This window comes from Dermochelys coriacea, chromosome 19 (genome assembly GCF_009764565.3).
Source record: "Dermochelys coriacea isolate rDerCor1 chromosome 19, rDerCor1.pri.v4, whole genome shotgun sequence".
NCBI lineage: Eukaryota > Metazoa > Chordata > Testudines > Dermochelyidae > Dermochelys > Dermochelys coriacea.
In genome coordinates, this window is record NC_050086.2 from 16,466,940 (window position 1) to 17,030,750 (window position 563,811).

At 44.6% G+C, this 563,811-nt stretch overlaps 2 protein-coding genes and 1 long non-coding RNA gene across 9 annotated transcripts; 2 read left to right on the forward strand and 1 right to left on the reverse strand.

Annotated features, from left to right (window-relative positions):
• Nucleotides 1–26,820: 26,820 nt before the first annotated feature.
• Nucleotides 26,821–452,243, forward strand: HIVEP3 (HIVEP zinc finger 3). 7 transcript variants are annotated; one of them, XM_043506210.1, is made up of 13 exons: nt 27,365–27,754; nt 28,738–28,847; nt 117,450–117,617; nt 233,464–233,545; nt 280,760–280,867; nt 346,480–346,544; nt 350,057–350,159; nt 354,906–360,546; nt 365,206–365,351; nt 421,240–421,415; nt 431,375–431,473; nt 443,626–444,689; nt 450,908–452,243. In XM_043506210.1, the coding sequence occupies exons 8-13, from the start codon at nt 355,441–355,443 to the stop codon at nt 451,802–451,804; spliced, it is 7,488 nt and encodes a 2,495-aa protein (XP_043362145.1). In that variant the 5' UTR covers nt 27,365–27,754; nt 28,738–28,847; nt 117,450–117,617; nt 233,464–233,545; nt 280,760–280,867; nt 346,480–346,544; nt 350,057–350,159; nt 354,906–355,440; the 3' UTR covers nt 451,805–452,243. The 7 variants fall into 7 exon arrangements, with proteins under 7 accessions (XP_043362141.1, XP_043362142.1, XP_043362144.1 ...); XM_043506208.1 differs by lacking the exons at nt 117,450–117,617; nt 350,057–350,159 and adding an exon at nt 123,543–123,707 and having other exon boundaries at nt 27,365–27,507; XM_043506206.1 differs by lacking the exons at nt 117,450–117,617; nt 350,057–350,159 and having other exon boundaries at nt 26,821–27,507.
• LOC119845448 lies at nt 74,803–89,200 on the reverse strand. The gene is made up of 4 exons (XR_005289595.1): nt 89,100–89,200; nt 82,064–82,140; nt 76,469–76,552; nt 74,803–74,921 (listed from the first exon to the last, which is right to left on the reverse strand). It is a non-coding gene; the product is annotated as an uncharacterized LOC119845448 (long non-coding RNA).
• Nucleotides 452,244–505,462: 53,219 nt separating the features above from the next.
• Nucleotides 505,463–509,770, forward strand: EDN2 (endothelin 2). Its single transcript, XM_038377722.2, has 5 exons — nt 505,463–505,594; nt 506,518–506,662; nt 507,870–507,989; nt 509,034–509,138; nt 509,543–509,770. The coding sequence occupies exons 1-4, from the start codon at nt 505,531–505,533 to the stop codon at nt 509,074–509,076; spliced, it is 372 nt and encodes a 123-aa protein (XP_038233650.1). The 5' UTR covers nt 505,463–505,530; the 3' UTR covers nt 509,077–509,138; nt 509,543–509,770.
• The last annotated feature ends 54,041 nt before the right edge of the window (nt 509,771–563,811 follow it).

The window sequence follows — 563,811 nt, forward strand, 5'->3', positions numbered from 1 at the left end:
AGAAAACTTCTATGGATAGAGCACCTTAACTGCAGCGCAGCACACCCTGGTACTGGAAAGTCCCAAAAGTTTCACCTACCTAGTGTCAGGTATATACATGTTTGAATTATGTCTGCAAATTGAACAGTTGAACTAATTTGTATCCCCAGTAAATTTTATTTGTGTCTGAGGTACTTGTTTAAAATGTGTTGGTAGAATGAATTTTAAAATACTTAGAAATTTTTTTTAATACTATTACAATTTTTTCTCTCACATCACGGCTTGGTAGCAGAAGGTCACTTTCTGCTGTTGCAAACTATTGTTCTAGTCTTTGTAAATATTACTACAAAAACAAACATTAAAAGAACACCAAGGTTGCAAAGTCAACCACTGTAAAGTTAGGAAATGCCAGACTTAAGGTTGCCTTTGCAACCTTAATTCAGCTCTGGCATACAAACGTATGCTCCACTATAATAAAGATTGTGGCCAGCTTTCTTTTTAAAGATCAATCTTTCTAAGTCATCAGAAATGGAAATGCTTTGTTGGAGTCCTTTCAAATGAACCTGTTCTGTACATTCCCTGGTTTTCAGAAGTCTGAGTTTTGCTGAAGTTCCCTTGCAGAATGTTAACAATACCACCAGGCATCCTGAACTCTTCGTTAATAATGATTTTTGCCCTTTACTTGTGATACAGTCCATGAGCTACATGATTCACATACAGTTTTTTTACAGGACCCCGTCCAAATTCACTGCCCAGAATGAATGGGGCTGACTGAATGAGCAGCTATTCAATATTTTGTTTGAAATATTAATATCCTCATCATCCAATGTGTAGCCCATGCCTTATTTACTTCTAACTATTCAAACCCACCTCTGAATACAGAAATTCCTTAAGAAGTTTTCTATGGTGCTCATGACTATTGTATCAGAGTCCTTCACACATATGAATGTATTTATCTTCACAACACCCCTGCAGGCTACAGGGGTGGTATTATCCCCCTTTCACCTTTAAGGAACTGAGGCACAATCATTACTATAAAAAATATACACTAATTCTGTGTGCCCACTTTATGATGCCTATGGCTTGATTTTTCAGAGAACTAAGTATGATATATAGAGATAAAGTAGGTGAGATAATATCTTTTATTGGACCAACTTCTGCTCATGAAAGAGACAAGCTTTTGAGATACACAGAGCTCTTCTTCAGGTTTGGGAAAGGTACTCAGGGCATGTCTACACTACAAACTTTTGCCAATGCAAGTTATGTCAGCAAAAAGCCACCATGGTCAGTGTATTGCTTCTGCGCATACATTCTTGGCTCCTTGCATTGGTGCCACGCATGCTTACCAGGAGTGTTTGTGTTGATGCACAGTACGGTGCACCATGCGTAGGTATCCCAGTGTGCAACTCACCACTGTCCAGTGCACTGTCTTTTGGGAAGGTGGGCAGAAATGAGTCATGCAGGGGTGACTAGGAGCAAGGGTCAACTTCCCAGCATGCAACTTTCTCCATCCCACTATGTCATCTATATCTCATAATTTTCACACCTTTTGAAAAAATCACATGAACCTGCATGTCCGTCCTCGCTGTCCACCATCTCTGACAGAAGCATGGAGTCTGCACGATGCAGCACTATTGTCATGAGCATTGCAAGCTCAGGATGCAGGATTCTCTGATATTTGCGGAGCCGCAAGAAGTACCAAATCAGTCAGGAAAATGACCCTTTTGTGGAGGACAGATTGCTATGGGACACAGCGAGAACCAATTCAAGGTTATTGGTAGCATTCATAGAGCAGCTGCAGATGGTGGAGCACCTCTTCTGTGCCTGAGAAATGAGCACTGACTGGTATCGCATCATAATGCAGGCTTGGATGACGAGCAGTGGAGGCAGAACTTTTGGATGTGCAAGGCCACATTCCTGGATCTGTGCGCCAAGCTTGCCTCAGCCCTCCTGCACATGGACACCAGAATAAGAGCTACACTGACAGTGGAGAAGCGAGTCACAGTCCCACTGTGGAAGCTTGCAATATTGGATTGCTACCAGTCAGTGGGAAATCATTCTGGAGCTGTGAAATTTACTATGGGGACCATTGTCATGCAAGTGTGCAGGACGGTTAATTGTCTCCTGCTACGCAGGATGGATGGATTTGCAGCAATGGGGTTCGTGAACTGCAACGGAACAATAGATGGCATGCATATCCCTATTTTGTCACCAGAGCATCTTGCCACAGAGTACATCATTAGAAAGGGCTCCTGAGGACACTTCACTGACATTGATGTTGGCTGGTCAGGGAAGGTTTATGATGCTTGCATCTTTAAGAACACAGGACTTTTCAGAAAGCTACAAGCAGGGACTTTCTTTCCCAACTGGCAGATTACCATTGGAAATGTTGAAATGCCAATAATGACCCTGAGGAGCCAGCCTACCCCCTGCTGGTTCATGAAGTCATACATCAGCCACCTCGACAGCACCAAACAAAGATTCAACTGGCTCAGTCGATACAGAATGGTAGTTGAATGTGCTTTGGTAGACTGAAGGGATGTTGGTGTTGTTTATTCACAGGATTGGATCTCAGTGAAATAAATATCCCTATGGTTATAGCTGTGTGTTGTGTCCTGCATAATATCTGTGGAGCAAAGGGGGGAAAGTTGCTGCCAGGCTGGAAGGCAAAGGTGGAGTGGCTGTCTACTAAGTTTGAACAGCCAGATGCAAGGGCTAATGGAAGAGCTCAACATGGAGCTACATGGCTCAGGGAGGCTATGAAAGAGCACTTTAACAGTGAGCCACAGTAATGCATTGTGATGTACTGTGCTCTACCTGACCCTGCTGTTTTGGGGCCTGTTAGGAATTGTGTGGTGCTTGATGTACCTCTATGAATATAGCACTGTCAGTGTACCTGTATATTTTGTGGCGCTTGCTGAACTTTTATGACTATTAGTGTTTTTTTCACTGATCCTCTGAGTTGTCACACTGTCAATAACAAGTGCATGCTTTCAGTACTGCTAGGCACTCTGCAGCATATGTTGGGAACTAATAAAAATGAATTATTTTCCAAACAATAGAATGTTCTTGAGTAATGAAAACAATCCCAAAAAAATTCTGTGCAAGTTAAAAGCAAATACATTAAAACATAATAAATGTATGGAACAGAACTTCTGAAGGGGAAAGAATATTCATGTCCATTTTAGCTACAGGCACAGCAACCGTGGCTCTCACATGTCAGTGTATGTGAAGCTGTGTTTGTCCTTAATGTCCCCTGGTGTGGAGTGGTAGGGATGGGGATACAGCCTCTGATGACACATGGAATGTTGAAGGAGGGTTTAGGGAGGTGCTATACTGGAGTTCTCCATGGACTGCAGAGGGAGGTGAGCCCCGGATTGTTGAACCTGTAGGTCCACAAGAGTCTGCAGCATCTGTGTTTGCTGCCAGAGAAGAACCATTGTGTCCTGGTGCATCTCCCTCTCCTTTTTCTGCTGGGACTCCTGGGCCTGTCTTCTGTTCTCTCTTTCCTTTTCCATATAGTCTGCAATATTCACCCTGCAGGCCCTCTGCTCACAGTCTGATGCGGCACTGGCTTGCAGGATTTTGCTAAACATGTCATCCTGAGTCCTCTTCTTTCACCTTATCTGGCTTAAACGTTCCATCGGTGCAGAGGGGGAACCCCTCAAGGCTGCAACAGCAGCAGCTACAGATAAAACACAAACTACATTGTCAGTGTAGTCACAATGGAAAGCGAAAGATTCTGAACTCCGTTCCCTTGCTCCCCTAAAGTTTTAAATAAGACATACTGATTGACACTTCTGCCTCAGAGTGCTTGTGCACAACACCAGCCATGGCATGTATGGCCTGCCAGGTGTGAGGGAAATGAGGATGGAATTGCTTGGTTCCATGAGCATAGGGCAATGGCACTGAATCCTGGCACCATTTTCTGTGAAGGGTGGTGACTTTAGCTGTTATCTTACTCCTGAGGGTGACAAAGGCACAGAGAGCACAGCAGCTGCTGGCACCCCAAAGTCACTGGGGTCCATGTGCTGCTAGCCTGTGTACTGCAATGGTGCCCACCGCAGTTATTGTCAACTGGCATGGGAAAGTTTCCTACCATGGAAGAAGCAATAAGGCTGCCATCCCTGGAAACCTTTGGGAGAGGATTGCAGTGTACCTCCATGGAAGTTTCATCGAGATTTCTTAGGAGGATTCAAGGCACATCCCCCTGCACATATACATATTCATAGACTCCTAGACTTTAAGGTCAGAAGGGACCATCATGATCATCTAGTCTGACCTCCTGTACGTTGCAGGCCACAAAACCTCACCCACCCTCTCCTGTAATAGCCCCCTAACCTCTGGCTGAGTTACTTAAGTCAGATCATGATTAAAGACTTCAAGTTACAGAGAATCCATTGCTTACACTAGTTTAAACCTGCAAATGACTCGTGCCCCATGCTGCAGAGGAAGATGAAAAACCCTCAGGGTCTCTACCAATCTGACCTGGGGGAATATTTCTTCCCGACCCCAAATATGGCGATTAGTTAGACACTGAGCATGTAGGCAAGACCCACCTGCCTCTCTGTAGTAACTCAGAGCCCTCCCTATCTAGTGTCCCATCACCAGCCACTGGAGATATTCAAAGTGAAGTGGCCAGTTAACACCTCTGTAATCATAGGACAAAAAAGGACAGTTAGTGGATTAGTTGTTGTAATAGCCATAAATCCAGTGTCGTTATTAAGTACATGATTTTTAGTGTCTAGCAAAGTTATGAATTTAAGCTTCCAGTCTTTTCTTTTGAAGGTGTTGTGCAGATTCCTTTGAGGATGAGGACTGAGAAGTCAAATATGGAGTGATCGTTTTGTGAAGAGTGTTTGCCCTTGGGTGATGTGGTGGTTTTGTCTTTTATCATTTTTCTGTGTAAGTTCAGTCAAGAGTGTAGTGACACCCACAAATTTTTAGCCCCAGCCTTGCATCCTATATGTAATTCATGAGTGGCTGGGAGTGACTTTACCTGCTAATGGCTGTGTGTGAGCAGAGCCTGGATAGGCTGCTTGTCATTTTTGGCCACTGTTGGAAGACAGGATACTGACAAGATGGACCTTTGGTCTGACCCAGTATGGCTGTTCTTATGTTCACTAGCAGAGCAGTGTAAAAGATACCCTGGGCTGGATAGTTAAAGGGACACAGTGGTTCAACAGTCCAGATTGTATCCTGGGGGATGTCACAATGGGTCATAATCAGGGTGAAACCTTTAGCTCCATTGCACAGACCTCTGACCTAACAGAGTAACTGGCCTTTGAACTAACAGAGTAAGTGATCGCAGTAATAGGTTGTGCTTTGTGTGGCTCTGCCACCAAAGGGAGATGAGATGCACATTTTGCTAGTGGGTTTTGTAGCTCTTTGGTCACTGCAGAGGAATGTTTGGACTCAGGAATTCTGGGTTCTATTTCAGATCCTGAGGGGCATGTGCTCTGGTGCCTATAGACTCTTCTACACTCCCTACCCCTTCAAGCTTGACCTCTCCTGTCCCTGGCCCACCAGCCTGTCCTTGTCCCAGTCTTCCTCCACCCTTAGTTACCCCTTCTTGTCTGCAAGTCCGAGCCCTGTTTCTCCTCTCCTGCTCCCTGCAGTCCATTCCCTCAGCTCCTCATTGCAGTACACCAATCCCAAGCAACCCAGCCCATTGTCTCAGTCTCTCCCCTGGTCACTATTCCCCTGCATCTAAGCCAGCCTTATTTATCCTTCTCTGCCTCACTGCTTGGGTGCAATGAGCACTGAGAGTAGGAGATATAGACTCCATGCTCCCTGTTCCTGGGCCTGGCCCCAGGGGTGAGCTGGAGCCGGTTCGCTGGAACCGGTTGTTAAATTTAGAAGTCCTTTTAGAACCGGTTGCTCTGTGAGGGACAACTGGTTCTAAAACGGCTTCTAAAATTAACTGGCCAAAAGTGGCGCCTTAGTGGCGCTGACTCCATGAGTGCTCCAGGGCTGGAGCACCCAAGCGGAAAATTTGGTGGGTGCAGAGCACCCACTGGCAGCTCCCTACCCCGCCCCATGCCCGGCCCCAGTTCACCTCCGCTCCTCCTCCTCCCCTGAATGTGCCACCCTGCTCTGCTTCTCCACTCCTGCCCCCGGCTTCCCACGAATCAGCTGTTCATGCGGGAAGCCAGGTGTAGGGGGGGAGGCTGAGAAGCAAGCAGTGGCTTTGCGCTCAGGTCCAGGGAGGCGAAGGTGAGCTGGGGCGGGGGGGGGGGGGTGAGGTGTGGGCCGCCCATGCCGCAGCAGGTAACCCGGGGGGTGCACAGGGGAACCGCTCCCCGCCCCAGCTCATCTCCGCCTCCTCCTCTGAAGCCGCTGCCTGCTTCTCAGCCCTCCTTGGCTTCCCGTGCAAACAGCTGATTTGCAGGAAGCCGGGGGTGGAGCGGAGAAGCAGAGCAGGGCGGCATGTTCAGGGGAGGAGGCAGAGCAGAGGTGAGGTGATCTGGGGCCGGGCAGGGAGCTGCCAGTGGGTGCTCTGCACCTACCAAATTTTCCCTGTGGGTGCTCCACCCCTGAGCACCCAAAGAGTCGGCGCCTAAAGTACCACTTTTGATGTGATCAGTTGTGGGAGCGGCTGCTCCCCCTGCTTCCTCCCTAGCTATGCTATCCTGCCCCTAGGAGCCAGAGGGACCTGCCCGGATGCTTTCTGGGAGCTGCCCCAGGTAAGCACCGCTGGGACTCCCCACCTCACCCCCCAGCAGGTCCTTCTGGTTCTTAGCAGTGGGGTGGGCACCTACTACGGTGACCCACAAGACCCTCCTGCCTGGTTCCGGAGATAGTCAGGGGACAGGGAAGGCGAGTGGGTGGGGCAGGAGTCCCTGCGGGCAGGGCAACGACCCCCTCGTGGGATGAGGAGGGAACCGGTTGTTAAGATTTTGGCAGCTCATCACTGCCAGGCCCCACAGTGGACCCTGGTTGCCAGAAAGAGCAAATGCAGGGAAAGTCCTCCTCAGACCCTGCAGCTGTGGGATGGAGCATATCCAGGTCAGATGGAATCTTTGGAGAATTTAGTTGCCAAAACATAACAAGTTTCCACTGACAATGCACAAACTGAGATTTTCAGAGGCTCATCGCTTGGCCACATTTGGGCAGATTTCATAAGGACAGCAAAAGGCACATCACTAACACCAGGGTGACCCTCTCTACAATGTTTCTAGTTCCTTCTCCAAAGTACGGAGTCACTAGAGCATTTCAGTGAAATTTTAACAACTTTTGTAACTGGACAAAACAACATATTTTCCCTTAATCTCATTCTGAGAAATGACTGATCTGTTTTTGCTGAAATTCCCCTTCCCTCCCCCACAAAAAATTCAGCCTGAGGCAGATAATTGGCATGGGGAATTTAAACCCAAACGGTTAAAGTTTGTCAAAGCTATAAGCAACTGACATGAGGATCTTATGGGAAGTGTTGGGCAACCTTAATTATAGGCGTTGTTTCCTGCACAGACTATAACTGGATCTATACAAACCCTTCCAAGTTCAGTTCAAAACAGGTCTGAATATTTTTTTTTTTTTGCCGCAGCTGGTTGTTAAACCCTGGAACAGGGTGTGACAAAGCTCTGTCATTGCCTCCGTGGGTCCCACATTTCCTGGCGGATTTCATTAGCCTCAGAGGCTCACTGTGATCCTCCACGTTACCCTTCTTTCTCTAGAGACAAGGGTCACAGGCTACTGAGCCATTTTCATCATAAGCCAGCGAGGGAGGTGAGGAGAAGTTATCCTTCCTTGCACAGTCTCTGTTGTCTCCCAGTCTCAGTGATTAATAAGGGGGCAAAGGTGTGTATGGGGGGGGGAAGCCCAGGCCCACCCTCTACTCTGGGCTCCAGCCCAGGGAACCTAATAGTATCAGCTATGGTAGCTGACCTTTTAGAAACATGACAAGTACAATTCCCTGGGCTACTTCCCCCACAGCAGCCATCACTTCCTCAAGCTCCACTTCACCAGTACCTCAGGGCCTCCTTCCTTGTGCCTGATATGGTGTGTATTACTCAGCCTCTCCAACAGCACAACTTCCTCCCACAGCTCCTGACATGCACCCCCACCTGACTGACTGGGAGGCTTTTAACTAGTTTCAGCCAGCCCCTGATTGGCTTCAGGTGTCCCAAACAACCTAGCCTTCTCCCTGCCTTCTGGAAAGTTCTTAATTGGCCCCAGGTGTCTTAATTGACTTGGAGCAGCTGCCATTTCACTTATCCTGGTACCAGTGTTTTGTTTAGCCTGGAGCTAATATATCTATCTGACTCCTACGACTCTCCCATAGCCTTCTAGCTTGGAGGGAGGTGGGAAGCTGCTACTCCTGCAGCTACTAGGCCCTATACTCTCCCTGCTGCTCCAGCTGCTCCCCTGGCTGGGCCAGACACCCCCCGTTCTCTGCTACCTGGCTGCTGGACCCCCCACACTTGGGTGTTGCTACTGCTGCAACTGCAGCCCTGGGGGGGGCTGCTAGCCCACTCCCCAGAGAGGAGGAGTGAGGGACCCCAGCCACTGCTGTTGTGAATACCACCACCAGCACCACCACCTGAGAGGGGTCCTTTCTGCCTGCCTGGACCAACACCTGGAGTTCCTGGAGCTGCTGCTGCTGCAGAGGCCGCTGCCTGGAGCTGCTGAAGCCCGAGGAGGAGAAGGAGAGGGGGCCCATCTGCCAGTGGGGCAGCACCTAGAGACTTTGCAGACCACCGTGGAGGGGGCCCTAAGACTGAGTAATTTTCAAACTGTGCTCTTGTGGTGGGGGTTTTGACTGTGTTTGTAGGGACACTGGGGGTGTGGCGTGGAGCTGCCCCCCGATCCATCTGTGTGTCCCCCCAACCCCCACCACTACTACCACCCCCACTGGCTGTATACCATCTGCCTCAGCTCCTGCCTCTGGACTCAGCTGCTTGCTTGGCTTGCCACGCCCTATTTCCACCCTTTGGGCCAGAAGCAGTAACCAGCCCAAATTGACTTGTGCAAGCGCACGTGGGCGCATGTGCCCCCCCCCCCCCCGGACTGTCCACCCCACAGCTTTGCCCTTGCAACCTGCCCCATTTGCCACTTGCAGCTTTTGCCCCCCACCCTTTTCCCCAGCCCACCCTTACTAGCTTCAGTTTGTTTGCCTGCCCCACCCATTTCCTTCTGCCGCCTTTGTTTGTTTGCCCCGCCCCAGCCTCTGAAGCTAGCCCCTTGGTTTTCCTGCCCTAACTCCAGCCTGCTTATCCCTCGCTCCGTGTGCCCATGCCCCCTTCCATGCGCTTGTGCAACTCCCCATTTTAGTTTCAACCCTTTTCACTGCACCCCCAATGCTGTTGTATTCCCCCCTCACTAGTGCAGCTAGAGGAGCCGGAATTCCACCCTGTGTCGGTGACTGACCCCTAACCCCTAACTGCCCCCCGTCCAGCCCACCCCTTTTGGCGCCCTCCTCCCCTGCCTGCAGCCTAGCGGGGAGGAGTGGTCGACCTGCTTCCCCTTTCCCCTCCTCCTTCTGGTATCTCCCCTTCCCTTCCTGTTCACGATGCTGGGGGATGAGACGAGTGGGGGCCCCCCCAGCAGCCCCAGCTACCTCTCCCCCGCCTGCCCCTCTGTCACCCCCCGAAGCTTCTACCTCCGCTGTCGAACCATCTGCCACCGCCCCCGCTGGGACATCAGCAGCGATGGGCTCCGGGGTGACCTCCACTGCTGCCACGTCTCTCACCCCCTCAGATTCGGGGGGAGCCCCCCAACCAGCGGGAAGGGCCAGGGTAAGAAGGGGAAGGGCCCCGCTAAAAAGACCAGGCCCTTCATGGTAGGGGCTGCCCCCAGTGCCCCAGCCCCACCAATGGCTGGGGCGTCCCTCCCCGCTGTTCCCTCCACCAGCTCTGCGGGTGTCCCTCCCCCAGCCCCCAGGCCGTACGCCCAGGTGGCAGCAGCCCCCCCCGCCTGCCGCTACATCATCTCTCCTGCCCACCGCCTCCGCTACCATCTATAGCGGCCGGGACTCCTTTCCCACCATGACCAGGAAGCATGGCGTCCTTTGCCTCCTGGTGCCCGCCTCGCCCCACGTGGAGACCTATGTGTGGGTGTTGGCGAGGGTGGTGGGGCCCACATCCATTGTGATGGCCTCCAAAATGTATGGCAAGGTCGCCTTCTTCTTAACATCGGAGGTTGCCGCCCAGGAGGCGGTGGAGAAGGGCCTGGCGGTGGGGGGCGTGTTCATCCCCTTAGAGCCGCTAGAGGACCTGGGCGTCCGCCTGGTCCTGACCTCCGTCCCTCCCTTTCTGCCCAATGCCTCCCTGTTACCCGCCCTCTCTACCCTGGGGAAACCCATCTCTGTCATCAGCCCTCTCCCGTTGGGCTGCAAAGACCCCACCCTCCGTCACGTCCTCTTGTTCCTCCAGCAAGTGCAGCTTCAACTGCCGCCGGCGGCGCGTGACGGAGAGGCGCTGGAGGGGTATTTCCTAGTCCCCTACCAGGGGGCCCATTACCGGGTGCACTACTCCACGGGGGAGGCCTGGTGCTACCTCTGCCGGGCGATGGGGCACGTCCAGAGCGACTGCCCCTTGGCCCGGCAAGGAGGGGCATCCGGGACCCCGAGCCCCGGCAGGGCACCGGCCCCGTCATCCCCTGTGCCCCTGGCTGCCTGGCGCCCGAAACCACCCCTCGTCCTTCCCAGACCCACCATTGCTCCCACTTGGGCCCAAGGGGCACCTCCCCAACTATGCCCAGACGAGCGGGAGAGCCCCGCCCCTGCTGCTTGCAATCTGGCGGGGCCTGTGGAGGAGGGTGCGGCAGGGACACCGCCAGGCATAGGAGAGGGCCCGCCCCAAGGGGAATCTTCCCTCCCTTGTGCTGCCCCACCGTCCTCCAGGGGTAGATGGAGAACCCCTGCAGGGACCCAGTTCAGTCCTGACCAAAAGAACTCCAGAATCGATGTCCGGAGGTTGGCCAGGAAACCCAGGGTCCCCAGGCCCGCCGGACCTTTTAATTGGACCCCTGCCTGTGGACCCAACCGATCCCTTCACCCCTTCACTAGAAGCTGGCTGCACGAGATGCAGCCGGTCTGCTTTCAAACCGTGCCAAGAAAACATCTCTACACGCTCGTGCTCCGTACCCTTCACGCCCTCACCTTCGTGTCCCGCCCCGATACAAAATGGTGGGACCTCCTGCCACCTTTGGAGGGTGAGGAGTCCCGGTGGGCCAGCCTATATTCCACCTTAGTCCCGAGGCCCGCCGGGGATGTCAGTTGGCGGCTCCTCCACGGGGCCGTGAGTACGGGCGTGTACTTGGCGCAGTTCACTTCAATCCCAGACACCTGCCCCTTTTGCGGCGTGAGGGAAACCCTGGTACATATATACCTGGAGTGTGCCAGGCTGCAGCCCCTATTCCGACTCCTCACCAATATTTTATTATGCTTTTCGTTGCACTTTTCCCCTCACCTTCTTATCTATGCATCCCTATCCATGGCCCCACAAAGTCACGGGATCTCCTGGTCAGCCTCCTCCTGGCCCTAGCTAAAATGGCCATCTATAAAGCCAGGGAGAGGAGGTTGGCCGATGGAGTCTCCTGTGACTGTGGGGCCTATTTCCGATCCTCGGTCTGTTTACGCATCCGGGCAGAGTTCCTCTGGGCGGCGTCCGCTGGCTCCCTTGATGCCTTTGAGGAGCAGTGGGCGCTGTCCGGGTTTCTCTGCTCGGTGTCCCCGTCCAGTTCCCTTCGTTTGACCCTTTGACCACACTCCTGTCCCTGTTATTTCATTAGTTGTGAATACCCCGGAATTATTTGGTATCTAGCTCCTGTGGATCCCCCTTTTAGGTTGGGGGGGATCCTTTAGTGGTGGACGGGCTTCACCCGCCCACTTCCCGGATCCCAATAAGACTACTCTTCCATAGCCATCTGGCCTTTCCCCGTCACAAGGGTTAGATCTGAAGAAGCCCAGTTTTCCCATGTTGTAGCGTCCTTGCAAACTCAGAGTGTCCTTGTAACTCTGTAGTAATAAGAGATTCCTGTTCATATCTTTGGGCCATCCAGTAGAGGGTAGCATCACTCATCTACATAAGGCACTACCATACATTAAGTAGTGACGGGTTGGTATTTGCATGGGATGCCCAAAGTCATCAGGAGATGGAAGATGGGACTTTTGGCCCATGTGACTAGCTGTGATTTTCACAGTGAACACAGTTTGAACTTGAAATTTACTGGTGAACAGTAGCCTCAAAATGATAGTGGAAACTGAAATAGACCAAAAAGTTTGCAAAAAGTGCATAGTTCCAATAGTCAAACTCAAAGGAGGGCTGATTTCAAATGCTAATGCAAAATATTCAACTCAAACTGCAGAGCAGTAGGAAGTGGATCATTCAGTTTTGTATTTAAATAAGACACTCTCTCCCTGTTCGTGATTAGTGCAGTGTGAAATACAAAGTGTAATTCTCATGTGTACCCAGATTTGGACCCAAACCAAAACAATATGAGAATTTTTACCAAAGTATTTTATGCTTAGCCAACTTGCATTCCATTCTAAATAAAACAAATAGTTTGTGGTGTTTACCTTTCTGAGCAACAAAGGAGAGAAGGAAATGCTATATGTGGTTTAAGTTTTTGCTTACTTAAGGAATTTGTCCTATGAAAAATACTCATTGATGAGAAGAAAGCCTTTTGGCTAAGATCTGACTCAGTGTAAACCCCCTGATTTGCCCTATTCAGCTGTAGGTTTAGATTTTGGTTTTGGCCTGGCACCTGAGTCTGGTGTATGACTCTAATTTTCATACTAGCCCAGTTACTTCCTGAGCTTAAGTAAATGTTTATTCTTAACCATTGAGGTCAAAGCTTTGTTTTCATGTTTTCCTACTTGAACTGGTTTCACTTGCATTATTCACCTGAGCAAAGGTAATCAGTTACTCATGATTCCTTAGACTTGATAGGAGTGAAAGCCTTGCCGCAAAGAAATTAATGGGAGGTTTGTCATTAACTTAAATTGGGCCAGGATTTCATCCTAGGGCTTCCTTTTTTCAGAACTGATCCTAATTATTGTGGGAATTTTACTTGTACTGAGTAGTTTTGCATCTCCTGTCCTATCACACCCAGCACCCTCACCCAGCACACTCATACACCATCTCATCACCCACACACCCCAGCTCATGTTTATCCTCTCAGTGTTAAAAGTTAAAAAATAAAATGAATGTTTCAGCCTTAATAATCTCGATGGAAGATGTTTAGTGGTTCAGAGGCTCAGATGAAGTGCAAGTGTAGAGAGAGCGAGTGAGATATTGCCTCCACTAAAGGTCCACAGGGAGAAGAAGGGGTCTGCTCCTAAGATTAGCTCTTGGAGTTCTCCTTTAGCTCCAGAGTAGGGTTTCTGTTTTTCGAGGTTTATTAATTTTATTTGGGGGGGTGGGTTATTTTTAGCAATTTTGGCCACTAAAATTTATGTAGATGTCCAAAAATCAGGGGTTTTCAGGGCCTTCTCTTTGTATATACCATAATGATTAATGTATATTATATACATCAATTATTACAGTAGTATATACTGTAATGAGTAATCTCTTTGTAATGTTCCCTAGTGCACTTTAACGTAGTGCCGTTTGAAACAGCACTACATTAAAGTGCAGCATGGAATCTTTAGACCAATGAATGTGCAACATGTTAGTGTGATTTAGAATTCACACCCCCGTAGTCCACATTACTGCTCTATGTAGACAAACCCTTAGATATAAGTACCCATTTCTGCAGTGTTTCCGGTGTTTATCAGATAAACAATTTTTTATTTTATTGGTGGGCTTTTTTGTGTTGGGGAGTTTTATTGGTGTTTGTCAGTTAAAATTGAAAAATCAGAAGTCCTACTCAAAGGTAAAGACCTGTTTTTTTGAGATAAACAAGGCATCTAGTGTTGACTTCCCAACTTGATGTGTGGTTTCTGAAGTAATAGTATCTGTTGTCCACAGCTCACAAATTTGTTACAAATGATTTCATCAAATCTAGGTTGGAAATAAGGAGATGATTAAAAATCCTGTCTAAAAACAAACAAACAAGACATTGCTTCGGTTATTAGTATTAGGCATTTATTTTCACCCAGAGTCCTATGCCCTGAGCAGAGAATTAGGACTGTCTGCTAATGACAGTCTGGTGGAATGGAGAATGTGTGCATGTGTCTGTGTGCTGCTATCTTTGTTAGTTATTAATACAAAAGAGAGAGGTTTGATCTGCCTTCCTTGCGGATCAAGTAGCCAAGAAAGGGAAACCTATTTGCCATTTGCACCTTTCATGCTGCAAGGCCATAGGCTTGGCAATTGGATTAACCCCCACACCTGAACTACAAATACTGTTCAGAAAAAGCGATGGACTTTTCATTGTCCACCTCTGTTTCTGCCAGAGTGGTATCTGCATATCCTTCCACTGCCCCCAAGCTCTGCATTGCCTGTGAGTTTTTGATATGAGCCCAAGCTCCAGTATATGACAGTGGTTAACTGTCACAAAGCTGTGGAAAAAGAAAAGGAGTACTTGTGGCACCTTAGAGACTAACAAATTTATTAGAGCATAAGCTTTCGTGAGCTACAGCTCACTTCATCGGATGCATTTCGATGTCTCTGATGCAGATCAATGCATCCGATGAAGTGAGCTGTAGCTCACGAAAGCTTATGCTCTAATAAATTTGTTAGTCTCTAAGGTGCCACAAGTACTCCTTTTCTTTTTGCGAATACAGACTAACACGGCTGCTACTCTGAAAGCTGTGGAAAAATGCACACTACCTCTTTAAGATGTTTTTCTCTAACGCATCTTACCCTACAGCTCAGCCAATCCCAGTTAACTGGCCTGGGTGCTGGCTGCTGGGAAATGCAGGGTGAGCCAAGCCAGCAGAGTAGCTGTGGCTTTTCTATATGGGGGCTACTTCAATCCAAAGTCCCTACTGCAGGGTGGCCTGGAGTATCCAGCAGTAGTGGCTCCTCTGACCTTGGCCTGCTCATGCTCCCACCCAAACCCAACATGCTGCCACACAGAGGACTCCATAGCATGTTGAGAGGATGCACATAGGGCCAGGTCTATACTACAAAGGTTTGTTGGTATGTTGATCAAGTGTTTGAAAAAACCCATACCTCATAGCCAACATAGCTGTCTTGGGAAAAACCCCAGTGTAGACACAGCTATGCCAACAGAAGAGCGCTAATGTTGTTTGGGGAGGTGGGGTTACTATGCTGGGAGAAAAACTATTGGTATGAGCTGCACCTACACTAGGGCCAGGCCGGTACAGCCATCAGGCAAAGAATTTGTAATGTAGATAAGGCCTAAGACTCATTGGTTCTATTCCCAGCACTGCCATGGATTTGCTGTGAGACTTTGGGCAGGTCACTTTTCTGTACAATCTCAGATTACTCATCTGTACAATGGGGATAATGCTTCCCTGCTTATGAGCTGGTAAGATATTTCAGTTTTTACTTTTTTCCACCTTTCATCTGAAGACCTCAAAGATATTTGCAAAGTGAAAAATGCCTGTTTAGAACTATTCAGATCAATTATATTATCTCACAACTCATCGGATATCTGTAGTCCAAGCCGTAATTAAAAAAAAAATCTCTTTAGAAACTAAAAGGTAAAGGAGAAAATGTTCTGGGTTTCCTTTGGATTTTATAGCACTTGAAATTCCCATCATTAGACTCTTGTGAATTCGAAGTTGTTATAAAGACTCAAGAGTTGGTGCCAGTATTTCCTGTCTTGCCGTAGTGTATGACTCAACAGGAGCTACTTTACTACAGAGGGGATATTTTTTTCCTTCTGGAATGTTGGCCCTCTACTAAGTACACTACTGTGAAATTACTAAACTGTCATATAGCGCCTGTGAGGCTTTTTGTACTGTTTCTTTAAATGTGTAGCCTGAAGCCAGGCAGGAAAGGGGGTGAAGATAGTTCTAGGCAGAAGCTGTACAGTGAAGCAGAGAGAGAGAGAATAATTTTAGGGATTATACTGTTTTCCTTGAATGTTTCTTGTTCAATGTTTGTAGACTCATAGACTTTCAGGTCAGAAGGGACCATCATGAACATCTAGTCTGATCTTCTGCACGTTGCAGGTCATGGAATCTCACTCACTCACTCCTGTAATAAACCCTTATTCTCTGGCTGAGTTACTGAAGTCCTCAAATCATGATTAAAGACTTTAAGTTACAGAGAATCCACCATTTACATTAGTTTACACCGGCAAGTGACCCTTACCGCACATTGCAGAGGAAGGTTAAAAACCCCTAGGATCTCTGCCCATCTGACCCAGAAGAAAATTCCTTCCCAATCCCAAATACGGCAATCAGTTAGACAGTGAGCATGTGGGCAAGGACCCGTCAGGCAGATACCTGCAAAAGAATTCTCTGTAGTAACTCAGAGCCCTCCCCACCTAGTGTTCCATCACTGGCCTTTGGAGATACTTGCTTCTAGCAGTTGCAGATCAGCTACATGCCATTGTAGGCAGTCTCATCACACCATCCCCTCCATAAACTTATCAAGCTCAGTCTTGAAGCCAGTTAGGTTTTTTGCCTTCACTGCTCCCCTTAGAAGGCTGTTACAGAATTTCACTCTGGAAGTGACGCTTTCTAAGTTACCTGTCCACTGTAACATGACATGGTTTCAGAAGTTGACCCATTTTGAGACAATGTAAATAATTGAAAAAGAAAATGTCCCAGTTCAACCCTCCCTGAGAAATTCAGTCTGATAAAGCTACAGGACAGACTGAGTAGAGGGAATGTTTCAAAAAATTTCAAACCAAAATGAAGCTTAACACAGAGACCAGTGAAGTACAGGCAGTTCATGAATGTATGCAGTGTGGAATAGAGCTGAAAGTATTCTATACACCACTTGCCTTCATTCTGAAAGCAGAAGATTCTTTTTACCAGCCTCATTTTTTCCCATTGAGCTTTCAAGCTTCTGTGACCACCTACAGCTGTTCAGTCCAAGAGATGCTAATATGGAAACTAACAGTGTTCTGTTCCTCTTATAGTTCTTCTTTCTCATGGGCCGGATTCTTTTGTGTCTGGGCTAGCTATTAACTTTTCTAAAAACTACTTAGAAATAATATATGGGCTGATGGGGCTTGAAGTAGCCTCTGAAATGGCAGAGCTCTGTGGAGAAAATCTCCCATAGTCAAAGTTACACTAAATTGCAGCATATTAAATATGTAAGGGAATAAAAGAAGCTATAGGAAACTAAGACAGTGATATAATACTTGATAGTTTTCCAGCACTTTACATCTGCAAAGCACTGTGCAAATAGTCCATGGGAAACATGAGCTAATTCCCACACATCGTAATGGAGTAGGCAGGTAAATAATTATTATCCCCAGGACCTGAAAAATTTACCCAACACCCAGGAGCTCAGGGACTATGCCTTCTGGCCTGGGAAAAATACACTGGTACATTCGAAGAGCTCCTGTATTGTGAGTTTCAGGATAGTTCTGAAGTGTCTCGCTGTCTCTCTGAAACCCTATTCACAATTCACACTATGCACTTGATCCAACCCAAAACACATATTGACTTCAGTGGATGCCACTTTCACAAATCTGAGGGTGAAATTGGGTTCTACATTTTATTGCATTTATGTAGTGATTTAGGTGTCTAAAAGTCATGCCTAAGGGATGTTGCAAAAATTCAGAACCAAAAATTACTAATGGTTTTAGCACAGACATAGTACTGCTCCATACCTGTATCACCCATGTGGACTACATGAGCTAAACAAATCAGATCCATCTTCTGTCTAGGTGCTTAACTGCGCTCCCCTCCCATGTTGTTTGCCGTGACGTTGTAGCCCTGTTGGTCCCAGGACATTAAAGAGACAAGGTGGGTGAGGTCATATCTTTTATTGGCCCAACTTCTATTGGTGAAAGAGACGCGCTATTGAGCTGCACTCTGAGCTGTTACTCAGTGGCAGCCCAAGCAGGGATGCTATAACTTAGAGTAGCAACCTAGTTTACCTCAGCTATGTTCAGGCTGCACCAAGACCAATCTCAGGGATGCCAACGGGACCTAAAACTGCCTTTGGCCCAACTCCCCCTGGGCTTTACCCATGTGTGCAGGCAGCACAACACACAGTCACCCTCAGTCTTCTGAACTACCGGTACTTGGACCTGGTAGCACGATGCACTCAATCTGGATGGATGTAAATGATGACAGAAGATACAAGTCAGTGGAGAATCGGGTATCAAATATCCAGACCTATGGGTCTGAGGCAACTCCTTGCATGCTACCAACATAAGCCTGTGTCGAGTATGTTCACTTCTAAGTATTTCACAACTCTTGCAGGGTTAAGCTAGATGCCAGGGGCCAAATCCTGGCCTTGGTATAAATTCAGAGTAACTCCTTTCAAGTTAGTTAGATTACTCTGATTTATCCCAGTGAAACAGACAGCAGTGCTTGGCACTATGTGCTTTTTAAATAGTTTTTGTTAGTGGCCGGATATCTATCTCTGAACTAAGTTTATGAATTAAGTTTCTGCCTTGAGGTTTTTATTGTCTGGTTCACGTTAGCTCTATGTACAATATTAAGTGAAACCTGTCCATGCTACAAAGCCAGACGTATGGGTTACAATGCCACAAGTGACTCTGAGACAAATGGCTACCTATTAACAATCTTAGAAGAAAGACAGGTAAATATTGTCTGAGTCTGTGTGCTTGTTTGTGTGTGAACTGCAGAATCATGGGTCCAATGATGCATCTATTTTGATTCAAATGTTAGGTTCTTTTACAAAGTTTAAAATTACGCCCATGACACATCTCCAACTGTGTACAATACATTACAGGCAGTCCTCGACTTGATGACGTTCGAGTTACAATGAATAGCACTTACGACATCCTGTTTCAACTTTCTGACATCGGTTTCAACTTTCCAACGTCGGTTTTGACTTTATGATGCTCGATCTGACATTGTTCTTATGGGAAAATTGAGTTACGACGTTTATACTTAAAACGTGATTTTCAGGAACCAATTGTGTCGTAAATCTGAGGGCTGCCTGAAGTGAATGACATGGCTGTCTGGGATAAATGGTATGTAGGGACCAAAACAGGTATCAAAGGGGTGTAGTGGTGAGAGCAGGGACCGGTAGTCAGAATTCGTGGATTTTATTCCTGCCTCTTCCACTGACGTGAAACATGTCATTGGGCAAATACATGCTTTCTGTCCCTCCATTTACACATTTTTGAAGTGAGGATAATGTCACCTGTCTACATAAGTCAGCACAGCTTCGTTAACATCTGTAACATGCTTGGAAATGCAGAGGAAAGTTGCTACAGAAGTGCCCAGAGTTGCCAGTAATTCAATCAGTCATTAACTGAGGAACCCATGTTCTCAGTGATGTGGGAAGATAAAGGGTAGAGGGAGCACTGGAACCCCAGGTACCTATTGCCAGGACAGCTGCCTTTTGTCACACTTAAGAATCCTTTTCGGAAATGAAAGCAGTATGGTCACTATTCCAGCTAAATGATTTTATAATCACCTCCAGCCTTTATTTTATTTTTCTGTCCAGTCACTATTTTAATTATGATTATTTACCCCTGGCACTAAAACCTCTTGGGTTTTGCCTTTTGGTTAAATTATTCTGGTAACTCATTAAATGTCTGTCTCACATGCTCATTATTAGAAAGTGAAAACAACTCCCTAGCTGTGCCAAGGGAGAGATTTTATGGTGAATTATCATAGATGAGTAGTAGCTTAACAGCTTGAGACTCTTCTAACATTAAGCGAGTTTTTTTTAGACCTGTAATGCATTGCAGATCATGATGCTTCCTGTACTGAACGGTATGAGGTTATTGTCTGTGGCTGGTTTTAATATAGATCCTTGTAGCAGGATAGCAGGCAATCCTATACATGTAGAAGAATTAGAGTTCTCTGGTCTCAAGGACAAGGGGTGGGGAAAAAAGCCGTACTGCTTAGCTATTTTTATAGATCTTTTCTGACAGAATTTGGGCCAGGAATGAAGTTGAATCCTGTTGAGTATCACAATCCCAACTTCAAGAAAATAATTCATTTTAAACAAGCTGACCCCTCTCACCCTGGTGCTCCCACTGAACTATGGCACAATAGACATCTTAGCTAAAGCAAAGGTCAGGAGTGAGTGTTAAACAATAGGCTGATTTACACTGAGAAGAAGTTTGGTCTAGTGGTTGGAGGGTGGTGACTAGAAGTCTTTGGGTTCTGTCCACAACGATTACAAAAGGCTTAATTAAGTTATGTCAGAACATCACTTTGTGATACTCAGAGGAAAGGTGCTAAAGTTCAAAGTATTGTTATTTATTTACCGAAACCTGAGACTTATGGACAGGGCTGTTGGTGGTTATTCAGCTGATATATTAGCATATTGTGAAGCTGGCAAATCAGACCTCTAATATGTGGATTATCGAGTTAACTGATGGTCACAACGGGTGTTTGCCTGGTCACTGAAAGGAGATGCCAGGTTGTAAGGAAGAGATGGGCAAAGTGGATTGACATGAAAAAACTGGCCTGAATATCAACTAGTGACCTAATTCGGAACTGACTTGTGAATCTTTTGGGGTTCATCCATCAGGAGGTACCAGATGAGCATTTCAGAGTCTTCCTCAAGTGACTCTGCTGAGTCATGCACCATCAGAGCTTTCTTGACACAGCAACTGTTTCCATAGCTCCAGGGTTCTTGGCACAGGCTAAACCTGAGGCTTATGAAGCAGCAAGTGGTTGGTTGTGCATCTCGGTCCCTCTGTTTCCTCTTATTCAACTGAACATTTCAACTGTAATTTTGACTTTATTGGTACCATCTTCAACACTGGTATCAACAGCTTCATCTATCACAGCTTCATCATTCCAATCGGCACTGGTACCAACTTTTTACTGACAATAACTCCATTTACAGGTTTGACACTGATGCATCATCTTGTTTTGGTACTGATGGCTGTTCAGTCTTGTCTGGAACAAACAATCACATCTGCATTGGTACTGACCACTGGTTCATTGGATGTACTTGGTTTACAGTCTTTGGCACCCATCTATACAGCTTTGATGCTGACTTAAGTACCAACATTAGCACCAACCTCATGGGTTAAATGGGTGCCACATACATACCATTACACAGCTCCACCGTTGCCATCAGATGATTGCAGGTCTGAGTCAGAAAACAGTAGGGGGGCATCTCTAGGACATCGAGAGGATCTTGTTACTCTCTTGACATTTCTGAGAGACATTTCAGATCTAGATCTTAAAGAAGACACTCATACTGCAAGGGGTATCCTTGGAGCTGGTCAGACTAGCCTTCTCTGCCATACCCACAGTGGCCATATTGGACACTCTGGGGAGCTCCAAGTACTACCTCTTCCTCAGCCTGTTCTCCTAGATCATAGTGCTGAGCAGCTACTCAGGGTCCTGCTGTTGTGATCCTGCCTGTAAATGCAAGCCCACATGAGGATCCATCTCAACAGAAGGAAGAATATAAATATTTTGTCATCCTCTCCTGATGAGGCCTGGTATCAGATTTGCCACCCCAATACCAGATTATTTTAAAATGTATAAGGATTTTATGAGACTAGTGGCAATCTCTGTGAGAGGACAAGTCAAGCTTGTCCAGGAAAGTGCCCATAAATTAATAGATACTTTGCAGCTTTTGAGTCCATGCAGAGTTGTGCTGCCTGTTAATGAGGCTCTAATTAGATTGAGCCAAAACCCTGTGGCAATCTTTGTCTAGCCTCACACCAACAGCAAAAAAGGACTGATAAGTGCTACCAGGTCCCTTCTCAGGGTTATAAGCAATTTTATTCGCATCCCACCCTGGACTTCCTGGTAGTCATGGCTGTGAATAAACATTCTCACCACAGCCATTTTCGTACCACTCCCAAAGAAAAAGGACCCAAAAAAGTTAGATTTATTTAGGAGAAGAATTTATTCCACCACGAGTCTGCAGATGCCTATTGACAACCATCACGCATGTCTTCTAAATATATCAGCTGGGATTTGGTGGGGAAATTTGTGGATGAGTTTCCATAGGATGCAAAGAATGAGTTCAAAGTCCTGGTGTCTGAACGGCACTTTGTAGCCAGATCTTCCCTTCAGGCTGCGTTGGATTCCACAGACTGCAGCTAGACTGATGTCTACAGCTGTCACCACGAGGAGATCCTCTTGGCTTCAGAACTCTGGCACAGCTGTGGAGGTCGAACAGACCACTGTGGACTTGCCTTTCAAAGGCTGTAATTTGTTTTCACAATAAAACAGGTGAAGGCTTACATAGACTCAGACTCTGATGCTCCCCTTTGATCATTAGGGGTTCATACCCAGCTCCATGAAAGAAGCAGTACAGGCTGCAGGAACAGTCACAGCAACATATTTACCAGCCTAGAAGGAGTCATAAATCTCCAAGGAGACCTACCCTATCTGCCTCTTATGGCTCTGCTAAGCAACAGCCTTCAGGCTTGAAGGAGCCCATTTGACTGTCCTTTTGAGAGCCGAGTATCAGCCACACATCTACTTTCCCTTTTCCCTCCTTTGGAAACAAGTTGTGCCATTTTCTTGGTGTTGGGATCACCTCAGATAAGTCATCCTAAGCATAATGAGACTGAGTTACACATTCCAATTCTGGTCTCTCCCTTACCCCCGCATCCCTTCCATTCACTTGTGCACATTCTATCTTGCTGTGGAGTTTGGTTTGCTCTACATGCCAGTCTAGCAGCTGGGATAGTGGGGTTTGGAACAGTCAGTATTTCATGGTGGTTTAAAATGTACTCAGTTGATTGCGAAGTGGCAGGCAGTAGCTTGTATAGTTGGGGTAACTGGTACAGTTGCCTGAAAATATTGAGAACCCTTCTGACCTCTGGTCATGAACGTGTGGCTTAAATCCCATTCCTGGAATGTTCAGACATGAAAGCATGGTGCACACTGTCACCTTCCTTCCAAGAGGCAGAGACTGTTGCCCACACAGTGCCCTAAGCAACAATCCTCTGAGCACAAGCTGGGAGGAATCTGACCTCTCTTTGAAGAAATGTTGAAGATTCCTGTCACCTGCATAAGTAATGGAAATCTAGTGCTCTTCATATGTACCTGGAGCCCTCCGTTCAGTTCCCTTGTGCATGCTGGTTCCTCTTGTCTCTCTGCACATGCTGTCTATCTCTCTGGTTCCCTTCTGCACCTTTTAAAGCCACTTAGCATCTCATTCTATATTATGCAATCTCTATGCAGTTGCAACAAGAACATTCCTTTTATAAATGTATTAGGCTCCTGGGAGGCAATTGGGTTTGGTTACATAGGTGTCTGTGAGGTGCCAGACCCACTAGTGGTGCTGGCAGTTACAAATGAACAACATTTTACTTGTGAAATAAGCAGGTTTGATTTGCAGTCAGCCAGAAAATAGAACTATGGAGCCTCACATGTCTTCTAGTTAGAGTCACTTTTCAAAGTAAAAAGCACATTAATTGTAAGGGTCAAAATCTTTACCTTAATTAGCATGAAAAAAAACCCAAACCCCAAACGCAGCTTGCTGAATCATGCTATCCTGCTAGAAAAATGCAAGCAGCATGAAATCAGGTGCAGCACATGACTGATTACACAGGTTGCAATGTAGACAGAGTTGTGATAGGAAGAGCAGCAAGAAAGCTGGTAACTCTAAGAGTTTGTTTTGTATTCAGTGAGCATGTTCCTAAAAAGTCAGGCATACTTTTAATGTGTTTTTCACTATATACATCTGAGAGTCAGTCTATTTCTTAATTCACTGCCCAAACTCCTTGTCATTGTATCCCTTCCATTATGAACAGTTGTATATACATGAAATGTTTAGTATTTACAACACAACCTTGCTTCCAATAGAAGGGGTGTCAGCCTATCTAACCTGTCTGTCAAATCCAGAGGTTCTCAAACATTTCCACGGTGTGTGCCACATTTTGATAGAGATTGTCACATGGACATGGGTGCTGGAACTCGGGGTGTGGGAGGTGCTGCTGCACCCCCTGGCTTGAAGTGGTTTCCATTATATACAGGATTTAAAGTTTGGTTCAATGGCTCTCAGCACCCCCATTATATAAATTTTTCTAGCATCCCTGCACATGGACAATCACGCTCCATTCAGGACAACACAGCACCCCTTTGGCAACTACAATAACTGCTTACAGGAAAGAGTAATATTAAAGAAGTGTTTACAGTACCACCAGCCTTAAACATTCAGAAATCATGAGGCAGGCCTCAAAAAAAATCATGAGATTGGTTTAAATATTGATAGAATTTTGAAAAAGGATACATTTGGAGTGCTTTTTCTTTGTATTCTGATTTCTGAGCCCATAGGACGCACTTGGGTCACGCTTTCAAGCTTTTCCCACAACCATAAAGGCTAGACTTCTTCTTCTTTTTTTTTTTTTTTTTTTTTTTTTTAAGGCGAGCCAAGATTTTCATGTATTCACGTCATTTCAGCAGCCAGAGCTTTCAGGAAAACACCAAATGTCATCATGAGACGTGTGGTAGAATCATGAGAGTTGGCAGCACTGTGGTTATATGTTTTTAGCCATCTTCAGTGTGGTATATGCCTTGCCTTTTTTGGGAACAAGGACCCACATTGTCTCCTTTTGCTCTTAATTTCAGCTCTGTCTCCCTGGTCCCCTGGAGCTTGTCTCCTCCTGGAAAAACAAACAAACAGATCTTGCAGGAAAAGGCCACGACACCTCAACATTAAAACAAACAGTAGTCAAAATAACCAAGCGTATTCACTGTAGAATAGGGGGCTAGCTTGGGCAGGAAGGCTCTCCGAGTGGGACTAAGTTCCCCCACAGATTGGCTCAGAACACACTCTAGAAGGATACATCAGACAGAACAGGTGAGCTGAGAAGCACGGCTGGAAAACTCCCCATGATTAAGCTGAAGATTTTAAACAATAAGTGCTTAAAGCTAGGCTCCAAACACCACATTTAGGTTCCTTATTAAGTGATCTGAGTGCTGTAGACCCAAAAACTCCTATTGAAGTTGCTTGTGATTAACACTTTTGCAAATTAGGTCACTTCTTTAGGGGCCTGAACATGGACTGAATAGGCTAAAAGAAGCCCCACAATACTGCCCTGAGGTAGTTATTGTTTTTCCTGCTTTACAGATGGGGCAAATGGTGCACAGAAAGCAAAGTGTCTTGCCCCGTCACCAAGTGTGCCAGTGCTGCTGTTCTAACCACTAGCCCACACTTGGCTTCCAGGAGCTGTTTAGGTGATGAAATCGCCTTTTTATGGCTTCTTGTTGAAGTCTGGAAGGGGAAGAAATGCATGAACCAGTGTACTGGTTGGGGGACTGGAGAGTGTTTTTGTTTAATAGCTTGATTATCTCACTTTCTTCTCTCGCACCACATTAGTTTCAGTGCCTGCAGTGACACACAGTGGTGATGAGTGTTTGCTGTGCCAAAGGGAGACAGAGGGCACTGAACTTTGTTGAAAATGGTGTCTGCCGAGTTCCCCTCAGAGGAGCACATTCACTGTCCTCTGGGCTGACAAGCGTTCACGGCTGTTCTTAAGATGGCCTTATTTCTATTCTCTACCCTTATGTCCCTGTGCAAGAGAAACTACAGTTCATTAATGTTTGGAACCGTTATGTGTCCAGTAATGTTCTGCCCAATATGTCATTAATTTACTACTTTGTTTTAACATGGTCCGTACAGAACTGTGGGCTTCGTAAGCTGATTTGTATTGTAAATACTGTATTTAAATCCTCTTTATTTTTTGTGACAGGGATTTTTTTTATCCCTGTGCAAGCAGCGATGAAATAAAAAGAAAACTGTTTACTCTAACATATCTCTATTGCTCCTTTTTCATTTGTACTTTAAAGAACCTGATGGGAAACTTCAAAAAATGTCCTGCAAGATACAATTCTGCGGATGTCATAGGATTGTTCCCCCTTCCTTCCTTGTTTATTTGTACAAGGCACATTTGCATGCAAAGAGGATAACTGTTTCCTTAAGAGTTCATCTGCCTCTGATTTTCTACCATTCTGTCTCCCAAGTGTATATCTCACTTGATGAGAGGCAGAACGGTCTAGTGGAAGCTGGAGTCCAGGCTTTCTTCCCAGCTCAGCTGCATGCATGCTGTTTGACCACAGGCAAGTCACTTAATGACCCTGGCTCTCAGTTTTCCCATGTGTAAAATGATTATGATAATGTTTACCCAGCTCACGTGAAAGGGCCTACATAAGTTAAGTGCAAAGTATTATTAACAGGCCACTGTTAATGATATCAGATTTTCAATTAGTTCCTAATGCCACAATCAGAGGATGATATCTTAGATCTGAGAAAATTGGGGGGGGGGGAATCAAATTTCAGTGTCACTGTATTTGTTGGTTTGTTTAATCTGAACTTTCAGCACTCACACTTCATAAACACAAAAATGACTCTGAATATCACCACTTTTAGGGGGGAAATATGGGGAGCCATATAATTCTGTAAAACTCCCAAATACCATGGCCATGAGGGCGACATAACTGCCTAGACCCAGACTCACTTATTAAAAGTGAATTTTAAACTTGGGTATTTGCCCCAAACAATTTTTGAATTGTATATCTGACTGTAAAATTCAACAGTTTTTGCTATGGTGGTTAGTTATGTAAACTGTCTAGTTAAGAAACTGGAAAAATATCACAGGTCAGGCATTATCTGCAGAAGAAATTAAATAATTTCAGATAATGGATTAATTAGAAAAGGTTCTGATCTGTTTGTGAGCTAAAGCGCTTTTAATGACATATATCAATGATGAATTGTTAACCATTTGCCCAGCTCTGTTATGACTTCAGGTCGGGGGGGGGCGGGGGGATGAGGGACTGCAGCTGGAACAACTGGATCTGGTAATAAAGATTCCCATTTCCATACGGAAAAGCCCGGCCGACAATAAAGGAGGGGGTCGGAGGAACAGATATACGGTGGGCTGGAGATGGAAGCAGATGCGTCTCCAAAGCAGCCTGCTCTTCGGAATGCTCTGACCCTTGCGCAGCTCTGGAAAGGGAAGGGGGCGATCTCTGGCCTCGCCGCGTCACCCCCTGGAAGAAGGGCGAGCCACAATGCCGCTCCTCCTCCTGCGGCCGCCGGCTGGAGAAGCCTGCTCGCCTCCGAGGGGAGCCGGGGAACCACCCGCCTCTCCTCTGGCTGCAGGCTCCCTGCCTTTGGGCTGGTTTTCAAGGGCTCGTGCGATGGAAGGTTGTGCCTGTGCCGCCGGGTCCCCCCGGGGCCAGCGGGTCCCGCTCCCCGGCCGGGCAGCAAAGGAGCGAGCCCAGCCTGCAGCCTCTGGCCGCGGCGAGCCTGCGCTCTGCGGAGCCAGCCCTGTTGACATTTCCGGCTGCAAGTGCCCAGCCAATTGGCGAGAGCAGGCAGCGCGCTGGAGCAACGACACATGAAATATGATAATTTTCTGCTGAAGAGCCGTGGAAGGGGGAGGGAGGAAGAGAAAGTTGGACGGGGGGGGGGGAAGGGGGGGAAGAGTACCGCTTGATTGCAATGGTTTGTCCGATAGGCTTTGCAGATCCAGGACTATACCGGTAACAGAAGCTTGGTGGGTCTAAATGAGAGCACCCCGGGGAGAGGCTTTTCTTCCCCCGCCGCCGAGGATGCTGCTCCGACTGCCCCTCAGGTGGGCTGGATGATGCATGTCCGCAGGGGAGAAGCATGTAGCGGCTGGATGAATGCACGGTGCGTGTGTGTCTGCAATGGATGGCAGCGATTGTTTCCCTAGAAGTACGCGGGGCGCATCAGCTCCGTTCACACGCGGAGATCCGGGGGCTGGGTTGGTTCTGGGGTTTCTTTTTTGCTAAAAAGAACCAGGAAATGTGCTCCGGAGAGGTTTAGCTGGCGCTTCGTCTTCGTCCTTTAAAAACGAGGTATGGAAGCGAACCAGGGATGGGATGGTCCGAGCCAGTAAAATGTGTATTAGTGGAGGGTTGGGTCTGTTCATTTATTGTTTTGTTTTGGTCAGAGTGTTTTGGAAGAATGCTGTATTTCATCCCGAAACGGCCCATTTAAAACTTTGAGCCCTCGCCCTTAGTTTTGATGGTAAGTACTTGACAGGGGCTGTTCTCTGCCTGTACTTAACCCTGTCATAGCAAGTGGGCAGAGCCGCTGCTTCGGTCACTGTTTCGTTCCAAGATTCAATAGCAGTAAAAATAATATCAATAATGAGAGGCTGTATATTGAGAATTCAGTGTGTATTGTAACTAACCGCTGTTCAGTTTTGTTGTGACTATTGAGCAGTTGAATGGCAAGTTTATCCGTTTATTTTTATTGTCCAAGCAAAAATTACATTCTTAAAGTCTGTGATGATAATAACAACATTTATTCAGAAAGATCATTAGCCCAAACAATGGCTGTTCTCTCCTCTTGGGTTGTGTGGACAGGGTTTTCTGAGCACCCAGTGACAGCTCTCCTGAAGTGATAATTGGTGTACTGTATCTTTAAAAGGTTAAAACCCTTTTCAAAAAGGCCTAGACTCATAGTGGGAAAAGACAAGAGAGGCTTTGGCTAGCTTTGGATCCAGAAAACAGCTGCTGATTAGATTCTGCATCTTCAGGCTGAATTTATTACAGATTTTTCAGCAGCAGGGATTCTAGGAGGACGCTTCCATTTCGGTTTCTTGACCATGGTTTATTTTTATTCAGAGGAATAACAGAGGAAGGATTTGTTCCGGCTGGAGCATGCTCACAACCTGCAGGATCTCCCATTATTAAACTGCCTAGTTTGGGGCTTTAATGTACATGTTTTATTATTGCCATTGTTATTATTCGGCACAGTCAATCTACTAATCTTATTTTTATTTTAAAAGGAAGCTGATCTCATAATGAGCTTTTCCCTTCCTTGCTTGAAACAGGTGCTAATGAAAGAATGCAAATAGCATTGGTTGATCAGAACACTTCATAAAGAAGGGAACAATCACCAAGCCAACCCAGTACAGAATCTGCCTGCCGTCAGACAGCAAAGGTAGGCACTGGGGTTTTGCATTCTGCGTGTGTCTGCGTATGCGTGTGTGGTGGTGTAGTATTTTTGACTATTGCAGCAGTTGGAGAACAGCACAGCGAGATTCCATTTTGGCTGCGCTTTCCTTATGAAAGGTGTCAGGTTGCTGTTGAGACAGCCTGTTGGGCTGTGCTGCTGTATGCTGTGTTTGTGTGTGTGAGTCTGTGTATTCCCTGGGTGGGCTGAGCTCACTGCTCTGCATGGCGTGATGGGTGAGATCTGTGAGCCTGAAGTAACCTTAGCAGTGTCAATCAGCGTACATCAAGAGTGTAACCCTATCTGTGCCATGCTAAGACATCCACACTGCTGTTCGTTCTTTTTTAATTAGCTTTGGCTGTCGCCTGAATTCATCGTCAATTGACAGCAACTTCATTTTCTCCCAGTGTAGCCATATTTTGCTTGTGGAACAGAGGAGGCCAATGTGAGTAGAAGTAAATTGCTGGCTAAGAATAAGATTGACATGCTGCTGTTTGGGGCATTTACCCCTAGCAGAGGTCCTGACCATTGCATTCAGGAAAAATGAGCATGTTGCTCTCTGGGAAGCCTCATCCTGCTAGAACCAGCATTGTGCCACCTCTCACGGCTATGTTGAGTTGGTATGAAAAGGCCCCGTTCTGTTGTCATGTCTGGTATTGGTACTCTGTCTCTGGTGAATAGCCAGAGCTACTCATGGGTGTGCCATCTGATGTAAAAAAAAGGGGGATTTGACCCATCCCTCGTTTTCACAGGCAAATCCCTGACCATGATTGAATTTGAATGTCCTCTCTCCTACACAAAGCCTGGTCACCGGCAGTTCTCCTTATACCCTGCCAGATAATATTTGGATGCAGTCAGTGTTAGGATTTTCTTATCTTCATAGGTTTGCCCTTTTCTATGAGCCTTCTTAGATTTTGGCGGGCTATTGTGACATTGTTCTGCAGATGCTGTACAGCAACCTCATGCAGTACCTGGCTGGTTCATGCACTCAGTTTTCGGCTGAGCTTCACAGAACTGCAAGACTGGAATTGCAGCAGCCACTGCAGAGGGCTCTTTTGGGGCCCGATTCTGCCCTCATCTTATGTATGATCTCCTGTTGACTTCAGTGCTATAAACCTCTGAGGGCAAAAGTTAGCTCTTAGCCTGGGAATCTGGAGCTAGATCTTTAGGGAGTTTTGTGAACAGTCGGGATTTTGTTCTGTGTGATAGAGAATAGCTGCCTATTGTAGAAATGGCCATTGATTTTGAACCAGGTATTCAGGAAATAGTCTGCAAGAAGTTTGCCATTGATTAATTGTAAAAGCCAAGAGCGTTCAAAGCATGACACATGGTGTTTCGTAGGAACACCCAAGTGAGTCCCCTAAAAACAGAATTGTTGTGGCTATATCTCCCCCAACTAATGACTTTAATTAGGAATTCATAGACATGGGTGAATAATGTGCATGCAGTATGATCAAAACAAATTGTTGGCTCAGTGACTGTGCTGATCTGAGAATATTCCTACAAGCCCAGTTTCTTCCTCTGAGTCATTCACCACGTGTCTGAACTGTCATTAAGTACTCTTCCGCTGATCCTTTACCTGTGCTGCGGCTGACCCTTTGGCTAGTCGGCCCCTGGAGATTCCGAGGATTGCTTCTGCAATGTGTGTGTGCATTGTGCACACGCGTGTGTGTGCACCTCTCTCTCCCTCTCCCATCCCTCCCCTTCCTGTCCTTTCCTGAAATGGCAACTCTATCCTAATGTGAACTTGTCACCATCCAAGTTCATACTTCGTGGAGAAAATGTAACCTGTATTTTAACAACTCTGGCATACCCCGATAGCAGACCAATAAACCTCAGAGCAGATAGTTATGGGGCATTGTTTCTGCAGAGATAAGAGTCTGTCTCTGGTTTTATTCTAGGAGCATGACCGTCAGTGAACCGAAGCTGTAGCCCTGCTATTTAATAGATTCTTTTCAAGATTTTGTTTCCACTTAAGGGGGCAGGAATCCTCTTGGCTGGAAGCAAATGAACTGGGTTTATTTATTTATTTTGTTGTAGCCAGCTTGTTTGCACAGCTTGTCATGTGAAACGCTACCATGTGAGAGACCCTGTTCATTTCCAGTCTTTGGGCTTCAGTAAACTCAGACTAGCAGGGGTTGGCAGGATTGTTGAGATATAGTATTTGGATGAGAAACCTCCAAAGAAAACTCTAGGAGCTGCAGGAAAGTGGTTTTGGTGACTCACTAGGAGATGCTCTTCCTACTGAGTCACTTTAGAACCATTGTTTCATCATGGTGTCAGGGGGTGACGTGCTGCTGACCGGATATTAACATCAAGGGCCTCATCTTTCTGTGGTCATTAATGATTCCATTGCTTTTTTTTTTTCAAAATAGGGAAACCTGGGTGTTCTGGCCAAATTCCAGTTGGGGTAACTTCATTGTTCCTCCCAAAATTCCCCCTGTAATTTCATTTGGATGTAATTAACTTTACTTTCTGTTGTGAATGGTAATGTAGGATTGCTGCGTGCTTCTAAATAGCTATCTTATTCTACCCCAGAGGTGTCCGCATTCACATGGTATATGTAGTAACTCTTGTACAATACTGTATATAGTTTCTAAAGTACTTCAGGATTTTGTGGAAATTTATGGCCCTCCATAAATGAGATTATTATTATTCTCCAACTTCTGGGGATGGAAAGGGGAAGATAGGAGTAGAGTTAATCATTCTGAACACCTTTAGAAGCTGGGTCACAGAGCAGCACCACAATCTCATAGGAGACTACTGGTCCTTTTGGTTGTGGTGTTTGTAAAACAGCTGTTGATGTAAATGTGTTCACCCACACACTAAGAGATAAGTGCATAGAATAGTGGTTTACAAGATGTTGAAAATTCTGAAATGTGACTTGGACCAGCCTGATAATCTAAACTGATGCCTTGGAAAGCAGAGACCGTTCTGGGCATATGGTCATTGCTGAGTGTGGAAATCAAGGCCTTTGAAAAGAGATACCTGAGCCCCCTTGAATGCCTCCGAAATGTGGTGTATGGTAATTTTTGTATTTAGCCATGGTTAAGACCAGTGGTTCTCAAATATCCTGATACCTTTTTTGATTTTTGGAAAGAAGTATGGCTGTCCTGTTAAATACATTTTATGTAAATATAAGAAATTTTCGAAGCAAAATCCAGACACTTGTGGATGTGGCAAACATGGTGAATCCAGTTTGAAAAGCTCTGGTTTAGAGAGTGCTTTGCCTTCTCCTCATCCTGTATTTCATTTGCTTAGTTCAGGATTTGCACCTAGATTTCAGTTGGTTCAGTAATTACCATGAGTCTTAGCTCTCTTCATTCATGATGTGAAGCTGGTGAGGAATAGAACAGGGTGTGACAAAGTGGGAATTTTCTTAAAGTTTTGTCTGAGTACTCTGTATGGGCCTCAGTTTCCCCTCTGTGTTGGTGGTGTGACGAGGGTGTGTGATTTTGCAGAGACCCCTAGAGGGCAGGTGTGACATCTATCTAGCTCCCTGGGCCCAGACAATGGCCAAACATTCTGCATCCTGGCACATGATGGCCGGAACCCCTCCTCTGCAAGAGCCAGCCAGAGGAGTTGGAGAACTATGAGAGAGTTGGAGGCCAGGTGACCGGTTTGTCCAGGAAACAGTCAAAGGATGGAGGATTGGCAACTGGGCGTGACTGAAGGGAGGCATCTGGAAGCTGGCCAGTCTCTTGGTTTGGGACTCGGGGGGAGGGGACGGACACATCCCAGGGCTCTGGGTCTCCCCAAGATCGACTTTGCTGTAACTTCCTGCTTTCTGAGCTAATGAGGTCTGTTCTACATTGTGTTCCAGACAACTAATAAATCCTTCTGTTCTACAGTGCTGACTCATTGCTACTGTGGAAGTTGGGGTGCATAGCCCCTTTGGGGGCACATAAGACTTCGCCAGGTGTCCTGTACAGATGGACTCACTGTGGGGAGCTCACAGCGTGAAACAGGATGCTGAATGCTCCGAGGTCAGACCCAGGAGGTGCTGAAACCAAGGACGCTTGCCCAAGTGAGAGTGTGCCCTCAGGGGTGTCACACTACAAGAGGGTCCTGTCTGAACTTCATTCAGAGCATTTCCAGAGCATTGAGTCTGCTCTTCCATGACATAGGGTCAGGACAATAGTAATACAACACTGACCCAAAACTGTCATTTGTAAATGGATCAGCTGGGAGCAAGTCACTTTCCTCTGTATAGTGGAAATGAAAACAAGTCTATGCTGATTTGTGGCTAAAAACATCTGGCTGGCTCAACACAACAACTAAGCACCTACAGCTGGTATGACTGAGAAGCATGTGTGTCAACCATTAGCATGGATGTCCCAAGGACTGGGCAGGGACTCTGTTATTTTTCTGTGTTTGCCTAGCACAATGGGGCCCTGGTCTGTGACTGTGGCTCCTAGGTGCTACGGTAATACAAATAATCAGAAAGGAATCTTAAGCCCTAATGTATTCATTTCTTTGGTGGCCTAGTCAGTGTTGCCTCTAGTTTGTTGGTAGCAAAGTGAGATTCAGACAAAGGTCAGTGTGCTGCTTAACCATGTTTAAAGATTACTAATCGTACTCCCATGGAGATGTCAGAATTGATAGGCCCCAACATCTTCATCTGAATTTTTGAAAGACTCAAGACATCTGTGCTGAGAGTAGAGAGGTACCAACTGCTTAACCCATGTATTGGCTCCCCTTTGGGCTCATTGTGTAACTGCTGGGGGAGGAGGAGGTGATATGAATTTTTGTTAACGTTTAGGACTCTCTCTTTTCTTACTCTGTGTGGAAAACGAGGCAGATGGGGAAATGACTTGGCCAAGATCTCAGTACGAGTTGCTGGCAGAGTTGAGAACAGAAATGAGGAGTTCCAACTGCTGCATACTCCAGGCTTTCTATTTGTTTATTTATTTATTTCATGACTGAGCATTCACCGGTCTCTAGCAGCCATAAAAAAAACTTGGAGGAATGTGTGTTATTTTATAAATAATCCTTATAGTTACATACATAAGAGAAAACCTGGCTCATGACTGAATCATTCTGTTGTTCACATCTTAAGTAATTTATATTATTGAGAGCTGGAATAATGTTCACCAATCAGATTGCCTAACACTTGGGCTCCCAAATATTTTCATGGCATGGACCAATATTTAGTAGATAGATTGTCTCTTGGATACTTCCACTCCCATTTATGATCTCATAACATCTCTGTGGAAACTATGGCAACTGCTTATATGGAAGAGAGGTATTTCGGAAGTGGTTAATGTATATGTTAAAGACGTTTAGCAAGTGGAAACAAAAAGGAAGAGCAAGCACCCCATGATCCACCAGGAAGGACTCCCTGATGTACTGGTGCTTCACAGACCACAGGTTGGGGACCACCAGTCTAAGCAAATGCGTGATTCACAGTGAGGTCCTTGAAAAATAATAGTCATCCCTAAATTAATCAAACCTGCTCCACCCATAATAACATAGATATAATCTCAGACAAAAGCCTTCCGCATTTATTTATGTTAACAAACAAAAAATGTCTTTACCTTCTTAACAGGTTACAAGTTACCCGTAGAGTTGAAACATACACTATGTATGCCAAGGAATGTTACTGTTAAAAGAATCCTCTTTTATAGGTTTGGAAATAGTGTAGGGAAGGTTGATAAATAGTCAAATGTCTTCACAGTTCAGATAATCTCTTAAAAAATGTTCATGTATAAAATATCACAGTGAGTGTTCCAGAGGACAACATTAACTCTGCAAACACATCCCTTCACTGCCTCAACCAATAGATCCGAAACCCTCCTACCTCTCCCACCCTGGCTCACACACCCGTGCAATATGGGTTACAAATCCCCGCCTATGGCTCAACCACAGGCCATTTTCCAAGTCACTTACTCATTATGGTCACACTTCAGGGTTTCAGTCAACCACTTGCAGGGGTCAGGAAGGGATTCCCTCCCCTCCACCCCCCAGCAGTGTGTTCTAGGTTTTTTGTTTTCATCCTGCTTCCTCTCATGTATCAGGGCTGTCCATGGCGGGAGATGGGACGTTGGTTGAGTTGGGCCAGGGCTCTGGGGTAGCACTGAGCATTCTATCTCTCTGGGCTGGTTGGCTCTTGCTCACATGCTCAGAGTCTAACTGGTCGCCATATGATTGGTTGAGAAGGAATTTCCCCCCAGGTCAGGTTAGCAGGGACCTTGGGCTCTTTTTTTTTTTTTTTTTTTGGCCTTCCTCTGCAATGTCATGTGCCAGGGTTATCTGGGTATATCTCCCTTAATCCTTTCCCTGTCCCTCAGACCTAGTGCACCTCAATCCCTCCTCTTCTCTGCCTGTGACACATAATTGTCTAGTCTCCTGTCAGCTGTGATACTTTGGTCTCATTTGGGTTGTTGGGTTCAGTGTGCAGGTGCTGAGTGGTGTTGGTGGCCTGTGATATACAGGAGGTCAGACTAGATGGTCTGCTGGTGCCTTCTGGCCTTAAGCTCTGTGAGTCAATAAACACCAATTCCTCACTTCTCAGTCTGTATACAGATTCGCCTCGTTCCTGACTTCTCACAATGGTAAAAAGGCCACATGTATCTCATTGTAGGGGGAACATTAGTAACCACTACGGTTCAGGTTGCAGGCATGTTTCTATTCTATTCCCCTACATTCATTTGCTTGTAACTTCCTGAAATTTTCAGTCTGTCATTTTCCAGTCTTGGTGAACACCTGAAAGTGAATGTTATGGGAAAGTTTGTGCAAAAATGGTTCAGGTTGCTATTCAGTGGCTCCATAATCAGGTGAATTTTAATGGCCTGCAATCCAAAAACAGCTTAAACAGTTTTCTTACTGTATTTTTTTTTAAAAAAAACATACTGATTTCAGTCTGCCAAGCATCTGTTGCTAGAGATGAATAAACAATATGATTGCTAAGCAAACCACATTCCTACAGAGCAGGGACAGCTCCAAAAGGCACAGACCACTACCACCTTAATTGTAATTAATCACAGTTATAGTCAAATATATTATAATCCATTACAACATATTTTCTTTATATTACTTATGGGAATAATAAGCCTGATACCTGGCCAGATGGTATCAGGTGAAGGGAGGAAGTGCTTTGTGCTCAAGGCAAATTTGGAGGAAGGCCATTAGAGTGGCTTCACATTCTGATGTCTCTGATGGAGGTATGTCCTAATCCTACCAAGAGACAGAGTGGAGGTTTTATATGAGAAATTTAACAGTTGCATCAATGAGGCTGTCTCATTGGACAGATTGGAGTGTCGTAAACTTCGGAATAGCTTTGACAGTGATGAAAAGGATGGGTTAATCTATGAAAGCAGACAGCTTCCTGGAGATCGCACATTGCCTACAGGGTGCATAGATATATGGCCAGCAGAGTTGGGAGTCCCAGGTTTGTGGAAGATGTGTCAAGAATGAATTAAAAGTGTAGCCCTGTCACTATATGTAGGCAAACCCGCACAACTATGTAATAATGATAATTGGGTTTTATTTTTCCGCGATGAGTCCAATGCGAAACCTATCAACACCCCTGAATTTTGGGGATGGTTAGATTTGGATCTTGATTTTTGTGGCAAAGGCCTAACTGTCTTTTTGTTAGGTACCCAAAATCGTAAGGATTGAGTTTTCCAAAGCACCTAAGTGACTTTGGAGCTGAAGTCCCATTGAAAGTCATCTGTGCTCTCCAAACCCATTAACTACTAGTCACAGTTTTGGAAAGACTATTACGTTAGCTGGACTGGAATTACACATGTTTTCCAGTAGATTCATTGCATTGCGTGTAATAATACATAGAATAACGTCTTCTTTCAATGATTACCACAATTTATCATCCCTGGAGAAAATACTGAGATACACTCTGCAGATGCTGGTATTCTGATTATTTCATCAGCCCCCGGGGCTTACAGACAAGGAAAACACATTGCCTCAGCCCTGGGGAGCTTACACTCCTACATAGGAATATGATTATTATATTACTGTTATTATGGTTTGGAAAACAAAAATGTAGTCTGAAAAGGTGGAAGGATATGGTATTGTGCTTACCAGTCTGGGACAGATGTGGATTCAATTCCTGGCTACCACTGACAATCTGATTGACCTTGGGAAGTTACTTAATCTCTGCCTCAGTTTTCTGTAAATAAAAGGGGATAATAATACATTTTTTGTCCCACCCCTCATCTGTCTTGTGCAGTTAGATTGTTGGTTTTAGAAGGCAGGAATTATCTGTCACTATATATGTTTGCAGTGTCTAGCACAGTAAGGCCTTGGTCTTGATTGGGGCATCTCGGCACTACATAATACAAATACTAGATGATGATAATGGAAGGCATGTACCGTTTAGAAAATTATACAGAGGCAATTAGCTTTCACTTACTGGACTTTCAGTCTGTAGGGAAGAAAAATGTTTGGAACCGTCTGGTAGCTGGAGGGAAGTGCACTTTTGAACTTTGTCATACAGCTGATGGCTTTGGCTCACAGACTTTTGCAACAGTTCCAATATTTGGCATTATTAAATGGTTCAGAAGTGGTAGTGCGTTTAGTTGTAAGGGTGTGTGTGTTGTTTTTAACCAGCACATGAAGTATGGAGTTGTAAGAACTTGTGTATGCCTGATTGTTTAAGTGTCCATTCCAGTGGAGGTGTCGCTGGCTGATTCGAGTCACCATTTATTTCACCCCTCATTCACAGAATTTGCATTTCTGTATTCTGATTTGTAGCAACCCATGGCAACTGGCACTGATCACTGTTCCTTCAGGTAGACCAGTATTGCAAATGCAAATACATTATGAATGACGACATAACTCAGAAGTGTGCTAGAAAACAAACTTTTAGTGGGAACACTAGGAAAATAACTAAATCCCCAAAGTACCTAATTTAGTTGGAATGGTTTGCAAGCTTATTAACATAAGGGTGAAGCATGTCATGACAAAGCTGCAGAAAAGCTCAGTGATCTGTGCATTTTGAATTTTCATTGCTATGTTATGTAACATAGAAAAGCTGCATGAAAAACAGTAGTAACTGCACACAAGACTCATGCTGCCGGAGATCTGCAGGTGGAACTTCCATTATTGGAGGGAATGTTTCTAGTGGTCAGGTCAGAACTTTTGGGTTCTATTCACAGCCCTGTGACTGACTTGCTTTGTAAGTAAATACTAGACACTTCACATGTCTGTGTCTCGGAGTGTAATGGTACCTATCTAACAGAGGTTTTCAAGTCTTAAGTAATTATTGTTTGGAAAATACATTTCGATCGACAAGTGCAAAGCAATGCATCAGTGGAAAGTATTATTACTTGGTATTGATAGGAATTCCATACATTTTTTCAGGGTGCCACACATTCTTATGAATGTGAATGATTGCCACAGCACTTTTTCTCTCTCCTGCCCCTTAATGAAGAAAACATAATGGATGGATCTTTGGATGGAGTGTAAATCTTTCCTTGGGTGGGTGTATAAAATAGGTATCTATAGGTACCCCTACTTCTAATACTCACTCCACAGCCATTTATATGGCTGTGGTCATATGTGGTTTGCTCAGCATTTGCCATTGTGAATGCAGTTCATGTATGTACATGAGCTGTTGCTAATGAAGCATACTCCTGATTTACAGAAATGGGGTGAGGGGAAAAAGTTGGTTATCAAAAAGCCTCTTTCACTTTTCAGGGCTGAATACTCTCATCCTCAATCTGGTACCAGGTAATAACATAATACAAATTCAAACAAACAAAGTCTGTGTTAATGCAGTGTTAAGTTTGCACAGTTAAGCAATGCAAAAGTTTAGATTGAGCATGTAACCTTAATTCTTCCCCTTGTGTATCTGTTATTTCTCATTTAACATACAGTATGGTGTTTTCTACAGCCTTTGGTACATATGTAGCGAGGGGGATGTCTTCCAGGGGTGGGAATAGGAGGTGCATACCAAAGTGCTGCAATGTAACTCCCCCATGTGGACACTGCAGATACAAACTTAAAGGTTCCTAGTTTACACTGTAGTAATCCTGTTTGAAGAGGATTACATTAGTGCAAACTGGGAACCTTTACATTTGCACCCACAGCATCCACATGCACTTTGGTGTGCACTGCTATTTACTCCCCCAAAGGGGGCAGTGTAGACATGCCCTAAAATAATCCATGATCATATAATTAAAGACTGTTTACATCAGGGGGATAGTCTGGATTTATGTTTGTGTAAAAGTGAGCAGAGTATGGCTCTGTATTTTAGTGCATAAATGCAAATAGATGAAATAAGGCTGGATGTTCAAATGTAACTATAAACCCCAGAGCTAGAAGGCTTAGAAGGGTGGAACTCTCTGCTCCCTCTATAGGGGAAAAGGGGGAAAACCAGCTCGCACCAGCCTCTTTTCCATGAATTACAAAATTGCTTACCCATAATTCTGCATCCGATGAAGTGGGTTCTAGCCTACGAAAGCTTATGCCCAAATAAATCTGTTAGTCTTTAAGGTGCCACCGGACTCCTTGTTGTTTTTATAGTTCTACATAGTGTGTTTTGTTGGGATTTGTCTGTTCTGACTGTATAAATGATAACCATTACTGTAACGGTACCCATAAGAAGGCATAAGAATTGTAGGAGGTGTGGCCTGGAGTAGATGTGTCACCCTTACTTTCAGGTAGTGGTCTCTGGTTGGGAATGAGGTTCAGGTTCATCAAGAAGAGGGGTAGAGGGCTCTGTTGTAGAGACCAGGGGCTGGGGAGTGGGGATTCTTACAAAAGGTTATGTTTTGCTCTGGGTTCCCTACCTGGAGATTCTGAACCATGTATGGAGTTAGACAGAATGGGATTAGACTGGACCAGGCTAGGCTAAGCACAACTGTGGTAGTAGATCAGAGTTTGCTTTGCAGCAGAGCCAGACTGGAATGATGATGGTGCACAGCTGACTTCCCAGCCCAATCCAAGTTAAGAATACATATTTTTCTTGCAGTGAACACATACACACAATCCCCTCCACTTAAACCCCACTCAGGTATAATTAAGGTGACCCAGCAGGTTCTATTTTGATTTCTCAGATCTAGAAGTAGACGAATGGCTCTGGGTGGGGGGCCCAAGCTTAATTTTATTTATTTTAGAAAAGGACCCCTCGACAGATTGAGCCCAGCCCTTGTCGCTGCCATTGGCACCTAGTTAGAAGGGCTGCAAAGCTGTCACATTTCTTGACTTTTGTTTGCTCAACTATGCAGCCACAGTTTGGCATTAACGTAGTTTTTACATTTAATTTCCCAGATTCTTTAAAACCCACGGGTAGAGAGAGACCAATCATGAAAGGCCAACTGTTGCCAGTTGAAGTCATTAGCAAGCTGAGTATTTGTAGACTTAGCATGTACCACTTGACCAAAGGTTGACTTTATCTTTTAGTATTGCAAGCAAAATACACTTTTATATACCTGTACACTCATATATACTTGCAAGTGCACAATTAAAAAAATATCCTTAAGGTGGCAGGAGCATCCCCAGACTCCCTGCAATTTCCCCGATTTGCTTTTTTGGGGAATGTTTTTAGCAGTTTAAACCTTTCTAAAGCCTTAAAGCTGCATAAGCAGCTTAAACCAATCTTAAGTCTTAGATCATTTTAAACAGGTTGTGCCAATATAAGGACTTAAGACAATCTAAATACCTTAAACAGATCTAAAGCTTTAGTATGAGGATTTGATCAGTCTCAGCTTTGGTTGACTGGTGCATGATAAGTCTACTGGTGTGTGGCTTCCCAGTGACCTGATCAACACTAGTTGGCCTTTTCCATCTGATGCCTGTTAGAAGAGACCCCATTTCCATAATTCTGGTTTTCTAAAGTTGGATATTTAATCACTCAGGAATAAGGGAATATAAAAGTTAAGGATGAACACACAACCTTAACTCTGCCACCTTTTATGCCTATGTGTTCTGATAGTCTCTAATTACTGCATGTGATCACAGTTATTGTAGACAGCTATGTGCATGTGATGCAGTAGTACAATGAATGAGAGTACATTTTGGATAGGATTTGAAAGGATCCTAAGGGAGTTAAGTGCCAATTGAATTGTCAGTGCCTCACCCCTTATATGCCTTTGAAAATCTCATCTGTATTATTTAAACCATGTAATTAAACACTTTTTCATATGGTCGTACATTTCATATGTTGGTACAAGGAAGAACGATTTCATGGTATGTGGCTAACTTTAATGTTTACAGGTTTCAGAGTAGCAGCCGTGTTAGTCTGTATTCGCAAAAAGAAAAGGAGTACTTGTGGCACCTTAGAGACTAACAAATTTATTAGAGCATAAGCTTTCGTGAGCTACAGCTCACTTCATCGGATGCATTTGCATCCGATGAAGTGAGCTGTAGCTCACGAAAGCTTATGCTCTAATAAATTTGTTAGTCTCTAAGGTGCCACAAGTACTCCTTTTCTTTTAATGTTTACATTTTCTTAATTTTGAGTGCTATCTCTGCATCCTTATCATTGTGCTAACATAGGGCCTAATTATCCTGTCATTCCTTCCAGTGACAACTGGAAATAACCTACTGGTTTCTGAGATAGCAGGATTGTGACACTTTTGTCTTTTCCCCCCAGTTGAAAATCATGAAGTGGCAACAGCTGCTGCACCTTTTCCACCGAAGATCGCTGGATATGCCAGCTCTAAAACTGCAGTACCAGTAAAAGCAACAGTCAGGGAAATTTTCTGGTCTTACCTTCTTACCTCTAGGGGCCAGTGCCACTTCTCCCTTGTCCAGTCCTCAGATGGTGGGCTGCAGTTTGCACACCCGAGTAGATGTACGCAATCTGAGCTTAGTCTCCAGGGCAGGGAATCAGCACTTAAGCTATTTTGGCCATGACACTGCACAAATCCCATCAGCAAAGGTGAGTTACGCTACACGATTAGGTGTCTTCCTTCTTCACAACATGTACAAATGACTACAAATTAGTCTTAACCTTAAATTCTGTTCTCGGTGACTGTATATGATAACATAGTAACAGAACCAAATCAGTGGGAAATGAAAATGTTACAGTTCGTAGTAAAGACTGAAACTTGTAAACTAAGCTGGCATCTCCATTCACTCTGACGATGAGCTCTGTCATGTGAAATATCCAGTCTTCTATTAATGTTGCATGAAAAGTAACACATACGCACTCTTGTTCTCTCTCTCTTTTCCAGTAGCCTGGGATAGCTTATAGCCTGTAGCTAAGGTAAGAGACTTCAGATTCCAGGAGGAGAAAAGATTTTAGGATTTTCATAACATTAGCGTTTACATTGATACGAATCTTTGGAAAACTAAAAGCAAATTTCACGTCCCTCCCCCCCGCCATTTCACATGCTCCTTTGTCTGTTTATTGTGGGGCTGCTCAGGAATAGTGGGCTGCTGACAGTGGTTAGCCTTAGCACAGCAGCTCATGAGTCCCACGTTCCCAGATTTTATTCACTTAATAAATTAACGCAATGTATTTATTAACCAGAAAATAGCATCCGAGTATTTGTGTGAAGGGACCTGTTTTTGTTTCAATATGCTAAATCCTGAATTCTTTTGCAGTTGTAGATAGTATCAAAAATACGTAAAACATAATAGAAAGCCTAAATGCTGTTTTACTAGCTGGCAAATCATCTGCTGGGAGAACAGAAGCCCCTGAATGCAGGGCTTGGCAGATATGTGGAGGGGGAAGTGATTTTCATGTACAGTATTTTGCATTAAAATGTGTATGCATTTGTCTTTTCACAATTTGCCTATATTTCTGTTAATGAATGTGACTGATTTTTTTGAATAAAAAGCTTGTCAGTTTAGAAACAAACAGTCTACACAGAAGGAATGCCATGAGTGTCCAGAAGCACTCTGGGATTGTACAGTGCTATAGATTCAGTCATAGGTGGAGTTCTTGGACTATAGGCTATAGATGCAGACATCTAGTTCATAGTAAAAAAATTACCTCTCCTCCTTAGAATGTCTGGTCCAAGGAGGTCAGTATTAACTTCGCTAGCAGTGTAAAGACATTGCAGCTGGGTAAATCCCAGAGCCAGGGCAGAGAACCGCATCACTATTTTAAAACTGGTTATTTCCATTTTGACTGGAAAAATAAAAAATCTATAAAATGTTAGACCAGGATGTATCACTGCTTATGATACTCTTCAATAAGCATTGCAAGGCAGTGGATCTTTTTGCTACTGTCTATATGGCCTTGTCTGCACAAGTGAAAAGTGGCATGCCTAGTCACTGTTTGGACCTCCTAGCATGCTTGTTGCTCACCATGCATCCCCATATAAAATTATTACCAGCAGTGCAGAGCCATCCTACCACCATCTGGATTGAGGCTGGGCATTGAGCTAGGCTAGTCACTGTGTCCGTCGAACTGCTGCAGTGGTGCAGTTGGTCCTCCCAGTGGAATCCCAGAATGATCCTGCTCTCTCTATAGTGACAGCTTGGAGCCCTGGCTCTCTTACCTGTCCAGCTGGCAGCATGCAGACCTAAGAGCTGTCTGGGCACTGCCAGGCCTCCAACGCCCTGTTCAAGGGAAGAATGAAGCAGCCAAAGCAGTGCCTGGCTGGTCTCAGCTTTGCCCCCCTAAAGTGACCCCTCCTTCACCCCGCAACTCCCCTGTCAACAAATGTCACAAACATAGAATGAGAACACAAATATCCTGAAACCATCCTCAGTAAAATCTAACCCTAATCCTCGTCTGGGATTTCCGTAGCCACACAAAGGACACTCTGGTTAGTTGATAGGCAAGTGGACACGCACATACACATAGACACATGCATATACTTCACTAGGGGTCACCATAGGTGTCCAGTTTCTGCCTCAGCAGCATCTCCCGCATGCCTGAGCTCTGAAAAAGAGCCCACAGAACATGTACATTATTTATGAGATATGCAGTAAAGCTGCCCCCGGTCCTTCATGTCCCCTGGTAAAGCTGTGGTGCTCAAGCACTCACTTATCATCCCATGCCTCCCCTGAGGACTGATACATCCTGGGGGCCCAATAAGGGGAGAGGGAATATGGGAGCCGAGACTGATTTAGCTGCATGAGAGGGCCCTGTGCAGTAGACGATGGTATCTCACTTTTCTTCAGTTATATGAAGTTAGTGCATAGGCCAGTTGCTAAAAGGATAAGTGAAGCATTGGGAGCAACAGAGGTACTGTAAGGGCTTGTCTACACTGGCGCTTTACAGGGCTGCAACTTTGTCGCTCAGGGGTGCAACACCTCCCCGATCACAACAAGTTACAGCGCTGTAAAGTGCCAGTGTAGACAGTGCAGCAGTGCTGGTAGCTGCGCTGGTAGCTACGCTCCTCGTGGAGGTGGGTTTTTTAGAGCCGTGACCACACAAGCCACGTTAAAGTGCTGTTGCGGCAGTGCTGCCAGAGCAGCGCTTTAGCGTTGCCAGTGTAGACTAGCCGTAACGTTAGTAGATTTGCATAAGGATTAGCAGAAGAATTCCCAGCTCTCAGCTGTTTGCTAAGACTCTTTAGCCCTGTTTGATCTGAGATTTAGTCGGCAATTTGGCCTTTCTTCCACAATTCTTAGAAAACGTTAGGTGTTGAGTGTGTCTAGGCACTTATGTATAGATAAGTATGTACTGCATAGATGTAAAGCAAGTGTATAATCCTCAAAGGGTCATATTCTGGCAGGATGCTCTATTTTGGCACCTGTTAGAAAATCTGTGTACCACAGGGGAACGTAAAGGCAGATGGTTTCCATTATCAACTCTGGCTCCTCCACTCGATGTGAAAACTTGGGGATATGTTGTTTTTGGGCCCTCTGTGACACGAGCTGTAAGGGGGTGTTCTGGAGTGGGTAGCTAGGTGTCAGGGAGCATGGGCCAAACATTTGTGTGCATGAGCCTCTTTACTAAGGCTAGTGATATCTTTGCATTTATTTCCCTTCCCTCCCTCAGCCATACAGATTACTGTTGCTGAGGGCTTGGTGTAGGGTTGCTTCCAGCCAGAACACTAGCTCACATGAAAACTGTCTTCCATCCTTAATGTACTCCTGTTTCCGAGCCGTGTGGCCTGTTTCCAGACTTTGTGCCGAGGTGAATGGGACTGTGCAGGGGCAGTAGACATGGTTTTGCTACAACAAAACTGAGAAGCTTCTGAAAAATAGGGGCAGGTGGCAATGCTGGCACCAGCTCTAGATCATGTGAGTATTGCTAGAATCAGCTCTATGACCATCATGTGCAAAGTTAAAACATATGCCACAGCACAGACTGTGGCTTCTTTTCTGTATAAAAGGAAATGGAGTAATTTATTGCTGGTACAGACACTTCAGCATATGAAATTGTGTCCATTTGTCTTTGCAAAAAAAAAGGAGACTAAGTGGGGACCTTATTCAGGTGTTGTTAAATTCTGAAGGAAATAAACAGAACAAAATAATTTCCTTAAGTTACTGGGCCTGAGAAGAACACTAGAAAAAGTGGCCACAAATTTATGGAAGGGTTGGGCAGGTAAAAGATTGAGAAGAAGTTTCTGTAGGCAGGTTAATGTGTGAAGCAAATGCTAAGAGAATCAATGGGAATAACTAATAACAATTGTTCTAGAGAATACTGCTCAAGTTTTTGGAAGTAAGGACAAAATGGGTTGCAGCTGATAACTCTAGGGAGAGAGTGGGTCAATGTCTCACTCGATTTACATGTTATGTCAAACTTCCCCTCCCCCCCAAATATTTAATCTGGACAGGGGAAGAGTTAGAGAATATTTGAGTCTTTAGGATTATGAAGGGTGTAAAGGGAAACTGCTCAATCCCTCCTTTTTAGGCTGTCCCATAATACTGGAACAGAGCAGTCACTCAGAGAAATTAATGGGTGGTCCATTTAGAATCAGTGAAAGAAAATAATTCCTACAGCACAGAACCAATGTGTGGGATTTACTACTGCAGGAGGGCAGAATCAAATGCTATGGCTCCACTTAAAACTGGACCTGATTAATTTTATCTGCAGTAATAAGCCTGGTCTTGATCCCATTGAATTCAGTGTGGTTAAGAATGGGCCCAATTCAATTCAACGATGGGCACACTCAAATCTTGTGTTTTAGGGCATAAATTGGTTGCTGCAAAGATCAGGCAGGAATATTCCCCCACCGGTTTATATACAGGAGGGCATTGCTGGCAGGTGCATTAGACCTTCACCTTCCTCTGAACCTTCAGCTGTTTGCCATTGGTATAGGCAGGATGAGACAAGAAGGAAGATTGTACAGAAACAAGGACCAAGAAATAACTTTTATTTTTTTAATGTCAGCAGTAGTGGGTCTGATCCTTTCCTACTGAGGTCAGTGGAAGTTTGGCCTTTGATTTCAATGGGACCAGGAACATGCTCAGAGTTTGGGCATAGGGGAACATAAATGGTTGCATCCTCCTTCTGTGATTTGCTTCAGTGTTCATCAGCTGCACAGTCCATGCATTACACCATCTGAGCCATTCCAGGGACATGGTATTTTTCACATGAAATGGCTCTGAACACTGCTGCTGTTTGTTGGTTCTGCATTTCACTCATTTAATCCCTGTTACTTTTCTGGACCTTACCATCTCACAAAATGCTTGGAGCTTCCTGGAGAAAGTCTGACTCCCCTTGTTAAGCTTGCTTTGCTGTCAGCGTGGTTAGTCTGTTGCCACAGCAGCAGCAAGTTACACAATGACTTGGGAGATCTACATTCAAGAGCTGACTTTGATCTGTGGGCTCTGGGCCAGAGAGGATTTAGGTGACTCATGGGCTCTGGTCTAGGGGAACAACATGACCTACACGCACTGTAGAAAGCCCAGCTGGATGGTTCACTGGTGTTGGTACCAATACTATAGCAACTCCGATTCAGGGGTCCACTGCCTAGGATTGAGTTCTGCCCTGGTGAAATGGTGCTGGTAACAGAACTCAGTACATAGAGAAAAATAGGCAAGTGGTAGCACATGTTGCCAGCAGCAATAGCTCCACAAACAGCATTAGGAAAGACATCTGTAACTACCCCAGCTGTGTACAGCTGTAGCTGAACTTTCACAGCAAACAGCTAGAATGGTGACCTGCCCTAGCTGAGATTTTTTCTATCACTTAGACTGTGTGTGTGCCATAAGTGCAGCGTCATCTAGTAGTTTCTGGAATGCCTTTAAGCAGCTTCTCTTGAGTGGTCCAGTCAAATGCTGCACAGCTAAGCAGAGTCACCCTCCGCTCCAGACACACATCTCTAGAATTGGGTGCAGTCACTTGCAACTGCTGCAGCCCCCACTGTGATTTCCTTCTGAGCTCTAGGGCAAAGCAGTATTTGTAATAACATTCAGGATACCTGCTGGCAGTAAAAAAGTATCTTGGTGCTGTCAACGCGCAGTGCGGAAATCCTAAAGGAAACACCTGACACTTAGCTGCAAATTGGGCAGAGTTCTTTTGTTTTTTAATGTGTTAAAGGAGAGAGAGAACTGCCTTGGATATATTCACCAGTGAAATAGCACATCCAATCTTTTCATGGTTTTTGAGGTAGGGGTGTCTCATAGAAGTTCCCACCCGCCAAAATTCCCTGTCACTGGATGAAAAGCAGCCATCAGAGTGGAAGATGGAGAACTGGGGCATGGAGAGGTGAAGTGAGCACACGGCGAGTCTGTGGCCGAGCTGGGAATTTAACTTTCATCTCCAGTTCAGTTTCTTAACAACACTCCCACCCTGTCTCTTGCTGGCTGTGCACAGAGCACACAGGAGCTGGACTAGAACTGAGTGTAAGAGTTCAGACCTTGTAAGACAATAACCAGGCTTTTGTCCTGTTTGCTGTTACTTTCAGTTCCTACGGTGGATCCCATCTGAACTCTGTGCTCTCATGCAGCAGAGTGCTGCATTGGTGGACTGTACCACTTATTTCACTTGAAATAAAATCACATTCTCCCTTCATTGGCATTGTCGGAATCATTTGCCCTTCTCCAGCCTCTGTCTTCGAGCACTTTCCCTAGGAATGTACATACAATCCTTCATTCCATGACTGCACTATGCAGGGCAATACGACATTATTTGGCCAGTAATATAAGATATAAGGAGCTGCTCCCTTTATTTCTCCTCCAATAAGCAAATTGAATGGTGTGCTATGCTATGTTTCACCTGTCCCTTCGTGTACATGCATGTAGTATTTATCTTTCATAAATGTTTTGTTATCATATAAGTAATTGAGTAAGTCTGAGTATCAAATGGCCATCTCAGCTCGGTGACTTCCTCCTAAGGCATACTTATGATGATGAAGCTCAACAGTATTATCTCTGCTGTAAAGAAAACGTTTTTGTGTAGCTTGTCTTTTCCATGTCCAGTGTGCTTTGTGGAGATGAATTGTAGGTACATTGAGAGGCAGCCCTGTAGCCTTTGATTTATCTATGAACTGAGCCTAGAATATTCACGCTAAAGCCTCACTATTCTTGTTTATCAGTGGGAGACCCCTTGTGGTTGGTTAGTTCCAGGCAGAAAGCTGAAGCACATATGTATACAATATTTAAAAGACGCAGTTATTGTAAGATATCCTTTCCCTTTTGCTTGTGGAATGTGAATCCTGTGAATAGTTGATATAGTGGGTGTTGAGAGAGATGCTAACCTGTAAGTTCAGTGTTGTTTGGATTTTGTGATTGCTGCTTTCATGTTCTGTGGATCAAAAATGATCTCCAAAGCTTTTTGGTGTTGATGTATGGTCCCTCTGGGGAGCATTTGGCTGGAAGGGGTTAGATGCTTTGTAGTGCTAGACTTAAATAGTTCAATCTATTTATCTTAACAAAGAGAAGGTTAAGGGGTGACTTGATCACGCTCTGTACGTTTCTACAAGGGGAACAAATATTTAATAATGGGCTCTTCAATCTAGCAAAGAAAGGTCTAACTCAATCCAGTGACTGGAAGTTGAAGCTAGACAAATTCAGATGGGAAATAAGGCTTACATTTTTTAATAGTGAGAGTAATTAACCATTGGAACAATTTAGCAAGAGTCATGCTGGGTTCTGCATCAATGACAATATCTAAATCAAGAGTGGATGTTTTTTCTAAAAGATCTGCTCTAGGAATTATTTTGGAAAAGTTCTCTGTCCTGGGTTATACAGGAGGACAAACTAGGAGGTGAGGCACATTGTTCTCTTCTGGCATGAAATCTATGATTTCATTAGGTAAGAAGCAGTGCATTATATTCTCTGATGTTTTCAAAGGTTGGGTAGAATTTTACACCTTTCTGAATGGTACGGAAATTATTATTTACTTAATATTTATGTTGCAGTAGCACCTAAAAACCAGTGAGATTGGGGCCCCATTCTTCTAGTCACTATGACAGCCCCCTACCCCAAAAAGCTTACAGTCTAAAGGATAGCAGGTGGATGAGACAGGCAGTCTGTGGTGGGAATGACAAGGTAACAAAAATAATAAGATGTGTGCAATTCTTAGCCAATCAGGAGCAGTCTGGTTGGGTCAATTGGAAGCAGGTATAACTGCTTAGATACTGTGTTGATAAATTATATAGATGAGTATAAAAAATAACCTGAAGTGACTTGTCACATCAAAAAAGGAATGTAGGAAGTGCTATACCAGATAAGACTAGCTAATCTAGCTCAGTATCCTATGACAGTCAGCAGCATGGAAAGCTTAACAGAAAGTTGCAAGAAAGCCCATAGTGGACAGTTATGGAATTAGTTGCACATGGGGGTAGAGTTGGTTTAAAAAAATTTTTTTTCCATGAAAAGTTTTCATGAAAACAAGAAGCTTTTTGTTTTCATTGTAAAACTGAAAACAAGTAATTTTTTTAAAAAAAATCATTATTTCTGCAAAAATAATTAATCTAATTGATTAAAAATTTTTGGTAGAATCAAATGTGTTTGCCTGACTCACTGAAACTTTTCAGTTGCCAAAAAACTATTTTTTTAAAAAAATGGTTGGGTTTTCGGTTTTTCAACATAAACCTGAAAAACTTTGTATATTCCAGCAGATATTTCCATTTGACAAAATAGCCATTTTCTCCTAAAAAAATTTTTTGGGGAATTTTTCTGCCACAGAGGGAGTTGTTTCAATGCCAAGAAGCTAGTGATTGCTTTTTGTCCTTTATTGGTGTTTTTATCCTATGTCAAGTAATGGTGGGCATTGCTTTTACTGTATTCATATTAATGTCTCATCTACTTCTGAATCCTGTTAAACTATCAGATTCAGTATGATCTTGTTGCAGTGATTACGTACAGGGTAATTATGCATTTTGTGAAAAAGTATTTTCTTTTTAAATGCTTAGTAGAACTTGCTGTCTCCTTACAAGGTGAAGACTTTGAACCCAGTCTCCAGTGTGTTGTCATTGACACCCATGCAATGTGAAAGCAAAATAGGTATAGGTACAATAGGTATAAGCCCTGATAAATTAGAATTAGTGTTTTAAACACTGCACAGTTGTTAGTAATTACATAAGGTACAAGGCAGTGGAAAAGCACGTTCTTTGTTTCTATGCTCTTATCTGATTTAGGAGTTCACAATTTTGTGGCTCTGGATATAGTGATCATTCAGATAAAATATTGGGAAGATGGAGGGATGAAAGACAAATTGACAAGGTTCCAGTGTGCTAAAGATGTTGGTGCAGGTTAAACAAATTCTATTCTGAATCCTCTTTGGATCAGTTTTTTTGGGCAAATACTTAGTCTGTCCTCCAGATTTTCGAGGCTGTGAGCTCTGAACTGGGCCTCGAAAAAAAAAAAAGAAAAAAAACACTTTGCTAAAGTGTATTTCTGGAACAACACACATTTCCTCCAAGATATAGCATGCCATGGTAGCAATTAGAAATTTTACATGCACACAAATGTGGAGCAATGGCTCAGCCTGCAGACTGTGTCTGTTACCTTCTCATGCCGGTGGGCATGAATCTCCTTCCTGGCATTGTGAGCATCTGCAGGACTAATTAGGTAGAAAACAGGCCTAGGGGAAAACCCCTTTCTTTCTTTTTTTTTTTTTTCTTTTCCAGTGCAGTGAGCAGAAATTTGCAAGACAAAAGAATTTGCTTTGCATTGTTCACTTTGCTTTCTGTCTTTGGGTTACATGGAAACACACCTGCCATTTTACTGCTTCCTGCAGCAGATGCAAATAAAGCATCCTCATAGGAAAGTGTTGTATCCCTTAAAATAAACTCTGCTGCTCAATGGTGTGTATTGTCTCTGTTTTCCTGCTGGAATGTGTCTGCAAAAACAGAAAACCACAAGATAAAAATACCGTTGCCCACCAGTAATAAAGAGGGGTTTCTGTCAAAGGTGTGGTCAAACTCCATGTCTATTAAGTTTCATTTTCCAGTGCAGCAAATGTTTTTTCTTTCTTTTCTCTCTTTTTCCTTCTCTCTCCTTCCCCCACCTCCTTTCTGTTTCTCAGAAGATCCTTAATAGGCTCTGCCCACAAACAGCACCCGCTGGGTGTGACAGTCAGCAACACTGCTCTAGGCATTTCCTTGGCACAGGATCGCTGACAATTGTGCAGCAGCAGCAGTGGGTGGTGTTCTGGTTTCTTGCTCTTTCAAGGCTAGAGCAGATGCAACTTTGAGCATGAATGAGTGTTGAAGTGTTTTGCTATTTCCCCCCTTTGCTGTTATGTCTAAAAGCCCCAGTAGAAAAGAGTTACGGATTCTTAATGGGTCGGAAACCTTCTTGTTCTTGGTTCTCTGACCCCTGAGTCAGGCTATGTCTGGTACATGGAGACCTTGAAACCTGTCTGATGTAGCAGTTTCATTCTCCATCATTTAATGAAGTTTTCAGAGTAGCAGCCGTGTTAGTCTGTATTCACAAAAAGAAAAGGAGTACATGGAACAATGGGTTTTATCATACACACTGTAAGGAGAGTGATTACTTAAGATGAGCCATCACCAGCAGCGGGGGGGGGGGGGGGAGGAAAACCAAAAAAACTTCAAAAACAGACTCCAACGAGAGACTGCTGAATTGGAATTAATTTGCAAACTGGATACAATTAATTTAGGTTTGAATAGAGACTGGGAGTGGATGAGTCATTACACAAAGTAAAACTATTTCCCCATGTTATTTCTCCCCCCCCCACACTGTTCCTCAGATGTTCTTGTTAACTGCTGGAAATGGCCCACTTTGCTTGTCACCATGAAAGGTTTTCCTCCTTCCCCCCCCTGCTGCTGGTGATGGCTTATCTTAAGTGATCACTCTCCTTACAGTGTGTATGATAAACCTATTGTTTCATGTTCTCTGTGTGTGTGTGTATATAAATCTCCCCACTGTATTTTCCACTGAATGCATCTGATGAAGTGAGCTGTAGCTCACGAAAGCTTATGCTCAAGTAAATTTGTTAGTCTCTAAGGTGCCACAAGTCCTCCTTTTCTTTTTTCATTTAATGAAGGTCTCTCAAGAGTAAAAACATCTCACCCCCACCAAGCCCCTCCTATATGAAACTCCTGTGCCAATAATGAGTAAATTGTGTGTGTGTGTGTAGGGATGTATCTATACCCTTTAGCTCTGTACACGGTAGCTCCTTTAAGTGAAGATCTCAAAGCACCAGTCTGGCTCTGCTATGCAGTAGCAAAGCAGTGCCTTTGGTGTGGTCTCAACAGCATTGCTTGGACAGGTTAGCTTTACCTTTTTTTAATCACTATGTTGCTACTGAACTAGGGTTGCCAGGCATCTGGTTTTCGATTGGAACGCCTCGTCGAAAAGGGACCCTGTTGGCTCCTGTCAGCACTGCCAGCCTGCCCTAGCTCCACACGGCTCACGGAAGTGGGTGCCAGGTCCTTGCAGCTCCTAGGCACATGGGCAACCAGGGAGGCTCCACGCGCTGCCCCCGCCCCTAGAACCAGCTGTGCAACTCCCGGTGGCCAGGAACCGCGACCAATGGGAGCTGTGGGGGCAGTGCCTATGGGCACAAGGGCACTAGCGCATGGAGCCTCCCTGGCTGCCCTTGTGCCTCGGGGCTGCAGGGACGAGGCGGCTGATTCCTGGGAGCCACAGTGAGTGCTGCCAGCACCCCGCACCCCCCCATACCCCAACCCCCTGCCTAAGCCTAGAGGTCCCTCCCTCACCCAAACTCCATCCCGGACCCTGCACCCCTTGAACACCCCAACACCTTGCCTCAGTCTGGAACTGCCTCCTTCACCCCAAAACCCTCATCCCTGACCCCACTCCAGAGCCCACACCCCCAGCTGGAGCCCACACCCCTTACCCCTCTGCCTCAGCACAGAGCCTCCTCTTGCATTCCAAACCCCTCATCCCTGGCCCCACCCCTGAGCCCGCACCCCCAGTTAGAGTCCTCATCCTCGCGGCACCCCACCCCACTACCCCAGCCCAGAGCCCTCTCTCGCACCCTGAACCCCTCACTTCTGGCCCACTTGAAGCCCACTCCCGCAGCCCAGAGCCCATACCTCCCCCCTTCCCCGCTCCTCAAACCCCTCATCCCTGGCCCCACCCCAGAGTCCGCACCCCCAGCCGGAGCCCTCTCCCCCCTCCTGCACCCCAACTCCCTGCCCTAGCCCAGTGAAAGTGAATGAGGGTGGGGGAGAGCGAGCGATGAAGGGAGGGGGGATGGAGCAAGCAGTGGTGGCGTCTTGGAGAAGGGTCGGGGCAGGGGTGTCGGATTTCTGTCTTTAGAAAGTTGGCAACCCTAGGCTGAACCTCCACCATCCTTAATCCATACATGAGAGTGGTTCTTAGCATTGTTTCAAGGTGGAATGTTGAAACAGAAAATTAACATCTCTACATGAATTGTCTCCAGGGCTATTGGTTGGACTTGGTTTCAGTGCGAGATGAGATGACTCTCTGTCATCAAAAGGTGAACTAGTTGGGGATTGCAGAAGGAAGGAAAGGCCAGTCTAAGAGTGGGCAGGGTCCGGATGGGCTCTGTGGGAGCGGCGAGGAACTGGAAAATGGAGTCTATGCAGGGGATGGTTGGGTTCAGTCTTCAGTGGGATTGTTTCAGAGAGAACAAGGCCAGTAAGAACAGGGAAGGAGTGGACTGTGCAAGGGTGGGGTAGGTTTTGGGGGAGCTGGGAGGCATAGACTGAGGGAAGAAAGTAAAAGTAAATCAGGGACTCTGCAGGCAGGAGGAGAAATCACCTGGGAGAAGACTGTATGGGTAGCAGGAAGGAAGGATGCATTAGCACAGCCCAGATTGATCAAAGATTCAATTTGATTGATTCAAAGATTCACTGCAAGATTCTCCTGCTAGGAAGGTAGAGGGGAGCAGAAAAATGCGCTTCCCCTAGTAAATTAAAATCATGCTCTTCAGGAATAACCTGGTATTTTTGGCCCCAGGTAACATGAACTGCTTCTAAAAGAAGCCCCTTTGCTTGACTCTGGCTTCCAGAAAATGCAGGTGAAAGGAGCTTGCTATCAATTGGTGCCATTCTGTTTCCAGTTGATCGCTGCTGCAGAACCCTCTAGAGAAAGTTACACTAGTGTAAAACCAGTTACCTAAGAGAGTGCCCAGTTGTGACTTTCCCATTTCCAGTTTTAACAACAAAAGAATTTTTTCTGGGCACACATTTTTGTGTGAGGGCATTGTACAAGGAGATGGCTCTCAGTGCTGACATGAAATAGTTCCAAAGTTTTCAAAAGTCACTTGCTTCTTGCCTGAGTTGCTGTTAGAATCTTGCTGTTCTCTTCTCCATTTTCTCTCTCTCCTTTTTCTTCCTGCTTGGCAGCTACTAAGTTTTAATTGTATGTGTCCCCATCACAGACAAGGGCCTGGATCCACTGAGAGCGGTAACACTGAGGCCCCGATCCATACAGGTATTTAGACAGCTAACTCCCATTGATTTCAGTGGAAATTAGAAGCCTCAATGATTTTGAGGCCCTGGTCTGTACTGCTTTTGGTTCTGGATTGATATGGTGTGATCTCTGCTCTGAGGCTCCCCTGCCCATAGTAAACAAAGGGGGACAATATACATTACCGATAAGAGGTCTAGATTCTGCTCTCTTTTACACTGGTGAGAATCCAGAGAAACTAAACTGACTATACTGGAGTAACCCTGGATTTACAGAGGTGTAAGTGCGAGCAGAATCTGCCTACAGTTATTTATTTCCATAGTGCCACAGCGGTGCATGGTGCTGTGCACTGAGCTAAGATGTCAACATTCTCATGTGTGAGAGCTCATGTTGGCCAGCTGTGTCCTTCAGGGTTGTACCTGGGCCCTCATGTCCCCCACCTGAGGGCACAGAGGGCAGAGTAGGCCCACTCGTCCCATGATTCCATCTCAACCCAGGTTGCTAGATGGAACCCTTGACAGCTTCTATTTCTTTTGGGCACTGTGTGACTTAAATCCCTTTTGTGTAGGGGACAGGTTCTAGCGAGCGTCCCCTCGCAGCCATCTATGGTCCAGCAGCAGAGTGGGAGCTATCCAGTTTATTGCACTGGCTGAATGCAGCAGGTATGGTTATCTGTCTTGGGGGCAAGTGGCGTGTGTGTACATTTGGTGCAAGCAACTCATGGCCCTCAGAGACCCTAGCATGGCCTTTTGAGGCCAGAGTGGCTGAGCTAGAGGAGCTAAGGGAGACAGAGAGGTACACAAAGGAGACTTTGTGGGACACAGTAGAATGCTCCCACCCCCAGTCTGACAGCCTCTGTGCTGTTAAGAAGGATTAAAGTCTCAGGGAAGGAGAACATCAAGCAGGAGCAAAGGGAAACAATCTCATAGTTAAGGAGTACTTGTGGCACCTTAGAGACTAACACATTTATTTGAGCATAAGCTTTTGTGAGCTACAGCTCACTTCATCGGATGCATGCAGTGGAAAATACAGTGGGGAGATTTTCTATACACAGAGAACATGAAACAATGGGTGTTACCATACACACTGTAACGAGAGTGATCACGTAAGGTGAGCTATTACCAGCAGGAGAGAAAAAAAACCTTTTGTAGTGATAATCAGGGTGGGCCATTTCCAGCAGTTGACAAGAATGTGTGAGGAACAGTAGTGGGGGAAAATAAACATGGGGAAATAGTTTTACTTTGTGTAATGACACATCCACTCCCAGTCTCTATTCAAGCCTAATGTACTGGTGTCCAGTTTGCAAATTAATTCCAATTCAGCAGTCTCTCGTTGGAATCTGTTTTTGAAGTTTTTTATTGTAATATTGCCACTTTTAGGTCTGTAATCGAGTGACCAGAGAGATTGAAGTGTTCTTTGACTGGTTTTTGAATGTTATAATTCTTGACGTCTGATTTGTGTCCATTTATTATTTTACGTAGAGACTGTCTGGTTTGGCCAATGTACATGGCAGAGGGGCATTACTGGCACATGATGGCATATATCACATTGGTAGATGCGCAGGTGAACGAGCCTCTGATAGCGTGGCTGATGTGATTAGGCCCTATGATGGTGTCCCCTGAATAGATATGTGGACAGCTGGCAACGGGTTTGTTGCAAGGATAGGTTCCTGGCTTAGTGGTTTTGTTGTGTGGTGTGTGGTTGCTGGTGAGTATTTGCTTCAGGTTGGGGGACTGTCTGTAAGCAAGGACTGGCCTGTCTCCCAAGATCTGTGAGAGTGATGGATCCATTGGTGATCTTCCTGAAAACACCATCCTAGCCACTATGGATGTAGAAGCCTCTACACCAACATTCCACATAAAGATGGACTACAAGCCGTCAGGAACAGTATCCCCGATAATGTCACGGCAAACCTGGTGGCTGAACTTTGTGACTTTGTCCTCACCCATAACTATTTCACATTTACCTTCAAATCAGCGGCACTGCGATGGGTACCCGCATGGCCCCACAGTATGCCAACATTTTTATGGCTGACTTAGAACAATGCTTCCTCTGCTCTTGTCCCCTAATGCCCCTACTCTACTTGCACTACATTGATGACATCTTCATCATCTGGACCCATGGAAAAGAAGCCCTTGAAGAATTCCAGCATGATTTCAACAATTTCCATCCCACCATCAACCTCAGCCTGGACCAGTCCACACAAGAGATCCACTTCCTGGACACTACAGTGCTAATAAGCGATGGTCACATAAACACCACCCTATACCGGAAACCTACTGACTGCTATACTTACCTACATGCTTCCAGATTTCATCCAGAGCACACCACACAATCCATTGTCTACAGCCAAGCTCTACGATACAACCGCATTTGTTCCAACCTCTCAGACAGAGACAAACACCTACAAGATCTCTATCAAACGTCCTTACAACTACAATACCCACCTGCTGAAGTGAAGAAACAGATTGACAGAGCCAGAAGAGTACCCAGAAGTTATCTACTACAGGACAGGCCCAACAAAGAAAATAAAAGAATGCCACTAGTCATCACCTTCAGCCCCCAACTAAAACCTCTCCAACGTATCAGCAAGGATCTACAACCTATCCTGAAGGACGACCCATCGTTCTCACAGATCTTGGAAGACAGACCAGTTCTTGCTTACAGACAGCCCCCAACCTGAAGCAAATACTCACCAGCAACCACATACCACACAACAAAACCACTAACCCAGGAACCTATCCTTGCAACAAAGCCCGTTGCCAACTGTGTCCACATATCTATTCAGGGGACACCATCATAGGGCCTAATCACATCAGCCACCCTATCAGAGGCTCGTTCACCTGCGCATCTACCAATGTGATATATGCCATCATGTGCCAGTAATGCCCCTCTGCCATGTACATTGGCCAAACCGGACAGTCTCTATATAAAAGAATAAATGGACACAAATCAGACATCAAGAATTATAACATTCAAATACCAGTCAGAGAACACTTCAATCTCTCTGGTCACTCGATTACAGACCTAAAAGTGGCAATATTACAATAAAAAACTTCAAAAACAGATTCCAACGAGAGAGTGCTGAATTGGAATTAATTTGCAAACTGGACACCAGTACATTAGGCTTGAATAAAGACTGGGAGTGAATGTGTCATTACACAAAGTAAAACTATTTCCCCATGTTTATTTCCCCCCGCACTGTTCCTCACATGTTCTTGTCAACTGCTGAAAATGGCCCACCTTGATTATCACTACAAAGGTTTTTTTTCTCTCCTGCTGGTAATAGCTCACCCTACGTGATCATTCTCGTTACAGTGTGTATGGTAACACCCATTGTTTCAGGTTCTCTGTGTACATAAAATCTCCCCACTGTATTTTCCACTGCATGCGTCTGATGAAGTGAGCTGTAGCTCACGAAAGCTTATGCTCAAATAAATTTGTTAGTCTTTAAGGTGCCACAAGTACTCCTTTTTTTTTTTTAAAGTAAATCAGAAACCGGAAGCCTTCCAAACAATCAGTGGGGCCACTGGACAATAAAGGTGCTAAAAGAGCACTTAAGGAAGATAAGGCTTCTGAGGGGTGCAAAATGATTTCTTTGCTTTGGTCTTTACTGCACAGTGTATGGGGGAAGATCCCCATATCTGAGCCATTATTTTTAGGTGACAAATCTGAGGAACTGTCCCAGATGCAGAGATGTCAGTAGAGGAAGTTTTGGATCAAATTGATAAATTAACCATTAATAAGTCACCAAGACCAAATGGTATTCACCCAAGAGTTCTGAAGGAACTCAAATATGAAATTTTAGAACTGTTAGCTGTGTTATTACTCCTGAGGGCATTCTGCACCAAAAAATTTAAAATTCTGGGCACAATATTTTAAAATTTTTCAAATGTTATTTGTCAAATAAATGTGGAGGCTCCAGCATGGCATTGGGGAGCACAGAACACTGGCTGCACGGAGGTGGGAGATCACTGTGCACCTCCCACCCAGGACACGGACTCAGCAGTGAGGCTGCACTCAACCCTGACACAGTGCAAGGACCCAGCCTGTCCCAGAAACATCCCAGAACCCTGCCCCTCTGTGTGGACAGGCAGGCTCAGCAAGACAGGATCCAAGTGTGGAGGGGCTTAATGTTGGGGAATCCAGGTGTGGGTTGAGAGGGTTCTGTATGGGCAATCTGGGAGCAGGTGGCTCAGTGGGGGATCCAGTTGTGGGGTGATCTGGATGCATAGAGTCATAGATTCATAGATACTAAGGTCAGAAGGGACCATTCTGATCATCTAGTCCGACCTCCTGCACAGCGCAGGCCACAGAATGTCACCCACCACTCCTATGAAAAACCTCACCCATGTCTGAGCTATTGAAGTCCTCAAATCATGGTTCAAAACTTCAAGGAGCAGAGAAGCCTCCCTCCAGTCAACCATGCCCCATGCTACAGAGGAAGGCAAAAAAACCTCCAGGGCCTCTCCAATCTGCCCTGGAGGAAAATTCCTTCCCGACCCCAAATATGGCAATCAGCTAAACCCTGAGCACATGGGCAAGATTCACCAGCCAGATACCCAGGAAAGAGTTTTCTATAGTAAATCAGATCCCATCCATCTAATATCCCATCTCAGGGGATTTGGCCTATTTACCCTGAATATTTAAAGATCAATTACTTACCAAAATCCCATTATCCCATCATACCATCTCCTCCATAAACTTATCGAGTAGAATCTTAAAACCAGATAGATCTTTTGCCCCCACTGCTTCCCTTGGAAGGTTATTCCAAAACTTCACTCCTCTGATGGTTAAAAACCTTCGTCTGATTTCAAGTCTAAACTTCCTGGTGGCCAGTTTATACCCATTTGTTCTTGTGTCCACATTGGTGCTGAGCTTAAATAATTCCTCTCCCTCTCCTGTATTTATCCCTCTGATATATTTATAGAGAGCAATCATATCTCCCCTCAACCTTCTTTTAGTTAGGCTAAACAAGCCAAGCTCCTTAAGTCTCCTTTCATAAGACAAGTTTTCCATTCCTCGGATCATCCTAGTAGCCCTTCTCTGTACCTGCTCCAGTTTGAACTCATCCTTTTTAAACATGGGAGACCAGAACTGAACACAGTATTCTAGGTGAGGTCTCACCAGTGCCTTGTATAACGGTACTAAAACCTCCTTATCCCTACTGGAAATGCCTCTCCTGATGCATCCCAAAACCGCATTAGCTTTTTTCACAGCCATATCACATTGGCAGCTCATAGTCATCCTATGATCAACCAATACTCCAAAGTCCTTCTCCTCTTCCGTTACTTCTAATTGATGCGTCCCCAACTTATAACTAAAATTCTTGTTATTAATCCCTAAATGCATAACCTTACACTTCTCACTATTAAATTTCATCTTATTACTATTATTCCAGTTTACAAGGTCATCCAGATCCTCCTGTATAATATCCCGATCCTTCTCCGAATTGGCAATACCTCCCAGCTTTGTATCATCTGCAAACTTTATTAGCACACTCCCACTTTTTGTGCCAAGGTCAGTAATAAAAAGATTAAATAAGATTGGTCCCAAAACCGATCCCTGAGGAACTCCACTGGTAACCTCCCTCCAACCTGACAGTTCGCCTTTCAGTAGGACCCGTTGCAGTCTCCCCTTTAACCAATTCCTTATCCACCTTTTGATGTTCATATTGATCCCCATCTTCTCCAATTTAACTAATAATTCCCCATGTGGCACGGTATCAAATGCCTTACTGAAATCTAGGTAAATTAGATCCACTGCATTTCCTTTATCTAAAAAATCTGTTACTTTTTCAAAAAAGGAGATTAGGTTGGTTTGGCACGATCTACCTTTTGTAAAACCATGTTGTATTTTGTCCCATTTACCATTGACTTCAATGTCCTTAACTAATTTCTCCTTCAAAATTTTTTCCAGGACCTTGCATACTACAGATGTCAAACTAACTGGCCTGTAGTTACCCGGATCACTTTTTTTTCCTTTCTTAAAAATAGGAACTATATTAGCAATTCTCCAATCATTCGGTACTATTCCTGAGTTTACAGATTCATTAAAAATTCTTGCAACTGGGCTTGAAATTTCAGGTGCCAATTCCTTTAATATTCTTGGATGAAGATTATCTGGGCCCCCCGATTTAGTCCCATTAAGATGTTTCAGTTTCGCTTCTACCTCTGATATGGTAATATCTACCTCTATATCCTCCTTCCCATTTGTCATGCTACCATTATCCCCAAGATCCTCTTTAGCCTTATTAAAGACTGAGGCAAAGTATTTGTTGAGATATTGGGCCATGCCTAGATTATCTTTAACCTCCGCTCCATCCTCAGTGTTAAGCGGCCCCACTTCTTCCTTCTTAGTTTTCTTCTTATTTATATGGCTATAGAACCTTTTACTATTGGTTTTAATTCCCTTTGCAAGGTCCAACTCTACTTGACTTTTAGCCTGTCTCACTTTATCCCTACATCTTCTGACCTCAATTAAGTAGCTTTCCTTGCTGATCCCTCCCATCTTCCACTCCCTGTATGCTTTCTGCTTCTTCATAATCACCTCTCTAAGATGCTTGCTCATCCAGCTTGGTCTACAACTCCTTTCTATGAATTTTTTCCCCTTTCTTGGGATACAGGCTTCTGCAGTTTTGATTTAAAGTAATCCCAGGCCTCCTCTACCTTTAGATCCATAAGTTCTTCAGTCCAATCCACTTCCCTAACTAATTTCCTTAATTTTTGAAAGTCAGCCCTTTTGAAATCAAAAACCCTAGTTGCAGATTTATTTTTGTTAATCCTTCCATTTAGTTTGAACTGAATTAGCTCATGATCACTTGAGCCAAGATTGTCCCCTACAACCATTTCTTCTATGAGGTCCTCGCTACTCACCAAAATTAAATCTAAAATGGCATCCCCTCTAGTCGGTTCAGCAACTACTTGATGAAGGAATCTATCAGCTATCACATCTAGGAAAATCTGAGCCCTGTTATTATTACTAGCACTGGTCCTCCAGTCTATATCTGGGAAGTTAAAGTCTCCCATGATCACGCAGTTTCCATTAGTATTTACTTGATTAAAGACATTAAAAAGGGCTCTATCCATATCCAAATTAGATCCCGGAGGTCTATAACACACCCCAAGCACTATCGTAGGAGAGGCTTTACTAGTTTTCTTCCCCAATGTAATTTTTGCCCAGACGGACTCTGTCTTATCCATTGCATCGCTTCTTATTTCTTTACATTCTAACTCATCATTGATATACAATGCTACTCCACCCCCTTTACCTTTGTTTCTGTCTTTCCTAAACAGCACATACCCTTCAATACCTGTAGTCCAGTCATGACTACTATTCCACCATGTTTCTGTTATCCCTATAATATCTGGTTTCACTTCCTGCACCAGTAGCTCTAGTTCCTCCATTTTGTTACCTAGACTCCTCGCATTGGTGTACAAACATCTTAATTTTTGCTGTTTGGACTCGCTCACATTTTGTACCCTATTAGGCACTGTCATTCTACAGCCAGTATAACCTATTAGACTAGTATCCACACCGCCCTCGCTCCTTATATACATTCTCCTACCCACGGCTGTATCCTTTCTTACTTCATCTTCTTCCCTCTCAATGCTAAAATCTGGCGTGGAGATTTTCTGGACGTCTCCCATCCATCTCCCCCCAATTCCTAGTTTAAAGCTCTCTTTATCAGTTGTGCCAGCCTCGATCCTAGAAGTCTATTTCCTTCCCTACTCAGATGAAGTCCATCCCGAGAGAACTGTCCTCTGTCCATGAATGCCTCCCAGTGGCCATACATCCCAAAGCCCTCCTTATAGCACCACTGCCTATGCCATCTGTTGACAGTCATAATCTTGTCAGACCTTTGTTGCCCTTCTCTAGGAACAGGAAGGATCCCGCTAAAGATCACCTGAGCCTCAATTTTCTTAAGTGTCTTCCCCAGCCTAGCATAGTCTCCCTTGATACTTTCCAGCGAGAATCTGGCTGTATCATTTGTTCCCACATGAAGGATAATTAGGGGATTCTTTCCCGCTCCCTTTAGGATCCTTTTCAACCTCAGGTCTACATCCCGTATCTTAGCACCCGGAAGACAGCACACCCTTCTATTCTCAGGATCAGCTCTAGTTACAGGCCTGTCTATTCTTCTCAATAAAGAGTCCCCGATCACATAGACCTGCCTTTTCCTGGTGACAGTGCTATTCTGCAGTCTCTCCTCTGTTCCCTCTGGCTGCAAGTTCTTTCCATTCCTATTTTCCCTTACAATCCTCTTCAACCCATCCTGTATCCTCCTGGGGCTCATATTTGGTGTAGTCTCCCTTGACTCTTCCCCTTTTTCTATAGGACTAGCCTCTCTTCTCTTCTTCCTTACCCTTCCACCTTCAACAAGTACCTGCTGAGCCCCTTCTTCATTTTCCAACTCTACAAACCTGTTCCTAAGCTCTGTTTCTCCTTCACTAGCCCGTCTTTTTCTCTGCCTGGTTCTTTGAGTCACATGTTTCCACTGACCACTTTCCTCATCCAGTCTCTCCTCAAAATTCCCCAGCCCTGCTTCCATCTGCGAGTCTGAGCTTTTCCCTTCAGATACCTCATATCTTTGCTCCATCATCTGCTCAAACCCCTTCCTAAACTCAACCAGACTTTCCACCTGCATCTCCAAACCTCGGATCTTTTCCTCCATCAGCTCTATCAGACGACATTTCATGCAGAAAAAACTCTTACCGGTTCCCCCCTCCAGGATCGTGTACATACCACAGCTTCCACATCCAGTCATCCTCAATGTGTCTTCCACTACAGGAGTCATTCCCACAGCTGCCTCCATATCTGTCATCACCTTCCCACCTAAATCCTGTTAATCTGGGAAACACAAGGCACACCAAAAAGACCACCCCCCCCAGCAAAAGCAAACCCCAAACAAGCACCATAAGCCAAACTCCCCTTTCAAACTCCCACTCAAACTCCCCTGTTTAGAGCTCTGTTTGCTATCTCCTGTGCCGCTGCAGCTGATGCACAGGGGTTTGTTGGGGGGGGAGGGTCCAGGTGAATGTGGTTGGGGTTCAGCGGTGGGGAAGGGTCTGGGTATGGAGGGGATAGAGCTTGGCGGGGGGTCTGGGTGTGGTATGGGTCTGGGTGCGGGGAGTCTGGGTGTGCAGGACTCAATGGGGGGTCCAGGTACAGGGGAGTGGGGCTCATCGAAGGGGGAGATTTCTGAGTGCAGGGGGGGGTGAGGCTCGGCAGGATGGTCTGGGTATGAGGGGATCTGGATGCATGGGGGTTGGGTGGATGGGGGAATAACTCCCTGCACAGGGATACCTCCCCCTGCAGCTGAGGAACAATGGGTGCAGGAAGCGGGGGGTGTGTGAGGGATTTTTCAGAGCTTCTGCAGCTGTGGGAGAAATCTGGGGGGCAGGTCTGACCCAGCCCTGGAAGCTGTGCAGGGGAAGAGGAAGTCCCGTCCTCCCCAGGCCAGCCGGGACTAGCAGCTGAGCATGGCGCAGAGTAGGAGCCACCAGCCAGGTGTTCCCCAGTCCTGCCTCCTGCCCCAAAGTGATTTACCTCTCTGCTGGCTGCCCTGGGCACCTGAAACATACTGCTGGGGAGGATCACATGACTGCTCTTGTGGCTTCCCTTTGCTTCCCCATCAGAAAGTCATTTTTCTGTGGGGAAGCAAAGAAATCTATGGGGGACATAAATTGTGTGCATGTGCAGTGGTGCAGAATTCCCCCAGAAGTGTGGAATGTAATCTATTACTTAAATCAGCCTCTGTACCATACAAGGGATAGTGCTGACCTTGCCTGGGTCCTTTTTGGTAAAAACTACAGGTGCCTCTTCTCCATGTTATGGTGGGGAACTTACCTGGGCCGCCTTCAGACCCAAGGACTTTGGACTTCCAAAGAGGCTTACCTTCACATAAATGTTCTGAAGAGCAGAGGTGTTCAACTAGCCTACCCAGCATTTTTTCCCATTTTGTGCAGACTGACAGTCCAAGTCTCAATGGACAACACAACAGCAATGTTTTATGTCAACAGACAGAGAAGAACATGACTGTCCTCCTTTTGTGAAGAAGCTGTTCACCTCTGGAAATGCTCCATCTTTCATCAAATCACATCAGTAGCTCAGCATTTGCCAGGATTACAGAATATTTTATTGGACCAGTTCTTCAAGCAATTTGCAAGCGACTGAAAATGGACCATCAAGGACTCCATCCCACAGAACATATTCCACAAGTAGGGTCACCTCTTGGTAGAGCTGTTCACCACAGGCAAGAACAAAAAGTACCAAATGTTCTGTTCGAGCCCAGATTTTTGGTCAGATGCTTTCCTCATCTCATGGACTCAGTGTACATCTATCCACCGATCCCATTAACGCAGAAGGTCCTGGGGAAACTCAGAGAGGACTCATCATGATCATGCTGGTACCAGATTGGCCCAGACAGTTCGTGTATTCTGTCCTAATGATCCTGTCAATTCATCCTCCAGTCACATTACCTATTGTACCTGACATAATATCCCAGAAGGGCAGATCCTTCTCCTGGACCTGATGTCATTGCATTTGACACCATGGATGCTAGATGGTTAATTACCATGGAAGAATGCTGCTCCACTGCAATCCAGAATATATTAGTACACAGCAGAAAGGATTCTACCAGGATGACCTATACAGCCAAGTGTAAGAGATTCTCTATTTGAGCGTACAATACAACTCCTGTAGAAACTCCAGTTCCTGTTATTCTGGACTACCTGCTATCCCTAAAGAATCCAGGACTATCTCTCAGCTCTGTGAGGGTGCGGTTGAGAATGATATCAGCTCCCCATCCCCCCCATTCAGGGTCACACAATATTTTCCTGCCATCCAGTTGCTAGATTCCTAAAGGGCCTTGTATTTCCCCCAGTCCGAGAGCCCTGTGAAATTGGTGAATGACAGGTACCTCCCCTTTTGGCTTTGGTCCATAATAAGGGTTGTGAATGGCACAGAATATTAACGGGTGTCAGTTAGAGAACTGGGACTAACTTGGTTTCTAGACTTGTAGTTTAGTGCATATTTCCTTTGGCTACATTGTGGGATTGTCTCCCCCTCTCTCTGGTTTTATTTCCCCAACATCAAGCGATGGCTGTAGATTTTCACGTCATTGGAAACTGCCTGCAGCAGGGGCCAAAGTCACATTACTTTCTATAAATGGGTGAGAGTTGGCAACACTGTTAACAAGACCATCCTTCTTCTCTCAGATTCATTGGTTTTGTAGGGGGTCATTGTTATTTACAGCCACTCTTCTGTGGGTTGTGGATATAAGGACATGTCTTCACTAGCAACGTTAAAGTGCTGACCGCGGCAGCGCTTTAACGTGGCTTGTGTAGTTGTGGCATAGCGCTGGGAGAGAGCTCACCCAGCGCTCTAAAAAACCCACCTCCACGAGGGGAATAGCTCCCAGCGCTGGTACACTGTCTACACGGGCACTTTATAGCATAGGGCTGAAACTTGCAGCACTCAGGGGGGGGTGTTTTTTTACACCCCGAGCGAGAAAGTTGCAGCCCCGTAAAGTGCCAGTGTAGACAAGCCTTTAGTCTGGTAATGGGTCATGAAGGGCAGGCACTTAGCTAATCTTCTCTGCATTTTAATACACTGTCAAGTTTCTTAGAATATGTTTGCATGGCACAGGGAGTGTTTTTCATTTGTTGGGTTAGGAGTGTATGTGCAGGCACAGGACAAAAGCAGGGTGATCATTAATCTGTGCTAAAGCTTGATTGGTTAGCTTGGGAAAGCTGTGTTTGCTGGAGGTCAGATTATGGGTGTTGGAGTACGGTATCTAACACTAATTCCATTACGGTCATTTTACACTCCAGTTCAGCCTCTGCAGAAGGAGGAATGCCCAGTCTGGCTTCCCTGACTGGGTACAGAGCAACAGGCTGCCACTGTGCCCGTAGGCTAGCCCCAATTGCTTGCACGTTATCTGAGTGGAGATCAAAAACATCATTTGAAGAACAAATGCAATAAATACCTCGCATTTGAGTTGTTTTTTGCAGGGTAGGGGCAGGGAGTAGTGAAAGCAGTTTGTCACAACAAACTCTTGTTAATCCTGTGGATTTTGCATAAAGAGCCAAGGATGTATATGCAACAGTGTTACCGGAGGTATCTCAGTTTGCATGATACAGCATGATTTTACTAGGATACTGTTGCCTGGTTGTGTAATTCTTAATTCCATGCCTTGGCTTTGCAGTGAGGATCTGTTTGTATTCTGTGAATACCCTCAAATCTCTGGGTACTAGAGGAATTACGTAAATGCTGTTTTCATCACTGAAGAACTGGCTCAGAAATTAAAGTATTTTTTTTATTCTAGGGATTTTTTTTTAGATTTTCCTGAGAAGTTGCAAACCTGTAACACAAAAAGCAGAGACATTCCTGTTCAGGGTCTATTAATGAAATGATTACTCAGGGTTAAGCTAGCACTTTCCTTTTAAAGGCATTTCTTTCAATATGCGGTAGATTTGTTCCATGGAAACACAGCAGGAAAATGTAATATTTTTGAGAGAAAGTAGAAATGAACTGCCACTCAGCATAAATTCCCTCCCTTCTTCAGGATCCCGTTTTCCTGCACTCTGGAACTGGGACAGTTGTTTGCAGGCAATACAGTACGTTCTCTGTTAAAAGTACTGAGTACTTGTTTTTATATGCTGAATATTATATTTGGTTACCAGCGTGATCAGGTAGGAGTGAGAGAGAGGGAGAGTACACATGTAATATTACATACAAAGAAAATCATGTTAAAATAACATCATGTACATTACAAACTTAAGGACACAAAATTAGGATCCACTAGATTTACAGGTGCCCAAGCTGCCTTAATTCTGCCCCATCTTGTGCACTGAAATGGAGCACGGGTGCTGGAGAAAAAATAGTACATGATTGTGTGATTAAAGACTACGTCATAATGCATATGCCTGTTGCAAGGTGCTGAGTGTCCTTAACCTCTGATGCTGATGGAGAATCACAGACGAAGTGCTGACAAACTCCCAACAGCATGTGACATCTACCAACATGATGGGTGCCCCACAGTGGATTTTCAGACCAGGGAACAAGATGAAGAGAGCCCCCAGAGCACTCAAAACTAACCCCCTTGTGGTTATAAATACAGGCAACTTCTTCACGCTCATGCTACTCGAGCTTGCTGCTACTTTTGACACAGTAGATCACAAAGTACTGCTAAACTCCCTATGTGACATGGCTGAAGTCAACAGTGCAGCACAACGATGGGTCCAAACCCTCTTTTTCAGTGGACCTCAGTGAATGGTGGTGAATAGTTGCTACACTTTTCCCTACAGTGCCTTCTCTTCTCTTCTCTTCTCTTCTCTTCTCTTCTCTTCTCTTTCTTTAGCATCTACATGAGACCAATTTGGAGGGTCATAAGAAGTCACCTCCTGGATGAAGAGCATCTGGCTCAAACTCAACCTGCGCAAGACCGAAGCAATGCTGATTGAAAGGGGGAAACATTTTGAAGAAGTAGCCAAGATTCCTTCCACTGCATGTGTGTACCTCCTATTTGTCAAAGTGCTGTGATCCCTCAGGGTCCTCTCTGACTATTCACTGATCCAGATGATCAGGTTTCTGCAGGTATAATAGAGAAGAACTCGGCCCTTTGTTTCTAATAGGACAGTGCCTTGATCTGGAGTCCAATTGATGGCACTAACACCTCTCTTCAGCTACTGCTCTTCCAGCGTCTACGTTTTATCCTTATCTTATCAAATTGTACTAATTATGAAGGATTTCTTGTACAGAATTCTACTCAGATGTTCTAGAATATTTCTTTGACCTAAATGGGTGTCTCCATAAGAAAGACATGTAAATAAATACATGGAAGTTGTATTTAGGCCAGTGTAGTTCTTATTAAAACAGATAAAACTGGTCAGTTCAGGGTGATCTCTGCATAGGTAACATGGGCGGCAAGAAAGACTCTTAATTCTTTTAAACTTTTTTTCATTCGTCTGTCTTTCCCCATGCGGTCTTGGTGGTGAGTCTAACCATCTCAAAGAGTAGTGCTTTCTACCAGTTAAGGAATCAAAGATATTTAAGTCCAAGATATTGATACAAAATGTTAATAAACAGAGATTTTGTTGTTTTATTTATTGTGAAATTTGAAGTGCCTAATGTTTTGATAGCATTTGGGATCCTGTAAATTGTTCTGAACACAATTTTATAAATATATTTTTGCAAATTTAGAAAGCAAATTCCCCTTTTCTTTATTGGCCAAAAAACCAGCTCAGCCTTTGGTTATTTGATGAGGAATATATTACCTATTACATGTGTACCTGTAGAATGTATTGTATACTATTTAAACAGTCAGTCATGCTTATTATTTAATGTGTGGAGTTCCATTCTTAGATTCTATATTGTCAGACTGTACTATAACCATTGGGCTATTGTGCCCCTTTTAGATCCCACTTATTCTCCTTTATTCCCACTCTACGCACTATATTATTTTGCTAAGTTTTTAAATTATTATTATTTTCTCTGTTAAGGAGGCATTCTCTATACTTACTTAAATTGCCATGGTTATTCTTGTCAATCCTGTTGCTTTAATACCTTTCTTGCTGAAATGCATACTTTGTATTAAGTATTCTTTCTGCATGAATTAACAAAACAAAAAAGTTCATAATTGCATAGTGTACTTATTACTTAGAAATTCCATTGATGGCCCTTGACAGCAGCAAGTGTAAGCAAATCTGTACCCTGCTGTGCCACAGATCGACCTACGGCTAGTCCCTATGGGAGGAGGTACAATATGCTGTGTAGCCCTATTGAAGGCTGCCAGAAATCAAACATCCCAGATTATTTCGGCAGTAATCTTTCCTTTTTAATCATCTACCTTTTTCACTGGTTTCACCTCCATTAGACTGAATTACTTGATCTGAGGACTTGTCTACACTGTGTGGTAATGCACTATTGTATGTTGCAAAATCATGAAGATGGTTTCAAGGTCTATATGTGATCAACCTAGCACAGAAGAATCTTAGATCTATAAATGCTGAGTGGCCTTTCACCTATTGAAATGCCAATTTGAATCCAGGTTGAAGTCCTGAATAAAAGAAATTCTCAGCTTGTTTCAGCCTAACTCTTCCCCAGGAACAGGACAGAAATACTTACTGCGGAGCCATTGCACACAAGGTACCACAGCTAGGGGCTCTAATCTCACTTGTAAACTAAACAGTATTAGGTCAATACTTGGTCAATACTTGAACGGGAGACATCTAGGGAAATCTCTGGTGTGGCAGGCAAGCAGTATCGATAACTCAGTGGGAAGCACTCTACACCAGCTGTGCTGAGGAAGTTGGATGATGTATAAAATGGAGTTCTTAATCACTTGTGGTCATTAAAGCTCTGGTGGCACTTTGCACAAGAATAGGATTGTGAACCATGGCAGCCTGGCCTGATTCTAATCTGGGTATATTATACTTGTCTAAATTCCAAGTGTTTACATAATATTTCACTTTCTAAGGGTGGGATTTTCAAAAGTGCCTGTGTTACTGAGGAATACAAGTACCACTGACCTTCATGAAGGTGCTTTCAAAAATGCCACCCTACAACTTTTGTGAAAACAGCTGTCATATTCTATCCCAGATTGCAGCATTCCATTGGGCGTAAATCGATTCTTTCTGTAGTGCAATGGTGCTCAAACTTATTTGATCATGCCCCCCCTTCTTTGTGTCTGTAGTAGTTTGTGGCCCCCTGCCCTGTCACACAAGTACATATACTGTTAAAAAAATCAACACACACCTCTCACTAAATATTAAAAACAGTGAGGCAGTGATTCAAATAGAGCCAGTGTTCCATTGTAATAAGACCAAAAGCAAAACTGCGATTGTGGTCAATGCTTACAATTAAATGTGCATTAATGTACAGTTGGCAACAACTTTGTATAATGCTCTGAAAGCTTGTCAGAAATCCGTCAACATGTACAACGCCATCTAGAGCTGAATGCACGGCACCGTCTGAGGACCTGGTATGTCTGGAGCAATCTGCTTTGCAAGTTATTCATTGCTGTGGGTAAAATGTGCACAGTACGTCTTTTTCCCCCTAAGCTTCTCCTTTTCCTCCCACCCCCCGAATACATTCTGTGCCCCCATGCCTCCTCCTCCGTGGGGGTCCGCCACCCAATTTGAGAACCTCAGCTCTAATGTGTAAATTGCTTTGAGGTCCTTCAAGATGAAGGGAACTATGTAAATACATAATATTATTAATACAGAAAATTTGATATAGTAAGGCAGATGCTTGAGAGTTTGCAGTATATATACTCAGTGGTTGAAAGCTGGAGTCTTTGACATGAGTTGACAGTCTTGCTGTTTACAGACTTTAGGTAGTCTCTGGATCTTAAACAAACCATTGTATAGTGAAAAAAAAAGGCATGATAAAAGGGTCACCTGTGATCATCAGAAATGTCATGTCATATATTCTGACTGACCTGACATTGTCTATGGGCGGGGGGGGGGGGGGAGAATGTGATTTTAAAAATATTAGAGCCTTTCTAAGGAAAAGCACATGCAAGTCACTACAGTTGTATTAATATTTCCCAAGTGCTCCTCCTTTCAAATGTCTGTGTTTTCAGTGTTGCCTTTTTCAAATTAAAAAGGGCCTGAAATCCTTTAAACACAGCATGTGTCCAAAGTGTGGAAAATTCTCTTTGAACAGAGACAGTATTTAAAAAAAAATACCCAGGAAATGCTGGATAGTGTGTGTTATGAAAGAGCGGTAGGCAAGAGTTGGTATTTTCAAACAGAGAATTTCTGATTAGACATGGACTTGACGTTACTGGTGTTTCTCTTCATCCTGTGCTGTGTAAGACTAATACACGTGTATTTGTTTGATCTAGACTATGTTAACCTGGCTATTTGAGTGCATGCCCTGGATGCATCTTCTATAGTGGCTATAGCCCTTTGGTGCTGCAAGGGGTATAATTTTATTCAGTGAACCAGATAAGGCCTGTCTTTCTCTGAAACTGTATGGCTCAAACAGAAGTGACATGTGACCTTCTTGAACTCATGAGGAGGGGAGGGAGGAAGAGAGAAAAAAATCTAAATAAAATGTGATAATGAAGTTTTGACAGTAGTTTCAGGTGTAACTTTATTTAAATTCTCATTTGAATTTGCATAGGCAGAAGAGTAAAAGAGCACTTTTTTCCCATAGGCATCTTACCTATAAAGTTGCTATTTTGTCATAAAACTATATCTTTAAACTTTATCTAGAATTTTATTAAATGTCTGATTCCTAATTTTTCAGTGGGGCTATGAGCAGGTGCATTGGAATTGCAGGCTCGGGGTCTAGCTCACTTTTGTCAGGGTCTTTCTTTCTAAGAGATTTCCACTTTATTGCTGGAGATGAACACACTGGTTAGAATATGCATTACATTATGACCTGCCAAAACCAGCCATGATCTAGAGAAGTCTGTCTGTCTGTTACTACTCTCCCAGCATCGATATTAAAGTTGTTGAACTGATTGATTGCTCTGAACTTTCCAGATACACCAAGGAAGATGTATACGTGCTGAATACTCACCTTTCCTTATGTTCAGTTGATTTCAGTGGAGCTTGAATATATAGGCTTCAGCCGATAACATGTGCTGAGATCTGGTCATATCTCACAAGCCAAATTGGTCATGGACTTGGATAGAAGGCCGCGCCCTGTTCTCAGGCTAGCTTTGAACCACAGTTGCAAAAGAAAGAGCTCTTGGTGCATTATCCATTAATCTATGCTGGCCTCTATAATTTACAAGGAGATGTTGTGCCCTTTTTAATCTAAGCAAAACTTTCCTGGGAACCAGATTAAGTAGTTATTTGGAGTGTACCATTATCTGATTATCAAAATACTGATTGACGGGCAGTGAACATGGTGAACGTCCGACCCTGTAGATGCTGCAGTACATGTTATATGGAAAACTTATGTTTTAAAATGAGCCTAGGCCAACTGATCTATTTTAGCTGGCAGTTCAAAACCTCTGCAGTATCTAAGCAGCTTCCAGGATAAAATGGGACTTTTTCAAATAGTCTCTTTATTATGTTCCTGTGTTTGCTGTCAGGTTTTTTTTCTTTTTCTGACATGTGGACTGAGTGTGCGGAAAAAGAAGCTCCCTCCCCACTTTAGATAGTTCAGAACAAAGAGGTACCTTTTTAATTCCAATCTTTACTCTTAAAAGAGAAGCAAGGGCAGAATTTGGAACAGTCTTGGGAGCCCAGAATCAAGTAAAATTACTGTATTTAAATTAAAATACTTTCTTTACTAGGATCTGTATGAATAAAATAATAGTTTGACTTTGCACCATCGTGCCTTTTACCAAGAAATCTGAAAGCATTCTACAAGCATGAATTCAGTCTCTCAACCATATTATAATCATACACACATGGGGAAACTGAGGCACAAAGCAGCAAAGTGACCATAGATCAAGAGGTTGGCATAGGAATGCTGATTGCTTATCCTGGCTTGGAGCTAGATCACTGATGGGAGAGGAAGGATGAAGTTTTTGCCTATCTTGGGGCTGCGGAGTAGGGGGAAAGGAGAAATAGGCCAGTAGGGAATATCCACTCCTTTTAGTATTTCTCTTCTTGGGCTAGGACTAGCTTGTGGAATGAATAAAGTCTTCCTTAAGGTGATCATCTACTCTGCAGGACATTTACACTTGGCTTTTATTTGCTAGAATCACCAGAGCTGGGAAGCTAGAGATAGGAGAGGAGAATATTTTAAGGGCAAAGGGAGGAGATGGGGAGTTCCCAGGGAGAGGAAATGAGTCCATGCCCCGCACTGCCCTCCCTTCTCTAGTGAGTCTGTGGTTTAGGTGTGCAAGGAGGTTTGGAGTTGGCGCTGGAGGACACTTTCAGCAGAGAACCTGGAATCGTACAAACCTTCCTGAGTTTGTCAAATGATGCAGACTCGCCGCCTGTTCTCTGAAAGGGTTGCTCAGATTCACAACATTTCAAGCAAAGCTGGGCACGGTTCAGAGCCAGTGCAGGACCCATTCATCGTTTTGTGTTGAATTCTCATAGAAAATTGGGTTTTCCCATTGTTTGCACTTAGAGCCTAGTGACACATGGTGATTTTAACTGAGTTTCTGGCTTTAAGTTGTTCAAACCTGAAAACTAAATTCCTGATGGGGGGGTTTGGGGGTGGGGGGAGGAGAGAATCCACACAGGTCAAAATGGCTCAACATGTTCCATTGTCCCTCTCATGAATTCCTCCAAGCTTGTGCCCCAGGGAGTGCAGTTGGTGGCTTCCTGGGGTATGAGCGAGAGCTTCTACTGGCTGTGCTTTGCGGGGCAGCACAATCCTTCTCTTCACCTCTCAGAGTATGCTGCTTTCTCTTCCTGGGGCTCAGAATGAAACAGGCCACAGGCCATGTTTAAAGAAGAAATTTGTGCTATAATGAGAATCCTTTGCTTTCATTAGTGCTATTTGCATAGGCTCAGAGCGTGGGGCAGACAAGAGGCTTAGGCCGTTTAGTGTAGAGAAATGTAAGGTAGTAATTAGGTTAAGGAAGGTTTCAGAGTAGCAGCCCTGTTAGTCTGTATTCGCAAAAAGAAAAGGAGTACTTATGGCACCTTAGAGACTAACAAATTTATTTGAGCATAAGCTTTCGTGAGCTACAGCTCACTTCACGAAAGCTTATGCTCAAATAAATTTGTTAGTCTCTAGGGTGCCACAAGTACTCCTTTTCTTTTTAGGTTAAGGAAGAAACCCTTCATGGTTCTGCTGCACTACACTGAGCAGCATAAAGATCTGGGGACAAAACTGGATGCATGCAAAGGATAATATCACCCTGAGGAATATCCTCCTGCTCTCTAAGACGTGGAACTAACAAGGCCCGACCTGAAATTATTAGTATTAGTATTACCATAGTGGCTAGGAGCCCCGGTCTTGGAGCAAGACCCCGTTGTGCTAGGCACTGTACAGACACAGAACACATAGACAGTCCTTGAAATGCTGCCTGACTCTCAGCTTACTCCCGTACTTAAAACATACTTCCTCTGTATTTAAAAGCCCTGGCTCGTCAATGTTCTTACTGTCTATAGAGCACGTCTCACCCTGCAGGGTGAATTCCATTGACTGTTATTGTGCTCCTGTTGGGATATTAAAGTGCCAAGTCTCTCTGTTGGGGCTACCTGAATGGAATTTTAAAAGTAATGCAGCAGGATGTTAGCAGGACACTCTTGTGTTTTTACTACTTAAGAACTCAGTCCTGCAGTTGGATCCATGTGAGTGCAGGGATGTGCTCACCCAAGGCGGATTGCAGGATTGGGACCTAAATGTAGGTTTTGTTGAAAAGACAAATACAGCACAAAGAGTTAAAAGATCTGGATAGGAACATATTTTTAATTAGGTTAAAACTGTTTTTCCTTTCCATGTGATTCTGCTCCTTCTCTTGCAGTAGTTTTAGCTCTATACACCGGTTTTTGCTCTATACACCTGTTTTAGAAATGATGAGAAAGGAGGGGCTCAGTATGTGAGAAATGCTTTAAAATTCTACATCCCCAATAGCAGCTCAGCTTCAGGATGGTTTGTGGGCCTTATTTTTCATTCTAAGCAAGTTAGAATAGTGCCTGTTGATGCTCCATACCACAGGCAGGATTCTTGGTCACTGTTTCCACAACAGAGGTAACCAATAGGCAGACTGCAGGCCAAATCTGGACTACAAGATGTTTTGAATGGATCCCAAAATCTTTTTATTTACTTATTATCATCAGTATTGTTGTTATTATTATTTTCTCTGGAGTCTGGCCTTGATGATACTTTAACCCAGAAATTTGGACCTTGACAAAAAATAATTGACATGATCACAGATCCCATAGTCCCGCCCCGACCCACATCCAAGTCTCTGTAGGAATAATCTTTGGCAGTGGGCAGGGCAGGGCAGGGCAGGGCGCGGCAGGGCCACCCCATGTGATGGCACCACATCTGGCTCCATTGCACAGGTTTTTGATGTACTATCCAAACCTTCATGAGTGGTTTGGAAACCAGCTGAAATTCGGTTTGTGTGACTAACACAGTTTGTTAGAAAGCCATTTACTTAAAAAGCACCTTTCTTTAGGTGCTTGAATGAGAGCCATTCCTAGGAACTGTCACATTCTCGGCATGTGGTGTTATGCAAATTATTATAAACTACCACATGCCAAATATATACATTTACTAGGCAGATGGAGCACTCTGCATTGATTGGTAGAAACATGATTATTAACTAGTGATCTGCCTCCACTTTTTGTCCCAGTTTTTCAATTAAACGTAAATCTGAAGTGGAGCTGCTCATTCAAGGAGACTTTCTATTCCCTTTAAAATTATAGCATGAGCCAGGACTAAACCCTGTAGCTTATTGGGAAGGAATCTCTCTTAAGTGTGACTGAAAATAGGAGTTTAATTTTCCAACACATATTTTTGGTTGCCTACTGTAGGTGAATTGGCTTGAAATGTTTGAGCAAAGTTGGTTCAAGTGTGTTTTGTTATGGGGCAAAATATCCCACTTTACTCACTTTAGGAATTTTGCTATTCTGTTCTTGTCTAACAGACTTGTGGCTACATGCATATGGATACTATGGCTAATCAGCAGAGGTTGAATCCAGAATAGTATTAAAAAAAGCACAAGCTCCTAGCATTTGAGTGAAAGAGTTAACACAATTAGCTGCAAGTAAACAGCAAACTGTTATAGCTACTGGGACCAGCCACTAGAGGGAGACACAATCACATGCACTAAGCCAGTGTATTACACTAGTGTGACTCAAAAATGGCTCAAGGAATCTAATTTAAAATTGGCATAAAGGTAATCCTCATTGAGGAGTGGAAATTACTACTTTTTTTCGGGGGTGGAGGGGTGAAGTTTATAAACCCTCAGTGGTATTGCAAGTAGCTCTTGACTTTGACTGACTGGTAGCTAGCTTGTCAAACATTAACTATCCTCAGTTTTGACAACTATAACTGTTAGTGCATTTACATCATTGTTACTGATAAGCTAATTGCCTCACTTTTGACATCCATCCAATCTCTCCTTGATAGTGCATCTTCTGTCTTCCTCATCTCCGATGCTGTGCAAGATCCAGAAACATCCCCTGGGATTAAAGAAAAAGAAAAGGACTATAACTTGCACACTGACAGTCTCTAGCCAGCTGCAACTTCCCAGTTGTCATTAGACTCCATCCTGCAGCTACTGGGAACTGCCTGGCACATGGCAGCATCTGGAATAAAACTCAGATTCTCTTGCTCCCAAAGCCTTCACTACCTAACGAACGTAGAGGAGGATCTTTGTTAGCTGATATGACTCTCAGGACTCACAGCTGAGCAGTTCTGATTCTATCCTGTGGAGGGTGGTGGTGTGTAACAGAGAGAGGGAGAATAATATACATATTTTCACAAATACATAAGCAATGAACAAAACATGTGACTTCCCCTTTAAGAGAAGTAATAAATAAAGTGTGTATCTATTATATTTTGCTGCTTCAATGAATTTATGATGCATCATGCTGTTTGGACAGAACTCTGCAGGGTTCCCAGAGCTGAGACAATTTCAATGTGTAAGACTTCACAAAAATGAAGAGTACGATTTTAAAGTACTCCTGGATACATAGTGCAGAATCCTTAAGCGCAAGGGTGAGATGTTTTAACATTAATCCAAAAACAAATGAGTCAAACTCTGAATGGGTGAGACTTGGCAGAGCTGACTCTGGGTATGAGCTTACATCAGAGACACTGACATTCCTTTGCTGTTTTTTGTCCTTCTGACTCAAGATTTTCCCTGTTAACTCTTTCCCCAGATGATCCCCAGGAAGCCCCAAATAATGCCTCTTCCCCCTTGTTTGTACCCCTCCCACTGTATTCTAGCCCTCAATGTGCAGCCACCACCCCAAGGCCGTAGTGGACTAGACAGGGATCTTTTTGGGGTCTGTTAAGCCTGCTTCATTTAATTACCCCCAAAGGGGTGCAGTGCAGCAGTACTCCCTCCTCAGAGGTGCTGAGGACATCCAACTGCTGCTGGACTGGGAAGTGAGATTTTTTTATATTCTTTGTTATTGCAGTTGAGGAAAAAACAAATCATATACGTTCCCATCCCAAGGTTGCGCCTGACCTGACTTAGCCACAGAAATAATAATAATAAAAAAAAAAGCAAAGCCCAACACATAATAAATCCCTTAAATCCAGTGCCCACATGATCCCAGTCTGATCTGGTCCCTATGTCACCCTCATTTGGCACTCATCTCTTCCCTCCCAGATGCCTAAAAAACACACTGAGTCTTGCAGCATATCTGGAAACATTTCAAGTCCATGTTCTGGCACACTAAGGGAGGGAGACCAATTAGACAAGCCTGCAGGAGTCCTCTCCTATATCAAGAGAGCCTTAGTTCAAATGCCACTACCATGGCAAAATGGCACTAATTCAGCATCCTGCATGTGAGTGTGCATGTTGTCTTCTGGGTGTAATATCTGATACAGTCTGCATTCTTCTGCCTAGTTTCCTTCTTTGTTTGTGCACTAGCATCTCAGCCATGCCAGCCCAGCCCTGGAAACAGGCCTTGTTTGTTAGTGTGGCTTCTGTCTGCTGCCTTGTGCTTCGGCAGCTGCAGAATGCAACAAATTGTAGGAACAGAGTGGCTATTTCAGCATAACTATTATAGCTCTTTCTTTCACTGATTGCTGTGGAAACTGACATTTTCTTTATTTACATAAGAACATACAAATGGCCATACTGGGTCAGAGTAATGGTCCATCTAACCCAGTATCCTGTCTTCTGACAGTGGCCGATGCCAGATGCTTCAGAGGGAATGAATGGAACAGGTAATCATCAAGTGATCCATCCCCTGCCACCCATTCCCTGCTTCTGACAGTCAGAGGTTTAGGGACATGTGGAATTTAGGATTGAGTCCCTGACCATCTTGGCTAATAGTAATTGATGGATCTATCCTCCATCAATATAAGGAATTCTTTTTGGAATCCATGCTTAGTTTTGGCGTTCATGACATCCCTGGCAAAGAGTTCCACAGTGTGTTGTGTGAAGAAATACTTCCTTTTGTTTGTTTTAAACCTGCTGCTTATTAATTTCATTGGGAAACCCCTGGTTCTTGCGTTATGTGAAGGGTTAAATAACACTTTCTTATTCACACCAGTCATGATTTTATAGACTTTTATCACATCCCCCCTTAGTCATCTCTTTTCTAAGATGAACAGTTCCAGTCTTTTTAATCTCTCCTCATGTGGAAGTTGTTCCATATCCTTAATAAATTTTGTTGCCCTTTTCTGTATCTTTTCAAATTCTAATATCTCTTTTTTTAAGATGGGATGATCAAATCTGCACACAGGTATTGAAGATGTGGGCGTACCATGGATTTATATAGAGGCAATATGATAGTTTTGGTCTTATTATCTCTCCCTTTTCTAATGATTCCCAACATTCTGTTTGCTTTTTTGGCTGCCGCTGCACATTGAGTGAATGTTTTCCGAGAACTATCCACGATGACTCCAAATTCTTTTCCTTGAGTGGTAACAGCTAATTTGGATCCCATCATTTTGTATGTATAGTTGGGATTATGTTTCCCAATGTGCATTACTTTGCATTTATCAGCACTGAATTTCATCTGTTATTTTGCTGCCCAATCACCCAATTTTGGGAGACCTCTTTGTAACTCTGGACAGTCTGCTTTGGATTTAATCCATAAAACCAGTACAGCATGGCCAATAGCAGGGCAAACTCCCCCATACTGCCCTCTGCAGACAGCTATAATTTAGGTAGCAGGGATATGAGCAATATACCACTAGCTCTTCTCATACCTCAGTTCTGATCTCAAATGGCCACCTTTACGGCTAAAAGGGGAATTATATCCTTGACTGCTCTGCTGAGAATGCCATCCTTGTTGGCAATCACTTGGTGTTTTTATGAAATGGACACAGAGTATGTCTACACTGCAATTGAAATACCGGGCTAATCCATGCCAGCTGACTCAGGGCTCAGGCTAAGGAGCCGTTTAATTGCAGTGTAGATGTTCAGGCTCAGGCTGCAGCCTGAGCTCTGAAACTCCCCCACATTGCAGGGTCCTAGACCCTGGGCTCCAGCCCCAGCCTGAATATCCACACTGCAATTAAACACTCCCTTAGCTCGAAGCCTGAGTCATCTGGCACGGGCCAGCCACAGGTGTCTAATTGCAGTGTAGACCCACGCGGAGGTCTACATGCACCTGATCATCATTTACTAGTGCAAAATGAATGTCAAACGATTCCATCATGGTTTCAGTAGCGTTTTATTATAGAATATCAGGGTTGGAAAGGACCTCAGGAGGTCATCTAGTCCAAGTCCCTGCTCAAAGCAGGACCAACACCAACTAAATCATCCCAGCCAAGGCTTTGTCAAGCCGGGTCTTAAAAACCTCTAAAGATGGAGGTTCCACTACCTCCCTAGGAACCCATTCCAGTGCTTCATCACCCTCCTAGTGAAATAGTGTTCTGACTTTGCACTGGTGTAACTGACAATACATAGTGCAGAGCAAATGAGAATCAGGCCCTTAAACCTTTCCAGACTGGGGCCACAGACTTAGATGGTAACAACATTAGGGCCTGGGCCTGGCCTTGACCTCTGACCTTGAGGTGAAAGATTTCCATATCTTGTAACTAATCTGCCAAGGCATTCAATCTCTATCACTTAGAACAATTTAAGGTAGATCAGATATTGGATCTAAACATATTGTCCTTTTAAAAAAAGTGCCCTAGATGGTAGAGGAAGCTGTGGACTGGACCCTTTTTTGGAAGGAAGCTCTGTTCATTAAACTTGCAACTTGGTATTTTTTCAGAGGGAAAGGAGGACTGAGAGTGGTTTGCTACAGTTCATTTGACCTAGTTAAGAAAAATATCAAGTTGCCTCGGGCAAGTCATTAATTTACACGTACTTCCTCCTGCCTGAAGCATGTTGCAGAGAATACTGGCTTGTAGACAAGTGAAGATGCTCACTTTCACAGTTCACAGGAAGTCTGCCCAGAGTTGCAGGTGCCTTGTGGTATGTTAGTAGCTAGAACTGACATCCGAAAGGAAAGGCAGCAAGTCTGCAAGAAAAGCCCACGATCTGAGACCTCAAAATTCACCTGGGATGGTGTGAAAACCTTTCCCTTTTGCTTCCTCTTTGGCAGAAGCTATAGATCCTTCAATATTACTTTTACATTTAATTTTAGTGCTGGATTCAAGCATTGCTTTGTGGGCTGAAGTCCTTCCTGTAAAACAGCCACAGCATGGACAGAGCAAGCTTTCTACATGTGGCCCACCCAATGTACCTTAGCCCTGATCAACAGGGAAGAGGGCAACCATATTTAGGGGAAAGACAGGAGTGAAACCTCCATGACCCAATCAGTTCTCATCCTCTCTGCTGAGACAGTGAATCGGAGCAGCTGTGGTGGTGCTCTGCATCACCTGTTCACTGGGAATGTGCTGGGTCTCTGCAAACCCACATAACTGAGGTTACTTCATCACACCCTTTCCCAACCTCCACATGCTTCCTTTTGAAGGTATATGTTGTATGGATTTTTAGAAATGCTGTATGTTACAGGTGTGGAGGAAGGGAGGAACAACTTTTACATAATGTTATGCCCTGTACTACATTCTAGAAGATTCAAATGGTTTTGGTCTAGAAGTCAAAACCCCGTACTCTCCAGTCAGTGGAAAATATTTTCTTAGTACTTAAACCTCACTTTTCTGAATCTCCCTAATACTAAGTGTAAATTCCCACATCTGTGCAAAATCTGAACTCTCCAGTTATCATCAACATACTGTCTCCCATAATGTCTTTTACATAACACAGGTTGTTATGCAGATTGAAAACAGCCCCTGTGAAAGTTGTTTTACCTGTGGCAGAGCAGGTGAAAACTGAAACTGGCAAATCCCAGTCTCAAACCACTCAGTGGTCTAATTGTCCTGAGTGCATCTTGGCTTCAGTGGTTTAGGAGATAGCATTTAAAAGAAAGATGAACAATGTTTTGTTGGTAACTGTGGCATCATATTGAGGAAGAAATCTTATTTGATGAGTCAGTACTGTGGTCATTTGGGCAGGTTTGATTTCTCATAGACAATGTTCTTGCAGATTCTTAAGGAACAGTTTGCTCTTTAGCAGGGAGCAAGGCGAATGCAAGAATCAGGGAGATGAGTGGAACTGAGCTCAACCTTGGCAAATGTGCAGAGAATTCACTGAATGGCTCTGCTGAACAAAACTGGGTTTTTGTCTGGCAATGTGGAAACTACACACAACCTGGAAGGGTTTGGGGGATTCTGGAGCAAAGTAAACTCCCCAGGGGGTTATTTATAGATGCAGAAATAGTAATGACCAGTCAAAAATAAATTAAAAATACCACACACACAAAAGAGCCAAATTAGAAATACCTTCTCTGTTATGATCCTAAATGTTACACATCAGCTGTGTACATGTGTGTGTACTGCACTTTCCTTGTAACTCTGCCTTGGAAGACAGAGTTTTTGTCTACTGCAGTATCATGCCTGGTCTCAAAGTCATTCATTTTAGGTTCCAGTGCAGTGCGCCAGCTTTAGTGCACCTATTGAAATAGAAGAGGAAGTAATTTTATGCAGCTGATTCTTACCTGAGCTGGTGTACAAAGAAGAGTTTCCATTTTTCCTAAGTGTTCTGTGTCAGAGGTACTGACTGTGTAGGAAGGCACTGAAAAAAAAAACAAAACAAAACAGGAACAAGAATGTTATTGATGTGTAAATCAAAAGAAAATGGAAGGAATAGTTCTTTTTCATCTCCAGTTTTTACTTTCCGATCATTATATCCCATCCCCTGAGGGACCAGTCACCCTGCAGCATACATCCAAGTGCTTTGTCCTGTTTGGGTTGAAATGATTCAAGCAATGGAGCCACTTCCATTTGGGGACTATCAATCCAGCACATGTCACTGAGGGGGATCTGCTGGATGCTCAGCCCACATTTTCTTTTGTTTTAATTCCATCTCGTAAATATGGAGGCACGGTGGGTATGCCATGGTGGGTAAGGCACTCAGGCACTCCAGCAATGAGGGCAGTATAAATGCTTCGGTAGCCTGGGCAGTGCTGGTCACTGTTGGCACTTAACCAGGAATAGTACTTTTTACCTCTGTTCTCACAGCTCATCCAAAGTAATTCGTCTCCCTCCTGGGAGTTTATGCTCTTCACATACTTGTGGAGGGTTATTCTAGCACCCAGAGTACTTATGGGCCTGATGTTGGGAGTACAGAATTCCCCCAGCGCCCATCAAAGTCAGTGATCATTGAGGTGTTCTGGATGCCCTTAGTTGTCATGGAGCCGCGCTGTTTTATGAAGAAATTGCAGCACCATCTATTGGTAGAGAAGCAGCAATGAACACAATTCTCCCTGATTTGTGGGTTCAGGAAAAGGGGCCTGATGGGGGGAAATGACTAATATTTGTTGTCTAACGGTTTGATTGGGTTATTTCAAGTTCAGATGTTGGTGAGTATGTGATTATTTTTCCTGGCCTCTTTAATTTATGCTGTGTTCTTGATGAATGTCTTAACTCTAGCAATAATTGCCCTAATATGCAAAGCCCTTGGAAAGATAATGGGGTTGAATGTAACAGGAGATTAATCAAATTCCAGCATAGCTTTTGTGTGAACATTGATTGATCTCATTTTAGCACTAGGCTTAATGTTCTTGAGACCTATGGAGAAGGGACCTGGGTTCTTGTAGACCTGGGTTTTACAGGAGAATCCTTCACGGATGCTGATGACTGCTTGATTCTGCCCTGGTTTCTTTGCCGCCATTCAGTCCTCTTGGGCTGAACAGTCTTTAAGGGCTATCGTTGCAAGGCTCTGCCTCCTCCTTCCCCACGCTGGCTGTTTAGCATGGCTCACTAGTGCCGCTTGACTGCGATTGCCATTGAGAACGCAGCTAGTGAGGAAGCCAGGATCAAGAATGGCCGATGGCAGGGGGAGAGCACATTGCACTGTGTAGGGATGCATCCGATGAAGTGAGCTGTAGCTCACGAAAGCTTATGCTCTAAAAAATTTGTTAGTCTCTAAGGTGCCACAAGTACTCCTTTTCTTTTTGCGAATACAGACTAACACGGCTGCTACTCTGAAACCTGTGTAGGGATGGTACTTACACGCTGTATGGCCCAAAAGCAGGAGGGACAGACTCCATCAGAGAGGGGGTGATTAAGAAAAGAAAAGAAAAGAAAAGAAAAGAAAAAGAAAAGAAAAGGAGGGACAAATGAATAGGGCAGAGTGCAGTGGGAAGGAGAGAGGCAATGAGTGAGAAGGAGAGCGAGATGGAGAGAGGTGTTGCCCAGAGAACAGCCAGCATAAACACAGCAAGACTACAGGAAAAAACGGGGGGGCAAGGAGGGCAGAGACTTGAGAAACTGGAGCAGAGAGAATATTGTAAATAAACAGCTTCTTAAACAGAGCGATGCCAAAACTGCTTTTTTCCACTGAAATGCGCCAATGTTTCAAACCCATCACCGCCTGCAACTGTATGTAGGGAAATTCCCCTCCCCCATCCAGAAAGTATTCTTTGTGACTGTGACGTCAAAGTGAACGTCAGATGAAGAGGTTTGGAGAGAATAGACGATAACAGACGGCCAGCGTCGGTGAGAAGCCTGGCAGAGGGCGTGGGGGAAGGGGAGGAATCCAGAGGAGGAAGTTTTGGGGGCAGAAAGAAGCTGCAATCTTCCTTAACGGGTCTCTAAAAGACTATCACATTAACCTGACTTCTTTCTATAGTGTTACTCTTCTAGGGGTCCCAGTTAGTGAGACCTGTCAGGATTCTTTCTTGTCTCTTGAAAGAGAGCTGTGTGTCAGTCTTGTAGCAAAGTGCTAGTGAGTTCGCAATGCTGGTCTGGGATATTTGACAACGTGTAAAAGAACTTTGTCTTCATATGTAGCTGAAGGCTTCCGTGCCTTTTATGCAGGCTTAGGTAGTTGGGGATAACCAAGGCAGGAAGGCCAGTGAGAGAATTCTGGCAAAAGTATCTATACACACCTGTTTCTTCACTATGTTGCCTATTGTACAGTCAGTGAACTGGTACAAAGTGGGTACAAAGCATGGTCTTTGTTATGTCAACACTACCAGTGAGGATGTGATTCCCTTGCCTGTGGGCACATACTTGGGCTAGCTTTCATCATGCTAGGGGGAGTGTAAATTGCAGTGTAGCACTGGCAGCATGGCTAATGAGCCTGGCCCAACACACACACACACACACAACAGATAGGTATGCCTCAGTCTCTCATCTCTGTTTTTGCTCATGTACAGTGAATGGGGGAGAGGAAAAGCACTTTCTTCTGCCTGGCACTGGTGGGTATGCACTTGGCATGGCTGTCGTGCCACTGCTGCTGCTGCGTGTGCTATCACACCCACACTGCTGTTTATACTCACGTTAGGTTGATGAGAGCTAATGTGAGTAGATGTACCCGAGATGGGAATCACACCCCCATCTAGTACTGTAGATGTAGCTTTTCTGATCTGGTAGTATTTTGAACCCTTGTTTCACTTCTTGCACAGGTGTAGATGATGACCCATGGTGGAAGGCCGTGCAGAAGTAGGCTCTCCATTTTAAGAGTGTGGGCTAGATTTGCTTCAGGGCATAGACTGGCTGCTTCCAGTGTCAGAGAGAAGCCTGGCAGAGGACAGGGAGTCCAGAGCAGGAAGTTTTTATGGCAGAAAGGAGCTGCAACCTTCCTTAAAGGGTCTCTAGAGCATCTGCTCGGCTCCTAAAGTGGGCCGTGTTGGCTGCATTGAGCATGTGGCCAGGGAGTGCACAGATTCAGAGTCTCCTCCTCAAGGCAGCTCCTGCCCATGAAGCCTCTTACAGAGAGTTACAGCTGCTTCCCTCCAGCAGGAATCCTGAAGGAGAGCAGTGCCAGTAACACTGCCCGCTCTGCCTCACGAGGAGTGGGACTGACATATTGCTATGCCAGCTCTAGTGAGCCTGGCCCAACAGACACACAACAGTGGAGAGGAAGCCGCCTCAGCCTCTCATCTCTGTTTTTGCTCATGTACAGCGAATGAGGGAGAGGAAAAGTACCTTCTTCTGCCTGTAAAGAGTTCTGTGCTATAGCTCACTGGGCCATCCTGATATCCAGCGAAGAGAATATGCCTGAAGAGCAATGAATTTAGACCCATACAGAATCCTTGATAAATGAAACTGATAATCCAAGCAGAATGCACCATTGTTCTGGGTTTTTTTAAATGACAGGTATAGCAGTTCAGCTGAGTTGAAATGAACTCCCAGTGAACTGTGTGTGTAGGCTCAGCTGAATTGCCTATTTCATTCAAATTCTTATGTCTGAAAAGAAATGTATTATGTAAAGGCGGCAAGAGGGACAGGAGCAGAGAGATTATTGTAGTTCTGTGCCTTAACTAGCTGTGATCAGGGGAGAATTGCCAAGCAGGCTGGGATATTAGAAAGAGGTGGAAGTGAATTTCCCTAGTAAACCAGTAAAATGAAGACTTTGCCCATTGGAAGCAGAAGCTCCTGCCTTAGAGACGCTAATCTCTCCAGAAATATGATTGGTAGATTTTTTTCTGAAAAATATTCACATGGTGTTTATTGATCTGGAAAAGGCCTTTGAGTTCCAAGAGAAATCATGGTGGTGCATGAAGGAGAAAATGGTATGGTAACTTTATATGCCTTCTTAAGCTATGTATGTACGTGCAGTGTCAATAGTCAGAACTTTTCTACTGGTGAAACAGACTAAGTATTGATAAAGGTGGGAGTGCATCAGGGATCAGCACTAAGACCCTTCTTGTTTATCTTTGTCCTATATACCCTCACAAGGACCATACAGGAGGAGGCAGATTGGTGCGTGCTGTTTGTAGACAATATCATTCTATGCAGTGAGGAGAAAGATAGTCTAGAACAGAATCTCGATTAATGGAGAGATGTATTAGAGAAATCTGGGCTCAAAATAAGCAGAGGAATAATGGAGTATATGATATAATTTCAATAATGTAACACCGGAGAATTATCCCTGAAACTAGATGGGCAGACGATACTGAAAACACAAAGTTTCAAGTATCTGGGTTCCAGACACCTAGAAAGTGGGGACAGGGACGACAAAATTAGAATTAGGATAAAAAAATGCCTGTTTCAAATGGAGAGAGGTAAGTGGTGTAGTATGTGACAGGACGATTGCAGAAAGGTAGGGAGAGTCTCTCGAATGGGGGGTGTCCAGTTTTAAGGTATGGCACTGAGTGTTGGGCAACAAAGGGGAAATAAGAGCAAACAATCTGTTCTTCAGAAATGCAACTACTGAGCTCGATGAGTGGCATGAGCAAGGGAGACCAAGTGAGGAATGTGTATGTGAGAGACACGCTCCAAGTAACACCCATAAATGAAAAAATGAGGGCGTGCAGGCTCAGATGGTCTGTTCATGTAAAGTGCAGTCCTGACAACTGGGTGGGTAATGTCAAGATCGAAGGAAGAAGATTGAGGGGCCAACCCAAGGGGAAGTGGTGGGATGTCACAAAGGAAGACTTGTTAGCGTGTGGTGTGGTACAGGATGTGGCATTGAACAGAGCACTTAGGAGGGAGGGGACTCGTAGAGTGGACCCCGGTTGATGGGATTAAGGCAAGGAGGAAGAAGAAGAGGAAGATGATATTTTTCTGGAAAGTGTGAAGCAGTTGAAGTATTTAGAAGCTGTGGTGAGTTTAGGAAATGAGCTGTTCTCACCTTTGGGAATTTTCCTAACATATCTTGGGAATGGCATAACACAAAGGCAACTTGGCCTACAAGCTTCAGATTTGGTTTTATAGGCTGCTCTTGGTGTGTACCCATGCCTTTCACTAGTGTTAGGGCAGCTGGCAGGAATTTTGAAGTTATTACAATCTGCATTTGTACTTTGAGCATCACAGCGCTCTGAATTCTGCAGGCTGACTTGTGTGTACTTTAGGAAGTATGTGCTGGTCTGATGCCAACTTCCTAGGCGACGTATCAGTGCCATGCACTATTTAGGAAGCATACCTAGCCCCAGTACAGGCTTAGTAACATTTTTGCCGAGAAGTATCATGGCAAGTCCCTGTGGCACCAATGCCTAGGCCTGGAAATTTGCATCACGTTTTCCTAAAAGAGCTGCCAAAGCCACATGATCTAGTGGATTAAGTACAAATCTGGGAGCCATGAGATCCTGAGTTATGATCCCTCCAATACCACTAAGTAGCATTAATAATTGTCTGCATTTGTGTAGCCCTATAAAAACCTTATTGGATGAGTAATCACAACACCCTAAATTAAGGCTCAGAAAGTCTAAGGCAAATATTTTCTCAAGTGGCTTCAATTCTTGGTGCCTATGATTAGCCACTGAGGAGCCTGATTTGTAGATGTCCAAGCTTGAGCAATGAAAATTGGAGGCACCCAAAATCAAAGGCCAGTTTTGAAAATGTGGACCTTGACCTCTGGGTCTCATTCTCTGAAATAATGGAAATAATATTACTCACCTATCTGCCAGCAGGTGGCTGTGGACATCCTTTAGTCCTGTATGTTTTCAGATTTCATGTATGGTAAGTTCCCCATTTTACAGATGATGAGACTCAGAGACACGCTGACTTCCATGCAAGCCACTAAACCTCTCCAAGGCTTGCTTCCCCCATGTGTAATGGGGTAATACAGACCCATCTCACAGCTGTGCCTGAGGGTTAACTAGGTAATGTTTATATAATGATAGGAAAATACAAACCCCTACTTTGTGGAATGGTAGTGGTCTCTCAGTAGGCAAGTTTAGCTCCGTGTTACAAGCGTGTTTTTGATCACTGAGTCCTTCCATGAATTTCACCAAAATGACACCAATCCACCAGTTTCTTATGTGTGGGATAGTGAAATGGTTAAGCATGCGATTGTTTAACTGGGTGCCCCACCTGATAATCCAAATACTGCTACAGCAACAGAAAAGTCGTGCCATTCAAGTGGCAGGGCTTGTACCTTTGGAACCAAAGATCTTGGGGTCTGTCCTTGCTGACAAGCATAGTGTCTGTTTGGGCTCAGGGGGCAAATGGAGACATCTTAGTGGTCCTCTCCTGGAAGAGAGTTTTATCTGAGAGACTTTAGGGTAATCTGACATGGTGTTGGGGAAAAAAAAATATTTGGCTCTTGGGGGAGAAAAGGTTTATGCCACTTGCAGCTCAAAACCAGCATGGGCCAGAAACTCCAAGTTAGTTTTATTCTTTTGACTTTCATAAGGCCTGAGCCCTGGGACTGAGGTTATTTGATTTTAGTTTATTATGGTCTGAGAATTCCATGAGGTCTGTGTCATGGGGTTCAGTCACCGCAGGTGGCATCTCCTCCTGGGGATTAGCTCTACCAAGCATTGCAGCCTCCTCTGGTGGTGTCTTCACCCGTCCTATCTCACCCTCCAGCACCTCTCACTCCAGGAACTGTAGCCTCCTCTTTGTGACTCAGCCCTCCGGCAAGATCACCATTCGTGTTCCCCTTCCTGGAGTGATGTAACAAAGTCTTTCCCAGACCAACCATCCCAGGCTGTCCGCTGCCCTGCCAGTACCATGTCCCGAGTGGCTGGTAGGGGAACCCAGGCCCACCCGCTACTCCAGGTTCCAGCTCAGGGGCCCTCTGGTCAGCAGTCAAGGCCTGCAGTGTCCTACCTCGCTGATTTCCCCTGAGCCTTCTCCTACCTTCCTGGCTTCCCCCACTTCTCGGGGTTCACCACCGTCCCAGCTCCCAGAGAGTGACTGCAGCCTACTTCCCTGTAGCCCCTTTCTGCTCTCAGCTTCTGGGTTTTATACAGGTACATCCTGTCCAGCTGAGCCTCATTTAATCAATCCCTAGTTCCTCCTTCAGGTGCAGTCAGGGGAGTTAATTGGACCACCTGCCACCTTAACCCCTTCCAAGCCTTGGACACCCTATCACAATCTGTCAAGTTCTGTGCAGCTTCATGTTTGACAATATATGCAAATCATTTAATTAGCTACTTTGAATATTTTTTTTAAATTAAATTTAAACATCTAACCGTACATTTCACTTCAAAAGTATAAAAAGAAAAAACTCCGTAGATGTAGGGTCTGCTGAATGAAGCCCGCTGCTTACCTACAGTGAAGACTTCCTTCCACCCTCTGTATGCTGCAGCCCTGGTCTGGAGGGGTAACAGGTAGTTCAGCCTCTATGGCTCATGCATTTTTAGGGCTCTCTGCTGAATTTGCCAGTTAGTGCAAAGCATGGTGGTGAGTTTCTGATGCAAGAGCAGGAACTGAGACTCTCCAAACTAATCTCATATAAAGGCCACTTAAACGTCCATTTGATGAAAACAGTTTTTAATCCCTATTGAGCTGGGCTGGATTCAACTGAGCACTGAGTCCCCTAAACAGTGCTAATGTAACAGGGCGCCTAGATATATATAATTTCATACAAAAAACTCTGTCAAAAGACATTCAGGTTACTTCAGAGTTAGGAATACTAGAATTAACCTTTAGTTCTATCTACAATGTGATACAGTCTTCAGTTACATGATCATAGCTATTTTTTCCCACAAGCTGACAACAGAATTTGAATCCAGGCTTGTTATATCCACAGCACTGACAGCTATTGCTTGAGCTAAAGGAATACCTGGTAGTAGAAGCAGGCTATTATTCTCTATATGGTTCAGTGTATCCAATGGTACGTGGCTCACTGAGCACACCTGGTTGTGAGACAGCTGGGTCTGAGGGTCCTGGGTGCTGTTCCTGGCTCTGAGAGGGAAGTGTGGCTTAGTGATTAGAGAAATTGTTACAGACAGCCTAGCTGAATGCATGGATCTGGCACATTAATTCTGAAAGGGTCTTATCAAATACCTGGATTCTGTTTACAGTTCTGCCTGAAATGACTTTGTGGAAGTTACTTTATTTCTAAATTGGGTGAATAACACTTACCTGCTTCTTAGGACAGGGATATGAGGTCATGGTCAGTAATTAGCATTGTGAATTGCACAGAAGGATTAGTAGTAGGAGAGATGAAACCCAAACCCAGGGTCTCCTGCCTTCAAAAACAAAACTAAGAGCATTTTCTAGCAAAATCTGTGCTAAAGTGGAGTGTGAAAAAAGAGATTCTATAATGACTCACCGACTACCCTTCCATCCGATGAAGTGAGCTGTAGCTCACGAAAGCTTATTCTCAAATAAATTTGTTAGTCTCTATGGTGCCACAAGTACTCCTTTTTTTTTTTTGCGAATACAGACTAACACGGCTGCTACTCTGATACCCTTCCATTGGCCATCTTGGGGTCCCAAACCCCAGCTAAGTTTAATTGCTTGGGCAGAATGCAAGTGTTGTGGGAGTAGTGACTCATTTCTGGAGTCATTATCATTATGCCATATCAGTTCTATACAGAACAATCAACATCTGAAGCTGATGGGACATTTTGTTGTTGCCATTGGTAACAATTTCTTTATTCCTAATAAATATTCTGGGAGAAAAAAACTTGTTAAAACTGAAATTTGAGCATTTTGCACAAAGTTAAAAATCCAGTAATAATCTTGTAAATATACATTTTAGTTTTGGGGGCATTTGAGGATAATAGACAGCAGTTGATCTGAAGCAAAGTGGCTCCATCTGGCTCAGAATTCTGCAGGTTTTGTTATGCCTTCCTAGTCAATTTTCTCTGTTACTACTAAAGAGCTCAATTTTATCCTTAAAATAGAATATTATATCTGCAAAAAAGGCTTAAAATCGCTGGTGGTTTCAGCATAGTTACACATTAGTGATACACTAACATTGCTAATTGCAAACCTCTTCTTTAACAGCCTTCTATGCGTGCTTTGTGTTTTTATGAATTCTTAAAAGATGATGTTTTCTAACGTCTCATGGTATAAATGACTCATCTCACCTGACATGAATAGTGAGAAAATCGGAGCCTGCTCACCCTTCTTCTCCTCCTTTTCTTCTGATTTCAGAATGCATCATTTCTCTGCTGTGGTTAAAGCCAAAGCCTCAACATCCTTTCAATTACATTATAAGAATGAGGGGAGAAAAAAAAGCAATTTTAGGTGGGGTAGGTTGGGGCGGGGAAAGACTGTGTTAGTGCAGTGCTAAGCTCAGTGGAATCATTTTGAATTTTAAATCATAATTGAGGTTTTGGAATTTCAATTTTTAAGGCACTTTGCATGTATTATTAATGCAGTCCCCCCCATCTCCCCCAAGGTTGCCTACCTTGAGAGTAAACCCACTTGTCCTATGTACATTTCTTGGTCTAGTTCTGTGTCTCTTCCCTTCCCCATCAACCCAAGCTTCTTGCCATCTAAAAAGATCCCTTTTTTCTATCCTTATCCTTGTTTACTTGTTCTTTCAGTTTTTAATTGTGCTTCTCTAAGATCCAACCATTAAACTCACAAATCTTACCATAATACATAATTACATCTGAACACCAGGCTTCTTTCAAGCAACTTGGACTCTACTACAGTCTTCATCTTCATAATGCATTTCCCACTTGCCTTTCACCTGGGAGCACACAAAATCCTGGGAGCACACGTGGTTTTAGAAATGTCACCACCCAAGTTTTGAGCTAAGGGGGGGAAGTAAACTCCAGGGCTAGAGGACAAAGGGGCAACTCACTTTTTGGGATCTTGCCACCCACTGGAATCCACAGCACCCAGGCTCCTATACAATGCACATGAAGTGTTAGATGCCTAGGGATGGGATCCACACAGCCAGCATGCTGAACAGGGAGCTCCAGGAAATAAGCATTAGGCTAGAGAGAGAGGAAAAAAAACCCGAGACTGACTCTATTGCCCGGGGAGGTGGGAGCCCCAGGTTCAAGCTCCCTGCTCCATTGTATATTTAATTATTTATACACAGTACAGCTTCAACATGGGAGATTGAGGGGGACCTTTTCCAGAATACCTCCGAGCCCCTCTCCAAGTTCAAATTCCTTCTGCACATCAGGTGGAGGGGGGAAATTAACGCAGGTCTCCCACATCATGGGTGAGTTCTCTAACCGCTGGTCTAAATGTTATAGAGGTGGGGTGAGCAGCCCCTCCGTCTCTGCCTGTTTTGTGTTGGGTCAGGCATGCTCTGAGAATGCCTTCTGGAAGGTGCCCTGAATGAGAGCTAGAAGGGGAAAACCTACTTTGAGGATCCTACTCTGGCTTAGGCATAAGACAGGTGTCAGGGCTAGGATTACCACCTTTAAGATGCAAAAAAACCCGGCAACCCCCCACAAGGCAAGCCTGCCGCAACCCCAACTACAAGGCAGTTCTGCACCCCCCCTTCAACATCCACTTATAATATCTAGAGAGATAACACATAGAGATAAGATTGATAACTTTCTTCCTTAAACTGTGAACGTAGGAACACTGCAGCATCTTTAGCTGGACAAAGAAACTTTTAACATTAGATATCCCAATGTATTGTGATAATAATGCAACTCTTTAGACCCATGTGAAAAAACCCGGGCATATTAAATTACTGTTCTGGCAACTGGCAAATCCATTAAAAAAATGTCCAGGCCGGACCAGCCAACTGGTCACCCTAGCCAGGGTGTGTACAGTGAGGCAGCAATGTGCATGCTCACTGGCAGATATTTAGGTGCTTAGGGACTTTAGGCTCCTACATAGTTATGCGGTTGCTGAGCAGGAGTTTTGAGGATCGCAATGGTGCCTAAATATTGGACCTAAAATTACCATTGGGTACTTAAGTCCTTTTGTGGATCTAGCCCATAGTCCTTTTACCAGAATGACTTACCACCAGCCCCCTTCTGATTAAATGAGGGGGCTGTTAGCTCAAGCACTTGAATTAATTGTAATGCTGCAGTATCATGTGGTGAGAGAGGCAGCTTCTTAGGGAAGCAAGACCCAAGTCATTTAGGGTGTTATAAGTCCAAACCAACACTCCGGAATCAGCTAGAACCCATGCAAATCACAGGGTATCAGGTTAAAGTGCTGTCTGTATGAAACACTGCTTAATAAGTGGACCACCTCACTCCATATGATTGGATGCTTTGCAGGTCTGGCCTCATGTAGCAGACATGCTAGTAATCCAACCCTGAGGTGACAAAGACATGGACTGACTGCATGGTGGGGAGCTGCAGCATTGCCAGCCCGTCAGCCAAATGGACATCTCATTCTGACAGCTGCATGGCTGCGCATTTCTAAAGGACAGGGTTTGGGTTAGTGTTACTGAAATAAACTTTAAAATTTTCACTATTGTTTACAAAGGGTTTTTTTTCATCTCAATTATTCGTAGCTCTTTAGAATGTTGCCCTTTGTAGTCTTAAGGGCTGCTGTAGAGAGAAATGTTATTTGGAATATTCATAACAAGTCTATCACTAATTATCACTTTACAAATGTGCTATGGAGTATATGCCTGCAGTGGTCTGGAAAGGCACATATGCTGTGAAATTGGGATTTGAATGCACTCTTGCTAGTTGTGCACCTTTGGGGTTTGGTTATATGTTTTATGCAGTAAAAGCAGAGATTTAACTGACAAAAGCAGGAAAGATTTGAAAGTTACCTCAGTCAATTATCCTTCCATCCTTATGGTGTTCAGTTGGCTATCTAGTCTTGTGCAGGGGTTCCCAAATTGTGGTACGCGTGCCACTGCGGGTACGTGAGACATCTCCAAGGGGTACATGGGAGAAATTGTGTCATGGTGGATTTTATTTATTAATTATTTTATTTATTGCATTTTCATAGTAGACTACTCAGACAAAGCTTTAAAACTCTGTGGGAATCTGTTATATAAAATATAGTAGTTAACTTACTTCAAGATATACCAATGAGAACACAGATCTGTAGAGACACTAACATACAGATCCCTCACTTCCAATCACTGTACAGTGCGGGTTCAGTTGCCCAGCAACTGTCCAGTCTAACTGAGCTTAGAATTTAGGTGTTTTTTCGGTTGTATATGTTGCATTATATCTGTACATAACAGTGAAATATGGAGAGATGGCTACAGACAGGTAGTGTTAAGAACACACAAAGTCTCAGTGATGAGACAGGTAGGAGCACACAGGCAGCTGGTAGACCTGGAAGGGGGCACGCCATAAGAAGAGTTTGTGGATCTCTGGTCTAGTGGCTTTGGTGAAAATAGATTATTTTATTTTAATATTTAGTGCATTTCTTCCCCAGGGTGCAGTAAATGTTTTGGGCTTCGTCCTAGGTTGTGAATTGTGTTAGTAAGGTTTGAAAAGTTTGCTTGGCATCTACCTACAAGCTCAAGGACTTGCCAGGGTGGAAAATATCTGTGGTGGAAACACCCCTATACCTTGGTGCACATTCTTTTTCTGTCTTAACCAATCCTCATGGGGTTTGGAATTTTACCAGAAACTAGGTAGCCAGACCACTAAATCAACTAGTCCAAGACCAGTATGAAAGATGGGGCCCTCACTATCCAGTCACAAAGCCCTGATGAGAAATGAAACCTCCCTTCCATCTCCCTTCCGCCTCCCCCCGTTACCCCAAACTTCTGGGAAGGGGAGAGTCCTGGGACTACTACCACAGGGCTGTTTCTAGACCCTGCTCAGAGACTCTATCTTTTGTGTCAGACTCCGTCTGCTAGAAGTCTGCTAAATGTAAAGATTCCCTGGTTCTCACACCCTTTTTGACTGCTGTAAGTTTCTCTCTCACCAACAGAATTCACTCCAATAAAAAATATTACCTCACCCATTCTCAGTCCTGTTCCCTTCTCCCATCCAGATCCTCCTGGTTGTTGTGAGGGAAATGTGTCTAGTATTCTACTCTTCCCGCAGCCTCTACATCTAGGTCTGTATCAGTTGCTCCAGTGCCTGCTTTTGCTGTTGTTCAGCTTCCCCAGTTAGTAGCAGAATGACATTGACCTCATACTAGTAAGTTTCATTGGTGCCCAGTGTTCTGGTGGGTGGCCAGCATTGCTGTGGGAGTGTGGCCCCTGGGAGAGCTAGGTGCTAAAATTAATTGGTTTGGGGTTGAGGGTGCAGAGTTGATGTGGGGGGCCAGCCCATCAAGTTCAGTGGCTAAAGTAATATTTCTAATTATAAATTGGGCAACACTGTCACACACACACACATTGGTGGGGCAGGAGAAGTTAAAAAAAAAACCCAGAAGACAGCATAATCTCTCTAAGGTAAGGAGCTGCTTTTTGTTCTGTTTGTACAGAACCTCACACAGAGAGGCCCTGCTTCATACCTGGGGCTCCCAAGCCCTACTGTAATTAATACTTAATAATTAACAACAATTAATATCATTCTCTAATCTATTTTTTAATCATGATTTGGGGCCTAGTCTCACGATGTTTTGGGGTCTGGCTCATGATTTTTGAACTTTCAGGGTTAGCAGTACCGCTGTAATGACACCATACAATAACCGTATGATCATAAATAAAATATTTTAGTGTTTGTTAGCCTGGCTATCTATTCTAGTAGCTTTGGTCCTGGGACAGAATAAACAGATTTTTAAAGATATATGAGATTTTTTTTGTTCCTTCTATTTTTCCTCATGGTGTTACTAGAGGGGAATGTTAAAGTCTTCCGGGCTCCCTAACTGTGCATTTCCATACTTAAACACGATTTGGTTGAATTTATTTTAAAATCAACTTTCACTCTGAATTTCCTTTATAATGTATAAAGGTTTATAATACAGGATTTTGGAACAATCACAATACCCCTGTGATGTGTTTTCCTGTTAATTACTGGTAAGTACTCTGAACCTTCACTCAGTCTTAACATAGTTTTTGTCTGAGAATTTCCTTGTTTTTTTTTTAAGTATTAAAAATTTAATACATCAACACTAGCTAACAGATCCAAAGGGAATGCTGGCATGTTTGCTTTCTAACAATATGAAGATATGTAGTACAAAACTTTAAATCATTTTATTTTAAATGTTTGGGTCAGATTAACTGCTATGCTCTGGCGGCTTTACCCCTCCCTCTCTGAAGGAGCACAAAACATCTGTCTATCTTTCTGTCATCCATCTATCTAGCTGTAGTGTTGTTTATGTGAATTATTATTTTATTATTAAATATTGTACACATGGCTAGAGCTACTAAAATAAATAAATAAAATCAATCTCAAGAGGAGTTAGACACAACCGTGCTGGGTGGTGTCTAATTGGGTATTCTGGACCTGTTTTTAAACATGTAGCAGGGAGCAGCAGAGAGAAATATCTATAGAATACATGAGCACTAAAAGGTCTCTATGTCCCCTTACTGCGGGGGGCGGGTGTGCCAGTCTGTGCCAAGGGAGTGCAAAACAGAAAGTGTGGTAAGGAGGGCCAGACTGAAGAGCAGAAGGTGCTAGCTCAGGGAGTTTACTGATTAGTGCTGGGCACAGAACACCTTACACATGTTCTGTGATTTGTAGTTTTAATGTGGACAATAGGGTAGGAGTGACACCTATAGAGCAATTTGGATTTTAAGTGAATGACTTTTCTGTTGTTTAGTGAGGAGTATTCTTTTGACTCTTTGGGTGGTTATTAGCGAAACCCGAAGTTCCTGGTTTGTTAGGAGGAAGGAATCAAAAGCCTGGTTATTGTGATCCTACTGGTTGTTGCAGCTACAGAATGGAGGATTAGACTAACCCTGGAGAACTGGAGCCAGGCCAAAGAAAACTCCAAGTTCCATTAAAATAGGCAATAGGCCTAGAAAATCTTGTCCTAGTTTGTATCTATGCTCTGGTTAAACACAGTGTCACTGGAGCTGTGTGTGCGTAGTGCTAGCAGCAAAGCTTTAAAGCCTGTAATACACCATGCTAATCTACCTTCAACACTTTGCTACTCTGCAGTTAATGTTTAAGAAAAACACTCAGAGGTATGGGAAAGCAGAACTATTAAGTAGTTTATGTCTCATATTCGACTTTGCTAAAATGATTGGTTGGTTTGAAATATCCTCTAGGTTCTAAATATCTTCAGGATTTGGTTGTATTTTAAGTCCAGCAAGGTGGTTTTCTATTAAAACCAACCAACCAACCTCCTCCCCCCAATAATTTGTTTAATATTTTTGCTCTTCTAACAAGTATCTAGTTCTTGTCTTTTCATCTTCAAAGTGCTTTTCAAATATTCACTTGATCTCACTACCCTATAACCATTACAGGATTCCCCATAAGCCCCACCCCTTTGAGTTCCCACACAGTGCTGCCGTGTGTTCCTAGAGGGAGCCCTAGTGGAGTGGTCTTGCAGGGGTCCCTCGATGTGCTTGAACTGATCCCGCCTAAGACATTAGTGCCAGATGCAGCAAAGAAACAAAACTTCAAGTACTCGCAAGAGTATATTGGATACCGCCTCAAGGGACCAGAGAGCAACACAGGCCCATTGATCAGTGTTCTGGTGACCAGACAGCAGCTGTGGACCACAAGTAAGTCAAATGGAAGTGGAAACTTTCTCTATCCCTTTTGACGACTGTATGTGGCCTGGGCCTTGGCCTTGGCCTCTCAAGACCATGGGTAAATATGGCTCTGCCTTTCAACCACCTCTTCCGTCCTTTGTTTTGGCTTTTTTTCCTCTTCTACCTTCCTTTTTTGTTTGTTTGGTTTTTGAGTCAATATTGCTTCAGTGCAAGTACACTCATAGCTATCTCTCCCCTACACACGCTCTGGCATTGGTGCTGGGACAATTGAGGATACAACACAACCACCAACTGCCAGGAGATATTAAAAGATTTCTTTTATGGGGAGGCTATCCTATAATTGTCCACTGTAGGATTTCATGCATCTTCCACTAGAGCAACTGATGCTAGACCCTGTCTAAGACTAGGATACTGGATTAGATGGACCGTAGGTCTGATCTGGTATGGCAATTCCTATATTTCTGTGCAGCTCCTGAAAAATCAGCTCTGGACTCAGGAGAAAAGAGTAGGGGTTTTGTTTTAACTATGCATATGATTTGCTAAGAATTAAGCTGATGAGCCAGGAGAGTTAATGCACTGCCAAAAAATACAAATGTTTGAGATGCATTTTTAATTGCTTTTTATATTTTGTCATAAAAATACATGATTGCCAGGAAGAAGCTGTACATGCTACAGGACCATGTGTTTTATGTTACTGTTTTCTGATGTTAAGCAATTTGATTAAGGAATCTATAAAAATGCAGGAGTTATAAATGTACCATTTATTAGTTTGCCTTTTGCACTGGAGTGTTCAAGAATCTGATGCATGCCAGGGTACCTCTATCTTTCATAAGGACATGTGGTCCAGGACATGCAGTCCATGCATCCTGTGGGGATGTGAGGCATTAGCAGGCAGAGGGGGATTAGCAAAGTATAAACCCTTCCAATAATATGTATATTTCTTCTAGTAAATGTAAGTATGTCTGATTAAAGAAGTCCTGCTTGAGAAATTCTCTCATCTCTACATATGGAAGAATGGGCTGTGATTGCATCTGGATGCAGAACACCCATGGGAAGTCCCAGTGGGTCAGCCTAGCCCAGACCAAAAAATAGTGATGAGCAGAGAGAAGGTAGCTGAGGGATGCACTGATGCAATGCAACCTTTATCAGTCTCATCTGGTGGGGATCTTCAGGAGCCATAGCTGCAAACTAATGCTGACAAAAACCCTGAGAGAGGCTTAAAATTCATATATCTGCTAATTGCATCATGTTGTGTTGTTTGGAAACCAGATCATGTATGTATTGGAGTGACTATAGGGCCGTAGGTCCTGCCCTCCCTGGCTCAGAGAGAATCCCCTCTGGCGCTCATGAGATCAGGCTAGCACCAGGGAGCTGGAAAGCACATTTCCCTCCCACCAGCTTTGGTGATCCAGTCCCATGATTTTAACTAATGAACCAACAGTCAGTGAACTTAATTGCCTATAACTAAAGGCCAGACTAAAGTGCATTGTAGCACAGGTGCATTGTCTAGTGTTTGAGTGGTGATTGGGAGTCAGGACTTTTGGTTTCTATTCCAGTTGTGACCCAGGGCAAGTCACATCACCTCTCTGTGCCTCACTTTCTTCATCTGTAAAATGTGGATAATAGCTTTGACTTACCTGAGATCGTTTCTGGTGTTTGGAAGGCACTTTCAGAGCCTCACCAAGAAGATACTGGAGAAGACCCAGGTGTTGTTGATTCTTTTACCATCCAGTGTTTTCCCCTTTACTTCCTAGCAATTGGTGATGAATGGTTGCTTAGAAAAGTACATTACGTGCTACACAAAATCCATATAGCAGCTAATTGCATCATGTTGTATTGTTTGAAAATCAGATCATATATGTATTGGGGTGACTATGTGGGCCTTAGGTCCTGCCTCTTTTGCAGCAACTGTATCCATTCATGAATCGCCTTTTGTTTGCCCTTTGGATGTGACTAGCAATGGAGGGGGGAACTGGGAAAATCTGAATCTCCACAGCAGACATATTCAGCAACCTTTAAAGTTTGTCATTTCCGTGGTGAACCTCGTTTCCTCTAACTTAGTTCCTGGCTGGCCCATACTAGAGTCCCTGTTACATATACTCTCTTTTATTTTGTTTTACTGAGGTTTGAACTTCTACTGGGAGGAAGAAATTAAAGCATCTTTGGCACCTGTCCTGCCAGCAAAGAGAGTGGATTTGCTGCTTTCCTTTTTGATCATAAGCCTTATCCCTTGACTTTGTATGTTGGAGTGTTACCCCCGGGATGTCTCTGAGGCCCTGACACTAGAGGCATTGTTCACATGTAAGTGAGATAAAACACTGAGAATTAGTGTAAAAGAAAGTTCCACACTAGTGCTAAGAGGTGATCTTGATAAAGTCCTTTCCAAACTCCCCATGATTATATTACCATCTTTTCTCTCCTCCAGTTATCTGTGGTTATTTCTCTCTCCTACACGGTGTGTCTTGTTTCTTTTGCTTTTTCCTCAGTTTCTCCCCCTTCTTGGTGAGAACAAATCAAAGCCTATTCTCCAAAGCAGCGGGTGTTTGACAAATCTAGGCACTAATATGTTTCTGCTACTTTTTTTCTTGGCATGCAGTACAGAATAGAATGGGAGGAAGGGGGCTAGACCCTCAAGGTGTTTAAAACAGATGCATCCTGAATAGTCTTTGAACATCTGATGCCCAAAGATCTTTAATGGAATAGAGGACTCTAGAAAACTGAAGAAAGACATTCCTGATTTTCCAGATCAGCCTGGCTTTAGACCTAAATGCATGCTCACTTTTCCCAGCATTCTCTTCGTCATCTCATGTTGTTAAAATTGGCCGAGAACAGCCCTGCTCTCTGCTTTGTAGAGCAGAGAAAGCTGATTTACCTGTAATTGCATGGATATGCTCCTGTTAAGAACATTGCTGCGAATGGGGCTCTCAAGGAAGAATGTGATCTCCCCTCTAGGTTCCCTTTTGTCATTTCTGTGCACCCAGAGCAGCCAGGAGAGAGGTAAATAACGGTAGGGCTGGGGACACCCCAGTCAGTGGCTCCTACCCTGAGTTGGGATTAGTTGCTAGAATAAAAATTGCAGAATTTTGCAGAAATTAAAAAATTGTGCGCAGAATTTTTAATATTTTGGCGCAGAATGTCCTCAGGAGTAAGTGATTTCAGCAGGGAACTAGGAGCCCCCTGGACTGCTTGTTCTGCCCTCAGCTCTACCACTCTCTCTGGGTATGTGATCTTGAGCAAGTTACTTCCTCTTTCTTTGTTGCCATTTATCTGTTTGTAAAAAGGGGTCACAATAATTTTACCTAGCTTCCATGGGTGTTATTTCTTCATTAATGTCAGCAACCCTAATGCTATTTGAACTGGAATGGTGAGCCCCGGAATCCCAGATCCTAAAGTTTCAGCAACAGGCATGGTCTCAGATGCCAAAATTTAACCCTGCTCTGAGCTCCATCCCTACACTGGTGAGTCCCAGGCATGTAAAACAGTGGGGCAGAAAGCAGCATCTAGCAATGATAAAAAATTGTGGATATGTAGAATAAATAGGTGGATTGTAACTAGGCAGCCTTTTAAGAGAAGTATTTAAAGTTGTTTTAAAACAATCTGAAATTCTGTAAAGCTAAATAACTCAATTTTACAAAGGCTTACATAGCTGGTGAGTTGAGAGCAATACTTAATATATGACAACCTGCTTGCTTTACTGTTACATCTCCTGCCTCCTCCTCATTTGTCCCATTCACCTGTGTCTTATCTTAACCTAGTTCGTGAGCTCTTTTTACTGGAGGCCTGTACAGCACCGAACACAATGTAGGCCTGATCCTTAATCTGTATTGTACTGCAATACAAACAAATAGTAATAAATGATGTCTGATCCACTGAGTGCTCTCAAGGCCCACGGACGTCAGAGAGAATTGATGGCATTCAGCATCTCATTGGCGTGGTCTCAGAAAGACGGTACATTAGAACCAGATTCCTAGCAGAAATGGCAAGTGGGCTCATGTTGTTTGTGCTCTTATCCAGAGTCTGACTCATTAATTTCCTTTCTTACTGGAAGGAGCTTATTATTGCCACATTTAATAGTATGTTTTTGTTGAAAGCTGAAAACAAAATATTCGTGACACAGGTTTTATTTTAAATGCTCCCCTAATGCTCCCTAAAATGTTTATTTTAAATTTTATTTTAGATGCTCCCCTCCTTAGTTCCACCGTGGCTTCAACATGTGGCAGAGCATTAGCCACTCATGTGCCAGCCTCAGAGAATCCTGTGGTAATGCCAGCACTGATATATTGCAGGAAAGCTGAGGGTGGCAACTGGAGCATTTATACTGGTGCTAAGGGAGATAAGTCAAGGTGGAGCAAATCCTTGATTCAGTGCAGGGAGGATGAACATTATGCTTCTTTAGTCAGTCTTGCAGGTCAATCCCTGGTCAAGGCCATTGGAAACTTACTCCTAGAAGTTAATTCTCCCAGTAATAGTTGCTAATCTTTTACTTTTGTGTTATCAGATTTTTTATACTAGCAGCTCAGCAGAATTGCCAATGTTTTGATTTTTCCAATGAGGGGCAGTTGTATTCAATGAAAAGCCTCCTGTAGCCTGTTTGTCTAGCTAATTTAATCTGCCTGGCAGGATCTGTCTAATGCTGACATTAAGTCCTGAAGGTGATGACTGACTCCTACAATTGCTGTGTGTCTTCAACTCCCAATGAAGACAATGGGAATGGAAAGCACAGTCCCTCTCAGGAGTTGCTCACAGGAGCAAGGGACTGAGCTTCTATATCAAATACCTCACTGCGGCATCTGGAGGTGGTATAGAGGGGCATACAGAGGCATCAGCTTATCTAAGATGCAGCAGGTATCCTATAAAGTAAGGTCTCTAGGGTCATCAGTACCAGAACCATTAAGACTTATTATAAATCTAAACCATCACCTTAAATTGCCTCCAGATCAGAATCTGCAGCAGGTGTGGGCTACGGATCCAGTTCTCGTCTGTGACCAGTGCAGTTGCAGACTGTGTGAATGCAACGTGGCTTTTAGCTACCTGTGGGCCTCCTTCCCTTCTTGGGCTATTTGTGCTGATTGCCCCTCTGCCATGCCACTTTTCTTCTGCAGTGGCTGGGCCTCAAGGCATAGGAGTTATGCTCACATGTGGCACAGAAGTTACTATGGAGGATCTATGCCACTCAGTATTTCTCCTGTTAAGGGACAACCTCTGGAGGCCATGTTAGCTTGGTTTAGGCCGGCTTTGCGTGAACAGATCTACACACAGGTGTCCTGTGCAGGAGAGGATCTGGGCCAATGGCTGCGAATTAGTGCCATTTAAACTTTAACTCCAATTTCACAGCGTGGTTTTTCTCTTGGAATATTCACATTTAGCAATTTAATCTGTCATTTACCATAACTAATAGATGTCACAGTATTATATATATTGTATAGAGATGTATTTCAGACTGCTGTAAAACGAGAGACAAGCAGCACTGTGTTTTTTTGTGTAATATTTCCCTGAAGGTACTGATACACTGATACACTTGGTCACAGAGTCGCAGAGGGGTGTGTGTTTGTTGATTTGAACACAGAGCAGTCGATTGGAAGAACCATGTGAATTGGAGGGCAGACTGAAGAAAGGAGTCTGCAAGTCCGCATAGTATGTAGTGTTCACTTGAGCGGCAATGCTGATCTCAGGAGCAATGTTCCTTTGGGACTCTGAATGAATAGACGCCCTCTGTAGCCTCTCTCCAGAATGCTGGAATGCATCAGGGACTCCTGTGGTATGTGGAGAGAGCTTTGTCACTCATCCCCAGCATGAGAATGCTGTGGAGGGGTGCCCTGACCTTCTCGCACAGAACCACGCATGGACCGACTGACCCCAGATTTTTGAAAGCTTAAGCAGTTCTTCAACTTTATGGACATTTGTTTTGTTTTTTTAAAACCACAAGCCCACTGTATGCTATTTGCATTTGATTTGAATCTGTTGCCTTGTCATTCCAGATATGCTCAAACCAGCTCTCTTTATAGAGCTGAGGATTGATTTGACATATCTGCATTAATGTTTGAAAACAGCTAGAGTAACCCTTGTGGAACAGTTTTCTTCCTTGTATTAACTGAGTGTGGCTGTTGTTCCCTCCACCCCCCAGTCATGCACAGTAGCAACAATACAAGGTGCTCACTGTTGTAGCCTAAGTCTGATAGCATCTCTTGTTCAGTGAACTTAAACTACCAGGATGAACAAAGAATGTTTCCCTGGCAATAGCTTTTTATCCAGGTTTATTATACTTCTTCAGCTTGTAGAAACAGGCACTGAAGAGAGCTGCCCATTCAGAATGGCTTCCTGATGGCTTTACTGATCTCTGATCAGAGCAGCATTTACTTGCTAAACATAACCTGTGGCACTGTAGAAGTCTGTGTTTACCTGTGTGGCACTTGTCAGTGATACATTGGTAACCTAGCAAGAGAATTGTGCAGGTTTTTGTAGTAATGGCAGGGGAATTATATATACATTGTATTAAAATGTTCATAACATTGAAATCCAGATTTTTCAACCTTTACTTGTGTTGGGTAGCACTTACTCATACAAGTAGTCCCATTGTGCCTGATTCTGATCTCCTTAATGCTATTTAAATCCCATTGACTTCAGTGGCAGTGATTGACACTAGGATAAGAAAGCAGGATAAGTCCATTAACTTGCTTGGGACTACTTGCAGGAATAATGGATATTCAGTAGAAGAAAAGGCTGCAGAATCTGCCCCCCCAGTGTTTACTAAAAATCTGTGACAAGTTTCAGAGTAGCAGCCGTGTTAGTCTGTATTTGCAAAAAGAAAAGGAGTACTTGTGGTTAGTCTCTAAGGTGCCACAAGTACTCCTTTTTAAAAATCTATGACTCTGTTTTAAGCTTTACTGATTTAAATCCCGAGTGAGACCGTTGACAGTGGTGGAAACAGGTGTAAGTGAGATCAGAATCAGGGCCAACTATTTTCCAAAGATGATACACTTTGACAACTTTCAGAGTAGCAGCGTGTTAGTCTGTATTCGCAAAAAGAAAAGGAGTACTTGTGGCACCTTAGAGACTAACAAATTTGACAACTTTGACAAATTTGACAACTTTGACAACTGTCAGACTTGCTGGTAATGTCAGCAGAGATGCTCTGGTGATATTTTCAGGTGAGTTTCAGGATATGTGAGGTGATAGCTTGTACTGCCAATGGGTTTGCTGTAGTTCTAAAGCTACATTTTCAGCAAAATTAGAGGGTGTAAAAAGTTGGGGACTGATACTTCTCTCTCAGTGGTGTAAATCTAGGAATAACTCTATTGGAATTAATGGAGTTTAACAGTGTAAACAGGAGAATCGATTCGTAGGACTTAACTAGTTTGCCTCTGTAAAGTGATTGTGAAAATGGCCCCTTCATATTCAGCACATCTGTGCTTTGTGTGAAATTCATCTCTTTTGAGGGTTTAAGTGGAATGTAAATAGTACTTAGGTTTTGTGCTGGCCCTCTGCACAGAGATAAATTTCACCCTTTTTGTGTATTCAGAGTTTCTACTGACTTTAGTGACAAAAATAAGTGTTTATTGCTGATTAATATTTTAACTCTGCAGAGCCAACATAGTTGTAGAGACGGAGCTGGATTCTATTTCTACTTGTGCATCATCAGCAGAAGTATTTCCTGAGCGCTTATAATTTACAAGCTATTGGTTTGCCTGCTATCATTGAGAGCCTGATATGGCTCGTGGAACTGTTATTACTAATGACGATATGTGAGGAAGAAAAAATCCAGCTTAACTCTCAGATCACAGGAGGGGTTTGTAGCCTGGCAGTTAAAAATATCACCACCATCTTTTGCCTTGTAAGCTGAACAAGTCTGGTCCTGAGTCACTGAGACACAATACATTTGGAACCATACCACCTTTTTTGAGGTCACTTTTCAGAGCAGAACCACACTTTAGATTGGAACACTGATTGCAACCCTTACAATGGAGGAATTACTAGGATTTCAGGTTTTAGGGCTGTCATTTTATTAGAATGAAAATTAATTAACTTTTTCATGAGGCTGAAAGAATGGAAACAGTTTTGAAAAATAGTCATAAAGTCGATATGGGTAGGACTCCACTCTCCTGAACATTATGCTTGGAGAATCAGAATATGCTTGTTTTATCCTAAGTTCATTCCTAATGTGTATCAGGTAGAAGAATTAGTGAATTGTAGGCCCTTGTCCCCTGAGAGCAATTTACAGGGGTTTAGGAAGCTAGGAGGTGCTTTGGTATTAATTGGAAAGTGCAAATACAGGATTTATCATAATAAAAATAATTGTGATCCCTTGTTCTTGTCATATCACCATCATCTAAGGAAAAGGCTCCTTTTGGTTCCTGCATACGAGGCAAGTTCCTCATGTCTTAAGGAGGGTGAGTTTTCTATACGTAGGGCTAGTTTGGCTGAGGGAACAGTGAAAAGTCTTTAGCCTTTGCTTTCTATTGCCTGATGCATCGCTGTGTCAGTAGAGCCTTCTTCAATGTCCACTAAGTATTAGTTGCTGCCATCAGTAGTGAGTGTACAGTTAAAAAACATTTAGCTCTGCAGCAAAGAATGAGTTGACCTGCTCACCCAATACTACACATTGGACATATGGAACATGGGAATTACCATAGTAGATCAGACGTCTGCGTTCTGTCTAATCCAGTGTCCTGTCTTCAACACTGACCAGTGTTGCTTCAGGATGCTTCAGGAGAAGGGGCAGCCCCATAATGGATAGATATGGATGGAATAACCTGACTGGAGGGGACGATTCTTCTTTATCCCAGGCTACTAATGTTTGTATTATGTACTCAAGCAGTAGGATTTATATCCCTTATATTTATTATCCTACCTAGTGTAATTGTGGGTGTTTTCTTTGTCAGTGTAAATTTCTAATCCACTTTTGAATGCTGAGTTCTTGGTCTCAATGCTATGTAGTGGTAATGAACTCCACAGGTTAGTCAGGAATCATGTAATTTTAAAAAGTATTTCCTTTTATTTATTTTAAATTTGTTTCTTTTCAATTTTACTGGATGGCTCCTTGCTCTTGTATTATGAGGAATGAAAAATAGGAGTGCTGAATTTATTACTCTATACCATCCATTATTTAATATTCCTCTCTTATTCATCTCCTCTATGGATCTAAACAGATGCTGGTTTTTGCATCCGATGAAGTGAGCTGTAGCTCACGAAAGCTTATGCTCAAATAAATTTGTTAGTCTCTAAGGTGCCACAAGTACTCCTTTTCTTTTTGGTTTTTGCAAGGATCTCTCTGGATGTGATTTGGAAAGTCTCACGTTTCTGTGCAGAACAAGTACCTACTTTGGATGAAGAATTCACTCTGTCCAAAAAATGTTTCTTGATTGTCCCCCTGCACCAAACTGGGAGAACTACTATGTGTTTCTCAGTATTTATTAGTCTAATTCTGGGAGCAGTAAATGACTTGGTGTCTGTGTGGCTGATGAAAAAAGTCTGATTCTGTTTTTCTTTAGCTCACTTCTGTTGAGCACAGGACTCACCTGTGTGAGGCTATGGAATGCCTCAAATTGAAGGGAAGGTGCCAGGAAGAGGGTTTGACTGGTTCTCACCTGCTGCCAGGAAGGGTAAATCCTAGTTCCACATTGGCATGGGGACACTGGTGGAAATGTAAGTTCTCTTTAGGATGAAATCTTCTGAAATCAGTGCTGAGTTAGGGAAAGAGTAATCAGATGAAGTTAGAGTGAGGGAGGAAGGGAAATGTTTCTACAGATGTAATTCTGCCTGGTTGTAGTTTACTTGACACTGCTGTATACATATTATGTTGACTTAAATTAAAGAACACTGCATGCATGCTAATAGAATTTACTCTAAGATATGGCACCAACCATAGTAACAGTATGACTATTGGACAGTATATCCAGATTTATGCCATGAAACAGTCTTGCACTTCCAACAACTTTTTTTTCCTTGCTATTCAAAATTCCCCAAAGTGGTGTAACTGAAGTCCCAAAGCTCATAACTTGACCACTTGTGATAATCACAGAATCTATCTTGTTTCTGTATGTGGGGTACCATAAATCAATCTCTCTAAGTCCATCTCACAATATACATTTCATATTCACAGTTCAATAAAAGACATATTGAGCTGAACTGGGGATACAGACTGTCTTGGAACAAAACCTTATAAAACCAGGAGAGGATCTTCTAGCCTCTTTAATCCCCCCCCTTTAAAGTAACCCCCCCACCCTACCTGTTCATTATTCCATATTCTGGTGCTGGAACACGGATGCTTCATTCACATGGTACATATTTAAGTGTTGTCAGGCTAGTGGGTCCTTAGGAAGAACATTAAACAGGTGGAAGAATATTAAAGGTAGAAAAACATTAAACAGGAACATTGTTTTGCCTTCCTATTTTTGGCCTGTTATTTATTTATTTACTGTTTATTGTATCTTCCAATATTAATATGCAAAAAAGGAGGAAAATGTTTAATACTATATTAGAAGCAATTATATATGCAATAGAGCATGATTTAAATTTTGTCATTTAAACAAATTCATATTGCATCAGATTTACCTTTACATCAGGAATTTAATTACTGAATTATTTAGCAGCATCATTAATGATCTGGAAGAAGAGATAAGTGGCACATTAATTTAAACTGCAAGTAGGAAGTTTTACAAACTCCAGTGATTATAGAGAAATTATACAATGGGATCTAGAGTCGTTTATATTCCCAAATGGAGATGCTCCTTGTTTCCTGACCATATTTCTAAGACCCAGGACAAAGAGGAATTGTTCAGGGTTATCCAGATGGAGATAACTAGAAATAATGGAATGAAATGGAGCAGAGTACAGTTTTAAGTTGAATATAAGGAAATATTTCCTTGGGGGAAAGTATGAAATAATCTCCCAAAGGAAAAGTTGGAAGCCCCATTATTCGTTGTTAAATCCCTGGAAAACAGACTATAGTGAATCATGCTGCATGGGCACAGGAATGGACACGATGAGCTAACACCTTTTTGCATTTCCTAGTTTATCTGAACTGCTTCTGAATGAAAGCATCCTCTAATTGTGCAAAGATAATTGCAATGCCAAAGCAAACTGGAGCATATGACTGTGTATAGATCCTCAATACAGAGCTTCAGAGTAGCAGCTGTGTTAGTCTGTATCCGCAAAAAGAAAAGGAGGACTTGTGGCACCTTAGAGACTAACAAATTTATCTGAGCATAAGCTTTCGTGAGCTAGAGCTCACTTCATCGGATGCATTCCCCACTATATTTTCCACTGAATGCATCTGATGAAGTGAGCTGTAGCTCACGAAAGCTTATGCTCAAATAAATTTGTTAGTCTCTAAGGTGCCACAAGTCCTCCTTTTCTTTTTGCGAATACAGAGCTTCTAACTCAGGCAGCCCATTGGCACTCATAGGTACAGTGACAATAATCCTCTAGTTATATGTATATATAAATCCCATTCTCAATACTTAGATACATGAATTGTCCTGTCTTCTCTTATTTATACTTAGGATGTTGTCTAAAATATGATTTCAAAACAATCAGAATTAAATCTAGGGCCAGATCTTCTGTTGGTTCAAATCAGTGTAACTACATTGAGTTATGCTGATTAACACCAGATGAGGATCTAGCCCTTAGAGTTTCTTTATTTCTTTGCAGTCAGTGGTGTGAGTTTGTGTTCTTTGGGATTTAGATAATCTGTTGATCTATCCATACATGCAGACGATTTAAGATTGCTCAGTGAACAAGTTGATTTTATATAATAATAAGAAAAGGCTTGCTTAATTCTAGTCAGATTGTAAAAGCTCTCCAAATAATGTCTCAGATCCTTCAGGGGAGAAGAGCTGAGAACAGCGGTGCTTAAAATTGCTTGTCACTTTTGGCCAAGCGTATATATAAATGATACAGCATCATACACCTGCTGGAAAGTTTGTGAAGAAAGAGTCACATATGATAGTTTTGTCTTTCTTTTGTACACTTCTGGACCATGATTACAGGAAAAAATGTGGCCTTCATCGATGTCACTCTTGATCCTCTCTTCAGAATTATTTTGTTGGAATTGGCCCCATGATTCCCACTTATCAAACTCAGGGCTTGAATAATTTGCATGACACTTACTAGCCCCCACAAAAAGCCTACAGGTGCTGTCATGCTTCCTGGAGCTACTTTCTGTAGTTTAAAGGAAAATTACTGTTCTGGCCATGCCATCTTTGAAAATACTATGGAATTGGGTAGTGCTCCTATATTCTCTTCCCTGTAGCAATGCTTTCAGTCAGACAGCATATCTAAAATTTTATAATATGCATGTAGCGAGAAAAGCACATTTTATCGCTGTTATCTTTCTGTCTCCTGCAGTCCTTGCACCTGATCCTACTTACTAATAAAATACCATTGAGCTACTTCCTATGCCACTGCTTGCCTGAAGCTCTTTGCCTGAAGTGTTGCCATTCAATTATTATAGTGATTACTGAGCGATGGTGTGAGGCCCTGAAGGGATCAGTTCTTGGCCCTACACAGTTTAACATTTTTTTTATTAATGACCTGGAAGAAAACATAAAATCATCACTGATAAAGTTTGCTGGTGACACAAAACTTGGGGGAGTGGGTAAATAACAAAGAGGACATTGATACAGTCTGATCTGGATCACTTGGCAAACTGGGCACAAGCCAAAAATGTGTTTTAATACAGCTAAATGTACATGTGTAAATGTAGGAACAAAGACTGTAGGTCCTGTTTACAGGCTTGGGGACTCTATCCTGGGAAGCAGTGACTCTGAAAAAGATTTGGGGTTGGTAGTGGATAAACAGCTGAACGTGAGCTCCCAGTGCGACGCTGTGGCCAAAAGGGCTCATGCCATCCATAAAGAAGGAAATCTTGAGTAGCAGTAGAGAGGTTATTTTACCTCTGTATTTGGCACTGGTGTGAGTGCTGCTGGCATCCTGTGTCCAGTTCTGGTGTCCACAATTTAAGAAGGAGGTTGATGAATTGGAGAGGGTTCAAACAAGAGCCATGAGGATTTGTAATGTTGAAAAACATGTCTTATAGTGATAGACTCAAAGAGCTCAATCTATTTGGCTTAACAAAGAGAGGTTAGGGGGTGACTTGATCACAGTCTGTCAGTACCTACATAGGGAACAAATATTTGATAATTGGCTCTCAGGCTAGCAGAGAAAGGTATAACTTGATTTGATGGCTGAAAGTTGAAGCTAGACAAATTCAGACTGGAAATAAGGTGTACATATTTAGAAGAGAGCCATTGGAACAACTTATCAAGGGTTGTGGTGGGTTCTCTGTCACTGATAATTTTAAATCAAAATTGAATGTTTTTCTGAAAGAGCTGCTCTTAGGAATTATTCTGGGGAAGGTCTCTGGCGTGTGCTACACAGAAGGTCAGACTAGACGGTCACGGTGGTCCTTTCTGGTCTTGGAATCTATGAATCAAGCTGGTCTCTTCCGTTTATGCAGCCATTGCCTTCCTCCTGTGTCACTTCTCTAGCAGTAGGGTCAGTAGCTCATCTGGGGCAGGCATAGACTGGTACAGTCTAACAATGGCCCTTGAAGAAAATGGATGTATTCAGAAAGGTAGCCTTGTACCCCTTCTAACCAAGATGTGTGTCTCTGTTTTGGAGGGAGGGGTGCTTAGATAAAGCATTATAAAGACACATCAGATGGAAGTAAGGTGACTGCCCGTCCTGAATTGGGCAGGACAGTCCCGAAATGCAGAGTTCAAGTCCCGGTCCTGGACTGAATGACTCCATGACAGTATTTGTCCTGAATTTCCTGTGGTGCCACTCTGGACATTTGGACTCCTCATGAAAGCTCTGCACAATCAAGCCATAGTGTGGGCTGCCACACTTTTGTGGGCACAAAAAGAATAGTCAAGGAGCTTCAGAAACAAGAATAACCTACCTGCTTTTAAAGTGAGTTTAATGTTCAGAAAAGGAGTTGGATTCACAGTTCCTGAGTAATTCTGACCTCTTTATTCATGGAACAGCTACAGCAAGGGCAGGGTCAGTGGCAGGGCAAGCTTTACGTACATTGGCCCTGCCAACGTACTCCCCCCTGCCCTGAAGGGAACCTTGAGAGCCGAGAAAAGTTCAGGTTCCCTGTCCTTGGCCTCTCTTCTGAGTCTGTCAACAGTTACCAGTTAGGGCCAGCTTGATGGTTGTTTTGTAGTGTGGACAGTTTGTTACTGCACTGGCTGGATATTACCAGCTGTTTTCACATACAAGCTTTAGTCACTTCAGAGCTGGGACAGATTTGCATAGGCAGCCTAGATTGCTTTAGCCAATCAGTGTTCAATGTGCCTTACAGTTGCTTGGAGTCTGCAAACCTTGTCTTGGATGCCCTGTCCCACATCGTTTGAACTAGGTCCCAGTTCTGTCTGCCTCTCTCTGTGAAGCAGAGGTGAGCTCTGGGCTGGGCTGGGCTCTACGCTGTATGGAACTCAGCTGGAACAGGTGCTGGTAAGAATCCTGGCACCTTCTGAAGTGCTCGTCACAGGCAGCAGATGGTCGAGTGTCAGCGCTGCCTTGGCAGCGAGATGGCTTTGCTATCTAGACCTCTGTACAGCATAGCAGGTGGTTTGATCTCTGCTCCTGCCCAACAGGAATACAGTCTGGGGCACTGGGCATGCACAAAGGGTGGTCCCAGAGGGGAAGGAAGGAGACCTCTACACCAAGCAGGAGGACCCCAGAGGGAGGGAAAGATTAGGGAGTAAGACGAGGGAAGCTTCTGTGCCTACACAGCAGGAGGCGGGGTGCAGAGACCCTGCATCTCCATAAGATTCAGATCTGTCCTGAAACAAGAGCAGCAGCCTGTGACTGATGCCAAGAAGTGACCTTTGGAGCACAGTGTGCTGTGTGTTATGAGGTCAGAGTGTCATCTGGGGCCTGAACATATTTCACTATGTGCGAAAGCTACTGGGACTGAACAAAACCTCCTGCCAGTTTGTTCTTTTCTATATATAGGAAATTAACTGCCAAAGTGTCAGGGAGCTGGGAGAAAGAGAAACTAATTTAATTGAAACTTTCCCTTAGTAAGAAGAGCATCAGCCAAATTCTCTGAGTGTTTTCTCAGGAGACAAAGCCCTGTCTTTCCTTCTTTGAGGAGGGTGTGATGTTATGCAAGGCTGCAAATCAAATCCAGTCCAGGGAAGTATCCAGCACTCCTCCTGGACCCACGCACGAGAGTCAAGGCATTGGTGACCACCAGCTGAGCTGGTCCAGGGAGTGAGGCTGTGGATTGATGGCTTTCTCTCTTTTCCCTCCTACACAATTTCCCACTGAATAAATTGGACTAGAGGGTTCTTTAGGTAGATATGAGCACTGCACCTGACTAATCCTCTAAGTGCTTAGTGGTAGAACAAGGGCTGACCTAACAGAGCTTTTCCCATTCTAGTTTCTCTGATTCTGTGATAATGATTTAAAGGCTCTTTTCCAAAGTACATTTTCTTAGACTGAGTTATTTCCAGTTCTGCTCACAGTTGAGTGTGCACAAGGGTATCATGGTGCCAGGACTGAAAGCCAGGTAAAGGAAAGCCATGCTGCTTCTAAGGATGGAAATATCTGTATTAGTTGTTCAGCATTTGCTTTCTAAACAGACCATCTGTCAGCTGAAAGATTGACCTGTCTGGGGGACCCTACAGAAATACCAGGATGGCAGTGAGGATATTGATTTTGATGATTTTTATTTTTCATTTTATAGCACCCAAGCCTACTGGGTGTTTTATGGTCTCTGTCCTGAAGAGCTGACAATCTAAAGCCCTGATCCTGCAAGCTTTTCTATGGAGGCAGAGTCTTATGGCTGCGTAGCCCCATTGAAGTCTAAGGGACTCTGCGTGGGCCTGCATGGAATAACTTGAATGATTGGGGCCTAATTTTATAGAAGAGCCAGAGAGTGGGTCAGGAGCAAAAAACATGAGAGGTACAGTAGGAGGGAGTGCAAAGGTTACACCAGTAAGACTATGTGGCTTCTTAAGTTTGTTATGTGCACATGGTGTTGCTGGAGCTATTTATAAGGTAGTTTTTGGATGGGTGGAGCTGAAAGTGAAGTGATAGGAGTGAGGGAGATGGGAGTTTCTGTAGAACCAGTACAGTTTGGATGGACAAAGGAACAAAGATCAATGGGGTATGTGGTCGTGAGGATGATGATTTAGATTTAGGATTGGTCTGGGGGCTGCATCTTTTGAATTAAGAGATTAGATCTTATAAAATATAGTTTTAAACATTTATTGCAAGACATTTAGCAAACCCATGACCATGGGTTTATAAGGGGAGAGCAGAACCATTAACGATCCAAAAGTCCAAAGTCCTTGCTCCCGAGCTTTTTATCTAACTAATGGGCTGGGATCCCAGGAACTTTAAGCATTTGGGAAGGCCTGGACAAAAAGGTGTTTCCTGCAGCTCTTTGTAAATGGCACCAAACTTGTGCAGAAGCACATTTCAAAAGGCAGTGTATTCTAGGGGCACATATCTGCTACAGGGAATAACTCACTCTCTGCCCCAGAGCTTCAGCCTTAGCATTCTAGAGCAACGCTAATATGGTGGGTGAGAGATGATGAAGCACTTGGTTCTAGTTTGTTTAGGCCGATATCAGTATGTGCACATGTGAGATGAGAAAGGTGGACAGTTTGGCATTTTCATTGTTAGATTTTAAATGATTCAGTTTTAAGCTGATTGATTGTGAGCTGTTTGGGAAGGGGACTGTCGTTTTGTTTGGTGTTTGTACAGCACCTAGCTCAGTGGGGTTCCGGTCCATGACTGGGGCTCCCGGGCACTACAGAAATATAAACAATACTAATCTACTGGGAAACAATGGTTCCAAAGACAGCAGTGCAAGAGGGATCCCATATTCAGAGCCCTTATATTTTATTTATTTATTGTTATGGGTTTCAAATGTCGTGGTTGTTGGTAGTGATTGAAAGTCTTCATTTTGGTGGTCTGTGTGAAACGAATTGTTTATACCTCTACTACTCCTGATGGACAAATGTCTGCACTACAAAAATCATCATGACAGTTGGCACTAAGTGACTCCCGAGGTGGCACGGCCTAAATGGAACGGTGACGGTGTGCACTCACCTCTTGTGAGCACCTTCTGTCGGGTGGGTGAAAATCTGCACTCTCTCTCTGCTCTGGTTGCCCCCTGGCGGCTGTCGCCTTAGTGAGGCAGGTCTTTCGTGGCTCAGCCAAGTCACACACAGTCAATATGTGAATGAACAAACCTCTTCCAGGGTAAAAGGTCCAAGCGGACTTGTCAATGTGCTCTTGTTACCATCTTTAGCCCTGTCTCTGGGCTCAGTCCTCAGCCCCTTCTGGGCTAGCTTTAAGTCCGTGTGTGTCCTGGTATAGAGCAGTGCCCCCAGGGCTTTCTTCCTGGAGAATCTTCAAGTCCTCAGCGGTTCTCTGGTATCCTGTTTAAATTTTAAATTTTAGCCCCGTTCTCAGGCTTTTAGTACTGAGTTTTATTCCATTCTTGGGGCTTAGGCCACTTCCCCAGTGTCGGTGAGAGGACCTGAGCCCGCCCACTACTTCAGGTCTCAACCCAGGGTCCCTACAAATAGTAGCCACATGTTGCTTTGTGTAATTACTACTGCTGCTATTCCCTGGGCCACTTCTCGCATAGCCCCTTCCCTTTCATCCTTATCTCAGGATTCTCTGTTTGTTCACTGCCTGTGCAAGGTCTTTCTGAGGCCTCATCACCTGGAGAGTCTCACACCTCCCACTCCTTCCTCACCCTTCTTGTCCGAGCCAGCAACTCACCTGCTCAGGCCCTGCAGTTCCTTTTAACTGAGCCAGGTGGGCTCTGATTGGCTGCTTCCCTGCAGCCTTTCTAGGCAGGCCTGGAGGACACATCTTCACTGCTCCTTTCTAGGGTGGGGTCTGGTAGGACCGTGAGGACTCCAGCAGAGAGCCTTAAATAGTCTAGTACACCACATCACAGGAACATGGAAGCTGAACGACTTGCCCCTTCCTTGAGACCAGGCATGTAGCACATTGGCGAGACGGTGAGGGAAGTGTCCATGCTGCACCTGTCCTGGGATAAAATGGGCTTTTGTCTCCAGTCACCAGATGAAATGTATTCTAAAAACCACACTGACCTGGGAGATCTTGATTTTTGAGAATTACATACAGGCGAGAAGGAATACTAGCAGGTAAGGTGTAAAGGGAGGCTTGGTGTAAGAAAGGACAGTAAAGGAGTAGGTGTGACCTTCATGGCCACAGATATCCTAGATTGTCAGGTAATCCTAGTCGTTGAGCATGAGTTCTGAGAATCATTAGGGGGTTATTTCACTAATTAAATAGGATTATCTCAGTGTTGTGCTGGAAGTCCAGGTTGAAAACTAAACTGGACACCTTGCTTGTTAACAAACACGCTTTCAAGGATTTGTTTCTCTTTCTGGGTAATAGAGAAACTTTTTGCTTGAGAGACTGTTCCAGACCCAGGGTGTGCGGAAGGATTATGGGGTGGTAGCTCTTACTTCTGGCAAGGACAGAGTTGAATTCAACAGGTGCCATTACCTTTCTCCTACTCTGGCATCCGCCCATCGCTTGTGCCCAGGCAGCAGCTGCCGCACATTTCTGCTGAGCCCTGGTAAAGTGTCGGTTCCATTACTGCATTTGGCCATCCAGTCACTTGTCTAGCTGGCTCATGACTTCCGTACTTGAGTGTGAATGAGAGAGTATGTGATTGTAACATTCTATAAATGTTCTACCACAGCCACTGCCTAGCCAAACAAAATGTTCTTTCTCTCCTTGAGTATTTATTAAAGGCAATACACCTAGCGTTAGAATCATAGAATATCAGGGTTGGAAGGGACCTCAGGAGGTCATCTAGTCCAACCCCCTGCTCAAAGCAGCACCAATCCCCAACTAAATCATCCCAGCCAGGGCTTTGTCAAGCCTGACCTTAAAAACCTCAAAGGAGGAAGATTCCACCACCTCCCTAAGTAACCCATTCCAGTGCTTCACAGCCCTCCTAGTGAAAAAGCTTTTCCTAATATCCAACCTAAACCTCCCCCACTGCAACTTGAGACCATTACTCCTTGTTCTGTCATCTGCTACCACTGAGAACAGTCTAGATCCATCCTCGTTTGGAACCCCCTTTCAGGTAGTTTTAAAGAGAACAGTAAATAATTATAGGATGTTAGCTGCAAAAAAGATGTTTTCAAGTAAATTAGGTTCTGGCAGTTTTTTGGATACTTGGTCATGTAATAAATCTTTATTGGTGGATGAGTCAAGTTCTTGGCAGAAGTAAGAAGAGCTGGCTTGATGGGAAATATTTCTATGTGGTGTCCTTCATTTGTTACAGTAATGCTTGCAAATGAAGTCTTGTTCATTGGGAATCCTATGTCTGTCTGATCTCATTTATTTGTATATCATCTTTCTTATCTGAACATTTTTTCCCCAGTCTTGTGGAGTTTCCTCTATTGGTGTATTGCTGTGGCCCAGGTAGAGAATTTCCTTGGGATAACTTCATGTCACTAAGATACCTTTGTGTTAGATATGTCTCTTAGGAACAAGGCAATCATACTCCTGATGTGTGCGGCGGCAAAAAACTTCTAAAACAAGTAAGGATTGAAATAATGTTGTTTCTTTTAACATTTTTGGTGAATTTGCTGCTGAAGGAAGTTGCTACGTTGACAGTTGTGAAGACTGGCAATGTTGTCTGTTGACAGAACAAATATCTGTTGGGCATTGCAAACTTCCCCTACGTGGCCCCCCTGATGTGCCTCCCTCTTAATTTTCAGGGATCACCTCCAGGAATGGGAAGGGAATTCAGGAATCATGGCTCTTGAGTCTGTGGCTTCTCTGCTGAGATTGCCAAGGCATGACTGGTGCTAATTGTGATGTTAGTTGCTCCGTGATGTGAACATCTACATTTGGAAACAAAATAATGTTACCACTTGAGTTCACAGGTAGGGCCCTGATCCTTTGAGTTCAGTGAACATTGGATCAAACCTTCTGTCACCAAACAGACATTGACATTTGACACGTAGACTTCCTAATGTTAATTTACAGTGCTATATCATGTTTGATAGTAGCAAAATAATGGGCATTATTAAACCTGAATCCCATGTGAATCAGAGCACTAGAGAGGAAATTTTCCAAGATATCCAATTCCTAGTTTCCAATACTTTAAAGGGACACTGCCAACTTTGGAAACACATTTTTGTCTGGTTTCAGAGTAGCAGCCGTGTTAGTCTGTATTCGCAAAAAGAAAAGGAGTACTTGTGGCACCTTAGAGACTAACAAATTTATTAGAGCATAAGCTTTCGTGAGCTACAGTTCACTTCATTGGATGCATTAATTATAGGCCACTAGAACTGAGAGAAGTTAGCAAACACACTCAGAGATGCTGATCACCCACAGACATCTTTCTGAGGAAGGCTGGAGTTGTGAGCATACAGCCCTCTGAAAATCAGGACTTAGTAAGTGATTTGCCCAACACTACCCAGCAAGCCAGTGGCAGGGCTGGGAGAAGAACCTACTCTCCTGACATCTAGTCAGTGCCCTGTTTACTGAGTTATGCTGCTAGCACACAATGGGAAATTGAAGCAGGGTTTGAGATGACATTTTGATGTTCAGTGGGTGCTTTGTCCCCAAACCATGTACCCTTTAACTAGTGATTACTCCTTCTAGAACTGACATGGCTCTTTGAGTAACTGGTTATTACTACAGAAGAATCTAAGATAGGGGTTGGCAAACTTTTTGGCCTGAAGGCCACATCTGGGTATGGGAATTGTGTGGCGGGCTATGAATGCTTAAAAAATTGGGGATTGGGGTGTGTGTGTGTGGGGAGGGGGTTGAAAGCTCTGGCTAGGGGTGTGGGTTCTGGGGTGGGGCCAGAAATGAGGAGTTCAGGGTGCAGGAGGATGCTCCGGGCTGGGATCGAGGGTTCAGAGGGTGGGAGGAGGATCAGGGCTGGGGTAGGGGGTTGGGGTGTGGGAGGGGTTCAGGGGTCAGGCTCTAGTTGGCGCTTACCTCAAGCAGCTCCTGGAAGCAGCAGCATGTCCCCTCTCTGACTCCTACGCAGAGGCACAGCCAGGTGGTCCTGCATGCTGCCCCATCCGCAGGTGCCGCCCCTGCAGTTTCCATTGGCCACAGTTCCCGGCCAATGGGAGCTGCGGAGGTAGTGCTTGGGGCAGGGGCAGCGTGCAAAGCCGCCTGACTGCTACTACATGTAGGAGCTGGAAGAGGAACATGCTGCTGCTTCTGCGAGCTGTGCGGAGTCACGGCACATGCAGAGCAGGGCAAGCCCCCGACCCCGATCCCCAGTGGGAGCTCAAGGGCCAGATTAAAATATCTGAAGGGCTGGATGTAGCCCCCCGGGTTGTAGTTTGCCCACCCCTGATCCAAGACTAACACCACTTCCTTTCCTCATTACTACCTGAGGCTGATTTTGTCTTCTCCACAGCAGTTTAACTGCTGCCAACCCAAGGATCATAGTACTGAGTTTTAGATATAAATGTATTTCTTCCCCATAGAGTTACCTCTTTGCCACTTAATTGGTCTGAAGGAAACAATTCTGACTTTGAGCCATGGCTGAATTGATTTAATGTAAAGATGCTGACCTGGTCTGATATTAACACATTGTCCTTAAACTTCTCTTGTGATGCATTGCAATCTTATTTTGTTTTAATAATATGGTTGCCATGGACAATATCCAGCAAAAACCTTATGCAGATTTTTTGCTGATTTAGCACAAAATCAAAGTTTTTAATATTATAATGTGAATTCTTTTTTGCTGTGCCTCATTGCCAGAGTTCAGTAAAGGAGACTTGGTATTTATTTGCTGAGTTTTTAATGACTTGGCTCTGGGTATGACAATAATTAAATGAATGTAAGAGGTCGGGAGGGGGGCTACAGGCACAGGATGTGGGAGTTGTGGCCAGGGTCTTCTTGATGCCAGCTGGCAGAGGGCACAAGGGGTACATAGGATTGCACAGGGATTGCTTGGGTCAGATATGCATAATGATTCCCTAAAAGGTGGCATGTGGGGTCTCTAGCGGGAGTCAGAAGCCCACTGGTCATTGCAATCATTGCAAAATGTCAGGTCATTGTGTACTGCATGCCGCACAATGTATATTTATGTGCATATTGAGCCAGATGCTGATTAAGAGATTGCAAAATCTACAAGAAAGGAGTACACAGGAAAAAAACAACCAGCAGGGTGGGGTTCACCTTATGAATAAGGACAATGGGTTATTCTGATATATCTAGGGGTGCAAATAGACACGTGACTTTTCTCATGAACAGAAAATCACAGCCAAGCCTGGCTGTAAAACGCTGGAAGGGTGAGCATTACTCTGTAAGACATGAAAATATCTAGTTAAGTAAGTTGAGGCTCTAGAATGTGTGTTATGATTATGTTTTACGTGACCAACGGTTTACAATACTTTTACTTGCTATTACCCGAATCTCTGAGCTTTGTTAAATAAATGTATACGCACTTTCACTGTAAACCCATCAAAGTGCAGTATGTTAACCTGAGTGATGGTCTGAGGTGGAACTGGTATGCAGGAGTGTACTGCTTCTTCTAAATCAGTGAATATTGCGAGCGTCCAGTGGACTAGGGGCTGGACACTCCAGGGAGATGCTCAAAGGGCTCAGCGGTTGAAATGTGCCTATCACTAACCTGGAGAGAGACAGCGGGGCCTGTGTATGCTGAGAGGGCAGTGCTTGTGTTGCCTGTGGCTGATGGAGTTGGGGAGCTGACCCACCGCAGGCACAGACAAGATGTCCTCATACTAAGGGCAGGTGGTAGCGAGGTGCCTCACAACCCTGGGTACTCCCAGGAAGCATCACAAGGAGCAGTGAGTGAAATGGAGGGGAGGGGAAGGAAATGTGGTGGGAAGGGGCTACTTTTAGGATAAGGAGAGAAAATAGGGAGAAAGGAAGTGTTGGGTCAGGAGAGTGTGGGGGACAAGAAGGGAGAATGGGAGGGGCAGAAACTGAGACGGAAGAGAAAAGAAGAAATGAGTGGCGTGTAAGGAGGCCATGGGGAAGTAGGGAGGGGAATAGGGACGGGCGACTAGACAGTAGAGGGTGGGGGACAGGGGATGGAGCAGGCGAATGAGGGGAAGTGCAGATGAGAGGGTCTGTGTGGGGTCTTCAGAGAGAAGCAAGGAAGCATTAAGGGAGGGGTAAAGAGAGGAAAAAGAATGGACAGGGTTAGGAGACTGGGCATGGAGTTCTACTCCGTGCTGGTGTGGGGAGTCTTCCATTTGTGTGTGTGCATTTCAGGTCGAGTTTTCAGCCCTAAGTGATTGCATATAAATTGGGGATAAAAGCATCTCTCGAAAGGTTAGTAAATAAATAAATGGGGAGACAGGCCAAACACAAATACGGATCATTTATTTATAAAGCTAACTCATTGTAAGCCAATCTCATGACATTTTTGCATCTGTTCAATGAGCTTTGAACCTGGCTGATTTATACAAGCAGGGCAGACCTGGCCATTAGGGTTGGCAGTACTACTAAAAATAGTAAGGAAACTAGCCACTTTTTGTTAATGTAATTCAGTGCAACTGTTCTGCAGCTACAGAACCCACTAGCCAGCAGTGGGAGCACAAATTAATTGCAAACCTCTTCCCAGAACTGTGTTGATGTTATCAGTGACATCTTCAGGGATATTTATGACAACAAAGAAAACAGGAGCAAAGCTATCCTACTCTGCAGTGCATGCACTCAGGGGCTGCTCAGTATTGCAGGTACCCAGGGCAAAACATGACTGATGCTGTCTCATGTTACATTTGTCATTTTGAAGAGCTGGTGATACAGTAGAACACAAGCCCCAGCTGAGCATTGCAGGAAAAAGGGTTAAAGCTTGCAGGTGGAAAAAACCAGCAAGCATGGTGTGCCAAATGGAAAAGAGCACAGTTGGTAGAGAAAGAAATGCTGCATTCAGACACTGCAGAAAAGTAATGGCAAGGTAAATCTCTCAACAATCAACCTAGCAAGACATACTTGACAGTCACTTTCATTGAGATAAAAAGACAAAGAAAGATTTCTTTACAAGATAAATAGTAAAACTAATATTAAATCCTAACGTCCTGATCCTGGAAATACCGGCTACAAGTTGTGGTTACTACCATGAGCAATCCCATTCAAGTCAGTGGAACAACTCATTGTTGCAACTACACCCATTAATCAGTGTTTGCAGGATCAGCTCCTAAACTTGTATTTGTTTCACAACATCAAAGAATTGCGGGAGTTGTGCTCAGATTTTATGTTATATATCTGCTAATTTCAGACTAGATTCAAAACTACCTCTGAATTTGCTGTCACAGTATTCAGAATCCTGCTCTTTTGGTACATTGTTTGATTCCTGCTCCCATAATATAAAGCTGGCTTGTTTGTCTGCAAAAAGTGGTATGAGGTTTTTTCACACATTCCTAGTGTTTTGTTGTCCTTTTCTACTATATCTTTAGGCTCTGGGACCTAAAAAAAAATGGTAAAATGACAAATAACTCATGCTTTTGCAAATGGTGCTGAGGAATCTTGGCCACAAATTGTCAAGATGTTAGTGTTCCATCACATCTGCTAGACAGCATCTTTGCCGATAAATACCATACGCTGTGCTACCAGTGTATTCACTAGAACAGTGGGTCTCAACCCAAGGGGTACTTGTGGCCCAATCAGCATACATGTGACATCCTGAGGTCATACAGGTTGTATATATGTTGTGTGAACTTGGTGCACATAACACACAGAGAGATGCATATGTGGCCCACAATGGTAAATAGGTTGAAAACCACTGCCCTAGAGCAACCTAGTGAATCCTGTAAAACCAAAAATTGGTTCCCTCTGTGAACCAAAATGATTAAAATAACCTGAAACAATTAAAATATGTAGCAAGCACAGGCTGTAATTATATCCTCAGTTCTGCAAAAGAGGGTGTATTGATTTGCTTTATAAAGCTAGTAGAAGAAAACATGAAAGAATAAAATAATGTAAAGATAAGTAGGAAAGTTAAATCTTAGGCCTAAACTATAACGCTCACATTGATTATGTGACACGAATTCCCACCCCCAGTGGCCTTTCCAGCACTTTCCAGAACACTGTAGTAATAGCACTTTGATTTGCTAACATTCAAAGCTAACCAGCCTCCTGGCTAGCAAACTATCTTAATTGTGCCCTTTGCAGCCAAGTTGGTTTTCAGAGAACATTTCCACACCTGCCATGCTTCCACAGGTGGTTCCAACAGAGATTTCTAGCCAACTCAAATAAGAAGTTATGGAAGCGTTAATGGATAGATGGTTTTTTTCTGTAGCTTTTAAATTTTGAAACCATGTGCCTTGATTTTAATATAAAGTGTCTATTGATGTGAGATACCACGAATAAAGGGTGCTTTTCTTTTTTCTTTGGCGTTGATTCATTGTACAGTTAGTTTTGTGGCAACTGAATGCACTTGTATGGTGGGGGCGGGGTATGTAGAAATAAAGGCACTACTTGCACATTAACGGACTAGGGTTTATTTAGCAATCAGTAGATTCCTCCCCATCCATCTTTTTCTTCAGTCTTCTGTCAGAATTTCAGTCAAACCCTCTTCTTTTTTTTTTTAACCTCACAGCCATCTTGAACCATACTCATACATATATAATAGTACACACCCACAGATACAGCCAGCTACACTGTTCTGAGCTAATGGCATTAAACACTGTCATAACACCCTAAGCTGCATTGTTTTAGAGCATTGCTCTGGAGTGTTTTATAATTACAGCCTCTTGTTCCATCACCCTCCTTTTAATATCAATGATAATGGTAATTAGCACTTTTCACCCATTGATCTTAAAGTGTATCACAAAGGTGGGTGAATATCAGCTATCCCTCTTTTACAGATAGGGAAACCGACACAGAATGGAAATGGCAGACAATGAGTGAATGGCAGGGCCAAGAATAGAACACAGGTCTCTTGACTCCTGGTCACGTGTCCTACTCCCTGGTATGCAACAAGAGGCTCTTTTACAGAAGAATGAGTTCACGGTGCTTCTGTTTGGCAACAGGTGAGCCAAGTTAAGTTTACTGCCCTGCTGTGGCCTGAGAAGATATGCTTAAATCTACAAGAATGCTCTGTATTCTTTATTCAAGTACAGCTCTCTCTGACATTTACCTGTTTTATGGACATTTCTTCTGGCATAACGTGATTGGGGGGCTGCACTAAATGTAACAGATTAATTTTTCTGGACGTGGGCTGTGCCAGAGAAAGAAGGGGGCCATTTATCATCATTTCCAGACTGCCCAGACAGGGTTGGCATGCACATGTAATTTGTTTCCTTTGAGTGTTTTGAGTGGCCTTCAAGACATTATTGTAATTAGGCTGCTGCATTGTGACGGACTTTGGGTCCCCACATCTGTTACTTTGCAGACACATTTTTTGACACCAAGATGTTCATGTGTCTGCCTGTCTAGCTAATAAATCTGTTGATCTTTCTGGCTGTCTGCCTGCCATGGTAGAGAAATTTTTGAGTTTAATGGAATCTTTGCAGCTGACAGCTAAATGGGCTTAATTTTGACACTTACTTTTAAAGCAAAAATAATGCATTTGGATGGCTAACCCTCAATCATTGCATGTTTTAACATTATCAGCAATTTTTGTGACAATTTCAGCACAAAAACGTCAACACATTACATTCCAACTTAGTGTGGAGAAATGTGGTGTTAAAGCACTTGGAGTGCATGTGTCATTCATTGTCCAGTGCACAAGCCACATTCACTCCCCACTGAATGCATATTTTAAAAACAAGTCTTACATGGAATCAGAGAGACGTGCATTCTTGGTTGGAAATGTCTGGCTTCCGTAGAACTACAAGTTTAGACCCTGGAAGTGTCAACTCAGCCTCTTATTCCAAGGTGCTGTTGAAAACTTGAGTTCTACGCAGTTTATAGGTGAAAGGTAACATTTCCAAAGGCAACTAAGACCCAGATCCTCAAAAGTAGTTATGTGCCTAGCTCCTGTTGATTTCAGTGGGAGCCAGATACCTACCTTCCTCTGAGCATCTGTATCTAAGTGACTTAGGAACTCCCCAAGTCCCATTTTCAAAAGTGATTTAAGCATTAAGGAGACAGATTTCATAACGATGCAGCAGTCAAGCACCTGGGGGGATTCTCAAAGCAGCCTAAATAAGTTATAAGTATAATTTCCTTTGATTTCTAATAGAAGTTAGGTGCTTAACCTACTTAGGCACTTTTGGATATCCCACTAGGCGCCTATGAGTTTCTTTAGGTGACTACATATCTGGCCCTTGGGAACCGAAGGGCCATTGACTCTGAATGAGATTAAGACGCCTAAGTAACTAAGGCCCAGATTTGTAAAGGTAGTTTGGCATTGGAGTGCTCAGTGTTGCAATGCCTAACTGATTTAGAACCCTAAATCTCATTTTGAAAATGGAATCAGACACTTACAAGACAAAATCCCACTGACAATCAATGGGATATAGGATCATAAGTGCCTATATCATTTTACAAATGAAATTTAGACACCCAAATCAGTTAGGCATTGCAACAGAGTGCAGCAACACCTAAATATCTTCACAAATCTTGGCCTAAGCGACTTTTGAAAATGTTACTCTTCATGGACTTTAATATCCCACATTACTTTCCGTGAAAGTAGCATTTGTCTCATTTCCGCTCGGCTCCTCTGGGTATGTTTTACACCTGCTGTGACTCCCGCTGACTCACTGGCCAAATTCAGATGTGCTAGGGAAGGATTATAGCTGGTTACATGGGTGTGAGCTGAAGGCCAACTCTAAACTTAAAACTTTTGCCAGTGTAGTGATGTTGCTTATGGAGTTGATTTTTTTTAATTACATTTTTATATTGGCAAGAGCTCTAGTGTAGATGCAATTATAGTGGCAAAAAAGTGTTTTTGCTGATGTAGCTTATTTTGAACAGGGAACTGTTTTATACTATACGACCAAGCCTTTTCTACTGTAGACCAGGCAAAAGAAAGTCCCAGTCTAAATTGGTGTTATTTACATGCGGAAAGGATTGGAAGTAGGTATAAATTACATCAGTTTATATCGTGGGTAGCATTCCTGGAAGCCCCAGTATAAATATTGCTCTAGCATCTATGTCAATTAGACTTACACAAAGCATCTGAATTTGGCCCTTAGTCTTCAGGGCTTTCAGTCCAGCCCCTTTCACCCTGTGGGAGAGTTACACATTTATGTACATAGTGCACCTTCTCAACATTTCTCTGAGCATATACACAATATTTAATTAAAGCTACAAAGCTCCCGAAAAGGGCTCTCCCTCAAACAACATCCTGCAGTCAAATGACTGAAACCCCCCCCCCAACCCCTACAGGCAAACAAACTCTAGCTTTGTTGGACCAGCAAAACAACCCAGTTCTAGCCAAGATTCCTTCTCTACCCCAGCCCCTTGATGTTTAGGTACTGATGAGTCGAGCTCCCTAGCTCATTTCAGTGGTCATGATGGCACATGGGAGAAAGACATCTCCTAGATATCCAGCACCTGAGCCATCTAGGGCTTTATAAACAAATCTCAAATTGTACCTTCACCAGTGCTCTGCTTTAACACAATGCTGAAGCATTGGGTCAACACTGACTGAGAGTAGAGAGCAGTGCACCCTTTACTAAATCACTAAACCACCCTTGGTTATCTTTGGAGGTTTCCCAACCAAGTATAGGCCTAGCCTATCTCTACTTAGCTCGTAAGATCTTCAGCATCCCGGCCCAAGATGATAGGGATAAACTGGGTTAATACTAAACAACTGCAGGTACTTTAATAGATTTGGCCAAATATTAGGAAAGTTTTCCTAAGTTTGGCAGTGGCTGTTTAATGAACAGACTCAGGTAAGTGGGAGAAAGGACTCATCTTACTTTTGCAAGGAAATTGAATATTGTTAAAGAGCTTGCTGGTTTGAAGCATCAGTGAAAGGTTCCATAATTGCTAGTTAACTGGCCTGGTAAACAGATGCTTGTGTAGACCTGCTGTAATTGAGGGTGTGTGGGTCATGCCAGTTAATTACTGTCTGACTGCTTGGAATAGAAACCTTTCCACAGCCATAGAATCACTCTGCATCTGATTAAGTAAACAAATTGTCAGTTTCCAATCTGCATTACATTTCACAAAAGAATTCTCACACACAAAACGTGCAGAGAGAAGTGTGTGTGTGTGGAGGGGGGGGGAATCACCCAGGCAGCTAGAGGCTTTGTGGGCAAGTCTCCCACTCATCTGGCGAGAAAAGACCTAATTAAACTTCCAAGCGTAACCTGTCCCAGACAGACCAGCCTTCAAGCCAATTGTGCTGTCACTGAAAAATTGAATTAGAAACTACAGAAGTCAGACCTAAGCTGCCAGGACTTCGGGGTCTCATGGCCTCTGCAGAACCTCTCCTCCCCTCAGACAAGCACCATGTGGGGTGGAGCCCACTATCCATTTTCCTAGGAGGAGTGGCTCTTTAAAAAAGACTCACTTTTCTCCAGGAAGGAGAGGAGAGAAGCTCCAGGTCCAGGAGGAGGGAACAGGCCTTTACAGCCCTAGGTGCTCATGGAGGATAATGGTTCGAGACTCTGGGCTGCTTTTGAGTGAGGGCTGGGAGACTGTTCTGGAGGGAGGCTGAGAAAATGGGGCTAACTGAGGAGGAGATTGGATGAAGGGCAGGGACTGAAAAATACTAAGGGGCTAAATCATTGGGGCTGGAACTGCTCCCAGGAGACCAGAGTCAGAGTCTGCAACTGCTGGGGCAGCCAGCAGGCACGTTTGTGGGGAGGGAGGTGTGAAAGAGCCCAGGAAAGTGGCAGCAGCGGGTACTTAAGTGTAGATGGGGCCCAGTGTGTGCCCCCATCCAACCACTCTGGGAGCAGGAGTACTCCCCTACTGGGCCCACAGCAGCTATTGGGAATCCAGGGACTGAGGCTGTGGCTGCCAGAAGAGATGGCAGGGGTAGGTGAGTGGGGGCAATCTCCCCAGCCTCAGTAATGCTAGGAGGGACTTTTTCTGAATGATCATTTACTGTCCGAGTGGGATGTGCAAAGGGAGGGTAGGAGGCTGGGACAAGGGAGGATGTTGGGGGTGGGGATATGCAGAGGGAGGGTGGGAAGCTGGGGGAGGGAGGACATTGGGTGCGGGGGTGGGGATGTACAAAAGGATGGTAGGAGGCTGGGGGAGGGAGGATGGTCCCTGTGGGAGTGGGGATGTACAGAGGGATGGTAGGAGGTTGGGGGAGGGAGGACGGTCCCTGTGTGGGTGGGGATGTACAGAAGGATGGTAGGAGGCTGGGTCGATGGAGGATGTTGGGTGCGGGGGTGGGGCTGTGCTGGGGGAGGGTGGGAGGCTGGGTCGATGGAGGATGTTGGCTGCGGGGTTGGGATGTGCAAAGGGTTGGTAGGAGGCTGTGGGAGGGAGGATGGTCCCTGTGGGGGAGGGGGTATGCAGAGCAAGGGTGGGGGACTGGGACAAGGGAGGACAGCTGCGGGGGTGGATATGTGCAGGGGATGTGTCTGGGTGAGGGAGGACGTTGGCTCATTGGTGGAAAAACTGTTTTTTTCTCCCTAGGATTTGAATGGAGTTGGGGAAATAATTAAAACAACAGTAATATGGGTCTGTAGCCCAGGGCTGAGTCAGAAACTTAAGAATGACTCTGTACTATGGGCCATAAAACCATTGTCTCTGTTATGTCTGTGGTTTTGAGTATCCAGCAGAGTTATGAATTTGAGTTCCCAGGTAGAGCTTGGGAGGGTTATGTGCAGGTTTCCTTTGAGGATGAGCACTCAGTCAGACGGAGTGATTGCTTTGTGAAAAGTGTTCGCCCATGGCTGACAGGGTGTTTTTGTCTTTTATCTTTTTTATGTGTGAGTTCAGTCAGGAGCATAATGATTGTCTGATTTCACCTGCATAGTTGTTAGGACATTTGATGCACTGTGTGAGATACATCATTACTCCTGTGGGAATTCTGTGCCAAAAAATTAAAAATTCTGCACACAAGATTTTAAAGTTCTGCAAAGTTTATTTGCCAGTAAGTAAATATGGAGGATCCAGCAATCCAGTGGGGAGCAGAGGCCACTGGCTGCTGCACAGAGATGGGAGATCACCCTGCAGCACCCCCCCCATCCCCTGGGACAGGGACTTGGCAATGAGGCTGCACCCAACCCTGACATAGTGCAGGGGCTGGGCCTGCCCCAGAAACACCCCAGGGCCCTGTCCCTCTGTGCTAGGTGCACCAGGTGTGGGCAGGCAGGTTCAGCCCGGCAGGATCCAAGTGTGGAGGGGCTTAGTGTGGTGGGGATCCAGATGTGGGGTGAAAGGGTTCTGGGTGGAGCAATCTGGGTACCGGCGGCTCAGTGAGAGATCTGGATGCACAGGGGCTCATTGGTGAGTTCCAAGTGCAGGGGCGTCTAGGTGAAGATGGTTGGGGCTCGGCAGAGGGGTCTGGCTGTCGGGGACTCTGCGGGTGGGGGGAGGGCATCCTGGTGCTGGGGAAGTGGGACTTAGAAGGGTGGGGGTTTGTGTGCAGGGGGCTTGTCAGGATGGTCCAGGTGTAGGGGTGTGGGGCTCACTGGGATGGGGGTTCGAGTGTGGGGAGCTCAGTGGGTGCAGGGGTTGGGGTCTGGATAAGGAGGGATGTCAGTGCGGGGTCCAGGTGCAATGGAGCTCTAGATGCAGTGTTAGGCATGTGTAGGACCTCTGGATCTTGAAAGGAAGACGCAGTCCCTGCACTGAAGAGCTTTTGCAACAGTTGGAGATAGCTTTATTTACACAAACAAACAAACATGGGAGTAATAAACTCTGTGCCACTCATTGTTTGTAGGCTGTATCTCTGCCAGCCTCCCTTGGTGATTTTTTTTTCATCTTTAGGTTGTAAGATCTTCAGGGAAGGGCATGTCTGTACAGTTCTGGACACGCTTTGTGTGGTACTGTAGTGTAAACCGTATTAATTGTAGTTGTTGAAATCTTCCTGCTGAGACTCCCAGAAGGACAGTAAGAAGACTTGTCTGTGAGGCCAGTGTGACTTCCTACCTGTGGCTCATGGCACATACCCAATTATTCTTCATTCATTGAAAAAACTGAACATCAGACCCCAGCTTTACAGCAGAGACTTACTGACCATGTCTCCCTCCTCTCTGCCAGTGATGCCAGATGACACCCCCTTAAGTCCTTTCATCTGCACCTATCTCAGTGCTCTTTCCCATTTTCCCCATATGAAGGACACCCCTTTTGAATTCCTTTCTCTCTATATTCAAGGCACTCCTAACCCTCCCATCTTCAGTGTTGTCTACAAGAAGTGAGTTTAAAACCCCCGAATAATAACTTAAACAGAACTGTCTTGACGTGAATAACTGAGTAACCATCTGTTCTTATTACCCATGTTCCTCCTCTCCTCCTATCCCTATTGTTTGTTGCTCCCATTAAATTAAGGCCAGATTCACAGGTGTGTTCCAGCTGCTTTGTGCTGGTGATACAAAGCAGCCATAAACCTGGCTAGGTTAATGGCTACTTTGTGGCTCCGGTGCACCAGAAAGCAGCTGGAGCACACTGGTGAATCTGGGCTGTTAGACTGTAAGGCCCAGACCCACAGAGGTATTTAGGCTCCTAACTTACACTGAAATCAATAGAAATTAGTGGCCTAAATATCTCTGTGGGTCTGGGCCTCCTTTCTTTGGGGCAGAGACTCTGTCTTAATATTTGTTCTGTGAAGCTTCTGGCACACTGTAAATATAATAATACTGTAGTATTAGATAATAGCACATGGCTACTTTTCCAGATTCCTTAACTATGGCAAAGATCTGTGGGAATTCTAGTTTAGAAATGCTATCATGTACAAATGGAACAATCGTTGCAGTATAAAATATTCCTATTCTGAATGAAATAGTCTAGATCCAGCATTTTCAAACCCATTATGGTCTCTTTATTTTGCTTGCCCTATGGTGCGTGGCGTTTTTCAGGAAAGGCATGTTTATCAAGTCCTTGGTGCATTTAAGTTCAACAGGGTCTTATTGAGAAAGCAGTTTCCTTTTTTTAAATAGACACCAAAATTGCTGATTTACCCACCAGCCAAAATTAATCCTAAACCTGAATAAATTCCAGCAGCAGAAGGGAAAATACTCCAGATGAGGAAAAGAGGGGGAGTGGGCTGTCTGTGTGTGTTTTTCCTCCCTGCTGTGTTTGTATCTGGGAATTATTTCAGTCTATTTCCTAGCTTTTCTTGTTCTTTAATGGACCAAATTAGAGTTTGATACTAAAGTTGAAAGCAAAATACGCAAGCGGGGACAAAATAAGGTCTGGTGTCATTTGTACGATATTGTGTGGCAATTTCCTACTATATATCCCTGCAGGAAAAGCTGGCAGTTGAGATCAGACTGTAGTAGCAACCTGATGCTTAGGACAGGAGTATTTTCTAAGGAACTTTGGCTTGGGTCATATGATTCTTGTGAAAAGAAAAGGAGTACTTGTGGCACCTTAGAGACTAACAAATTTATTTGAGCATAAGCTTTCGTGAGCTACAGCTCACTTCATCGGATGCATTTGGTGGAAAAAAACAGAGGGGAGATTGATATACACACACAGAGAACATGAAACAATGGGTTTTATCATACACACTGTAAGGAGAGTGATCACTTAAAATAAGCCATCACCAGCAGCAGGGGGGGGAAAAGGAGGAAAACCTTTCATGGTGACAAGCAAGGTAGGCTATTTCCTGCAGTTAACAAGAATATCTGAGGAACAGTGGGGGGTGGGGTGGGGTAGGGGGAAGAAATAACATGGGGAAATAGTTTTACTTTGTGTAATGACTCATCCATTCCCAGTCTCTATTCAAGCCTAAGTTAATTCCAATTCAGCAGTCTCTCGTTGGAGTCTGTTTTTGAAGCTTTTTTGTTGAAGAATTGCCACTCTCAGATCTGTAATCGAGTGACCAGAGAGATTGAAGTGTTCTCCAACTGGTTTTTGAATGTTATAATTCTTGACGTCTGATTTGTGTCCATTCATTCTTTTACGTAGAGACTGTCCAGTTTGACCAATGTGCGTGGCAGGTGGGCATTGCTGGCACATGATGGCATATATCACATTGGTAGATGTGCAGGTGAACGAGCCTCTGATATTGTGGCTGATGTGATTAGGCCCTATGATGGTGTCCCCTGAATAGATATGTGGACAGAGTTGGCAACGGGCTTTGTTGCAAGGATAGGTTCCTGGGTTGGTGGTTCTGTTGTGTGGTGTGTGGTTGCTGGTGAGTATTTGCTTCAGACTGGGGGGCTGTCTGTAAGCAAGGACTGGCCTGTCTCCCAAGATCTGTGAGAGTGATGGGTCGTCCCTCAGGATAGGTGGTAGATCCTTGATGATGCGTTGGAGAGGTTTTAGTTGGGGGCTGAAGGTGATGGCTAGTGGCGTTCTGTTATTTTCTTTGTTGGGCCTGTCCTGTAGTAGGTGACTTCTGGGTACTCTTCTGGCTCTGTCAATCTGTTTCTTCACTTCAGCAGGTGGGTATTGTAGTTGTAGGAATGCATGATAGAGATCTTGTAGGTGTTTGTCTCTGTCTGAGGGGTTGGAGCAAATGCGGTTATATCGTAGCGCTTGGCTGTAGACAATGGATCGAGTGGTATGATCTGGATGAAAGCTAGAGGCATGTAGGTAGGAATAGCGGTCAGTAGGTTTCCGATATAGGGTGGTGTTTATGTGACCATCGCTTATTAGCACCGTAGTGTCCAGGAAGTGGATCTCTTGTGTGGACTGGTCCAGGCTGAGGTAGATGGTTGGATGGAAATTGTTGAAATCATGGTGGAATTCCTCAAGGGCTTCTTTTCCATGGGTCCAGATGATGAAGATGTCATCAATGTAGCGCAAGTAGAGTAGGGGCATTAGGAGACGAGAGCTGAGGAAGCATTGTTCTAAGTCAGCCATAAAAATGTTGGCATCCTGTGGGGCCATGCAGGTACCCATCGCAGTGCCGCTGACTTGAAGGTATACATTGTCCCCAAATGTGAAATAGTTATGGGTGAGGACAAAGTCACAAAGTTCAGCCACCAGGTTAGCCGTGACATTATCGGGGATACTGTTCCTGACGGCTTGTAGTCCATCTTTGTGTGGAAGGTTGGTGTAGAGGCTTCTACATCCATAGTGGCCAGGATGGTGTTTTTAGGAAGATCACCAATGGATTGTAGTTTCCTCAGGAAGTCAGTGGTGTCTCGAAGATAGCTGGGAGTGCTGGTAACGTAGAGCCTGAGGAGGGAGTCTACATAGCCAGACAATCCTGCTGTCAGAGAGATTCTTGTGAGAACTCTTTTCTTCTTAAGTCAATCTGCATGGAAAAATAAAACTGGAATAAATGCATTTCATGTGGCTCAAACCTGACTTCAGTCTTTAAAGGGAAGAAGAAGGTGATCGGTGCTCTTTGAAAAGCATTGATTAGTGCCCTGTGCTGCCCTTAGTTGCTGCCTATTTTGAGGGGTGACTTCCACCTTAGTAGCAGATGCAGAGTTTCTCTGCAGCCACTGCAGACTACTGCCCTCCCTGCAGAGGAATCACAGACTCCACGTAGTCATCAGACTTACGGGTATATCTCAGGAGATGCTCTGAGCATGCTCGGATGTCCTCACATGAGGAGCAACTTCTTTCCTGATCTTTTTGACATTAAAGAAGCCATGCTGCCTAGCAGTGACTACTGACCTAACCACACTTGTCTGGGGAGCAGAGATGAATCATAGAATATCAGGGCTCGAAGAGACCTCAGGAGGTCATCTAGTCCAACTCCCTGCTCAAAGCAGCACCAACCCCAAATAAATTATCCCAGCCAGGGCTTTGTCAAGCTGGGCCTTAAAAACCTCTAAGGATGTAGGTAACCCATTCCAGTGCTTCATCACCCTCCTAGTGAAATAGTTTTTCCTAATATCCAACTTAGACTTCCCCCACTGCAATTTGAGACCATTGCTTCTTGTTCTGTCATCTGCCACCACTGAGAACAGCCGAGCTCCATCCTCCATCCACACCCCTTCAGATGGTTGAAGGTTGCTATCAAAACCCCCCTCACTCTTTTCTTCTGCAGACTAAACAAGACCAGTTCCCTCAGCCTCTCCTCATAAATCATGTGCCCCAGCCCCTAATAATTTCTGTTGCCCGCTGCTGGACTCTCTCCAATTTGTCCACATCCCTTCTGTAGTGGGGGGACCAAAACTGGACACAATACTCCAGATGTGGCCTCACCTGTGCCGAATAGAGGGGAATAATCACTTCCCTCGATCTGTTGGCAATGCTCCTACTAATGCAACCCAATATGCTGTTAGCCTTCTTGGCACAAGGGTACATTGCTGACTTCTATCCAGCTTCTCTTTCCACTGTAATCCCCAGGTCCTTTTCTGCAGAACTGCTGCTTAGCCAGTCGATCCCCAGCCTGTAGCAGTGCATGGGATTCTTCCATCCTAAGTGCAGGACTCTGCACTTGTCCTTGTTGAACCTCATCAGATTTCATTTGGCCCAATCCTCCAATTTGTCTAGGTCACTCTGGACCCTATCCCTACCCTCCAGTATGTCTACCTTTCCCCCCAACTTAGTGTTATCTGTGAACTTGCTGAGGGTGCAATCCATCCCATCATCCAGATCATTAATAAAGATGTTGAACAAAACCAGCCCCAAGCCCAAGCCCTGAGGCACTCCGCTTGATACCAGCTACCAACTAGACATCGAGCCATTGATCACTACCCGTTGAGCCCGACAATCTAGCCAGCTTTCTATCCACCTTATAGTCCATTCATTCAATCCATGCTTTAACTTGCTGGCAAGAATACTGTGGGAGACCAGATCAAACGCTTTTCTTGAGTCAAGGTATATCACATCTACCGCTTTCCCCATATCCACAGAGCCAGTCATCTCATCATAGAAGGCAATCAGGTTGGTCTGGCATGACTTGCCCTTGGTGAATCCATGTCGACTGTTCCTGATCACCTTCCTCTCCTCCAAGTGCTTCAAAATGGATTCCTTGAGGACCTGCTCTATGATTTTTCCAGCCCAATTAGGGTGACCAGATGTCCCAATTTTATAGGGACAGTCCCGATATTTGGAGGTTTGTCTTATATAGGTGCCTATTACCTCCCACCCCCGTCCCAATTTTTCAGACTTGCTGTCTGGTCACCCTAAGACCTGTGGCCTCTGCCCCTCATGCTCCTAGAAACCAAATGAAACCCGCAATGAGTGGAGGAGAGAAACTCCTTTTGCAATATCGATAGGGAAGAGACGAACATGAGATTCCCTATCCCTCTCTTCACAACTGTTAACCTGCGTGTGGAAGCTGATTCATCTCCCCTTTGAGGGTTTTAAAATATGTTTTTTTGTGCTCTAGGGTTGTAGTAACTCCCACTTAAGAGACAGGCCGTTCTGCTGTGAAACACAGGCAGCACTAAGGAGACTTTCTGCTATCTCAGTGCTTTAGGGCCTGGCTTGTAGGTCAGGAATTTTGATGCAGTTGTTGATATATATTTTAAATAACGTATGTAGTGATGTGCATTGGAAAACACTGTTCACACTGAAAAATCTTCCCTTCCTCCAATATGTTGCTGCAAACAGAATTAGATGGGCTAATGGCATTGAGAGGGAAATTTTTTTCCCAACTATTAATGAATGTCAAATTTGCCAAGTGAGTGAATAGGACTTTTTCCTTGGTATTCAGAGGGAATGGCCATGCACTTTCTCAGAAAAACCAAGCTTCAACAATGGAAAAAAAAACCCAAAAAGCCATATGAAGTGTACAGCACTTGGGAAACAATAAAAAAAATCTGAGCCACTGGATTTTTCTAGTTTTTATTTTTTTAGGTTGCTCTGGTTTTGATACTGGTTACATGGTTTCCTGTTTATTGCATAGCTGGTAGGTGTCTGCATTTTGTACCGGTGGCGCATTCCAGACTCCACACACTTCCTGTCTTCAGGTGGGCTACCAAGATGACAGTGTGTCTTACTTTTTCTGCATCACAGTTGCAGCAAACTTTCAAAGTGGAGTCCTGGTTATCTGCCAGCTCAGAAGTTACCGAGCATGACATCGTAAAGACAGTCTACGGCTTGCACAGACTAATGAACAGTATTTGTTCCTGCTGATCCTGCTTTCTGTGTTAGATGGTTTTCCTTCTCTGGCCTGTGTTTCTTTACAGGGTTCCTAGTTGTTTGCTGGACTACAGGGAATACTCAAGGTCCTGCAGACTATTTTCCTCTTTGTATTTTTGTTTATAGCTCATAAAAGTTGCCCAGTCCTGTGATAATCCCTGGAATGGGGAAGAAAGAGCAACAGTAGCACAGGTGTCCCCCCCACACACTGCTCCCGGGTCTCAAGACTGATCCCGAGTGTCCACACTTAGGGGTTAGGGAGTATTGCAGTTTACATGCCCATTCCATCTGTGGCCTGTGCTGGGGGCTTTTGAGCATCTGTTCACTGGGAAGTGGACTGAAATAATTTCACATGGGGCTTACAGAAAAGCTATCAGATGGTCCCAACTTTCATCTGCTGCTCTCGCAGGCGGGATTTGAACCAGCAATCTAGAAGTAGTTGAAGAAGAAAAATCAAACCACTGAATAACCAGTTAGATTGTAGCTACTCAGGACATCTCTGCTACTGGGGAACTTTTCAGAATCCTAATGGAAGTGTAAAGCGTAGTGTGGGAGAAGGAATCTTTTCCTTCCTAACCAACTCATCGCTGGGTAGCCACAAGCTTGTGTTTGGGCTTTGACCACAGGAAGACTTAAACTGGCTAACTCACTGGATTTCCATTTTAAAATATTAACCATTTTGTTATCTGCTGTTTGTACTAAGAGCAGTGAATGAGTGGACTTGTGCAGTTCACGCCAGGCTGCAGTATACTCTGCAAACATCCTGCTACTCTCTCTCCCCAGTTGTGTAATATCAAGATCCAAGAAATTCCTTAATTACTTTCCCCTGGTAACTTTGGATACAGTGAGAAGTGGCAATGTAAGAAATGCAGTTTAAATGTTTTAGCCTTGTGTGAATTTGTTCCTACACAATTGGTTTCTAACAGCACTGCCCCATTCCTTACTGCACTTTATACCTTTTGAAATTCAAACCCTACTTTTTGATTATGGGAACATTATGGAAGTGTGCCCTTTTAGAGCAAGATATCCCACGGTTGATTCAGGTCAGCAAATCCAGGAGAGGGAGAGGATTATAGATCAGTCAGAAAGATTCCTATCGGTGGTTCCTGCTCCCTTCTATTTCAGAAGAGAGGAAGGTTTTTGTTTGAGTGACCAGTGGAAGAATGCAGAACATAAAACTAGAACAAGCACTTGGACCTAGATGCACAATAGGAGTTAGGCATTTAAATCCCTGTTTAGGCTCCACTGTGATTCACAAACTCCTGCTGACCCCTGGAGGTACCTAAACTCAGGGCCTATGTTTTGTAGTAAAAGTTCCCTAGTCACCTATGTTTCTGCCTCTGAACATTCACACTGCTGCCTCCCTCTAGGTGCCGGAGCAGGGGGACTGAATCCTGGGTTTCCCATCCAGGGTGAGTGGTCTAACAACCAGGCTCTGATTCTTTACTTATTTGTTCACAGAGAACAGTTTCAAGGGGAGATTGAGGGAGCCCCACGTAAGAGTATCCTATTGCCCAGTAATTAAAGCACTCATTGGGGAGGTGGCAGAGCCCTGTTCAAATCCTTTCTCCCCTCAGGTAGAGGGGGGAATTTGAACTGGAGGTTCCCAATATCCTATGTGAGTTCCTTAACCACTGGGCTAAGTGTTATGAGGGAGGTCCTACTTCTACTTCTACTCCTCCTCCTCATTCTCCTCTGTGCTCCCCCCACCCCGCTCCCAACCAGCCCGGCTTCATGCAAAAATGGCATAGGAGTCTCAATCCAAAGAGGGCTCCTGGCTGGGAGTCTTAGGTGCGTCATAGAATCATAGAATCATAGAATATCAGGGTTGGAAGGGACCCCAGAAGGTCATCTAGTCCAACCCCCTGCTCAAAGCAGGACCAAGTCCCAGTTAAATCATCCCAGCTAGGGCTTTGTCAAGCCTGACCTTAAAAACCTCTAAGGAAGGAGATTCTACCACCTCCCTAGGTAACGCATTCCAGTGTTTCACCACCCTCTTAGTGAAAAAGTTTTTCCTAATATCCAATCTAAACCTCCCCCATTGCAACTTGAGACCATTACTCCTCGTTCTGTCATCTGCTACCATTGAGAACAGTCTAGAGCCATCCTCTTTGAAACCCCCTTTCAGGTAGTTGAAAGCAGCTATCAAATCCCCCCTCATTCTTCTCTTCTGCAGACTAAACAATCCCAGCTCCCTCAGCCTCTCCTCATAAGTCATGTGCTCTAGACCCCTAATCATTTTCGTTGCCCTTCGTTGTACTCTTTCCAATTTATCCACATCCTTCCTGTAGTGTGGGGCCCAAAACTGGACACAGTACTCCAGATGAGGCCTCACCAGTGTCGAATAGAGGGGAACGATCACGTCCCTCGATCTGCTCGCTATGCCCCTACTTATACAACCCAAAATGCCATTGGCCTTCTTGGCAACAAGGGCACACTGCTGACTCATATCCAGCTTCTCGTCCACTGTCACCCCTAGGTCCTTTTCCGCAGAACTGCTGCCGAGCCATTCGGTCCCTAGTCTGTAGCGGTGCATTGGATTCTTCCATCCTAAGTGCAGGACCCTGCATTTATCCTTATTGAACCTCATTAGATTTCTTTTGGCCCAATCCTCCAATTTGTCTAGGTCCTTCTGTATCCTATCCCTCCCCTCCAGCGTATCTACCACTCCTCCCAGTTAGTATCATCCGCAAATTTGCTGAGAGTGCAATCCACACCATCCTCCAGATCATTTATGAAGATATTGAACAAAACGGGCCCCAGGACTGACCCCTGGGGCACTCCACTTGACACCGGCTGCCAACTAGACATGGAGCCATTGATCACTACCCGTTGAGCCCGACAATCTAGCCAGCTTTCTACCCACCTTATAGTGCATTCATCCAGCCCATACTTCCTTAACTTGCTGACAAGAATGCTGTGGGAGACCGTGTCAAAAGCTTTGCTAAAGTCAAGAAACAATACATCCACTGCTTTCCCTTCATCCACAGAACCAGTAATCTCATCATAAAAGGCGATTAGATTAGTCAGGCATGACCTTCCCTTGGTGAATCCATGCTGACTGTTCCTGATCACTTTCCTCTCCTCTAAGTGCTTCAGGATTGATTCTTTGAGGACCTGCTCCATGATTTTTCCAGGGACTGAGGTGAGGCTGACCGGCCTGTAGTTCCCAGGATCCTCCTTCTTCCCTTTTTTAAAGATGGGCACTACATTAGCCTTTTTCCAGTCATCCGGGACTTCCCCCGTTCGCCACGAGTTTTCAAAGATAATGGCTAAGGGCTCTGCAATCACAGCCGCCAATTCCTTCAGCACTCTCGGATGCAATTCGTCCGGCCCCATGGACTTGTGCACGTCCAGCTTTTCTAAATAGTCCCTAACCACCTCTATCTCTACAGAGGGCTGGCCATCTCTTCCCCATTTGTGTTGCCCAGCACAGCAGTCTGGGAGCTGACCTTGTTAGTGAAAACAGAGGCAAAAAAAGCATTGAGTACATTAGCTTTTTCCACATCCTCTGTCACTAGCTTGCCTCCCTCATTCAGTAAGGGGCCCACACTTTCCTTGGCTTTCTTCTTGTTGCCAACATACCTGAAGAAACCCTTCTTGTTACTCTTGACATCTCTTGCTAGCTGCAGCTCCAGGTGCGATTTGGCCCTCCTGATATCTTTCCTACATGCCCGAGCAATATTTTTATACTCTTCCTTGGTCATATGTCCAAGCTTCCACTTCTTGTAAGCTTCTTTTTTATGTTTAAGATCCGCTAGGATTTCACCATTAAGCCAAGCTGGTCGCCTGCCATATTTACTATTCTTTCGACTCATCGGGATGGTTTGTCCCTGTAACCTCAACAGGGATTCCTTGAAATACAGCCAGCTCTCCTGGACTCCCTTCCCTTTCATGTTAGTCCCCCAGGGGATCCTGGCCATCTGTTCCCTGAGGGAGTCAAAGTCTGCTTTCCTGAAGTCCAGGGTCCGTATCCTGCTGCTTACCTTTCTTCCCTGCGTCAGGATCCTGAACTCAACCAACTCATGGTCACTGCCTCCCAGATTCCCATCCACTTTTGCTTCCCACTTTTGCTTCCCTGCAGCTTGGACTTAGGCTCCTCTCTGAGGTTGCCTGGCATCTGGTTTTCGACCAGAACGCCCGATTGAAAAGGGACCCTGGCGGCTCAGGTCAGCATTGCTGACCGGGCCCTTAAAAGTCCAGTCAGCAGCACAGCGGGGCTAAGGCAGACTCCCAGCCTGTGCTGGCGGTGCACAGCTCCCAGAAGCAGCCAGCGTGTTCCTGCAGGCACAGGAGCGGCGAGAGAGGGTCTGTGCGCTGCCCCTGACCGGGGCACCAGCTCCAAAGCTCCCATTGACCAGGAACTGCAGCCAACAGGAGCTGGGGCGCAGCGCCTGCGCGCAAGGACAATGCATGGAGTCCTCTGACCACTCCTGTGCCTGCCAGGATATGCTGGCCGCTTCTGGGAGCCACCTGAGGTAAGCACCACTGGGACCCCGCACCCCACACACTCTCTCGCACCCCTGCCCCAGCGCAGAGTCCCTTCCCGCACCCAGAAACCCTCATTTCTGGCCCCACCCCAGAGCCCTCCCCCCCCACCCCAACCTCTTGCCCCAGCCTGGTGAAAATGAGCAAGTGAATGAGGTTGGGAGGGAGGGAGGGAGGGGGGATGGAGTGAGCTGGGGGCTGGGCTTCGGGGTGGGGCGGGCCAAGGGTGTTCAGTTTTCTGCAATCAGAAAGTTGGCAACCCTATGCCTATCGCAATGAGAGGGTTGGGGTTTAGCACCTCCTGACTGGCATCTTCCGCTGGCTACCTCAGGTGTCTCCCTGCCTAGCATGCTGGTTTTTGTGAATTGCAGCCTAAGCCCTAAGGCGTCCAAGTCTCCCAGTTCGAGAGCTTAGATGCTTTATGAATAACAGTGATTTTCTAGGTGCCTAAAAGTTAGGCACTGTTTGGTTTTGGACAGGGGTCTCAAATATGCGGCCTGTGGGGTTCTTCCCTGTGGCCCGCCAAGCTCCCCGTGAGGCCCCCCTTTGCCACACCCGCACTCCCTCCTGCACCCCAACCCCCTGCCCTGAGCTCCCTGCTGCACCCCGCCGGCAGGGGCGGGGGTGGAGTGGGAAGCAGGAGCAAGGGGGGTGATGCGGCCCTTGGGCCAACATATGAGTCCTTATGTGTCCCTCCTGGTGATTCGAGTTTGAGACCCCTGGTTTTGGATGTTTTCAACAGGTTTTCCCCTTATGCTCTCCAGGCAGCCCAGCTCCATGCCCCAGGCCTCAGATCTCACAATATTATCCAGGTGGTCAGGCTCAGAATTTCCATCTTTGCTATGTGTGCCAGAGAAATGGGGGAGCTGCTGTACTGGTGGGCCCAAGTGGGCCCAAGCTGCTGTACTGGTCTCCAAGCAAGCACCAGCTCACCAGCCTACTCTTCTGGCTGCAAATTTGACTGGTTCCATGGAACATTGCAGTGTTACTCAATTAATTAGTGGATCTAATTTATCTAGATTTCAGTAAGGTTTTTGATACCGTGCCACATGGGGAATTATTAGTTAAATTGGAGAAGATGGGGATCAATATGAACATCAAAAGGTGGATAAGGAATTGGTTAAAGGGGAGACTGCAACGGGTCCTACTGAAAGGCAAACTGTCAGGTTGGAGGGAGGTTACCAGTGGAGTTCCTCAGGGATCGGTTTTGGGACCAATCTTATTTAATCTTTTTATTACTGACCTTGGCACAAAAAGTGGGAGTGTGCTAATAAAGTTTGCAGATGATACAAAGCTGGGAGGTATTGCCAATTCAGAGAAGGATCGGGATATTATACAGGAGGATCTGGATGACCTTGTAAACTGGAGTAATAGTAATAGGATGAAATTTAATAGTGAGAAGTGTAAGGTTATGCATTTAGGGATTAATAACAAGAATTTTAGTTATAAGTTGGGGACGCATCAATTAGAAGTAACGGAAGAGGAGAAGGACCTTGGAGTATTGGTTGATCATAGGATGACTATGAGCTGCCAATGTAATATGGCTGTGAAAAAAGCTAATGCGGTTTTGGGATGCATCAGGAGAGGCATTTCTAGTAGGGATAAGGAGGTTTTAGTACCATTATACAAGACACTGGTGAGGCCTCACCTAGAATACTGTGTGCAGTTCTGGTCTCCCATGTTTAAAAAGGATGAGTTCAAACTGGAGCAGGTACAGAGAAGGGCTACTAGGATGATCCGAGGAATGGAAAACTTGTCTTATGAAAGGAGACTTAAGGAGCTTGGCTTGTTTAGCCTAACTAAAAGAAGCTTGAGGGGAGATATGATTGCTCTCTATAAATATATCAGAGGGATAAATAAAGGAGAGGGAGAGGAATTATTTAAGCTCAGCACCAATGTGGACACAAGAACAAATGGGTATAAACTGGCCACCAGGAAGTTTAGACTTGAAATTAGGCGAAGGTTTTTAACCATCAGAGGAGTGAAGTTTTGGAATAGCCTTCCAAGGGAAGCAGTGGGGGCAAAAGATTTATCTGGCTTTAAGATTCTACTCGATAAGTTTATGGAGGAGATGGTATGATGGGATAATGTGATTTTGGTAATTAATTGATCTTTAAATATTCAGAGTAAATAGGCCTAATCCCATGAGATGGGATATTAGATGGGTGGGATCTGAGTTACCCAGGAAAGAATTTTCTGTAGTACCTGGCTGGTGAATCTTGCCCATATGCTCAGGGTTTAGCTGATCGCCATATTTGGGGTCGGGAAGGAATTTTCCTCCAGGGCAGACTGGAGAGGCCATGGAGGTTTTTTGCCTTCCTCTGTAGCATGGGGCAAGGGGTCACCTGAGGGAGGCTTCTCTGCTCCTTGAAGTCTTTAAACCACGATTTGAGGACTTCAATAGCTCAGACATAGGTGAGGTTTTTCGTAGGAGTGGGAGGGTGAGATTCTGTGGCCTGCGCTGTGCAGGAGGTCGGACTAGATGATCGGAATGGTCCCTTCTGACCTTAGTATCTATGAATCTATGAAACTCCCCTGGGGAAAGCTGGAGAGCAAGAGGCAGCTGCAGGCAGGTCACTGATAAGCCAGGTAATAGAAAACACAATGTTGGGCACCTGGCTGCAGCAAAATAAAAAATTCCACAGCAAAATATTAATTTGGAAGGTATGTTGGAAAAATGTCATATTCTGCAGCCACGGTGTCATAGAGGCTACAGGGACCTACTCAGCTGAACGGAGCCGCTCACACCTCTTAGAGTTATTACTCAAGCTCTCTGTAAATGTAGACAGGCACTACTGCATCAGCTTATCAGTCAGTTCGTGGTTTGAAGGTTATCTCCATAACCATTTGGCACAATCCTGTGTCAGAAGGGAAGTTCCATGGGCACAGCATCATGTAATACAGGCCCTGTCTAGAATGCATCTATGAACTGCAGTAACCATAGCATCTAGCTGCTGTAATGATTACATCTCTTGCCCCACTGTTTGCAAATGAATATCGTCTTAGATTGTAAACTGTATGAACCAAGGAGCATATTTTTATGAGGTATCTTGATTGGAATCTCAAGGGGCTTCTGTCATATAAATATTAATTACTACTACAGCTACTAATAAAATATCTTTATGGTTCTTGACTGGCTGTTGAGATCTGGCCCAGCTAATTGCTGGCCAAACTTCACAACATTGCTCACTTCTGTGCTACCACTGGTTTCTCCACTCTCCTCTTATCTGTGGACCAATGATTTACTGCTAGCCTGAGCAGCATTCCTTGGTGCTAGAATTGTCACCATACCACAGACTGTGTGCCTTGAGTCCTCCTCTCTTCATCCAAGCCATACATGTAAGCTTCAAAACATGTAAATACAGCACCCTGCAGAGGGGCTGGAGGTGGTGCCATGGTAAGATAAAGCACAGAGGTCTTATTTCTCCATGGGAATTTCCCCAGGCCTGTTGTGGGTTACTGATGCCCATCTGCTCCATTCTGCAGAGCAGAATGGTGGGAAGCTTCCCTTTGGAGAGGATGGTAAATCCCTTTATCTGTCCTTTTCAAAACTCTGCCACTCAATCGCTGTCGAAGAAACATCAACCCCACAACACAAAAGTTTAAAAAAAAAAAAAGTACTGGCCTTCCAGGTAGTTATGGGCTGACATATCTAAACCCCAATATGGGAGTTCTCCTTTCTGGTCTACCTCAAGACCATAACCATGGTCATATTCCCAGAGCTGTGGGCACTGCTGACATCTGCAATGAGGCTGGTGCACAGTGATCTCTGAGGAGCAACTTTGTGTGCAAAATGGAAGACTTTGGCACAAATCTCCTTCTTAAAACTGTTTAGCGTTATTAACTTCATTTCTGTTAACCTTTTATTTTGCTTTCCAGGAGACATCTGATCCCTTGGGTATATAAATAGAGTTCTCTTACTCCTTTGCTGTCTCCTACTATCTGTGTTTTGGAATTGAGTTTTCCTGAAACAGGCTGGTTCCCTTCTTTTCCCATACACCTTAGCTCTTCTGTCTGATCCAGCCAAGAGTTGGGTCACTCTAAATGATTGTGGAATTTTGACGCCTGCTGTTTATTCTTTCACATCAGGCTTGAATGTAACATGAGCCTGAGTGTTCTGGGACAGCAGATTGTTTCACTTTTTCCTTTGTTTGTGTTATGGTTGATTTGATATTCAGACCTCACTTGGTTCCCTATGGCTGCATCTTCTGAATAAGAAAAATTACTCCAATAGACTTATGACCTCTGGTTTTCAGTTAACTGTGTCACTTACCTCATTTTGAAAGAGTGATGGAAACAAATAAAAAACACCACTGACAAAGCAAGAAAAAAATCCATCTTTTAACCCTTAGTCAGTGAGTAAGTCCCATTGACTTCAATAAAATAATTCACGTGAACAGGGACTACCAGTGTGTCAAAGGTTTCCAGGAAAATGATTGTCTTAAAGTGTTGAAGAGAACATTATAAACCACAGAGATTTAAAAGTAATGGATAATACAATTTTTTATTCCAAAGGTAGCTCAGTATTGATTAGAATCTTGCAAGTAGAGTGTATTTTAGCTGTTCCTAGAGATCAGATGATTGGCTGCAATAACTTTAAATGAAAAAGGTTTCTAGATGCAATTTTTCACTTACGTATGATGACATCACCTGCCCATTAATCCCTCTCCCTGAGATTTATTCTGAAATTTCCAGATAGCTACTTTTTTTTTAGAAACTAACCTGACAGAGTAATGTGTTTTCTTCTCCCTCCAGATTATCCCAGCATACAGGCTGGCACCAGCAAGATTCAGTATTGGCCCATAACAGCTTTTTGTTGTACAAAAAACACCAAGGCTTTTAAGTCTGATACCCTGCATCCCCTAAATAGTGTGGTAGAAATAGACTTCCCAATGGGCATGCAGCACTTGCTTCTGACCCTGGAAGGCTCTGTCAGATGACAGAGTCATGACACTTTTAGATCTAGAAGAGCTATTTTAGGTAGTTTTTAGAAGGTGTTTTATACTTATTAGTTGTAATTCTCTTTCTCTCAGCCCTGCACAGCCCCCATTTTGCCTCATGTTGGCCAAGGTCCCTGAGTTTATGGCAGACATATAAGAAATAGTTCTGATAAAGTACTGAAAACTTTCTCTAAAACACTCGTAAAATAGTTTCTGACCTATATGGATTTCTTGGTGGTGCAGTGTAGTATAAAGGTTTTGAGTCAGATTTTCAGGTGTGTGAGTTGAGTCCATAACAAGCTCATACTGATGAAAAAAATGCCACCCTACAGCATCATATATTCAATGTCTCTGAGTATATTATTATTTTATAGGTTTACAGATTGATTAATACACAAAATATTGTGAAGCAGTTTGGGTTGCTACACAAACAGCATACCTAACAGAAACCCACAAAGTGTAGGAAATGAAAAGTTAAGCCACCTAACATAATATATACCCTCTACTTCTCCACCCACAAGTACCTACCCTACCATTACTACAGCTTTCATACACCAACAGAACCCTACCTCAACCTTAACTCATCTTTTGCCCTTCTGCATGCACTCCTTTCCCAAGTTATTCCCCCTCCACCCCAACACTAATAGGGGGGATGTTTGGCATAGTAGTTACTTATGTTGAGAGATGGCAGTCTGGGGAAAGGGTATGAGCAGAAGGGCAGTAAAAAGGGGTGATGGAAGGCTGGCATACTGAGGAAGGGCAGAATTAAGGTGAGGTGGTGGTCTTTTGGTGTATGATAGCTATGGTAGAGATAAGGTTTGTGCTTGTGTTTGGAAAAGTAGAAGATATGTACCTTAGGTGACTAAACTTCTCATTTTCTTCCTTTTGTGGGTTTGTGCCAAGTATATTGTGTTTGTAGCAACCCCAACTACTTCCCCAGATGGAGAAAGTTTGATATGGATCTGGCTGTGTCGATCTGGCTGTGTCAATCAGGCTTGCGTGTGCGTATGCCCAGCCTCATTGAGAGGTATGCACACACAGCCCCACTTTCCCATATCGGTCATGGTTCTGCACGTTCCATCCGAAGTAATCAATGTCATTTGCATGTGCCGATCTCTATCTATCAGGTTTGCGTGCACAGGATATTAACTTTCAAGTTACATCATGAATAACAGCTGAAAATGATCCTAAGTATGATATTTAAAAAACAAAACAAAACCTTGTACCAGGTCTACTCAGGATCCACCTCTGCACCAAGCTTTGTATAGGTGGACTGTCATTTTTAGGAGATTCCATTCAACAATGGAAACTAGGGACTTGTCTAGATGAATAGTTGGAACACATCTACGTGGGGATAAAAACCCCACGGCACAGCCATGGCTGGCCTGGGTCAGTTGACTCTGGCTCGGGCTGCAGGGCTAAAACTTGCTGTGTAGCTGTTCAGGCTCAGGCTGGAGCCTGAGCGCTGGGACCCTCCACCCTTGCAGGGTCCTAGAGCTCGGGCTCTAGCCTGAGCCCGAATGTCTACATCGCAGTTTTTCAGCCCCTGAGTTTTTTCAGCCCCTGAGTTTGAGCCTGAGTCACCTGACCTGGGCTAGCCTCAGGTTTTTTATCCCTGTGTAGACATAGCCCTAATGTGCAGCAAGCTGGGGTATAAATCTACAGCATATTAGTGTGCAGCATATTGTGCGGACCTTGCTACCGCGCTCCGAAAGTTCCTTCATGTGCATTGACCTACCCCTGTTTCAAAATGTGTGGTAGCAGGTTCCACACGGACAGTTAATGTGTGTCACACTAGTGCTCTGCAGAGCTATACTCCAGCTTGCAGCACACTAACTGTTCATCCAGACGAGCCCGAGGGGAGCCAAAGAGAAACTTCATCCAGAGTCCATGTTCAGAGACTTCCTATTCGAACGTATGAAAGAAAAACCAAACCAAACTATATAGCAAATGAAAGGGCACCAAAGTAAGCCCTGTGTGAAATTTCACACCAGTTAGCTACCTACTTTTACAGGAAAAAACGGGAGATATGCCCTCATTTGCTGTTCATTTTAGAACACTACTATAACAAATGTCACCATAAAGTGACTTTATTACTGACCGATATAAATCTCACTGTAAACGCAATGCAAAGGCCAAGGGGAGAGCAAAACTCCTTCCCAGAGGTTAACTTGTATGTACGTGAAAATAAAAATATTTTTGACTTCTTTGAAACAGGCAGGCAAATGCACATCTGCATTCCATTCACAGTATCGTCAGTTTGTTTGAAGAACATGGTACAGCTTAAAACCCAAGTTTTCTTTGGATTAGTGTTTAAGATTTGGTTTGATTTATTTCCAATGAAACTACTGAAATGTAGGTTTCTTTTTCCCCCCTATCTTGGCCAAATTGTTAAGTTAAAATAAACGTTATGTTTTGATGTATTTATTTATTTATTTTAGTTACCACAGAAGCAAGAATGTGGAGCAGGGAATTTTGACACTAAAATTTATAGGAGAGTCAGAGTAACTAGGCCAGGTGCCAGTAGGGTTCAGGTGCCTTTGTTGCTTGGAATGCTGGACTTGTGTTCTTAGGAAAGCTTTTCATGTTTGTCCTGGAGTCTGAGGAAAATGATTTTTGTTGCCATCATTTCTCCATCTGCATTGGCCTGTCAGCCTGCAAGAAAAACTGGTCAGGTAGGTTTAGCAGGACAGAAATGTTGGTGAAATGAGGCTTCAGGTAATAGGAAAGTGGATGGACATCTTAGCAAAGTATTCTTCGCTGGTGGAGGACTGTACTCCTTGAATAAAATGTGACTTGTGTATTGTGTTCATGTGTGAGTGGTCCCATTACTCCAAAGGGTAATTACTCTGGAACGGTCATTATTTTATATCTTTGCAAAAATGTCCTCAGTAGTAGGCTGTTCTCCAGCCCCTTTCCTGCTAGCCTCTCAGGCTCTTATGAGTTTTAATGAATGAAATCTCAACACCACTGTGAGGCACATAAAAATTACACAGTGTAGCCATTTTAGATTAACTGGGGCACGAGGAGTTAAGGGACTTGCCCAAATTCACACAGTGAGTCTGTGGCCATACTGTGAACAGAAGCCACCCTGCACTACCAGCTTTTGGCATTAGCCCTTAGCTATACACCATAAAGCAAAACAATCACCAATCTCTAAACTGTAGTGAACAGTAAAGGAAAGAACCATTCTAGCCTTCAGCTGTGTTGTACTAGAAGCAAAACAGTGATGGTCCTTATATAATGCTGAATGAAGTCCATAGGAAGGTACATTTGTTACATTGTAAGTTACTGTGTTGTCTATTGCTAACCTAGACATCAAAGTTAATTGTATTTGGCAGCTGGAGTTAACAAATGCTAGTGAAAGTTAGCCTTTTAGTTATCACATCTTAGCATGTGTTTTCTAGTTCTACCCCTTACTCTTAGTATACAGGTTTCAGAGTAGCAGCCGTGTTAGTCTGTATTCGCAAAAGAAAAGGAGTACTTGTGGCACCTTAGAGACTAACAAATTTATTTGAGCATAAGCTTTCGTGAGCTATAGCTCACTTCATCGGATGCATCCGATGAAGTGAGCTGTAGCTCATGAAAGCTTATGCTCAAATAAATTTGTTAGTCTCTAAGGTGCCACAAGTATTCCTTTTCTTCTTAGTATACAGTTTAGCCACAACACACTTCTCTTTGCCTTTTGTTGCTTGCCTGTTTGCCTCTTCAAACATACTATGACATACAGGATACAGCAAAATTGGAGCATTTGCAGTGGAGCTGGTGTAAATTTATTTATTGTTGCAATGTCTGAAGTACTGAAATTTTGCTGACCCTTGCAGATTCTCCTTCGAGTATCAAGTCCTCTAATTCTGGAGCAGTTGCATGACTCCTAATGTTCTTCCAGCCAAACCAATCTTCCAGTAATTTTGCACCAATATAGGGGTTAGATATTGGAATGAGTAATAAGCATATTTTGCCCTTACATAGCCTCTGTCATCTAAGATCCTCAAGTCATTTTGCATGTTAATTACATTGCACAACTACTGTGCTGCAGATAATTATTGGAGCCAGGCGGATACAGCAAACGGGGTGAATATTTGTTTGAATTTATAAGTGAATTGCCCCTGCCCCTGTTCACACCCTTCTGTACTCGCCTCTTGTGAATATTTTAGGAGAGTTTACTAGCAGAATGGCTACAGAACAAACATTTTAATCAGATATTCAAGAATTTTTACAGAAAACAAATTTCAAAGGCGTGATCGTGAGCATCCTCACTGCTCAGCCCTTGCAGATCCTTTTAGCTGACCTTGCTGGGCTGTGATTGGCTGCTTCCCAGAGATCTCTCTAGGCAGGCCTGGAGGACCCACCTCCACTGCTCTTTCCTGGCTGGGGTATAGTAGGGGGCCATGAAGGGCCAGGGACACCCTGTCACAGTTATATAATAAGTTATGAGTTAGAAATTATTCACCTAGCTCCATATTGCTCTAGTGGTTTTACAGATGGGAGAAACAAGGCACAGGAAAGCTAAGTGAGTTGGCCAAGGTCTCACAATTGAGTGGCAGAACAGGGACCAGGACCTACAAGTCCTGATTCTTAGATTTGGAACCTCTAAAACAGACTCCCTCTCACTGATGATCACTAAGCTGACAGTCCCAAAGGAATGACTAAAAAGAAAACTCTTTTGCTTTTAGTAGGATTCTGATTATTAATTATAGTAACTCTAACTTTCTAGGAAACTGTAAATAGTTAATGGGAAAAAAAACCCCAACAACTCAGTATCTGCTAATGGGCTCTTTCATGTCTCTCTCAGCGGGGCCAATATCTCTCTCTCTCTCTCTCTCTCTTTAGGGAATGCCCTTTAAATATATTAATGAATAGCAAGAGCTGTGAATTGTTAGTGAACTCAGCTTGGTAGCAACAACTAGTACTGTAGTTTCTGTATGTTAATTCCTGCCCGGGCAAAAATCTGGCCCTTCTCTGGTAATGACTGTTTAGGGCACTGAATCTAAAGTCCCACAATACATCTCTAACGGCCCATTTTTGCATTTGTTTCTGGGGCCAACAAAACTGGATATGGAAGGATCTTCCTCCTTGTGAAGATTGAACTCAGTTGAACTGAGTTTTTTCCTTTGGTGGACCAGTAGCTCTTTCAGTGTGCAATTGTTCCTGAAATCCTTCCCTTCAAATGAATGATACCCACTAGGGTATCTGTGGGCATCTCTGTGGAGCCAGCAATTTGAAAGTGTTGCACGCAAGTGCGAATAGATTCCCTATTCACCAATTACCTGATTTTTGTTCCTTGCTGTCCCTTTGGAGCAGAGATGCCCCACCCAATAACCTGAAAATTCAGAAGGATAAGTATGATCATAATTCTGGTATATGTGCTTGTTTTCAATACTTCTTCTTTACTAATTTCAAATGTTGGTATTTTGCTGCCTTTTCTGTCACTGGGCTGATGCTTTCTCTGGGGATTCTTGGAAAATCTGCCTGGTTCTCATTGATCCCATCTGTCTTTTTTAAGAGTACAAAGTCCAGTGCTTTCATTGCTGGGAGATGAGGTTATTCTCTTTGAGCATGAAGGGGCACATGGATGACATCAGTGTTTGGAAGCTCGCATAGTATTTTGTATGTTGCCTGTTGTTATTTCTTGCCAAGCACTGACACAGTGCATGGCTGAGTTCACACCTAGAGGAGCCCATGATCTGATTCAGGACAGGATGCTGCAGGTCAGACCCCGGATGCACAGTCTCCTAGCAGGACAGTGTTCTACTATAACTAGTTGGATTGTTGACTCTGGATTACTCTTAAGATGTTCTGCTGAGGAAGTGGTTTTTGGGGAGGGGGTTGAATGCAAAGGTAGAGATAATTTGGAATTCAATATTGAAGCTATTTGTAAATTCACACCTGTAAGTACTGCTTGTGGGCTCTGATTTATTTCTGATGTTGGATCTGACCCTACAAGGTACTGAGTACCTTTGATTTCAATAGGAACTGAGGGAGCGCAGCACTGGGTCCCCAATATGGTCTGGCTGTGTTTACATCTTGTTGTGTTATACATTTTTTTGTGATATTTAGACAGGGAGGCTGTTTCTGTAATTTATGGAGGAAAAATAATGCCACTCTGTTCTCTGTCTGCTGGCAACAAATTAATTTCTTCGGTGTAATGTCTTGTAAGCATGTGGCTCACTGCCAGGAAAAATACAGTTCGAATGCATCTCAGAAACACAAATATTCACACAGACACCCACCACACCCACAGGAATTATCTGTTAAAATCCCCAGGAGGATCATTTCATTTTTTCCCCTCTGAAATCTATTAGCTAATGTTGCTGTCAGTTATATAACCCTCTCATGCCATACAGAAAGCTTTCCAAGAATGGGGGATAGCTCAGACCCTTCCCCTTCCCCCTCATGGCCCGAGTCTAAACATCTACACCACAATTAAACAGCCCCTTAGCCTGAGCCCTGTGAGCCCAAATCAGCTGACACAGGCCAACCACAGGTGTCTAATTGCAGTGTAGATATGCCTCATAATGCTAGGGCTCGTCTCATGCTGTATCTGCACGGAGTGGCACTCAGTTAAAGAGACCATTATGGTTTCTTGTTTATTTACTCTGATCCTATTTTGGGGTCCTCGACACGGCGGGTTTTTGGTGACAGATTGGGACTTCTTGACTCAGGGTTTTGCTTTCAAATACATTTCTGGGCCATTATAATGTTGTTATTTAAAAATAAATGTGATTTGGGCTGACGCTTAACTCACAAGGTCTGAACATTTTGCAAGCTTGCTGTTTACCAGGGCTTTATCTTGAAAATATTAATTTTTGTGCTTCTGTGTGCCAGTTGTGGTATTATCCATATCTGTATATAAACTGTGTCTTCTTCGTATTTATTATTTGTATTGCAGTAGCACCTAGGAGCCACAGTCATGGCCAGGACCCCATTGTGCTAGGAGCTGTACAAACACAGAACAAAGAGATGGTCACCATTTCTGTGTGTGCTGCTCATGTATTTTTGGAAGTGGGGAAGGGAATTTTTTCTACTTATTTATTTGTTTCTGTTAAAAAGGCCTTGTGAGCGTATAGTGAAGGATATGTTGTTTAATGATTAAAGCAGGTGTCTGAGAGCTACGTCTTCTGTCTTTGGCTCTGTCCTTGATTTGCAGTGCGAGTTTGGGCAAGTCACTTACCTTGTCTGTGTCCCCGGCTAATACTTACCGCAGAGGGGTATTTTCAGACCTAGTGGGTCCAACCCTGCTCCCACTGAAATTAAAGCAACATTTAACTTTGAATTCCTTGGCAGCAGGAACAAAGTTTGTGAAGTTCTGTCTGAGCCTTGTATGTTCCAGTTATTATTACTATTTTTTACATTCAAAGTATCATGGATTTTTAGCATTTTTCTTAGGCTGTCATTCAGATAGGTATTTATGCACATGCCTAACGTTAAGGCACATGTTTAACCATCTTATTGTATAAGTGTCTGTCTCGTGGGAACTTTACCATACCTGAACTGACTCTTAAGTGTGCTGTCCCCATTTTTTTAAAAGTCTGCGAATCTGCCTGTATTTATAGTACTCTGGCACAACATAACCTGTTAAGGATGATGCTTTAGCCTTAACTCTGCCTTTCTTGGCTCTTGTCAATTTAAAATTTTCCCTGTGGTGCTGCATTTTTACATTGATAAATTAGCTGAGGCAGGGGTTTAGCTCTATTATACTGATCAGTTTTTAAACAGAAGTAAATGGGCATACAGATAAGATGATGAACCCAGCCAGCTTTGAGAGAGAGCAGCATTAGAAACTTGAACTAATACAAACAAAAGAGAGAGAAACTGCTTCTCCAGAAACAAGCCAGCTCTCCCAGCAGTAGAGGCAATGCTGCAAACTCTGACCTGGTTTGCAGATGCGCTGTGGCTGTTACAGAGCAGAATTTGGCACTTTCAGCACTTAGGGCATTAACTCATCAAGTCTAACCAAGTAAAAGCAGTTGCTCACCTTGCACAGGTAACATCCTTTTTCCTTATCTGTCAAGGCCAGTGTCCTAGCTGAAAGGGAAGGAAGAGTGGTGATCCAGTTACAGGTGGCACCGGGATGGGCAGAAGGATAGAGGAAGGTGTTTCATAGTTTGTTTAAAATGAAACAAAATGTGACTTGTATAATGTGGCCTGATCCTGAACCATTGAAATCATTTTATCATTGACTTCAATGGGTGCTGGATCAGACAACTCCATAGATAACACCTTACATACCCCCCTATCCACCTGGTTATCTCCTTTAGCACCAGTCTCCTTATGGGTTTTGACGGAGAGGCCTGGGTTCTTCTGGATCCCACCACCCACTCAGCAAACTGTAACTTCTTTTTCTTCCAATATGAATTTATTTTGGGTGCCTCCACCCCCTCGCTCCTTCCTGACAGGGTGACCAGGCAGCTTGGGAGGAAAATTCTAACCACAGGGTAACCCCCACTTACTTGCCAGATAGTTGGAGACTTGCAAGAAATAACACAAACACATACAATATCTTTAACACAGTAATTACACCAAACAGGAGAGAAATAGAACAGGGTATAACACTGTTCTCAGGGTCACTGATGCCCACGTTGATACCAACTGCAAATGTCCCCAGTCAGGTGATCTGATATAGCAAATGTGAAATTAGTGTCTTATTGGTACGTGTACTGTGTTGGGCCCCTTGATGACCGGTGACTACGCTATCTTCTGTGCAGCAGTTAATGATGTGGCTGACTGGGTTCAGTGCAACCCAAAGGACTCACAAGGGGGATAAGGTGGGCAGTGCCTCCACAGGTTTAACAGGCAGCAGGTAGTAAAATCCCCAACCCCTGACCCGAGGACACAGTTCAGGGAGGAGGGGTCTCCTAAACAACCTCCCTGACTAGCTAACTAAGAGATGGTGACTCCTAGAATATCAGGGTTGGAAGGGACCTCAGGAGGTCATCTAGTCCAACCCTCCGCTCAAAGCAGGACCAATCCCCAACTCCCCAGATCCCTAAATGGCCCCCTCAAGGATTGAACTCACAACAGTGGGTTTAGCAGGCCAATGCTCAAACCACTGAGCTATCCCTCCCTCACAACTCTGTGATGGATCCTCTGGACCTCTCGGTTTCTGCAAAGGGCTGACGATTGCTGCTGGCAGGCGTTCTTTCCACGCACGAGTCAGGCTGCTGCTGGTGCCAGGATTTCCCCTCCCCAGAAATGGGTGCAGGGCTCAGGGTGCAGGTTACAAAACTCTACTAAAATCCTAACGTTAGTCTCCCACCCCAGTGCCCAGACATACTGGTAGCAGGCGGCAGCCCTGGACTAGCAGGCAGAGCAGAGCTCGCCACTTGCTGACTGATCTCACTTGGAGAGCTGTGGGGGCTCACTCTGCTGGGCTGGGGTAAGTTTTCTCAGCAAACTCTACAAACTGGGAGTCACCCTGGCAAGGGAAAGGCTCAAGATGAGGGATCTTGCTTCCAAGTCCTCAGTAGGGTTGCCAACTTTCTAATCCCTGAAAACCGAACACTCCTGCCCTGCCCCTGCTCCCGAGGCCTCCCCTTTGGCTCCCCCGCCCCGGTTACTCGCTCTCCACTCCGCTGATTTCCCCCATCCGCCCGGCACTCACCTGCTCCTTGCAGAGTCGGGCTGGGAAGAGCTGACGCGGAGCCTGCCCGCTCAGGGCACAGCGGGGTACGGCAGGGTTCAGTCCCCAGGGTGAGGGGCTGGGCTGGGGAAATCTGGGGAGAGCGCACACGAGGGGGGCAGACAGGTTACCCCCACCCCCAGTGACAACGTTGGTACCGACTTTGGAGCCCAGTCTGGGAGCCAGCCACTGCTCTCCCAGGGGCCGGGGGTGGGGGCAGCAGCAGCTGCTCGGTGGCGCTGATCCCCCAGGCTCCAGCAGCTGCTGCTCTTCCTGCTCGCTGGTTGTGGAAGCCCGTTACTGCAGGTAACTGGACTTTTAGTTTCCAGGCAGCTGTGCTGACCAGATGCTGCTAGTTTCCCTTTTCCATTGGACATTCTGGTCAAAAACCGGACACCTGGCAACCCTAGTCCTAAGAGGCCAGTTCTCAGGGGGAATCCTATATGCAGGCCTGGGACTCACCAGGATCCTCTCCCCCACCCTCCAACAGTCCTGCCCTTTCCTTGGCTGGATCCAGACTGGACTTTTGCCCCCTCCCGAGCTCCCTGGGAAGGGCATCTCCCTGCTTATTGGTTGCCGAGCAGACTCTGGGGGCTTGGCTCCCCCTTCCTATCAGGAACAGTGTGCGTCTCCATGAGCTACCCACACACGGAGCCCCAGGAATCTAGGTGATCTCCTTGGGGGTTACGTATGTTACTAACAGAACTCGCGTATATCCCTTGGGAGAGTACTGGCTTGGGGGTTGATGGATGACCCCTGTGTGCATAGTATAGCTCTTCAAAAGTGACCAAGAATTCAGAGAGTATCCAAAATATTAATCCTGTTTGTCTAGGCAAATTCACAAAGCAGAATTGATTTTTCACAAAGTTTTCACAGAAGGGCTGTTCTTACACCCAGGCATGCCAGGCCCGGAACCTTGCAGCTCTGTTCTATTTTGTGCGAGCTAAATTTTGAAAGTAGAAATTATGAAAATATTTGCATTTTAAAAAAATTGATATTTTGAGACCATTTTTTCAGTTCAACTTGTAGCTGTGCCAGTGTGTGCAAGTCTGCACCATCCTCCCTGCCCCTTTAGGACTCTTTGCTCCTTCTGCCCCACCATGCCCATTCAGGGCCTCCAAATACTAAATTAACATGCTATCCTTTTGGTCAGTCAGAGGGTACATCTACACTGTAGGTGGGGGCGTGCTTCCCAGCATGGGCAGACAGACACGCGCTACCTCTGCTCAAGCTAGAGTGCTAAAAATAGCAGCGTAGGAGGAGGTAACACGGACAGTGGCTTGGGCTGCCACCTGACAACAAACCAGACCCAGCCCAAGCCGCTGCCCGTGCTAACCCCAGCTACTGCTCCTTTTAGCATGCTAGCTTGAGCAGAGCTAGCCCGTCTGTCTGCCCACTCTGGAAAGCATGCTCCCAGTTGCAGTGTAAATATACTCAGAGACAGTACAGCCCGTTCAAGTGTGCTCATTCTGTCTAGTTTTCAAAGACTTCAGGGTTGAACAAGTTTTTTTTTGTGAGCTTTATGTTTTAAGGAAGAAGAAAACTAGTTTAAGAATGTCACTATTCTCCGCAGCGCCATATGATCAAGCAGTGGAAATAGATGTCAGGGTAGGCGAAACTGTACTCCCCACCCCCCAGATGCGAATGCAGTCACACTAGGTATAAAGAAACATATTTTTAAAAAAATTATAGAAGACTTCAGGGATGACCGTGACTTGCTGAAATCAGGCTGGAATTGGGAGACTTGTGAAGGAATAAATGACAAGAGAGAGTGCAGGCCTGAGGGCCACAGTATCCTTTTATGAGTCTAAATTCTCATCCAAAAATATCCCTTTTAACCACCAAAAAGTCTCCTGGGGGCTGTAAACTGGCTACACCATTCATAGCCCATATTATAAATAGAATGGGAATAAGCAAATATACTGTATTGACACAAGTACATCTTTGTCAGGGGGATTTTTCATGCAAAGTGGCAAACTGCCCATGTAGTTCAAATTTACAGTCATATAACAGCAACTAAGTCGTGCCTCTCTAGTAGTAGCAAAGTCCAGGATAAACTTTACTGATAAAAGAGTTAGTGTAATATGGGCATCTGTTTCTGTTGTTGTTTTTCATTGTAGTGCATGTTTCATTGAGGACTGATGACTTGCTGGATATTCTAGCTCCATCCAGCCATATTTATACCCTTTAAACAGTCCACTGCAGATTGAAACAAATGTTTAGTTGCCCATTGCCTGCCTAGGTCTGCCACCGGGGATCTTTTTTTTTTTTTCATGTGACATTCACACAGTTTAGATGTTTGTCAGTGATGCATGAACTTTCCTCTATCTGGGTTAATTTTTAAATTCAGCTTTGCCTGTGTTGATGCTGTTTTGGTTGTTTTGTCCACACTTAAGGAGCTGTTACAAGAATGGAGAGATGTCCTCCAAGACACACAAACAAGTGGTCTGAGTATGAAAAAGCTGCTACCTCCTCATGGGGAAAACTAGTAAAATAATTCTGTGCAGAAACAATTCTCACACTTTGTCTCACATACTCTTCTTTCCCCCTCAATCCTCCTCTGTTGGTACAGACACTTTCAAGGACACTGGATCTTGTCTGTTTAACACATGGATCTACTCTGAAAGGTGATTTTATGAAAATGCCACCTTGCTACTCACCAGCCTTTCTGAGCACTCATAAGTCCTTTTGAATCCAATAGAAGGAGAGTGCTCATCAGCTGTGCTAATCAGGCCATATGATCCAGGTACTGGGCCAAATTCAACTTCACTGGCATCCCAGTAAAAAATGTGACTGCACAAGGACAGAATTTGGCTCCCAGAACCTTTATTCCTAAGTAAAAAGAAAAGGAGTACTTGTGACACCTTAGAGACTAATAAATTTATTTGAGCATAAGCATTCAGTGCATCCAATGAAGTGAGCTGTAGCTCACGAAAGCTTATGCTCAAATAAATTTGTTAGTCTTTAAGGTGCCACAAGTACTCCTTTTCTTTTTGTGAATACAGACTAAAACGGATGCTATTCTGAAAACTATTCCTAAGTAGTGAAATATGGACTAGAAAGAATCTAGTTTGACTCTCTCATTCCAGGTTGAATTCACCAGAGTGCCAGAAAAAAACCCCTATTTACTTGTCCTAAGACTTACTTGGATCTCCTTGTCTGCAGATCTCAGAAGACCCTCCCCAAACCACCTAATCTCTGGTTTCATAGCAGCAGCCGTGTTAGTCTGTATTCGCAAAAAAGTAAAGGAGTACTTGTGGCACCTTAGAGACTAACACATTTATTTGAGCATAAGCTTTCGTGAGCTACAGATGAAGTGAGCTGTAGCTCACGAAAGCTTATGCTCAAATAAATGTGTTAGTCTCTAAGGTGCCACAAGTACTCCTTTTCTTTTTCACCTAATCTCTGCATCCCTGCTCACCTAGGTTTACTGATACCTGCAGGAACAGGACTCCCTTCCTACAGACCTCAGGAAGGTGTGAAGGGAGATGAGACCTAGATGAGATTCCACCTCGAGATTAGAGGCTGACAGTGTTACCAGTTGTTTGTACCATCATCAGCATTCCCTTCCATAAAGTAGTCAGCAGCAAGTACAAAGAGACGGGTTGCATTGCTACTGTAGGAATGGGGCTGTCATAAGATTCTATCACAATACATTCTGGTGCAATTTCACTTTTCTTACACAAATCTAAAACAGCTTTCCATCCTGTCATTGTGGAGAGAGGACAACCATTTTCAGAGAAGATTTTTTCGGCTGGTCTTCAAAAAATGAAAAGTTAAAAAATAGAAAAATTATGGATTCTTACTAAACAAATTCCTTATCCTTAACAAAGCACTGACAGCAATAAAACTAAGCAAAAGCACTATTTTTAAAGACATCTTTAATTTTTACAACTATTTTCCAACCACAGGGTTTGCTCTCATTAGTAGCTGGCTAAATCGTACATCAGGAAAGCATTGAATTTGTGCTTTATTCTGAAAAAAAGTGTGCTTGCTCTTCCAGGGGATCACCGTTAAGGCTGTAGGCCCAGATCCACAAATCTACTTAGGCATCTAAATTTGGGTTTAGCCAATCCACAAACCTCCTCCTTAGCCACCACATAACCTTGTAGATGCCTAAATTCACTCAGTGCCTAAAATTTCCTGGGTGCCTGTGTTTTTGCCACTGGGCATGTGCCTGGCTGCCTCACACTTGGCACCTATCTCAGTTTTCCCTGTTCAAGCTGTTCCACTTGGGATTAAATAATGAGAGAGTTACTGAAGCAGGGGGGCTGGACCCACCGGGGAGGAGGAGGAGTGCCTGAATCACTGAACTGTAGAATCATTCTCACGTTTTCTCTCTGGCCCAATGACTCGTTAATCATGTATCCAGAGTGAAACAGCTTCAACGGGAGAGACTGAGGGAGCCCCACATCAGACTATCCCTAGCTCAGCAGCTAGAGCACTCTTCTGAGCTGTGGGAGACCCCTATTCAAATCCTTTATCTCCTTCGGGTAGAGGGGGAACTGAACTTGGGTCTCTCACCTTCCAGGTGAGTGCTTTAACCACTGGGCTAAAAGCTATAAGGAGGGAGGGCAGTAGCACCTCCTCCAGCATTGCTTGCAAGACTCACTAAAGCCCCTAAACTGTCTGACTCCAGGAGAGGGATTCCTGGCTCTGGATTGCAAGCAGAGTTTGACGCCTCCTGCAACCTAGATCTAGGTGCCTAATGCTGTGCAGGGGCAGGGCTTAGGACATACCCTCTTGTTGACATGGGCATTGGTTTAGCTTAGTCCAGGGGTGGGCAAACTTTTTGGGCCGAGGTTCACATCTGGGTCGGGAAATTGTATGTAGGGCCAGGGCAGGGGGTTGGGGTGTGGGAGGGGGTATGGTGTGCAGGAACGGGCTCAGGGCAAGGGATTAGGGCAGAGGAGGAGTGTGGGGTGTATGAGGGGGCTCAGGGAAGGGGGTTGGGGTGCAGGAGGGGTGCGGAATGCAGGAGGGGGCTCAGGGCAGGTGTGCAGGAGGGATATGGGGATATGCAGCAGGGAGCTCAAGGCAGAGGGTTGGGGTGCAGGAGGGGCGTGGGGCACAGCAGGGGGCTCAGAGCAGGGGTTGGGGTGTAGGAGGGGTGTAAGGTGCAGGCAGGGAGTTGGGGGGCGGGGTGCAGGAGGGGTTTGGGCTCCGGCCTGGCGCTGTTTACCTAAAGCTGCTCCGGGGTGGCAGTGGCATGCACCGGGGGCAGGGCAGGTTCCCTGCCCGCCCTGGCCCCACGCCGCGCTGCACCGCTCCGCTCCGGGAAGCGGCCAGAACCACGTCCCTGCGCGGCCCCTGGGGAAGGGGCGGGCACAGGGCTCTGCGCGCTTTCCTTGCCACGCCTCCAGGTACCTCCCCAAAGCTCCCATTGGCCACGGTTCCCTGTTCCCAGCCCATCGGAGCTGTGGAGGGTGGTGCCTGGAGGCAAGGGCAATACACTGAGCCCTCTGCCCCCCCGGGGGGGTCCAGGGACATGGTGCCGGCCACTTCTGAGAGTGGCGTGGGGCCTGCGGCACCACGGGGGGCAATCCCGCGGGTCGGATCCAAAGCCCCGAGGGGCTGAATCCGGCCTGCGGGCCGTAGTTTGCCCACCCCTGGCTTAGTCAAACCTAGCATGCTGTTTTTTGTGGATCCTGTTCCTAGAGGCCTCTCTTTCCCCATTCATTGTATAGGGAGTTTAGGCACCTAACTCACCCTTTGTGGATCCCATTGTTGTTCTTGTGATATTCTAGGCATCTAAAAGGTTTTGCAATGCCTAATTCCCTGTGTGGAGTCAGCCCGCAGTTGTTCTGTAAGTGTGAATCAGTTCCTTGTCAGAGAAGTGCAACCGTCCTTCTGGATTTGCTGGTTTTCTGACTTCTGTTTTTTTATATTCTAGCATTCTTGAACAGCAGTGTATGTTCAGACCACTGATGTGTGTCTGCAACCCTAACTTTGTCTTAACCATTTTTTGTTTGTTTGGGAATAATAACAATAATAATATCAGGCACCTTGAGAATGATGTCTTCCTGAATTTCATCAGTACTTGCACTGGATAATGGTGAATCCACTCTCCAGCTATGGAATGCATGATTACAAATTACAGCACCACTGGAAGCAGTAAGAGTTTTTTTTTTATATTTATCATATGTAGCTACTAAATAAGAATAAAGCACTTAGTTGTTTATTTAGAAGGCAAAATATTTTCAGCCTTCACAAAGTAACATTTCTTAGAATGGTGGTTGCATAATCCCTTTTCAAGAGCCAGAGGATGTCTCCCTGATCTTTATTTCATCGTAGGGTGCAAATCAGTCCAAGGTAATTTTGATGCTTACTGCAGTTTCTGAGATTCCTTTTCTCATGTACTATTAAAGGCGCTCCTTGGCCTTTTAGCAGGCTGACTAGTATAGTACATTCTCAACAGGCATAAAAATCCCAGATCTGTGGAGGAGTTGAAAGAAGCTCAGTTTCAGTTTTTTATGCTCTTAAAAGGACATCTTTGGTAAATTTAAAACTGAGGTTAGAATGCACAAAGATTCTGTCTTGCATAACAGCATTTCATACTCTAGGGAAGCAGAAAGGAGGCTGGATTAGGCAAGACTTGATACTTATCTGTGAAATAGATACTATAATGAGAGTCTTGGAATATTTGTCTGGCAACCTGAATGTCGGCTACTTTGCAGTGACAAAAGCCATCTAGCGTATCAGCCTTATTGCCTGTCTTTGAAAAAAACAACACAAGCTGTAAGGTTTTGACATGTGTGCCAAAAATTAAACCTATCCGGCAGAAAGAGAGGTCACACAATGATGCCAGCCAAACTGCCGCACCATTGTGAACATTCTTTGTATTGTGTTTATTACCACGACCTCTCTGCCTCACTACCACCACTGATAATCTGTGAACATCTATGATTCGTTTTTGCTTGTTCTTCCAGATAGTCGGTTATGGTGAAAATACCCAAAGGGTGAAATTCTGGCCCTATCAAAATCAATGACAGTACTTCCCTTGACTTCAGTGGAGCCAGGATTTAATGCAAAGTGTCAAGGAATGAGTGGAATATGGTTCAGGTTTGGTTGTTGAACTTTTTTTGCCTGATACACTTTCTTCTTCTTCCAACCAACACTTTACTGAATAACATGATGTGACTTGGAAGGCTTACATGAAACGTCAGTGCAATACAAGGTGTATCAGCAAAACTTGAAGGGCATTACAACACCATAAAGAAATTTGCAATGGTAAACTTCTAGCTCATGAGACTATGCTAGGAATAAGATGCACTGGTGTCTTGAATATGACCTTGTTTGTTCTGCAGACGTCTTGAGCAATTGGGGAAATATTTGTCTCTGGTTTTCATTGGAATATATGGTAAAAAGGCCCGGCTTTGGCAAAAACCAGAGCATATTTTGGGCTTTGAGTGAAATAATTTAAATTAAGATAGCAAGAAACTATGTATGGCTGAAACTTTAGTTTCCCCTCTAAGAAGAGGACTTTGCTGATTTCTCTTTGTATTAAGTTTGCAGCTTTCCATTGTAAGCTTGACTTTTCCTCAACATTTCTTAAGAAAGATCTTTGGTAAATGACATTTGTTATGTAAGGCCTTTGGCCTGACAACGATTTATTTTGCTTATGTGTGAGGTGTAAACAGAAGCTATTTCAGAGCTATATCACTAACAAACAAGAGGTGGTTAATATTTTTTTAATTTTGTTGACACTTTTAAAAATCTAGTCATCTCACAAACAGTTTGGCCTAGAAAGTCAAAGTTTGTTTTATTCCAGATTCTATAAAGAGACCTAATGCAGGTCTGGTTTGGCAAGGTGAGGCTGTTTAGTTTTTGTAGTTAATTGTTTAGGATTTGGTAACATTTGGTACAGCTTCGAGTTCCAGAATTTCAACTGTCCAGCAAATGTCATCAGTCCAATATATTTGAAGTACATTCATTAACCAAGTACGTAGTTCCACCTTTAAAATTTCAGTTGATACAGTTCATAAAAATACAAGTAATAAGATTTTAAGAGCTTTGTCAAGGGTCTACCCAAGAAACTCAATCTTCAAGCATGTAAGCATGTGACAAAAGCAACTAACTTGTGTGACAAATTACGGAAATTTGGAAGACCCGTGTTTTGTTACATGTTGTATCATAATTGGCAGATTATAATGTTTTAAACTATTAACATTAAGAATGTTTTCCTGCTGTTTGAATTAATTGATCCTGACCACCCTCTTCTCAGGAGTTCAGGGGGGCATGGCTACACTGCAGCCTGTGTGATTCCCTTTCTCTAGAGAGAGGGGCAGAATTCCTGGATTCTGTGCCTCCTGCCCTGAACACTGCAGAATTCAGCTATTCTGGGGCTTTCTGTGTCCAGGGGATGCAGATCTGTGACTGCTGTAGCTCACGAAAGCTTGTGCTCAAATAAATTTGTTAGTCTCTAAGGTGCCAGAAGTACTCCTTTTCTCTTTACCGTTAGGGTAGTCATTCCTACCACGTGTTGTAAAGGGTGGGGTTGGCAAACACGTGCAAGACACACTACAGCCCTCAGGCTTCCGTAGCAGCTGTTGTTCCTTCCACACTGCTCTGTGGTTGGGGGATGATTCCTTTAGTCTCCCTATTCCAACCCTTTATGGAGACCCTCTGCACCACAAATCCAGCATAAGGTATGAGATGCAGCCCACAGTAGTTTTACATACTGGCAGGTAAATAAGCTTCAGAACTGCCTCTAGTTAAACAAGATTACTGTTGCTATCTAGATGCTGACGGGTGTGTAAGAGCTACATTTTTTGTTGTTTTTTTTCTTTGGAGGAAATTGCAGATAAAAAACAAAAAGTGTCTGCTTTTCAGATGTGCTTCAAGTGATGTCAGTTAGAGATCACATCTTGTGAACTTCCCTTCTCCCTCACCACATCCTGGTGGGGTTTTCTGTGTCCCATCTCAAGCTGAACATTTCTTGCAGAAGTTAAATATAGCCCAGCACCTACTCATGGTGAAATGCGTGGGCTGAAACAGTGGCCTGGGGGTGTAAGGACTTTCTAATTTTAGCAGGTCCAACTTCCTTTTTTCTCCCCTCACACGTCATTATGTAAAACTCATTCTTCTCCTTTGCCTTTCCTTAAATAGGACCTTTTGTGTGTGTGTGTGTGTGTGTGTGTGTGTGTGTGTGTGTGGGGTGGGAGGGGGGAGTGAGATCAGAAATAAAACAAATCTCTAAATTGTATTTCTGAACCAATCTCCTTTTTGTCTGGAGTAGAATATACCAGGGTAAGTAGGATCACGGAGAGAAATTGTTTTGTTTCCCTTTATGTAACCCAGTAACAGGTGAAGGTGAACACAAATGTTATTTCCTCAAAAATCCCAAGTGGGTTCTTTCAAGATAAGTGATATTTAAGCAAATTGTTTTTTGTAGACTGGAAGTTTGCAAGATAAAGAGGATAAACAGTACTGACTGTAGACTAGGGTTCATCCCTGTAGATTACAGTTAATCAGTAATCTTTCACCTGTAACAATCAGAGTTCAGTTTATATTCAAATCATAACTAGAAATGTGTTTGGTGATCCTAGTTTAGTGTCTGGTGTGGGCTGGAATTGGGTGGTTGTGGCAGAGGTGCACTGCCACTAAGGGGTCACAAAGAACAGAAGGAAAGACTATTTCAGTTTGGAGAGAGTATTACATGTGGTCATGGTCTGAAATGAAGGGGAGTGAATTTTAGGATCGATCTTAGGATAGGCTTTATCCACTCAGTGGGTTACTGGAGCTTGGTTACTCTGCTGAGGAGCATAGTGAAAACAAGTAGCACAGACCTGTTCAAGGTCAGGTAGGCAGCTTATAGATTCATAGATTCATAGATACTAAGGTCAGAAGGGACCACTCTGATCATCTAGTCCGACCTCCTGCACAGCGCAGGCCACAGAATGTCACCCACCACTCCTATGAAAAACCTCACCCATGTCTGAGCTATTGAAGTCCTCAAATCATGGTTAAAACTTCAAGGAGCAGAGAAGCCTCCCTCCAGTCAACCATGCCCCATGCTACAGAGGAAGGCGAAAAACCTCCAGGGCCTCTCCAATCTGCCCTGGAGGAAAACTCCCTCCCGACCCCAAACATGGCAATCAGCCAAACCCTGAGCACATGGGCAAGATTCACCAGCCAGATACCCAGGAAAGAGTTTTCTATAGTAACTCAGATCCCATCCATCTAATATCCCATCTCAGGGGATTAGACCTATTTACCCTGAATATTTAAAGATCAATTACTTACCAAAATCCCATTATCCCATCATACCATCTCCTCCATAAACTTATCGAGTAGAATCTTAAAACCAGATAGATCTTTTGCCCCCACTGCTTCCCTTGGAAGGCTATTCCAAAACTTCACTCCTCTGATGGTTAAAAACCTTCGTCTGATTTCAAGTCTAAACTTCCTGGTGGCCAGTTTATACCCATTTGTTCTTGTGTCCACATTGGTGCTGAGCTTAAATAATTTCTCTCCCTCTCCTATATTTATCCCTCTGATATATTTATAGAGAGCAATCATATCTCCCCTCAACCTTCTTTTAGTTAGGCTAAACAAGCCAAGCTCCTTAAGTCTCCTTTCATAAGACAAGTTTTCCATTCCTCGGATCATCCTAGTAGCCCTTCTCTGTACCTGCTCCAGTTTGAATTCATCCTTTTTAAACATGGGAGACCAGAACTGCATACAGTATTCTAGGTGAGGTCTCACCAGTGCCTTGTATAACGGTACTAAAACCTCCTTATCCCTACTGGAAATGCCTCTCCTGATGCATCCCAAAACCGCATTAGCTTTTTTCACAGCCATATCACATTGGCAGCTCATAGTCATCCTATGATCAACCAATACTCCAAGGTCCTTCTCCTCTTCCGTTACTTCTAATTGATGCGTCCCCAGCTTATAACTAAAATTCTTGTTATTAATCCCTAAATGCATAACCTTACACTTCTCACTATTAAATTTCATCCTATTACTATTACTCCAGTTTACAAGGTCATCCAGATCCTCCTGTATAATATCCCGATCCTTCTCCGAATTTGCAATACCTCCCAGCTTTGTATCATCTGCAAACTTTATTAGCACACTCCCACTTTTTGTGCCAAGGTCAGTAACAAAAAGATTAAATAAGATTGGTCCCAAAACCGATCCCTGAGGAACTCCACTGGTAACCTCCCTCCAACCTGACAGTTCGCCTTTCAGTAGGACCCGTTGCAGTCTCCCCTTTAACCAATTCCTTATCCACCTTCTGATGTTCATATTGATCCCCATCTTCTCCAATTTAACTAATAATTCCCCATGTGGCACGGTATCAAATGCCTTACTGAAATCTAGGTAAATTAGATCCACTGCATTTCCTTTATCTAAAAAATCTGTTACCTTTTCAAAAAAGGAGATTAGGTTGGTTTGGCACGATCTACCTTTTGTAAAACCATGTTGTATTTTGTCCCATTTACCATTGACTTCAATGTCCTTAACTAATTTCTCCTTCAAAATTTTTTCCAGGACCTTGCATACTACAGATGTCAAACTAACTGGCCTGTAGTTACCTGGATCACTTTTTTTTCCTTTCTTAAAAATAGGAACTATATTAGCAATTCTCCAATCATTCGGTACTATTCCTGAGTTTACAGATTCATTAAAAATTCTTGCTAATGGGCTTGCAATTTCAGGTGCCAATTCCTTTAATATTCTTGGATGAAGATTATCTGGGCCCCCCGATTTAGTCCCATTAAGCTGTTTCAGTTTCGCTTCTACCTCTGATATGGTAATATCTACCTCTATATCCTCCTTCCCATTTGTCATGCTACCATTATCCCCAAGATCCTCTTTAGCCTTATTAAAGACTGAGGCAAAGTATTTGTTTAGATATTGGGCCATGCCTAGATTATCTTTAACCTCCGCTCCATCCTCAGTGTTAAGCGGCCCCACTTCTTCCTTCTTAGTTTTCTTCTTATTTATATGGCTATAGAACCTTTTACTATTGGTTTTAATTCCCTTTGCAAGGTCCAACTCTACTCGACTTTTAGCCTCTCTGACTTTATCCCTACATGTTCTGACCTCAATTAGGTAGCTTTCCTTGCTGATCCCTCCCATCTTCCACTCCCTGTATGCTTTCTGCTTCTTCATAATCACCTCTCTAAGATGCTTGCTCATCCAGCTTGGTCTACAATTCCTTCCTATGAATTTTTTCCCCTTTCTTGGGATACGGGCTTCCGATAGCTTCTGCAGTTTTGATTTAAAGTAATCCCAGGCCTCAACTGCCTTTAGATCCATAAATTCTTCAGTCCAATCCACTTCCCTAACTAATTTCCTTAATTTTTGAAAGTCAGCCCTTTTGAAATCAAAAACCCTAGTTGCAGATTTATTTTTGTTAATCCTTCCATTTAGTTTGAACTGAATTAGCTCATGATCACTTGAGCCAAGATTGTCCCCTACAACCATTTCTTCTATGAGGTCCTCGCTACTCACCAAAATTAAATCTAAAATGGCATCCCCTCTAGTCGGTTCAGCAACTACTTGTTGAAGGAATCCATCAGCTATCGCATCTAGGAAAATCTGAGCCCTATTATTATTACTGGCACTGGTCCTCCAGTCTATATCTGGGAAGTTAAAGTCTCCCATGATCACGCAGTTTCCATTAGTATTTACTTTATTAAAGACATCAAAAAGGGCTCTATCCATAACCAAATTAGATCCCGGAGGTCTATAGCACACCCCAAGCACTATCATAGGAGAGGCTTTACTAGTTTTCTTCCCCAATGTAATTTTTGCCCAGACAGACTCTGTCTTATCCATTGCATCGCTTCTTATTTCTTTACATTCTAACTCATCGTTGATATACAATGCTACTCCACCCCCTTTACCTTTGTTTCTGTCTTTCCTAAACAGCACATACCCTTCAATACCTGTAGTCCAGTCATGACTACTATTCCACCATGTTTCTGTTATCCCTATAATATCTGGTTTCACTTCTTGCACCAGTAGCTCTAGTTCCTCCATTTTGTTACCTAGACTCCTCGCATTGGTGTACAAACATCTTAATTTTTGCTGTTTGGACTCGCTCACATTTTGTACCCTATTAGGCACTGTCATTCTACAGCCATTATAACCTATTAGACTAGTATCCACACCGCCCTCGCTCCTTATATACATTCTCCTACCCATGGCTGTATCCTTTCTTACTTCATCTTCTTCCCTCTCAATGCTAAAATCTGGCGTGGAGATTTTCCGGACATCTCCCATCCATCTCCCCCCAATTCCTAGTTTAAAGCTCTCTTTATCAGTTGTGCCAGCCTCGATCCTAGAAGTCTATTTCCTTCCCTACTCAGATGAAGTCCATCCCGAGAGAACTGACCTCTGTCCGTGAATGCCTCCCAGTGGCCATACATCCCAAAGCCCTCCTTATAGCACCACTGCCTAAGCCATCTGTTGACAGTCATAATCTTGTCACACCTTTGTTGCCCTTCTCTAGGAACAGGAAGGATCCCGCTAAAGATCACCTGAGCCTCAATTTCCTTAAGTGTCTTCCCCAGCCTAGCATAGTCTCCCTTGATACTTTCCAGCGAGAATCTGGCTGTATCATTTGTTCCCACATGAAGGATAATTAGGGGATTCTTTCCCGCTCCCTTGAGGATCCTTTTCAACCTCAGGTCTACATCCCTTATCTTAGCACCCGGAAGACAGCACACCCTTCTATTCTCAGGATCAGCTCTAGTTACAGGCCTGTCTATTCTTCTCAATAAAGAGTCCCCGATCACATAGAGCTGCCTTTTCCTGGTGACAGTGCTATTCTCCAGTCTCTCCCCTGTTCCCTCTGGCTGCAAGTTCTTTCCATTCCTATTTTCCCTTACAATTCTCTTCAACCCATCCTGTATCCTCCTGGGGCTCATAATTGGTGTAGTCTCCCTTGACTCTTCCCCTTTTTCTATAGGGCTAGCCTCTCTTCTCTTCTTCCTTACCCTTCCACCTTCAGTGACTACCTGCTGAGCCCCTTCTTCATTTTCCAACTCTGCAAACCTGTTCCTAAGCTCTATTTCTCCTTCACTAGCCCGTCTTTTTCTCTGCCTGGTTCTTTGAGTCACATGTTTCCACTGACCACTTTCCTCATCCAGTCTCTCCTCAAATTTCCCCAGCCCTGCTTCCATCCGAGAGTCTGAGCTTTTCCCTTCAGATACCTCATATCTTTGCTCCATCATCTGCTCAAACCCCTTCCTAAACTCAACGAGACTTTCCACCTGCATCTCCAAACCTCGGATCTTTTCCTCCATCAGCTCTATCAGACGGCATTTCATGCAGACAAAACTCTTACCGGTTCCCCCCTCCAGGATCATGTACATACCACAGCTTCCACATCCAGTCATCCTCAATGTGTCCTTCACTGCAGGAGTCACTCCCACAGCTTCCTCTGTATCTGTCATCTCCTTTCCACCTAAATCCTGTTAATCTGGGAAACACAAGCCACACCAAAAAGAACACCCCCCCAGCAAAAGCAAAGCCCAAACAAGCACCACAAGCCAAACTCCCCTTACAAACTCCCACTCAAACTCCCCTGTTTAGAGCTCTGTTTGCTAGCTCCTGTGCCGCTGCTTACTTGATATCCTGAGTGAAAGCAGCTTCCCCTGCTATGAGTGGTAAGAAGGTGGTTTTAGTGGAACTGCTACTCTCTTTATCCTAAATATCCTGGGCATCCAAGCTAGTCAAAGGCCAGAAATGTCTGTGTTTGTAGTAATCTATTGGGAATGACATTGACCTTTTAACCATTAAAGCTTGACATGATACAGTGTCATGCTCCAGTGCCATTAAGAGAAGCTAATGTGAACACTACAGCAGAGACTGGAGTTCAGGAAAATTTTCTAAAGGTGTGAGGTGGAGAGGGAAGAAGTAAAGGGCATTTAAAAACAAATGAAAAAATGAAAAAATTGCCAGTAACTGGGTCAGGAAACTGCTTTGTGCCAAGTTATTTGATAATTGCTATCATATTGTGTATGAGATTATGCAAAGATATACTGAGGCTCTTGCAAGATAATCCATCCCATAACGTTGCCTTGCAAGCAGCCTGAATGAGTTCTGGCTGAGCAAATAAAGAGGGAGCTTTGTATCCCTGCAGTGTTCTCAGAGATAATATGCCTGGGTATACAAGTCCATTGATTTATTCTTTCATTTTTATGGACTAATGTTTGTGGCAGACAGATGCTGACATACAGATAGTGCTGATGGGCGGTGATATGTTGCCTACAGAACCTTCAGCTGCTTTTTTAGTATTTAAACTGCTTTTTATTGCAGAACAGCCTTTTATTTGAATGATCTGCCTGGTGCTGTCAAAGGAGAGCAGAGACGGTGGAATCAGAAGTGTCTTGCTCCTGGCTGAGAGGGCAGGTGATTAGCAAGAACAGAGGTGTTCTCTGCATCCAGGATAGCCACTGGGAACAAGTGTGAAATTCTAACAGCATTTTGGGAGCAACTTTCTTTTATTGGCAAAAGGGCAAATAAGCAAAATTTCCAAACGAAATGCTGTCTCATTAACCTAACATGCAGCTCCTTGTGGAGACTCAGGGGTGGGGTGGGGTGGGGGGCAGCTGGGAGATGAGCATTTATAAAGCTATTGATATTGCTTTGGGGGTGGGATTTTAAGTTCTCTCTTATGGCTCAAGCTTTTTCTCTATAGGATTTTCCTTCCACCCATTCTTTTCCTCCTACTGGGGCTTGCAGTGAAGTCAGAACCCTGTGACTTTATTACCATCAGTCTGTTGCCATGGAGGGTGAATGTGATTCACAAATGGCACAACGGGCAAGACAATCTCCTCTTGGTGAGGTCAGCTGAAGTCCTGCCAGTGGAATCTATTCAGAGCAGGCAGCAGAGTTCTGCTCTGTGTCTCCAGAGCGGGACTAAGTATGGGAAGGAAGGTAATATCCCTTTTAGCAGAAAACATTCCTTTCTGTGGTTGAAACCTGTCCTATTTGTAGCCCAAATCCCTCATAATAGGCCACTTTGGACAGATTTAAAGATCAACTAGGAGAAACTTGTGGGATCCCTTCTCAGTGAAGTGATAACCACGGAAATGCTGAACAAATTGAGTGTGTAGCAGCTTACCTAATTTTGCTGGTTTTTTACAAGAGTGGGTTGAGTTCAGGGATATGGGGATGGTTGCCTGCAGGTTCAAACTATTGACTGTAACTTGGAATAATGGTGAGATTGATGGGATATGTTGTGAAGCAGCTTGGGGCAACACCATGTTTTGTATTATGGAGATTTATCCATATCTTGTATTGTAACATATAGACGGATACCTAGATTTGGATGGGCTATTTTAACAAATCCAGATAAATAAATACCATCTCATACACATGAAAGCTTTTCCTTTTAGGAAAGACTCCCCTTTAAAAGCCAAAAAAGATGGGTTAGCTGAATTATTCAGTATCATTATTTTTCAGGTTTTGCTCCTCAAAGAAAGGGACCCTCCTCTGTGGAAAAGAATAGTAGAGTGTTTTTTTTTCTTCCTTTTTTCTCTTCAAACTGGTATAATAAGTCAGAGCTAGAATGGCTTCTCTCTCCTGTTTTTCCTAGTGCAAAATGATATATGCCTGGGAACAGATGTCTCATGTGTCTTCTACAATGAAAATGACTTCATTTTCAGAAAATTTTTGTGGGTTGTGTGATCATAACACCACAATGCTATTACACTCACAATGGGGTATGTACATTTTGCTTTCTCTTGGATGCATCCCTCTTGCAGAAGTAATCTTTTGTCTCTGGCAATCAGGCTTTGCAGTCCCTAGCCATTCATGTATTTCTCATGAATGTTTACTGTTGGAAAATCCTTACTCGCAACACAACAGAGTTATGCTGTGAAGGGGGAACAACGTAAAACTTGCAGTAGTAATGTGTTTTGCAAGATACAATATGACTGATGTAAGCTGTAGTAAAATCACCTAGGTCTTACTCTGTTGTACTCTGAATCAGCTTTTTCTAAGAAACTGCTTTTTGACCCAGAAATAGGAGCCTAGGGTGTTGGTTTTTTTTAATTAAAGTAGTACAGATCTACCCTACACACACATTGTATAATGATATTAATATGCTGCAAATAAAATAGTGTTGACCTTGGAGCTAGGTTTACTACAGACACGGGGATACTTTTGAATGGTAATACTGGAGAAAGGACGCTTGCTTTCTTACCAAATCCCTGGCCTTGAAGTAGATCAAGTATATCTTTCATATCAAATACCATGTGGAAATTCACACACAGTATTTTCCACAGTGATCAATAGCAGAATAAAAGTCTCCTCTTAAAGATCTGCACTTTTTCCTCATCTGGACATCCCATCCCTGTTTGTGTAAGCAATAGAGATCAGAACGCCGGGTAGAGATTTAAGCGGTAGACAAGAGAAGAGAATGTTGCCCTCAGCTTGACTCTCTGATGCATTTTTCCTAATAAGTGATTCACCTGAACCATCTTAAATATCACAGGTTAAAATAAGTTCCTATGGTACCACTAATTAAAAGCACAGGAAAACCCATCTGAAATTTACAAACAGTTTTTTAGTTTCAGTCTTCACCACAGAGAACAACGTAGAGATACCTACTCCCCCAGAGCTTTTCTTTGTAGATAGTAAAGATATGGGGCTGTCAAACACTGAAGAATCAGAAGAGGAGGTGTTGGAACAAAATGATAATTTAAACTGAAATTAGTCAGCAGGAGAGGATGATATTCATCCAAGAATTCTGAAGGCACTTAGATAAGTGGATGAATTAACAAAAATATGCAATCTCTATTGAAATCAGCTTCTGTAGCAGAGGACTGGAAGGTAGCAAATCTTGTAACCACACTTAAAAGAGAGGTCAGGTAGACGATACTGACTTGCAGGCCAGTGAGTCACTAGCATGTAAATTAGTTGAAAAAGTAATTAAAGATAGAGTTACAAACCATGCTGATGAGCAAGGCTTGATAGAGACAAATCAACATGGCTTCTGTAATGTAAAATTGTTTTTCTCCAACCATTTTGAATTCTTTGAGGGAGTCAACCCACTAATAGATAAAAGAGAACTAGTAGATTATTATTTGTATGGACTAACAAAAATCTTTTGATGAAGGCTTTCAGGGGGGATGGATAGCTCAGTGGTTTGAGTATTGGCCTGCTAAACCCAGGGTTTTGAGTTCAATCCTTGAGGGGGCCGTTTAGGGATCTGCGCCAAAAATTGGAGATTGGTACTGCTTTGAGCAGGGGGTTGGACTAGATGACCTCCTGAGGTCTATGATAAGCTCTTAAGGAAACTAAACTACAGGCTGGGTAACCAGTGTTATTTAATGCATTTATCAATGGTACAGAAGACAGTTGCATATCACTCAATGTTATTTAGGTTAGACAAGTCAATATTGGATTGTGAGTAATTTCAGAAGGACCTGCCAAAGGTAGACAATTGGATTATGGGGCAGTGGATGAAATTCATTGTAGAAAGTCTAAGATAATACACATAGGGTAATTTGAACCTTTCACACATGCTGATGGGATTCTAAATCAGCTGTAACCATTCAGTAAAAAGATTTGGGCATCACTATGGACAGCTTAGTGAAAATTCCTACTTAGTGCACAGTGGAGAGTTAAGAACAGAGCAAACAAAACGGTAGGGTTTGTAAAAAACGGGATAGAGAATACTAATGATAATATTATATTGCCATTAGATACATTTTATGTATGGTTTCAGAGTATGTATGCTGTCACTGGGGTTACTGTGTTCACTTTTGGTCACCTCATATCTTGGGTGTAGCAGAACTAGAGAAGGCACAGGGAAGGGCAGCAATGATAAAAGGAATGAAAGACTTCCCTGTGCAAAAAGATAGAGAAGACTAGAAGTGTTTCATGTAAAGAGGTGATATGGTAAGATGTATCGAATTACAAATGGTAAAGAGAAGGCTAGCTAGGGTCTCCTACTTACAAAAAAAGGGACATTCAGTGAAATTAAAAGAGAACACATTTAAAATACTGTTTTAAAAAACACATAGTTAACCTCACTGCTGCAAGATATTCCTGGGGCAAGTATATTAGAATGATAAAAAAAATAGCTATTTATATGAATAAGAAGATGATGCATGGTTACACTAACTAAGATAAAAATGTTCATGGAATATCAGCTGTCATGCTCAGGAGATAAACCAAACACAAACTGCCTGGAAATAACTCCCATCAGGGGCATGTTATTGCCTAACTGTCCATTGTACCCTTCAAAGGAACTTGTATGGGCCATGGTCAGAGGTGGGTCACATGGAATGAGCTAGTGTGTTCCCTTATCCATGTAGCTCACTCTTGCTATTATCATTTTAGTCTTCCCTTTATATCTTAATGTCTTGGGATGCACCTTACTGTTTTGTACTGAATCTTCCTTCTGTTAAATGATCCTGAATGCTCCATTCACCTTTGATCAAGCTTCTTTCCTCAAAGACTTTAGGAGGACCCACTGCACTGTCAAGTAGTGGATTCAGTTTTCATAGAATCACAGGGTTTGAAGGGACCTCAGGAGGTCATCTAGTTCAACCCCCTGCTCAGGGCAGGACCAATCTCCAATTTTTGCCCCAGATCTCTAAATGGCCCTCTCAAGGATTGAACTCATAACCCTGGGTTTAGCAGGCCAGTGCTCAAACCACTGAGCTATCCTTCCCCTCAGTTTTCACCATTTCCTGCTCTGAGAGACCACTCTTTCATTGGGAAGTTGTGCTTTTACTTCAGTATAATACAGAGGTGGCCAACCTGTGGCTCCAGAGCCGGTTGCGGCTCTTCATAAATTAATGTGCAGCTTCTTGTATAGGCACCGACTCTGGGGCTGGAGCTACAGGTGCCAACTTTCCAATGTACTGGGGGGTGGTCAGTGCTCAACCCCCTGCACTGCCCCAGGCCCTGCCCCCACTCCACTCCTTCCCCCAAGCCTACCATGCCCTCACTCTCCTCCCCTCCCCACCAGATCCTCCTGTGCACTGCGTAACAACTGATTGCGGTGGGCAGGAGGCACTGATTGGTGGGGCTGCCGGCGGGCAGGAGGCACTGCAGGTTGGAGTGGAGGGAGCTCATGGGGGGTTGTTGACATATTAGTGTGGCTCTTTGGCAATGTTCTTTGGTAAATTCTGGCTCCTTCTCAGGCTCAGGTTGGCCGCCCGTGGTGTAATACAATGTTCATTTATAAAGCAAATCTACAGATGTTGCTTACGAACGGTATCAAACTTCTGGTTTGGGACAGGGTGGTTTTTGCAGAGTCACTGCTTTATTAACATACTATTCATATTTTCATTGCATTTACCTATTCTTTTGCTCTCATGGCTACATTAGGTAAACAACATCCATTAATGTTCACAACAAGACAATACTGTCAACCAATAATGTGATCAAAAAGAAAAGGAGTACTTGTGGCACCTTAGAGACTAATAAATTTATTAGAGCATAAGCTTATGTGAGCTACAGCTCACTTCATCGGATGCATGGAGTGGAAAATACAGTGGGGAGCTTTATATATATATATACAGAACACGAAACAATGGGTGTTACCATTCACACTGTAACAAGAGTGATCAGGTAAGGTGAGCTATTACCAACAGGAGAGCGGGGTGGGGGGGGAAACCTTTTGTAGTGATAATCAAGGTGGGCCATTTCCAGCAGTTGACAAGAACGTGTAAGGAACATCAAGGATCAGCAACGCATCATCAAGGATCTACAACCTAACCTGAAGGACGACCCATCACTCTCACAGATCTTGGGAGACAGGCCAGTCCTTGCTTACAGACAGCCCCCCAACCTGAAGCAAATACTCACCAACAACCACAACAAAATCACTAACCCAGGAACCTATCCTTGCAACAAAGTCCGTTGCCAACTGTGTCCACATATCTATTCAGGGGACACCATCATAGGGCCTAATCACATCAACCACACTATCGGAGGCTTGTTCACTTGCACATCTACCAATGTGATATATGCCATCATGTTCCAGCAATTCCCCTCTGCAATGGTCAAACTGGACAGTCTCTACGTAAAAAAATAAATGGACACAAATCAGACGTCAAGAATTATAACATTCAAAAACCAGTCGGAGAACACTTCAATCTCTTTGGTCACTCGATTACAGACCTAAAAGTTGCAATTCTTCAACAAAAAACTTCAAAAACAGACTCCAACGAGAGAGTGCTGAATTGGAATTAATTTGCAAACTGGATACAATTAACTTAGACTTGAATAAAGACTGGGAGTGGATGGGTCATTATACAAAGTAAAACTATTTCCCCATGTTTATTCCCTCCCCCCCGCCCCTCCCGCCCCCACTGTTCCTCAGACATTCTTGTCAACTGCTGGAAATGGCCCACCTTGATTATCACTACAAAAGGTTTTTCCCCCCACTCCTGCTGGTAATAGCTCACCTTACCTGATCACTCTTGTTACAGTGTGTATGGTAACACACATTGTTTCATGTTCTCTGTACATATAAATCTCCTCACTGTGTTTTCCACTCCATGCATCCGATGAAGTGAGCTGTAGCTCACGAAAGCTTATGCTCAAATAAATTTGTTAGTCTCTAAGGTGCCACAAGTACTCCTTTTCTTTTTGTGGCTACAGACTAACATGGCTGCTGCTCTGAAACCTGTGATCAAAAAGGAATATCAATTAATAATACACATGATCCATGCTGTAGTTCCATGTAACTCATGCCTTTTATACCAGGGATGGTATATTATTTTACGAGCCTAAACATTTCCCTTTTGTTGGGTTTAGTAAGTTACTGTTTTCTGACATGTAACAACAAATCTATATTTTCAGCACAACAGTGTTAGTCTTGTCAGATTGCTATATATTTTTCTTACCTCAGTTTCCTCCTTTTTATCTTCTCCTATCCTCTGTTGCATACTGATGTTACACGAGATGATTCATAAAAGCATTAAATATTCAAAAATGAGCATAATGCACGTTTGGACTGAGTGTCAAACACTGCAAGGTTCAAGCAGCTTTTCAGGCTGCAAGTCCATTGTGGCCGACTGTAGGAGACATGTACAACATAGGTCATTTCCACTTTTCAACAGCTAATTTCATTGTATGTTTGTGAGTGTGACAGGTTCGGTCACAGAGACTCCCCTTGAGACTGTCACTCGATGGGATGGCCTCCTGAGGTCTCTTCTAACCCTGATATTCTGTGATTCTATGATGAGCTGGGATACCACTGAGAACAACCCTCCTGCCAGAACAGGCGCCCCTCCACTCCTGTCTTGCCGAGTTAGACACTCCACTCAGCTCCAGCACAGACCCAGAGGTTGGGCTACACCTCTCCGCAGTTCACTGAAACTGAGATTCACTCAGCCCAGGGACTTCTCAGTTAACAGGGACTTTCACAGTGCCCAGTGTTCAGCCTTTCTGGGAGCCTGAACCCCAAAAAACTCTGTTTTATTCTGTATAAAGCTTATACAGGGTAAATTCATAAATTGTCCACCCTGTATAACACTGATAGAAAGATATGCACAGATGTTTGTTCCCCCAGGTATTAATCACTTACTTTGAGTTTATTAATAAACAAAAGTGATTTTATTAAGTGTAAAAATGGGATTTAAGTGATTTCAAGTAATAACAATCAGAACAAAATAAGTCACTGAGCAAAATAAAGCAAAAACATGCAAGTCTAAGCCTAATAAATTAAGAAACTGATTACAGGTAATATCTCACCCTCAGAGATGTTTCAATAAGCTTCTTTTACAGACTACACTCCTTCCTAGTGTGGGCCCAATCCTTTCCCTTGGTACATTCTTTGTTAGATCTAGCAGACATCTCAGGTGGTAAGCAGGGGTTTTCTCATGACTGGCAGCTTTTGTCCTGGTCCACTCCCTTTTATAGCTTTGGCACAAGGCAGGAATCCTTTGTCTCTCTGGGTCCTCACCCCTCCCTCTAAATGGAAAAGTACCAGATTTAAGATGGATTTCATCTTCAGGTGACGTCATCACATGTCACTGTAAGACCCCTAGTCTCCATTCCCCATGGTCTGGCCCACATCTACACAGGAAGGCTTTTAAGTAACTAAGGCCATTTACAACTGATTGTTTCTGGAGCACCCTTAATGGCCTCCATTTAATATATTTACATCGGTGATACAAGTTTATATCTTATTCTCCTAACTCCAGATATAGACATAATACATGCAAACAAATAGGATGAACACACTTAGTAGATTACAAGCTTTCTAATGACATCATACAAGGGGTATTTAGCATAAAGCATATTCCAGTTATGTCATACTCATAAGCATATTTCCATAAATCATATGGAGTGCAACATCACAGTGGCGTTGTTTGATTTGTAGTATATAAACAGCAGGGAAAGAGAGGAATTGTTTTGCTAGCACAAGGAGTAATGGGAGGAAATTGAGCGAAAATACATTTCAAGCAAAATGTGAGGAAAAGCTTTCTAATAGTGAGTCCTATAGATTCACAGATTCCAAGTCCAGAGTAGATTCCATGGCTATTGGATACTCTCTGCAGGGGAATGATGGGAGCCTCATCGCTTGAGTTGTTTAATTCTAGACTGGAGAAAGTGCAGTTCTATTCTGAGAACTGACTGTGTGAGAATGGTCCCCTCTCACTCTGCAGCTCTGCTTCTTGTGCATATCCAGAGTCATGTGTACTTGCTTTAGTGCCCAAATACATTGTTACTACTTTTTACTCTTCTTTGAGCTTCTGAGCCAACACAGCTATGACAAAATTAGTTGGTTTCTATCCTGGCTCATTCATCCAACTGCATTGTTAAATGGTTCCAGTTGCAGGCTGAAATGCTACCCTCAGTGGAGCCCTGTTGAAGTTATTCAGGTTGTGCAGGTGTAACAGTGCAGAATATGAAGGCAATTGGGTTGCTAAGGTGACACTGATGGTAGAATCTCTACTGCTGGTGATGCATGGGCTAGAAAGAACCCAGCTTGATTCTCAGATCCCAAGCTACATTTGAATTTGGGCTTGCCATTTTTGAAATCCCTTTTCAGAGTAGACCTACACTTTAAAGAATAATTGTATGCTGGCCCTCAGGGGAGGGACTAGGTGAGATGTGTAGACTTTTTTTCAGTTTGTATGGGGATCGTACGTCCCTTCTCATGGAAGGCCGTTTTCAGCAGTGAATCGCTGTCTTGAGGGTGCACTCAGTCTCCATTTCCAGACTGTGGCATAGGGAAGCTCAGTCACTGAGAGTTTGCCAGGTGTGCTTCGTTTTCCATGGCGCCCTCACATCTACTATAGCTGCTGCAGCAGGATCTTTCCAGCAGCCGGGAAAGCCAGGACGCTATTTCCTTTACATTCCCACTGGCATTGATATACAGTGTGGGTCTTGTCCCTGGCTCCACAACCCACTTTTTCCATAGCCTGGTGGTCCCTGTGCTCCCTTCCCCACCCTTCCTCTGAACAGCAAAGTCACAGATGTTCCCCTCTTCTCCTCACCCCCCAGCACAGCCTCCCTCCCCCAAAGGAAAGTCTCCACTAGCCCCATGCCTACTAATTTTGAGGCCGATCTGACTTTTTTAAAAAAATCCACAAAGATTTTACGGAGGCTGCAAAATACTGCTCCATACTGACACTTAGCTTTGATTTTACATAGCAGCAACAAAAAAAGTCTCTCCATAAGATCTTACTGCTAATGAGCAAAACTCTGGACCCAACAATTCCTGCCTTGTTCAGGCTACTCCAAGGCACAGACTGCCTGCTGCTATCATGGCTATTTTTGTTACTCACCTGTTTGGGGACAAACCAATATGTTGAAAGTACATGTGAGCAAGAATCTCAGTGATCAGACGTCTTTACATCTTTAGATGTCACTGATATCTGAGTCCTTGTGTAATGATTCCTATCAGGAGTCATCACTGGAAATTGAACCCCGGACGACCAGTGCTAAAAGTGCTACTATATTAGCTGGAAACATAACTTCTTTACCGCTACCTATCGAAAACAATCTTCTTTGGATCAGACACTAAAGAGGGAATTTGTAACACACACTGAAAAGTGAGTTACAATTGCACATATTTAAATTTGAGAGAAGAGATTGTCTAGTGGTTAAGGCGCTGGCCCAGGATTCTTGGATTCTATCCATAGTCTTGCTGTGTGACCTTAGGTGAATCACTTGCCCCCTCTGTGCTTCTGTTTTCCCATCTGTAAAAGGGGACAATGCAATTCACCGGGGAGTTGTGAGGCTTATCTCACTAAGGTTCATAAAGCACTTTGACATTGCTAAATGGAAGATGCTAGAGACATTCCAAGTATTGTTGTCATGGTGCATTGTGACTAGGCCTGCTGATGGAGGGGGCAAAGGGGGCAATTGCTCAGGGGCCCAGGTGATTTAAAAGGGCCGGGGGGCCCCCAGCAGTGCAGCGGAGCTAAGGCAGGCTTCCTGCCCGCCCTCACTCCGGCCGCTTCCGGAAGTGGCCGGAATGACTCTATGGCCCCGGGAGAGCAGTGAGTCTCTGCTTGCTGCCCCTGCCTTGAGCACTGACTTTGCAGCTCCGATTGGCTGGGAACTGTGGCCAGTGGGAGCTGTAGGGCAGTGCCTGTGGGTAGTGGCGTGCAGAGACCCCCTGGACCTCCCACCTAGGAGCCACTGCCAGAAGGGTTTGTCAGTCGCTTTTGGGAGCTGCCTGAGGTAAGCACTGCCCCCCCAGCCCCTCTCCTGCACCCCAACCCCCTTCCCCAACCTAAAGCTTGCACCCTGCACCCAAACTCCCTCCCAGAGTCAGCACCACGCACCCCCTCTCGCACCCCTGTCCTCTGCCCCAGCCTGGTGAAAGTGAGTGAGGGTGGGGGATAGTGAGTGACAGAGGGAGGGAGGATGGAGTGAGCAGGAGCAGGGCCCTGGAGAAGGGGCGGGACAGGGTGTGGCCTCAGGGAAGCAGCAGGGGGCGGGGCAAGGGTCTTTGGGTTTGCGCAGTTAGACAATTGGTAACCCTACCAGGCGGGCATATGGAAACCCTGGCCGTGCTGGAAGAACGCACCCAGCAGCGCAGCCGACAGCTCGCTGGGCACCAGCCAGTGCAGGTACAGTACCGCCCAAATGTCAGGCGGACCACGTTTGTGCATGCACCGCTTGTGCGTGGATGGGGGTCCATTTACTGTTCTGCCCTGGGGCCCAGAATTGCTGTCGGCGGGCCTGATTGGGACCCAGTAATGTGGATCCTGACAGCAGCAACTGGGGGAGAGAATGTCATGTGTTGATTACCCTCTGGGACAAACATCCTACACACATATTCAGGCTTTTCATCTCGGGAGTGCCCATGCATGTTTCTGCTACTGCTGAATTCACACAGTGCCTACTCCAGAAGGTGTCCAACGATTTAAGTGTGTGACTGACAAAGCTGTAGGCCTGCGATGTTCCTTCCCTCTGCGTTCTTAATGACGTAAGCATGACAGCACTGGGTCTAGGATTGCACTAATTCTGAACTTAGTATACACCAAGTAATAGTAGTAATGTGATTACATTAAATACCTAGGCATTACTTTGCTTTTGCTACCTGTCCTTTAATTATGAGAGTATCTCAAATGTGCCAGCAGGGAATTCCCAGGTCTCTGTAAAGCAATGTGATCAACAAAACCGAGGCTTTGAAAACCATTTGAGGAAATTCTATGTCAGACCCTTACTCTGTCCTTAAACCAGCACAGGTGAAGGAAATGAACTTAAAGGCTCTGTGACATGTCCCTAAAGTCCTAGGTGTAATTTCTCTCTTCCAAAGGGGAACATGACTCCATGAGGGATGGCTCATAAACCACTCAACCAGTACTAGAAGAGGAAATGACAGGAGGTTAACCAAGCCAGAATGCAGTCAGCAGAGCCTAAGAGGGAAGATTACAATATGAAACCAGCAGAATGAGCTAATGCTATGTAAAGGGACAAAGAGGAATAAATAGTTTGTCAAAAGCTACCCCAGTGGCAAGATAGGGGAAGATCCTATATTCTGGGGGCTCTTTGCAGGGCTGGAGAGGGGATGATGTGCATCCCTCTGCCCTGCCCACTCCTCTGCCTAATCAAGCCGCACCTTCTCCCACTGAGTGGAGACTGGACTGACAATACTCACTCAGGACTTGCAGTTGCCCTCCACAAAGTCTGGAGCAGGGGGAGATGGAGTTCTGTCTCTCTGACCTGAAGGGAGAAGAACAGCACACATAGGGGATCTTCAGCAACAGATCTGGGGTCATAATTTTTTTGCCCGTGGTGGAAGGGGTTTTTATGGCCCCTTAAAATCTAGACTTGCAGGTTGCTGCTCCATGTGACACCCCTCAGGTACAACCCTAATGATGTCTCACCCACCATAGGGCTATTTCTTTGTGGGGAAGAGGGGCATATACATATCTTTTAAAAATATGCCCAGTTTGGAAAATGTGCTTTAAAATGTTCCTTATTTCATACAAATCACAAGATAAGGGTATGAAAGAAATACTTTCCCTCAGTTTTCAATAAGGGTAATGAGGAGCTTAGGGGTAGTGGCAGGGTGGCTAAAGGAAAGGAGGGTATAGAATGACCACATCTGAGGTGGAAGTCAAACTCCAACCGCTCAATGGGATCAAATCGGGGGCTGGGATAATCTCTATCCAAGAATATTAAAAGAACTGGCACATGAAATTGCAAGCCAAAGAGCAAGGACTTTTAATGAATCTATAAACTTGTGGGTCGTACCCTATGACTGGAGAATTGCTAATATAGTGCCAATTTTTAAGAAAGGTAAAAAAAGTGATCTGGGAAACTACAGGCCCATTAGTTTGAATTCAGTTGTATGCAAGGCCTTGGAACAAATTTTGAAAGAGAAGGTAGTTAAGGACAGAGGTAAATAGTAATTGGTATAAAATACAATATGGTTTTACAAAAGAAGATTTTGCCAAGCAAACCTGATCTCTTTCTTTGAGAAGAAAACTGATATTTTTAGACAAAGAAAATGCAGTAGAGCTAATCTACCTGGATGTCAGTAAGGCATTTGATGCAGTTCCATATGGGAAATTATTAATTAAATTGGTGAAGATCGGGATTAATATGAGAATTGAAAGGTGGTTAAGGAACTGGTTAAAGGGTGGACTACAACAGGTCATACTGAAAGGTGAACTGTCAGGCTGCAGGGAGGTTACCAGTGGAGTTCCTCAGAGGTTGATTTTGGGACCAGTCTTATTAACATTTTGATTAATGATCTTGGCACAAAAAGTGTGAGTGTGCTAATTAAATTTGAGAATGACACAAAGTTGGGAGGTATTGCCAATTCGGAGGAAGACCGGAATATCATACAAGAAGATCTGGATGACCTGGTAAACTGGCATAATAGAAATGGGATGAAACTGAATAATGCGAAATGCAAGGGACTAACAATAAGAATTTTTGCTAGAAGCTGGGGATGCATCAGTTGGAAGTGATAGAGGAGGAGAAAGACCTGGGTGTATTAGTTGATCACAGGATGACTGTGAGCCACCAATGTGATGTGGCCATGAAAAAGGCTAATGCAGTCCTAGGATGCAACAGGTGAGGAATATCCTGTAGAGACAGGGAAATGTTATTGCCATTATACAAGGCACAGGTGAAACCTCATCTGGAATACTGTGTGCAATTCTGGTCTCCCACATTTAAGAAAGATGAATTCAAAGTGGAACAGGTGCAGAGAAGAGCTATTAGGATGATCAGAGGAATGGAAAACCTACCTTACAAGGGGAGACTCAAGGAGCTTGGCTTATTTAGCCTACCCAAACGAAGGCTGAGGGGAACTATGATTGCTCTCTATAAATACATCACAGGGATGAATACTAGAGAGGGGGAGGAGATATTTAAGTTAAGGGCCAATGTGGACACAAGAACAAATGGATATAAACTGGCCATCAGGAAGTTTAGACTTGAAATTAGATGAAGGTTTCTAACCATCAGAGGAGTAAAGTTCTGGAACAGTCTTCTAAGGGGAGCAGCGGGGGCAAAAAACAAAGAGATGGTATGATGAGGCTGCCTACAACAGCAAGTGACCCATCTGCGACTGCCAGTAACAAAAATACCCAGTGGCCGGGACACTAGATGGGGAGGGCTCTGAGTTACTACAGAGAATTCTTTCCCAGATGTCTGGCTGCTGGGTCTTGCCAACATGCTCAGGGTTCAACTGATTGCCATATTTGGGACTGGGAAGGAATTTTCCACCAGGTCAGATTGGTAGACACCCTATGTGTGTTTTGCCTTCCTTTGCAGCATGGGGCATTGGTCACTTGCTGGTTTAAACTAGAGTAAATGATGGATTTTCTGTAACCTGAAGTCTTCAGTAACTCAGTCAGTGGTTATGGGTTGGCTCCAGGAGTGGGTGGGTGAGGTTCTATGGCCAGCGATGGGCAGGTGGTCAGACTAGATGATCATGATGGTCCCTTCTGGCCTTAAAATCTATGATACTATGAAACTTAGCAAAGATGTGCCCAGTGCCAATATGTGCCCATTCGTGTATATGTGTGTGTGTATCTTAGTGTTAACACGTTAGAAGAACACACACAGCATATTTAGAGCCTGACTGTGCAATCCCTAGTCACTTTGGTGAGCATTTATTTCATTGAGGAGACACACTGAAATCAAAGAGATTCCTTGTGTGAACAAGTGCTACTCAGTATGAATAAGAGTTGCACAGTTATTCCATTCCCTAGGATCCTAGTATACAAGTTAACCTTCAGAATACAAGTTATATTTGCTATGTGGTTTTATAGCTCTTTTGGGAGATTTCTTCACACGTCAGAAACATTTGTCATCACTGATGGCAAAGTTTGATCTCTTAAAACAATGACTCTTTTGAGCAATCTAAGATTTAACAGTTGTTAGGAAATTTTCTTAACTGGGGGTGGAGGGGAATTACCTTTTGGCTAAAATAACCTCAAGATAATTCAATAGAGTAATTTTTTTCTTCAGGAAGTTAAAACCTTCTCAGTATGGGGGCTTTTAAAGCATGGTATTTCATCAACCATAACTAAGGAGTCAGTTGAGTTGCACAATCTTATAATTCTGTATTTACTTCTCCCTGCATGTAGAAACAGTATTTATTTAATCTATGCATATAAAAATTGTTTGCTTTTTCTATATCTTGTTGTCCTATAGATTTACCTTATGGTGGAGTGGTAGCTGCATTGTTGTTAAGGTTGAGAAGAGTTTTAATTTCAATGGGAGTTTTAAGCTGTTATTTTTAAAAAATGTTGGCCAAAGTAAATTAAAAATTGACATAGTGTTTGAATGTTTCATTTTGGAGTGATAGAGATTGGGTTGTTTCACATGGAATAATAAATTACCAAAAATGACTGGTTTGAATGAGGTGTCTAAGTTTTTGTTGATTTCTGTTGACAAAAATGTATAAACTGAATTTTGCCTCACATGTTTCTGTACATCTGCTAAGTAGGACAATACAACTTAGTGTTAAGTGCCCCTTCTTGCTCATGCTTGTTTCTTTAATTTTACAAAAAGAAAAGGAGTACCCGTGGCACCTTAGAGACTAACAAATTTATTAGAGCATAAGCTTTCGTGAGCTACAGCTCACTTCATCGGATGCATTTGGTGGAAAAAGCAGAGGAGAGACTTATATACACACACACAGAGAACATGAAACAATGGGTTTATCATACACACTGTAAGGAGAAAAGGAGTACTTGTGGCACCTTAGAGACTAACAAATTTATTAGAGCATAAGCTTTCGTGAGCTACAGCTCACTTCATCGGATGCATTTGGTGGAAAAAACAGAGGAGAGATTTATATATTTTCCACCAAATGCATCCGATGAAGTGAGCTGTAGCTCACGAAAGCTTATGCTCTAATAAATTTGTTAGTCTCTAAGGTGCCACAAGTACTCCTTTTCTTTTTGCGAATACAGACTAACAGGGCTGCTACTCTGAAAACTGTAAGGAGAGTGATCACTTAAGATAAGCCATCACCAGCAGCAGGGGGGGGAAAGGAGGAAAACCTTTCCTGGTGACAAGCAAGGTAGGCTAATTCCAGCAGTTAACAAGAATATCAGAGGAACAGTGGGGGGGGGAGAGGGAGAAATACCATGGGGAAATAGTTTTACTTTGTGTAATGACTCATCCATTCCCAGTCTCTATTCAAGCCTAAGTTAATTGTATCCAGTTTGCAAATTAATTCCAATTCAGCAGTCTCTCGTTGGAGTCTGTTTTTGAAGCTTTTTTTGTTGAAGTATAGCCACTCTTAGGTCTGTGATCGAGTGACCAGAGAGATTGAAGTGTTCTCCAACTGGTTTTTGAATGTTATAATTCTTGACGTCTGATTTGTGCCTGCTTGTCACCATGAAAGGTTTTCCTCCTTTCCCCCCCCTACTGCTGGTGATGGCTTATCTTAAGTGATCACTCTCCTTACAGTGTGTATGATAAACCCATTGTTTCATGTTCTCTGTGTGTGTGTGTGTGTGTGTGTGTGTGTGTGTGTGTGTGTGTAAATCTCTCCTCTGCTTTTTCCACCAAATGCATCCGATGAAGTGAGCTGTAGCTCACGAAAGCTTATGCTCTAATAAATTTGTTAGTCTCTAAGGTGCCACGGGTACTCCTTTTCTTTTTGCGAATACAGACTAACACGGCTGCTACTCTGAAACCTTTAATTTTACAGGTTACTATTTGTTCAATTTTGTTTGCCTTAACTTCTGATTCCCAAATTGTTGAGGTTTTGGACATGTAGGTTATCCAGATACAGGCTTAAATGTCACTAAATATCGTTTTTGTGTGTGATAGTAATAATAATAATGGTTGATCCTTGTGGAACTTGACTAGATGGCTCTCTTTATTCCCAAATTGTTCCCTCTGGCAAGTACTCTCAGAAAAATACAGTCTGGCACACAATTTTATTAGACTGTGGAATAATCTTCCAAGGGAAGTGGTGAAAGCCCCATTGCTTAATTCAATTAAAACAAGACTGGATGCAATGCTAGAAAATGTGCGGTAGGGAACAATCCTGAACTCACTGTGGAATGGCACAGTATATAAGGTACATAAAATTATCTATGTCTTTTCTAAGGCACCTGTCAATGTGGTACTTAAGCATCATACAACAATTAAAGATAGCATGGGGTATGCCCTAAATGGCTATATTATTGCAGGTTTTAGAGTAGTAACCATGTTAGTCTGTATTTGCAAAAAGAAAAGAAGTACTTGTGGCACCTTAGAGACTAACAAATTTATTAGAGCATAAGCTTTCGTGAGCTACAGCTCACTTCATCGGATGCATTCTGAGAAGTGAGCTGTAGCTCACGAAAGCTTATGCTCTAATAAATTTGTTAGTCTCTAAGGTGCCACAAGTACTCCTTTTATATTATTGTAGGCTCTCGTATTGTGGTGTGCTTGATGGTTTTTGTTTCTCAGACCTAATGACCCTCCATCTGTGGTTCTGTTAGGGCCATTTTGCTGCTTCATTGGCTCCAAGCACCCCTAAGGAAGGCACAGCTAGCCAGAGAAGGAGCACCGTAGTGAAGGAGAGCCTGCAGTGGTATAGACCAGCATGATGGCTCCTATGTTACAGCCTTTTCATAATCTGGCATAGAGGACGCATGGCTGGAATTTTGTCATGACTCTTTGGCCTTGAACCCAGGCCCATTGGGTTAATGGGGGTAGCTATGATCCAACCCACCATGGGGTAGTCTGCTGACAGCTGTTTACCTGGAATCCACAAAGCCCAGTCCCAGCATGAGGCTCCACCTCTGAGGTCTGATTGGCAGAGTGTCAGGGAAGCTGATTGGCTCCCTGGCCCTACTTAATCCAGCAGCAGAGCCAGGAAGCTGATTGAATAACTGTGCTCCACTCTGCTCTTGTGGCTGCTGTGTGGTTTCCTGGCATTCTGACCTGGCTTAACTCCTGACGTCTGACTTGGGGTTCCTGACTCTGGTTGTGACTTGTGGTTCTGATTTCCAGTTGGTTTGCTTCTGGTATCTTGATTCCTGTCTTGTGACTGTGGACTGTGGCTCTGACTACTAGGTCTGGCTGCCTATGATCTGGTTGTGAAAGGTTTCCTATAGCCTAGCAATCTCTAGCTGCCAGCATGCCCCCTTTGGCCATTGGAAACTGGTGTGATTTAGAGTCAATTCAGTCTACTATTATTTACATAGCGGGTCTGGCGAACACACAGCTGGCCCAGGATTGGGGGAATGCATGTGTGGTGTAAAGCCACCTTTGCACCTCCTTCCTGAGCTGTGCGGTATGTTCTTTAGACTCAGCTGAAGAGTGAGGCCAGTTAGTCTTTTTCATCTTTGTCCTGTGACTTCCAGGCTCTAATACCTGTGTTGCAGCCCATGCATATAGTCTTCCCATAAGATGACTTTGTTGAGCAGTGACACTCTCACTAGCTTCAAAACCAAACTAGTAAGTTTAAAAAAAGATTCATTTTGGATTGCATATAAAACAGGGCTCTCTGATTCCACCCTTGCTTTTGTTATGACACTTGCAAAAAAAAATCATGATGCAAAGATTAACTAGCAAAACTTTGCATGTGTCAAGAGAAGGCAACTAGTGAGTGTAACTAGTTTATAATCACAGTTAACAATATGACAGGCAGTGCTGGTGTTTTAAAGATGTTTTAACAACAGCAGGTGGTTATTAAGTTTTTTAATGTGTTACAGTAATGGTTAGCAGTTAAGAGGTTAATTGCTATGAGCTGTATGTGTGGCTTACTATGCAGAAAATGGCAAAGCATTCAGGGGTGCATGGGTTAAAACAAGCATTATACAATGCTATGTGCTAGTACTTGCCTAATTATTAGATGATTTACTCTGACGCATTATGGGGAAAAGTATATTTTAAATGTGTATATATAAGTAAATCATTGTCTATTACATTAGATACCATTAAGCTCTGGATGGAAAGGGTGCTTAATCGAGATCCATATGTCAGCTATTGCTATATATAAATTGCCTTTTTTTAAAAAAAGCTGTTTTTTTGACAATGAAGCAAGTCTAATGCCTGATTAGATGTTTTTTTCTCTTTCTATTCTTTTTTTCTCCGGTATAGGCGGGCTCTGATTACTGGGAGCGATATCTCACTGTGAATGAATGGCATAGAGGGAGCTGCAAAGACAAAGAGCTGGCTTTGTCTCCTGATGAATTAAGATAGCATGTGGGTGGCTGGGTGGATGGTGAATAGCACAGACTTCCTTCATCCTCCTGTCACTGAGCTTTTCTTGTGTTTTCATTATGTTAAAAAAAGGATTAATCCTATGAACAATTAATTGAGAGCAAATTAGAGGGTTTAAACAGAAAATAATATTACATCAGTATCTGAAGGGGGAGTAAAGAACTGACAAAACCCTTGAAAGAGGCAGGATCCTGACCTTGGGCTACCTTTATATGCATGTATAATGGTGCTATTCTGTGCTACACTCACATGAGCTCTGTGACTACAGTACATTCGCATACAGCAAGGGGAATGGATTAGTGGGGTGGACCTCACTAAATGGGGAGGTTTGCCTTGGATAAGTGATTCCTATGCTTACCCCTGCTAACTGACAGATTCTGATATTCCTACTAATGCTGAGGAACACTTAGACAATGAGCTGATCCATTTACATTAATGACACATTTTATGGAGTAAGATGCTACTCACTATGAGAGAGGATATCACAGTCTGACCCTTGTTTAAACCTACATAAGAATGGCCATACTGGGTCATACCAATGATCCACTAGCCCAGTATCCTGTAGGGATGTAAATATCTGTTAAAAAGTTAACCGGTTAAACGATTAAAACTTCTATCGTTTAATGGGTTAACCGAGGTCACACTGGAGGGCCTGCGCAGGGTGGCCAAGGCACGGGTCCTGCCGCTCTGACCGGGGCTGGGGTCCTGCTGGGGCTATGGGGCTGGAGTACCATCGGCCCAGTGCTGCCGGGACTGGGGCTGCTCCAGTCCGCAGTGGCCAGGGTCCAGCTGGCCTGCTGGCCTGGGCCCCACCTGCTTGCTGGGGCAGGGGCTGCTCGAGCCCACCTGGCCTGGTGCAGCCGGGGTCCCACCGCCCGGCCTGCCTGCCACGGATGGTGTGGGGATCCCACCTTCCCACCAGAGATGGCACTGGGGCCTCTTCAGGCTTCCCAGTCATGCGCAGCTGCAGCCAGGGCTGGGGTCCTGCTGGCCCACCGGGGGTGGGGTCCCACTGGCCAGGGTTGGGGTCATAGAATATCAGGGGTGGAAGGGACCTCAGGAGGTCTAGTCCAACCCCCTGCTCAAAGCAGGACCAATCCCCAACTAAATCATCCCAGCAAGGGCTTTGCCAAGCCTGACCTTAAAAACCTCAAAGGAAGGAGACTCCACCACCTCCCTGGGTAATGCATTCCAGCGCTTCACCACCCTCCTGGTGAAAAAGTTTCTCCTAATATCCAACTTAAACTTCCCCCACTGCAACTTGAGACAATTACTTCTCGTTCTGTCATCTGCTACCACTGAGAACAGTCTAGATCCATCCTCTTTGGAACCCTCTTTCAGGTAGTTGAAAGCAGCTATCAAATCCCCCCTCACTCTTCTCTTTCACAGACTAAACAATCCCAGTTCCCTCAGCCTCTCCTCATAAGTCATGTGTTCCAGTCCCCTAATCATTTCTGTTGCCCTCCGCTGGATGCTTTCCAATTTTTTCACGTCCTTCTTGAGAGTGGGGCCCAAAACTGGACACAGTACTCCAGTTGAGGCCTCACAATATCGAATAGAGGGGATTGATCACATCTCTCGATCTGCTGGCAATGCCCCTACTTAAACACCCCAAAATGCCATTGGCCTTCTTGGCTACAGGGGCACACTATTGACTCATATCCATCTTCTCATCCACTGTAACCCCTAGGTCCTTTTCTGCAGAACTGCTGCCGAGCCATTCGGTCCCTAGTCTGTAGTGGTTCATGGTATGCTTCCATCCTAAGTGCAGGACTCTGCACTTGTCCTTGTTGAACCTCATCAGATTTCTTTTGGCCTGATCCTCTAATTTGTCTAGGTCCCTCTGAATCCTATCCCTACCCACCAGTGTATCTACCTCTCCTCCCAACTTAGTCTCATCTGCAAACTTGCTGAGGGTGCAATCCATGCCACCCTCCAGATCATTAATGAAAATATTGAACAAAACCGGCCCCCATGACCAACCCTTGGGGAACTCCATTTGATACTGGCTGCCAACTAGACATAGAGCCATGGATCACTATCCGTTGAGCCCAACGATCTAGCCAGCTTTCTATCCACCTTATAGTCCATTCATCCAGCCCATATGTCTTTAACTTGCTGGCAAGAATACTATAGGAGACTGTGTCAAAAGCTTTGCTAAAGTCAAGGAATAACATGTCCACTGCTTTCCCCTCATCCACAGAGCCAGTTATCTCCTCATAGAAGGCAATTAGATTAGTCAGGCATTACTTGCCCTTAGTGAATCCATGCTGACTGTTCCTGATCACTTTCCTCTCCTCTAAGTGCTTCAGAATTGATTCCTTGAGGACTTGCTCCATGATTTTCCCAGGGGACTGAGGTGAGGCTGACTGGCCTGTAGTTCCCAGGATCCTCCTCCTTCCCTTTTTTAAAGATTGGCACTACATTAGCCTTTTTCCAGTCATCCTGGACTTCCCCTGATCGCCACGAGTTTTCAAAGATAATGTACTCTTAGATAAGTAATGGCTCTGCAATCACATTCGCCAACTCCTTTAGCACTCTTGGATGCAGCACATCCGGCCCCATGGGCTTGTGCTCCCTTCCAGTTTTACTAAGTAGTCCCGAATCACTTGTGTCTTCACAGAGGGCTGGTCACCTCCTCCCCATGCTGTGCTGCCCAGTGCAGCCGTCTGGGAGCTGACCTTGTTCGTGAAGACAGAGGCAAAAAAAGCATTGAGTACATTTGCTTTTTCTACATCCTCTGTCACTAGGTTGCCTCCCTCATTCAGTAAGGGGCCCACACTTTCCTTGACTTTCTTCTTGTTGCTAACATACCTGAAGAAACCCTTCTTGTTATTCTTAACATCTCTTGCTAGCTGCAACTCCAGGTGTGATTTGGCCTTCCTGATTTCACTCCTGCATGCCTGAGCGATATTTTTATACTCTTCCCTGGTCATTTGTCCAATCTTCCACTTCTTGTAAGCTTCTTTTTTGTGTTTAAGATCAGCAAGGATTTCACTGTGAAGCCAAGCTGGTCGCCTGCCATATTTACTATTCTTTCTACACATTGGGATGATTTGTCCCTGTAACCTCAAAAAGGATTCTTTAAAATACAGCCAGCTCTCCTGGATTCCTTTCCCCCTCATGTTATTCTCCCAGGGGATCCTGCCCATCAGTTCCCTGAGAGAGTCAAAGTCTGCTTTTCTGAAGTCCAGGGTCCGTATTCTGCTGCTCTCCTTTCTTCCTTGTGTCAGGATCCTGAACTCGACCATCTCATGGTCACTGCCTCCCAGGTTCCCATCCACTTTTGCTTCCCCTACTAATTCTTCCTGGTTTGTGAGCAGCAGTTCAAGAAGAGCTCTGCCCGTAGTTGGTTCCTCCAGCACTTGTACCAGGAAATTGTCTCCTACACTTTCTAAAACCTTCCTGGATTGTCTGTGCACCACTGTATTGCTCTTCCGGCAGATATTCCCAGGGTGATTGAAGTCTCCCCATGAGAACCAGGGCCTGCAATCTAGTAACTTCCGTTAGCTGCTGGAAGAAAGCCTCGTCCACCTCATCCCCCTGGTCCGGTGGTCTATAGCAGACTCCCACCACGACATCACCCTTGTTGCTCACACTTCTAAACTTAATCCAGAGATGCTCAGGTTTTTCTGTATTTTCATAGCAGAGCTCTGAGCATTCATACTGCTCCCTTCCATACAATGCAATTCCCCCACCTTTTCTGCCCTGCCTGTTCTTCCTGAACAGTTTATATCCATCCATGACAGTACTCCAATCATGTGAATTATCCCACCACGTCTCTGTTCTTCCAATCACATCATAATTCCTTGACTGTGCCAGGACTTCCAGTTCTCCCTGCTTGTTTCCCAGGCTTCTTGCATTTGTGTATAGGCACTTGAGATAACTTGCTGATCGTCCCTCTTTCTCAGTATGAGGCAGGAGCCCTCCCCTCTTGCCCTCTCCTGCTCATGCTTCCTCCTGGTATCCCACTTCCCCACTTACCTCAGGGCTTTGGGCTCCTTCCCCCGGTGAACCTCGTTTAAAGCCCTCCTCACTAGGTTAGCCAGCCTGCTTGTGAAGAAGCTCTTCCCTCTCTTCGTTAGGTGGAGCCCGTCTCTGCCTAGCACTCCTCCTTCTTGGAACATCATCCCATGGTCAAAGAATCCAAAGCCTTCTCTCTGACACCACCTGCATAGCAATTCGTTGACTTCCATGATTCGACGGTGTCTATCTGGGGCTTTTCCTTCCACAGGGAGGATGGACGAGAACATCACTTGCGCCTAAACTCCTTTATCCTTCCCAGAGCCACGTAGTCTGCAGTGATCCGCTCAAAGTTATTCTTGGCAGTATCATTTGTGCCCATGTCCCTCCAGGTGGCCAGCCGGCTGCTGGGGTTAATGGTTAAGGTCCAGGTAACGGTAAGTCTAATGCTTACCGGTTAACCTTTTACATCCCTAGTATCTTGTCTTCCGACAGTGGCCAATGGCAAGTGCCCCAGAGGAACAGAACAGGTAATCATTAAGTGATCCATCCCCTGTTGCCCATTCTCAACTTCTGGCAAAACCTGTTGCACTCTTGCCTTTCTGTTCTTCTACTGACCTCTAACTATATCCCATCTCCAGCAGGTATTGCCTTTGGTTCTGTATCTCCTCCATGTCAGGTCTGGTTTTCACTCTATTAGTCTCTCAGTGGCTTCTTGGTTCAAATTGTCTCTCTGCTCCAGGCTTCCATAGGTGTCCAGAAATCAATCTGTTCTTCTCTGACCATGGATTAGATCAGAATGTGCTATAGTTGAAAACTACGCTGTAGCTAAATTGCCCAGAGCTGTAAAAGGTAGACCCTTTTACACAAAATGCATTTCAGTAAAGTTGAGATTGGAATGACCATTTATGGTGAGTTACTCTCATCCATTTTGTTTTTCACCTGCTCATCTTCCAGATGCCTTCATCATCCATACTTAATTTGTTTTGAGATCTACTGATTAAAAAGTGCTGTATAAGAGCTAAGTATTGTTATATTTTGAGGAGGATTAAGTGGAATACTTTTAAACTGGTTTCAAAAACCCATTTTTCAGGTCTTCTCCTGGATCCAATGAAATGAGCCTTGTCACTTCTGTAATGCTCTAATATGGAGGAGCTCTGACTGATGACTCCCATGACAAGTACTCTCACTGCCCTTGACCAGTCATCTGCTGCTCCTGGTCCTGCTTATTCCCTTACATGCCATCAGCTCTGCAGTCCTGAGGGGACGAGGAAAAATACTTACTGAGTCCAGGTTCCTCAGAGCTTCCTCCTTCCTCACAATTCAAATGGCTGGTGCTGCTTTTCTCTTTGGCCCCTTCTCACTGCTGCAAAGTGGTACTAGGAGAAGAGGGCTGCAAGAGCAATGGAGAGCACTTCCTGTCCCAGACTCCAACCTACTTTGGATGCTGTATATCCCTGATTTTCCTTCTGAAAAGCTGATTGTGGTTACAGTGTTTTTAGTCCAAGGTAACTTGCTCTAAAATGGGAAACCAAAGAAACTCTAAGCTTAGGCTTCTTTCTTACAAAAGTTGTCTCTGAACAATACAATCAAGTCTCAAAATACATGGTGTGAGACCAAATCAGAGTCAAACCTCCTCTGGAGTTAGCCCCTGGGGGGTCTTGAGTGTATGAGACAAAAAAAATAAGACATAGGTCTTGACCTAACTGTTGTCTCGTGGCCAATTAGTCCCAGTGCACTGAGTAAAGTATAGAATAAAACTAGTACCTTGGACAATTAACTGCTATAGAATAAAATGTCTAGAAAATGTTGACTACAATAGTATAGAAGTGTAAGTACAGGAATCAAAATTAAATGTACTTAGCCTGATTTTCCTTTGAGTATGACAGGTTTCAGAGTAGTAGCCATATTAGTCTGTATTCACAAAAAGAAAAGGAATATTTGTGGCACCTTAGAGATTATCAGATTCATTTGAGCATAAGCTTTCATGAGCTACAGCTCACTTCATCAGATGCATTCAGTGGAAAATACAGTGGGGAGATTTATACACATAGAGAACATGAAACAATGGGTGTTACCATACACACTGTAACCAGAGTTGTCACTTAAGGTGAGCTATTACCAGTATGAGAGCGGGTGGGGTGGGGGTAACCTTTTGTAGTGATAATCAAGGTGGGCCATTTCCAGCAGTTGACAAGAACGCCTGAGGAACAGTGGAGGTGGGGGGGGGAAGATAAACATGGGGAAATAGTTTTACTTTGTGTAATGACCCATCCCCTCCCAGTCTCTATTCAAGCCTAAGTTAATTGTATCCAGTTTGCAAATTAATTCCAATTCAGCAGTCTCACGTTGGACTCTCAGTTGGAGAGACTGTGGAACCACCTGATCAACATCCTCTACAACAAAAAGGGAAAGATTAAGAATGAGCTCTCAAAACTGGATACTCTCATAAAAAAAACAACCTTCCACACAAACTTCCTTGTGGCTGGAGTTTACAAAAACTAGACAAGCCATTTACAACACACACTTTGCTTCTCTACAAAAGAAAAAGGACACTAAATTATCTAAACTACTACATGCCACAAGGGGCCACAACAGTGGTTCCCTTAACCCACCGAGCAATATTGTTAATCTATCCAACTATACTCTTAGCCCAGCGGAAGAATCTGGCCTATCTCGGGGCTTCTCCTTCTGCCCCTCCAGCCCCACGATCATGATACAGTTCTGTGGTGACCTAGAATCCTATTTTCGATGCCTCCGACTCAAGGAATATTTCCAACACGCCTCTGAACAACATACTAACCCACAGAGAGCTTCCTACCAACACTACAAAAAGAAGGACTCTGGATGGACTCCTCCTGAAGGTCGAAACAACAGACAGGACTTCTACATAGAGTGCTTCCGCCCACTTGCACGGGCTGAAATTGTGGAAAAGCAGCATCACTTGCCCCATAACCTCAGCCGTGCAGAACACAATGCCATCCACAGCCTCAGAAACAACTCTGACATCATAATCAAAAAGGCTGACAAAGGAGGTGCTGTCGTCATCATGAATAGGTCAGAATATGAACAAGAGGCTGCTAGGCAGTTCTCCAACACCACTTTCTACAAGCCATTACCCTCTGATCCCAGTGAGGGTTACCAAAAGAAACTACAGCATTTGCTCAAGAAACTCCCTGAAAAAGCACAAGAACAAATCTGCACAGACACACCCCTGGAACCCTGACGTGGGGTATTCTATCTGCTACACAAGATCCATAAACCTGGAAATCCTGGACACCCCATCATCTCAGGCATTGGCACCCTGACAGCAGGATTGTCTGGCTATGTAGACTCCCTCCTCAGGCCCTACGCTACCAGCACTCCCAGCTATCCTTGAGACACCACTGACTTCCTGAAAGAAACTACAATCCATTGGTGATCTTGCTGAAAACACCATCCTGGCCACTATGGATGTAGAAGCCTCTACACCAACATTCCACACAAAGATGGGCTACAAGCCGTCAGGAACAGTATCCCCGATAATGTCACGGCTAACCTGGTGGCTGAACTTTGTGACTTTGTCCTCACCCATAACTATTTCACATTTGGGGACAATGTATACCTTCAAATCAGCGGCACTGCGATGGCTACCCGCATGGGCCCACAATATGCCAACATTTTTATGGCTGACTTAGAACAACGCTTCCTCAGCTCTCATCCCCTAATGCCCCTACTCTACTTGCACTACGTTGATGACATCTTCATCATCTGGACCCATGGAAAAGAAGCCCTTGAGGAATTCCACCATGATTTCAACAATTTCCATCCCACCATCAACCTCAGCCTGGATCAGTCCACACAAGAGATCCACTTCCTGGACACTATGGTGCTAATAAGCGATGGTCACATAAACACCACCCTATATTGGAAACCTACTGACCACTATTCCTACCTACATGCCTCTAGCTTTCATCCAGATCATACCACACGATCCATTGTCTACAGCCAAGCTCTACGATATAACCGCATTTGCTCCAACCCCTCAGACAGAGACAAACACCTACAAGATCTCTATCATGCATTCTTACAACTACAATACCCATCTGCTGAAGTGAAGAAACAGATTGACAGAGCCAGAAGAGTACCCAGAAGTCACCTACTACAGGACAGGCAGAACAAAGAAAATAACAGAACGCCACTAGCCATCACCTTCAGCCCCCAACTAAAACCTCTCCAACGTATCATCAAGGATCTACAACCTATCCTGAAGGACGACCCATCACTCTCACAGATCTTGGGAGACAGGCCAGTCCTTGCTTACAGACAGCCCCCCAACCTGAAGGAAATACTCACCAGCAACCACACACCACACAACAGAACCACTAACCCAGGAACCTATGCTTGCAACAAAGCCCGTTGCCAACTCTGTCCACATATCTATTCGGGGACACCAAGATAGGGCCTAATCACATCAGCCACACTATCAGAGGCTCGTTCACCTGCGCATCTACCAATGTGATATATGCCATCATGTGCCAGCAATGCCCCCCTGCCACGCACATTGGTCAAACTGGACAATCTACGTAAAAGAATAAATGGACACAAATCAGATATCAAGAATTATAACATTCAAAAACCAGTTGAAGACTTCAATCTCTCTGGTCACTCGATTACAGACCTAAAAGTGGCAATACTTCAACAAAAAAACTACAAAAACAGACTCCAGCGAGAGACTGCTGAATTGGAATTAATTTTCAAACTGGATACAATTAATTTAGGCTTGAATAGAGACTGGGAGTGGATGTGTCATTTCCCAAAGTAAAACTGTTTCCCCATGTTTATCTCCCCCCCAACCCCCCACTGTTCCTCAGACGTTTTTGTCAACTGCTGGAAATGGCCCACCTTGATTATCACTACAAAAGGTCTTTTCCCCCCCGCTCTCCTGCTGGTAATAGCTCACCTTAAGTGATCACTCTGGTTACAGTGTGTATGGTAACACCCATTGTTTCATGTTCTCTATGTATATAAATCTCCCCACTGTATTTTCCACTGAATGCATCCGATGAAGTGAGCTGTAGCTCATGAAAGCTTATGCTCAAATAAATTTGTTAGTCTCTAAGGTGCCACAAATCCTCCTTTCCTTTGAATATGTGAGTGTCAATCAGGAATAATTCCACTGAAGTCAGTGGAGTTACCAGAGTGTAAAACAGTTATAAGTACTAAACCACACCATAGGTGTATGGGATGCAATATGCGCATACTGTTAGGGTATGGCAGTTGTCAACTGCTTTTCTAAGTAATCTTGCATACACCTGCATACTGCTCCAACATTGTTTTAGGTTCCCCCCTACAGCATAATGGATGTTTAATAGGAAAATAGATACTTGCAAAATCAGAAGAGAACACTTGTCAGGACAGGTCAAGAACAGTCCCAGTTCTTGAGATTTCCAGACAAGTGGCTCACAGTTATTTGTGAACAAACCTGGAATCAAACAAAGCAAAGGCTACAGGTGAAGTGTGGTTCATCCCAACGGCGCTGAAGTCTCTTCCCCATATGAGTTCATCTTCCCATCATGTTTGCCACAGCACAACCTCAAGTCTGGATCATTACTGGGATGAAGTAAGCGATACCACTCATGTCTGGGTTTTCCAGTTCTTGCTGCAGCACCTCTTGTTTAGCTGAGCTCCCCAAACCTGATTTCTCATATGATTACAAGTCTTATTACATAAACATGACTGACAGCATTTTCCTCCCCTCTCGCCTACCAGAGAACCAGTAAGAGCCTATTCAGACCAACTGTGATATCATGGTGGTGGTTTGTTATATTTGTAAATTGCTTATTTGAATTATGCTGATCACCAAAGCTAACCTGCAAATGCAAAACCCGTAGGGTTTATGGCTTTTCTTTTCCACATAAGTAAGGACTAAAGGTTCATTTCCACAGGCTCATAAATCATAGAAATGTAGGGCTGAAAGGAACCCTGAAAGGTCTTAAGGTCCAAGTCCCTAAGCTGAGGCAGGCAGGACCATGTAAACCTAGGCCATCACTGACAGGTGTTTGTCCAGCCTGTTCTTCCCCCACCTTCAGTAACAGGGATTCCACAACCTCCCTTGCAACCCTCTTTCAGGGCTGGAAAGTCTTTCTTAACTAACCTAAATCTCCCTTGCTGCAGATTAAGCCCATTACTACTTGTCCTACCTTCAAATCACTGTTCTCCTTATAATAGTTCTTACCATATTTGAAAACTCTTATCAGGTGCCTCCTCAGCCTTCTTTTATCAAGACTAAACAAGCCCAGGTTTTTAAATCTTTCCTACTAGGTCAGGTTTCCTAAGCCTTTTATCTCTATTGTTGCTCTCCTCTGGACTTATCTTTCCTACAGAGTGGAGACAGTACTGCAGCTGAGGTCTCATCAGTGCTGAGTAAAGTGGGACAAATATCTCCATGTCTTATATATGACACTCCTGGGTGTATATTAGCTTCTTTCACAACTGCATCACATTGTTGAATCATAGAGTGGATCACAAATTGAATAACCACGGATCCTTTCCAGCACTACTAAAACCTAGCTAGCTATTCCCCATTTTGTAATTGTGTGTTTTGTTTTGTTTTTCCTTCCTAACTCTAGTACCTTGCACTTGTCTATACAGAATTTCATCTTGTTGATTTCAGACCAATTCTCTAATTTGTTGAGGTTGTTTTTAATTCTAATCCTGTCCTCCAAAGCACTCACAACCCCTCACAGGTTGGTGTGATCTGCAGATTTTATAAGCACTCTCTCTAATCCATTATCTACGTCATTAATGAAAATATTGAATAGTACCAGCCCTTAGACTGACCCCTCTGGGACCCTACTGGTACAACAGGGAACAGTTGATAACTATTCTTTGAGTTTGGTCTTTCAACCAGTTCGGCACCCACCATATAGTAACTTTATCTAGACCACATTTTCCTATTTTGCTTATGAGAATGTCATGTGAGATGCAGTCAAAGGCATTACTAAAATCAAGATAGATCACATCTATTACTCCCCCAACCCCATCTGCGTGGCCTCTTGCCCTGTCAAAGAAGGAAATTAGGTTGATTTGGCATGATTTGTTCTGAAAAAATCCATGCTGGCTATACCTTATAAACCTGTTATCCTCTCGGTGCTTCGAAATGGATTTTTTTAAATAACTTGTCCAGTATATTTCCAGGTATGGAAGTTAGGCTGTCTGGTCTATAATTCCCTAGGTCCTCTTGGTTCCCCCTTTTAAAGATAGGTACTATGTTTGCCCTTCTCCCAACCTCTGGGATCTCACCTATCTTTTATGAGTTCTCAAAGATAATTGCTATTGGTTCCAAGATTGCTTTAGCTAGTTCCTAGGATGAATTTCATCAGGCCTTGTTGACTCGAATGTCTAACATCTAAATATTCTTCAACCTGTTCTTTCCCATATTTTGCCTTGGATTCTTTCCCCCTTGTTAATATTAATTGGGTTGACTATCTCGTCACCATTAACCTTTTTAGTGAAGACTAAAGCAAAATAGGCATTAAACAACTCAGCCTTCTTGATGTCATCAGTTATTAGCTCTCCTTCCCTGCTTAGTAGAGGACCTACACCTTCCTTTGTCTTTCTCTTGCTTCTAATGTATTTAAAGAACCTCTTCTTATTGGTTTGCATCCCTTGCTAAGTGTAACTCATTTTGTGCCTTAGCCTTTCTGATTTTATCCCTACATAAAAGCATAGAATCGTAGGACTGGACGGGACTTTGAGAGGTCATCTAGTCCAATCCCCTGCACTCATGGCAGGACTAAGTATTATCGTAGTATTTTTGTGCTATTCTTTTGAACTTCTTGATCAACATTCTAAAGAGAAAATCATAATTGTCCTTCAAATCAGTGTAGATATTGATCAGTGCCAATGATACCTTGGGCATGGGCTTGTGGTGTTCTTCTAGAATTCTTAATGTATGATACCTGCTGTGGCAAAGAAGGTAACTTTTACTATCTGCCTCTACAGCTATTTAACTTACTACGTATACAGTGCAGCAGTTAGAATTAAGGTAGCGTCAGTGCCAGAAGTGAGACATTACTGTCCTGTTTATAGCAGCATGAAGTGGTGTTCAAGGGGGAAGTACTTCAGCTCCATACTAGTAGCTCTTTTACTCACAAAGGCTAGACTGCTTCTCAAGGAAGACTACTGCACCTTCCTCTAAACAAGGATATTGTTAGCAAGAGTATAATATTTCATACTTTCACTCCTCACTGTCTCTAGTAACAATTTGTACTTTTTAAAGCCAGGTGTTAATGTTCCTGGCTGAAGTTACATGTCTGAGCACAACTATTAATATAGGAACACATGTGATTCTGTATAGCCCCGATTGACCTCCTTTCCTCCTCCGTCTCTCTCTAGTTCTTTCTAACATCCTTATAGTTCTAGGTGTGAAAGGAAATATCTTAGTCCTCTTTAAAATTTAAAAGATTTTTTTTTAAACACCCGTTTTCAGTTCAGCTCTCATGAGCAGCAGTACGGTAGGAAACCAGCACTCACGTATAAGGCTACGATTTAATCACAGTATTTTTAGTAAAAGTCATGGACAGGTCATGGGCAAGAAACAAAACAAAAAATATCAGTCAGTGCCCCAGCTGCCACTGCAGGGAGAGCCCCAGAGGACCAGCCACTGCTCTGGCCTCCCCAGGACCGCTGCCAGGAACTGCCGAGCTGCAGCCGCTCCAGCCGCTCCTGGGACCACTGCTCAGGCGGTCCCCGGGGCCAGCCACATTGGCTGCTACTCGAGCGGGGCCAACTGCCTGGGGCCGCCAGGGCAGTGGCTGGTACAGCTGGCGCCAGGGCTGGGGCTGCCCAAGCAGCTGGCTACAGAGCCACTCCAGTAGTGGTCAGTGTGGCTATCACCAGGGCTGCTTGAGCAGCTGGCTCTGGGGCCAACTGTTTGGGTGGCCCTGGGGTCAGCCACACCAGCCACTGCAGAAGTCACAGAGGTTTCAGGAAGTCACGGAATCCATGACTTCTGCAACCTCCATGACAAACACAGAGCCATACTCATGAGCAACTCTGATAACAATCCAGTGTACTGACTAACCATGTAATGACCCAGTGTGTGCTCAAAACACAATGTCAGCTACTTAGGTAAGGCAAATATTTTAATTTCAAGTTTCCAAGGAGAAAACAGTGAGGTATTACATAATTTTTTTTAAAATTACAAAAATAGTGTCTTTTCCCCCAAAAACTTCCAGGGCCTGAGCACTCCTGGTATGTCAGGGAGATTCCCGTTTACAACCAAAAAAACCTCCTGATTTAATAATGTAATCTGTCACATAAAAATAATGAAAAGCATCAATTTTATTTCAAATGCAAAAATTACTACGTTATCCACACTTGTATGCCTCAGCCACACATGCATCAGCATAGGTCGCAGAGCTGGAGGAGGCCACCTGGACCATGGCCCAACCACTTTTTGGCCGCGCCAAACCTGTGTGGTGATGTAACTGCAAGCCAGGGCACAATGCCACTCTCGGAAATTTGGAGAGGGTAGGTGTCTGAGAGGGAAAGAGAAAGGTCAGGTGGAGAAGTGGGGCAAATGTGTCAGGGCCCCCCCTTTAAATGTTGCTTCACAGCCCCTGATCAGTCTTTGAGTCAGTGAGAGAGAATGATGTGTGTGTGTGTGGCTCACACACAAGATTCTGGGTAATGTAGTTGACCTCTGCTGTGCTTCTGCTAATCATGTGTCAGTATCACCTTTTTGGTTTTTTTCTGAATGGAGCATAAGGTGTGAACCTGGTACTTAAATATGAAATGTAAAGAATGCAAACCATCTCAAAAGAGGTATTTTTTCTGAAATACTGTAGTTTGCTCTGTTTAGACTTGGAAGACATTGACAGTGACAACACATTCAGATTCTCCAGGCCATACAAAAATTAAAAACATAAAAATGCAGGCGTTCTAGTGGCATGACAAAAGAATGACCTATAATGAAGAAATTAAGTAGTGGTGAGTCATATGTGTTCTGTACTGTTTGCCAGAGTGACTTATCAGTCACACATGGTGGTATAAATGACATTAAAAGACACATTGCTGGGTCCTGACATAACATTGCAGCAAAAGCTGGTGCAGCTTCAAAGAAAAAAAACAACATGTTTTTCATCTTCTAAACTAGATGTTGGAGAAAAAATTAGTTGAGCAGAATTACTTACTAGTTTTGTTGTAGAGCATACTTTGACATTCATGCTGCTTCTCATGCAAGCAAAATATTTAAAGCAATGTTTTCTGACTCGGAAATGGCTGAAAAATACAGTTGTGACCGTACAAAAACTGTACACGTTATTGGTCAAGCCCTTGCTGAGGATGCTGTAAAGGGAACTGTCAATGCAATTTGTTCCAAACCTTTTACGTTATGTATTGATGCAAGCAGTGGTGAAGTTTGCAAAGAATTATGTTACTAGTGCAGGATTTCAGTGAAGAGGAAGAAATGGTTGTGGAGTAGTTTCTAGATTTAAAGGAGTGTAATACTGGGACAGCTGCATCCATATTTGAGAAGATGAATGAAACGTTTCAGGAACTCTCCATTCCATCGGAGAACATAACAGGATTTGCTAATGATAATGCCTCTCTGATTAAGCTAATAAATAACTCTGTTCTCACAGAACTAATAGAAAAGCAGCCCATTGTCATCTATAATGTTGGCTGTCCATGCCATCTGATCCATATTGTGACCATCAAAGCTGCAAAGATGTTAGTAGTAGACATCAGAGATACAGTAACCAGAGCATATGCAGTCCCCTTTGGACCTTGCTAGCTCTAGGGGTCTTACACTCTGGACAATAACAATGACTCCAGAGCCTCCAGACACCATTTCCCAGCTTGCTTAGGGTTTGGGATGGGGACAGTCTAGACTGGAAATGCCTACAAAAGGCATCAAGGAGTTTCTGATGGAGTGATTTATATGTTTGGCCAATGAAGAGCCAGGACTGCTCATTCCCTCAGTGGGAGGGGACAGGCTTCCCCCCAGACAAAGGGACTCGATCTGGTTTCACCTTTAGAGCTGGGAGAGGAGCAGCATGGCCTGGGGAGTCTCTAATCAACTCCCACTCCCCACCTAAAAGGGGCCTGTGAACTACTGTGGGATTTAGTGTGTGACCAGGGAGTGCCAGCCCTGCAGAGACCAGCCATCGGGGGGGGGGGAGGGTAGAGAACCAACCCGGTGCCAGCTACTTAGCACCAGCCGAGACCTTCAGACCAGGAAGCCAGGAGAGGACTCTGCCCTGCTCAGGAGTGAAGTCACTATAAGGGAACTCCTTTCTTTTTTCAGCACTTGTTACAGGACTACGTGGAACAGTGCTAGGGCAGGGTTTCTAGCTGGGCAACTGTGTGCAGTGCTGAATGCAGGGAGGTGAAGAATTTGTTGATGTTTTAGTATATTAGTTAATCTCCACCCTTTCCGTCCTGAGAGCCTCTATTTCCTGTCTCTAATGAAGTCCCCTGTTGTATTGTTTTTTGAAGGTGGCATATCATTTGTTGGGATTTGTATTTGATGTATTCTGGTGATGGTTATATTGCTTGCAAGTAGTGTGATAGCATTAGTTATTTTCCCAAGAAAGATCACCCATTGTGTCCCAGGTATAGAAAGGAATCCCCTTGGGTGGAGGCACCAGGTGCCAAAATAAAGAACCTAGGATGCAATCTATGCAAGGAGGGGGTAAAGCCACTTTGATTTGCAAGCACCAGGGAGAAAGCCTGAGCCATGTCTCTGTGGAGGGGCTACATCAAGAAGCTTGAAAAGAAATACTAAGGGAATTTGATTATTTCTGCAGTGTAAAAAAACAAAACATTTTGAAGCATGTGCCAACTTAATGGCTAAGTTTTCAGCTCTGTTTAACAAGACTACTTCAGCCAGATTTGAAGGCATCTTTTTTGTCTCAAGATGATAAAGATCCTGGTGTAAAATATTTGAAAATCTACAAATTGAACTTCATAAGAACATGAGAATGGCCCTACTGGGTCACACCAAAGGTCCATCTAGCCCAGTAACCTGTCTTCTGACAGTGGCCAATGCTAGGTGCCCCAGAGGGAATTAACAGAACAGGTAATCATCAAGTGATCCATTCCGTTGCCCATTCCCAGCTTCTGGCAAACAGAGGCTAGGGACACTATCCCCGCCCGTCCTGGATAATGGCCATTGATGGACCTATCCTCCATGAATTTATCTAGTTCTACATGTTTTTTGCATAGTATTTTGCCTTTGTTTGACAGTGTGAATGAGATGCTGGAAAGTGAAGCCCCACCTCCATCCACTGATTGCATACCAGCATTATGGAATTGGTCCAGATCTTTGGAAGACATATAAAGCCAGCCAGTCTCAAAGAAACAGAAGACTTGTTAAAGGTACATATCTTAAATCCAGGCAAACAAGTGGAAGGTAACAAATTGTTTGGATTTAGTGCTTTGCTGTTCCTGAAGTCTGAAGAAACCCAAAGCCATGCTCATTGTGACACTATTAGGAAAAGATTTTACTCTGGTGCCAGGAAGTTTTACAGTGCAGCTTTTCTGGAAAAGCTCCCAGTGAAGGATGACATTTTACAGTCTTTGTGTTAGATTTCAGGAAGAGAAGCAAGAATGAGTTTTCTACTCTCATGATGCTAGAGTGATTCCTATAGAAGAAATGGACAGCCTGAGCAATGAATTTGTTTGTGGAATTAACAAGCAAGTTTTGAATTTGAAACAGAATCAATGCTAGGGGATGGCTTTTGAAACAAATGTGTGAATTCAAGTCCAGTGTCTGGAGGTCACAGTTTCCACAGCTAGGAAAACTGCCTTAGTTTTGCCTCATAGCAATGTTGGCTGTGAAGGGATTTTCACCATGTGTGCAAATACTTGAACCCAGCAAAGAAACAAAATCAAAACTACCACCCTCCGGGATATGCTGGCCACCAAAGTGAACTTGTTTTGCAAACAGGACTGTTACCAACTCAGTGAGTGCAAGAAAATGCTAAAGAAGGCAAAGAGCTAAGTTCACTGTACTTCAGCAAGATCATTAATAAGGTAACTGTATTTCTAGATTATATAACTTTTCTAAATACAAGAACTTATATTGTGTGTCTGTTCTAATAGGCTTTATTAGCAAATCAAGTACCCCCACAAATGTCCCTAAAATTTAATTTGAAAATGTTGGTCAGTCTGCTCTAGAGGCCACCTGCAGAGCTCCTGAGGAATGGAGGTAAAGGAAGCATGTGACTCTCCTGCCCACCCTTTGGCTCTGGGAAGCAATGGTATCATGGAGTTATGGAAGAGCAGTACACACAGCCCTCCTTGTTAGAGGGCCTTATACACAGGGCCCTGGAGGGGACGAGGGAGTAAAAGTGGGAAAACATGGAAGGATCCCATTCTCCTCCAGAAAAGAGAGAGAATATCTTTTTAAGAAATCTGTCTTGTGGGTCTGGGTGACCGAGGGAATTGGTAATGGGCTACAAAGCCTTTCACTCACTGGTTAGAATCCAGTTCTGATTGCTTGTTACTTCCAGTCAGTCAGCGTTATCATGGGTTGTTCAGTAGCCTGAATGCAATGAGGTGGTGATGGGTCTCGGACTTATTCCTCTCAGGTCGGTTATCCACATCAGAAAAACTACCACAACTGGGAGGAATTGGCTTGCTTATTGACAGACTCGGCAGAGAAGCCACGGACTAAGAATGGACAATTGAACTATTGTTGGGGTCCTCTCAGGTCAGAGGGGAGGCATGATACTGAGGAGGTGTGTGTGTGTGTGTGTGTGTGTGTGTGTGTGTGTGTGTTTCTCATTGCTTCAGTCATATACTCTATTTCCTAGGGATAAATTCCTGATTATTAATAAAGTAGCTAAGGGAGAGGGCCTCGGTGACAGGAATTTAGAAAATTTGTCCAAAGCTAAGTCTTGTATTATTTTTTTGTTTTTTTTGGAGGGTGACCTAATTGTTTTGGTATCCCAACAATGGCTATGAATAGTTATATTTGCGCTTCAGTTTTGTTAGAATTTTACCCAATGTTTGGATCTGTTGTTAACCCAGTTGATCATTCCTTTTAATTGTGATGCATAATAATATAATAAGCCAAATTAGGGAAAACTAATCTACCCCACTTTGGAGGTTTATTCAGAACTCTGGAGCTCATCCTTTGTCTTTGTGTTCATCTGAATGTTAATAGTGCATTCTGCCATGTTTTTAATGTTAGGTCAGGGATACATTAGAACAACACCAACATTGGGAGGATACAGAGTAGCAGCCGTGTTAGTCTGTATTCGCAAAAAGAAAAGGAGTACTTGTGGCACCTTAGAGACTAACAAATTTATTAGAGCATAAGCTTTCGTGAGCTACAGCTCACTTCATCGGATGCATTTGGTGGAAAAACAGAGGAGAGATTTATATACACACACACAGAGAACATGAAACAATGGGTTTATCATACACACTGTAAGGAGAGTGATCATTTAAGATAAGCCATCACCAACAGCTGGGGGGGGGAAAGGAGGAAAACCTTTCATGGTGACAAGCAGGTAGGCTAATTCCAGCAGTTAACAAGAATATCAGAGGAACAGTGGGGGGTGGGGTGGGAGGGAGAAATACCATGGGGAAATAGTTTTACTTTGTGTAATGACTCATCCATTCCCAGTCTCTATTCAAGCCTAAATTAATTGTATCCAGTTTGCAAATTAATTCCAATTCAGCAGTCTCTCGTTGGAGTCTGTTTTTGAAGCTTTTTTGTTGAAGTATAGCCACTCTTAGGTCTGTGATCGAGTGACCAGAGAGATCTCTATCATGCATTCCTACAACTACAATACCCACCTGCTGAAGTGAAGAAACAGATTGACAGAGCCAGAAGAGTACCCCGAAGTCACCTACTACAGGACAGGCCCAACAAAGAAAACAACAGAACGCCACTAGCCATCACCTTCAGCCCCCAACTAAAACCTCTCCAACGCATCATCAAGGATCTACAACCTATCCTGAAGGACGAGCCATCGCTCTCTCAGATCTTGGGAGACAGACCAGTCCTTGCTTACAGTCAGCCCCCCAATCTGAAGCAAATACTCACCAGCAACCACACACCACACAACAGAACCACTAACCCAGGAACCTATCCTTGCAACAAAGCCCGTTGCCAACTCTGTCCACATATCTATTCAGGGGATACCATCATAGGGCCTAATCACATCAGCCACACTATCAGAGGCTCGTTCACCTGCGCATCTACCAATGTGATATATGCCATCATGTGCCAGCAATGCCCCTCTGCCATGTACATTGGCCAAACTGGACAGTCTCTACGTAAAAGAATGAATGGACACAAATCAGACGTCAAGAATTATAACATTCAAAAACCAGTTGGAGAACACTTCAATCTCTCCGGTCACTCGATCACAGACCTAAGAGTGGCTATATTTCAACAAAAAAGCTTCAAAAACAGACTCCAACGAGAGACTGCTGAATTGGAATTAATTTGCAAACTGGATACAATTAATTTAGGCTTGAATAGAGACTGGGAATGGATGAGTCATTACACAAAGTAAAACTATTTCCCCATGGTATTTCTCCCTCCCACCCCACCCCCCACTGTTCCTCTGATATTCTTGTTAACTGCTGGAATTAGCCTATCTGCTTGTCACCATGAAAGGTTTTCCTCCTTTCCCCCCACTGCTGCTGGTGATGGCTTATCTTAAGTGATCACTCTCCTTACAGTGTGTATGATAAACCCATTGTTTCATGTTCTCTGTGTGTGTATATCAATCTCCCCTCTGTTTTTTTCCACCAAATGCATCCGATGAAGTGAGCTGTAGCTCACAAAAGCTTATGCTCTAATAAATTTGTTAGTCTCTAAGGTGCCACAAGTACTCCTGTACTTATAGCATACTTTGTGTTCTAATCCAACAGTGTTTTGATACCCTTTGTCAAGAGACTTTTTCTCACATTTAGTGCAGATGGCTTCATTGCCAAAGCAAACAATGGGAGATAGTGCGCAACCCTCTCTCCTCCCCGATCAAATTAAAAGGAAGGAGTTGATGACCGTTAATCACAGCAGATGCTCAAGGATGAGTATATAGCACTGATATGCCCCTATACAACTGATATCCCAAATCAAACATTCTCAAAATGTGTCTGAAGTATTCCCATTCCAGCTGCTTGAAGGCTTTCTCAGCACCTAAAGAAGAATTGCTAGAATTGAATTCAGAGTTCTACAATAGTTTTTTTTTACTTACAATTATCTGTGTAAATTGCTACATTATTGTCCTTTAAAAATGGCTCCAAAAGTACGCCTAAATGTACTCTCTTTTAAAAAAAAAACCCAAACCTGTAACCTTTGATTACCAAGAAAATGTTCAAAATGTGTAAGTACTGTTGGCCTGAGTCTGCAGGCAGCCTGACACAGTAGCTCTGAGAGATGTGAATTGCCTTATCCATCACAATCAAGGCATGTTAATTCTGAAGCCATTCCAGTGCTTACTGGAAACATCAATCTAATGTACTTCTTGGACATTCATAGAATCATAGAAGATTAGGGCTGGAAGAGACCTCAGGAGGTCATCTAGTCCAATCCCCTCATATAGTTACAGATACTGATGTGGGTGCAGTGTGTTGATAAATTGTATAGTCAATTGCTTGACCACACTTTGGTTCATTATGAGATCTATTCAATAGACCAAATAACTAGTATCAGCCAGGTTGATTGCTCAAAGACTATTGCTCAAATACCATGCTACAGCAAGAAAGGTTCGATACAATACCATTGCTGGGAAGTAGTCTCATGCAGTTTTAAATTTACATTACAAAGAAGGTGGGCTCCCAAAGTTATGCTCCTCAAGCCATCCTGTTTATACTCACTCTGTTTACCACGTAAAAAGTATTGTGTGCCATCTGAACCTAGATTTAACCCATCAGCTTTCTACCTTGTTTTTCTGGTACCATAGGGTACCCCTTCTTTATTCTGACCACATGCATTCCGAGTACCAAGGGGCATGAAGACACTTCCTAGGTTTGTACCAGGGTAGAACAATCATATCTTGTCCTTTTCCTTTGTGGCATCCCAGTACAGGCCTGTGAGCATAACTTCCCTACCTGTTGCTATGGTAAAACACTCATATGTCCTGATCCTGACAGTTTTCCTGTCTACTTAAGCCAAAGCTTATTTCAGCTAATGCATGGGTGAACAGAATTGTGGGGAGAATGTAATACATTTAGTTAACATACTTCCCAACACTTATGATACTAGCCAATACATTTATGTTAGGCATAACATGTGGGCAGTTCATTGATTTCAGAATTTGCAGGAGTGGGGAATGGGAAATTCAACCCTTCTCCTCCAAATTTAAGTTCCCTCTACCACTGAGAAATGCAGGTGCATCTCCTCTGCAAGACGAAAGGCCTCAGCAGTTCAAGGATTCCCATCACATGAGTTAGATCTGCTGTGCTGCATAGGGTACAGGACCTTGCTGGCATAGAGGGCATGCACCACGAGTGTGTTGTTAGATTGTCATACATATATCGTGACATCCATGCATGTTACAAATGTCTGTCTTTTACACTATTATCCTCCCAGCTCCCATACGCATTCTTCATTGCTGCTTAGGGACATCATCTGTGTTGCTAGTTCCCATAACAACAGGTGAATTCATCACTTCCAAACATTCTCTTTTCTTTTGGAAAATCAACCCAAATTCTCTAGTCTTTTGTGAGCTACTGAAGCATTTGAAGGCCTGGCATCACTCTAGTTTTTTTCTCCCTGAAAAGAAATCCCATGATATAGTCAGAATGGCTATTGTAATTATGAAGAATAAACTTATTACCTATGCAACATTAGTTTTTGGGACCTGGTAAACATTTATTATTGAAGGTCTGCTAGATAAAAAGATTTTCTGTATTGAGCGCTGATTTGGTTAATTGTATTAGTCTCTTTAGCATCTCCCTGACAGGTCTATTTAAAGCTTCCCTTGCATCTGGCCTTCCCCAGGCAAAGCCACTTGTTACTCTCTGCCCATCAGTCAAAAGGAGTTATAACAGAGCTTAAATGGGTCTTGTGACACAATGCCATTGTATCCGCAATAGAGCGATAAATACCAACTCTAGCACTCATACCTGTAATTGCAGCAATGGCACTGGCGCAGAGACCAGGTTTCATATGTGTCCACAGCAACCCAGCACAGGGAAAGGATTTCTTATGCAGAGTGTAGTGACAACAGGCAGGCAATGGAGGCTTTGGAATGTTGTGGAAAGACTGGTTTAGATTCTGATTTTTTTCATATGGTAAAGATGGAACAAAAGCAACTTGTGGCAAACTGGAAATGTATACGGTGAAGTTGGGCCTGAGGCTAGGGTTAGAAGATTTAGCCGGGAGTAAGTCTGGCCAGTGACCCATGTGAGGCCCAGTTACTGAGTGAAGGAAAAGCCCAAGTCGACACGGGCCAGTACAGATAGAGGGTGGTGATGTATTTCAGTGTAAGTGTGTAAAACACTTTGGAATCATCTGGGGCAAGGCACTTGTGTAAATGCTGAATTGGAATTAATTTGCAAACTGGATACAATTAACTTAGGCTTGAATAGAGACTGGGAATGGATGAGTCATTACACAAAGTAAAACTATTTCCTCATGGTATTTCTCCCTCCCACCCCACCCCCCACTGTTCCTCTGATATTCTTGTTAACTGCTGGAATTAGCCCACCTTGCTTGTCACCATGAAAGGTTTTCCTCCTTCCCCCCCCTGCTGTTGGTGATGGCTTATCTTAAGTGATCACTCTCCTTACAGTGTGTATGATAAACCCATTGTTTCATGTTCTCTGTGTGTGTGTATATAAATCTCTACTCTGTTTTTTCCACCAAATGCATCCGATGAAGTGAGCTGTAGCTCACGAAAGCTTATGCTCTAATAAATTTGTTAGTCTCTAAGGTGCCACAAGTACTCCTTTTCTTTTTGCGAATACAGACTAACACGGCTGCTACTCTGAAACCTGTGTAAATGATGTTTGTGAAAACACTGGCATCCCTGGGTGGAAGGAGCTATCTAAATGCCACTTAGAGTATTTATTTGTATCAATAAATATTGTTTAATTTATTACTCTGGTTTGAGATCGGTGAATGCAGGTTATATATCTCTGCCACAGACCTGGTCGAGACCTCCCGTGTTGGATGCCCTTCAGGCAGCTGTGTTTCAACTCTCACGCTGGATCCATGTGCTTTGAAGCTTGTTTGGGTTGGGTCCATCACTGTGTATTCTTTGGTGTCTAGGCTCACTCCCTGGGCACAGAATCTGTCTGGTGTCCCTTCCCAGAAGAGGGACCCTGCAGTCCAGCTGCCCTAGACCCCAAGACCAGTGCTGACCCTCCCCCTCCTCCCCCAAGACTCCCAATAGTTTAAGCACACCCTTCTCAGAGCTCCACCCATGTGGCTACGCTCATTTATAGTTTAATCCTTCAGGGACATGTCACAGTTGAAGCAAATAAGACACAGACTTTGCAGAGGGATTTCTAAACCAATCACTTTCAGAAAGTGCAAGATATATATCGATCCAGGCAAAATAAGAAATAGCTGTACACTAGTCCCTGCCTCAGTTTCCTTACCACTCTTGAGCATTATTTGGGATTTGGTTAGTGTCTTTTTTCAGGGTTCCAGGTCCCATCTCCTGGACTTGACTTCTCCAACTCGGGCTTCTCTTCCAGAGTCTCCTCTCATTCCTGCCCCAAACTACCTTTCTAGCTCAAAGCTTGACCCTTTGTGCTGATGACCTTCCAGTCTCTGGGTTTTTAAGAGCCAGCACTAACACCTTGGTCCTCTGAGACTTCTCCTGTATTATTCCATCCTCTTCTCTGCTGTCAACAAGCTGGAGAGAACTGGTTTTATCTATGTTGCAGACATCCCATTGTTCTATTAGGGTAAGGTTAGGACCCTAGGTGTTACAGTAGTACAAATAATAATATTCAGCTGTTGATGATCCTTAACTGTCCCATTCAGAGGAGGACATCCAGATGCCAGTCCCCTTCTCCTTGCCACAAGATGTATGATTCAAGAATACAGTAAAGACTATCAGAAGGGCATAAACATACAGAGAGTTCATAATATCAAACAGAATACACAAGTTGTGCATAGAAAGATGCCCCAGATTGCCACACAGAGGTAGTTCAGCTTATGTAGCTCACTTTTTAGACTGGTGCCATACATTGTTCTATGATCAGACTGCCTGGAAATGGGGAAGCTGTGGACAAAATCTGAATTCTGGGCAATATCTGTGACTGTGCTATCTTTTCTTTGGAAACATTCCATTTTTTAATGCAGCCATCAGCTTATGACTGGTAGCTAAGGAACTAAAAGCCCAAAGAGAAACTAAAAGCCTGTATTTGCTGCTGCTAAGGGTGCTATCATCAATCACCAGCATTGCACTTCACTCAAAAGACACCCTATATCTTGTGTTTTTAAGGACTGTGTACATTTACTTTGTAGGGAAGAAATTCCAGCTTGCAATAGGTTATATGACCATTTATATGGGATTACATTAAAAACCTACATAAAAAGAACATTAAAATCTAGACATTTTGCAAGTGTTGTCCAATTTCACATAAAGTTTATAAGAGAACAGCAGTTCTCAAACTGTGGGTCAGGACCCCAAAGTGGATCATGACCTAATTTTAATGAGGTCGGCAGGGCCAGCATTAGACTTGCTGGGACCCAGGGCTGATGCTGAAGCCCTAGCTCCAGTTCCACTTGAGGCAGCAGGGCTCAGGCTCCACCCCTGTCCTGGGGTCATGTAGTAACTTTGTTGTCAGAAGGGGATCATGTTGCAATGAACTTTGAGAACCCATGTAATAAAACATAAGAACGGCCATGCTGGGTCAGACCAAAGGTCCATCTAGCCCAGTATTCTGTCATCCAACAGTGGCCAATGCCAGGTGCCCCAGAGGGAATGAACAGAACAGGTCATCATCAAATGATCCATCCCCTGTCACCCATTCACTCTGGTAAACAGAGACTAGGGACACCATCCCTGCCCAACCTGGCTATTATCCTCCATGTACTTACCTACTTCTTTTTTTTTGAACCCTGTTATAGTCTTGGCCCTCACAACATCCTCTGGCAAGGAGTTCCATAGGTAGGGTGAGCAGATAACAACTGTGAAAAAATGGGATGGGGGTGGGGAGTAATAGGTGCCTATATAAGAAAAAGTCCCAAAAAACAGGACTGTCCCCTTAAAAATGGGACATCTGGTCATCCTATCCATAGGTTGACTGTGTGTTGTGTGAAAAAATACTTCCTTTTGTTTGTTTTTAAACCTGCTGCCTATTCATTTCATTTGGTGACTCCTAGTTCATGTGTTATGAGGAGTAAATAACACGTTCTTATTTACTTTCTCCACATGAGTCATAATTTTATAGATCTCTATCATACCCCTGTCTCTTTTCCAACATGAAAAGTCCCAGTTTTATTAATCTCTCCTCATACGGAAGCCGTTCCATACCCCTCATCATTTTTGTTGCCCTTTTCTGAACCTTTTCCAATTCCAATATATCTTTTTTGAGATGGGGCGACCAGATCTGCACACAATATTTAAGAGGTGGGTGTAACATGGATTTATATAGAGGCAATATGATATTTTCTGTCTTATTATCTATCTCTTTCTTAATGATTCCCAACATTCTGTTTGCTTTTTTGAACTGCTGCTGCACATTCAATGGATGGTTTCAAAGAACTATCCACAATGACTCCAAGATCTCTTTCTAGAGTGGTAACAGCTAATTCACACCTAAATAGCTCTCCTGAGTCCCTTTCCAGTGCCTTAAATACAAGAGACTATCCTTTCTCTTCTTGCCATCTTCTGCCTCATTCACTGTCCACCTGTGCAGTGAATGAAGCAGGGGTCTCATAGAATGGAAAAGTAAAGAATGCATACACAGAAAAGGGCCAAATTGCAGTTGCTTATCCAACCATAATACTGGCATTTCCTAATCATTGCAAGCTTAACATTCTCTAAATGTAAGGTTCAGTATGTTATTTCCTAGGATTTTTAAAAAGCAAACTGAAAAAAACAGAAATACCATCTTTTAAAATCATGTTAAACTCTTGCATGGGTCAGCAGCAAGAATGGAAACTAGCAGCTTTAGTATAGTATAAAGAAAAGGAGTACTTGTGGCACCTTAGAGACTAACAAATTTATTAGAGCATAAGCTTTCGTGAGCTACAGCTCACTTCATCGGATGCATTTGGTGGAAAAAAACAGAGGAGAGATTTATATACACACACACAGAGAACATGAAACAATGGGTTTATCATACACACTGTAAGGAGAGTGATCACTTAAGATAAGCCATCACCCACAGCAGGGGGGGGAAAGGAGGAAAACCTTCCATGGTGACAAGCAGGTAGGCTAATTCCAGCAGTTAACAAGAATATCAGAGGAACAGTGGGGGGTGGGGTGGGGGGGAGAAATACCATGGGAAATAGTTTACTTTGTGTAATGACTCATCCATTCCCAGTCTCTATTCAAGCCTAAATTAATTGTATCCAGGTTGCAAATTATTCCAATTCAGCAGTCTCTCGTTGGAGTCTGTTTTTGAAGCTTTTTTGTTGAAGTATAGCCACTCTTAGGTCTGTGATCGAGTGACCAGAGAGATTGAAGTGTTCTCCAACTGGTTTTTTGAATGTTATAATTCTTGACGTCTGATTTGTGTCCATTCATTCTTTTACGTAGAGACTGTCCAGTTGGCCATGTACATGGCAGAGGGGCATTGCTGGCACATGATGGCATATATCACATTGGTAGATGCGCAGGTGAACGAGCCTCTGATAGTGTGGCTGATGTGATTAGGCCCTATGATGGTATCCCCTGAATAGATATGTGGACAGAGTTGGCAACGGGCTTTGTTGCAAGGATAGGTTCCTGGGTTAATGGTTCTGTTGTGTGGTGTGTGGTTGCTGGTGAGTATTTGCTTCAGATTGGGGGGGCTGTCTGTAAGCAAGGACTGGTCTATCTCCCAAGATCTGTGAGAGCGATGGCTCGTCCTTCAGGATAGGTTGTAGATCCTTGATGATGCGTTGGAGAGGTTTTAGTTGGGTGCTGAAGGTGATGGCTAGTGGCGTTCTGTTGTTTTCTTTGTTGGGCCTGTCCTGTAGTAGGTGACTTCTGGGTACTCTTCTGGCTCTGTCAATCTGTTTCTTCACTTCAGCAGGTGGGTATTGTAGTTGTAGGAATGCATGATAGAGATCTTGTAGGTGTTTGTCTCTGTCTGAGGGGTTGGAGCAAATGCGGTTATATCGTAGCGCTTGGCTGTAGACAATGGATCGGTGGTATGATCTGGATGAAAGCTAGAGGCATGTAGGTAGGAATAGCGGTCAGTAGGTTCCGATATAGGGTGGTGTTTATGTGACCATCGCTTATTAGCACCGTAGTGTCCAGGAAGTGGATCTCTTGTGTGGACTGGTCCAGGCTGAGGTTGATGGTGGGATGGAAATTGTTGAAATCATGGTGGGAATTCCTCAGAGCTTCTTTTCCATGGGTCCAGATGATGAAGATGTCATCAATGTAGCGCAAGTAGAGTAGGGCATTAGGGGACGAGAGCTGATGAAGCGTTGTTCTAAGTCAGCCATAAAAATGTTGGCATACTGTGGGGGCCATGCGGGTACCATCGCAGTGCCGCTGATTTGAAGGTATACATTTGTCACCAAATGTGAAATAGTTATGGGTCAGGACAAAGTCACAAAGTTCTGCCACCAGGTTAGCCGTGACAGTATCGGGGATACTGTTCCTGACGGCTTGTAGTCCATCTTTGTGTGGAATGTTGGTGTAGAGGGCTCTACATCCATAGTGGCTAGGATGGTGTTTTTAGGAAGATCACCAATGGACTGTAGTTTCCTCAGGAAATCGGTGGTGTCTCGAAGATAGCTGGGAGTGCTGGTAACGAAGGGCCTGAGGAGGGAGTCTACATAGCCAGACAATCCTGCTGTCAGGGTGCCAATGCCTGAGATGAGGGGGCGTCCAGGATTTCCAGGTTTATGGATCTTGGGTAGCAGATAGAATACCCCTACTCTGAAACCTGTCTTAGTATAGTATGTCACAGTATAGTTCCCTGCAACTTACACTGGGGGGAGTAACTGTTAGCCATAGTAGATTATCCTCCAATTGGGCAAGCCACGAGAGGCGAATGTGACACATGCTTTGCTAAGTGGTTTAAAAAGCTGTTTACTGGACAGCATAGGGATATTAGAAACCAGAAATCCTAGGAGAGTGTTCTCTAGTGGTTAGAGATGGCATAGCCAAATACAATCATAATGACGGGCTGTGTGGCTAATTGGATGAGACTTGCCATATTAGAGACCTAGGTTCTGTGCCCAATGATACCAGAAGTGATCTTGTGCAACCTCTCTGTTATCTTGTCAGCCCCCTTTGATTAGCATGAAACATTGCTCAGTAACAAAGGCTATGAAGTGCACAGCATTAACACAAGTATGTGGGAGAGCTGAGACTGGAACCCATGAATTCCTGGTTGGTAGCCCAGTATGCCTTTCACAAATGGCTGCTGTTCCCTAGCTTTAACTCTTTGCATACTCTATAGCAGGGTTAGTGGGGTCAGCAGGAGACTCAATGACATTGGCATGTGGTAAAACTTGGGGCTGGAGCATGCTCAGTGCAGATGGAATATTTGGAGATTTTAGCCTCAAGCCTCTAACAGGATCTTCCAAGCATGTGCAAATGACAGTTTTCAGAAGTTATATCTTGGTGAAATGTGGATGAATTTTCACAGGGTCAGTAAAGGATTCCTCTTAGACTCCAGGACTATACCTATAAAAAATTTCAGGTTTCCTAGAGGTCTTCATTGGAATAGTTGGAAAAAAGTTTCATTTTTTGTGTGTGCCTTTTTACATTTTTTTCCCCCCTTCAGTCAGAGCTGCTGGATGCTCTTCAGTTGTGAAATTCAGGACCCCTACATATGTGCCTAAATAGTGATACGGGAGCCTGACTTTTGGCACCCAATTTTGAAAATCTTGACCCATGTGTCTAAAGTTAGGCACCTAAATCTGTAACCAAATGGCCTGATTTTCAGATCGTGCTGACCATCCACAGCTCCAGTGAAGTTAAATCAATGCCTAAATATGAATTTAGGTCTCTAACTTTAGACTTTAAGGTTTGAAAATGTTAACATCCATTTTTAATGATAGTTTACGTGTACTTTAATAATGGTACAATGTCTGTGGAATTAATACTATAGTTGCATAAATGCCAACACAATTAACCATAATTAATCATCTCACATTGGCTTCCAAAGGAAGGAAGGAGTGGTAATAAGAAACTGTATTGCACAATTTATTTTTAATTGGGACAGACTGTTTTATTTTTCAACTGATTTGCAGCACTGTTACAGGATTGTAATTCCAGCAGAACTGAAACAAATTGTTAAATTCCTTACTAAGGTCATTTATGAGTCCTAAATAATTTTGTAAGTGGAGAACTGTATCTTTCCTGGGTGACAGAAATGCATCCGATGAAGTGAGCTGTAGCTCACAAAAGCTTATGCTCAAATAAATTTGTTAGTCTCTAAGGTGCCAGAAGTACTCCTTTTCTTTTTCCTGGGTGAGATTCCCATTCCTGGTTGGGAGCAGGTAATGTAATAATTAATTACCAGTGAGCATCCAATGTGCTTTATCAGCACTGGAATCAATATCAATGATAATCAATATAGGAATACATGTTTTTTTAGATTCATAGATATTAAGGTCAGAAGGGACCATTATGATCATCTAGTCTGATCTCCTGCACAATGCAGGCCACCGAATCTCACCCACACACTCCTGCAATAAACCTTTCATCTATGTCTGAGCTAGTGAAGTCCTCAAATCATGGTTTAAAGACTTCAAGGTGCAGAGAATCCTCCAGCAAGTGACCTGTGCCCCATGTTGCAGAGGAAGGCGAAAAAACCCCAGGGCCTCTTCCAATCTGCCCTGGAGAAAAATTCCTTCCTGACCACAAATATGGCGATCAGCTGAACCCTGAGCATGTGGGCAAGATTCACCAGCCAGATACCCAGGAAAGAATTCTCTGTAGTAACTCAGATCCCACCCTATCTAACATCCCATCACAGGCCATTGGGCCTATTTACCATGAATAGTTAAAGATCAATTAATTGCCAAAATCATGTTATCCCATCATATCTTCTCCTCCATAAACTTATCTGGTTTAATCTTGAAGTCAGATAGGTCTTTTGCCCCCACTGTTTCCCTTGGAAGGCTGTTCCAGAACTTCACTCCTCTGATGGTTAGAAACCTTTGTCTAATTTCAAGTCTAAACTTCCTGATGGCCAGTTTATATCCATTTGTTCTTGTGTCGCACAATTCTCTCAGTTGTATGTGGTTTTTCTTGTTTTTAAAGTTTGGCCATGTTGAAAAACAACACACTTTTCCCATTTTAATAGTGCCTTTGCTTGGTTTTGGAAAAAGATTAAAAATTAAAGATCCTCAAAGTTATCTAGGCGCCTACCTCTCCTTATTGGGCCTAACCATTATAGTGCAACATTGCTGTAAAAAAGCTTTCACCTTTACCTATGCAGAGCAGAGGGAATCAGTTGTTTGATCTAAAGCTGTGTTGTTTTTCTGGTCTGTTATGAAAAATACCTGGTCTAGATGGACCTAAAAGGTCCTGTTTCACCCTCTAATTTGTTTGTTTTTGTGCCACATGCTTCATATGCAAAATATGAAGAGCCAGATCCTAACCAGGTATACCAGTATAAATCTAGAGTAATTTCCAATGATATTTTGATTCTGCACAATTTAAGTCAGATTTCCCCAGTGACTCTCACTGAGAATTGAATATGGGCCCTCCTAGAAAATTATTTTGGATTTTAAGAAGTTAGCACAAGGATTCAAAAGTATTGGATTATTATTTTGCAAGAAGAGGGGACGGGGGGATGAGGGCAGCATGTTTGGATATGTGCTTCTCGTAGAGTTTCTCAAGGGAGAACTTAGAGCCTAATTTTGGCACAAGTACAATCTCAACGGTATTTGAGGGTGCTCAGCATCTCATGGATCAGGCCGGGCAGGTGTGAACTTGTCTATCTGTTCTCACTCTCTTGTACTGCATTTTCAATATTTCAGCCTGAAAGTTAACAATAGTGAGCTTTGGCCAGTGCCTGTGATTTAGGAAAGGCTATTCCAATTGCTACCCAAACATCCCAGACATTACTGTCACTATGTGTTTTATTTTTCGTGAAGATGTACGTATCTCCTCATTCTTCTCCAGTTACAGAGGGGGCTTACAAGCGAGTCTTCACAGCTTCCATAGGTCGACTTGAGGTTGTCATTAGTTTCAGATGTTGTTGGCACTGGATTACAGGGGCTACAGCCAAGAAACATGTTTAGGAGTTTGGATTACTCTTGTAAATTTTAATTAATCACTTTGCTGCTGTATAAGGCAGCTCTATAACACACACTTAATGCTCAAGTATTCCATTTCTTACAGCAACATTGGACTGTGGGTTAAAAAATAAAGCTGCAGGGAAACAAATGTCTCCTTTCATGACAGTTTTATTTGTGAAGGAGCTTTCTAAGTACTCCAGAGACTGGAGGAATCTTATTTATGGGTACATGTTAATGCATTTTACTGTTATTATATCTGCACTGTCCAGTGAGGAAAGTGGTCACTGGAAACATCTATCCATTTGTGCAGACATCTCTCTAATGTAGTTCAAAAATGTTGTCATCTTCTGGCACTTTATGGATTGCAAAAGTTACCCAGAATGTATTAAATGTGTGCAGTGGCCAGTCAGGTTCCTAAGAAAAAGTGTGCATTATTGGTAATATCTTATTACAGCAGATAGGGTCTAAGTGGTTTCAGGGTATAGTCTGGGGGGCTGCTGAATCCATTTACCATCTCTCAATTTATATTCATGAGAGGACAAGAATAAGTCTTTCAAAAACGAGGTTTTAGGCAAAAATAAAAATCGTCATCTTTGCCCTTCTCCTGTCACCCACGGTGCTTCCCAGAATAGCCAGGCATAAACCATGATGTAAATCTAACTATAAGCAGGGCTGCTGCACTCTCTGACCCAGCACTGTTTCCTGCCCCTGGTCCATTACATCAGCCAGAAGCAGGAAGCTCGACAGCCCAGCTGTGCACCACTAATTACCACCTGTAAACTAGTTATGACAGGTGTGCCCCATGTCCCATCCTCTCTCTTATCCTCTGCCGTTCCTTCTCAACCACCACTCCCAGCCTCAGAGCAACTTGTCAGTAACACAACATTTGGAACATTTGTCTCTTCAGCTGAGCTTCTCTGAAACTATGAACTACAGCTCTGTGGTGTGTGTGTGTGTGTGGTGGGTCTGTGTGAGGTGTGTGTGTGGTGTGTGTAAATTTAAGGAGCTTACTTCAGACACCACTTCTGATATGCGTTCTGCACAACACACATTATATTAGTGATGCTTTGCCAATGAAATATTTAACTTTGAACCTTAAGAAAAAGAATGAGTTTGTGGGAGAGGAATGGCTGAGTCAGGGGACAGGTAACAGATAAATTTCAGAGTAGCAGCCATGTTAGTCTGTATTTGCAAAAAGAAAAGGAGTATTCTAAGGTGCCACAAGTACTCCTTTTCTTGTAACAGATACAGAATCTGTCAACTCTAGGCCACCAGTTCAGAACAATTCTTGGCTAGAAGCAACAGAAACCTGTTTCCGTCGAATGATTGTTTGACAGTCTAGGTGAAATGGATCAGTGGGCAGCTGTTCATGTCACAGAAGCTGCCACAGTCAATACCTGGTTGGGCCCTTTGTTGGCAGGCTCCAGCAGACAGGCCAAGCAGTGGTATGGACCATGGTCAGTCTGAATTTTCCTCCCAGCCATAGGGATAGATCAAGAGAACAGGGTTGAGGCAGTTGGAATCGTGTACAGAGAATTTGTGGGCATGGCTGTTGGAATCTCTGAGTGTGATTGTCATACCCTTTGCAGAGGGCCCCATACATCTCTTAAGTCACATTTAAATGCTATTTGTGAGCTTAAGTGGACCTTGTGTGGTTCACAGGACTTTTGTTGCCACTCTGCGCAGGGGTGAATTTCACCCAGTTTCCAGGGCTTTCAATGCAGCACCTTCCATCAATGCTAAATTCACTAAGAAAGTAGCAAAAAGAAATTATAAGAAAATATAATAAAATAGGGCCAAATCTCGAGTGGTGTAAAACAGCTTTTACTCCATTGACTTCAGTGGAGTTATGTCAAGGTTCTGGCTTGTAATGTACAGTCATACAAAAATACAGTGCACAGACCGTCTTAAACAGTGGTTCTCAAACTTTTGTAGTGATGACCCCTTTCACACAGCAAGCCTCTGAGTGCGACCCCCCCATTAAATTATAAACACTTTTTTTCTATTTAACACTATTATAAATGCTGGAGGTGAAGCAGGGTTTGGGGTGGAGGCTGACAGCTCGCGACCCCCCAGGTAATAACCTTGTGACCTCCTGACCCCCAGTTTGAGAACCCCTGGCTAAACATTCAGTCCAATTGAAAGAGATATTTTAAAGAAAAGGGGAGAGAAATTGATTGATTAGTGGGGAAAAGGGGATTTGAATCTGCACTTACTCATTTTTTTAATATGCTGACATTGGTGGTACACATTAGGTACCATCTAGACATTAATCAGAATGTAAAATCAGCTTTGGCATAAAGGAGTCTGCTGTGAAAAGGAGATCAGAGACTCACAGAATTTAAAGATAGAGAGGCATATTAGATTAGATCGAGTCCTGTGTCCCTAAGGGCCGGTTTGCATTTGTTCCAACACTGCGTTTTCCTCGTGCTTTTTGCAGTTTAGTGTTTAACTGTACTTATGGGCTTTCCACCACTTCCCCTCGGAGACTATTCTACAGGGTCAAAGATTCTCATTGAAGAAGGTTTTCCTAATAGTCACCTCAATTTACTCCTTTTTAATGTTACCACCCAAACTCAGTTACACCCCTAATAATTCCTGGCACTTACTCCCTGTCATTATTTGTAGATCCCTCTCACCCCTGTCTGCTTATCCAAATCCTATGTCTTTAGGCTTTGTACTCGTCTCTTTATATCACTTCCTCCAGTCCCCTGTGCCCTACCCTTCCACTAGTTTGTCCATATATTTCTAGTACGTGTCCCGAGCTCAGATAATCTGGCTTTTATGTTATAGCCCTGCAGAGTGGTGGCATGGAGTTTGCACTGTCCCTGGGAGAAGCACCTGAGAGATTTTACCTCAGGCAAGCAGGCCTGTGTGAAGGGAGAAGGAGGTGACCCTGCACCCTGCCTTGTTTTGGCATTCTGTTCCCAGGCCAGGACAGGCTGTGTTAGTCTGGGAGCTTTGGAGGCAGAGAACCACAGAGCGTGTGTGCGTGCATGCGTGTGTGTGTTTGTGTCAGCCTTGGGATCTATCACAAGGGGCAGTACATGAGCTGATTTTCTGGTGATCTTGCCCCTCTTGTATTCAACAGTGGGTGCTGAATTGTTCTGCTCTGCCTCTTTCCTCCTCCGGTGCTCCTCCCTATGAGCTTGCAAGAGGGATGAACGAGGTACAGTATGGCAGCCACTTTGCAGAAGTGGTGTAATATAGGGATAGTCGCCAGGGCTGGGAACCAAACTGAATACCAGGCATAGCTTCTCGACGCAGATACCTGTCCTGCTGTCACTCTGCATTCCTGCCAGGCTAGGACCGGCGTGATTACTTCCACCAAACCTGTCCCGGAGCCTGGCATTCAAACCAGCTGATCAGCAACTCAGTCTCCTTCTCACGTCTTAACCATCTGCTGCCAGTGGTGGTCTCTGGAGAGTCTGCCAGTCAGCAAAGCAGATGGAAAGCTCGTAGGCTGGTGGGTTAGATTATTTTTAGACCTTGCATACAGCCATCTGTTTGGGAGGGAGCCACGGGTTTGTGTTACCCGCCTGGGGCAAGGTGCTGTGGTAGCCTGTGGGGAGGAAGAAGCAAACAGGATGAAGAAAATTATCCTCCTCTAAAGAAGCTGTATCAGCTGTGTGACTGTTCCGAGCCTTCAGGCAGCCAGGGTCTGGCTGACCCACAGTGAAACATCAGGCCGTACCTGGGCTCCCATCCCCATCACTTCTGGCTGCCTACAGCCCAGACAATGCTGGGCAACCAGAAAAGTTTAGTTTCCGTGCAACACTGACTCCTGTTGCCCATGACAACCTGGTTTTAAGTCTATCAAGTATATATAGAAACCTTTGTTGCTATAGCAACTGTCCAATGCTTTTTAAAATGGAGCAGTCAGTTTCTCAGGTTGAGAAGCAGCAAAGTGGTGCTGCTATCCAGGAGGCAAACAGCTGTTTTCGATCCCTTCTGCAAAAGGTTCCAGATCTAGTATGCTAGGCATGATGTCTGGGTTCATTATACAAGGAGGTGCTGTAAGCCCCTCTGGGGGAAGGAAGGGGGGGCTCCAACTGTTGTTTTGATGCCTGAAGGGACCCATTCAGCTCTGACTTGACACTGCAGTGAAGATTGTGCAGTGGCTGAAATTTTAAATGTTGTTGTTTGTATTTCCTGTTATGTGCACATTTCTTTGTCAACCCAGAAACATCAGAGTTAAACCACAGCACCAGAAAAAACCTATGACCTCACCAGAAGGTGATAAATTATAAATCACAGACAAAAGACTCCAGCAACCTGGCAGCCCATAAGCACGTGTGATACAAATCTTGTAGAGAGCAGGCAGCACTTAAAGGATTGAATGTTGTAGCCTGCAGGAAAACAATCTGATACCATCTAAAAAGAGGATGGAGAGAGGGGGTAGGGGGGATCTCAGCAGTAGGAAGGCTTGCCTTATAGCTGTAAAGATTAGTGTGGCTTTGGTGACGGTACCTGCAGTGTGATGGCTAACCAGCCGTGTTTGGTTGCTGTGCAGATTGAACTCCTGCTCCACTGTATCTTTCCCTCCCTTCTCTTGTGGCAGACAGAGGGCTCTGATTACACCTCTCTTTCCAAGAGGGAAATGTCCAAGTTTCTGTGTCTGAGGGGTGGAGGTGTTAGAACTAACAGTGGCAGACCTGCTGAGCATCATGTGTTTCACAGGAAGCTTACATGTTTGGCAGTCCTGCTATACTTTCTTGTATCTCAGGGAACGTATTTGAAAGAGAGATGCTTTGGCCTAGGGGAAGCTGCAGTGCCTAGCGCCAGGAGACCATAGGTGCTGGTTTCATCTCTTCAACTCAGGGTTTTTAATATTTCTGTGCAGCTCATGCCACTTAGTAGTGACCAAGGCCCCATATCATCACCAGCCAGCAGGCCGATATCTATCATTCCCCTCTGGTTCATTACAAATAAAGCAATAGCAAGGTTGAAGAATAGGGTCGCCAGATGTCAGGTTTTCAACTGGAACACCCAGTCGAAAAGGGACCCTGATGGCTCCGGGGAGCGCCGTTAAAAGTCCGGTTAGCAGGGCTAAGGCAGGCTCCCTGCCTGCCCTAGCTCAGCACGGTTCCCAGAAGCAGCTGGCATGTCCCTCCAGCCCCTAGGCGAAGGGGTGGCTCAAGAGGCTCCATGCGCTGCTCCTGTCCCAGGTACCGGCACTGCAGTTCCCATTGGCTGGGAACCATGGCCAATAGGAACTGCAGGGGCGACACCTGCTGGCAAGGGCAGCCTGCAGAGCCCCCTGGTCCCTCCGCCTAGGGGCTGTAGGGACACACTGGCCGCTTCCAGGAGCCGCTGGATGTGAGAATTGCCAGGAACTCACACCCCAACCCCTGCCCCAGTCCTGAGCTGTCCCCGCAACCCAAACCCCTGCCCCAGCCCTGAGCCCCCTCCCACACCCTGAACCCCTCATTTCTGGCCCTATCCAGAACCCACACCCCCAGCCAGAGCCCTCAGCCTCTCCTGCACCCAAGCTCCCTCCACACTCTGAACCCCTCAGCCCCAGCCCAGAGCCCTCTCCTACACCCCAAACCCCTCATCCCAGCCCCACTCCAGAGCCCGCACTCCCAGCCGGAGCCCTCATCCCCTCCTGCTCCCCAACCACCTGCCGCAGTCCGGTGAAAATGAGTGAGTGAGCAAGGGTGGGGGACAGTGAATGGGGGGCAGAGCCTCAGAGAAGGGGCGGAATAGAGGCGGGGACAAGGGTGTTTGGTTTCTGCAATCAGAAAGTTGGCAGCCCTATTGCAGAAGGTCACTTTAAGCAGAGCTGGGACTAGAACTCAGGACCTAGTATGACAATACAGCCTAATGTCATACACTCAGAACAATAAATCTGTGGGCTTGGCTAGCCTGTATGTACCTACTGCTCTAACCATGAGACTGCCCTATGCTATCAGAGACAGAATAGACCTGGGAACCTTAATACTCGTGTTCCAATGCTTTTTCACAAACATCTGTGTAACTCGCTAGCAAAGTGTGTGTTGTGTCACTCTTAAGGGACTGGTACACACCGAGGATAGCTGGCTGCTTCTGCTGTCAGTTGTGCCATTACCTCAAGTGGATTGGATGCCTTGGGACATAGCTAAGGAGCTACAGAGCCTTCCATCTGTAGGGCACCAATTTGAACCCAGCCCAGCTCAGCAGGGATTAAAAACTGTTCCCATCTGATAGACGTTTGGTGGGCCATACACAAGATGAGTGTAGTGGATCTCAGTTCTAGCTACCACATTGTATAAAGTTATCACCACACTTTGCACCAGTTGGTGCAGTCTGCAGAGAAGGCATGGAGACTGAATTACCCCTGTTACACTTAGAGGCAGCCCCTCGCCCTGATCAGGACTGTGGCATGCTGTCAGGGCAGTGATTGTGGGACTGTCTTGTTGATTAAACAGAAAACTTCATTCACCAAGGCTGTGAAGCAAACCCCTTCCATGGCATTAAATCCCAATAATTTAATTTTTAAGCTGATGTGAGACTACATGCAATTTATTTTTCAATGTACAAATTAGTTCAGTACATAATTTGCATAAAGTGCACAAAACTTGCGAGCTAGTCACAGGAAATCAAACCCACTTGCACTTGGTTCACCTACATTTAAAATCATGAAATCTTCCTGAAATGATTCATCCAAAGCCCCAGCCCCAGAGCCATGGTTTGCCTTGTGCAGAGCTGATCCATGGAAAGGGACAGGCTGTTGAGCTAAAAGGAAGCTTTTTAGCTGCAAAATTGTGCAAACCGGATTGAGCTATTTCTGGAACACGCTGTAATGTATGCGTCTAGCCTCACTCTCTTCAGTAACAGCCAAATGTTTTTCATGCAGTAAAGAAAGTAAAATAGAACAACACTGTCCTGGAGCCAGATTTTCTATGTACTCCCTAACTGTGGCTGCAAAAGCCTGCGTGTGTGCACCCAAATATGCAATTAAATGCATCGGTTACAAGAGGGATATTGCATTGAGACAAGAATCTTCTGAGTGTAATCTTAGTTCAGCCACTGACTCACTGTGTGGCTTAGGGTTAGCCACAACACTCTCTTTATTGTTGTTATTATTTAGAACTAGTCATGAATTTTTGACAACATTTTTTGTCGGAAAATGCTGATTTGTCAAAACTCAGGCTTTTTCTGGGAATGTATTAGTTTTGGCAAAACTTTTGTCAGCAAGGGTTTTTAGGTCCAGGACAAAATTTCTGGTCAAAATCAGAGCAAGACGGACCCCACCTCAGAATAATCAATAGCTCAGAGATATTAGGGCACTCACCTGGGATCTGGGAGATGTGAATCAGGCAGAGTGGGGACTTGAACCATGGTCTTGCATGTGCCATTAAGTGCCCTGACCACTGGGCTCTAGAGTCAGCCTCACGCTCTCTAGCCCAATGAATATGGAACAGCTCCACCAAGAGAGAGTGACTCTGTAGCCTAGTGGTTAGGGCACTCAACCGGGGTGTGCTCTGTGTGGTAGCTACACTGGTGCAAAAATCCCACCGCAGACAAACCCATAGTCTTTGAAAAAGAATGCGGGAAAAGGGCATCAAGATATAGAAGGAGAAGAGAAAGCAAATAAAGTACATAGCACTCATTATACTGATTGTCATCCATAGATCTCAAAGCACCTTATAAAGGAGGGTCAGTATCTCCATTGCACAAATGATGAAACTGACACGAAGAGGGGAAGTGACTTAGTCAAGGTCACATGAGAGAGAGAGAGAGAGCGAGCTGGGAAAATAACCGACTTTACTCTGGTGTCCTCTTCACTGGACTGCTGCCCAGGAGGAGAGAAAAGGGAAAGAAGGAAAGAAAACAAGACACACACAGGGGGTTTGGGGAGGATAGAAATGTTTCCAGGTTAAATATTTTCAATTCCTGGTTGAGTAGTGGCCTGGCTGTTTCTAGCAAACAAGCCTGACAGTGATGCCAGCTGTAGCAGGGAAAGGCTGAGATAGATTTTTAGTTGTTTTCTTTTTGGAAAGTTGAGAGGTACAAAGTGCAAAGCATTAATGTGTATCAGTGGGTGGCTGGTCACACATTCCTTTGCACACACTAATGGAGAGCTGGGTGAGGTTTATTAGCAGGCATCGTCTCCAGAATAAGTCAGACACTGGGCTGCATTATTGATGTATGAGGCCCCCATCTCCTCTCCATATCCAACAGGGGTTAAGGCAAATTGGGAATATCTATAAACTGCTGTGATGGTAATTAAAAAGAAAATAAATTGCAGTTTTCACACCTTAATGGAAGTCCACTGTTATGAAGAGTGTGTCACTGGGCTAAGCATACTCGGAATTGAGCCAAGGTATCTGATTGGTACAGCATTTATTTCTTAGTGCTTTATATATGAAGCACTGCTATGTGATAAGCATTGGCAATAGGGGGCCAGTACTCTTGGATTTTATTCCTTTCCCTAGGTTGGCAGTATGGTCAGATGGTTAGAGCAAGGGACTGGGAGTCAGAGCTCCTTGGTTCTCTTCCTTTTCTGCCCCTGATTTGGTGTGTAATCTTTGGCAAATCACTTATCCGTTCACAGTTGTCTCTGTTCAGTCCTTTGTACAGCCAGTCTAATCATAGAGTATCAGGGTTGGAAAGGACTTCAGGAGGTCATCTAGTCCAGCCCCCTGCTCAAAGCAGGACCAATCCCCAACTAAATCATCCCAGCAAGGGCTTTGTCAAGCCTGACCTTAAAAACCTCAAAGGAGGAAGATTCCACCACCTCCCTAGGTAACCCTTCCAGTGCTTCACCACCTTCCTAGTAAAAAAGTTTTTCCCAATATCCAACCAAAACCTCCCCCACTGCAACTTGAGACCATTACTCCTCATTCTGTCATCTGCTACCACTGAGAACAGTCTAGATCCATCCTCTTTGGAACCCCCTTTCAGGTAGTTGAAAGCAGCTATCAAATCCCCCCTCATTCTTCTCTTCTGCAGACTAAACAATCCCAGTTCCCTCAGCCTCTCCTCATAAATCATGTGCTCCAGCCCCCTAATCACTTTTGTTGCTCTCCTCTGGAATCTCCAATTTTTCTACATCTTTCTTGTAGCATGGGGCCCAAAACCAGACACAGTACTCCAGATGAGGCCTCACCAATGCCAAATAGAGGGAAATGATCACGTCCCTCGATCTGCTGGCAATGCTCCTACTTATACAGCCCAAAATGCCGTTAGCCTTCTTGGCAACAAAGGCACACTGTTGACTCATATCCAGCTTCTCGTCCACTGTAACCCCTAGGTCCTTTTCTGCAGAACTGCTGCCTAGCCACTGGGTCCCTAATCTGTAGCAGTGCATGGGATTCTTCCGTCCTAAGTGTAGGACTCTGCACTTGTCCTTGTTGAACCTCATCAGATTTCTTTTGGTCCAATCCTCTAATTTGTCTAGGTCCGTCTGTATCCTATCCCTACCCTCCGGCGTATCTATCACTCCTCCTAGTTTAGTGTCATCTGCAAAGTTGCCACTCTACAAATCCATGCCACCCTCCAGATCATTAATGAAGATATTGAACAAAACCAGTCCCAGAACCGACCCTTGGGGCACTCCGCTTGATACTGGCTGTCAACTAGACATGGAGCCATTGATCACTACCCGTTGAGCCCAACGATCTAGCCATCTTTATATCCACCTTATAGTCCAATAATACCTGTGTCCTAGCTGCACTATGATGCTAAATTATTTAACGTTTGTAAAACTGCTTTCAGAGCATCAGATGGGAGGTGCCAGATAACCAGAAAGTATTATTTACTGTACTGTTATTGTTATTGTGCAGTTTCACTTAGGGCCCTTTAAAAATATCTGTAAAAGTTCAGTTGATATTTAATACATTTGAAAGTTGATTCGCAAAAACTCTCTCACTGTACAGCACTATAAGAAGACATATGCAGCCTTGCTGCTGAAGCATTGGATGGTTTTAGCATGCAATCTCACTTCTGCTATTATACACTCTGCACACATGCAGAACTCTAAGTCTATGGGCAGACTCAGACATCTGTGCCTATCGCTGCATTAGTAATTTTTGTCAGGCTCTCCTACACATTGGTGATGGTTGGGTCTTAATCACCTAGGTAGAAAAACAGACCTTTACCCATTTAAGCAGAACATATAGAGATCTTAAAGCCACTGGGAAAGCAGAATTTTTTCCCCACATAATTCTCTCCTGCAAGTAGTGTGATCCTGAGATTCAAAGGGAAAACAAAACATGGAGAGGGCTGGAGTATTAATGGTAGATGATACAATTTATTTGGGAATGGAGGGCATTGGATTAAAATTGGATCTTGAGCCTTCCAGAAACTGCAGTTCCTAAACTAGAGGGGGAAATGTAAATTTTAGATTACACATACTATATGCAATACACTTTGCTTCCAGTGAGCTTTTTCTGGCGTTTTATAAACACTTCTAGCTCTCTAAGGACAGAGGCATTGTGGGAGGGAATGTCAGCAGGTTACAGAAATTTGATTGCCTACTAAATAATTCTCAAGAAGGTGGGTAGACTTATTTTAGTGAAAGGGACAATGAAGTCTTACGGAATTTAATAGAAAATGGTAACTTTTCCAATGTTTGTGACATAGCCTATAGAATTTAAGAGAATTATATCTATATTGTAGAATTCCATAGGCAGGTTCAAAAAACCTATAAAAAGGATCTCATTCTCTAGTAAATCCTGTGGGTTGTTAAAGTTATTTTTATAGAACTCTGTAAGTTTTTTTTATAGACCTATTGGTTTCATCCCTGTTAAATTCACTAAGACTTGTCCTTAAGAGACAGTTGACAGCCTCAAAATTCAACAGGTTTTTCTTTCCCAATTAGATGTTATTCTTTCTGTGCAGATTTTTCCTTCAGAACAAACGCTTTAGTTTTTTTATTTTAAACCAGTGTGAACAATCCCAATACTTATGATCAGCCCTATAGTACCAGTAAGTTTGTATGTGATATCGTATGTACTGTGTGTGTATGTGTGTGCACAATGGAAGAAAAACATTAATAAGGGGTCAGATTTCAATTTCCAGTGTTATTTAATCATGTTTTATTTTCAGTGGGATGGATAGTGGAGAAAATGACTTGAAGAATTATGAAGAAACCTTAAGATGTCCATTTTCATTAAACCCTTGTAGTAAGAATTGGCTTTGTAGTTCTTCCTTCTCACATACAAAAGCAAAATGAGCTAAATGGCCAAAGAGAATGACCATGTCAGTGTGTATTTTCAGAAAGGTCTGGGAAGACGCGTAGTGCAGTAAAGGGGGCATAGGACCTGGGCTCAAAAATGCTGGGTTCTATTTTTGGTTCTGGCACGATGACATTGGGACTCTATGCCTCAGTTTCCCCATCTGTAAAACAGGGATAATGTTACTTGCCCACCTCACAGGTCTTTTGTGAGAATGAATTAACATTTATAAAGAGCTTAGAAACACTCAAACAAAAGGTGCTGTATGAGGACAGAGTCTTACGGTTGTCTTTAATTTCTCCCATAAATTCTCGCTGTGCCTCCTTTCTCTCATTTGCATGCACACATGCAACCTGTCCCACCTCAATGCTTTCATTCACATTTCTCTCATTAGGGCTGCTCCCCTTCTGGAGATTCTGGACATTGGTCAGAACAGACGGAAGTTCGGATTTATGTAACAATACTGTAGCTGTTCTAACTAGCGTGTACTGGAGAGTGAAGCCAGCTGATGTGACACTGCCTGGCAGGTTTAGTATGCAGTGACAGCATAGCCCTTCTGCAGGGGCTGTCTGAAGGCACTTTCATTGACACTGCACAATGGCAGCTGTCAGAGGCTTCCTCTTGCTGCTGTTATTCCTGGAACCATATTGTCTTTTCCTTAGATCTGCATTAAGCGGATCTGAGCAACCATTTGAAGACTATTTTCATGGGTATGTTTTCGTGATGGGGTGCACGTTGTCTAGTATAATTTAGCCCACTTTGTCCTAAATAATCGCCTGGTTATAAACACCCTTTAGAATTCCGAGGAGGAATCACTGCAGTGAGCTGATGAAGACAACTCTCTGGCCTTCCGTCTCCCAGTTTGAAAAGACTGGATCTTACCCAGCTCCTGAACTTTTGCATAACCTCCCTTCTTACTGACTGCAACTGCACATCTGGAGCCAATCCCATCCTTCTCCTGGCTCTCCTCCCTACAGCCATCAGCTTACTCCAGCTTCCCATTGCCAATTAGCCCAGGAGATGCACTTGCATAGTTTCACAGGGAGCTGTGTGCGTGCATCTTCTGAGATCTACAATCAGCAGCTAAGGTCCATATGGTCTCACCCTGGCTGCTGTTTTCCCCTAGGCTTCTTCCTACTCCTTTTTCTCAACCATGAGTGACTGCCGACTCTCTCCCCCAGTGCCCCTTCCTGCTCTCCCTGGCTTTATACAAGCCCCTCTTCTTCCTGTCTAGCTGGGCTTCAGGTAAGTTAGGGCTGTATATCTAGCCTACACCTCACTCCGGTGCAGCCCATCCTGTCAAGCATCCCATTTTAACCCCCTCAGGAGTGGGGTGGGATGAACACCCCATCAGAGGAGTGCATACTAGAGATCAGTTTCAGCATCTGAGAGGCAGTCAGCACTGTCTTCAGCACGATCTTCACTACAACTTGTCTACCTGCTGTAGGAACCCATCACTGTTCCCTTTGATAGTGCCCCCCTAGGACCGGGAGTCCACAACTACCCAGTTCCCTGGTCTTGGCTACCAACAATCAGTTTGTTTCAAAGCTTCCCTCCCCTGCCTCTGTGGTTGGAAATAAATCCGTTTAAATGTACATAAAAAGCCTTGCTCTATGTGACACCATCGTTCTGTGGGCATTATTTCAGAGCAAACACTACTGAATCCCACTGATTGAACAGTGACCCCACAATACCAGAACGTGAAGGAGGAGAACTAAAAGTAGGGGCTTGGTGAACGGGCTTAGTCTAATTCAGTACTCATGCTGGAAGTGTCACAAGTTCAACTCTAACTGGAATGTTCTTAGGTTCATGTCCCATATAGAGAGGGTGCAGGGACTGGGGTAGGGAGAACAAAATCCCGTGCAAGAATGGGGTGAAAAATGGAGCCGGGTGAGAGATGGGAGTGTGGAAACAGCAGAGTGGAGAAAGAAAAAGCCTACTGCACATTGGTGAGGGAACGTAGAGGAAGGTGTGTGAGTGACTGAAGTACCTGGGGTGGATGTGTTGGTTGTGTGTGTATGTTTGAGAGTATGGTCACTTAACGTGTGTTATTTTCTGATTCAAAGGAAACCTGGGTAGCTACATTTTGACTTCTCTCTTGCTTCTTTCCCACAGGCTCCCTTTCAAAGATCACCATATTGATGCCTGAGTATTACTGCAACTTCAAAGAAATGAATCAGTAGCTGCAGCTCACCAGGTAAGAGACATGGAGGTCATTTGGATGGCTAGTTGCCTTACATGAGTTGGTGGCTGTCCATAGTGATCGCTCTGTTTTGGGGAATATCACTGGAGATGTGCTCTAATGACTTGGAAAGACTGTCTGGAGAGTGGAGTCTACAAAGCCTTCAAGAGGATGCAGCCATTCTGGGGCCAAGCTGCCGGGCTTCTGGTCAGCCCAACTTTGTCTCCACTCTAGCTTTAATTTCCAGCCATTAGATCTTGTTATACCCTTCTTGGGTAGAGTAAAGACCACTGTAGTGTGAGATATCGTCTTCCAGTGGAGATACTTAAACTGTGAGATGAGCATGGGATCCCTATAGGAGCTGAAGTTTTTCTACAAATTTGTGAAAAGATTCAAATTTAAAAATGGAAATGGTGCAGGCGACCTTAGCTGCCATCTCTCAGAGAGGTTCCCTCTGCACAGAAGTCTGCAAAGTCTATCTACATGTGCTCCTCTGTCCTTCCCACAGATGGTTCCTTTGTTTCACTTATGATACAAAGCCCTGCCCTTTAGCTTGCTCATAGCTCCAGGGGGTATTTACCAAAGTTCTTGTGGTATCGGTAGCAGCCATGACGTATCTAGGAATACATGACATGTATCCATTTTTCCCTGGATAGACTCTGTACAAAACAAAGGGCTAGATTGTAGCTTTATACCCATGTGCCTGCATGGGGGGAAGTGTGGAGACCACCCATTCCTGGTGGAGCACTGGAGGGATTGGGCAAGGGGGAAAATCGTCTTCTCAATCCATGAGAAGAGCACAGATTGCTTCTCCTTCTGCACTGCCCTTGCTGCAGGAGTTGGTGCAGGAGTTGGGGAGTAGATGGCAAAGGCAGGGCCTTGGCTCCATCTCTTGTAAGCCTTTCCTTTTCCAAGTCCTCCTTCAGAGATCGCAGGGACTGCTGTGGTGAGCAACCCGTGCGCAGCCATGCAGTGGGCACAGCTGTCAAGGATTGTGCACCTCCACATGTGATGTTGCATGCAAGTTATAGAATGAGCAAGTCTGTACATGTGCTAATTTTTTCCATAGGACCATAAACCTTAATTTGTAGTCAACACACCCTGCCCCGAGCAGTGTTGGGTGGCATTTGGAGCTGCACAGAACTTGTCATCTCTGGTTGTGGGTATGTGTGGGCCGCTCAGGTAGATGGCTGGGTGAATGGTGAAGGGTATTGGGGGTACAGATGGGTGGGTGCTGGACAGTGCTAGGGTCTCTGGAGCTAGAAGGTGGGGTGAGTGCTGGAAAGCATCTAGGTTGATGGCCGGTGCTGATTGAACTGTGGGGGGGATGGACAAAGTGGAGAGATGCATAGAAACTGAGAGCTTTGTGGGGATGGGAGCTCATTGTCTGATGGGTAAACTGAGGGAGTTTCTGGGGGGCTAAGGGGCTGAGCTGGGTCTTTCTCTGGGGGCTGAGGTTACACTGGGGACTGAGAGGAATCTGGCTGGGAGTCTGGGAGGCCGAAGCCTGGGGTTGGGGCTGTCTGACTGGGAGGATGCTGGAGCCTCTCCCCGACCCACTGGCTGCTGCCACCTCTTGGCTGTTCCTTCCCATCTGTCATCCAGAAGGGGAAGCAGTGCCGGAGAGAAAAAGGAACTCCCGGCAGAGCAGGCCCCACAGCAACTTCTAGTGACGTGCTGCCGCAACAGCATGAGTGCCATGCAATATGCACTTGGCAGCCCTCGTTGTGGGGCGAGTTTATTGCCCCTCCATTGCCAGGCTGCAGTGATGACCTGGGCCAGTCTTCATTTTTTTAGTGCAGTGGGCAGGTCCCCAGGTTCACCCCCCTCTTAAATTGTTTATAGAGAGAACAGGGTATGAGGGAACCTTATATCACAATGGTCTAATTATGAGCCATATATTTTGTCACAAGATGTGTCCTCAATGGGAGACAGAATTTTCTCTAGCTGTTGTAAAGTTGATATCTAGATTGTTTTACTGAGTACTTTACAGTTTTGAAAGTCACCAGCCAGCACTCAGAGCTAAGAAGTTTCTTCTGCCTGCAGTGCAGCAAGGATGGCCGAAGGTCCACGCTTAGAATCAGTGTTTGTGGAGCAGGAACGACCCTTTTCTCTTCCTCTAAGCAGAGAGACTGACATTTTCTTAAGAGAAGGGAAGGCAGAGGAGTGTAGTGGTAAGAGCAAAGGACTCAGGGAAACAAAGGTCTCTTTGACTTTGCAACTGATTCATTGACCTTGGGCAAGTCATTTAATCACTCTGTGCCTCAGTTTCCCCACCTATAAAATAGGGACAATACTTGCCTAACTCCCAGAAGGATTGTGAAAATGAATTAATGTTTATAAAGATCTTTCAGATCATCACGTGGAAAAGCATTGTAGAGCCAAGCCACAATCACCTTTTATGATTGCATGACCTGCAGGGTGCGTTTTGTGCTGTTAGGTCTTTAATGAATTTGGATCACTTGGCTCATATGAGAGAGATGAACAAAATCCTTGCATGTAAAACACGGTTTATTGCTCCCCCCTGGGAACACATGGCTTTAACTGTAGAGTTGTGTGTCCCTTGGCAATTTTCTGGTGTCCTTGGAGTCAGGATATTTTGTAGAACCACAACCGTAGTCTCTTGTCATTGTTAAAAGGAGATGACACTGGATGGGCAGTGAGGCAGAATTTTCTACTTGAGTGCATGAGCAGGAAAGCCATTTCAGAGGTGAAGGTTGTGGGAGGAGGAGACACAGTTTGTGTGTGGCTGCTGCTGCAGAAGAGGAAGTGAAAGCAGCAGCCTTTCTTGGAGAGAAGCCGTTGGTCTGGAAATAATGCGACTGTGGTCTGAGCAAGACTGATGTTTTCCCAAAGAGCATGGCAGCCTCACACGGTGCTGTTAGTGACTGAGGCACAAAGTCCCTTTGTCTTGTCAATGAACATTAATTGAAGGGGACAGATTTTTCACCCTGAAAGCTGCAGGTGCACCCCTCTAGTGTGAGCCCAGGGCAGGCTTCATCAGTCAACACCCTCTTGTTCCAGCAGAGCTTGTAACTCCTTGTATCAGTGACCTTTAATGTAAAAAGTAGCTAAGACTGATGTGTTCCGTCAGCCTGGTCTGGATTCAGAAGTCAGTTCCCAGAGATGACAGGATAATGCATTCCCCTGCTGCTCTGTCTAGCCACTCTCTGTCTATCCATCCACCTCCCCATCTCCTCTTTTTCTGCAGTTAGGTTTGTGTTTTTGGTGCTGGGCCGGCCAGGAGCTGAGTAAAACAGTACTTGGCAACTGGGGAAAGAAACAAAGGGATCTGAATAAACTTTTAGCTGCACTTCATCAGAGTTGCTGGCCTGCATGCTGACAGCGTGCACGCGCCCACACACACACACACACAGAGCAGAGACTATCTGTCTCTATCCATTCACTTTACACTCTGCTCATCACTATGGCAGCTGAGCACTTCAGTGTAATCTTCTTTTCAGCCTAGCAGCACTGAGAACGGCAGGTGGGGGGGAGCTAAAAGGAAAAGGAGGTGTTGTGTTGGCTTCGCTCTGTTTTGGGGGGGGGGGGGGGTTGATGTGCTGCCTGGGGGTCAGCATCACATCACGCTCGATAGAAACCAGATCATGGAAAAGGTGGGAATGGACAACAACAAAAGTCACTCTTGGTTAAAATCACGCTGGGTGCCTCTGTTCCCTTGGAATAAAAATAAAAGGAGCGTTCTCTTCTTGTGATAGGAGACTCGGGTGGCTAAATCTAAACAACAAAAAGGGGAAGACAGAGCTAGAGGACAAGGGAGAAGGGAAGGGATGAGCGAAAAGACCCTCCTCCCTATCAACACCAGAGTCCCTGGCTGTCTCTGTTTAAGATGGGGGTAAATGTCATAGCAGAGCTGGGGGAGAAGCAGGTGAGGATGATGGTGTAGTAATGGTAGAGGTCAGCAGCAGCTGAGACACGGCGAAGTGCTGCAGTTAACAGCAGGGACACAAGCAGGGAAGGTGGGGGCGGAAGCCGGAGAGGCAGATGCTGAAATTGTGCAAGCAAATGTACTGCACAGAGCAGTCCTGCATTGGCAGGAGATGGAGTAGATAGCAGCCAATAGCTCTTTCCCATCTATGATTGTGTGATAGGGCAGATGCTGAAGTCTTGGCAAAATGTGCAAGGAAGCTGTAAGAGTTGCTCCTCCCCTGCCTCCCATTAATCACATTCAACAAGAGCAGCCGCAAATCTCCCTTCCTTCTGCAAGATCCTCATGCTGGTAAATCCTCAGCACACAAGCAATCACTCCAGTGCTGTCTGTATATCTTATGAGTCCTCACTGTCTACTGCAATATTGCAGGAAGTCTGAAACATACCTCATTAAGGAAATTGATCTTGGGATCATGCCTGGACAGAGATGCATCACTAGTCTGCTTCAGAGGGCATGAACTCTGCACTGATGTGGTATCAGTTGTGAGGGTTTATACCAGACATTCCAAACCCACAAAAAAAAACGTAGAAATTGGGCTTGTTTTTGGCTTAATTGGCTTGTGAGTTGCTGATTGGCGAGTTTTTGGCTTGTAGCTTGCTGCTTGTGTAAGGGGACTGTTGCCCCTTACTAACATTCAGTGGGGGTGTTTTAGTTGCTAGCTCCCAGTACTAAAAGAGGGAAGGGTCGATGGGGAATCAGGACCCTGAGACTGCCAGTCCCTTGGAACAATGGAGAGAGGCCAACGCTCCAGGTCAGCCTGAATGACAGGGAGGGCAGGCTAATCAGGGAGTCAGGAGGCCAGGGAGGTCCCATGCTCTGTGTGAGCTGGAATTGCCTGGTTCAGACAGGGTGGGGCCGAGCTAAGGAGAAAGCAGGGGCCCGAGCTGAGCTGGAGAGCAGAGCTGGGCCAGATCCCGAGAGAGCAGACCCTGTCCTGGGAGCAGAGCTGCAGCCCCAAAGCCAGCGGCACAGCCCAGAGAGAGCAGACTTGCCCTGGGAGCAGAGCTGCAGCAACCAGAGCCAGAGGGGCCAGAGAAGCAGCCCAGGGAGCTGGAGGCAGAGCAGCAGCCATGTTGAGGCAGAGTGGAGCCGGAGCTGGAGTCGTTCGTGAGCAACTGGGAAAAGCGAGGGGGGACCCTGAGCGGTGGGCTCAGCACAGGGAGACGCCTCCTCCAGGAGGCTCTGCAGGCCAGACTCGGAGGGGGATTGGTAACCCTTACAGGGCGGGGGCAATGCTGGGAAGAAGGACTCTGCCACCTAGAGCCTGTGGCCACCACCAGAGCAAGTGTCCAACCACAGCATCCCTGCAGCACAGTCAGGGCCTGAGAAGAAGGCCTGGGACTTACAAGGAGCAGACTGTGAACTGCCCTGACGTTCCAGAGACACTGTTTGTGATGTTCCCTGCCACAGAGCGGGGTGATGTGTTTCCTTTAACCTTTCCCATTTTCCTTTATTCTTTTTAAAATTAATTGTTGATTAAATAACTTGCATTTGCTTTAACTTGTATGTAATGGTCAGTGGGTCAGAGAAGTGCCCAGTGCAGAGAGCGTACCTCGGAGTGGGGACACCCTAGCCCCTGTCCTAGGTGACCACAGCAGGGTTGGGGGTCGAGCCCCCCAGGAATCCTGGGCCCAGCCTTGTTGGGGTTGCGAGGACTCTGCCAGACAGGAGAGTGGAAGGGGAGCCCTCAAAGGCAGGGAGCCCTCTGGATAAAGGAAGTGGGAGCGAGGACTCAGATCCTTTCGCTAGCCCACTTCACCAAGGTCGTGCAGAAGCCAGGAAAGTTCCCCACAATAGCGGGACTATTCCCCCGCTTACGCTTGTTTGGCTTGTTGCTTCTTTACTTTGATTGGTTCCTGGCAAGGGGGGCAATCACAGTGAATGCTGTGGCAAGCAGGGTCAAAGGGGGAGAGAGTCAGGGGTGCACAGCGGGCCCACCACAGTCCCAGACTGCACGCTGGGGGGATCTAGTCACATAGAGTGTTGCGGTTTTTAGGGATTGGCTTGTTTTGAAATGGGATTAGCTTGATTTTTGGCTTATTGTGAAAGTCGGGGTGCTTACTTATTGTCTGAAAGTTGGCAAGTATGGTTTATACCCCGGAAACACACTGCATAAATTTGGCTGTTCAAGCAAGTTGCCAAGAGAAATTACAGGTTTCAGAGTAACAGCCGTGTTAGTCTGTATTCGCAAAAAGAAAAGGAGTACTTGCGGCACCTTAGAGACTAACAAATTTATTTGAGCATAAGCTTTCGTGAGCTACAGCTCACTTCATCGAATGCATCCGATGAAGTGAGCTGTAGCTCATGAAAGCTTATGCTCAAGGGAAATTACACAACTGCAACTCAAACAAATGAACTGAAAGCCCCCAGTAGCCTGGCTAAAAGCGTTGGTGGCAAGCACAGCATTACCTTAAAGTGTGCTTCTCCTCTAAAACTGACTTCTCCTTCCTCAGCAGATCTGCCCCCTACATGCTTCTGACTTTAGTGACAAAAATACATTTTTTATGCTTTTCCTGCCGTTAGCCCTGCAGAGCCAACATAGTTCTGGGAGAGGGAGCTGGAGTCTGTCCTCCCTTGTGTATCAACAGAAGCCTTTAAGTTTGAATCAGTTACATCTGTGCTAACCCAACAAAGAGACTGGAGTATCAAAACCCTGGCTGAGATGATTTAGTTGGGGATTGATCCTGCTTTGAGCACGGGGTTGGACTAGATGACCTCCTGGGGTCCCTTCCAACCCTGATATTCTATGATCACAAGTGTCACTGTTGGCATAATTTGACCCTGCAGACCCTTTATTATTGGTGATGATATGCAAGAAGGAAAGAACTTTGCCTGACTCTCTGATCCCAAGGGAATCAGTGGTACTGGCACATTTAAAAACAAAACTTTTTCTTTTTTTTACTTGTAGTCTGGACACACTTGAGTTGAAGGCTTGCGGCCACACAATGACATTTTTACAGTCCCTTTTCAGAACGGAAACCCATTTAAACCTGTTGTCTTTTTAAAAATCTCCCTGAAATCTAGTCCTGCTCTGATCACTGGATCCTGCCTCACTGTGATGTCCCAGCATTCACTGTGTATCCCACCATGGGAACATAGAACGAGCCTGCATGAGGAAGTTGGTGAAGTCTTGTTCAAAATATAGAGAGAGTAGTTTTACAAATATTTTATATCGGTTTTCCATTTCAAAGGGCAGAATATAGCAACCTCTTGTTCAAACTGTGCACTTACATGTGATAAACTGCTCCTGTCGATTGGTTCTGGGCTTCAGTGGCAGTCCATGGTGGCTGTAATGTCACCAATGTGCTGCATGCTCAGATGACACATCAGATCAGGAATCAGCAACAGGAGCAGAAATGGACCTTACGGAACCGAAAGCCTGCTTGTTATGGGCAATCAGCACAGACAGTGAACACGGCATGAACTGGGAGATTTACCTTTTAATAGCCAAAGTGCGAAGGCAAAACTGACAAGTGGTGCAGAGGCTCCTACTGCAGCAATAGAAAGGAATGGGCCAGATTGACTTGAGTGTAACACAGCCCAGTGATGGTCATCCTAGCTCTGTAGGGGCTTGAAGAAAGACTGCTGCAGAATGAAGCTGCAGGCTATTGCTCTGCAAAGCCGTCATGCTTCAGCGCCATCATCTTGGGTTTCCTTGGGGAGAGGAGAGGGTGTGGATAGCATCTTTGCAAGCTGCTGTTCTGTTACAAAACAAAGTCTCTGCAAAATCTGAAAATAGCATCTCTACCAGGGCACAGGCAGTGCCTAGTCCTGGCTGAAGAAGGAGTGAGCTAGCTCAGCTGGTACAGGGAAGGTTGGGATCATGTGATCCTGTGGGATCATGTGACTGGGCTGAACCCTGTGCTGGGAAGTTTGGCTTTCTTATTTTACTCGTTATTAGCATTGTTATTCCACTGGGTCCGTGCACTCTCGGTTCCATATGGTCCTTGGGAGGAACACCTTTCAGGGGGACATCCCTCCTCAGGAGTCACAATCTGTCTTGGGGGTTAAGCCCTTGGCTCTGCCACCTTCTGGAACTACACCTCTCTGAGCCTTCAGCATGCCTGTCTCAATCCGTGAGCCCCCTCAGACAGTCCATTTGCTCTGGGCCCCCAGGGCCTCCACACCCAGACGAAGCAATACCACCCCGATCTCTGACTGCAGGGACTCTCAGCCAGTGTAAAAGAGAAGGGTTTCTTGAACGTCTGAACCCAGCACAAGCCGTTCTCAGAGCCCGTAAGCCTAGAAAGCCACAGCACCGTCCATGTGGGTCTGTCCCAGGCCGGGTGGGCCCAGGCCCTCTTTGTTCCTAGTCCTGCTGTGAGGTCCTTCCAGCCGACCATCCTATTAGCTTCCCAACAGCCCCCCCCCATCCTTTGCCTTCTTTTCTGGGAAAACAGATCACCTGGGCCCTCTCTATTCCATCCTTTGTTCCCTCACTGGCTGAAACTGGCTGGCCAGATCACCATGGCCCCCTCTCCTCAGCCCTTTGTCCTCTTACTGGCCAAAACTGACTGGCTTCCAAGATGGGGTGGGCCTCCGGGTCACCAGTTGCTAAATTTCACCCTGTCCAGGCCATTAACCAGGATCCCAGCTGCTAGGCAAGATCACACCTGGCCCTGTGCAACAACACCCTCTTCCACCACCTCATTAAACATGCAGCAAATAGGGGAAATTAAGGTACACACAGCACTCATACAAAGCATCAAGAAAATTCCCTACTTTGCTACAAACACTGATCCTTGAGGAATAGATCTTACTGAGACTTTTTTCCTGCTAACTCATTCCACTGTCTTACAAACTCCCTTGCCAATTCCCTTATGCTGGTCAAAGAGAACAGGGCTACAACCCCTGTGTTGAATGCAGTAAATCCAGATCACTGAAATATCTCCTGGGGATCAGTATAAAATCTGAGGAGATCTACAGTTTAAGCATTCCTAGTACTTGATGTTGCAGCCTATTGATTGGGTGGGGGCAGAGAACCCCTAAATCCCGACTTGTGTAGTCTAAGACACAAAAATTAAATATATAGGTGAAAAAATCCCTCTCCCACTAAGTGTTGTGCTCCTTGGTTTGTGTGTTCAGTGGTGACCCCTCCTTTTCCATGATAGTACTTTGGGACACATCAGACATCCAAGCCCAGGTTGAGATCACACCCAGAATATAAACAAATTATATCTGTAGATGCCTCTGGTGGGGTGGGGGCAAGGAAATTAAAGAGAGGGAAGAATTAAAATGCCTTGAAACTAAACCTGCTTTCCTTGTACTGGGTTTGGTTCTGTAACATTTTTAATCTCTCACGGGGTCTGTAGCCATGCCTGCTTGTAGAATAAATGCAGCCAATCTCTGAACCCTTCTGTGAGTAACAGTGTAACTGTTGAAATTGGTGCCTGGCCTGCAATGAGAGCTAATTAATTAATTCAAGACATGCTGGGATTAAATTTTATTAAACCTTGGAATCCAAGTAGAGGAGATGAAATGTAAGCAAAGGTTGGGAAAGGGAAGGAGGGACTTGTATGCTGACTGGCTGCTAGCATTGCTGCTTTGTTGTTATTGGTTACTGGTGGTGTTCTCAGTCCCGGACAAGACACAAAGGAAGCCACAGTCCTTGCTCACAAGGATTTAAACAACTGGAAGTATAACACTGGGCTGTTAAGGCTCCAGCCTTCTCCTAGCTTCAATGATGGGGGTTGGCAGCTGCCTTCCTGTCCCAGCCACACTAGATTTTTCTGTGCGGGACAGCAGGCCCTTCACCCTTTCCTACTAGCCTGTTGTCTCGTGGTTTCTCACGCTATCCAGCTGAGGGGCTTGCTGAGTTTCACCTTCCTGACATCCAGGAGCTCCTGTCTCTGTTTCCTGGGACCTGCACAAGGCAATCAGGAGAGCACCCATAGCCAGATGCTCCTATGCCTCACGTGGGAGCAAAGAAGGAATCTCCCTTGTTGTTTGTATGGCTTTGTGTAGTATTGCTGTGTGCTGTTTAAATACATGTCACACTCCACGCTGGAGATGGCTGCCTTTTGTGGTAAGGCATTGTAACAGGGTGCATTCACCTCATACGAATGCCTCCTGGTTGAATGTGCCTGCTCTTTTTTCCTTGATTTCTCTGCTCTTGGTGTCCCCGTTAGCTGCTTCACCCATCAGACGGGTCAAGGATTCAGCCCTGCAACTGAGTCACACACAGTCTGTGTGTGAAACAAAACAAGCCCCTTCTGGGGTATAGTGTTCAGTCAGGCCTATCCCAATTCCTTCAGTCATGTCCTGTAACTCTCCCTGGGCTCAGTCCTTTAACAGTCCATTAGTGGCTCATCATGGGAGCTTCTGTTGGGGTCTGGCTAGCTTACAAAGGTTCCTGCTCTGGAGTGGAGCAGCACCCCCTGGGCTTCCTCTCTGGAGACTCTACCTTCACTTGAGTCCTCAGTGATCCCAGCTCTCCAGCTGAGCCACTCCTCTTGAACTTTGTTCATGGATCCCAGCTCTCCAGCTCAGTCAGTCTCACTTCCGCCCCCTTCCAGGGGTGTATCAAAGTTTAACTTCCCTGGGCCTGTTTCAGTGCCCTTTCTCCGGGCCTAGCCACTTCCCCAGTGACTGCTGGGTGGGACTTGGGCCCTTCTCTTCTATGAGTCCCAGCAGCCAGCCAGGAGCACCTTCCTTGCTCCCCCAGTCCCTGCCAGCAGACTGAACTCACTCTGGCCCTGCAGCTCCTTTTATATGAGCCTGCTGGGCTCTAATTGGTTGCTTCCCTGCAGCCTCTTTCTGATTGGCTCCGTCCTACACAGCCATTTTAGGCAGCTTGGAGGACTCACCTCCACTGCTCTTTTCTGGGGTGGGGTGTGGTAGGCCCATGAGGCCTCCAGCAGGGGGCCTCCAAACCTAATACACATGGTCACAGGCATATACTACCTATAAAGGATTTTGGGGTCTTTAGGGATGCAGATTTAGGATATTAATTATTCACATAGTTGCACTTTAATTTTAGTAAACCTTTTGATACTGTCCCCCCAATCTCATAAGCAAACTAGGGAAATATAGATGGAATTACTGTAAGGTGGGTGCACAACTGGTGGAAAGACCATACTCAGAGAAAGGCTATCAATGTCAAACTGGGAGGGCATATCTAGTGGGTTACCACAAGGGTCAGTCTTGGTTCCGGTATCATTCAATATTTTCATTAATGATTTGGATAATGGAATTTATATGCTTATAAAATTTGTGGTTGACACCAAGCTGGGAGGGATTGCAAGCACTTTGGAAGACAAGATTAGAACTCCAAAAAAATACCTTGACAAATTAGAGAATTGAACTGAAATCAACAAGACAAAATTCAGTAAAAAAGTACTTCACTTAGGAAGAAAAAATTAAATGCACAACTAAAAACAGGGCATAACTGGCTAGGTGACAATCTGCTGAAAGGATCTCGAGGTTATTATGGATCACAAATTTAATATGAGTTAACAATATGATGCAATGGCAAAAAAAAAGGCTCCTATCTATTCTAAGGTGTACTAACAGGAGTGTCATATGTAAGACATGGGAATTAATTGTCCCATTCTGCTAGGCACTGGTGAGGCTTCGGCTGGAGTTTTGTGTCCAGTTCACATATTGGAGTGAGTCCAGAGGAGAGCAACAAAAACGATTAAAAGTTTAGAAAACCTGACCTGTCAGGAAAAGTTTAAAAAAACTGGACACATTCAGTCTGGAGAAAAGCAGACTGAGGGGAGACCTGATAACGGTCTCAAATATGTTAAGGGCTGTTGTAAAGAGGACGGTGATCCATTGTTCTCTATGTCCACTGAAGGTAGGATAAGAAGTAATGGGCTTAATCTGCAGCTAGGAAAAATTTTCTAACTATAGGGGTAGTTAAGCTCTGGAATATCCTTCCAAGGGAGGTTGTAGAATCCCCATCATTGGAGGTATTTAAGAAAAGGCTGGACAAACACCTGTCAGGGATGGTCTAGGTTTATGTGGTCCTGGCTCAGTGCAGAGGGCTGGACTAACAAGTTCTCAAGGTCCCTTCCAGCCCTACAGTTCTATGATCTGTGGTTCTATGATCATGAAATTTTCTTGGCTCCCATAAGCAGTGTGGTCAGGAATGCATGCACCAGAGCAAATTTACAATGCTGAGCACGGCAGGAACAGGTAGTCCTGCAGACAAGTAAACAATGGTATGTCACATGTATACAAAGCCATTAACTCGCTATAACTCTGCACAAAGGGTGCAGAAAGTCACACAGCTTTTTCAGTGATGCTGCTGTGCGTACAGAATTTGTAACACACATCAGGAACCAACTTTTTTTCTGATAGTTTCAAGAGCCTACTTACTGCTAATTTTAGCTTACCCTCTGTACTTGATGTCTTTGGGGTCTGGGTACAATGAATGCCTTATTCATAAAACTACAAACACTGTAAAAAGAAGAGAGTAAAAGGTGTCCCACCCTAAAATGTTTCTGATCTCCAAACAGCTATAATTTTGGCTTGCTCCGAGAACAAGCTGAGGTAGTGTTCATTTTAACAGCCAGGAAAGGGCGGCTTGTTTATATTTCGGACCTTGTAGATTTGAGCAGTATATGCAGGTGGCACATTAAAATGTGTGGATGATTTCTTACCAGGATAAGGCTGTATTTTTACTGGACTGCCTTTAACTTTGTACCAGTGCTAAGTAAGTAACCACTGAGCTTTTTGTTGTAACATTTTTACGGGATTAAATGTGTAGCTTTTGTGACAAAGCTCTGTCCTTGCCTCTGTGGGGCCCGCGTTTCCTGGAGGATTTCGCTAGCCTCAGAGGCTCACTGTGACCCTCCACGTAAACCTTCTTTCTCTAGAGACAAGGGTCACAGTCTACTGACCATTTTCATCATAAGCCAGCGAGGGAGGTGAAGAGAAGTTATCCTTCCTTGCACAGTCTCTGTTGTCTCCCAGTTTCACTGATTAATCAGGGGGCAAAGTGGGGGGGGGAGCCCGGGTCCACCCTCTACTCCGGGCTCCAGCCCAGGGACCCTAATAGTATCAGCTATGGTAGCTGACCTTTTAGAAACATGACAAGTACAATTCCCTGGGCTACTTCCCCCACAGCAGCCCTCACTTCCTCAAGCTCCACTTCCCCCTTACTTCAGGGCCTCCTTCCTTGTGCCTGATATGGTGTGTACTACTCAGCCTCTCCAACAGCACAACTTCCTCTCACAGCTCCTGACATGCACCCCCACCTGACTGACTGGGAGGCTTTTAACTAGTTTCAGCCAGCCCCTGATTGGCTTCAGGTGTCCCAATAAATCTAGCCTTCTGGAAAGTTCTTAATTGGCCCCAGGTGTCTTAATTGACCTGGAGCAGCTGCCATTTCACTTATCATGGTACCAAGGATTTGTTTAGCCTGGAGCGAATCTCTCTCCCACTGCTCTCCCATAGCCTTCTAGCTTGGAGAGAGGTGGGAAGCTGCTACTCCTGCTGCTGCTAGGCCCTAAGCTCTCCCTGCTGCTCCAGCTGCTCCCCTGGCTGGGCCAGACACCCACCCCCCATTCTCTGCTACCTGGTTGCTGGACCCCCCACTCTCAGGTGCTGCTACTGCTCCAACTGCAGCCCTGGGGGGGAGCTGCTAGCCCACTCCCCAGAGAGGAGGAGTGAGGGACCCCAGCCACTGGTGTTGTGGATACCACCACCAGCACCACCACCTGAGAGGGGTCCTTTCTGCCTGCCTGGATCACCACCTGGAGTTCCTGGAGCTGCTGCTGCTGCAGAGTCTGCTACCTGGAGCTGCTGAAGCCCGAGGAGGAGAAGAAGAGGATCATCTGCCAGTGGGGCAGCACCTAGAGACTTTGCAGACCACCGTGGAGGGGGCCCTAAGACTGAGTAATTTTCAAACTGTGCTCTTGTGGTGGGGGTTTTGACTGTGTTTGTAGGGACACAGGGGGTGTGGCGTGGAGCTGCCCCCCGATCCATCTGTGTGTCCCCCCCCAACCCCCACCACTATTACTACCACCGCTGCCCCCTCCACCACCCCCACTGGCTGTATACCATCTGCCTCAGCTCCTGCCTCTGGATTCATCTGCTTGCTTGGCTTGCCACGCCCTATTTCCACCCTTTGGGCCAGAAGCAGCAGCCAGCTAAAAAAGACTTGTGCAAGTGCACATGGGCACATGTGCCCCCCCCCGGACTGCCTACCCCCCAGCTTTGCCCTTTACTACCTGCCCCATTTGCCACTTGTAGCTTTGCCTCCTCTTTTGCTCCAGCCCCCCTTACTAGCTTCAGTTTGTTTGCCTGCCCCGCCCATTTCCTTCTGCAGCCTTTGTTTGTTTGCCCCGCCCCAGCCTCTGAAGCTAGCCCCTTGGTTTCCCTGTTCTACCCCCAGACCGCTTAGCCCCTCGCTCCATGTGCCCATGCCCCCTCCCAGGCGCTTGTGCAATTCCCCTTTTTAGTTGCAACCCTCTTCACTGCACCTTCGATGTTGTTGAATCCCCCCCCCCCCGTAGTGCACCAAGAGGAGCCAGAATTTCCACCTTGTGTCGGTGACTGACCCCAACCCCTGATTGCCCCCCGTCCAGCCCACCCCTTTTGGCGCCCTCCTCCCCTGCCTGCAGCCTAGCGGGGAGGAGTGGTCGACCTGCTTCCCCTCTCCCCTCCTCCTTTTGGTGTCCCCCCTTTCCTCCTTGCTCATGATGGCGGGGGATGAGACGGGTGAGACCTCTCCAGTAGCCCGAGCTCTCCCTCCCCCGCCTGCCCCTCTGTCACCCCCCCAAGCTTCTACGTCCGCTGCCAAACCATCTGCCATCGCCACCGCTGGGGCACCAGCAGCGACGGGCACCGGGGTGACCTCCACTGCTGCCACGTCTATCACCCCCTCAGATTTGGGGGGAGTCCTCCCAGCCGGCGGGAAGGGCCAGGGGAAGAAGAAGGGGAAGGGCCCCGCTAAAAAGACCAGGCCCTCCATGGCAGGGGCTGCCCCCGATGCCCCGGCCCCATCTCCAGCTGGGGCGCCCCTCCCCGCTGTTCCCTCCACCAGCTCTGCAGGTGTCCCTCCCCCGACCCCGAGAGCATACGCCCAGGTGGCGGCAGCCCCCCCGCCTGCCGCTACATCATTTCTCCAGCCCACCGCCTCCGCTACCATCTATAGTGGCCGCGGCCCCTTTCCCACCATGACCAGGAAGCACGGCGTCCGTTGCCTCCTGGTGCCCGCCTCACCCCACGTGGAGACCTATGTGCGGGCGTTGGCGAGGGTGGTGGGGCCCACGGCCATTGTGGCGGCCTCCAAAATGTATGGCAAGGTCGTCTTCTTCTTAGCATCGGAGGCCGCCGCCCAGGAGGGGGTGGAGAAGGGCCTGGCGGTCGGGGGCGTGTTCGTCCCCTTAGAGCCGCTAGAGGACCTGGGCGTCCGCCTGGTCCTGACCTCCGTCCCTCCCTTTCTCCCCAATGCCGCCCTGTTACCCACCCTTTCTACCTTGGGAAAGCCCATCTCTGTCATCAGCCCTCTCCCGTTGGGCTGCAAAGACCCCACCCTCCGTCACGTCCTCTCCTTCCGCCGGCAAGTGCAGCTTCAACTGCTGCCGGCGGCGCGCGACGGAGAGGCGCTGGAGGGGTCCTTCCTAGTCCCCTACCAGGGGACCCCTTACAGGGTTCATTATTCCACGGGGGAGGCCCGGTGCTACCTCTGCTGGGCGATGGGGCACGTCCGGAGGGACTGCCCCCTGGCCCGGGAAGGAGGGGCATCCAGGACCCCCGAGCCCCGGCAGGACACCGGCCCCGTCATCGCCGACGCCCCTGGCTGCCCGGCAACCGAAACTGCCCCTCCTCCTTCCCAGTCCACCATTGTTCCCGCTTGGGCCCAAGGGGCACCTCCCCCACTATGCCCAGACGAGCGGGAGAACCCCGCCCCCGCTGCTTGCAATCTAGCGGGGCCTGTGGAGGAGGGTGCGGCAGGGACAGCGCCAAGCATGGGAGAGGGCCCACCCCAAGGGGAATCTTCCCTCCCTTGTGATGCCCCACCGTTACCCCCTCGAGTCCCTGAGCCATCGCCTCTGCCCCCTGACACAACCCCTGCTAGCCAGCCCCCGGATGATGCCATGGAGGGCTGGGCCCTAGTCCAGGGGAAGCGGGGCAAGCGGAAGGCTCGAGCTCCGCTCCTCCCATCTGACGCGGAGGCCCCCCGGAAGACCAGGAAGGGGGGCACCGATGCCGAGCCTTCCGCTCTACCCACGGGTGTGTTCCATCCACCAGAGCCGGCTGGGGAAGACGTGGCAGCACTGGAAGGCGGTATCTCCCCTCCACGGGAGTCCCTCCCCTCCAAGACCCCCGAGGCACCATCTGAAACCCCAGTGTGCCCCGAAGTAACCGTCGCGTCAGGTGCCGGCGGGGAGAATCCCAGGGTAGCGGAAAACAATTTCCCCTCTATATATGAGGAGATCGAGGCCCTGGGTCTGACCCCGGTCACCCAAGGGGAGGACGATCCTATGCCAGCGGGCCTCGATCTGGGCGACTTCTTTCCAGCCCCCTTTTCCCCATACTCCCTCCCCGTAACCGTTGCTTCTGCTCCCACCTCCGAGGAGCCCCTGGACTCCTCCATCAACCCGGCTGCAGAAGGCACCCTGCTGAGAGCCACCGAGCCAGTTGAGGCGACGGCCAGTGCCACGCGGCTGGAACCTGAGCCACCAGGGGCATCCCTCGCTGGTGAGGAGCATTCGACCTCCTTTCCGGGAGAGGACCCTACAGAAGAAAGTCCACCTCCTGATGCCGTGGCTGCCAAATCCACCAGACAGCTTGCGCCCGGCATCGGTGAGAGCCCTCTCCCGACCCAGAATCTCACCTCTACCCCTGCCCCTGCCCTTCTCCCGCCCACCTCCCGAGATATTATTGCCACCCCTGGGACAGTCTCCTTCCCCTTTCCAACAGATGACTCCCAGGGAATGGCCTTTGTGTTTGCCCGTCCCGACCCACCAGGGGCTGCTATCCTCCCTCCGCCGCCCCCTATCGCCCCAGCATTCAGGTCAACCCATCAAGAGCCCCGTCGGGGGTCCGCACTCTGTCTGCCCGTCTCGCTGGGCCAGGGGGCTGTACCAAGGGCCCCATCGTGAAGCAACCAGACCATAACCCCAGCCCCCCATGCGCTGCGAGAGGAGTTGCGGGAGTTCCTAGAACACGTCCGTGGCTCCCGCAACAAAGTCCAGCTTGCCCTCCAGCGATGGGGGGACTTTAATCAAATCCTCCGGGCCGCAAGGGCCCTCATGGGGGAGGGGAAAAGGACCGGGAGACAGGGCGCCGCGGCCTACCAGCGGGTCCGCCACTTCCGTGACTCCTTACTCACCTACGGGGTGGGTCACGGACTGCTACGCGGCCCGCCGGGAGCCACGAGCATCCCTGCCGGCGAGGATCCCCCCCAGCCCTCCTCATGGCACCCTTTACCATCGCAACATTGAACACCCGTGGCTGTAAGATGGGTCTCCGCAGGTCCCAGGTGCTCTCCTTCCTTCGAGAGGGGAGGTACTCTGTGGTTTTCCTGCAGGAGACCCATACGGATCCGACCGCCGAAGACAGCTGGCGGCTGGATTGGGGGGACAGGGTCTACTTTAGCCACCTCACAGTTCATACGGGTGGAGTGGCGACCCTGTTCTTCCCCGACCTACGGCCCGAGGTGCTGGGGGTCGCCGAGGCTGTGCCGGGTCGCCTGCTGCACCTCCGGGTCCGCATGGAGGGGCTCGTAGTCAACCTCGTCAACATATATGCCCCAGCAGCGAGCCCGGAGAGGCTGCAATTCTATCAGCAGGCATCCGCCTTCCTCGGCACCTTGGATCCTCAGGAGTGCCTGGTCCTGGGAGGGGACTTTAACATCACCCTTGAGGAACGGGACCGCTCGGGAACCGAGCAGAGCCCGGCCGCCGTGGCTGTCCTCCAGGAGATAGTCGAACACCACTCCCTGGTGGACGTCTGGCGCGACCACCACCTGGATGACACTTCCACGTTCACCTTTGTCCGGGTGGAGGCCCATCGGTCGCGCCACTCCCGGTTGGACCGCATTTATTTATCACGCTTTCATCTTACACGAGCCCACTCCTCCAGCATCCGGCCGGCCCCTTTTTCTGACCATCACATAGCCACCGTGACAGCCTCCCTCTGCGCGGAGAGGCCGGGGCCGGCCTATTGGCATTTTAACAACAGCTTGCTGGAGGATGCGGGCTTCGTGGCATCCTTCCGGGAGTTCTGGCTGGCCTGGCGAGGGCAGCGGCGTGCCTTTCCCTCGGCACGGCGGTGGTGGGACCTAGGGAAGGTGCGCGCCCGGCTCTTCTGCCGTGACTACACCCGGGGCACCAGCCGACGGAGGGATGCAGCGATAGAGCAGTTGGAACGGGAGGTCTTAGAGCTGGAGAGGCGTCTGGCCACCAGCCCCGAGGATCCACCCCTCTGCGGAGCGTGCCGGGAGAAGCGGGAGGAGCTCCGGGCCCTCGAGGACCATCGGGCCCGGGGTGCCTTTGTTCGATCCCGCATCCGTCTCCTTCGGGAGATGGATTGCGGCTCCCGCTTCTTCTACGCCCTGGAAAAAAAGAGGGGGGCTAAGAAACATATCATCTGCCTACTGACAGAGGATGGCACCCCCCTCACGGATCCGGTGGAGATGTGCGAGAGGGCGAGAGCCTTCTACGCAAGCCTTTTCTCCCCAGAGCCGACCGATCCTAACGCTTGCAGAGTGCTGTGGGAGGAGCTCCCGACGGTCAGCGTGGGCGACTGAGACCGGCTAGAGCTGCCTCTCACTCTGGCCGAGTTCTCGGAAGCCCTCCGTCGCATGCCCACCAATAAATCTCTGGGCATAGATGGGCTGACCGTGGAGTTCTACCGCGTGTTCTGGGACGTCCTCGGCCCAGACCTAGTCACCATCTGGGCCGAGTCTTTGCAGAGCGGGGTCCTCCCTCTTTCGTGCAGGCGAGCCGTGCTGGCCTTATTGCCGAAGAAGGGGGACCTTGGTGTCCCGTCTCGCTCCTCAGCACCTACTACAAAGTCGTGGGAAAAGCAATCTCGCTGCGGTTAGGGTCCATGCTCGCGGACGTGGTCCACCCAGACCAGACCTACGCCGTCCCGGGCCGCAGCATCTTCGACAACCTATATCTGGTCCGGGACCTTTTGGAACTCGGGTGTAGGGATAGTCTGTCGTTCGCCCTCCTGTCCTTAGGTCAGGAGAAGGTGTTCGACAGGGTGGATCACGGGTATCTCCTGAGCACTCTGTAAGCGTTTGGCTTCGGACCCCAGTTTGTGGGTTTTTTCCGGGCGCTGTACGCCTCCGCAGAGTGTCTGGTCAGGCTCAACTGGACCCTGACCGAACCGGTGAGCTTCGGGCGAGGAATACGGCAGGGGTGCCCCCTCTCGGGCCAGCTGTACGCTCTGGGTATCGAGCCCTTCCTCTGTCTCCTCCGAAGGAGGTTGACAGGGTTGGTGCTGAGGGAGCTGGAGCTGCGGCTGGTCCTGTCGGCATATGCTGATGACGTGCTCCTCGTGGTCCAGGACCCGGGCGACTTGGTGCGGGTGGAGGCTTGCCAGGCCATCTATTCGGCAGCCTCCTCCGCGTGGGTCAACTGGGTCAAGATCTCTGGCTTGGTGGTAGGAGACTGGCGGCAGGCGAGCTCCCTCCCACCCGTGTTTCAGGCCATCCGGTGGAGCACGGGTCCACTGCTCTATCTCTGCGTTTACCTTTCTGCCATGCATCCCTCTCTGCCGGAGAACTGGCAAGATTTAGAGGGCGGGGTGACAGAGCGGCTCCAGAAATGGACAGGACTACTCCGGTGCCTCTCCCTTCAAGGGAGAGCGCTGGTGCTTAATCTACTAGTCCTGTCCATGCTCTGGTACCGGTTCAACACCCTGGTCCCTGCCCCGGGTTTCCTGGCCAACCTCCGGACATCGATTCTGGAGTACTTTTGGTCAGGACTGCACTGGGCCCCTGCAGGGGTTCTCCATCTACCTCTGGAGGAGGGAGGTCAGGGCCTGAAATGTCTGCTCACTCAGGTCCATGTCGTCCGCCTCCAGGCCCTGCAGAGGCTCCTTTATGGTGCAGGTAGTCTAGCGTGGAGAGTACTGGCGCACGCCTTCCTGCGCCGCTTCGAAGGGCTCCGATATGACCGGCAGCTCCTTTATCTCCATCCGAGAGGTCTTCCGCGAGACCTCTCAGGGCTGCTGGTCTTCTACCAGGACCTCCTCTGGACCTGGAAACTCTTTTCAAGGACCAGGTCTGTGGCGGCCACCCCTCACCCCTTCACTGTAAGCCGGCTGCAAGAGATGCAGCCGGTCTGCTTTCCAACCGCACCAAGAAAACATCTATACACGTTCATGCTCCACACCCTTCACGCCCTCACCCTCATGTCCCGCCCCGATACAAAATGGCGGGACCTCCTACCACCTTTGGAGGGTGAGGAGCCCCAATGGGCCAGCCTTTATTCCACCTTAGTCCCAAGGCCCGCTGGGGATGTCAGTTGGCGGCTCCTTCATGGAGCCGTGAGCACGGGCGTGTACTTGGCGCGGTTCACCTCAATCCCGGACACCTGCCCCTTTTGCAGCATGAGGGAAACCCTGGCACATATATACCTGGAGTGTGCCAGGCTGCAGCCCCTATTTCGGCTCCTCACCAATATTTTATTACGCTTTTGGTTGCACTTTTCCCTTCACCTTCTTATCTATGCACTCCCTATCCGTGGCCCCACGAAGTCACGGGATCTCCTGGTCAACCTCCTCCTGGCCCTAGCTAAAATGGCCATCTATAAAACCAGAGTGAGGAGGTTGGCCAATGGAGTCTCCTGTGACAGTAGAGCCTATTTCTGATCCTCGGTCCATTCACGTATGCGGGCAGAGTTCCTCTGGGCGGCGTCCTCTGACTCCCTTGACGCCTTTGAGGAGCAGTGGGCGCTGTCCAGGGTTCTCTGCTCGGTGTCCCCGTCCGGTTCCCTTCGTTTGACCCTTTGACCACACTCCTGTCCTTGTTATTTCATTAGTTGTCTCCTGGAATTTTTTGGGTATCTAGGTCCTGTGGATCCCCCTTTTAGGCTGGGGGGAGATCCTTTAGCAGTGGATGGGCTTCGCCCGCCTACTTCCTGGATCCCAGTAAGACTACTCTTCCATAGCCATCTGGCCTTGCCCCGTCACACTTTGGAGTGTTGTTTTGGGATTAATCTCCATAAATTCTCTCCACCCGCGCACCTTTTTACCCATTTCTGTCCAGAGCTCATAGTTTTATGAGCAGAATGGGATTGGCAGCTCTTGGCACCTTGAGGCTTTGGATTAGTTATTTTAGGCTGAATTCATCCAAGAGAAATCTAACCATACTACAGAGGTGTAAGACAGAATCTGCCAGCAGCTAGGAGGTAGTGGTGCAGGTTCGCATTCATTCACTAGATGAGTGCCTCCAGCCTTTCCCAAGATGCCAACTCATATTGCACTGAGTTGCTCAGCAAGTTTATGTACAAAACTCTCCCTGGGTCTGGAAAGTTAAAATATATTAATGCAGAAAACCTTCACAAGAATTATTTTCTTCTAAATGTATCAGCTCTTTTACATTAATTTTCTGGAGATGCACAGTATTTCAGGCTGCATCCTGTATCTCTGGAAGATTTATACGTCTAGCATTTAGGAACTTGAGTTGGAGGAGCCATATTTCACATGGACAGAGGAACATCTGCTTGCACTAAAGGGGGGTCTTCTTTTATTTGGTCTGAATCTGACTACTACAGCTAGGTTAGTGATATTATAGTGGTGATCCACCATAATGCTAAAATACCCCACTTGGCATTTTTAGTCTCTGTCTTTTTGTCTCTTAGACAGTGAAGATCCACTGGAACCTACAACAGAAACTAGTAAAAATCAGCAAGACATTTTGCTTGGGAGGCTCATCAGGGAAAAGAACAAATATACTTGTATCTCTCTGGTTTCTTGTATCTCTCTGGTTTTAGATTACAGCTCATCATATCTTGCTTTTTTAAAAGTATTTAAAGGTACATTGGACTAAAGTTCTGTTACTGTACATTCAGACCCCAAAATGAAAGGAGTATATATTTTGAAGATTTAAAACTTAACTTAAAATGTTAACATGAAAGTTGTTGAGCTCCATTCATAAGAAAAACAAAAACATCCCTCCTAAAAAAAAAGTACACAAACAAGAAAAATACAGGAAATTTGGAGCTGAGATTCTCCTTCAAACTTTGTACTTCAACATGATCACTTCATCTCTCATATGTAATAATTAAATAAATACACTTAGGTGCATTTGAAAACAACAACAAAAGCACAGCAACCATAGCTCTGCCCATCATCTATTTTTTCAGTATATTCTGAAACCTATTAAATCACAGTACACAGATTTTTTTTAAAATGATACTACAAAAATGTTTCATCCTCCATTTCAGAAAAACCAACTGTCCATCATATTTGTGGGTTTAATATTGTTACAACTGCTACAACTATACTGTATGGTGCCATTGTTCTTTTCTTCTGAAATTTCAGAAGTGGAATAACTAGAACTGTGTAGATGAATGCTGTACACTACAGGATAATGATTTTCATTTAGATATGCATGTTACAAGACAAATTTCTGAACTCAAAGATTGATATAGAATGGCTATCAGAGGCGCTGAGGAATGGACTTCTACAGTTGTCTGGTTTAGGGATTGTCCAAGACTAGCAGACACATTTTAATGCATTTTAAAATTTTTAAAATGACTTTTTAAAATTATCTGTAGAGAATTTATAATGTAGCATACCTACTCACAGTGAACAGTATTGCAGTTAGAATAATAAATGATTTAGATATATTCCTTTATCATTATTTAAAGCATTTAAAACATCAAAATGATTGCACATCTGAAATAGAAACCTATATTCTGCTGTCAATGTCTGAACCCAATATATCTCTATTATGCATGCACTGCTATCAAGTTACATTTTAAACATGTTTTCTACCTTTCAAGGAGAGAGGCACTGTACAACAACTTATCCATATGAACAACCTATAATTTGATAACCAAACAATAAATGTGACATGCAGACTTCTCACAAATATGGGCAGAGTTACGGTTGTTAGGGTTTTTGTTTTGTTTGTTTTGTTTTTAACAACATGAGTGCCTTTATTGGGATAATATGAATGAAAGTTAGTTACTTCTAAAGTTTCATAAAGTAACTTGTGTTTCAAGAATAGAGACCTTCATGTTAACCCAGTTTTTGTGTTTAAATTTCCCTTTTTTAAATTCATACTTGTATGAGAGCATATTCAGAAGGGTCACCAACATTGTATTTTAAAAATAAGGACTGTTTTCTTAGCATCCCCACTCCACTCCTCCTCCTTATATTATTATCATTATTAATAACGCTAAGCAGCACTCACCTCCATTCGCTGGGTTATTTCTTGCCGCTTTTTACTCAGCAACTCCCGATCTTGTTGTACAGAGATGAAAAAATAAGGGATGTCCCTTGTAATAAGGGGCTATTGGCAGCCCTAGTATTCAGTGAAATATAGAAGAAGTGATTTCTAAAGTTTGCAGGCATTTTATTACACAGAATATTGGAATAACAGGGCACGATGAAACTGAAAGTGTCTGTAGAGCCAGTGTTATTGGGAGAGCTGATCCGAAACCAGTGCACATGTATAGTCCTAGCATTATGGTAATGAGAGATCTGTTGTGAAACCAGTCGCTCAAGTTTAGTCTTTGAGTTTATGGTTAAGCACATAGGGTTATAGGTTATGTTACTTATGTGCTGTCCCAGCATTATGGTAATGGGAGAGCTGATGTGAAACTACAGCATATGTATAGTCTTCATCTTGTGGTAATGGGAGAGCTGATGAGAAACCAATAGTGCATATATAATCTGGGGATTATGGTTTGGGGAAAGGTGATGTGAAACCAGCTCTGTGTGCATATAGCTTTGTCATTCGGGCAAGGGAATAAATGATATGAAATGAATCAGCTGCATGAATACAATCCCAATATTACACTAAAGGAAGAGTTTATCTGAAACCAGCTGTGTCCAAATATGATAAGGCATAGACTGTAGTGATCTGAAAGCTGCTGTACTTTATAATCTGTTCATTATGGTAGCGTGATAGCTAATGTGAAACCTGCACGTGAATAATTTCATTAGTACGTAAACTCGGGTCTCCCCTAGGCTTGCACTGGAAACATTGAGACGGATAAATGGTGAACATTTGAGATTTTGAGTTTTTTGTCAATATTAATCAAGATGGACCTAAAGAACCACAATATCAATACAGTATTTAAAATATGACTTACTTTGAATTTAATGCTTCGAACATGTTCAGCATAATCTTTTAACATTGTCAAAGAAATGCAGTATGGACCCTTTAAGGAGATGAATAATTGTGGGCATGATAGAATTGTACTGAAGGACAATCAAGTGCTCCTTTTCACCCTTCTCTCAGAACACAAGAACTGGAGGACACCCAATGAAATTAAGAGGCATTACATCAAAACTTAATCTATTTACACAGTGCATAATTAACATGTGGAACTCACTGCCATTAGATATATTTGAGACCAGGAGTTTAGTAGGATTAAAAAATAGGATTAGACATTTATATAAATAACAAGAATATCCCCAAAAGCGGCAAAGAGTCCTGTGGCACCTTATAGACTAAAAGGCGTATTGGAGCATAAGCTTTCGTGGGTGAATACCCACTTCATCAGATGCAGGTACTCACCCACAAAAACTTATGCTCCAATACGTCTGTTGGTCTATAAGGTGCCACAGGACTCTTTGCCGCTTTTACAGATCCAGACTAACTGCTACCCTCTGATACTTGACGCCAAGAATATCCACGTTTATATGAATAACAAGAATGCACTAAAATGAAAGATAAAAATCTAGAAGAGAGAGAAGTCCTGGTATGTCAGGGTATAATCCAGCCACTATCTAGGTGGGGCTAGGGAGATTTTTTCTCTTAGGCATGTTACTGCATTCTGGGAGATTTACACTTTCCTGTTAAGCATCTGGTACTAGCTACTATTGGAGATGGATGCAGAACTAGAAGGACCATTGGTTTGATCCAGCATGGTAATTCTGCTGCTCATGCCAGCTGTAGGTCAGTTGAGGTATTTCTAAGAGTAATAATGGCATTTCGGGTCATGGCATCTAGCAGAATGGAAAAATATGTCAACTTTTAGAGCGACTCAAAGTATTTTTGTAGTGTGTGTCTGTAAACATCTGATTTTGGGACTCCGAATTGCTCAGATTCTGAATATCAGCTTTTTTGCTTGCGAGTTTTTGAAGAAAACTTAGAGGCATGAGCAGGCCAATAGACCTAGCTGCCAGGGACCTTGTAACATTCCTGGGATTTCACAATACCCACTTTGTGCTAAAGTTCAGCCTACTGAAATCTGAAGAGAGGAGGGAAATGGGATGAACCCTCTCTAACCCAAATAATTGGCTTGCATTTATATTCTGGATCAGGGCAGAACTTGGGCATGATGCTTCTCTCCCTTATATCAGTTTTATGCCCCTGTAAATCCATTCAGTGCAGTGTAAATGCCCTGGTGTGAGATGTGTGTATGCTGCTGGTGGGTTTTACAGTGAGCTGCTGGTAGGTTTTGCAGTGAGCTGCTTTCAAAGGTAGCACACATAGTTCTGTCCTGCTCTGTTTTTAAATGTAAAAGCTTTGGTTCAAAGAGACGCAACCCCCTGAAGTGCTTATATCTTAAGCCTGTGCCTCACTATGTTCTTAACTTCTTTACATGGGTGAGCTCTCTGAGTTCTAAAACCTTTCACAATGTCTGTTTATACAGTAATCATTGGTACCTTTGTTACAGTGCATCCCAGGAAAAATGGCAGCCTCGAAATTTGTATCTCTGTTCAGATTGCTATCTTTACTTAATAAAGCTAAACTAGCTGACTCCAGCAACATTCTCCCTAGCCTCTTGCAGCAGAAAAAGGAGAAAAGGGTAACATACCCAAGAAATATAAACTGATCATAGAGTATAATAAGAACAAACCAACTACTGGACACTAACTAGCCAAGGCCTTTCCAGCTTGAGCCAGCTTGGAGAAAAGAGGACTTGCTTCCCCCATGGCAGCCTCCTTTGTACCAGCTTCCCCCTTTCCTTTCATAACTCCACCCACATCAGTCATGTGAATGGCAGGATCCCAGTAATCCCTTACAGGCTGGAGTGCCTTTGCACTCAGTTCAAGAAAGCATGTAAGCACATGCGAAGCACTCTTCCTAAATAGGGATGCTTTTCTGAATCAGGCCTTTAAATGAGAGCTAAAAGTGCTGAGAACCTCATAGGGGTGGCCCTAAAGAGTTTAGGTATGTGGCCATGCCCATTTATAGTGCACAGTTACTTTTGGGGGCAAAACAGCATTAGTCTCTGCAATCTCAACAATTAAACCTTTGCGTCTAAGTTCAGTGCTGAAGTATTTGGTCTCACATAGCTGTGTTAGCTCAGTTTACCTTTGTGTTCCAAGAGGGCTTTAGTACTAATTGACCAGAATTCAAACCAACCTTCTCTTGTGGTAATGTGGTACATTACTTATAATTGACCTGCTTTTCTGGCAGCGAGGGGCAACCCTGCAGCCAGTTTACACAGGAGAATTGTGTTCTATAATTACTCAGGTTTAAACCTTAAAAGGAAAATTTTAGGAGTTCTTTCCCCACTGAATTTAAAATGTAATAAATAAATAAATAAATTCTTAGCTAATCTTTTAAGGATCTATGCAGAGTTGGGAATGTTCCGTATGTCACCTAAGCATTTGCTAAGCAAGGTGCACAGTTATTTGGAGAAAGTGTGTAATTTGGGAACTACTGAATGGGTTATATAAATAGCTTATTTTTTATGCAAAGCTCTCATGGATATTAGCTGCCTGGTGTCCTTTTAAAATGCATCATTTGCCAGTCACAGCCACTGACTGCTTAACCTTTGAACCCAGAAGCCATTAGCTCTGTGTCAATTACAAATGGTATTAGGATCATAAACCTTGGATAGGAGGAAGGGAAGGTTGTGGGAAATCTTTATGCTCTATTGTTTCTCTGTATAGCGCTGGGTCTTCTGTTTTATATGCACATTAGAATCTGGATCTGCTGGTTGATTATATCTATAATCCCCACAGAAGAGAACAGAGCTCCCAAAGTTTCTTCTGCCTTCCTCTGCCTGCTGAATGTCAGAGTTCAGCACTGGCTGGTCTCCGGCAGAAGACCTTCCCTCTTCGGGTAGCTTGGAGGTAAAAGGCAGCATAGCATCTGCCATCCAGCCATCAGGGAGAGGGAAGCATACCTTGCTGTTTAAATTAACCTCACTGGGATTCTCTTCATTTCAGAAGATAGGAAAAAAAAAACCTGATTTACAACAGCCCTTTTCTGCCTTGAAGTCTACTGTGTGCTTGTCCTGTCTCTTTCCTTCTAGAAATAAATCAAATGCTTTGAAAGATACCCTTTTATTTGGTCACCATATCACTTGATAGCTCAAATCTGCATTTTCAGACAGTGCTAACTCTCTGTGTCTCTTCTTCAGATCCCCTGAGTTTGAAGCACTGATTTTACATTTAGACCTTGTGATTTTTCTTGGTTGGGGTGTCTGGGGGAGAGGCTTTACTGAATTAAATACTGATTTTGAGTGTTATAATGGGGAACTAGACAAGACTGTGAGCAAAATAATTTTAAATGCCACATCCTCCAAAATCAGCTCTGTATGGATAGATGCATGAGGACTGGACACATACAAGCTGTATTTAATTTCATATGAAATTGCTAAATATATCACCCACAAGTGGTGTGGGTCAGAAATGTCTGTCTAATTTTGGATCATTAGCCTGGGGCAGCGCTCCCACCTATGTGGATATATTTTTCTTTTTCTACTTCACAGCAGTCCTGGGTGAGTCTGAACTAAAACAAATTTTGAGCATTCTTCCTCTTACCTTTCAGGACAGAAAAGGCAATTTGAGAGGTAGAAAGAGAGGGCTATAATGTAATTCATTTATCTTCTTTCTATCAACACAATAACTGAATGAAATGTATTGGCCAAGTGTATATCTTCAGCACAGTCTTAAAACAATACAATGAAAGCAGTAGTAAAAATGTATATATTCTTTTGGAAACTGTCATTTTGGAAAGTGACTTAAGTTTCATCCATGAAGAATTAACCTACAGTAAATGCAGGATGTGGTTTCAAAATGAAGTATGTTAGTTTAAACTTGGGATGGGACTCCTGCAGTACCAGGATAAACATCATCCTTGTTAATCTATACACCGACGTGCCAGTGTGGATGGCAGCGCCCTGGATATTAGTGTACTGGCCTTCAGACAGGTAGGGCTTATGAGAACCCACCAGAAGCACCAAAATAAATCAGATCAGCAATGATAATAGCACCCATCAGTCTAAATTCTTGCACAGCTTTTTAAAAGAAGTCCCCATATGTATGAATATGTCTACGATTGGCTTTGCTTGACATCTCTGCTCCAAATCCTGTTTTCTGTCTACAGAACTGAGCTATGTACAAAGGAAGTCCACAGGGGTCAGGTCAGGCAGTGAGATTAGAATCTTTCCCCCAGGCTGCAGAGTGGCTCAGAGGCCACTGCTGAAACCTTGTGAATGAAGTAGCCCAGTGGTCATTCCATCCTGCCTCCCAATCTACAAGGGAATACATGTAGTTTGTAGATCCACAAAGCCTGCCTTGGCCCCCAAAGCATTCTGCATGCTGAAGCACAGAGAGTCCTGACAGAGTATGCTTTGTAAAGTGCTGGAGTGATGAACCTTGTGTTGATTTCTCTTCACAGTAGAACCTCACTGAATCCACTCTGGTCAGGAACCTAACCTCACCCCTAGATTTGCTTCCTGCCTCTTTTCTGACGTGAGCCGTGCCTTGTCTTTATTTGAAGGTTGTGTTTTAGTTTCCTGGGACATCAGTACTATTCTCCAGGTTCTCAGAAATCTCTATTTGTCGTTCTCCAAGACCTTGTACTGTCATCTCATCTCTCGTAGGCATGAATCTAAATGCCTTTAGGTGTGCATGGCATAGACTTTCAATGCTTTGTGTGATCCTAGAACTGGCTTCAAAAACATGTGGATGAAGGAAATGAACTGGTTGCAAAAACAAAGGTACAGCCTCCAGATTTTGCTTTGTTCTTCAGTTTCTCAGTATCTAGCTCTTGTGGTTGTAAAAATCCCCATTAGTCCTTAAATCGTTATGTGTCCATCTTATTTACACTAAAGCCAGCCAAAGAAAACCAATACAAGGTGGAACTAAGAGAGCTGTGATCTTCCCTACAGTGTTAGCTTTCAGATTGTCAAAATTAGGCTTTGAAGTGATACACATCTATCTACATTTTATCTAAACCAGGAACAGTCAACTTGAATAACTGAAGCCACACTATAAAATAGTATCAGAGGGGTATCCGTGTTAGTCTGGATCTGTAAAAGCGGTAAAGAGTCCTGTGGCACCTTATAGACTAACAGACATGTCGGAGCATAAGCTTTTGTGGGTGAATACCCACTTCGTCGGATGCATCTGATGAAGTGGGTATTCACCCACGAAAGCTTATGCTCCAATACGTCTTTTAGTCTATAAGGTGCCACAGGACTCTTTGCCACTATAAAATAGTTACCCAATAATGAAGTACAATCCTTTACAAACAGTTTGGAAATATCCTAGATTGCAGGGTTAACCATACTATGTTACCATGCCAAAATCTGGGTTTTGGGGACAGAAAATATTGGATCTGAATATAATCTGAAGACACCCTGCACCCAAGTGCTTGGGAGCCATTTATGTGAACCAGCGTGATGCTATAGGAGCCCAATTTCAAAGTCCTTATATCTCTGTATTTTAAGGGCACCCCATGTGTTGCTGCGTCCGTTCTGCTGGCAATGCTATCCTAGTGCACAGTGGAGCTGAGGCAGCGGTGCCATGGGAACTCTTTCACGCACTGATGTCCAAGCTAGCATGTGGCCACAGAACCTTAAAGAGCAGTGGCAGTTGATACAAGCAATCTACGAAATGAGAACTCTTGACACGTGTCCAGTGTCCTTCATACTTCTGATTCGTTATACCACTGGAGTGTTGCATGCAAATTAGCTCTAAAGGAAGAGTGGTGATTGGTCAGGTACTTCTCCTATCACAGTGGCCCACTTAAGTTACCTGAGCTGTTGACCTGACTTGTGTAGTCTAAATAATCACAACTAGACAGAACAATCATTAATAACTAAGGTTAATTACAAATGTCTTTACAGCCTATGCGCAAAATTTCAATGAAATATCACTATATGGAAAACTTAGTCACTGTCTATTATTAAGATAATTTGGGACAAAGAACAGGCTGACACATGCTAAATTTATGGACCCATCTTAAAATTAATGTTAACTCATAAGATAATTAACAGATGTAAATTCTCAGAAAACTCATTCCATACTGAAGAGTAAGTGCTGTAGGTTTGGGAAGGACATGCTACATTTTTCATACATACCAAAGAGGCTGAATCCTTGCTTTTAAGTGCAAAACTCAGCTCAGCTTTATTTACAAAACCATGATGGGTGCCTGCATAATAATAACTTTTCTGGCTTTATGATCTCTGACTGAACTCAGAATGGCTATTTCTGTACCCTGCTGCCCTACGTATGCCAGGATTATCTGAACTATTGTGCAGTGCAGAAACTTGGCTCTGTGGTGCTGTGCTGTTACTGAGGTCACATGATACGTTTCAAAGGCTTCCTCTCTCCTGCCCTCCCCAGAGCCTCTGTCACAGGTCACTGGCATGGACAGTGATCTAGGCCCCCCCCGGTCCTGTTCCATTTAGCCACTGGATGCGGAGCTTGTAATATTTTGTGTCTTGTTGAAGTTCATTAAAAGGACACAATCGGCTAATAAAACAGTTTTATTTTCCAGTTGCTAATTCTGACCTCAAAAAGACATTGAAATTAAAACTAGTTTCTCTAGCAGGGAGAGGTGTAAAATAACTAATGCAATTAATCCAAATGTCAGTAGCACATTCTGTTACAGCCCCCTTCATAAAGGGAGATAATTCTTCCTTGAAAATGTACTGTTATGTTATCACATGGCTTCACAGTACAGGTGGTTGTGGAGTTCCAGGACAAATAGGTGTTGCTGATATGAGTTGCTTTAGTAGTTAACCGTTTCTGATTGTTGCTCTTCTGGATTTGGAAGAACCAGGTTGGCATGGTGTCTTTATTAGCCTCTTGGGTTCTAATAGAATAGGCATATGGTCAGGAGCTTGGACAATGCGTGATTTTGTGCCTTCTGGAGCAAATGAAGATGACTGTGATATTACCCTGTTCCAGCTACACCATTCATTCCAGCAATTCCTTTTAAAACTGTACCTGAAATATCTAAATTTTGGACTGAAGGTGTAACGGCAATTGCTGTTGCTGTGTGTTTATATCACCCTCTCCTGAATCTGACCCTGCTAGAGAAACTTGCTGTTTATATTACATCTTATTTAAGCATAGTAGGGAGCCAAATTCTTTCCCAGAGTAACCCCATTGAAATCAATGGACAGCTATCGTTAGCAGAGCAGTCATCCATATTTATTTGCAAACTGTAATAAAAGAGCACCCACCCAGTGGTCCGTGTGCCCTTGGCACTCTTTTAAAAATACACTAGATAAATAAACCTGTCACTTCACCAAGAACAAATCAAATAACTCAGTGACAACATAGATAGAGTGGAAATTAATCTACCCCCCCAAATATAATCCACAGTGTTCCCCACTCCACAGGACCTCGCCCTATACAACAGCTGCTGGGCCAGGGAGATGTGGTGGGCCTTCAAGCATGCTGTTATGAACTTGGGAGAAGCAAGTTACAAAAGTCTAAGGCCTTAATGGAGAATGCCCTGCCAGCTCCCTCCTCTCTGTTATGTCAGTGGGGCTTTAGACCAGGTGTCTCCATTGACTGCAATTGTGTCAGTATGTTGCATATATTGTATAAGCCTCAGGTGATGACAGTCTTCAATTTAATCTTAGCATTGGGGCCCAACTAAATATAAAACTAGTGCACATACATGGAAAATTCAGGGCTCATAGATTCATAGATACTAAGGTCAGAAGGGACCATTCTGATCATCTAGTCTGACCTCCTGCACAGTGCGGGCCACAGAATCTCATCCACCCACTCCTATGAAAAACCTCATAAAGACTTAAAGACTCCAAGCGATGGAGGATTCACTGCATCCCCTGGAAAGCTGTTTCCACGGTCAATTCCACTTCTTGTTAAAAATTTGCTCTTTATTATTCCCAGTTTGTATTTGTCAAGCATCAACTTCCAACTGATGAATTGTCTTGCCTTCATCTTCCAGATGAAAGAGCCCCTGCTATCAGAAATCTTCTCCTAGTGTATTCATAGATAGTGATCAAGCCACCTTCTCTTTGTTAGACTGATGTTCCACTGCAACTCACCAGAAAGCATCTCTCTGGCTATTGGATATGAACAGTTTAGAGAACCAGAGCCAGGCAAGCTAGAAAGCAGAAAAGCACCATATTGAAGCAAGACACTCAAGCTGAAACATATATGGGCTTGGACTCAAACTAGGGTTGCCAACTCTTCATGATTGACCTGGAGTCTCCAGGAATTAAAGATCAATCTTTCATTAAAGATTATGTTATGTGATGGAACCTCCAGGCAGATGTCCAACAAAAAATGGCAACCCTAATTCAAGCCTATAAAACTGGAGCTATCTGTAGACACAACTGAGAATTCAAACCCTGGTGTTCTCACAGAACATCGGATTCAGAATAATGTGGTCCCATCAGCACTGTGTTCTCTTCTGGTGAGCTTAAACAGCACTCAAAGGACTACAGCACCCACTTTGCTTTCACTCAGTCAAGCAGTTCTGCCTGTACAATGCTGAGTTCCTTCCAGTGGCCACAGACATCCTGGATCATGTTACTTATCCTGGACTACATCATTGCTGATTGTTTGGCATGGCCCAGCAGTAAGGTAAACACAGGGCAAAGCTAGTTTTGCAGTTTGATTCTAGCACTCATGTAAATCAAGAGCAAATGGTTTGACAATGGTTTAAGAGAGTGACACTGGGGTAAGTAAGGTTAGGCCTTTTGTTTCCTTTTAAGTTCTGTTTGTTTCAGAGGGTTATTTTTTCTATTACTTCCCTGGCCCTTTTGGAATTTTATAGGTTCTGTGGCCTTTGTGGTTAGAATGTCCACACGTCACAGTTGATTATTACATACAGTTGTTAATATGCTCCCACCAAGGCATGTGAGACATTTTGGTTACATACAAAGTGTGGAGGTTTGGGGGACTTTCTATAGGCAGAATCTTAGGACTCCTTGCTGCTGCTCTGAGAACTCCTGCTTGTGAGGCAGCACCCCTACCTATGCCTCCAAGCATGGGCTCGAAATGAGGACTTCTGGACATTTTAACAGGACATTCAGTTGGGACAACGTTTGATAGTGACTTCACTGACATAAATGATTGTTGTGATTTGAAATGTATTGATAAGGTCAGCATTAGAGAGACACAGGCTTTAGCCCTCGCTGCTGGAGTTTTGAACAACATATAATTCTACAATACAATTATAATTCTGTCATTTTAATTCTATTTAAAAGGATGCCAAAATTCTTTACAAACAATATCCATACAATACCACTGAAAAGCAAATGACTGGGGTTGGAGGATGATTATAGAAGGCGTTGAGGAAATTTGGGCCAAGGACACAGGGTCAAACCCCATTGTATACTTCATAATGGACCATGAGATCTGTTTGATCATATATTTATAATCCAAAGGACTTTCTCCAGTTGATTATCCTTTAAGAATTCTAAGGTAGGTCACATTTTGAACTGTGACTACTTACTTTCAGTTATTCATATTCTGCAGAATTTTTCAGATCCCTATAGCAAAATGCTACAGTTTTCTGCAGATTCTATTGTAAGTTAATCCCTTGAACGCAGAACAATCCAACAGATCATGGCAAAAGGTACATTTCATTAAAAAGTTAAGTTTCCAACCATATTATGATGGTATTGGAGCTGTTCTGTAATAATCTATGGATTCTGTATGTTGACCTAGTTATTGGAACATTTATTGTGTTAATATGTTGGTTTAGTTTAATAGGGAAGTTGTAGGAAAAACAAGCAGGCAGGGTAGGAAAATGGCTCCACATTAACCACCTCCCCTCTCCCCAACAGGAAACACTCAAGAGTTGTTAAGCGACAACAGCCGAACTAATATCTTTAAAGATTCTAACTCCCAATTCCAGCCAACTTACAGGACTGGTTTTTATGAGCAGGGCAAAGGCCCAGGAACCAGCAGTTCAAAAGGACTAAGTAGTTTAAAAGGACTGTCCCTCAAGTGGGGAATAGCTGTTCAGGTAGTTGTTTGGGGGAGCCAGACTAAGATGCAGGAACTTGCTACAGATTCCTGAAGGGAAGAACCTCAGGTGCTGAACCATGTCAGGCAAGCTGGGTAATCATGGTTGCTACCCAGAGCCCAGTCTAAGAGTGGGACAATCACACAATTCCACCCCAGGATCCACAAAACCTGACACCTGAAAGGGTGCACTCAGAGAAACCAGAGAGAGATCAGAGGGATAGAGGTTCAGCTAGCTCTGTGACTGTGACCCACATGACTGCTGGCAAAAAGCATCTGAATCAGCAGGCATATCAACTTGGATTTTGTACCTATCAGTAGTTCTTGTCATAGTAAAATGCAGCTAGTTCTGGATCCTAATACTTTTCACCACAGTATGGTACTTGCGTCCACTGGTTATTCCACTCTAAAAAACATGGTTTGCTATAATTTCTACTCTCAACATGTTGTCTGACAAATGTCAGTTCAGAAGAAAAATCATTTTAATTATTTTCAGTACAAAAGGTTTCAGCTTTAACATTGAGCAGATGCTATGGGTATGTCTACACTACGAAATTAGGTCGAATTTATAGAAGTCGATTTTTTAGAAAGCGATTTTATACAGTTGATTGTGTGTGTCCCCACCCTAATGCACTAAGCACATTAAGTCAGCGGAGTGCGTCCACAGTACCGAGGCTGGCGTCGACTTTCAGAGCGTTGCACTGTGGGTACCTATCCCACAGTTCCCACAGTCTCCGCTGCCCATTGGAATTCTGGGTTAAGCTCCCAATGCCTGAAGGGGCAAAAACATTGTCGCGGGTGGTTTTGGGTACATGTCATCAGTCACCCCTCCCTCCGTGAAAGCAACGGCAGACAATCATTTCACGCCTTTTTTTCATGTGGGCGCCATACTGCTTTCAGCAGACGGTGCGTTAAGACTGCTAACCGTTGTTGTCATCCACCGCTTCTGTTGCCACTCTGCTCTCCTGATGCTATGAATCCACCTCGCAAATCCTCTATATAACCGTCATCATCCACCGCTTCCGCTGCCACTCTGCTCTTCTGGTGGTCTCACAGTGCTGCTTCCGCTGCAACTCTGCTTGGCTGCTCTTGTCTCGCTATACCATGGCAAGTGTGCAGCCCACTCAGCTGTTGTGTCCTGGCAGCAGACGGTGCAGTAGGTCTGCAAACCATTGTCGTCATTGAACAACTGTTTCCGCTGCCACTCTGCTCTCCTGGTGGTCTCGCAGGGGCCACTTCCGCTGCAACTCTGCTCGGCTGCTCTTGTCTTGCCATACCGTGGCAAGCGTGGATCTCGCTCAGCTGTTGTGTCCTGACAGCAGATGGTATAGTAGGTCTGCAAAACTGGTCATCCAACCACTGCTTCCCCTGCAACTCTGTTCTCCTGCAGACGCCATACCACAACAAGCATGGAGCCCGCTCAGATCACCGTGGCAGTTATGAACATTGTCGCGCATTATCATGCAGTATATGCAGAACCAGAACCTGCAAAAGCAGGCGAGGAAGCGATGGCAGCGCAGTGATGAGAGTGATGAGGACATGGACACAGATTTCTCTCAAAGCACGGGCTCCAGCAATTTGGCCATCCTGGTAGCAATGGGGTAGGCTCATGCCATGGAACGTCAATTCTGAGCCCGGAAAAAAAGCACAGACTGGTGGGACCGCATAGTGTTGCAGGTCTGGGATGATTCCCAGTGGCTCCGAAACTTTTGCATGCATAAGGGCACTTTCATGGAACTTTGTGACTTGCTTTCCCGTGGCCTGAAGCGCAAGAATACCAAGAGGAGAGCAGCCCTCACAGTTCACAAGCGAGTGGCGATAGCCCTCTGGAAGCTTGCAATGCCAGACAGCTACTGGTCAGTCAGAAATCAGTTTGAAGTGGGCAAATCTACTGTGGGAGCTGCTGTGATCCAAGTAGCCAGTGCAATCACTGAGCTGCTGCTATCAAGGGTAGTGACTCTGGGAAATGTGCAGGTCATAATGGATGACTTTGCTGCAATGGGATTCCCTAACTGTGGTGGGGTGTTAGACGGAACGCATATCCCTATCTTGGAACTGGACCACCAAGGCAGCCAGTACGTAAACCGAAATGGGTACTTTTCAATGGTGTTGCAAGCACTGGTGGATCACAAGGGACGTTTCACCAACATCAACGTGGGATAACCAGGAAAGGTACATGACGCTTGCATCTTCAGGAACTCTGGTCTGTATGAACAGCTGCAGCAAGGGACTTACTTTCCAGACCAGAAAATAACCACTGGGGCTGTTGAAGTGCCTATAGTTATCCTTGGGGACCCAGCCTACCCCTTAATGCCATGACTCACAGGTACCCTGGACAGTAGTCAGGAGCTGTTCAACTATAGGCTGAGCAATTGCAAAATGGTGGTAGAATGTGCATTTGGACATTTAAAAGCACACTGGCGCAGTTTACTGACTCAGTTAGACCACAGTGAAACCAATATTCCCGTTGTTATTACTGCTTGCTGTGTACTCCATAATATCTGTGAGAGTTAAAGGGGAGACCTTTATGGCAGGGTGGGAAGTTGAGGCAAATTGCCTGGCCACTGATTATGCACAGCCAGACACCAGAGTGGTTAGAAGAGCACAGCAGGGTGTGCTGCACTTCAGAGAAGCTTTGAAAACAGTTTCATGGCTGACCAGGCTACGGTGTGATAGTTCTGTTTGTTTCTCCTTGATGAAAACCGCCCCCTTGGTTCACTCTACTTCCCTGTAAGCCAACCGCTCTCCCGTCCCGCCTTCAATCACCGCTTGCAGAGGCAATAAAGTCATTGTTTCAAATTCATGCATTCTTTATTAATTCATCACACAAATAAGGGGATAACTGCCAAAGTAGCCCGGGAGGGGTGGTGGAGGAGGGGATGAGGGAAGGATAAGGCCACACTGCACTTCAAAACTTATTGAATGCCAGCCTTCTGTTGCTTGGGCAGTCCTCTGGGGTGGAGTGGTTGGGTGCCCAGAGCGCCCCCCCCCCCGCGTTCTTGGGCGTTTGGGTGAGGAGGCTATGGAAATTAGGGAGGAGGGCGGTTGGTTACATAGGAGCTGCAGTGGTGGTCTATGCCTTTCCTGCACCTCAACCATACGCCGGAGCATATCAGTTTGATCCTCCAGTAGCCTCAGCATTGCATCCTGCCTCCTTTCATCATGCTGCCGCCACCTCTCCTCTTCATCCTGCCACCTCTCCTGTTGCTCCAGCCATCTATCCTCTCGCGCATCCCTCCTGTCCTCGTGTTCATTTTGTCTGCCTCCACACATTCTGCTGGGCTCTTTCAGTTTGGGTGGACTGCATGAGCTCAGAGAACATTTCATCGCGAGTTTGTTTTTTTCGCCTTCTTATCTGCGCTAGCCTCTGGGATGGAGATGCTAGTCACAGCGTTGAAACATTTGCAGCTGCAGGAAGAAAAAAGGGAGATTAAAATTGAAAAAGACACATTGGCCATTTAAAAGGAGGGGCTGATGTTTTCGGATTAACGTGCAGCACAAAACCAACTAACCCCCCCTCCCCACACCCAATTCTCTGGGATAATCACTTCACCCCTCCCCCATCACGTGGCTAACAGTGGGAATAATTTCTTTTCAGCCACAGGCAAACAGCCCAGCAGGAACAGCCACCTCTGATGTCCCCTTAATAAAATTCCCCTATTTCAACCAGGTATGATATCACTCTCCTGAGGGTAACACAGAGAGATAAAGAACGGATGTTGCTTGAATGCCAGCAAACACTAGGATCACACGCTGCCATGCTTTCTTATGTGCTACTGGCCTGCCGTGGTAAAGTATCCTACCATGGAGGAAGCAATAAGGCTGCCCTCCCCAGAAACCTTTTGCAAAGGCTTTGGGAGTACGTCCAGGAGAGCTTCACTGAGATGTCCCTGAAGGATTTCCGCCCCATCCCCAGATACATTAACAGACTTTTCCAGTAGCTGTACTGGTTGCGAATGCATCCCAAGTCTTCAGGGCAAATTAAACATTAAACACGCTTGCTTTTAAATGGTGTATTATATTTACAAAGGTACACTCACCAGAGCTGCCTTCTCTGCCTTCAAGCTCCAGGAGCCTGGGTTGGGAGAGTTGGGAGGGTATTGGCTCCAGGCTGATAAACAGTTCCTGGCTGTTGGGGAGAACGGTTTCTCCGCTTGCCTGGTATGCATTATCTTCAACCTCCCCCTCCTCATCATCTTCTTTGTCCCCAAAATCCTCATCCCTGTTGCGTTGGGAGACTCCCTTGCAGGAGTCCACGTACAGATGCAGGGTAGTTGTAGGGGCACCCCCTAGAATTGAATGCAGCTCATCATAGAAGCGGCATGACTGGGGCTCTGACCCCGAGTGGGCATTTGCCTCTTGGGCTTTTTAGTAGGCTTGCCTGAGCTCCTTAAGTTTCATGTGGCACTGCTGCGGGTCCCTGTGATAGCCTCTGTCCTTCATGCCCTTGGAGATTTTTTCAAAAATTTTGGCATTTCATCTTTTGGAATGGAGTTCTGATAGCATGGATTCGTCTCCCCATACAGAAATCAGATCCAGTACCTCCTGTTCGGTCCATGCTAGAGCTCTTTTGTGATTCTGGGACTCCATGGTCATCTCTGCTGATGAGCTCTGCACTTCACGCCACAGTGGCCAAACAGGAAATGAAATTCAAAAGTTTGCGGGGCTTTTCCTGTATACTTGGCCAGTGCATCTGAGTTGAAAGTGCTGTCCAAAGTGGTCACAATGGAGCACTGTGGGATAGCTCCTGGAGGCCAATACCTTCGAATTGCGTCCAGGCTAACCCAAATTCGACCCGGTGATATCAATTTCAGTGCTAATCCCGTCGTCGGGGAGGAGTACAGAAATGGATTTTAAGAGCCCATTAAGTCGACAAAAATGGCTTCATTGTGTGGATGGGTGCGGGGTTAAATCGATCTAACGCTGCTAAATTTGACCTAAACTCATAGTGTAGTCCAAGGCTATGTCTAAAATTAGCTTAATGATTCCTCATGCCTGTTACTTAGCAGGACTAAAACGTCTTTAATGTAAATGCTGGAATAGTAATGATACTTTGCAGGGACTATTCTTTTTACCATTGGAGAGTCTCCTGAATACTTTCAAAATAGTAATTAAGTATCACAACACCCCTGGGAGATTGGTAACATTATCACCCCCATTTTACAGATGAAGAGACTGAGGTACTGAGAGAAGACATGAAGTCACACAGCCAGCCAATATTAGAACTGAGAATAAAACCCAGGAGTGCTAGGGTAAAATTTTCAAAAGTGGCTCAGAGACTTAAACCAATGGAAATTAGGTGTCTAAATACCTTTGAAAATCTGGCCCTTAGTCCCCTAGAGCCAGATTTATAAAGGTATTTAGGCATCTAAAGATGTAAACAGAGAGTGGGATTTTCAAAAGCACCTCCATGCCTAACTCCCATTGATTTTATTGATTGTTTTGTAAAATCCCACTAGGTGCCTCTCTGCATCTCTAGGTTCGTAAATTCCATTAACACTCTGGGCCCCAAGTTGCTTACGTGTTTTTGAAAATGTTACTCCTGATTCTTAGTCCTCCTCCTTCAATCATTGAAGTCCCAAACTTTCCAAAACTGTAAATACAACCCAGAATCGCTAATTCCCAGTCCCCTGTTCTAGTGCAGAAACTATAATGTAATAACTCCATGAGGATCATATAGCACTTTACACAGTCATCCTAAATACTCATAGGTTTCAGAGTAGCAGCTGTGTTAGTCTGTATTCGCAAAAAGAAAAGGAGTACTTGTGGCACCTTAGAGACTAACAAATTTATTAGAGCATAAGCTTTCGTGAGCTACAGCTCACTTCATCGGATGCATTTGGTGGAAAAAACAGAGGGGAGATTGATATACACATCTTGACAGATTTCCACTCTATACGGCTAAATTCAGTGCCTTGCATAATGACAGGTTTCAGAGTAGCAGCCGTGTTAGTCTGTATTCGCAAAAAGAAAAGGAGTACTTGGGAATAGTAATGATACTTTGCAGGGACTATTCTTTTTACCATTGGAGAGTCTCCTGAATACTTTCAAAATAGTAATTAAGTATCAGAACACCCCTGGGAGATTGGTAACATTATCACCCCCATTTTACAGATGAAGAGACTGAGGTAATGAGAGAAGACATGAAGTCACACAGCCAGCCAATATTAGAACTGAGAATAAAACCCAGGAGTGCTAGGGTAAAATTTTCAAAAGTGGCTCAGTGACTTAAACCAATGGAAATTAGGTGTCTAAATACCTTTGAAAATCTGGCCCTTAGTCCCCTAGAGCCAGATTTATAAAGGTATTTAGGCATCTAAAGATGTAAATAGAGAGTGGGATTTTCAAAAGCACCTCCGTGCCTAACTCCCATTGATTTTATTGATTGTTTTGTAAAATCCCACTGTGTGTATATCAATCTCCCCTCTGTCTTTTCCACCAAATGCATCCGATGAAGTGAGCTGTAGCTCACGAAAGCTTATGCTCTAATAAATTTGGTAGTCTCTAAGGTGCCACAAGTACTCCTTTTCTAAATACTCATGAGACAAGTAGGGAAGACTGGATTACAGAGGGGTAAAGTGATATGGCCAAAGTTGTACACTGAGTCATTGGAAGAGCCAGGAAAAAAACCCAGGGGTCCTAGTTCACAGTTTTTGGCTCTAATTCTAGAACAGAGTTCCCAAATCTTTTCATAGGTTAAGCCAAACCTTAGTGGAGGTGTTTTGTAATGGACACCTCCTGTCCATTTATAATTATATAGCATACCTGGGCAACTACAGCAATTGCTTATGTGGAAAAGTAACATCAGGAAAATATTTAATGTAATTTTAGCTTCTGTTAATGTAATTTAGCAGCTGGAAACAAGGAGGACAGTTAGAGAAGCATGTGATCAACCAGAACTGTGCGGACCACCAGAATAGGCTTTGTGGACCACTGTTTTGGAAACCTCTGTGCTAGATTAAACTTCAGAGAACTAGGAAAAACAATGAAAGGGTCAGAACAAGAGAGATACAGGGAAATTTCCTTCATTCTGTAAACAGCTTCAAAGAGGACTCCAAGACAGTAGGCAACTTCTGCACATCCTGGGCCAGGATAAGGTAAGCAGGAATGAGAGGGGATATGAGGAGATATTCCCTGGCAACTTTATCAAAATGCTTAGGGGAGGGAAAAGTCTAGCCTTTGAATGTGAAGTAAAGTATGGTTATTTTAACCATAATGGAATTGGGGACAGTCTTCCTGTTGGGAGGGCAGTCATGTTAACAAAGGGCTTCCATAAAACTGTTCACATTTAGCCTTTGTTAAACCCCATGTGTCCTTGAGGTTTACAGACAGGAGAGTCCCTGGGGAATTTTCCTTTTATTTTCCTGTTTAAATGAAAACACTTTCTCCCAACCAGGGAAAGAGGCAAACCTGCTGGGCAAACACATTTGTATTAATTGCACTTCGATGACAATGTTTATACTGTTCAGCTGAAAAATATACTGACTTTATGGGCAATGTGGCACAGAGTTCAGTTGACTGCAGCTTGGAGATGTGTGTGTTTTGTGAGAGAGGGTCTATGAATGGTATCTTCTCCTGGGAAATGTCATGAAAAGAGCTGATGCTTGGTGTAATACGATGCCTTCCAAAGGCAAACAATTCACTCTTCAGTACCTGTCTTTTATGAGCCCTGGGGTTAAGTGCTTTCAGGTAGGGATGGTTTATCAGTACCATGCAGAGAGGGCAGGATTCCCATCACAGGCAGCAAGATTATCTCCTCACCTCTCATCAAATTGGGAGGTGGAATTTCAACAAGTGGCTCCGGAGAGACCCTTTCAGCATGCCCTATGTGAGAGGAAGGAAAAGAGAATCACGTGCTTCAGAGGGAATCTGTCTATTTCCTTAGCTAATCTAATCAAGCCATTTCTCACAGTCTTATCACCGTGGTATCTGAGAATCTTACAAAATTGTAGGGATACAACTGATTTTTCTTCCCGCTGCCTTAGAGTCAGTGATAGACCAAACTGACTGTTAAATCTGCTTGTGTTAGGTATCCTCACATTTCTCAAAGTGTTTGCGTGAGAGCTGCACCAAGTTCATTCTGTGAATATGCAAATACTAAAGTGTATTTAGAGTTAGAAAAGGAACTGCTCCCTATATCTGCCCTGTGTGTCATCGAGTCATGTCTGCCACCTTCAGTGACACCAAGATGTTCTTACTCCTGCTGGCTTTGTGGGGCTGATTCTGCTATGAGGAAGCAGCGTGGACTCTGTTCTGTCTCATGCAGAACACCATAACACTCAGCTCAGTTCTAGATGCAGCCTCGTTTATTTATTTATTTTTTTTAACTGGTGAGAAGCTGGATGGTCAGCTGCTAGGTGGGGTTTCCAGCTCTGGCTGTTGGAAAGGCTAATCTTTTGATGGAGGTATTTTGGTCTGGATGAGTCAGTGTAAGGGGAAATATTCACCAAGGCCCATTATTCACCAAATCACATTTTACACTATAACTGCCCTTCCAGTTTTGCTGTTTTGGATCTTTCTGGTTCGTGTGGCATGACCGCAGTGAAGGCTTTGCCACTTAGCCATCTTTGGAGAGACACAGGTCAAATTCACACCTTGTGTATCAGTAAATGGGTGCAACTCTCTGGAAGTCACTGCAACTGCACCTCCTTACATGAAGTGTGAATTTAACGGAGAGAGAGAGAGAGGGTATGTAAAACTAAATATAAGAACCAACCCTCTTTCACAGGCTAACCCCCCTTTTTGCCATGAATGTGAGGAGCTGAGTAGGAGCCCTGAGGAATCAGTCAGTGCACACACACAAAATGGATATATTTCTACTGTACACTTAGATGCTGTTTTGTCATTTCTGATATTGAAGCATTTGGGGGACGAAATGAAGTGGTGCTGTGTCAGACTGGGGACCGGGCAGCGTGGGGTTTTGGTGGTAGATTTCCAATGATTAATTTTCCTGAAGAGCTACTTTCTGTTTACTGAACAGAAATACAATTCCATTGATGTCCACCCAGAAAAGCATATCCCACTGTTTGCCTGTCAGAGTCATTATTTCCATTATAGGAACCTCACACAGCTTTAATACTGTCTTGATATTGGAAAGCCTGCAGAGGGATGGGGATGAAGGCTTGGCAATGATTTTTAAAATAGCGGGTATTTGTCTTAGGCAGAGTTTACACTAAAAAAAAGTTTGCCAGTATAGTAATTAAGGTATAGATATATCAGCAAAGCCTCCTCACATGGACATAGCTTATAATGGCAAAAGATTGCTTTGCCAGTACAGCTTATACTACTTCCTAAACAAAATATGGTCTAGTGGCAAAAGCACTTTTTCCCCTGGTATATCTTTGTCTGCGCTATGGGGAAATATTGTTTAAAAAAATCAATCCCTAACCAACATTATTATGCTGGCAAAAGTTTTAAGTGTAGACCTGGCCTTAGATGCAAAGCTATTCTTGTGGTTTGTAAAAACCATGATTTCCTACAGCTGCCTGAATTCAGAGTTCAACATTGTGTTGCTTTGTCCTCTGAGATCATCTCAGGACTTGAATCCATGCATTATATCCATCATCTTGGAAACCTGATAGTATATGGGAGCCACTAAAAACACCCATTGAAATCCATTGCCATCACCACATGGAACAGGAACAAGCCCATACAGGTCTCCCTTGGCTGATCATTTTGTCTTATTGCAGCCATGTCCTTTCTTTACAATGAAACATTTTGTCTGCACCTGTAAAGATAAAGGTAATCCATTCAGTTCAGCTGTGTGCACCAGTGGCAATGACTTAACCCCCTCCCACGAAGTTCTTGATAAGTAAGTATAATACCAAATCCCCGCTGAACAAGTCCCCCTCTTAAAATCTATTAGCTATTATACGGTGGGCCTCTTAACATGTGTGTATTGTACATCCACCCAACGTGCCTTTTCCTAATCTATGACAGCGATAGACTTTAAAACCCCGTATAGGAGTCCTGGGCTCTTCTGCTGAATTGCTGCAGGTGTAGGTGCTAAAAGTTGGTGTGAAGATTCAGGGTATTTACTGCTGAGTCATGCTAGCTTGGCGGTCCGGTTAGCTCCATCCAGAATATAAAGGGTCTGAGAGTGCCTCTTTGCTGTGTAGAGAACTAGGATACTAGGGCAGAGGAGGTCCTAAAAGGAAACCCTGGGAACTCCTGGTCTTGGGGAGGACACTTAGAATGCGGTTTATGTTGTGGCAGTATTTCTGTGTTTCCAGTAAGGTCAAACCCCAGGAATAAGGATAAGTTTTGACACTGTCCCCGGCTGTATGCGCTCTGCTGAGGATGGTATAGGCACACTGCCCATTCACACAGTTTAGCGTGTAAGGTCAGGCACACAGGTATCCCACAGCTTTCTGTCTGTGGGCTGAGTTCAGTGTCCTCAAGACTTCATGCAGCAAATTCTATGGAAAAGCTGATTTGGTTTCATTGTTATGCCATCACTTATGAAAGCTTCTACATGTAAAGTCTGAGTGAAAATGAAATTGGAAGCCTGGCTCCTTTCCCGCAGCTGTGGCTAATGTGTAATCAGGGCAATTTAGAGATATTCTCATACTTGTAGGTAGTTGCTCTGCTTTCATAAAGCACACAGGGCTCTCATTGAATGGCAAGGCCAAGCAACACAGAGAGAGGCTTGCAGGCTGCAATGAATGTAGTGTCAGGAACTAGTAGTGTAACCAAATGTTAATGGCTTCAGATTTTCCTGCTCCCAGTAGGACTCCCCCCTCCCTGGTTCATCCTGCACACAGTGGAGGCCAGGCTGGAAGCATGGCATAGCCTCCTGGTACTTCCCAACAGTTCAGGAGCTCTGCATGCTGGCACAGGATCTGTTTAAGGGAGAGCACTTGCTAAACAGCATAGAGCAAGTGATTCAATGTGTGCAGATGGGGGACTTTGCAGGCTGGACTTAGTGGTGGGTCAGTGGAGGCTCTGGTAGGAATCCCCTTTTGACATTGCCATACAATAAATCTAAGTGGGTGTGTCCTATGCTAGGCAGGGGAAGTGCAAAGTGGCTGTCAGATGCAGGTAGCTACTATGCAGTGCTGCTGGGAAGGTACCTGTTCTGTTTTCAGCTGGAGAGTGTCCTGTGGCGGAAGCCCGATGTTAATGATCCCTGTAGCCTGTCCCTCCCTCCCTCCCTCCAAGGAGGGGTGTGCAGGGCTCTCCTGTTAACACTGCAGGAGAAGAGAGCGTGTGCCCCAGTTCCCAGGGGAGTAGACAGCCCAACCCAGATTGAGAGGGGCAGCCTTTCCACATCTTCCAACCTTTGCCTCTAAGGCCAAGTCCACAATAAAACCAAAAAACACGTGTTAACACGGGTCAGCTAGGAAACGTCCAGATCCCAGAGCACGCCCGGCAAGCTGTAGTTGTACCCTGTTAGCTGCTCAGGATTAATCCCGGGAAGCCGCTCACACCTGTTAAAACTCCCCCTTGCCTTGGCCAGCGCAGGATGTTTGGCACATCGTAGTTAACACGTGTTACAATCCCCGCTTTTCCTAGGGGCCACCAGACTTGTTCCTGGCTCCGATCCCGGTTCCCTGGGCTGTGCCCCGTCCCCACGCCTTGCCCCGAGCTCCGGGCTGGGGCGTGGGCTGCAGGTGATAACCCCTCTGCGGGTCGGAGTCCTCCTGCCCCAGCCCGGCTGCTCCCCGCACCGGCCACCGAGCTCCAGACTCCGCGCGGCTCGGCCGGAATCGCCCCTCGCCGGAGCCCTGCCCGGCTCTGCCTGGCCCGTGTCCCCGCGAGCCGGCCGGGGAGCGACGCCGGGGCCGGGCTGAGCCCGCGCCCTGCTGCGGGGAAACAAGCCGGGGCGAAAGCGGGAGGGCGCGTGTCACGGGGCAGGGGGCGGACAGATGCGGGGGAGGAGGATGTGGGGATGGCGAGGGGGAGACGCGGGAGCCTGTGGTAGAGGGATGGGGGCGGGGAGGGTAGGCACAGGCACAGGCACTCACACACACTCACACTCACTCACACACACACTCACTCTCTGATTGTTTTCTTCCTTCTCCCAGCGCCTCTGCTTGCGCAGGGCTCGGGTCTGCTGCCTGCTCGGGTCTGAGCAGAGCCCTGGTGCCTGCGGGGCATCGCCAGGGGGCTGCTTTCCTCTCTCGGCTTGTGTCCTCCTGGTAAGTGCATTTGGCTGACGTAAGGCAAGCGCCGGAGCCCACAGCAGCCAGCCAGCAGGCTCAGGAAGGAGCTCAGCTGCACTAGCGCTGAGCCACGGGGCCAGTCCCACCAGCTGGTAGCCGGGACACCAAAGTGGGTCGGCTTCAGGCTAATCTACCCATCCCTGATCAGGCTGTTTGTCCCTGAGAGAGGCTCTTCTGCAGACAGCACTGGTCCCATAGTTCCTTATTGGGATTGGGATTTGGCAAGCGATTCTTGATGGGGCAGACAGTCCTTGTTCTGTCTTATTCTCTTTAGAGAGTTATATAGCACCTGTCAGCATGGTATCTGAGCACCTTACAGTCCAGAGGCTGGGCAGGCTCCTTAAGAGAGACTTGCAGTGAGATGCAGGCTGATCTTTACCCACTGCTGCAGATTGGTTCTCAGATCGATTGTGATGACAGTCTCACTTAGCAACTTTCATATGGCACTAGTCTGCTAACAAGTGAGCATTTGTGATGGAGGGGCCGTGTGTGTGTGTGAGAGAGATTTTTATATCAGTGTCTATTGTCAAGATTTGATGGATTTTTGCAAAATTTTAAAGAAAGAAATGTTTGCTAGAAGTATAAGGAGTTTGGCCCAGGAGATGGTTGTCTCAGAAATGTGCTGTTAACAAGTTGTGCAATGCATGAGAGCCAGCCAAGGGCTGAAGGATTCCCTTGTCTGTATCGAAAGCCACAGCAGCTGCTTGACAACAGGAAACAATGTGTAGTGAATGGAAAAAGTGGGTGGTGCTGACTGAACAACTTCCCTTTACATCACTGCCCAAATAAGGAGCTTTAAAGTAACCTTTTCTGTTACAGCCCATCAGAACATCCCCCTGGAGACTCAGGGTTCCTGTCTCTTACAAGCCACAGTCATGAGAGAGAGAAGGCTGCAATGCAGGGGGCATGGGAGCAGAGTCGATGCAGGTAATGAAATCCTGATTAGGCAATGAATGTTCAGGGAGGGTTTCTTTCCCTTTTATCAGCTGTGGTCAGGTGTGGGGGGGGGGGGGAGTAGACTCAGCAGATTGCCCAGAAGTGAAGTAAGGGCAGTTGTAACACTCAGGCATGTCTCCCTGATGAGGTCACTGTAAATGAGTAACCAGGAGTTACTGGATGTAGGACTCCTGTATACTGTAAACATGAACGGCTTGTTTCTCTTGATCCTTCGCCAGGCGGCCCAAGTGCCAATACTGGCAAATAAATAAACTGCAGTTTGAATGTTAATTGAAGTGCATGTATAACTGATGTTCTTGGGGAGTCCTGTCCGGGACTGTCACTGGTGGTACCGGGTAGCACTGGCAGCTTGGGAGCCATCAATCTGGAATAGCTGGGTTTTTTTGGAGGGGGAGGGGTTGTTAGTAGAAGAAAGCAAGTGGCAAATAATGGGGATGCTGTCATACAACATCTGATCAAAATATGTAACTACTTTAGCAAAGCTTTCAGAGTAGCAGCCGTGTTAGTCTGTATTCTCAAAAAGAAAAGGAGGATTTGTGGCACCTTAGAGACTAACAGATTTATTTGAGCATAAGCTTTCGTGAGCTACAGCTCATTTCATTGGATGCCTCTGGTTGCATTTGGAAAGGAAGATGAACTTTAGGAAAGTTCTGCAGGGAGGCTTTGTATCAGACCGACTTTCCAAACCTGGAAGCAGAAAATATCTGCAAAACAAGTGCAGTAAGAGAGAGTGGCAAAAATTGCTAGAATAGTGGAGTAAAGGGTCTTTAGAGGGCTGAACCTGTTGGGCATTTTATTCTTTTCAATATTTCATGGGAGATTAACACCTGCACATCAGCATAAAATGAGGTAGTTTTAAAAATGTATTAAGTTTGTGTAAATGAGCTGTAATGATTTAAGCTCCCAAATCCTTCTCAATGGAAATTAATAGCGCCTGTGATGCAGCCAGAGGTGTGTTCTGAAATGCAGACATGCACTGAACTGCTGAATGCAAACGTGTGGATATTTATTCTACATATGGTGTTGATGGGAAGGACTGGGTATTTTTTTATTTTCTGTAGCCTTGAGAATTGGAACTAATTGTGCAGCTACCACAAAAGTGTCTTTGGCCCAGTAAAAGTCTGCAAGTGAAAATGGTTGGGGCAATTGACATGGTGATGTGCAGCATCAGCAATAGAATCTGAACTGTGCTCTACTGCTGATAGGTAGCTCATGGCTTCTGAGCACTTACTTCATCTGTTTGACCATATCATTGTCAGCAGGCAAGGACACTTTTAGCCTTTATCATCTGGAAAGCAGTGATCTGGATGCCCCAACATCCTCTCTTTTATGGCACTTGTCCCTGTCCTGACTTGTTTTAGTACGTTTCAGGGATCCCCTAGAGCATGTGGAAGAAGAGACCTACTAATGTTCCTTAGCAGTTGTCATTGTCTGCTGGGTTTACACAACCTCAATGCTGTAGAAACTTTACATTCTGTTTCCCATAGAATAATATACACAGCACAGTCAGAAACCAACTCTCTGATAGGAGTAAAACTGTAGCCTGCCTGAAATGAATCGAGGACTGGGGGGTGATGATGGGGCATCTCAAAAGCCAAAAAACCTACTACTGTATAATGGCACTAACTTATTGATAGCCTCAGCAGAGGTACGCTGAGTGAATCCCACTCAGCCTTAGAAGGGAACCTTCTAGTGGAGGACTGAAGGACACATGGTGGGGTGGAACAAGGGAAACATATGCTCTTATTTTCTGGGTTTCTCCTGTTCTGTGGACAGAGAGCCTCTTTCTCTGGGGCTTTCAATCTGGCTCCTTTCTCCAGCACAACATTCATTTCGATTATTATTTAGAAAAGGAAAAAAGTAAAATAAAACAATTTGGTAGGGAAACTCTAATTGTGCATCAAAATGAACAGTCCTAATTGAATTATTAACTAATTAAAGTGCTGGGGAAGCTGTAACCCCCCTAAAGTTGTTCTTGTGGCAGTTTTACATTCATGCAGTCTGGGACACTATGCTCTCACTTGAAGTGATGCTTCCCCAGTGTTCCCCCTGTTGAGAATGTTTGGACTCTGTTGACTTCACATTCATCTCTGTGCAGGACTGTTAAAGTGTAAGAGAAGTAGATTGAATAATTTGTACTCTTAATAGATTATTTTTAATTTTCATCTACAATATGGATCTCTCTGATTTCTCAATGTCAGACATGGATTATTGAAGGAATGGGTATGTGCCTTGGCAGCATACTGTCAGGCGATGCTGCAGCTGACATACTTTTGGTTCTTTAATAAGGAGCTCCCACAAATTTTCCTTCCCCTTTATCCTGATAAGCCTATGCCCCAGGTGCAAGTGTGGCAGAGAAAACGGAGAGAGGGACTGCAGACTCTACTTGTTTGTTTTCCCCTTTAAACAAATCACGTTCTTATGGCCACAACTAAGGAGAGAGGCAGAACCATTGGGCAAACAGAAATGTTTAGGGTTTGTGCTTGAAAAATATACAGAGCTGTTGATAAAATAGAATGGTATTCAGCTAGCACAGTTTGCAGGGTGTGTGAGATTATGTACATGGGACTTCTAGGGGGATCTGAAGGAGAGAATCCGCTGAGAAAATGTTCTGAAAATACCTGATGTTTATTCCAAAGGCAAAAGCAAATGTGATGTTGAGAAATATTTCCTGAGTGCCAGGGATAAGGAGTCTCTGACATGGATGATCTAGCAGTAATCAGAGAAGCGGGGACTCTACCGGGGTTTGGGAAATCAGCCCAGCCATCCCCTCAAGTTGGTGGTAGGTCTCCTGAGAACTCCCTGCAATACATCAATGGTGAATTTCCACAGTTGTTTTGGGCACACTCCTCTTGCACTGAAATAGCTAGTTTTCCTCTAGTTTCTTCTATCTCCAGGCCCAAGTAAATGTGCAGTAAACCTTCACTCTCCACCATATCACAGTATTTCAATTGGCAGCCAAGACAAAGACTCTCCCTTTAACCCCAGGCCAGGCACAGGTGCTATAGTATTGGCTTTCCCAGGTGCTTGAATTTAGCCATGTTCTCAACATGCTGGTCCATTTCTGTATGCAGAAAGGTTTCCGTAGCCACCAGGTGAGTAAGATTTCCTTGTGCAACTGGGCGAGGGAAGGTTATATACTGTGCAAGGCTGAGAATGTTCCCAGTGAGGCTGAGCAGAGGAGTCTTTTGTATACATAGAGCTACCGACGTCTGATGGAAAAATTCTGAGAAGCTTTTTTCCCTAGTGGGCTCAATGGTAACCAATCTAAGGCTGCCTAAATGTTTCCTTTCTAACCCCTTGATTTCAGTTGCACAAAACGTTACTGAATTGGGGCACTATTCTTTTGGAGAGTTTGAGAAGAAACCATTCAGCAGCTCTTGACTGGGAGGAAACAATTAGCAAGATTCAGCCTTTACCCACACCCCAAAAATGTATGTATCCTGCACAGAGAGGGCTGCATTTGTCTGTGGTCTTGCAGCTTGTGTAATCACTGACACCTGGGTAAAGTTAAGTGTAAAATGCTACCACTGGTGTGAAAGAGTGGGGAATCTGGTGGCATTTTACATCTGCAGTGCTCAGCTGTAAATAACAACACAAGGTGCAAGATAGGAGAATCAGGTCTGGAGTTTTCAAGGACACAAGTGCACCAGTTTATGTGGCAAACTTTATGAGCTCGGCACATGCTGTTTTCAAACACATGGTAAACTTTATATATAGGGTGTATAGAGTTTTCTATGCAAACAAGATTTCAATTTCACGGGATCCATGGCTTCCTGGCCCCCACCCACTGCCTCCAAACTCAGCTGGCCCTTCTTCTGCTCTTCCTGCAGACTTTAGAAGGTCTCTGGGAAAAGAACCCATGGATCTAGGTTTTTGCAGCATTGTTGCACCAGGAAGCTTTGAGGTTCAGATTTATTGGCGCATAGGAGTGACTAGACTTGTTCTTTATGCAGGTACTGGAATTCTGGGAGTTGAAGCCAAAATTGGCTGGTCCAGTGGGATCCAGACATTGGATCTGGGGGTTTGCAGTATGGTTGCTTCAAATTCTTGGGTGTGTTTGATGTGCTTAGGAACAGATACACTTGTTCTCTATTTTGATGGTACAACTAGGGGCTGGGGGTAGGGGGGGCACGAATCAGCAGATTCCAAGTAGATCCACCCTTTGCCTTTTTCCACATAAACCCAATGGCTCCTTAAGCTCCTTCTTATCATGCTCCCACATCCAACCAAGAGACTCCATTGCTGCCCATCTGCTAGAGAGCACCAAAGGGAAATCCCCCTCCTGTGCTCCATAGCAGGTCTGCATTGTGGTAGATTCCTACCTTTCAGAGCCCATGAGGACAAAACTGATACTGTCTTTAATTTCATGACCACATGCTGTTATTTTCCACAAGGATTGCTAACAGGTTTTGAATTCAGGCCTTTAGATCCACAGCACAGAATTCTTTTACTTGAGCAATTGGTGGTGAAAGTAGGCTGTTATCCTCTAAGTGGACCTGGCTGCAGAAGAAGACTGACACACTTTGCCAATGGGCTAGACAGCTATTTGTGAGACAGCAGGTACCAGGATCCCCAAGTTCTGTTCCTGGCCTTGGGAGCAGAGTGCGGTCTAGTAGTTCAAGACAGGATAGCGAAGCACATAATTTGGTACATCCATTCTTAAAGACAGTGTGGTAATATGGATAAGACTTGGGTTTGTCACAGAAGCAGCACTACCTAAGGTGACCTCATCTGTAAAGTGCATGAATGATAGTTGCCTCATCAGGTAGATAAGAATATGGGTTGTGAAATGTACAGAGCTATTGACAGCATATAGGGAATGAATGGGAAGTAGGACTCATTGTCTCCTGGCTTGCAGCTCCCTTAGCCCTTACCCTAGGCTACAGGGTACAATGCAGTAGAGGATGTCTCTGTCTCTCTCTCAGAACTTTTCTTTACCAGATATGTGGACAATCCTGACAGAATTGCCAAATGTGTGGGTGTCATGCATGTTGCATGTATGACACTTGGCAGGTCTACCATAGCGCCTGCTTTCGTATTTTGCTGCCTCGCTCTTTATTAATAGGTGCATTTCTGTTCCTGATGAGTTTCTGTGTTTCTTTAGCTAAGCCCCTGTGTTCCCACCCCACACATGTGAAATTCCACTCTGCCAGTGATGTCCCATCCGGGAGCTGTGGAAATGATTCAGATGTTACAAACCATATTCCAGCATCACCTGGGGAATGGGCAGCATGAGTGGATGAATTCTCAATAAACAGAGGTCTTTCATGCCAGTGCCCGTAATTATAAGGAACCCAAGTAAAACAAATAACTTACCTGAGGCTGGAGCAGCAGAATTGTCACTAGCTGGAATGTGTTTCGGAGTTTTCCATGAGGCGTCACTGACTCTTTAAATAGCTGCCCACAAGTTTCATTCGCTTCCTCCTGCCCTTTATTCTATTTTTTGGTTTTGTTTCCTTCTGAGGAAATCTAGTAACATTAATTAAAAAAACAAGCAAGGGCAAAGATGAGACAAAAATGTGAAGATTCAAAAATAAAAATGAAGAAACATTTTCATAAAGTGCAGTTGTTGGGGAGAAATAATGAACTATCGGTTGCCTAAAGAAAGCAATGCAATCTCCAGTTTCTCTCTCCTTTTCAGTTAGAAGAGCTTAGGTAAACTAACACTCGGCACCTGGATAGTCAACCCAAGCCAGCATCAACTCTGCTGCTGGAAGATTACAGTCCATCTAAGGCCAGATTCTCTGCTGGTACAAATTTGCAGAGCTCCATTGAAGTCACTAGAGCTATGCTTGTTTACACCAGCTGTGGTTCTGGCCCTTATCCTTTAAAACAGAAAAGAACAATTTTAGGGCTGTTAATTTTCTTGGTAGGAGGGTTAAGAGGTGAATCCCACAGCTGAAGGAGAAGTAGTAGTCACTCTACACTGGGCTAAACGCTATATAGAATTTATGGAGTGAATTCTCCTCTTTAGAAGGGTTGGTCACAGCAGCTTCTCTTTGGAGGAGGGGAAACCAGCGGGGAAAGTCTTTCAATCAAGCCTGAGCTTGAAACTTGGCTTCCTAACCTGAGTAATGATCTGAATTGAGAGATTTTTTTTTTTTTTTTTGCAGAAAGGAAATTGGGGTTGCTAGGGGAAGGGGAAACATTTTGTTTATATTTGAGCTGCAAAACAGTATAAAATATCATAGGGTTTGTACGTTTTAAAGAAAAGAAGGTTTTATTTGTTTGAAAATTAAAAGAAGATGGCTCCTTTTAGAATTGGAGAAGCTGAATAAAATAGTGCACTGAAAGGTCAGACTAGAACCATAAATGAACATGGGATTATGTGTATATATACAGAAGAATGCAGACTTTTTGGAAGTCAAGATGTGTGTTAAGTTACCTCCCACAAACATGACTGTAGCACTCATGTATTTCTTTTGTTACCTTCCTAGAGTAAAAGCAACAAAACCCTATGATAAAACTACCCTTCCCCAGCCAAGCACCAGTAGACCGGGGTCAGTATCGGCACTTTAAAGTGTGCAGGATGGTCTTGTGGTTAAAGCACAGGACTAGAAATCAGGAGACTTGGGTTTTGTTCCCAGCTCATAGGTTCCAAGGCCAGAACAGACCATTCTGATAATCTAGTCTGACCTGCATAATGCAGGCTAGAGAAGTTCATTCAGGAATTCCTGCATCAAGCTCATATATTATGGTTGAGTTACAGTGTATGTGTCATAGACTAACAGTGTGAACTGTGGGGAAGTCATTTCACCACTCTACGGCCTTGTCTACAAGGGACATTGACCAGAATCGCTATTCTAGAATAGTTGCCTGTGTGGACACTATTCTGGAATAAAAATTATTTTTATTTCAGAATAATATGACCAGTCTGGGAGCAATTCTGGAATAATTTATTCTGCAATAGCTCTTCTGGTCAATTTCCCTGTGTAGCCACAGCCTGTGTCTCAGCTTCCAGGTCTGTAGCATGGGGATAGCAACACTTCATGACCTCTCAGGGATGTTGTCTGGCTCCTCACAATCTGTATTCTGAAAGCCCAGGGTCCAGAGTGCTAGATGACTGGCAAAGGAATATTATTTTAAACATTGTGTGTTACAGTGAACTGCTGAAACCATAGTACGGAAAAGATCATCGGTAAGGCTACAATTGTGACTACCAAAGACCTCTGTGACTTCAGCCTGCAGTGGCCGGGAGTTGTTGGGACCCCCTCGAGCTCTGAACCACCAAGGGCAGCGGGGGTACCCCGCAGCTCCCGGCCAACATGAGCAGCAGAGGGACCCTGCAGCTGCTGGCCGCTGCAGGCTGAAGTCACAAGGGACTCCGCAGCTCCCAGCTGGCCCCCACAGCTGCCCAGCTGCTCCCTATTTGGTCATGGATATTTTTAGTAAAAGTCAGGAACAGGTCATGGGCTTCCATAAATTTTTCTTTATTGCCCATGACTTTTACTGAAAAATATCCGTGACAAAATCTTAGCCTTAATCATCAGCTTAGTTTGGTCATCAAGGGCTGGACTGGAGCTGGCACTTCCACACATGCACAGGTTTAGAGAAACAACATGAGAAGCCTTCCCCCCACGCTCTCCAGGCAGACACTGGTCCCATTTGCAGTTCAGGAGCTCTCCCGAATGCAGGAAATGGTCCCTTTTAGTCCCCCTGACATGCAAACTACCCCAAAGGCTGCAGAAAAGCTGTCCCCTTCCCTATAATGGCCAGTGGGTCTGGCTGGGAGATGTGCAGAATTCCCCCAATCAGTGCCATAGCAGGTGTGTTCCTCTTGCTCACCAGGAACTTTGGGGAGATGTTTTGGCTCACAGAAGCGTAGTGCCTCCATAGGTGCCCACGGGCAGATCTGTGCTTCAGGGGCACAGCCTCGCTGCTAAAATATTACAGGTATTTCACAGTAATGATCCGGTTACTGCAGTGTTTTGCACCATTACTGCAATAGTAGCTTTTATGCAAGGAGTATTTTTATTAAAGCGAAACCCTGATTGCTGTCCTACCCCTGTTTTAAATGGTGCTGTTCACAGTCAGATATAGTGCCCCCTGGAAGGCTGAGACCATTTTTGCCAAATCAAGGAATCCAAAGTCAGTGCTGTGCTGTTTTTCTTTGGCCTGAGAGAAGTCTGCAGCATTGGTTTTATTATTCATGACGCAGGGTGTATCTCTTTAAAGAAGTTGAGGGAAATTCCCAGATGAGGATTGGTTGCCACACTATCTTCATGGAGTACGATTTATTTTTGATTCTGCCTGTAATACATTGCCAGCGTAGATGGTCTGTTGCCTGAATGTTTTGATCTGTCATTCACCTGTGGGTATTTGGTACAAAGATAGAAAATATTTTGTGATCATATTTGCATTAATCAAAACTTGAAGTTATTCAAGAGAAGATATGATATGCAAAAATGTACGCACAAGGTTTTTGATATTTCCAAGTAAATGGGTAATGATGGGTAGAAGAAGAGTGAACGCAAGCAAATATGTGAATATAAAAATCAGAAAAGCCCAACTTTTTTTTGCGCTCCGCTTCACATAATGTGGCTCTCAGAGGCCATTTGCATGTGGCTTCCAGCCCATTTCTCGTTGGGAAGCTGTTGGCTGTGGCTGTGTGGATCATGGGAAGCATGAAGAATTACCACAGAAAACATACTTGGACATTATTGTTCAGTTTGAACCCAGTTCTGTCACACTGACGTATGTTCGTTATGATTGCAGCACATGCACAGAGAAGCTAGAGAAAAGCAAAATACTCCCGCTGGGCAGCTGCAACATAGCACAACTTTATTTCTCAGAACTCAGAATCCCAGACCAGGGCGAAAACAGGCTGCTGTCTATTGCAGTGAGGCACAACTTACCCCACCTTGCTTTAAGCTGATTCTTTCAAAGTGGCTGTCTGCTGACTGACTCAGACCACATGGCTTCCCCAGGGCCCTCTAGCTCCCAAGCAGCACCGGGAAATCCCTCCTACTGAAAGTAATAGCTTGCCATTTTAAACTAGTTTCCAATAAACTCATGGTGAATAAGGATAGGCGAATCAGGCTCTTGCTTTATACAGTGGCCAAATGGGTGTCATAGAATATTAGGGTTAGAAGAGACCTCAGGAGGTCATCTAGTCCAACCCCCTGCTCAAAGCAGGACCAATCCCCAATTTTTGCCCCAGGTTCCTCAAGGGCTGAGCTCACAACCCTGGGTTTAGCAGGCCAATGCTCAAACCACTGAGCTATCCCTCCCTGCCCCCCGACCCTCTAAAAGCAAACAGATGATGCCTCTGCTTGGAGGGGCTAACAATCTAAAATGTTGAGATAACACAGTGAGTTAGGGAGAGCCCAACAAGGTGGGGGAGTACTGGGGAGTGTGTGCTATAAATCTGATCAGGAAGTGACTAGATGAGGTCTCAGTGAACAAACATATTAATTTAAATAAATAATTGATCACTGGCTTGCTTCTTGACAGATAGAAAAGGAGTACTTGTGGCACCTTAGAGACTAACAAAATTGCCACAAGTACTCCTTTTCTTTTTGCGAATACAGACTAACACGGCTGCTACTCTGATTCCTGACAGATATGAGTCAGGAAGAGGATTTGAAGGAGGTGAGGGTGCTGACTGCAGCTGGATGGGTATTTGTTGAGAATTATCTCCTGTTTTTTGGTAAAGAAATGCTGAAACCCAGAAGCCCTGTTTTATGTACTGAAGCCACAGTCAGTATTGGGCATGTCTCGATCCCCAGTCTGGGTTTGTTTTGAACTCCGAGAGCTGGACTATCTGTAGTGGGAAGGGTGAGCATGAGGATGTGAGTGGGGAAGGTGCCAAAAACACAGGCACCGTTTCAGCCGTGAGTGTTTTGCTCAGAATGGAAGCTGCAGTTCTCTATGTGTTTGAAGTCAAATAACTAAGTAAATTAAACTGCTGGTGGTGAATCTGCTACTTCTCCTTGCCGCTTCTGCATCAGCGTCACGTTAGGGTCAGAAAATGCCCCTTACAGTGCAGAAAATAAGTTGTGATTCTATCCACTCTTACCAGGTGTAATATACTGAGTCTAATGCTTGGGAAGCCGCGTTTAGTTCATTGTCAGTGATGGTCCGTTATAACAATGTCCATTTATAAAGTGCGTATGTGAGTAGGTGTTGAAAGTGTACATATGCAGATACACTCAGTGATATATAAATAGTGGGATTCTAATTCAGTTTACATCTGGCATTTACCGCTGCAGAATCAGGTCTCTTTATTTGCCTAGCATGGGCATCTTGTGCTTGTGCTATTCCGATGGTCTGAGAGGAATGGTTCCTGGTCTTGGAAAGTAGCTGTGTTTGTGCTGTATGTGAGAGGGTGTGTGTGTATATGTGTGAGTGAGCACAGGGGATTTTTCCATTTTAACAGTGTTTTTTCTGGCACTGCTGCTTTTTCTGTAATCATTGTGGAAACTGCTAAGCTCCAGGTTCATCAAGGAAACACTAGAAATTCTTCTCGGGAGAAATATGTTAAGCAAGTGGCCACAATACTGATTTCTTCAGGGCTAATTTTAATTGGGAACAGTCTTTTTGGGAGATTTTTATTGGCCACATTTCTGATGGAGCCAAGAAACAGCTACGACTCTGATAGGAAATGGTGTCCAAAAGCCCCCAGATAGATTGGCAAGGGGCTGCTTTGTGTTCAGTCTCTCCAGTACTGGGCTGTTATCACAGTATTTCAGAACATGTCTGGTAGATGAGAAAAAGGATTTCTTACTAACAGCCACATTTTCTTCTGGGGAGGAAAACAAATCATCTTTGAAGTAAACATGTCTGAACTCAGTGGAGTCCATGTGCAGAATGGTGGCAGATTTGGCCTATGCCTTGTAGCATTTCCCTAATTCAGGGGCTCAGTCTGTTTATCAAAGCGTTTATTAGGCCCCTGTTAGCTGTAGGCTGCTACATTGGAGGGATGGATGTCCTACCTATGTGTGCCCACAGATGGCCCTATTGCAGTGAAACCAAGGTGGTGTCATTTTGTGGGAGAGAGATGAGAAGTGTGCATGACATGATGCCCAGCCCTGTGGACTTGCCTGTATGCTACTGCCTACCAAGGAGTGGAGGGCAGGAAGGAGTCAGTGGATCCATCAGCCATTTCTTCCACATAGGGGTCATGCTTGTGGCAAGGAGGTGACTCAAATTATGAGATTGCAGTAATAGTCGCAGAGTGACTCCACAGTTGCTCCATGGCATGGACAGAGAAAGATTCCTCTACCCCCATCCCAGCCCTAGACAATTCCGAAGTGCACAGCACAAGTGCTCCTGCTGTGTCCAGGATTTTGGCACCTGCATAGCACATTTCAACTGATAATCACATGGAAAGGAGAATTGGAATGTGCAAGAGGGATGTGGTGATATCAGATACCCAATTTGTTATAACCCCAGAGACTGTTCATTAGGACTGCAGAGATCAAGGGCACCTAATGGGCTGTTCACTCTCATGTGTTTGCTGGTTAATGACTCTTGATCCATGCAGTTAAGCTGGATTCCAGCACAGTCAGTATCTTTGCCAGGCACTCCTTTTCCTCCTTTTGCAATGCCCGTTGCACAGGGGAGAAATAGCTGGGGCATGTTTCATTGGGAGCTTCGTTCATGGGAGTGGCAGCAGCAACTTATCAGCTAGTGCACAAGCATAAAGAGTGCTGCTGTCCCTTTCCGGATGGATTGCGTTTAACCTGAATGTAATGCCTGTGCGAAGATAAAGCTGACAGTGTTCTGTTACCGGCTCAGGAAGAACTTTGGAGAACTTCAAAACATCTTTTACAGATGTATCATAAAACTGAGTCCCTAACTGTGTACTTGCACTCACTGAAGCACTGACAATCCCTGGCACTTCTCACAAGAGTAGGATGTTAACCCTGGCTAAAGTACGGCATGAGCAATTACATTTCTGCCTATCTAAAATTTCTCCTTTGGTATGAAATAGACACAGTTTTCTTCTTCCCTTCATACCTTAACCTGATGTGTAATATCTTTATGCACTGTCATGCATAATATCAATATCAATGTCAATATCTTTATACACTGTTGTGTACAACCCTAGTTTGGTTATACTGAGACCTTGTCTACACTGCAGGTTACTTCAGCATAATTTACGTCACTCAGGGCTGTGAATAATCCACATCCCTGAGCGACGTCAATGACACTGACCTAAGCGCTGGTGTGGACAGTGCTGTGTCGGCTCCTGTCGGCTTACAGTGTCTGTGACTCCACCGCAAGCACTCCAGCGGCGCAGCTACACCCATGCAGCTGCATTGCTGCAAGTTCTGTAGGGTGTATGTAGGAACTGACATGCTGGATCAGACTGGGGTCCATCTAGTTCAGTATCCTGTCGCCGACAATGATCAGTTGCCACATTTGTCAGAGAAATGTGTAAGAACACCCATAGGGGACAATTATAAGAGAAGTTTGTTCCTGGCCTAGGTATTGCTGTTTGTTATTATTACTAATTATCGGTTATTTATCATCTGTATAGTACCCATGGTGTGCTAGGAGTGTACAGAGAAATAAACAGCATGCTATGGTCCTTGCAACAAAGAGTTTACAGTCTGAGACAAAATCAAAGAAAAGTGAGCAAGTCAGCCAGGGGAAGACAGAGGGTTACAATGACCAGATAATGAGCTGGGGTTTGGTAGCTCTGCCTGTATTTGTGTGTGTGTGTCTGTGCATGTGTGGGTATGCATGCACACATGTGCTTAAGGGCCCGTTCTTTCAGTAGTTGTTATGGAGAGACTGATACCGGAAAGAGGAAAGGAGGTTTTGTCTGTGCTATACATATTTGATGTTTTGCGAGTTTGCATTTTAATAAACGCTTTAATAAGTTACTCAAATCAGTCTCTCACTCTGTTTTCGGTGCTCTGGAGACATTCCATTTGCTTAACACTCTTAATGACTCAGAGTTCTACAAATGATTTATTATTATTGATTTATACACCACCTAACACAGGCATCAAGGCAGCGGTATGTAACATGGTTCTTACAGAAACACACCACCCATTGTTGAAACAGCCCTTCTGATTAAAAGGAGGGGGGAAAGATAGATCGACAGATTTGTGCAATTCAATGACCCGCAGCATTTAATTATTGATTCGGCTTTTAATTTTCAGTCCATCACTCCAGTTTTGTCTCCTGTGACTTCCTAAAGCTCTTGGGGGGCGCCGGGAGGTAAAGCATCAGCACACACATTTATAGCTGGCTGGCTGCTGTCCTGTTTGCAAGGCAGGTTGGAGTATGCTCAATGTTAACTTGTTCAATTCCAGCTTTAGTTGGGTGGATCCAGAGAGGTTCTAAGTATCTAGAGCGCCCTCTGAATTCAGTAGGCAGTTCAAGTTTCAGGCTTAAGGAACCCCAGTAGGCAGTGAGTGCACCTTGGGCCCTCTATAAAGGAAGCAAAAATTTAAATAAATCAAATATCTTAACTGTGCATCTAGTCTTTCTTTTTTCTCTTTAAAAAAGTTGCATCTTTATACAGATGAGCTCTGACTGCTTGCTCAGGAGGCACATTGTTCTGCTCAGTCCATTTGATACCGTGGAGAGAACTGACAAGAATCGCCACAATAAAAATTTAATTAAATGCTGAGCAATAATTTGCAATTGATAAAATGTGGTACCTGCAGTACTGGGTTGACATCTGTTCACACACCCAAAGGGCCATTAGTGACTTTCAGGATCAGGAGAAAAACAATGGGCCAATTATCATGTTTTTTATTTTTTCAATCTCTGGCAGAGAGACCTATTATGTTTAATATTTTATAGAAATACATCTTTGCCATCCTTCCTATGAGTCATTCTTCCATAAGAACCCACAAGTCTGTTGAGATTTTAATCCCTTTAGTGTATTTAAAGGTAGATTCTATATCTTGTGAAGGAAGCATCTTTTCTACACGATATGAATGTTACCCCATTGGTATGCAGTCCCAGAAAATGGAAGTTTCTTTCATTTCAGCCAGCTATGTGCATGGAGGCATGGCCTGCAGTACCTTGTAAAGTGGCAGACACATTCAGGTTGTTCATAGACTCATAAGGCCCAGTTCTGAAGTCCTGACTCAGACGATACTCCCATTGACACCCATGGAACTTTATCCTGATTACAGACTTCAGGGCTGAGGCCACAGAAACTGGAAATGGAGAATTTCATCTAAATCCACCTGCCTCCTGAAAGAAGAAAGTTTTCCATTGCTTAGTATATATTGCTGGGTCCAGTCTAGTTTTAGATAACTCAGGTGCTGGGATTTATGCACTTGATGAATCTTCGTGAAAGTTTTTTTTCAGATATTCATCTTTCATTTTCTTTTGATCACTTTGATACCATCAGATCTAACTATATTTGCAATGGATAACCCTCAAAATATATTCGCTCTCGAATGTACTTTCACTTTTCAGATGTTTCTGGTCTGTTGTATAGCCCCAGTAGTTGTCGTTCAGCTAAGCTACTGCCTCTTAGTCTCTTCATTTCTTTCCTCACATAACTAAACCTTCTGACTGTTTCTCTGAATTCCTTGCCATCGCTCTGTGTTTCTGAAGCTGGGATACCTGGAAGTGAACATGATATTATTTTCTGTTGATTTTCAGCCAAACTCGTGTTGAGTAGCCTCCTAGGTTTGAGACCAAAATACGTGTAAGTTTAATTTAAATATCTGCAGTGGAAACTTTCTATGGAAAGAAGGTACCCAAAAAAAGCCCCTGAGGGAACAAAGTTATTTGCCCTACTGAATGACTTCCTTTGCTGCATTGTTTTCCGTTTGTATCAGGCATTTGTCTCCTGCAGGGTGTGCAGTTGTGGCTCTTTCATGTGTCAGCCAGCAAAAGTTCAGCAGAATTTCAGTGCACTGCAGAGCATTATCGCTTCCCTATTGCATGGCAAGTAATGTCAAATCTGTTTTACAAAGTTATCATGAAAGATCTGCGCTCTGTGTACAAATCATCCAATGGCTCCATGTCATGAGTGGAATTTAAAACTCACTGTGATTCCCCAACGCTTTGCTCAGGGATATCATTTTTGTTTAGTTCTTCAGATAAGCAAATTAAAGGACTGATGGCACAATAATTGCTGATGTATTAAACCATTTTGACCAGAGAGTCAAGAATGATGCAAACTTGTTGGTTTGTTGAGGAACTCTGTTTGCAAGATGAGCAATACAGGAATTCGGTTTTCATCTCAAATACTTTTATAACTTGCCTGTGTAATACTGACAGACCCCAATCGTTGGTGGGTGGGATCAAACCTGGGACCTTGGTGTATGAGTCTCTACTGCATGAGCTAAAAGCCACATGACCCTTAGCTAAGGCTGTAGCAGATTCATTCATTTCTATGTGGTCTTGATGCCATGAGAGGGGACAGACCGCCACACCCACGAGTTGTGTGGGTTACACCTGGTTCACTGTACTTTGTCAGCTACAGCTTATACTCTCATGGGGTTGCCTTATCAAATTGTTAACAAAGACAACGCTCATTTATTGGGCCAAATAATTTGACTCTCTGAAGGGACTTATTCTGTGCAGAAAACACTTGGAGAAAGGGCAAGTGACCTAAAGCTAAGGAAGAAAAGGGTTAGACTAGACATCGGGAAATATTTCTTGTGACTAAGCATTAGAATAGACCTTCAGAGGGAGGAGGGCAAGAAACCTTCTCTGCAGATATTCAGGGGATGATTACATAAAACATCAGTGGGAATGATGGTGGGGAATAATATTGCAAAATGCCACGGGACAGACTGCATGGGTGAGGTGATTCCACGCTCTTCTGGTTCCATTACTTATAAAAATGAGAGAGCTGATCTTCTGGATTGCAAGCATCAATGCAAAACCTTCTCCAGTGAACTGTAAAATGTGTGGTCTCTCATCATATTGCTCATATGACAGGAAATCTCACATTAGCTTTCTCATGCTCACTTTTGGAATGGAGCGTGGATATTCATGACTTTTCAGTTTGGAAGGTGAGAGGTTCGAGATGGTACCCCAGGGAAGCTAAGTGATTTTTTTTAGTCTACTAAACTTGCAGTGTATCTGTTTAACAGGTCCTTACACTGTACTTACAATAATTATCTAGCAACACTTAGATCTTCAGAGACAGGGCCTACAAGGATTATGTTCATTCTTTAGACTTTCTTTCACCGATGGAGTATCTGCTTAACCAAGATTTATGTCCAATGAAATGCCAACTCAGACTCAGGAGGTATCCTAGTCTCATCCCTTCTAATTCAGCAGGATGTTCTAAATCTCTTTGAAAGACAGTCTGCAAAGTTAAAATGCCTAAAACACTCCCCTTCCCCAAGCTCTGTCTCTCTATCTGTTTGTCCTTTGAGTGTCCTCTCCTCAGGGCAGGGAACATCCTTTCTTGTGTATCTAGAAAAACTCTTAGAATACTATTGGTATTACTGCAAACAAATTATCAATACAAGTACTAAAAATATGCTGAATGAATAAATCCATGGTCTGCTGGTTGTGTGAATGTTGGTGATAGTTATAGCAGATGATGTAAAACCCAAGGTGCTGTGATTTCAAAGAGAGGATTTTTTTAAGGTGTTGTATTTTAGAAGAGCATGCAAAACTTCTTGGTGGCTGAATATTTTATTGACATTGTCATTTTCCTCAGTGACCTTGGTCATGGTCCTAGCACTATTCACTGTACCACAGTTACTGGCTGTGTAGTCACTGTAGATCCAAGAGTCAGGTTTATGGATTTCTTCCAGGCTGGAAAGACTCAAGTTTCTATCTAAGGAGACCCAGGTTACACCCTAGAGCAGAATGACTAAGGGCATGTCTACACTTGCCATTTAAAGTGGGAAAAGTCCCTTTTTTGCACAAAAACCGTGGGAGCATTTAGTTGCCAATGACTTTTTGCGGTGAAACTCAGAAGTTTCACCGCAAAAAGGAAACTACCTCCATGAGAGGCATACAGCTCTTACCAGTGATACTTTTGCGGTGATATGCAAGTGAAGACACGTTCTTCCTGTTTACAGAGCTTTTAGCTTCCGTAGGATATCCCACAGGGCCTAGGTGACCACTCTGGCCAGCAGCTCTGCTGGTCTGACGGCAAGTAAACAGATGTCCACTCCTCCCCCTGTAAAGCCCCAGGAACTTTGAAACTCCCCTTCCTGTTGTCTTTGCAAGTGCTCATGTGTCATCTGGCCAGGTGACAATGCCTGCTCCATGGAGCAAATGATCCCCTGTTTGGAGCAATGGTGAGCTCCTGGAGCTGATCAGGGTTTTGTGGAGAAGGAGCTGTACAGGGACCCCGGGTGCCCCGCAAACACCCCCCCCCCACCTTCCCTCAAGACCTATCGTCAAAATGGGGAGAGCTGCACTGTGGGATAGCTGCCCTCAATGCACTGCTCTCATCAGGGATGGAAGTGCTGCAAAGGTGAACACGATCTGATGCCTGTGGAAGTAAGTGAGTACGCAAACCAGCGCTTTTCTTTCACCAGTTCACTATCTCCGGTGAAACCGACAGCGCAAAAACTCTGCAAATGTAGACATTGCCTAATGCATACTACCCTATTCACTAGGAAACCTGACCTGAGATTGCAGTAGCCTACTTAGCATGTTCCCAGAGGATGGGAAAGATAAGGCATTCCATTCTTCTCAGCCACACACAAAAACACTTGAAAAGTAATGGTTTAAAAATTGTGAGCAAATTGCTGAGAATGTTGAGGCTAATAAGGACAGTGATTTATATTTGAGGGGAAACCAGGAGAATTCCCTCTCAGCTATCTATTCCTTGTTTCAGCATTCCATATCCTTCCAGTCTTATTTTTCCTCTTCTTTTTTTCCTGTGGATTGGATTTTCATTTGCTGAAAACACATCTTGCATACCTCAGACCACAGCTTCCAGCTTTTGTGTCACCCCCTGCCTCCCTTCTAGGAATTTTAAAAATAAATCTCTGGATGATGATGGACTTTGTGACAGGGTCGGGCCAGATGGCTACAGGAGAGTGATCGAAGGCAGATATATTAGCTCCAAGTTAAGTAGGTTCCTTTTCCCTGGGTAAGGTAACAGGGAAGGTTCCAGAACAATCAGGAACTTTCTGGAAACAATTAAGACCAAACAGGCTGATTAAAACACCTGCAGCCAATCAATAAGCTGCTAGAATCACTTAAGGCAGGCTAATCAGGGCAACTGGGTTTAAAAAGGAGCTCACTCAGTTTGTGGTGCACATGTGAGGAGCTGGGAGCAAGAGGCACTAGGAGCTGAGAGTGAGAACGTGTACTGCTGGAGGACTGAGAAGTACAAGCATTATCAGACACCAGGAGGAAGGTCCTGTGGTGAGGATAAAGAAGGTGTTGGGAGGAGGCCATGGGGAAGTAGCGCAGGGAGTTGTAGCTGTCGCACAGCTGTTCCAGGAGGCTCTCTAGACAGCTGCATTCCACAGGGCCCTGGGCTGGAAACCAGAGTAGAGGGTGGGTCTGGGTTGCCCCCAAACCTCCCAACTCCTGGTCAGACACAGGAGGAGTTGACCTGGACTGTGGGTTCATGAAAACGGCCAAAATGAGGGCTGCCCTGAATCTCCGAGGCACTTATTGACGGATTTCCTCGCAAGACCCACCAAGGTAAAGGAGGAACTTTGTTTTCGGATGGGCCAATTATAAGTTGTGACAAAGAACCAACTTAAGGAGATTGTCTGGGTTTTCTGTCAGGATAGGACTTGCACTAAATGGCAAACTCTGCTTTTGATGGCAAGACTCAAGTTCCAACTCAACACAGCCTAAGGACAGTGTTGATCATAACTAGTCAGTTGTTCATTATGAACGATTTAGTATAATTCCATAAAAGAAGACAAGAAAGTCTTGGTTGGACATGATTTTAATTGCTGATGTTTAATTAATCCTGAGTTATTTTAATAAAGTCAGGCAGGAAATGAACAAAACCATTACAGCAAGAATTCTCTGATTTCTCACTTAAGAGAGGAAAGAACAGGTTTGAAGATGCTGTATTCTTGCTGCAGTATCACTTACTAATATTCTTTTTTTCAGCTCACAAAGTGCTCTTCTTTCCCCACCTCTAGATGTCTCAGTTGTAATTCAGTTCAGAAGCTATGACCCTTTCCATCTCTTTCCTGTTGGTAGGAAGAAATAGCACATGTATGGGAGGAAGAACTTTCTTCTTTAAATTTTGTAGCAGAAAAATGTCTATTCTAGCATTTCAGTCACTCAGTGACATTACCTCTATGGGATTCCCACCACTTACTGGCAAAAGTTCCTTGCTACCAGACCAAGACTCTAAGTGCTTGGTGCTTCTCCTTCAGCACTGCATCTGTCAACCTACAGAATGCAAGACTGAGGTACAAGAAAGGAGGTCTTCTCCTCTGCAGGCCTGCAATTTCATGTCGCTAACTACCAAGCGTAGTTAATGAAATATAATTTTAATATCTATTCCAGGCTTGCAGACTTCACGGTTAAGCTCCCACAGAGGGCCCAATTTTAGTCCCTTTTAGATAAGGGGAAGCTAGTGCCAAAGATAGCTGGGCTGCAGTGGATGTGGCAGATACAGCTTCCAGAAGTTTGGCTGCTGGTTTAGTCTTAAAGAGGGTCTCCTGGCTGCAATAGTCAGGATTTCCTAAGGAGGTCCAAAATACCGTCCAGGACCTGCCTTTTGACGGTTGAATCTCTTTAATGAGAACCAGGTGAGTCCCTGAACTCACTAAAATGCTCGAGATCAACACTGCATTCCCTGGGGGATTTATATTTTGGCCCCCAAAAGGAAACCCCAAACGCAACCCAATAGACTGAGGCCACCTCCTCCTCATAAACCTTATTACATAGCCGAGCCACCACGCAAATGCCAGAGGATTCAGAGGCCTTGCTACTTGGTCCCTGCTAATGCCACAGCCTCTACTCATTCTCACCCACTAGCCACTCTCAACCCTGTGTTGATCGAGGCCTCTGTACACCACTAATGCCAACCATGTTGTCCCCTGTTACCTTTGGGAGCCATCTTGCGCTCTTCGTCCACCTGGAACAAGATCTCTATAGACAGTTGGTTTCTGGAGATTATCTTCTAGGGATACTCCATAGCGTTTCTCTCTTTCCCATCTCACAAACCCCTCCCCGGGTCCCTTTCAGGGATGACTCTCCTGAGGTAATTTTTAAATGGGAAGCAGAATCCCAATTACACCAAGAGGCAATAGAGCATGTTCCATCTCATAACCAAGGGAGAGGATTCTACTCCCTGAATTTTCCTAATTCCCCAAAAAGGCAGAGGGTGGAAACCCATCCTGGGCTTTTGGCAACTCAACATCTTTATTCAATAATGGAAGTTTACACTGACATATATGATCTCCTCCCTTCAGGAAGGGATGTTGTTTGTGGCTCTCAACATGAAGGATGCAAATTTCCATGTGGAAATTCACCCATCACACAGGAAGTTGCTGCATTTTATGGTAGGCCAGGAACAATTCCCATTTCAAATCCTCTCCTTTGGGCAGGCTTGGGCACCAAGAGTATTTGTAAATGTTGTCTCTGTGGTAGCAGCCAGATGAGACATCAGGGCTATACGATATTCCCATACCTGGATGATTGGCTACTGCTAGGCTGATCTCATCAGGAGGCCTGGTTGGCAACAAGGGGTTAACAACTTTTAACAGCCCTAAGTGTTTGCATAAAAGAACAAAAATCTGTTTTGTTACCCACAAGGTCAATAAACTTTATAGGGGTAAGGTTGGACTCAATTTCTGCGAGAGCATTCCTCCCCTCAGAAAGCTGTCATGCATTGAGCACCCTGATTTCACACATCACTCGCAGACCACGAACCACAGTTCTCAAGTACCTCTCACTATTTGGCCACATACCCACATTCACCTGCATGATTCCTCTTGCCAGATTCCACTTTTGATGCCTACAGGCTTGGCCCCACTTGACCCCAATCAAGCAAGGACCACATCAACTCCAGGGTGGTCATGCCCACCAAAGTTGTTACCTCTCTAACTCAGCGGATGTACCAGGAAAAGGTCATGATGGGTGTTCCCTTCAGCCCTCCCACCCACAGGGCCACCATTCTGATGGACACCTCCCTTCTGAGGTGGGGTGCTCACTTGGACAGAGCCAAAATCATTCTCCTAGCTCTCCACTGGCCCAGATGGTTCTGGTTCCCCAAACGTCTAACAATGACTGCTTGACCACAATCGGGATTTGCCAAAAATGAGGGGAAGACCAACCATCCCAATCCAGGTTCACTCCATCTCATGGCCTGGGTTTTGGATGGGCGTTGGAAATAGAATGCTTATGTTCACCCCCTGATCACAATTCAAGTGATCCGTAACCAGAGAAGAAAATAGCCTACTAGATCCTGCTATCGAGATAAATGGAGACATTTTTCATCCTGTGCAATACTGCGCCAAAGTTCTTCAGATACTGTAATCATTCCATTTGTTCTAGACTGTCTCCTGTCCCTAAAGATTTCTGGTCTCTCTATGAGTTCGCTACTAGTACACCTAGCAGTGATTAGTGCCTTCCTCCCTTTGGTGGAAGGACGCTCCATCCCCCCAGCTACAGTATGATTCATGAAACGTCTGATCAGGACCTTCCCTTGTCCTGTTCAAGCTTGCTAGTCCACCTTTTGGCCCCATGGCGATTTGTACCATGCCCCCCCCCCGTCCATGAAGGTGGCGTTCTTTGTAGCTATCACCGCAGCTAGGAGAGTCAGTGAGCTAGGAGCCATTGTGGTGGACCCTCCTTATACGGTGTTTCACAAAGAGAATGTTTCTCTTCAACTACCCTTCAAGTTTCTCCCCAAGATTGTTTCTGAGTTCTACATCACTCAAATGATGCACTGACCTGTATTTTCCCCGAAACCCCACACTTCCTCTGAAGACAAGAGACTTCACTCCCTTGATGTCTGGTGTGCCCTGGTATTCTACCTGCAAAGAACCAAATCCACTAGGAAATCACCAAGACTCTATTGCCATAGCAGACAGGTTGTGTGGGCAAACCATATCCTCCCAGGGGATTTCTAAATGGGTCTCAGGATGCATCTTGGAGTGCTACAAGTTCCTCCCCATAGGGATGTCACAGCTCACTCCATGCAAGCACAAGCTTTCTCTACAGCATCCCTATAAGACGTTCCGCTGCAGGACATCTGCAGAGCGGCTACCTGGATTTTGATCCACACATTCCGACACACTGTGCCCTAGTTCATGCTGCAGCTGCGGATGCAACCGTGTGATCTACAGTATTGCAAGCATCTGGGCTACCAGCTTCCTCGCACTTGCCTCCAGTGTGAACACTGCTTGCCAATCACCCATGTGTGCAATGCACATAGGGACCATCACTTGACGAAAAAGTGTAGGTTACTTACTGTAACTGAATGTTCTTTGAGCTGTGTGGTCTCTATCTGTATTCTGCTACCACCCTCTGTTCCCTCTGCTTCATACCCCATTGTATTGTGGTAAGGAGAGACACTAGAGAGGCCTTTAAATGCACTGTTTCTTGTACCCTTAGTTGGAATTACAAGGAGAGCTACTGTGTATGTGTGGGCCAATGGACACTGCTTTGAAGAACTTCCAGACGCAGGCGCATGGCGTACCCGCGTGTGGAATAGAGAGGGACCATAAGCCTAGAAGAACCTCCAGTTACCCTAAGTAACCTCCACTTTTGGTTGGTTCTGTTGCCCGAGTAAAGACTTCAAGGTTAGGCCCAAACTTGCATTTGTCACATCATGGCCACCATCTTGGGTTTATGAAGGGTCATTTTAAAGCAAGAAGCTTCCAGCATGCTTGTTTAAGTGGCTTGTGGCTGCCATATGGGAAATGAGCTAAGAAAAAAAAATTAAAGATCGATTAAAAAGCCCTGTTTTTATAAAAGCAGCACAAGAAAGTGAGTGTTAGTATATGGTAAGAGCCTTGCTTAGCTGCAGAATGCACTTCGCTATTGACCCCACAATTTACATGCCCAACCCATACAGTGATACGCACCCTGCTGTGGACGCTGCTTATAAAACCAATCAGTCTTCTATAGTTTCGATTTACGAGTCACCTAAGAATGCTTGGCTGCTGAGCTGTCTGGAGAGGCTGAAGATGCTAATGTCTTCCAGGAGGAGAGGTGCTAGGTTGCAAGCGTACAGACCTACAAATTGTCTCAACTGGGGCAAGTTTACCCTGTTAAATCTTGTTCAAACTGCTCACATCATGTTATTGCCAAGATATGGCATTGCCTGGCAGCCTTGCCAGGGAGGAAGGTATTAGTGTTGCTACCACTAACCACTCCTCTATCTCAAATGCCTGGACTGCTGCTTTTTCATCTCATGTTCCTGGTCCAAATTCCAGCTTGGGCAGATGCCTCCCCATTGAGGCTGGTGTAATGATAAGGAGAAATTTGTCTGTTATTTCATAGGATTATCCCTAACTAAACTGGCTACAGAGTGTCAAAAATGACGTGAAAGGAAAGCTGTTCAGATGGTTTATGAATTAGACAAACAGCAATTACAGTCTTTATTCCCTTGGTTTTCTAATAGGTTCTTTGTGATTATATACACGATGGGTGCTACGGAATGAAGCCCCCGTTAGCCACACTTGAGTGACAGAGTAGTTGCTGCATGTTAGAGGAATTTGTCCTCCAGAAAGAAGGAAATTGCTGTCATTGGCATGGCAGCCAGCATATGCTTACCGGGATACACTCTGATAAACCCAGGCAATAGTTAGCTGGCATTAGTTTTTATTGTAATTGGATGCAACTCTATATGCTTCTGAAATATTATATATTTTATTTTCTCCCTTCCTTTTTTAAAGTGAATTTACTTCTAGTTAAAGTATCTGTATGGACTGCCCTGGAGACTGAATTCCCCTTGTTTATCCACAGAACAGATAGAGCCTGGGGCAGAAATAGCCGGATGGGCTTGAGGTTTAGTGTGGGTACTGGCCAAAGCTCCCTGGGAGGAAGGGAGCCCCTTTCACTACCCTAGATCTTGAGCAGAAGGTTACCCAGACCTGGGACTGACTTTTCTTTTGACCCTGTAAAGGGAGAATTTTATGGTGTAGCGGGAAGGCTAAACCGAATTGATACCCAACTACTGGGAAGAAACTTAGGCTCCTGTCCTGGGACCAGGTCAGGCACCTAGTTCCAGCCTCTGTGCTGAGGCTTCCAAAACGGGGGCCAATTGTGAGGGGATTTTTTAAAATTTATTTTTGTAGTCGGGCAAAATGTTAAAAATATTTGTACTCTCTCATCAGCCATCAAACTTCCCACGTTTGCCAGGACTAGAGACAAACAAGCTCACTCCATTCATCCCCATCACTATTCTGTGCAGGTTATTTTTAATAAGAAATTAGCTCTTTGATCATTTACATTTTAATCTCTCACCTACAGGTGACTATTTTGTGTGCAATGCACGAAGCCAGATTTGTTTAAAAATAAAATTGTATTAATATCCTTTAGCGCAAGTGAAATGAACTATAATGTTCTATTTACACCTCCTCTGTGTTGACTACCTCTTGATATTTTGTTCTTGAAAGCATTATTTTGGCTCTCATGAAAGGAAGGATGGTCTTGTGGTGACAGAACTGGTCTGGGACTCAGGAGTGGAGCTCATTGGAAATTTTTTGATGTTTTCCCCTCAGAATGCAGATTCTTCAAAACTGAAACTTTCACCCAAATGTAATTTCACCCAGTTTCAATTAAACTTTCATCAGGGAAGGTTTCTCAGGTCCAGAATGGAATTTCTGGTTAAAACAAGATCCACCTGAGCATAGCCAATGCCTGGTGGTGAGGGCACTCACCGAGGAGGCTCACCACCAGGCTCGTGGCTATTCTTGGTGTGTGTTTTTGTGTCTCTCATTTTTTGAAAAAACTTTGAAAGGTCTTGGGTTCACCCCAGTGCAGAACAGGACAATTTCCGAAATCTTAAACATTTTCACGAAATGGGAAGACTGTTTCCCGACAAGCTTTACTGAGGAGTTCTGGGTTCAATTCAATTACCTTGGCATTTTTTTTTTGGTCTTTCTGCACTTCAGTTCCTCCTTTATAAAAGTGGCTTAATAATACTTCCTTTTTCTGTCTTACCTATTTAGATTTTACGCTCTTTGAGGCATGGACTGTCTTTATGTATATGCAGAGTGGGGCCCTGGCCATGTTGGGGCCTCTAGGTGCTATCGTAATATAAATAATTGACAATCCTCAGGAAATATAGGTGTTGGTCAGACTGTTGGTCCCTCTAGTCTAGTATCCTGCCTCTTGCAAATCTGGCTTAGACCGTTGGTCAGAGTAGACCGGGAGGCAGTGGTCAGTACCTGATACTTCTGAGGAAGGTAGAAACAACCCAGAATGCATTTGGCCAGTTGTGTACTGCTATGCATGGCGAGGTGGAGAGGAATATTCTTCCAGTCCCTGGTGATCAGTTTATGTCCTAAAGAAAGAGATTTTATCACCCTTTGATGGGGTATACAAACCCCACACTGGGCAGCAAGGCATTAAGGAATTACTTTGGGCCCAGCCAGGCCCATCTCACCACACCTGCAACAAATGAAATTAAAAGATGGGGAAACAGTTCATTTGGGGACAGATCTAGAAGACAGCAGAACTGTGACTCCTGTAGCGCAGAACAGAGCAGAGAGAAGGCCAACATCTCTTATATAACTGCCCCAAAGGACCCTCCCTGTGGGAAGGGAGGACACACCTCCAGAAACAGTCTGAGGGGGAAGCATTACCTTGGACATTGTTAATCCCTTTTTTCTTTTTCTTGGTTTGGACTCCCCCAGCAGGGTAAGCTATGGACTGAGCTGGCCTGGTGGGAGGGAAGATAGGAAGTTGCCCAGGAAGGGCAACCTTAAGTAGCCTCTGTTGCCAGATCACTGGTAGCCCCAAAGGGCCCTGGTTCAGAGCCTGGTGGAGTGGGAGGGTCCAGTCTTCCCTACCAACAATCTCCTGCCAGTCACAGGTTGTAGCCCTGACCATTAGGCCACGCTTCCCGACCAACCCCTGAGTCAGGACCGTCAGACACCACTATCTAAATGCCATAATTACAAATTACACATTATCTAAGCAACCGTCAGAATATAAACACTGATTAGGGACTGGAATGCCAATGAATAGAGGCAGTTACCTCTGTTGAGAAAATAGCGAGTTGACATTTTTCTGTTTGGTTATTTGCTTACATTTTTCTATTTCCTTTGTTGTTGTTGTTGCTGTAATTTTGAATCCTGCTGTCCAGTCAGACATGGGGGTTGTCCTTTTGTTCAGCAGATATTTGTTTGTTAATGAACCTCTTCATTTGGGGCTAAAACCCAGAGGGAAAAACTAAACACAGTTTGTTTCCTGGACTGAAAAATGAAGAAGCAGAGAGGAGTGATGTTGGAATGGGTTTGATTTGGTAGGGCTTTGCAGCTTGTATTCATCAGATGTTCTGTAACTAGAAAGTTTGTGCCCTTTGCTTGGGTTTTTGCCCTCCTAAAGTAGAATGCCTCTGGCTCAGACACTTATGTATAAGTGTCAGTAGAGCATTGTGTATGTTCGTTTTGGTGGATGTGGTGAAGGAGGTAATATTTCAAGACTTATGATTTCCAAGGGTTCTGATAAATGAAGATTTATGGGCCAAGTTTATACTTCATAGTACACTGGGGCCTGAAGCTTGGGGGGGGGCAAATACGCCCACAAAGACCAAAAATATAGTCCACAGCCACTGTTTATTTCCATGTAACTGTCAGTGCTTAACGACCAAGAAATAATAACAGCTGCAGAGGGAGCCCAAAATTAATCCACTGCAGGTGACTTCAAACTTAAACAACAAACAGTTTCTGTTTCTCTCTCAAGAAGGGCACAGTGTTATAGTTCTAGACATTGTTAAAAATAAATGCATGTAAATATCTACATGTGCAAGTGGTCGGTATAGTGCTGGGGTTGAAACTTCACCCTTTCAAGCTCCAGACTCCTTCTCTGAAAGCCACTGTTTCTGGAAATTTGATCCTAAATAGTAATACCAATTTGTACTTCTTGCTTTTCTTCTGAGACTCTCAAAGGGATTTATAAACAATAATGAATCAAGGCTCCCAGCCTAGTCTTGAGCTGCAGATCAGCATGATTATCCCTACCTTGGAGAAAGGGAATCCTAGAGAGGGACAGGGACCTGGTAAAGCTAACAAAGTGAGTCAGTATGAGACCTTGTTTCAGAGTAGCAGCCGTGTTAGTCTGTATTCGCAAAAAGAAAAGGAGTACTTGTGGCACCTTAGAGACTAACAAATTTATTAGAGCATAAGCTTTCGTGAGCTACAGCTCACTTCATCGGATGCATGCACCAAGTATGAGACCTTGGTATAAAACCCAGAACTCCTAACTGCCAGTCCCCTGTTCTCTCCACTGGACAGTGCTTCATCAAATTGAAAGGACTTGTGAAGCAATGGAGGTCTGTGCAACTAGGGTACAGAACTCAGTAACAGCCAAGAATTCAAGTACATGAAGCTGTGCTGACTAGGGGAGAGAGGTTCCAAGCCTCCTTCCCAGCAGAGACCACTGAATGGCATGATTGTGTATTCATTGCATTTCTCCAAGCCCATTTAATGTGTGGATGTTTCAGTTGTGAAAATTCACTTCCAACCATAATTGGATTACGTGGGCTTCACCATTATGATGTGCTCTGCAGTATGGTGGTATTAGAAAGCACTGATGTTTGCATGCTGGGAATTCTTCTAGGTTTGGAAAAGGAAAGAGTTCAGTTTACCAGTAAAGAGCCCTCACTTGTGCAGTAATGCTGATGGGATTAATAATGAGCAAATATCTATCTGGCTCTTATTTGTGTGGAACAAATACTGCTACGCTGGCTGGAGGATTTTGTTTAAAACCTTGAACAGTTTTAGTAATTTTAATAATGCACATGGTACTTCGCATTCAGATGTGACTAATTTGGCTTTCAATACAAACTGTGCTGTGTTTGGTATTAGAATCAGCCTTAACCTTAATACTCCTCCTCCTCCCACATCATCTGTGCCAGCAAATCTGTCTCTCACCACCTCTGCAACACTGCCCATGTGCAGATGTCTCAGCTGTACCTCCTGCTAATATTGTCAAACATGCTTCATCTCTCCTTGCCTTAGCACTTCCTCATAGACTCACTGACATAAGCAGAAAAGCCTTCTCCTCAAGGGTTCTTGCCCTCTGCAATAATCTTCCAATAATTTCCACCTCCATCTCCCTCAACAAGCCTCAATAACAGCCATATCTTTTCCCGTTTGTCTCTGCCCCCTCATTTTTCTCTCCCTTTGCTGTTATTTCTTTGTTCGGCAGTATGCATGCTGTAAAGCAGTGTGGGATTCACAAAATAAATGTGTACTGTATTCAGAAAGCATTCACCCGGGTGTAATTGCTTATAGTTAAGGTTGCAGAACAGGTTCCATCAAACGTGATAGCTTTGCATCATATTCACCCTTTGCTCTCATCTAGCTCCTGCTGATTTGTTGCTGATTGGTGAATTTGTTTTCTTGGAAAGTTTCAATAGGAAGCGTTTAGCTGTTTTTGAGTTATATAAGGATGCAAAACCAAACCCTCTTTTCCTGTGTAAAATAATCCTAGCTCTGCCACGCTGGCAGCCATTAAACCACATCTTCATCAGTTAAACAGGAAGCTTTAATGCCATAGAGAACAGGCAACAGTCGTGGACAGTAGCAAGGTGTTTTCTTCAGAGTCTCTTCCTGAGCACTTGCCAAACCTCTTGTGACTTGTCATTGTTTTGTTGTTGTTGTTGTTTTTTTCCTGAATCTGCCTTCATTGTGCTGTGACACTTTGGTGTCACTGAAATGTATTCTCTTGAATTTCCTGTTTGAATTAAGTCTCCTCTTCTTTTCTAATGTAGAATTGGTTTCACGCACACTCACGTTCCCTGACTCAATTTGCAGGTTAAATAGCTTTATTGACAGAATAAAGTGCACAGGTGTCACCAAAGGGAATATAGCTAGGTCTACAGGGCAGTATGCCTCATCGGGAATTTTACAAAGTCACTCCTTAGCCTTGAGAATAGTTTTCAACTGACATCTAAAAATAGTTCTGCCCAGTCTGTCACAACACTGTTACCTGCATTGATTAAAAACCATTTCAGAACACCAGCACTTTGCAGTGTTGGTGTGTGTGTGTGTGGGGAGGGGGGGTGGACCATGCATACTAACATCTCTCTCTGTCTCTCTTTCTGTTCACTTTCAGTAAGTATATTTGCATTTCAAAGTATACCAGTATTGCCAGAATCATTACACTACCTAAAGCCCCTGCAACAAGGGCCAGTTTGCCAAGACTATAGGATTTTAAAGCACATGCCCATTTTGTGTTAATGTCCATTTCAGGTTTGGTGGCTGGCTGTCATATCCCATGAAACTCTTTTCTCCAAAGCTAAATAGAGTGTTTCTCCCTCACTTTCTTAGTGGGAAGTGCTTTATTATTTTTGAAAGCACCTCGGTCTGTCTCAGCCCTTTTTGTTCCCCTCTGTGAGGCCTTGACACCTCCTTACATCAGCAGTAAAATGTTAAGACAAATTACAGAGTAGCAGCCATGTTAGTCTGTATCCGCAAAAAGAAAAGGGGTACCTGTGGCATCTTAGAGACTAACAAATTTATTAGAGCATAAGCTTTTGTGAGCTACAGCTCACTTCAGCTGTACTTCATGAAAGCTTATGCTCAAATAAATTTGTTGGTCTCTAAGGTGCCACAAGTACTCCTTTTCTTTTTAAGACAAATTAAGTTTCCTTCCTTCACCTTTCCAGCCTGTTTCTCCCTCAACTCGCTCGCTTGCATGCTGGCATGTTGGTGCAGAATACCAAGTGTGTCTCCTCATAAGAGTGTGTCACTGCCCTTACGTCATCCTTACCCAAATAGAAAAGTGAGGTTTGTAATAAGGTAACAAATACCCTATTTATAGCTGCTTCTAAAAATAAATTCCCCCACAGGTTTGTGTTGTGGCAGCAATGTTTTTTTTTTTTAATTGACGAAGTTTTTTTAGTATGATTCACAGAAAGAAAATGAGCTTTTCTTTTAGGTCCTGTGGAGGAATCAACTTAGATGAGTCGCTGAGCACACACTAGCACTGGTTAATTGTTAGGGTGCCTCCATGCAGCCTCTGGCACCACTGGCTTTCACCCAGAGGTTAGGGGGAAGGAGTATCACAGCAGACTCTGGAACATCTCTCTGTCTTGTCGGTTTCTAGTGGCTAATACAATACAACTTTATAGAGTTCTTCATATGGACAGTATGCCACAGTGCTGTGCAGAGTTAGTGCACTCACAAAACGAAATGAGAAGTAACAGCAAAGAAGGGATGTACAATCAGCAAAGGGAAAAAAAGAGAGAGGTTCCATCAATGATGATAATAATAATATTAATTATTAATAATATAATAATGTGGAAAGTCAAAGAGAGAGAGAGGGAGGTTGTTTCAGATGCCAGGAACTACAGAGGAGAAGCACTCACGCCAAAGAGAGGGAGAGGGCACAGGAGTCTATCTAATCTACCCAGTGCATCTAGGCTGCTCCTCCCTCTCCCCCAATTACTGTAGAGTTGTAGCAACCAGGTAAGGTACTAACAAACTTCAACAGGACTTTATTTTTAAAGTGGAAACCTCTTTACCAAGCTGCTGCTGCACCCTTGGTAGCTCTTACTCCATCTCCTTAACTTCCCCTCCTTCCTGTTTCCTGTCCTTTCAGACTCCCAACAGCCAGTGCTCCCAGTTCTAATAATTATAAGCAGCATCTAAACACCACATTCCCTCCTCTCTCAAGAAACTCTCTCATTAATGATAAACACTGTTGTTCTAACCACAGGAACAAATATGAAACAAGACACTATACTGCTGGCAGAAATATTACACTGAAAACACTGTAGATACTACATAACATAGTCTCTAGTCTGGACAGGTGGTCATCTGGGTCTGACAGGCCGTCTCTCAAGCCCCGGTTCCAGTGCAATGTCTTGTTGTGTTGATACTATGGTGAAGTCATCCAATGCAAACTGGGTGTTGGCATAATCTCCTCCTGGTGCATAGGCAGGTGCAAGATAAGAAGCATTCCATACGCGCCCATCAGAAAGTTGATAGGTGTAAGGTCCCTTTTTCTCTATAATTTTAAGAGGAGCTGTGAATTTATGGTCCCCTTTCTGTAACTTTCCAGGTTTTCATATTCTAATGAAGGAACCACACTCAGACTTTGGTTCCTTAACACCCTGCTGCTTGTCTGTGAAAGGCTTATACTTTGCTTGGTTCTGTTCAACTGTTTTTCTCAAATCATCCTCAGCTGGGGCATCAGGTCATGCCTTTAACAATCCAGCAATGTTCAGTTTAGTATTCATCTGTTTCCATGCAGTAACTCAGCGGGTGATCTTTGCATTATGGCATGTCGTGGTAGTGAAGGTTATCCACAATCGCCCTTTCAGTTTAGCCGTTTGCAAACTCTCTTTCAAACTTCTGTTAAACCGTTTGATTTCCCCATTGGCTATATAGGGATGACCTTCTGTGTAAAATGTTCCTCTCTGCTAGAAAAGTTTCAAACTCCAGGGAAGTAAATTGACTACCATTATCTGAAACCAGTTCTATGGGGTTACCTTCCCTGCTAAAAACTGAAGAGAAGAACTTAATTACTGTAGCAGAAGAGATTTTCAATGTAAACACTACCTCAGGCCATTTACTGAAATAATCTATTAAAGTGATGGCATAACAGCAGTCACTTGGAGCAATATCAAAGGGTCCTACAATGTCAATCGCCACTTTTTCCCATGCAGATTCAGAAAGAGGAACAGGCTGTAATGGAGGGTACATGTCACTGCTGTCTTATCATGCATTTGGCAAGTGACACAGGATTTTATGAGTACTTCAGTTTGAGAATCCATCCCTGGCTACCAATACAGATCCCGTAGTCGTTGTTTGGTTCTGACAATTCCTTGATGAGTATCGTGTGCCAGGTGTATGAGTTATGACTGTAATTCTTCTGGCACAAGTAGCCGGTGTGTACCTTGTAACACACAGCCATCAAGCAAAGAAAGTTCATCCCGAACTTAAAATAAGGCAGCAAAACTGGGTCAAGGTTTTTAAGGTTATTGGGCCATCTCTTTGTCAGAAATTCCTGTAGTTTTTGTTGAATTGGACACACTGAACAAGCAACTTGAAATTGTTCTTTTGTTACTGCAATAAGAGTGCTTGTAATAAGTGCAACTACTACATCCTCATCTTCCAGTGGACCATCTGGTGAAGGCAAAGGCAGGTGAGAAAGGCAATCAGCTACGACATTTTGGTTTCCAGGCTTATATTCCAGTTCAAAATTGAAAGAGAGTAGTCTTGCCGACCATCTAGCAATATGATATACTGCTCTTCCAAATCCTTTTCTGGTGAGCAAAGTCGTCAAAAGGCTGTGATCTGTACGCAACTTGAATGTGCGGCCCCACAGGTAAGTTCTCCATTTTTCAGTAGCCCAGACACAAGCAAGTGCTTCTTTTTTGACTGTAGAATATTTCCTCTCAGCATTAGTGTCCTTAAAGCAAATGCAACAGTCCTCTCTGTGTTGTTGTCCTCATGAAGTTGTGTGAGGACAGCCCCAAGTCCATAATCAGAAGCATCAGTAGTTACAATTGTGGGCAATGTAGGCGTGAATAGTGCAAGTACTGGACTACGTACAATCAAGTCTTTCACCGTTTCAAAACTAGCTTGTGCATCTGTTGTCCACACTAAGGTTGAACTTCTCCGTAGTAATTCTCGTAACCGTTCAATGACAGAAGCATAACTGGAAATGAATTTTGCATACTAGGAGGTAAGACCCAAGAAGGAACTAAGGTTTGCAAATCTGTTGGAAGAGGAGCATTTGAAATTGCTAGGATATGATCTGGATCAGATTTTAGTCCAGCCTGTGAAATTGTATGCCCCAGAAACGAGAGTTCAGTTTGTCTAAATTTGCATTTGGACCTATTGAGCTTGAGGCTTGCTTTGCTGATGCAGTTTAGTACAGACTGCAGGTTATTGTCATGCTCCTCAGAAGTATTTCCAAACATGATAATATCATCCAGATAGCACTGAACTCCATGTTGATTCTTCAGAATCAATTGCATCATTTTTTGGAAGGCACTTGGGGCAGATGCGAGACCACATTTGGAACACGTTTAAACATATGGAACATGTTTAAAACGAAATAGTCCCTTGTGTAATAAATGCTGTGAGGTCTCTGCTATCTTCAAGCAACATAACCTGATAGTATGTGGTCTGTAAATCAAGAGTAGAAAAAATCTTTGCTCCACGGAGTTCTGCAAATACTTCTTCTATGTGAGGATGAGGATGGCTGTCAATCACAATAGCTTTATTTGGCTCCCTTAAGTCCACACAAAGATGTCCACCCTTCTTCTACATCAATACTATAGATGAAACCCATTCCAAGGAGTCAATCCCTTCAATAATGTCCTTTTGAACAAGTTTTCTAAGTTCCTCTGAAACAGCTTCCCTGACTGAAAATGATAAGCACCATAACTTCTGTCATATAGGCATCACATTATTCTGCATTTTAACTTTATGCAGAAACCCATAAGCACACCTGAGTTTCTCCTCAACCTGGTGTTGGTCCCAGCTGAAACTGGTGTGTGTATCGCAAGAATGCTTTGCTGAGGAAGATCAATTCATCCATTAACTACCCTGAGATTTAAAGCAGCCAATAAATCTCTGCCAAGGATAGGAGTGCCTTTGTGAACAACGTAGAACTCTGCAGTTACACAGCAATCACCGAAAGTAACTATTGCTGGCAGGCAGCCATGTACTGGAATATGGTTTTTCAAATAGCATACCAAGTGAAGCTTGGGTTTAGTAAGAGGCACATCTTTAAAGAAATGAAATAGATGGAATCAGGTAGTATAGATACTGCTGAGTCCGGGTCCAACATTAGCTGAATAGAATGTGATTTGCCTGAGGGTATGATGGAAACGTTTACAGTGCACTTTATTTATTTGGAATATGTGCAGTAGTGATTTTGTCCATGCTCAGCACAGTAGCATCTAGTATTGTAACTGCATGCACCTGTTGATTGAACTGGCTGCTGCGACATACTTTAGCAAAATGCCTAATCTTTTTGCAATGATTGCACTGAGCTACTTTTGCCAGACATCCTGTGTAGCTCGCAAGGTGTTGTGGGGATCCACAGCGAAAGCATGCTTTTACTATATTTTGAATTTGCTGATTTGGTGGTTTTCCATTAGTTTTTCTCTTGTAATTGTTTGTCTGCAGCGATAGTGAGCTTTTCTGCAAAGGAGTCACAGCCTGGATTGTGCTTCCTGTATCCGTGCTCATTATTTTGGCTTCAACTGTAGCTGACTCAATTTGAGTAGCAATGGTTGTTGCTTTTTCTAGTGTAAGTTGTGGTTCTAGAAGTAAGCGTTCTCTTACACAAAGCATGGTTGTTTTCTCAATAAACTGGTCTCTAATCATCTCATCTGCCATATTCCCAAAGTCACAAGTTACAATCAGACTCCTCAGGGAAACGATATACTGCATTGTAGTCTCCCCTGTTTTCTGCTCATGTTGGCGAAATCTGTAGCAATTAGCTACTACATTCATTTTTGGCACAAAAAAGTTCTTTAATGCAGTGAGTGCAGTCTCATATTTATCACCTGCAAGGGGAAAATTGTAAAATATATGCTGCCCTTCTGCTCCAAGGCAGTGGATTAGCAGAGCATGCTTTCTTACTTCAGAAATCTCTGTAGCAGTGATTGCAATCAGATAAGTCTCAAACAGATGGATCCAGGCAGTAAAAGCAATTGGAGGCTCACCTGGGCTTTGCAGAAAGGATGCTGGTGGCTTCAGAGGCAGAAGATCCATCCTCATCGCCAAAATGTTGTAGCAACCAGGCAAAGTAGTAACCAACTTCAACAGGACTTTATTTTTTAAAGTGGAAACCTCTTTACCAAGCTGCTGCTGCACCCTTGGGTAGCTCTCACTCCGCCTCGTCAACTCCCCCCCTTCCCATTTCCTGCCCTTTCAGACTCCCAACAGCCAGTGCTCCCAGTTCTAATAATTACAAGCAGCATCTAAACACCACATGTGCCATCTGAGCTCCTCATGGTCTTCGTACCCAAGAATGTGCAAAAGACATTCATTACTGTCTGTAAGTTCTCCAGGGCAGCTACATAAGAACAGTCATATTGGGTCAGCTCAATGCTCCATCTAGCCTGGTATCCTCTCTTCAGACAGTGGCCAGTGCCAGGTGCTTCAGAGGGAATTAACAGAACAGGGTGATTATCAAGTGATCCATCCACTGTCATCCAGTCCCAGCTTCTGACAGTTGGAGGCTTAGGGACAAAGCATGAGGTTGCATCCCTGACCATCTTGGTTAATAGCCCCTGAGGAACCTACCCTCCATGAACTTACCTAATTCTTTTTTGAACCCAGTTATACTTTTGACTTCCACAATATCCCCTGGCAACAAGATCCACAGGTTTTGTGTTGTGTGAAGGCATACTTCCTCATGCTTGTTTTAAACCTGCTGTCTTTTTTGGTACATGTCTGTACCGTGCACAGTGGGGCCCTGATCATTGTTTGGGCATGGTTGGCCCTACTGTAATTCAAATACAGTAATAGGAATAATTTATCTACACAATAAAGAAATATTATCATCTCTGTTTCTACAGATGGAGAACAGAAGCACAAAGAAGCAAAGGGACTTGCCAAAGGCCACACAAGGTTGCCTGAAACAGAGATGGGAGTTGAAATCGTATCTCTGAGTCCTAGTATTTAACCACAAGACCAGATCTCAGCTGATTGTGCAGCTGAGCCTTTTTCCATTAAAATTAATCAGTTGGCCAAACAGAGGACATTTGGCAAGGATCATGTGGTGGGACTGGAAGTTCTGCGCAGCTTAAGATACCTTGGGAATGAGTGTGAGATAAAGAGGAGAGACAAGAAGGAAAGGAATTAAAGAAGCTATGATGTCCCCACTGGCCTGACACGGCTATTAAAATGACTATCAGTTACTGTCTTTCTTTTATATCTATTATTGGCTTGACAACAAGTGTACAGCTCAGTTATGGCTCTGGAAAGGGAGGGTGCCAGTCTCTGAATGGTGGCCGGTAATCCTGACTCTTTGAAAGGCATAATACCTGTTGTGGGGCGGGTGGGAGGCATGCCCTGTGCTGCACAAGTACAACATGAATGGCCAGTCCAACTCCCCTGCATACCAGCACAGCAAGAGAATGACTGCCGTAAACTCATCCAGAAAACTGCCTGTTGAGCTGCCATGCTTCAGGTAACCTCTCCTTGGACTCCCTGCGTAGAGGTATATTATACTTAATCCCTTGCATATATGGGGTGGAGGAGAGAAGTACATTCAGTCTTCTCTCTAATGTACTGTGCGGTGGGAGATGTATCGTTATTAGTAACAGGAGTAGTATTTATTTGCATTGTGGTAGCAGCCAGGGTCTCCAGTCACAGATCAGGGACCCATTGTACCATGTACTATATGGACACATAGAAGTGGAAGTAGAAGACAGTTACTAATCCCATAGCCTTTTCTCTTCCGTGACAGGACCCCTGTGCTCTCACTCTTCTCTACAGCACTCAGTGCATTTTGCAAAAAGTTAATGCTTCACAAGGGAAAACCAAAGGAGGTTCAGAAGCTAATAATCAAACACTGCTTTTGTCCCTGCTGTTCTGCACAAAGGGAAGGCCTTTGCCATGCAGAGCTGCATGTGTTACTCTGAGTGTCACAGATGTATAACACTGAAAGCAAATGTTTTGTGGACCATGTATGTAAATCTGTGGTCTGATCCTGCTCCCATTGAAACCAAAACTCTTATTGATATGAGTAGGAGCAGAATCAAGGCCCTAGTGTGAGGACTCGCAGCCACTCTCAGTCCATGTGTGGCTGTGGCAGTAACGTTTCAGTCCGGGGTGAATTCCAAATGTCTCTGTCTATCCAGATGTCTTAAATCAACAAGTGAAGTCCTGAATCAGGGGATTGATTGGACCTGAGTCTGATCTTACATGTGCATAAATCAGGAGCAACTTCAATTAAAGACAACAGTTACACCAGTGTAAAACCAGTCAAATGAGATCAGAATTGTTCTCCTGGTCTACGCACTTCCTTTTTTCTGGAAATTTCATTCTGTCCCTTCTGTGACTGTGGGGAGAGGGATAAAGTTTAAAACTGTAGTCAGAGTCCTTTAAGTGAATAATTTTAAATGGCGAGCAGGGATTTTGACACCATCTTTCCCCTGACATTTCTTCATTTGCCTTCACTAAGAAAATAAAAGTTGTAGTGAAATCTAAATTCCACAGAAAGACACTGATTTTGAGTAGATCTGCTAATGGTCTGTGGAGAAACTTCAAACATATTTTGCTGTACATTGTATTGCAGTGTATGGAACTGGAACAGCTGCGTGGGCTGCCATGGAGTTAAATGGATTTGGCTCACTGGGGATGCCATTCAGATGTGTATAGCTCTTCTCTGTTAGTCTTTTGGTTTGGGAGTTTAGGGTCCCTGGGGCTTGGGGAAGTCCCCACTCCTGTCATTGGAGGATTAATCAGTATAATCATGTCATTCTCCTTCTGAGAGGAGTTTCCCTGGGGCAGCGAGCAAGACCTTAGGGTAAGACAGGTGGTTGTATGTTCTGGCAACCGCTTTGCAATGTGAAATAAACACCCTTTCATATAATAGCATTCATTGAGCATTGTGCCTGGGAACTGATCACAACACATGTCGGCCCAGGGTTGGGTAAGTTTCCTCCTTTTGCAGCTTAGCAAAAATATTTATACAGTATCTTCTAGTAAAACAGTTTCTAGTTACTGTGGGTAAAACAAACCTGGAGTTGCTCCTGCTAGTGACCCTTCATTCAGCTTGCTCAGCTACCTCTGAAAATAGTGAGGCTGGACCGGCACCATTTAATCTGCCTCCCAGATGGAAAAGCTACCAGCTTAGCTGTCCCTGACTCAGATTCTTTTTTACTATTATTCCTGAAGATTTATTGTTGTTGTACAGAACTGGAACATAGGTTGAAAAACAAAATCACACCCCACCCACCTAAAACTCAGACTCAGATATATTAGGGAGCTAACTAGGAGGCTAGAGAAGCATTTACATGGTTCTTGCATTGCCTCAGACTCTTTGGTCTCAAGTGCTTTGCATTTTGTAATTGCTATGCCCTACAGCCTCTAGGAAGGGCTCTTCTGTTGACAGGAATATTTAAAGATAATGGTTTGAAATGTTCAGGTGTACAGGAAAAAAATACAAATTATGGCCCTTACTATAGTCAGGGTGTATCACCCCCTAGCCTGGTCTGCACTTAAAAGTTAAGTCAATATAGCTCAGGGGTGCAAAATTCACACTGAGTGGAGTAGTTAAGCCAGCCTAACCCCTGGTGTACACACTGACTTCAGGGTCACTGAAAAGGCCCTAGGTGGTGTTGTAGATAGCCTGCTGAGCAGGAGCTCACCATGCAGTGCTATAGCTAAGAGGGAAAACTTGATAAGTAAGAGTGGGGAAATGGTATTGTCTCTGTACGTTATATTAATAATAGTACCTAACTCTTACATAGTGCTTTTTATCCATAGATCTCAGAGATAAGTACCATGATCCCTGTTTTACAGATGGGGAAATTGAGGCACAGAGAGGTGAAGTGACTTGCCCAAGGTCACCCAGTAAACCAGTGGCAGAGCTGGGAATAGCGCCAGATCTCCTGAATCCTAGTCCAGTGCTGTTGCCTCTAGGCCACAGTGCTTCTGTGGCATTGATGAGACTATTACTGCATATTGTGTCCAGTTTTGGTATCCTCACTTCAGAAAGGATGTTGAAAAATTGGGAATGATTCCAACATTATTCTTGTACTGAGTGACTTAATTAGTTCAATGTCTTTTAGTTTCTACAAGAGAAGGGTAAGAGGTCACTTGATCATGGTCTAAAAATACTGCATGGGGAAGAGATTTTTAATAGTAGATGACTCTCTCATCCAAAAGAAAAAGGTGTAATGACTTCCAGTGGTTGGAAGATGAAGCAAGATGAATTCAAACTAGAAATAAGGTATAAAATGTTGTCAGTGAGGATAATAACCATTGGAACAACTTACCTACGGATGTGGTGGATTCTCCATCACTTGAAGTCTTTCAATCAAGACTGGATGCCTTTCTAAAAGATATGCTGTAGTTCAAACAGAAGTTATGGGATTGATGCAGAAGTCACTGGATGAGGTTGTCATGCAGATGGTCAGACTAAAGGATTTTAGTGGTGTCTTCTGGCCTTAAAATCTGTGAATCTATGGATCTCTCATGATATTATGGTAACTATCTTGGTAGTCGCACTTTAAATAGGCTGTTCCTTAAAAGTCAAGGGCCTTGTCTACACTTACTTACCTAAAATTTCCTTCTGTGGGGCTGCACTAGTGTGTGTACTTATCAAAGATCCATCTTGAATCTGGAACTTGGGAGCAGAGATTCCTGAGATGAATGATGGATCTAATGCACATCAGTGTATTGCTATGAGGATCTTGCTTAAGTTTCTGCAGCACCTGGCTGGAACCTCTCTGCATCACATGATGCTTATGGATATTGGCCAGTGAGCCACCCAAGACCTCTCATTACGCTACTGTGAGTATGAATAGCAGAGTATGTGCAGCATTGCCAGAGGAGGGGAGGCATGGCTGAGCCATGGGAAGTACAAATCTGCCTGAAACTGGTGGATATGTCCTCAACACAGCATAACTTAGCTGTGCCTTTTCTACTACTGCCCATGCTACTGTGGTGACACTGGTTATATGTGTGCTAGCTCTCAGAGTGTATACGTGAGCGGGGAATAACACCCCTTGCTCATGGTGTAGACATAGTCCTTGATGAGTTGAATAGCAGGCCTCACTGAGCAACCGGCTTTGCCCTTCTTGCTCAGAATAGTTGGAGAAAGCATTCATCAGTGGACAGCTGCTTGGAAGCCAGAGGATGCAACAGCGTGGCAGCCGGTGCCAGCCACAGGAGTAGTTAATAAATAAGGGGAAATCCAAGTAGCTGTTCTGGCTCTCACAATTTAGCCTTTGTTTTTCTGCATAGGTTGATCCAGCCTTTCCAAGCCTTTAGGAATACTGGGTCATTTCATTGGTGCTGTAAGCTACATGCTGGTAAGTCAGTGTGAGTAAAAACTGGTGTGGCTTACATGATGGAGCTCTATGGCTGCTTCCTGACTCTCCTTCTCAGAGAGCCACATCCCAAATACAAGGAATACTTGTGGCACCTTAGAGACTAACAAATTTATTTGAGCATAAGCTTTCGTAGCTACAGCTCACGAAAGCTTATGCTCAAATAAATTTGTTAGTCTCTAAAGTGCCACAAGTATTCCTTTTCTTTTTGCGAATACAGACTAACACAGCTGCTACTCTGAACATCCCAAATACAGATAATCAGTGTTTACAGTCAGTCGAGGAAATATTACAGAGCTTACATGATGTAGTGCAGAATGGGGCAGGAGTGGCAAAAAAAAAAGAGCAGCTAACAGGAGAGTGTAAGATACAGTCAATACCCACCCCCTTTCCTTACCTGGCACCTTCCTACGCCCTCACACTGGTTACTTCTCCTGCTGTGCCTCACCCTTCCACCTCATCAACATATAAGTTACACATTTGCTTTAATGACTGTGTAACTTGTACTACTAACATCACCTCTGATTTTTGTCCCAGTAAGTTCCTCTCCCTAATAAGATACCCCGACATTTTCAGTGGAACCAATTGCAATGCTTGTTTAGAACCTGTGTTCCCTCTGTGTTATGCTTGTACTGACGTAACAGTCTTGTTCAGCTGCTGAGCAGACAACAGACACCCTCTGTTGTGTGCTGCCGGAAGCCAGTGTATAGTGCCTGTGTAGACAGCAGGCATAAAACAGGCCTAGCGCAGTAAGTGAAGATCTGTTTCATGCCTGTAGCAATCCTGTTCTGCCTGCTGAAGCAGGTGCACTAGGTCTTTAACTATAAAGGTGGAATAATATCCTACTGCAGCAGTACTCAAACAGTAGGTTGGGACTGCAAATGGCTCGTGACCCCATTTTAATGGGATCACCAGGGCAGGCTTAGACTTGCTTGGGCCTCTGGCCGAAGCCGAAGCCTGAGCCCCACCACCCAGGGCTGAAGCTGAAGCCTGAGAGCTTCAGCCCTAGGCACTGGGGCTCAGGTTACAGGCACCCTGCCAGGGATTGAAGTCCTTGGGCTTCGGCTTTGTTCCCCCTGCCCAGGGCGGTGAGGCTCAGGCTTTGGCCCCGCTATCCAGGGTCCAAGGCTCAAGCGGGTTCAGGCTTCAGTCCCCCCTCCTGGAGTCGCGTAATTTTTGTTGTCAGAAGCAAGTCACGGTGCAATGAAGTTTGAGAATCCCTGTCCTACTGAAACTGGTGGATCGTTCAGTAGTCTAACAAAGTCTACTAGAGATGTGGTCATTAGGGCAGCTTTTGCTATATTTTGCAAGTCATCATTTGTGTAATTCTTTGAAAAGGATTGTCAGCACTGGCCAACAGGGATTGTCAGCACTTTCAAAAATGTCAGTAGGCCTCATTAGTAACCCAAACTGGAGGACCAGAAACCCCAGTTATCGGCTTTGTAATGGAGCCACTGCTCTCTTCCAAATCCTGGTCGCCAAAAGAAAATGGATGAAATTTCCCTTAGAGAGGGTCTCTCCTCCTCCTACCCTTTTCAGTAGTTCCATGCTTGTTTGGCCAACAAAGAATAGAGCATCAAAAACTTGTGATTGGCTTGCCTCTTTGGTTTTCACCAGGACCTCGAATAGTTAGGAAGGGAAATTATTGATGGAAGGAACATCTTTTCATTTTGCCATCAGGGACATTATTGGGCTCAATAGAGGGTAACTGGGTGAAATTTAATGGCCTGTCCTATATAGGAGGTCAGACTAGATGATCTGATGGTCCTTTCTGGCCATAACCTCTATGAATCTAGAACTTTGAGGGTTGCCCATGTCTAGGTCCCAGACCATTTTAATATACATAGAAAGAAAGTGAAAGTAAACAGCATTCCATAAAGTGCTCTAGCTCCTCACAGCGAGAAAAGATTGCAAATTAGACCCTTGGGATTTCTACATTGCAATTAAATACCGGTTGGTCTATGTCAGTTGACTCGAGCTTGTAGGGCTGTAAAACTGCAGTGTAGATGTTCAGGCTTGGGTTGGAGTCTGAGTTCTGGGACCCTCCTCCCTTGTGGGATCCCAGACCTTGGGTTCCAGCCCAAGCCCGAACATCTACATAACAATTTTTACAGCCCCACAAGCCCAAATCAGCTGACATGGGCCAGCCGCAAGTGTTTAATACCCCCAACGATCATGTGCAGATTTTGCAATACCTCTGGCAGGGACACAGGGATGAGCTTGCATGCAATCAAATCCCTTATGGAATTGTTTACTGAAACTGACTTGAACAACCTCAAATTTTCTGTGACAACTGATGTCTCCTGGACTTAATTTTATTAAAGATTTTTTTTCTTGCATGGCAAAACGTTATGCAATGAACCGTCTTGCCCTACAGAGTGTGAACAAGCTACATTGATCTCAGCTCACTAGTAGAGCTGAAGCAGTCCATTCGCAGCCGCTACAGTACTGTTCTCTGTGTAACTGCTTCCCTGAGTCAGTGACACTGTCTAGGAGTTGTTAGTCTCTAAGGTGCCACAAGTACTCCTTTTCTTTCTAGGAGTTGGGGTAGGTGGTGGGGTGTGGGAGTTTTCATTTAGTATTTGAAGCTAATTCAGATGTAAATGAATAGAATCTCTGTGGCTTAGATGCAATTCTGACTGGAGTGGTTAAAATATTGGAAAAAATGCTCTGTGTTTTCCCTCCTTTCCTCAGTGAGTGCTGTGGGTTCCTGCAGGGACTGGTTTATAAGGAACAAAAACAGGAAGAGGTGGACACACTGGTGATGGGGTCTCTAGATAAATATTTTCATTCATCCACAAGAAATATGTGTTAATAAGAGACCATTCACCTGGAAACTAACCAAAATACATTCTGGTTCTCCTTAAATGCATTTTCCTTTCACTTGCATGAGGTGTATTTTTGTGTTTGTGCACAATGGAGTTTTGTAGAACTTGTGGCGACAAGAAAAAAATACTGTTCAGACTTGATTCTTTTCTTCTTACAAACTTAAGAACATTCCCTTGAAACTCTGTCATTTTTTTTTTCTCTTAAAGAAATATATATCTTGCTTATTTTAAAAGTATTCTGCCATTTTGTGTCCTGGCTTGGCCTTTTCTTTCATTATTTCAAGTCTAAAATGTGACAATTGCTTCTTTAAGTATGTGAGTTCCATTGACATATACCAGGGCCACCAGGTATACCACCAGGTATACTTGCCTATAAGAAGAGGTGTATTTCTTCACATACGTTCATGCTCACACATCTGGAAATCTCCTTACAGACTTTAAGTGCAAAACTGCTAAGGTACATAATATGTGTGATATATATGTAGTCCCTTCAAGGTGAGGCATATCTTTGAGGGAAACGTTTTCTGTTGCTCTCTGGAGCTGTCAATCCAGCATTCTTCACCAGCCTTAAATTCGCTTAGAAAATATTTACCTTGAAAAGTTTGCTTAATTAAATGGGGGCTATTACCAATTCCCCTGCTGGGTAACTAAAACAGAGAAGCTTTACCAAGGTAGTTTTTCATGACAAGGGGAGAATCAGGCATAGGCAGGCACTTGCTAGTCATGTGTACCATGGATTTTTTTTCCATTTCTGTTATGTGACAAATTAAAGGTACATGTATATGAGTGCTTTTAATGAGCCCAGACTGGTTTTGTAAATGGAAGATTGCCGGTCTGGTGGTAGGATCAGAGTCTCTCTGTTGCCTCTGCGAAATAGAAAGACCATTTTCCTCTCTTTCTCTTCAGTCAGGATAGGAAGAATCCCATTGTCCTCAGATGGATTCAGTGGGAAAGCTTTCTTTGTTGAATAATTTCCACTGAGATTGCAGGCTTTTTCACTGTCCACTTACACCAAAATCTTGCCGTTTCTTTTGTTTGCATTGGTTAAATGAGTGACAGAATCTACTAGTTTTGTTTGCACAGTACAGTATTTTCTTGTTGATGATGACACTAGAAAGTAACTTATCTGCAAGTATTGACTACTACAGAACTAGATTTTCTTGTCAAAGATGTGTGCAGATAAAATAATCCTCTAATCTACATGTTGCTTTTGCAACACTTTTGTATGAAGCATTGATAATGCTCTCACGTGTCTATAATATCTTCCATCCCTATGACTCTAAAAGCATGTTATGAACTGTATTTACTGGCTTTAAAGAATATAACAAATCACTTCACCCATGGTTGAAATGTGACCACCTCTGAATTAAAACATGGCAGCTGTATGCACAGCAATGTTACACAGCATTTTAGGACAAAAAGTCAAAAAAATATCGTATCCATCCAAAAATGCAATGGGACTTTCAGGCTGTGGTCACCTGAGGTAGAATTAGACCAGAGTCAGTGCCCCTAGCTTGCAAAAAATGGTGTGGGATTTTTAATGACTAGGATCTCAGATTTATAGTTCACTCAAGATGAGACTTCCAGCAGCCTCATAACATGCAGGGACATCAGTTCAGCTCTCCTTCAGTCAGCGGTGCTATCTGCTGAATCTTCATCACCCAGATTTCCCTGAAGGCTTCCCATCCAAGCTCTGATCTTGCCTAATCCTGCTTTGCTTATGAGAGATGAGCATTCACAGCGTGAAGTGGTGACTACAGATAACCCCCAGCAGCAGAGAGCTGTCCATTTAAAGTGCTGTGGTCTGTGGAAGTGTGGCAAAAATAAGGGTTTTTTTTTTTTTCCACCAAATGCATCCGATGAAGTGAGCTGTAGCTCACGAAAGCTTATGCTCTAATAAATTTGTTAGTCTCTAAGGTGCCACAAGTACTCCTTTTCTTTTTGCGAATACAGACTAACACGGCTGCTACTCTGAAAAAATAAGAGTGTGATTTCTGCTGTATGGGGCAGAAGAGGACTGCTTTCTTCTGGCTCCAAGACTCCAGCTAAGATGGGGTTTTTCAGGCCAAATAAATCACATCAGTAGCTTTGAAGAAAATATACTTTATGTTTATACTACATTTAGTTGGGGGGTGACATCAGAATCCAGTCTGCAAGGACTGCTCCAGCTATCAGCTGGTCGGTTCCTATAAGGGTGAAAAAGCAATAGAGAAATACTGCAGTGTGAAAAAATGGTTATTTCACTGTTTTTTGCGTTCTATATGTGTATATAGCAGACATGCCAACTCTCGCAAATTGATTGCAGGAGTCGTGATTTCTGAGTGAAATTAAGCCCCAATCGTGATCTCCAAATAGAACTCTCAAATGCTGGGATTTTTTTTCAGCCATATCTGACATTTGAGAGTTCTAAAAGTGAGGCTTCATTTTACTTAGAAATCCTGTCAGCTGCCCCGGGCATGGCTGGGGCTCCCGCTGTCCCACTGTAGCCCCCCGAGGATTGTGTAGGGTGAAGAAGCCTAAGGAGCAGAAGTGAGGCTGGGGGCTGCAGAGGGGCAGGAGGGTGGGGGGACTGTATTGATGGTGGATTCTGAGCAGATGGGATGAGTGCTGGGAGGGTGAACTGAGGATGTCGGGGGTCGATGGGATAGGGGGCTGAACTGAAGTGGGAGTGAGTTTGAAAAAAAAATAATTGTAAATTTACTTTATTCATCAGAGGGAGAATCTGACTAGGTCTCACAGGGTATTTTGGTTTTTTACTTTTTCTTTAAAAATATGCACAAAACAGCAAATCCTAAATGGAGAAAATATGGACTAACTGAAATAAGGATCAAGCATCAAAGTTAGGCTACTAGTAAGATATTATGGAGATGTACATGTAACCCACACACCTTCTGGCTGTGGTGCTCTGTCCCATCTAGTGGCACTGAAACCACTTAGAGAGAGATAAAATGAGTCTGCTCTACAGCCTTAGCTACCAGCCTGTTGGCTTTTAGCTCATGTGGTAGAGGCTCATGCACTAAGCTCCAGAGGTCCCCGGTTCAATCTTGCGTGCTGATGACAGGGGTCTGTCAGTGTTACATACACACAGATTTTAAATGCAGAAAATTGCAGACAGTAATGCAAGGATGACCTCTTGTCAGCCATGTCTAGATAATACTTAGTCCTGTCATGAGTGCAGTGGACTCAACTAGAGACCTCTTGACGTCCTTTTCAGTCCTATGATTCTATGCCTTGGAAAGGGAAAGAACTTCACAATAAAGATCAGAGAGGACAAACTAGTTTGGATCAGTGTAAAGGTGTTCATGTCTTCATCTAACCTTTAAAACCTAGTTTGAATTTAACATATTTGAAGTGTTTCCCTCATTCTCTCCCTTGGAAGTAAGGGGGTAAGGAATCTTTCTCTGCTCACAAGATTTGTAGTCCAGTGGAGCACAATCCTACAAACCCATTAACTTCTATGCAAAGTGAGCATTTTGCACTCACTTTTAATTGGTTCAGGGCAACAGAGGATCAGGTCCCAAATGCAATGCCTTACTTATTTAGAGACATTTCTCCAGTATTTGTCACAATAATATCTGTATGTGAGGCAAACTGGAAGTGTTTTGTGATTTCAAGTTGAAAGATCACTTTGTCATTTTAGTGAGGTTATAAAATAATCTTGGAGGCTGTTTTATTTTGCTTAAGTTTTATTGCTTTTTGCTTAATTGCTTCTGCTTTGTTGTTAATGAGACAAAAAGCTGTTTGTGAAATAGCTTGCAGAGTGAAATGATCAAGAAACAGAGATGGAATTTGAATTGTAAAACTGTTTTTTACTGCTTTCGTTGTCTGCAAATTCCCTTGTTTTTGTTCAATTCCATAAATTTACATTGCCCTAGAGCAGTGTTTCCCAAACTGCAGCCCCATCCTGTGGACGCGTCAGGTAAACAAACCTGCTCAGCCCGGCAGGGGCTTTCCCTGAACAAGCGCCGTCCCAAGTTTGGGAAACACTAGAGGATACAGAATTGACCCCCCTACTATGTCCCAAGCTCATCATCCCATTAAACTTGACTGGCTGCAAGAGGATTAGCCCTGGTCAGGCAGTACCAAGTTCTTTGAATGCTCTGGCATTCTTTTGTTTCTAATCACTGTTGGAATCAGCTACATGCAGCCCTGTTTTTTGTATTTATGAATTATGCCAAGATTCTTTGTTTTCCTGATTGTGGAACTGCAGAAGCCACTGTAGCTATTTACCATAGGAAAATTAAAGGCTGAGTAAAACAACACAGTTAACAAGCCCATGACACCTGTTGATTCCCCCTCCCCCCCCGCTTTAACAAAGCAGTGGAGAATGCTGATCTCTCCACCAGGGAGCCCAGGAAATGCAAATAAAATGAAAAGGAAATTAGTTATACTAACTAACAATTAATAGAACAAGGAGCAATGGTCTCAAGTTGCAGTGGGGGAGGTCTAGGTTGAATATTAGGAAACACTATTTCACTAGGAGGGTGGTGAAGTACTGGAACGGGTTCCCTAAGGAGGTGGTGGAATCTCCATCCTGAGAGGTTTTTAAGGCCCAGTTTGACAAAGTCTTGGCTGGGATGATTTAGTTGGGGTTGGTGCTGCTTTGAGCAGGGGGTTGGACTGGATAACCTCCCGAGGTCTCTTCCAACTCTAATCTTCTATGATTTAGGTGGTGAATGTCATGCAAGAAATTGGGACATCTAGACCCCTGTCTGGTGTAACCCCTGCTGTGCAGAACTGTAGAATTATTACTAGTGTAGCACCCCCTCTCCCCATGGTTACCTCCTCTAGCACCAATCTCCTTATGGGTTTTGATGGACAGGCCTGGGTTCTTCTGGATCCCACCACTTACTCAGGAGGGTGTAAATTCTGTATTTTCTCCCCATATGAATTTATTTGGGATGCCTCCACCCCCTTCGCTCCTTCCTGGCAGTGTCACCAGGCAGCATGGAAGGAAAATTCTGACCACAGGGTAACCCCCACTTACTTGCCAGATAGTTGGAGACTCCCAAGAAATATCACAAACACATACAATATCTCCAACACAGTAATTATATCAAACAGGAAATGAATAGAAAAGAACAGGGTATAACACTGTTCTCGGGGTCACTGGTGCCCACGCTGATAATAACCATTAATTTCCCCAGTCACATGACTTGATATAGCAAATGTGAAATTACTGTCCTGTTGGTACACGTACTGTGTTGAGCCTCCTGGTGACCGGTGACCACGCTATCTTCTGTGCAGCAGTTAGCAATGTGGCTGACTGGGTTCAGTGCAACCCAAAGGACAAACAAGGGGGATAAAGTGAGAAATCCCTCCGCAGGTTTAACAGGCAGCAGATAATAAAATCTCAATGGAAACTTTAGTACCAAAATGCTGGCCAGAGTGGCAGATACAGAATGTGGATATCCTACGAACTAGGTACCAAAGTGGACAAGTGTGCTACCCAGCATTTGGAGCATTTAATTTTACCCAGACATTACACAGTGCAGTCCGCACATTTCAGTGATTACCTTCATATCCTCCATGCACGCATAAAAGCAAGGCTAGATTCTGCCACCCTTAGTTTCCCTGAGTTCAGTGCCACAACTCATGGCTAAGGTACTACTCACCATAAAAAGGGTTGGAGGATACAGCCCATTTTAATTAGGTTGGACAGCAGTGGTGGCTATAGCCTGAGGCTCGGTCTACACTACAGAGTTATGTCGACATAAGGCAGCTTACCATGACCTAACTCTGTAAGCGTCTACACTACAACATTGCTCCCCCTGATGTAAGCTGCCCACTACACTGATGCTTAGGTTGCAGTAGTTAGGGCCTGTTGGCAGTCAGCCTCATGTGGGGCTCACAACTGGAGCCCCCCACCCTGAGGATGACAGCCTGAGCTGTCAGCCTCACATGGGGTTCACAACTGAAGCCCCCACCCCAGGGATGACAGCCAGCTCCAGCTGCAGGTCCCAGGGTAGGGCCAGGGCACTCCAGCTCTACACAGTTAAGTTGATGGACATGCTCCTGGTGAGGATGCATACCACTGACAGAGGGGGCAATGTGTGGACATGAACCATGGCGGCTGCATGTCAACCTACATTAGGCTGATTTAATTCTGTAGTGTAGACAAAGCCTTAGTCACTGGATTTAAAATAGAAGCACAGAATTAAAAGATGGAAAAGAGCCATTAGGTAGGTCATAGCATCAAGAAAACAATAATAGTGATTAACTATAAGTAAGCCTCTGTGTTTGTCATGGGGGTCACGGAAGCCACAGATTCCATGATTTTCCGTGACCTCTGTGACTTCTGCAGCAGCCTGTGTGGCTGGCCTGGGAGCAGCCTGAGCAGCTCGGGCAGCCCCTGGGTCAGTCGCACGGGCTGCTGCTGGGGCAGTCTCGGGCCCCCACAGCAGGAGTTTGGGTGTGGGGGGGCTCAGAGCTGGGGATTGGATTGCGGGGCAGTGTTTACCTGGGAGAGGACTCCCTGGAAGAGCAACAGGACCTCCCCTCCCTCAGCTTCTAGCTCCACCTGCTGCCTCCACCTGCAGGCACCGCCCCCGCAGCTCCCATTGGCCGTGGTTCCCAGCCAATGGGAGCTGCAGAACCGGGCCTGGAGCGGAGCAGAGGTAGCATATGGAGCTAGGAGCTGGACATCGCGGCTTCGCAGGAGCTGGGTAAGGAACCTACCCCAGCCCCGCCAACTCGCCCCCCACCCCCGCCCCAGCATCTGTAGTACTCCCTGGGCTGTGCGCTCCCAGCACCCGCTGCACTCCCCTGGCCACGCCCCCTTGATCACCCACTGGGCTGCCACCCCAGCACCTGTGGCACCCCTAGGGCGCCCCCGCCCAAGTTTTAACTGAGGTATATAGTACAAGTCATAGACAGGTCACGGACCGTGAATTTTTGTTTACTGCCTGTGACCTGTCCATGACTTTTACTAAAAATACCCATGACTAAAACATAGCCTTAGCTCTAAGGTCCCCTCCTGCAGCATATTCTCCAGTAGTTTGCTCACATCAGTGCTAAGTGTTTCCAGTGATGTAGTGCCCATCCCAGGCAGTGCAGTTCCTATCACATTTTGCTCTGTAAGGACACAGAGAAAGCTCTGCAATGATTCTCAGTCTTTGGCTAGTGTAGCCCCAAGTAGCTCACCCAGGTTCCTGGAGCTGTGTGTGCTGGTATCTCAGCAAGGGGCACACTGTCCCTGGTAGGGAGGGGAAGCCAGGGCAGACTCAGAGGTAGAGAGAAGAGCCACTATGTAGAACGACCGGGGCCCTGTTCGTTTGGGGAAGGACTACAGGCGTGCCTTCTCGGAGGAAGGGGCAGAGTCAAATGATTGACAAGAGACAGCCCGGAAAAGAGAGCTAGCCTGGAGTGAGATACCCTCCATGGGGGCACTGCTGGGGGGAGAGGCCACTTGGGAGCACTCTGGAGCCAGTCAGGGAAAGGGCAGGACTGGCTATGTGGGAGGCTGATAAGGCCCAGGTAGGGTTGCCAACGCTCCTGGTTTGGCTGACAGTCTCCCGGAATGGGGCTTAATCTCCCGGAGGCTACTGAAGCCAATCCGGGAGATTTTAGGCTGTTAAAATTCCGGCGGCGCAGCAGGGCTAAGGTAGGCTCCCTACCTGCCCTGGCTCCGCGCTGCTCCAGAAGCAGCCGGCATATCCAGCAGTGGCTCCTAGGCAGAGGCGTGACAGGGCGTCTCTGTGTGTGCTGCCCCCGCCCCAAGTGCCAACTTCTCAGCTTCCATTGGCCACCCCTGAACCTAGGAGCCACTGCCAGACATGCCACCGTTTCCAGGAGCCAACTGAGGGCATTGCCGCCTGGCTGGAGCTTGCACCCCAAACCCCCTCCAGAACCCCAACCTCCTATCCCATCCCTAGGCCCCCTTCTGCACCCAAACTCTTTCCTAGAGCCCACACCCCAAATCCCCTCCTGCACTCCAACCCCATGCCCCATCCCTGAGCCCATTCCCACACCCAAATTCCCTCCCAGAGCCCACATCCCCTCCTGCACCTTTATTCCCTTCTCCAGGCCCCTCCCGCACCCAAACTCCCTCCCAGAGCCTGCGCCCTGAACCCATACTCAACCCCCTGCCCCAGCCCTGAGCCTCCTTCCGCACCCAAACTCCCTCACAGAGCCCGCACCCCAACCTCTTGCCCAGCCTGGAGCCCACTCCCACACTCCAAACCCCTTGGCCCTACCCCCCAGCCCATAGCCCTCACCTCCTCCTGCACCGCAACCCACTTCCCCAGCCTGGTGAAAGCGAGTGAGAGTGGGGGAGAGCGAGCGATGAAGGGAGGGTGGCTGGAGTGAGCGGGGGTGGGGCCTCGGAGAAGGGATGGAGCAGGGGTGTGGTCTTGGGGAATGGGCAAGGCAAGGGTGTTTGGGTTTGTGCAATTAGACAGTTGGTAACCCTAGACCCAGGCCTGCTTGCAGGGTCCCCCTGAGAACTGGCCTCTGGGGACCCGGAATCAAGAACCCTTAGCTTGAGCCTTTGAGACTAAGGGTGGCAGAATCTAGCCCTTCATGACCAGCACAATCTAGCCTTGCTTTTATGCGTGCATGGAGGATATGAAGGTAATCACTGAAATGTGCGGACTGCACTGTGTAATGTCTGGGTAAAATTAAATGCTCCAAATGCTGGGTAGCACACTTGTCCACTTTGGTACCTAGTTTGTAGGATATCCACATTCTGTATCTGCCACTCTGGCCAGCATTTTGGTACTAAAGTTTCCATTTCAGCCCTCAGATGCAAAATGGTATATCCTAATTGAACCACTAGAGTTTCACTTGGGCTATTATCTTTCAGCGAGGGATGGAGGGAATTACCAGCCTGCCCTAGAATCATAGAACGGGAAGGGACCTTGAGAGATCATCTAGTCCAGTCCCCTGCACTCGTGGCAGGACTAATTAGCTAGACCATCCCTGAAAAGGTGTTTATCTAACCTGCTCTTAAAAATCTCCAATGATGGAGATTCCACAACCTCCCTAGGCAATTTATTCCTGTGCTCAACCACCCTGACAGTTAGGAAGTTTTTCCTAATGTCCAACCTAAACCTCCCTTGCTGCAATTTAAGCAATTAAACAATTTTTCTTCCTCCTCCTTGTAACAACCTATTATGTACTTGAAAACTGTTATCATGTTCCCTCTCAGTCTTCTCTTTCCAAGACTAAACAAACTCAATTTTTTCAATCTTCCCCCATAGGTCATGTTTTATAGACCTTTAATCATTTTTGTTGCTCTTCTCTGGATCTCTTCAATTTGTGCACATCCTTCCTGGAATGTGGTGCCCAGAACTGGACATAATACTCCAGTTGAGGCCTAATCAGAGTGGAGTAGAGCGGAAGAATTACTTCTCGTGTCTTGCTTACAACACTCCAGCTAATACGTCCCACAATAATGTTTCCCTTTTTTGCAATAGCGTTACACTGTTGTCTCTTAGAAGCAGTCATCATTAACAGGAAAACGGTGCCTTGGCTTTTTAAAATCAATTGATTGTACAATGAAGCCCTCTTTTCTTAGGGTAGAGGTACACTACTGGTGAAATTCAGCCTTTGCAGAGAGCAAGGTCTGTGCATTACTTAAGCCCTAAAATTGGGACTTGAGAAGGTCTTAAGTGGAACCTAGGTCCTGTGTGGGCTCTCTACACAGGAGTAAATTTCACCCTAAAAGCAGGATTCTGTTTTGCGCATTGTGATGCTCTGAAGCAATCTGGGAGCTTGTCTATATGGGGACATTCAGGAAATTAAGGCAAATCAAATAAAGGTGCAAAATCAATGTGCATGAGTTAAAGCGAATTAAATTATTGTGTGGATGTTCTCATTCAGGAGCAATTGGTCTTAGTTCACTGTAACTGCAGGATAATTAACGTACAGAGATCTACAGCCACTTTGCTCCTGAATGAAAGCGACCACACAGTTGCCCCCAGAAATGTTTCAGCTGGTATGCACAATGCATCCAAGTTTGTTGTCCAATAAAACTCCCACCCAGAGCAAAGAAAAAAAAAAGTGAGTCACCTGCCATGACCCAACACAGAGCCCAGCCCGTAGTCAAGACCCCCTCATGTCCACCCCTCCCACTAGGGCTCCCTGTCGCCCTTCTCCTGGCCAGCTACCCTGTGTGGACACTCACTGTGGCTCCCCATACTTGTAGCAGGTCTTGAGGCTGAGTAAGTTCTGCAGGCAGAGCAAATGGGACACGGGCTGCTGGAAGTGGGGTGAGGCCAGGCAGGCCCCTGGCAGAGGGAGCCAAGGTGTAGGAGGTGGCCCCACAGTAGCAGTAAGTGGGAGCACCACTGGCCACCCCACTACCCACTCAAGTTTGGCACCACAGCCTTCCATCATGACCTGAGTGGCTCTGCAGTCCTCATGCTTTAAATTGCAATGCCATTTACTTACTTTTGTCCCCTTTCCCCCTTCCCCATCATGATGGAGGGGTCGCCAGGCCAAACTGAGTGGGCCATGAGGCAACCAGCACTTTTTCTCCTTGGCGCTGCTGTGGGTCCGGTTCTGTCCCTGCCAGTGGTACGCACCATGTGTAACGTGCATGCAGCTAGGGGCACCACTGCATTCATACTGGGAGCAGGCGGTGAATGTGTTTTAATTTATGTTCATTGAGTTTACACCATAAGTTAATTCCTCACATTTCCTGAGTGTTCCCTTTTAGACAAGCCCTGGAACTTTCATTCAACTTACCTATAAACCGAATGTTCATTGTAGACCAGTTCACCTGTCAGCAGGTTCTGTTGTATATAGTGTAAATGTAAGAAGCTAGCAACTAGTGTTGAGAAGTATCTGTTTTGAGGAAGTGCTCAGCAAGAGTCTTATGATACAGAGTTTCTGTGTCAGAGAAAAAAGAAAAGGAGTACTTGTGGCACATTAGAGACTAGAGAAAGAAAGGTAAAATAATCCTTGAGCTCCAGTTCATGGATTTGTCAGGAGAGCATCAAGGGAAACCATTTTCAGCTGATCTGTATGAAGGTTACTGGCCATGGAGTCATGGTATTGACTGAAACCTCGCTCCCTGCTGATTCACCCTGCAATTATGAAATTGAGCAGCAGTCGTAAACTCCATCTGAACTGTAGTTATCCTCTTCTTCCCCCCCTTCCCCCCGCCCACTTTGTGGTTTGAAACTATGTGGAAACATTTGGGAAGATTTCACAACACATGAGGATAACCATAAGTTTCGGGGTGAGGGGGTGGGGAACACAACTATATTGCCAGGGAAGGGAATTACTGCTTTAGATTCACCCAAGAGACAAATTTAGAAAGCGTCAACATCTTGCCAATAGCTGATTTCCCCCTCTTGGTTTTGGCAGGGCTGGAGACATTAATTCTGACGAATTTTGAAAGAATCATTACTTAGCACTAGTTTCAAAATATTAGTTTACTAATCATTTTTACACCAGTGCATAAATTAAATCACGACTGAGTATAGGAAGTGAAAATAGCAGAGAGTTTTTACACTAATCCCAAGGAGTTTCTAGATACATACAGTGTAATCCTACTTCACTGCCACAAACACTGAACAATCTTGAGGGTCTTCTTAGTAAAATGAGAGAGAATTCTGTTTCTTGAATTTTGCTTGTGAGGTTATAGGTTAAGATCATTGTACGTGAGGAGAATGTTTCCTGTAAAATGAGAGGTGGAGGGAGCTGCTTTTCCCAGAGGCAGGGTATGTCCCCGAGAGCAGTGTTTTTCAACTTGTGCCCTGCAGATTCCCGGGGGCAGTAGAGTTGGAACAGTTTTGGGGGGTGGGAGCTGAAAGCCATTGAACAAAACTGTAAACTCTGTATATGGTGGAAGCCACTTCAATCCAGGGGGTATGGCAGCACCCCTAGTTCCAGAACCCCTGCCTGGGGGCCTGCAGACTATGTCTAAGGGGTCCACAAAAGTTTATTGTAACCATAGAACAATGGTTTTCAACCTGTGGTCAACAGACTATGTCTAAGATTTCAAAAGGGGTCCACACTTCTATTTGAACATTTTTAGGGGCCCAAAAATGAAAAAAGCTCGAAAACTACTGTCCTAATGGATAGAGCACCAGATCGGGACTCAGGAGACCTGGGTTCTATTCCCGGCTCTCTCACTAGCAAGCAGGGTGACTTTGGGCAAGTCATTTCCCCTCTCTGTGCCTTAGTTTCATCAACTGTAAAATGGGATAATGATAGTGACTTCCTTTGAAAAGTGCTTTGAGATCTACTGATGAAAAATGCTATATAAGAGTTAGTATGTATGTATTTATTAACTGCAGGAGTCTGAGTTCAAATCGCAGTTTAGCTCAATGGAAATGACTTTAGTGGAGTTTCATAGTCCCAAGTGCGTGTTTGTCCACCACAAAATGGGGCAGCCTTGGCAGAGGGGGATGGGAGTGCACGGATGGAACTATAGAAATGTTCCAGGGCTGGAATAGCAGTGGGTACGGGCAGGCAGGATTGAGATGGATGGGCCAGAACTGCGTATTCATCTAAGATGACAAGTCATTTGTATTGTGCTCCTAAGACCAAATTAAAGGCAGGTATCTGCCAATACCTCTCTTAAATCTGTGTTTGGAGGGAGGGAGCTTGAATTCCAGGCTGCGTCACCATCATGTGACATTCATGTGGCTGTTGATAGTTTGTTCCTTTTTCTTCCAATTTTAATGTTTATTTTTAACTTTTTAAATGTACTTGAATGCACTTTTGCAAAAATTAGTCTGTTTGACTAAAAAGCTTCTCTGTTTGGAATAGCTGCTTGAGGTTATGAAAATTTTACTGTTTAGTGTTTACACATATCATGCTGGCAAAATGCTAAGTTGCTTTTCTTTATCAGCTGAGACTTCATTTTGTGGCAAGGTGAGAAGGAAAGTTGATGACCCTGGGTGGAATCTGTGTAAAACGAATAAAAACTTTCCTTCAACAGCAGGCATTCCCAAATCTTTTCTTAATGGAGATTACATTCTAATAGAGGGTTTGTCTCCCAAACACCTCTCCTTCCATTGGCAATTATTTTTTGCAGTGTTGTTGTAGCCATGTTGGTCCCAGGATATTAGAGAGACAAGGTGGGTGAGGTAACATATCTTTTATTTGCTGTTGGTGAAAGAAACAAGCTTCAGATTCTGAAGAAGAGCTCTGTGAGAGCTTGAAAGCTTGTTTCTTTCACCAACAGATGTAGGTCCAGTAAAATATATTACCTCCCCCACATTGTCTTTCTATTTGCCAGTTATGTTGACCATCTCCCCTCTCATTCACTCTCCCATACCATTCCTGTGACAACTATAGGAATTGTTTAAATGAAAAAGGGACTTTAAGAAAGCATTTAATCTGTGTATCTGTCTATGTATTTGTATGGCCCTCCTCAGTGTAGTATCTCAGTGCCTCACCGTTTTTGATGGATATTTATGCTTACAACACACATATATTATCTCCATTTTACCACTGGGAACTGAGGCACTTTGTAAATTAAATCACTTGCCTGACTTCTCACACAAAATGTGTAGCTTAGCTGGGAATTCCCGGAATTCCCAGGTCACTTGAGTTGTAGTCCAGTGCCTGATTTTGACCTCATCTTCGTAAAGCAGAGTAATTCCACAGAAGTTACATGAGTGGAAAATTGGTGTGAGAGGAGAATCAGGCCAATTGCATATGTTTCTGGACACTTGTGTTTGTCGCTTTAAAATGCATATTGATTTGTCCATTGTAAATGTCCCTTTAATTTTCTGTATGCAGTGCTGCTGTAGCTATGTTGATCTGTAGATATTTGAGAGACAAGGTGGGTGAGGGAATATCTTTTATTGGACCAACTTCTCTTCATAAGGGTGACAAGCTTTTGAATTTACACAGAGCTTTTCTTCAGGTCTGGGAAAGGTACTCAGGCCAGGTCTACAGCATAAACTCTCTTTTGTGTAACTATGTTGCTCAGGGGCATGAAAAATCCACAGTCCTGAGTGATGCATTTATACCGACCTAACCCCCATGCAGACAGCGCTTTGTCGGCAGGAGAGCTTCTCCTGTCGCTGTAGCTACTGCCTCTCAGTATGAACTATGCCAGCAGGAGAAGCTCTCCCATCAGTGTCTGATCGTCTTCACTAAAGTGCTACAGCAGTGCGGCTGCATGAAAACAAGCCCTCAGAGGAGATGGAACAGATTGTTTAGCATAAGTAGTTAATACATATTTCAGGGGACCATTCAAGGTGAAGTTGTCCATTAACACTCCTCCAGTCATAGGGAGGAAAGGAAGGTGGGAGGGATTGTAGATTGTTGAAATAAATGTCTCTATTAGTCCATGATTTTTAATGTCTAGAGACATTATGAATTTAAGCTCCCAGGCTTGCCTTTTTGAAGGTGTTGTGCAGGATTCCTCAGAGGCTGAGGTCAGTATAGAGTGATTACTTTGTGAAAAGTGTTCATCCACAGGTGATGTGGTGTTCTTGTCTTTCATCGTTTTCCTATGTGAGTTCATTTGAAAACATAGTGAATTTCTGGTTTCACCCATGTCGTTGTTATTGGGGCATTTAGTGCATTGAATAAGGTACACCACATGTTGTGATAGGCATCTGTAGGACCAATAGATCTTGAAAGGTGTGTTGTGAGGAGTCCTGATCATTGTAGCAGTGGAGATATGTCTGCAGGTTTTGCATGTTATTCTGGCAGGATCTGCTGCCACTTTGAATTATTGTATCCTGGTCTGTGGGCAGCTTGCTTCTGTTGGTGAGGTTAGAGAGATTGGGGGGTTATTTGAAGGCTAGAAGAGGGGGTTCAGGAAAGATTTCTTTCAGGATGGCTTATTATAACAATCTGTTACCCACTGACAACCCTCCCTCCCAGTTCCTTTCACCCCCTCCCCCCTTTTTTTTCTCCTCCCTATGACTGGAGGGGTGTTAATGGACAACTTCACCTTGAATGGTCCTTTGAAATATGTGTTAATTACTTATGCTAAACAATCTGTTCCATCTGGTATTTAGCTGGGACTCTGAGAACAAGTCTAATTACAAAATTAAGTTGATCTAAGTTATAGTGAGTTATAGCCACTGCAGTAATTGATCCTTGTGTCAGCGGTGCACGTCCTCACCTGGTGCACTTGCACTGATTTAACTGCCAGTGTGGAGCATTGTGGGATGGTCTCTGAAAGGCAGCAACAGTCGATGTAATCAACAAATTGTCTACACTGACATTGCATTGACCTAAGCCAAGTCTACACGACAAAATTAAGTCGACGTAAGTTATGTTGACTTACAGTCACTGCAGTAATTAAACTGCTTTTGGATGTCCACACTACACTCTTTGTGTCAGCAGCACATATCTCCACCAAGAGCACTTGCATCAATTTAATTGCAGTGTGGGGCATTGCGGGACCACTTCTGAAAGGCAGCAACAGCCAAGTAAGCAATGCAGTGTCTACACTAACTCTGCGTCGACCTAACTACATTGACTTGGCGCTGTGCCTCTCATGGAGGTGGAACTAGTAAGCTGGTGAAGTGGGCGATTTACATAAGTGGGAGCTATGTTGTAGTGCCGACACTTACAGACTAAGGTCAATGTAAACTGCCTTACATTGACTAACTCTGTAGTATAGACCAGGCCTGAGTAAATTTGCCAGACCTGAAGAAGAGCTTTGTGTAGCTTGAACGCTTGTCTTTCTCATCAACAGAAGTTGGTCCAATAAAAACTATTACCTCACCAACCTTGTCTCCCTTATATTTTCTAACAATTATCTGTTGCTAACGAGGGATAAAATCCAAAAGCATTTGTAGCCCCCCTGACACTTGGGATAAAGGGGAAGTTTGAAAACTACATTCTAGCAGGACAAATCCATGGATGCGGAGTGCATGTCAGATGGCGCTGAGGTTCACATATGCAAAGTGAAATGACTGGCCCCGACCAGCATGTCAAGATGCCTCCCACTGTGCTGAGCTTCCTGCTCGCATGTGCTGTCGCAGGTGCTTCCTGAGATACCAGTTCCCATATCTTTGTAATTGAACAACCCATCTTCGCATGGCTGAGGCTTTCATGTGCAGAGCCGTATCCCTCCATTCCTCCTCCCTGCCTCCAGCCTTCTCACACTGCTGCTTCTCCTTCTTTCATTTTAAGAGAAACAGAACACGTGGCTGTGGTAAGAAGAATATGAGGAGCTGCCAAACCAAAGGGAAATTCAGCTAACGGGGGCTGGAAAGGCGCCTTTTGTCTTCACCGTTCACACTCATTTGTGTACTAGACAATGCGTGGGCTCCCCTTGTACTTCTCACTTGGGTTCCCTTGGCATTGGCGGGCATAGTTCCCACTCCTTCATTCAGCTGCATCTGCTCAGGGTGCTGCTGAGTCGCCAGCAGTGGCTCAGGGTTGGGCAAGTCTTTTCGAAGGGGGCGGGTCTCCAGGATTCTACGTTCACCCCAGGCTGGCCTCGCAGCTCTGACACATCTCAAGCATCCCGCTGGCAAAAGCCTTCAGGCTAGGAGAAGCCCCTGGAGTCCTCCCTTCTCCAGCAAAGGAGATGGTGGAGTGGCAGTAGCAGCAATGTTAATTGATGCCCAGTTGAAGAGAGGCTGGAAAAGCCTCTCCCCAGCCCGCCCCAGCCAGCTCCTGGAAATTCCCTCCCTCCCAGTGCTGGCATCATGTTGGCAGTGGCCAGGGACTCTCTCTCTTGCTGATTACACAACAGAACAGCAGGGAGTGGCCTGTGGACTCTGCCCAATGCTGGCACCAGGGAGTGGATATGGCCTGGATGTGAATGGGGTGGTTATGAGCTTGACAGGATCCAATGTGACTTTCCTCCATCAAAAAGAACAGGAGTACCTGTGGCACCATAGAGACTAACAAATTTATTAGAGCATAAGCTTTCGTGGGCTACTTCATTGGATGCATAGAATGGAACATATAGTAAGAATTGATATATACACACACACAGAAGGTGGAAGTTGCCATATAAACTGTAAGAGGCTAATTAATTAAGATGAGCTATTATCAGCAAGAGAAAAAAACTTTTGTAGTGATAATCAAGATGGCCCATTTAGACAGTTGACAAGAAAGTGTGAGGATACTTAACATGGGGAAATAGATTCAATATGTGTAATGACCCAACTGCTCCCCTAACTCTAGTCAAACCCAAGTTAATGGTATCTAGTTTGTATATTAATTCAAACTCTGCAGTTTCTCATTGGAGTCTGTTTTTGAAGCTTTTCTGTTGCAAAATTGCCACCCTTAAGTCTTTTACTGAGTGGCCAAAAAGGTTGAAGTGTTCTCCTACCGGTTTTTGAATGTTATGATTCCTGATGTCAGATTTGTGTCCATTTATTCTTTTACGTAGAGACTGTCCAGTTTGGCCAATGTACATGGCAGAGGGGCATTGCTGGCACATGATGGCATATATCACATTGGTAGATGTGCAGGTGAATGAGCCCCTGATGGGGTGGCTAATGTGATTAGCCACATAATTAATAAATGTGTTAGTCTCTAAGGTGCCACAAGTACTCCTCTTCTTTTTGCGGATACAGACTAACAGGGCTGCTATTCTGAAACCTTTCCTCCATCATTACTTCTGTGAGGCACACAAACATTATATGTTGTATGCCCTCCCCACTGCAGCACCCGATCCCACCCCTAACTTCTCTCATTAACAGCTGCCTCCCCATGGTCTCTCAGTGCATCCCACCTTAACTTGGTCTCTCTCTAAGGGCGTGTCTACACTTACAATACTGCCCCAGTGCAGCTGTGCTGCTGTAGCGCTTCCGCGAAGACGCTACTGTCCCGACAGGAATCGGTGTAATTAATCCACCTCCACGAGCGGTGGTAGCTATGTCGACAGGAGAAGCCCTCTTGCTGACGCTGCACTGTCTATGCCATGGGTTAGGTCAGTGTAACTGCATCGGTCAGCGGGTGGACTTTTCACACCCCTGAGCGACATAGTTATACTGATGTGAGTTTATAGTGTAGACCTGGCCTTAGGCTGTAAGCTACTTTTATGCCATGTATAACACTGAGCACAGTTGTTACCTACCAAGTGAAAAATAATAGTTTGCAGAAAAAAGCAACTTGTGGGCCCAGGCAGCTCAGAGATCGCCTCTATGAGCAAGACACAAAAATATACATCATATTGCCCCAGCCCTTTTTCTATTGGTAACCTCTGCAGACACAAATTACAGAGTCTGGCAATACCTGGAGCAATGTATCTCAAACTCCATAAACCATTCCAAGTTTAGGTGCTGCAGAAGTATAGAACTTAGATCAAAATTAAGCGTGATTGGAAGCATGGGCCATGTATGTGCCGCACTCGGCATTATCAATGAGCTGTCAACCTGATCAGAAACACCTGCTGTTTCAGTCCTGGACCCCCCCAGCCCCACCTTGCTGCCTCCCAGTGCTGTTGATGCTGCTAAGTCTTGAGCGTTACTCAGAGCATGTCTACACTTGCCATTTAAAGCAGAAAAAGTCCCTTTTTTTGCACGAAAACTATGGAAGTGTCTATGCTTGCCAACAACACTGCAAAAAGGAAACCACCTCCACGAGAGGTGTACGGTTCTTACCAGTGATACTTTTGCAGTGATGTGCAAGTGAAGACACATTCTTCCTGTTTACAGAGCTTTTAGCCTCCGCAGGATATCCCACAGTGCCTAGGTGACCACTCTGGCCAGCAGCTCTGAGAGGCACCCCACACACTACTTTATCCTCCAGGTAAACAGACGTCCACTCCTCCCCCTGTAAAGCCCCAGGAACTTTGAAACTCCCCTTCCTGTTTTCTTGGCAAGTGCTCATATATCATCTGGCCAGGTGATGGTGGCTGCTCCATGGAGCAAATGATCCCCTGCTTTGAGCAAAGCTGAGCTCCTGGAGCTGATCAGTGTTTGGGGAGTGGGGGCTGTGCAGGGACCCAGGGTGCCCCGCAAACACCATCACCCCCCCCCCCCCGCCTTCCCACAAGACCTATTGTCAGAGTGGAGAGAGCTGCACTGTGGGATAGCTGCCCTCAGTGCACTGCTCTCATCAGGGATGGAAGTGCTGCAAAGGTGAACACTCTCTGACACCTGTGGAAGTAAGTGAGTACGCAAACCAGCGCTTTTCTTTCACCGGTTCACTATCACGGTTGAAACTGACAGTGCAAAAACTCTGCAAGGGTAGACATAGCCTGAGGCATTACAAGTCATGTCCACCGGGTGCTGATCTGGGCCAGATTTTGGGGTGACTCACCAAACTTATTTTTACTTGTGATATAACCAAGGCTTGGACTTGTATTTCCAAAGGTGAAAGACTAACACACTCAGCCACTGTAGCACCACACCTGTTCCTGCTGCATACTTCCGATGCTCAGGGCTCCCATGAGTCTTCAGTTTGCAAAGGGTGAAGGTGGAAAAAATACCGTTCTCCTGTGACCTCAAACTTCAGGTGAAAGGAGGCCACTTGGTTCAGTATGACATTCAATTTAGTCTACATAATAATTCGCTTCTGGACTTTTAAGTGAATAGCTGCCTGTGAATAGTAGATACTCTTTATAAATGTGTGTGGCTCCATTAAGAAGGGTAAGCATTCGGTTAATGGCCTTAGGATATCTGTAGCCTAGACTGAGAATGCAAGCTAAAAAGCCAGTGGCTTGTGCTATGCAAGTAGCGTTGTCATTAGCAGTCAGACATGGAGGGAGCAAGGTCTCATGGTTAAAGCACAGTGCAGTGAGTTCTAAGTGCTGATGTTCACTTTCCCCCGACTCGCTGTGTAAACTTGGGCCCAATCGCTCCGTGTCTGTAAAATAGGGACAAGGATAGTTAGCTGCACAAGAGAGTCTGCTGTGGAGCTTCATCATTAATATTTATCTGGTGCTTTGAACTCTTTAGCAGAAAAGCCACTATGTAAGGAAGTAAATGGCATTCCTTTGCTATGGCACAGTATGTGAGAGTACTAGAGCTGTGATTTTTATTTTCAGGATTTGGTAAACTGAGGCACAGTAGATGCAAGTCACAATGTCTGTGCAGTATTGTTTGTGGGCCATTATTTAAGAATTAAAATGTGGTATAAAGTTTTATTTATTTATAAAAATGTGGGAGCTCCTTGAAGGTACACTTGTTGCAACAGTTGATGCTGTCTTTACATTTTGACTTTTAAAAAAGCGACCCTCTGTCGACTAGAATCATGTGTTAACAAAAAGTGTTTAAATTAATTTGTAAATTGGAGGAATATTCAAAGTCATTTATTTGCTGTGCTGAGTTCATTTTATTGTTCAGCCTCTGTTTTGTGGATTTCCAGTATGAGAATAAATGCTGGGAGACTGTCAACCTGATCAGACACATCCTGCTATTTCAGTCCAGCGCTCCCTCTCCTGCCTCTCAATGCTGTTGATGCCGCTCAGCCATGAGCAGAGTTGAGGCTCTGCAAATCATGTCAATAGAGTGCTGATCAGGACAGATTTTGTGTTGATTTTAATGTGTGTTTAAAAGAGTACTATGTAAACCACCAAACTCATTTTTACTGGTGATATAACCAAAACTCCAGTGTTAAAGTTCTGAGCTGCAAAATGAGAACCCGTTTCATACAGCTATGTGTTGATTTTATAAATCACTTTTGAAGTTGGTTTGTTAGATTTTTATCTCATACTGTTAGGGGTTTCAGAGTATCCTTGGGACCTCCCTGGCTATGTTGTGTGGAACTAGGCTCCTAACCTAGATCCACAGATACAAAAGGATCTTTAGGGCCACATTTCTAGAGTGGCCACCCCTTTGGTGAGCGCTAACTCTTCCTAACTACTCACAAGTCTAACTACCTGACTGCAGGTGCAAAGTCCTCTGGCTTGCTCCCACAGGTCGTTTCAAGAGCGCAAAAATGTGATTGCAAATTTTGTAAGTGCAAATTTCGCCCACAAAAGGGAATGTCAAGCCTTAGCATTTGAGGACTGAGCATTGGCAGCATGGTTGGAGAACTAAGGAATGAAATATCAGGGAAGTGCATATCTGGTATGCACTGCATTAGCAGAGCAGGATGTTTGTGGGGGGAATGGAATATCTGGAGGTCCAGATTAATGTGCATTGGTAGAACAGTGTGGGAGAAGTCAGTGCAGCACTTGTATGCATTGATCCTTATTCAAGGATTCATAAAATCCTCATCAGGCATTGTCTTCATTAGCATCTATTGTAATTTAGCTGGAAATTTAAATATAAATAAATAAATTAAATAAGCTAAGTTTCTATCCTCAGACATTCTATTCAACAGCACAACGGGTGATGGGCCAATGTGCTATATTGTAGGCTAGGGACAACTGCCTCATGGTGGCCCAGTATCACAGCTGCAGTATGATCGGATGACGTTTTGTCACTACACTGCCAGCGAAGTGAAAAATCAGTTCTTAGAGCTGTGTGAGCACTGTGTGTTGCTTGCCAAAAAAAATGTTATTAACAGAACCAACACAACTCTGGGAGAGGGCCGTATATCCCATTCTGACTCGGGCATAGTTTAGAATTGTATAAATGAAACTCCAGTTGCAGGAGGAAATTCCACTCTCTTGAAGACAATTGGTTGTGCAGTACAACTGATGGCACAATTTGAGGGCAGTGGGCATGAGAGGCTGCGGGAGGCTTTGCCTCCCCAAACAGCCCAGCATGGCCCAGCCCATGCTCCGCCCCCAGGCCCCCTCCTGCTTGCCCTTCCCCCTTGACTCCAGCCCAGGAAGGCTGCTCATCTTCCAGCTGGGAAGTGGGTTGAGGGTAGGGCGGCCACATCAGGCCTGCGGCTGGGACTTGGGGTGGCTGGGGCCACCCAGTACTGGGGGGCCCCCCAGATGCTGGGGCCATACTGTCTGGTGCTGTGGGGGAGGCTGCAAGTGCTGGGGCTGCCCACCCTGTTCTTGGGGAGGGGCTGAGGGCGCTGAGGCTGGGGGCCACATGGTCTGCCCAGCACTTGGGGATGGGGGGTGCACACCGCCCACCTGCCTGTCTGGCACTCAGGGGGCTGCGCACTATCCACCTGCCCGGTGCTTGGGGGCTGGGGTGGGGGGTGGAGGGGCTGGTGGCCACGGGGAGGGAGGAGGCTCTGGGCTCTGGCAGGAGAAGGGGGTGGGAGAGGAGAGGCCTCTGGCAGGAGGGGCAGGCCTGGCTGGCCTCCCCAAGCTGGTGGTTCACCTGCCATCCATGGCAGTGGATTTGCTCAGGTGTCTGTGAGGTCTGAATGTATTTATTGGTGAGGACTGAAATGAACCTCAAATTCCAGAGGGAATTTTTAGTGCTGGTAGTTAGGAAGAAAACATCTCTATATTTGAATGCAGAGCACATTTGGCACCTGGAAATGGACTCCACTTAATTTACTCAGAGCCCAAGAAGGGCTCAAACAACCCCTCCTACCCCAATCTAAGCAGTTTAGGGGAAGAGCTGTGGAATCTGAACCTTTGATCTGAATTGTTGAAATCCAGATCTGAATTTTGAGGCTCCTCTCAGCTCTGCTGCACCCACCTAGAGCTGTGCTCTGCCTGATGCTTACGTGGCTGACGTAAACAAGCCTGTGATTTCCTGCATGCTGTCACGCCGGAAGAAAGGATAACCCTGGGGATGTGCTTCGTCATGAACATGCATGTCACCATCTTGGTGAACCTGCCGAGTGAGGTTAACCAAGCCGCGAAGGACTCCTCCACGTGTTGGGACTGGGTTTGTGTGCTCTTTCTGTTACCAGGCAAACTGCCCCATCAGGGCATCTGTGTCAGTCCTGTGCTGACACTGCTGAGATGGCATATTAATATATTCATTTAATAATCACAGTGTGGTGTTGTTTTTCAGACTGAATTAAACCCTGAGCAAAAAAAGGAGGCACCCCATCAAAATTAAAGAAAATCAGTTCTTCTGTAAGTAATCTGTTTTGTTTTAATGATTTAAAGTGGGTATAAGTAGAATATATATTCTGCCCTTCATACTGAAACAGTAGGACTTGTTTTTCTATTTGGTTAGTTGCTTTAGCTCGTTGCTCCAATATTTCTAGAGATATTTGCAAGATAAGCTTATCAAGAACATAACTAATTCAACATCACGTTAGCTTGTTTAACTTATATTATTGAGTCCAGTTACCAAAAATAATGACCAAAGCTGTGCTAATGCTCACGCAGATCACTGGTTACATTATAATTCCCTCTTGGTCACAAATATTTCTCTTTGAAAGTCTATGGCAGAATATCTTCTGTCACTCAAACCCATGTGCAAGAACTAGTTATCAGGAACATACAATACAGGAAGCAGAGAGTACTGTACTTACAACTCCATATGCTTTGTTCATAGATTGTATATTGCTTTTGTGTGGAAATATCTTACCATATTTCACAGGAAAAAAAGAGACAAGATCTCTTGCAGTATATTTTGTTATATAGGGGGAAAGAACTCATTGACCTCCTATGAACTTCATTCAGAACCAAAGATTGTTTGTTATGATTCCTCAGTGAGAATACATATAGCAGAGGCAGAGTTTCCACTGGAAGAACTTCAGACTAAGCAGGATGGATCTTGTTCTAATTGAAACACACCCTAATGTATGAGAAAATAATTACTTCTCTAGGGGTGTTCCTGAAAGCAAAGTTTTGTCACTTTAATGAAGAAGTTTCATCAGGGCTTTCAGTTTAAACTGAAAACAATTTATAAAACAACACAGGTTGCAAGTTTTCAAGAATCGCTTTTTCAAAACAAACTTGGGGACAAAAAAACCCTCCCAAAACAAAAATAAAACAAAACAAAAATCCTCAAACTTGGCAGAAAATGGTCTGGCTCCTTTAAAGATACTTTTAATGAAATTCCCATCCCGATCACAAGTCAGCTGTGAGTTACAGCCTGTAGCACTCCTCATGCTATGGGTCTCACCCCAAGTGACATAGCAAGCACCTTGTCTGTGTGTTGCAGTACACACATAAAATGACATTCTCCCCTGTGCTGGGGCCAAGCACTGGGCATAGGCATGACTCAAGTCCTGCTTAAGCCCTATTTTGAAGGATTGGATGAGTTTTTAGTGGTTTATGGACCTTGTGACTGGCCCGCTGCACAGGGTTGAGTTCCAGCACATGCAGGAATGTAGGATGCAAACAATACATGAGATTGTTTAAAAAAGCATTTATAAGTATTTTGTAAAAAAAAATCTGGGTGGAATTTTGGTCCGATTGAAGTCAGTGGGAATTTTGGTATTGACTTCAGTGAGGACAGAATGTTACCCTTTGTGTTTGCCACTGCTAATGAAGCAGCCGATTTCTCTTCAAATATACCAGTTTTTGGGTCGAGTAAACCTATCTAGGGAGATACAAAGTTCTAATGCAGCCAGGCATTTTTCAGATACTGGAAACGAATAAAAATAACCAACCAAAACCCCTAGCTTGAATGTCTTTTGTATTTCCCCAGAGACATTCAAAGGTAGCTAAAATGTAGGTATCATCAGATCAAAATCTTCTTAAAGATCTGTTGATATGGTGGTAACACAGTGTTCTGCTTTGCAGTAGTGTTAGGAAATCGAAAGGGAGTGAAGGGGAATAGACCATGTACCACAGGAGAAAGCAGAGGGGTGAACAGAGAGTTTGGGGTGAATACAAAAGACTGCGAGGAAAAGAGGGGCTGCTTTTCAAAGAAAGAGAGGGGAGAAAATTAATATAAAACAGATTGAATAGTACAGCAAGATCAGGATAAAAAAGAAAATGGCATGGAGATGGACAGTATATGTTGGAGAATGGAAAGAGCTTGGGACAGCAATTTGAAGAAGGGACTAATCAAGAATATTAATCTGGCCTGATTCCCTCTTCCACTGTGGCCACTTTGCATTGCTCAGGGGGTGCAAAGCAGCCAAATTCTGGCCAGAAGTGGCCAGTGGAGAATTTCCCTTGTGTATGGGAATTCTCCGCTGGTGTTAAGTTGTCAGAGTCAGCATATCCATCTCCTGCACCAGCCACCTCCTTTTCTCCTCCAGCATAAGTGCCATGTTGGCAGAAGAAGAGAACACGGGGGGAACAGAACTCTACTGCATTTCTTCTCTACTGGCATAACGTAGAGCAGCTCCTCAGCTGCTCTAACTTATCTCAGAGCTAGGGAATGGAGGGTCAGACAACCAAAACCAGTTCCTGAGAGGCACCCCACACACTACTTTATCCTGTGCCAAGCAGAGTTCAGACTCAGGGGAAAACCTTGCCCCCTACTTTTAGGTTAATGATATTTGTTTAATTTATTCTTGCTCCTTTATTTATTGTACTTTCCCTGGAAAATTATAATTCTGGGGTGAGGGGATTGGTTTTAGAACTTTTTTGTTCGGTTAACATTGCCAACTACTTTGGATACAGTCATTCAGTAACTGAAGAAAAAGAAAGTATATTGAATTTCTCCAGAATGCCCACACTTGATGAGTTGTCACTTGATTGGGTTTTTTTTAAATGTTAACTGCCATGCAAAGATCCCAGCAGAAACAGCTGGGATCTACTTCTTCATTGGAGACGGCTAGAGATCGTATTTGGGTTGACACAATGAATCATCTCAAAGCCCTCCCACAAATCATAAAGGTGTCATTGTCCACAGAGTTGTGATCATGGAGGCCATAGGAGAAAGCAAAATACAGACTTCTTTCTGGTCTATCGCAAAGTGCTGTAGCTGGCAGTTTTTAATGCATGGCTTTGAGCTTGTGTGTGTGTGAGAGAGAGAGAGAGAGAGAGAGAAAGAGAGAGAGAGAGCTCACAGCTTTCTTAAAAAGTCTCTGCTTAGATCCATTTCCAGCAAACTAAAGTAGTAAGAAAAGAAATGCCAGACCACTTCTGTCTTATCTTACTGGTGTACTGAGCAAAGAGCACTGATTTTAAACAAAAAGTAACACTATCACATCATTTACAGGACATTTTGTAATCTTGTAGCACCATGTTCATGATGCAGAATGTTAACTAAAACAGAGAAATGCTACTGAAGTTGATTCTCTTCATTGGAATCTGGGGACTTGGGTCTGTCATATCCCACATTCTCCTTTCACACTCCCATGATCCATCTGTGCACCGTAAATGTAAATACGACGAGAAGCTGGTGGCTAAATTAATGTTCTATTCCACAGACTACTGCTGGCATGAGGGCATCAGAGAGGGGCAGCTGTGTCGAAATGACAATGCACTGGTGTAAGTCTAGAAATGACCCCAGAGCAGGGTACTTCTTAAGATTGTGACAAGCGTGACAAGGACATGTGGTTAATCAACAGTGCTACCAAAAATGATGAGTGTTCTGCCTCAAGCTGACTGGTCCTAGCTGGTGTTAGTCAGACGTTTGCTGGGAGCCAGGATCGTTTAAAAAGAAGGTTTCAAAACAATAATGAATTGCTCCTTTTAGCAACCAACTTGTTAATAAAATAAGGCATCCTCTTTAGATTGCTGTTGCAAGTCCGCGAGCTGCTCAGCAGATAGTGGAAGAGCATGAAGCTCCAGGACAAACGTGAGCACTGAGCAGAATCCACGTGTAGACAAAAGGAAGTAAGTCTCAAGTTCCTTTGAGTGCAGGTTCACAAAGATCCTGTCTACACTAGAAAGAAATGTATTTTGATTTTGTTTAAATGTGCTAGCTAATGCGCTTTAAGCGGTGTTTAAAAATGTGCTAGCAGTTAGTGTGGATAGTGTTTGATCCTTTCCAGCTGGTTGTGTTGAATGCTAGGATGCTGCCACATTTTTCAACTCCATTAATTAAAAATGGTAGCTGGCAGGTGTTTAAAATAACACCTTTGTTTTCTAGTTGAGACAGGGCCTCACTCACAGAGAAAATGGGATGGTCAAACACAACCATCAGCTAGGCAACATGTTCCCCTGTTGAGCCTCACTGCTGTTATTTCCAGTAGTGAATTGGGGACTGTGGAGCAGTACTCTCTGTAACACAGGATGGGGATTCCTTGTATTCCTCATCCAGCTCAGCACCATTTCCTCATGCTCACGTACCAACACATTCCATCTGGCCAGGATCAAACTCTTAAGTAGCAGCATTTTGATTAAGATGTTTTATTAAATCAATTGAACCCTCTTCATAGAATCATAGGACTGGAAGGGACCTTGAAAGGTCATCTAGACCAGTCCCCTGCGCTCATGGCAGGACTAAGTATTATCTAGACCATCCCTGACAGGTGTTTGTCTAACCTGCTCTTAAAAGTCTCCAATGATGGAGATTCTACAACCTCCCTAGGCAATTTACTCCAGTGTTTAACGTTGAGGCTCACACACAGCCATCAGCATGCAAAGGCACACCCAGCAAAGTTACATGAATACTCTCCCAGCCACTCAGGAACTGGGACACCTGCAGATCTCCCAGCCCCAGCCTTGCACCCCAGAAATGTGTATGTTACACTATTCAAGATCCTCTTGATAAGTGTAAGCTCATTAATTAGTTTGTCATTTCATCAAAGCAAATTATCATGCCACAACCTTTGTTATCCTGAGTAGGGATTCCCCCAGACACTTCAACTAAAAACACACTGGTTGAGATAAAATATTAAAACAAGTTTATTAACTATGGTGTGAACTGGGATCCCAGGGGAGCCGCACTGAGGTTACTCAATTAAGGTGAACTGCAAAGAATGGGGCAGACAATCCCCAAACCTGATGGATATTCCAATATTTAGATTTACCAAGCCAGCAGAAAACAGCTTCTATAATACCTTGCTGGTTACCCAGAAGCCAACAACACAATTCCCTTAAAGCCACCCAGCCTCAGGCCTCCACCCCACACCCAAGTCAAATATGATGAGGATCACTGAAAATCTTATTCATCATATAAGAAAGTTCTACCAATCCCAAAGGATTGGACACATTACCTCCCAGGTCAATTAATATTCCAGATTTTACCCAAATACGTGCTTACAGCCAATTCTTATTAACTAAACTAAAATTTATTAAAAAAGAAAAGAGAGAGAGTATTGGTTAAAAGATCAGAATACATACAGGCATGAGTACAGTTCTGAGATCAGATTCATAGTAGAGATGATGAGCTTTGTAGTTGCAAAGAGTTCTTTCAAGATTAGTCCATAATTTATAGTCCAATGTTCATATTCAGGGTGATGCAGATAGGACTGGAAATCTCAGTCTTATGACTTAAGCTTCACTGCATGAAGCACCAAGCAGATCTGAGATAAAAAGGGTCAGGACCCAAAGGTTTTTATATAGTTTCAGGCCTTCTTTTGACAGCTTGAAGTCCGTAGGCGAATAGGCAATCATAGAGCCTCTGAAGTAGACCTATTTCCTAAGCATCACCAGTAATTAGGTACATGGATTAACATAAGGCAATTGCCTATTTTCTACCACTCACAGGTGATTTACTGTAATTTCAAAGAGAGATGAATACACTGATATCACTATATCTACAGTTAATTTAAATGTTAATATTTCCTTTTGATCTCTTAATTAACAGAATACAGTATAGACAGGGACTGTTTGACTACATTGTTAACCTCTAACAAGATATGTATATAAACATACAATTAATATCACCTCTAACTTCTAACAATATAGGTTCGCATTTCAAAGTTCTAGCCTATCTGCCATGGAATGGCCCTAATTACCATTTGCATACTTTTCTAACATGTCTCTAAAGATTGGATCTGGGTCATTTATCCTGCAGGATGCTTAACTCTTTCTGACAATGCATCACACTTTGTATAAGATTTGTTGTAATTATATAACAGTGGTAGCAACAATGATTGCATGGTTATATTCCAATCAGATAATGTCACATATGGAAAGATAGATTTTAAGTGATTATAAGTGATACAGGCATAAAAAGTCAGAATTGGCTACAAAAGGAAATAAAATGATAAAATTACAATCTAATTCCTAAACTTTACCAGGATAAGTACAATTTGAAGCAAGCAACTTTCTCATCACACCAGATGCTGCAGGCAGTTTGCAGTTCATAGTTCTTAGTTTGCAGACTGGCTCCCCTTACAGCCTGGGACCATTCTTCTAATTCAGTGATGCTTCTTTGTCTTTCAAACGATCTTGCTCTGTGAGTAGAGGTGAGGGGAGGAGAGGTAATTTGGGTGTAGTGTGTTCTCCCTTCTTATACCCCAACTCCTCGTACTGGAACAATCCTTGCTGTGTCATGGGGTTAGGCATTCTGACTGGCTACCTGCCATACAATCACTCCTTCATATGAATTGCAAATTCTTGCTTGACCCTTCTATATATGTATAGCTTGACATTCAAAGCCTTTGTTTACTGTCCTTTGTTACTTTTGAGGGGTTAGTCTGTGAGTGTTTCCCAGACTCACAATATGTTTCAAGAACAAACCTATCGCAAAATCTCATATCTCCATATACAATGTTGATGCACAAATTTTAACAGGACAACAATGTTCAGCAAATTATGACTTTTCAAATGATACCACACAAGGCATACTTTATACAAAATATATCATAACCCCATATAAAAGTGGCAAGTATGGTTGTTAAAGGGTATTATTTTGAGGTACAGTGTGTCACAACATTGTATTTGCCAATTGTTCCTTCTTAAGAGACACAATCCCTGTTTCTCACAAGGCACTGGCCGTCTTCCACTCCATCCCTCTGAGAAGCTCGCCTATTCTCCTTAAAAGCTTTTGTTTGTTGACTGGCACAACAGGTTAACAGAGTCTCATATGCAAGTTCACTGTAAGTGGGTTGCCCTATATACCCAATTCACCTGATTTTCAGAAGTGCTGAGCTCCCACTTTCTTCTGTTGGAGTTATGGGTGTTCAGTACCTCTGAAATGAAAATCAGACTTTTTATTTTGGTGACTAAATGTAGGCACTCAGGTTTGAAAATTGCAGCCCCCATATTCAGAATATGCTCTAGATAAGGATATTGCAGATGGGAGAAATCTGTAACCTCTATGCATATGATTAAAAAAAAGTGATATAATACCGTTAATGCAATTAACTCCAGTGGCTGGAGAGAGTCTCAGAGACATGCTCCAAAACAGCTGTATTATTCCTTTAAGTCCTTTAACATGCTGAAAGCTCACAAAGCTAAGTTCCTCTCTTATACTGACATGTACAGGTATCCATTGCAGGGTGCTGAAATTCCAAAGATTCTTTCTGAGAGTCGCTGTTCACTGTTGCCACCTGCCCCACACCTGGCAGATAAGTTTGTGCACTTGGAAATCAATACATTGTGAATTACAGCTAGCTTATAAGAGGAATGGAGAGGCTGAGAGCAGTGGCAATGGCCTTTCAGCAACAGAGCAAGCTAAATATTGGAGTCTGATTGATATGAGAGATGTCTAGGAATATGAAAAGCATGGCAATTATATTATTTAGGTGCCTAGAGTAATGACAAAAAAACAAGTGAGGTGTCCTACTGTTCTGAATTTTAATCTCACTGTAGTTCTCAAAGATTATGTGTGAATGACAGTTATGATAATGTATACTGATCTGAGAATGTGGTATACCAGTCAAGGATTCTGTTTTCAAATGTGGTCATGTAAACAGGACATCCCAAGCCCACACTGGGTTGTTAAAATGGTAGGCCCATAAACCTAGCATTTACACACACAGTGCCAATGTGAGCAACCCCATATTTGAGATATGGGCATCTGACAGGAGCAGCACTAAAATAAGACTCCATGTCATTATCTATTAGAAAAAATAATAAACTCAGGGAATTTACTTAAAGGGACACAGGCAATTTAAGAAAACCATATTCTATATGATTTTTTTACGTATTGCTATTACTAGTGACACCTAAGATTATTGCAACATTAAGAGATTTGGAAGAAGAGAGATTGTTCTCTGTTTTTCAGTGTATTTACTAGGTGCATTTGGTAACACTTTGTATGTATTTAGTTCCATGGTTTTCTTTGCATAGTCCATTAAATTAGGTAGGAAAATGTGATTGTAAAACTATAAAAACTGGCAGGGGTTGTGGGAGAAGTCAAGCAGGTGTAAGATCTGAAATGACTTTTAACTCATTTTTTAAAAATACTGTGACTAGATTTCAAGTTGTTTGTGTCCCTCTAGTTTCAGTTACTGTTACAGTGCCTGGGTATGCATGTCTTGAAAACAGTAGGTCCCTGAGTTTTCACAGCAGTAATATTTAGGTTTGCATTGTCACTAAAAATATTAAAAATGATAAGAATTAGTTGAACTATTATGAATTTTCTTTTGTATAGAATGTTTGTTATCCTCTATAAAAATATAACAGTATTTCATTGGTGAAATATGAATGCTGCAGTAATTTATGTCTTGGTTGATGTGATTACAGAAATGTGGGGAATACTTTTTCGAGGCCTTTGAACTCAAAAGTGGAAGAGCAGGAAGACACGGGGAACACACACAATTCAGTGTTATTTTCCTTGCAAAGGAAAACAATGATTATGAGATGAGCACTAACGTCTCAAGTTTTCAAAGGTTTGCATAACAAACAAGAGACACATTGTGGGTTGCTTCTTGACTTTGAAGACTTGCCACTGTCAACTGAAATAAAATGGCAAGATTTAAAGCCTTAACCAAGTTCACTACGAAAACATTTGGACTAAAAGTTTTGGAAAGTTTTCTCTCTTTGAAGTAGTTTGTCATGCATTACCAATGTGAACTTTATTGACCCTGAAACATTTTTTGAATCAAATAGCAACTAGTGATACTTTAGTAAAATCTTATATCAACAACCATCTCTTGGTAGCTCCAGCTTCATAGCAAATGCAGGCAAAGCAGGGAATCTACAGAGGAGACCTTTATTATTCATAAATGAAGCCTGCCAAAACCTGCCCAAAATAGCATTCAAAGACCCTTTTAAGGTCATGGATCCTGAACAAAGCCAGAAAAGCACAAAAAAGGCTGAGGAAAGTCCAAGAAAGAGGCTTACCAAAGGAGAGGCTTTCCACTCCAGTATTTCTTCTGCCTCTACGTATCAGGGCAGCTCTACTTCTTCACAAGCAACCCCTCTTTGTGATATCAGATCGCAGCAGCACTTTTCTGGCTCCTTGCCAATTCCAAGAGAGGAATCTCAGGAGAAAATTGGAAGTCAGAAGCAACCCAAGCATTCCTCTTTTGAGCACTCTCCCCACGTTTCACAGCTTCAGCAGCATCCACTATCACCAGCATTTATGTCTCCTGGAAAACCAGAGCAGATCCTTGAAGGGCCCACATGGCAGCTAGTTGATCCAGTAAGACCGGGTCCTTCTGGCTCTTTTTCATCACCTGGGCTTCGTTCTCATCACAGCCAGCTCATACCTTCCCATTCACCAATCCTTCCTGGAGAGGACATGCCATCCATTCAAAAAGTCTATATCCCTCGATCTTCCCAAGTTTCCTTAAAACAAACTGAGGAAGTGCACAAGAAGGAGAAGAAACCTCAGAAGCCAGGCAAATACATTTGTCAGTACTGCAGTAGGCCTTGTGCAAAGCCAAGTGTACTCCAGAAACATATCAGATCACACACAGGTGAGCGGCCATACCCTTGCATTCCATGTGGCTTTTCTTTTAAGACTAAAAGCAATTTGTATAAACATAGGAAGTCTCATGCTCATAGAATAAAAGCGGGGCTGGCCTCAGGAATTGGAGCAGAGCTGTATCCTTCCAGTTTGGAAATGGAAAGGATTGGTGGGGAGGAATTTGAAGAACCTACTGAAGGAGAAAGCACAGATTCAGAAGAGGAGACAGGTGCAATGTCAGGTCATTCAGTAGAACTATCACCCAGGCGAAAGCACCTGTTATCTAGTAGTTTGCATAGTCTAGGAAGCCAAGGTTCCAGCCACGACCGGTGTTCATTATCCCATTCCAGTATGTCTCAGTCTCTTGAGGACAACACGCAGTTTGTGGAGCCCTCATCTGATCATGCTTTGAGCCACAAATCAGAAGATACACATACTATAAAACAGAAGCTTGCACTCCGATTAAGTGAAAGGAAGAAGGTGATAGATGAGCAGGCGTTCCTTAGCCCTGGCAGTAAAGGAAGTACAGAGTCAGGCTACTTCTCACGATCAGAAAGTGCAGAACAACAAATCAGCCCACCAAATACAAATGCAAAATCTTATGCAGAAATTATTTTTGGGAAATGTGGGAGAATTGGGCAAAGGACAGCAATGTTAGCTGCGCCCACAACCCAGGGGTTTCCACACGTGTCCACTGAAGATAAACCTAGCATGGTACCATTGTCTGTGCCCAGAACACAGGTTATTGAACACATCACTAAGCTAATTACAATTAATGAAGCTGTTGTAGATACCAGTGAAATAGATAGCGTGAAGCCTAGAAGAAGTTCTTTATCTAGACGTAGCAGCATTGAATCTCCAAAGTCTGGTGTATATAGAGAACCATTTCAGTTTGACAGCAAGTCTGGTTCCAGTAGCCAGTTGAATGCATCAAAATCATTGACAGCTCATGGTGAAAAAATTAAGCCTGAACAATCATTGTTATCCCTTCAGCAATCCCACAGTGCCACAGAGACAGTGCCTCTCCTAAGAAGCCACTCAATGCCTTCTGCTGCCTGCACTATAAGCTCCCCTCAGACCTTTAGAGGTAGTTATTCATTTGATGACCACATCATGGAATCTGATGTCGTAAGCCGCAGTCAAGTGTTTTCTTCACATCCTAGAATGCTAAAACGACAACCAGCTATTGAGCTACCTTTGGGAATGGAATATGGTTCAGAGGAGGTTAGCTCAATAAGCAAAGAAACCGTTTCCAAACCTGCCGAGGAACAAGAAATCAAGGAAAGTGATCTGACCAGAAAGTCAAGGAAGGGTCCAAAAGTTAAAGGGTTTATGTATGAGTGTAATATCTGTGGTGCTCGCTACAAGAAAAGGGATAATTATGAAGCGCATAAGAAATATTACTGTTCAGAACTACAGATCTCAAAGCCTCATTCTTCCAGTTCCCATACCTCTTCAGAAGCTGAGAAAAGTCTTGTGGATCCTGATACATGGCCGCAGATGATGCATTACAAGCTGGGGACCAGTTTAGAGCTTACTCCACTCAGAAAAAGACGAAAAGAAAAGAGCCTTGGTGACGATGAGGACCCTCCAGCTTTTGAGTTGCCTGAAACTCCCTCATCCAGCATGAGGCCAGTAAGTCAGTTTGCTAACCCAGCATCATCGGATGTTGCTTTGAACTTACCCCGTGAGTCCCTTAAGTCACCAGCTGATACAGGTAAAGCCATCCCGCTCACTGAAGTCAGTGCTGGCTTTCACTCCAGAACTACAAAGCCAGTTTCTAGTACAGAAAGCAAAGAGAGAAGAAAAACTTCAAAAGAGATCTCTGTCATCCAGCATACAAGTTCCTTCGAGAAGTCTGACTCTATAGAACAGCTGAGCAGCTTGGAAGCAGAAGAAAAACCTTTAACCCAGTACTCATCTCAGCCAGCAATGCAGCACACTAGGCTATCTCATTCCCTGCAGCCAAAGCTGGTACGCCAACCCAACATCCAGGTCCCTGAGATTCTTGTCACCGAAGAGCCTGATAGACCTGAAACCGAGCCTGAGCCACCGCCTAAAGAGCCAGAAAAAACTGAGGAATTTCAGTGGCCTCAGAGAAGCCAAACTCTCTCCCAGCTTCCTGCCGAGAAACTCCCGCCAAAAAAGAAAAGGCTGCGGCTGGCAGAAATGGCTCAGTCTTCTGGAGAGTCCAGTTTTGAATCCGTCTCCCTGACGAGAAGTCCAAGTCAGGAAAGTAGTATATCCCACGGCTCCAGCCATTCCATTTCATTTGATCGTGAAGAATACAGTAAATCCGAGGCTGTCAGCCAGCCCTCTGAATCCCAGACTAAACCCCTTGGCATTGGCTCACATATGTTAATGGTACCGAGCCATCATCATTCCAGGGAAATGCGAAGATCTGCTTCTGAGCAGACCCCTAATGTGTCTCATCCTTCTCAGATGTCAGAGCCTCGTAGTAAGTCATTTGACTATGGAAGCTTGTCATCCTCTTCTGCTTCAATACCTGGCCCTTCAGTTTCCTCGGCTCCACAGGAGAGGAGGAAGTGTTTTCTGGTTAGGCAAGCATCTCTTACCAGGCATCCAGAGTATGAGCCAGACTCAGCCCCAAAAGGAAGGCAAGAGACAGAAGAACCATTGTCTTCTTCCAGTAAATCTCCTGCCACCAGTTTGCCCCATCAGCCTACATCTGCATTGTCCTCATCCCCACATGGTGATAAGAGTCAGCCAAAAGAGAGCCCTCAGCCTGTGTACAGCCAGCCATACTCTGAGGCTCTGCAAGTGTTTCATCATCCGATGCCACAACTAGCACTGCATGAAAAACAGCGTATGTCCCCACAAGTATCTCTCTTCCCTTTCCAGCACCTTCTGCCGCAGCCAGGACAGTCTGCAGAGCTCTTCTCCACTCATACTGTGTCCGACATCCTCTCTGCTCAATTTCCTGTGCCACAGATTCCTCCCTCTATATTTCAGACACCACCACTTCCTCTCCGGCAGGCTCTTCTCCACCCAGGCCAGCTTCACGTTGTCCCTCCGTTAATGTCACATCCAGCAGAAGTACCATTCAGGCAGCACTCTTCATTTTTACCTGTCCATTACCCAGGCTCCTCACCACTCCCTTCTGCATTTTTTCTACCTCTACAGTCTCCGTTTGCTCTCCAGTTGCCAAGTGAGGTTGGTGGCCATTTACCGCAGATCAAATCCAGTGTCTCTCCACCAGCAGGAGCCTCCAGCCTTTCTCCATGCACAGAGTACAGCTCCGACAGCAGGTTACATCCTTTGACCAGCACAACCAGCCCTTCAGCCTCAGTCTCCACATCTCAGCTGATGGTTCCTACGTGTCCGGCTCCTATGGTATCACTTGTAGTCCCCGTTCGCATTCAGACTAACATGCCAACGTATGGGAGTGCAATGTATACTACTCTTTCTCAAATCTTAGTCACTCAGTCCCAGTGTAGTCCATCTTCTATTGTCCTTCCAAAGTTTGATGATCACCAACCCAAAGGTGCCCTGCTGTGCAGCTCTGATGTTCATGGAATAGGCTTTGATTTGGCACAGATGATCACAGAGGATCAAAGAAGCATCTTCCAGACTCCATATCTCAGAGTTCCATTGCCATTACCAGAAAGGAAGAGCTATATGCCATTCACCTCCTCATCAGAAAGTGTCCTGGGATTGGAAGGAGGCTCATCAACAGTTGGTGGAAGCAAGCGGATGCTCTCTCCAGCTGGTAGCTTGGAGCTGACGATGGAAACACAGCAGCAGAAAAGAGTGAAAGAGGAGGAAGTCTCTGAAGTGGAAGAAAAGTTGGAAGTGGTGAAGCCGTCCAGTGCAATAGAGGAGGGGAAAAAGCAGGATATATCTCACTTTCTGCCAGAGAGTCAAGGCCGACTTGAGGTTGAAACTCCACCTAGTTTGTCCTCTAAGCAGTCTGAGCCAAAGGAAATCCCAAGTATTATGCCACCAGCCTTGCCACATTCAGGTGCTTCGAGCTTTGAAGCACTGGAGGAATACACACCACAAGCTGGAAAGCAGTTCCAAAGCAAAACACCTTTGCAAACAGTAAAGAAGGAAGACTCCAAAGAGCTAGCAGAACACCCCCTACCAAATCCTCCGAGCCCAGCGCCTCATTTCGATATCACTCAAAGTGCAATGAAGTCTAGAGAAGGTACAGATCTGAAGAAGGTACTTCAGTTCCCCAGTCTCCACACAACTACTAATGTCAGTTGGTGCTATTTAAACTACATAAAGCCAAATCACATCCAGCAAGTCGACCGAAGGTCCTCAGTGTATGCCAGCTGGTGCATTAGCTTGTATAATCCCAACCTCCCAGGTATATCTACTAAAGCAGCCCTCTCGCTCCTGAGATCCAAGCAGAAGGTGTGCAAAGAAATCTATACCATGGCTACCGCTCCACGTCCAGAGACAGGCAGGCTTGTGCCGTCCAGCTCCAGGAAGCCAAAAATGACAGAGGTAAGAAAAGTGTTGGCTTTCCTCCTATCTATGTGGGCGGGGAGGCAGAAATGGAGGGAGGAGAGGTGTTAGTTTAGTAGGGGCTCCTTGTGCATCTCTTTCTCATCCTGGTGAATGCTTACCCTCAGTGGGACAGCAGGAGTGTGTAAGAACGCAAAACACACTCTTGGCCAAAAGACATTGGCAAAGCTGCTTTATGGCAGGATATTATATAGTTCAGTGTCTACTTGTCTGGCAATCAGCAGAGCAGTATGTGATCTCCTCCTTACTTTGAACTACCAGTACTAAGCACAAAAGATGACACTTATATTTGCCTTGATGCCTTGATATTTCAATTTTTTAAAAAAATTATAAAAGTTATCATTTTTTTATTTTGTGAAATGTTAATAAAAATAAACTAGTATATAGGTACGGATGTTTTAGATAATGGGATTCCATCTGTAAGTCTACCTACCTATCCCACAGTCATCACCATGGTATCTGAACACCCAAAAGTACTCAGGGCCAGATTTACAAAGATATTTAGGAACCTAAAGATGCAAATAGGCACGTCGTAGGATTTACTAAAGCACCTAAACATCTTGGGCACTTAACTCCCATTGAAAAATCAATTGGAGTTAGGCACTTAACTCACTTTGGTTCTTATATGTCACTAGGTGCCTATCTGCATCTTTAAGGGCCTAAATACTTCTGTAAAATTGACCCTAAACCCCGAAAAGAGTTAAAAGAAGTAAGACAAACCTGTTTTATATTCTTAACCAATCATGCCACGGTCATGCAAGCTGCTTCACACAGGCAGAGTCCTGTGACTGTGCAGAGCTCCACTAAAGTCACTGGGATGCCATGTGGGCCTCTGGGTCTGGGAGAAGCTATTAGTTACCACACGGTGCTTTCCCCCTCATTTTGGTGGCGGGGAGAGGAGGGAGGATTCCAGATCATAGCACGTACTATTTTCAGTTAATACCGAACTATACAAATCCCTAATCCAGGTCATGATTATACAGATTAGCAAACAGCATTGCTCTGAAATTTTTGCAATTTGGTAGTCATTTCAACCCAATTTGTATTGCCGGATTGTTCATTTTATTTCTGAATCACAAAATGAACCCTAAAGATTGAATATATTGTAATGTCATCTGCAATTGCTGCTTATAAATATGTCTTAAAATACACACCAGAGTTACCATATTTCTTTTCAGCAGTTCCATCAATCTCCTGCAGAAACCCCCAAGACATGATTTCAAGGAACCAGGAGACACTTACTATGTGTGTTATAATAACAATAACAAATACTTTACCCTTATGCTGCATCTTTCATCCCAAAGAGTCTCAATGTATATTACCAATTATGGGCCTCATTCTGAGAAATGCTGAGCCACCCACCCTCCAGTTGACTTTGACATGGGCTGTGGGTTCTCACACATACACAGAGTATTGCTTTTAGGCTGTGCTGGGAAAGATGACCTAAACATCAGGTTTAAAATATCTGGTTTCCCTGTAATCATAGGTTAAAATCTAGACAAGGATGACACAACTCTCAGTCCTCAAAACAGAGATATTTCATTACATGCAGTTTCCCCCAAATGGATTAAAGATCTTTTTGCCAAAACCTTAAAAAGAAAGCCCCGGTGGATATTAAAGTGGTCATAATGGTCATAGTGGTCCCTTCCAACCCTGATATTCTATGATTCTATGATTCTATGATTTGGAGTCGGGAAGGAATTTTCCTCCAGGGCAGATTGGAGAGGCCCTGGAGATTTTTCGCCTTCCTCTGTAGCATGGGGCATGGGTGACTTGAGGGAGGCTTCTCTGCTCCTTGAAGTCTTTAAACCATGATTTGAGGACTTCAATAGCTCAGACATGGGTGAGGTTTTTCGTAGAAGTGGGTGGGTGAGATTCTGTGGCCTGCGCTGTGCAGGAGGTCGGACTAGATGATCAGAATGGTCCCTTCTGACCTTAGTATCTATGAATCTATGAATAATGCATTTTGCAAGAGTAGGGGATTTGCCCTGGTGTGTCTACAAAATTCACCTCCCTGCACTGTTGTGCTCTCTCTTATATATGTGTCCCACTCCAAAGCTGCTACCACGTCCTGATGGTACATGTATATATTTGTAAAATGTGTCATGATGAAAGGTGCTGTGTATGTGTAAAATATGTTTTTAAGTTTACTGTGTTCAACTGGGATACACTAAATTGGGATGGCTGCTTTACTGATGTGTCTTCTAAGAAAATGGTTTACCTTAGTTTATATTAGTAACTGCTGCTAAATGGGATAGTATTAGCACAAATCATATTTAATTCAATGGAGGAAAAAAAGTGATTTTTAATCAAATGTTCAGTAGGAGTGACATTCTAAAGCCTGCTCTTTTACATGTTATTGAGAAAGATTCCCAGGGTCAGTTTCCTGGCTACTCAGGAAGTTGTGGTCAACAATAGCTGGGTTCCAATTGCCTCAGTCAAGGAGCTGAAAGTTCAGGCTTCAGTCTGCACCTTTGTAATTATTTTCCTTAAAAATCCTCTTTATATAACTATACATTGTCAGTTAATACAATAGAAAAGTTAATATAAACCATAGTCTTTAATACAATGGGAAATAGAGTCAGTTACTAGTAAACTGTAGTACATTGCGATACAGTGTTCAGACTTGGCTTGATTTTTCAGTCTCAGGGAGATTTACCAAGCTGGTGAAGTCTGAAGCAAGTGTAGACTGCTCTGCAAATAGCTTCATGACTAACTAAACTGCTTAGTGAGCATGCACACTTTCTAAATGATATGCAATAATAGTAAAATATCAACTGTATAATTTATTTTACATTTGTCTAGGGCCTTCCATCTGTCCATTTATATCTTGCCCTTTCAAAAACATTGATATATTAAGCCTAACGCTACATTTGTGATGGCATATATTATTACTGTTCTTTTACAAATGGTGAAACTGGGGCATAGAAAAAGTTAAGGTGAAAACTTGCAGAAAAGTTTCATTAACTTTGGATGTTCAAATCATGACATCTAAGATTTGGTTTTCAAAAGTGCTGATCATCTGTGTTCCCACTGACTTCATTAGGTTCTTAGCACCCTAAGTGTACGTTTACACAGCAAAAAAATCCCCGCAGCTGTGAATCCCAGAGCATGGGTTAACTGACTTGGGCTCCTACACCCCATGCTCTTGGGCTAAAAATAGTAATGTAGACATTTGGGTTTGGACTGGATCCAGGGTTCTGAGACCCTCAGCTTTCAGAACCTAGGCACCAGCCCAAGCCTGAATATGTACATTGCTATTTTTAGCCCCACAGCATGGGCCCTAGGAGCCCAAGTCAGTTGACCGAGGCTCTGAAACTCACTGCTGTGAGGATTTTTTTGCTGAGTATATGAAGGCTGAGTGTCTCAAGCTGGACTCCCAAAATTAGTGGACAATTTTGAAAACTTTGGCCTAAGTGATTTGCCAAGTGGCATATCACTACTCTGTGGTAGATCTTCCTTCCTCTGTCTAGTAATCAGATTGTAGTTTGCAATAACATACCATAGTGAAACTTCTCAGAAGCCACCCCAACCTTTCCCCAAGAAGTAAACTATTGATCATCTGGGACACAGTTTAATGCTATAGATGATACATTGAGCATGTAATGGCAATATCCACAAAATGAAGTCACTCTGTACTGCTGTGTACACAGAGTAAATGTAATTCAGGTGAAAGCTAACTTGCCTTGCACTTTCAAACCTTTGTGGATAATGAGAAAGAAAATGTTTTGTTAACTCATAACTTTGTCATGTCACCAAAATGTAATGTCACGCAGAGCTCCTTGAAGTAGCATAACAAGGTCCAGATGCATAGTCTTGCTCTTCTTAGAAAAGATTGAGTCACATAGCACAGAACTAAGGTTTAAATCTGCATGGTGTAAACATAAGGATTTACAGTCATGCTAGATGGCATGTCACTGTGTGACTGACTTTATGCTTGGGTATATGACAAAGCAAAGGGCCTCATGCTTAGCAATGGGAAGAAGAGAAAACTTCACTTTTAGAATCTCTCGGGGGAGAAGGAGAAACAGTTTTTGTTGGCATTATATTTGTGGTGGTGGGGGTGTCGAGCCCTTGGCTAGCTTTGTTCTTCTTGAAAGGAAGTCACCCAAGCGCTTTCAGTAACCATCGGTTCATAAAAAGTTTAGAGGTCTCCTGGTTTCTATTCCCGACTGCCACTGACTCACTGAGTGACCCTGGACAAGACACTTCACCTGTCTATGCCTCAGTTTTCAGAATTGTGAAATGAAGATAACTGTATAGACCCACCTTACAAGAGAGATGTAATTCTTAAATATTTGTTAATAATTATTGTTTTTATAATAAAATATGTAAATTGTTGTTAATTTACATGGTACTTTAACACATTCCCCACCCTTAAAAGTTCTGTCTAAATAAGACATATCAAACAGAGGACAAGATCCAGAATTTGAGAACATATTTGAAAATGTAAATCCTAGTTACTAGGTACAATCATCATAGTCAGCACCACATGTGGTAGGTTGCCTTCTCTACAGACTAACACGGCTGCTACTCTGAAACTTCTCTATCTGAGGGAACCCAGTGTATATGGTCTGTGTGTGTGTTAGAGCCATTTGAAATGTAACAAATGATTGTTTTGCTCTTTTGGGGAGATAGGTTCATTTGCCTTCACTCCTTTCCAATGAAGGTCGAAAAGATTTAACTAGAGCAGAGAAGGAAGAGGATAAAAGAGGCAAATCAGAAGAAGAGGCTCCCATTTCCAAAAGAGGGGAGCCAGCCAGGATCAAGATCTTTGAAGGCGGGTAAGTATCTCATTTTGTTTTCAGACTTTTATTACAGCTTGTTGCATAAGAGCTATCACTAAAAACAAAGTCAAGTCAGTAAAGGTGTCTGGTGGATATCAGCAGGGGATGGCCAGGTATAGATCGACATGAGCAGTTCCCTTTTATTTTTCTACAGCACCTTAAACCAAACACCCTTGAGATTTATATATAATTCAAGCTGGATTCAGTTTCTTTCCTGAGTTGGTCTTCAAGTTAGCAAGCACTTCATTAGCACCACTCTGCAAGTGGTTCAGTTGAGACAGCTGAAGAGTGCAGATATTTCCTGCAGCTGTCTCTGTAGTAGGAGATGATGGATTGCAGTGGGGATGACACCTTATTTCCTAGTTCTTTTCAAAGTCTTCAGATCAAAATAAAGTTCTTGTTAGTTGTTTTACCTGTATGATGAAGGAATTAGAATGATCTTTTCTGTTGCTGTTTTTTTTTTTTTGCTGGGGAGTTGAAAGGATAGATTGCATAGGCTTAGCAAACTGGTCAATTGACTAGTCAAATAATGTCAGTTGACCACTTATTTATTATTTGGCCATCATGAAATACTGTCAAATATTCCAAGAATGTCCTGATATAGGCAGCAGCCTACCTTTGGATGGTGTCATTCTTTAATTTTTTTAGAACTTGAATGTTTTGTATTTTTCTGAGTTAAAGTACCTTGGTTAAGTAACTTATTTTTTGTAATTAGGCATAAGAATCAAATGCTAAGCCTACTGCCGACCATAATGTCTTGCTCTTTTTTGTTACTGTTGTTACTGAACTAATAAATTAATGCTTTAAAATATTTGACCATTTTTTACATTATTTCACAATATTTGACTGGCCAATTGACCAATTGTTTTTACACAGGTCAAATGCTCAACAGTAGGATTGCTTTATATATGCTTGTTTGGGCTCCCTCCCAACTCTCTGATTTAGCTACCAACGTAATTCCAACCAAAAGCTCTAAATTTGCTCTATAATCTTTTCTTTCTTCATGGTAATTCATTACGCTCTCTTGCACTCGCTTAATATTTCTGATTATGTTTTGAAAAATAAAAATCAGTTAACAAGTTAACATCAACGGGATACAATTAAGAAACTTACATCCTATGTATTTCAAAGGGGGCAAAAAAACCTTCAGAAGCTTGTAGCAGGATAGGTCAGTCCTGCTGGGAGATGGTGAGTCCTCTTTGTTTTGTCTGGTTGGAAAAGACTTCATTGTGTCAGGGGTGTGGATCAAAATATGTAAACCAAAAGAGGGCTTAATGAAAGTCTACCATTAGGTTCAGTCCAAGCAATCCCTCTCTTGCTTAAATGTATGCCATCAAATTTACAAGTCAGCTCAGCTTGCATAGGTGTAGGCAATGGCATTGAGAGGTAGATCCATGCAGAGAAGTATAGAAGAGCAAACAAATAATAACATCTCATCTTGAACTCTGTGGCTAGCAACTCAGTGTTTATTAATTAGCACCCTTCAGAATAAGTGAGTTCCCAGGATTTAGAAGGCAGGCTAGGGAACGGGAGCAAAGCCCCACCTGGAAGACACAGCAAATACTCTTGTTTAGGCATGGTGGTGTTACTTTTATGTAGCGAATGAATTTCGCATGGGCAAATGATCTTGAATTTTATTGTCTTTAAACACATGAAGCACCTCCATTACTGGTTCCTCTTGGAACTAGGAATCTCAAAGGGAAACTTATATTCTGGAGTTAGATACCTTGTCATCTGTGATCAAGCAGAAGGACAATCTGATGTGGCTAAAATTCACCCTCCTTTACACAAATCAGCACAGGAGTCTCTCTCCCAGAGTGACCCATTTTAAGAGAATTCTGCTCTAAACTGTAGGGAAATGAACTGTAGGTGTCCCACTCAAGACTTAATTGAAAGACCTATGTTCCCCAATACTGAGCAAAATCCAGTCTTGTAACTACATTTTTTTAAACTTTACATTCTTTAAAAAACAAAACAAAGTAACTCTTTTTAACATGCTCTGTGTAACATAACATCAATGAATGTATTACTCATCCTGAAATAACCTTACATTTTATTTCAAAACAGCACTACAATTGACCCAAAAAAGCCATACTTCTGTATATAGAAGAGAAGATGACAGCTGCTTACTCCCAAGCATAATCACTGATGCAGCACATCAGAAATGGGTGCTAAAATATTACCTCCAAATTATAGATTAAAAGCTCCGCTCAGAGTTCTGATTGTCAGCACAGGGAAGGTGGTTCACCAGAGATACTATGGGAACACTCAGTGGTCAATGTCTTATCATATCAATGCAGCTGTTGATATGGAACGAATTAGCCCCTAACACACTTTACATTCTTGCTTGGCAAAGTGGCTTTTCTCAGGACACTTTCTACCAGTGAAGTGACCAGCCTTCAGAGGGTTCCACAGGGACTTCAGTTCTATATAAGTGGTTTCACACTCAGTCTGCTGGGATTATTTTTCAGAATTTGGTTACCCGCTCCCCCAAAGAAGTTATCTCACTGTGTTTTTTTCAAAGGGACAATACCCTCTTTCCCTTATTTTCCCCTTCGTCTCTTTGCCTCACCCTGGTCCTATAGTATTGGTCAGACCCATCCTACCAACCAACCATGGTTGGTCGCAGATCTTTTGGGAGCTTTTTAATGCTTCTTGTGGGTCAACCAGAGAGAGTCACTGCAAAGCAATTCAAGATGCCGCTCCCACAAAAGCTGAGCTTGTTGCATCTCTCTCTCTCCAGCTCCCTCTTTGTCTCTCTCCGGCTCTTTCTTTTTTTAAACTCCCCTCTCATTCTCACTGCTGCTATCTGCGCTCGCCTCCCTCCATACTGCTATTACTCTTTGGCTTCACCATTCAACTTCTTCCCACGACTACATCATTTACAATGCTGCCTCCCAGCTGCTGCCCAGCCTGCTAACTAAAATCTTATTGCTTGGCTAGTGAACAGGGGAATAAGAGCTATACCTCAAGATTTCCATTCACCCATTAGCCAATCTTAAAGGACAAGAGTGATGAACTAAACAAAGCTTACAATGAATCTGTGAGAGTCTACAGACCCCACGTTTGACAGTCCGACTTGCCCCAATGTCACTCATTTTAAAACATGTAGTGTTGTAGCCATACTTTACAATGTCTCTCTGGCAGTTCTGAGAGGCTGATGGCTGGTTTTGTTGCATTTTACCTCCAGGGGACTTTTTAATAGAGATGGTCCCAAACTGGAGCTCCAGATCCAAATGCTCTTGAACTTCAGAGAAGTTCTGGTTCAGAACCCAATTTTTGTTGATGCTGAACATTGCCCTGAAGGTTTCATTCATGACTGTATTCAAAATCCAAAGTTAAGGAACAGAAATGTTCCCCTCTGGATCACAGCAGCATGGTGGTGACCAAAAAGTGGCCTGTGTGAAATGTTTTGGGTCTCGGGCCCATCCCCTAATAAGTAGCTTTTCATATCACCACAAGGCCATTAATTGGACCCCAGTTGGCTGTCTCAGCCACCAAGATAAGAACTAAGTGAGCCACAGAGTCTGGGCTATGACAGTGATTTTTAAATGAACCTAAGGGAGCAAAGTGCCCAACTCCCATTGAATTTTACTAGGCATCTAACTCCCTTAGGCTCCTTTGAAATCCCAGCCTATGCTTTTCACCATGTCAGGATTCAGGTCTATTTGGGAGTATGAATGAAACTTGTCTGGTTCTGCCTGTACATTACCTGGAGCTGAACAAAGGACTTGTCCCCAGAGCTGTCAATCAGAACTTTCAAACCAGAACTAATTCCACTTCAGAGAACCAAACCCCAAAACTGAAACCCATTTGGCCAGTAGTTTCAGCTGCTGGATTTCACTCTTAATGCTGAAAATTCTTAAGAATTTATAGATTTCAGAGTGGTAGCCGTGTTAGTCTGTATCAGCAAAAAGAACAAGGAGTCCTAGTGACACCTTAGAGACTAATTTCAGAGTAGCAGCCGTGTTAGTCTGTATTCGCAAAAAGAAATATGCTCTAATAAATATGTTCTAATAAATTTGTTAGTCTCTAAGGTGCCACAAATACTCCTTTTCTTCTTAGAGACTAACAAATTTATTAAATAAATGTATTAATACATTTGTTAGTCTCTAAGGTGTCACAAGTACTCTTCATTCTTTTTAAGAATTTATATACATCCATGAATCTGCAATTGCACCAAACTTTCACCCAGCATACACAAACCTATCCTATGAAGGGCCTTACTGTACAACAACTGGTGTCATTCATTTTTCTGAGCTCAGAGACTGCCACTGTGTGTATTTAGCTCTCTTAATAAAGTGTCTCTCAAGTGGCCATTGCATGAAAAGGCCATGCCACAACTGATACTTCTTGCAGAGATAATAAAAACACCCGCATGGTGTTTGACTGAGGGGCACTGAAGTGATTTGGAACAATGAAAATGATCTTTAAAGGTCTAGTGGATCAATGCTAGTTTGGGAGCAATGTCATGATTCCTCAGTGATTCTGTATCATCTTCATCAATTCACTTCAGTATTTCACAGATGTTGTCCCCATTTTGAAATCTTATATCATGACATTGTACATTGATATTGATTAGGTTTGAAAGAGAGGAGTACTGTCATGGTAGGAGAAACCTGGCCTGCTTACTATGCATTAGTGTTTCCAAGATGAAATCTAATACTCTGGGCAATAGTTACAGTCAATATATGTTCTACTGTTTCATGGCCAACCCTTCTGTGCTTTCACAATACTTCATCTGTTTGTTCATTGCACTGGTTGATTGCAGTGGGGAAGGTAATGCTAAGATCTAGGCTGGTTAGTCACTGATAGCTTTCACTTATGCTTCTACAAGACTATCGCGTACAATTGGTACTTTATAAAAGGGGAAGGCAGAAGTGCATTCTCCAGAAAGCAGACACAAATGGGCTGGCTTGTCTGTTGTTGTTAATGGTAAAACTTTATTTTTCTTTGTAGGAGGAGATCATGGGTTGAATTCTCCTCTCATTCAGCCTCTTTTAAAACAGTAAAACTCCACTGTAGTCACAGATTTACACCAGCACGTGTGTGTGACTCCACCAGTTTAACCAGATTCTAGTCTCATTTACTCTGGTTTTACACCAGTATAATTTCATTGACTTCAGATGAATTGCTTCTGATTTACACTGGTATGAGTGAAAGAAGACTCACCCTCATCACATTTCATTTTTGAACATCTTTGGTTGTAAGGGCAATGTTGTCTGGGTTCATTTTGCATTAGAGACTTGTTGTGGTTGATTTGGGGGGAGTCAGAGCAGCATTCAGGCCCTTGCTAGGATCACTCTTCTTCTTGTTCTAATTCTTTCATCCAGCCTCTTTAGTAAAACTTCACCACTGATGGCTGTAGTGTCATCAACCCTAAAGTCCTCTGAATCAAAGTATGATTTCAATCTAAAAACACCATCCCACCCAGCGCTCCCTTGAACAGACTAAATGTCTAATTGAAAGAATTCAAAACCCACTGCTTTGTCTTTCTAGTACAGTGCAAATCATCAGAGGACTAGATGAGATTCAAACTTGCTCCCCAGAAATTCCCAGGGTTGAACTGCAAGATACTCTGCCTTGCAGTGCTGTTTTCCAGACCCCATGCTGCAAACTTGTAGATGCGATTGTAATTAAAGTGGTTCACACATCTGCCTAACCCAGCCTGCTTGGTCAGAGAACGTTTCCCTTCAGTCTAGGGCAGTGGTTCTCAAACTTTATTTTTCGCAGACCACTTGAAAATTGCTGAGGGTCTCGGCGGATCATGTAATGATCTTTCCAAATGTTGTTTGTACCGTTAGCTAACTATTGTAAAGCACTTTGGATAAAAGCAATATATAAAAAAAAACTTAATGTTTTTTTGTTCTACAAATAAAAGCATACAACTCATATTTTAATATCAGTAATCTTACCATTTGAATGCAATGGATGTGCCCTCTCTTCCCTGCTGCAGCAGCCCCCAAGCTGAGGCTGGGAAGGAGGGGGGGTCTCTCCCCGGCAGCCGCAGCCCTGGAGCTGGGGAAAGTTGCCTCTTTCTCTGGCTGCCTCACATCCCAAATTCCCCCATCCCCTCTTCTCACCCCACTGCCCCCTCCTACCTACCTCCTATTCCCCGCAAGGTCACCATCTCACCTTACATGTGCATCTTCTCCAGGGTCCAGGCACCTAATTAGTGGAGCTATGCCTGCGCGGCTCCACTAATTAGAGGGGTGGCCCTTTGTTCTCGTGTGTGCGGCCGCCCTGGCCCACACCTTAGAGGGAACTATCCGCGGACCACCCGAATGGAGCTCACAGACCACTGAGGGTCCACGGACCACAGTTTGAGAACCTTTGGTCTAGGGGAAATGTAGAAGCCTTGGGGCTGTTCTCTCAAACTTCAACATCACTACTAATTAATGGATACATTTTAAAAAAATCTTTTTTGGAGCATGTTAGCTGCCTTCAACTGCTTTTTCCCCTGTGATTTCTCACCTTGGCGGACAACCTGGAATCTGTGGTTGGCTTCTCCTTGATGATCTCATCCCATTTCTATGACAGGCTGCAGAAGCTGCAGTTCCAGACACTGGCTGACACTCCTCATGGAAAATCCCTTGTACAACATTGCAAATGTTTCACTACCCCAGAAAAACTCTCTTCTTTAAACATGCAAAGTTTCGCAATGTGCAACTCCAAACAGAACCCAATTCACTAGGTTTCCTTTGCTACTTAGTTGAGCTCAAAGAATTCACCAGGTTTATTTTTAAAGTAATTTTTCCCAGAGACATTATCTTGAGCACATAATGAGCTATGTATCAGCTAAGGAGGACTCTGACATGGCTGACGTCAGCATAACACAGAGAAATTTTATTGCGGCGGGGGGGATTAATATCTGCATGAGAGAGAATGTTGCTAATTCTCATTCCTTCCTCTGCAAACCTGCTCAGTCTCTCATACACACCACTTCTCCGCACAGCTTTGTGGTGAGGTTCTGCACATCTCTGAAGTGCTTACAGTGTTAAATGTTAATGTGTTTGTCATGCATACACTCTCTGCAATTACAGGTTGAGGAATTCCTATTGTAATATTTTGCTTTTCAAAGATTAAATGAAGTGGCTTCCCTAGCTTTCACGAATGTGGGGCACTTCACAAGGGAAGGGAGCGGTTCCTGCGATCAGAGAGCTCAACAGACCGTCATGGTAGCTTTCCAATTAGGCGTTGTACAGCCAAAATGATGAGTGTCATTAATATGGGGTGCCTCCAGTTGTTGAGGGCTGGACCCCTGATTTTCAGAGATGCAGAACTGCACAGCTGTGAAACTGTGGAAACACAGGCCCCAGGTGTTTCAGGGTGGCATGTGAGGCACAGCTGGTGCACGGATATGAACCCTGCTTGGTTTAAACCAGAAGCCTGTGGTGCGCTTGCCACTTAAGGAGAGAAAAGAGAAAATGTGGTGGGGCAGGACTTAGACCCAAATCTCTGAAATCTGGAAAATTTCTGTCTCTTGAGCATTTACTTTAAAATGTGGGGAGCGGGAGCACTTTGATCTTTGGAGCCACAAGGGGCGAGAGTTTCAAACCTATGTAGGGGACATCGTTGCACAATCCCTACTGGGCTCCACTGGGGGTGTGCCTCAAAACACCCATGGCAGATGTGAAACCGCCCAGCCATTACGGGTAAGTGTTTTGGGGGGGGGTTGGGTTTTGGTTTTATTCCTAATTTCAAAAAATTAGATCAGTCCAAAATGTTGGAACCTCTGCAAGAGCCGTAGCACAGCCTCCACTTCTCTGTTGCAAGAATTTTCCCGTACCCCCCCTTTTTAATAAATGAACTGACGTTTGGGTGTATTCTCAAGACTCATAGTGCCCAGACCCGCTCCGATGAGTAATGATGGGATGGAGGGTGAAGAGCTGTGTGCTACATTTGGTGGTAGGAGACAAAACATTCTTGCTCAGACCCATTCAGAAATGATAAGGCCTCATCTGAGCACCATAAATTTACACTATGCTTTACAGAATATAAGCAAGGCATGTTCTCTGCTCAAAGAGCTTCCAGTCCAGACAAGACAAGACACAGGGCAGCGGTTCTGTCGAGGGGAGTATCTGAGTTACTAATGCTGAGAAGAATGGAGGCAGGATTGTTGCAAGAGGTAGATTTGCAGGTGGTGAGAGAAGGCGCTTGGTGGATGAATTCAGGAATACTGTTCTAGGAATAGGAGTCAGCCTGGTAGAAGGCAGGAAATAAAGTGCAAGAGGAAAAGGAAGATGAGCGATCCGGAAGGGAGGAGGGGTACAGAGAAATAAGAGAAGAGCTGTGACGTGTTTGGAAACCAGCTCTGCACATCTCAGTGTATGTCTGTTTGTTGTAAATAGCTGGCTGGATTTGTCAGATGAGAATTACTTTGTCTTGGAGAGCTAACAGTTTCCCTTTCCAGTAAGAGCATGGGATAGCTCTAGCTGGAACACAGTGCTGTGTACCAAACCTGCCACTCAACAGATGGTGTTTGCATGCCACGAGCGCTTCTGTAAGAAGTAACGTCAGGTTATTAGCTTTTAAAATAGGTTATTAATATCTGATGGCAGCAACTTCATTGCATGTCTCCATACTCCAAAGTGCTGTAATTTTCTGTCAGAGCTTGGAGCTGGAATGAAGTCTGCATTTTCCTTGCATTAGTGACATACCCAGTCATTCTGTGAGTGGATGCTGTTATAAACAGCTGGGAATTTACAGTTTTCAGTAGGCTTCTTATCATCGAAGCAGGTGGATGCCCAAGTACACATGTGTGCATGCGTACACACATACACAGGCGTGTCATTCATGATTTGAGTGCTGTGATGCCTGACACTTCCTCCATCTTCTCCTCCTCGGCTGTGAGACTGAATAATGTCCACATGTGCTGGTGGCTGACGGAACGAAGGCAGGCTTTCCTTCAATACCACCTGTGTTTTCACTGAGCAGTTCCTGCACATGCATATTCTAGAGACAGTGCACTCTAGTGGTTAGAACAGATAACTAGGAATTGAGAATCTTGGATTCTGCCCAAGAACACTCTGGCTTTGAGAAGTCACTTTCCCCTCTGAACTTCGATTTTCTTGTCTGTAAAATGAGGGTGATAATGCTTACCTACGTCAGACAGGGGTTGTGAGGCTTCATTCTTTAATGTCTTTGAAAGGGCTTAATGCTCTTTGATGAGGACTGTTAGTGTTTTCCCCCTCTTTTCTGCTCTGAATATCCACTCACTTAACTTGTCAAATTGGATTAACTCTGCTGTGTATTCCTGTTTCCCCAGGAAATTAGACAAATGCAGAAGAATTTAGACTGGGTTATTGTCTGATTATTATTTTTTTTAATGCAGTAACAATGTCTCCGTTGTACGGCCAGTCTGCCTGCCTGCCACATCCTCTCTGGCAAAAACTTCAAAGTGCAGCTCACTGTTAATTTTCCACAGGCATCTATTGAGAAATATTATGTACTGTTTCCTGCCCAGCCTGGCGAGAGAAGTTCACCTTCTCTGCAGTGATTTCTCTTCTCCTGAGTGGTGATTCTGGCCCAGTCACTTCAGCAGTCTACACTGGCTGCTTCCGGGAATTTCCTGGTGGGGTCACAGGAGGCTAAGCAATAGTCTGTCTAAAAAGGGCAGTCCAGGGAGGGTTACACTCGGCTCCTCATGAGATTTTGCCTTTTAGAGCCCCATAAAAGTGAGCTTTGGGTTAAAATTAGGGGAAATAAAAGACTGACCCGGCCATGAGTATTGAGCCAGTGGGGGAGCCTCGTTGTTCAGGCACTATGGATGGATGGAGCCAGTAAGCTGCATTGCTAACAGCTCTGCTGTTCCCGATCAGGGGATAAAGAGAGGGCTTGGGCTCTGGGGCTGTCAGTCACCTGTCTCCAGCACTAAGTTAATTAAATTGATTAAAACAATCCAAATAAAATGTGTACATATGTTGTTCCAGTTACTCAGCGTGTGTTTATGGTAACACCCCCTAGGGTACTAGTGCAGTCCACGTGGATAAGAAGGAGCAGACCCTCCCCACGTGCTCACAGTTGAAGACAGAGAGATTGCCAAGGAGACAGAGATGGGGGAAAGTAGGACAACAACATACTTCTTTCCTTTCTTCTCATGTAATATTCGGGTCAGCTCAGTTCACTATAAGCAGCATGGCAGAGAGGGTCTTCAAAGGAGGCGCCAAAATGGAGAAGAGGGAGGCCTTGCACAAAGGTCATACCAGGTCTGCGGGGTCAGCATGAAAGTAGGCATGCAAGTGTTTGTGTGAGGAGCTGCCAACCGGGCAGTTGAGTGGGCATATTGGCAGAGCATCAGGGCACAATGTGAAGTGAGGTGAGTCTGGGTAAATAGAAAGGCATAGTTAAATCCGAAGCAATAGAAGATGTGGAACCAGTGGAAGGTTCAAAGAGGGAAGTGACATGATCAGAACGACAGGGAGAGATGAGGACTTTCTGCGCCCCAGAGTCTCCCACCACAGTTCTGGATGTCTGAGCTGCTCACCTCTCCCTGAAGCTCACGGAGACGGATCAGTTTTTGGTGGAACTCCAGCTGGCCATGTGTCTCGGCACCTGCTTGCTGGCAGATTGTGTCTCCACAGCAGCAGACAGTGGTGGCTTCCTTTGCTCCTGCTGTTCCTCCTACTATTTTAACTTTTTTGCCCAGTTTTCTTGAGGGGGAGCAGTGTTCTCCCTCCTCAGCATTCCTCCTGCCCCTTGAGATAGTTAACCCTATGGGGGTTTACGCCTGCCTGAGCCTGCCATCGCATCTCCCCCAGCTCCTCTGCCCCTTACAGCCTTCGCAGAGCAGCCAAGAAAGCATTGGGTCAAATCCAAGTGCTGCTCTATGTGTGAGGCAGCCTTCCCAGGTTCGGCAGATGGCAAGTTGTGCCCAGCCTGCACCCAGCTTCCATCTTTAACTCCGCTAGCTTTTGGGGCTCTGAGTCAGACTGGCACATGGGGTCCCCTACCCACCAAGGCTGATGCAATTCCTGACTTTAAAAACCTCAAAGGAAGGAGATTTCACCACCTCCCTAGGTAATGCATTCCAGTACTTCACCACCCTCCTAGTGAAAACGTTTTTCCTAATATCCAACCTAAACCTCCCTCACTGCAACTTGAGACCATTACTCCTTGTTCTGTCATCTGCTACCACTGAGAACAGTCTAGATCCATCCTCTTTGGAACCCCCTTTCAGGTAGTTGAAAGCAGCTATCAAATCCCCCTCATTCTTCTCCTCCACAGACTAAACAATCCCAGTTCTCTTAGCCTCTCCTCATAAGTCATGTGTTCCAGTCCCCTAATCATTTTTATTGCCCTCCGCTGGACTCTTTCCAATTTTTCCCCAATCCTTCTTGAGTGTGGGGCCCAAAACTGGACACAGTACTCCAGATGAGGCCTCACCAATGCCAAATAGAGGGGAACGATCAAGTCCCTCGATCTGCTGGCAATGCCCCTACTTATACAGCCCAAAATGCCATTGGCCTTCTTGGCAACGAGGGCACACTGTTGACTCATATCCAGCTTCTCGTTCACTGTAACCCGTAGGTCCTTTTCTGCAGAACTGCTCCCTAGCCATTCTGTCCCTAGTCTGTAGCAGTGCATGGGATTCTTCCGTCCTAAGTACAGGACTCTGCACTTATCTTTGTTGAATCTCATCAGATTTCTTTTGGCCCAATCCTCTAATTTGTCTAGGTCCCTCTGTATCCGATCCCTACTCTCCAGCATATCTACCACTCCTCCCAGTTTAGTGTCATCTGCAAAGTTGCCACTCTGCAAATCCACGCCACCCTCCAGATCATTAATGAAGATATTGAACAAAACCAGCTCCAGGACCGACCTTTGGGGCACTCCGCTTGATACCGGCTGCCAACTAGACATGGAGCCATTGATCGCTACCCATTGAGCCCGACAATCTAGCCAGCTTTCTATCCACCTTATAGTCCATTCATCCAGCCCATACTTCTTTAACTTGCTGTCAAGAATACTGTGGGAGACCGTGTCAAAAGCTTTGCTAAAGTCAAGGAACAAAACATCCACTGCTTTCCCCTCATCCACAGAGCCAGTTATCTCCTCATAGAAGGCAATTAGATTAGTCAGGCATGACTTGCCCTTGGTGAATCCATGCTGACTGTTCCTGATCACTTTCCTCTCCTCTAAGTGCTTCAGAATTGATTCTTTGAGGACCTGCTCCATGATTTTTCCAGGGACTGAGGTGAGGCTGACTGGCCTGTAGTTCCCAGGATCCTCCTTCTTCTCTTTTTTAAAGATGGGCACTACATTAGCCTTTTTCCAGTTGTCCGGGACCTCCCCGATGGCCATGAGTTTTCAAAGATAATGGCCAATGGCTCTGCAATCATATCTGCCAACTCTTTTAGCACTCTCGGATGCAGCGTATCTGGCCCCATGGACTTGTGCTCGTCCAGCTTTTCTAAATAGTCCCGAATCACTTCTTTCTCCACAGAGGACTGGTCACCTCCTTCCCATGCTGTGCTGCCCAGTGCAGTAGTCTGGGAGCTGACCTTGTTCTCCGAGTTCTACTCCATCTTTATAGTACAGAAGTACACAAGGGGTATCAGAGCCATTCTTAACTTCAAAAGGCTCACTAGAATATGAAAATGAGGTTTTGGATAGACACCCTAACTTCTACAGTTTCATTGCTGTCCTCGGGGAACTTCTTGACTTCAGTAGATGTAGCAGACACATATCTCCCTATCCCCATCAGACCGTGCTGTCGGAGAGTTCTGAGGTTCGCCTTCAGCAGGAAATGTTATCAGTACTGAATACTCATGTTCGACCTGTCCTTGGGCCCAAGGGTTTTTCCAGAGATGTTGACAGTGATAATCAAATGGAGGTAGCAGGGAATTTACCTGTGCCCCTTCCTGGATGACATCCTGTTCAGAGCTCCATTTTGATCAGCTGCACACAGGGCCATGTCTCAGATGTTAAATTTCCTCAGGCACATGGCTTCATCATCAATGTCAAGAAGAATTCTCTGGTGCCATCCAGGAATTTATTTTCTGGAGGTCTACCGTAGGACTATGCCTCCAACTGCTACGAGTCCTGGTGTCATGCATAGGGATGACTCCATGGCACAATCACACAGCAGAAGCCTTCAAGCTTTCATACTAAAGTTTTGGGACCACACTCTGGTACACATGAAAGATCAAGTATGGGTTCCAGCACAGATATTCAACTTCTTACAATGGTGGTCAACCCATTACAATGTCCACAAAGGCATCCCAAGCTGCCTTCCATATACTTTAATCCTCACAACCAATGCTAGCCTGAAGGGCTGGGGAGCTTACTTGGAGACCCAAACATCTCAGGGCCTCTAGACTTAGGAGGAAAAGGCTCATGGCAGAAACCTCAGATACCACAGTGATGAGTGCTGGCTGGCTAAATAGACTCGTAGACTTAAAGGCCAGAAGGGACCATCATGATCTAGTCCAAAGGTTCCCCAACTTTTCTTTCTACCAGAATACAGGTTTTATATTTTAGTCCTTTTAATGCCCAAGCATTGTACAAAATGTACAAATTATAGTACACATACACACAATAATACAATACTACAATAATAATAATACATCTCATTTACGGTTTTAGTTTTAATGTACACTTATTTTTGACCAACTTAAACAATGACTTAATAGTACTACTCACCATTAATGTGACAGATGAGGTTGTTTGTCCGTGCACAGGCACATAACGTTTGGAGTGATAGGTGATGGTTTTGAGTCATAAGTGTTTTCTATACAAAGGTGCTGATGATACTTCGATTACATTCCAGTGAGTAATGAAAATCTATTTTCACATAATTAAATTGTAGCAAACGGCATCAAAACCTGGACAGCCCTGTCTGACAATTCAGGAAACTCTGCTCGAATTTGGATTCAAAACTCAGCCAACTCAACTTTTGTTGGAATTCAATCTTGATTCTGCCATCAGTTGAGATGTCCAGGAGATTTTCTTGTTCTTTTATTGACAAATCATGTGGTGTGGGTACTGCAGAAAAATTTGTGAAAGTGTAGCGGACTCATCCGTTTGCGTTTCCCATTGAGGGAAAGTACTACGTAATTACCTCGCCAGTTCAGTGAAATATTGTTTGATGTCACCTTTAACGCTGTCCTGCAACTGTAGTTCATTCGTTGTCAGGAATTCATGCATGTTTGGGAAAATTTCAATGTTGTTTTCCTCCACACAGATAGCCCAGAATTCCAGCTTTTTTATCATTGACTCAGTTTTGTCCTGGACATTGAAGATGGTTGCATTCTACTCTCAGGGACTTTAGCAGACATAATTAACTGGATTGTGTCCTTTGTACGGTGCAGAGCAGTTCAGGAGAAGTGAACAGCTGATGTCTGTGCTGCTTGTAGAGGTTTATTTACTAATTTTGCCAGGAAAGACACATTGAGATTCCATAAGCTTTTCTTCAAAAGGGGCTCAGCCAAGATAGCGATAGTCTGAAATGTGCAGCTCAGCTGTCTCTTTTTCTGATGTTTAAATGACTGCAAAATACTTTTTTTTAAAGGAGCAGTAGATGCAAAGTGAATTAGTGGGAACACAACATATAAGTAAGAGTGATCAATAAGATGCCCCAATTGTTTTTAACTTAAATGGACTGACCCTTAATACAAATTAGTAAATTACCATACAGAAAATGGAATATCAAAATCTCCAAGATTTTACTAGTTTTTTAGCTTCTACTGTGACAGGGTCGGGCCAGATGGCTATAGGAGAGTAATAGAAGGCAGATATATTAGCCCCAGGCTAAGTAGGTCCCTTTTCCCTGGGTAAGGTAACAGAGAAAGTTCCAGAACAATCAGGAACCTTCTGGAGACAATTAAGACAGGCTGATTAGAACACCTGCAGCCAATCAAGAAGCTGCTAGAATCAATTGAGGAAGGCTAATCAGGGCACCTGGGTTTTAAAAAGGAGCTCACTTCAGTTTGTGGTGTGCATGTGAGGAGCTGGGAGCAAGAGGCACTAGGAGCTGAGAGTGAGAACGCGGACTGTTGGAGGACTGAGGTGTACAAGCATTATCAGACACCAGGAGGAAGGTCCTATGGTGAGGATAAAGAAGGTGTTGGGAGGAGGCCATGGGGAAGTAGCCCAGGGAGTTGTAGCTGTTGCACAGCTGTTCCAGGAGGCTCTCTAGACAGCTACATTCCACAGGGCCCTGGGCTGGAACCCGGAGTAGAAGGCGGGCTCGGGTTCCCCCCAAATCCTCCCAACTCCTGGTCAGACACAGGAGGAGTCGACCTGGACTGTGGGTTCAGAAAAACAGCCAAGCTGAGGGCTGCTGTGAAGCTCCAAGGCGAGCAAATCCGCCAATAAGCGCAAGACCCACCAAGGTTGAGCAGAAACTTTGTCACACTACCTAATTAGCATTTAAAAAAAACCAGGCAAACAAATGTTTAAAATTGATGCTCTCTCTTAAAAAAAAAAAAAAAAAAAAAAAAAAGGGTCCCTCATAAATTTTCCCTCCCAACACCATGAAAATGGAAGATGCTGCTAAGTATACATGTGTTTGTTATTTATCATTTGTTAAGGACTGACAGTATGCATGGTGCTGTGTGCAACAAAGATAAAAGCTAGCTCTGCCCAAAGGGTTTATATTCTACAAGACTGACATGGATGAGGCAAGAGGAGACCCAGAGGTCTTAACTTAGAATAGTGAATTTCTTTTATTGTTGCGGATTAGTGTTTGTGGGCCTTGAAACACTTGAAGGAGTAAGTTTTCAGGAGGGATTGGAATTGGAAGAGGAGTGGAAAATGTCTGGAATGTTCTGATCTTAGAGAACCAATCGGGCTGCAAGGTAAAAGGAACAGAGAGAGAGGAGAGAGCGAGAGAGAACAAAGGGCTGTTTTGAGGCAATTATCAGTGGAGTAAAGGAGGCTATGGGAGAATAGGACAAGTAATGAGATCCAAGCTGTTGGTGAAGCATGATTGCACAGCACCTTGAAGGTGAGCACAAGAAAATTATAGTTGATACAGTACATTGGTACTGCATGAAAAATGTAGAGTACTCGTTCATCCATTGATCATGTGCTTCATTGACTACTTGGAAAGCATTTGATACAGTCTGACATGAGTATCTTTGGAGGATATTGGCAGACGTGGGCAGTGGTGCTAGAACCAGAGGTGCTGGGGGTGCTCCCGCACCCCCTGGTTTGAAGTAGTAATAACAAACACCAAATATGTGGTTTCCATCATCAGTACCCGTAGACATGGAGATTCCAGAGCTTCTCACTGAACTCATTGCAAGTCACTGCCACCAACAACAGACCATGGTGTAAACAGCAGTAGGTGACAGTGAGTGGTTTTCCACTGGGCAGGGTATGAAACAAGTGTATTTTGTCCCCAAACCTCTTTAATATATATGCAGAATTCATTCTGAGACAAGCCTTGGAAGGTTTTTACAAAGTGGAAGGATCTAGGCTCTTCGTTAATGGACACCTCTTCATCGACCTCAGATATGCTTCTGATGAAACGCTCTTTTCTACAACCATTGATGCAGTACAACAAATGTTGGTATCTGTAAGAACAGGGAGTGAGTCATATGGACTATTCCTGAATGCAACAAAAAGAGTGACTAAAACAGGATACGAGTGGACATCACAATTAACAGACAAGCTGTAGAGGCAGTTGGTTGATTTAATTATCTGGGATCATACATATGCAACCAAGGAGGCTGTTCCAAAGAAATCAGAAGATGACGAGGGATAACTCACTCCGCTATGCCTCCCTTAAGAAAGCATAGATGTCGAAATGTACAAAGGGCAACTGGTGAAACGCCTAATATTTTCCATAGTGATTTATGGATGTGAATTTTGAGAAGTTAATGTGGCTGATAAAAAAAATAAGTGTTTGAAATGTGCTGCTGACGAACACTCTTGCATATCTCCTGGACAGAAAAAAAGATGAATACTTACATTAGAAATATTATTGAAGAGAAGTAGACCCTGATGTTGAAAACCAACAAACACAAACTTATGTAGGTTGGTCACATTTGGTGTAGAGACAGAAAAAACCTTGAGAAATTTATTTTGGAAGGAATGGTGGGGAGTCATCATATTAGGGGACAACCAGCAAGGAGTTAGATGGATGGTGTGTGGCAGTCACTGGAAGATCAGCTGCAGAGTGCTTGAAGTTAGCAGTGGATCATGATGGCTTTAGAAAATTGTTACGATGTCACTAATATTCAAACACAGATACATGGATTTACTTACTCACTTAATGTGGATAAGGGGATGCCAGTAGATGGATTCAAAGAGAAAAGAAGTCTGATCAGATGTGGCAGATAATTTTAGCAGCTATGTTTTGCAGGGAATGAAGGAGAGAAATGTTGGAATTCTGGGGAGGGACAGGTTGCAATAATTGAGGTGGGAGATGACTAGACCTTGGACTAGCATTTTAGCTGTAAGAACAGAAAATGTGTGTGTGTTTTGATATAGTATGGAGGAAGAAGTGGCAGGAGAAGTGACAGGGAAGGGAAATGTGAAGGGAAAAGGAGAATGAGGAGTCAAAAATTACCTCAGTGATGGTGTGTTCATAGTAATGCAACCAAACATACACCTACAATTGCTGAGTTAATGGGGCATGTGAGTGTGTATGTATTTCCTATTCCGTACATGTCCTCAGATTTGTAAGAATAAACATTCTTTCCAGTTGAATAAAAACTAATAGACTAGTTGGATACTCTCCCTTGTCAGGTCTTCCAAAGCTACAAATGTAAAAGAAGCCTTATTAAATACTTAAATATGTCTATGATCACTCAGGCTGTCTTCTTACATTTCTAGATTCACAGACTCGATAGATTGTGTCTTATTCTGAGTCTATTCAATAGGAGCCAAGTGTCTGGAATGACAAGGTCTTCATGTTTGCAGACTGCTTGATGGGCTTGTGGCAAACATCGGGATTATAGGCTTTTCACGTTATTCATTCAATGAAATGATCTCTACAGTCAATTCAGCAGAAAATTTTAGAAGGCAAATGTCTTTACCAGGTTTATTTAGGATTAGCCAACTCCTAACATCTGCACACCTTGGCAGCCTGTTCTATATAGAAGTAATGTATAGGAACTCTTTAATAGATTCTGAGTACTGTGCAATCAGTTAGAAACCTGACATCCAACTAGACAGTCAGAGACCCAACTGGCTCTTACTCAATCCATAGTCCAGTAGATTCTCTGGTAAATAGGAAAAAGAGGACTTTGAAAATGTAATTGTGAACTGGATTTTGTGGGACTTCTTCCTCTAACCTTTTGTCTTTATAAGAATGGAAAAATTACTGATGAAATGACCCATCTGTTCTCCAGGCATATGTTAACATGATTAAAAAAACAATCAATCTTTCAAAATCTGATACTTGATTTTAGAATCTGTAAAATGTTAAAGAAAATTGGAGAGCCCCAATAATGAGATGTGATGTGAAATTCTGGGGAACAATCCTGCATTGCTGAGGCAGTAGGAGACTGAGATAAAATTTTCAAACATATGTAATTTAGGAGCCTAAGTACCATTTTCAGAAATTGGTTTAGGCACTTAGGAGCCGAAATCCAATAGAAAGTCAATGAAACTTTGGCTCCTAAGTCACTTCAATGCTTTTGAAAATGCTCCACGTTTTGGTTAGTTCACTTCCTGGTAGAGGCACTCATGTACTCCAGTGACAGAACATGGGAAATGAACATGTTAATTGTAATGAGGATGGCTAAAAGCAGATTGACTGAACAGTTATAGGCACCTCCATTACTTCCCAAAGGAATAAGAACTGAGAGAGCCAGGAATCTACTGAATTTTTTATTTATTTTTTTAAACTTCAAACTTCGGGAAATACTCTGGATACAGATTAACTTTCTATTTTCAATATTCCTCGTGTTGCCCATTCTTAAAATGGAGGCTCTGAGAAATGTTTTCATTTACTACATCTCACTGCTCTTCCATAGCTTTCTGTAGAAATTCTTTTCAATAGATGACAACCCATAGTCCTACATTTTTTATTCAAACTGCTAATAAACTTAGACTTTTGTGAGGTGTTTGACTTAGTACTACATGACATTCTGATTCAGAAATTAGCACTATACATTATCAACACAGCATGTGATAAATGGATTAAGAACTAGCCAATTGATAGATCTCAAAAAGTACAGATCAATGGGGAGCCTTCATCAAATGGGGATGTTGCGTAGTGGGGCTCCCAACACTATTCAATATTTTTATCAATGATGTGGAAGTAAATCTAAAATCACTGCTGATAAAATTTGTGGATGACATAAAGATTGTTGGAGTGGTAAATGATGACAGGATAGTCATAGAGAGCGATCTAGATCACTTGGTAACCTGGGACCATTCAAGCAAATTGCATTTTAAGACCACCAAATGCAAAGTTATATACCTACGAAAAAGGAATGCAGGCCAAACCTTTAGTAGCGGGAGGGGAAGGAGGCTGTATACTGGAAAGCAGCATCTCTGAGAAGGATTTAGGAGTCATAGTGGATCTTTGTGATCTATGGCAAAAAGGGGTAATGTGATCCTTGGATGTATTTAATGGGGAGTAGAGAGGTAATTTTACCTCTGTATATGGCATTGGTGAGACCAATACTGGAATATGGTGTCCAGTTCTGGTTTCTGCTTTTCAAAAAGCTTGTTGAAAAATTGGAGAAGGTACAGAAAAGAGCCACAAAAATTATTCAAGGACTGGGGAGAATGCCTTACAGTGAGAGACTTAAAGAAATCCATTTGTTTATCTTATCATAAAGAAGATTGAGAAATGACAGTGTGTAAGTACCTTCATGGGAGAAAATAGTGGGTACTAAAGGGCTCTGTAGCAGAGAAAAACAGAACCAAAACCTGTAAGATGAAGCCAGTCCAATCAAATTAGAATTTAGGCATAAATTTTTAACAGTGAGAATGGAACAAACTGCCAACGGAAGTAATGGATTCTTCATTTCTTGAGGACTTCAAATCCAGACTGAATGCATTTCTGGAAGATGCACTTTAGCCAAACAAAAGTTATGCTTCAGTCAATCACAAGTTATAAGAGCTCATTACAGGGATAACTGGGTGAAATATAATGGCCAGTGATATACAGAAGGTCAGACTCGATGGTTCCTTCTGGCTTAAAACTCTATGAATCTGCTCTGAGGGGATTATTGTTCCTTTCCTCAGCAGTGGAAAGATGCCACATTCACAGGATTGTGCTGAAGACTGGATGTTTCTACAGTGACCTCAAGAGATCCCGTGTTCACTGTCTATGGTGAGAAATCTTTACCCATGAGGAGGATCTTGCATCATGTTCTAAAATGGATCACTTTGTGTTAGTCTAATTTACCCTGGTGTCTCATTCCACAGACAAACTCTCAACTGAGACTTGCCTCATCCTGAATTTGATTAGCTGCATAGTCCTCTGGCACAGATGTTTGGTGGGTGATAGATGGAGATGCAGTCACTGATGGAGCTGGGTCATTTGATGGCTTTGAACATCAAGTCAAACAAAGGCCTTGAATTGGCAGAGAAAGTGACCGGGGAGGCAACAGAGGGATCAAAGCACAGCAGTGGGATTGCAGTGGTCTGTCCTACTGAGGACATGGGTTATCCAGCTGGAGGTTCTGCATTAGTTTCACCTTTGACTGCAGATATAGTGAAATATATTAATCGGGACTGGAGATGACAGACACATGGATAATTGTGCCCAGGATTGTATCGTAGAGGGTAAAGTATCCATAAAGCATTCTTACTGCTCTCGTGCCCTGATCATTCAGGGTTAGTGATAAGTTCAGAAGGACCAGGAGACTTTGTGCCACTTTCACAAACTGGCAGCAGGAGTGGGAGTTCATCAGGGTTCAGTGGAAGGTTGGAGGCCAGTGCACTGGCCAGTTCATCTAATCTTATAGACAGGTTCTGGAAAGGCAGCACATAACTGTGTGTGCAAATGCATAATTCTGCACATAGTGGTTTAGTTTTGTGGGTATGTCACAGGGTGGGTCTCCCTTACCCTGGATTCCTTTGTGCAAACACTCCTCACACATTTCTTTGGCAAGTTCAACACCATGTGCTTTATTTACAATGTGCATTAACAGTGCAAATTCCACATAGCACAAGGCTCTTACCTTCTCCCTTGGCACAGTGGGAGAGGAATGAGAGAGATCACCTCCTTGAGATCCTGGGCTTCTGTGGCCCTTCTTCCAGTCTACCCTTCTTCCCTTTCCTGTCTCTCTTTTAGCTGTCCTCTGCTGATGAGCTGAGCCACATTGTTAATTGGTTAATTGTTCAATCCTTAACCAATTATCTCCATAATTTGCACCATGAGGGGATGCTTACCAAATGTCCAGAGTGGTGAGTCAGCTGTTGTCTGCTCATACCGCTACCACAGGGTACAAACGGAGGTCTATGAATGTAACAGGTACAGCTGCTAACTTTCCAGGTGGAGCTTGGGTGCCGTCCTCTCAAAACTTTACTCAAGGCATGGCCCTAAAAACTGCCCAACTACATAGAAAATCTGTGGGCAAATATTTTGCTGTAAATTACCCAGTTTCTATACACTCTTCTGATTGGCTTTTTCTAATATGATTGACTTGCTTTGTGTGACTTTTGGCTTGGTTAACAGCACAGGAGCTGAGAGTTCAAAGCACAGATCTTTCTTCCAGATGTTCAGATCAGTTAAACCAGTGGTTTTCAATGTTTGTGAATTTCTTGCCATCCTTATTTAAACAAACTATTTAATGGCTGGGATCATGTGGTTTTTCAAGGTTGCAAGAGACTGAGCATTTATGCCTCTCTTCTGAGGTTCAGCTGTATTGATTCCAAGCCCTTAGAAGGCTTGAGAGGGACTTCCAAGCCCTGGATTATTTGGAAAGTCATTTGGCCACAAGATGCCAGAGCTGCCCATATCCATAACTTGGTTTGCATAAAAGAATCTTCCCCTAAACCTTTGCCTAAAATGTGAATTGAACCAGGGTTGTCAGTGCTAAAAACACAGGCCTCTATCCAGCTGTAGGAGAGCTGCTTTAGTGGTAAGAAATTAGCAGGCTGCATGGTTGTTAGCATTAGCGGGAGACAGACACAATCACCTGCACTAGTGACTGTTTTGGGTACCATGATGGCAGGGGCATTAGAAATAAAGTAGTTAGGAAGCTGGAAAAAAGAAACAAAAGTGAAGCTTCATATGCATAATTCAGTGGTGTGGTTTCTCTTGCCAGATGCAATGCGGTTGGTTGGAAAGAGCATGTCAGATTTTACCCAAGATTTGTGAAGGGATAAAGGTGGTTGGGGAGGAGGGGGAATGTGTTGTGACTAGTGTCTCACTGATGAACTCCATTTCCTCAATACTGGAGTGGATATTAGTGGTTTTATGCTCACCTTTACCGTTGACTTGCTCCAGGCTCAATTTCCTTCTTGTAGAAAAGAGAACAATGCTCAAGATCGCAAAATAAATGGTGACCATAATAGTATAGACCATCACAAAACTACCATGTGTTTTTATTATGTATGTGAGCACAGGACAAATTAAGACTAATAATGATATTTATTCAATTTGTAAAACACTTTGAGTTCTACAGATAAATACGCCAAGTAACTGCAAAGTGTCTTTTACTACTACTACCACTACTAATTTGTTGCTAACTATGAGTAAGACTCAGATGTTGAATCTTGAGTGTACAGGTGGGCACTCACGTAAGGTTTCGCAGCAGCCATGGAAGTCAGTCAGAGTTGTGCGTGCTTGGCACCTTTGAAAATCAGGTCTGTTATGTAGGTACTTTCATGTAGATTCAGTTTGCTCAGATTAGGCACCCAAGAATGACAATGGTGGCCTAAATACATGGTTCCACCATTGAAATCCATGGCAGCTTGTGGTATTGCTTATACATTGCAAATAAACTGCATCACGGTAGGGCTCACTGCAAGTATTACAACAAAACCCTATTACAGTGAATGTAGAGCAGCCTGTGAATAAAAGGCAGCCCTGAAGGGGAGTGTCCAGATGTCAGCATTATACTTAACTTTACTCACATAAGAAGACCCACTGACTTCAATGGGATTACTCGCAGTGGAAAATTGAAGCATGTGCATAAGTGGAGCAACTGTCAGAGCTGTGACGTGGCAGTGAGGAAATCACAGTGAAAAAATCAAAGGATACACAAGTGAAAAATGCTTTTTTTCTGGTGCAGGAAACATAGGCACGTAAGCGTCGTTCCAGCTGTAAATCCCTGATATATTTATATAAAAAGGCTTAAATTCTCCTCAGCTGAATTAGGATAATTACTTTTGGGGAGTTCTATTATTTATCACTTGGTATAAGAGTAACTTAAAATCATTTCTAATTTCCAATGCCATTCTTGGGAAAGAGACGACACAGCTCTCCCTTTTCTGCACAATCCCCAAAATGCTGGAGTACATGAGAAACAGCGGGAGGAACAGTTGGTTGCTTTTGTACAGACATTCTCTGTTGCCTTCCTGCTTGCTCTTAAAAAGCGTGAGTCATGTCTCTAGACTATCTGATCACTGTAGTGTCAAGGGTCACATCTGGCGTGATGGGTGCAGGAACGGTGGCTTTAATCATGTGGCTTCTAGGTCCACTGCAGACAGCACTGTCAAGGGAATTCCCAGCTGGATAGCAGTCCCACCAGTATCTCTGGTTGCTGGTGGCGTTCTAGTGAATGTTTGACTCGGCAGAAGGAAGATTAGTGATTTTGGGGGATTCTTGTGCGATTAGCATCTCCTTGTCTTCAAGCAATAGCACATCTTCAACAAAATCCCATTTAGAAGCAGGCCCAAGTGTCCCTAATTAAGATGTGCACACTGCAGACACAAGAGAGGAGTTCTCTGCATCCCCCCAGGCCTGGCAGAAGGGCTTCAATGAGGTTTCCGTTCAAGTGTGGTGTCATAGCAATGCTTGGGATGGTTTGTTTTCTGGAGGGGAAAAAAAGTCTTAGATTTTTTTTTTTGATTCAGCGAAATCCAGTGTGATGAATCAGAGAATGATTGAAGTGGCATGAATCTCCTTACCCAAGCGAACGGATCGATGGTGCTCACCTAGGCTTCTCAAATCAGATTTTTTTCACATGAGCCTGTGCAGTCCCTGTAGGGGTTCTGTTTCTGTTTGGGTATGTGAGTATTTCCCCTACACAGTTTGTTTTAATTAAAGCCAGCAACTTCATAGTAACGAACAAGGGCCTGGGTGTAATGAAGGAAGGGGAGAACAAACATATTTTAGTTTCCAGCTGCCACAGGGTTCTTATAGAAAATATAATGAGGGATGTGACCGTAAAAAGAATAAAAAATACTTTGAATCTCGTACTCTTACAATACGTTATTCTGCATCTGGAATCAAAAGCAGTTCATAGGACTTGGACACACAATTTCTGGATGTACCCACAAATGTGCTGCTAATTGCAGATGTAATTACATTATTTGTGAGTGAAAATTTAATCAGAGACTGCTTTTCAAAAATCAAGTCCTTAATGTTCAGCTATTTCAAATGCTTTCTGATTTTTGTGGCAGAATGTGCTGTTATGTTTGACAGGCTCTTGGGTACATGTTTAGTACATGATGATAAAATGTAGAACAAGGATTTTCAGAGATGTTCAGTCAGCAGATATATTTTGAAATAAAATGTTTTGTCCTGAAGTGTTAATGCAAAGAACATTTCTTTAAGGATGTGGGAAATGGCTTTTACTTTCTTTGGCAAATATTCTTCATGCAATCAATTCTCATAGACTCTCCATGTGGCCTTGACTAAGGGACGTGTTGCTGATTGCAAGTAGCTGTGTCTTTAGACTGCAGTTCACAGTGAACCAGAAAACGAACACCTCTCCTCAGAGCTGGTATCAGTTCTACAATATTGTTTTCTAGACAGTGAAAACTGATGGAGGATGAGATGGGTAGGAAGACTTTATTCAAGAGGAGGCTCAGAACTGTAGTAGGAGATCTGAGCTTCACCCCTAGGCCAATCTTGTTAAGGGTCAGAGCTGGATGTTATTTAAGATGTGCAAGGTTGCCCATTCTAGATATAAAATAATCCTATTTACAAGGGGGAGAGACTTTCAAATGAGTGCATCTAATCTCAAGTGTGAGGCGCCTCTGTGAGATTAAAATCTCTCTTTTGGTCAGACTGTACTTTACATGCTAAAGTATGTTTAGTAAAACAGACTTGACACTTCTAGCTCCAGATTGTCCTTTCACTTACAGTAGTTTTACACCAGAGTAATTCCATTTATTTCAGTAGTTACTCCTGAATTACACCCATATACAAAGGAAGAATTAGGCCCTTATTTTATCCATACATTTCCTCCCTTAAAGAGTGAAGGAAAATTGTGACTGTCCTAGTGATCCAAAAGCCTTCAGGATTAAAGTGACCAGGAAATTGGTGTGAAATGCAGGTCAGAAAAATAATGTTTCCAAACTAAAATCCTGGCCTGTGTCTCTGACATCTCTTGGTGGATGTCACACTGTCAGTTTCAACTCAATATGGCTAAGACAGAGCTTTTATCCTCCCCCAAGCCCTCCCCACCACCTCCTTTTCTCAGTCACTGTGGACAATACCACCATCCTGCCTGTCATCTTCGAATCAGAGGTTTCTCTAGGTCCTCACAGCTATGCTATGTTTAAGTCGTGCAGATTCTTTTTGTATAACATCTCTAAGATATGGCCTTTCCTTTCCATCCACAGAGCCATAACTCTTGTCCAGGCTCTTGGCTCTCACCATCTCACAGCTCAATTACTGCAACATTTTCTTCTCTGATTTTGACAGATGCAGTCTTGCCCTGCTCAGATCCATTTACAATGCTCTTTTATGTGCTTCCACTGGCTCCTCCTCATCCCCCTTTTCCGTCACATGAAACGTAAGCTGCTTATCTTCACTTTCAAGTCCCAACATGGCATATCCCTACTCTGCCTATCCTCTCTCATTCCCTATTAGAATATCAATTCCCACCTCCAGTCGGCCAGTGCTGCCAGCCTCCACTGCCACTTGTTAAATTTTCTAACAAGGACCTTCATCCTTTCTCTCATGCCGCTCCTGATGCTCAGCAGGAGCTCCGCATAAACACCCACAAAGCCACCTCATTATCCACGTTCAAAACTCTCCTTCACCATGCCTACAAAAACCTTGAAAGGAGTTAGGCATCTGGTGCAGTGAAACCACTGCCCATCATGGGGTCTAATATTGTCTGATTGTCTCCTTATACTCCCCAGTTTATGTGTTGGTGTCCATCTGTTGTCTCTTGTCGTGTACACAGAGTGCAGCCTCTGTGGGGCAGAGACTATCTTTTTGCTCTGCGTTTGTACAGCACCTAGTATCACAGGGTCTTGTCCAAGACTCTGGGGCACCTGGCATGGGCTACTGTCAGAAGACAGGACACTGGGCTAGATGAACCTTTGGTCTGACCCAGTATGGCCGCTCTTATGTTCTTATGACTAGGGCTCCTAGGTGCTATGGTAATACCAAACACTACTACTACTACTAATAGTGTCTTTTAAAAATGAGTTTAGTTTGCATAAAAGTTGCTGGACTGATAGCACTGGGGCATGGAGTCACTCATTGCCCTGCCAATGTGCATCAGAAGAGTGAAGAGTGGTGTCCAGTCAGCACGCATCAGTGATGGTTATGGGTTTGTGATGTGGATACTTGACCATTAAGAACTGAACTGAGACTGCCAGCTCATTTCCTATGAACAGCCAAGGGCATCAGAGGGTAACCGCTTTCATTGACTCCCAACCTGGGCTGAATTTTGAATCAGGGACCTAAGCAAAAGGCTCTGAATTCAATTATCATACCTCTGAGCCATCAAGGGCATTTTTTCTGGTTAATTCTCTCCCCCACCCCAACCTTGCATCACTTGGAAGAGCTGGAAAGTTTTCTCTGTGTGTTATCACCACAAGATTTCCATGGGAAACTTTCCAAGAGGAACATTTAGTCCTTGTCAAGCCACAGGGGAGGTAGCCAGACCCAAAGCATTTTCCATTAGTAATGAGGGAGTCATTCTTCTCCTTCCACCCACTCAGCATTCTTTGGAGACAAATTCCTGCTGCCGGTGTTCCTCTGCATAAGTGCTTTAGGATTGCATCCCTGCCTTGTTAGCTTCCCAGCTGCTTTGCAGCTTTGTCTCTGATCTCACCCGCGGGCGTGGCATAGTGTCTGGGAACTGACAGACAAGCATGATCCCGCGGCTCTATCAGGAATGCACTGGGAAGGGGGTAGTCAGCAGATCTTAATGAAATGGGGGTTTTCCATCTATATGGATGAGACCTGCATGGGATATGTGTGTTAAATAGCAATCTTGTGAGAACCATTATCAGTAGCACTGAAGTTTACAAAAACATTTTGATATCATGTCTGAAGTTGTTATAAAACTACTAAAACTAAATATCAAACTAAAATCTGTGGAATTGGTTTCTAAAATTAGCAGCCTGTAAATTAAAATACCCGTGGCTAAAGAAGCTTTTGGGACCTTTAATAGCTCTTTCTTAGAACATGCACAGAAACTCATTATGCTGCATGAAGGTGTATTACTGTGTCTTTATTATTATTAATTATTATTATTACTATTTTATTTATTATTATACAATGAAACTTCTCTACAGCAGCCAAAGAAGACACCGACTGAAAGTAGTTGCCTTGTAAGAGAAGAGCCTTTCAAGTTCAGTTGGAGAAAAATGACTGAAAAAATGTCATTACAGGATTTCCAGATTTATTCTCAGTAATTTCAGTATCTGAAAATAAATAATGATCATGGCTATTTCCTATATAACACTTTTCAACAGCAAATCTGAAAGCGCTGCACAGACTTTACTGCATTTATCGTTACCACACTGCTATGAGGCAGGGCACTGCTGTTATCCCTGTTTTACACTTGCGGAACTGAGGCACAGAGATCAAGCAAGTTGCCTAAGATCATATGGGAAACCCCAGGCAGAGCCAGGAATTGATCCTAGGTCTCATATAGCCTAAGCGCATGCATGACCCACTGGACTATCCTTCTGCTATGTAGTGTATGCTGTTTCCAAGTAAAAAGATAAGGATTTGAACTGTAGCATCTAGCAAATGTAATCTGGGATCTGCTTTCCTTCTCATATATCATCACCTGTAATAAGTGCTCTGCCCTTTGTGATACTTGTGCAGTCCAATTGCCTTCAGTAGGTGGCACAAGTGACTGGAACATCCTGAACAATTGTGTTGATGACGTGCAAGAAGAAACAGAATCCAGCTCCCTCTCCCAAAGTTATGCTTGCTTTGCAGGAGTAAGGCAAAGAGGGCAGTAATAACCCTTCATAGTAGCTCAAATCAGAAGTTCTGTCGCTGAATACTCATGGGGGGGAGATGTACTGAGTGAGAAGGAGCCATTTTCACATAGTCACTCCTCAGAGTAGAACCACACTAACTACAGGTCAAACAAAGATGTCCTGGAAACCTTGGGCCTTCTTGAAAGTGGTTGCTTAAGACAGGATGACTATGGGAGGGGATTCTTAGGGCACATTTTACTTAATATGTATGAAAAAATGGTAATCAATGAACTCCATAAAATGACCTTGACTAAAGGAGCAAGCTATTAGCTGGCAAATAAGTATTTAGATCAGTTGATGCCTGTTTTATGTTCTACTGGGCCAAATACATGGCTGGTGCAGCTCCAGTGACTTATCTAGAATTACACCAGGGATTAAAGGTTCAATTCAGCTCTCAATGAAGTCAAAGAGAGTGATTTCATGGAGATATGGATCAGTTCCTAATTTGGCCCATAAGCCTCACATTTTGAACTCTTTGTATAAAACACACCCTATTATCTAATAACACTCCAGGGTGTGCAAATTTAGTGGCATCTGTCCATTGCTTACACTCTGCCTTCCACTCATAACTAGAGCTGAGCAAATCACTGATTTTTTTTAATTCAAAGACTGAACTGAAATATCTGGAAAAAAATGGGTTTGTTTTTAACCAAAACTGCATTTATCCTGGTGTTGTGTGGTTTTGTTTTCAGAAATGAGATGCTGAAAACATTTTTGTCTTCCATCAAAAACCACCAAAAACAAAAGCAAAAAAAAAAGGCAATGAATTTTTTTTATTTTGTTTTGTTTTCACGTTTTTCATCCTTTTTTTGCTTTGTTTTGTTTTTCAAATAAATATAGCTAAATTTCTACACAAAACATCTTGAAATGAAAAGTAAAAATGATTCTTTTTGAAATGGTTGAAACCAATCATTTTGACTTTTTTAAAAAAATCCATTTTTTTTTCCTGGCCAGAACTGTTTGCTAGATTTGACCTGAATTTTCAGTTTGGGTATCCTGAAGAATACATTTCTTGACAAATTCACTATTTTCCAAAAAAATGTCACCCAGCTCTGCTCATAACACACCTGTGACATCCAGGCAGGGCAGCAAACACTTATTCTCAGTGATGAGCAGTACTCAAAACTTCCCCATTCTGATTCATTCAGAAGAGCTTGGATGCCTGAACTTCAGCCTGTCTGAGTTTTCGCAAAAAGAAAAGGAGTACTTGCATCCGATGAAGTGAGCTGTAGTTCGCGAAAGCTTATGCTCAAATAAATTTGTTAGTCTCTAAGGTGCCACAAGTACTCCTTTTCTTTTTGCGAATACAGACTAACATGGCTGCTACTCTGAAACCTGTCTGAATTTTGTGTCTCCAGAACTGGGTCTGAAATCTGGTGACCGTGCACTTCCTCATGCAGTTCCTGGCGTTTCTGGCTTCCAGTCGGGTGGAGTTGTCACAAGAGCAGCCTTTGTTGTGATATTTCTGTTTCTGGCCTCAGGGGAAGCCCAGACAGATGGAGACAGTGTGGAAATAAAAAATAATTAAACACGTACAAGTAATATTTTGGGAATGTAAAGCATTAGTTTGGCTCTGATCCATTTTCAGAAATGGGTAAATTGTAGGGATGAGGATGGGAGCCATTTTATCTTACCAGTGTTATGCAACGTTAGCACCCTTGTGGCCAAGATGGAGTCTGCTCTGCAGGCAGCTCTGGCCAAGAGAAGGTGTGTGCAGGAATGCAGCAGGGAAAGTCCCTTCCACCCCAGGGGCACCTGGTCCAACCCCCCCAGAGTGAACACACACAGCCACTGGAAGAGTACAATGAATATAGGAAAGGAAAATATTTATTTACATAGGGATGAATGGAGAAAAACAACAGGAAAATATCGGGGGAGCGCTAAAACAGGGTTACATTCAACAGAAGGCCCCACAGGCCCAATGGTAGCACAGTCTGACAGGGCAGACACCCGGCAATGTGTCTGCACACAAAGTTCAGGAGTCCTGGGAAAAGTTCCAGTCCAGTGGTGAGTCTTGGGTGCTCCCAGTGAACTTTCTCCAACAAACCCCTCCGGTGCCCTCTTCTGCCTCTCTCTGCAAAGCCCCACAGAGTGACAGTCTCCCCATGTAACTAGCTACAGCCTCCCTCCTTATCCCTATGCAGAGTCACAAGCACCAGTACTTGTGGCCCCATGCAGCTCTGGGCAGCAGTGATACTGGGTCCAGCTCCTGTCCTCCTTGGGGGATTCCTCCCTGGCACAGTGCTCCTCCTGGCTCCTGGCCTGGGGTGTCCCCGGTCGGCCGCCCTGTCCCTCCCCGGCTTCAGGCAGGTTCTCAGGGGCTTCGCTCTGTAAGGGCCTTCGGGCTGCAGCCCTTCTCTCTGGAGCTCCAGACACCCCCCTTGCTCTCCCCAAACTCTCTGCTCCCCTCCCACAACAGCAGTTCCTCCTTTTGGAACAATCAGCACTTCCCCCCTCAGGAAAAAGATTTAAAGGGGCCATGCTCTCTAACCCCAAGGGGTTACACACGGGCAGTGGGTGGAGCCCCACTCTAGGGAGGCTATCCCCTAGCTCTGCCCCTTCTCCCAACGGCCGGAGACACGAGACCGCCTGCGCCCCCCGCGGCCAGAGCCACAAGTGCCCCCTGCCCGGAGGAACCCCGGACCAGCTGCAGGTCGGAGCACCCCAGCCCTCGGCTAGAGGAGCCCTGGGTCAGGTGCAGCCCAGAGCACTCCCCCACCCCCCACCATACACACACACTATCAACTAGAGAAGCCCCAGGTCAGCTGGAGCCCGGAGCGTGTCCCCCCACCCACAGGCTGGCTGAAGCCCTGAACCTCCCCCCCACACCCAGAGGAGCCCTGATCAGGCAGTCTGAAGCCCCAAGCTGAGCTTCCCCTGCCCAGAGGAGCCCCGGCCAGGCTGGCGGAAGCCCTGAGCCGAGCCTCTCCCCACCTGGAGGAGCTTAGGGCTGATCGTAGATATGCCATGCCTCTCCGGACCCAACCCACCCACTGTCCAGGGGGAAAGCATCTGTAGAAGATGCTTTTTGATATGCCCTATGCAGGTTCTGGGGCAGGTGAGGAGGAAGTATGTGCCTCTGACTGTCGCCCCAGAATTTGCATGGGGCATAATGAAGCAAAAACGTCGCTGCCAAACCCTGCAACAAGGGGTCTGCCGTCTGTGGCAATGCCGGCGGAGGCAGAGCCTCCCCTGGCCTTTTATACCCGTCGCCCATGGGCTTACAATTATTACTTGTATAATTCAAGATGGGTGAAAAGGAATGAAAGTCTGATGTGATAACTCCAGAATGATGCTCAAGTTATTTGACCTTCCAGGACTTCAAGATGTCAAGGTAGCATGAACACCCTTGGGTGTTTTGTCAGTAACATTCAGGACTGGAGAGGAGGGGGTCCATTCAGGGAAGCATCAGATTCTGTGGAACAAGAATATTCCACTCAGTGTTCCAAAAATCAACAGTCCACAGAGCCAAGGTGTATTATTTAGAACAGTTAGCTGACAAGAAAATCCCAGGATTCTGCTAGCATGGAAAGGGATTGAAACATCATAAGATCAGTAGTGGGTTAGCCCAGGGAAATGCATGGTGCATTGACACACTGTGTAGAATAAGAAAACTAGACGAAGAGTCAACACAACTTTTGTATAAGAAAATCATGCCTCACCAATCTATTAGAATTTTTTGTGGAGTCAACAAACATGCAGACAAGGGTGATCCAGAGGTTATAGTGAACCTTGGCTTTCAGAAAGCCTTTGACAAGATGCCTCATCAAAGGCTCTGAAGCAAAATAGGCAGTCATGGGATCAGAGGGAAGGCCCTTTCATGGATCAGTAACTGGTTAAAAGATAAGAAACAAAGGGTAGCAATACATGGTCAGTTTTCACAGTGGAGAGATAAATAGTGGGGTTCCCAAGGATCAGTACTGTGACCAGTGCAGTTCAACATATTCATAAATGATTTGGGAAAAAAGGGTAAACAGTGAGGTGGCAAAGTTTGAAGATGATACAAAATGACTCAAGATAGTAAAGTCCAAAGCTGACTGAGAAGAATTACAAAGGGATCTCACAAAATGGGATGACTGGGAAACAAAATGGAGATGAAATTCAATGTTGATAAGTTTCAGAGTAGCAGCTGTGTTAGTCTGTATTCGCAAAAAGAAAAGAAGTACTTGTGGCACCTTAGAGACTAACAAATTTATTAGAGCATAAGCTTTCGTGAGCTACAGCTCACTTAGCTGTTGCTCACGAAAGCTTATGCTCTAATAAATTTGTTAGTCTCTAAGGTGCCACAAGTACTCCTTTTCTTTTTGCGAATGTTGATAAGTGTAAAGTAAGGCATGTTGGAAAACATAATCCCAAATATACATACAAAATGATGAGGTATAAATTAACTGTTACCACTCAAGAAAGAGATCTTGGAGTCATGGATAGTTCTCTGAAAACATCTGCTCAATATGCAGTGCAGTCAAAAGAGCGAACAGAATGTTAGGAACCACTAGGAAAAGAATAGATAATAAGACAGAAAATATCATAATGCCTCTATATAACTCCATGGTATGCCCACACTTTGAATACTGCATGCAGTTTCGGTTGCTCCATCTCAAAAAAGATATATTGGAATTGGAAAAAGTGCAGAGAAAGGCAACAAAAATGCTTATGGGTATGGAACAGCTTCCATGTGAGGAGAGATTACAAATACTAGGACTGTTCATTTTAGAAACGAGGTGACTAGGGGGATATGATAGAAGTCTGTTAAATTATGAATGTGGAAACAGTGAACAAGGAAGTGTTATTTACCTTTTCGCATAACACAACAACAAGGAGTCACCCAATGAAATTAATAGGCAGCAGATTTAAAACAAACATAAGGAAGCGCTTCTTCACACAATGCACAATCAAGCTGTGGAATGCATTGCCTGGAAGGCCAAAAGTATAACTGTGTCCAGTACAGAATTAGATAAGTTCACAGAAGATAAGTCAATCAGTGGCTATTAGCCAAGATGGTCAGGTTCGTAACCCTGTGTTTTGGGTTTCCTTAAACCTCTGACTGCCAGAAGCTGGGAATGGGCTACAAGGGATGGATCACTTGATGAATTACCTTGGTCTGTTCATTCCCTCTGAAGCATCTGGCATTGACCACTGTCAGAGACAGGATACTGGGCGAGATGGGCCATTGGTCTGACCCAGTATGGCCATTCTTATATTTTTACTTAAAGTCCGGTGATTCCAGTTCTATTCACATCTCCATCTCTCTCAGCTCTTCCTAAAATAGCTGCAAACTACTGTCCCCTAGGTACAGGGCTGTTTCCCCCATAAATACATCACTGTTCTCTAAACAGTTCCCTGGCTTCTGCTTCCTTTCTCAGTGGGGTTGGCAAGAGGGTTGTCTGGGCTCTGCTGTGAGGATGTTTGGAAGTCAAATATTTGTCTTGAAGAAGTTATTCCATAATGAGCAGCATATCAGGTTCACTTCCAAAATTCTTTAAAATTAAGGTACTTCCTGTTTTTTCAAATGTAACTGGGTCTCCATTTGAATGGGGTTTGCATTATAGTTAATGGCAATCAGTCTGATACTTCATCTGTATAGTGCCAATAGTTTGTGGATGCGTATTCATGTCACTGGTTTGAAGGAGCAAATGAAATTCAATATTTCCCCACAGGACCCTTGCTGGAGCCTTCCGCACTATGGGAAAGAGTGTTTGGGTTTCTATTGCTAAGTAACATATGGATGGAGATCACTGGCTTAGCAGCGTACCAAAAAACATCTAGTGAATGTCACCTTCCTCCCAATTCCCACACACCTACATAATCAGCTGAGCTGAACAACCTACTTTAGTCCAAACTAAAAAGGTAGAGAAAGTGGCCTGGATTCCCCCCGAGGGTAATCATCTCAGTGAGATAATAATCCCTCGGGAGGAGATGGACAAAGGGAAAGGGAAGCATTCTTTTCATCAGACAATGCTCTTGTCTTCCTGGGTTCTGCCGATGTCATTCCAAAATTAATTTCTGATTGGGAGGCAGGAGTGAGGATTTTGGAGATCATTCTAACCCTCTCAAACCCTCATTCTAACCCTCAGCCTTTCAAAGCTTATGTGGTTGGGAAGAAATACCAGAGTCTAGGAGGCTGGGAGAGGAAGACAGACCTGACAAACCAGACTGATTCACCAGTGGAATAGGTTTGGTTTGCAGCATTTATTGTGTCTAATTTCTGTGTGGGGTGTCAATTTCCTCATATTCCACCTATGGACATTTGTATGGCAACAAAATTATCATTAACCCTGTTGCTTAATATTGTAGGTGAAGCTGGTAGTGATCCGTACATTTCAGTTGCCTAATACTTTCCATTATAAAGGATTCTTGCAACCTTTTTTTGAGAAATTCTTACATCTTCATTGTTTGCAGCAGGCCTTTGAAGTTTGCAAAGGGAAAGCCCTTGGGTTGGAAAAGTGCCTTTTCTTTGTCCCATGAAATGACATGGTGTTTTGCTGAAATACAATCTTCTGAAAATCACCATTTTCCTTCTCTCAATCCCATTGCTCGGGGAAATATTGGCAGCTTGCCAAAACAATAACTAAACAGGTACGTCCTAACAGGCCAGATACAAACTGCAGCCAAGCAGCAGCAGCAGCAGGCTCTGAATTGGAGCATATGGGAATAAATAGCTTCTCCTTCAGCTAGTTAATGCAGTTCTGTAGTGCAAGTAGCAGAAGCTGTAGTGCTGAAGGTCCAGTGTTCATGCATTGCTGATGGTGTATGATTTAGGGGGTAGTTACAGTTGTGCATAAGGGAATTTGTTTTTACCTTTTTTCTTTAAAAAATCTTAGGAAATTACACACAAAAATGATGCTGAAAGGACATTATTTAGAATGCAGAATCAAGCGGATGAAAATTAAGGTTTCAGAGTAGCAGCCGTGTTAGTCTGTATTCGCAAAAAGAAAAGGAGTACCGGTGGCACCTTAGAGACTAACAAATTTATTAGAGCATAAGCTTCATCCGATGAAGTGAGCTGTAGCTCACGAAAGCTTATGCTCTAATAAATTTGTTAGTCTCTAAGGTGCCACCGGTACTCCTTTTCTTTTTATGAAAATTAAGGTTACACAGGCAACTTAAATCTAGCATTTCCTAACCTTTGAATGCTTGAATTTGCAACCTAAATAAAGTTATTCTAAAATGGTATTTTTATATGTTATATATATTAAGGGTTGTAGATAGAACACGAACTTGGAGTCAAGACTCCTGAATTTTATTTCCAATTCTGCCAGTGATTCAGTGTGATTTTGGGAAGTAATTTCCACTCTCCATGTCTCAATGCCTTCATCTTACAGATGGTGCTGATATTGCTGCTTCCTTAGCTTTGTAAAGTGCTTTGAGATCTATGGATGAAAAGCACCATACGAGTTTCTAACTATTACATGCATTTTGGAATCAGTAGAGGTTAAATTATTTGGCTCTGTTGACTTAATGGTTCTTAATATTATTAGGCGTCTTTATTTCATTTACTTAATCTCTGTTTGCATTGTAGCTGTTTTGCTCGTTTTTTCTTTGTATCTGTCCTGAAGAGCCATTTGTGTCATCCATTGAGGTGTAGATTGTAAATAGGAAGAGTATTAGAGAGCAGGTGGGAAATTTTCCAAGGGAATGTTTTCGTCAGAATCATCGAATGCAGCACGTTCCACAGAAATGTGTCACTTTTGACAGATCTTTTGAAGGAAACGAAACATGTCGTTTTCCCTGCCAGCTCACCTGCCCACATGTCGACCTCCTGGGAAGCAGGGGAGTCTATTTCATTTCAGAAACCCTAAAAGATTCCTGCAGAGGGATTGTCTGATGTTTCTGAAATGAAATATTGTGAAAGTTCGTATTTTCAAAAATTGTAGAGATTTGGCTTTTTGTCCTGATTCAGGACAGTTTTTCTCCCAGAAACCTTGACTTTTTCACAGAAGTGAAATTCACCTACCAGGCTGGATCTAAGATTGATTTATTTGCAGTGAGTTGAAGCACAAGAAGCTTTGTATCAGGTGTGGTGCTGGAATATAGCGTACATTACTATGCAGCAGCCTCTGGAGTCAATGGTTACTGATTTGTCCCATGAAAGAAACATTAAACTTTTAGAACCTTGATTCACATTATGTAACTGGGGCCAGTCTGATACCAGCACTCCTCTGTGTGGCACCTTTATGACATGGTATCGGGTGTAAACTAAACTTTTGTCAAAAATGGAGCAAATGAAGCAACCTGAATCCCTCAGGCTGGAAGGGAAGCTGGCAGATAAATGGAGGAGGAAGCTGTAGCATGTTCTAATTTTTCTGGAAGCAAGTAGCATTGCAGAGAAATCAGAAAAGGTGACATCTTACACACTGCTACATGTGCGAGACCCAGATGTATTGGAGATTTACAGTACTTTTCAGTGGGAGCATGAAGGGGACTTCAAACTGCTAGATAAAGTCATCCAAAAATTCAATAATACATGAGCTACACAAGAATATCACTCAGGAAAGGCACATTTTCATTACAAGAAACTTGCTTTCAGGTGAGACCATTAACCATTATATTACAGACCTACAAAACAATGCTAAAATATGTGAATTTGAGCAGATGAACTAATTAGTGATGGACTAATTAGCAACTGGATTGTTTGTGATACCCATGTAAGTAATAATTATCTCAAAGTAAGGTTACTATGAGAAATAAACTTCACTTTCACAAGATTACAAGTTTGGTGGTAAAGGTAATAGTGTAGACATAATCCACCTAGACTTCTGTAAGGCATTTATCTTAGTGCCACACAACATTTTGATTAAAAGCTAGAATGATATAAAATTAACATGGCACACATTAAATGGATCATAAACGAGCTAACTGATAGGTCTCTAAATGTAACTGTAAATAAGGATTTGTCATCTAGCGGGTCAATTTCCAGTGGGGTCCCACAGGAAACAGTTCTTGGCTCTATGCTATTTAACATCTTATTAATTAGCTGGAAGAAAACATAAAATCACTAATAAAGTCTGCAGATGACATAAAAATTGGGGGAGGATAAATAATGAAGAGGGCAGGTCACTGATTCACAGAGATCTAGATCACCTGGTAAACTGGATGTAAGCAAACAATATGCATTTTAAGATGTCTAAAGGTAAATGTGCACATGCGGGAACAAAGAATGTTGGCCATAGTTACAGGATGGTGGGACTCTATCCTGGAAAGCAGGGACTCTGAAAAAGAGTTGGGGGTCCTGGCGGATAATCAGCTGAACATGCTGTGGCCAAAAGAGCGAATGTGATCCTGGGATGCATAAACGGGGAATCTTGAGTAAGAGTAATGCAATTATTTGATTTCTGTATTTGGCACTGTGGTGGCTGCTGCTGGAATACTGTGTACAGTTCTGAAGCCCACAATTCAAAAAGGATGTTGATAAATTGGAGAGGGTTCAGAGAAGATCCATGAGAATGATTCAAGTGTTAGAAAACTTGCCTTGTAGTGATAAACTCAAGGAGCTCAATCTGTTTAGCTATTATTACAGTTTATAAGTATCTACATGGGAACAGATATTTAATAATGGGCTCTTCAGTCTAGCAGAGAAAGGTATAACATGATCCAGTGGCTGGAAGTTGAAGTTAGATAAATTCAGACTGGAAGGAAGGCATTAATTTTTGCTTACAGTTTTGTTGTGACTGTATTGGTCCAAGGATATTAGCGAGACAAGGTGGGTGAAGGAATATCTTTTATTGGACCAACTTCTGTTGATGAAAGAGTCAACTGTGAGAGTAATTAATCATTGGAACAATTTACCGTGGATTGTGGTTGATGTTATTCTGAAAGATCTGTTCCAGGAACTATGTGAGGGAAGTTCTATAGTCTGTGCTATACAGAAGGTAAAAGTAAATGATCACAATATCTGCTGGAATCTATGAAGAACAATGAATTTTTTAAGGGCTAGTGAAAATTTTGCTTCCCAAATGAAAACATTAGCAAACAGTGAAAGAACTAATTAGGAGTGTGTAAAGACTGAATCCAGCAGCAGAGACAATATTTGTTTGAAATAAATGTGGAGATCATTATAACATGAGGATGTTCAACACAAAGGATTTAGAGTAGCAGCCATGTTAGTCTGTATTCGCAAAAAGAAAAGGAGTACTTTTGGCACCTTAGAGACTAACAAATTTATTAGAGCATAAGCTTTCGTGAGCTACAGCTCACTTCATCGGATGCATTTGGTGGAAAAAACAGAGGAGAGATTTATATACACACACACACACAGAGAACATGAAACAATGGGTTTATCATACACACTGTAAGGAGAGGTTTCAGAGTAGCAGCCGTGTTAGTCTGTATTCGCAAAAAGAAAAGGAGTACTTGTGGCACCTTAGAGACTAACAAATTTATTAGAGCATAAGCTTTCGTGAGCTACAGTTCCCGATGAAGTGAGCTGTAGCTCACGAAAGCTTATGCTCTAATAAATGTGTTAGTCTCTAAGGTGCCACAAGTACTCCTTTTCTTTTTACTGTAAGGAGAGTGATCACTTAAGATAAGCCATCACCAGCAGGAGGGGGGGGAAAGGAGGAAAACCTTTCATGGTGACAAGCAAGGTAGGCTAATTCCAGCAGTTAACAAGAATATCAGAGGAACAGTGGGGGGTGGGGTGGAGGGAGAAATACCATGGGGAAATAGTTTTACTTTGTGTAATGACTCATCCATTCCCAGTCTCTATTCAAGCCTAAGTTAATTGTATCCAGTTTGCAAATTAATTCCAATTCAGCAGTCTCTCGTTGGAGTCTGTTTTTGAAGCTTTTTTGTTGAAGTATAGCCACTCTTAGGTCTGTGATCGAGTGACCTGAGAGATTGAAGTGTTCTCCAACTGGTTTTTGAATGTTATAATTCTTGACGTCTGATTTGTGTCCATTCATTCTTTTACGTAGAGACTGTCCAGTTTGGCCAATGTACATGGCAGAGGGGCATTGCTGGCACATGATGGCATATATCACATTGGTAGATGCGCAGGTGAACGAGCCTCTGATAGTGTGGCTGATGTGATTAGGCCCTATGATGGTATCCCCTGAGTAGATATGTGGACAGAGTTGGCAACGGGCTTTGTTGCAAGGATAGGTTCCTGGGTTAGTGGTTCTGTTGTGTGGTGTGTGGTTGCTGGTGAGTATTTGCTTCAGATTGGGGGGCTGTCTGTAAGCAAGGACTGGTCTGTCTCCCAAGATCTGTGAGAGTGATGGGTCGTTCTTCAGGATAGGTTGTAGATCCTTGATGATGCGTTGGAGAGGTTTTAGTTGGGGGCTGAAGGTGATGGCTAGTGGCGTTCTGTTGTTTTCTTTGTTGGGCCTGTCCTGTAGTAGGTGACTTCTGGGTACTCTTCTGGCTCTGTCAATCTGTTTCTTCACTTCAGCAGGTGGGTATTGTAGTTGTAGGAATGCATGATAGAGATCTTGTAGGTGTTTGTCTCTGTATGAGGGGTTGGAGCAAATGCGGTTATATCGTAGCGCTTGGCTGTAGACAATGGATCGAGTGGTATGATCTGGGTGAAAGCTATAGGCATGTAGGTAGGAATAGCAGTCAGTAGGTTTCCGATATAGGGTGGTGTTTATGTGACCATCGCTTATTATCTACTTCCTGGACATTACGGTGCTAATAAGCAATGGTCACATAAACACCACCCTATATCGGAAACCTACTGACCGCTATTCCTACCTACATGCCTATAGCTTTCATCCAGATCATACCACTCGATCGGATGCACGAAAACTTATGCTCTAATAAATTTGTTAGTCTCTAAGGTGCCACAAGTACTACTTTTCTTTTTGCGAATACAGACTAACACGGCTGCTACTCTGAAACCTGATTCAAAAACCAGTTGGAGAACACTTCAATCTCTCTGGTCACTCGATCACAGACCTAAGAGTGGCTATACTTCAACAAAAAAGCTTCAAAAACAGACTCCAACGAGAGACTGCTGAATTGGAATTAATTTGCAAACTGGATACAATTAATTTAGGCTTGAATAGAGACGGAATGGATGAGTCATTACACAAAGTAAAACTATTTCCCCATGGTATTTCTCCCTCCCACCCCACCCCCCACTGTTCCTCTGATATTCTTGTTAACTGCTGGAATTAGCCTACCTTGCTTGTCACCATGAAAGGTTTTCCTCCTCCCCCCCCCCGCCCCACCCCGCTGCTGGTGATGGCTTATCTTAAGTGATCACTCTCCTTACAGTGTGTATGATAAACCCATTGTTTCATGTTCTCTGTGTGTGTGTATATAAATCTCTCCTCTGTTTTTTCCACCAAATGCATCCGATGAAGTGAGCTGTAGCTCACGAAAGCTTATGCTCTAATAAATTTGTTAGTCTCTAAGGTGCCACAAGTACTCCTTTTCTTTTTACAAAGGATTTAGTGTTGTGTATGCAGTAAAAGCAACCATTTAGCAAAAGTGTATTGCTCTTGGCACAAATAGCAAAGAAATACAAAACCAAACACAGTCATAGACATTAAGATCATCGTCCAAACTATGACAGTGATACAGAAACACAGAGTTCTACAGCAGATTGGTTTGTGAGACTGGAAATAAAAAGGAAAAAAGAGAATTTCAAAAGGCTGGAGCTGTTTATCATATAATCACAACAAGGATATTCGGAAGATTAGTGGCAGAAGATGTTAATGTAGAAACTTATGGTTGTTTTATATAGTGAACACATACAAGATTATGTGACAGATGCCATTCAGTAGAGTATGAAATAACAAAACAGGAAGTCCCATGTGTGCTTGAATGGAAGAGCTGTCGGCAGATGACCAAATGGTACACAACTTGTATCTGACCAGGATACAAAACGTTTTCTGAAATAATTGGATGTGATGTTTAATGGACTGGGATGCAGTCAGGATATGGTACACCACATTGCTATTGACCCAGAGTCTCGAGAACTGCAGGCACATGTAAAATGCCATTAGCACAGAAAGAGAAATCAAAAGGTGAATGATAAAATTAGATGTTATTTAGAGAATTCAGAACCCGAATGAGTTGGCTAACAGCCTGGTTGCTATAATACAACCAAACATGCTAAGGATTGGTACAGATCCCGAAGATTTGAATGAGGCCGTCAAACAGAAGTGCTGTCCCATGACAGGCAACCCTATAGGAGGAATAGAAGGCTCCTGAATGAAGACATCCATAAGCTCCAGACGGTGGATCAATCTCAGCATCTGAAGAACCACTGCAAAAGGAATTGTTTTAAGACAGGAAGTATTAAATGGTTTTCTTTGACAGTCAAAAGCCACTGAGGGTCAGGTACTGAGGATGATCATCTCATCTCTTATGGGTGAGGGATGTCAGGTCATCTGTCCCGACTTCCATCCTAAACTGTCTCTATGTATAGTTTATCAGTTGGTTGTGCTAGTTGTGGTGGTTATTTTTGTCGAATATTTCATTTTATTTGTATTTGATTTTTCAAAAAAGAAAAGTGAAGCTGTAACAGCACTCCTGGAATCAGTGGATACTGGCCCTGTCATACTATTGTAATACTGACCTAAGTCAGCTGATTGGTGCCAGGAAATGAAGTTAAATCCTCAACTAGCTTTTGTGCAGCATACATTTATTACAATGAATCCTCAAAGTAAAGGAGTGTATTGGGAGGGCAGAAAGCAGTGGTGTCTGCGTGCCATTCTAGGCTCTCCAAATTACATCATTTCCCTTGTTATTATTTATAGACGTCAGTGCCATCTTGGGTTGCATAGGTATTCACATTGCATGTATTCTGCAGTAGTTGTTGCATTTCTGTATATTGTCTTTTGGATGTAGGGATACACTGTTTCTCCCAAAAGAGTACAAAAGACAGTGGTGGGACAAAGTCGAGCTGCCTGCAGTACTTCTCTGCTCTTGCAGTTGTGTTTAACTGAAGGGAGGTCCAGAGTGAGACTGTTTAATCTCAGGTTTCAGAGTAGCAGCCGTGTTAGTCTGTATTTGCAAAAAGAAAAGGGGGACTTGTGGCACCTTAGAGACTAACATTTATTTGAGCATAAGCTTTCGTGAACTACAGCTCACTTCATCGGATGCATTTGGTGGAAAATACAGTGGGGAGATTTATATACACACACAGAGAACATGAAACAATGGGTTTTATCATACACACTGTAAGGAGAGTGATCACTTAAGATGAGCTATTACCGGCGGGGGGAGGGGGGGTGGTGATAATCAAGGTGGGCCATTTCCAGCAGTTAACAAGAACATCCGAGGAACAGTGGGGGGTGGGGTGGGGGGGAGAAATAACATGGGGAAATAGTTTTACTTTATGTAATGACCCATCCACTCTCAGTCTCTATTCAAGCCTAAGTTAATTGTATCCAGTTTGCAAATTAATTCCAATTCAGCAGTCTCTCGTTGGAGTCTGTTTTTGAAGTTTTTTCATTGAAGGATAGCCACTCTCAGGTCTGTAATCAAGTGACCAGAGAGATTGAAGTGTTCTCCAACTGGTTTTTGAATGTTATAATTCTTGACATCTGATTTGTGTCCATTTATTCTTTTACATAGAGACTGTCCAGTTTGATCAATGTACATGGCAGAGGGGCATTGCTGGCATATGATGGCATATATCACATTGGTAGATGCGCAGGTGAACGAGCCTCTGATAGTGTGGCTGATGTGATTAGGCCCTATGATGGTGTCCTCTGAATAAATATGTGGACAGAATTGGCAACGGGCTTTGTTGCAAGGATGGGTTCCTGGGTTAGTGGTTCTGTTGTGTGGTTGCTGGTGAGTATTTGCTTCAGGTTGGGGGGCTGTCTGTAAGCAAGGACTGGCCTGTTTCCCAAGATCTGTGAGAGTGATGGGTCGTTCTTCAGGATAGGTTGTAGATCCTTGATGATGCGTTGGAGAGGTTTTAGTTGGGGGCTGAAGGTGATGGCTAGTGGCGTTCTGTTGTTTTCTTTGTTGGGCCTGTCCTGTAGTAGGTGACTTCTGGGTACTCTTCTGGCTCTGTCAATCTGTTTCTTCACTTCAGCAGGTGGGTATTGTAGTTGTAGAAATGCATGATAGAGATCTTGTAGGTGTTTGTCTCTGTCTGAGGGGTTGGAGCAAATGCGGTTATATCGTAGAGCTTGGCTGTAGACAATGGATCGTTTGGTGTGATCTGGGTGAAAGCTAGAGGCATGTAGGTAGGAATAGCGGTCAGTAGGTTTCCAATATAGGGTGTTGTTTATGTGACCATCGCTTATTAGCACCGTAGTGTCCAGGAAGTGAATCTCTTGTGTGGACTGGTCCAGGCTGAGGTTGATGGTTGGATGGAAATTGTTGAAATCATGGTGGAATTCCTCAAGGGCTTCTTTTCCATGGGTCCAGATGATGAAGATGTCATCAATATAGCGCAAGTAGAGTAGGGGCATTAGGGGACGAGAGCTGAGGAAGCGTTGTTCTAAGTCAGCCCTAAAAATGTTGGCATCCTGTGGAGCCATGCGGGTACCCATCGCAGTGCCGCTGATTTGAAGGTATACATTGTCCCCAAATGTGAAATAGTTATGGGTGAGGACAAAGTCACAAAGGTCAGCCACCAGGTTAGCCGTGACAGTATTGGGGATACTGTTCCTAACGGCTTGTAGTCCATCTTTGTGTGGAGTGTTGGTGTAGAGGCTTTTACATCCATAGTGGCCAGGATGGTGTTTTCAGGAAGATCACCGATGGATTGTAGTTTCCTCAGGAAGTCAGTGGTGTCTCGAAGATAGCTGGGAGTGCTGGTAACGAAGGGCCTGAGGAGGGAGTCTACATAGCCAAACAATCCTGCTGTCAGGGTGCCAATGCCTGAGATGATGGGACATCCAGGATTTCCAGGTTTATGGATCTTGGGAAGCAGATAGAATACCTCAGGTTGGGGTTCCAGGGGTGTGTCTGTGCAGATTTGTTTTTGTGCTTTTTCAGGGAGTTTCTTGAGCAAATGCTGTAGTTTCTTTTGGTAATCCTCAGTGGGATCAGAGGGTAATGGCTTGTAGAAAGTGGTGTTGGAGAGCTGCCTTTGTTCATATTCCGACCTATTCATGATGACGACAGCACCTCCTTTGTCAGCCTTTTTGATTATGATGTCAGAGTTGTTTCTGAGGCTGTGGCTGGCATTGTGTTCTGCATGGTTGAGGTTATGGGGCAGGTGATCTCTCCAGTCACTCGATTACAGACCTGAGAGTGGCTATCCTTCAACAAAAAACTTCAAAAACAGACTCCAGCGAGAGACTGCTGAATTGGAATTAATTTGCAAACTGGATACAATTAATTTAGGCTTGAATAGAGACTGGGAGTGGATGGGTCATTACACAAAGTAAAACTATTTCCCCATGGTATTTCTCCCTCCACCCCACCCCCCACCGTTCCTCAGATGTTCTTTTTAACTGCTGGAAATGGCCCACCTTGATTATCACCACAAAAGGTTTTCCTCCTCCCCCCCTCCCCCCGCTTCCTGCTGGTAACAGCCCATCTTAAGTGATCACTCTCCTTACAGTGTGTATGATAAAACCCATTGTTTCATGTTCTCTGTGTGTGTATATAAATCTCCCCACTGTATTTTCCACCGAATGCATCCGATGAAGTGAGCTGTAGCTCACAAAAGCTTATGCTCAAATAAATTTGTTAGTCTCTAAGGTGCCACAAGTACTCCTTTTCTTTTTACTGTATAATCTGTACACAAAAGCAATATTCAGTCCTTCTCAGCTGCAGCATACTCTGTGCAGGAGACCGAAGCTGGAGCTTTCTTGTAGTGAGTATAATGTCAGGTTTGCGGTATGGTTTGAGCTCTGAGGAAATTTTTATACCATAGGGCCAGATCCTCATCTGATGTAAATTGGCATAGGACCACTGAAGTTACTGAAGCGGTACTGAACTGGATTGTGTTGCTTGTGATGACAATTAAAAGACATCAGTGGTCACAGAGACCAGACCTGGTACCTCTGATGAAATATGTCCCAAAGATGCCATCCCTAGGATGGACAGTTCAGCTTATGGAAGGAAAATATCTTTATCTCAGACTTTGCTTACTGTGCAGTGCATTAGCGATGGATAGTTTTGTGGTCAAGGTAGCAGACTGGGAGTCAGGACTCTTGGGTTCTCTTTCAGGCACTACCACTGACTCACTGTGAGACTTTGGGCAAATCACTTTCTGAGTTCCCGTTTCCCAGTCCCGTTTATGCCAGTATAATTGCATCTACACCAGGGCTTTTACTGGTGTAGAAATGTTGCAAAAAATCACTCCCCCAACCAACGTTATTCTATTGGCAAATATTTCCAGTGCAGACCCTGCCTACAGGCTTTTGTATACACTTTTCAGTTTGAAACCAGTATAGACAAAGTGGTAGAAGCCCCTACTGTGGATGCAGCTAGACTGCCATGAAGGTACTTATACTAGTAAAGCTTATTTCCATAAATTTACAGAAATGAGCTATACCTCTTTAAGGCACCTTTATACCATTGTGACTGTGTCCATACTAAGGGCTGGACTACTTAAATCAGTACAAAAACTGTGTGTAGAACACACCAAGTAGATGTCACTGCCCGGAGTTTTTGCTGTTATACAGCCTAAATTTTCCCTTCCGTAGTTTCATCCCATAATTCCAAAGGCCACCCCAAATAACTCCTCTCCATCGTTAGCATCCATGAACTATTTTGAGACAGTTAACATCTCCCCACCCTGCTTTCTGTGACTGAGCCACACTAAACAGATCTAGCTGTGTTAATGTTTCCTCACTTCTTAGTCCCCGCTACCCACTAATAAATGCTTTCCTCTGAACTTCCTCCAGTTTGTCTATGTTTTTCTGGCCGTGAAGTGCAAAAAGCTAAACCCAATATTGCAGGTGTAATTAGACCGAGAGAGACTACCTGTTTCTGGATGTGATGTCTTGTTGCATACACCCAAATCACATTGGTTTTGGTGCCATATCGCATTGCTCCCTGGCTCACACTGCTGCTGTGGCTTTTTGAAGCAAGCACAGACGCTAGCGTCATCTTTAATTTGTTTATTTTTGCTGGAGTGCTGGGGAAGCATTGATCTGCTTTTAGAACAATGTCCTAGCCACTGCTAGTATCACTTCTGAAGTAACTGGTATGCAACCACTTAGCCAGTCAGCTGTGCCAATGTCTTTCTGACAGCAGCTGAAGGAGTCTGTGACCATGTAGACTGCACTGTAGTGATACTCTCATCCACCTGCCATTTCACATTCAAAGAAAGGAGGGAAATTCCTGCAGGTAATCTGCCTGTGGGACACAAATCAAGGCTATTGTAAACTGCAGGCACTAGCTTTTCCTTATCTCACGGCCATCTTCCACACAGTTTCTTTCCAGTGCCCTCAAACTCCTACCCTTTCTACTGTGCTCAAGCCCAGCATGAGAGAAAATGAGCTGCTTACATTTCTTTTTAAAGTTGTCTTTAGAGATTTTCGAACTCGTGGTTTACAGGTTGCAATATGGTACACCAGCTGTTCTCAAACTTTAGCCACACATAGACCCCCATTTTGATTTTAAAATTTTTGCAGACCCTGAAGCCAGCTTATAATTTTCCCTGGGCGTGCTCAACCACTACTCAGCCCTAGGCCCCATCCCCACTCCACCCCTTCCCCCAAGGCCCCACCCCAAGCCCCACCTCTTCCCACCCTCACCCCTCCCTTTCCGCCCCCTCTCCCGAGCATGCCCCATCCCCTTCCCTCCCAGCGCCTCCTGCACGCCTTTGAACAGCTGTTCTGCAATGTGCTGGAGGCACTTGGAGGAGGAGGAGTTGATCAGTGGGACCAGTGGCCCTGGATATGACTCATGGTCTCCCTGAATTACCCTCGCAGACCCCCAAGGGTCCATAGACTCCAGTTTAAGAATCGCTGCAGTAGACAACAGAGCTGAGAAATCTAAAAAGAGTTCTGTTTAATGGGAGCTATTAGTCCATCAGCAACCATAACTGTCAACTAATTCCAGTTTCTAAACTGGCAGAAATGACTTCATGTGTTTTCACTATGTCAGTAGCAGTGTGATTGGCTAACGATGCAGCTGGCTAACATATAATTAATGAGAATCCCATTACATGGAAGCATAGAGGAGGCCCAGAAGTCAAGGATTCTATAGAAATCCTAATATTTCCCTGCTTTCAGTACACTTCTCCTAAATTTTTGCATAGAGTTGTTCTTCCCTATTAAACAATGATTACCTTCAACCTCAGAGGTGGCTGCATTTCCATGGTGGCGAAAGAAATTCCTCTATAAAGTGCTTTGGGAGCCTTCAGGCTGAAAATGTGATCTACAATGAATATCACTGAGTGTAGAAATAATAATATCTGGCACGTATATAGCACTTAACATCTTCAAATCTCTGAGCATACATTAATTAATCACTATTAGCTGATTTTAAAGACTAATAAAATGTGTCTTTAGCCGGATAACTCTACTGCTGTAGTGTAATTGGTGTTCCCATTTGTTAGTACTATCTTGCTATTACTTTTTAATGCTTTCACACAGTTCCAGGGTAATATTTCTTGCTAAGTGGCAGCCTAATATGAGGACAGGATCTTCATTTAAAAATTATTTACATGCTTTCCCCTGTCATGAATAGCAAATTAATGTGGAATGTAAATGCATCAAAAGATAGCAATGCATAGAAAAACAATTCTGTTTGCTAAGGGCCATTAGCTGAGAAGCTCCTAAATAATATTGTGAAATTACTACTAATAGAACTAGTGATTATACTGTGTCTTTCCCTCCAGTCTTAGTGGTTTGCATGAGAAACGTTTTACAGGTTAAGGGCCTCAAAAGCAGTTGTATGCATGTGGAAAGCTTTTCTCTCCTGGGCTTGGCCTGACATTTGCATGGATGGTGCAGTATCTGATATAGCAATAACCATCATTGTCATATGTAAATAGCACTTGACATCTTTAATGTCCTATAGGCATGTTCAGTAATGAATGAAGACAGGGCCCAGTCCTGCATGCCTCAAATGATGAAGTAATCCTACTACTTCTATGGCATGACTCACGGGTGAGGTCAGCAGGACCTCGTCTTTTATATGAGGGTGTCAGACCGTCACACGTAGCACTGGGTGGTGATGTCATCCCAGTTAGAAGTCTGCTGCAAAACTTGGGGAATAGCTTTTTTTTTTCTCCCTCTGTGTCTTCAATTTTTACCAGGTGTCTGAAACAGCAGTAAGGCCTGATCAAGCAGTCAGGGTGGGGAGGGACGGTCAGGGAAGCTTGATCAAGAGGCCCAAGTGGAAATCAAATAAATTAGCTTTCAGTAAACTCCACTTTCCCAGACTTAGCTCATAAAGATTCTTTTCTCTGCCAGCACAGGGGTTCTGGGATGACTTCTCCTAAGATTCAGACCATTCTTTAAGCCTCCCCACATGAGGCTACATGGTCTAAAATGGATTTATCTTCCTGACAATCGTGGTTTTTGGAGGTGAGATGCACCCATATGGGCCACTCTAGTCAAAGGCAGCAGCTGTGTTTAATGATCTCATAGCTGTTTTCTAATAGGACTCAGCTAAAGCAGGATCATCCATGAAATATTCAGTGCCCAATAGATTATTTTCACTTGGGGCTCAGCAACTACAGAACTATCTACCAAGGGAACACAATAAACCCTTCTCTTTTTTTATTTCTCTTGAGCTGGTTAGTGCCTGCCCTGAAAAAGGTTAGAGTCATCCCCCTCCAGGGACCTGAGCCTCATTTGTGATGGCATATTTAGTCTAGCTAGTACTAACCGTATCTCTAAATGCCCTGTTAGTAGCAATTAATAGTGTAAAACCTGACCCATGACTGCTGAAGTAGAAAGTAGGTTCATCTGAAGATATGGTCAGACCAGGTTAATCTACTCAGTTCGATGCTATGTTTCATTTCATGGAATCGTAGAAGTTAGAGGTGGCAGAGACCTTTTATATAATCCAGTCCATCTACTCGCTCAATGCATAAATGTTCCCTGTTGGATATTCACTAGTATCTTGACTTGTCTGTTTTAAATATCCCAAGTTGTGGTGTTTCCACCACTTTCCTTTAGAACCCATATTTGCAACCGAATGGATCTCATTTTAACCCAGATCTCCTGACTCCCAGTAGAGTACTCTGTCTCCCAGTCCATGCTACCTCCTTTAAATAGAAAAACAAACCCTGTATTTGGAATGAATTAAGCACTGAATAATGCCAGAGACCAGCACCTGTTACATGTTACCAAAGGAAGATGAAGTTACGTAGACTTTGTGAATGCAGGTCTATGTATTCTCAGTAGATAAAAAGCTCATAGAATGGCCACTGAAGAACTGACATAAGTGTGTTGTTTTTCCAAGTGATTACATTATCTTTTGTGCAGAAGAGGCGCCATCAAGGCAGCAAGGTCTAAAATTAGACCTACCAGATTTTATGTGGTCTGCAGATACATGTTTGCCTGTCTTGCCATCTCTCCATTCTGTCCTTGTGGGCAGATGGGACTGAAACGTATAAGGAACCTTAGTACTGTAGTGCTCCAGAGAGCAAGCTGTATTTTTAATGTTGTAACCTCGTCCAACATTACATTCAAAGAAAAGGGCAAATCCTTCCCTGTCCTTTGCTTCTACAGAGCACCCCAGATACAGTGATATCAGTGCAGTGTGCTGTGGCTAGGGGTAGGAGCATGGAATTCAGTGGATATACCAGGCTCCTCCATCCCCACCCCCATAATGTGTGTGTATGTGCATACAATTTTTGCAGAAGCTCCTAAACATTGAAGCTGCACTAGTGTCTGTGACTAAACCTGTGGATAAAAATTTAATTTCCCTCAATCCCTGTGGGAACCCCCTTAGCTAAAACCAGCTACTCAGCCTTGGTACACCTGTGATCATTTATGTAGTAGTGGTGAGAGGGCCTAACTGCAGTCAGGCTCCAGTTGTTCTTGGTGCTGTATTAACACATAATGTAAGACAGTCCCTGCCCTAAAGAGCTTACATTTTAAATAGACAAGACAGGAAAAGAGTGCGTGAAAGGAACTATTATTCCCACTTTACAGATGAACCTGAGGTTTGATGGTAAGTGGCCCAGATGGGATGTTGGGATTGTTTTTGTGTTGCAGGCTTTTTCAATGGCTTGTGCTTGATTCAGGATCAAATGAAAATTTGTAATAATACATTTATAATAGACTTTCTTTTTGGGCTAGGTCCAATTTGTCTGACATCAGTCCTGTTCATCTGAGACATTTGCCCCTTGAGGTTTGAGTGGAGATCAGGGAGTACTGTCTACAAGACACATATTTCAATATTACAGGAGGGAATTGTGAGTCAGGAGTCCCAGTTCCCATACCCAGCTCAGCCACTGACTTGCTGTGCCCAGTTTCCCACCTTGTAAAACTGGGATTATAAAAGGAGATAGTGAGGCTTACTTGGTTGTGAACTAATTTGAGCTCCTAGGTGACAGCTGTCTGGAAATGCCATGAAATATATTTCTTAATGTTCTGTATTATAATAATACTTAGCAATGCATTTATTAAAGATCTGGAAATGGGGTTGATTGGTGAGGGGGCAAAATTTGCAGATGGCACAACATTAAATAGGTTATTAAGACCAGAGAAAAAGGTGAGCAACTTCAGAGGAGCAAAAGTCAGGTTAATGGGCAACATGATGACAGTGTTGCAGGAATGCAGTGCTGATAAATGCAAAGAAGTGCATATTGAAGGCAATAATTTGAACTACTCATTCACTTTACTGGTTACCTGAGCATCATTGTGGGCAACTCAGTGAAGATCTCTGCTCAGTCTACAGTAACATTCAAAAAAGCAAACAAAATGAAAGGTAACAAATTCAAAACTGATAAAGGAAATACTATTTCACCCAGTGCACAATTAACCTGTGGAACTCATTGCTACAAAACATCATGAAGACCAAAAATCTTAGCAGTGTTCAAAAAGGAATTACACATTTATATGGCTAACAAGAACATCCGGAGCTATAATAGTAAATATTACAAATTAAACAAGAATTGCAAAAGGGATATAAATCCTCATGCTTTAAGGTAGCAGCCAATCTCCAAGAGGGTTAGGAGGAAACATTCTCTGTGACCAGATTATCCCAGAATTGTCCATTGCAGGGTTTCTAGCAGCCTTCCTTGAAACATCTCTGGCCTGTGTTATGCTGGAGGTCAGAGGAGATGGACATAGTGGTCCTTCTGGTGTTAAAATCTATGAGTCTGGCACTTGCCACTACTGTGAAAGGATATTGGCCTAGGTGTCCCAGCTATGGCAATTCCTGTGTTCGGAATCATACCTGTAGTAGCCATGTGAAGTCTAACATGTGCATGTTTCTCAAGCAAGGGTTATTTTCTAAAATACAATAATAAGCTCATCCTTCATCTTTCATTTTGTTGTTTTAAAGGGGCTCTTTCCAAAATTAGACTGACCTCACAATGGTCATTTAGCCTCACAGGTTTCAAATCCTTTCAACATTGTGTGGAAACCGTGGCACCATTGGAGATTTAAGTTGCTTACTGTAGGATTATGAGCTCCAAAGTGCTCTGGAAAAGAAGCACAAACTTGCTGACACAAACTTAAACTGTGAGTAATGGAGGAGTCTGGTTACAGTAAATGCTACGGAGCAGGAAGGTCCCTTGTCGAGAGTAAAGCCTTAAGTGAAGTGGTCTGTCATTGATTTGTCTGTCTGATGCAAATTATGTGAACATAGACCCACAAAGAAAGGCAGCAGTAGCCTCCTAGTGTTGTAATTACCTCCACAAATGTGTCACTCTCTCGGTAGCAGTTAGAGGGCATTTTCAGCAGCCATCTCTGGTTTTATGGCACACTTTATTTGGATTGGTTGGTTTTGGTTTTGTTTAGCTTGTTTAAGGTTCTCTTTCTCTGGCCCCCGTCAAGACACACTAAATAAACGGGAAGGAAGCCCCTCCTTCTAGCCGGACTCAGCCTCAGTGAGCGTCAGATAAGCTGCAATGTCTAATTTCAGATCAAATTGTGTGTCACTTTGTCCAGGAGAAGTTAGCCACTGATAGCATTCACGAGGCTAACCAAGGGGCTGCTGGAAACAAAGGAGTTGCTCAAACAGGTCTATGTGAGAGCACAATTAAGGATAGCACAAGTACATGGCTGATAAAGGAGCAATTTTGTTTTTTAAATGGCAATATGATGTGTTACTATAGAATAATGACAGAAAGAATTGAATAGCAGGAGAGAGCATGGAAAATGGTTAAAGCAGGGGATGGGGAATCCGGACTGCCAGCTCTTCCACTGAATCACTGAGTGAACGAACAAAAGCCATTGGACAGCTTTGTCTATTGCTTTTGGATGCCTTAGTTTGGGGTTATGTAAAAGTACAGATTTATCAAACCTGTGTACTTTCGATCCTCTTATACGGATTTGAAACATGGACATTGCTTAAACAGGAGGCTGGAGGCATTTTATATGCATTGTCAGCAGCAACTACTGGGCATAAAATGGTTTGATTTTATCAGCAATAGGGATGTGTTATTGAGAACTGGTCTCGAGAGGATTGAAGTCATCATAAGTCACCACTGGCTGGCACTTTCTGGTCATGTAGTCCCCCTCACAGATAAAGTCCCCTCACCTGAAGCTCTGAAGATCAGACTTGAGGTCAGGAGGAGACATTGCCCAGCCACAGACAGGCAGTGTTCACATGGTTATCCGGGATTAATTTGACTGCACCAGATCAGTAATAACCCTGTGTAGCTTTTAGATGTCTGGAATAAAGTTGTACAATTTGGCCATTGACATTCAGTGCGACGGACCCTCACTATCTCAGCATGTTGTTAGTTTTAGGTATCTAGCTGTAGACACTTAGGTATGCTGGGCACCCAAAATTAGTAGATACTCTCTAGATACTGGCTTCACCTAGGCCAATACTCAGTACCCCTCTGCAAAATAGCTAAAGTGTACTGGTTGCCCTAATATCTTCAGCATTGCCTTTGTAAGTAGATGGCATTACCCCAGTAGTCCTTACACTAACGGTATCTCAGAAACACCTCTAATATCATGGTATCATTCATTGCTTACCAAAGAGTGGGTAAATATGTGGTGGCACACTGTGTGCCTGTGTCACAGGGGAGTGGTGAGAATATCAGTAAATGTTCATAAGATGCTGCTATTTAAAAGCATGTCAGATAGCAACCCCTCCTCAGCCCTGTTTTGAACAAGCAACCGTGACATTTCCAAGTGTCCCCAATCTGCCCCACCTCCTGTAAAAAAATATTAGGAGCTCATCGATTATCATGAGACCACCCGTGTTTGACACTGTTTCAGAGTACTGCACAGCTCCTTCTAAGGGGAAAGGGTGGGCACTCACAGAATTATTCTGTCGTGATCTGAAAAGAAATTTTGCTTTATGTTGAAGAACTGCACTGCTTACCATTTTCTCACTGGCAACTTCTAGATGACAGCCCCGGGATGTACTGGTATTCTCAAGATTCGAAGCTAGACTGGATTTTCTGTGGACACCCGTTTTTTCTCTTACTTCCTCTAGTTTTGTTTCCTGGATCTACCTAAGGCTATGTCTACACTGAAATCGCGACAGCAACACAGCTGCAGAGCTGCAGTTATACCGTCGTAGCGCTTCAGTGTAGATATTCACAACGGCGACAGGAGGGGGTTCTCCCTTCACTGTAGTTAATCTACTTCTACAACAGGCGGTTGCTGGATCAAGAGAAGAATTCTTCTGTCACCCTAGCGCTGTGTACATGGAGGGTTATATTGGCTTTACTATGTGTCTCAGAGTTGTGATTTTTCACATTCCCTGAGCAATGTAGCTGAGTCAATCTAATTTTTTAGTGTAAACCTGTCCCTAAGTGCTTGTCTACATGGGGACATCCAGGAAAGTTAATTCAAATTAAATAAAGGTGTGAATTTGAAGTAGGTTAGTTAAACTGCATTGTGTGAACACACTCATTCAGAATTAAAGTGGCCTTAATTTGGTTAATTTCAAAGTGAATTAAACTAAACGAAATTAAGGCCATTTTAATTCCGAATAACAGCATTCACACAGGGATTTAATGCAGTTTAGCTGATCCGCTTCCATGGTCACACCTTTAGTTAATTTTGATTAATTTTCCTGAACCTCCCCATGTAGACAAGCCCCAAATTACTTCTATGGCCTCCTATTGGTGCATCTGAGCATCTCACTACCTTTTAAACATATTTATGCTCAGAACACTCCTATGAGGTAGGGAAATATTGTTATCCCCATTTTACAGGTGAAAAACTGAGCCAGGAAATTTGTCCATGGTTTGTCCAAGATCTAACAGGAAGTCTATAGCAGTACAGGGAATTAAACCTAGGTCTTGTGAGTTCAAAGATAGCACCTTAGCCACTGAACCAACGTTGTCAGACCGCTTCAGTACTCAGCTTTGAATGCCTCTGGGTTTCTATAGTACAAATATTTTGTAAGGTTTATCACACCTTCATTTATCTAAGCACCCAAGCTACTCGTGACAAAGTAGTTCCATGCTGCCATTCCTGCTCCATTCCTCTTCAATGCTGACAACATTTTCCCCTTTGTAGTTTTTATGTTAGTCTTTGTTGACCAAGATATTAAAAAGTGATTCGTGGTTTGGGGTGATTCAGTCTGTGGGTTCCCCGCTTGAGACTCTTTAAGGAGCCTTGATTTTCAGAGTGAATGCTCTGCATTTTCTGAAAATCAGACCTCTTCAAGGTGCTTCAATGGGACACCCAAAAATTGAGGCACCCAAAATCACTCGTCACTTTTAAAATCTTGGTCTATTATTATTGTATTTATCTGATTAGATCAATTTGATGTTTCTCTATTCTTCCATTTGCTGAACTGCAAGAGGCAGGTCACTTCTGTGACTCTCACAAATATTACTCAGACCCACCTCACAATAACTGTCTCATTGTGCTTATATGTGGACTGAAGGTACATGACTTTGTCAGGCAACATTGTTCCTCACTCTGAGCCAATGGGGAAAGAACCTAGGGCCTTGAACCCTGATTTTCTGTGCTAGCACTGTGTGTTACAGAATTTGATTTTTCTTGTCTCTGATTTATTTTGGATAAGTTTTGTTCCCAAATCCCAGCTAGAATTCTGGGCACGGGCCACAGGTTTCAGAATGGCATCTTGGTAACTTTCAAGTTGGATTTTAAGGTTATCCCTTTGAAAATGTAACCGTGGTTTATCTGGGATATAGCTGATCATTGAAGAGAAGCTATTTTAGGTGGATTGTAGCAAGCCATGCATATTTTTGGATATGTCTGAAGAAGTGGCTGACAGCAATACATCTCACAGTTTTCGGGAAGATGAGACAGATTGTGAGGCAAATAATTGGATTATGGTCAACTCCCCCAGTTTGCCTGGGTTTGTGAGTGGGGAGGGCAATAGGAAATTCAGGTCACCCTGTAGCTCTATCAAATATTTTGCTAATTGCCTCAATGGACATGAGGGAAGGGCAGCTGTAGATTATTAAACCTTATTCCAGAGGGAGAGATGTTTGACTCAAATGGGCTTAAGAGCTGGAACATATTTTGTGTTTAGCCTAATTATTCATAGCTGGTGACTCTGGGTAAATTGCTAGTTCAGCCTTTCACCTCTGGTGTCAATAATGTGCTGAATTAATTTAGGAAAGTTATTACTTCTTTTGAGGTGGGAATCTTTTTTTTTTTATCATGACACCTGTTGCTCATAGGTACAAATCAAACGAAGAGTATGTGTATGTGCGAGGCCGCGGAAGAGGGAAATATGTATGTGAGGAATGTGGAATTCGCTGCAAGAAACCCAGCATGCTGAAGAAACACATTCGCACGCACACAGACGTCAGGCCATACGTCTGCAAGTACTGTAACTTTGCATTTAAAACCAAAGGTAAGAAACAGTCAGCTCTTAGCTCCTCTTCTTAGTGTATTGACTTACTGATCAAACCTACATGGGGGCACTAGTAACAGGGAAGGAAGGGCCTTCCTTGATTCTGGAAAACCCTAGGGTTTGGTGGGGCGGTGGCAAGAGAAATCTGTAATTGGCTGAAATTGCATGAACTGAAGAATGCTGTGTTATGCTCGAATGCATTCTGCTAAGTCACTGCAGAAAGCAATAACCTCACTTAAGAGTTCACCTGCAGCATAGCAGCTGTGCTATAGTCCAGTCTGTGTTTTTAAAGAAAAAGGTTGTGAAGCATAGTTCCAATAGTGACTGAAGACCATTGCAAATGATTTAATTGAACAGCATCTGGCTATGTAGGAAAACACCTTCAATTTGGGATTCAAACACGGTCTCATCACTTGGTTGATAATCTTTGGGTGGCTCTTCATGCTAGTGCTCTGAAAGACAATATTTGTGCTGTGTATTATCATCTTTCCCCCTTGCATGTGGCTGCAGCAGAATATACATCATCTCAAATTAGTTCTTCCCAGAAGATCATGCTTTCTAATAGGAAGCTTGCTATTGATGCACATGGGAATTTGCAACATTTCCCACCCCTAACACACCCCTTGCTAACCTTCCCCAGCAAACACACCCATCGATGTCTTAATTTACATGATCAGCTATAATGTGGAGTCATCCATCATGTGTGCTCTGAGAAAGTGACAGCACAGGAATGTTCCTCCAGATGTGTAAAAATCCCCAGCTCAACATCTTCACTGTGTGACTGGAAGTAATGCAAGCACACAGAGTAAAATTCTCAATGGGCCTAAATGACTTAGGTGCCTAAATACCATGTCATGCCAATGGGACTTAGGCACCTCAGTCATTTAAGTGCTTTTGAACATTTTACCCATAGCCACTTCTTCTGAAAGAGATGGTAACTTTTGCATGGATTCTGTTTCTTTAATTGTGGCACGAGAGAACAATCAGTGACCTTTGACAGCCATTGTAAATAACTATATAATCACATGGTAAATAAGCCAGAAAACTGGACCACACTTCTAAGAAATACCCACACTTCATCAACCAGGTGTGTTTGGGACACAATCAAGCACAGTTAACTGATAATGCAAATGGGCTCGCTGCTCCAGGGGGCACTTGATCCATTAAGTCCTTGAATATTGCAGTAGGCTGAGTAGACAATACCCAGTGCTGGTGGCTTTGCTTGTAGAGTCAGCTGAAGATAGTAGGTTGGTAATCACTGGAAATGTGGCAGCAATGGGGAAATAATTAATTTGAAGCTAAATTCTCCTTTCAGTGCACACAGTAGATCTGAGTTCCTGCTTTCCCCGTGCCCCTGGAGCTCCCAGGTTTTCTTCAGACTCATTTCTCCTTTCTTTTTCTACTTATTCATTGCCTTCTTTCTCTTTTCCTCTTGCTTTGTTCCTCTCCTCTGAGCTTTTCCTTGGAGATTGGAGAAATCTCTTTAGCTGCTTCCCTTTCTTGCCTCCGACTTAATTTCTGTCAGGCTTTTCTTTGGTATGCTGGAATCAAACCATCATTCTTACCATCTCTCCAGCTGCTTTCTCGTCCCACAACTATGCCTTCAGGATACATTATGACAGTGGCCTTTTTGAAAGGGGCTGTCGCCTAAAATGTCTTTCCCCCTTCAAAAATCCTCTTCAGCTTCAGCAAGAAACCACGGAGAGGGAGGAAGTCAGCATGGAGGGAAAACAAAGGCTAGGGATTAAGGGCAAAACTGTTGTATCTCCTTCCAGTTACACGAATGCATAGATTGTAAATTTGAGTGGTCAAAACTCTTGTGGATCTGCAGGGTTGTGAAAGGTAGTTCATGTTGATAACCTCAAAATTGCTTGAAAATTGATTCCTTGCTGAAAGTGGGGTTACAATGAGAAAGCTGGGTATGTAAAATGGAGATCTTTTTATTCAGTATAACTGCTCCATGTGCATCTCTGAGTCACAGCTGCTTGCTTTACTGATGCAGACATGCAGGATTCAACACAGTTACAGGAGAGCTTGTAATATGGTCCAGCAACATGATCATTGGCTAAACTCCATTTGAGGAATCTTTGTGACTGGTGATAAATCCAAGGCACAAAGTACCCAGCTTGACTCTCAGATCCCAGAGGGAGTTTCCAGGACTGGTGGTTACAAAGCTCATCTTTAATACTTCTAAACTGAGTGCATTTGGGTCCTGATTTCACAAATAAACTCTCTGTTCTTTGGTGTGGTTTTGTAACTGCAGTTAATTGCAGGGTGCAAGCTACCTGGGTGCACCTGCAAAAATGCAGGCTGAGTAGATTCCCTTTTACAAATCAGTTCTCTAGGTGTACTTTTGACTTTCAGTATAAAACACAAGGGGGATAGCTATAGAGCTGTCTTCAGTTCAGCTATTGTAGGTCTCCTCAGCATGATCCAATACTCTAAACATTCAAGTAGGCTGAAGGCATTTCAACTTTACTTATTTTTATAAGGATCAATGGCTTGCTAAAAATCCTATTTTTTAAAAAAACAACCTTATCTGTGTTACAGAAATTAGTAGTAATTACTCAGAGTGGAACACTTCTTAATATGCTTTTCACTGTTTATCACATTTGTTTATCTTTTGCATTTCTTTCAGTGTGGACAATGCAGTAATATTTGGGTGGCAAAAACTGCAGGGAAATGGTTTTATTGGCAGTTGTTGATCCAAACTGGATCCTGGTATACACGTATGAGGTCTAATCAGGTGCCTGATAAACACACAAAGACCTTCAACATGTACGCCTACGCAAGAATATGCAGTAGTAGAGGCTGCCCTGGATCTAGCATCCCGCTTTAGAACATTGAGTCAGAAACCGAAGGCCAGACCGAGTCCAGACGTTCAGTGCCTCAAGGATTGTAGCTTCTGCCAGAGAACAACAGCTTAGAGCTGCTGCTGACTGCCTAACGCCTCAGCGAGGGTGCGTTTCTGTCAGGGTGATGTCCCTTGGTCTTACTCCAATGAGGCATACCCACAAGGCAGTGGGGGCTAGGATTTTGAGGCATCCTATAGTCGCCTTACTCTGAAGGTTGGTTCTGGGTGTAACCATAAACTGCATCCAACTGGAGGGCCTGCTGGCAACGTGATGGGGCTACTGGTGGTGGGGTAGCTCCTATAAAGTACCACAGTGTTGCAACCTTCAGAGAAATGTTTATTAGTTTAAGAAAATAATCTTGGAAGTTTTACTTTTTAATTAATGGAAACATTTTGTTTGAAAATATGGACTGTAAAGGTTTATTTCAGAAAGCCAAACTTCTGGCTCAAGTTTAAATGTGCCCCTTTTAATATGGTGCCTTTACCTACAGTCTTATGGGCAGTTAGTATCACTGTTAACAATCCCCAAATAAAAGCATTGTCAGGGCCTTTGTGGAGGTTAACAGGCTTCTTGCCAGGCAGGAGATGAGAAGAAATTGCTCTCAAATGATTGTCTGTCTTGGAAGGGTGAGGTAAAGCCTTTTCCTCTTGACTTTTGACATTTTCTAGGCCTTAGATTAGTGTTGGGTGTTTAATTTTTGCCCAGTACAGATAGAATTCTATCCCACACCCATTTTTGGTCTTGTTCACTAATCACATTAGCCTCTCACATTCTGATTGGCTGAGCTTCCTAAACTGTCTGAATAAACTACATTGACCAATTTACTGTGGTCCATGCCACTACATTTGACTACTTTTATGGTGGTTACAAGGGACAAAGAAATGTCTATTAAAATAAAATATGCTCAGGTAACCGACGTTTTGGCGGAAAATGTTAATTTGATAGTCTAGTCCAGTCACAATTTCCAGACACCAGACTACTTCATGTCCTGACACGTATTATTCCTTTAATTAATTAGACTGCAATTCCTTAAATCACAGTGTGACAGTTATTGAAGTTATTGAAAATATTAATGCATTAAATGCAAAAAACAAATTAAATGCAATGTTATGGTTGTACAGTTTATTATTACTGGGCCAGCAGACTCAATTTTATGCTAGGCCTGTTTCAGAAACTACAGAATAAATCCAGCCAGCTATAAGCTCAGGAAGAGTTAAGTGGTATTATAATAGATATATAGATTTAAAAGATGTCATAAAACCTTTATGTGCTGAGGCATTTTCTAAACATTTGGAAAAAAGTTTAAAAAGAGACTGAGCCATTTCAGAATGTTCTCAGACAATCCTTCTATACCAGTGGTGCTGGAACAGTTTTTATGGTGGGGGTGCTGAAGGCGGAAACTATGTATTTGGGTTGTTATTACTACTTCAAGCCAGAGGTGCAGCAGCACCCCCAGCACCCTAGTTCCAGCACCTACCCCTTTCCCCCCAATAATTCACCAGGTTCCGTTGGTGTGAAGATGAAGAGTAATCATCAGGAAATGTCTCTATATTCTCTTGTGCAATTGAGTGTGTCAGTGGCGTTGGAAATCAGAAAATATCCCGACAGTCCATGGATGAATTTCAGAAGCATGTCATCAGTGAGAGATTGTTTTGTAGACGGAGAAATGGAGAGAAAACACTGGTATAAAGGAGAATTGCAGAACAAGAAATAATGTCTGGAAGTTAAAGCCAGACATATTCAAATTAGAGACAAGGCACACGTTTTTAACCGTAAGGGTATTTAACTATTGGAACAAACTACCCAGGCAAGTGATGGATTCTCCATCTCTTGAAGTCTTCAGATCAAGACGAAATGCCTCCCTGGAACATATGCTTTAGTCAAAAACAAGTTATTGGGCTCAGTACAGGAGTAACTGGGTGAAATTCTATAGCCTGTGTTATATATAAGGCCAGTCTAGATAACCCAATGGTCCCTTCTGGCCTGAAAATCTATGAATATATACAATAATAACAATTTTTTAAAAAAAATGAAATACTTGGCTAGATACAGTGGTATAAACTAGAATGTTCCTTTTATTATATTCCCAGTGAGTGAAATTCATCTCTGTGCAGAGACTAAATCAAGGCCAATTCATCACATAAGTGCCACTAAAGTCCTATTCTGAGGACTTACATGGGGCTTAAGCAGTATACAGACTTAGTGATGATCCTCTGCATAGAGGTGGATCTCATTCTTTCTCTGTAAAAAGGGAGTCCTGCTGGCTGTAGCAGAGTTGTTGTGATATTCCTTGTACGCTCTTTTCAGGAATGTGAAAATTGAAAGTCCAGGGAAAGTGGTTACGATCCCTGTCGCAGTTGCACCTTGGCTTTGCACACTCAGCATGTTTCATGGTGTATGTTTAACAAAAGAAGGAGAACATGTGACATAGGTGCATTGTGCCCAAGTTAAAGTTGCGTTAGGACTCTTAACTTTTTCATTACCTGCTTTTTATTTTAATTCTGCAACCTGATGGGGATATTAATGAACTTTACTGAATTTAATTTCCCTGTTTGATTTTAAAGAAAAAATGGCTTCCAACCCCTCTAAACTGCTTTAAGGATTTAAGGAGGCACAAGTGTTCTAACTGTTTCAAGGCAGCACAAGCATTTAGGCTGCTTTAAGTCCTGAATAAGACCCTATAACAGCACAAGAGCTAAGAACATACAATGACAATTCGGAATTTCTAAAAGCACATGTGCAGAATATCTCTGTGTTGGGATTGCTCTGTGTCAGACTCAGATTTAGCAAGATTTCACAGCTTCAACATTTTCAGTGGTTCATTATTTTATTTGGAGCTGGCCAATTATTTCAAACCTAAGAATACTCTTGAGAAAACTCCTCACTGCGGACCTCTTACCTGCCTAATTGTCAGTGTACTCGTTCTACTATCCAATATAAATGTCTTTCTCTATCACTCTCTAGCTCATGCTCATGCCTTCATATTTATTTTTTTGTTCTTTCCAAGGAAGCCATGGTAAGTGGAATCAGTTAGTAGCCAGTGCTTGGTTGGGCACCAAATAGCTGTGAATCCCTCCCCCTGAAGTTCTTTCTCAGCTTTTACTTAGTCATTACTCAGGCAATCACCTGTTGATTTCAGTGGGAATTTGCCCTAGTAAGGACCTCAGAACTGGATTCTTTTAGCATTAGTTAAGGGGAGTCTAAAAACACCAACACATTTCCAGAAGAACTTTGAAAAACAAAATCATATTATTCTGCCAATTGCCCTAAAAATAATGGTTCAGTTTCTCATTGGTGTAAATCGGCATAGCTCTGTTGACATGCATGGAGCCATGGTAATTTACACCAGCTAAGGATCTGGCCCAATGGGGTCTCAAGCCTCAGAAAGAACAGTGGGCCAGTGAGAGGCATCCACTTTTGTCAGATGACAGGAGAAATCTTTCTCTTCTGTTCCCCATCCTCTCTCCAGGCTACTAGTTCAGACTTCTAGCTATAATAAGGTATTTTTCAAGGAATGAAGTACCACTGTTATGATAGGGCAGCATTGTACCTACTAACGTCTGATAAGCCAAACAGGAAGAACAAAGGAACTGCCCTCCCAAATCTGCTACTGAATAGGGAAGGGATTCCGCATCCTATCCAGCCTCAACATATTCAGAAGCAATTCAATTAAATGAGGCCCGTTTGACTTTCCCTCCCTGGGCTACGTGTTCAGAGATCGATGCTGGAATTGCACCAGCCCAATCTGCGCACACATCTCAGTTGCAAGTGCATGCCACATAGCTGTGCACACACATTGCCCATTTCATGCACAAATGTGGGATTTGCACACACATTTTTGCAGGCGCAGCTTAAGCACCAGCGTGTGAAAATGTGGTCCTGTCTGACAAAAGGAGGATGAAGAGACTGAAAAGAAAGGGAAGAAGAAAAGGAGAAGGAAACACAGCACGTAAAATGCTACTTTGCTTCATTTCTATTTGACGTGAAGTTGATTTTTTTTGTCAATATAAAAAGAGTCTTAGCACTGGCTAGACAGGGTCCTGGTGCTTAGTACAACTCCCAGTCTAAGGCCAGCTCACACTATAAAGCTTTGGCAGCATAGCTGTGTCAGTCAGGGTGTATGAGAAAAACACACTTCCTAGCTGATATACCTATGCCAGCCAAATCTCTAGTGTAGACACAGCTATGCTCACAGACAAGCGCTTCCGTCAGCACATCTAACACTTTCACGGAGGTGTTACTATGCTAGCAGAAGATCTCTTTCTGTCAGAATAGGTTGCATCTGCTGGCATAGCTATGCCAGCAAAGCGTTTGTAGTGTAGACAAGGCCTTAGTCACACCTCTGGCTTGGCATCGTAGTGTGTGTAGCTGAGTGGGGATATGGCTCTTACATTGCTCCAAGGCAATTGCCTCCAGCTGATCAAGGTAGAGGGCTTCTGAAGAGTTCTCTTCAGCTAGAAGTATGTTGCCTGGAGTGGAACTGGGTTAAAAGCAGGTAAAATAAGGTGGTGGGTCAATGCTGTGGGCTGTAGAAGAGACGCATTAGGTGCTCTGAGATATTGTATTTGCTGTTATCCCCTAAAAATAGCAAAGAGAAATGTCTCTTACTGAAATACGAATAGCGATGTATCTAGGCCAACACTTCCCAGGGTGATTTTCAAATGTGATAAGCGTCTCCACTCACAGTGAAGTTATTGAGGATCTGGCTATATGACCAGCTATCAGACCAAAGCAGGGGTAGGCAGAGTGCAGCCTACAGACCAAATTTCAATCTGAGAAGTGGTTTCTCTCTGTGGACCCTGTCTTCCTTGGCTGCACCTCCATATTAAAGCTAGAGAGGCTGCACTCTGATCCATCAGATGTGAATGAAGTGCAGCTTTCAGGCTCCTGACTAACAGTTATTGCGATTCTTGTCCCTGTAGTACAGTATGCACCACAGTGAATCATTGTGAGCTAGCGTAGGGAGCATGGTAGGAGGGAAATGCTTGGCAGGCCTCTTTAGTCTAGCTTTCCTCCTAACCCATGGTTAGCGTTGCAGTAGAATTCCGGGGGTACCACACGCTGCAGCGTAACTCGCAAACCTCTGAACACACAGTACATTTAAGCTGATTCATTTCCTGTGTAAACTCTCACCAGAAGGAATCAGATTAGGGTTATTTTGATGGTAATTGAGCATAGAGGGGGTCATTTGTGTCAGCTGTGGTGAGCTGCAATAATTTACTGAAGATAGCAGCAGGGTTTAATTTACTGAGGAGTGTTGTCACTATTGACATTTTGTTATAATTAGTTACAATGGGCCAAATTACACGGTCCCTTCTTATCCTGAACTCCAGGTCCTTGGCATTGCAGGCTCTGCCCAACAGGAAAGCCTGTGCCATGTCATCTTGTTATGATGAAGTCGGAGAGCTCAGCTAGATATGATTGAGTCATGCTGGGAACTCACCAACCCTTGAAGGAGTTGCAGCAAGGGCGTACATTTCTTCTTCTGATCAATCGGCTCAGTCCACGGAGGAGAGAGGTGAAGGGAGATGGGTAAAGAAGAGAAAAGAGGGGCAATTTTCTTCTTTTCTCCCATCATTTCTCTTGCTCTTCTCCTCTTTCCCAGATCCAGGTTCCACACACCCCTAGGCTCCCTTCTCCTGGGTTTCCCTTTTCTATAAGAAGGAATAAAAACTGCTCCATTAGCCTGCTGGGAGAGACAGTTGTGGTTTTTGCAGAATTCTAGAAATTAGTGACAGAAAAGACCTATAAGGCCATCTACTCCATTCCTTTGCCATTCTTTTGTAGATGTGCCTACATCATATCTTATAGCACTTTCTCTAGGCTTGTTATAAATATTACAGTGTGACCATGCCCCTGCAGAGGATACCCCACAGCCTAACAGAGCTCACTGTTCACTTCTGATACGCAGCCTCAATATACTTTTTTTTAATCACATTTCTCACCACTAAGTACCAGTGCAAAATGCTTTAGAGCTTTAGTCTGTGAAGTGTCATTTTTTGGGGTAGGTGTTCTCCTCGCTTGGCCACTCAGCACATGCCAGAACATCCCAGCAGCCCTCCCAGCTAGACACCTGGGGGTCATTTGAGAAGTTTCCACCTTTCTTTACTGCTCAGATTCTTCTCAGGCAGTTTCAGCACATGAGCATATCTCTGCTTTACAGTTCTCACACTCGTTGTGAGTTAGTCAGTTACCTTGACTAACTACTCGAGCTGATGGGAAATCTTCTGACATAGCAGTTTTCCACTGGAAAATGCTGACTTGATGAAAGCGAAATTTTCCACGCAAACAGGTTGATTCTGTTGAAATTTTCAGTGGAAAGCAGCAGCTAGGCAGGCTGTCCTGCATGGTTTCCTGCCAGCTCCCGGTGTTTCTGCTGGGCTGCCCAGCTCCCTGGATCCCTGGCTACCAGCAACCTCTCTTGACATTCTTTTTTTTTTTTTTTTTTTTTTTTTTTGCTGACTGGAAATTCTGTTTCCGAGGCAGCTCTGCTATTATTTACCATTATATCCAAATGTTAAATTACAGGCAGACAAAGCCCAGCATAGTTCAACTGGATTTTTTTACTCTTCGTTTTTTCCTTCAGCTTTATCCCTGGACCCTTGTTTTCTTGTCTCCACCCCACTCCTTGGTCACTGTTAATGTGTGTCTCCTGTCTGGAGCCAAAGTGCTGCCTACTGTGTGCTGGGACCAGCTCGGATGGATTGCTGGGCTGAGCTGTTATGCTAAGGGATCACCTAACTGTTCCTGTTTTTCCTGCTCCTTTTTGGTGCTGTAACAATGCAGCAGTGCGCATGCTGGGGAGTATCTGTGCAAAGTATGTGCCCTCCAGCTGTTCTAGGTTGCATGATGGCGGTGTTACTCTGAAGTCTCAGGTTTGGCACCTCCTCTCTCTCATCCCAGCCAGCAGTGAAGCAATTAAACAGAAAATCTATCCCTATGCTGCAGGCTGGCTGACTGCTTGGGATAAAGGCTTCTGCAGAGAGAGCACCTTAAACTGAACCTGCAGCTAGGTCTAAGTGAAGTTGTCAACTTGTTACTCATCCCCTTGCCAGGGGAAAGAAACAGACTCTTGATCAAGGTGTTTGTTCTGTTTCCTTTCAGGGAATCTGACTAAACATATGAAGTCAAAGGCACACAGCAAAAAATGTCAGGAGATGGGCGTGTTGGTGTCTTCACTGGTGGAGCTGGAAGCTGAAGAAGGTACAGATTCTCTAAACTGTGGGTTCTCCCACTGCTGCTTGGAAAACGCATGGTATTTAGGTAGCAGAATGTCCATTCACATGAATGGAGCGTCCAGGTGCTCCAGGTACCCTGGGCACCACTGGAAGGGAGTTTTGACTGACCAGACCTGATTCGGTTGCAGTGCCATGCTTGGGGGAAACTCTTCATGGGGGAAGTGGGCATAGATTGTCCCACATCTGACTATGGGGGTGGGGTTTGTGCCTTCTTTGGAACTATGTGGTGCTGGCCACCATCAGAGATAGGGCACAGGTGTAGATGAACCACTGATTCAGTATGGTACTTCCTATGTTCATTAGAAGTGAGTAGAGTCAGTGCTGCAGGACAGTGCTCTGTGCACACTGTGGGGCTACACAAGTGTTATAATGCAAGGGGGTACCTGGCTGCTGCAAAGTCAATCTCTTTGATGAGACATAAATAAATGTCCTGCTCTCTGGCCATGTAAAACCCTCCAGCGCTTTTCAGTAGAGCAGAGGTGTTAAGTAGCAGTAGCCTGGCTGTCTTGTGACGGGTTCCCCCAGGGTGCCACCTGGAGCTGGGGTTCCACTGAGTCCTCTGACCCACCAGCCTGGGCTCCCTCTCACACTGTCCTGCTCTGACAAGCTCCAAAGCCCTCCAAGTTTGCACTTTCACCAATATTCACACAGGCAGGGACACACCCAGCTGCAGTTACATGCGGGCTCTCTAACCACCAGCCTCCCAGCTTGGGACCCCAGAAAAGTACCATCCTGCCCTGGTAAAATCTGGCCAGTATATGGGTTTAACACCCAGTCCACCTCTCCCTTGATGTGCAGAGGACCATGCACACTTGTGGTAACCAAACTGGGATTTCCCCCAGACACCTTAGTCAAACACACACTGGTTTGGATTAAAACATAAAATAAATTTATTAACTACAAAAGGATAGATTTTAAGTGATTATAAGGGATAGCAAACAGCTCAAAGCAGATTACCTAGTAAATAAACAACAACGCAAACTGATCTTAATACACTAGATAGATAGGATATGAATTAGCAGATTCTCACCCTGAGTAATAAACAGGTTAGCAGATTCTTAAAGCACAAGTTGCCTTTGCTTTGCAGCTTGGGTTTCCCAGGTTTTCATACATAGGCTAAAAATCCCTCTAGCCTGGGACCATCACTTCCCCCAGTTCAGTCTTTGTTCCTCAGTTGTTTCCAGGTGTGGTGTTGTAGGGAGAGTGAGATACCAACATTATGTCATTTCCCCCTTTTATATCTTCTTCCCGCTTTCTGGAAAGTTCTTTTGCTGTGACCTGGGCCAAACAGTTCCCATTGTGTAGTGCTATCTCTGGGAGGTTTCTATTGTACACAGTTCCTGGGGTAATCCTGGTGCTTGTGTGCATCTCCTCAATAAGTCATTAACATTGTTTGGTCTTTTTACTGTTGTACCTGAAAGGTTACTTGTGGGTATTTTCAATCAGTAACACATACAGAGCCAAACTTCATAACTTCACACACGACGATAGCACATACAATCCAATGAGATATTAATGTCTAGCAGATCAAGGCTTTTAGAATGATACCTCCTCACAAGGCATACTTTGTACAAAACATATCCTAATTATATGACAATAGCGAATAAGGGGGTGCCAAGGTATCCTTAAATTCCGCCCTCTCTGCTTCAGCTGGCTAGAGAATTCTGCACTGCTAAACAGATGCTGCTCTGCTCATGGGCCATGGAGTGCAAGGCCAGAAGGGATGCCCAGATCAAAGTGTGACCTCCTGTAGCTGCATCGTGCTGCTGGGTGAAGTGACCCCTGTGAATATAGCATGTGAAGCCTCATATGAGAGTCTTTGTGAGATGCGCTCTTTAAATATCTGATCATACGATCCAGATTATCCCTTCCTCATGGAAGGGGCTCCAGGGGAGGAAATCTCCATGAGGATCCCCTTGCCCACATCATCCCATCGGGTTTTCCTCCAGTGGAAAAGCATGTGTGACCTACCTCCAAATCTGAAGCCCCACCGGGATGCACTTTGGCTGTTACCCCTGGTGGCCCCCATGTAGCATGGTTCCCACAGCCTCCTTGTGGCTACCCCCATGAATCTCCAAGGAAAAATTACAGCCTGGGGTTTTGTTTCCAGGTGGATCCCCAGGGTGCTGGAAGGAGCGTGATGAGCATCTCCTGATTCCACCCCCAGCTGACTCTGTTCTCCTGTGTGGCCTACCCAATCTCCCCACACATCCTCTGCAAGGTCAGGGTGGGAGGGGGTGAGTGCCCCGGAGATGGGCAATTCCCCTTATCGCAGGGGAGGTAGAGATTTGCATGCAGAGAGAGGGTCCTTTCCATGTGTGTATCCATGGGGCACAATCTGGGCCAGTAATGACAGTATGTAGGGCATCTCTCAGCAATGAAGCAGACAATCAAAAGTACTTAAAACTTCATGGTGTTGTCAGATATTAGCTGGATTACTCTGTATACTTAAAAATCTATTTACCCTCAATCCTGTGCTGAGTTCTTTCCCCTACGCGCAACCCCCCCACCCCACCCCCATTTAAAGGGCCTTTGAATTCAAGAGCCTCTTGTGTTCCTGTGAACCACCTAAGTTTCTTTAGTACATCAGTGTCTCCCTTGCTCCATGGTGTCTGTAGCTGAGTTTCACTGATGTCGGCCCAATAAGCAGGTCTTTTCCCTGTGTGTCTGAGGAGCATCAGAGCAGCGGGCTGCAGCCCTGAAAACGACAGCTTTCTGTTTGAAGCATGAGTAGGGCTGCAGATTTTTCATGGTGATGAAAATGTCACGGATATTGTGAGGTTTGCCCGGGACTTCTCTTTGGTGTCCCTGATTTTAATAAACTCACCTTTTCCTGCGAGCCGGGCCCAGCTTCCCGCTTGGGTGCTGTGACCTGGCATGTGGGGTCACAATGCCGCTCATTAAAATTTGGCCCAGACACCCCTCCGTCATGACAGAGGGGTGTACGTGCCAAACCTGAGTGGCCTGGAGAGGGAGCTGAGTCCAGACTGAGGGACAGAAGCCACAGCTGCAGGTGAGTGTAGGCTCATTCTCCATCACCCCCTGTGGGGACAGCACCCGACCCCTCCCGAGGACCTGCCTAGGGTAGGACCCATCCATCCAGGCCCCCAGAGGTAGGACCCATCTTCCCAGGGCCTCCCACCCGCTGGGGGCAGGACCCAACTCCCCCCCGCCCCAGGCCTCCAACCCCTCAGGGGCAGGTGTATCCCCCTACCCACTGTAAATTGTGCTCCCATGGCTTTACACACCATTTCCCCCTAAGCCCTTTTATTCCATTTACTATAACAGCTCTGAAATGTCGAGGGCAAGGTGAGAGATCGCCAAGAGGGGAGCAAAAAGAACTAGAGAAAGCCTAATGTATACTTAGCTGTGTGAGCTAAAGAAGGATATTTTACCCAAATGCTTGGAGGCTGAGCTCCGACAGCTGTTGAGAGTTAGATGACGAGCTCTTTGGGAGCCGTTAGATGTTTTTATGATTTTTTTTCTGTTTCCTTTAGTGAGGCTCTTGGTATCCTGGGCTGGAGGCTCCGTGCAGGGATAAGTGGGAAGAAGCCTTCAGGGATGGCAGATGTCTCGGAGTGCTGGTGGGATTTGGGGATTGTTGTCAGTGGGTCATTTGTATAGACAGTAAATATATTTTAAATGTTTCAGAGTAGCAGCCGTGTTAGTCTGTATTCGCAAAAAGAAAAGGAGTACTTGTGGCACCTTAGAGACTAACAAATTTATTAGAGCATAAGCTTTCGTGAGCTACAGCTCACTTCATCGGATGCACAAATGCATCCGATGAAGTGAGCTGTAGCTCACGAAAGCTTATATTTTAAATACATCTCTACCCCAATATAACATGACCCAATATAACACGAATTCGGCTAGCATACGGTAAAGCAGCGCTCTGGGGGGCGGAGCTGCACGCTCTGGGGAGCGGGGCTGCACGCTCCGGTGGATCAGCGCATCAGTAAGTCTGGCTCTGACACGCTGCTCTGAGCGGCGTGTTAAGGGTGATGGGCTGGGGCGAGGGGTTGGATAAGGGCAGAGGGTCTCGCGGGGCAGTCAGGTAACAGGGAGTGGGGGGAGTTGGATGGTTCAGAGGTTCTGGGAGTGGGGCAGTCAGGGGACGTATAATGGGGGCATTGGATAGAGCATGGGAGTCTTGGGGGGCCTGTCAGGGGGCGGAGGTGTGGATAGGGGTCGGGGCAGTCAAGGGACAGGGAGCCGGGGGGTTGGGTAGGGGATGGAGTCCTGGGGGTGATTAGAGACGGGGGGAGGTCTCTGGAGGGGGCGGTCAGGGGACAAGAAGCAGGGGGGGTTGGATGGATCAGGGGTTCTGAGGGGGTCAGTCAGGGGGTGGGAAGTGACTATTAATAACGGAAATGCTTGAGGCCAAAGCAAGTTCGATATAACGTGGTTTCACCTATAATGCGGTAAGATTTTTTGGCTCCCGAGGACCGCGTTATATCGGGGTAGAGGTGTACTGAGGGGGAGAAATGATACACCACCCCCCTTCACTGTGGGGTTTGCCCCGATGGAGCACAGAGCTTCAGTACAGTGTGCTAGGTCAACATGACATTCTCCATTCACAAGGCTTTGCAGAGCTGATGGGACCCCGCTGACCTCTTCCTGCTGCCCCCCATAGCCTCCATCACCAGAGCAGCTCTTGCAACTGCATTTAGCATTTCTCTTTTCCCTTCTAATGCCCCTCCCAGCCTGAGCCAGTCTGATTCTCCTGGCCTTGTGCTGAGTCACTTCCCTAAACCAGCAGAGTTCAGTTTGCACCAGGCTCACGATGGCCAATACTTTATTGTCAGGCCTGGAAATTTACTCAAAGTCAGAAGCTGTCATTGGAAGGTCTAAAGAAAAGGAGTACTTGTGGCACCTTAGAGACTAACAAATTTATTAGAGCATAAGCTTTCGTGAGCTACAGCTCACTTCATCGGATGCATTTGGTGGAAAAAACAGAGGCTAGTAAAGGAAGATCCAATAATTGAACCCAGTCTTCACAAAGGCACCACATGAATTTTAATTAGGGTTGTCAACTTGGTAATATTTCAAAAAACAGACACTCCAGCAGGAGTGCCAGAACCTGCCCCGCCTCTTCCCACCCCCACCTCCCCGAGGCCCTGCCCTGCCTTCGCACCCAAGGCTCTGCCCCATCCCACTCCTCTTTCCCCCTCTCCTCCATCACTTGCTGCTTTTCTCCTTGCACCCTGCCCCCCGCTTAGCCAGGGCTGTGAGCTGCAGCCGCCCAACGCAGGTAGGAGGCAGCCCTGGCTGAGTAGGGGCTGGTGCAAGTGATGACCCATCATCTCCCCCACCTGCAGTAACCAGACTTCGAGTGTCTGGGCACTAGGCCACCCTCACCCTTGCTGGGAGGTGGGCTGAAGTCTTCTGTGTTTGGTGAAGATACCATTTCAATAAGGCTCTGGGGTGAATTTACACCAGTGTGAATTCCACTGGTTCCCATCATGTTTTAGAGCAGAAGTAGGCCCATCCTGAGGAATCTGCTAACAATAGTGATGATACTTACTGTACAACGGTTTAAATTCATGTCTGCTCATTTTTAAACTAGCACTCAGGACACCACGTTCACATCTCTATATGGTTGACTTTGTTAAATTGTCACTAAAGATATTTTCATGGGGCAAAGGTTTAGTGCAAAAGAGTCTAGCTCCATAGGACATGGCTCAAAGCTCTGCACAGACCTTCGTGAATCACAGCACCCTTGAGGGTAGGTGTGATCATGACCTTCACAAGGCCACACAGAAGGCAGGCATGACACTTAGGATTAGGGGTTCCTAGCTCCACATCCCATGCGCAAGGCACTCGACCACTCTACATCTTGTGCACCAGACTCTGATCCCAGTTACATAGATGTAAATCCATTGGAACTCCACTAGTTTTAGTGGGTTGACACAGGGGTACCAAGGATCAGATTCAGTCTCTCTGTATACACAAAGGACTCAATTCCCCAGGGATCACCGGTTTCACCTGTGATAGGAGACCCACATCCAGGCAGACAAGTGGCAAGCAGTGGTGGGAGGGAGCATTTTAACAATCTTACCTGGATGGTTTTTTGAGAGAATTGTTTAAATAAATCTGATGAGGTTTGTTAATGTGGTTTAAAGTAAAACTCAGCCCCATTACTCCTAAGCAGGAAGCTGCTGGTTCCCCCCCTACCAAGGTGGTCTATAGTCAGAGGAAACACAATGGCTTTTTATCCCCTTGCTGCTGGTGCAGGTTACATTGCCGAAATGGATGCTTTTCTTTCCTTTAAATCTGACTATGCTTTAGGCTTTTGTCCTGCTCTGAAAAGCAGCCTTTCGTTCATGCCGAGGCATTCTTTATTTGGCAGGAGCATTGCCAGAGTTCAGAGTGGGGGGAGCTGGGCCAGAAAAAAAAAACCCAGTCTAGGATTTGCTAGTGATAGTCCCAGGGGAAAAGTGTTAGTGCCGTGTTAGCCAGCGGAAGTCTGCTCCAGTGTCAGATTGCTGGAGGTCTCCTTCAGTCTGTTAACTCACTTAGAATAATTGATTAGCTGATGGCTTCTTAAAATCTCCTCCTGCTGTTATACTACCTGTAGGTGATTCTTACTCAGATCAAAGCTTGATAGGAGAGGAGACAGTTGCTACTGAAATTTTGGTTGCTCGATACTCTGAAAGCACAAGGATTATTGTAAACCTTTTTATTATAGTAAATTAAAACTAATGAATCATATTAATTGTGTGAAGCTTTTAAAAACCTGCAAATCAGAAATCCTATTTGTGCAGCAGATAATTGTAGGCTGCAAAGGCCAGAACTGCGAGAGCTCAATTCAGTCATTCAAGGGAGTGCTTTCATTAATTATTTCATTCAATCATTCATTGCTCCGATCATACAGGGTTAATAATAATGTATTGTGAGCAGCACAGTGTGTGAGCTGTTCTAACGCCATTCAAGGCTGCAAGCTTAAAGGAGTATTCTGATCAGGAAAAGGAACGCACTAAGCAGACGAGAAGGCTGCATTTGTCTCTGCCTTTGGTCTCATTTTTAAAAAATACCATTAAAGCAAAAACCCTGCTAAAAATCTGCCTTTGACCCAGAGGTCACCTGGGAGAATGCTTAGCGGACGGTTGGAGTGAGTGTCAGCTGGGAGGCCTCTTCTCCCCTCATTAAATCATGTGTCCATGCCTGTTTGTGAATGAGCACTCAGTTCCTGGACACCTGCTAAGCTCAGTGAGGGAAAGGACCTGCCTGGACTCAGGAAAGCACAGGGGTAGGAATCCATTAGCTTTCCGAATGGAATCCTCCTCCATTTGTTGATGTTGGCTGCACTGCTGCTGGCTGGAATGTGTAGCTGTCTGGACGTTATTGCATTATGCAGACAATCCATGTAATTTTAGAATTACAAAAAATATACAGTCTCCGCTTCCTCCCATTTGTGTTTGTGTAAAGGGGACAGGGAAAGAATGTGTAAAGGTGAAAATGGGAAGGCTTGGTGTCAGAGCAACTCAGGGGGGTTTTTCTTCGGTAAAAGCAAACAATTCCTGGGCTTTTGCCCAAGTTTAAAGCATTCTGCATCATGACTAAAGAGACCTGAGGCTTAGAAATGCAGAGTCTAGCATCCATGCAAAGGGCTAGAAAATCATGTACGATCCTGTAAGTGCTGGGGGATGGACGGATGGATGGAAGAGGGATTGAGAGAGGAGGAAAGATGCCGAGATGTCTTAACACTTGCCTCCACATGAAATGTAAAGATCATAGCTCCATCCCACATCCCGGATTTTCTCACTATCACATAGCTTCCATTGCTGGCAGGGCAGTGAGTTGGAAAGAGCATTCTTTTTTATAGTGAAAGAGACTGTCTTTCTCTTCTTTTAGAGGGAGATCATACAGAACCATTCAAGGGCTTGCCCATCCAAAAGTGATCATTTCCAATTGCAATGAGCTATTCTAGGAAGACTGTCTGCACTATCTTTGCCATCCATTTCTAAAACTGTCTGTGTTTCACATGATGGGTTTATTTCTATTTAAGGGACAAGAGAAATAGAGGACTTTTCCCATTACCATAAAAGGAGACTCTGGGTCTGATCCTCTGCTCTTTCACACAAATTTTACCTTGGTGTAATTCCACTGAATTCAGTCGAGCAATACAGAGTGGAGAATCAAGCCCATATGCTCTAGGCATCCATTGATATGTGTCACTGCCCAGACACATTGTCATAAAATGCCCTTCCAGCTTTTCCCTCTCCCATTCTCTGGCCCGCTGAGTTCAGAGAATCAGATTTCTCTTGTGAAACGTTCTGGCCTTTGGCTGAGTTTGAAGCTTTCTTTCTGCACAGTGGGAACATGTCAGGAGGGTAAGGCAAAATCCACTTGGGGCTCCCCCAAATCTCACTCATTCCGATAGTTCCTGTGTGGCAAATGTGGACTACTCCACCACATGGAAATGGATTAGCTTTACCCTAGCTTTGTACGGCTGACCGTGCTGTGTTCACCGGATACTGTCAGAACCTATCTATTATTCTGTCACTGCCAGGAAACCAAACAGCCCAGGGTGAAGATTCCTAGAGACTGGAAGCTAACAGTGGGGTGCACTTTGGCCATCACTGTCTGCCAGTTCTAAAAAGAAAAGGAGTACTTGTGGCACCTTAGAGACTAACAAATTTATTAGAGCATAAGCTTTTGTGAGCTACAGCTCACTGCATCGGATGCATCCGATGAAGTGAGCTGTAGCTCACGAAAGCTTATGCTCTAATAAATTTGTTAGTCTCTAAGGTGCCACAAGTACTCCTTTTCTTTTTGCGAATACAGACTAACACGGCTGCTACTCTGAAACCTGCCAGTTCTAAGCTTTCCCAAGGCATAAAGTCATTAGAATAGAGGAAGTAACTAACTCCTAGATTTGGCTGTGAAATGTTTTCCCTTTCAGAGCAAGAAATACGCATAGTTCTGACTGGAGCTGGTTGAACTATTCATTTAGAATCATACTTGTTATGAATTTAGCTCCTTTCAGGATTAGCAAATAATCCATAGCCAGATCCTAATTTCAGCTAACTTGTTCATTACCCCTCGTGTCTCACCATATAACGATCAGCCTCGTGGCTGTGAGCTGTTCACTTTGACTATTCACTACACATATTGTGTGACGGCTGAAACTTTTTAAATAACAGAAGAGCCAATGATGCACTTTTCAGTATGATTTTTAGGATGAATAATCATCTGTGCTAAAATGCGTGCCCTTTTTCACAACATCTGACAGTTGCTGAATACTCACAAACAACAGATCAGACAACACAACTCACAGTAAACTGAACTGGGGTCTTTTATCCATGGATCAGAGCGGCTTCTCATTGTTTGGCCAGCTCTAGCTCTGACAATCCACCTGGTGTAGTCAGAAGTGGTCTGGCCTGACCTTTCGCTCTGCTTAGCTCTCCAGGTGCTCTGACTGGCTGGTGGATGGCATCATTAAATGAAATGCTATTTCAGTTAACATCGATTTCACCAGGTGAGAAATATGGTGTCCTCATCTGAACCTAGTGGAAAAGGAGTCCAGAAATCTTGCAGTTAGTTAGTTCACACAGGTGTCTGTGAAACTGCTGGGAACTAACCACAGAGAGACCTACTGAAGATAGTCAGCAAATGTGGACTAGCAAAGAGACACTGATTTTCTTCATGTAGCCTGGCACACAAAGAGGCTGAGAAACCGAGAATGTTAATATTCAAATAGCCTGCTCAAAGAGCTTGTACTAGGAAAATCCTGCTTGGGTTGAGCAATAGTGACATCCAGTGGCTGTTCCTATGGATCTCTTCGAAACCAGCTCACGTCTCCTGCCAACTTGTTTTACGTCCATGGCCCAGAAATGAAAACATTCTTAGCAGAGGGCAGCAGGGAGTTACCCAACACAGCACCAAACTTGGAAGCACAGTGACACTAAGTCCCAGATTTAGGTACCAGTGGCATTCACAAGACCCCCCTCAGCAGCCACCGAGCCCTGTAGGTGCCTAAACTTACTTGGAGCCTAAGTTTTTGCAGAGAAAGTTCCCTAGGTGCCTGTAAAAAGAAAAGGAGTACTTGTGGCACCTTAGAGACTAACAAATTTATTTGAGCATAAGCTTTCGTGAACTACAGCTCACTTCATCGGTGTAGTTCACGAAAGCTTATGCTCAAATAAATTTGTTAGTCTCTAAGGTGCCACAAGTTCTCCTTTTCTTTTTGCAAATACAGACTAACACGGCTGCTACTCTGAAACCTGTCTAGGTGCCTGTGTTTCTGACTCTGGACATGTGCACTGCTGCTTCACTTTGGGCGCCCAGACACCCAAGCTCCTGTGCAATGCATGAACCAGCTCCTGCACCTAACTTGCCTGCGAGGCCCAGTACGGGAGACGTGCACAGAGCATGTCTAACTTCACAAAAAATGGGGGGACAGGGTTTGTGGGGGAGGAGAGGCCCTCCCTCATAACTTTCAGTGCAGTGGTTAGAGTACTCTTCTGGGATGTGGGAGACCCCTGGTTCAAGTCTCCCCTCTGCCCGATGAGGAAAGGGAATTTGAAGAGGGTTCTGCCATCTCTCTCATAGCCACTGGACTGTGGAATGTGCTGGTGTGGATAAGAGAGAGCAAAAGCAGGCACGAGAGTGACTGTGTAGCCTGGTGGGTAGAGCTCTCACCCTGGAGCCAGTGCTCAGATAACTCTGTGTATTCAAAGTGGAACCACTTCAATAGAAGACAGTGAGGCTGACACACATGGGAATGTTCCTGGTCAGTTCCTTCTCCTCCAACAACTGGGCTAAACGTTATGAGGAAGGCGGCGGTTACCCCTCTTCCCCCCAGATTCTTGCAAGAAATTCCTGAGGTGCCTGACTCTGGGCGAGGGCTCACAGCTGAGAATCCCAAGCCCAGATTTACAGGCCAAACTCCCCTCTCATTGGCTAGCTTAGGCGGCTCTCTGCCTAGCATGCTGGCCTCGGTGGATCCTATTCTTAGGCACCTGTCTGCCTCTATTCCTTGTACAGGAAGCCTGAGCACCTAACTCAGGCTTTGTGAATCCTGGTGATTTTCTAACTGTCTTTGTTCCTTTGTGACTCTAGCCCCATGGCAGTTAGAATGTGCACTTTATCCAGCACCTATCACACGCTCGGTGCTATTGATGTATTAATTTTATTTGTATTGGCAGCAGCATCTAGGTGTCAGGTTAAGGATCAGAGCCTTATGCTGCTAGGCATTCGACAGAGATGCAGAAACTGCTGCTGCCAGACAGAGCTCACAGTCTTAAGTTATGACTAGAACTGGTCAAAATATGGGAAGGGTAAAATTCACGGAATTTTTTACGGTTTCCCCTGGTGTTTGTTTGTTTGGGAAGGGGAAGTTTTGATGTGTGAAACATTGACAGAATTAAAAAAAAAATTCACCCACCTCTAGTTATGTCCACATGTGACTAATGGAAGAGACAAACAAAAGGGAGTGGTGACATGAGTGAGATAACTGGAAAAACAAGCATTTGGTAGAGATGTGGCAGATTTCCACTTGCCTAGACACTGCCAGCTGGTAGAGCTTTGTAGGCATCATGGCAGAGAAAAGTCTTGAAGAGGGACTTAAAGGAAGAGAAAGTCGTGGCTTTGTGGCTCTTATCAACGAGCTTTTCCCATTCATAATGGGAGGCCTGGGAGAATGCGTGGAGGTGTTTGAGGGAGTAGCAGATGTGATGGCTGAGTATGCTGGCACAGCAAAGGCTGCGGTCAGTGTTATGCCAAAATAATAGGTCATTGAGCTATGGAGGGGCTAAATTGTGAAGGGGCCTTAAAGCTAAAGGGTTGTGTTTGAGGTGGTGGCGAACAGCCAGCAGAGGGATGCAAATGGTGGGAGGCTGGTTAAAGCAATGAGCCAGAAAGATGATTTTAGCAGCAGCCTTTTGAATGAACTACAGGAGGTGAGACTGCAGACATCAAGGGCAGAGAGGAAGAGGTTGCAGGTATCAGACACAAGATGATAAGGGTCTGGACAGCAAAAATATCCTTTTTTCATCTAGTCCACTCAGAGCTCCTTTGAGCACTCAGAGTTTAACACAGAAGTTGATTATTTCAATTTATTTGTGTCTATTTTGCATGCTTGATGGATTTTTTTCCTGTTTTGTTTTTTTCCAGGAACCAGTGAAGACCTCTTCCAAGATTCCGAGGGGAGGGAGGGATCCGAGCCTATTGAGGAGCACCAGTTTTCAGACCTAGAGGAATCTGACGATGACGATGACAATGAAGATGATGAAGATGAGGGGGAAGAGGAGAGCCAAGATGAGCCAACTTTAAAGTTTTCAGAAGCAAAACATACCTCCCTTCCAATGTACTCTTCGGGCAGCTCTCCATCTGCTCCAGAGGAATGCACCGGAGCAGCATTGTCTTTAACACAAGATATTGTCTCCAGCATCCAACAAGTAGGCAGGGGCCACCAGACCACTTCCTCAGGGCTGGAAACAAAATGGTCAGCAGACAGTAGTGAAGTTGCTGTTTGCCACAGCTTCTTGAGTCTCCATAGGCCAGCTTTGACCTCCAGTGAACATTTGGCTTCTGCTGAAAGGGAATCTGTCACAAAGCAGCACATGTTCTTAGCTATGGACCTGTCAACCTCAAAAGACACCTCCCCAAGAAAGAAGTGGTCTCCAGGCAAGGACTCTGGTGGTGGTGGCGGGGGCAGCAGGCCAATGCTAGCTAGAAAGCACTTGTTAACCAAAAATGAAACTTCACCTAAACGTTTCTCGCCAACTGGAGAAATGTCTTCACTAAGGTGCCTGTCTCCAGGGAGAGGGATGTCACCGTGTCAGCGCATGTCACCAAGAAGGGAGGCATCTCCGCTGAGATGTGTGTCACCAAGGCTTGAGCTGTCACCCGGCAGGCAACCTTCCCCAAGAAGAGAGTTATCCCCAAGAACATACCTCCCACCAGAGAGAGGGGTCTCCCCTGTGAGGCATTTGTCTCCCAGCAGAGAGATGTCATCAGTCAGATATTTATCACTGAAGAAAATGTTGCCTCCAGCCTGTTCAGAGTCACTTTCTAGATATCCATCCCCAGGGAAAGAGGACTTGCCTTGTAGCAGCAAATCAGCTGCAGATGACCAAGTTCAAAGCTCATTAAAACTCCAGCATGGAATATTAGCTTCAATGCCTCTACCTCACAGGTTCCTTGGCAAAAGTGCAGAGCTGTATGAGTCCAAGTTGGTAAGCTCCAATTCTTCTTCTATGTTCATATTTTCTATTCATCTTTGTAAATCCTTTGATTTTCTTTCATGAATATTGTCTAGTGAAAGATGTCAGATTGACTGATATCCTCTGCTGATTCACAGGATGGGTACTACACAGGTAGCAGCAAGTTCGTGTTTTCCACCCCCATCACTTTTCCTCTGCACCCCTTTTCTCTCCCTTCCATTTCTTCTCTCTCCTCCTCCTTCTTCCCCTTCCGTTTCTTCTCTCTCCTCCTTCTCTTCACTCACACACCCACGCCGTTTTTTTTTTCTTTTGTGTTTTCATTTTTAAAGTTAAGGGTTAATGCCATAGCTGTGTGGAGAAACAACTTCTAAAGGATGGGAGGATATTCATTATCTATGGCTCACTCAGTCCTTGGCCTTTCTGCTGAAGAGGCAACAAGGTCGGAAGAGCACTTAGTGATGACTGTGGTTGTGGTTTTGTGATAGGGACACTTGTTCTATTGGAATTTGAGACCCACTAACTCATTTCTCAAATGCCATGAATAGCCATGATATTCTAGATATGTTCCGTTTCTACGGACCTGAACCAGATTTGAACCAGTAAAGGCGAAAGTTCTTGTTGTCGTTACTAATCCCATCTAGACTTCCAGCTAGCTCCATTACGTTAACTGTTGAGAAACATTTATTTGGACTTCTCATCTCACTCGCTTTCTCAGACCAACTAGGTATTTTCCCCATTGGGTCAAAAAAACAATTAATGCTGCCTTTGCTGGACACATCACATCCTACATGTAAAGGGCGTTAGTGTGTTTCTCCCATACATATAGATTAATTAGGACATGCGGTTTGTAGAGAAATCTCCCACCTCCACTGCTACTGCCACATCTCTCCACAGAAAGTCTGTATGTGCCTGGCTCTCATCTAAGGGCTTGTCTACATGGTGTGTTAGTCTGAACTGAAGAGTGTGCAGTAGTGTGTTGCACACTAACCGGCCATGTAGACCCTGCTGGCTCAGACTAAAAATTCCCTAGTTCGAAACTGTATGACGTTAAAATGTATGAATAAGCCCTTGTGTGAACAAGACCTAAGTTACACTGGTGTAAATCAGGAGTAACACCACTGAAGTCAGTCAGTGTAGTTACATTGCTGTGAAACCGGTGTGCGCCTGTGGAGAGTGTTCTGGGGATAGAGAGCCCTTACAGAACTGCTTAGATTCATAGATACTAAGGTCAGAAGGAACCATTCTGATCATCTAGTCCGACCTCCTGCACAGCGCAGGCCACAGAATCTCACCCACCCACTCCTATGAAAAACCTCACCCATGTCTGAGCTATTGAAGTCCTTAAATCATGGTTTAAAGACTTCAAGGAGCAGAGAAGCCTCCCTCAAGTCAACCATGCCCCATGCTACAGAGGAAGGTGAAAAACCTCCAGGGCCTCTCCAATCTGCCCTGGAGGAAAATTCCTTCCCGACCCCAACCAAATATGGTGATCAGCTAAACCCTGAGCATATGAGCAAGATTCACCAGCCACATACTGCAGAAAATTCTTTCCTGGGTAACTCAGATCCCGTCCATCTAATATCCCATCTCAGGGGATTTGACCTATTTACCCTGAATATTTAAAGATCAATTACTTACCAAAATCCCATTATCCCATCATACCATCTCCTCCATAAACTTATCAAGTAGAATCTTAAAACCAGATAGATCTTTTGTCCTTAACTAATTTCTCCTTCAAAATTTTTTCCAGGACCTTGCATACTACAGATGTCAAACTAACTGTCCTGTAGTTACCCGGATCACTTTTTTTTCCTTTCTTAAAAATAGGAACTATATTAGCAATTCTCCAATCATTTGGTACTACTCCTGAGTTTACAGATTCATTAAAAATTCTTGCTAATGGGCTTGCAATTTCAGGTGCCAATTCCTTTAATATTCTTGGATGAAGATTATCTGGGCCCCCCGATTTAGTCCCATTAAGCTGTTTCAGTTTTGCTTCTACTTCAGATATGGTAATATCTACCTCTATATCCTCCTTCCCATTTGTCATGCTACCATTATCCCCAAGATCCTCTTTAGCCTTATTAAAGACTGAGGCAAAGTATTTGTTTAGATATTGGGCCATGCCTAGATTATCTTTAACCTCCGCTCCATCCTCAGTGTTAAGCGGCCCCACTTCTTCTTTCTTAGTTTTCTTCTTATTTATATAGCTATAGAACCTTTTACTATTGGTTTTAATTCCCTTTGCAAGGTCCAACTCTACTTGACTTTTAGCCTGTCTCACTTTATCCCTACATGTTCTGACCTCAATTAGGTAGCTTTCCTTGCTGATCCCTCCCATCTTCCACTCTCTATATGCTTTCTGCTTCTTCTTAATCACCTCTCTAAGATGCTTGCTCATCCAGCTTGGTCTACAACTCCTTCCTATGAATTTTTTCCCCTTTCTTGGGATACAGGCTTCTGATAGCTTCTGCAGTTTTGATTTAAAGTAATCCCAGGCCTCCTCTACCTTTAGATCCACAAGTTCTTCAGTCCAATCCACTTCCCTAACTAATTTCCTTAATTTTGAAAGTCAGCCCTTTTGAAATCAAAAACCCTAGTTGCAGATTTATTTTTGTTAATCCTTCCATTTAGTTTGAACTGAATTAGCTCATGATCACTTGAGCCAAGATTGTCCCCTACAACCATTTCTTCTATGAGGTCCTCGCTACTCACCAAAATTAAATCTAAAATGGCATCTCCTCTAGTCGGTTCAGCAACTACTTGATGAAGGAATCCATCAGCTATCGCATCTAGGAAAATCTGAGCCCTATTATTATTACTAGCACTGGTCCTCCAGTCTATATCTGGGAAGTTAAAGTCTCCCATGATCACGCAGTTTCCATTAGTATTTACTTTATTAAAGACATTAAAAAGGGCTCTATCCATATCCAAATTAGATCCCGGAAGTCTATAGCACACCCCAAGCACTATAGTAGGAGATAGTGCTGCTGCCATAGTACTCTCTGACAGACAGTGATCCTGTGATTCCTCATAGAAACCATGTAGCCCAGTGTGTGTTTTTCCTTGTCTGTGGTTTTTCCCTATCAGGGATGTGGCACTGATTTCCCTTGGGGTTTGTTTGTTTAATTCTTTTCCTTTATAACTTCAAACACTATCCCCTGGGTTAGGCCCAGACTTTCACCCATCTTACAGCTATTTCAGTCCACTGTGTAATAATCTCCTGTGATGGATCCTTATGCTGCAAAAAGCAGACATACAATTATTATATAAATTGTACACACACACCCCGAATGTGACACTGGATTCTAAACCTCCCTGTCTCTCTCTTTGCAAGTTCACGATAACCCTTGGAAATTTTAGAATCCCGTACAGCAGAGGTAGCTCTCCAGCCCAAGCAAATTGACAAACCAGATTCCCAGACTGTAATGACATAACTGACTATGTCATTAATGATGCTTTTGGCAAACAAGGAGGTAAATAATCCAGTCTCTTTGAAGAGTGGTTATAATCAGAAAAGTGACCTCTTCTTAGTCTATTTGTCTGCTCTTTGGGCAGCCCCCAGTCTCCTCTGTTCACTTTACTGACACAGAGAAGTTTCACTCCCGCTAGACTTACAGCACCAGAGCAGCTATGAGAGATTGAGCTGGAGCCTATTCTGCTTCACCCGTCATCAGTGAGATTGTCAGCTGAGTTTTCACTGCAGAATCTTTATTCCTGATGACGATGCAGGAGGCAAAAGATCAGAGCTGGATTTTCCAACCCAAGGTGGTGTTTGCAGGGACAGTGATTAGAAAAACAGATTCTTGACTTATAAAGGAATAGCATTTGATCTGGAGTCCCTGAGGGAGAGTATCCAGGGACCTCTATTGTGTCATTTCTCCCAGTGTTATGGTTACAGTATTTTTTATGAGAGTCCAACTTAGAGGCCCTGGAAAGCTTATGCTCAAATAAATTTGTTAGTCTCTAAGCTGCCACAAGTCCGCCTTTTCTTTTTGCAGATACAGACTAACACGGCTGCTACTCATGAAATCTGGAAACAATCAGTGTCCTTGTGTTAGGTTCTGAACGACCATATACCAAGCCGTGGTCCCTGCCCTGAAAGGCTTCCATTAAGTGTGCTCTGCTGTTTGCTGGGTAGGCAGAGGCTGGAATTGCTGCCTAAATGTCATTCAACCTTCTCTGAAATCCAAAGAGTTTCCCCATATGTAGGACTTCAGATATGGGGAGTGGATGCAAAGGAACATAAACCAAAGGCCCTTCCACTTAAGTTCTTGTGTGGCACAGACTGGGCCAAGATACTAAAGCAACTGGTTTTGAATTGTCGTCTGCTGGAGTCTGATATCCGTACCCTTGCTTTGGTATGTTTATTGTTAGGGATAAAGAAGTGAGAGTGGAGGCTGTAGGGCAGGAGCATCCATAGACCTGAGGGAACAGATGCTGTACAAAGCCACAGAGCAGAGCATTTCTCCATTGCCTACAGCTAGCACTGTGTGCTGTTTCTTGCCCCGTCTGGATTTTTGGACGGTCATGCTGTGGAGTATGCAGCAGTGCAGTGCTGCAGAAAGACAGTTCTACCAGGCAGAGCTATTAAATAGGGAAGCAATACAAACATATCAGTGAGATACACTGACCCAGCCTGTAGGCTCACAATATAAAGCACAGTATAGCATGGCCTGATTTCAATTAGGAAAACATCGTCCCTCTGGTGGTCGGTGACCTCAGTAGTGAGCTGCCCGTCTCAGGTCACCTACAGTCTGAGATCCCAGGTGTGACTGTGACACTTAGAAATAATGGGAAGTGAAGGTTCAGTGAGTGCTCTAATCTTTATGAAGGAAGGAAGTACTCTTATAATCATAGGAAGTGATATAAAAAACATTTTAGCCAGTGCAAGATTAGATCAGCCTATTTAAACAGGGTGAAATTCTCCCCAGTGCAAAGGCTTTGTACAAGGTCCTACACAGACACCACTTAAACCCTTAAAGTAGGGCTTAATTGAAGCATAAATTGTGTGTAAAACCACTTCTCCTCTCATTGGCTGTTGCACAGACCACCTCCTCCTTCTCTTTGTGTTCTCCTAGGGGACATCTACACAGCAAAGAAAAACGCTTGGCTGCTCCCTGCCAGCTGACTCATGCTCACGGGGCTTGGGCTGTGGATCTGTTTCATTGCTGTGTAGACCTTTTGGAGCCTGGGCTCTAGGACCCTGCAAGAGTCCTAGCTGGAGCCCTGGGAGCCCCAGTCAGCTGGCATGGGCCAGCATCTGGTTTTTCATTGTTGTGTAAACAGACCCCTAATCACCCAGTGCACTTCTGTCAATAGCTTGCATTGGAGAAGGGATATTATGCAAGAGTTTGGGGTTTTAACTGCCTGCAGTATGGTAAATATTTTGTCCATTTAAACTGACTGCTTTTGCTATCACTTTCCCTTTTGCCTCCAATCTCTTCTCATAGAACCAGCATCATGGGAGCAGCTGGTTCTCTACAGACCATAACTGGGAGCATGGTCCTGCAGTAAATTCTCAAATTCTGTGTTCAGCCCAATTTTAAGGATCATCTGTTGAGCATTCTACCACTTCCTCTTGGGGGTCCTGTGTGGTGGTTAGCTGTAATAATCCCCTTGGTAACCCATTTCTGTGTAGCCCACATTTCTGGACATGACATAGGTCAGAAAACTATGTGAAACCTAGAGACAGAGTGATGAACAGGCAAAAAATAACATGATAGGGTCATGCAAATTAGTTCCTATAAAACAAGAACTGATCCTGTCCATCACTCAGAACTCAAACTCAGTCCAAAACACAGCTTTGTACTTAGAAATTGTTAGGGTTTAAGGTTTCTTTTAAAAAAAAAGTCACTCTACTGCTCTTCACAGTGCCAGACAAAAGCAGAAGAACTAGAATATAGAAAGAATAGTCGTTCTTGTGGTGTTGTTGATCTGTTTCAAACTCATGGGGGAGCTTTGGGAAAGATTCTGACATAGAGATGGGCCTGAATCAAAACCCTAGATCTGTACCCCACTAGCCTTTGTAAATGGTTGAGTCCAGAACCAAATTTCATGGCTCACGCCCCTCTCTATTCTGAACAGAACCTGCATATCTTCTGAGGTTTGCTCACCCCTTACATTCCAATAGAACATTAATAAAGCCAGTGGTTGCTCGTGCAGTGGAGTGATGATCCTAGGAGCTATAACCCTCATTCACTCAGCTCTTTTTTCTCTCTTAAATGCAGAAGATTGAACCTCGAAGCCCAGCATGTTCACCTGGCATCACACAGCCTGTCTGCTCCAGACCCTTGCAAGCATCCCATGAACTACATGTCCATGCTCTGAGCCGAGGGGAAGAGAATATCTTCAGCCATCTTCCGTTGCATTCACAGCAGCTAACAAGGACTCCATATCCTATGATTCCCATTGGGGGCATCCAGATGGTCCAGGCCAGGCCAAGTACCCATCCCAATTTGATGCCCGATTCAGTTGTGTCCCTGCAAGCAGGATATTTTTCACCTGGTGGCAATGGCAGCAGCAGCTTTACAGAATTCAGCCAGGCTGAGGAAAGGGGCAAGGAACCACAGGTCCCACAAGAATCTTCATCCGTATCCCCAGCTGCGAAAGTTTCTAAATACACGCTGTCCCCACAGCTTAAAGGCAGTGGCTACTTAGAAGAGAAAATGAGGACTAGTGAGCATCAGCAAAAGACAGAACAGGAGGAATACAGGGTAAAAAAGTACGGTGAGCCCAGCCACTCAGCGCAAGAAGGCTGCTCAGCTCCCACCGACTGTCCGAGCACAAATTATGAGCACTCTCCAAAGCCTTCAACAAGCGGGGAAGAACCCTTGAAAAAAACGGGCAAGAAGCAATGTGGCAGCTCAAGCACTTACTTTGAATCATCCTGCACTTTCATCTCAGATTTCCCCGCACAGACGTTGGACAGAAGCAGCAGCACCGGCTGCTTGTCGGAGCCCTCACTGAGCCATTCGCACTCCCACCAGTTCTCCATTAGGAGAAGGAACCTCTCGGGAGAGCCAAGTCACCAAGGGGGAGCCCATAGGAAGAGCAGCCCGCACTTAGAACTCACACGGTTCAGTCAAACTCAAAGGCAGGTGGATGAGAATACGGGAAGTACTTAAGCCTCCATTCATCTCTTCCACCTCTAGGCTTCCTATGTAAATCAACAGACATTTTCAACACTATTTCCTTTACTATAATCATCGCTATACGAAGCACTCTAGTGTATGACCAAACCCATGGAAGATTCTTGGTTTTCTTTGTCCCAGTCTGGTATTATCTCCACATGTATGCAGTTACTTGTGCCTTTTTCTCTACCTTTTGTTGCTTGAAATGTACAAAAATGTTTGAGGCTGTGAATATTTTTTTAGAGTATTTTGGAAAGGGGTTTGTTAGACCTTGTCTTTTTTGCCATTTAGGTATGTGTTCATATATGCTCAAGAGATGCAGAAAGGAAAAGGTTAAGCATTTTAAGGGGGAAGAAGATGCACTGAAAACAAAAACAAAAAATCTTTTTTAATATTGATTAAATGATTAAAAAAACAAACCCTTTCTCTTGTGTACAGAAGTTTATGATTCTTATTTATTACCTGCTTTATTTAATTCTTGGCAAAGTGCTTCTTTTTTTTTTCTTGCATCACTCTGGTTGCCTATCTTTGTGCTTTAAATAGTTGCGACTGCTTTACATTTGAAAATGTGTTTACCCTGAATTGTAAATGAAACTAGCACTTATTTTCGAATGGAAGGCCCATTAGCAATGAATGCAAACATCACTCCAAAAAGAAAAAAAAATCTCAAACGCACCTCCCTTCTGGAGAACCCATAAAAGCACTTTTTTTAAAAGCGACAAAAGGGTTCTTCAAATATTTAACTGCAAGAAAACAAGGATGTATCGAATGTAGAACCAGTTCTGGGAATGGCGTTTCATGGTTTTTAAAAGAGCTATTCTTAGGCTTGCTTTAATAGTGACATTCCAGGACTGGCTGCTCTTACAGGGCATAGTCTGCCAGTGGTGCCCCTTGCACTGCTAGAGTGAAAGTCATGCCTGTGTCACCTCGATGCCCCATTTTCTGGGGTTTCAAAGCCCTCTGTCACCATTCGCTCCTGGGTTCAAAATGAAAATAAAATCTCAGCCTTGCAAACATTTTCTGGCCATACCTTTATTTATATTTCTAAAGCCCCTGCCTTCCCAAATAATTCCAATGAGGCCCTTTTTAAGGAAAAAGTTATAGGGATGCAATGAATAGCTCATGTGCTCTTTTATTTGCACACCTATGGCTTTGTAACCCACAGCTGGCTCCATCGCATATTTTATTTTATTTACTTATTTAAATGAAATGTTGCAAACACCTAGCCTGCACTGTGTGGAGGGGCCTTTTGGGTATTTCGTAAACAGAGGTTCTGATGACTGAGTGGATAATGTATGAAAATTAACTTTTTTCATAGCATATTTTTAAATATGACCATCTCGAGCAGAGTGATGGCCTCCACTGCCAATAGATGTGTAATACCAAATATGGAGAGATGTGATGGAGCCATTCTGCTCTGTTGTTTTAACACACTTTTTAAAATACACATGTTCAATACATGTTTCCCCTAATAGACAGCAGGCTCTTTACTGCTTCAGAGGGCTTTCCAATCAATGGAATCTGTACAAACACGTTTTTAAAAGAAAACAAACAAACAAAAAGATAAAAATATTTAACCAATGGGCCATTTCTTTCTTCTTTCAGAGCTGTTCCAGATTATCGGGTACATAATACACTTTTTAAAATTAAAATAGTAATAATAATAATAATAATAATAATAAATCAAATATAATCCTGAATGAGGACATATTACCTTGCCAGACTTGATGAGCTATGAACTACTCCTGACTGATGGGTGAATAATATGGGGTGTTTTAAATAAACTTCTGTGATTTTTTTTCTTTTGGTATAAAGGGAATTAAGTTCAAAAGAAGATCCGATGGAAATAACATTAAGATTGTGACACCAATTAAACCAGTGTCCAGATTTCAGAGTTCACTGGACCCCACCCCCCCCAATTCTGACTAGCATTTTTACCTAGTTTTCCTTTCTCCCGATCCACCCACAGCATAATTCTGACCCCCTCAATCCTCCAGTCAGACCCAAGCAGATTTCACTGCAGGATTGTGGCTCATGGCCCAAATCAGCAAACCACCTGTGTTCAGGAAAACATGGTTATGTCCCATTCATTTTAATGGGAATTAAGCACATGTTTAAATGCTGTGATGAGCAGCGATGGACTGCGGAATCAGGGCCCGGGCGTGAGCATCATTTGAACCCATCCCTTCCCTCCATAACAAGTACAGCTTTGAATTTCCTGGCTGTAGCTGGTTCTCTCTTTTCTTTCCCCTTGTCACATTCTTAACATTATTTCAAGGTAGCTTTATGTATTTAATTGTTTTTTTTATAATTGAAATTGTACATAAAGAGAAATAATGCAGTGGTTGTACACAGCACCTGGTTACATTGAGTGCATATGACGTTAACTTTGGGCTAGATCAAATTTGCTTGGCTTTATTTTCTAACCATATTTTAACCCTTGACATGTCAGCACATTGGAAAGAGCTTGTTTTTTTTTCCTGTCACTTCTGAGGGAAAACCGCAATTCCCGCAGTATCTTAGCTTGTTGCTTTCGTTGTTGTTCTTCAGAAGCTCAGGATGGGTTGAATTCTCTGCCCTTATTGCAGTGTGTGTTTGTGTGTGTGTGTTGTGTGTGCCCATCCAAAAGGGGTGTGTATAGGCATGGCAAATGCAGTGTTAAAGTGCATCCATATCCTGCCAAGCTTTGGTCCCATTCACATAACATGCCAGTCATGTGCAGGAGTAATATGTACTCCCTGTGGGTGTATGTGCATGTGTGAACGCAGGCACCACTGTAAACTCTATGGGAGTACAGGCAGAAATTCACAGCCCTCAGGCCTGGCCTGGATTCCCGTTGTGAGAAATCTGTAGTTTTCAGGGAGAAGCTAGGATTGGGTGGAATTCTGCCTCATGGCGCCCTCTACTGGGTTCAGCAGGTACCTATGGCAGGTCAGAATTAGCCACATAGGATTAGAAAAAGAAAAACAGCATTGATATGTATGAGCAAAATGATCATGTTAGTTTGGCTCCAAAACTCCAAGGGAAACAGTGCCCCCCACCAAAGCATGATGGTCTCTTGGTTTGAGCACAGGCTTAGAGGACAGGAATACCCAAACGCTAAGCCCAGCTCTGACATTAAATCACAGTGTGACCTTGAGCAAATCACTCAACTCCTCTGGATCATATTCTGACAAGGTTTAAACTAGTGCAACGCCATTGATTTAAGTGGATTTTCACCTGTTTACATCAGGTGCAAATCTTGTAAACATTTATTACCGAGCATTGCACTGTTTACCTTGTGCACTCCTTGGCTTAGTCACAGGTGTACGTGCTATGCCCGCTAGTAAGTGTTTTCAGGCTTGAACTCTTACTGTGGTTCTTTGTGTCTATTCCTCCATCTGTAAATAGGGGAGAATAAATCCTGATTTACCTTCCGAAGGTTTGGAGGGGAGCAATCAATTAATACGTGCACAAGCACTTTGTATCCCATGCTACAAAAGAGATGAATAATACAAATAACAAGTTAAAAAACAGTTGGAAAAATTAATTTTTTTAAAAGTTCCTGAATTTTATCTATGCCAGAGGTTCCTGCCTGTGGTCCAGGAAGCACCAGTGATCTGTGGAGTGCTGGATGTTGACCTACAGAGAGCTGGCTTTTCATGTGGATCCAGTTATCCTTTTACCTAGCTGCTGAATGTTCCCCTAATGTTCCCTTTCCATGTAAGCCGTTGCTTGGGGTGCTACTCAATGGCAAATGGGTATGGATGTGTCCATGAGAGAATCTGTCAGTGAAAGACTCACCTTATGAAATAATTTGACTCGCCCTGCTCTCAATGGACTCAGTCATGCAATGTGTTGAGCACTCTGCCTTGATCCAATAAAGCAAAGCACTTAAGCATGTGCTTAATGTTAAGCATGTGCATAGTCATATTTACTTCAGTGTGCTTAAAGTTAAAGGACATATTGAACTTCTTTCCTGAATCAGGGCTGGAGTGCTCAGTGTCTTTCAGGATTGAGCCCTATCAGTGTCTGTTCCCAGACACATCCTGCAGCCTTGCAGCGGATCATTGTCAGCCCAAATTATTTACAAGTTGTCAGTTTATTGCTAGATACCCAAGAAGTACAACAGGAAACTCTTAAACCTAGTGATGCAGTAGCTGTGGCTTTATTGCTTACGACTGGGGGATGTGTTTCATCACCTGTTATTACAAGGCAACATTTTCAGACACGCATCCCTGAAGTTAGGCTCCTAAAGCCATAGTTAGACACCTAGGTAAAAGGTATCTGGTATTCAGCGATGCTGAGTGCTCATAAATCCTGCTGAAAACAACAGGAGTTTCAGGTACTCAGCAGCTCTAGTAATCAGACCACCTCTACTGAGGTGCCAAATCTAGGTGTCGGGGAAGATTGTCACAGACCCAAATAGTAGTTATGCTTCATAATGCCCACTAAAAGTTAATGGGAGTAAAGGTCCTGATCCTCAAAGGTATTTTGGGGCCTAATTCCCATTAATTTCAGTGAGAGTTTGACCCAGATCCTCAAAGGTATTTCAGCATCTCGGAGCCCTACTTGCCTTTGACTGTCCTCCCAGAGGAGCCAAAATTTAGGCATCAAGACTCGATAATTCAATCATATATTTGTATTTAATTTCCCTCTACCCATTCTTGAAAAACCGCCAAAAAAAATTAGTTTTAATTAATTCCTTTTGTCCCTTCTAATTTGTTTTTCCTTTTAATCCTCAAAAATAGCATCTAAACAAAATACATCGACACACAAAACTGTGTAATTATAACTATTTTTACTCGAATTGTATGTACAATTTGATCTAGCCCTTTTACTTGTTCTTACACCATTCTTTTTTGTTTCCTGACTTGGTTTCATCAAGTGTTTCTTCTTTTTTAAAAAAATTTCCATTTATTGCACAGTATTTACAAATAAAAATATTGTAAATTATTTACACACACACACACAAAAGAATCAGTCCTGATGGCATAAAACCAATTTGTTTTCATTACTGAACTATGATGGCACTTAAGATCACTTTAGTAAATGTAATGTAAAAAATAATAATAATGTGTACGCAAATTTAATATACATGGTCTCATGTAAGATACATATTTGCCTTTTTTATAAAAGATGTATGTATTCTGTAAGTGGAATAGTCTGTAGAAAGTTTCTATATGTTCTTAAAAATGGCAATACATTCCAAAAAAGGTACTGTAAATATGTACAGTGTACAATGTAATTTGGTAGTTTTGCCTGTAATTTTATTTTAACTCCAGTTTCTACATTTGCATCTTGCAATGTCTGTATGGTTATATCAGTGCAAAAAAAAATGGGGAAAAAATGCAGGTAAAAAGCACAGAGTCTGACGTTAAAAAATAAGAAGAAAAAAACAAAAGGAAAAAATACTCAGTATTTGATGTTTGTGACCCTTGTTGTAAATGACATCTGTACTGTGAATGAGACGTTTTTACAAGTATGCTATTGCCTTTACTACCGCTCAAGGCTGTCTGCTCAGTCTGAGCATATTTTTAAAAAAATAGCATGTTGGAATAAATTTTAAAGTCCCAACATATAACTACTTACGTGACTGGCAGTTCTTAATTTTTCACTTTTATACATTCATAGACTTGGGCTTCAGAATCACTGAGCCAAATTCTGGATAAAGGGCCTTGCACTGACATACACACAGGCCAAAGAGATTACCACTGAAAACCCCACAGCAGCTAGCACGCTGAGGTAGCGCAACTTCCCAGTTGTCTTTTCCACTGTTTCCCACTCAAAATGTAGGACATGCTGCAGCGTGGTAAGTGCTAGGGTGAAGTCCAGACCCTATTGAAGTTAATTGCAAATTCAGTGGGGCCAGGATTCCACCCTATTTCAGTAGACTGAACAGGATAAACTCTGCATGAATATTTATTGGCTTTGATTTGTAAAATGTGTCCATCCAATGCTCTAGGGGCCTTTGGAAATAGTACAGATTTTTTTTTAACTTAAGTAAATTATTTCCCCCTTCCAAAAACATACACGTTGTTCGGAGCACATCAATCAGCCGCAAGTTTCTCACCCACCCACCCAATATTTCCTTCTTCAAAAAAAATAGCCTGTAACTTGTCTGTCACAGCCCTTGGGCACCGTCTGTTCCCACTAGGGAGAATTTAAGCAGGGGGCTGCATCTACTAGAACCTAATGCCTGCTCCAGCTGACTTCATAGGTACGTCTATGTGCAGGCCCTGCCCTGCAAGGCCCTTTGTTGGCTCTGTTGCTGAGGGCTCCACAGAACAGGGTCTCCAGAGGAACCCAACCAGGGCATGCAGCTTCCACTGTAGAGGCCTGCTGTCCCCTCCACCCCCAGTTCAGTTGCTGGTGAGACTGTGCATAGCACACAGAAAATCACCACATTCCCCCTTGCCAAGGCCGGATTGATTCCCACAGATCCTTGCCAAAGGCTTTGTTTAAGCCTCTGTGTAACCCATCTGTGGGAAACTGTTTTACAGTCAGATCGGCTGTTTGCTTCAGAACTCCTCCTTGACGTCCCATCGCTCATTTTTATGATGTCACATGGAGTCATCGCTCCTCAGACCACCCCAGACAGCCTTTCCCCCTCGTGGGCTTTGCTGCCCTTCTGCTATTGGAGGCATGTATCGTAGCCCTCCCCCGCCTTAGCTGTAGGGGAGCCAAGTTACGAAGTTTTAGGGTTTGATCCAGCTGTAATTGGCCTTTGAGGCAGAGTGCCAGACACAGCTGTCAGCCAGGGAGATTAAGAGAGGCCTTTGGACCTGAACATCAACCCTTCTGTCTAGTCAAACTGCCAGTGGGGGAGGAGTCGCCCAAGCCACCACCCAGCAGCAGGGCCACACTGGTATTTTTAGTGTGCTAGTTCGAGTTACGCTAGTGTATGTCTGTCTGCCCTGCTGGGAGGCTGGCTGGCTAGATAAGTAGAATCGGTGCACTTTGGTCTGCCCCGGTCATGTGGGGCCAGTCTGCAGGTTAGTGCAAGGGGAGCTAGGAGACATGATGGTATGTTCATAGAGATATAGATCTTTTTTGCTCAAAGCCATGCAACCCAGGGGGTATCAGTCAGGGAAGCCAGCTGCTGCTTATCTAACTGTAAGAGTCCATTTCAGGAATGGTTGGCTTCCCAGATCATTGCTTTCTGAATGCATGAATGCATTGGCCCTAATGTTGGCTACTCTGGACAAAAGAGCTGAGGGATGGGGTGGGACGGCTTGGCTGTTCCTGTATGCAAGTAATTTATTTGGGAGGGGGAGGAAAGGGGGTTTCTCACTCTTCACCTTGGAAGCCTGCCCCACTTTGCTGCAAGTACTCATCCTTCCATGTATTCCTTACCTGTTCTGCACCTCCAGCATTAACCCAGATAGCTCGGGTGCCCTGTATTTTGGGAGCACGTAGTGATGACTTGGCCCATTTGGGGGTAGTGGTGGGGAGAGAACAGAAGTTGGTTCTCCTGCAGATTCTTCCCCGGAAGTTCGATTTATAGGGAGGCAGTTTTACCTAGTAGATAGTGCACTGTACTGGGACTCAGGAGACATGTTCCAGGCTCTGCCATGGGCTTGCTGGGTGACCTTGGACAAGTTCTTTTCTCCAGCTGTAAAATAAGGATAATACTGACCTTATTATTACGTGGTAAAGTGCTTTGAGCTCTACTGATGAAAAGTGCTATGTAAGAGGTAGGGGTCATTATTACTACAGAGAAGACTCTTGGATTCATGAGGTCAGAGGCAGCAGGTAAGTGCAGGGTCCACGTATGTTTGGGAATCATTTCTGGGCTCTAACAGCCTGGGGTTTATGGGGCTTATGCAGGGACATGCCTCGGTTTCAGTATCTGGATGCTCACTGTGCTCTCCCTATGCCCAGCTCACCTGCACAGGGCCCATGCAGGATCCATGCCATAGCCGGCAGTACGTGTGGGCCCAGTGATTCAATTTGGTCCCCACTCCCCCAGGTGATCCCACTGACTCCAGTGAGTCTAGTGAGAGCTAGGGCCATGGTGCAGATCCTCAGAAGTATTTAGCTATATCGCTGCCAGTGGGACTTAGGCACCTAAATATATGTGTCAGTCAGGATTGCAGAAGGATTGGACCCTCCATTAGCCCAGGGACACCTGTTATTTTCCTTTGTGGTCGTGCAGGATGGAGCCCGTGGGGCAGCAGAGTTTGTTCCAGCTACCCTGTCAGCTCAGTGGATGGAGAAGTCATTTTCCCCTTCAAAGAACAGTTTTGCCAGTGCTGAAAAACAGAGACACTCTAAAGGCAGCCAGGGCTGTCTGGGGAAAGCTGCAGCTAAAGCCTGGTAATCTCTCAAACCTGGAACCAATTTGGTTTACATGAATCTTCAGAGTGGCTCAAATTAATCAGGTGTCCCACAACATGCCTGACCCCTCTGAGTCTTTATTTTCTAGACACACAGACTAGACATTTCCTCCCCTGTGAAGCCAAACGTATCGTCAAAATATGAAGACTCCTGGCTGATATCACAGCCCAGGGCCTCCTGGGAAACTTGGTTACCAATCAGCATGCGAAGGAAGGGCTGTTATGGCACTGTAGGAAGTTCTAAATCAACACTGCTCACTGAGACTCTAACATTTCCTTGGGTCTTTTGAATCACTTCAAATATTAGGTGACTTGGTATTTTTCTCCCACTAATGATTACTGTACCTCCTACAACCACCTAGCAGCTGGCTCCTAAGTTCTGGAGAACAAGGAGCTCCTGCATCATAGACACTGAAGCCGAAACACAGCCTCAGCAAACTGTAGGTGAAATGAGGACTGAAACCTGGAGACCTTGGCCCCTCTGCTTTGTGGCCACAGCACTGAATGAGCCCCTCCAGCCAGTCCAAGTGTAAGAACAGGAAGAGAAAGCCAAGACAGTGCAACATTCAGGCTGTCTTCTTTCCAGCATGCCTACTCTTCTCTCGCATCATGCACCTCCTGAAGGTGTAGTGCTCTAAATTCCCATATGGCGTTCTACTCTAGCACGACCCCCGCTGGGAAGATATTTATCATAAAATCCTCAATAGCTCTCTTCTCAGTTTCATCCTAGCTTAAGACCCAGCTCAGTGGTGCTGCTAGGAGAAGCCTGTGTGGGGAATGAGGGCATGAGCGATATTCTTCTCTGTGAATATTGTATGTGGCTCAGTTTGCCTGCTTGGTATTATGTTGTAGGTTTCCATGGGGTTACATCAAAGGAGGTTCGGGGGGGGTGGAGGGGGGAACAAACAGGAAATGAAACAACGACAGAGATCAGGTCCCCCCAGCAAAAATATCCAGCATGACAGGGTCCTTAAGAGAACAATAGAGGGGGGGCTATTAAATGGGAAATGCTCATCTGCCTTGTCCCAGCCAGGCTGGCAGGGTCACTTTCCCCAGGTCCAAGCCTAGGCTCAAACGGACCGTGAACTGCTAAAGACCTCAGCCTCGAAGAAAGGGGATAACCAGGCAGCAGCGGCTGTAGCAGCCTCTGACAGAGAGCGACACCGAGGCTACGTCTCCACTACACAGCGCTGGCGGGGGTGTGTAATTTACACGTAGTTACTCACTGCAGTGACAAGCCGGCTGCGGTCACACTGCGGCATGTGGCTACACATGTCAGTGAAAGCCTCTGGCAGCAGGGAAAGGTTTCTGCAGCTTCCTGCTGCCAGAGTCCTTCCCTAGCATGGGGAAAGGCTCCAGCAAGGGGGAGCTGGCAGAGCCTTCCAGGACAGGGAAGCTTGGCTTGGGTGAGTGGACAGCCATGTAGGGGATGTACTTGCATACGTCCCCACCCACTTAAAAGTGGCTGGGCCAGGCTGCCCTCCTCACCAGTGCCATGGCCTATGAGACTTGAAGCAAGTCTAAAGACCTTGGAGAGAACATTTCACCCCCTCCCCTCTTCTCTTCCCATCCTCCCCCCATTCTCTGGCCTCCCTGATTGGTGCCACTGGCTGCTGCTATCAAAGAGCATTCAGGGCTTGCTCAGTATGAAAATGTGGGCTGATAGAGACATGAAGGAGTGCAAGAAGGTGCTTGAAGAAATGCGTGTAGGGCTAATCCTCTTGGTTGCAGCGAAACACTTGGCACCATGACCTGAGTACATCCTAAAGGCTCAGGAACCAGAAGGCCAAGAAACAGAATGGAAAAGGTATTTTTTAAAAAAAACCCATAATCACGATTGTTAAGCCAATCTCACGGATTTTTGGTGTAGGGGGCCTGACTCGTGATTTTTGAATGCTTCAGATTGGGCATGCTGTTAGTCCATGGAGGCTCTTCCTGTCTTTGGTGGGTATGTGCCTGAGGTAAGCATGTCTGCTTAGCAACACTTCCACTGTGCAAGCAATGCAGGCGACACTACGGGAGAGGAAGGTGAAGGTGCTGGTTAAGGTGCTGGCCTGGGACTTGGGAGTTCTTGGTTACACTCTTTGTTCTATCACTGACTTCCCACAAATTTTATTAGAATCAGAAAAAAAGTGTAATCCCTAAATCAACCATGTGTGTGTGTTTGCTTTACCGTATAGTTTCTGCCTAGCAGAGCCCCTAGCCCCCTTCATGCCTGGTTTCGTACTACAATGTTCAAGAAATAGTACCTATCTCCTCGCACATCTGGACATTTTCAAGGCACAAATTGTGAATGACAAAGGCTGCAAGAGGCAAGGTAGGTGAGGTAATATCTTTTATTTAATCAGCTTCTGTTGGTGAAAGGTACAAGCTTTCGAGCTACACAGAGTTCTTCTTCAGGTGCAGAAGGAAATCATTGTCTGAGCTAAATAGAAGTTGGGGAAGATGGGTAACCACAAAAGCAATGCATGATATGGGTGGAAGATTGAGGGTTAGATGGTTTATACTTAACGGGGTTGAAGTGGGCAATTACGGGTAGCAGGCAGTGTAGTGTGTGTGTGTTACAAAGTGTTGTAATGTGCCATAAACACCAATGTCCCTGTGGAGTCCATGGTTTTTGGTGTCTAGATGAGTTATGAATTGAAGTTCCCAGGCTTGCCTTTTGAAGATGTTGTGCAGGTTTCCTTTAAGGACAAGTCTTGAAAGATCAGATGTGGAGTGATTGCTCTGTGAAAAGTGTTTGCTCACAGGTAATAGGGTGTTTTTGTCTCTTACCATTTTCCTGTGTGAGTTCACTGTCCATTTTCACCCACATAGTTGCTATTGGGGCATTTGATGCACTGGAGGAGGTACACCTTTTGTTGTGATAGCCATGGATCTTGTGTTTTGTGGGGAATACTGGTCATCATAGCAGTGGAGATATGTCTGCAGGTTTTGCATCTGTTGTTCTGGCAGTGTCTGGTACCCCTTTGAGTTGGTGTGTCCAGCTCTGTAATTGTTTAATTATATCCCACATGGGATCCAGTGTGGAGCAGTAGGCGACATGTTGCAATGTAGTATTGCCCGTTCAAACCTTCAAAGATCATGTCAGACTCCAAAAATCATGAGATTGGCTTAAAAACCAGGAGATTAAAAAATTGTGGGGTTCTTTGTGCTTGCCTTCAGGGTTCTGACATTTTCCAGGTTTTTCCACAGCAGCGAGAGCTAGACATTGACTATTTTTTAACAAAAGATGAGATTCTCACAGTCATCTGACTCTAGGAGCTGGGGCTTTAAGAAAAACACCAAATACTGTGAGACTCACCAGCTGACCATATTACAATAGGGGAAATGAATGAGTTTTAGTGACAGCTGCTATGCACCTTTATAATCAGAATGAGGCTGCGGACCCAGCCCATGGTAAGTCCCACCACAAGGGGTCTGACGGGCAGCAGCCTCATGAATACTGATTGATTCCCTTCCCTATATAAACCCAAAGGCATTCCGTGAAGTGTCTGGGAAACAGTGTGCATCTTCTGTCATTGTTATGGCCGTTCCTGCTCCCTGCTCTTGAACGGCTGTCTTTCCCTTGGCTTGATTTGGATTTCACCTTCTGACCCAGACCCTGAAACCTGATTTGGACCCTGATATTGACCCTGTTCTGGAACCTTACTGTGAACTCCTCTGTTACTTCCAGCCTCAGGTTTGACCCTGCTCTGACCCTTGGTCCTGACTGCCCTTGATAGGATCCTGACACAGCCTTCTTCCCCGTTCCGCGGTATGATAGTGTCACTCCTCCCTGGATTGCAAAGCACTTTACAAACAATAATAAAATATATTCACAATCCCGTGCGGCTGCATCTGCACTGAGCTATTTCTGACATGCTCCCGCTGTTGCTGTGGTAGCTGTGAGAGTGTACATCAGTCTCTGGTGTTTTAAACTGGTTCAGCGGTAAATCGTCTTCTTACAGATAAGATAATGACTCAGGCCAGGCTAAGTGACTATACTAAGGTCACTTGGCAGAGCTAGGAATAAAGTTCAGGACTCATCATCTCCTACATCCTCCCAGTACCTAAGACACCCAGACTTATTCATCCTCAGGGTGCTAGTGCTGTCTTTTACAACGGTGTTGAAAGTATCACAACATTCCATGGTTCTCTCATTACTCGGGAGAGGAAAATCCCAATAAAACTAGAGCATACTCCCCGTCACACATTCATAGTTGATCTATTTTCCTGTTTGTAAGGGGGAAATGAAAACAATCTTAGTCTGTGCTCTGACAGGCAATATTCCTGCACCATGAACTGTTCCCAGAAGGCCTTGCTCAGTGCTTCCAAAGCACTTGATCCTTCTGCTTTTTGTGTCACTAAAGCACTATGAGAAGGGTCTGGATTTCCCATTCAGAACTGTTGTTAATAGAAACCAGGAAAATCACAGCCCTCTTCACATGAATGGTGCAGTGGAGTGGGGACTCGGAGCCACTAATGGGTGACAGAGCTGAGATCTGAGGCCGATGAAGGAGGGGTTTGCGAGGATATGAGAGGAAAGGGATGGAGCATCTCCTAGGCTTGTGTACAGAGGAGCCAATTGGGACTGAATAGGGCTCAGATTTCAAGGCCACAAAGGACCATTCTGATCATCTCGTCTGATCTCAAGATGGAGTGATGGACAATCTACCACCTTTGGTAAGTTGTTCAAATGACTCATTACTCTCACTGTTAAAACTTATGCCTTATTTCCCGTCTGAATTTATCTAGCTTCAGCTTCCAGCCATTAGATCATGTTAGACCTTTCTATGCTAGATTGAATAGCCCTTTATCAAATATTTGTTCCCCTGTAGGTACCTATAGACAATAATCAAATCACCCCTTAACCTTCTCTTTCTTCAATTAGATTTCAGAGTATTAGCCATGTTAGTCTGTATTTGCAAAAAGAAAAGGAGTACTTGTGGCACCTTAGAGACTAACAAACTCATTTGAGCATAAGCTTTCATGAGCTACAGCTCACTTCATTGGATGCAGTGATTGAGCTCCTTGAGTCTATCACTAAGAGGCATGTTTTCTAATCCTTCTCATGGCTCTTCTATGACCCTGATCCAGTTTATCAACATCCCCTTGAGTTGTGGACACCAGAACTGAACACGTGATTCTAGCAGTGGTCGCACCAGTGCCAAATACAAAGGTAAAATAGCCTCTCTACTCCTACTTGATATTCTCCTGCTTATGCATCCAAGGATCGCATTAGTCCTTTTGGCCACAGTATAACACTAGAAGCTCAAGATCAGCTGATTATCCACCATGACTACCAAATCTTTTTCAGAGTCATTGCTTCCCATGATAGAGCCCCCACCTTGTAAGTACGGCTACATTCTTTGTTCCTAGATGTATACATTTACATTTAACGGTATTCAGACAGAGCTTGTTTGTGCCCAGCTTAGCAAGCAATCCAGATCGCTCTGTAACAGGGACCCATCTTCTTCATTATTTACTCCTCCCCCAATCTTTGTGTTGTCCACAAACTTTATCAGTGATAAAATTATGTTTTCTTCCAGGTCATTGATAAAATGTTAAATAGTGTAAGGCCAAGAACTGATCCCTGCTGGACCCCACTGGAAAAACACCTGCTCAATAACGATTCCCTGTTCACAGTTACATTTGAAGACCTATCAGTTAGCCAGTTTTTATATGCATTTAATATTGCCATGTTAACATTGTATTGTTCTAGTTTTTTTAATCAAAATGTCATGTGGTACCAAGTCAAAAACCTTACAGAACTCTAACCACCTCAGCACCTTTACCTTTATCAACCAAACTTGTAATCTCCTCAGAAAACAATATCTATGTTTCATCAGCACTGAGTGATGCAGCAGGCAGACAGAGTTGTAGGAAAGAGATCTTTGCAGAGCACGCAGAAAGCCCAGAGTTACATGCAGAGAGGCTTGTGTGTGTCTGGTAGCAGCCTTGCCAGAAACTTGCATGGCTGAGACTCGTGATGTCCCACCAAGCCAGGTCTGCCCGATGCTTGGCCTGCTTTTTCCAGCCATACCCCTCATGCCACAGGGGAGCTGTTAAGCAAGGAAGGTGTTAAGCTGTTTTCGTGTTACCAATGGGGTAGGAGAAAACAGGGCAGGCATCAAGAGGGACCTGGCTTATTGGGATGCCAATGGCCTTGGGCTAGTTCTATCTGTGCACTCTGCTGATGGTGGCTCTCAGCCCCTTCTTAACCGTGGTGTATGCAGAGTCCCCAAATCACGCGATTACTGCTTGCACTAGCCCCTGTGCCTGAATCCACCCTGCTGCTGCTGAGAGTGGGTAAGCAGCTGCTGTCCGCATCACCATACAAGGAAGTGTCTTCTCCATGGGCAAGTCCAGTCCCACGTAGCGGAGGTAGCCTTTGTATGGAACAGAGGGCAGCAGAGAGCTCCTCTTGCATCGAAACCTCTCCCGAAGAATACAGTCAGGAGTCTGTTTGGCTGAATCTCATCTCGCCCATGTCAAGTCCCTCTCACTCCCCAGAATCCCATTGCTGGCAAGGCCATTTTGAATCAGGACTGGCAGATGGAAGCAGAGCTCTGAGCATGAGAACCCAGGGCTGGAACACCCCGAGTGCTGCAGGCCGACAGTCAGGGTCTTCAGCAGAGTTCTGTGAGGGGAGTCCAGCACTGGCATAGCAGGTCAGGATTGAGGGGCATTGTCAGAGTGGTGGGCAGGGGAAAGCAGGACTGGAATAACAGGGGTCCACCCTGCAATCCTGACTTGCCGTTGCAGAAATATGTATGAAGGCTGGAATAGGACTGGGGGCCGTGTGTCAGGAATTAGTAGCATTGGCATTTACCTTGCTCTCACCATTAGACCACCTTGCCTTCCAATGCTTCCCCATTGTTTCTTTTTTCTTTGAATGACTGGGGCAAAGAGATGCTCCTTCCTTCATCAGTTTTGTAACAGTAAACAGCAGAGTCAGTGGATCCTGGTCCCTGTCATGTTAAACTGTATTGCCTGGCCCTGTAACCTGTCCTCATTTATACTTCAGTGTGGGGAAGATTTCTGATGGTATAGGGCTCTGAAACCTTGCAGACTAAAGCAGAATGAGATCCAATGGCTGGAAGTTGCAGCCAGAGAAATTCAGCCTGAAAATAAGGTGCACATTTTTAACAGTGAGAGTAATTAACCCTTGGAGCAATTTGCCCAGGGTGGCAGTGGCTTCTCCATCACTCTGAGTCTTTAAGGTTGGATGTCACTCTCTAAAACAGGGTTGAGCAAACTTTTTGGCCTGAGGGCCACATCGGGGAATAGAAATTGTATAGCAGATCATGAACGCTCATGAAATTGGGGCTGGGGTGCAGGAGGGGGTGCGGACTCTGGGGTGGGGCTGGGGATGAGAAGTTTGGGGTGTAGGAGGGTGCTCTGGGAAGCCAAGCCACTTGAGCCAGGCTCTGAGAATCCCTGCTGCAGTGGATTTTTTTCAGTCTAGATATTCTCAGTGACCACGGCAACTCTGACCCCGTTTCAAGCAGGGCTACGTGAGGACATCCTGCTTGTTTCTCACAGACACTGTGACCCCTGCAGGGGTGCCAGAAGAATGTGTTTCTGTTAGCCACTCTCGCTGGCCTGATCCCAATAGCCTGTTGGGCTCTAACTCCTCGCTGCTGTTGACCACGCTTGAATCCATAACCTGCAGCTTAATAACTGGTCACAACTGAGAAGATGCTTCAGTTTAGGCATGAGTATGTATGTCCCTGCGTGCATGTGCGTGTACATCTCAGCTCTGTGTCTATGTGCACACGTATCTCTTGGCCCGGGGGCGGGAGGTGTACCCTCATCAGATGGGGGTTCATTTGCCTTTCAGCAGTCAGTAGCTAGTGCAGTACATGCCGTCTTATGGCCAGGTGCCCAGGTGTCACCCTCTGCTAATTGACAGAGCAGGTAGAGCACAGGCATGACACGCTTGCTCCCCACTCACCAGCAGGGAGTGTTTGTGTTTGAGCTCTCTGCCTGGCATGTCCACTCATCTCGCTAGCACACAGTGACGTGTGGAGGGCGCAGGCTCCAGCCATGCCAGACAGAAAACTCACACCTGATGCAAGGAGCTATGGGCTCTTGATGACTGAGGTGAGCAAAGCACCATCCTGACAGCTCAGCTCAGTCAGTGAGCTTCACCTGCTGGAGCTCTGCAGTCATGCCGACCAAATTAAATGTCCCTAGCTCTGTAACAGCTGTTTGCTAGGAAATCAGCTGGCAAATAACAGCAGTGTTTCCCCCAAGACATTTGCCCGGGGTAGCCTGAAAAATACTGCTCATTTGCCACCTCCACATTTATTCCTAGTCCTTGACCTTTCCTGACAATGGGAAAAGCCGCAACTTCAAGATGGTGCAAAAGATGCCCCCCAAGGGTTCTCTCGGGAAGTGACTTTCCAACCTGAGCCTCCTCCTCCAAATCTCCGCTTATATGTTTTGATTGAGCACAAGGCTGACTCCAACCTAAGGGCCCAAAAACATGGTGACATGGAGTTTCTCCTCCCAGGGAGCGAATACTCATCTCTTTGTCCTTCACAGAGCAGATGAGTGGGGTGGAATGGGGCTGCCTGTCAACTTACCAGTCTCACTTAAATGATATGAGAGAGACAAGGAGGGCAAGGTAAGATCTTTTATTGGACCAACTTCTGCTGGTGAAAGAGACACACTTGGAAGCTTGTACTGAGCTCTTCTGTACCCCCACTGTGATGATGCTCTATAACGAGGGCATCATCAGCATGCCCATGCCACTGTATGTTACGGCGTGAACTGCACAATCAGAGACGTGTGGTATGAGGGAGGCACGTCTCTCCCATGTTTCACTTCCTGATCCTAGCACATGCGCCGGCCATTTCCCCCCACAAAAGGCCAGGAGGGAAGGGAACCCCAGGAGGGTGATGCTGAAGGTTTTATTTGGTGTGGGTTCCCTCTGCTCTTGGGCTTGTTTTGTCGTCACGTCCAGTGGGTGAGAGGGACAAGCAGGCCCAGCCCTGTGTTACTGTCTCATCCCATGGAGTTGAAGTAGTGAGTGTAGGGCTGGCTGGAAGTACAGCACCCAGAGCCCTTGAGAGCAAAGCCCCCTGTGCAGGCATAGCAGGGGGGCAGTAGCAGGCCAAGATAACCAGCCCCCCATCGTGCCACAATAGTGTTCTGGAGGCACCTCATGGGGACATCAGTCCATCTAAGATACGTGTATGGCCCCTGCATTACTGAAGGATCTGGACGAGTCAGGAGCTTGAATGTATTCAACCCCTGCCTCTGTGAGGAAGGGCAGTGCTATTGTCCCCATTTTACATGAGGCAAATTGAGGTCCAGGGACACTGAGAGCTCGATCCAAAAAGGGGACTTTGGTATTGCAGCGCATAGCCTAACTTTCAGGTGCCCTGCCACTTTGAGAAATCCATTGTCCCGAGTAATGCACCCAGGCTCCCTAGACAATGCCAGGCCACCCAGCCTCCACCCTCTGCTCCTTTGTCAGCCCTTAAAGGAAGGGAGGCCAAGTGCTGAACAGTGACCTTAAGGCCAACTTCCTTCATCCATGAACCCTACATGCCCCTGCTCCTCCCGTCAAAGGCAAGTGGCTAACACCTCCCTGGCCAGACATCACTGAGCAGACAGATGCTTTTACAACCCCCCTCCATACCTTGTCTGCATTTGGCCAGTTGACACTGTAAGTGCCTCATGTCTGTAGACCACCGGGACGTTTTTGGTGCCCTCGTCACTGTAATTTTACAGACGAGCTTGCGCCGCCCTCACGCGGAACGGTTCCTCCCTGACATGTGCCGCCCTGCTCTGCGCTGCACGTGCTGCCTGCGGAAGGTGGCTCTGGCTTTTCCGTCACTGCCTGCCTGACGCACAGACGGGATTACAGCGCTCGAGAAGCGGGGAGAGGCTTGCTGACGGATGGTATTAACAGGAGCTTGCAAGACTGAGCCATAAAATGATCGGTTTAGCGGGTGTGTGGGCGCGGTGCCAGTTCCCACTGGAGTGCGGCCCTGTTCCTCACAGTGCGGCAGCAGGCAGATGCGTTGCACCATGAGATAGTGTTAAGAGAAATTAATGATAGTTCTCCGGCACTCTTGTCTCTTTAATTAAATTGCCTCAGGAAGCTCTGTCAAGCTATGGAAGTTACACTCCTGCCACCAAAGCTGCCATGTGGTCAAACGACCATTTCACACAGGTGCTTGTGAGCTCAGTCAGTATCATGATTGTCACCATCTCTGCATTGCAGATGGGGAAACTGAGGCAGAGAGAGGCACAGGGATGGTCCCAAAGTGTCATGGTGCATCAGTGTCAGAGCTGCGACCGAACCCAGGCTTCACTGCCTCCCGGAGAAGACACTAGATCCTATGAGGCCTCATTTTCAGTCCCCCGCTGTGATCACTAGTAACACAGAAGTGGCCTGCCAGTGCCATAAGACAATCAAGAAAAGGGGTGTCCCCTCCTTCCTGGTCCACTGGAGAGCAAGGGATGCAAGGGGTCGGCAATGAGTTTGTGTAAAGGTCCTGAAGTCTGCTTAAGATATGGGATGAAAAATTAGGCTGGTTCTTATTTGGCTCAAATCCAGTCACCCGGCCATGGGCAAGGTCTGATGAGGAGACAGGCTTTCCTGCTGCACCAATTCCTTCCTCCCCGCTTAGTGTGACTCTGCTGCATCTGGTACCAAGCAACATTACTCCTGAAAACCCTCTGCCCAAACTCCCCTGGCCTGCTCCTGACTCAGCCTTGGCCAGACCTGCTCACAGGAGTCACCCTCACCTGCTGATGGACAGCCTGGAACCAGCAAGTCATACTGGGAGAACAGGCCAATGGAAGGAGGAGTTTCTTTAATGAAGAGACGCAGGATGAGAAGGTGAGATCCTGTAGCTCCAGTCCGGTCCAGCTAGGGACCCTCCCTGGAATAGCCTGTGTCCATGTGTGTCTAGCCCCTGGGATCCAGGCAGTTCCCAAAGGACAACCACCTCCGAATTAACTAGTCTCCCAAGGATTCAAGAGGGTTGTGCTCATCCCAGTTTGTGGATTAGAGAAATAATGTTAAACACATGGCAAGATAGGCCACATCTCTGCTGTCCCAGTGGCCCAATCCAGATGGCCCTTATAATTCAGATGGGCCAGTGGTTAAGGCAGGGGTGTGGGAGTTGGGCTTTCTTGGTCTTTAGTCCCGTTCTTCCTGAATGCCTCACTTGGGCACCGCACTTCCGGTCTCTGGGCCTTGGCTTCCCCGCTCTAATTGAAGGTAATCATACCTCTGACCTGGTGATTGATCCTTCGGATGGTTCGAAAGCACCACACAACCCTTGGCTAGGGCGGGGTGCCACAGAAGGGCAAAGTATTGGTATCACCAGCAGTAGCTGGGAGTGAATCGCCAGTTTATTTATCTGGGACCAGACTTGGTGTTCTGTGACAGCACAACTTCAGAGCAGAGTGCTGACAACCATCACCAGCTCCCCTCCATGGGACTAGAGCCCCTGAATTCCCTGTGGCTTGTCCTGCTTCCGATGGGATGGACAGCTCAGATGTGGAAACACATGGTGCTGCTCAGAGAGTGATGGGTGTCTATGGGTCGCCATCTAGTGGCGATTTATTTTACTGTTCCCATTTCTCAAAAGTCAATGTACAGTATGTTTTTAAACAGGCACAAACCCTTGTGCATCTCTGCATGCGGTGTACGTAAGAGTGAGAGAACAGAATAAATAACAGGAGTGCTTTGGAATCAGTAATATCCGAGAAGCCCGTTTCCACTTTGCCCTTGCATAATCTGCTTCTGTGCATGTTATCTGTCTGAGTCAGACTGGGAGCGCCTCAGGGCAGGGATCTTGTCCCTTCACTTGTCTGTAAAGGCCCATGCATGTCAATGGTGCTATAGAGACAATAAATATATAATACAGCACTTAACTACCACGGCGATGAGAACTATTGCCATGCCTCTGAATACAGATTTAGACACGGCGTGTGAATGTGGGTGGGTGGATGGGTGTGCACAGGAATGCATGGCTGTGTGTGAGTGTGTTATGTCAGCGTATGTGAGGGTGTGTGTATGAGTGTCTGCGTGTGTGCACCTGAATGAGTGTGAATGCCTGGTGTGTTTGCACGTGAATGTGCACACATGGCTGTAACTGTGTGTGTTCCCTCGTTCCATGTGGAACTCCCAGTCCAAGGCAGGGGAAGACTCTGTTCTTCATTGCATGGGAATAGTCTCAGTTCCTTCCACCCATTCCCAGCCTCGCCTGCATCAAGCCCAAGAGCCATGTGCAACCAGCACAGCAGAATTCTGTCCTCAGGGCTGATGTACTGCAGCCTTCCTAGAAATGTGGAGCTAATAGACAGTGGATCCTTGCGGAGCCATGGCAGTGGCTGTTTCAATGTCGTGTTCCCAGCTGCTCCTGGGAGTCCTCGTCCTGAACGTGCAGAGAACTGTACTGATGGAATCTGCTTAGCAAAGGCACAGGTGGAACATTTCAGAGGAAAGAAGTGATCAAGCACATGGGAGTCAGAGATGGATAGAGCAAGCCTGTGGGGACCCCGATGTGGAGACCGGTTGAAGGGTGTGGGAGAGCCCTGTCCATTCAGACTCCTTCATTCAGCAGCATGGAAGCCATGTGGAGTTATTTTCAGGGGTTCAGAGCGATTCCTGCCCTGCACTCCTTTAAACGCCTCATCCCCTGACTCTGCCACTCACCCACGCTCTTTCCTAGGCCATGTCTCATTGTGTCCATCTTTCTGAACCAGCCACCTACATCCCAACACTTTCCATTGCTGGAGTGGTTTCAAACCTGTACCTGAATTTGCACCTTGGATTCGTCTCTGCTCTCTGGCGACCAAGGTGAATAGTCAGGGGATTTTCCTTCAACTGGCTAGAGGGCGCTGCTGGAGAGTGACCACGAATGAGAGATCCTTTCTTCAGTGTGCTTCTCCCAGCGCAAGATCGGAACTAGGATCCCTTAGGTGAGCTGGCCTCAAGATGGACAGGTGCTGGGACTTTCCAGCATTAGCAGCCCATGAAGGTAACACATCCTTCCAGTCAGGAGGAGATCCGTTGCTCCAATAATTTCTAGCCTTGGGGCATTCACAAATGACTTGACTATTTGCTGTTGGTGTTGTGTGACTGGTCACCTCAGTCACCAGGGATTGCTTCTGCTCCCTGGCTGGCGTGTTTCCATGGGCAAATACCTTGTGTGACCGAGGCACTTTCCAGGATGAATTTTCAGATGATTCATGCTAAAATTTCTGATGCTTTCTGGATTTGGGAGAGTTTTCCTGGGTGCCCAAAGCCTCATGACTAACAAATGAGACTTGGTACAAGTCATAGCTAATGGAACTCAGCACCTTTAGGTGTGAAAGCATTTGCAAAGTAGTGTTTTGTTCAATCTACTGTAATTTCTTCTTTACTAGTCTCTACAAGGCAAACTGAAGGTGGCCCAATCTAGAGAATGACTCAAACTGAGAGAATGCAGTCACACACATACCATGTTATTGACGATCCGAACAACACATCCTTTCCCTGAGTTATATGAACCATCAGCACCAACCAGGGCTCAGGAGTTAAACAACCTAGGTATGCAGATAGATGAATCCACCTCTGCCAAATCTCTATTATTCCCCTTTCAAGCCATGAACACCTAAATCTGTTTCCACTGAATTGGAATAAAATCCTCTTTAGATGATGAAGCAAAGTGTTTCCAATGACAATTTGCATTAAAAAGGCCAGATTATCAGCTGGTTCAGTTAAGTCACTGATTGGGACAGTTGAGAGCTGACTCAAAATATACCATACATTTCATCAAAGGATCTTAAAGTGTTTAAAGCATTAATAAATCAAACCTGACAACACATGAGTATTGCATGCACAATCTTCTGTGTGTATCTGTTACAATGCAGCCTTTAATAACAGAATCATACACTATCTCCCCAGTAGCACAATAGACCATTTTTCTGGTTGGGAGATATTTTAGCAAATTAAGATGGTATGTTAGAGGTAGGGCTTTTATTTTTAAATGAAAGGAGTTGATGCCACTGTGGCTAACATGCTGGATAAAGAGCTGTTGCTCTGTACATATTGAAAGTGAGCCCTTGGTGCTCCGATTACAGCTGGGGAGCTATCTGACAAGCCATTGGAAGCTCTCCGAAGTGGGAGTTTTGTGATAATGCTAGTTTCTGTCTGGCAGAAGGATTAAAAAATTAAGTTGAACCCAGGTTTTGGAAATTTAATTAAAAAATGGAAAAAAATGATAGTTGGGGTTCGATCCTCGGATACTAGGGAGTTTAACATCTGCTACCCACTGGCACTCCAGTGAAATCTGTCAGCATGCCAAAACCCAGGGGGCCTTACTCAGAATTCACTCATTCCTCACACAAACCAACACCCATCGAAATCAATAGGAATTTTGCCCAAGGTAGGTCTGAGTAAAATGTTGAGAATTCGATCTCTCCTATCTACCTAGCCTTCTTACCACACCCATCACCAAGCCATCTCAGTGGAACCTCACTTTGGTCATAAATACACCTAGGGTTGCCAATTTTGGTTGGACGTATTCCTGGAGGTTTCATCACATGACACAATCTTTCATTAAAGATTAATCTTTAATTCCTGGAGGCTCCAAGACAAGCCTGGAGGGTTGACAACCCTAAATACACCCTGTAGTGTTTGCAGCATCAAACATATAGTATGGCTGAGTGGCAATATCTGTCAGCTTAAACAGCAGCTTCTGTCTTGAAACAGTTCTTAATATTAGTTCCTAGCGAAGGGTGAAGGCCTGAAGTCCATCTAACTAAATATCTTATTTTTGGAGGCAGGAAACCTTTTCATTGTTCAAAGTGGGATTAAGAAACTCCTAAGAAGGGGCTTTCTGATGCAGTCTGATTTCAGCTGGCCTAGGAGTCCCATGGCAATTGCTCTGCATGTTGCACTGCACAATTTTGCCTTCCATCCAGAATCTCCCAGGGCAGCACAAATGCTTTTTTTTTTTTTAAATTGGAACAAAATAAACTTTAGGGCATCTCAGACCCAGTCTGGGGTTCAGCTCCTGCTTGAGGGCAAGGATTATTCTCACCCAAAAGGGATGACCTGGGTCTTGAAAAATCTAGCCCAGTTTTGACCTATGTCTCATTTGCTGTATTGCATCCCTAGATGGTGGTTTGGCCGTGGAAAATCCTCCCAGCGGGTCCAACTGACGTGTTTACTCTCTTGGCCAGCTTGTAACTTTGCACAAGCAACTCCTGCTGGCTGTTCCCTTTTATGGGAAGAAATGAGCCGTGCTTTTAAGAGTCTAATTCATTCCACCTGAGCTCCTCTTCTCAATTATACCATTAACTTGTGCAGGTAGGGAGAAGCTAGCCACATACTCCAGGTGTGACTCACCACCAGCCAATCACAGTCATTGTTTTGGTCTCGCCAACCATGCCTTAAAAGGCTGTCACCTGGGATTATTGTGCCTGCTCTTAAAACACAAACCTGACATGACATGGGATCCTGATGCCACCAACACACTAATAAAGGCATTTAGGGTGAACTATCATCATCCCTGCCAAAGACAGCAGCAGAGGCACGGAGGGGCCCTTAGCCATTCAAATGGCCCATGCTTGTCTCCCTAGGCTAACTGGGCGGAAGAGGTGGAGTTCAGGGTTAGGTTGGATTTGGGTTTGAGGCTGAATCAGGCTATTGGGCAGGTCCAGACTGGACAGTGCCAACACTTTGCATGTTCTTCTGAAGTGTATTTCAGCCTGTTCTTCAGAGATTTTTGCCCAGTGCCAAGCTGGAATCAAAAGAGTCCCTGACTGAACCAAAACTGAGTCAAAACTGTTAATGATCCAGATCCAGGGATCTGAATCATACTCCCCCTCACCCATTCTGCTCATGTTGCATTCCATTGCCATAGTATTATTTATAGGCTAAGGACTATGACTCAGGTTCTGATTGGTTCTGCTGCTATTCGGTGTTATCAGAACAAAGGCTTGGTTTGCTTTGCCCCTGCAGGGATGGCATGTGATGTGCATCCCCCTTCACACTGGGGAGCTCTCCTCCTAGGAGTAGTTACTCCAGGAAAAGCAGGATGTGAAATGGCCCCAACCCACTCCCCTCCTCCGTGACTGAAAATGAAATCCACCAAGAGGGAGTATTAAAAACAGTGGGTCTGACTCTCCAGTCACAGTTGTTTTATACCCCATAGCTTTGCCCCTTGCATAGTAATTTACTGCATGAGTGCAAAGGGGATTTAAAATGCTATCACCTCCGCATGGGAGTGTTTGACATGCCCTTTGTACAGATGCAAATGACAGCACAAGGCCTTGGGAATCAAGTCAGTGGAGTGCCTCCTAACTGACACTGGTGTGAGTGAGTGGGCCATCGGCCCCAGAGTGTCTGTGTGTCATGACTTCACCTGCATTTACTGTACACAATATGCTTGCTTCAAGTTCCAGCCTCTGTTGCATTTCATGCCCCTCAAAAAGCACAAACATAAATGAAAGGAAGAGAAAATGGACTTGCGGGCTTGCTTGGTTCAGGGAGGAGCTTTTTCAGCTGACCACAGGGAAATCTGCAGTGTAGCTGTATCCATGTTGGTCCCTGGAAATACGAGAAACATGGTGGGTGAGGTAATATCGTTTATTGGACCAACTCTGTTGGTGAGCAAGACAAGCTTTTGAGCTACCCTGAGCTCTTCTTCAGATTCGAGAAAAGTTCTCTGAGCATCACAGCTAAATGCAAGGTGGAACTGAGTGTTTAGCATACATAGTTAGCACATATTCTAAAGGAATGTGGTAAAGTGGTCCATTAACACCTCTGCAGTCATAGGACAAAAAGAGGCAGCTGGGATGACAGATAGTTGTAATAAGCTATAAATCCAGTGTCTCTGTTCAGGCCATGATTTTTAGTGTCTAGCAGAGTTATGAATTTATGCTCCCAGGCTCGTCTTGTGAAAGTGTTGTGCAGGTTTCCTTTGAGGCTGAGGACTAAGTGGTCAAATACAGAGTGATCACCGTGTGGAAAGTGTTCACCCACAGGTGATGTGGTGTTTTTGTCTTTTATCATTTTCCTGGGTGAGTTCATTTGAGAGCGCAGTGATTGGCTGGTTTCACCCACCTACTTGATTTGGGGGCATTTAATGCATGGATGAGGTACACCAGGTGTTTGTGATAAGCATGTGTAGGATCTATGGATCTTGAAAGGTGGGTGGTGTTGACGGAAAGGAAATCGTTTATTACCAATGGATAGCAAGTGGTCACATTTGTACTGAGTTGATATAAGCAGACTTGGTGCATACACCAGTTTTCTCCAATGAGTGGGGAATCACCTTTGAAAGCGCTGACACCCAATGGGCTTGACGGTGCTATGTGAGCAGCCTTAGTATTTTGTATGCAGTGTTGTTGGTCCCAGGATATTAGCGAGACACGGTGGCTGAGTGATATCTTTTATTGGACTAACTGTTGGTGGTAGTATTTTGGTGTTTCCTTTTCTGGTCCCAGCCTGCAGAGTGTAGAGAAATGGAAAAGAACAGGAAAATTTAACCAAACCTCTGGGAACCTCAGTAAGAGGCTTGTGATTGATTTGAGGTGTGGACAAAGGTTCAGGTCAGTTGTTATTTTATCCAATGCATTGTGCCCAACCTAAATTCTTACCATGCCAGTTACCCACCCGAGACACCAACAGACACAGACAGAACTCTGGTGAGGAGCATCTACATGAATGATGAAGGTTGGCTTCCTATCTTCTCTCCCTCAAGGACTTTTTTGGAGCTTTGCTGTGCTGGGAGTGATTTGGGGGACGTCTAAGTGCTTGCAATATCCGGGATTTTTCACACGTGTCAGGGTAATCTCCCTGCAGCAGAACAGTGAGCTCAGTTGGGCAGTGTTCAGCCCCTCCCCCAGCCAGACTTACATCACTGTGATAAAGCAAGAAAAATTGCATTTCAAAGAGAGGTGAATGTGACTGGAGCGATAATTCACATGCCACTTGATTTGCTCACCGCGGGTAAATTAAGCAGGCGCTATATTTAGACATAAGATTACTAATAACTGGCACGGGGAAACCTTCAACATTTCCATTCTCTCCATTTATACCTCCCACAAACATGCCAAAAGAAAGCTTCCTTGGCCAGCTGCCAGCTTGCTGCCATCTGAGTCAGTTTCTCCAAACCAGAACTTCCAGTGCCATCTGTAATACCAAATGTCACACATACTTAGGGCCAGATTCTGAACTCAGTTTCAGAAGACTGAATCTATTGATGCCAAAGGAATTACTCCAGATTTACATCAGTGTAATTGAGATCAGAATCTGGCATGTTTGCTCTTCCACCCGATACCTGCAACCCAGAGTACTCAAGCTGAGCAGGCACTTGGCGTGGGGTAACATCAGTTGCCCTTGATTTCATTGCTTCATATGATAATAAAACTTGCCACCTTGCACCTTGTTTGATGAAAAGTGGACCCCCTCTGAACCCATCTGTCCATTAATTAAACAATTAGAGCATTGCACATGTCAAAAGTGGGAACAGGTTTATAAGGAAGCCTGGGCTTTTGTAGGCATCTTGTGTGTGGATGTAGTTTTCCAGCAATATCAGAATAAATATTTTTTATTTATTTACTTATTCATATGTTGTTAAATTGGTTCATTGCAGGTGCAAGGCACCTGAGCAAAAGCCCTAGAGACAGGAGTACACTGCATAGCTGCACACTGATTGGCCATGCAAGTTTAAGCCACACACCCTCCTCCCAAAGAGAGTTCACCCTGACCTGGAGAGACAGCCTCTGAACGGGTGAGGGGGAGTCCCGTCTCCAATGGCCTGTTCAGTCCTTGCCTTTGCTGCTGAGATGCGCAAAGGAGGCCAATTAGTGACAGTTGTGGTGGGATTTGTGCTGCCCATGGTCAACTCACATGAGACCCGCCAATCAGGGAGCAGCAGCCAGATGCCAGTCACCTTTGGTCTCTAGTAACCTGGCTAGGATTATAGCTGGTGATCTAGAAGTGAAAGACCCATTCTAAAGCACTGGCCAGAGAGAGTCCATAACAATGCTGGCATTTCCCTGATCAGCACCAAGAAGAGGGGGAGCACAGGGGAAGCATCTCCTCTTCCCTCGTTCCTGCTTTGCAGACAGAGTCAACGATAGGTTCATGGGGGCAGGAAGGGAAGATATTTGCTTTCTCCATGCCTGGTTATTGCTTCGGCCATGCACAGTTACAGCTAGAAAGGCTGCATTCTATGAAGAGGTCGGAAGTGAGGAGTGGTGGCAACAGACTCTTTAAAAAGAAAAGGAGTACTTGTGGCACCTTTGTGTGACTCTTTGTGTGACCTTGGGTGTCTTATTTGGTTTCAATGGGAGTTAGGAACTGTGTCTCTGGGCTTCAGTTCCCCACCTGTACAGTGGGGATGCTAGCCCTTTCCTGCCTCCCAGGGATGTGTGCAGGGAAATACAGTAAGGACTGCCAGGTGCTCAGATACTATGATGATGAAGGCCATAGAAGTACCTTAGCAAGGACGGAGAGAGATGGGGGTGAATGGGGAAGGGCGGATGGATAGATAGATACCAAGCTTTCCTCCAAAGATGTTGCAGACTTGACTTGGATTAAATCCTTTGGTTCTTGTAGTGTGGAAGGGAGATTTGTACAGACATGCGACATGCAATGACTTGCTTTTTTTGGCCCTTCCTCTGCCAGAGACATGTGGATTGGACCTGGGCTCAGAGTAAAGTTGTGAGAGGGGAAGTCCTGTGCTAGCTAGCTCTGAACACCGCACTCCCCTGACTTTATTGAGGCCTATTATAGTTCTTGTTAACACCTCCATGAGCCAGTTTAAGTGAAGCAGCCCCAAGGGGTAATTGAGGTCTGTCCCTTTAAACAGCTACACAGAAGAGGCTCCAAAAGTGCTGTTGAAGTCTGAGCAATGCAGACAAGGGGCTGTACAATATCAACAAGGTGCCCCCAGCTGAGGGGTAGCTGCATGGGCTCGGTAGAATCCAATCAGTCAGGTACAGTGGACTGCAGCTGAGGCAAGAGAACTATTGGCAGGTCATGAAAGTAATTTTCCTCCAGCCCATAATTTCCCCCAGTGATTCCTGCATCTAGACCAATGTCTTGTGCTTGAACTAGAGTGTATCTTTCTGAAAGACATCCACTCTTGATTAAAAGATTCCAAGTGACGGAGAATCCACCATATCCCTTGGTCGGCTGTTGCAGTGGTTAACGGCCCTCAGTGAAAAAAATGGCACTTTATTTCCAGATGTAACCATGTGCTCGCTCTAACTTACCTTAATGGCCTTTCTTGGGGATTGGGTTCAATGTGAGCCAACGTATGGCTGAGTAAAGTTCTGCTGCTGACACACTGAGGGGAAGAACCAGGGCGAGCGAGAGAGGCCGCAGCGTTTCTTAAGGCTGAGCTGAAACATGTCCAAAGTCTAAAGAAGGTGTGAGGTGGAAAACCAGTCCAAGGAGTGCTAGGAGGGGCCCCAAGGTTGAACTTTACCCTCCTTGGCTTGATCCCAGTAATTTCCCATCACAGATTATGGTGGAATACTTTGGTTTTCAAGTGCAGCTCGCACATTTCAGCCCTTCCCAGTGGCTCACACTTCCACACATGACTGGCCAGAGCAGGGTGTACAGTTTGCCGATTGGTATCTCCACAAGGTGCATTGTTGGAGGAACAACGTGTAACTGCATTCCAGGGCACAGAAACTGCTCCCAAACGGGTGCTGCAAATGGCTCTAAGGGATCAAATGGACACAGACCTCTGAATCTCCCACTGGGCTCCTGCCCCCTCCAGGCTTCCCCCTAAGGACTGATCTTTATCTTCTTGAGCTTCTTTCACGGCAGCTGCTGCTCTCAGCTTCCCAACGCCCCAAGCACCTGGCAGAGTCACGCTCGGGCTGCTCCTGTTCATCAGCCTGAAAGGAATTCCCCCCTACTCTGGTTCAGTAAGCTGAAGATCAGTGATGATGTGGTGATCCTATTGGTACTGGGCATCCCAGGTCACCGCCTGCTGCGGGGCCTGGAAGGGATATGGAGGCCACTGCCAGTGCCCATGGGAGGGGCCAGCTCTCATTCCCACCGGAAGGCTGTGGACACAGCAGACCTAGGGCATGTGCACAGCAGAGGTCAGTGAGCACAGCAGAACCCTGAACAGAGCGAATGCTGGAGCTATATGATACGCTGCAATGTGGGAGAAGGCATGGAGACCCGGTTGAAGCACAGGCCTGGGAGTGCAGAGATCTGGATTCTAGTCCTGGCCAGGGCTGACAAGAGAAACAATTATATCAGGTCTCCAAGCTCAGGCACCCTCCCACCATAACATCTGTGTAAATAACTAAATGGGAGTGGGTGGGGCCCCAATGAACATGACACGCCCGGGTCCCACATTTCTCAATATGAGCCTGTTCCTGATTCTGCTACTGCCTTGCCGTTGGACCTGGAGTGAATCCTGGTCAGACAGACGTCAAAGGTTGCACTCACACGAGCTTCCATGGGGCCAGGGCTTGGCCCTTTAATATCATGGAGCCTCTCCTTTGCCATCTGTAAGGAGGGTGATGACACTTACTGCTTGTGCAGGCATGGCGTGAGACTAGCCCATCAGTGCTTTGACACCCTGGGCTGGCCGGCACTCAGTGTTAGTATTGATAAGCATGGCTGTGGGGAATGGGATGAAAGAATTGTATTGGCCAGACAGAAATGCAGAGCACATTTGCCCCCTACTAAGCACCAGGAAGGTGGCTGTGAGGTCCCTGATTCGCCACTTAGAGGCAGCACTGACAGTTGTTCAGAGAACAGGATGGAAAGCCAGTGACTACTCCTGGGTTCTTATCCTTACTCTGCCACTGGTCACTGTGTGGGCTTGGGCAAGTCCTAACCTCTCTGCTTTATCCCCATCTGTAAAACAGGGCTGATCATATTTACTTACCTACCTAGCTGGGGTTTTGTGGGGTTGACTTAGGCACCATGCTTTGAAGATGGAAAGCACTGTATTTGTGCTAGGCATTATCCTTCCCTGTCTCCGGGGGATAGAGTGGGGCTGCTACAGACAGACAAAGGCATGCTAGGCAGCAAGGAGTGCCTCATGGAAGGCGATTGCCTATGGGCCCCACACAAAGTAAATTGACCCCACCCATAAAGTCTCTGCAGTCTGGAACATGAGACACACAAAATACCGTAGTCTGCACTATAATCCACTCCACACTGACCCTCACAGTCAGACCATGGCCACAATCGCACTCCACCCAACTCTAGCTGGGCTCTGTCTGGTGGCTATGCTCTGCCACACACCCACAAAGAGCCCTGCAAGAGACTGTGGCACTCATGTCTGAAAAGGGCCTTCTGGCATGCAAGGAGCGAGGGAACAGCAGCAGCCCATGCAGGTGCCAGGCAGCAAGACAGCAGGGCTGAGTCACACACCATGTTTTGCATTGTTTAGGCCACGAAAGCACCTGCCTTGGTGCCTGTAGAAGATGTGAATTCCTGCAGGGTGATAATGCATCCCCGTCTAGCAAACGTGTGGGATGTCTCAAATGAGGGAATCTGCCATGTTCAAAGATCTTGTTCTAATTCCAGCGGGAGCAGGGGATCAGAATTGTTGACTTCTTCAGCCCAGGTAGTTTTTAAATGGTCTTCAGATTTTGATGCATTTAGTGATGGTGAATGCTGCTAGCCTGATACTCCTGGAGGCTGAAGTCCTGATTAGCGATAGCCACAGGCACTCACAGTATAGAAACCTAGTTACACAGCTAAAACAGCCACAGAAGAGGCAGCTGTACTGCAAACTTCCTCCACCAGCTAGCCAAAGACTCAAAAAAAAATAGCAAAATTTTTTTAAGTACATCAGAAGTAGGAAGCCTGCTAAACAATCAGTGGGGACCCTGGATGATCGAGATGCTAAAGGAGCACTCAAAGACTATAAGGCCATTGTGGAGAAACTAAATGAATTCTTTGCATCGGTCTTCACGGCTGAGGATGTGAGGGAGATTCCCAAACCTGAGCCATTCTTTTTAGGTGACAAATTTGAGGAACTGTCCCAACTGAGGTATCATTAGAGGAGCTTTTGGAACAAATTGATAAACTAAACAGTAATAAGTCACCAAGACCAGATGGTCTTCACTCAAGAGTTCTGAAGGAACTCAAATGTGAAATTGCAGAACTATTAACTGTAGTTTGTAACCTATCATTTAAACCAGCTTCTGTACCAAATGACTGGAGGATAACTAATGTGATGCCAATTTTTAAAAAGTAAGCCTGACTTCAGTACCCGGCAAACTGGTTGAAACTATAGTAAAGAACAAAATTATTAGACACATAGATGAACATAATTTGTTGGGGAAAAGTCAACATGTCTTTTGTAAAGGGAAATCATGCCTCACCAATCTACTAGAATTCTTTGAGGGGGCCAACAAGCAAGGGGATAAGGGGGATCCAGTGGATACAGTGTACTTAGATTTTCAGAAAGCCTTTGACAAGGTCCCTTGCCAAAAGCTTTTAAGCAAAATAAGCAGTCATGTGATAAGAGGGAAGGTCCCCTCATGGATTGGTAACTGGTTAAAAGATAGGAAACAAAGGGTAGGGAATAAATGGCCAGTTTCCAGAATGGAGAGAGGTAAATAGTGGTGCCTCCCCAGGGGTCTGTACCAGTCCTATTCAACATATTCATAAATGATCTGGAAAAAAAGGGGTAAACAGTGAGGTAGCAAAATTTTCAGATGACACAAAATACTTCCATTTAAGTACCTTTGTGCCCCTCTGGGGAGGGAGAGGGAAATAATACATCTCCATTGTACGGAAATTAGTGATGAGTCCAAGGTTGTCCAAGGAAGAAGCCAGTAGTAGAGCTGGGAGTTGAATTCAGGTGTCCAGTACACTGTCTTGCACGTGTGACTAACCTTCCTTCTCCTTTTCCACACTGTGTCTTAGCGTTCTCAGCAGAGAGTGGCCAGCAATGAAAGCTCGGGTTTGAAGCTCATCAGAATGTGAGGACATTTGGATCTGCTCAGGCGCTGCTGTATATTTCAATGACCTTCACAGGATCATGGGAGACAAACCCTTGTGGGTGCAGCCATGAAATACTCAGTCAACACCTTTTTAGATCTGACCCATTGCTCACTCCACATGAGAACAGCAAACCAAGCTGTAGACCTTGGGTGAAAACAGGGCTGCCATTCCACTCCAGCCTTCCCAGAACTCAGCTCGGTACAAAAATCACATCCCAGGGTCTTGTATATGTGGCCATTAGAGGGACAGTATACTAACACCTGTTAGGCACATACCTGTCCATATAGCTATTAGCTGACTGAAAGTCCACCCTTTGAATGAACTTGTGTGTTGATTTAATTGCCTATGGCTCATTCACTCGCCTTCAATAATATTTTTGGGTAAAATCCATCCAATAAAACTTGTGTCCTCAGAAAACCTTCAAGTTCCTGCTCAACCTGGTCACTACCCTGAAGAAATTAATGGTTTTTGTAAGTTGTTTGGCTGATGACCTTTTAGTGACCTATGACAGAAAGGCCAAAGATCAGATCTGGGTCTTTTCCTATATTCAGCAGTGTGCTGGAATTCACAGCCTCTCTTGGTGTGCATGTGGAAGTTGTGTTAGAAAATCACTCACTCACCCTGTTACGTGAATCGGTATCATGTTAGATAAGTGACACGGATAACCTGATGCATAAATCTTTTCAACCATAGTCACTGGCTAGCTGTGTCCCACCTTCTGTTTAACAGCTCTGCATTTTGAGTCTGTAACTCCCCGGGGACGCATTTACCAGTGGCGGTCCACACGCTGTGTGCCAAACGCAGACTCATTTTTTAAAAAAGAAAAGGAACAAAATCTCACTCCTCAGAACTGGGGAGCTGATAGGTGTGAACATGAGCTCCAATGAGAACATCGAGGAGTGGTTAGCTTCGAGCATTCCAGGGAAGCCTGATTATGGCAGCGTGTGCTCCTCTCAACAAGATGAGTCCTTGTCTCCAGCCTCCAGTCCATCCTAAGGGAAGCAAGAGCTGTTGGTTAACAGGGTCTCAGCACCAGGGAGATAAATGTGTGCCCCATATTGTACGTTAGCCCCCATAGCCTAAGGCTTGGTCTACACTGTGGGGGGATCGATCTAAGTTATGCAACTTCAGCTATGTGAATAACGTAGCTGAAGTCGACGCACTTCGATCTACTTACCGCGGTGCCTTCACTACAGTGAGTCAATGGCTGACGCTCTCCTGTTGACTCCGCCTGCACCTCTCGCCCTCGTGCAGTCAACGGGAGAACGCTCGGCAGTCGATTTATCGCATCTAGACTAGACGCGATAAATCGAACCCTGCTGGATCGATCCCCGCCCGTCGATCCAGCGGGTAGTGTAGACAAGCCCTTAGTGTTTGGCTTTCCAGAGCCGCCAGGCCCCTAAGCGGGGATGGGCCTTAGTGAGCTACTCTTGCAAATAGAAGAGAGTCTTTGAGAAGAAGTGTTCATTTACATATTTTTGTTTTATAATGTAAGCCCAGAATGTTGCAGGAGGGACACCACAGTATGGCAGCATGCAGCAATGATCATGACAAGCTACTACCCGGTGGACTGTAAAATGGACCATTTGACTGCTAAAAAGACTGCATTTCCATTCCTTTCTCTAAGTTCAGTGATCACATAGCCAAGTAAAATTGGGTTAAAAGGTCAGTCTCTACACCCGCCCTCTTTTCTCAGGAAAGTGGATCTCTCTCTCTCTGTCTCATCTATTTACCTATCCAATTTCAAACACTCCCATCACTCTGTGATCTCGGTGCCATCTCTAAATGGGAGCAGGAAGAGTCACCCTATGAGACATGAGCATATAAGAACAGACCCCAAGACTTTTGCCTTTACCTCAGACTGAACTTCATCTAGTTTTAGCGATTTGAAAAAGTTTGGCCCATCGTGGAAAATATCAAACTACCAAGACTGTAATTGTCTTTGTTGTTCTTTGATAACACAGAGCCCAGGCAATAGTATTTCTCTAGCATCTGCCATCCTGTGAGTTCTGCATAGCAGGGATCTTGTCTTTGTACCATTTGTAAATCACCCAGCATGCTGCTGGTGGTATGTAGTCCTAATGCTGGTGGAACGGGAAGCCCTATACAAACCATAGATACAGCAGGTATCACTGCACCCTGCACTGAAATGTAGCCCCCTCTGGAGTGGGAGAAGGCAGCTATTGAACTCCATAAAGTTGCAGTGCACAAGAATGTAGGGCAGAAGGTGAAGAAGAACATGGCATTCAGTTGAAACTGCAGGAGGGAATTTTGGTAGATGGAGTATGGGGCCAGATTTTCAAAGCGCCCATGATTAGAGCTGGGTTTTCAAAAGGGCTCAGCTCCCATTTAGGCACCTAAATAAGGGCCAGGTTGTCAAGTGCCCACCCTCAACAGCTCCCATTGTGACATTTATTATCATCTGGAGAATGATGGGGCAACTGAGGCAGAGAGAAAATCCTATATGAACAGAAACCAGGTCTGTCTCCTACCCTATGTTCTAACCATGTGGCCATCCTTCTGATCATGTTCTGTCTACACTGGACACCATCACCCTGTTTGCAGATGCTGGTCTTTAGACATGGCATTCCTAGTGCAATTAAAACAGCCTCTCTGGTGATCCCTCTTGACTATTTTGCCCAGCCTTGTCCATAGCAGGTCTTTGCCTTATTCCCAGTCTCTGCTAAGCTTTGTTGAGTCAGTGCACTGGGGAGTCCATGTTCCTCCAGCTAAGTGCAGCACACAGTGGGTAATCAATTATCTCAGATGCACATTGTTTTCATACTTTGCTGCTTTGCGTTTTCCAGCAAGCTGATTATGTCACTCATTAACCTCCCAGGTCTCCTTATTTCCTATATGCAAAGAGCTGGCTTTTGTTAGTCCAGCACGTTCATATTTCAGCTGTACAGAGAGAACAAAGAGCCTCCGCTAATTCCTTTCTGCTTAGTCACACTGGAGTCATGTAGACGACTGGTTTCAGAGTAGCAGCCGTGTTAGTCTGTATTCTCAAAAAGAAAAGGAGTACTTGTGGCACCTTAGAGACTAACAAATTTATTAGAGCATAAGCTTTCGTGAGCTACAGCTCACTTCATCGGATGGCATCCGATGAAGTGAGCTGTAGCTCACGAAAGCTTATGCTCTAATAAATTTGTTAGTCTCTAAGGTGCCACAAGTACTCCTTTTCTTTATGTAGACGACTGTTACCAAAATTGGTACAGAAGGTTGCCAACCGCAAGCCTCCAGCCCAGCTGTGTGCGGTGGGATTTGCATATCAGCTAGCCTGGGAGAAGGCTCAGGCACAAGGAGCCGTTACCGCAGAAGCTGTTTTTGTTCGTTTCTATGAGTGAATGTTTGTAAAGTCAGAGCTTTTCCCAAAACAAAGGAGATAATCCTCCCACCTGCCCTATCCTCCCAGGAGCGTTTACCCTCCCTCTGCTCTTATGGTAAGGCCAAACTAAGCCAGTATCTCAGCGGATTAAAACACAGTTTTTTCAGATGACCACCCGGAGGAGTTTGCTCCTTGATGGCTGAAGAAGGTGAAGCACTGAGAACACCCTGTGACCTTTTCCAGCCCTACCAGCCCCAGTGCAAGTATCATGCCTGCACTGTGCTCTTGTGTAGTCAGCAGACCATTCCACGATCATCTGATCTTGGCCGAGATCGCTGTGTAGTAGTGCTGTGTAGTAGTGCTGCTCAGCACTCCTGCAGTTTGTGTGTGTGTGCCCAGCAACCTCCGTAAAGAATCCTCTTTGCTACATCTGAGGCCTAGTTCTTCCCTATTGCCAAGGACACTGCAGCTGCAAGAAGCATGTCTGAGTTATGCAAGAGTCTCCTTAAGCAGGTATGCTCCTTGCATTGAATCACTGCATGCCGTGCATTGTCCGTGCATGCAGAGGGAAGGAAAGGCAGGTTGACAGGGTGCTCTACTACAAGCACAGGAGACAGGAAGGTGAAAGAATGTAATCTGAATATTGTGATATTGTGATCTCACGAACCTCCCAACTGCCTTCCTGGTGTGAAGCGCGAGTTTCCAGCTGAAGTGGGCCATACATATCATACCCTGACATGGTCACTTGGCCCTCTTCCCATGTGGAAAACCAGGCCCTCCCATGCCATTAACATTATCACCAACCCCAACTGCTTACAAATTATAAGACATGCCCCCAAATCATGAGGTTGGCTTAAAAAGAATAAGGTTTTTAAAAATCACTACATGTTGGGTTTGTTTGCTTTTGCCTTCTGGCTTTCGAATCATTAGGATGAATGTTTTCCAGCTTTTATCCTCAACCATGAGGACTACAGGCTTCTTTTTAAACAATGAGCACTGAGATTATCACAGGAGTCTAGTAGCTGAGGCTTTAAGAAAAATGCCAAATTTCAAGAGCTTCGCCATCAAATCTCAACTGTAGGCACAATCACATTTACTGGCCAGGCCAGTGCCCCAAGCCAGGACCCTGACTCAGCCCAGGGGATCCTTGAACTATGGCCTGCACAGGACAGCAGATTTCTATGGCTTAATTGCTGAGATTTAGTGAAGATGACAGTGAATGCGCACAGAGTCTACCAAGCTGAGGCACTCCGGAAGATGGCACCCTGCTCGCTTTCCCAAAAGCTGCTGTCCTGCCTGCAAGCGGTTTGAGGAGATTCCTTTCTTTAGTCTTGTCAGCACTGCTAAGCGAGGTGTGTTTGTTACCTCAGGGTAACTGTTATGCGGCAGCTCTCTTGAGGCAAAACCACAGCAAGGACCAGGCGCTTCAGTTTTACTGTGAGGTAAACTAGGCCAGGCCAGCACTAGCTGGCCTGGACATGGCTGACCTCGCCCAGCTTATCTCTGCTCTGTGTTCCTCTCTCAGGACAGCTCATATGCGTTAGTTACTGTGACATTTCCTGGGGGGTACCCAGGGCTGTGAGGCATCACTCTGCCACCTGGCCTTAACATGAGGAAGCTTTGTTTGGTCCCACCAGGGTCAAGTCCCTGATGCCCCCAGCCACAGACACCACAAGCCCTGCTCTAGGCCTATGCGGGCCCTGTTCTCTCTCTCCAGATTAGCAATGAGCACAATCCAACCTCCAAGTCTTCAGAGCATGTCCCTGAAGTCTCCAGCCCCTGCTCCACTGGACACTCACACAATTTACAGATTTGCTGCTTCCAAAGAAACAGGACACCCCAATTTACCAGTTCCACCTGAGATCAGCACTCCGCGTAACTCACAGCACTTAGATACGTTTATAGTGAAATCAAACATACATTTATTTAAAAAAGCACAGAGATTCAAGCAGTAGAACATAGACATATTGGAAACAAATGGTTACATATAAAATAAAATCATAAGAGGCATTCTAGAACCTAATTCACTAGATACTCTCATGTCTTCTAGAGCCGTGGCTCTCAACCTTTCCAGACTACTGTACCCCTTTCAGGAGTTTGATTTGTCTTGTGTACCCCCAAGTTTCACCTAATTTAACAACTTGCTTACAAAAGCAGACATAAAAATACAAACTTGTCACAGAACGCTATTACTGAAAAATTGCTGACTTTCGCATTTTTGCCATATAATTATAAAATAAATCAATTGGAATATAAATATTGTACTTACATTTCAGTGTACAGTAGATAGAGCAGTATAAACAAGTCATTGTATGAAATTTTAGTTTGTACTGACTTTGATAGTGCTTTTTATGTAACGTTGTAAAACTAGGCCAATCTCTAGATGAGTTGATGTACACCCTGGAAGACCTCTGAGTACCCCCAGGGGTATGTGTACCCGTGTTGAGAATCACTACTCTAGAGCAATGCTTACTTAATGTCCCTCCAGCGTTTTACAGATGGGCTTTGCTGTGACCCCTCTTTCATCAGACAGACATGCTGTCAGCTTGTCTCCTTGTGAAGGATCCCTTGTGGTCCTTTGCCTTCCAAGATAAGCAAGTCCCAGGCCTTGCCTTCATTCATAAACAGGCCTCCCCATCCCTTGCTGTTTTATTTTTTCCTGTAGATTTTCTTTCTTGCAGATTTTGCAACCTTTCGACGGGCACCTGTCTGAGGATGCAAACAGACCTCCAGTGTGAAGCATACAGCACACATCTGATAAGCATTTGTTACCTCCTGCCAGAAAGGTATGTCTGAGGTATGTCTCCTCTTAGTGACCTGCGTTAATCCAAGACTTTAAGAGCATAATTTTCAGTATAGACACCCAATTCCTTCATTATTATCCACACAGACATTTCCCAGTGGTTATGTTGACCAGCAGGCTACTGGCCCTCGGTAGAACACTCACCCCCACCCCCCCGTTGGTGAACCATCATGCAGATATTTGACCCAAGGGATCCCTGTAAAACATTATGTACCCCCTGTGCCATCTGCCAGTTGGCACCAAGGGGGCCATGGGTCACAGTTACACTGAGATTAAAAAAATGCACCTTTTTTGGCAGGGAAGCCAAGGCCTGAAAGGCACAGTCCCCTAGCACCAGGCCCACTCTAGTATGACACAACGCAGTGGATTCTTGTTGTTAACAGAGGGCATGTTCTCTTTATTCTATAAGCATAAATGGTGACAAACTTACAACCTCTCCCCCAACTTTCACTCTCTCGGACGGTGGGATTTCATGCCCTTTAGAACTTTTAGTCACCCCCGCCCCTTCTCTTTTGGTGCTGAGCTCCCCCAGAAGTGGGTCTGACGTGGCCCAGAAAGACCTTTCTCCAAAGCTTACATAATGCCCAGGTCCTTTGGATATTATTACAGTTGAACAGACACCTTCCTATCCCAGGACACAAAGGCCTGCAAAATAACCCAGTGACGTGTGGGCCGTTCAGCTCTGGTGTCTTGTGTTTGTACGCTGCAGGACTTTTGTCCGATCTTGAATGGATAGTTTCACAATTGCAGTTTCTTCCTCTGCCTTATGAGTCCATGCTCAGCATTAATTGTTCACTGTGTACAGAAGTTTTTCTGGAAGTACCTAATGTTTCCTCAGGTTCGTTTTTTTCTATCTATCTATCTATCTATCTATCTATCTATCTATCTATGCACCCCTCTCTTTAGCTTGCATCAATCATCATAATATCTGGTCATCACATGTACAAATAAATTACCCCTCGGGGCTGTCATAGCCTGTCTGCAAGCTCATACTTTTCACAGCGCCCACATTGCACTATTAACATAAGTGGATCCTCCCACATGTGCTTCTTGACCTGCTTATCCCTCTGGCATAGCTAAGCAAAAGCTTCACTACATTATACCCAGACACCCTTAGCACAATGGGGTATTTGCAGCTGCTGCTTTGCTAAGCAACCTGCCTTGCCTGCAATGCTTTACAAAGGTTTGAACATTTAACTAAGCCATAAAGAGGTACAAACATGTACCAAGAGGAAGGGGAAACTGATCAGGCAGAGCTATGCACACAGGTCCTTTGCCTCCACTCTCCCAGAGCATAATTCACCAGAGCAAGAGTTACAAATCCAGTCCGAAAGTAAGTGCCAATAGATTCCCCCCCCTTGTTCCTGCTACTCAGCCATTAGTATTACAGCTCGGTGCACCTGGACCCTCTGACCCATCTCGGGGAGCTCAGTGATAGCACCTGGAACAGGTGCAGACTCCCAGCAGTACAAGAAGGTGAAGCACTGGAAGTAAAATGAAAGCTGGAAGTGGTCCTCATTTTGGAAGCTTAACACTAGCACTGGTGATTCCAGGTCATTTGATCAAAGCCAGCTTCAAAGGCCTTTTCTCAGAGTTATTTACTGGTAATTAACATACATTAGGTCGAGATTTTCCAAGGTGCCTAGTGATTTTGGATGCTCTGTTCTTGGACGTCTGGCCTGATTTTCAGAAATCACTAAGCACGCACCCTCTGAAAGCACCACCCCCCACAGACCTCCCCCACTCCCGGAGGTATCTCCAGTTGGACTCCCAAACCAGGGGCAGCCAGAACCAGCAGTTACTTGAAAATCTGGGATATTATTATTTTTTAGAAAAAAGCCCAATCCCCATTGTCCAAGGTCCTGGGCCCAGTGGAACCTCAGAAAATGTTACAAACAAGACTACCTCTAGGGTACTGCCCAACCACCCTAGAGAACAAAGCTCAAACTGCCATCCCTAGCCATCCCATTGCACATCCCAACCCATTGCTGGGCTGTGCTCTGGGCTCCTGAACAAACTGAGTCTCTGGTGGAACCACAAAGGGGTTCTGAGTTCCAGCCTGCCCCCAGAAACCAAATCTTAGGTGTGTTGACAAGCTAGGCTATTTACTGCCACAAATATTGCCACCAACACACTCCTGTCCCAGCACACATGCCCCACCCCCCACACACCTGCCTTCTCCCACACATCTGTCTTATGCACTCTGTGCCCTCCAACCTTCCCACCATAAAATCTTTCCCTTCATACCTTTCCTACCCATCTGTTTATCCCTACAAATATGCTTCACGTGGCACACACATACCTACTCTTCCCCACACACATGCTCTTTCAGCTGTAGGTAAAGAACTGCTTGGGGAACCTCGAAGCAAATGTGTGGGGTGCTTGGTAACTATTATGACTGTTTTTGTATATGGCAACACTAAATCTCTAAGGTCTCTGTTGTCTACTGAGCCAGGCAGCCATTTTGTGTTCATTTCATTGCAGATTGTCACAGACACCATGTTCATTTCTTCTTTTGTTCTCCTACGCTATAAGGAAACACCTTCCAACAGAAAGCACCTCCTTGCTCTATGTGTATGAAGAAAGATAAATTACGCCAGCTGAGTCTACCAAGATGAGTCTACCAAGGAGACACCAAGTGGGTCCATCCTGTATAAACTGTTCTTAGTACTTAACACAGGGTAGTAGTCTGTATTTGGGGAGCTATCAAACTCTGTTTGCCATTTTCCAACATTATCAGTGTTTGTCCCTGCTCAGTTATGTGTCCTTCAGGACGTTATTGAATGCTTTCTAAATTTCATGAAACAACCAGGACAAGTGTATTGTTTTAGGAAGGAGGAGTACAGTTTGTGGACGACGGGGAATGTTTACCAGGAAATGATCTGTACAGCCTGTGTGACCTTTACAGGGTCGTAGCAAAAATACTAGTATTAAAAAAAATGTGTTTTGCCCTCTTGTAGCATACTTCATGTGAGGAGGATCTAGCCATCCTAGGTACTTATACACTACTGAGTGCCTCATCGTCTTCAACATGTTTATCTTTGCAAAGAGAGCTGGGAGACATTTTTTTTTACACAAAACATTTTTTCTGAGAAAAATGCAGTTTGGGTGACACTGAACTGTTTTGCAACTTCATGTTGCTTTTGCCAAACTGTTTCCGTTACCCCCCCCCCCCAAACCCTTAAAAATTCCAAGAAATATAAAAATATTTTGTTTTTCAGTTCAAAACGAGTATTTCCTTTAATTTTATTTTTTAATGAAAAAAATTAAAATGGACATAATTGAAACAAAACATTCTGATTTTTGTCAAAATGAAATGGTTGGGTTTTTTTTACTTGAAATGTCTTTTGTCAACTTCTCACTTCACTGAAAATTTATAAACAAAAATTTTTTTGATCCAGAACAATTTTTTGCGGACTTTCCAGCAAACCAAAAATATCTGTTATTCTTCCAGCCCTACTCACAACAGACCCCCTCCCAACCGTAAGGCTGGGAAGTGCTATTGTTCCCACTTTATAGAGGAGAAACTGAGGCCCAGTGCTGCTAAGTGTCTTGCCCAAGGTCATAGAGGAAGTATGTGGCTAAGACATCTACATATGTCTTACATTAAGCTAACGCAAACCAGCGGCTGCTTTAGAGTCTGCAAAGACTTGCTCAAGATCCAGATGGCTGTAGGTGATGCCCTGCTAAGAGGAGGCGGGGAGTAGTGATGGAAGTAGGAAACTCCTTGCGGGGTGGGATTTGGAGAGAGGAGGAGCATAGTGAGAGCAACCCAGAGGAGAGTGAGAGACTGGGAATGGGCTGGGAGCAGAGCTTAGCAGGCAGCAGGCAGAGGCTGGAAGGAGCTGGAATGTGCCCTCAGTGCTGGCATCTCTCTGAGCCACCTGCCATCTTGCCCTACAACTCATAGCCTAATTTTTCTCCCATCCTTGGCAGACTGAGTCCAAAAGCCATAGGCCTTTCTGTGTTATTCATGTAACATGGTGTGGGGCATTCCAGGGCCAAAACCATGGAGCAGATCCCCGCAGAGCTCTGAGGAAGCTGAGATCTGGCTCCAAACTTTGTGACTCAGGCCCCTCCAGAGACCTTTTGCTTGTTGTTGTCTATTTTCTAGCCAAGATGTCCTCATAGTTCTCCTCATTTAAAAGCCCAGACGAAGGAATTGGAATCATTTCCAGAGTTCTTCAAAGGGAGCTCTGCCTGGCTGCGAGCATGCAGGGGAAGTTTGCCTGAGTGAGAATGCAAATGCTTCAGTCTTTCTTTTCTTTTGGTTTACTGACCACAGAAAGCCCCTCTGAAGGAAACTTGGGGACTGGCTGTGTGTGAGAAAACAGTGGCACTGGAAGGACGGGGGGCAGGAAACCAAAACAATTGCCGAGTTTCTCACATGGGTGCTGGAGATGAGGGGGAGGGTCGCTGCCCCTCCACTTTTGAGAATCTGAGCTTGGCAGGAGTGTAACGATGGGGGGAGTCTTGGCAGGGGCATAACAAGGGGGGGTCCCCACCCTCTTGGCCCCTGACTGGAGCTGGGTGGTGTAAGAGATGAGATCCTTCCCTACTGGCATGACGGGGAGGGCAGCAGGCCAAATTTGAACAAGTGGCATCGCAACCTGGTGCATGAGATTGCAACCCCATTCAAATGTGACATGTTTTATTTGCTTAGGGCCCCCCCCCATCATTTGCAGTTCTTCCAGCAACACTGGTTTCTTATACCTTTTTCTGAAGCATCTGGTGCTGGCCATTCAGAGACAGGAAACTGGCTAGATGGACTCCCATGTCTGAGCCAGTATAGCAACTCCTAGGTACTTAATTGGTATTAGTTTTGTTGGTATTATTTATAACAATCTATCCAACTGTTCCTGCTTATCTTACACTGGGATTGTGAGCTCTTCAGGGCAGGGACTGTTTCGTGCTTATGTGTTTGTATAACACTGACCATAATGAGCTCCTGGTGCGTAGGCGGAATTGTAAATAAATAAATAAATAACAAAAATAATTCATTAATAATGACCTTATCCCATGGTCCCATTCAGCAAGCGATGGTGTTATGTTTTAAAGGTGACACATACATTTTTCTCTCTTCTTTCCTCTTTTGATTTTCCCTGAAAAGTATATTTAGTCTTAAAAAGCAGGCATCACTTTCTGGCTTTGCCATAAAAACAAATATTTACCCCAAAAAGCCCCAAACCAAAGAATGAACCAGAGAAAAAGAGAATCATGATTAATTAAAAAGAGAATCATGATTAATATAACTGGTGACTAGACACTTAAAGGGGACATAAGCAATTAGTTAGGTGCCCCATTAGCTGGGTGGACCTGCTATGGCTACGTGCTGAATGTTGCTGTGTCTGTGACTTGAACCAGGACACTTTGCCATCAACAGAAAGCAGCTGTCTCAGGGGAGCACAAAGGGATCCTCCTGTCTGTCAGGGATTGTAGGAGCTCTGCTGAGTTTGTCTTGGCTGGAAGTTGCTCTTTTGCATACCTACAAGCTGTTCTCATGCACTTGCTGCAACGCTTTGGCATCATAAAGCAGCTAGAGATAGAAGTCAGCCGAGCAGTGGTGATTAATTGTATTATACCCGACTGTAATTACAAATTCCAGGTCACTCATCACCTTGGATGGCTGAGGACAGCTCTGCAATCAAAGTGGAGTGATTCAGGCTTCCACATGAAAGTGTTCCAATGAACACCCGGCTTACAAGGAATGTCTCCATGGGGCTGTCTAAACATACACTACATGTTTCTTTTCTTGCCCTTTAGGCAAAAAGTGTATGTAATCAGACAGACACCCAGGACAGATTTGTAACTGACATTCAATTTAACTCCATTAAGCACTTTACTTCTTACCTACAAATATTTCCCTACGGCTCAACTTTTCCATGCATGGAAAAAGGGTCAGCATTAATTTGCCTGACACACACCCAAAAAGACAAGCACAAAGGCTCAGTTACATGGTGCCTTTTTTGTTTGTGTGATTTGTTTTGAGGGGGGGGATTGTTTACATTGAAAAGTTCAGCAAACCTCCTAGCACTGGGAAGATTGCCAATTTTTTACCAGCTCTCATCTCTTTAAGCCTGGATCTGGTTGTTGTTCTGCGCTGCTGAAGCACATGGAGTTCTCCCTGGTTCTGTGTCTGAGACTTCATTCATAGGTGTTTTATTCCAGGCTCAGTGGATACAGCTGGCTCCCTGGTCATTGTCTTACACTGAGTCTTCTTAATGGGGAATGGCATCATCAGAAAGCCCTTTATTACTGAGGTTCAAAAAACAAACCAGCAGGTTCTTAGCTGATGATATGGAAGATCATTATGTGATGGAATCTCCAGGGCAATATTTTACCAGACTTGACACATCACTAATATGGGCAGTGGGCTGTAATGGGAAAGTTGCTCATAGCAGCACTATCTTAGGGATTGCACAAGGGGGCCGGAGTGCTAAAGTTGTTGTTGGTCACATAACTGCTAGGCAGTGGATTGGAACGCACGACTTGCCAGACGGGATCAGAACCAAGGTCCATCTAGCCCAGGATTCTGGCTTTGACAAGTGGCCAGCACCATAGGCTTCAGAGGAATGTGTAAGAACCCAGCAGTAGATGATGTAGGGTAGGATGATATGCTCCTTCCACCCATCTCTAACCCTAACCCTAACCATGGTCTCATCCCAATCTCTAACAGTCAGATACTGGGTTAAGCCCTGATGCACATGGTTTAATATCCCTTCCAGAATTTGTTAGCATTAAGGATGGATGTTTCACAAAAGGTACCAAATGGCCAGTTTTTGCCCAGTATCTTCCTGGTTGGATTTGAACTTGTGGCCAAGAGGCAAAAGGCGCTAGTTTGCCTTTATTAAATAACTAATTAACTAACTAAATATCACTGATATAACAGACTGATAAACCTCATAGAAGTACCCCACATAGATAATCTAATAGATTTCATAGTCCTCACAGCCATTCAATGCTTCTGTTCCTCCCACTTCTAATTTACATCTTTTCCCGGACTTGGGTTTTCATTAACAGTTACTTAAATTCCAGCCCTTCAGCTCTTTGAATGCTGAAGCACACAGTGTACCAGGTCTGTTCGGGAAATGCAGTGCCCTAGTGCTGCCAGGCTGCCTCATATGTGCCCCATTCTTGCCAATGACATCCAGACCCAAGTCCAGCCTTGGTATAACTCCGGTTACCCCTGGGGAAAATTTGTCTCTTGTTCAAATTACCTCGAAGACCTTGGACACAGAATCTTAGAAATGTAGGGCTGGAAGGGACACAGAGATCATCTAGTCCAGCCCCCTGCACTGATGCAGGGCCATCCCCGACAGGTGCTTGACATGAGTGGAGAGGGTTAAGATGAAACAATGGGACCGCCCTTCTATTGGTATTGTTTTCTTTATTAGCCATCAGGCATGAGCTGCCAACTGAAATTCTCAATCGGAAAAGCGCTCGACCATCCCACAAGCACGACTCATCCCTTCTACAGTGCTTTGCCTCCTCAGAGTGCTGTACAACACTGAGCAAATTAATCCTGACAATAGCTGAGGTAAATATCACCCCTATCACGACTGATGGGGAAACCGCAGGATAGAGAGGCCAAGCTTCTGGTCCAAGGCCACTCAGCAGCAGATCCAGGGCTAGGACTCAAGGGGTGTCAGCTCCCCATGGCCTGTCTAAAGGCTCAGGGATTCCTTTCCCGAAATTCCCAGATGGGGAAAACCAGACAAAGATCTTGACGCTGCAGATGAATGTAAATGTCGCCTCGTGCTATGTTTAGTAGTTGGCATTGCAAATCACATGGAAACACATTGTGAAGACGACAAATAAATTCTTTGCCTATGAGGCTAATGAGCACGTAGGTCTTTACACTTCTTAGACTTTCACAGCGTGCGGCAAAGGGCACAAAGTTACTACGCTCCACTGCACGGGCAAGCGGAGGCTGCATGTGGATGCAAGGGTAAGCTGTTAGCGCAGCCCTCTGCATGGAGCACGAGTAGGCATGAAGTGCCCAGCATGCCCCCTGAAAACCTGCAGGGTAGGAGGTGGAGCTGGTTACTGGTGGAGAATAGGTGTATCTGAGGAGTCAAGTTAGTTACATCATATACAGCTGTGAAAAATGTCATGCCCTATGCGACATAGTTAGGTCGACCAAACCTGCACTGTAGATACAGCTAGGTCGATGGAAGAATTCTTCCACCTGGGGAGGTGCATTAACTCCACTGGTGGAAACCACCTTTCTGTTGACATAGGCAGCGTGTACCCTGCGGCACTAGAGTGGCCCAGCTGCAGCCCTGTAGCTGTGCTGCTGTAGCCTCTGTAGCATAGACTTACCCGAAGCTACATACTCCCCTCCTTCAGTCCTAACACTAAGTAGTAGTCACTTGGCAGCTACCCAGCTACCCTCTTGTTTGGGTAGGGGCCATCCCTGCCATGCTCAGCATCTTTGAACCTACATGTGCAAAGCCCTGTATCTGCTCAGTTCAGGATCAAACCCCTAGAGGAGGGATGGAATCTCTGGCCATTTACCCCTGACAAATATACAGCAGGAAATGCTACACAGGCCTTGTGAGCTGCTTTACAGACAGTGTGGAGTATAAGGAGACAGATCCTCAGCTGTTGTGATTGGTGTAGCTCCAAAGAAGTTTACAGAGCAGCACCGATTTACAGCTGCTGACAATGTAGCTCTGGGGCTTCTCCAAAAGGAAATGTGATTGCGTGTCCCTTCCTGTGCTGCCTTCGAACAGGACTTCGGTGGGGGAAACCGACTGTGGAAAAGTTTTTCAGTTTTGCTACTGTACCTAAGGCAAGAAATTTTGCTATGTGCTTCCAGCCATCTTGGAGAATTCTGCACAGTTATGTCACCCCATTGTTCCTGCGAGTTGCATATGCCAGCATCCCTTCCTCTCAATGGTTAAACTGTTTTCCTGTTTGTTCCTTCTTGCCTCTAGATACAACATTTCATGAGAGCTGCACGGGGTGTCCCTTTTCTTAAAACACTTTGTCCCTTTCATCATGTCTGCCTGAAACTCCTCGCAACAAGGTGGGGAAATGTACTCTTATGGCCAGAAGGGAAATTAAAAATAACAGGAGCCAAAGTCTGGTGCAAGCCAGAGGCAGGAGGCAGAAGCCAAAGTCTGCTGCAAGCCAGTCATGAATTTAGGACCTAGAAGCATTTTTGCTGGTGGCTTTGTTTAGACTTATTCCCCTCGACTCCTTTCCATTGCTCCCCTTAGTGATTTGGGTGCTGGTGGGATTGGCAGTGGTACCTACTATTCACCCATGGAACAGAGACCATTTTGGAAGCAGAAACGTAAGTGTGTCTGTATTTGGGGGCTAAAGAAAGCAATTAGTTTTCAATCTTTAGGTATCTAAAAATCTAGCCTTTAGTGACCAACCTGCAATCACACAAGACATGTGTAGTAAAGCCGGGCTGTAGCGAAGTGAGACTCACCAGTGCGGCACCTCCCACTGGTTGCTGTTGGTTCCAGCTCAGAGCACTCTCTGCTGGACGATAGCTCACCTGCCTCAGGCCCCATGTCCCTCCTGGACTCCAGTGCCCCTTACCCTGGGGTTCTGCCCCCGCAGTACCCCACAATCTGGGTCTCCCCTCCCAGGGAACCCCCAACCCTCTCAGCCCACCTCACCTCAGTGGCTCCTGCCAGTCATCATCTAGCCCCTGTTCACTGGGGCAGACTGCAGTGTAATGGACACTCATCATTGGCAGGGGTGTCTAGACCTGCTGCCTTCCCTGCAGCCCAGTATTTCTCCAGGCGTTCCTGCCCCTTCCCCAGCACCGCTCTGTCTACAGTAGCCTTTGCTCCTTCAGGCAGCTAGGTCCATCTCTCTCCAAAGCTAGAGAGAGACTGCCCCAGCTCCCGGCTCACAGCCCTTCATAGGGCCAGCTGTCTCCTAACTGGGCATGGCCCCAGCTGTGGCTGCCTTCCCAATCAGCCTAGCCTTTTCTCCTTGTTTTTCAGGAGTGGGGTAACTGCCCCGCTACAAGGGCATTGAATCCGCCCCGATACAAAGTGGCAGGACCTCCTGCCACCTCTAGAGGGTGAGGAGCCCCGGTGGGCCGGCCTCTATTCCACCCTGGTCCCGAGGCCCAGCGGGGATATCAGTTGGCGGCTCCTTCATGGGGCTGTGAGCATGGGCCTGTACTTGGCCCGGTTCACCCCAATCCTGGACACCTGCCCCTTTTGCAGCGTGAGAGAGACTCTGGTGCATGTTTACTTGGAGTGCGCCAGGCTGCAGCCCCTATTCCGGCTCCTCACAAATATCCTGTTATGTTTCTGGCTGCACTTTCCCCCTCACCTCCTTCTCTACGCACTACCTATCCAGGGCCCCACAAAGTCATGGGACCTCCTGGTCAACCTCCTCCTGGCCCTGGCCAAAACGGTCATCTATAAAACCAGGGAGAGGAGGTTGGCCAGTGGAGACTCCTGTGACTGTGGGGCCTGTTTCCAATACTTGGTCTGTTCACGTATCCGGGCAGAGTCCCTCTGGATGATGTCCACTGGCTCCCTTGACTCCTTTGAGGAGCAGTGGGTGCTGTCTGGGGTTCTCTGCTTGGTGTTCCCATCAGGCTCTCTTCTTTTGATCCTTTGACCACACTCCTGTCCCTGTTATTTGATTAGCTGTCCCATGGAATCATTTGGTTTCCAGGTCCTGTGGATCCTCCCCTTAGGCTGGGCGGGGGGGGGGGGTTCTTCAGCAGTGGGCGGCTGCAGCCTGCCCACTTCCCGGAACCCAATAGATACAAGGGCATTGACCCTCTAGGCCTCCTGAATCCCAGGGTAACACTATAACCACTAGGCTATCCTTCCTCCCACGTGATAGCCTGACTCTTGGCATAAAGGAATCCTCTGCTAATTCCTGTAGTAATTGAACCTTTGTAAGCCTCCAGTTCCTGGCTCTGTCTGGTATTTCACACAGATGCCTTGTAGCATCTACTGTTCTCTTCTAAGTTTTCCGTACCTTAAAGCTCCTCTCTTCCAAACTTCGCTGAGATCATCCCTGTAGCCTTTTTTGCGTGTGGATAACTAACATCTTTGGATCCCTGCAATGTGCTGGCATCCCTGCTTTACCGTCTCCACTTCGAGAATATCTCCTTTCATAGTACAGTGATCAGAATCAGAGGATCATGGAAATTAGAGCCAGGAAAGACTTATTAGGTCATCTAGGTTCTAGACCGTAGCCTGAATATCTCATACTATCCCAGCCATGGCGTCACTCTGCTATTATGCAATACTGGAATTATAATCCTGTGAGTTACATTTAATGCTGCTATAGTGCTTCCTTATTGTCTTTAGAATAATTATTGCATTTGTGTAAGACTAGATGTCTTAGAAACTTCCCTCCTTTACCTCTGTAGGACTTTCAACATGTTTGCTTTACATCTTGGAGTTCTCTCTTACACTCATCTCTTTGTTTTTTTGTTATTTTTTCCTCTCTGTTCTCATTAACATTGATATCAGCTGCTGAGCAGTCCCTCCTTCCTGTCCACCTGGCTACCTTCTCGCCACTTTGTCCTTTCCTCTGCCACCTACTGTACAATCTTCCTCTGCCCTCCGTCCTCATCTGTTATCTCCTTTCATCCCCAACTCAGTAGACTAAACCTCTCTTAAAACAGCCCTGTTTTATCCTGCACCACGTACTTGGTCTCTGCTTCTAGGTGAATACTGTGATGTTTCCCCATGACTATTCATTTGAATTTAAGTCTAACTCTGTTCCTGCTGTGTTCGTGTCCCTTTTGTGTTCATTTTCCATGAAAAAAATTCTTCTCGTTGTTCAGTGACAGTACATTTTAAGCTTGCTAAGTTAATCTGAATTCCTTAAACTCCTCCTGCCTCTTGGAAATATCTTGCCACAATTAGCAGGAGTTAATGCTCACACAAATTCCACTTTAAACAGCTCTCCTTCTTGCCAGCCTCTTAACTTTCCTTGATTTTCCTTGGGGCTCTTAACAATGATTTTTAGTGCTTGTTACATTTTACACAAGACTGCGCTGGTTTACCACATTGACAGCAGCTTGTGTCGATTCATGACAGTGATACAATCAAAACCTAAGTATTTTGAGCAAACAGGTAAAAGGTACACTCCCTTCCTGAGAAACTTTAAAAAAATACCTTCCTGGAGAACTCTCTAGTTTAGCAGGACTGCCAGGTAGCCTCTTCCAAATGCCCCGGGGGATCATAGCTCTTGTTTCTAAGCTTATTCCTGTTCCCAGGGCCTGCTTGCACATCAAGATCTGGGCGCCCAAGATGCTGCTACACTGAATCAGACAATTGGGATCACAGGGAGCTTGGTCCTTGAAGTACATTATCCAATCCCTCTCTGGGTATGTCTAAATTGCAACTAAAAACCCATTACTGGCCAGTTGACATGGGATCACGAGGCTCGGGCTAAGGGGCTGTTTAACTGTGGTATCGATGTCTGGGCTCATGCTGGAGCCCAGACTCTAGGACCCTGCAATGTGGGAGAGTTCCAGAGCTCAGACTGCAGCCCAACACTGAACATCTACACTGCAATTAAAAATACCTCTAGCCCGAGCCCTGTGAGCCTGTGTCAGCTGGCACAGGCCAGCTGTGGGTGTCCAACTGAAGTGTAGACATACGCCTCAGTAAGGGTTGGAAAGGACTTCAGGATATGTTTTTAAGACATTGTCATCTTGTAAAAGATCAGTTATTTCCCATTTCAAGGGCCTTGCCTTTTTTCTAGCCTTCTGCCATGACTAAGGAACCTTTAGCTCCTTTAGTTAAAGGGACTTTGGGGCCAGCCTCATTCCCAGCTTGTGTCACGTAGGCTGCTCATCTCTCAGCTGCAGACTGCTCTCAGGCTCACAGTTTGATGAGGAGTTGCTTGCTCTTTCCACCTTGTTTTCAGGTGGGTTTCATAAGAGAGTCTAAAACTTCTTTTACCCATGAGAATGAATAAGTGATTGGGAAGTGCCGTAGCTGATCGGCGTGTCCTGGAGGTCATGTCTCTACCAGGAAAAGAAGAATAAATCTGTGGGCTGGACCCATATTTTTTAAAAACATAATGTGGCCTAACACATATTTACCAGTGTGTGCTTGGTCTATATGGACCATACGCTTGTTAAGTCCACTCTAGAAAAGTGATCATTAAAGGTAGCTTTAACAAGCTTTCCCCTTGTGCTCACTTGGCCATGTGAAGTGTCTGAAATCCATGTTAGGCTCAACCTTCATTTAAAAAATAGGAACTGCACTGAATTGGGTACCCAAGGGAGGAAAGAGAAAGTGAGGGAGGCCAAGGAAGGATAGTTTGACAATGGTGACAGAGGATATTGATTGCGCTGGCATCACCTGCGAAGAAATACCACAACTAGTGAGCAACCATAATCAATGGAGGAACTTCCTGATGTGTCTGTGGCACAGGGAGGTGTACATCCTCCTCGCCCCCGAACTCCCCCAGACTCCCTAGTGGTCAGTGTTGCCAATTTAGTTGTTTTCCAACTCTTCCTGTAGTTTCAAAGACCCTCCTCTAATTCCAAATCCTGGGGAAAACACTCTGGTAACATGAGATCATCTAGTGGATGTGGGGATCGGTATTCATGGTCACAGCCTTGCTTCCTTACACCTGATTTTGCCTAGAGACCAGACCCCTGGCTGCTCTTCTACTGTGCTGTAAACTTCTCTCTCTTCTTCCATGTCCTCTTTCGCTGGCAGGACAGACAGTATTGCTCATGGAGGAAATCCTGGCCTCATTAATAAATATTCTTATCTATTGACTTGTGCGCACACACTACTTCCTTCTGGACAGAGTCAGAACAGCTCAGCAGTGCCATAGCCCCAGTAGTGCTCACACAGGAGATTTGCCTCTGGTTCCGGTGCTAGGGGCTTTTGCAGCAGAACTGGAATGCGGGCTGGCTTAGTTGTGATGGAGGAGAGATGGTTTCTAGTCCTAGCTCTGCCACAAACTCCTCCTGTGAATTCTGAGCCTCAATTTTCTGGCTGCAAACTGGGCATGGTCAGAGCGCCCTGTCTCTGCGCCATGAATGTGGCTGGGGTGCTCAGAGGCTAGAGGAGGCTGTGCTTTAGCAAAGCAAAGGAAAGGCTGCCCTTCTGACACTCTTTGTGAGGGCCAGGGGCTGCCAGTTAACTGGGCAGCCACCCATGTGTTTTGCTCAGTTATGGGACGGTCTCTTTTCATCTGTCTCGCTGCATCCGATGAAGTGATCTGTAGCTCACCAAAGCTTATGCTCAAATAAATTCGTTAGTCTCTAAGGTGCCACAAGTCCTCCTTTTCTTTTTGTCTCTTTTCTGATTGCTCCAGTTCGGCTCCACCTGCTGGCCACATCGGCAAGCTGCCTCCTTCCTTCCCCTTCCATTACAGCATCATGAAACACTGAGGCTCCAATATAAAGGTCTTTGCCTCAATTCAAAAGATTTAAAGGAGAAGTCATGACAGATGACAAAACTATTCAAGCCAGCCTGTTCCAGAGCAAGGGCCTTGTGCAGACCTGGGGGAGGCTTCCCCGGATACACCCAGCAGGGGTGAAGGGAAAACCAGCTCCAGCTCCGGATTGTGTCTCCAGGCTCTGAACAGTTAACAACAGCCAGGGAATTTATTTCCACCTTTATTTGTGTGTGGTTTGCACGATCATTTGTCAAGTGGGGCGCTGCTCATTTCAGACTCCAAAGGTCTGGCGTCTCCCCTGTCTCGGACCGGCTGACTCCCCGCGGGCTCCCCGCACACACAGTTAGGGGCTTTCCCAGTCTGGAGTTCATTAAGAATGCAAATCAGCCCCCAGACACCCGACTGAACCGGTCCCTTCGCCGCCTGTGGCTCCCCTTGGCGTACCTGCAACCCGCCCTCCTGCCTCCCCAGGCCAGGCCCTGCCGCTCCCCCCGGTTCTCTGCCCCGTTTGCACCCCACCAGCTCGGGGCAGCCCTGGGAGCAAAGCCGCGGAGCCCTGGGAAGAGGCTGAGGCTGGACAGCTGCACGGAGCTGCGGGGGGACAGAGCCCCACGTGTGGTCTGGTGTCCCTGGGTCCCCGTGTCCGGCTGACCCGCCCCTGAGCTTTGGTGGCCGAGCAGGACCCCCCCGGCTGACCCCGCGGGAATCGGGCCGCGGCGCGGGGGGACCCCCGGGCTCCCCAGCTCCCGCGGGCCGGGCGCCGGGGGCTGCCGCCGCTGGCTCGTCGCTCGGTTTCTGGTTTGTTTTCTTCTGCCCCGTCCCATGCTGGGGGGCGGGTCCGGGGCGTGACTCGGCGGCCCGCGGCGCTATAAAGCACCTGCCCGGTGCGGCTCCGGCGGCAGGAGCGCGACTGGCCGTGCCGGGGAAAGGCAGCCCGGGAGTAACCCCGCCGCAATGGCAAACCCGCCCGCGGGCTTCGTTTCTCTTGCCGTCACCCTTTGCATCCTGCTGGGAGAAGGTGAGACCCTCCGCTCTTTCCAGCTCGGCTTTTTTTGCTAAAGGGGGAGTTCGCGGTCGGGCTGGGCTTTGGAAGATGCCCCTGCCGAGGAACGGTGCCCCTCCGGGCGGGCGTGCTGGGGCCGAGCCCTCCTGGCTCGGACTCGGACTCGGACTCGGAGCCTGCCAGCTGCTTTCCAGAGCAGCGTGAAGTTTCACGTCACCGGAGCAGATCCCCTTCGCTGCCGGTGTAGAGACTCGTGTCTTTTGCAGCTGCTTTCTGCGCCTCCAGGGAGCTAGGCGTTAGGGTTCCCTGTGAGATGGGGGAGACTCTTGCTAACGCCCCCGTGCACTTGTCCACCCCGGCCCCTGCTTCTTAGAGCTCAGCCTGCACATTGCACCGCTCCCTCTCTTGGATCGACATGTGTTTGCTTGTGTGCACTAGTGACACTGCATCGTGCCTGCTTTCGCGCTTGGCACGGAGAGCTCGCACATGCAGATTGCAGTCTTATCTTGATAAGAAGCCAATACAGAAATAAATAAATAAACACACGGCCCACAACTATGTGTTGAAGGCATGTGCAGGGAGATAGCTGCCTCTCTGTGTTTTTGTTTATGGGCAGATAAACAACCTGTGCAATTTGACAGTGAGTTGACCGCCTGGGATTGCCAGAAAAAGCAAAAGGTGCCATAGCAGTGCCACTTTACCTTTACAATCCCTCATTGCTCCAGGTTTTCTAGCAAACTCCTCTGCTTAGTTATGCAAGTGCTTTTATGATAGTACTGCCTAATCAACAAGGCTGCACCTACTGTAAAACTGCCCTGGAAATTGAAATCAACTTAATACCTGATAGAGGTGTAACTCCAGCGTTTACATACTATTGTGCATTCCAGAGCTCTTAAACCTATAGCACGACGGATCCATTTTTCTTCGCTCTGCTGCAGGTATGGGCCGTCCTCCCTTTGAGTCCCACCTAGCTGCAACCAGCAGCAGGCACTCCAGGACAAAGAGATGTTCCTGCAACAGCTGGCAGGACAAGGAGTGCATTTACTTCTGTCATCTGGATATTATCTGGGTCAACACCCCAGGGTGAGCATGTGGACAGCTATTTTGGAGAATGTTGCTGATAATTTATAAGTAAAAGATTGATCTAAAAGCAAGGATTTCTCTGCCTGGTGGTTGTTGTTGGGTGGTGAGTTGGGGATAGAGTGAATCCCAGTTTGTGTATCACCTGTTGCAGATAACAGTGCAAATAGTAACACCAGAAAAGGACAATTCCTGTTTCCTCTAGGGATTACAGCTGCTTGCTTCATGTTGTCACCAAACAGATGGGGTGAAAGCTCAGGAAGTTGATCCCCTTGTGACTGTTTTTTCCCCATGGTATTTATACTAAAAAAACCTTCAAATTGCCACCATACAAAAATTAAAATGTAGCAATTCCAACTTGCCACAAACTTCTTTTCTTTTACATCTGTTACTCTGAATGCTCCTTTTAAGATGCCGGTGTTTCTAATGGGGCTGCAGGGGCTTGGCATTAAGAACCTGTGGCGGGGAAGCAGAGCTCTTTTCAGACCCATGGCTGTCACCTTTATGTCCAGTCCCAACAGACGGTCTCACTCAGGTGTGGTTCTAATTACACCTGCTAATGTGGACTCATTAGTAACAACTTGCTCTGAAAATAGCTGCAGTCTCTGCCATTCCCAAACTCTGGGAGGACTTTGGAGGTGATGGGGGCAGATTGTGATCCAAGCTGGAAAGGGAACAGCTATACAAATATGCTGTGATCAGAAGAACCTGTTATAGCCGTGAGGCATTTTAACTTGTAACACGTCCTGTGCAAACAAAACTGTTTCATGTGTTTGTGGGAAGGAGGGCCCCCTGCCTGAGCCTCTTGCTGCTTGGCAGACTGGGCATTGGAAATTCAGACCAACACATGGAAGGAAGCTGAACTGCCTCTGCAGTTAAATTTTGTCTGCATGCTGAACAATCACTGCTGCATGGGAATATTTCCCTGTGTTTCTGAGCAGCTTCAAGGAGGATAAAACTCCACTTGCAGTCCAGTACTTGCTGGCTGATTCTGGTCCAGGCTACCGGTGAGGGTGGTGGGAAGAAAAGTAGTGGGTGGGAGGCAAAAGCTGAATTTTATAGGCTTGAGAAGTATCTTTGGTCTCTTCACCTTGTGTCTACAGATATCCTTTTTATTATTATTGTAGCTTGGCTGCCTCCCAAGCCTGCATTGTAAAATCTCTTTGCTAATAAAGAGTAGTTGCTTATTTGATTTCTTTTGTTTTAACAGACAAACTGTTCCCTATGGCTTGGGAAGCCCACCAAGTCGCCACAAGAGATCACTTAACAGGTGTGAGTGCTCACACTCCAAGGACAGCATCTGTGCTACCTTCTGCCAGGCAAAGCCTTGGTGAGTCCAACAGGTCCCTGGGACGGGTTGGGAAAGGGCTGATACCCCCCGTCTATCCAACTGCCAGTCAAGGGGTGCTTCGCAAAGGAGTGGTTGAGATTCCAGGCTCCGAGTAAAGAGATGGACGGCTGCACTGTTCTCTGACAGCATCTGGAACTTGTCTAGTGGCTTTTACACCCTCTCAGAGAAGCCCTGGCAAAGGGTCATGAGCGCATTTCTATTCATACAATAGTCCCCTTACTGCTTGGTAGAAAACAATGTTACCTCTGTCGCTGTGGTGGCAGTGCACGTGAGGAAGTGCTGGCTTGTGTAGTGGTTGGGTGATGTTGATCACATGGGAGGGGGTGAGAGAATCAGTGTGAAACACACGGGGAGGGTCATCCAGAGACTTCCCCTCCTAGGGACAGTAGCTTCCTTCTGGTGTGTTGCAGGGGAGGAGAATGAAAGTTGTCCGTTGAAGGGGCACCTGCTTTTCTTACCTCTCAGAAGAGCCATATCTAGACTATAAAAGCTGCTTGTTTTTCTGCTAGCTTCTCGGGGGGTAAATCCAGATATAAATATTCACTCTCCCCTCAGCCAATTCTGCCCTGGAATGGAGCTGGCTTGGAGATAACAAAATCTTCTGCCATGTGAACACACATGCATACTAGCAGCCAATGTTCAGAAGCATAGAGTCTGCTGCAGGAAGCGTGTATTGTACTGTAGTCTGAAGTGGGACAACGTAGAAGCAGTATAATGTGTTTAAATTGCAAAGTACTAGAAAGGGCCACTGTCTTTAATTTTCTATCGAACAGATTCGCCGAGAAATAAAACTGGCTATAAATAGTTCCAGGGAACTGAGTGGGATCTGAAAGGAAAGGGAGTCTAACAGTGACACTATAAGCTGCTGCCAGAAATGGCAGGGGATTAGCCCTTTCAAAATAAAGCTTTCAACCCTCTTATAGAGCGATGTGTGTAATTTTAGAGCTGTGATCCTTCCACTCCATGTGTTTTCTCCCTGCTGAAAGTGAGGGGCTAACATGCATGTGCTGTCGTGACTTTCAGGTATCTTGGGAACCTTAAGCTCCCACCGAGCCATAGCGTATAGGTGAAGAATCCCCACAGCAGTGATGTGAAGCATCCACAAACTGATCTTCTGAGAGCCTGACGGTAAGAATTCCATTTAAACTGGATCTAAATACATAAGACCTTGCCACCCTGCTCCCCAAAAGTAATTGCCCTATAAGCATGTGAAATTCCACAGGATTGTGATTCCAAGACTGTAGCTTTTACTGAAATTTCAGCTTTTCCAGTCAGGGGACGCTGAAAACTTCTAACTGACACTAAACCTAGAATAGGAGACTAGAGCGGTGAAGGAAACCCCTTTGCCCACCTTCCACTCACCAATGCAGGATTGTAGTATTGTGCAGGTCATGAGTCTCAGGACTTTCCCATCTTCTGCCATGCAAAACAACTTAGCAGACAGCATGTAAACATCAAAGGACACTGGCTGTCCCTGGTTGTGAGAAGGGTAACAGATGAGATGCTGAGTGTTTGGTCCCTTTTGTTTACAGGGACATTGCTGTCTCTAACTCCCAGCTCCCCAGATGGCAGCACCACTCTCAGAGGAAAGTTCAACCAGCAGCCTTGCCTGGAAGAAAAAGATACAGAGCAGGTAACAAGCCTGTTTTCTGGCATAATTTGGAGTCCTGTGGATGCCACTGGCTCTTGCCATGGGTGCCTGAAAGAGCAGAAGGAAAGACCATGATGGAAAAGCAGGAGAGGTGGACGAAGCAGAGGAGGTAGCAATCCTTCTGAATGACCCAATGCTGCTCAGCACACCAGAGACTGCTGTAAAGGGAAAACAGCATCTCCTTTTACATGGCCATGGACATGCTGTGAAGGTGGGATCAAGCCTGTTGAATCAGGACAGGGTTTTATCAGTCAGATACCAGCTAGATTCCACACTGGATTCTGCCCGTGGTCAGCATGTCTCTGCAATCCATGCACTTAGGCCTAGAAAATGCCATGTTCAATTCTGAACTTGGCAGCACCCCAAAAATCCTGTATTGGAGGCCTGGCCTACATGTTTGAACAGGGTTCCAGCTCCGCTGCTTTCTTCCGTGGTTTGGGTGGCCATCACAGACTCATGGACTGATTGGAGCTGCTGCCTCATTGGGCTTGTCGTCTCAGCACTTTTTCCTCTTTACTGCCCTGCAAAGACAATCCAATGCGCGTTAAATTGTGATGCCCACGTAACACATACCATTGTACCATGGTATAGCTAACCAGGCTCTGGCTTTCTCCTGCTAAGCCATTTGATTGAGGTCCGTTCTCCATGAGTGGCTCAAGTATAGACCGAGAATAGCCTGTTTAAATCTGAACTTGTGTTTAAATCCAAGCTCTACACTCCCGGCTCCACAGCGAGTGGGTGGGGAAACTCAGGTAGAGCCGCATTTCTTTTATTGTCTCCTCTATTGCTGCTGGGAGTGTTGCAAGTCACATTTGTTACATGGGGAGGGGGAAATTCAGAGCCAAACTACTAGTCCCAACAAGTGCAGTGGTGTGAATGTTTATGTCCTTAGACATGTAATTTGCAGGGTAGAACATTGTACCTAGGATATTCTTAACTTAGCCCTCCCAGCTTGCTGATATGCACAGAGCACTCCATTGAAGGAGAAGCTGGGGGCAGTGAAGAGAGGTAGTGGGGGAAGGTGCAATTGTTTGCTGCTTCACTTAGTGACAGACTGAAAGAGACAAATGATGATGACATGCCCTGTGTGGCTCATGGGGAAAGGCTTAGGCAAGAGGGATCGGCTTAGGCAAAACCCAGGACCATGGTCACGTACAGTCCTGGAGCATTATAATTCCACTGGCCCTCCGGGAGGAGTTCCACTGAAGAACACTGCATTTATGCTCTGGAAGATCCTCTTGTCAGACTGATGAAACGTCAAGAGAAGGAGAGGCTGGGCTTGTATCACAAATGCTCTTTGATTTCCCAGCATACAACTTCTATTATAGAGCCTGGCTGCAAAATATTCATCTAGTTAGTGCAGATACACCAACACTCCTGAAATCCTTGCTGGAATCTCGATTCTGGCTGTGACCTCACTATTCCACATGAGCACTTAAAAAGGCTGTTGGTGGACTGAACCATATCCTTATTGTAGTCTAGTCCTATTGGGCATGCAAAACACTTCCTCAGTTTTAAGAAATAGAACAATGAGACCAGCTAATCCAGGTATCAATATGTAGAACAGTAGAGACAAAAATCATCTGGTCTCTAGAGCTGGAGAGAAAAGCATGGCGTTTGTTTGTATGTTTTTTGCCTTCTGAAGGCTTAAATCATCCTAAAAGGATTTGATAAATTCCTGTATGAAAGGGAAACTTTGCACACTGTTTAATGTTCAAAGTCGTGTCATTTTAAATCAAACTACTGTCTAAATTGCTCTCTGTGCCATGTGCCCTCCTGGAATGGAGTAATTTATAGCATGCACCCGCCGTGTGCAGTATCCCAACATTTCAGTATATTTATTTTAACCTATTTTTAGACAGTAATTTGCAAATATGTAAACTTTAATTTGTAATAAATGATGGCAAAGGTGACATTTCTGATTTCTGTCCCCCCCCCCCCCCACTTGATAGCTGGTTAAGTGTGGGTGTGATATTGGATGGAGTTGTGGGTGTGGTCAGAACGCAGCTAAATTAGTTGTTTCCCAAGGTCTTGGAACAGAGACATGAATGAGACTGTAGAGATGGGCAGGAATTAGGGGGTGAGTTTTCAGGGGGAGACAGGTTTCAGTTCAGGGTGGCCCCATTTAGCAATGACCTTAAAAGCCTGGGATGGTTCCAATATAATTGGCCCTCCTCTGGCCCGTGTTTGTCGGAAATGTAGCTGTGGACTAGATTCTTACACGGTCACAACCATCAAAGGCTTGCACTGTGCTGGGTGCAATCGCCAGGATTCCGGGGATCTAGACTCTGATCTCCCGTTATAGTGATGAACGTGGATGGGGTGCCAGTGAGGCCAAAATAACTAACACTTTCCCTCTTCTCACCTATAGACTTGCTTTCATTTGTTTAAAAATGAACCCGTCCATCTGACACTCTGTGCAGACAGAGGACAGGTTATAGATAATAAAACATACCAACTAGCACCAATGAGTGTGTTAGAGTGGGAAACCAACCCAAAGTGCATGAGCAGTGGGTATCAAAGGCAGGGGAAGGCTGACACCCCTCTCTGCCCACCCCCAACAGCCTACGTTGTCCTGCCCACACTCCATCCCCAGGTCTCCTCCTGCTTCCCCCTGTGCTCTACTGCTGATCTTTCCTTACGCTGTGTCTGGGGCCCCAGGCCAATGGTGCCGGAACCAGGGGGCCAGGGCCCTCCCACTTTTTGCAAGTGGACAGGCCTGTCCTGTCCACTTTTCACCGGGATGGGCCTATCTCCTATCACTCATTCAACCTTCTCCCCGAAAACCTCCAAAGAGGAAAAGGTTGCCCCTTTGCTGTAGCTGCCTGCGTCTGTTGCTGATGTCAGGGTTACTGAATGAGGAAGCTGAAGTTTCCACGGTTTCTTTCATTTGTTCCTCTGGAATGATTTCCACATCACTCGGAATGTCTTTTGTAGCAGTCTTTGTTTGGCCCAGCCTTTATTTGTCTTTCTTTTATCATAGAAGTAGTATGATTCTAGTCAGGTTGAGAATAGGACTGTTTCCCCATCCCCAATGGGAATGAAACATGCCCCTTTCAGAGCAGCCCAAGGTCCTGTTCAGTGTCCTGGCTAATAAAGGTAAGGGACAGCATCTCCACCCCTGGAAGTCTAGCTAGAAATGTGCTCTAGATCACATGAGGATATGGGAGAAGTTCGATGTAGGTAGCAGACAGAACTATCATAACAGGCCCTTCTGGCCATAATATCTGCAACCGGAAAAGAAATTCCTCAATGTGATTTGAATGATGATAGCTCTCTACACACAGCTGGGGAAGCTTATCAGTGAGCCCTCTGGCAGGAGGGGCTGATACTAAACACTTCTGATATCTCCAGATGGGCATCCAAAACCTGAGGCAATCCAACATCCTTGGCCACTCTTACAAACCTTAGGCCAGCATCTCAGCTGGGGCCTGAGCTAATGACCATGAACATCTCCCAGTGACTTCAAAGGGCACTGGATATGGCTTCTGGTGGAAAACAGCATTGCTTCATTGACTTTCATGGAGCTACACCAACTTACACCAGCTTAGAAACTGACCCCTTGTTCATAGTTTGTACTAATAAGAGCTAATGTAGAGCACCTGAGGAATTGAGAGCTTAATAATATGTTACGTAGGGTCAAAAATGAATACTATTGCCACTTAAATTTTTTACATGCCACAACACAGACTAGGGCAGGAGTAGGATCAAAGAATATTTTAAAAAGTTCTATACATAAAAGAAATAGAACAAAATAATGAAACTTCAATAAGGAGAAAATCCCAATAGAGCAGATGTCTTCCCAACCCCATTTCTTCCTCCAGTGTGAGTGATGGAGAGTGCTGGAGTCCCTGTCCTATATACCATCTTTACACTAACAATTGTTTCTCATGATTAATGCCTCCTATGCACTAGGAACTCTCCTGCCTAGCATGGGACTCTTGATTTTTTTCCAGTGGGAGATTCTGTATAAGACTAATTTCTGGTTAGCCTGCAGGCAGTTGAACACCTTGTGCACTCGAGCAGATTCTGATGCCCTTATACATGTTGGACAAAACTTTATTCCACATTCCCTTCAATGGGATATGTATGGAATGAGGAACTTATTCAGCATGAGTAAGGAGGGGAGACTGTAGCCCTCAGGGAATGAAACCTGATAATTTTATTTAGAAGCCATTCAATCTGCATCAAAAATACATAGATTCTAAGGCCTCAAGAGACCACTTTGATTATCTAGTCTGACCTCCTGTGTAATACAGGCTATAGGACTTCCCCCACATAAGTCCTGTTTGAACTAAAACATAACTTTTAGAAAAAGATCTACTCTCTCTATAAAATTGCCAATTATAGAGAATCCACCTCAACCCTTGGCAAATTGTTCCAATAGTTATTTTCCCCCACTGTTAAAATTTTTCATCTTATTTCCAGAATTTGTCCAGCTTCAACTTTCAGCCATTGGATCTTGTTAGACCTTTGTCATCTAGACTAAAGAGCCCATTACCAAATATTTGTGGGTACTTACAGCCTATGATCAAATCACCATTTAACCTTCTCTTTGTTAGGCTAAATAGATTGAGCTCCTTGAGTCAATCACTGTAATGCAGGTTTTCTAATCCTTTAATCATTCTCTTGGCTCTTTTCTGAACCCTTTCCAGTTTATCCTCATTCAAGATCCTGGACACCAAAACTGGACAGAGTATTCTCATAGCAGTTGCACCAGTGCTAAATACAAAGGTAAAATAACCTCTCTAATATTCAAGATTCCCTAGTTTATGCATCCAAGGATTGCATAAGTGCTTTTGGCCAGAGCATCGCACTGGGTGCTCATGTTCAGCTGATTATCTGCCTCAAATCCTTTTCAGTAGCTACTTCCTAGGCTAGTCTCCCTTTCTGTAAGTATGGCCTGTATTCTTTGTTTCCAGATGTATACATTTACATTCAGACTTATTAAAATGCATATTGTTTGCTTGCACCCAGTTTATCAACCAATCAAGATCGTTCTGTATCAGTGACCTGTCCTCTTAATTTTTACCACTCCTCCAACTTTTGCGTCATCTGCAAACTTTATCACAGATGAAGTTTATGTTTTCTTCCAAGTCATTGATAAAAAATCTTAGAGTGTAGGGCCAAAAACCTATCCCCGCAGGACCATATTGGAAATACACTCAGTCTATGATGATTTCCTGCTTACCTATCAGCTAGTTTTTAATCCATTTAAAGTGTGTCATATTAATTAGGTATTGTTCTAATTTTTTTAATCAAAATGGCAAATAGTACCAAGTCAAACTCCTTACAGAATTCTATGTATGTTACATCAACATTATTACCATTATTACCTTTCCAATAAACTTGGAATCGCAACAAAAAAAGATCTCGAGTTAGTTTGACAGGATCTATTTTCCATAAACCCATGTTGATTGGCATTAATTATATTAGTCTCCTTTAATTATTTATTGATTGAGTCCCATATCAGCTGTATCATTATCTTTCCTGGAATTGATGTCAGTCTGACAGGCCTATAATTACCTAGGTCATCCTGTTTACCCTTTTTAAATTTTGGGAAAACATTAGCTTTCTTCCAGTGTTCCGGTACTTCCCCAGTGTTCAAACTTTAAAATCCAAGAAAATCAACATTAATGGTCCTGTGATCTCCTCAGCCAGCTGTTTAAAAACTTTCATGAGGTTCAAAAAAGTTCTGTTGACTTTTCCCATGTTTGCTGTAGTGGCGGGTGCACCTGTGGAGCATATGTAATAAAATATAAGAACAACACTTTGTTTGTTGCCTGACCCAAACAAGTGATGCATGCAACAAGAGCTTTGCCTGCCTTCATCACTTACGCTGAAGGAAGAAGCTGGGGTAGGAAGACATCTGCTCTGCTGGACTTTTCTCCTTACTGACATTTTATTATTTTGTTCCATTTCATTTGTTTCACGTATGGAAAACCCCCCAGGAGAGCTGAAATCAAGTCGTGGATGTAACAGAAGAAGATGGAACATGCCATGGTGGGATGCGTGGTGTGCAAAGTTATCTGATGTTTAGCTGATTGACACATTGAGGGCTAGTCTCCTGGCATCTCAGTGTCCCCTGCCTCTGTTACACTGTGAAAGGCCTTTCTATCCCCCTGCACAGGCTGAAAGATGAGCAGCAATATATGTAATTTAGACACTACTGAAATCTCTTCCCCCAGCCCTGTTTATTTTGTATAAGATTCCATCAGTTAAAAATCACTCATAAATATGAATAAAAATCAAATAACAAAACACGACAGGCTATTTTCAGTAAATGTCTTCTTCATTTGATAGGCTTCTTGTGGCTGTTCATCCTACAATGTCAAGCATTAATTAACATGATTAACTGAATTAGGAAGGCTGTAATGACTCCTTTGCAGCAGAGAGCACAGCTTTCTGGGTAACTGAAGCAAGCTTTCAAGAGCTCTGGTCTATGCTGAGATGGCTACTCATACAGCCCTGCAAACCCAGAATGGGAGCACCCCAAAGAGAGAGGAAGCAATAAAAGTATCAATGTGCACTTCTAGCTAATGATGTTTCCCTGGTTTAAGGTAGCTAAATATTATTCCCATTTTACAGATCTGGTAAGTTAAGGCACAGAGGGCCATATTTTGAAAGGTATATAGTCACCTAACTCCCTTTAGTTTCAATGGGAGTTAGGCACCTACATATCTTTAAAAAAATCTGGCCCAGAGATATTAAGTGACTTGATCAGATACCTGCAGCAAGTCAGAGTCAGAGAGAGTAATAGATCAGATCCAGAGTCAAATCTACAGGGAATATAAGTTAATGCAATGTATATCTTCTTCCTACCTGCACAATATGAAAATAACACTAATTTAGATTCTTTTTAGAATCTCTTCTTTAGGCTCATACTCACTTACCAATGAGTAAGGCTGTGAATCTTTCACGGAGGTCATGGAAGTCACGGATGCTGTGACTTTCCGGGACCTCCATGACTTCCACAGCTGCAGCGGCAGGTGCAGCTGGTACAGCTGATCCTAGGGCCGCTGCTCCCGCGGCCCCAAGCAACTGGTCCCGGGCCAGGGAGGTCCCGGGCCTTTGGCCCGGAGGAGTGGCGGCAGGGCCTTGGGCCGCCTCCCAACCCAGAGTCGTGGTGGTGGTGGGGCCATGGGCTGCCTCTCCACCCCCGGGAGCAGCATCATCCACTGGAGCACTCCCCCCGCCACAAGCAGGTAAGATTTGGTTAGTGGTAATTTTAGTAAAAGTCGGGTGACTTTTGGTTATTGCCCGTGACCTGTCCGTAACTTTTACTAAAAACGTTTACTCATTGGTAAAGCTACGATTTAGTCACAGGTAAAAATACCTATGACTAAATCGTAGCTTTACCAATGAGTAACTTCCAGCCTCTCCTCATCTTGTCTGAAGTTACCCTCCAGCTACTCCCGCATTAGAGGGAAATAATGCACAGGCTTCAGAAAGTATTTACAGTGTTGTTGTATCCGCAAGTGAGACAAAGTAGGTGAGGTAATATCTTTTATTGAACCAACTTCTGTTGGTGAGAGAGACAAGCTCTCAAGCATACACAGCACCTAAAGAAGATCTCTGTGTAAGCTCAAGAGCTTGTGTTTTTCACCAACAGAAGTAGGGCCAATAAAAGGTATTACCTGACCCACCTGGTCTCTCTGAGGTAGTGATAGTTTGAATAGGGAAAGAACTGTAATGGACACCTCTTTTCAAAAAAGAGGGATGATTTATGATCAGAAACTGACCCACACCATTAACCTGAATTGAAAGGATGACCTGGACGTGACTTCACATGAAGGCTCCGTACAATGTCTGTAATTTGGCCAACTCTTTCTAAGTTACAGCAGTGACAAGGGAACTATGGAAGGTTCAGAGGTTAAGTTCAGATGAACATCTAATCATTCTGCTCAGATTACAAAATTTATGAGATTGCCATTACCAGGCTCTTGGCAGATGGAATATGCCATGAAAACAACTTTTAGGTACTTCGCCTTTGTGTCACAGATGACAACAGGAAGCACAGAAGACACTGAAAACTGGAAAAAGAAAACTCAAAAGGGCCCAGCCAGGTTAACAGCCATATTGTTTAAAACTATATTCCTTATTAGTATGGTATTACTAATAAAAACTTAGATTCCAATCCCGCAATGAGCTGCATGTAGGTGGATGCTACTGCATGGAACTCAATGCAAAACTGGGGCCTGAGATTGTTAAATCAGAGATAATTTTTTTGAAATTTTATTAGTTATGATATGCTGGGTACTTTCCCAACACAGAGGAACACACTGAGGAATTTATAATCTGAAAATTTAATTTACTCTTCAGCTGTTTGTTTTCATTTTGAAAGTCTCTGCTCTTAAAGAATGAAAGTAGATAAGTCAGTTTCATATTGGTTTATTGTCATTTTCCTATCAGGGCACTGTTTGGATTACACAAGGGCCAGACAGGGGGACAGTTAAATTCAAACCCAAATGGTTTCCTTTGACATTAAAACAAAAATAATTAAAACAAAACTGAGATTTGGGGCTTACACTGCCTGACAATATCCCTTTAACCAGATATCTTTTATCTTTGGACCAATGGTCCCTTTAATTTTTTTCATCCATGTGTGGAATAAATTTTGTTATGTGCACTGAAGTAATGTGCAGATGTGCGCCACCAGTAGAAACAAAAACCCTAGATATAATATATATTTTTAAAAAGTTACCATAGGGATAATTACTTCAGCCAGGACAGGTTTGGCCTTTTAGAACTCACAACTCAAAGAATTAAATTTAAGTGTAAGAGAGAAATAATAATTATGAAATGCATAGACCAGTCAAAAAACTAAAATAAAACACTTTGAAAGAATAAAATTACAGAGACTATATGTGCATTGCAGGAAGCACAAAGACGTAACAACAACAACAATACAAGTATGTGTTGGAAGGTGAGTGTGAAAGATTGTGTGTGTGAGAGAGAGACACAGAGACTGTGTGTGTGTGTGTCTGTGACAGAGACAGTATGTGTGTGTGAGACACAGACTGTGTTGTGACAAAGCTCAATCCTTGTCTCCGTGGGTCCTGCGTTTTCTGGTGGATTTCGCTAGCCTCAGAGGCTCACTGTAACTCTCCATGTAGCCCTTCTCTCTCTAGAGGCAAGGGTCACAGCCTACTGAGCCATTTTCATCATAAGCCAGCAAGGGATGTGAGGAGAAGCTACCCTCACCTGCACAGTCTCTGTTGTCTCCCAGTCTCAGTGATTAATTGGGGGAGAGGGGAGCAAAAGGGGGAGGAGCCCTGGTCCATCCATGCTCCAGGCCAGGGACCCTAATAGTATCAGCTGTGGTAGCCGACTTTTTAGAAACAGGACACATACAATTCCCTGGGCCACTTCCCCACAGCAGCCCCCACCTCCTCAAGATCCACTTCACCCTTAGCTCAAGGCCTCCTTCCTTGTGCCTGATATGGTTTGTCCCACTAAGTCTCTCCAACAGCGCGACTTCCTCCTACAGCTCCTGACACATGCACCCACCTGACTAACTGGGAGGCTTTTAACTAGTTTCAGCCAGCCCCTGATTGGCTTCAGGTGTCCCAATCAACCTATCTGTCCTCCCTGCGTTCTGGAAAGATTCTTAATTGGCCCCAGGTGTCTTAACTGACCTGCAGCAGATGCCATTTGCTTATCCTGGTAACAGGGATTTGTTTAGCCTGTGGGTAATATATCTGTCTCCCATTACTTTACTGTAGCCTTTTGACCTTGCCCCGTCACAGTGTGTATGTGTGTGTGACAGAGACAGTGTGTGTGAGACACAGAGACTCTGTGTGTGTGTGTGTGTGTGTGTGTGTGCTGGCTGCTGCAGAAGTTTCTGACCGACACTGTGCACTGTCTCTTTAAGGCACTCACTGAAGCTCTCGTGCTTCTGAGCCATGTCCCCTCTCCCTTTCTCTTTGGAGATGGGGTATGTGGGTGGGGGAGAGGGAGAGAGAGAGAGAGACAGAAACAGAGATTGTGTGTGCTGGCTGCTGGGGAAGTTTCTGAGTGATGCTGTCCGCTGTCTCTTTAAGGAACTCACTCACTGCCCAGAGAGCTTGGAAGGCTCGTTCAGACCTCAGAGCTGCTGTGAGTCCTTGAGCCGTGTCTCCCCTGCTCTGTGGGGATGGGGTACAGGGATGGGGAAGGGGGACACCCTGACATCAGCACTCCCCACCCCCGATCTGCACAGCCAGCAAGAGGGTCCTGGGAGCAGCTGCAGGAGCAATGTGGCTGCAGAGCAGCGGGGGGAGGGACACCTGAACATATGCTGTTGGACGTGCGCGGCTCTGCTAAGCAAGTGTGCGGCTCTTGAATCTCTCCTGGGCGGCCCCCCGACCACGCAGCTTAGAGGGAACACAGCTCTGGACTCCAGTGGCTTGATCCTGTTCAGTAGTAGTGTGCTCAGGCCAGTGCCTAATTTGTGATGAAAGGGATACTGGGGCTCAAGCAATTAGGTGCTGCGGCACAAGCAATTTTTTAACATACAGAACTGATGTGGCAAGCCCAGAGGTGCCAGGGCTCTGAACTACCAAGCTCAGGCACAAATTAAGCACTGGCACAGGCAGAATGATCTGCTGTTGGGAATCAGGACAGCCTGAGAAGAGCTGGTTGGGAATTTTTTGGCAAAACAGTTTTTTGTAGGAAAATGCCCATTTGCCCGAACTGAAGCCATCCACAGGAACGTACCAGGTTCGATGAAAATGTTGGTTGGGGAAGGGTTTCCTGTTCAAGATAGAATTTCTGGTTAAAATCAGAGAGACCCCATTCCTGCAGAACTGAGTGGTTGTTAGGGCACTCACCTGGGATGTGACAGACCCTGGTCTGAATCCCTGCTTTGGAGTAGGAGCTTGAAGCCAGGTCTCCCAAGGGAGTGCTTTGACCACAGGGCTCTAGAAGCAGTTTCTCTGGCTCCATGAATATTTATTTATTCATACAAAGTGGGACAGCCCTAACCAGCTATAGGGAGAAACAGAGACTGACTCTGTTGCCTGGTTAGGGTACTTGCCTGGAGTGTGGGAGACCAGTGTTTCAGTCCCTGCTCTGAATCAGGCCGAGTGGGGACTTAAACTTGGCTCTTCAGATCCAGAGTGAGTGCTCTAGATGCCTGACACTCTGAGGGTGTAGGCTTTCTGTTTCATCATCAAAAAAGTAGGTTTCCTACTGACTGGTACGCTTACCTACATACCTCCTGCTTCTATCCAGGACACATAACATGATCCATTGTCTACAGCCATGCCCTAAGACACAACTGAATTTGCTTCAGTCCCTCAGACAGAGACAAACACCTACAAGATCTTTATCAAGCATTCTCAAAACTACAATACCCACCTGGAGAAGTGAGGAAACAGATTGACAGAGTGAGATGGGTACCCAGAAGTCACCTACAGCAGGATAGACCCAACAAGGAAAATAACAGAACACCACCGGCCACCACGTACAACCCCTGCAAAAACCTCTCCAGCGCATCATCAATGATCTAGAAGTCAGCATGGTTTCTGTAAAGGGAGAGATCATGTCTTACTAATCTATTAGAGTTATTTGAAGAGGTCAACAAACATGGATAAGAGGGATCCAGTGGACATAGTGTACTTAGATTTCCAGAAAGCCTTTGACAAGGTTCCTCACCAAAGGCTCTTATGTAAATTAAGTTGTCATGGGATAAGAGGGAAGATTCTTTCATGGATTGACAACTGGTTAAAAGACAGGGAACAAAGGGTAGGAACAAATGGTAAATTTTCAGAATAGAAAGGGATAACTAGTGGTGTTCCCCAAGGTCAGTCCTAGGACCAATCCTATTCAACTTATTCATAAATGATCTGGAGAAAGGGGTAAACAGTGAGGTGGCAAAGTTTGCAGATGATACTAAACTGTTCAAGATAGTTAAGACCAAAGCAGACTGTGAAGAACTTCAAAAAGATCTCACAAAACTAAGTGATTGGGCAATAAAATGGCAAATGAAATTTAATGTGGATAAATGTAAAGTAATGCACATTGGAGAAAATAACCCCAATTATACATACAATATGATGGGGGCTAATTTAGCTACAACTAATCAGGAAAGAGATCTTGAAGTCATTGTGGATAGTTCTCTGAAGACATCCATGCAGTGTGCAGCAGCAGTCAAAAAAGCGAACAGAATGTTAGGAATCATTAAAAAAAGGATAGAGAATAAGACGGAGAATATCTTATTGCCCTTATATAAATCCATGGTATGTCCACATCTTGAATACTGAGTACAGATGTGGTCTCCTCATCTCAAAAAAAATATACTGGCATTAGAAAAGGTTCAGAGAAGGGCAACTAAAATGATTCGGGGTTTGGAATGGGTCCCATATTAGGAGAGATTAAAGAGGCTAGGACTTTTCAGTTTGGAAAAGAGGAGACTAAGGGGGGATATGATAGAGGTATATAAAATCATGAGTGGTGTGGAGAAAGTGAATAAGGAAAAGTTATTTACTTGTTCCCATAATATAAGAATTAGGGGTCACCAAATGAAATTAATGGGTAGCAGGTTTAAAACAAATAAAAGGAAGTTCTTCTTCACACAGGGCACAGTCAACCTGTGGAACTCCTTGCCTGAGGAGGCTGTGAAGGCTAGGACTATAACAGGGTTTAAAAGAGAACTAGCTAAATTTATGGAGGTTAAGTCCATTAATGGCTATTAGCCAGGATGGGTAAGGAAAGGTGTCCCTAGCCTCTGTTTGTCAGAGGGTGGAGATGGATGGCAGGAGAGAGATCACTTGATCATTACCTGTTAGGTTCACTCCCTCTGGGGCACCTGGCATTGGCCACTGTTGGCAGACAGGATACTGGGCTGGATGGACCTTTGGTCTGATCCAGTATGGCCATTTGTTCTTATGTACAACCTATCCTGGAAAAGGATCCCTCACTTTCACAGACCTTGAGAGGCAGGCCAGTCCTCGCTTCTGTAATTTTCACTCCATGCATCTGAAGAAGTGGGTTTTCCCCCCACAAAAGCTTATGCCCACATAAATCTGTTAGTCTTTAAGGTGCCACCAGACTCCTTGTTGTTCCTGAAGGGAATGTTCATGCTTTGTTCCTACAAGCTATTCTGAGTATCCTGAGAATACAGCCCAATGTTTAGCTCGTGTGGTTGGCAATAGGGGATATGAACACCTTGCAGACGGATGTACTCCTGGAAATAAATACCTGACACTTGGTGCATTCCAAAGGTGTGGTGGGGGAGGCTGTTCAGAGGTACTTTGATGAGCTGCAGCAATAACTAGTCTTTCGCAGGAATGATTTAGCTATAGCCAGAGAAAGGGGGTGACTCCATCACAGTCTGGAGAATCTCAAACCTCCCTCCCTCCCTCCCTCTCAAACTGTGATGGGATTTTAAAAGGAGCTCCCATCAGCCCATCTTTACATTCAGTTTATGATGACCCTGATAGCACATTATTTGCAATATGTGTTAACCAACTCAATAAGCCAAACTGATGTGGTCTGTTTGGGTTTTTTTTGTAGTTTACAATACTTGAAAACTTCCAAGAATTCATTTCAGCAGAGAGCTGATAACAGCTTAGACAAGCTTTTAAAATTGAGAATAACCCTTTCTTCAGAGATTTGATGGTAAAGACAAGGTATATCTCTGTGACTTTATTATTAAAGCAGAATTATCTCCCTCCAGCTCAGTCTTAGAGGGAGTAGCATACACAGAATGATTAGAGAAATTTCCTTGACCTTCAGCAACTTAATCATTTGCCAGTCTTTCTAATAGTGTGGTAATAATTAAATTCTTCTAAATGTCATAAAAACCACTATAACTGGAGGCTACAGTAAAGTGCTGATCAGTGCATCAAGTGAGTCAATCCAAAAGTAATATGTCTACATAATGAGAATCATAAAACCTATGCAAGAGCCAGGAGATGACATAAATAAGAATGCTGCTTAATTACTGTGGGAATGTCTTCTACATTTGTCATACCTGGAGCCTGCCTTTATAAAACAAAATCACATCTTCACAGTCCAAGGGCTTCACAGAACAAGGGGCTCAGTCCCTTACTCAGAGACACTCCCACACAAGCCAGTGGGAGGTTTGATTGAGAAAAAGCTGCAGAATTTGGTCCAGAGGTGTGACTTTCCCTCTCTAATGAGCCACTGCTCAGAGTAAACAGAAAGCAAAATGAAACACTGATTACGATTCCCTTTAAAAAAAATACCTGCCAGGTCATAACTACTGCTTCTGCTGAAAGGGGAAAAGGTCCATGGAGATTTTTTTCCCCAGTGCTGAGGATAGTTAAATGAATCATGCCATTGTCAGCAAGTCGGGCTAGATAGCTCACCAGAGCTTCCAGCACACTGCTTGGGGCTAGGAGAGTTGAGATACCATGATGCAAGGCCTTAGACTGAATGGATCAGAAGAGCTCCCAGCCATCATGGAGAGGGAAGGGACTAGATGAAGGGACTAGATGAATCACTAGAAGTCCCACCCTGAGGAAGAGAGAGGGAATAGATAAATAGCTGGAGGTCTGCCCAGGATCCCCAGTGAGAAACAGGAGAGGATTCCTACTGGTTGAAGTAGACCCTGCCACAGAGGATGTGATGCAGAAGGATGAAAGTTGCCTTCTTCATGGACCAAATGGCTGACTGAATCTACAGGGCTGGACTAAGGACTCAGTCCTGCAAAGTGCTGTGCACCTTCAACTTCTGTGGACTTGAATGGGATTTGAGGCCACTCAGCACCTGAGCTGGGCAGAGAACTGAATGTTTGGTTCAATGTCCAAAACAAAAAACTGGGAAAAAAAAGTTTTGTGGAACCTCAAATTATTTTTTTCAGTTTTTCATTTTGTTTTGGGGTGGTTTTAATCTTTTTGGCCAAAACTATTCCCTAAATTCAACCCAAATTTGCCAATAGTTTCAGTTGACCCCAAACTGCATTTGTCAGTGAATATAATTGTAGTAATCTGCCATCCCTCCCCATCATCTTGGAGGGAGGCCAGGGCCCCTCACTACAATATTATTTGACAGAAAACTTTACCCCCAGCTCTTCTTAGCAGCCCTCAGCACCTGAAGGCCCAGTCAGAACTCCCATTGAGCCACTCACCTGACCATCTACCCCATGGGATTCTTTCTGATCCTCACATCCTTTATTAACTAGGTCTGTCCACTTTCACAGAGAACCAGATGGATAATGCGATGCCATTTATTTGACCAGCATATAGGGAGTACACCAGCTTCTGGACCACAAATCTCCCATCTTTGGGAATTGTCCGTTTTTCCTCCAACATCAGCCCAGGCACAGAGGGGATTAAGACAAGTGCAACTTTTTGGTGGCAAGCAGCCTTGGCGCTTCTTGCTTCCCATGAGAGAAGGTTCACTTTTTATACAGCGCAGAGCTAGCATTTCATGACCCCTTAAGGCTAGTGCTGCTGTCCAGGAAGCTAGGAAACCCAAACACAATTCATGAGCCCAGCATGGAGCATTTGGAAAACACACTCGGGCTTTTCAAGGAGTCCTGGAGTGCACTGCCCTCCCCCCCACTCCCCATCAGTAAAAAAAACAGGATGCAGGCTGCATTCCTGCTTGCATTCTAGGGCACTCCATACCAGCACAAACACATTTGCACAATTTCAATTAAACCCTGTCATTTATAGCACACTGCTGCTGATAATGGCCTGATTAATGGTAGAATTGTCTTTTTTTTTTAAACTCTCTGTGCTAATTGCTTTTTCCCTCTCCCATTTCTTGCTCTAAAGGCCCTTTTGAGGAGACCTGCTGATTGCACTGGAAGTTGCATGGGAACACTTAGTCTTTTCCTGGTTTTGTTTTTTGGGTTGCCACTGAGACCAGCATGTCCAATACACATCTCACCACTGCGGATAACTGGCAAAATTGTGCCTCAAGATAAACAAGCCCAGATTCATGTGTGTGCTCCTCACATGGAATGTAATCAGGACAATGATTTGGTGACTTTTTGCTGGTGTTGTTTCCTGTACAGTCCCGGTTTCCCTTGCTGAGATCTTGGACGCATAGCAACAAAACAGCAAAACAAAGCCAACCGCTGAAGGCATTAAAAGTATTATCCCAGGCAGAAAGGTGGGTCCCATCATTCCTTCTGCACCCCGTCACTGGTATCAGCCTCAACTTTGAACATTCCCATGGTGCAGGCAGTTTGCATGTCGTGCTAATTAGCTAACCATTCTTTTTGTAGATAAAGCTGTCTGAGGCCTTCAAGGAGCTGGTTTTCACCCCAAGCCTTGAAGGCAAAAGTGAGATGATGTGCACACGTGTCAGGGGTTTACTTCAGCACTTGCACTTTGCAGTGTGTTTTTTTCTTTAGCTCTAAAGGCACCATTTCCCTGCTGGTGTAGCATGGCGGAACAGCTCTCCCCACGCTAGTGTGTAGAGGTGGCGTTAGCCTACCACTTGTTTACTAGCATTTTAAGTTAACTCTCTACATTCGCCACTGAGCTTAGATGAGTGCAGCAGAGGTGTGAGGTCCAGCCGGGCATTAGCTACACCTTCTTAATTCTCTGACCCGCTCTGGCCCAAGCTGGAGCAGACTGAAGGCTGTTCTAACTCGCACCAACTGTGTATGGTCCTTAAGGGGCCATCCACCAGCAGAACAGAGCCAGAGTACATTGCACTCAGCGTCTAGTGCTTCTTGCCCTTCTCTATCTCTTCCATAATCCAAACATACTCCTTGTGCTGGGGGTAGTGGGGAGGGTGGCATAGGACCCAGCTACACTAACTGATCCCCATGGGAAGCCACACCATGCTGGGGGACAGAGTTGGAGTCTGTTCCCTTAGTGATGCAGGAGCAGTGCAAAAGGGACTGAAAAAAGAACGAGGAGTACTTGTCGCACCTTAGAGACTAACAAATTTATTTGAGCATAAGCTTTCGTGGGCTAAAACCCACTTCATCAGATGCATGCAGTGGAAAATACAGTAGGAAGATATCTATATACACAGAGAACATGAAACAATGGGCGTTGCCATACCCACTATAACGAGAGTGATCAATTAAGGTAAGCTATTATCAGCACTCAGGCATTGGCTTTTATCGCGCTACTGCCTCTGCATCACTCTGGTTCACTTCCAAGCACCCAGGCTTTAACTCAGGAATGGTGATTTGAGTTCTGCCACAGTTATGAAGTTCCTTCCCAGAGTTCACTCAGTTCTATTAGTGCACAATGCAGGACAACTCAGTAGCACGCGGGACTCTTAGACAGAGTCCTTGCCAAATGGGATTCATTCTTTTCAACAAAACAGGAGGCTCTCCTTTGCTATCTGGTTTGGGACCAAGCCCCATCACCCAGGAGTGCAAGACTGAGGTTTCCACTATGGCAACTCCTCACTCATGGCAGGGTCAGTTTGCTCTTGTTAGCTCTGTATCACACAGCAAGGATAATGTACCCAGAAAGATGATGGAGCAAATAATTAAGCAATCAATTTGCAAACATCTGGAAGATTATATGGTTTTAAGTAATAGTTAGTATGGATTTGTGTCAAGAACAAATTGTGTCAAACCAACCTGATAGGTTTCTTTGACAGGGTAACAAGCCTTGTGGATGGGGGGAAGCGTGGTATATCTTGACTTAAGTAAAGCTTTTGATACTGTATCACATGACCTTCTCATAAACAAACTAGGGAAATGCAACCTAGGTGGAGCTACTATAAGGTGGGTGCAAAAAAGGTTGGAAAACCGTTCCCAGAGAGTAGTTATTAGTGGTTCACAGTCTGGAAGGGCATAATGAATGGGGACCTGAAGGGATCAGTTCTGGGTCCAGTTCTGTTCAATATCTTCATAAATGTTTTAGATAATGGTATAGAGAGTACACTTATAGAGTCTGCAGATGATACCAAGCTGGGAGAGGTTGCAAGTGCTTTGGAGGATAGGATTAAAATTCAAAATGATCTGGACAAATTGGAGAAAAGGTCTGAAGTAAATAGAATGAAATTCAAAATGGACATATGCAAAGTACTCCACTTAGGAAGGAACCATCAGTTGCGCACACACAAAATGGGAAATGACTGCCTAGGAAGGAGTACTGTGAAAAGGGATCTGGGGTCATAGTGGACCATAAGCTATATATGAGTCAAGAGTGTAACTCTGTTGCAAAAAAGGTGAACATCATTCTGGGCTGTATTAGCAGGAGTGTTGTAAGCAAGACACGAGAAGTAATTCTTCCGCTCTACTCCATGCTGATTAAGCCTCAGCTGGAGTACTGTGTCCAGTTCTGGGCGCCACATTTCAGGAAAGATGTGGACAAATTGGAGAAAGTCCAGAGAAGAGCAACAAAAATGATTAAAGGTCTAGAAAACATGACCTATGAGGGAAGATTGAAAAAATTGGGTTTGTTTAGTCTGGAAAAGAGAAGACTAAGAGGGGACATGATAACAGTTTTCAAGTATGTAAAAACTGTTACAAGGCGGAGGGAGAAAAATAGTTCTTCTTAACCTCTGAGGATAGGACAAGAAGCAATGGGCTTAAATTGCAGCAAGGCCAGTTTAGGTTGGATTTAAGGAAAAACTTCCTAACTGCCAGGGTGGTTAAGCACTGGAATAAATTGCCTAGGGAGGTTGTGGAATCTCCATCATTGGAGATTTTTAAGAGCAGGTTGGACAAACACCTGTCAGGGATGGTCTAGATAATTAGTCCTGCCATGAGTGCAGGTGACAGGACTAGGTGACCTCTTGAGGTCCTTTCCAGTCCTATGATTCTGTGATAATAAGGTTTCATTATCCCTACAACCCAAACTTACAAGCATTTTGAATGAAATAACCACCATTTTCACACTGTGGTGATGGTTGACTGAGAGGGGTGCTTACCCTTCACAGATTACAAAAGAATTAATATGGATCCGAGAGGCCAATTAACCAGCCTTAGTGCATCAGGAGGGTGGGCCAGACTGAATTAGAACTAAAGCCCAGTTGGGGAGAGAAGGTTTGTTGCCATAATGAGTGGGGTGAGCCCATATAGGAGAGAAGACCCAGAGGGAAATGCCTCGTCTCTGGGAAGCAGCGTGGAAAGAAGGCTGACGGGAAAAGATTAGATGGGCTTCTCCGAGATGGGCTGGAAGCCTGACTGAGATGGGGCCCCACTGAGCTGGAGCCTGCTGGAATCCCCGATTAAGGGGAGGATGGAGGATTGATCAAACCAGGGAGCAGCAGCAGAGGTGTGATTGTGCTGAGCCCACCTGGGCTGAAGGTTTGGTTTGTATATATTTTTGTGGGACTTTGATGACTCTGTGGCCCTGGAAGGGGCTGTGCTCTGTAAAGTGGTCTGGCTGGAGCGCCAGGACACTCCTATGGACACAGTAGGCCAAAGGAAGGTGGGGGAAACTGAGGCAAAAGATGCCGCTGTGCCGCACTACTCAGGAGGGTGTGTGTTCAGGCAGCGACTTTGCCGCAGTAACAAAGATGCAAACAAGGCTTGCTCATTCTGTATCTTCCTCCAGTTCATCAATAGATGGTGGTAGAGAGCTCCTCCCCTCTAGAGCTACAGCCTGCAGGCATACACCATCATATAACAAGTTAGAAATGAAAATAATTAACCATGAGACCAGCTCACCTAGGGATGTGGCGGGGTCTCCATCCCATGAAGTCTTTAAGTCAAGACTGGGTGTCTCACTAAAAGATGCACTGGAGTGGATGGGCTGGATGCAGGGATCATTGGGTGGAATCCTCTAGCCTGGGCTATGCAGGCAGTCAGACTAGATGACCATAAGAGTTCCTTCTGGCCTTAAAAGCTATGAGAAGTCAGCACCGAGGCAGGTAGGAATGGAGCTGTGAGCTCCGTGGCCTGAAGCCTATGAGAGAAGCAAGGTGATTGAGCGAGCTGTCTGCTAGCAGAGCAAGGGCAGTCGACTGAGTGAGGCAGTGCCATATGTGCATATTATCTGCAGTCAGTGTGGTGAAATTTAGGGATAATTTGACTAAGTTTTGTACTTGGGCCCCATATTTCTGGGATTATCCTTTTGGAACTCTCCTGGGCAAAGCCTGGGTAATGAGTGGGTTTGGGGGTCACCCTGATGAAAACTGATGTTTTCCGAGGTGGGGTAAGAGGCCCCAGACAGGCCAAAGAGGGATGTTGTGTATGTCCCTGGTTTGCAGACATAAGGACTGTAATGTGAAAGACCTGTGCTAAGAGCCATAACTGCCTTATCTGAAGAGAAGTCATTAGAAGGTCTGGTTGTCTAGCTAGTAGCAAGCAGAGGTCAGAGCAGGATTGGTCATCTGAGCAGCAGGCTCAGCAAGGCAGTGGTTAGGCCCAGCCAGAGGGAAGTAGCACTTGGATTCACTCCTAGCTAAGCAGCAGAGTGAGAGCAGTTGTGTGCATTACAGCGGGAGAAGAGGATTCACAGCAACCATCTAGTCAGCCTAGTGACTGTGGTGAGGCCTTCCTGTCCTAGCTGCTGAAGTCATTATAGCAGGGCAGGTTGTAGGTCCCAGGGCTGCCTGCAAAATGAAAGGAGAGGGGTGTTCTCGCCCTCATCGGGAACATGTCAGTTGTTATCTATGTTCAATACCTTACATTTGTGGGGTGCCTTTCATCCCAAAGGTTCTCAGAGCTCTTTACACAGGACAGGGATCCTTGCTCTCACCTCTGCAGAGAAGTGTGGATCACAGCTACACATTGCAACACTGCTTAGGAGGGGAAGTGAAGAACTCCGTAGCCAGGGTAGAATTGCCCAGGACACCGGGGTTAACACACCAACACTTACAGAAAGGATCTTCAATAGATCAGTTTTACAACACATCTAAAAGAATTCTAGACTTCCCTTCTGCAGCATTAGGAGCTCCCCTCCTAAATCTCATTAGCACCATTTCTAGGGATTCATAGTTGTTTCTTGGAGAAAGCTGCCATTCAAGGACGAGCCAGAAAAGGCCTAGCTTAGCTTGCTCTGTGCAGTCTGTGTATTTGTAGTATGGATGTGGGTCTGACTACAGCATGCACAGGTGTGTCGTGCACAGCGTACATAAATTGTGTATGTGAGTCCAGCTCAAAGTGTGCAGGGGTGAATGGTGTGTGTTTGGGGATTCATCGATTTCCAAGGCCAGAAGCGACCACTGTGATCATCTAGTCTGACCTCCTGTATAGTGCAGGTCAGAGAATTTCCCCTCCACGCTCCCTCCCCCACCAAAAAAAAATTCCTAGAGCACATCTTTTAGAAAAACATCCCGTCTTGAGTTAAAAATTGCCACTCATGGAGAATCCACCCTGACCCTTGGTAAATTGTTCCAGTGGTTAATTACTCTCACTTTAACGAAACCTTACACCTTATTTCCCATTTGAATTTGTTCAGGTTCAGCTTCCAGCCACTAGATGGAGTTAGACCTTTCTCTGCTAGGCTGAGGAGCCTATTCATTAGCAGATATTGTTCCCCATTAGTGTCGAACTCTTTAGAGCTTCACCGAGGTTGGTTAGCGCAGGCAGCGCTGTAGAAGGTGCAAAGCGTGGCCAGGGGATTGGGCAGGCATGAAGCCAGTGGACAGCACTGGGGAGAGCCCACCCAGAACCCAGAACAGACTTACTAACCCATGATAAAGATGTCGCAAGTGCTCCCCCAAGTCTTGGCTTCCACCCACTGGCTTGTGTGCAGCCCAGCCTCATCCTCTCCAGGACGTTGATTGCATTCAGCGATGCAGCCACCTCTTCCTCGTGTAGTCGAAAACATTTCAACTAGCTCTGCTGGGAGGGAAGTTTTGCCTTAACTGTTTTCCTTAAGTCTGTGGTGTTTTACTACATGGTTAACATTCTTTTAAGGACTCACGTGGGTCATAAGCAGTGCACCAACATTGTAGCGGGCTCCTGCCTCCGCACTTGAGATGAATGCATCTCATTCTCGTTTGGAAGATAAGACTTATTGTAATGATTACCCTGATAGACCCTGTGCTAATCATTCTGTTCATTCATTCTGTGTCATGACTCACAGATATTGCTTCGCTGGCAGCCATATGTGGCAAGAATTACTGAGGCCAGACTGATTTTTCTATTTAGAATGGAAAGGAGGAAAAAATGGTGAAGATTAAAGGATCCTATAACCTCAAACATTGACAGGTTTCAGAGTAGCAGCCGTGTTAGTCTGTATTCACAAAAAGAAAAGGAGTACTTGTGGCACCTTAGAGACTAACAAATTTATTTGAGCATAAGCTTTCGTGAGCTACAGCTCACTTCACCAAATGCATCCGATGAAGTGAGCTGTAGCTCATGAAAGCTTATGCTCAAATAAATTCGTTAGTCTCTAAGGTGCCACAAGTACTCCTTTTCTTTTCTCAAATACTGAGAATCACTTGACTGATAAAGTCTCCTTCTTCCCTATGTGGGAGCGCACAAAGAGTTAAAATACAATCTGAGGAAGTGCCAGTGACTTCTTCATAATCCACAGAAGGGTCAGATTATTACAGCACACACCTATTACAGCACTCCACCTTGGTGGAGCATGAGGTCCTTATGGAAGGCACCACTTCTAAAGGGCGGTTGTGGGGCCTAGTGGGTAGAGCACTGGATTGGGTCTCAGGAGGTGCAAGTTCTATTTCTGCTGGGTAATCTTGGGAAAATCACTTTCCTCTCTGTGCCTCAGTTTCTGCAGCTGTGAAGTTGATTGTAGTGATGCTTACCTCCTTTATAAAGCATATTGACATCTCTTTAAGTATAAACTAGGGGCTTCTTATTACTAGTAAAGGGAGCATTTGGACCTTCACAGAGCAAAGGGGAAGAGACCCAGTGGGGAGGGCACAACATGCTCCCCTGAGCAGGGAGAAAGGGTGGAATCCCATGGCTATGCCTCCTTTCTGCCAACTTTAGCATGTCTAGGACTCCAGGGAACACTATCAGTAAGCAGCCTCAGCGCTCAGGAGAACACAGGGACTGCTCTTGTGTCTGGCACATGGGGTTTAGGGGCTTCACCATCCTGCACATGTATTCAAGAGCTGGGTACCATTTCAGCTCATCGGGGCTTTTTATGTTTGTACAGCACCCAACACAGTGGGGTCCTGTGCCATGGCTGAGACTGCTAGTGCAATGCAACTAAGTAAATAATTCCCTCTCTCTTATACAGCACGGTTCATCTGTAGATCTCAAATCACTTTACAAAGGAGGATAGTATCATTATCCCCATTTTACAGATGGGAAAACTGAGGGACAGGGCAGTGATATAACTTGCCTTTCTAATACTAGTTGAAAATCTGGTTCCTAATATGAAAAACAAAATACTGAAGTGGAGTCATTAAAAAAGGGCTGAATCCTAAATAGGGGCTGAGAGTGATTTGACACAAAACACCCCTGAAATGGAAAGGCTTTCAATCCTTGTCTAATCTAGTGAGAGCTGTCCAATGAGAGACTCCTGGCTTTCTGTCGGTTGGTATCAATGTCTGCCTGGCTGCTGGGGACGTCAGGATAAATAGGAAGATCTGACAGGAGACTCACAAACCATTGATGATGCCCAAATTTTCCATCTCGGAGGATAAAATTGACCCAGGAGGATGAGGGATGGGAAAGATACTGAACAACAGTTTAAAAGATGGGCACAGAGTGAGCTGCTGCCTGTGACACACTGTGCCATGCACCGTGCAAGCAATGTGTTTGAACAGCACAACAACCTGCCAAACACCAAGTGATCTGCAAACACAACTTGCCAGGCTTCCACAATCACTGCTGTACCAGAGAAATGTCAGAGCCCAGAAGCTTCAATAGCTTGTCAGAGGGCCAAGAAAATGGCAGCAGGGCATCCACCCTTCCACTGCACAGCTTCACCTTTGTTCTGTTCTGTGCAGAGCTAATGATGCAATGTGAAACGCTCACAAAAATGCTTCATCTGTTTGTGTTCTTCCACCTTCTGGGGAAAAAGTAGTCCCTCAAAAAAACCCACCCCTAAACAAAAAACATGGCTTTTGTATATTAATCAAGCACCTGTTCTTACTCTTTAAGTTTTCTGTATACTGGTATATGGACAATGATGACTTCTATTTTTGGCTTTGTGCCTATTTTAAATTAATTTGTAAGTCTGACACAGTGCTGGGTCCAGTATAGTTTACGATCTAGAAAAGGGAGTGAACAATGAGGTGACAACATTTGTAGAACACCTAAATTTACGTAGGTTAGTCAAGAGCAGAGAAGACAGTAGATACATTCCAGAGAGACCTAACAGAGGGAGGTGAATGGGCAGCAAGATGGCAGATGAAATGCTAGATTGATAAATGCTAGATGATGCATTTTGGAAGGAATAATTTTAATTAATCATATACTTGGATGGACTCTAAATTCACTGTAACCATGCAGGGAAAAAACCTGGATGGGCAGCTCAGTTGAAACTACCACTCAATGTCTAGAGGCAGTCAAAAAGCAAACAGCATGTTAGGATGTGCAATATAAAGAAGGGGATAGAAAATGATACTGAAAATACTATAATGCCATGAAATAAATCTGTGAGCCAGGCACCCCAACTGGGCTACTGCTCCCATGATGCACCACGGCCAGGGTCTCCCATCTCCAAGGAGAAAGACCATAGGCAACGTGGTCCAACCAGGGACCCCAGCCTCTAGAGGAATGTTGAACACGAGATACCTGACCTACAAAGCCAATGAGGCACTGTAGCAGCATTTCCACATTGAAAGTGTTTGGGCCAAAATATTTTAGTTTTAAAATTTTAAAATTTGGGTTTAGCAGGCCAATGTTCAAACCACTGAGCTATCCCTTCCCTCCATGAGTCATACTGGGGGGCTGACAATGACACAGCTTATGGCCGTGTGTCTGTGGTCACATTCCGTTGTACCAACCATCCACAAATATTATGACTATGAGGTTACAATTCTGGGACTATCTGCACTACTTTTTTATTTTAAAACAAAACAGGTTTTTACTGAAATGTAGAAAAATAAATCTAAGAAAAAACAGACATATCCATGAACATTTCATGCAGTGTGTTTGTTCTTCCTCATGTCTGACTGCCATGCAAGAATATATTCTTATCCAGTGTGGTTCCATCCCATGCCCCTCGGGTTCTGTGGGATTGCAAGTGCTATACTAGGAATCTCCTTGCTTCTTTTGGCGACTTCAAAATAAATGCGCTGCATATCCAGATATGTCTCCCCCTACCAATTCACTGATTGGTGAAATTCACTCCTTTGCAGCTCACCAGTTCAAGGCCTGCACACCACTTAAGGTGGGACTTTCATAGATTTCAAGGGACCATTATGATCATCTAGTCCAACCTCCTGCAAAACGCTGGCCAGAAGCCCGCACCCAGTGATTCCATCTAGCCCAATAACTTGTTGTTGAAGTAAAGTGTATCTATTAGAAAGACTCCAAGAGATGGAAAATTTACCACATCCCTTGGTAACCTGTTCCAATGGATAATTACACTCCCTTTAAAAAAATTAGCTGTCTGTGCAGGGTGAGTTTCACCTATATGACAATACAGATGCTCCTCTGTTTTGATCATCATCTGTGAATTTGATCAAGGAGGAATGTTGCCCTTTCTGTGAGTGAATACAGTGTTTGATAATGAAACAATGTTATATCCAATCCAGACAGGATCTCGGTTTAGAAGGCCTTGTCTCAGAACCTTATTAACGTTGCCCTGGATGAACCTTTGTTCTTTGCAATGAGAAATCGTTGTATTTTTCCACATCTGATTTGCCCAACACCAGTGAGTCAGTAGCAGAGACAGGAATAGAAACCAGGAGTCCTGATGCCCAGTGCTCTGCTTTCCTATTCTTTCCCCATACCCGTGAAGCACAGCTCAGGATTTAACCCAGTGTTATATAAGAACTGCATTTTTAGAGTTTTCTGTCAAATTTCAGAAGCCCTGAAAGCTGACTATAAGATTTGGGCCTATCAAACTCCAAACGCAGGTCAGTGATGGGAACTGAGGATGGCAAAAGAGGGAATTAGACACACAGGTTACAGTTTGTAGTTTGTGGTTGAGAAATTATAGATGTGTGTTTTTTTCATGTCTGTAAACAAACGAACTGGTCATTTCCCCTCTCTGTGCCTCAGTTTCCCTATCTGTACAATGAGAATAATGATACTCACCCGCCTTTGTAAAATACTTCAAGGTTTTCAGATGAAAAGTGCTATGTAAATGCAAAGGATCATGATGAACTGTAGAAAAGAAGCTCACTGGGCTTCTTGTGTTCAGCCATTGCTCCACCTAAAATTATCTATTATCTATCTAGTGAAGTTTTGACCTTTCACAAACCAGAGTAGCTATTTATACCTAAAAATGTGGAAAACAAACTTCCAGCTGTCCCTTGCCTGAGTCTGACCCTCAGCTTGTGAGTTGTGATCATTAGGTGTTTCTAGGAAAGAGACTCTGTACTGTCTTTGGTGAATGTTTATTGATACTGGCCTATTGCTTATGGAACACTTTGCAAACGCTTGCTGGTCCGGGGAATGCAAGGCAAGTTTCATGCTGTGCCCCTCAAGCATAAACAGACCTCCTCTCTTCCTCTTCTGTTCTGCATCTGCTTTTTAAATGTAGTAACACAGACCATGATGAGAAGAGATATCTGAGGTAAGCAGTTGAGCACAGACCTAGCCATTCCTCCGCTGGGCTGGGAGCAGCCAGTGAGGAATGACTCTCTGCAGACAATTAAGGCCTTTTCAGACCCTAACCTAGCTCCATGAGAATGCTCTCCCTAGCAGCATCAGAACATGGGAGCTACCAGACTGGATCACACCCCAGGTGCCCTTAGCAAGGAGGCCAGCATGGTATGCTTTAGAGGAAGGTGTAAGAACCCCGCAGCAGGAGGATGAGAGGGAATCTGCCCCCCACATTACGTTTCCTCCTAACCCCAAATGACTGGTGTAAAACCTGCAGCACAAAGTGTAATATCCCCTGCAGTTTGTTCGCAGTAACTCTGGATATTTTCATTATCCATTACAGCTGGTTGGGAGTCAGTGCTGGCTTTGCCAAGTCTCTTGACTCAAAGAAAAGTTGGTTGGGGGGAAGCGTCTATGTTGTTGAAATGAAAAATTCAGTTTTTCTTGTTTGAAATGACTTTTGGTTTAGGAAACTTTTTGAAAAAAGCGGTTTAAAAAAAAGGTTGAAATAGAAACTAAACATTTCAAAATGAAACAAACTAGGCACGGGGGGTAGGGGGAGAAATCAGCTTTTCAAGCTGTAAACATTGGTGAGATTGCAATGTTTTTGTCCCAATTCGGGGTGGTAAAACTTTTTGAACTCTTGCAAATAGTCATGGGATGGGAAAACCATTTCTCGCCCAACTCTGTTATCCATGGAAAAGCCCAAAGATCTCTGAATCTGGCTAACCACCTGGTCCAGGAGAGAGAACTTGTCCTCAGGCTTGTGTTTAAAGAAAAAAGCCATTTGTTCTTTCAGGTCCTTCTAGTCAGGGAGTAGATTTTTGGGCCTGGGCTGGTAAGTCCTCATGGAATTGGGTCAGGCAACTGAGGGCTGGTTTGTGCCTCTAATACACAATGCCTGCTTTGTGTGTGTACCGCGGGGGGAGCAGCAGGACGGACTGTGCCCATGCCCTTCCTGGTGTGCTCTGTGAATGCCCCCAGCTGCTGTAAGGGAAGGCTCTCTCTTTTCTGTCTGCCTTGGTGCTAGGGTTGCCAACCCTCCAGAATTGGCCTGGAGTCACCCAGAATCAGCATTGATCTCTTGGTGACTACTGAAAGCAATCCGGGAGATTTTAAGAAAATGACATTACATCATGTTGGGGAAAAAAACAACAACCTGGAATAGCTTCAGTCAGAGTTGGCAATCCTACTTGGTGCGAAGATACAGGATGTTTCCTTTCCCCTGGCTGATAGAGGGCGAGGGTTCTTGCTCTCTCCACTTCAGAAGCTCCCCTGCCCGGCTGCTCCTGGTAAGGATCCTTGGGACCTTGTCTTATCTGCAGGGCGTCTTGTGCACTAAGTGTTCAGTGGCCTTTAGACCCTGGATCCCCAGCCTCTGCACCGCAGACAGCCACATGGCTGCTACATAGTCGTCATTCCTCTTAGTGCAAATGTACATCACTATAAAACCAACTCCCATGGTACTTTTGTATCCCTAAGCAGAGGAATCGAAACTGCTCATTACTGGCAATCACTCATGGCTTCGTCTTCCCCATGCAAGGGAGGGTGTCTCTGGGTCACATGCTCCCACCAGCCATACCCATTGGCTGCCATTCAGGGAATCTCCTCTCTTTGCCCTCCAAGTTGTTGTCCTGCAATGGCGGCTCAGCCCAGCCCCCTGGTGCGGTTAGGTCCTGCAGCTTCTGTCTGCTCCCTGTTTGCACTCTGTTTGATGAGCATTTAGAGGAATTTTTCATTACGACTATAAATGTTTATTGCCCTTTTAATGTTTTTATTGGGTTGCTATTATGGTTCCTTGCAGCATATCTCCTTGGTGTGTTGGGTTCTGCTTATTTGATCGAGGTGAACTGTAACAAACAGATTACTAGGCTATCTGGGTTTGCTGGGCAGGACTGGGGCTCAGCGCTAGCCTGGTTAGAGGCCGGATGGTGCTAGGAGCGCAGCGGTGCGAGCTGTGGTTGAAAATCTCTATAGAGCTAACTCATCTCAGTGATGAAAGAAGAGGCACTAAGAGAGTGGTGTGTAGGGACTAATATATCCAAAGGCAGAAACTGGCCTTCTTCTGGGCCTCTGGGCCTGGAATGGCGACACCAGCAACTGACATTGGGGGAGCCCACTTGAGGGACAGGGCATAGTACACCACACACCCATGGTTATTCTTCTTAGACCATCTCTTTTCCCTTCCTTCCTGCTACTGCATTTTCCCTCCTCTCCTCCCTTCCATTCTGCTCTTGGACTCCTCCCTCTCTCTTCATACCCTGTTCACTTTGCCACCCTCCTGCCAGGCCTTATGGTTTGTTCATATGCAATCAGGGTTGTGTGCAGATCACGCTGAAAGCCTGGGGCCTAAAAGCTGGGCTCCCTGCAAGCTGCCAGTGAAATCCAACCAACCTGCTGACAGCTCAGCACTTCGGAAAATCAGGCCACTCCTTTAGGTGCCTAAATATGAATTGAGCTGAACGTCAGGCACCCACATTGAAAAGTCTTGCCCCTGATTTCTAAAAAGCTTCCACAAAGGTTGTCTCCACTGCTCTACCCTCTGCTGACCCTGCACAGGCGATCAAACGCAAGGAACCTAGAGCAGCTTGGAAGAGCAAAAAAAAAAGGAGTACTTGTGGCACCTTAGAGACTAACAAATTTATTTGAGCATAAGCTTTCGTGAGCTACAGCTCACTTCAAGCTTATGCTCAAATAAATGTGTTAGTCTCTAAGGTGCCACAAGTACTCCTTTTCTTTTTGCGAATACAGACTAACACAGCTGCTACTCTGAAACCTGTTGGAAGAGCAAGGGAGCAGCAGAGTCCTGTGGAGGCTCCTAGAGGAGTAAATGGTGCAGAGACACCAGAGACCAGACTTTCTCCTGCCTTGTGCTGCCATCTACACTTGGGTGTGAAATGCTCCTGTTCTGATGGGGTAACATTTACATGCACGCGGCAGTCACCTTGCACAAGAGTAACTGGCAATGCATGGTGCAAGTGTAACCCACACACCTCCTGGGTGTGGTGTTCTGTTCCCTCTAGTGGCACCGAGACCACTTAGAGATTAACGAGTCTGCTTTCCAGCCTTAGATAAGAGCCATGTGGTGTTTAGCTCATGCAGTAGAGGCTCATGCACTGAGGCCCCAGATCTGATCCCACCTGATGATTGGGCTCTGTTGGTGTTACAAGTAGGGGCTTGTCTGGGATATCAACTGGGAAGTCTCTAAAGCTCCAGATGCACTTCCTCAGTTAGGGGAAGTATGTAACCCCCACACTTCCAGGGTGTTGTGCTCTGTTCCCTTTAGTAGCACTGAGACCACTTAGAGATTAATGAGTCTACTACAGCCTTGGCTAAGGGCCATGTGGCTTTTAGCTCATGCACTAAGATCCAGAGGCCCGAAGTTCAACCCCAACAGCCAGGTATTACACAAGGCTGTGGGGAATCAGACTGCAGGTGACTAAAGATAATCACACCAGGGAACTGAAGATACTTGGTTGTGTGGAATGGATCCAGAACAATACCTGATTAGAAACAATTTCAGGAGTTTGGGTCATTAGGAGCCTCATTTTAATCCATAAAAAGAAAAAGTGTACTTGTGGCACCTTAGAGACTAACAAATTTATTTGAGCATAAGCTTTCGTGAGCTACAGCTCACTTCATCGGATGCATTCAGTGGAAAATGCATGAAATCTGCAAGCCCTGCAATTGGCAAAGATTTTGTGTGGCCATTTTAGCAAAGCGCAGCCCTAGCTATGGCTCCAGGCATGTCCCAGTGTGCCCAGCTTTTCAGTGCATTACAGGACCATAGAAACATTTCTGCAGATAATCACCTGGAGGCCTTTCATGGCTGAGCTAAGGAGCATGCACTCAAGTGGATCAAGGTGCAGCCAGTTTGCAGGCATGAGACAACTGCCACTCTGCTCATCCTCATTAGGAAGTTCCGAGCATACTGCTGGATACTTGACAGGGCTTCAATGCCTTCTCTCGCCTTGCAAGTTAATTTTCTCAGGATAGAAAACAAGCCATTTCCCTTATAGATACAGAGACCCGGCTAGTCCCCAGCAGGTTATTTTCTGTGCAAAGGTGAAGTGAAGAATGCTGAGCTGGACTCTGGATAACCATCATCAGATCAATAGGAAAACCTCCTGACAAACTCAGCTGCCTTCTGGTTTGATGTTTGTAGGTCTTTGATGGCCTAAGGCCTGACCATGCTGTTGAACAGATGTGATTTTGTTATCTGTGTCCTGCACCTTTAAATCTCAAAGGGCAGTGCTCCCTGCAGAGGCAAGCAGCCATTGTCTATTACTCCTGCTGCAGACTGTTACAGAGAAGGTGCAAGTATGCATGCTCTCTCCCCTGGAGACTTTATGATCTTGTTTGTTCTTTTCATTGAAAGTAAAGGTCATTTGGATGGAAGCGAGGTAGTTGCTCTCTGTATTAAAACTGAGCACATGCCTTAGCCCACCCCTCATGTCTGGACCATCAAATTTAAAGGTCAGACGTGAAGCTCCTTATTCAAGTGTCCTAGCAGGTTTCAAGGCCTTGCTGCCATCTTGGTGTGACCAAAACAGATGTAATCCTGAAAATCTGGCATTAGATCTTAGCTGAATACAGCCTGTCTGTGTAGCTCGGACTATAACAACTCAAATCCTGTCCCAGCATGCACGGGGTCTTGCAAGCAACCTGAGATGGACACCCTGGGGATAGTGGTAGTTCTCTCTGTTCTAATGGCTCCAAAATCTTGGTCCAGGCTATTGGAGGAGAGCACATCCAGGATATTGCAGGGGAACCCACATCACAGGCCTGGCAACTGCTTTTACACAGCATAGTACTGAGGGTAATGGTAGGTTTTCTTCTAAAGAGCCTGCCTCTCCTGACAGCCCCATTTTCATTCTCTCTTGTTCTTCCATCAGCTTCCTGCCATTCTCTCCTTCCTCTCAGATGTGTTGAGATATTAAATTAATTTGGTTCTGGTGCTGTGAGGAGTGCAATGGGCCTTCCCACCATGCTTATCTGGGCAAGGGGCAGATATAATCCCGGTCCTTGTGCTTCCACTGTGCAAGTACCAGGGTATCACTAGATCCCAAAGAAGACTAGGATGTGGGGCCATAGATTCTAAGACGAAAAAGGATCACTGTGATCATCTAGTCTGAGCTACAGAGAACGTCCCCCAAATAGTCCCCAGAGCCAAGCTTTTAGGAAAACATCCAATCTTGATTGAAAAATGGTCAATGATGGAGACTCTTCCATGAGCCTTGGTAAATCCTTCCAATGGCTAATTACTCTTGCTATTAAAAATGTATGCCCAGCCCCTTTCTGCACCAACAGCTGCCACTGGACTAAACCAGAGGGAAGCACATATGCTCCTGGAGACAGTCTGGCTAAATCCATGCTGGGTACTTGCTGACCTCACCTCCTGACCCAGGTTCTGGCTGTAAGTGCCAGAGAATAAATAGCCTTAATATTTGTAAAACATTTTGAGATCCTTAGATGGAAGGAGAGATAAAGCACAACATATTATCACCATCCATCCATGGAAAGGAGAGAGGCTGGCGCCAACTAAAACCCCAGCTGCAGCGACCTGGCTGAGCGTTCATTTTGTAGGCCACAGTAACTAGCCACTCTCCACTCAGTGGTGCCCAGCCTGCTCCCTTCAGTCTTCCACTGCTCTCAGACACCTCTAAAAATCCCCATTGCATTCATCTGTAGTAATGGTCCAAAATGCTGGTCTACTTCCTGATTTACATCAACATTTGATCAGAATCAGGCCCTAAAGGGCATTCACTTGAATAAGAATAATAAAAATGATTTTTATTTCTTCCAGAATTTCCCCCTCTATAAACAGAACCAAAAGGAACATTCCAATATTCTCATTCACTCACTGGGGAGGATATTGCTGAGCAGACATGTTAATGCCTGAACCGCTGTGCAAAGAGGTAGCACAAGGGTATGCATCTCTTAAATCCTACTTGAGGCTTTAGTGAGACTTAAGTGGTACTTGGCCTGGCGCTGATCCCTCTTCAGAGGGTGAGTTTCACCCAGGATAGCTCAGAGTAGTCTTCAGGGTAAGTGCTGCTGACTCTCCTCTTTTGGACTCCCCTCTAAATCCTACCCACAGTCAAACCAGTAAGGCCAATGGGATTAGCTCCAGCCTGGGGAGCCGAGCTGGAATCATAGAATCATAAAAGATTAGGGTTGGAAGAGACCTCAGATCTAATCCAACCCCCTGCTCAAAGCAGGACCAAAACCAACTAAATAATCCCAGCCAGAGCTTTGTCAAACCAGGCCCTAAATACCTCTAAGGATGGAGATTCCACCACCTCCCTAGGTAACCCATTCCAGTGCTTCACCCTCCTAGTGAAATACTGATTCCTAATATCCAACCTAGATCTCCCCCACTGCAACTTGAGACCATTGCTCCCTGTTCTGTCATCTGCCACCACTGAGAACAGCCCAGTTCCATCCTCTGTGGAACCCCCCTTCAGGTAGTTGAAGGCTGCTATCAAATCCCCCATCACTCTTCTCTTCTGCAGACTAAATAAGCCCAGTTCCCTCAGCCTTTCCTCATGAGTCATGTGCCCCAGACCCCTAATCATTTTTGTTGCCCTCTGCTGGACTCTCTCCAATTTGTCCACATCCCTTCTGTAGTGGGGGGGACCAAAACTGGACACAATACTCCACATGTGGCCTCACCAGTGCTGAATAGAGGGGAAAAATCATTTCCCTCTATCTGCCGGCAATGCTCCTACTAATGCAGCCCAATATGCTGTTAGCCTTCTTGGCTACAAGGGCACACTGTTGACTCATATGCAACTTCTCGTCCACTGTAATCCCCAGGTTCTTTTCTGCAGAACTGCCGCTTAGCCAGTTGGTCCCCAGCCTGTAGCGGTGCATGAGATTCTTCCATCCTATGTGCAGGACTCTGCACTTATCCTTGTTGAACCTCATCAGATTTCTTTTGGCCCAATCCTCCAATCTGTCTAGGTCAATCTGGATCTTCTCCTTCCCCTCCAGTGTATCTACCTTTCCCCCCAGTTTAGTGTCATCTGCGAACTTGCTGAGAATGCAATCCATCCCATCATCCAGATCATTTATGAAAATATTGAACAAAACTGTCCCCAGGACCGACCCCTGGGGTACTCTGCTTGATACCGGCTGCCAACTAGACATTGAGCCGTTGATCACTACCCGTTGAACCCGACGATCTAGCGAGCTTTCTATACACCTTATAGTCCATTCATCCAATCCATACTTCTTTATCTTGATGGCAAGAATACTGTGGGAGACCGTGTCAAAAGCTTTGCTAAAGTCAAGGTATATCACGTCCACTGCTTTCCCCATACCCACAGAGCCAGTTATCTCATCATAGAAGGCAATCACTTTGGTCAGGCATGACTTGCCCTTGATGAATCCATGTTGACTGTTTCTGATCACCTTCCTCTCCTCCAAGTGCTTCAAAGTGTATTCCTTGAGGACCTGCTCCATGATTTTTCCAGGGACTGAGGTGAGGTCTTTAGTTCCCAGGATTCTCCTTCTTCCCTTTTTTAAAGATGGGCACTATATTTGCCTTTTTCCAATTGTCAGGGACCTCCCCCTATCGCCACGAGTTTTCAAAGATAATGGCCAATGGCACTACAACCACATCAGCCAACTCCCTCAGCACCTTCGGATGCATTAGATCCGAATCCAAGAACTTGTGCACATCCAGCTTTTCTAAATAGTCCTTCACCTGTTCTTTCACCACTGAGGGCTGCTCACCTCCTCCCCATACTGTGTTGCCCAGTGCAGCAGTCTGGGAACTGACCTTGTCTGTGAAGACCAAGGCAAAAAAAGGATTGAGTACTTCAGATTTTTCCACATCATCTGTCACTTGGTTGCCTCCCCCATTCAGTAAAGGTCCCACATTTTCCCTGACCTTCCTCTTGTTGCTAACATATCTGTAGAAACCCTTCTTGTTACCCTTCACATCCCTTGCTAGCTGCAACTTCAACTGTGCTTTGGCCTTCCTGATTACACCCCTACATGCTTGAGCAATATTTTTATACTCCTTCTTAGTCATCTGTCTAAGTTTCCACTTCTTGTAAGCTTCCTTTTTGTGTTTAAGCTCACTGAAGATTTCTCTGTTAAGCCAAACTGGTCACCTGCCATATTTGCTATTCTTTCTGCACATCGGGATGGTTTGTTCCTGCACCCTCAATAAGGCGTCTTTAAAATACAGCCAGCTCTCCTGGACTCCTTTCTCTCTCATATTAGCCTCCCAGGCGATCCTGCCCATCAGTTCCCTGAGTGAGTCAAAGTCTGCTTTTCTGAAATCCAGGGTCCATGTTCTGCTGCTCTCCTTTCTTCCTTTTGTCAGGATCCTGAACTCGACCATCTCATGGTCACTGCTGCCCAGGTTCCCACCTACTTCTAATTACCCTATCAATTCTTCCCTGTTTGTGGGAACAGGTCAAAAGGAGCACAGCCCCTAGTTGGTTCCTCCAGCACTTGCACCAGGAAGTTGTCCCCAGCTCTCTCCAAAAACTTCCTGGATTGTCTGTGTGCTGCTGTATTGCTCTCGAGCAGATGTCAGGAAGCCTGCTGCAGTACAGCCCCTCTCTGCAAGGGGTGAAATAAAAAATCCCTGGGAGAAGAAAATGACATAATTTTGAGATACCTGCATGAGAGGAATCGCCATGGAGCCGAGAGGTTGTCAGTCTCATAAATAAAGGAAAGTGCTTTCTATGGCCCTTGATGAATCTCAGGCAGGTCTTGATCCTGACTCATGGCAGGGTCTTTCCGGCAGAACTCCCTACTAGTGTGTTTCTCTTGCTGCTTGGCTGACCTTGGGAGGAAGTAGCAGGGCCAGACATGTGTGACTGAGCCAAACTGCACTGGACATCCAGTCTTAGATTGCTGCTTGTCTCTTCTACGTGGCACGTGGTCAGCACTTTCCAGTGTGTGTACACATGACACCATCAATAAATGCATTAAGAGTGACAAACATTTCCCTGGAGGGTAATGAAGACAAGGAACCATGTGCTGTAAATATTGGGTGCTTAAAAACAGGAAACATTGTTTCCTTAGCATTGCTGTCTTGCCAGGGTAATTTATACCAGGAGCTGTGTCTCAGTGCTGTTCACTAAGACGCATCCTCGTGGTGACACAAGTCTGATTTGCATGAAGAATACAACATGTCCTGGGGTAACTGATGTAAACTAAAAGGGTAGGCACAGCACTGATATCAATAGGATCTCTTATCTCAGCTGCTCAAAACAGCCTAGATCAGTCACTGCCAAATGCAGCTAGCAAGTCAGTTTTCATTTTTAAGTTTCAGTGGCAGAAAACAGGTTTCAGAGTAGCAGCCGTGTTAGTCTGTATTCGCAAAAAGAAAAAGAGTACTTGTGGCACTTTAGAGACTAACAAATTTATTAGAGCATAAGCTTTCGTGAGCTACAGCTCACTTCATCGGATGCATTTGGTGGAAAATACAGTGGGGAGATTTATATACACACACAGAGAATATGAAACAATGGGTTTATCATACACACTGTAAGGAGAGTGATCACTTAAAATGAGCCGTCACCAGCAGCAGGGAGAGGAAAGGAGGAAAACCTTTCATGGTGACAAGCAAGGTAGGCTATTTCCAGCAGTTAACAAGAATGTCTGAGGAACAGTGGGGGGTGGGGTGGGGGGGAGAAATAACATGGGGAAATAGTTTTACTTTGTGTAATGACTCATCCATTCCCAGTCTCTATTCAAGCCTAAGTTAATTGTATCCAGTTTGCAAATTAATTCCAATTCATCAGTCTCTTGTTGGAGTCTGTTTTTGAAGCTTTTTTGTTGAAGGATAGCCACTCTTAGGTCTGTAATCGAGTGACTGGAGAGATTGAAGTGTTCTCCGACTGGTTTTTGAATGTTATAATTCTTGACGTCTGATTTGTGTCCATTTATTCTTTTACGTAGAGACTGTCCGGTTTGACCAATGTACATGGCAGAGGGGCATTGCTGGCACATGATGGCATATATCACATTGGTAGATGCGCAGGTGAATGAGCCTCTGATAACGTGGCTGATGTGATTAGGCCCTATAATGGTGTCCCCTGAATAGATATGTGGGCAGAGTTGGCAACGGGCTTTGTTGCAAGGATAGGTTCCTGGGTTGGTGGTTCTGTTGTGTGGTGTGTGGTTGCTGGTGAGTATTTGCTTCAGGTTGTGGGGCTGTCTGTAAGCAAGGACTGGCCTGTCTCCCAAGATCTGTGAGAGTGATGGGTCGTCCTTCAGGATAGGTTGTAGATCCTTGATGATGCGTTGGAGAGGTTTTAGTTGAGGGCTGAAGGTGATGGCTAGTGGCGTTCTGTTATTTCCTTTGTTGCGCCTGTCCTTTAGTAGGTGACTTCTGGGTACTCTTCTGGCTCTGTCAATCTGTTTCTTCACTTCAGCAGGTGGGTATTGTAGTTGTAAGAATGCATGATAGAGATCTTGTAGGTGTTTGTCTCTGTCTGAGGGGTTGGAGCAAATGCGTATTTATTTATTTATTCATTCCTTATTTCAGAGCTCTGCCTTGGAATGAAATGCTCGGCGAGAGATTCTCCAGGGCCGCTTCACTTGTTTTTGCTGCTGGCCTTTAGGTTCCACCTTTTGCTAGCTTAGACACTTGATTACTTTCTCTTTGATCACATGCAAGGGCGTATGAGTGTGTGTGTGTGTGTGTGAAATAGGCAGACCCAAGCTTGTGGGAGTACTGGTAGTTCGGAAAGTTTCAGAGTAGCAGTTGTGTTAGTCTGTATTCGCAAAAAGAAAAGGAGTACTTGTGGCACCTTAGAGACTAACAAATTTATTTGAGCATAAGATTTCGTGAGCTACAGCTCATTTCATCGGATGCATTTGGTGGAAAATACAGTATTTTCCACCAAATGCATCCGATGAAGTGAGCTGTAGCTCACGAAAGCTTATGCTCAAATAAATTTGTTAGTCTCTAAGGTGCCACAAGTACTCCTTTTCTTTTTGGTAGTTTGGAAGAAATCCCAGGGGGGAGCATTTCATCAACAGACTCCACTTCTGAGGCGACAGCAGAAAAGGAATCCATGCCTAAACTTCCATATTTTCTTCGTAGTGCTCCTACTCCATCTTTCCTGGAAGACTTATGGGCCTCAAAGGGTTGGACAAATATCAATATCACTTACACATTTTTTGCACCTGAGTACATGGCTTTGCCTAACTCCATTGATGAAGACAAGTCCAGACAAGGTGGTATGACAGAAAATGGTTTATTAGTGCAGCATTTTGTTCTGTAGCCCTGGCACTTAAGGTGTTGATCTTATCAGATCTCCTAAACTGAGCAGCGTTGGGCCTGTTTATTACTTGATTGGGAGACCTCCAAGGAGAAGTGGGGCATCACAAGAAGTGGTATTGATTCTTAACAAGGTGATACTTTTCCTTGTAAGTAGCGAACTAGCTCTCGGGGCCCTGTGGTGCTGGAAAGGTGCCATTTGGATGCGATGTAAAACCCGCGTCCTGATCATGAAAATGAAAAGCATAAAAACAAATAAGTGAAATCTAAGGTTTTCGAAGGTGTCTGAGGGAGTCAGTCACCACAGCTTATTGACTTTCGGTGCGATTGGGGCACCTAAATCTGTTAAGTTTCTTTGAAAATCCCAGTCCAAATAGGCATTTTTGAACTTCTAAAGTGGTTTGGTTCAGATTTGTGCAATAGTTTGGTCCTCTTAATTTATCCTAACTGGATGGCCTGGACTGATCTCTACCTTACCTACAGTTCTAATGGGAAGAGCATCGGTTGGTGCTGAATACTGACGTGTCCAGCCATGTTGTGTGTTACTACAGATGCAAACAGTCACATGGTAATGCTAACACTTTAGGACTGGATATGACTATATCATATTAGCCATAGATTGTAAGAGCAGAAGGGACCATTGTGATAATCTAATCTGATATGCTGCATAACACAGGCTAGAGGCTTTAACCCAGTGATTCCTGCATCAAACTCATAATGCTGGCTGAGCTAGAGCATATTGTTTCCAATATGATTTCCAATGCATCCTTCATACTGTACGTTTTCTGGGACTGTATATTCATCTGTGCCCAACACACTGAGATCTTCATCCTGATTTTGGCCTTTGGGCAGGATATGAGAGAGACCAGGTGGGGGATTGCCGTTGATGAAAGAGACGAGCTTGCGAGCTCACACAGATCTGAAGAAGAGCTCTGTGTTAGCTTGAAAGCTCATCTCTTTCACTAACAGCAATTGTCCCAATAAAGATATTACCTCACCCACCTTGTGTCGCTAATAATTATTTCATCACATTAGAATAGATCCAATCTCCTCTCAGTTGTTGAATTGCATGCTCATAGGAATTAGAGGCAGAAAAGACATATTAGAACTTTAACTCTTGTCCATGAATGTCTCTGTAAAATGGTGATACAGCTACTGCTGTCCTCTCCCTTTCTTTGTTCTGACTGTAAGCTCTTTGGGGCAAGGACTTTCTCTCACTGTGTGCATGTGCAGCACCTAGTACACTGGGGCCCCTGAACTCTATGTAATATACATAATAATCTATTCTTCAGCCCCTTTTCCAGTCCGGTATAAAAATCCTCAAATGGTGGATCTTCCCCATTTTCCTTGAGAGACTAATCCACATTCTATTGGACGTCACTTGGTAGGAAGCTTTTTTGCCAATATTCAGTTATATGTCACCTTGTAGAATAATCCAGCATTGCATTTCCATTTGTATGTCTGTATCTGATATTTGTTGTTATCAGCTTTGTATGAAGCATCAGAACAGACAGTAAGTCACATGTCCCCTCTAGGATGATCATGACATTGAGCTGCTTGTCACTAAGGGCCTGATCCAAAGCCTAACTTTGTCATGGCTAGTCTTTCTGTTGGCTTCAAGGGCTTTGCATCAGCTCCATACACCTTAAATACCTGTGACAGAGAGAAACCATAAAGGGAAATATAGAAAATATGAAGGTGTCTATCCATAAGGCTTTTTTGTGCTAGAGGGATAGTGTAGCATGATCAGCTTAACTACTGACTGCATTTGTGCTGACATACCAGGGTGTAAACTAAACTCCTTATCTGATGAGCTATATATAGTCAGATTTCACAGCTGTAACACATCAATTGTGTGCTCCTGGATACCATTCTCTCATCGTATTTTCCCACATTATGTGTGGCATTACAATAAACCCCATCATTACAGACTAATAATTAGAAATTGGAACTTATTGAGGTCCCTCACACAGAGGTTAAAAATTCATTAAGGAATTTTAAAAGTGCCAAGAAACTTAGCAGAGAGGGAGGTCTCCAGGCTCTTTGCACTGGCCAGGGGAGGAGGAAAGGTATTCCAGAGACAGTCACAGAGGCAAAAAATACAGTCCCTATTCTGTACTGTTATTAAAATAATTCTGCATCAGGTCCATAACTTCTGGCTGAGCTAGAGCTGTTCTTTTAGAAAGAAATGTCCAATCTTGATATAAAGACTCCAAATGATGAAGAATCCACCACATCCCTAGGTGAGTTGTTGCAATGGTTAATTATCCTCACTTGAATATTTGTCCCTTATTTCTAATCTGAATTTGTCTAGCTTCATCTTCCAGTCACTGGATTCCATTATGCTATTGTCTGCTACTAGATTAATGTGCCCTCCTACCGTCAGAAATCTTCTCCCCATGTAAGGGTTGACCATGATCAAGTCACCTCTTAACTTTCTCTTTGACAAGCTAAGTAGTTTGAACTTCTTTAGCCTCTCACTGTAAGGCAGGTTTTCCATCCTCCTCATTCTTGTACCTCTTCTCTGAACACTTCTCAAGTTTTCAACATCCTTTTGGAAGTGGGGACACCAGAGCTGGACACAGTATCAAGCAATGGTCTCTCTGTTGCCGTATTCAGAGGAACTACCACCTTCCTACTCTTACTTGAGCTTTTCCTGCTTATACATCCAAGTCTCATGTTCACCCCCTTAGCCACAGTGTTGTGCTGGGAGCTCATGGTCAATTGGATATCTGCCATGACCTCCAAGTCCTTTTCAGAGTCTCTGCTTTCCTGGATACAGGCTCTCATCTTGTAGGTATGACCTGCGTGCTTTGTTCTTTGCTGTATGACCTTGCATTTGGCTGTATTACAATGCATGATATTCAAGTGAGCCCAGCTTACCCAGCGATCCAGATCATTCTGTTTCAGAGTAGCAGCCGTGTTAGTCTGTATTCGCAAAAAGAAAAGGAGTACTTGTGGCACCTTAGAGACTAACAAATTTATTAGAGCATAAGCTTTCGTGAGCTACAGCTCACTTCATCGGATGCATTTGGTGGAAAAAACAGAGGAGACTGTTTTTTCCACCAAATGCATCCGATGAAGTGAGCTGTAGCTCACGAAAGCTTATGCTCTAATAAATTTGTTAGTCTCTAAGGTGCCACAAGTACTCCTAGATCATTCTGTAGAACTGATCTTCCCTTGTCCACCAATCTTTGTGTGAGAGCTCCCTCTGTTACCTCAGGTCAGTTAGCATTGCTTATCTGAAGGTCTTTTCTGTTACTCTAAACCTCTAATGTGATCACTTCTTGGTTTTCCTTAGAGCATGGTTATATTTTCCAGTAGGATAAGAAGTACCAATACATTTCAGTTCCATTGCACCTTTCATCCAGCGATATTAACCCACTCTATAGACAATGGGTAACCAACACCTCTCTGTGGTAGCCATGATACCCATTTTACAGGTGAGTAACCTGAGCCTCAGAGTGCATAAGTGCCTTTCTCCAGAACACACAATGAGTTAGTGACAGAAGCAGGACTAGAACCCAGGACTCCTGGCTTCTAACCCCTTGCATACGTGCTCACTCTCTCTCTCTCTCTGTCATATAATATTGTTAGCCCTTTTAGGCAACAATTGTGGCACTACCATACCGTTTACTGCCATCCCATTGCTCACTCTGTTTGTGCATTCTACCCCCATCCTCTGTCTATCTTGTTTATTTAGAGTGTGAGCTGTTCCGTGAAGGGACTTTGTGTTCTGAGTTTGTGCAGCACACATCACATGGGGGTCCTGGGCCATGACTAGGGCTCCTGCACGCTATGGTAATATAAATAATAAATTCAGGTGGGAAATATCCTCTGGGAATCTAGGAACAGCAACCGCCAATAAGATACTCTGGATTGAAAGGGCAAGCTTTATGTCTATATCAAGAAAGATATAAACATCCTTTGTGTTGTCCTCAAAATAGCTCTCTATAACGAAGATAGAGTTAGAATAATCATTGTGAAAAATGTGCCCCCCAAAAGCCCCTCCCCATGCATTGTATCACTGTATATTTTGACAAGATATTCATCTGCTTTATGGAAAGTTCAGAGAAGGGCTCAGCAATATTTCCTTATAGATAAGCTTGGGAGGATTAGATTTGTGCCAGTAAATGTCTATTTCACTGTAGACACACAAACCGATGAAGAAATATTTAGTCAATTGATAATAATTGAAATTTACTGAATAGGCAATTAAGGCAAATGCTGTTTGAGAATTAGTTTGTTTTAAGGATATTTATTATGTCTATTTTGACATGTGATGTTGACAACTTGTATTTTAACAGATATGAAGCTTTAAAGTTTTGAATCCCAGTGTTGACTCTTATGAAATAATTGTTGCCTGCCCTGCCCATTATTTTACACACCAGTGAAAATTTAAAAGATAAAAATTGAAAAAATGTTTAAAAATGAAGATCGATATTATCTGTCAACATTATAAATCAATAACAATCTGCCAAGCCTGATTACACAGCAGAATGCCATTGTGCAAGAAGGTAGAAGGGCCATGACTCAAGCTGAGCAAAGACAGGCTGTCAAGGTTCCTTCCCCACTCTGAACTCTAGGGTACAGATGTGGGGACCTGCATGAAAACCTCCTAAGCTTACTTTTACCAGCTTAGGTTAAAACTTCCGCAAGGTACAAGCTATTTTACCTTTTGCCCTTGGACTTCCACTGCCACCACCAAACGTCTCACTGGGTTTATTTTTGAGAAAGCGTTGTTTGGAAACGTCTTTCCCCTCAAAATCCTCACCAAAACCTTGCACCCCCCTGCCTGGGGAAGGCTTGATAAAAATCCTCATCAATTTGCATAGGTGACCACAGACCCAAACCCTTGGATCTTAAGAACAATAAAAAAAATTCAATTTCTTACAAGAAGAATTTTAATATAAGAAAAGGTAAAAAGAATCACCTCTGTAAAATCAGGATGGTAAATACCTTACAGGGTAATTAGATTCAAAACACAGAGAATCCCTCTAGGCAAAACCTTAAGTTACAAAAAGACACAAAGACAGGAATATCCATTCTATTCAGCACAGCTTAATTTTCTCAGCCATTTAAAGAAATTATAATCTAACGCATATCTAGCTAGATTACTTACTAAGTTCTAAGACTCCATTCCTGTTCTGTCCCTGGCAAAAGCATCACACAGACAGACACAGACCCTTTGTTTCTCCCTCCCTCCAGCTTCGAAAGTATCTTGTCTCCTCATTGGTCATTGTGGTCAGGTGCCAGTGAGGTTATCCTACCTTCTTAACCCTTTACAGGTGAAAGGGTTTTTCCTCTGGCCAGGAGGGATTTTAAAGGTGTTTACCCCTCCCTTTATTTTTACGACACAGGCCATGTGACCTCTAGGGCTGTTGCAACTCCCATTTAGACACCGAACTAAATGGGCAGCGTGTTGCATGTGGAACCCTGCTCAGAAAGAAGGGAGCAAATCATGCAATGGTGATTTCCCCTGGCTTCCTTTGGCTCTCAAAAGTCTTGTGTTCCTATATATTACTTCGTTCACTTATGCATTGCTGTACTCTGACTTCTCCTTTCCCAACAGAAGAGCATGGAACACAGACTGCAAGAAAAATTAATGTTTAATAGACACCTGATTCACAAGTGTCTAATGTAGTGCATTTTAAGACCAGTATATAAGTGTGTGCAAACCCGACACTAGCAATAGCTGACCAAGCTTTAGTCACTGGCATTGACATTGGTGTGTACATGACATGCCTGCACACCGTGGTTTGGAAATGTTTCATTTAGGTCAGACCTTAAAAAAACCAGGAATTTTCCAGAGCTGTGAAAACTCTTTGCTGGGAGCACCGTAAGCCAAGTTCTTTGTCCCAGTTCTGGCTTTCTCTGTGCTGCTAAGACCATGCTGAGCTCCAGGAGATCTGTGTACAGGGACAGCTGAGGAATCACCCTGATAGACACTCCCGGAGGCCATAGGAAAGAAAGCTACAGTTCAGAGGGCTGGGATGGGGCCTGCTGCTTTGTTCACTCCCAGGGCTGAGCTCCTGGGGAGACCCTACCATGCAGCAGAGGGTCATCTTTGCATGGACAAAACATTGGGAAAAGTGACAGTAAGGATGCCCAAGATGGCAAGGGTGGCCTCTTTGTGACCTCTGAGCAAGGCTGATGCCCAGTGTAGCTAATGGTGTATAAACAGCAGAGGGAAGGCAGGACTGTTTCAGTGTTGAAAGGATACTTATTATTTGAACAGGAAATTCTGCTATCTTATCTGGGCTTTGACAAGGGAATTTGCATCCTCCTCTTGCATATCCTACTCAATTACAAGAATTATAATTAGGGACCAGCCATTCCCTGGAGTCCATTGCATCAGACCAGAAGGGCTTTCCAGAGGAGGACAGGGGAGTCATGGTAAATATTTTGATGCTAAGACTGAGTAGGTTGGTTTATGTGCTGCTGTATGGCCTAGCCCGATCTGAAGAGCGTCTGCAAGCTGTAAAGCCCTCAGCATTGCACAGAAGCTTCCGGAGAGGAGCACGTAGGATAGGAAGGAGGTTAGGATGCTGCCCCTCTTGTATAGACCCCTGGAAAAGTCTCTGCAGCAAGGAGTGGTGGGGAAGAGCCATACTAAGAAAGGTGGCCAATCTGCAGGAAAAGCTTCACAAAGGTTCTGTTCCCTGGGGAAGCAGCAAACTCCCTCTGCATGTTCTACGACTTGCCCTCCTCCCACGGCTGATGGCCAAAGTCTGCAGGGCTATTGGTGCTGCTGCACTGACAGGGCTGGGGATGGGGTGGCTTGATGGGGGTTTGGTGAAGGAAACTGTAGGCCACACACCCTGTGGGTCCCCAGCTATTCTGGTCTGACCTCTATGCAGTATCCCAGCCAGAGGGCTGTTGGGGAGAACACTCAGACCCCTCTGCTCCATTGAAACCACTGAGTTCTTGCACTAATTGGTTCCCCTCCATCCAGGAGGAGATTATTAGGGCTGATAGTAAAGCAGAAATTTCTGCACATGGCAGAGTGGTCAGAGACTTTGGGGTGTGTGTGTCATCCATCAGGCTAACATCCTGGAATAGAGAGAGACCCCCAGCTGCAATGAGCTGTCCCTCTCCATGTTCCATGTCTTGTAACTCCAGGATGTTTTCAATGCACAGAGAGAAGTGGAAATGCTGCTGAGCTCGTTATCTAGGAAATGAGTGGGCAGTGGAACAATGCAGTCTGATTGGCACAGCTGGGGGCAGTGGGCAGAGTCAGTGTATCGCCTACTGGGCGGGTGGGATCGAATAGGAGACCTTTGGAGCTTAGTGTATGAGCCTTTACAGCATGAGCTAAAAGCCAACTGTCTTTTAGCTAAGGCCATAGAGCATACTCATTTAACTCTTTCTAAGTGGTCTTGGTGCCATTAGACGGGACAGAACACCACACCCAGAAGGTGTGTGGGTTACATCAGGATTGGCAGATATGTTTCTGCGAGTCACAGCAAAAATGAAATGCTAAGGAATTGAAGTTGCACTGGCTGTTAAGGGAGTTTGTACTTTAGAAAAGTTCTGAGTAGGAAATTAATAAATTACTGGTGAGTTAATTGTGCTAGCATGGGAAAATAGTCCTGACGGCTGTAGAAGGTTTAAGAAGCAATTCAGACAGAATTGTTTGCATACATATAATTACACTGACAATGTAGATAAGATAACCTCATTTCTATTACAGGCTGGAGTTTGTTAAGTGGAATGTAACTAAGTTATTTGCACATGCATGCATACAAACAGTATACACAAGCTCACACAAACACACTACTGTGCATTTGTCTTTGGCAGAGAATGCAAACTATGACAAACAAATTCTTTATCACTCTAACCGTTTGTTATCTTTTAAGGTCAAATTTTCAAACCAAACCACCTGAACTGCACCTGCGAAATAACACAATTGCACAAAGACACATGCTAAGTGCCATGTAGGCTGCTGTGCACACACAGATGCGGGTGTGACAGGCTGAGTGTATGCATGCAAATTGGAGTGCACTTGAATCGTTAGAAAATATGGCTCCAAAGTCTTTTGTCAGGGCAATATAATAGAATACCTGGGCCAAAATGCCTGCTATACTATGCATCTAGGACGCTTATGAAGTATCTGTCTGTTCCATGCTGCCTTCCACAGCGTCCAGCAGAGTCCTGCAAAGAATTGAATTAAACAGAACTAAAGAGTAAAGCAGCCACGGGTACTTAAAGCTCTTGTATACGCTGACCTTACCCGTGGCCCTAAGTATTTGTTGCCTTCCTCAGCATGTTATGTCTGGTCGTAACTTCCAATCCTGCCGACCCTTTTACGACCGGTAGTGTGCTCACTCCTGCGAGTAGTCCCCTCAGAAGTCTGCACTGTCCGGTGCCAGAGGGCGTTTGGAAGGCCTGGTGGAAGGAAGCATTAGAACTTTTCACACCTAGTGCTCGCTGCTAGCTGCACCATTCCCAGCAGTGACCGCAGCAGGTGACAGTTCCTTGTGGTTGCATCAATAGCGGGATATAGAGGAGGGTATGAAAAATAACATCTGTGTTTAACAAGAGCTGAAATGAATGGCAAGCAGGGAGAGGGATCTGTGGGATCTTCTACCAGGCTCCATCCCCACAGCTCTTCAGTAGGGTACCAAGTGAGGACTAGAGTTGTGGGAGTAACCTATATTTGTGGTCAGTGGCTGAAGTAGGAAGCTTTGAAAAATTTCATTTTGGGTGAACAAAAAACCCCACATTTTGTTCAGCCTAAAATACAATGGTTTGTTGGAGGTTTTTTACTTAAAAACTTCTAGTAAAATTCTAAACAAAAAGAGGTTTTGAGTTGAAAGATTGAAACGCTTCCATTGTTTTTTCAGAACAATTCCCACGATGTTTCAGTTGATCTGAATCTGCAGGTTTTGGTGAAAAAAAGTTTCATCCAATAAATGGTGTGTAGCACGAGTGCTAACACCTGAACCACACTCCTGGCAAGACAAGCCCTCGCCGGCATGGCAGAGTGGGGACCTGGCTTTCCAAATGAACCCTTCCATGGCTGGATCTCACCCCTCTTCCCCAGGTCTTTGCAAACAGCTTCATGCATGTGTCACTCCTGACTTCCAATTCAAATATTAAAATAGCAATGAGAGGGAAGCAGCTCCCACACTTGGCAGCAGGGGAAGACCAGGAAACCCCCCTTCAAAATTAACCCTACCCCTAACTTTCAGTGCAAGAAACATATGTGCAGCAGATAAGAGGAGCAAGGGAATCAGTAAGAAGAGCCAGGACCCAAGCTAAAGCAGGAGAACGTGACAGTCAGAGATTTTGCATGCTTCATGTGCCACACATAAACCAACTACAGCCGGAGCTCAGGCACGTGTGGGAGAGCTGGTGCAGTCTGAAACGTGGAGCAAGGAGGCTTTTAGTATTTTAGGATTAAATTCAGTCCTTTTGTAGAGGACCTGCATAAGGTCTAGGCACCATTAATTTCTCCCTTAGGGCCTGTCTTCTCGTAGAACAAGAGCAGCATTGGCAGCTCTAGCGAGTTCCACACCAGCAAAGGGTTTGGCCCCTGTGGGAGCCAGTCCTGGCTGGATAGGAGATGCTCCAGCCCTCTTGGGAATTTCAGCCCTGCCTGGGGAAAAGCCCCACTTTGACTGTCCACCCTCCCCCACCTCCTGGGGAAGAACAGCCAATCCAGGCTGCTGGAGGAGGCAGGCAGAGGCCCCCCGCCCCCTGGAGCCAAGAGGAGATTTTGGGGAGAGGAGGGAGGAGCAGAAAGAGCCCAGCAGCTCAGGGCATCTCTGCTCCCCTCCTTCCCTCTACCCATCACTGCCTTACCCAGCCTGGAAGGGGAAGAGGGGATTCTGCTGCAGCCCCCCACAGGCTGGGGAGAGGGGCGGTGTCAGAGAGCCCTGGAGCTGCAGGAGGAGCAAGCTGAGGGGGTGGGGAGCAGAACAGATGGGGGCTAGGGAGGTGCATCGTGAGTTGCTGGGCTGGAGGCCAGGCCATTGTGGAGGTAATTCATTCATTCAGATTTTGGAGCCAGAGAACTCCTGCAGTGAGGGCCTAGTGTGTAAGTTTGGGAGAGTTGCCAGCACGGTCACACACTCATGGGGGAGGGGGCAAGGTGGAGTTCAACAATTAAAAGACAGATACAGAATTATAATCTCTCTCTATTTTTTTCCCATTTGCATGATTTGGGGGCCAATTTAATGAGTTTTTGAGCTTTGACTCATGATTTTTGAGCATCTGGGGTTGGCACTATAGAATGTTCTTGTGTGAGCTAACACATGGTAACTAGTGTGAGGTAAAATCCCAGTGAAGATCAGGCAGTTTGAGGTTTTAACACCTGTTAGCAGGTCTGTGTAAACCCTGGGCTTCCCCCAACTGTTTACCTTGACATGCAAACGTGGGTGAAAATGAATTCTGCCTCTTCACTAGGATTTTACCTCATGTTAGTTACTATGTGTTAGTTAACATATGTTGTTTCCTGGTGAATTTTCCAGTCCTCTGCACACCTAACTTTACACACACAACTAGTTCCATTGAACTCAATGGAATTACTTGTGCATAAAGATAAGCATGTTCTCAAGTGTTTGCAGGAGCACATCTTTGGACTGTACGTTCCTCAAGCCAGGCACTTTGTTTTCTTGTTGTATTTGTTTGGACTTCTTTTTCAGTGTCACGTGAATAAGAGTAGATAACTTGTGGTTTCAGATGAGTTTTGCTGTATGGTCTGGGGTTTGTTTGAACCTGAAATCCAGGGTGGAAATCAAGAGGAAAAATCCTGTATGAAGAGAAACTGAGAAAAAACTGGCACAAAGCTGAGAACCCAAATCGCGGGGCTTCACTCACTTCTGCTGCAGAAGCGCTTGTGAGACCCTGCCCAGATTTCATTAACTTTCCGCAAGTCCTGTGCCTTTACATTCCTATTTATTAATTGACTCTAATAAAGATGTCCCGCTCCCAGTAAAGTGTCGTCTCTGCGCTTTTCATGCTAAAGCTCCTCCCAATGTCTAATTAATTAATGTTTCATTGGCAGCTTCTCTTCTGTTCCATAAGGATAAAAGCAACTGGGCTCTCTGAACATCATATAACCATGGGGGGCTCTTTAAGATCACAGAGCCCAGAATAGCTGTACCATCAGCACTGCAATTCTCTGGGGTTCTGTGATCTGTACTCACAGTCACATCTCTTGGCAGGCCGGTTTGGCTTAGAGATCTGAACAATGCCATAGTTCACCTCCTTTGAATCGTAGGCTCACCTGCCAATGGTGCCCCCTCTGTCTTTCATCTTTCCCAAGGAGATAAACTGAGGCTTGTGCAGGTTACTGTGCTACTCATATATCGGAGACTTTAAAATGTGAGGCTCTGTCTGCCCTGCATGGACACAAGAGCCTACATAGTAGGTGTTTTTCACCTAGCCTTAGCCACGTTCCCCCTTCCTCCAGCTGCTGGGCATTGCACATTCTGGTGGGAGACTGTCTAGATGGTCCGTGATGTGCTTTGGAGTGAAGGCTGCTACACGCAGACACATTCCAAAGAAATCTCCTCTACGTATGTTGTAAAATGATGTCCATTTATCCGTCTTACCGTCCATCTTCAAAGCCTTCACCTTTCCAGTCTGCAGTGCACCTTGATGTTGCTTCTATTTTCTAAGTATCATGGCCTACATTTTCATGGATTCCATGGCCAGAAGGGAACATTGTGATCATCTAGCCTGGCCTCCTGTATCACTGGCCAGAGAACTTCCCCCAAATAATTCCTAGGGTAGATCTTTTAGAAAAACATCCAAAAGTAACTAGTGGCTCTGGGTGCCTCAGCTCTGGGGTACCTAACCTGAGACAGATAGAAGGGACTGGATTTTCAAAAGGTCTACTCACCCAACAAATCCCATCACAGTTAATATTTAATAAACATGGACTTGGTGACCTAATTATTTTTGAAAATCCTGGCCAAACTCTTTGGACCAGAAACTTATTATTATTGTAGTTGCCAAGATGTGCTAGGCCAGTGGTTCTCAACCAGGGGTACTCAGAAGTCTTCTTGGGGTACATCAACTCATCCAGAGATTTGCCTCCTTTTACAACAGGCTACATAAAAAACACCAGCGAAGTCAGTACAAACTAAAATTTCATGCAATGACTTGTTTATAGTGCTCTATATACTGTACACTGAAATGTAAGTACAATATTTACATTCTAATTTATTTATTTTATAATTATATGGTAAAAATGAGAAAGTGAGTAATTGTTCAGTAACAGTGTTCTGGAACACTTAGTATTTTTATGTCCGATTTTGTAAGCAAGCAAGTTTTAAGTGAGGTGAAACTTGGGGGTAGGCCAGACAAATCAGCCTCCTGAAAGTGGTACAGTAGTCTTCAAAGGTTGAGGGCCACTGTGGTAGGCTTTCCAAACATAGATGGAGATGCAGCCTCTGTCCCATAGTAAAAATAGAAGGTTTCTGTACAGACCCATGGGCCTCTTCACTTGCATTCTGTCTCCTGTCAGTGCCAGGGTGTCAATAAAAGACCTGTCCTATGTACTATAAATCACAGGAGCTGAGGTTTAGGGCCAGATTGGACCTTGCAGACCTAACCCCGTGTTGGTGGCAGCACAGGATAGCGCTGTGCCGGGAGGAGCTCCGGGAGCACAGTGCCTCCCAGCGCACATGGAGAGCATGTCCTCTAAGAAAGTGCAACGTGATGTCTCCTGCATATCTAGCCAACAAGGCAGGCTGATGCAAAGGGCGTCAGGGCTACACCTGCTATTCCATCACTCCCTAGGGTGGCTAACACCCCAGGAGTGATAGCAGAAGACAATCAGAAGAGTACCCAGTCTGAAGTTGTACCTGTATCTTCCATGGTGATGCCAAGGGAGGAGGGAAGGCTCCTTACAGCCCCCTCCCCAGATTATGCAAGGTTAGGTGCAGTCTGTCCCTGGCTGTTTCTTAATATCAGAGATGTGCTAACGACTGGGATCAGATGCTGCACAGTTCCCCATCAGGCAGAGTTGTGGAATGCCAGGCTGTGGGAAGCACATGACGTAAAGCAACTGGACGCTGCTTTCCCAGGTGCCTCAGAGGCTGTTGCAGGTGAAGTGTCCATCTGTGCCAGGGAACGCAAGCCCACTGTGCTCACGCTGCATGCACGTGACCCAAGTGCAGTATTTACACTGCCAGGCAATCCATCAGGAACAGTTCTTTCAAGAAAAATAAAACAATGACCTTGTGTCTTCTTTAGAACTTCTGAGAGCATCATACAGTTAGCAGCACAGGCCCTGATCTACAATCAGCCCCCCCTTCCCCCGCCACTTGCTATGCCCTCCTTGCCCCCAGCACTGAACTGAGTCAGGGCTGTGATCTCAGACACTGACACAATGCCATTGTCATGCAAAGAATGCAGCGCTTTCCTGCTCTGTGAAAATATTTTGTTCAGTGCATTTTCCACCCTCTGTGGAGGAGACTGTATCCGGATTCCTTCTGTATGGCTCCCCCCTGGAGTGGTGCTAACTAATGCGCCTGTTTTTCTCCCCCAGAGCTGCAGTTTTATTTATACGCCCGCATGGGGAAGTCTGATAACTTTGAGTTAAGATTGCCTGCGTGGATTTCCTCACAAATGCAGAAACACTAAGGCCCTGCCTACCCTTGTGGCAGTGTGTGTGTAGGGTGCGTAGCTACATGCTGCATCCACACTGTGGTGCGTGGCTGCACATGGCAGTGAAAGGCTCTGGTGGGGGGGGCCACAGCGGGACTCGACACAATGTCGACGTGGGAGGCACTGCTTGGGCGAGTGGATTGTTGTGTAGGGTATATACCCTAAGGGTCTGGCATGTCTGTACAGTGCCTCACTATCTACACTGCTGTTTATACCCATGCTAGCTGGGCATGGTGTGCCTGTACTCTACACACTGCCGTAAGACGCAAGGAGAGTGACGGCTACCATCCTACAACACCATTCTCCAGGCATTACCCTCTGCCATCATGACCACACCACACCAAATGCCCTAATTTTCCCTCCAACAATAATAGTGCCTTAGGAGTACATCTTAAAGGACTGTAATCACAATGCAATACATCACCTTAACTCTGGCCTTCGAGTGCCACAGTGTTTAATAATGTAATGACCATTCTTTCTGAAAATTACAGTCTTAGCGTCTTTGCATGCCATACGCCAGATAGAGAAGGAATGTAAAGCTTTGCATATACTCATCATTACTTATCTGTTGTTTATTTACACCAGAACTTGTACCAAACAAATTGGTACCCAAACATTATTGAAAGATAAACTGTTACATAAAAGCCTTTGTAATGTGCTATATAATGAAATAACAAATCAACAGATCAGAGTTCAGGCTGTGTATCACAACGTGATGTCCGGTTCTTTGACTGAGGCTGTGAGGGTGAAAGCCTAAAGCCATCATACAAACCCTGAACTCTAACCTCATACTCCACCATGGGAAAACAACAACAATACATCCCTCAGTTCACTGGGCCACAGAAGCCCACCAGACCTTTGTTTTCATTTTGGTGAGGTTGAAGAGAAGGTTTTGTGCTACAATGTGATGATGATGTTTGTGTTGAGTTTCTGTGTATGCTGGAGGCATAAAGGAATTATAGAGAATCTGTTAGTGAAGACATAAATGTGATGTGTTGGGAAGAGTCTCAGTTGGACATTTTTTGCTTTTAAGTGTGTGTGTGTGTATGTGTGTGTGTGCATGCGTGTGTTGTGTGTTGATGGATATGGTGGGCTGTTCTGCCTTAAGCAGCCTTAAATGTGGGGGAAGGTTTGGGGGCAATTATATAGTTAAAAAGGGGTGGGGAGGTTCTGGTTTTGCAAACCCATGTCAGCTGGATCCAAACCCCAAACCAGGAGGGAATCTGGGTCCCATTTATCTGGTTCTGATGAATTTGCATCCAATTTATTCCCTCATCAAATAGCATGTACATCTTTACCCAGTGAAGAGGGTCATCTGAGTGCATGGAAGGATTTGCAATACAGGATCTGACCATCAAACCGTCTAGACCAGTATCCGTCAGCGGCCAGTATCTGAGGCTTCAGAGGAAGGTGAAAATCCTAAATATTGCATGTACCCAGTTGTGAAATGTTGTATGTTTTGGAGCCGGTAGAAGACGGGGAAGTTTTCCTTCCTCATACCAATGAACAATTAATTTATATCCTGATTGTGAAGCATGAGTGTTCAGAGATTTTAAGTTCAGAAAGAACACAGACCATGGAATTTCACTCAATAACTTCTGCATTGGGCCCAACAGCTGGTGGTTGACTCAGAGTATATATTTCAGAAAGATATCCCATCTTCATTTCAAGACTCCAAGAAATGGCAAATCCACCATTATCAATACCCTGGTAAGCTGTCCCAATATTAATTGCTGTCACTGTTAAAAAATATGTGTCTTTTTTTCCATTTTGAACTTATTTCAGCTTCCAGCCACCGGATCATGTTAGAAAAGAATAGAACCCTGGAGCTGTGGTTTCTTGTCCCCTGCTCTAACTATTAGACATCCAGCAGTATGCAAGAGCAACTCTGAGAGCTTTTCATATACACCACTCGTCCCCTGCCTGAATGGAAAGGGGAGAAAAGATCACTCAGAAGGTGCTAAGGTGGCTCACAGCCAAGGAAGCACATTATGCTCATACCAGAATACAGTCCATTCTGCACAAGAGGGGTCACTCTCTAGGGTACCTAGGTCACTGAGGTGCCTATACCCCACTGAAATTCAATCAGACTTAGGGACCGTTTTTTTTAAGGTATTTAGGCACTTCACTCCCTATTTCAATGGGACTGTGGTACCTTTAAAAATCTGGCCCTTAAATTCCTAGGTAACTTTGGTGCTTTTGAAAATAGGACTTAGGCTTCTAAGGGCTTAGCTGCTTTTGAAAATTTCCTTTAACATTTGAATACCAATTTGCCAAGCTTTCCCGAAGGCTGCAGGCCACAGAGATCTCTATCAATTCAAAATGTGCCAAGCCCTGATATTACTGGAACACATTCTGTTTTGTTTCCGCAGGTCTCATTCTGGCAGCTACTCCTGCCACTTATTAAAAACAACTCAACAATTTTGTCAAACATTAATGAAGCCTCTCAACATCCCTGAAGTATGGATCAAAATTATACTGTATATTAGATTGCAGGAGCACCTATGGACCCCACTGTGCTCGGTGCTGATGACACATGTAAGAAAGAGATGGTCTGTGTGCCTAACAGGCAGGGGATACCAGGTAACAATGAGACAATTATTCATTATTTTACAAATGGGGAAACTAAGGCACAAAACGGGGAAAGTGAGTTGCTCAAGGTCCTACAACAAGTCAGTGGCATACAACTCAAGAATCCCAATCTCCCCTTCTAGCCAGCAAGCAGCAGTCACTCCCTCCCTCACACCCTAGC

Bases quoted from the DNA above. Each gene is read 5' to 3' on its own strand.
- HIVEP3 (XM_043506206.1), top strand. From the start codon at position 355,441: ATGGATCCTGAACAAAGCCAGAAAAGCACAAAAAAGGCTGAGGAAAGT. The intron at 360,547-365,205 runs GTAAGAAAAGTG...TTGGGGAGATAG, and splicing joins GGAAGCCAAAAATGACAGAG to GTTCATTTGCCTTCACTCCT. The intron at 431,474-443,625 runs GTACAGATTCTC...GTTTTTTTCCAG, and splicing joins GGAGCTGGAAGCTGAAGAAG to GAACCAGTGAAGACCTCTTC.
- EDN2 (XM_038377722.2), top strand. From the start codon at position 505,531: ATGGCAAACCCGCCCGCGGGCTTCGTTTCTCTTGCCGTCACCCTTTGC. The intron at 506,663-507,869 runs GTGAGCATGTGG...TTGTTTTAACAG, and splicing joins ATCTGGGTCAACACCCCAGG to ACAAACTGTTCCCTATGGCT. The intron at 507,990-509,033 runs GTGAGTCCAACA...CGTGACTTTCAG, and splicing joins TTCTGCCAGGCAAAGCCTTG to GTATCTTGGGAACCTTAAGC.